Here is a 576,716-nt window from a genome sequence, read left to right as displayed (position 1 = left end):
GGAAATGGGAAAATGTAGCTAGACAGCCCAGCAAACAAGATAGGAAAATTTCAAAGGAGACCTGGAGACAGACCTATAACCCAGATCACCCTAAGTTAATTATCACCTTCAGTTAATTTAGTTAATTGCATTAGATTGTAACGCCAGAGTATCCAGCATGGAAAAACGGAGAAGGAGAAGGAGGGGGAGGAGGGGAAGGGAGTATTTACTCACATTAGGATAAAAACAGCCAGCTCCATCTTTTCAGCATGCACCTTTGATTTCGCTTTTTGGCTGCACCCAAAACTGCATATCTGTGAATAAACAACTGCCTCGGTTACTGCTGAAGTCCTGTGACTGGGGTTTTTATTGTGAGCGTTTCTCACACTCCTATAGGAGAATGATAGGTCCAGCTAGTTAGCCTTCAAAATACAAGACAGAGTCGATTACTCCATAGTCAAAGAAAAAGATGGAAAATATTTGAGCCATGGTTGTTGCAGGAGATAGCCCAGGAGGAACTCTGAGACAGCACTGCTGTGGCTGGCTGTGGCTGGCCAATGCGAGCATCCTGGTTGCCAGGCAACACCTTTTAACACTTAAGTAGCACCTAGAAATGAGCAACCAGAAGGGAAGTAAAGGCAACGTCCTCACCATTGCAATCTAGCAAAGAACTTAATACATATAAGAGGCTAGAAGCAAAGAAGGACGTGTCTTACCTGTTGACCCAGTAAACCTAGATCAATATGGCTGCCAGGCATATTGAACAACACAAGCAAAACTGTATAGCACAGAAGGTGGGGAACTGTTGAGAGTCTGTGTGCATCATCTTCACTAGCAGGAAAAGGAAAACCTTGAGACTGTGAATTCATCCCAAGGCCTGGAAGGGGGAAGGGGAGGAGGTCCACAGTGCCCAAAGGAAAAAACCCTAAAACAACTTTGGTTAACTGCCTGCCTCCTGTCACGTACACATAATGAACAAATAGAGTCTGGAGCAAAGTAAGGATTCAGTCTAACAGACCCTCACACATACATATGTCTGGGTAGTCACTTCTCCCTGGCAGAAACTGGTGCCACCTTTACCCATCAATTAAAATATACCTAAAAAAAAAGTAACTTCTTCACTCACACCCCGCCAACTATATCAGGCCTCAGAACAAAAGACTTTATCTCTTCTCTTGGCTCTTTTCGCCACACAGTGGGAAGGGGGGCCCTGGCCACCTGGCCTCTGACCCCCTGGGTTCTGGCCATCCTGCTTTTGCTACCCTTGCTTTTGCTCTCCCATTAGAACTTAGCACTAATAAACTTTGTGTGCACACTAATAGGCTTGCTAATCTGTAATTCTTTACTGCATCAGTGAGAAGAACCAGCGTTTCTCCAGTAACATGGTGGCAGAGCATCTGCGTGAGGAATGCCTGTTACTGATTGATCATTCAGGGTGGCCTCCCATAGAAAAGATGTTGTATTAGCCCCAGGAAAGTTCAGGTGGGGCTTGTGCCCATTGCCTCTTCCCTGCCTTCCCCGAACACCTTTACTGTAACCCCGAGTTACCCCAGGTAATTCTGATGTCAAAGAACCTAATAAAGATGCTTTGAATATGCCATCACATTTCATCCTTTCAAGCCTCCTGAGAAACACGTATTATTATCTCCATTTAGGGTCTCAGAGAGGTTGAGTTACCTACACAAAGTCCCACAGCTAATAACTGGCAGCACAGAATTTGCACCTACTTCTTTCTGCTGTTGGACCTTGTGATATCAGACCTTCCATTACCCCATCACTCATATGTGCAGTATTGAACTCTGAGTTCAAATGGAGATAGGAGATTATGTGTTGTCCCACTTTTTATTATAGCAAAAGCCTCTTTTAGAAATAATGAGGTTAAACAACTTTATTTAGGTTATCAGATCAAGTCTTGTACAAGCTTTTAAAATCAGTTACTGTCTAGGAACAATTTGATCCCTTGCTCCAAATCTTTAAGTTTTCCTTTAATGAACTCGTGCTGAATCTGCTCATAGAGTGAAACACCTTCCTGCAGTTTGGGCCACATTCTGGGGGACTGTTTTCTGTTTAGCCAAAGTCAGGAAACCGCAGTCCCGCAGTGTGTGAACTAATTCAGTAGCTCTCAGTCCTAAGTGCACATAAAGTCCTTGAGTAACTGTGTAAAGTTACTTATGCCAGGGCATCATCTCACACCAATTGCACCCATTATCATGGAGGTGAGGCCTGGGCATTGACACTTTGATATCATACTTGCCAGCTGCAGCTATAATAGTTTACTATTTCCCAGGTGGAAGAGGCCCAGTGGCTTTCCTATGGCTTTTCCCCACTCTAATAACCATCAGTCTACAAGCTGAGGAAACAAGGTGGGGATTCCATCAGCTGCTGAGTATATATATTCCAAGGATGCATTCTAGAACTTGGAAAATAACCACAAGAGGAGTGGAGGTGGGGCAGGAAAGTTAGAACAGGCAAACAAGGCCTCAGGCTGTGGCCCTCCCCTCTTCTGTCTTGGCTGGAACAGCACGCATGTGACCTTCACTGACCACCTGATTTCCTGCTTCCCCATCCTCAGTTTCCTGTAACTGAGAGGACCAAAAAAGAAAAGGAAAGAAGAAAAGAGAAAAGAAATTGCTCTCTGGAGAGAAGTCCTGGTAAAGGATGAACTGCATTGACAGTCACCTCAGCAGCATCAGAACCCAGAGCCACCCTATCTGCCCTCCCTGCACACCCTGGTAATATTTATAGAAACCTTCCACCCAGACCGCACTGGGGCATCCTGTCCTCCAGGGTCACCTGCTGTCACTTCTCGAGTGTGTACTATTGCTTTAATAAGTTTACTGCGCTTTGCTAAATCTTTCTGTCATGGTGTCAAATTCCTTCTTGTTCTGTGACAAGGACCTGGGTGTGCTGAGGTCTCCCTTGGCCTCCCTGGGTACCACCCAGCATCAGAGGCACCTCCTGGAGCTACTGTGAGGTAGGCCTGAGCTAAAAATCCACTGCTTGCCTGAACTCCACTCTCCGCTGCCCTGACTCAGGGACCACAGCGATGCCTTGAGTGTCCTGTCCTGGGATCAGTGCTAGTACAGAGCCAGTGGGCAGCAGTCCCCACAATGGCTGTTTTCCTTCGATGCACCAGTGGCCAGGTAAGGCACTGTCGGCTAGGGGAGGATGAGCAGTCTAAATTTCCGGTAGTGTGCTGGGGGTTTTCCTCAAGGAGACTCAGCCTCTCCTTCATTCTAGGACTCTGTGTCTGTAAACTGGCTTAAGTCTGGGAATTGATTGAGGGGCCGTGACTCTTTCTTTTTATGATTTAGGTTAGACTTTGGGTCACCTGACCTACAACTTCCCTGCTTATACAGATCAAGTGAGAATTTAGTTGGCTTCCTATCTATTTCACTTCTAGGAACTACATGATAAAATAGTCAAAACCTCAGGCTGCTGTGCATCACGTTAACTGTGCCCACCCTGCCTTTGGTGGTTGAGGGCCACCATCTGGCCTCTGCCAACCCAGGATCCAGGTATTCCCACTGCATGTAGGTTTCCCAGTTCAGTGACCACAGTTCCCACCGTGAGGTCTGGCCTACAGGAAGAGTGATCACAAGGCTCTTTAAGGAAGCTTGGGGTCCCCTCAAAAAGTTATTTCTTATGGTCTTGGTGGACAATATGTCTTCTGGACCCTCTCAGGGTGAATGAGTAGGTCTTAAAAAACAAACCCACTTTAACATTCCAATCTCTCTAAGCCTTTGAGTCCCTTCCCCTACATCAAACCAAGGCAGGTCTGGAATTTTCAATTTTCACACTGTGGACCACTTTTTGGTTCATATTTTAGCCAAACAAACCATTAGAGCCCTTTCTAATTCTGAGTTGTAACATTAATGGCAGAATATCTGCTTAGTGAGCCTATATCAATAAATTGTCTGATCCAACTTTAAGTTCCTTCCACCATTACCCCACATTCTTACTACCCATCTCACTTATGTTCCTGGCTCTATAAAATGGAAAACACAACAGCTCTTTTGAAAGGTTAACACCTTGTACCTTACCTTTAGGGGCCTGCTGGGATTTGGATCTAGTTATAGGTCTATGTGGAGAGCAGGACAGAGCGAAGATGTGCCAGTCCTGTCACTGGAGAGCCATGTTTAGAGCATGCACAGCAGAGCAATAACTCAGAGATGATGCAGCCTCTGGAGCATGAGCAGTACAATGTGGTAGACAACAGGTGCTTACTTGAAGGGTAACACCACCCTCTCAGAGCATGCCCAGTAAAGCAACACGATTGATGTGTGCTTACCAAGGTGGCACAGGACAACATGTGTTGATCAGAGGCTGATGCAACAACTGCATCCTACAAGGGTATGAAAGCCAAGGTCTTGAAACATACAGCTGAAACAACCGAGAGGAGCTGAGACAGCAGAGAGATGCTCCACTGCTCTGATCAACCCTACTCTAGCTGTGTGATGTATCTTGATAGACCACTTGTCTTATCCTCAAAGAGGCACTTGATTACCCTTAGCCCTTTGATTTTCTACATAGATTTTAGAACCCATGTGTTGAAATTCATGTAAATCCCTTTGTGATATTGAAATTACAGTGAATCTGGGTATCAATGTGAAGAGCATTGGAATAAGAGTCCTTAAAATGTTACACATATGTGGAAAGTTCACATAAGGAAATCCACATATATGTCCATATATGTGGAAAACTTGACACTGCCAACCATAAGGAAAAGGACAAACTCGTCGGCAGCCGTCCGTCTCGAGAGACGATGGTGTAGCTTCTTTTTTTTTTTTTTTTTTTTTTTTTTAAGTATATTTTATTGATTATGTTGTTACAGTAGTTCCAATTTTTTCCCCTTTACTCCCCTCCACCCAGTATCTCCCTCCCCCAGCATCCCCCCCCAAGTCCGTACCCATGGTTCGTAAAAAATAACTATCCCTCCCTCTCAGATATTAAGACCCTTTGTAATCTTGTAAAGGACAATGGGCGAAGGTCTCAAGCTCCTCTAGCTGCTTCAAGCTGGACATGGTCGTCGTCCTACCTACCCTTGGGTCCAGAAATCCCTAATAATAGTGGGGTTGTGGAGGGGAGGGTGGCCTTCCCACATGGGGAAGGATTGTGCAGACTCCAGGTCAGTTGGCTGTCTCCGGACAACGGCGTGCTTGGTTTAGCAGGTTGGCATCCTTGTTGTGTTCTGGGGGGAACAGATTTGGCAAAAAGGGTTAAAAAGCATCATTCAATCCATAACTACTAGGTGACAAAAGGCAGGGATTAATTTTTCAATGTTCCACATTAGGAGAAAAAAAAAAAAGGGGGGGGGGCTTCTTTGGAGGAAGGTGTGCTAGGCACATCTCGCCTGTCCAAAACCCTTTTGCCCATTATATTTAGTTTGGGCTGAGGGAAATAGTTTATGTTTCCCCCTTCTCAGACCTCTGGGCCCTTTCTGTCCAAGCCATTAGGATAGAAAAGAGAATTCAGTTTTAAAGTGAAGCCCACAGACCACCCTATTCTTCATCAACCCAGCCATTTAGTTCAGCCAAACCGTTGAGTCTCAGGAGGCAGCGCTGCAGAGAGGATTAAGTGAGCCTTTTGCGTACAGACAATCACTGAGGTAATGCGGTCATAGGCTTATGCCCTTTGAAAACAGAAAACACATGTTAATTTGTGTAACATAGCCAACAAACAAGTCTCTAAATCTGTAAGACTGTCTTATTGGGAAGACATCCAGTTGCAAGGCACTTGACATTCTACTTGCCTGCAACTTGAATCTCTTTGGTGATATCACAGATATGGTTTAATTTTCAAGTGAAACCATTTTTTAAGTGAGAAGAAACTTTTAAGACGGTTAGCTGCCCTACTTTACAGTCTGCCACTGATCATTGTGATTTTCCTTGAATAATGATTTTTCTCCCTAAGATTACTCTCCTTGTCTTTAAAGGGGCTACATTAAGTCCATTTTTAATTTATCCTGTTCGTTTGCATAAACATAACAAGAGCAGCAAATGATCACTTATGATCTTTAGTTCTGTTTTGCTGGAACTTACCCAAGGAACATTTAGGGTGGCCCTCAGTCTGCTCTTCAGGGCACAGAAGCTGGGCCACATACCTGGCATTCATCCTTGCCTGTACACACCTGTCCTTTCCAAGTCTTTCTGGTTTTCCATTGTGCCTTAAGGTCCCTTCTAGCCATCTTTCAGGAAAACAACCTTCATTCTTTCCCTGGAGAGATTGCTGTGGACCACACAACCAACCATGGCAGCAGGCCTTTTATTTCGCGGGCTTTTATTACCTTTGAAAGTCATTCCCAGTCATTCCCATGCCCATTTGCTTGAAATACTTTTTTCCATCCCTTTACTTTCAGTCTGTGTAGATCTTTTGTTCTAAGGTGGGTCTCTTGTAGACAGCATATATGTGGGTCATTCTTTCTAATCCATTCAGCTACCCTATGTCTTTTAATTGGAGCATTTAATGCATTTACATTTAAGGTTATTACCGATAAGTACTTATTCACTGTCATTTTTCCCCTTTGTACTTGTGTTCTTCTCTGTCTCTCTCTGTTTCTTTATCTTCTTAGAGCAGACCCTTTAGCATCTCTTGCATTGCTGGTTTGGTGGAGATGTATTCTTTTAGCCTTCTTTTGTCTTGGAAGCTCCTTATTTCACCCTCCATTTTGAATGAGAGTTTTGCTGGGTATAGTATTCTAGGTTGTAGACCTTTGTTTTTCATTGCTTGGAATATTTTTTGCCATTCCCTTCTGGCTTGTAGTGTTTCTGCTGAGAAATCTGATGATAGCCTTATTGGAGTACCCTTGTATGTTATTAGTTGTTTTTCTCTTGCTGCTTTTAGGATCCTCTCTTTGTCTTTGAATGTTGCCATTTTAATTATGATGTGTCTTGAGGTGGGCCTGTTGGGGTTCATCTTCATTGGGACCCTCTGTGCTTCCTGGACTTGCGTGACTCTTTCTCTCGTCATGTTAGGGAAGTTTTCTGTCATTAGTTTTTCAAAGAGGTTTTCTATCCCTTGCTCTTCTTCTTCTCCTTCTGGAATTCCTATGATACGGATATTATTACGTTTCATGTTGTCCTGCAGCTGTCTTAGAACCTCTTCAGTCTTGTTCAGTCTTTTTTCATTTTGTTGCATTGTCTGGGAGTTTTTGTGTAGGTTGTCCTCCAGCTCGCTGATCCGATCTTCTGCTTCCTCTAGCCTGCTTTTAATTCCTTCTACTGTGTTCTTCAATTCAGAGATCGTATTCTTCATTTCCTCCTGGCTCTTATTGATAGCTTCTATGTCCTTTTTCATGCTCACGTAATTTTCTGTGAGTTCCTTGTAGTTTTTCTGGAGTTCTTTGAAGTTTCCGCTGAGCTCATTCAGCTTCTCCATAATCCATGTTTTGAATTCCATATCTGATAGTTCGCTCCCCTCTATTTCATTTTGCACTCTTTCTGGGGATTCTACCTTTCCTTTTGATGGGAGGTTGTTTCTCTGTCTCCCCATTTTTTTGACTCCTATTGTTTGTTGGTGCTTCCTAGAATGATCTGCACTTCCTGGATCTGCCTCTGGTGGCGTCAGATCATGTACCAGTCTGGCCCTAGGCAGCCTGTTGGAGACTTCCAGGGATCTACTGCTGTTGTCTGTCTTCTTTGATTGTTAATCTGCTCAATCTGTGATTAGCTGTCAGGCTTAAGGACTGTGGGTGTGGCAGCTTAATTCCCGTCGGCAGGGCTTTTGCTTCCCCTCAGGCTGACGCCACTTGGAGGGGAATGGTCTACCCGCAGTACTGGGGATGAGTCAGCACTGGGACCCAGTCGGCTGCTCCTCCAGTTCTTCCCTCAAAGCCACCGTGCCAAACTCTCCCCAAGTGTCTCCAGTCCTCTCTGCCTTCCCTCTGCTTGAGCCCAGGGTAAGTGGTGGCCAAAATATTTTCGTATGTGATCCACTTAAGAGCTCTTTTTCTCCTGCTGTTTCTCTCCGGCTAGCAAGAAACCCTGTGGCTTTTCGCTTTTCACAACTGATACTGTTTTACTTTCCACTCTGTTGCTGTAGCCTGGGAAGCCCAGCTGGGGGTTTAGACCCTGCCCTTCTCAGGGGGAATCCCTGGCTGCTGAGCTGTTTCTCAGTCCCTTCAGCTGCCACCCATGTGAGCCCAGCCAGCCCTTCCGCGTCTCCGCACTCCCTACCGGTCACGTTGTGATGTAGCGGCCTTTTCTGTCTCTCCGTGGTTATAAGGCTTCTTTCCAGCTAGTGTTCGTTGGTTGTTCCAGATGATTTCTCCAAAATTAAGTTGTAAACCCAGACTGGTCCTGGGAGGAGGTTAGTGTAGCTTCCATTTACTCCTCCGCCATCTTGGATCTCCTGGTGTAGCTTCTTAAGAGTCTATCTGCACCGCCGAGAATGGCTGTGCAGTCCGACTCGGGAGTGACACGGTATCTGTCTCCTCCCGTGTTGAATCGACATCTTGCGATGACGCTGGAGTGTCCTCTCCAGCGAAGCTGAAGCTACAGAGCCTGGGCAGGGTGATATGGAGGGTCTGCTGTTGCCCATGCAGCAGACCCCCCCTCTCTTCGCAGCTGAAGGGTCCAAGGGAAAGACGGAGTCAATACAGCTTGGCTTCAGGTGAGCCGCAGGAGTTGCCGGTGTTGACTACAATGTCAAACCGCCTTAGGGACTCCGGCTCCGGATTTTCTGTCGGGGTTTACTCCCTTAGCCTTTCCCCTGAAGAGGTATGCCGCAAGGCAGCGGAGGTTTTTTGGAGTCAGAGTTTTCCTTCTCTGATGTGCCCTGACTGGAAGAAGGACAAACTATGAATGAATGATTTAGGACAATTGGGCAACAGTAATGAGAAAGAATGACATTAGGTCCTCACCTCATGTCATATGCAAAAATTAATTTTACATAGATAAAGACAAACATTAAAACTTTAAAAATGTAATGTTTAAATGTAATTTATGAGAACAGGTTCTTGGCTTAAGTACAGTGAAATATTTGTTAAATATTATTGCAACAATAAAAACTCTAGTGATTCTTATTCTATTTCCAATGTGTGGGTTCTTTCCCCACACCAAGCAACGCTCCCGCAGCAGTTGGCTCTCCTAAATTTCAACTCAATCTGACCTACTTACTGTAAGAACGGAGTCGCTCAGATGACCCTTAAGATGTAGCAAGCTTGAAGGTAGAGGTTTTATTGGGAAAATCAGCAAGCGGGGAGAGAGCCCTGTCATGGGTGGTCAGGACTCTGATCTTCTAGGGGAGAAAGGGGTTGCTTTTATAGAGGGAAGAAAAACAGGGTTTTTGTGAGCTTTGTTGGCCATTTGGCTATCTGGCAGCTGTGGGTGCGAGAGGCTGATCAAAACAGAACATGGTTTAGTTTATTTTCAGCCTGAAACACCCTGTTATCTCCCAGGCAGCTGCAGGTGGGGGATTTTCAGGCTGAAACATCCTGTTATCTTCCAGGCAGCTGCAGGTGGGGGTGGGGGGGATGGGGGGTAGGGGGGGTGGGGGTGGCGCATGGGGTCTGGGGATGTCACTTACCAGGAAACAGCAACAGATCTTGCAAGCACTCAGTCCTGGAGGACTCCCCCACTTGCACTTCAAACGCCAATTAAAAATCCAGGTTGTTACCTGTGCTTCTAACTACAGATTGGAGGTTCCAATGACCCCCTTTGGGGTTCAATTAATTTGCTAGAGCAACTCACAGAACTCAGAGAAACATTTTTCTTATTAGGTTACTAGTTTATTATGAAAGGATATATCTCAGGAACAGCCCAATGGAAAAGTTGCATAGGGCAAGGTGTGGGGAAAAGACAGGGAGCTTCTGTGGAAGCTCTCTGTGTGCCACTCTTCCCAAATCTCCACTTGATCACCAGCTCAAAAGCTGGAACCCCATCCTTTAGGATTTTATGGAGGCTTCATTACCCTAGTATGATTGATTAAGTCATTGGCCACTGGCTATTAAACTCAGTCTCAAGCCCATCTCCTTTTTCCCCTCCACAGAGTTTGGAAGTTGAGGCTTCAAGGTCTTACCCTCTATTCTTAGGATACCTGGGGTCTCTCATTAGCATAACAAAGGCCACCTTTACAACTCTTCACTCTGGAAATTTCAAAAGTTTTAGAAGCTCTGTGCCAGGAACAGGAACTAAAACCAAGTATATATTTCTTAATATAAATCACAATATCACAAGCTCTAATCCAAAAGAAAAAGAATTATTAAGTTGTTATTAAAAGTTACAAGCCTTTGTTCATCAAAATACGCCATGTAGTAAATGAAAATTGTCACAAACTGTGAAAAGCTGTTTATCAACACAATGTAGGCAATGGAAAAAGAATCAATATACAGAATGAATATAAATATGAATTAGTAAAAAAGAAACAACCAACACAATTATTAAAGAGTAAAAATCCTATCGAGTAAATTTGAAGATCTAATTGGCTTTATTGAACAATTCATGAATCAGGCAACATCCCATCTAGTGAGAGAGAGGAGTCCCAAGAAGCTGTACAATGTAGACAATATGGAAGGCTTAATAGGCACGATAAAAAAGTTATTAGCAAAAGAAAGGACTGTTTCAGGCAAAGTTACCTTCTTTTAGGGAAAGGCGAGATTTTTATCAGGCAGATTGCCTCAGAATTTTTTGAGGGCTATAGTGTCCAAACAACAAAATTCCAGATTGCATTGTTGAAGAAGGCTGACACTGCATAGGTCAACTATTATACTAGGTTTGTTGTCATGGGCTTTAGCATGAGTGACTCCATTTTGGGCTAGTGGTTTCCCCTTTAACACAGTTTAGCACGCTTACTGATTCTAGCTCTTTAATGCATTTGTATCCCCTCCTCTCCCCCGATAATTGTCGAATATATTTTTGGCTGTCTGCATCTCTTGGAGTAGTATCCCTGTCTGCATACTTACCTACTGGTATCAACAAGTAGACTTAGATCTGAAATTTAGAAATATAATCTATTATATTTTATTTTCTATCATCATGTACTTTCATGATGTAGGAAAGTGAGGTTGCCAAGGAGAGATACTTGTCATGTCTCTTCAAAGCTGTATATAGAACTGTGAAAAACTGCAAGGTAAGCATGCTGAAGAATCTCCTGCAGAAGTCTGATACAAATGTGCATGTTAATTGTAAATTAACCTCCCTCTTGCAGGGAAGGGGAGACATATCATAGATCACTTTGCTTTTTCTTTAAGGAGCTGATGTTACACTTACACACTCCAACACTCAGAACTCAAACAGCACACGTAATTTTCATTTTGAAATTTTAAAAAATTATAATGTAATAGCATGGCAAAAGGCTGTGTAACAAAATCTTGTATTTTAAGACATTCTTTTATTTCTGTTAAAGCTAAATATACAATTATGTTCCCTAGACAACCAATTTTGCTTATAACTATAATTTAATTTCACGTGAACAAAACACAGACAGTAAAAAGACAATTTTATGAAAATCTAATTACAATAATAAATCAAATACTTAATTTTTAAAAAATATGTTTAATGTAACTTAAGATTACTCTGTGGCTGATTAGAAAGTCATATATTGTATTTCCATTTGTGTAGAGGTTTCTATTAAATATTTAACATACATATTTAAACATTTTTAAAATTTTACATTTGAAGTTAACTTGTATCTATTTACCCCCCTGAATAAGACAAGAACCTCAGCTTGCTCTCATACCTTCTTTGTCCCTCTGTTTTACCATCATCTGGGGTTTTAGTCTCATTGTTAAATGACTCTCACAATATGCTTCAAGAATCATTTTTTACTCAGATTCATTTACTTACTACATTTTTGTAACTCATACTACTTTTACTTTCTTTGTCTTTTAAAATAAACTGCATTCATGACTATTTCCATCAAAGATATTCTTGAAGTTATAATCTATGTATATATGTATTTTCATCTTCCAATTTCTCTGGTCCACTCACGGGTAAGTACTAGATTACAAGGTTATAGAATTCCAAATCCTAAATTGTTTTACTTTAGAAATCTGAGGATATTGCTCCACAGTCTTCTAGGATCCAGTGCTGCTGATTAGAGTCTGAGGCCAGCCTCACCCTCTTTACTCTGCCTGGAGAGTGACATTCTTGGTTATCCAGTACCCATTCCCTCTCCTTTCATTTCCCAACAGAAACCTGGTTTTGTAGCCATATATCTACATCCTGTTCTGCTCCTGAGGAGCAGAGTGGAGAGAAGGAAGAATTCTGCATGTTTGATAACTTCAATGAACCACTCATTCTGCTGTTGAATTTTCTATTATTTGTAGCAAGTAATATGCAGATAATCTTTATTTCCTTCTTATATTCTGTAGTTTTTAGGATTTTCTGTTTCTCCCGAGAGTTCTGAAATTTCATCCAGGATGTATTATGTGTGGTCGCCCCCACCCCACCCCCTGACCCCACACCACTTATTATGCTCAACACCTTATATTCTATTTAATCTGAAGTCCTAGAGCTTTTCAGCTTGAATATGTTTTCTACTATATCTCTATCCATATCTCAATATAATCCATTTGTAATTCTTTCCCCCTCTTCATTTTCTCTGTTTTTTTTTTTTTTTTTTTTCCTTCTGAATCTTTACATTAGATGAATTTTGGATCTCAGGGCACATTACTACATGCCTTCCAAGATTTCTCTCAATTTCTGGTGTTTTGATGTCCTTTTCTAGGTGCTTGCAAATTATTCCTTTGAAAATTATATATGTATTATTGTTATTTTGAGGAATGTTAAGAGCTAAATAGAGGTAATGGTAATCATGTACTTAGTCTGCCATGTTACTTTTATTTCATAAATCTCAGTGCTATGTTGTTTTTTCAGTAATGGTTCATGATTTTTATATTTTTATTTTGTGTTGTTATTTTTATTGTGGTAAAATTAATGTAACATAAAATTTACCATTTTAACCAATTTAAGTGTACAGTTCAGTTGTGTTAACTACATTCCCATTGTGCAACCATCACTATCTATCTCCAGAAATTTTTCATTATTTCAAACTGAAACTCTACCCATTAAACAATAAATCCTCATTTTCCTTTCCTCATAAGCCCCTGGTGACCATTATTCTACTATCTGTGTATAAATCTGACTATTCTAGATACCTCATATAAGTGGAATTATACAATATTTGTCTTTTTGAGTCTGCTTATTTTAGCTAGCATGCCTTCAAGATTCATGTGTATTGTAGCATGTGTCAGAACTTCCTTCTTTATATGGCTGAATAATAACCCATTATATGTATATACCACATTTTGTTTATCCACCCATCCCTTCATTGACACTGGGGTTATTTTTACATTTGAGCTATTGTGAATAATGCCACTATGTACACTGGTGTACAAATACCTGTTTAAGGTCCTGCTTTTCGTTAGGGAATATACCCAGAAGTGGAATTGTTGAATCACACAGTAATTCTGCGTTTAATTGCTTGAGAAACCACCATACTATTTTCCACAGTGTTTGCATCGTTTTACAGCCCCACCAGCAACACTTAGGACTCCAGTGTCTCTGGGTTTTCAACAGCACTTGTTTTCTGTGTGGCATTATTTTGATTCCACAGAAGCCATACTAACAGGTGTGAACGATATCCCTTTGTGATTTTTATTTTTATTGTTAGTTTTTTAAATCCTCACCTGAAGATCTGATTTTTTAAAAATTGATTTTAGAGGGGTGGGGGGAGATTGAGATTGGTTGCTTCCCATACATGATGGGACCTGGATAGAACAGGAAATCTTTTCTTGGTGCATGGGAGGAGGCTCTAGCCAACTGAGCCACCCAGTCAGGGTTCCCACTGAGGCTTTAAAAAATATATTTTTTATTTTCATTTATTTTTTATAAAGATTTTATTTATTTATTTTAAAAGAGAGGGGAAGGGAGGAAGAAAGAGAGGGAGAGAAACATCAATCTGTGGTTGCCTCTCGAGCACCTCCAACTGGGGACCTGGCCCACAACCCAGACAGGTGCCCTGACTGGGAATCGAACTGGTGACCCTTTGGTCCACAGGCCGGTGGTTCCTCAACCCACTGAGCCATACCAACCGGGGCTATTTTTATCTATTTTTAGAGACAGGGAAGGGAGGGAGAAAGAGAGGGAGAGAAACAGGTTAACAAGAGAAACATCAATGAAGGACCTGGTGGACAGCCCAGGCAATTGCTCTGACAGGGAATCGAACCAGCAACCTGGGGTTTGCAGGATGATGCCCAATCCACTGAGCCACACCAGTCAGGGCTTTGGTTGTGCTTTTGATTTGCATTTCCCTAATGGTTAGTAATGTGTGTCTTTTATCAACACAACTCATATGTCCAACTTAATTATTTTTTACTTTGAAATGATCTTGCTGCAACATTGTGATCCCAGATTTCTTTTTATATTTTCCTGGCATATTTAGTTAAATCTCTTTATTTTTTACCTTCAAGTGTCGCTTACTATTAGGTTTGCCTTTGTAAACTGTAATGCTGACTATTTAAAAAACCATTTATTCAACACCATTGCGTTCATGTTATTTGGTATGTGCAGTGCCAGTCATGGGACGCAGTTTGAAGAAGGGGATTGCAGTCGATGTGGGAAGACAAGCTTTGTGATTACAACAAACCATTTAAAAAGAATAAGTATCACGAAAAGGGACATACTGGGTTCATGTTTTTGCTTTTACCTAATGTGAATGTCAGTTAAAAATATATCTCTTATAGGCTACTAGATTTAGACTAAAAATTTTAACACTTATCTTACCAACCAAGAATAAGCATCCGGGAGTGCATAATGTTCCGCATTTTAAAAAACATTATCACTTTTCCCTATTATTATCATTGCCATAATAATTACCAATAAAAAGGGAGCATAACAGGATAAGCGGTTAGAACTGATGCTGAAAGACGCGGGCCAACCTCCGGCTCCTGGAAAGGAGCGTTCTCCAGCCGTATTGCTGTCGGCCCTTCCCGGTTACCGTGGAGGCGCCTGCCACGGCGATGTCTGGGAAATAGAGTTCGAAAGGAGAAGCTCGGCGTTTCCGACCGGGGTCCCAGCAGCGCCCGGGCGCGCAGGCGCGGGTACACTGGCGGCCCAGCGGCGGCGGCGGCGTGCGGTGCTCCTGTGCTGGTTGTTCCGCTCTCCTGCGCGTACCTGTCGCAGCGGGGCCGGGCACAGACTGCCGGTGAGAGAGGGTCTGGGGTGCGCACCTCCTGCGGCGGGGCCATGACAGCGAGTACCCCTCGGGGCGCTCCAGCCGCGGCGGCCTCCGCAGGTGAACGTGGCCCGGGAAGGGGGCGTTGCCCGCAGAAGCCCCCGCGGGGTTGGAAGTCTGGCTGCCACCGCCTGGGCCCGGGGCCCGCCGCCCCGACCGGGCTCCTGGAGGAACGGCCTCAGCGAGGCACAGCAGCGAGCTGCGTCTTGCTTCAGGACTCGTGCACCCTGTGGTGGGCTTCGGCTCGCAGTGTTTGCTGGTGCCCCTGCTCCAGGGCATACGTTTTATTGTAGATTTATCCGCTTTTGCAAAGTTCGCTTGTTTGGCATCCTTTTCCTAGAGTGGTTTAAGGAAACTCTTTTTTTTTTTTTTTTTTGTCGTTGTTTTCTCTTTCAAGTTCATATCTAGCCTTATGAGTCTTGTATTTGGAGGAGTGGGGAAGGGATGGTGGGCAGATAATGGTTCCTTTTACACAAGGAGCTATGATAACTTATTTGCAAAGGAAGCACAGCTTCCAAGAGGAAGAGGACACAGGAGTTTTTGGTTAGCTATGTCTGAAAAGGACGCCAAGCTCTTCAGATGACATTTGAAGAATTATAACTGTCGATGAAAGAAGCCTTCAGAGCCTTCAGAATTTGAGGACAGGCCCGAAAGCAAGAGCTCAGTGAACTGAGAGATGCTCCGAGAATGACAGTCTTACGGCTCTTTGTATGTATTCGGATTCAAAGAAGAAATTTTAAGGGAGGTCACTAGATGAAGGAGGCTGGAGAAAGAAAGCAGGGCAGACCTCAGGTTCTGGGTGAAAAGCAAGATGGGGAGACATGCGCTGCTTCTTGGTGAGTGCAGGCTGTTAAGGTCTGAGGTCGCAGGGAAGAGAGTGTGTGGGCCGCAGGTGGCAACAGGGACTTCCCACTGGGACCCTGTGGTAGTGGGTGTTTTTGAAGGAGCTGGAAGCCAGAGTGATAACATGCCAAGGACAGTTCCAGCTGCAGGAGAACAGTGGGCAGGGCTCGCTTAAGGTGGACATTTTAGAAGAAGCTGTGAGTCTGCAATTGATGATCCACACTGACCCACCCAGTTATGAGTTAATGCACAGAGCATCCTCTGGTTACTTTTGGTCCCAGGGCTCGTCAGGCCTGTGTAGTCCTTTTTTTATTCTCATTATTATAGTTGTTATAGCTGAGAATGCCAAAGTGCAGATGTGTGGAATATTTATGTCATTTTTCATTCATTTTACCCTTTGACCCTGGGGTGACTGCCCTGTACTCTGTTAATGCATTTCAGACGGTTCTGATCCCTTAGTGTGACTCACCTGCATTCACAAGCCACTGGCTGGAAGGTAGAGGCCTGTGACTAGGAGCAGGTGAGTGCCGGCCCCTGTGTGGGGACATGCGTGCAAGGGCCCCTCTCGGTTACCTGGGCGGTGCCGGGCCCCCACTGCAGGGGCTGGCTGAGCAGAGCTGTGGCCCACCTGGCCTGAGGAGGGCAGGGGTGCTGACCTCATGGACAGCCACCAGCGCTTCCCTCTTCCTTTCAGGTGCCTTCTCCGAGAAGGGTAGCGGGGACGGGGAAATGGCCACAGAGTTGCTTCCAGCCCAGGCTCAGGTGAGTGAAGTTTTCTTCCTTGAATTGCCTTCTGGGCTCAGCGGTTCATGAACAAGCTTTACTCATTGTTGAGCTTATCTGTGCTGGCATAGTCGGATCAGAGGGCGTAGGTGAAGGACTCGGGAAGGAAGGTGTTTTCCTCATCTCATTGCCAGGCTCTTTGTCCATTCTGTGCTTTGCAGTTAAGTCCTTGTGCACTAGGAATTGAACGGGCCCCAGGTCCCATCCACTGTCACACTCAGAGCTTTGCGAGGGATCAATGGTATCTGTGCTCTGTGGTGGGTGAAGGCACGGGAGTCAAATGATTCCTTCTTGACTTGGGATTCGCGGAGGAGAGGCAGGCTGTCTGCCTTTTAGTCAATCACAGCAGCAGCTGGTAAGGGTGCAGGCGCTTTCCTAGGCAGATCCGGGAGAGAAACCTCTGAGTCAGCAGGTGAGGTCAGGGACACGCCCCAGTGTTGGGCAGTTTTGGACCGACTCACAGTGCTGGCTGTGGAGGGGCAAAAGGAGAAGAGGGGCAACTCAGGCAGGTTGGGGGAGGTGAGGGAAGCAACTAGTCTGCAGTGACTTCTTCCCATCTTTCATGGCATGTGGGAAATATACTTACAAACATCATCTCTTCCCACCTCAGAAGACTTCTCTACAAAAGTAGAAGAGAAAGAAAGCACTCATTGAGTAAGCATTAAGTGAGAACGGGATGTGCGTCCCAGGCGATCTGATAAAGAGATGGCAAAGGTGGAAAACTCCTCATGTACATAAGTGCATCAGTCAGCCCAGCTTTGCAGTTCGACAAATTAGGCAGGTGACAAGTTAGGTTGGCACGTTCCAAGAGATGGTTGCCAGATCCTTGAGGACCCTTTCCTGAGTTGATGGTAAAGAGAAAGCAAGCTGTGACTTAACACTGACACCCTTGGAAATGTGTCCTAGGGAAATAAGCTTTGCATACTTTTCTGGTGACACACAGGGATGCTCAAGCCAGCATTTGTAGAGTAACTAAAAGTGGAAATAACCTAAATGCCCACCAGTGGACTAGTGACGTGAATGGATTGATCTAGACAGTGAAATGAGAGCAAATAAAATGGAGTCGAATACAGTTATCTGTATAATCTGTTATTTTTGTTTAAATATAGAGCCATATTAGCACAAAAAGGACATACAGGAAGAAGTTAACAAAACTTGTTTCTGGTAGTAGAAAGTTATATTAACATTTTTTTTTCTTTCACCTGTTGACCTTTGCTAAGTTGCTTTTAAAGAAAAAGATTCTTAATAAGAAAAGAAAGGGGCCACTAGTTCTAGAGAGATGAGTGGTCCAGGAAGCTGGGGAGAGGTGGGCAAACACCTCTGGGTGGATGGGAGGGCTACATCCTCAGCCTCCTTACTGGGCTGTTGACAGGTTTGTGCAGACTACTGTCCCGGCCCTCTCCTGACCAAGCCATAGTTGAGGCATGTTCAGAGCCTCCCCTCACCTAGGTCGTAGAGATGGCCCAAGGCGGGGACAGTCCAGCACGCCTGTTCCTCCCTGAGTGCACTGGAGCCTCCTTCTAAAACCTGATGCTGATATCTTATCTGTAACGGAGAGTTTGGTCTCAGTGATTGTCCATTTCCACACCTGAAGTCCTGTGTTTCCATCATTCTGGTTTTGTTTAATGATTTTGCCTGCTTGTCTTGTCTGGCTGCTCTTCAGCTTCCAAAGGCACAGGGCTTCATGCACAGCAGGTACATGATAGATGTGTGCTTAGGAACTGAGGGGGTCAGGAAGGGTTTGGCTTGAAATGCTCAGGACCCTGAGTGGTGACAGGGTTGCTGCTCAGTCATCCCCTTGTGGGGATGGTCCTGGTTGAACAGAAATGGCTTTGCCATTGCAGGAGCTTGTGACATTTGGGGACGTGGCTGTGCTCTTCAGCCAGGACGAGTGGCTGTGCCTGGACCCTGCGCAGAGAACCTTGTACCGGGACGTGATGCTGGAGAACTACCACAGCCTAGTGTCCCTGGGCAAGGCCCTGCCTCATCCTGGTGTTTTTGGGTGAGGCCCCGCCTTGTCCTCGTCTCTGTGGGAGAAGCCCTGCCTCATCCTGGTGTCTCTGGGTGAGGCCCTGCCTTGTGATACACAGTCTGCTGGTGGGGGGACGCACCTCGGTGTTCTCTCCAAGGAGGACGTGAAGGCTTGGCCAGGTTCAGTCCACCACCACGGTTGGCTTTGAGAGTGACAGTTGCTGTTCCCCTCAGCTGCTGCAAAGGTTTCGGCTTGATAGAGCTGGCGATGTTCCTCCTTCCTGTGCTCTTCCTGTCTCATGCCCCCGGCCTCTGTTCCCCTGTGTCTCACAGGAGGTTCCAGCTTAGAGGAGTGCACAGCCAGAGCTCTAACCTTTTTTCTGAGACCACCTCCTGGCCGTCCCCTGGGAACCCAGTTTTAAGCCCCACTCAGAACAAACCTCTCTTTCCTTGGACTGTCCCTTTGGCTCAAGACCCTGGGGCCAGGATGTCTGCTTGTATCTGTGCCGCGGACTCATTCTTTTTCTTGCTCACACACAGGGATTCTATTTTCCAAGCCAAAAGTTATCTTCCAATTACAACAAGGGGAAGACCCCTTGATGTTGGGAAATGGAGTTTCCCATGGTACATATCTAGGTGAGTGACAGTCGCTGGGAAGTGGGCCTGGCTTGTCTAACTGCCAGGATGCTGCTGGTCATCCATGAAGCTGCTCTCAGCTGATCTTGACCAGGGCCGTTGGGGGGTGTCCAGCTAGGAGGGGAATGCTGGGAAGGATGTAGCTTCACAGTCTCGCCTTTTGAATACTTGATGCAGGAGGTTCAGAGGGAGAGGGATTCTCCCAATATGACTGCACTTATTTTTTTTTTTTTTACTATGCCGCTTTTAATTTGAGTGTAGAATATATAGCGCAATATATTGTGTGTGAAGGTATGTAATTCATATCTTCCCCCTTTTTTCCTTGCTTTTACTGGGTTATTTTCTTAAATTATTTTCCTTTTGTGGTTTTCACATACCTTTTAACACTAAATACATCCCTTATTGTTCCATGTTGGGTTTTTGCTCTGACTTTTCTGTTTGCAACTTACTACTCATGATTTAGCTGAAAAGAAAAAGCATATGTCTTTGTATTTATGTACAACATGGTAGAGAGAAAGCAGGGGTAGCAGAATGATAACAGTTATGACTTGTGGGCAGGAGGTTCGCAGATGTCATCATGCCGTTCTCCTAAATCTTTTGTGTGAAAAATTTCAAGTTACATGTTCCAGATCCCAGCTGCCAGCGTATAGCTCTCAATTGCCCAAACTCCTTAGGTTGCTGGGTCATGAGCTCTCACTCTGTTCTACTTTGAATTTTATTTTATTTTCTGCTACCAGAGGATGATTCTCTCCTTTGAATTTTGCTGCTTATCCAGCTTTTATTTATCTTAAAAAATTTTTTTTTTTTTAATTTATTTTTAGAGAGAAGGAAAGGGAGGGAGAAAGAGATGGAGAGAAACATCGATTGGCTGCCTCTTGCACATTCTCTACTGGGGACCTGGCCCTGACTGGGAATCAAACCAGCAACCCTTTGATTCACAGGCTGGCGCTCAGTCCACTGAGCCACACCAGCCAGGGCCAGCATTTATTTCTCTCTGCTGGCAGGAAACAGGTTTTCTGTGTCCACTCAGTTTTGTTTCCTTTCATGAATTCTGTCTCCAAATCTTTCCCTTTGGTTTGACTAGTATATATGTTCTTAAAAAATGTTTTCAGAAAGGTTCACCTGTACTGTTATTTGTGCTTGTCTAAAGTTAGTTCATTTACCTCCTATGGGAATTATGTTTGGATCTAGAATTCTGGCATCAGGTTTTTCCCCTCAGAATTATTCAAACTGTGCTCCACTGTCTTTGGAATCTGAGGTGTTGTTGCTAAAAAATCTGTTAGTATGAATCTGTTTCCTCTATTTCTGATATTGAAAGCCTTTTTGGGGGGGGGTCTTGTCTTCTGTCTGAAATTATAGTATATCCTCTTTATCTTTGAAATTCAGAATTCATTAGGTTAGATCAGGGAGATTGTTTATTTATATTTTTTAATATTGTTGTTTGGCACTCACCGGGCCCTTTGCTTTGAAGAACCAAGACTTTTTCATTTCAGGGATCTTTTTTTTCTACTACATACTTAACATATGCCACATTCCACTAATGATTCAAGGAAGCTGACTGCAAGAACAATGACATAATAAAATAGAAATTCTCTCAGAGCTTTAGAAAATAAATATATCTTTTGAAAGGAACAGAGTGGGTAGCCAGGATGAGTTTCCAGTTTGGCTCTGAGCTTTCTTGTTCTCAAAGAAATCATTAGTACCAAATGGACTCTAATTCTTTAATAAGAATTAAAAAATTATTTTTATTTGTACAAAGTATACATAAAATTGTAAAAAAGAGGAGTTAAAAAAGGAGATTCCCCTGAAATTTTGAAAGGTTCAACCATGATGAACCTTTGCTGATATTTTACCATTAATCCTTTCAGACTGTGTAAGTATTGTTTGAGTGTACTTGTGCATGAGACAGACACACAGAAGGAGAGAAACAGATTGATTATACATATTATTCTCGAGTTTGTTTTCAGTTGGGAATGTCCTTCAATTCAATCATCATGAAATGGAGGCCTACCTCTTTGAAAGCACTCTATTGTATTTTTAAGCCATATTTTAGTGAACACTCTTTTAGAAATTTTAGTTTTTAGTTTTTCCTTGTTGATATTACTTCTATGGCTATAGAATACAAAGGTATGATATAAAGATAAAAAGATAAAAAGTCTAGAGAGTAATTATAGCACAAAGGCATGAGTATTGTGATTAAAAAGGCAAGGAATATGAATTCAAAATTCACATAGGATTTTTGAAAAATTATTCAACCTCACCATAATTACTGAAATTTAAACTAAAACAATGAGATACTAAATAACCAGAAATTAAGAAATACATATCCAGTGTTTTGCTACTGTTCTGAGTGATATGCAATATTTTTAGTGGGATTTTTATAGGTACAGTCTATCTGGCTTTATTAAAATCAGTTCCGGGTTTGGAAATTTATCTTAAGGAAATAATTCTATAATTGTGCAAAACTGCAAAGAAAGTGTAATAGAATGTTTGTTAACATGAGGGATTACTGGGGGAAAAGAAATCCAAATGACTTTCAGAAGGGATTTAATAAATTATGATATGTTCATGCACTGGAATATTACATAGCCATTAAAAGGATGGTGTCATCCTACAATTTATCTACATGGAGAGAAGCCCACAATTTTTTTTTAAGTGAAGAGGGGGAAAGGAGAATCTTTGTTTCAACCTGTTTTTATTTTTTAAGTAAAAGTGTTTTTTTAATATAGAAAAAGTCTGGTGAGCTAAATTTCACATATAATAATGGTTACTTTGCATGATGTGTTTATGGGCAAACTATATTTTCATTTTTATAGTTTTCTTAATTTTTCTTATGATTATATATTTCTTTTCTTGTTAAGGAAATAAAAACTCTTTCATAAATACATTTATTCCCTTTGAATCAATGCTTCCATTTCTTGCACTGTATCCTAAGTGATCAAAAAAGTGGACAAAATTATCCCCAGAAAGTACTCTTCTCTCAGTTTTCCCATATCGTCACATGGCACCAGTCTCCATCGAGCTGTCCAAGCCAGAATCTGGGTGTTATTCTTGCATCCTCTCTCCCACTTATTATGTACACCATTAATAGGTGAAGAAGCCTGTCATCTCTACCTCCAGAACAGCCCAAATGAGCCACCCTCCACTGCCATGCCACTGCATACTGCCGTCTCCTCCATCCAGGAAGGTTTTGGGAGCTTCCTTACTGGCTGCTTCACATCTCCCCTTGTTGCCTTTTCTCTCACCCCTATTGACAGTCCATTTGTCACAACACCATAGTTATCCTTCTTCAACAAAACTGTCATTTTTCTCCTAACCCCCAGTGATCCTTACAAGAAATTCCAAGTGCTTTTCTAGATCTTATGAGACCCCACATGACATGGCCTCTGTGCACCTCTTCACCTTGTAGCACTCTTCCCTTGCTCCCTCTTGCTTAAGCCATATTGGACCTCTTTATGTTCCTCAAACACAAAAAACTTTTTCTGACTGGAGTTATTTTTATACCCCCATTTCTGCGTGGCCAGCTCTCATTAATTAGATCTCATGTTTAATTTTATTTTTAAAATATTGGCTTGTTCACCCTTATACATCACCTTGTTTTTGTTTTTGTACAGTTCTCATCACTTTCTAGTACTTCTTTATTTGTTGAGATTCCAAGGAAATATTTGTTAGTGATCCTTGTATATGTCATTTTTCTTTATTCCTAGTGCAAGAGAGACTTACATGTTCTGTTTGTTTTAGGATGGGAGAGCTTGTTTGAAACCACAATTTCAAAAGACGTATATTGGGAAGTAATGAATAAACTCATAGGTGATGGTACTTTTGACTTCACATTGGAGAAAACCTACATAAGTGAGGACAAGCTGGAGAAGCAGCAGAACAAAAAGAACAAACCTTTCAGGAAAGTTTCAATTACCATCAAAAAAATCTACACAAAGGAGAGGAGCTTTGTAGGTATTGAACTTGAGAAAAATCTTGGTCTAAAATCATCACTTATTAGGAAACCCAAAATTGTTTCCAGAGGAAGGAAACCCCACTCGCAGCAGTATTCAATTCTATTTACACAACTGTGAGTCCATGCAGTGCAAAAATGTTACAAATGTAGCACATGTGGGAAAATCTTCCTCCACAGTTCTTCCCTGAGTAAACATCAGCGAATCGACACTGGGGAGAAGCTCCATAAATGTAAGGAATGTAGGAAAACTTTCAGCCAAAGCTCATCCCTCACTCAGCACCTGAGAGTTCATACTGGAGAAAAGCCCTTATAAGTGTAATGAATGTGGGAGAGCTTTTAGCCAGTGTTCATCTCTTATTCACCATCATAGAATTCATACTGGAGAGAAACCATATGAATGTACTCAGTGTGGGAAAGCCTTTACTTCAACATCACGGCTAAGTAGACACCATAGAATCCATACCAGTGAGAAACCCTTTAATTGTAATGAATGTGGGGAAGTATTCAGTTACCACTTGGCTCTTACTATCCATCAGAGAATTCACACAGGTGAGAAACCTTATTCATGTAAAGAATGTGGGAAAACCTTCAGCCAAAGCTCAGCTCTTACACAACATCAAAGAATTCATACTGGAGAAAAACCCTACAAATGTAGTGAATGTGGAAAAGCTTTCTCCTGGATTTCACAGCTTAATATACACAATAGAATTCATACTGGAGAGAAACCATGTAATTGTAAGGAATGTGGAAAAGCCTTCAGTTCCCAGTTAGCAGTTAATACTCATCGAAAAATTCACACTGGAGAGAAACCGCATAAATGTAATAACTGTGAAAAGACCTTCAACCAAAGCTCAGCTCTAATTCAGCACCAGGAAATTCATACTGGGGAGAAACCATTTAACTGTAAAGTGTGTGGGAAAGCTTTCAGACAGAGTTCATCTCTTATGACATATATGAGAATTCATACAGGAGAAAAGCCTTATAAATGTAAAGAATGTGGAAAAGCTTTTAGAGCTCTTCCCTTACTAATCACCAGAGGACTCATACTGGAGGAAAACTATAAGTAAAATGCACATGGAAAATCTTTAAACTGAAGTTCTTTCCGTACTGAATATCAAAGAATTCATCCTGGGGAGAAAGTGATAAAAAGTACTTAATTATGGGTTAAACTTCAGAATTCAGACCTGATCAGACATCAGAGACTTCATGATGCAGAATAACCTTAGGAATATTAGGAAAGCATCTGAAAAAAATTTTTTTTATGTTCTTAATTTATTACTGACTGAAATAGAGAATTTGTAAAATCAAAGGGTCAATATGTTTTTCCTTTCTGGTAATGGGTGGTAATACAGCCACAAGCTTTCATAAGCATTGCTGGTAAGCATGTTGACATATGTAAAACTGCAGTCATAAAATCTAAATTTCAGAATAATCTGGAAATCTATTTTTTGAAGTTACATTTAAGTATATGCAAGCCAGTTGTACTAAGAGGAATGTTGGAGAAGAAATGTAAGCAGGCGACCTGTAGCTACCTCACTGTCACTAAAATTTGCTTTTTTATTTAAAAACATTCTGTACTTGTTAAAACTTTTGGGTTGTTTCTCCTGTTTTTTAAGCCATCCACTTGAAAAGAAAATTGTGTAGGTGTATAGTCTTGTAAGTTTTCTCTCTCACTAGTTGTTTCAAACTCTAAATCAGATCTGAAGTCACTTTAAGTCACACAGTGCATGGTATTTCACTTGTTTTCTCAAAAAGTGGTTGTCTTTGCCATATTAAGTTGAGAAAGGTTATTCAGACAACTGCTGCTTTCGCAAGTTAATCTACAACTCTTGGCCTGCCAAGGCTGTGCCTGTTTCCTGCGCAGGAACAGTATGGGGCTCGGGGTGTCCTCCCTGGCAGGAAAGTGAGCAAGGCTCCTTCCTCTGCCATCACATGGTGCATGCTCCCTCGCTGCACTCCCCAGGCCACTAGAAAAATCAGGCTCTTAAGTTCCGATGCTTCTTTCTACAAAAAGGTTAGTGCATCCTTCAACAAGTAAGTTAGTCTACTTTAGCATTTCTGAAATGAAAATAATTTGAGCAAGCTAAAAACAGTTATCTCACAAATCAGACTAAAATTGACCTTTACAAAGGTCCATATCATCTAGTTTTGCCTAGTTTATCAGGAGTAGGAAGCACTTAAGGGCTGAAGTACCCATTTTTTTGTTTCTGTGTTTGTGTTTGTTTTTTAAACTCAGGTGCTATTGGGGGTGGAATCTAAGCAAAGCAAAAATTGAATTCATTTTTTGCCTCCAGGGACTATTGAGTCTCACTGTTTTAGACTTGTGAGGAACAAATTTTTCTGGGCCATTACTGCTCCCTCTGCAAGGCCCCCTTCCCTACCAACATTTTTTTAAATTCTCTAATTTCTGGGGAAATTTCTAGGAAAATATAACTTCCCTGCCTTAGTCTTAGGGCTGCAGTAACAAAATACCACAGACTGGGTGGCTTATAAAACACACTTGTTTCTCACTATGGAAGGCTGTGAAGTCCAAGATCAAAGCACCAACATGGTTGTGTTCTGGTGAAGGCTATCTACCAGATCTATAGCCAGTGCCTTGTTTTCTCACGTGATGGAAGGGGTAGGGTGGGGCCTCTTAAAAGGAGATTAGTTGCATTCATGGGGACTCCTCCCTCATAACAATCACCTCCAAAAGTCTCCATTTTCTAATGCCATTGCCTTTGGGGTTAGGATTTCAACATAAATTTTGAGGGAATACAAACTTCTTTTAAAAAAATATTTTTAGACATAGGAGAAAGGGAGAGAAACATCAACGTGTGAGAGAAACAACTGGTTGCCTCATATGCACCCCCAACTAGGGACTGGGCCCGCAACCGAGTCGCGTAGCTTGACCAGGAATTGAACTGGCGACCTTCTGCTTTATGGGACAATGCTCAGTCAAGTGAGTCACACTGGTCAGGGCTGGTGAGACAAACTTAGACCTCATCATTCCTCAAGTATCAATAGTTCCAAAATCAGCGCCAAAAAAATGTGTATGTGTGTGTGTGGAGAAGAGAGAGAATTAGGCCAGTTATTTTTAGGGTGAGGTCTTATTAAACTTGCAATAACAAATAATTTAAGTCTTATGCCAAGGCTTCCAGGGGAGAAAGTATATCAGCACAATGCTTCAAATATAACCTGGTGCCAAAATCAGGGAAGCATAAGAAAGGAAAATTACAGGCCAATATTCACTAACAGAAATGTAAAAATCCCAAATGAAGCTAGCAGACATTGACTGCGCAGTACCTGAACACAGTTTAATACAGCACGATAAATGTAGGTGTTGTTTATAGGAACGCATGGTTTGTTTCACATTTGAAAAGTTAAAGGTGCACCACCTTAACAGGTTAGAGGAGAGAAATCTGTATGCTCTTTAAATGCAGAAAAAGCAACCAGAACTCTCAGCATCCACTCGTGTTAAAACTGTTAGTCAAGCAGTAGTAGGAGGGAACTTCCTTAACCCGGGAAGAGGGTATTTACCAAAACCCTGCTGAAGAGAATGGTAACGTTTTAGTATTCGTGACAGAACAAGTATGAAAAAATGGACTATTCAATAACAGCTCTAAAAAACAAATGGTTTGTTCACATTTTTTTAAAAAAGGATGCCTACTCTCACCAGAAGAACACCCAAAGGCACAACTATGACTTTAGAAGAATGTAAGAAACAATCTTATTACCTCAAGATAGAAAATTGTAACAGAGCCCCTGGGCTGCTCCGATTGAAACAGAACCCACGGGCTCTTTACTCAGGGGCCCGATTGATCGCCGCCAGAATTATAACTCTCAATACCAGAGTTTAGTGAAAAGAAAAAGAATAGTTTATTTAACAGTTATATAGATTTAGTTATTTGCGGATTTCTGCTGTTAGGTCTTATGTTCTTTAAAACACCCATAAACACATATCCTTGCCTCCCCCTCCCAGACCTGGCCAGTCTTAGGAAGGTCAGAAACACCGTTTCCCTACTTCCTAGGCACAGTTCAGCTTTACCAGCAGCTGCCAATCATTCAATCTGATTGGGGAGGTCCTTTCTGTGCTGTGGTGCCCTCCAGCTCTCAATGCAGGACCGCCTGGATTCTCAGCCTCCTTGCAAACTGCCTTCTTCCTGCAAACCGCATGGCAAGAGCCTCTTCTTAAAGCAGCCTGGAGGCCTCCCTTACAGCAGCCTGGAGAGACCCCCTCCACCAAGCCACAAGGAGGGAGCGCGCGAGCTAAAATGTCCGCAGCTGCTTATATATCCCTGACTGCATCCTCTGATGCAGTGGGTGTTGCAAGCAGTTCTGACCATTCACAGAACCCTACGCAGGCTCTGTAGGCTCCTTCCGTACCATCCCACAGTCCAAGACCCCTCCCATCTTCCTGAGCCTTGGAAGTTTCAAAGCAGATCTTTGTGCAACAAAGTTTCCAGCCACTAGCCCCAGACATGCAAGGGCATCCTGAAAACTGCTTCCTTTTCCCTATCTCCCAGCTGCAAACTCTGGGGTTTGTTTTTGGACTCCCCTGTTTCTATAACAAAATGATTTTTTAAATATACAAGTAAGCTATATAAATGTTTTACATGTTTGCTCACATTAAAATAAGAGAACTGCTTATCAAAATATACCAAAAAAGAAGTGAAAAGTTAAGACCCAAAAGAAAAGGATGCCTTTCCACAACATGTCCAACAAATAAATCATCTGAAAAATTTGTACAAATCAGTCAATAAAAAATAAAAAAAAAGCAATCTAGTAGAAAGAAGTGGTCTGAATATATGGCTGCTTATTTCAAAGAAGAAGTGCATATTTCCAAATACAAAAACATGCTTAACTCCACTAGTATTTAAAAATGTAAATTAACACTTACAGGTATGATTTTACAGGTACTTGTTAGAAATAGTAAAAACCGAAACCAAGGAAGCTGAGATGGAAGATTTATTAAGAGGAACCTGCCGGGCTGTCTCAAAGGAGAGAACAGCAGCTGGCGTACAGGCTGACACGGTTTTAAAGGGAGGGATGGAGGATGACTGGAACAGGGTATCGGGGCGCCTAGTGATTGGTTTGGCCTGGGGGTAATGGTGGGAACAATGGGTTGAGTCTGGGGGTAACGGCGCGAACAATGGTGGGAACAACGAGGCACTTGGTGTTCTGTTGGGTATGTTGTTCGGGAGAAGGTACTTGGTGATTTATTGGGCATGTTGCTGGGGAGAAGAATAGAATAAGGGAGTAAAAAATTTTCTACCTCCTACTGGTGCTTTGCAAGATTTGAGGAACTTTTCACTGGACTTCTCAATAGTCATTGTTTGTGGTTTTTACTTCCTGCTAATCAACTTATTGGGTGGGGGTTTTTGAGGCTCTTACTGAACCTAAGAGTACTGATGACTAAAAAATTAGGATCGGTGACAATAGTTTTGGAATGTGCAGAATAACTGGCATTCATGCTCTGCTAGTGGGAGTATAAATTGATTCAGATTACTGACATCTTGTGAGGTCCATGTGCATGTCATAAAACACAAGTTCCACTCCTTTGCATATATGCTAGATAAGTGTTTGCATATGAACAAGAGGCATGTATACAGATATTCTTACCACTGACCATAAGAGCAAATATATGAAAGTAGTCTGAATGTCCATTAATAGGAGAATGGGTATACTTTGGGATATTAACAGTAAAACAGCAATGAAAATGAATGAACCAAAGCTGTGCAAAACATGAATTTTAAAAACACATGAGTTTTAAGAAAGCATAGGAAGCTACATATAGTGTACCATTTTTGCAAAATTAAATTTATACCAAATGATATAGACATGTAAAGATGTGAAAAACAAGTGATCGAATGAGAAAGTTCTAGCTATCATAGTATCTATTTTAGCTAACCTATCTAGTAACAACTCACCTCAAAATTTGGTGGCTTGAAACAATATCTGTTTTGGTCCCATGTTTAGAGCAGTTCCTACTTGGTGTCTCCAATGCATTTGCAGTCAGATGTCAGCTGGGGCTGAGGGCTCGGCTAGGTCTGGTGTCCAAGACCCTGGGCAGTTGATGATGGCTGGCTGAGAGCTCACCTGGGCTCCATGTCTCTTAAGATTTTCACAAAAGTGTGGCTGATAAGTGACCCAGGAGCGAGCATTCTAAGAGACCTATGGACAAGTTGCAAATATTGTAACTCAGCTTTGGAAGTCACACAGCATTCATTCTTTTATTCTATTGGTCAAAAATGCTCCACAGATTTGGCCCAGACTCAAGGGCAGATGATGCAAGGATGTAACTGACCAGCTGGGGGCATGGTTCATTTGGGGACTGTGGGACTAGTTACCACACAAAAACGAGATGTGTGATGGTAGTTACCTCTGCGTGTGAGGCATGGGAATGGCACGGGGAGGAGTACAGTCTTTCTCAGCTTGCTTGATGCCTGAAGGAGAGTCCCAGCCAGAAAGAGGCTGCCCAGGCCAGCCAGAGTGATCAGTGTGAAGGCCAATGTATATAGCAGTAAAACTAAATAGTTTTTTTTTTTTTTTTTTTTTTTTGGCCTAACAACTCTATACTGGATAGTATGAGGAAAAAGAAAACAGATTTTAACGCCTGAGCACCCTGGACTGAACATCACGTTTAAGATAGAATGACCTCAGAGACTGTGCTCAAGGGTCACCCCAAAGTCAGCATTGTCAGGCTATCTATGAATTTCAATATCTCATTAATAAAGCCACTAACACCCCTCTTTTCTGTCTACACCTGCCCTTCCCATTCATCTCCCTAGGCGACCAGAGGAAGGGACTGTTGATTCTTGTCGCAAGTAAGGAATCAGGAAGCTAAAATATGTGTATTGTTAGAGAACTATACAAAGAAGTAACAATCACTAAATTGTCGACCAGTTTTCTTCATCTAATTTCTCATTTTTGAAGAGGCTTGTTCGGAATCTAGGCAAAAGAGGAAGATGTACACCTTCGTACTTCCTTAATAGCCCATTTTCAAAGCAACCTGAAAAGGGAAAATATGCTTTTAACTTTTATTATTAGAATATGGTTGATGTGCCTGATACGTTGTATTTACAGTATTTCAAAGTAATTAAGTTATCTGAAATGTCCATGAATCTTTTCAGGGGGGGTTGGGCTGTTATCTCATTGGTTGTTGCATTAGAAATAGATGTTTTCTCATAAAGAGATCTGTGAAGTGAATGGACTTTTTTTTTCTAGCCTGCCCCTCCATTGGATTTGTCAGATGTTTCCTCATGATTAGGTTTATGCTATGATTTTACTTTTGGTAAGAAACCATTGAATAATATTGTATTTTCAGTTAATTATATTAGCACATTAGGAGGTTGGTGATGTTAACGTGTCCCATTGCTGTTAATTTTTAAAAATTAACAACTAAACTTTTTATTGATTATGTTGTTACAGTACTTCCAATTTTTTTCCCCTTTGCTCCCCTCTGCCCAGTAACCCCCTTCTCTCCAGCAATCCCAACCCTATTAGTTCATGTCCATGGGTCGTGCATATAAGTTCTTTGGCTTCATCCTTTCTTATAATATTCTTAACTCCCCCCTGTCTATTTTGTACCAACCAATTATGCTTCTTAGTTCCTGCACCATTTCCCCATTTCTCCTCCTTCCCCCTCCCAGCTGATAACCCTCCAAATGATCCCCATACCTATGATTCTGTTCCTATTCTGGTTTGCTTAGTTGGGTTTTGTTTTTATTTTTTAGATTCAGTTGTTGATAGTTGTGAGTTTGTTGTCATTTTAGTGTTCATAGTTCTCATCTTCTTTTGCTTAAGTAAGTTCCTTTGACATTTCATATAATAATGGCTTGGTAATGATAAACTCCTTTAGCTTCACCTTGTCTGAAAAGCACTTTATCTTCCCTTCCATTCCAAATGATAGCCTTGCTGGATAGAGTAGTCCTGGTTGCAGGTTGCTTTTCATCACATTAAATACCGCTTGCCAGTCCCTTCCTGCTTGCAAAGTGTTCTCTGAGAAATCAGGTGATAGCCCTATAGGCACCCCCCTGTAGACAACTCTCCACCTCTCTCTTGCTGCCCCCAGGACTCTCTCTTTATCTTTCACCTTTGGCATCTCAATCATGATTCGTCCTGGTGTGGTCTCTTCTGGGTCCAGCTTGCCCGGGACCCTCCATGTTTCCCGGACCTGTATGTCCATCTTCTTTCCAAAATTTGGGAAGTTTTTCTCATGTTTTTCAATTCTTGCTTCCTCATTTTGCACAGGTTGAGTGTTTTTTCTTCTTTATGTTCCAAATAATTGATTTGAACCCCTATTTTCTTCCCTTCACCATTGGTTTTGTGTGGATTTTCCTTCATTTCACTTAGCATAGCCTTCACTTTGTCTCTTATGCGCTTGCCGTACTCAAGCATATCTGTCAAACCTGTGAGCATCTTTATCACCAGTGTTTTGAATTCTGCATCTGTTAGGTTATCTATCTCCTCATCTGTTAGGTTGGCTATCTCCTCATCGCTTATTTCTCCCACTGGAACCTTGATTCATTTCCCCTTTTGGGCCATACTTCTCTGCTTCCTCATTCTGACAGGCTCCTGTGTTTGTTTGCCTCTGCGTCCCAGGTAGAGCTGTCACTCCTGTTACGCTGTAAGGGGCAGAGCCTTAGAGATTCGTCAGTACAGGGCGACCTGTTTCACCACATTGTGGCACTGTATGTGGGGGAGGGATCCGAGAGGCAACAATGCTGCCTGCCCAACACTCGCCGCCCTTCCAGGCACCTCTCCCACCTCCGCATCGGACTGGCACCCCTCTAACTGCTGCCCTGGCCATCATTCCCAGAGTGGATGGGTCTGTGGATGCTCCAGTACCGTGGGGGCCCCTTAAACAAGCGGACTCTGCTGAGACCAGTAGTTTCTGCCTCCACCCCAACCCCCACTGGTCTGCACAGTCAGAAGCAACGAGGCTTGACCTTCCCCGGTGCTGGGACCGTGAGCTGCGAGGTCTGGTGAGGAGCCAGAAAGTCCCTCCCGACTTTCTAAAATGTGTGACTGCATTTTTTCCCAGCCTGCCGCTGCTGCCACCACAACACAGCGTCCTCTCCGCCCCGGCTCTGTCCCTCCTACCCGTCTGGATGAGCATTTCTTCTTTATATCCTTGTTGGCTGGACTTCCATGAAGTCTGATTCTCTGGGACTTCTGGTTGTCTCCACTCTTGAGGTAGTTGCATTCCTTCTTAGTTGTGGAGGGAGACACAGTGTGTCCATCTATGCCTCCATTTGGCCGGAAGTCCTCATTGCTGCTAATTTTACCCTTCCTCTCTTGGTTAATATATATCTGCCTGGTTTTCCACTGTATAGTTACTATTTTCCCCTTTGTAATTGTTAGTATCTTGAGAGGAGATCCTCTGAATGTATGCACATGGTTTTCATAGTGTGTAGAAGGGAATGGTTCCCCCTTCCCTCCTCTGGTTCTTTGGGCTAGTTGAATAATTACGTCGACAAGAGACATATTAACAAGAGAGACTCAAATTCAATTTTATGTGCATTGAACCCCACAAACATGAGAAAACCAGAGACCCTGCATACTTGAGAGATTCAGAGACACAAAGGGAAAGTGAGGTATTTATGGCACTCCAAGCCAAGAATGGTGTTTGGGGGCTTCAGAGAGGGAAAAAAGGTCACTGCAGTAATTAGTAGTTCACTCTGCTATAAATAGGCCAAAAATTGTTATATCTGATCATTTTTATTATAGGCAAGGATTCTAATTTAAATTTTTCTACTTAGTTAAGCAGGGAAGGGCAGATGCTTCTCTTGAGCCCACAAAGTCTCAGTTGCACTTGCTCAGAATAACCCATATACGACGGAGGCACGTCTCAGGGTGATGCATGAATCCCTACATTAGTCTGGAAAGGGTGTAGAGGAGAATTGGCTAGGAGGTCTGGTGTATAGGAATACAGCCATGATGTAGTAGCAGACAGCTTTGTAGGAGGGCTGGTCCACCATAGGAGAGGGCCATGTGGGTGGAGTGAGTGTAGAAGAGAAGAGAAGGAGTAGCCATGAGGAAGGGGCCATGAGCCAGAAGGAGATTCAGCCATGCTGCCTGTAGTGAAGGAGCAGCTATGCAGTCTGTAGTGAAGCTGGTCGGTGGTGAGAAGGAAGAAGCAGCTCTGCAGTTTGTAGTCAGGATCCGGCCATGCGTCCTGGGCTAGTAGGAAAGCAGGCATTCTGCTGCTTTGATTGTGCCTGCTCCAGCTTACTCTGAAGCCACCGAGGATTCTGCCTTGCAGTCCCAGACTCTGTCTGGACCCTTGAAACTCAGGACATAAGAAGAGGACACTCTCTTAGGATTTGTGCCTTTCCTGGACGTCACCATGATCCCTGGGCTGCTCCAATTGAAAACAAACCCACGGGCTCTTTAGATAGGGGCCCGATAGCCCGCCGCCAAAATTATAACTTTCAATACCAGAGTTTAGTGAAAAGAAAAATAATTGTTTATTTAATAGTTATATAGATTTAGATTTGCGAATTCTGCTGTTAAGTCTTATGTTCCTTAAAGCACCCACAAACACATATCCTTGCCTCACCCCCTACCAAACCAGGCTAGTTTTAGAAAAGTTAGAGAAACCATTTCCCTACTTCCCAAACACAGTTCAGCTTTACCAGTAGCTGCCAATCATTCAATCCTGATTGGGGAGACCTCATCTGTGTTATGGGGTCCACCAGCTTTTAATCCAGAACCTCATGGATTCTCAGCCTCCTTGGAAACTGCATAGTTAGTCCTTATTTTTAAATCCCTGACTATGTCCTCTGATGCAGTGGGTGTGGTAACCAGTTCTGACCATTCACAGAACCTCATGCAGGCTCTGTGTGCTTTCTCCATACCATCCCCTGGTCCAAGACCCCTCCCATCTACCTGAGGCTTTGGATGCATTAAAGCCATTTTGCATTAAAAAGACACTAGCCACCAGCCTCAGGCATGTGGAGGCATTCTAAAAGCTGCTTCCTTTTCCCCATTCCCCAGCCACAAACTCTGGGGTTTTTTGGAACACCCCTGTTTCTGTAACACAGAGGCTGATGACATCATACCCCAGATCCTGAAGGAGAGAGCTGACAGATAAGGAATGGGGAACTATTGGGCTTGGTTTTGGCTTATAGTCTTTGGGGAGCAAGGGAAGTTCTGGGTCTAATGGGAGAACAGAACTCTGAGCTGAAGTGCCCCCAGCTTCCCCCATCCCCAGTTGGAATATTGTAAATAAAGACCTGCTTTTCTCAGCACTAATTGTTGGATCATACACCAAGGCACCACATGAACAAGCCCTGCTTTGCTCAGTAATAAGACCACAAAAGACATTCAGGGAAGCAGTGGAGTAGGCATGGCCAATGAAGAAACAAGTTAAATATAAATTCAATTTAAAATAAATATAAATTATACAATGTGAGGTATGGATAAAAGTGACACTCAAACCAGTAAGAAATGAGTAGCAACACAAGAGAATGTGGTAAGCAGGTTAAGAAAACTCAAAAGGGGGACTTCCGGCCAAGATGGAGGCTTAGACGGACGCGCTAGGTCTCCCTCTACAACTAGAGAGGAATACAACTACTTCAAAACAAAGGATAACTAGAAATTCCAGAAAATAAAACTACACGGAAGCCCAACATATGAAGTTATAAACCAGCGGCGCTCTTTGGGCAGGTAGGACGAGAGAAAGGGGGTGGAGCTGTTTGCGGTCGCACCTGGGACAGCGGCGGGGAGAACAACCCCGGCTGCAGTCAAACCCCCGGCAGCTCGCGACCCCAACGCTGGGGAAAGCAGCCACCACATCGCTTTGAACAGTGAGGCCCAGGAGGGCGGGAGGACGGATCCCGGTCTCCTAGCGGAATAACTGTGTGAATCCATCTTGGACCCCCGCCCCCAAAGAAAGCGCCACAGGGCTGCGAAATAGGTCGCGGACAGGCGCCGGTCGCTGGATTGTGACGCGTACACAGGCACTGCCCCCTACAGCCGGCCCAAGAAAACAAAACGCATCTGTCAAAATGAGGCAGACAACTATAGAAATCCCGGTGGCACAGCTCACCAGGCAACAGATGGAGAACCTGACAGATGAACAGATAAGAAACCTGTCAGATGATAAGTTCTGGGCCATTGTTATCAGGTGGCTTACAGAATTCACAAAAGATTTGGAAAAAGATGAGAAAGAAGCGAAAAACACTCATAACGAAAGGAACAAAACCACATACGAGACAGATGGTGAGGAAATAAAATCCAGAGTTCATTTCAACAAACCGGAATATGGAGAAGGAACAAGCAGTCAACCAATGCAGCGAGAGGAAATGGGAAGCAACGATGAGAGGATCAGAAACCTCTGGGACAGCTATAAAAGGCCCAACATAAGAATCATTGGTTTGCCAGAGAGCGAGGAAGATGAACTAGAACTTGAAAAATTGAGTGAAAATATAATAAAGGAGAACTTCCCAGACTTGGGGAAGGAAATAGACTTACAGATCCAGGAAGCACAGAGAGTTCCAAAAAAACTGGACCCAGGGAGAACCACTCCAAGACACATTATAATCAAAATGTCAAAAATTAAAGATAAAGAGAGAATCTTAAAAGCAGCAAGAGAGAAGAAAAGAATTATGTACAAAGGGGTCCCAATTAGACTATCAGCTGACTTCTCAAGGGAGACCCTGCAGGCAAGAAGGGACTGGCAAGAAATATTCAAAGTTAATGAAAATCCAAAACCTACAACCACGAATACTCTATCCAGCGAAATTGTCATTCAGAATAGAAGGACAGAGAAAGTGTTTCCAGGACAAAATAAAACTGAAAGAGTTCATTAGATCCAAACCACTGTTATATGAGATGTTAAAGGGACTGGTTTAGAAAAAGGAGGATCAAGACAATGAAATCTAAAATGAAAACTGCATCACAAGAAACAACAGAAGCTAGGGAATTGAAACAAAGGCAAACTAAACAGGCAACGAGACTGGAAAAAGAACTATAGTTACGGGGAACATATTGGAGGGAGGTCAACAGGGAGGGGGAATGGGGAGAGGGAGGGAGATGATATAGGCATTAAGGATCATGGTAGGAGGGAATGGAATAGACAGAGAGAGGTTGAGAAGAACTGTATGCACAACTAATGGACATGATCTAAAAGGGGGGGACAACTGGAGGGAGGGGGGCCACCGGGTGGAGGGGAGCAGAGGGAAGGGAAATTGGCACAAATGTAATATTATAATCAATAAAACACACATAAAAAAAAAAGAAAATTCAAAAGGGGCTAGAGACACAGATAGAGTTAAGGAATATTTATCACCTGAGAAACAATCAAAGTTAACCCAGAGGGTAAAGGACATAATATTTATAACCTGGGAGAATGTGGTAAGCAGGTTAAGAAAACTTTCAAGAGGGGCTAGAAACACAGATGGTCAGAGTTGAGGAATATTTATCACCTGGGAAATTGTGTCTGAAGACATGAGACTGAAGACATAAACAGTCAGAAATAACCCAGAGTGTGAGGGGCACCCATCATGGAATATTTATCACCTGGGAATTATGCATGGTCAGCGAGTTAAGGAAACTTATTCATGAGCTAATTGCTACCCTTATTGATTTAGTCAATCGCATTAGATTGTAACTCCCGAGTATCCAGTAGGGAAAAACGGAGAGGAAGGGGAGGAGAGGAAAGTGGGGTTTTACTTGCGTTAGAATAATAGCAGCCTGCTTTAAGCCCCGGTGTGCGCCCTTTGTTAGGCTGCACCCGGACTTGCAAATCCGTGAATAAACAACTGTCTCGTTTACTGCTTAAGTCCTGTGTCCCAGTGTTTTATTGTGGGTAATTCTCACAACAACTTAAGGAAATTGATAAAATTCATAATTGAGAGAGAAAATGGAATATGAAAGTATTAAAATTGGATACTAGGGGTCCCGGCCTGTTATTCAAATACTAAAGGGGACAGAAAGTAAAATAAATTTTCATTTGGTTTAATATATAAAGGAAGTTAGAAGATAAGTTAATTCTTAATTTTTTATATTCAGAAAAACAGCATAAAAATATTTTTTAAAAATGTAATATAATTATCACGACTGATTAAAAAGAATATACTTCACAGCTAAAAAACAATATATTCCAAATGTTCTTAACATCATTTTTTCCATGTTTTGAATTTCGAGCTTTTTCAACCACTTGTAACTTAGTTCAAACAGCTGTCTTTTCTCAGAGAGATTACTCCAATCGCCTTCTGACTAGTCTTAGTCCTTCTGCTTCTGCCTGTGACCCTTCAGTTTATTCTCAGCACAGCAGTCAGAGCGACCATTTGAAAACAGAAGTCAGAGCAGGCCTCTCTCACTGTCCAGAGTATTGTTCCCTTCTGTGTAAAATCCAGTGGCAATGACTGATAGGAGCCTGCACATCCTTCTAGTTCGCTTGCCTCTGATCTTTCCTCTCTCCCCACTCACTACCTTAGCAGCAGTATTCGCATGGTTCCTTGAGCAGGCCAGCCAGGCATGCTCCTGGCTCAGGGCATCTGATTTTCAGTCATCCAAAAAACCTCCCCCAGGTATTTAACTTGGCTTACTCCTCATCTTCTGCGGGTCTTTCTTCAAATGCCACCTTCTTATGTTATGGCTACATAGGCAAGATTGAACACTCTGAAGCAGTGTATAAAGTAAGCAAAGGTTTTTAATTGCCGGCCAGTCCAATCAGGCAGACCCTGAGCTGGTCTCTAACACGATCCGACCTACAATGGAGTCTGAACGCTGGGTTATATACTGATGAGGCCCCCTTTGTTTCTTCTTTGGCGGGAAACAGCCTTAGGAAGAGGGGGCTGGGCAGGACTGCAGGAATGTTTTGGCAGTAACAGGAACAGAAATTCACAAGGCTAAAGGTTATCTCTGGCGGCAGCACAGCTCTCCAGCCAGGGACAAATTCTTTGCAAAGCAATTTATCTTCAAAGGGCTAGATATTCTGTAAAGTATAACTTTCACAAATATATAAACAAGACACAAGCAAGCAAATGGAAGGTGATAGAGGCTGGGGTGCTTTTAGCTTGTATAAACAAGACACAAGCAAATAGAGGTTGAGGTGCTTTAACCTTGTATATCACTAATTGCTACATTCCTTTTTCCAAGGCTTTTTAGCAAGTCCTTGCTACTTCTTGGAACAAAGAATATCTGAAGCCCCTACATACTTACATATTTAGCAAACCTCTGCGACCTTTTACAGAGAATATTTGGTGCCCCTACACTTAAGTCAAATGTTTCTTAACCACTTTAGGTAAAACTGCAACAGTCCTCCCCCACTCCTGCCAGTGTTCCTGTTGCCCTTTCTTGTTTTTGTTAGCACCCATCACTGTCCAAACACATACCATTTATTGTTCTTGTTTATTACCTTCTCTGTCCCCCAGGAGAATTTAGGCTTCAAGAAGGCAGAAATTTTGACTGTTTTGTTCACTGGTATAGTTCTAGCATCTAGAAAGAAGTAGCCAAAGCAAAAGTACAGTAGTTAGAGGGTGAGCTTAAGTTAGATAGAAAAACAAGGAGATGAGATTCTAAATGTAGTCCTAATATTTTCTTGAAATTTTGCCTTTGCTTTAGGTTTTACTTTTGTTTCTGTTTTGGAAAGGAGTGGTTTAGTTTGCATTTTAGGTTAATTAGAATTGTTTTGCTAAGGGTCTAGTAAATAGGGTAAGATTTGTGAAATGTAGTCATAAATTATCAACCTAAAGAATGCTAATTACTTACATTTAATTTAGGGGGAAAATGTAATGGCTTCAATACTCAAAAGTATAAATTATGGCAATGTATATTTTGAAGGGAAGAGAATTAAAAGTAGATTGTTCTAATTTCTGGATGATTTTAAAGGGCAGACGAAAAGGGACTAAGAAAGTTGCAGAAGGATTGGGTAGAGGGAAGAAGCAAAAGGACAAGCAAATGAGAACATCTTGTGCTTTCTCTATCCACATTAGTAAGTCAGATTATGCGTATGGTCTTTATGTGTTCAGTCTTCACGTGTATGTTCTTTATGTGATATGTGTTTGTGGTGTGTTTTCTGCCTCTGGATGGCATAATTAGGGTGTAATATTTTATTGGCCTAAAGAAAGTAAACACATAAATTAAATAGGAACATGTGGTCTGGACAAATTATTTGATGTGAAAACCGGTTTTAAGTTTAATTAATGTCTTTTGAAGTTATTGCTATAAAAATATGTTGTTTTACAAAAAGTTTATGTTATACTCTTCTGGTTAAATTTGTTTGACAGCCTTCCCAAAGTTTAAATTCAAGAGACATTTTAAATCAGAAATGACTTTGAGTTATTCTGATGCGCCCCTGGAATACCTCAAGGTTTTGTTCTCCCTCTTTTATAAAAGAGAAGTTTTTGAACTAATTAGGCCTATTTAGTATGCTTAAAGTACATAGGAAGCCTTGTCAAATAAAGAAATACTAAGTATGTTCTGTTTGTATTTTTAAAGTAGATGTTGTAGAGATTATAGGAGTTCTGACATATTTCATTTGTAATTTTAGTTATCTTAAAATGTTGTTGCAGGAAAGCAAATTTATTTGTCTATTGCTTTATACTCAACTATTGTCATCTCTAAAATGTTGTTGTTTTACTCTGATGCATTAGGAAAAATGTGTCTTGCAGTGGGGTTTATGGAGAGGACTCTGACATGTTTTGGATTGTGTATTTCTGAGAATGGATTTTCAGTTCATACCTTTGAACTGAGTGAAGATTCCTGGAGCTCTGTGAAATGACTGGATTTATAGGGATGCTTGCAGATATTCAGGATAAACAAAAATTAATTATGGGACATAATAAACTAAAGACAATTGTGGCTCTTGTAACTTTTTGTTGAAAAATGTTGCAAATTTTAATTATTTGTTTTTCAGACATAAGAAAACTTTGTTTCTTAAAGCAATTTGGTAAAGTATACTTTCTTGAGTAATATTGAGTCATTTACATTTCTCTCCCTACCTGACCCGTCTGGAATTTGGAAGCTCTTAATGAGTATTATTCTTTCAATGGCAATATGTTTGTTTGCATAAATACAATAGAATTATGAATTCTTCATAACGGGATGCATAAAGCCAGTTTCCAATTGTGATTTTATTATCCAAGACTCTGACTGGAATGTTATGCCTGAAGGAGGCATGCCTGGGCTCTGGTTGCCACGAGAAAGCCTAGAGAAACTGAGGTTGACTTTTTTATTTAAGTATATTTTATTGGTTATGTTGTTACAGTTGTTCCAATTTTTATACTTTTGCTCCACACCACCCAGTACCCCTCTTCCCTCCAGCAATCCCACCCCCCTTAGTTCATGTCCATGGGTCGTGCATATAAGTTCTTTGGCTTCACCCTTTCCTATATCATTGTTAACTTCTCCCTGTCTATTTTGTGCCTACCAATTAAGCTTCTTAATCCCTGCACCATTTCCCCATTTCTCCCCCTTCCCCCTTCCAGCTGATAACCTTCCAAATGGTCCCCATACCTGATTCTGTTCCTATTCTGGTTTGCTTGGTTGGATTTTGTTTTTATTTTTAGATTCAGTTGTTGATAGTTGTGAGTTTGTCTTTTTAATGTTCATAGTTTTGATCTTCTTTTTCTTAAGTAAGTCCCTTTAACATTTCATATAATAATGGCTTGATGATTATGAACTCCTCTAGCTTTACCTTGTCTGGGAAGCACTTTATTTGCACTTCTTTTCTAAGTAATAGCTTTGCTGGATAGAGTAGTCTTGGTTGTAGGTCCTTGCTTTTTATCACTTTGAATACTTCTTGTCAGTCCCTTCTTGCCTGCAAAGTTTCTTTTGAGAAATCAGCTGACAGTCTTATAGGCACCCCTTTGTAGGTAACTCTGTTTTTCTCTTGCTGCTTTTAAGATTCTCTCTTTATCTTTAGCCTTTGGCACTTTAATTATGATGTATCTTGGTGTGGTCCTCTTTGGGTCTAGCTTGTTTGGGACTCTTCATTGTTTCCTGGACTTGTATGTCTATTTACTTGGCCAAATTTGGGAAGTTTTTCTTCATTATTTTTTCACATAAGCTTTCAATTTCTTGCTCTTCCTCTTCTTCTTCTTCTGAGATCCCTATGATTCAGATGTTGGCACATTTAAAGTTGTCCCAGTGGTTCCTAAGCCTCTCCTCATTTTTTTTCAATTCTTGTTTCCTCATTCTGTATTGGTTGACTGTTTTTTTTTTTCTTCCTTATACTCCAAATCATTTATTTGAACCCCGGTTTCCTTCTATTCACCATTGGTTTTGTGTGGATTCTCCTTCATTTCACTTAGCATAGCCTTCACTTCTTCCCTTATGCATTTGCTATAGTTAAGCATATCTGTCAAGCCTATGAGCACCTTTATCACCAGTGTTTTTAACTCTACATCTTTTAGGTTGGCTATCTCTTCATCTGTTAGGTTGGCTAACTCCTCGTCACTTAGTTCTCCCTTTGGAACGTTGATTCATTCCCTTTTGGGCCATACTTCTCTGTCTCCTCATCTTGACAGGCTCCTGTGTTTGTTTGCCTCTGTGTCGTTGGTAGAGCTGTCACATCTGTGATGTTGTAAGGGGCGGAGCCTTAGATATTTGTCAGTACAGGGCAACCCATTTCACCAAGTTGTGGTGCTGTCTGGATGACTATTTCTTCTTTGTATCTTTGTTTGTTGGACTTACATGCGGGTCAATTTTCTGGAACTTCTGGTTGTCTCAACTTTTGAGGTTGTGTTTCTTCTTAGTTGTGGAGGGAGATAAACCTTGTCTACCTATGCCTCCATCTTGGCTGGAAGTTCTTAGATTGACTTTTGAAGCCAATAAGGGCACTTGGAGAAAGGATCTGGTACCTTGGTTGGTCACGTGGTTCATGATAGTCTTTCCAAGTAAGGAGTTGTCAGGTCCAAGACCTTCAAATAGCAAGGTGTGGGCTCTGGTCCAGTGGCAAAGAAAAACTGCGGAGCCTTGGGGAGCTTTTGTATACTTTATTGCAGCAGTGTGGCTAGGAGTGCTGGCGGTACACTCTCACGTCTGTTCTACGGTGCCATGGGCTTATATATACTTGTTACACAAAGGTGGCTTCCAGCCCAGAATTATATCAGTCACTGGAAGTAATTACATCAGTGGTTATACTATAGCTGCTGGGTCAGCTACCAGAACTCAGCTGCTGAATCAGCTATCTGGAGGTCACTCTCTGAAAGTTGGCCCAGTTCCATCCTGGACTCTGAAACCTTGGCCCCATACAGCGAGGGCCTTCTCCCTGGCACTCTACCCCTATGTGGCAATGGCTTTCAGACGACGGGACTGCTGGAGACCAGCTCTTTGGGCCTATAACCCACAGCAACAATATAAAGCACAGTATCCTATTACTAATATGCCAGCTAAGATGGCGAGGCTACCTAGGATCCAATGCCAGGTGGTCCCTAAGGATTGCCACTACTTCAGTAAGGAGTCCTCTGTGGAAGCCTGAATACCTTGCACCTCTTTGTCTATTTAGTGGGGGGCATCTTGGATATCATCCTGATGATTAAGGACGTACATACAGCATTCTACATGTAGGAGGGCACAGGTTCCTCCCTGAGCCACTATGAGTACACCTAAAGTCATGTGGTTCTGCAAAACTACTTTCTGCATTTGGGTAGTCTCGTCTGGCATCAAAGCTAAGGCATGACGAGTCTGGTTGAGAGCTTGAGCAACATGGTTAGCTAGTGCCTCAACCTCTAATTCTACCTTAATAGTCCCTCCACTAGGAAGAAAGAGAGCTAATGGATAAAACCAGAAGGGGGCTCGTTTCTCACAGTGCCACCTGTGACAGACAGTATTCCAATTGGAAACAGTTGGGAGCAAGGTAGTCAATACTTTCCTCTGTATATAGGGGCATCCCCAAGTACAGTGTCCCACCCACTGGGCTGGTAAATACAGGCACCTGTGGTGGCCACAGATTCATACATACCCAGCAGGGAAGAGATCAGTGGGTTTGGTTCCTGTATACGGGCGTCTGTCCTACTAAGTATTAGTGGCTGTGTGAATTATGGTGGAATTGCATAGAGCTTTTGATATCCACCCCACATGCCGCTTAGTATTCCCCACAGGTTGCTCTATACAGTGGGGAGCTTGAACACGAAGGTCAATGTACTCAGCCAAAAGTCATCCCTAACCATTGTCAATAGCATAGCCTACCAAAGATCTGGGATTCCCATGGTTCGTTCACAGAAGGGCTTCAACGGCACATCGATGGGTGGTCCAGGCGATTGAAGTACAATTGTCCTCCTGCAGCTGCTGCCACTCTGTCAGGGAGGCGGGAGTGATGTGCCAGGGGAATCCTCCTGTGGCATCCATAGGAAGTTCAGTGCAGACCCAGCAATGGGAGACATTATGCCGGGTGTACAAATGAGCCCAGGAGGTTCTTGAGTTTCCCAGGCTCAACCTGGTCAGAAAGAAAGATATGATTTAGAAACCATGAGGGAGAGATCCCACCCTTCTGGTAAGATGCAGGTAATGCGTTCGTCCTGGGCCAAGACATTGGTAGAGGTTTCTGCCCAGGGCAAGCATACTAGACCTGCAGACCACTACCTTTCACTTCAGGTGGGGTTAACAATCCAAGGGGAAGTAAAGACACTGGCCAAAGAGCTAACTATAATTCCCCTTTCCATACAACCTCTTTGTCCTTAGGTAACGTTACCTGAACAGGTTTGGGCCAAATGCACATCCAAGTGTGCCCTGTAAGTGTTGGGCACATATGACACCCCAAGGTTGGACTATGGCAAGCCAAGTAGGCTGCTCTGTCTCAAGGGACCATGGCCAGGTCCATGTTGTTGAAGCATTCGGGTGCAAGGTCCATGGTGCAGGTAATAGGAGACAAGCTGCTTCCACACGTGGGTGTGTTGTAGGCTCACTCTGCTTCCCACTAATGTGCAAAGGGAATGCTCTTCCCTTTACTACCAATTCCATGAGAGAACAGCATGTTCATCGAGGCTGCTCATTCAGGACTTGAAGGGCTAAAGGCAGCCGATGAGCCCACCCTTGGAGGGAAGGTTCATGCGGTGCTAAAGCTTTCAGCTTCTCCTTCAGTAGGCCATTATACCATTCTATCATACCTGTGGCTTGTGGGCAGTGCAGTACATGTAGAGTCCATCTGATGTCTTCCTGCTCAGCCCATCGCTGGACTGAAGACCCTGTGAAATATGACCTTTGGTCGCTGATAACATTCAAGGGTTGTCCATAATGGGCACATAGATACTCTAGGTCCTTAATCGTACGTTGCTGATCCGCTCGGGTCACCAGAAAAGCAAACAAGAGGCCCATATTAGTATCTATGGCTGTCAGGGCGTATTGATAGCCCTGATCCTTGGGAAGTGGACTGATATACTAGTCTACTTGCCAGTATTGCAGGGGCTGGTCTCCTTGTTTTGCTATACCTTCTTGGTAGAGGAGGCGGCACCGTGATAAGTGCAAATGGGAACACCGTTCACATTCACAGGTAATCGTTACTGCTTCAGCCTCTGTTAATGGCAAGCTATACCTTTGCGCTATTAGCAATAGCATTTTTGGGCCAATGTGTCCACAGTGCTGATGGAGCCATTGGGCTGCTGGTAGAGACTGGAGAATACATACCTTTGCTAGGATGTCAGCCTCATCATTTCCCAGTACTTGTAGGGGACAATGACCTGAGACATGACAAATCATAGTTCCTACCTGAGAACCTTTCCCAGAGGTTCTGCATTTCCCTGCCCTACAGGGGCTGTTGCCCAGTCATCCAGTCTTGCAAAGTGCCACTGTGGGAGCCACAGTGTCAGGCCGCAATATATGGCCCAACTGTCTGTGCACAGTTATGGATCCAGTTTTCCTGGTATGAGTCATCCATACAGCACGGAGCTCAGCCTACTGGCTGCTCTGACTAAGACACATCTCACACCAGATAGTGTCCATATCTGGCTGGAAGGCCACAGCCATCCAGGTAGGGGGATTTCCCCAACTGGAGCCATCCATATACCAAGCATCCTTGGATATTGCACCTTGGCCTTCCCAGTATGAGCTTGGGTCTATGGGGTCTGGAGTGAAAGGCGACCCCTCTGTCTGCTGAAGTTATAGGGCCTAAAAGAGAATGCAATTGTTCAGCAAAAGGACTAGTACAGAGCTCTGAGCACTGCTTGAGGTACACCCTCCACTTAGCTAGGGTGGAGGCTGGCGCCACCCCTGATTTCAGGGTTTTCAACCATGACTTTACCCATCTAGCAATTGGAAGGGTAGTGCATACTATTACATGCTGTTCCCCTGTTGAGGCTTCACAAGCCTGCAGGACAGCATATGAAGCTGCTAGTTGCTTTTCTATGGGTGAATAGCATACCTCAGCTCCTCTCTACAGATGAGACCAAAACTCTAGGGGCAGCCTCCATTTCCCCTGGGCTTGCCACAGGCCCCATCCATATACCTCATTATCATTTGAGACATCCAACTGAAATGGTATAGAGGGATCTATTACTTTTAGATCCTGTGCCTGGGCTACTGCCTACTTGGCCTCTAGAAATGCCCACTCTTAGGCATCTCCCCAATCATAGGCAAAACGCTTCTTCACAAGGGTATACAAAGGACAATACATCTGGGCTAAGTTATTATGAACACTCTCCAGTACCCCAGCAAACCAAGAAAAGTCTGCAATTCCTTTACTATCATAGGACTGGGATAGGCCCAGATCTTGTCAATAACGGCTTCGGGTATCACCTTAGTCTTACCCAACTAAATAACTCCCAAGAATTTGAAGATAAACCAGGGCCTTGGACCTTGTCCTCATTAACTGCCCATCCCCAGGCTTGCAGAGCATGATGCTGGGATTTGGCTGCGTCCTCTAGATCTGAAAGAGAATCAGAGGTTAGCATAATATTATTGATATAATGGGACAGATGGACAGAAGGCTCATGTGTCCAAGTTGCCAAATCCTGTGCCACCAAACCATGACATATGGTGGGACTATGTATGTACCCTTGCGGTAATACTAGGAAAGTCCATTGTCTGCCTTCCCATGTGAAAGAAAACTGTTCTTGACTCTCTGGAGCAATGTCAATGAAGAAGAAGGCATTGGTCAACTTCACAACATAGTGGTACCATCCAAGATGAAGCATCAATGCATCCATGAGTTCCAGTACTGGAGTACTGCTGAATGCATGGGGGGAACTACTTTATTGAGATCCTGATAGTCTACAGTCATTAACCAGGTGCCATTAGGCTTCTTCACCAGCCACACAGGGGAATTATAGGGACTGTGCATGAGTCACACTGTTCCTGCCTTCTCCAACTGGAGAATAGTTTCTCCTATTTCCTGGTGTCCTCCAGGAAGTCGATATTGGTGAACAGTTACTATCCTCCAGGGACTTGGCAGAGCCACTGGTGGGTGATGCAGGTGTCCACGCTGTACCGCCTTCATGACGTGGATGCGCAGATGGAATTCTCCTTGAGTAGTGTGGAGGGTGAAACCTTGCAAAACATCAATACCGAGAATATATTTGGCAATGCCCAAAATGTGGACTTTAAATTGGCGGGGAGGCAGCCACCCAATACCCAGAGTCAGAGTCACATGTAGGATGCGTATAGCTTGCCCTCCGTACCCGTCAATATAGGAGACGGGACCTTCAAAATGAGCAGGGTTGCCATAGACCAAGGAACATTCAGCTCTGGTATCTACTAAAGCTAGTACACATTGTACATTGCAGGGGGACCAGTAAACAGCAGCTCCACGTGTGGCCTCCAGTCCTCCGGGTTCCCCTGGCCCTGGATTCCTTGGCCAGACTGTCAGTTATACAGCATGTCTGAGCCACCAGATGGCTACTTAAGCAGATCCGGCAGATGCAGGTGGGGTTCCTTGCTCTTATTACCTGGTCCCTTCCCAGGCATCTGGGTATACCATTGTTCCGGAGTCAACTCCTGCCACAGTGATAGGAGTATATCATTCGGCTGGTGGTCTATTTTCTCAGGTGGCACTCCTGCAGCAATGAGATCTGCCCACATCTGCAAACGAGATACCGTCATAGGTCCTCCCCCTGTCTTTGGGGGTTTGCAAGTCCGGCCGGTTTATTCTCCTGTGCTGTGCAGATCCCCTCCTCTCGCTTGTGCATCTCAACATCACCTAGCAGTGCAATGGCAGAAATGACATCGTACACTCATTGCCCTACATAGGGTGTAAGGAGGGTGGCTAGTGAAGTGAAAGTAACTTGAGGTACTGTGGTAAGCACCAAGTGCTTCATGTGGGTAGTAAAGACCTCATCATCTGGGGAGCGATACTGGGCAGCAATAGGTCATGTGCTTTATGCCCAACTCCCAGATTACCTGGACCAACTCAGTATATGTAGTCCACTTAGGCAGGGCCACTGAGAGTACAACATTCTTCCAGACCGTCTTAACAATTGCCATTAGCCAGTTAATGATTGGCTCTTCCCGCACTCTGGCTCCCAGTCGGCATGCATTCTGGATGCGCTGTCAGATAGAGGGATATGTTGTAATGGCGCTCAACTGAGTCATCTCAGGTGTTACCTGGAGGTTATCTATGCCATCATCCCACAACCGCAAAGGCAAAGCAGGAATGGATTCTCCCAGTTTCTGATGCATCTGCTTTGCTAACTCTCATAGCTGCTCAGGAATATATGGGAGATGGGTAAACTGCTGTTTTACCTGCGCTGGACTGGCAGTGCCACCTGCCCCAGGACATGGGGGTCTCATGCCCCATCTGCCGCTTAATTACTGGGCAAGCATGCAGTAGGAGCGGGGTACTTGCGTGAGACATTATGGATGTCTGGGTTCTGTCCTCTAGCATCAGCGGATGCTCATTTGTCTCCGGCAGGGCTTCCTCTAGGGCTCGCAGGCAGACGTCCAGGTCCTCCTTGGTCTGTTGCAGCTGCCGCACCTGTGACGGGGCTTCTAGGACCTCCCGCTGCGTTTCCTGCAACATTGCAAGAAACAGCCATGCCACCCGGGAGACTGCTTCCTGCTGGCAGGCAGGAATCTGCTCCTCCAGAGCTTGCAGCGCCTTGGCGATAGCCTCTGGAGTTGAGGAAACCTGCGTCCAATCCTCACGCGGCCCCCAGGCCATGAGAACCTTGGCCACTGGGAACCAAACCACATTTCCGCCATATCTACCAGGGCAGAGAGTCTACTCGCTTTGCTATCCTGCCGACTATGCCAGATGTCGGGTCCGAGACCTCCAAATAGCGAGGTGGGCTCTGGTCCAGTGGCAAAGAAAAACTTCTGCGGAGCCTTGGGGAGCTTTTGCATGCTTTATTCGCATGGCGTGGCCAAGAGTGCTGGCGGTACACTCTCAGGCCTGCTCTACAGTACCATGGGCTTATATACACTAGTTACACAAAGGTGGCTTCCAGCCCAGAGTTACATCAGTCACCGGAAGTCGTTACATCAGTCGTTATACAATGGCTGCTGTGTCGGCAACCAGAACTCAGCTGCTGAATCAGCTATCTGGAGGTCACTCTCTGAAAGTTGGCCCAACTCCATCCTGGACTCTGAAACCTTGGCCCCATACAGTCAGGTCCTTCTCCCTGTGAGAAATGCTCACAATAAAAACCAGGACACAGGACTTAAGCAGTAACTGAGGCAGTTGTTTATTCACAGATCCACAGCTCTGGGCGCAGCCTAAAAGCCAAATCAAGATCCACGCCAAAAGATGGAGCTGCCTGTTTTTATCCCTAACACATCTAAAGGCCCCTCTTTGCCCCCCTCCCCCTTCTTCTCTTTCCCTGTTGGATACTCTGGGGTTACAATCTAACGTGATTATCTAAATTAACTGAAGGTGAAAATTAACTCAGGGTGATCTGGTTATATGTCTGTCTCCAGCTCTCCTTTGAAATTTTCCTAACTTGTTTGCTGGGGCTGTCTGGCTACATTTTCCCATTTTCCCTGAGTTTGGTGAGGACTATCTCTCTCCCTTTTGATCTCAGGATGCCCCTTTTCTGATTTGTAAATATGCTAATACTGTCAACTACATTCTCCCATTTTCCCTGAGTCTGGGGATGACTATCTCTCCCACTTCAGGATTCCCCTTTTGTAAATATGCTAATACTGTTAACTCTGGCTCAGAGACCCTCTAATTACATTTGCCCTTTGTTGCTAATGATTTTCTACTGTTTTGGAAGTCACTATTTCCTTGTTTCTTACATCCTTGACAGAAGTGAAGGTTGCTTTCCTGAAAGATGGCAAGGAGGAACCTTAAGACATGATGGGAACCTCAAGGACTTGAGGAATGTAGGTACTTACTGCAGGCAAAGGCTACTGCAGGCAAAGGCTGCAGCAGGTATGTGTGGACTGACTGAAGCTCAATCTTAAAGGTTCCTTGTGTAAGTTCCAGCAAAGTTTTAAAGAGCCTGTATGATCTACTGCTGTTCCTGTTGTGTTTATGCAAATAATCAGGTCAAACTGAAACTGGACTCAATACAATAAATGATTTGGTCTTAATTTGGCTCTTTGATAAAAATAGGGTGATTTTAGGGGAAAAATTATGTTTCAATAAAATCTATTAAATAGAATTATGGAAAGTAGACTCTAATTCAGTGAACTCTCTATAAAATTTTGTTTCTTAGCTATGAACTCAACTGGATCCTCAATTTCTCCAGTTTTCTTTCACACTAGTGTTTCATTTTTCCTTCATCCTTTGATTTGGAGTTATTGAGAACTGCTGACATAGTATCAACCTTACAGAATTCACCTGAGCACCTGATGATATCACCAGAGACATTTAACCTACAGGTAGAAGATCTATCAGATTGTCACTGCTTAATTTCATCTCAGCAAAAGCCTTGCATTTGGGAGTCTTCTCATCTGACACTCCCTTGCAGACTCAGAAACTGGTTTAAGATTTGCGGTGTGCATTAACCTTTGTGCTCTTTCCATTTTCATAGAATGTGTACTTATTGATAGGGGACTCAAATGTTGTTTGTTGAAACTAAACAAATTTTAGTTTCAGGTAATAGCTAATAAACTTAGTAAGCAATGTACATAAAAAGCCGTGGTTTCAGGAACTGAAGATGTAAGCACTTTGACTCCAGGAGACCATAAGCAGTTCTACCTTTTGTGCCTCAGGAGGCCTGCAGGCAATCAGGATGGTATCTGAGCCATTGGACTCCAGGCCATAGATGAAAGAATGCGCAGCTTTTATCTGATTAACTTTCTTCCTGGATTCCAAACCTTTTACCTACATTTTTCTTCTCCTTATAAAAGGATCAGTTTAAAATGGAATTTAAGACGATCTGTTAGGGCACAAACCCACCATATTTGCAGATCATCAACTACCTGAATAAAGCACCCATAAAGATTCAATCCCTGTCTCTGCTGTTGGGTCTGGTAGGTGTAAGAAACGCTCACAATAAAAACTGGGACACAGGACTTGAGCAGTAAAGTGAGGCGTTTATTCACGAGTCTGCAGAGTTAGGTGCACCCTCAGCCAGGAGAATGTGCGCACAAAGTAGACAAAAAAACCTGGTTTTATAGTAATGCGATTAGCTTCCCCTTTCCTCTCCTTCTTCCCCATTTCCCCATTACTGGTTACTCTGGAGTTACAATCTAACCAATTATCTAAATGCCCCTTTTGTGATTTTTTAAATATGCTAATGCTGTCAACTTCCTTCTCAGAGATCCTCTAATTACATTTGCCCTTGAGACCCTCTAATTACACTTGTCCTTTGTTACTAACGATTTTCTACTGGTTTGGGAGTCACTATTTCCTTTTTTCTTACAATTCCCCCCTGTCTTCTCTTGGGAAATTGACTACTCAAACCATTCTATTTATCCCTTCAAATCTAAGGAGGATTTCTCCACTTTCTTCCTCATAGTTAGGATTCCCTTTGGCCTCTAGGAGGAGGATATTATGAAAAGTTGCTGGCATTTGTTTAGTTAATGTAGTCTTAATTAGTTTCTGAACTAAACCTCTCATGCATGGAATACAGCAGCCTAAAGCTGTGAGGACGCCTGCTACCACTTCGAGGGACATGAGAGCTGATGAGATCATTCCTTCCAGTTTCCAAATCAGTTTTCTAACCATCCTGTTATGGGATTGTCAATACCTGAGTTTTCTGCTAGTTCATTTGCTAAGGTAGTTAGGCCCTGCAGAGCCTTAGTGATAGATTCATTAGGGGCTGTATTATTAGGAATAAAGGTGAACACTGGCCCCTAAGCATTACACATACACCTCCCTTTTCTGCCAACATCATATCCAGTGCCATCCTGTTTTCCCAAGCCACTCGACTGGTGGCTTCTAATTGTTGAGCAATTCCTTCTATAGCATTCCTAGTATAATTGATAAACCTCTGCTGTTTATAATAAATATAATTTATCCAATCAACATTTCTATTAATGGTTGACCAGAAGAGCACTGACTCAAACCTTGCTGCTATCTGATTTCTAGCTTTAAACTCATCTGGAACTCCTCTAGGGACCCCAATGGCATCAATATAGATACGAGGATTGAAGGTCCACCAGGCGCTATTGACCTCTTTTTCCTAGCAGGGGCAGTCTGGACCGGTTTTGGAAATGCTAGGGAAAATGGGATAGCCAATTGAACCAGGGCACAGGTTCCACTCCACCTGTCAGGTAGGATTTTCCAGAGACTCCTCTGCCCACAATACCACCAGACATCTGCTCTGGGGATTCAGAGGGGAATATAGTTGCCTGCCCCACTGTGAAGGTGGCTCGCATTTCTGGTATGAGTGCATGTTAGGAGTTCTCCCACAGGGGTACCCGAATTTGCTTCCCATGTAGAGAGGCAAGAAGAGTAATTCATGGGCCCCACTGAGTATGAAGGGAGGGATTGAGTCCCATTACTCCTTATAGAGGGAAAGAGGAGACAAGCTTCTGCAAGTCTCATTTCCCCATGCATTCTCATCCTGGTAGAGAGCAAGCATACAGGCCATTCCCGAGGGGTCAGAGTCCCAGCCTAGTGGAAATGGTACGACCTGTGCCTAGGGTCTCCCTGTGGTGCAAGCATAACAGTTGCTTTTATTCAGGGATTTAACGGTAAATTTGACACATTCTACCTAAGGATTTGTGTCCCCATACCCAGTCTCTATTTCTAAGGTTTGTCTGAGATCTAATACCTGAAAAACTTTTACCTTGGCTGGATCATTCTGGGGTCTTTTCTGAGGTGTTTCTCAGGTCCGGATAGGGGAAGTTAGATTTTCTAGGGAAGAAGGAGTTGTCACTAAGACCTAGCCACCCTACTGGATCTATGCCACATATATCAGCTCCTAGGCCATAAACTCTAGTTGCCACATGGGGTTCCTGACTTAAGGCCTGTGGCTGGTTAAGTGTTAGAAGAAGAGGGTTGCACTGGAGAGGCTGGCAGTTTGGGGGAGGAGCTCCTTTGCTTAAAGTTATTTAGGCAGGAGCAGTTTTACTTGCTCAGGGGGCATGGCCGTTTGCCCACCGGGTTTTGTTGTCCACCAGATATCTTTCCAGGTAGGACAAGGGCCGTTCCCTAAAAATGTAAGAATTCCATTATTTTCTGGATAGGGACACAGATATTTTTCCTGAGATGACAGCCAGCGTTGATAAGTAAGGTCCCCACAAGACAAAACTTGGCATGCATCAAACTTCAGAGTTTGAGGATTTGTACTTTCAGTTACATTAATAATTAGGGTTATTGGCCTGACCCAGCCCAGAGTGCCCTGGAAGGAGACTATTATCCAACAGAGCATTATAAAGAGCCCAAACCCCCACCTAGGGGACATGACTTTCTCCTGAGAGTTAACTTCAGAGGGTCCCTCCCCTGCTCTGAGGTTACTTCCCACTTAGCCTCTGCCTTTTCTTCTAGGGGTTCCTTTACCATAGTATAATGAGTCCACCCCTTTTTAGCAGTTCTCACAGCAGTCTCGGTGGTCAGGAGCACCTGGAATGGTCCTTCCCATGTGGGCTGATGTTTCTCTTCTCTCCAGGACTTGATCAGGACCTCGTCGCCAGGTTGGAAGCGGTGAACCATGAACTCGAGCGGTGGGATCTGGACAATGAGACCTTTTACTTTGAGAGAGACAAGGGTAGATGAAATAGCCAATATATGTTTCTTTAAGAACTGATCTTTGGTCTCCTTTCCTAGGGAAGGGAGTCCATATAGAAACTCGTAGGGTGATATCCCAATATCCTTCGTAGGAGCTGTCCCAATCCTGAGGAGAGCCAATGGAAAACACTTGGTCCATGGTAACTTGGTCTCCAAGATCAATTTAGTTAGTTGTTTCTTTAGGGTCTGGTTCATGTGTTCTACTCGACCTGAGGAAGGAGGGTGCCAGGGGGTATGATAATTCCATTTGATGTCTAGACAATTCATAATGGCCTTTAACACTCGGGAGGTAACATGACTCCCATTATCTGAGTCAATATTTTTATTTATTTATTTATTTATTTATTTAGGTTTTTCAATTACAGTTGTCCCATTTTTCCCCCATTGCTCTCCCCCACCCAGCCCTCCCCTTCTCCCACAATCATATCCCTCCTCGTTGTCCATGCGCATAAGTCATTTATACACGTTCCTTGACTAAACCCTTCCCTTACTTATCCCCCTTCTCTCCCTCCCCCCTCCCCCCTATTGACTGCTATTCTGCTCTTTGTCCTATTTAGTTTGTTTGTTTGTTTATGTTGTTCTTTAGTTTCCTGTATTAGCTGATATCATATGGTATTTTTCTTTCTTTGCCTGGCTTATTTCACTAAGCATAATTCTCTCTAGTTCCATCCATGTTGTTGCAAATGGCAGAAGTTCCTTCTTTCTTTCTGCTACATAGTATTCCATTGTGTAAATGTACCACAGTTTTTTGATCCACTCATCTACATATGGGCATTTAGGCTGTTTCTAGCACTTAGCTATTGTAAACAGTGCTGCTATGAACATAGGGGTGCATAAGTTCTTTTGAATTAGAGTTTTAGGATTTTTCGGGTATAATCCTAACAGTGGAATCACTGGTTCAAAAGGCAGTTCCATTTTTAGTTTTTTGAGGTAATTCCATACTGTTTTCCATAGTGGCTGCACCAGTCTGCATTCCTACCAACAGTGCAGTAGGGTTCTCATTTCTCCACATCCTTGCCAGCACTTGTTTGTTGATTTGTTGATGATGGCCATTCTGACTGGTATAAAATGGTATCTCATTGTGGTTTTTATTTGCATCTCTCTGATGGCTAATGATCTTGAGCATTTTTTTCATGTGTCTATGGACCTTTTGTATGTCCTCTTCTGAGAAGTGTTTGTTCAGGTCCTTTGCCCATTTTTTAATTGGGTTGTCTGTTTTCTTGATGTTGAGTCATATAAGCTCTTTATATATTTTGGAGATTAGCACCTCATCTGTGATGTCATTGGCAAATATGTTTTCCCATATGGTTGGTTTCCTTTTCATCTTGCTGATGTTTTCTTTTGCTGAGCAGAAACTCTTTAGCTTGGTGTAGTCCCATTTGTTTATTTTTTTCCTTTTTTTTGTCTTGCCTTAGCAGATGTATTCGTGAAGATATTGTTATGTGGGATATATCTGAAATTTTCCTGCCTATGTTTTCCTCTAGGACTTTTATGGTGTCATGGCTTACATTTAACTCTTTGACCCATCTTGAGTTTATTCTCCTGTGTGGTGTAAGTTGGTGGTCTTGTTTCATTTTTCTTTGCAAGTCCCTGTCCAGTTTTCTCAGCACCATTTGTTAAAGAGACTCTTCTCACTCCATTTTATGTTCCTCCCTCCTTTATCAAATATTAGTTGACCATAGAGGCCTGGGTTTATTTCTGGGCTTTCAATTCTGTTCCACTGATCTATATGTCTGTTCTTATGCCAGTACCGGACTGTTTTGATCACAGTGGCTTTGTACTATTGTTTGATGTCTGGTATTGTGATTCCTCCTGCTGTGTTCTTCTGTCTCAAGATTGCTTTGGCTATTCGGGGTCTTTTTTGGTTCCATATGAATTTTTGGAGTATTTGTTCTAGGTCTGTGAAATATGTCATTGGTATTTTAATAGGGATTGCATTGAATCTGTAAATTGCTTTGGGTAGTATGGCCATTTTGATGATGTTGATTCTTCCCATTCAAGAACATGATATTTGCTTCCATTTATTTGTACCTTCCTTAATTTCTTTCTTGAATGTTACATAATTTTCAGAGTACAGGTCTTTTATCTCTTTGGTTAAGTTTACTCCTGGGTACTTTATTTTTCTTGTTGCTATAGTAAATGGTATTTTATTTTTTGTCTCTGTCTCTGCTATTTTATTGTTGGTGTACAGAAATGCCTTGGGTTTCTGTATATTTATTTTGTACCCTGCTATTTTGCCAAATTCACTTATTATATTGAGTAGTCTTTTAGTGAAGTTTATAGGGTTTTCTAGGTATACTATCATGTCATCTGCGTATGATAGTTTTACTTCTTCTTTCCCAATTTGGATGCCTTTTTTTTTTTTTCTTGTCTGATTGCTGTGGCTAGGACTTCCAACACTATGTGGAATAGGAGTGGAGAGAGTGGACAGCCTTGTCTAGTTCCTGATTTCAGAGGGAATGCTTTCAGTTTTTGTCCATTAAGTATGATGTTGGCTTCAGGTTTCTCATATATAGCCTTAATTATGTTAAGGTATGCTCCCTCTATTCCCATTTTACTGAGTGTTTTCATCATAAATGGGTGTTGTACTTTATCAAATGCTTTTTCTGCATTTGTTGATATGATCATGTGGTTTTTGTCTTTCATTTTTTTAAGGTGATGTATTATATTTATTGATTTGTGAATATTAAACCATCCTTGCATCCCTGGGATGAATCCCACTTGATCGTGGTGTATGACCTTTTTGATGTATTGCTGGATCCTGTTTGCCAATATTTTGTTGAGGATTTTAGCATCTATGTTCATCAGTGATATTGGCCTGTAATTTTCTTTCTTTGTTGTGTCTTGACCTTGTTTTGGGATTAGGGTTATACTGGCTTCATAGAAAGAGCTTGGGATTTTTCCCTCTTCTTGGATTTTTTGCAATAGTTTGAGGAGGGTAGGAGTTAGTTCTTCCCTAAATGTTTTGTAAAATTTGCCTGTGAAGTCATCCGGTCCAGGGCTTTTGTGTGCAGGGAGATTTTTGATTACTGTTTCAATTTCCTTCTTTGTTATTGGTCTGTTGAGACTTTCCACTTCTTCTTGATTTAGTTTTGGAAGGTTATATGTTTCTAGAAATTTGTCCATTTCTTCTAGGTTGTAAAATTTCTTGCCATACAGTTGTTTGTAGTAATTTCTTACTCTCGTTTGTATTTCTGTGGTATCAGTCGTGATTTCTCTTCTTTCATTTCTGATTTTGTTTATTTGGGTCTTCTCTCTTTTTTTCTTGATGAGGCTGGCTAGAGGCTTGTCGATTTTGTTTATTTTTTTCGAAGAACCAGCTCCTAGTTTTGTTGATCTTTTGGATTGTTTGTTTAGTCTCTATGTCATTTAATTCTGCTCTGATCTTGATGATTTCCTTCCTTCTACTTTCCCTAGGCTTTGTTTGTTGTTGTGGTCCTAGTTCTTGTAGCTTTAGCATTAGATTTTTTATTAGAGATTCTTCTGTCCTTTTCAGATATGCCTGTATTGCTATGAACTTCCCTCTTAGGACTGCTTTTGCGGTGTCCCATAGGTTTTGGGCTGTTGTGTGTTCATTGTCATTAGTTTCTAGAAATTTCTTGATTTCCTCTTTGATATCATTGTTAACCCATTCATTATTTAATAGCGTGTTATTCATTCTCCATGAGTTTGGGTGTCTTTTTTTCTCTGAGGTTGGTTTTTAGTTTCAAGGCATTGTGGTCTGAAAAGATGCTTTATATGATTTCAACTTTCTTGAATTTGTTGAGGCTTGTTTTGTGTCCTATTATGTGGTCTATCTTTGAAAATGTCCCATGTCCCTTTGAAAAAAATGTATATTTTGCTTCTTTGGGGTGAAAAGTTCTATATATATCAGTTAAGTCCATGTGGTTTAGAGTGTTGTTCAATGCCTGTATATCCTTGGTGTTTCTTTGCTTGGATGATCTGTCTGTTGTTGATAATGGAGTGTTGAAGTCCCCTACTATGAGTGTGTTGTTGTTAATATCCTTCTTGTGGTCTTCTAGTATTTTCTTTATGTATTTGGGTGCTCCTATGTTGGGTGCATATATGTTTATCAGTGTTATATCTTCTTGATGGATTGTTCCTTTAAGTATTATGAAATGTCCTTCTTTGTCTCTTTTTATTGCCCTTGCTTTGAAATCTGTTTTGTCTGATATGAGGACTGCTACCCCAGCTTTTTTTTCAGGTCCATTTGCTTGAAATATTTTTTTATATCCCTTTACTTTCAGTCTATGTAAATCTTTTGCTTTGAGGTGTGTTTCCTGTAGACAGCAAATATGTGGGTCCTGTTTTCTTATCCATTCCATTACCCTATGTCTTTTAATTGGAGCATTTAATCCATTTACATTTAAGGTTATTATTGACATGTATTTATTCATTTCCCTTTGTATCTCTGTTTCTCTCCTCTTTTTTTTCTTAGAACATTCCCTTCAGCATCTCTTGCAATGCTGGTTTGGTGGAGATGTATTCATTTAGTCTTCCTTTGTCTGAGAAACTCCTTATTTCACCTTCCATTTTGAATGAGAGTCTTGCTGGGTAGAGTATTCTTGGTTGTAGGCCTTTGTTTTTCATTGCTTAAAATATTTTTGACCATTCCCTTCCGGCTTGTAGTGTTTCTGTTGAGAAATTGGTTGATAGCCTTATCAGAGCTCCCTTATGTGTTATTTTCTATCTTTCTCTTGCTGCTTTCAGGATTCTCTCTTTGTCTTTGAATGTTGCCATTTTAATTATGATGTGCCTTGGAGTGGGTTTTTTTGGGTTCCTCTTCATTGGAACTCTCTGTGCTTCCTGAACTTGCATAACTTTTTCTCTCATCAGGTTGGAAAAATTTTCTGTCACTATTTCTCCTGTCAGCTTTTCTATTCCTTGTTCCTCTTCTCCCTCTTTAATTCCAATGATTCTGATGTTTTTTCTTATGCTATCCTGTAATTCCCTTTCTTCTTCTTCTTACTTTTTCAATATTTTTTCATTTTGCTGTATGGTCTGGGAATTTTTTTCTACATTATCTTGTAGCTCACTAATCTGATCCTCTGCTTCGCTTAGTCTGCTTTTGAGTGATTCTACTGTGTTTTTCAGTTCAGAGATTGAATTCTTCATTTCTTCCTGGTTCTTATTAATAGTTTCTATGTCTTTTTTTATGCTGGTGTAGTTCTCTGCAAATTCCTTGTAATTTTCTTGGAGCTGTTGGTAACTTCCTTGGAGGTTGTCATAGTTGTTTTTGAGGTTGTCGTGTCTATTTAGCTTCTTCAGCACCATTGTTTTGAATTCTGTGTCTGACATTTGGGCTATGTCTATTCCATCTACCTCTCTTTCTGGGGATTCCTCTTTTCTTTTCACTGAGAGGTTGTTTCTGCATCTTACCATGTTGGATTCTTCTTGTTTGTTTTTGTTTTTTGGATTTGTCTGCTTTGACTTCCCACCTTTGTGGTATGAAATTCTTTATAGGAGATCTGGGGGTTTCAGTGGTGCAGTCTCTTTGATCTCCTGAGCCTGACGTTCTTGGGGTACCCTTTATGTCATTTGTTTATGCTGTCTGGTTATATTTCAGATGCTCTTTGGTAGGATCTTCCTTCTGGCTAGTTGACTGAAAGTCATTCTATCCACTTTGTCTTGAGTTCTTTTGTGGAGATGTCATTTCAGCCTTTGTGTGTCATCTTTTTCTGCATCCACAGCTGGTCTAATGAGGTGGGCCAGAGGTTCCTGTTCCTTGCCGCAGCCGTGTGCGCCCACGGTAGCTGGCATGGCGTGTTCCTTTGGCACCTGTTGGAGCCGGCCGAGGTGCTTTTGCGCGCGCGCCCCTGTGCGCGCAAGGCAGCCCAAGAGCTAGCCTCAGGCCTGCCAAGCTGCGCTCCGGGAGTTGGTCTCTCGCCTCTTAGGGTGGAGCCCCAGACACTTGGGCACAGTGGAAGTGAGCATTTGGCATCTATTGTAGCCGGCCTAGGTGCTTTTGTGCAAGCGCCCGTGTGTGCACAAGGCGGCCTGAGCGCTAGCCTCAGGCCTGCCGAGCTGCATTCTGGGAGTTGGTCTCTCACCTCTTAGGGCGGGGCCCTGGACACTTGTGCACTTGTGCACAGTGGAAGTGAGCATCTGTGAGTCACTTCCGCCTGCTGTTCCCGTGCCGCAGCCCCCCATTGTTCCCGCACCAGCCTGGGTGGACACTAGCAGAGCCTGAGCAAGTAGTCTGCGCTCCAGCCTGGTGCCCACTGGAGCTTGGCCAGCGGTGTTTGTGCACGGTCTTGTGCCTGTGCAGTGGACCCTCCCTGCGCCCATTGGGGCACTGATCTTATGTCCGTTGGGGAGTGTCCAAGGGGCACCTGGACGCACGGCCCCACGCACCTGGGCCAGTAAATGAGGGCACTTCCCTATGCGCGCCCGCAAGACCCAAGGGGAGGGTTGGGGAGTGGGTGAGCGCACTTCTGCGCCCGCGCTCCTCAAGAATGTCCTATCACCCCCAAACTTTCCACCCCTCTCCGCAGTTCACAAGAGAAAAATATAAAGAAAATCACGTTCTCACGTGCACAGCAGTATGCTGTTTCTTGTCTTTCAGCACCAGTGCCACCTGGTCGAGTCCAGTCTCTGCCAGTGGGCAGAGATCCACTTTCCTCCTGACTCCCCTCTGGGAAGCCTGTGGTCGCCAAAAAGCCTTTGTGTCCTTTCAGCCGCAGCTCAGGCAGCCACCCCAGTCAGGAATCCCATTTCGTCCCTTTTTCCTCCGCTATCCTCACTAAACAGGTTGTTCCCAGATGGTTTTTCTCTAATTCAACTCCTGCCAGTGTCCAGCTGCTCACTGAGATGTTCTGTCTGCAATTAGTCCAAACTACAGATGGGTCTCGGGAGCCTGAAAGCGCAGCCTCCCCTTACTCCTCCACCATCTTCCTCCCCCTTGAGTCAATATTTTTAACTAAGCCAAATCTGAGAGTAATTTGTTCAAGGATTATTTTAACCACCTTGCTTGCTGTGGCTAATAGAAGTGGAAAGGCTTCTACCCACCCGGAGAAATGATCTACTATAACTAAGACAAATTTCTGATGACCCACCTTTGGCATTTCAGTAAAATCAACCTGAATGCTCTGGAAGGGCCTGAGTCCTGGTGGCCTTTTCCTAGCCTGCACCTTTTGTACTGCCTGTTTGTTTACCTTCTGACATATGAGGCATCCATAGCAGATCTGCTTAGCTATAGTGTAAATTCCAAATTCCCCATATTGTCTGAGGACTGTCACAGAGGGCCTGAGGTCCCCAATGGCAGCCTTGATGCAGTGTTATCATAATTTCCCTGAAGATCTGTTTACTCAGCATCTCCCTCCCATCTGGGAGTTTCCACTTCCCAGTCACATCTTTTGAGGCTCCTATCTGAGTTAATCTTCTTATTTTCTCTAAGAAAAAGGTAGGAGCTATTGACACAGGGGTGAGGCATGGAACCAGGGGGAGGACTTTACTTTCTCCCTCTAACTTAGCCTGCTTTGCTGCATTATCAGCTAGCATATTTCCTCTAGCTTCATATGATCCCTCAGTCTGATGTCCATTGATTTGGACTATAACAACTTCTGCAGGGAGTAGGAGGCCATCCAGGACTGACTTGACTAGTTTTTCATGTACTAGTTCTTTCCCCCTGCTATTTATTAGTCCTCATTCTAGCCAAATTTTTTCAAAGGTACGGGCTACCCCATAGGCATACTTAGCAACCATATAGATGGTTGCTTCCTGGTCCTTTAGTAATTTCAATGCCTGCCCTAAAGCATAGAGTTCACCTGTATGTGCAGACCAATTATTAAGCAGCCTCCCTCCCTCAGAAAGTGCTTGAGAATCCCCATCAATAATGGCATATCCATTATGCCTTTTTCCATTGATTACTCAGGAAGAGTCATCGATGAAAAGGGACTGTCCACCCTGTAAGGGCTTTTCTCTCAAATCTGGTCTGACCTTATTCTGGTATTCTACGACATCAAGGCAGTTATGCTCTAATACCTCCTGAGTACCCTCTTCTCCTACCCAAAGGAAGCTAACAGGGTTCAAATTTGGGCTTTGAGTGAGAGAGAAATCATCCTTTTCTAGGACGGCCTCATACTTAAGAATCCTGGAGTCAGTTAACCACTGCTCTGCCTTCTGGTTTAGAGTTTCCCTGACTTGAAGAGGGGAGGTTACAGTGAAAGCCCCCCCTCCCAAGGTTAATTTCCTGCTTTCTTTTACTAACAAAGCTGTAGCGGCCACTATCTGGATGCAGTCTGGCCACCCTCGAGAAACTGGATCAAGGAGTTTGGAGAGACAGGCAATAGGTTGTTCCTTTCCAGCCCACTCCTGAGCCAGAACCCCAAGTGCGGTGCCCTTATCCACCGTGACATAGAGGTAGAAAGGTTTCTCTAAGGAAGGAAGGGCTAAATCTGGGGCAGTTACTACAGCTTGTTTTAGCCCATTAACCGTATTTGTCCCCTCAGTCGTCCATGGAAGAGGATCTGGTTCTTGTTCTAACAGTTTTGAATACAATAGTCTGGTTTTCTGAGCATATGACTCTATCCAGAGCCTGCAATACCCTGTTAGCCCTAAAAATTTCCTTAATTCTCGCTTAGTCTGAGGTAGGGGAAGAGTAGTAATAGTGGCTATCCTCTTAGGGCTAATTTTTCTCTTTCCTGCACTTATTAGATGGCCTAAATATTTTACCTCTTGTTATACAAATTGCAGTTTCTCCTTAGACACATGCAATCCCTTCTGTTCAGTGTTTCTAGTCCTTGCTTCCCCTGGATAACTTTCTCAACGGTTGAGACCATGATCCGGGCCATCTGCTTCTGCTTCTCCTGCTCTCTTCTAACATACACTTTCTAAGCTTCCCTGAAGAGTTCCTCTATCATTCTTTCATTCCATCCATCTACCTTCTGTAACTTCTTACTAATATCTGGCCAGCTTTTTGTTACGAAGGTGACCTTTAAGAGTCCCTGCCCTACAGCGTCCTCTGGATCTAGACCAGAATACTTTCTCATCTGGTCCCTGAGCCTCTATAGGAACACAGATGGAGCCTCATTTCTTTCTTGCTGTATCTTGAATGCTTTTGAGACATTCTGTGTTTTAGGGCCAGACCTTTAATTCCCCTGATGATGAGACTCCTAAGGTCTCTCATCTGAGTCCTATCTGCTGGCCTGTAATGATCCCACTCAGGATCTACACTGGGGAACTTCTGTTCAGCTGGGACAACTCGCAGACCAGGAGGGTGTTCTCTTTCCCATATCCTCATAGCAGCCCATCTGATCATTCCCCTCTCTTCTCCACTAAAAAGGATGTCTAAAATAGACATTAATTCTGTCCACGTGTATGTGCAGGGTCCATGGAACTGGTCTAGCTGTTCCGCCAGTCCAAGGGGGTCCTCTATCAAGCACTTCATCTCACACTTGAAATTTCTGACTTCAATGCTTGTTAAAGGAGCATTGACATATCCAATTTGCACTGGACCTACGGGGAACCTCCCTGAAGGGAAACATCGGCTCCTCTGAGGGAATGGGGAAGTTCTTTAGGTCTTGCTTACATTGTTCTAATTCCTTTCTTAATCTAGAATAAGTTCCCACCGGTGCCGTAGGTGTCATTGAGGCGGATACTGGGGGGTTATCTGCTAGATATTCCTGGCCTCTTCTGTCTGTACTGTCTGTCCGCGGTGCCTCTGCCCAGTTGGCCGCCGGCTGGCCAGGGCCATAAGGTGGCAGGAGACAGGAAAGAGGGTCCCAGGCTTTATCTTTTTTTTTTTTCTGTTTACAGGGAAGAGACCTGTAGACCTGCTGGTAGGTTGCAACCAGCAGAAAGCATATTCCTTCTCTTCCTTAGAAGCTGATGCCTGATCACTCACATATAAGACCAGGGCTTGACAAACCCAACAATCATCAGACCCAAATTGGGGCCAGAAGACAGATTTCCCCTTAATGGGTTCCCTTGGCCAAAGGAGACAACAATATTTTACCATTGTCTGTTTTTCCTTAATTTTGGTCTGGGGATCCTGTCCCCAGTGCTCTAACATTCTCCCTAATGGACTGTTGGGTGGAATGTCTATGGGGCCTTCCTTGGCCCCACCCCTTTTAAGTTCCCTAGGCCTAGAATTTCTATTTCCCATCCTCAGCTAATTCCTGTGGCTGAATCCGGTTGTGTTCTCAACCTCCTCTACCAGAGATTTATTGAACACAGACCCCGTGAGCTCAATCCCCCTACCCAGGCCCTGTAAACTCAACCTTCCTTACTGGAAATTTCTTGCATACAGTCCTGTGTGCTCAACCCTCTTACAGAGACTTTGCACACAGCCCGAAACGCTTCGTCCGTCTCCGGCTGTTTCCCTCATGGGAGAACAGAACTGCAGATTGGGACTCCGCACTCCCTTTGTGTCTTGAGACACGTCCCAGCCACACAGAGAATCAGCTTCCCGAGGATGCCCAACCACCAAGGCAGTACTTAAGTCCAATCTTCTTACCTTGGCCCGTGCACGAGGTTGCCTGGTTGCCGCGGTGTTTGCTCTTGTTTCCCCCTGCGTCGATCCACTGCTGTCCCAACAAGAAGTCTCGGGTTGTTTCCAGACACTGTGAAGCGGGTGGGCCCTGGGTCAAGCGGGCCACCCAAAAGCGGGTAGGACGAGTCTCCTCGCCTCAGCTGAGAGCCCCTTCCCGCACACAGGCGGGAGGATCCTGGATGAGTCCCCAAATTGTGAGAAATGCTCACAATAGAAACCAGGACACAGGACTTGAACAGCAAAGCAAGGCGTTTATTCACGAGTCTGCAGAGTTAGGTGCACCCTCAGCCAGGAGAATGTGCGCACAAAGTAGACAAAGAAAACTGGTTTTATAGTAATGCGATTAGCTTCCCCTTTCCTCTCCTTCTTCCCCATTTCTCCATTACTGGTTACTCCGGAGTTACTATCTGACTGATTATCTAAATGCCCCGTTTGTGATTTGTAAATATGCTAATGCTGTCAACTCCCTTCTCAGAGATCCTCTAATTACATTTGCCCTTGAGACCCTCTAATTACATTTGCCCTTAAGACCCTCTAATTACATTTGTCCTTTGTTACTAATGATTTTCTACTGGTTTGGGAGTCACTATTTTCTTGTTTCTTACAGTAGATGACAAGTAACATGAACACTGGCTTTTCTGGTTTCACTATACTTGGTTTCTCTGTCAAATTCTTGGGAATTGTCTTGTTAGATCCTGCAAAAACACCTTTCCCCAGTGGGCAGGAATGCTGGCTGCTGAGAACAACTGCTTAGACTGTTGGGTCTGCACAGAGTTCCTGACCTGGGCCTCTGCAGACCTGCCTTAGTGGATTCACCCTGTGAACCAGATATGCTGGGACTGGCTCCAAGGCTGGAAGACTTCTGACCCCCTCTTCAAAGAGACATGTGAAAAGGTATTTTCCATCATGAGAGCATGCTAACTGCACCAAGCTCACACATGCAGTTTGGGGTGATGTGGGGTGGCTGTCAGCATTATAGATAGTGTTACAGAAACAGGGGAGTCCGAAAATCCCCAGAGTTTGCGGCTGGGGGATGGGGAGAAGGAAGCAGTTTTCAGAATGCCTCCACATGCCTGAGGCTGGTGGCTAGTACCTTTCTTATGCAAAATTGCTTGGATGCTTCCAAGGCCTCAGGTAGATGGGAGGGGTCTTGAACCAGGGGATGGTATGGAAAAAGCAGACAGAGCCTACGTAAGGTTCTGTGAATGGTCAGAACTGTTTGCAACACCCACTGCGTCAGAGGATGCAGTCAGGGATATATAAGCAGCTGCGGACATTTTAGTTCTCTCGCTCTCGTGTGCTCCCTCCAGGTGGCTTGGTGAAGGGGTCTCCAGGCTGCTTTAAGAGGCTCTCGCCATGCGGTTTGGAGGAGAGGAGATCCATGTGATTTGCAGGAAGAAGGCAGTTTACAAGGAGGCTGAGAATCCAGGTGGTTCTGCATTGAGAGCTGGAGGGCACCACAGCACAGAAAGGACCTCCCCAATCAGAATTGAGTGATTGGCAACCGCTGGTAAAGCTGAACTGTGTTTGGAAAGTAGGGAAACAGTGTTTCTGACCTTCCTAAGACTGGCCAGGTCTGGGAGGGGGGAGGCAAGGATATGTGTTATGTGTGTTTTAAAGAACATAAGACCTAACAGCAGAAATCCGCAAATAATCTAAATCTATATAACTTAAATAAACAATTCTTTTTCTTTTCACTAAACTCTGGTATTGAGAGTTTTAATGCTGGCGGCGAGCAATCGGGCCTCTAACTAAAGAGCCCGTGGGTTTGTTTTCAATTGGAGCAGCCCAGGGCTTCTGTAACAATAGAAGTACAACAGCCCGGACCCGTAGGTATTGAACACAGAAATGAGACTGCAAATGAAACTGTAACACATGGGGTGGAAGAACTTTACGGTACTGACTGCTCCAGACTATGGGTGGTGCCTTCCCTCCTCCAGGGTCTCTGGCTTCTGTCTGGCACTTTTGGTCTTGGGCATAGCCTTTACTGTACCTGGGGTACATGGATGCGAAGTGCCAACATCGAGCTCACCATCCTGGTCCCTACCGGAAGAAATAACGTGGAGAATGTGAGGTGGAGGAGCAATGTTGGGGCGGAGTGTGGGGTCAATACATGGCCATTCCTCCCTCCAAGACCAAGGGCCGGTCAGAGCGTCTCTGGCCAGTAGGAATGTGTACTGTTTTGGGAATGGATTGAAACTTTCTCCTTATCTCCTTTTGGGAGAGGCTTCTGGTCCTGCCCGGTTTCGTGACCTTTCCCATCTGCACACACCCACACTGATGGAACATAGCTCCGGGCCACATGGAGGCTTGTGCAACCCGGACCCGTACTGCCTTTGTCTGGGACCCCTTATAACGAGCCTCAGACCGGAGGACGTGCAGCCTCCTCCGCACAGACCCGCTGTGGTCAGTGCGCTTCCCTGTAATGTGAGTAATAAACGGCAGGCCCACATCGGCTAGTCCTCTGGGTGGGTTTTTCGGAATATCATGAACACTTAAGCAGCTCCCCGGTTTGGGTTTGGGGCTCCTGTGCTACACCCTTCCTCGCATGCAGCCCCACTCCCCCAGTGGCCCCCATTCGCACGGCGGGCTCCAGCCGGCAGAGCGAGGTCAGGCCCCGGAAGTAGCCCCGTTGTGGCGCCTTCTGGGGAGCGTAGTCCTGGGCATGACGGGAGCCGTAGTTTTCCTGGGGTCCGTGGGGTTGCTGGACTGCTGCTGCCGATTGGGGGCTTCTGGCGTGGGTGATCCTGGCTGCGGCTCCACTGGGGCTACCTGTTTTGGGCTGCGAAGCCCCACTGCGTCTTCCGGGCTGCAGCGGTGTGGGCGCCCGTCTCCCTGTGAGTGGGGCGTGTTTCAGGGAGAGGGCCGAGCGGGCGCCCCTGGGACACGCTGGGCGCCTGGGGTCAGGAGGCCTGTCCGCGCGCTGAGTGCGCTGCTCTGCGGGCGGGGCGTTTGGGTACCCGGTGGGGCTCTTTTGTGGCTGCTTTTTGTGGGACTTCTAAGTGAAACAAATACAGTAGCTAATGCCTGTGGAGAACTCAGCTTTGCCAGGCACCGTTCAAGCGCCTTAGACCTGAGATTTTCAACCCGTGTGCTGCAAGAGTTTTTAAAACACTCAGCACCTTTCTCCCCTTAGACTGTCAAATTAAAAAATGACAACAGCCAACACAATAGCTGTCCGGTGTGAATGAATCAAAATTATACCTACTTTTTTTGCCAGATCACAAAAAATATATTTTGTATGCGCTGCAAAATTTTAGTAACTAGTTTATTTGTGCTGTGAGATGAAAAAGGTTGAAAATAGCTGCCATAGGTGAATTGACTCATTTCATCCTCCAATTACACTGCCCTCATTTTACAGATAAAGAAACTGAGGCAGAGTGGCCGGGCAATTTACCACATTTAACGGGAGCCTTGGGCTTGGACCAGGGTTCCCTCCCAGCTTCTAATACTTAATCATTCTTGCTTCTTTGTACAGGTCACCAAGTTCCCTAGTTCTCAGTCTCTGACACTTGTAAACGGAGAAGCAATACTTAGTTTAGTTTTTTTGAGGACTAAAAACAATACAGGAGAAGCGCTGAAGGTTCCTGGCATGGAGCAGGTATGCCTATTGTACCTGTGATTACTTGTACAGCATCTGATGAGGTGCATCATTCGAGGTTATGCTCTATATCCAGCCTGTTGAGTTCTCATGCCAAGTGCTATACCCCAAAGCCCCCTGCAAGCTCAGGCAGCCAGTGCGGGCAGCTGGGGCCCAGGTCCTTCTCTGACACTTGTCTGGCTGTTCCAGGCTCCCCCTCACCTTGCTCTTCCAAGCTGGGTTTGGGTATGAGAGGCTGAGGGCTGTTTGGAGATGTGGATGCTGTAAGAGGAGGCACCCGTGGAATCTGTGTTTAGGAGCGTCCACAGAGCAACAATCTGGCATGCATCTCGTGTGAGAGTGAGCGTTTTAACCATGTTCCCTTGGGTGAGGCATGCTAAGGTAGACGCAGAGTGACAGACAGACAGACATGGAAAGTTTGCAGGTTATCTTCTACTCACCACTCTGAGGGAGAACACAGCACTGCAGGCGGGCCACTCAGGGGAAGCCCCTGAGTCAGAGAGGGGGAAATATGGGCAGGGCCTTTATTGTGGTTTCTTCTGGAGGGAAAGTGCTAGGCAGGACACGCAAGCTTAGGACTGGCTAGCGGTGCTTGAAAGGGGCAGCCTGGGAGATTCACGCTCTCTGTAACTGTTAGAGTGCGTAGTTTAAAGCTATTTAAGGACTCCAGATATCTGTGGGCGAGTCACAGTTTGCTAATAGACAGTTGGTGGATGTTAAAGCATCAATTTATAGAAATTAGAAGTATGGTTCATACCTAGAGGCAGAGGAGATTGACAAACTGTCTCAGTGCTTCTTGGCTTGGTACGCTCATCTTTCTCCTTGGTTGACATCATTCATGTGGAGTGCTTTTTTGGGAACTGATGGGCATTATGCTTCGTTGTAACTTGCTCTCTGTAAGCCATTCCTTGACACCATAGTTCCTCATGACACCCTTTCTTTCCCTGTCCAGATCGACCTGACAGCACTCTGCTCTCTGTTGGCAGGAGACTAAGAAGGAAAGAAGGGTCATGGAGTTGCTGCCTGCGCAGACAAAGGTAAGTGAAGGTTGTCTTTTTCCTGAACTGCCTTCCTGTTCAGAGATGGTGAGTATATTTCCATTCTTTGTCTAGGTACTTTTCTTTCCAGCGAGAACTGTGGAGAATCCAGGGCCTTGTAACTTTCCCCAAGTCTCCTTGACTTACCGAGGGGCTGCTGAGAAGTGTACACCCTCTGTCCCAAGGCTATTTTTAACTCACCCACTCATTTCATGACCAAGAACTGAGGCAGCTCTGAACGTACTCTTCTTTCTACTAGAGGTGCTTGGTGAGGGGTACAGCGTTCGGCTGCTGTCTTCACGCAGGGTGTGGTCTCCTTTGGGTAGAGACATGGAAGGGCCAAAGGCTCTCTCAACAAACATTTACTGAGCACTAACTAGGTACAGGGTGCTATATGCAGGGCACTGGGGATACAGAAAGGAAAGATGTCATTTCTGTTTTCAAGGAGTTCACGGTGATGATTTTAGGAAACAATTAAACATCCCAGAACAGGCAGAGACAACATCCTGGAGCAGATCCTGAAGGTCAGGACTGCTTGGTGGGCATCCTGAAGGGCTTCCACTTGGCTTGGGCTTTGAGGATGGCTTTGGGGTAGAGGGGTGGAGAGAGGGCTGCACCTTTCCCAGGGAGCCTCCCTCTTAGGGGTTCCTTGTGCAGCTGTGAGATTAAATGGTCCACACATCCCTCTCTGTAAGCTGACTAATACTTCTGTCTCTTCTCTGATTCCTTGTCCCCGTTAACTTCAAGTTCCCTTCTGGGGCCCCCTTTCTTGCTGTTTCACTTTAAGATCTATTTTCATGACTTTAACTCCTACATTTCTGAAGATCTTGGCCAAATCTCTGTCTTCAGGCCTGAACTTTTCCCTAGAAAGCCTGTCTGTCATTCCCAGACTCTTGGTGAATATTTCTCCTTGCAAGTCCCATCTTCCTGCCAATACCAGCCCCCTTTCCTTCACTGTGCTTTCTGTTCTGCTGAACCCAGAGCCTCTGTGTGTCACCAGCTGCATTTAGCAAAAGTGAACCCTGGAACCTTTTTCATGAGTTCACATCCAAGCTACAGATACGACCTTGGGCAAGTTATTTGATCTCTGTGTGCCTCAGTTTCTCATTTGTAAGTCGGGTTGATAATGTGGATACTTCATTTAATCCTTACAAGAGGACTGTTAATATCTGCATTTTGCAGTTGAGGAAACTGAGACACAGAAGCAAATAATTTGATTAAGTTACACAGCTGGCTTTTGAACCCAGACAGGACAGTTTGTACACTTAACATTATGCTCTGAGAAAGTATACATAAAGTGCTGAGAGCAGTGCATGGTGGTATTAAATCTTAATAAATGCTAGTGTCATTGTTATTAGTACCAACAGCAGTAGCATTATTTATCATATGCCAAATTTGGTATGTCTCTCTTCACTAAGCTAGACTTTACATTGACACTTTTATTAGAAGAAGATGGATGTATTCAGGGAACCAAAATGCAGTGCAAAGCTGTGCTTAGCTTTTACCTGGTGCACCCTCTGCCCAGAGGCAGGGCTTGTCACTTTGAGCTTCCCACATCCCCAAGCTGCAGAGGCTGACTTGATTTTAGCAAGAAAAGCTGCAGAGGACCGTGTTTGCAACTCAGAGCCAGTTTCTGTGATTGCTAATTTAGTATCTAACTCTTGATTTTAAGTCTCTTGGGGACCTGGGGTACCTTATTTAAAACAGTTCAATGGTAATATCCAATCTTCTTTCCTCATCCAGGTTACTGAGAGGCAAATTTCTTTTTGCTGTTAGAAAAATAAAACATCAAATAATCATAATTTTTGGAAAAAGTAGGCTCTTGGCCAATTTTACAAATATTCATTATTCTATTTATTTTCATGTAATACATAATTTATTTTGTGGAAAAAGACACATGGAAGTTGATGTTGATGTTAATTACATCTTTTTTGGCAGTAAACTGGTACTTGTATTTGGTATTGTCACTAAAAAAATTTTTTTTTCTTAAGAACAGTTTTAGATTTAGAGAAAAATTGCTAAGATAAAACCATAGTTACCATATACCCTGCACCCATTTTCCTTTATTATTGCTCTGGCTGGGTGGTTCAGTTGGTCAGAGTGTTGTTTATACACCAAAAGGTTGTGGGTTCAGTTCTCAGTAAGAGCAAATACCTTGGTTGTGGGTTCAATCCCTGATTGGGGTGCAGACAGGAGACAACTGATCAGTGTTTCTCATATTGATATTTTTCTCTCTCCTCATTTTTCTTTTTCTAAAATCAATATACATAACCTTGGGTGAGGATTAAAAAATATCTAAGACTTAAAAAAAAAATTAGTGAATATGCTAAACCTTTGGAACTGGACATAAGGAAATGTCAGTGAAACTTACAGGTAGATCAATGGAAATTGTCCTATCTGAAGAACAGGGATAAAAAAGAACTTCAGTTACAAGTAAAACAATGTTAAAGGTCTAATATACATGTAATTGGAGTTCAAGGAGAGGAGAGAGAAAACAGGGCAAAATATATGGAAAGGAAGTAATGGCCAATATGTTCTCAAACTTGGTAAAAACAAACAAACCCATATTTACAGATTTATGACACTCAAGCAGAAAAAACACAAAGAAAATGACAGCTCAGCAGATTGTGACCAATGCTGTGCAATAGAAATACAACTGAAACATGAATGCAAGTCACATGCATAGTTTAAAGCTTCCTAATAGTCTGCTGAAAAATAAACAGAAGCAGAAAAATGAACTTTTATAGTATATTTTATTTAACCCAGTATATCTAAAATGTTATTTTCAACAGGTAATTAATATAAAATTATTATTGAGATCATGTGTATTTTTTCCTAGTAAATCATCTGGCAAGTATTTTACATATAATTGCACATCAGAATTCAGACTGACCACATTTCAAGTACTCAGACCATTTGTGGCTACTACCTACCATATTGGACTGAACAGTCATAGACAAATCACTGAAAACTCAAGACTGAAAGCAGACAGAGAAAACAAAATCACATTACATACAGAGAGTCTATATTTGAATGTCCATTGGCTCCTCATCAGAAACAACAGTGGCCAGAAAACAATGGCCAAAATTCAAAGGCCAAGGAAAATACTCTTCAAGAATGAAGGTGAAACAAAGACCATTTTCAGATAAAAGGAAATTAAGCCAATTATTTTCAGCTTGCCTATACTACAAGATATGCCAAAGGAAGTTCTTGAAGCTAAAAGGAAACGCCAAATGAGACCTATGATCTTAGGAAGGAAACGAAGAACATTAGAAATGGTGGCTATCTGGATAAATAAAAAATAGTTTTTCCTCTCAGTTTCTTTAAAAGACATGATTTTTTAAAGCAAACACATGGTATTGCATTATGGGGTTTGCCATGTATGGGGCTACAATGCATGAGCAACTGCAACTGTGGATTTAGGTTCATTTATGTCTGGACTGGAAACCGTCTGCTCTGTCTCTGGGCTGCCTGGATGACTCTTTTGACTCCTGGTCAAGGTAAGGTTAGTAACAATACTGTTTCAGATATAAATGCACTGGCCATCCCAAGGGTCTTCTTCACTGATAGCTTGCAGCTGACCTACATGGCTTGACAAGCCTTGCTTGATACACACAGGTCCCCACCGAGAGTTTTTCCTGTGAGTTCTCTCAAACCGTGATTCCTGATATAGACCAAGACACAGCCTAGTCTGCATATTCTGTTAAAGGGCGATGCGCATGGAGTGCCGCTTCCTTCCACGGCTCTCCTGCACGCTCTCCGTCTGGCTGCACTGAGCCCTTGGCCTTCCATGGATGTGCTCAGGGAGCACTGCTGACTACCGGCTGTGGGAAGGTACGACTGGAGCATGGAGGGGGCAGTGACATTCCTATCTAATACTTGCAGAGCTCTTGCATCCTATGTGAAACCACATTTTAGCTCTAAATAGACTATAAAGAGCTAAAAAGTCAATACATAAAATGGAGTCTAAAAATATTCAAAATAAGCACACACACACTTTTTTAAAAATGGAAGGGTACGAAGGAATGAGTGAAAGATTGCTTTTCTGCCCTCTTCACAAATATCAGACTCACTGGGGTGGATGGCTTGATGAATTCTTCATATATTTGTGTCTGCACATATCCATATACAGATAAAGAATTTTTAAACAACAGTAGATTGTTGTGCAGCTTGCTATTTCATATGAATTCAACAATCTGTCAAGGTTAAATTCTGACTTCAGGCATACAAAACTACTTTATTATATTAAATGACTGTATAACATTTAATGGAATAAATGTACTATAATTTGCTTATCTATTCCCTTATTGATGACTGTCTTTAATTTTCACCATTGTCTTTAATTTTTAATCATTTTATTGGTTTCCTATGGCTACTGTAACAAATTAACACAAACTCAGTGGCTTAAAACAACATAAATTGATTGTCTTACAGTTCTGGAGGCCAGAGGTCTGAAATCAGTTTCTCTGGGCTCAGATCAGGCTCTCAGCAGGACTGGTTCTCTCTGGAGGCTCAAGGGCATCTGCTTCCTGGCCTTGTCCCTGCCTTCCCATGGCTGCCTGTGCTGCTTGGCTTGTGGCCCTCAATGTGTCTGCAAATGGCATCATTCCAGTCTCTGCCTCCTCCTCTTCTTACTCTGTCTCTCTTGGGTCCTTTTTACAGGGACTATTGTGATTACATTGGGCCCACCTGGATAATAATTCAGGATAATCTCTGCATCTCAAAATCCTTAATTTGAACTGCTCTACTAAGGCCCTTTGTCATATATGTAACATGCGCAGGTTCATTGCTCAGTCTGTCACAACCCTGAACTTAGAAGTGGTGTTTCAGTGAACATCCTTAAACAAATATCTCTACGTAGTTGTGTGATTATTACTTGTAGTGGAATTCTAGAAGTAGATTTGCAATGTGAAAATGATGTACCTATCATGTTTTGATAGTTTCTCAATGAGATACTCACCAAAACATCTTACTGGTTTCCACTCCCTTCAGCTCTTTCCTCCAAGAGTTGCTACCTGCCCAGCCTCCCTGCTTTCTCACATTTGGGGGTGTAAGCTGGAGTTCTCTTGGAACAACTTACTTTTTCAGTAGTTCCCTCCTGTACCTATAGTGTCTGGTGCAGCCCTTTTTATTTATTTTTTCTTTTTTTCTTTTTGTAGTCAATAGAAACCCATCTGACAACGTAGAGATCTGTTTTCCTGAATTGAGGTCTGGGCTTCCCACTTTCTAACAGTACTTTGGGAAGACTACTTAATCTTTCTGAACTGTTTCTTCACCTGGAAAATGATTTCATAATGGAATCTTTCTCATAGGATTGCTATGAGACTTAGATACTCTATGCAAAGTTCCTATCATAGTCCCTAATATACAAGTGCTTAGTAAATATTAAGTGGCATTCTTTTTATTATGTCTCAGGTTCCTTTGTTTCTCTTCTGCTGATGGCACTTTCCCCAGTTTCCCAGCATCACTCTAAAGATATTCTGATTTTTCTTTAATTTGGAATCAAGTGGAAGGGAGGAAGTCAATATAGTGCTCAGTTACTTTGACAGATCCCTGTGGGCAGGGACTCTACCTTCCCCCACTCGTGCATCTTTGCTCCCACTGGGCACCGAATAAATATTTGTTTGGTAGGTGGTGGGTGACTCCAACAGTAACACACGTAGTTAATTTGAAGACCTTAGAATCCTGAGACATCTTCAGAATTGCTGCACAGCCCTGTGTCACCTTCTTACCGAGTCTTTCGGTGGAGAGGCTGTGTGAGCAGAAATGGCTTTGCCATTGCAGGAGCCTGTGACATTTGGGGATGTGGCCGTGCTCTTCAGCCAGGACGAGTGGCTGTGCCTGGACCCTGCGCAGAGAACCTTGTACCGGGAAGTGATGCTGGAGAACTACCACAGCCTAGTGTCCCTGGGTAAGGCCCTGCCTTGTCCTGGCCTCTGGGGGAGGAGGTTTTCTCAGATGAAGAATCTGCTGGGGGTTACCTTAGGGGTCCCTGACCAGGTTTAGAGTCTTCAGGTTTCCACCTCACTGCGCCTCTGGGAAAGGGGAATCTCAGCTGTGAGAGCATACACTTTTGTTGTGACACTCCTCATGCTATTCTTTTCTCCTCCTGGGGCTTCCATCTACTCCACCTCTCAATCCAGCTTTCCTCCCACTCCATGATAGGTTCTGGAAACATCAGACTCCCATCTTAGAGGCAATGAGGCAGGCCCTGTACTGTCTGTGAGCTGAGACCCACCTTGTGCCCCACCCCTGACAGCCCCAGCCCCCTCAGCAGTGCTGTTCTGCCTGCTCTGCCCCCAGCTTCTGCCTATGAGTGGGGTCTGGGCTTATCCGCCATGCCCTTTGTTCAGACTCTGTCTCCTTCCTCACGAGCAGGGCTTCCATGTTCCAAGCTGGAGGTGATCTGCCTGCTGCAGCAAGGAAAAGATCCTTGCACAGTGCAAAGAGTAATCCCTCAAGACACCCATCCAGGTGAGTGCCTGGGAAGTGGGCACAGGGGTCTTCCTTACATGAGCAAGTTTGGAGGAGGCAGTGCTCTGGGAACTCCTGGAAATGTGAGCCCTGACTGAACTGGTCAGGGCCGTCACCAGGTCCTTGTTTTGACATCTTTCTTCTCATATACTTGCTGCCCCTTTCCCATGTTTGCTTCACTCCTCCCACCTTTGGCCTTTTGCTCTTCATAGTTTTCTTTCCATCAACACTAACACAGGTTCCTATCCAACAGGTTGTAAATACTTTACACCTTCTGCTGCCATCTGAATTTTCAGTTCTTTATCATATCTTCCACTTCTTTCAACAACCACATATTTCCAAGTATCAACGCTCCTCTGTCCCTGGTTTCTTGACATTCCCCTGCTGTGTGTTTGGAGACTGGGCGATCATCTCTCGTTGTTACATTCAGTCAGCTGTCACAAACACAACCACAGCCACTCTTCTAGGCCAGGGTAGGCACACTTTTGCTATAAAGGGCTGGATAGCATGGATTTTGGTTTCGGGGGTCCTGTGGTCTCCAGTGCTGCATTTAACCCTGCCATTGCAGTGTAGCTGCAGCCCGAGGCAGGGGCCCCAGAGACGTGGAGCTTGCCAACTGTTGTTCTAGCTCAGTCTGATCTAGTGGGTCTTTGATATAAAACTGTAGGTTGTTAGAGTTGAAGGATCACTTAAAAGTGATCAAATTTAGATACCTCTTTTTATATCTGAAGAAACAGCATTAGAAATATTTATTTTTTAAAAGGTTTTATTTATTTATTTTTTAGAGAGTTGGAAGGGAGAGAGAGAGAGGGAGAGAAGCATTGATGTGCTCGAGAAACGTTGATTAGTTGCCTCTCACATGCCCCCAACCAGGGACCGAACCCGCAACCCAGGCCTGTGCCCTGACAGGGAATCTGACCGGCGGACTTTCACTTTGCGGGATGGCACCAAACCCACTGAGCCACACTGGTCAGGTCTAGAGATTTTAACATCAATGACAGAGCTAAAAAGCTGGAATGCAGTGACGTAAAACTATGTCACCAGTGTCATTTCTATTTACCACGTGACATAGATTTGCATTATTTTGCTACTGTCTTTGTGGCTGGACCTTAAATCTATGACTTTTACCTTCATTGACATCAGTTTTTGTTTTGTTTTGTTTTTGCTCACTTTCTCTACAGATACTTTTCATCTTTATTAAAATACATTTTTTCTCCCAGTGAAGAGTTAGTAGGTAGTGCAGTATAGCATATAAGATTGTGGTTTTAATTTAGACATTTCTAATTTCAGCTTACCCCATCTATTGCCCACAAGTCTTATGAACAATGGGAACATTACTCTCTCTGTCTGAGCCTTGTTTTTTTTAACCACCTTCCATGCCAACAGCAGAGTGATTTTTTTTTTTTTCTGAAACATAGGTATTAATCCCGGATCTTAAGAGACTTCATTGTTTCCCCATTATCCACGGAGTAAAGTAAAATCCTTAATATGACGTTAAACCTACTTCATAGTCTGTCTCCATGTTTCTTCTTAGTCTCATCGGTGGGCACTTTAACATCAACTCCGTGCTCTGGGTGAACCTGCATGCTCTTTAACATTTGTGGTTTATTCCTTGGGCTTGAAGTACCTCTTTCATCTTGCCCACTGCAATACTACTTAGCCTTCCAGATCCACGTGTCTGCCTAAAAGGCCACCCTTTACGTGGAGGTTTGCTTTATCTTCTCTACTTCCCAATCATCGTTCATTTGCATTGATGTAGCACTTTCTGCATGCCATGAACATACCCATTACAGTATTTATAGTAATAAATTATCATTATTGTATATTTTCCTAAGTGCACACATTGAAAGAATTCAGTGCTTCTAGCAACTAATGCAACGGTTCTCAACCTGTGGGTCGCAACCCCTTTGGGGGTCGAACGACCCTTTCACAGGGTCACCTAAGACCATCGGAAAACACATATATAATTACATATTGTTTTTGTGATTAATCACTATGCTTTAGTTATGGTTGGGGATCACCACAACATGAGGAACTGTATTAAAGGGTCGCAGCATTAGGAAGGTTGAGAACCACTGATTTAATGTATTGCATTTAATTAATATATTTTTTTAATGTAATTGAATTGCCTCCATGATCAGCTCAGTGCTGATGAGGCCCAAAATCCAGTTCTCAGTTGAGCCAGACCCCTGAAGCTGTCCTTCCTCTGATTCAAGATGCCAACTAAAAATGATCCCTTTTTTCTTGCCATTTCCTGCCTCAAAAGCTACAACACCTTCTGATACCTGTACTACTGTTCTCCATTCCAGTTGTTCCAGACCCTGTGTGTGCCCTTACCTTGCTTAGCAACACTTTAAACTCATTCCAACCTGGATTTCTTCTTCAGTCAATAAGTCTTCCCTAAATAGGTTTATTTCCTCAGATCACTTTGGGCCTTCTTTCTGGCTTATAGAATTCTCTTTTTCTGTTGAAATTCATCACATCTTTATTGTCCAGGTGCCTTCATAAACCTATTTTTTAATATAGTTGAAGTTGGTGTCTTCTTTCTGAGCCTCATACCTGCATTACATAGTGAGGTGTCTCACATCATAGAGCAATGAACTATTACTCTTTGGTCATTTGTCTCATATTTTCATTGCTGATTATTCAATATTTTCCAGTAAATAACTTATTGAGTCTCAGGCATCTAGTATAATAGGGGATAATCTCCCTTTAAAATAAAATTTCCAACTTCGCTGCCTATATATTTATTTTTCTTTTACTTCAGACATTTTGATTGTATCCTTGTCCTGTGCACAAGAAGGAATTAACAAAAAATCGTAAGAATGTAGTCATTGTTCTCTTTGAACAAATACTTGAATTATTTTTTTACAAACTGTATGTAAGTTAAGTGATAGAATGTGTAAATAAAATATATTTTGAAGTCTAAGAAAGATATGGTGAATTTAGGCTTAAATAATTAAGTTTCGGTAGAGAATGGGATCAGAATAGTAAGGCAAGTTTATGGGCAGGCAGGGAAAGCCGCATCACGGCAAAGGATAAAAAGAGAGACAGGACCCTGGCTGATCTTTGAAAATCCAGATGGCTGGGTTTCTCAAAGATATCCTTAATGAAGACAAATCTATATTTTTTACAGATGTATGGTCTGTATTTCTTGTTCCTCTTACCATTTAATTTCAATAAATTGGATGGATTTTTGAAACATAAACAATCCAATTATATTTTATTTAAGTTCTGTAGTTTATTTAAGTATACAGTTATCTAATCACAGTCATCTAATTTTAATCTGTTTTCAATTATGGATTGATTAAAGAGAGCCAGGTTTTCCTGCAGAGCTCCTTAGAATCAGCTGAAGCTAAATCTTTTTATGAAGAATCAGATCTGAGCTGGGGGCTTGGGTATTTTTCAGGATATCAGGACATATTGACTTCACATTGCTTGCAGACTTTCGTTCGTGTCAAAAGATTCCTACAAAGAGTTCAACCATCTGGTTGCAGCTTATTAGAATAAATGAATATGTCCATTTATTCTCCTGATCAAATAGAAAGAGGGAAGGATAGAATGAAAAAATTGTTATTTCTCCAATCCAAAGGGACAGATTGTTGCCCATGGCTGATTTACTTCATATTTTCTCTTTTTTATAATTAGCTGAACTTAGATCAGAGATCATCAACACAATCATGCTTCAGGGCCATTGTACGTTTTAAAACCTGAAATTCCTCTTTTAACAGACTGTTTTTCTTTCACAAATTGGTATGAAATCATTCACATACAAAATCACAAAATTTAAGAAAAACATTGCAAATATTTTAAAACTCTTGTGTATAGAGTTTCATTGAAAGCGTGGGGGAAAACGTAATGAAAGCAACATGGGAGTAGAAAGGAGAAAGTAAAGACAAGTTATATGCCTTATGCCTAGCAAACTCCAAATAGGAAGTAAAGATAAACTGAAGTATCCAATGTGAGGTTGTCATTTTCGGTATCCTCATATGTTCTACTTAACAAGTTCTGTATCTATCTTTACTTGTCTCAAGTTCTGATCTCTTCATTGTCAGTGTTTATTTGTCTAGTGTATTCTCCAATACCACTCCTTAACCTATTAATCTGTCTTCCCATTTCATCCTGTTTTTCTCCAGATTCAAGTCCATATTTGAGATCACATGGTATCAAACCTCTTTGATATGTATTATTGCTGATGTGAGTATCCCACCGATGCATGTTACCTCTTCCAGCACAGGAGGTATTAATTCTTCTAATTCATTCCAGATTTCAAGACTTGGCCTGAAATAGAAGCATTGCCTCTCAGACAGGACATTTTTATAAAAGAAACATCTCAGGGAATAATAAAGAAAAAATCCACCAAGTTTGGTCACTGGGGCATCAAATTTGGAGAAGCTTTGGAATTTGAGAGCAGAGCAGAACAAGAACAACAGAAGAAGCCTTTTAAACACATGGTAGCCTCACACAAGAAAACCATCTGTGGTGATAGAAACCATATAAGTCTTGAATTAGAGAAAGGCTTATTTATAAATACAGCTCTTGTTACACAACGAAGTGTTCCTATAGAAATGACATCTAATATATATTATACTTTTGGGAAAGAGTTTAAACAGGATTTTGATCTAGTGAAATGCTCTCAAATTTATTCTGGAGAAAAACCTCATATTTGTAATGCTTGTGGGAAAAGCTTCAGTCAGAGTCTTCATCTTATTGAGCACCATAGAATTCATAGTGGTGAGCAACCCAACAAATGTAATGAGTGTGGGAAAATTTTCAGCCATAGATCATCCCTTCTTGTCCACCAGAGAATTCATACTGGAGAGAAACCTTACAAATGTAATGAATGTGAGAGAGCATTTAGCAGCAGTTCAACTCTTATCAAACACCTGAGAGTGCACACTGGAGAGAAACCCTATCAATGTAAGGAGTGTGGGAAAGCCTTTAGCCAGCGTTCAACCCTCACTATACATCAGAGAATTCATACTGGAGAGAAACTCTATAAATGTGGTGAGTGTGAGAAGGCCTTCAGCTGTAGAGGAAAACTTTATAGACATCAAAGAATCCATACAGGTGAGAAACCCTATAAATGTCATGAATGTGGGAAAGGCTACAGCAAGCTTACTTACCTGGCTAAACATCAGAGGCTTCATAGTGGGGAACAACTGTGTAAATGTTTGGAATGTGGGAGAACTTTCACATGTATCTCAACTCTTGTTGAACATCAGTGGATTCATACTGGACAGAAACCCTATCAGTGTAATGAATGTGGGAAAACCTTCAATCAGTATTCATCCTTTAATGAACATTGTAAAATTCATACTGGGGAGAAACTTTATACATGTGGACAATGTGGGAAAGCCTTTGGGTGCATATCCAACCTTTATAGACATCAGAGAACTCACACTGGAGAGAAACCCTATCGGTGTGGTCAGTGTGGGAAAGCCTTCAGCCAATATTCGATACTAACTGAGCATGAGAGAATTCATACCAGAGAGAAACTCTATAAGTGTGTGGAATGTGGGAAAGCCTATAGCTACAGATCAAACCTTTGTAGACACAAAAAAGTTCATGCTAAAGAAAAACTCTTAAGGGGAAGGAATATGAGATCAGAGATTTCTTAGAGGAGATAAGCCCTGTGAGGTTTAATTTATCTCTCAAATAATTCAAGACTTATCATTAGAAAACAATAAGGACAATAATCAATAAGGCACAGCCTCCTGTTAGAGTCATTTTTACTTCTCCAGGAAAAAATATACCAGTTACTACTAAGTAATGATAAAATTAATCAATGAAAATATGAAGAGCACTGACTTGTCAAATTTTATAAGAAACATTAAACTCTAGGTTTATAAAAACAAGCTTTTAAGTTCACAGAAAAATACCCTCCCCCAAAAAGGAAAATAATGGAATATAAATTGTTTCTTTAGACTTTATTCCTTTTTAAGAGTAAGCTTCAATATGAAATTTCTTTTAAAAACAGTCATTGAGTTATTAATGTGAATAAATGTGTGACCTTATTTTCTAAAATGGCAGGGAGACAGGATGTGTTCTTTATTGTGAAGAAAAAGTAAAGCTAAAAAGGAATTCCTTATATTCAAATTTTCACATGGAAATAATCAAGCTCATTATGAACTGCTTTACCAGCAAGTTTTACACACACACAAACAAAAGGGGGGACTCCAAAACCCCCAGAATTTATTAAAAATTGTGCATTTATTCTTACATGTTTAAACTTAAGACACACTGAAAGTACTCCAGTTGATGCAATCCGCCTATCAGTGCTCAAAATAGTTTTTGAACTCATGGATATTGATGCCTTTCAATGCTTCTGTTATTTTTTTGTACACCTCTTCCGCATTGGCAAAATGTTTCCTTTTGAGGACTTATCTGGGGAAACAAAAAAGTTACTTGGGGTCATATTGGGACAGTGGAGCATGGAGGTCATACTGTTTTTGTTCAAAAACTGCTGAACACTGCACAGTGTGGGCAGGTGCACTTAGAAATCACCCATTATGAAATGGGCAAATGTGTTGCAAGAGTCTTTAAAAAAATTCACTGAAGCTGAATGCAGCCTTTCACAACAATGCCAGCTGGTACACTGATACAGATGGGTTCGTTGAACATTCACCTAGCAGGGGAAGCATGTACTACATGGGGCCTGCCCTCCAGAAGATAATTCTGGTGTTTTTTTTTTTTTTTTTTTTTTTGCCCCCAGAGGGGGGGAGAGAGAGAGAGAGAGAGAGTCCATAAATATCCAGCTATTCAATATGCAAAACAGACATTTATTGAAGAAGATACAAGAAGCATTGTACAAAGGACAATGATGCCTTAGCCCCCTTCAAAGTAGGCACCTTGGGACCTCACACAGTTCTCCCAATCACCATCAGCTTCTCTGTTATATTTTCCTGAATCTCACTGGTGCTCTAAAATCTCTTCCCTTTCAAAGGTGGTTTTAGTTTTGGGAAAAACCAGAAATCGCAGGGTGCCAAATCTGGGCTGTAAGGGGCTGAGCCACCTGGCTGATTTGATGTTTTGCCAAAAATTTCTGCAAGAGACTTGCTGCATGAGCAGATGCATTGTCATGATGAAGCTGCCAATCACCAGCTGCCCACAGCTGCAGCCTTCTGACTTATCCAAGTAGTTTCTGTGGAGGAATGTTCAAGCTTAACACAAAATTTGATGCAGATCTGTTGCTCTGCTTGTTCAGTACACATGCTTACTCAATGGCATCTACTGCGCCCACTGACGAGTGCAGTGAAGTCATCATTGTTCATGCAGGCTCATTCCAGTCCACTCTCCTTGGCTACTAGGTTACATCGATGTTGCACAAATCGTTCTCATTTTAGTAACAATAGCTGGACTTTTTCTGGGCAGACTATACACACACAGAGTTTTGGAATATATAACTTTTCCAAAAGTCTGATGGTTTTAAAAATATTTATTAGAATTTAGTTTTGAAAATTAAAACTTTGCCCAAATGGAGCCTCTTTTCCATTTCCTTTTCTACATTATTTTTAAATTTGATGGGATTCTGTATTACTTTATAGAGTCTTTTACAGTCCTGTAGAAGGTGGAGTGAAGTGGGGAAGGGGCAGAGACCCATTCAAATATTCTCATCAGGTGCAAAGGTTTATATTTGCAGAACCTGTCTCTGCATCTGGTAGCTTACTAGACTGAGGAGAGATTTTAATTTAGTTTATACACTTTCACTTTACTAATGAAAACACTGAGTTATTGGGCAGAGTTGAGACCAATCTAGGTCTTTCATTCTGGTTTTCTGTGGTAATTATAGGTTCATTTCCAACTTTAAGTCCCAAGAATAGTATTTGTTTTGTAAACTGGTCAGGCACAATTGCAATAATTTGATCAGTTTTATTTTTATGTTTGATGTGTTCCCTCTCACTTTAATCTTAATAATTGACTTAAAATCATGTTCATCCTTCTTCTTATGTGTCTTTAATTATACATGCCTTTATAATAATTGTACATAAATCCTCAAACTTAGCTGAGGTCCAGATGGTGAAATTGCTTTTGGGGGTCTCACATACAAGATTATTTTTTGTTTGTTTTTGTTGCACACCTTTCAGAAAATTTTTTTTTTTATCCCCACCTGAGGACATGCACATCAATTTTAGAGAGGGGGTGGGAGGGAGAGAGAGAGGGAAAAGGAGAGGGAGAGAAATATCTGTTGCCTCTTGCACATGCCCTGACTGGGGACTGAACCTGAACCCAGGTATGTGACCTGTCCAGAAATCAAACCCATGACCTTCCGGTTTATGGAACAGTGCTTCAACCGAGCCACACCAGCCAGGGCTTTCACAAATTCTTTTATCTACAGTGATATATGAATATTTTTTCTCTTGACTTAGTTCATTAGAAAGAATGTTTTTATATAAAAGTATAGTTTCAAGGGAAAAGGAAACTTTTTTTTTTTTTAAGACCTCAGTATTTAACATTGTACAGAGTCATTTGTAAGATATTCTAGATAAAAACATTTGGTTACCCAATAATAGTGACGATGCTTAGTACCCAGATTTTGGTTTCTAAATGCTATTCCTACTAAAAGGAACTAGGGCTCCTTGGAGTAATGACTGACTCTGTATTTAGAGTAGGGGAGTATAAGGTGTTATTGGAATAGCTTTTTGTGTAAGAAAAAAAAAAAGGAACACTCAAACTAATGTGATAATGTCAGAAGGACATGGGAGCCAACTTGAACACATATTCCACTGGTCAAATTTAGGACAATTTAAACATAAAAAAGAATAACCCGTGTGATTGGTTATAACATGCTAAGTAAAAATAAGCCTATAAAGAAAAAATAAAGGAAAACTTCATAAACTTATTTGAAGAAATGCTGCCTTTTAAGTGTATGTCAAATGACAGATTTAGAAATAGCCCTGTTAGATAAAAACATACATAGTGTCAAAAGATCACAGATACCAACTGCAAAAGAAAGACACCTTTATAATGGAGAGATCTGGCTGTCAAACTTGTTTCACTGCTGGTGGGACAAACTGCCATTGTGTGACTCCTGGTGCACATGTGACCATCTGTGATGCATTCCTGACAAAAAATGCTTAACAAAAGTAATTTCTTATCTAGATCTATCCTCTTTTTTATGAGAAATACAAGGAATAGAGGAAAAAGTTGAATTATACAGTAACTAGATAGTTCGAGACATTGTGCAAGAACAACTGGTCTGGGCTTCCAAAAAGCCAATGGAATCAAAGAAAAAGTGGACTCTTGTAGATTAAGATGCTGATTCAGAAAAATGAAAGCAACTATAAGGGACAGTTGCGGGGGACATTTGGGGAAATTGAGGATGGAGTGGGGATTAGGTAATGTGGTATGTTCTTTTTAGAAGTGACGATGTTATTGAGGTATATAAGATGATTCTCTTAGGAGACGCATGCAAAAGTTTTCAAGTTTAATAAGTCATGAGATTTGCAGCCTATTTTTATATAAATATGTAAAAAACTAGTCAACTGTTGCTCATTGTGGAAGATATAGATACGTTCATTGGTTATCTTTTAAACTTTTTCAATATATTTAAAATCTGAATAATAGAATATTAAGATAAAATGTGCTCAGATGAAGTGATGAATATGAAGATTCCAGTAAGAATTCTTCCCTATGCTCAGTTTCCTGTCTGAGAGTTTATCCTCTAGGGATGTAATCTTCGAAGTAACTTTTGGTTGGTTCTGGTTCCACCTTGTTTTTTAAAATTTTAATAAAATTATAGTTACTATACAATATTATATGTTTCAGGTGTACAATAGTTATTCAACATCTATATACCCAATGATGTGATCACAATAAGTCTAATAAACCATCTTACAGCATACAAAATTATTACCATATGATTGAGTATATTCTCTATGTTGTACATTACATCCCTGTGACTTACTTATTTTATAACTGGATATTTGTACCTCTTACTCCACTCATTTTAAAGGAATTAAGTACATGTTTCCCATTCTTATTTTGGGTACAAAAATGAACATATTTGTTGTGTTTGAAATTTTCACTAATATTAATTTTATAAATTTTAATATAAAATTTTTGATCAACCCAAATAACAAAAATACTTTGTACATATTTGCATCTAATTTGAAATATACATATTTCCATTAAGTAAAAAGTTTTGGGAACACACCTTTTAAACTTACCACTCCACATAAGGCTGAATTAAGATTTTTATAGTTTCCTAGTAATGTGAAGATTGTGATTTCTCCTCTATGTCCCCCAATATTCAACACTGTATATAATGCATACTTTAATATTTTCAAACTAAACTAAGCATATGTATACCAAATAAGTTTACTGAAACAAACCTTCCCATTTTCTTTGTTGTACCCACTTTGGTAGTTAGTATCTTAACCACATGCATAATCCCTCTATAAACTATTCCAGCACTTGTCCCATATTATTGCATATACCAAGAGTTTACGTGCTAAAATCTTTTAATCACTGTGCTATTAAATGCTTTTAATCTTAAATAGGCCTAAATATAATTCTTGATAAAGAATTCTCTACTATGCATATTTAATCTGCAAGTTCAAATTATGTCTCTATTTCAAGCCTAATAATGTAACTGATGGCTTCCACCTTCTTTGGAGGTGCCAGAAAATTAAAAGGACTTGAAAATATGATTGCTGTTTTCAAGTCAAAACAACTAATGATTTCAAATACTTTACTCTCTTGCCCTAGGAAGAATTATACAAGGTATAAACATAAAGAAAAGGTTCTTTTTAAGCAGTCATCTGAACCTTGACTGCACATTAGAATTACTGGGAGCTTTCAAAATTTTGATGCGCAGGCCAAATTCCAAGCTAATTAAATCACAACCTCTGGGGATGGAACACAGGAAGCAGTATATGTCAAAGCTCCTGAAGTAATTAAAGTACATAATTGAGGAAGAGAACCACTGCTTTAAAAAAGAAATATTTTAGAACATAAATACATATTTATATTCTCCTTTAAAAATGGTGCCATGAAAGGCCATAAACTTATTCCAGCAATGTTAAAAATCTGTTTTCTCAAGGATTTTATAATTACTTCGTGACATACCTTTCCCCCAAATGGTGCTAACTATTGTTAAAGATGGTTGTTGGTACCAGTTTGGGGTGTGGTGAAGAAGGAAACCTTACTCAGTGCAAACAGCTCAACTGTAATACAGCAGGGCTGTGAGAACTGTACGGCTATGAGGCAGCCCTGGGGCCAAGACTCTCCAGCTAGACTGCTCTGCTCCTTGCTGGTCTGCTCTGCTCCACTCCGTGACTGTCTGCTTTGCATTGGCTGGTCTACTGCAGAGAGACATCTGTGGTGTCTCCGTGGTTCAGCTCAGCAATGGAATGTAATTTTAACTCCTTTGTTCACAGAGCCAGAGGGGAGCTGGTTTATATGGACAGAAGTTTGATTGGCCCATTCTTATGCTAATGAGGACTTCAAATCCTTCCATTTTCATTGGCCCAAAGGCACTGTCCTGATTGATAAGAATAGAGCCTCTTTGGCTGGTCAGAGATATGAAGCTCCAACTGGATGGGGAAAGCCTCAGTCTTACTGGTTGAAATAGGACTCCAGGAACTCCTGTATAAGGGCTGCTCAGGTGGCAGGAACTCAGTGCAGGCAGGCAGTTCAGTGCAGGCCTCTCTCTGAAGTGCCATTTATGTGATGGGCCCCTGTATAGAAATGGCTGCTAAGCTCTGTTCCTTTTTAAATTTGAGCCCAGTGAGCCACCAGGAGCCTTCTAAGTAGATGTCTTCTTTCTCAGGGTTCACTCTATGCTGATCACCTACCTTATTAATTCTATTTAGCTGTTAATAGAGGTGAAGTACACATCTTTTAGAGTCACAAAGACTTGCATACAAGTTCTAGCAATACCATTTAATAGTTCTATGATTGTGGGTAAGTAACTTAACCTCCCTGAGCTTCCATTCCCTCAACTGTAAAATGGGAGGAATAAAGTAGAAAATAATGAGTACACAGGAGGTGATGTATAAATGACCGAACTTATCATTATGAAGCTAGACTAGAAGACATGGAGGCCACAATTGTATCTTGTTTAAGATTATATTTGCACAACCCACCACATAGTAGCTACACAATAATTAGTTGTTAAGCTCCATAAGGATTTTTTATCTGTCTCTGTAACCCCAATACCTAGATTCTGATATACAACAAAAGCTTAATAATGTTCTGAACAAATAAAACAAACATTTCAGATAAGAACAAACCCTAAAGCCTTGCTTTGCAGAAGAGCAGTCAGAATAACCAGCATCAGTACCCAATGGTTTCTCAGATTGCATGGCGGGTTCCTGCCATATAAATGTTACAGAAGTGGGGTGTCCAAAAACCCCCAGAGCTTGCAGCTGGGGGATGGGGAGAAGGAAGCAGCTTTCAGGATGCCTTCTCATGCCTGAGGCTAGGGGCTAGTGTCTTTGTCATGCAAATAGTTAATGCATCCAAGGCCTCAGGGAGATGGGAGGGGTCTTCGGCCGGGGGATGGTATGGAAAAAGCACACAGAGCCTGCGTGAGGTTCTGTGAATGGTCAGAACTGGGGACCATGCCGACTGCATCACAGGACTCAGTCAGGGATTTAAAAATAAGCGGCAGACATTTTTAACCAGACTGACCATGCGGTTTTGAGAACGGGACGGACTGACCATGCTGCTTTGAAAAGAAGAGTTCTCCATGCGGATTACAAAGAAGAAAAAACTACATGCAGTTTACAAGGAGGTTGAGAATCCACGAGGTTTTTGGATTAGAAGCTGGCGAGCACCTTAACACAGGCAAGGCCTCCCCAATCACAGTTGAATGATTGGCAGCTACTGGTAAAGCTGAACTGTGTTTAGAAAGTAGGGAAACGGTATCTCTAACTTTTCTAAAACTAGCCTGGTTTTATAGAGGGAGGCAAGGATATGTGTTTGTGGGTGTTTTAAGGAACATAAGACTTAATGACAGAAATCCGCAAATCTAAATCTATATAACTATTAAATAAACAATTATTTTTCTTTTCACTAAACTCTGGTATTGAGAGTTATAATTCTGGTGGCAGTCAATCGGGCCCCTAACAAAACAGCCCATGGGTTCTGTTTCAGTTGGAGTAGCCCAGGGGTTCTGTAATAGAAACAGTTCTACAGCTCCATCAGTGATGCAATTGCTTCCCGAAATACTCAGTGACACAGCCTTTGGTAGAATATCCTTCTGCTGTAGCAAGTGAAAAGCTACATTTGATTTGAGTTGCCTGTGATCAGAAATATCAAAGTGAAGCAAACATTTGAATTCTGTAATGACAGCGAGAATCTGTGATTTGGTCACAGTCAGGCATTTCAGATAGTGCATTGTGAGAGAGCTAAGTCATCCTTACAGGTAAGGAGTGCAGAGATGTCAGTGACCAGAGTATTGAAGATATGCAAGCTTTCCAGTTTTGTTAACTGAAGAACATTAGCCAGGTCTTCACTATAAAAGCAAACATTGAAAACACTTAAACTGTAGCCCTGGCCAGTGTGGTTGGAATGTCATCCGGTAATGTAAAGTTTGCGGGTTCTATTTTCAGTCAGGGTACATACCTAGGCTGTGGATTCGATCCTGGTTTGGGTGTTTAGGATCCCTGGTCTGGGCGCCTATGGGAGGCAACCAATCAATGCTTCTCTCTGCATAGATGTTTCCCTCTCTCTCTCTCTGAAAGCAATGAAAACATGTCTTTGGGTGACAATTAAAAGAAAAAAAGAAAGAAAACACTTAAAATATGAAGACCATTGAGCTGACCAAAGAACAGTAGTCTTGACTCTGAGGGATGCTTGTTCAGTCCCACAGGAGACAGTCGCTTTGCAGGATCCAGGCCCTCCTGCCGAGCGCACCTGTGAGGTCTGGCACTGGGAGGTCAGTGTGCACTGCAGTAGTATCCAGTCAATGAGTGTGTGATAGCAGAAAGCTTTTATGACTGCAGCTTGCAAAATACTGACCACCTAACTTTGGTTTCATTTGGTTGCCTCGGGAAAAGCTTACTGTTTATCAGTCAGCTTGCCTTGCCAAGTCATCACCCCAGGGAATCGATCAGCTCCCTCCTAAAGGCACAGTGTTCCAACAGCTCTTGCAGAGCGCCTTTTATGCCTTCGCTCAGCAGACGTTGACCCTAGTGAGGCGGGAGTGGGAGGGGATTGGCGGGGGTTTGTGGGAGCCTGCCTCCTGGACCACGTGGCAGCCCAATGCCTCCTAGTGAGCTCTGGGTGGGGTGGGGGTGGGATGATGGTCCTGTGAGAGAGGCAGGCCTAGGGGCAAGAAGTGAGCAATGAAACCCCTTGGGGGGAGGGCGGGTTGACCCAGGATGAATCCTGGAGAGGTGAAGTTGACCACTCAGCAGGCACCTTGAACAGTGCAGGTCGGTCCATCGGTGCAGGCAGTGCTCACCAGGGCTGGTTCCACTTTACACACCCTCACAGTGAATTGACACAGGGTGGAGCAAAAGTAGGGTTCCAGTTGTGAGTTCGTGAAACACAGAGTTTATTTTTATATTATTTACTAATTATATTATTTTCCATACAAACAACTGGAAACCTACTTTTGCCCTACTCTGTCATTAAAAACCCTGAAGAGAATGCATGGAGCCATTGTCTGAACACCCTGAAAAGTAATGGTAGTAGGCAGATTTGGGAAGAAAGCTAGAATTTGAAGTAAGACTGATATAGTACTCCCAGACATTCCTGGGCTGAGGGCTGCAGTGGCACGCAGGTAGCAAAGCCTCCAAGAGGAGAGCCCTTCTCTCTGGTTATAGGGACTATGGGCCAAAGGTAGGGAATCCCTACTTCTTTTCTTCTGTCAGTATCTTCCTGCTCCTTGGACCTAGAGGCAGAAATATCCATGAGGTGTGTACCAGAGAGGAGAACCTAAAGCCTTGGATTTTTAACCAGGAGATCAGGAAAAGGAAATGGCTCCAGGGATGTTGGATGTGTCAGGATGGTGACAGAGAAAAGGAAACTCAAGAAAGTAATCTCATAGCTGTGTATGTAATCCTAGACTCATCCCTAATTGGGCCCAGAGTCACAAAATACTAAAAAATGTCCAGGGTATATTGCAGAATTGCACAAAGTAAATGTCAGCAATTCATAAAAGAATAGACAACAGACACTATCCCAAGATAAGACAGATGCTGCAATTATGAAGTAGGTATTACAACACTGTTTCAAAAAGTGTAACCATTCTTGAATGGAAACTTCAAAATTCCCACCAGGAAAATAGATAATGAATAAAAAAGAACCAAATGGACATTTTAGAACTGAAAAATACAATAACAAAATTTACAAAAACATTACTGGCAGAAGTCAGTAGCAGAATAGAGATGATGTATGTTACAGGTTATTTTTGCTTGTTCACCCCAGTGGCAGGTTATTTTTGCTTGCTCACCCCAACAGCCATGTAACCCCCTCTTCACTTGCTTACCCCAGCCGCTATCTTAACCCCCAGAAGCCCAAATGCGCAGAGTGTTTATCAGCTAAAATCTCTCTTAAAAATAATAAAGAAAAAAAAGTGTGTGTGTGCAGTTTTTCCCACCTGTCGCTGTTATCTGGCAGCTGCAGGAGCATGAGTATAATTTTTGCCTTGTAGTTTTTTGCCTTTAAAAACTCTTTAGTTTGTAAGGTGTGGCGGTTCTCCCATCTTCTGTTTTTTGTGTGGGAAAGAACCGTCCCTGGCCAGGTAAATAAATGCTGCAATTTGCTTCTAAATTGCCTCGTTTCCTCTTTGCTCGCGAATGCACCATAACAATGTAGAAAAGAATAAACTCAAAGATGGATTGACGCACATCCAAATTGAACAATAAAGAGAAAAAAGAATGCATGACTATATCAACTGATGCAGAAAAACATTTGAGAAAATTAAGTACTCATCATGATAAAAACTTAGGTAATTAGAAATAAAAGAGAAATTACCCAATAAAGGCATCTACCCAAAGCTCACACCTAACATAACACTTGATGGTGTTAAGTTAAGAAATGAGTCACGACATCTTCTTTGAACACTCCTGTTCAACCTTGTACTGGAAGTTTTTGCTAATGCAATCAGGCAAAAAAAAAAAAAAAAAAGGAAAAGAAAAGGAATAAAAGGCCTTCAGTTTATAAAGGAAGAAATATGGTCTGTATTTAAAGGAGACATGATTGTCCATTTAGAAAATTCCAAGAAATCAGCAAAAAAAAGCTCTTAGACCTAATGACTTTAGTCAGGTCACAAGGTATTAGGTAAGCATGCAAAAAGTTAAACTATATACTAGCAATGAACACTTAGAAAATGAATTTAAACAAGATGCTCCATGTGCAATAACTACAAAAGGAAAAAAAAGAGGAGGCTGACCCCAGATCACCCAAGGGGTGGCGGTTTCTGTCACTTTGTTCTGACATCTGGGGCTGACTGTGTTATAAATTTGTCTCTCAACATTTTTTCCCCTGCTGGGTCTGCTGGGTCTAGATCTGTGAATTTGATTATTACTTAGTGCAACCTCTCTAAGAAGGCTGTGGGGTTCTCCTGTGGTCCCAGGTCAATCATAGCCAGCACATTGTCATTAACTGGCCTTTTCTTTGCTCTCCTTGTGCCCTGCAGAAGACAGCCTAGCATGTGAATTATAATCCCACCTTGGTTCGTCCCACAGGATGGCCTGGGATCTCACAAGATAATTCTGATTCTGGGTGTGTAGCTCATTGACATATTCCCTTCCAAGCTGACAAATCAGATTCCTTTCTGAGGTGGGTAAGCCTTTGTTCATGAAAAGATTTATGTCCTCTCATGTGAAATCAAAGTATCATGACTTTCCTCCATTCATTTATAGATGTATCAGGATCATTGGTGAAACTCCCTACCTTTTCCTTAATGTTAATTAAATCCCCCATGGTGAAGAGGTTCTGTACCCTAGTTAGCCCCCTTGGCCCTGCTGATTCCTGCAGAGGGCAAAGGTGAGGAGGGTCAGCTACCCTGAGGTAGGGGGTACAACACTAGAATAAGGTGGTTCTGGTTCAGGCACCATCACCTGGGTAATTTTTCTTGTCTAGGGGTTTCTGGGGGGCGGCTTCTCCTCCAAAGCGGGGCTGGGTTTTATGATCATGGCCAAGACTGCTCGGTCTAGCTTACAGCCCTTGCACAGCTCCTAGTCATTCCTAAAAACCGTGAAGACCTGTACATTTGGCACCCATGTTCATTTGCCTTGTCAAGGGCAGAATAAGTCTAATTGTAATATAGTATTGTAATTTAAGCTGCCATTCTCAGGCCACACTTCCTGATCATCTAACTTGTATTGGGGCCATGCAGTATTGCAAAAGAAAATTAGTTTCTTTTTCTTCAGAGTTTGAGGATTGAATTTGTTCTAATTCTGGAAGATGCATCCCAGGGTAATGTCTGGTGAAATGGGAGGTGTATTTTCAGTCTGTAAAAAGATAGAGAAGAGTGTAGAAGAAGGCCCTGGGTGTCCCTGGGGCTTCCCCATCCTGTTCCTGCTGAGGATTGGGTGTCCCTGCCTTCCTACCTTCCTGGGCTTTGGGCTTTGTATGAACCAACCGTGCTGTGCAGCCCACCTTGGGCCCTGTCCCTGGCTCAGGAACCAGCACTGTTCTTCCTGGGACACCTGCCTCATTCTGCTGCATCTCCTCTAGGATGCACTCCGATTTTCTTTAGGTGAGCGCCCCACCAGTTATTCTGTCTTTCGCATTGCCGTGCCCCTGTGAGTTTAGGTAGTCTAAATTTGTCTCCCAGCCCACTTTTGTAAGGATGGCACCCTACTGGGCCCTGAAAGTGGCCTAAATAATTTCCAATCCAATATAAACAATCTGTTGAATGTGGGTATGTTTCCCATTCCTCCAAGTCAGATGTTTCCCAGTACTTAGGGCCCTGGGTCACATACAGTTAAAGTGGCTGAACAGGTGAGGTAGCCGTTTTTCTGTCAGAGTGCACGAAGGCAGTGTTCCTCTGTGTCCTAGCCTCTGGAACCCCTCGTGGGGACATTGCCAACATTCTTTGGTTTTCCTGTCTGCCTTCTTGAATTATTGGAGGAACTGCCTAAAAACAGTCAAGTTAAGGATGAGACTTCGTAATAGAGACAAAAAGTAAACCTCTGTCCCTCCAATGCCATAGGCTGTTCCTGGTCTGGACAGCACCTAGAGGTGTACAATAATCTCCATCCCAGTTGGGTGAGTGCCTTATTACCTGCCCCACTATGTGTTCTTCCAAAGTCTGAGGATTGTGCAACTCTCAGACTGTAGGTTTTAATCGCCTATTCATAGGTTCTGACCAATGTTGGTAATACAGTGTTTTAGGAGGCAAGAGAAAGAAGGAATCTGCTTCCTGGGTCCTGGATAGTATGTAACAAATTTAGGCAGTCCCCCAAACTAGCGGTGGTTAGCCGCCCTTCAGGGGCAGCAACAACCCTTCTTACAATCTCTACCTGGGGGATAAAGGTGGGTGTAGATGTAGAGCAAGCCATGTCAGGCAGCGCGTTTAAGGAGGACACGAGCATTTCTACATCATAATACTAGAGGTCCTGGCTGCGAGCAGAATCTAAGGACAGGTGGGACAGCCTCGTGTGCTGATGGTGGGCGGTTGGGGTGGGGGGAGGGGCTGCTCCCGCAGGTCGGTTCCTCTCACCCGCTGTCTAAGGCAGCCTGGAGGACTCCCACCTGTGCGCCCCGGACAGGTCACTTAATTTAGTTGTACCGGAACTGCGGATTTCTCTGAGGTTCCTGAACGACTGAGGACTATAAGCTCAAACCTCCGCAATGATCTCAGCCGCCTGAGGGCACCGAGCGCTCTGCACCAGAGGAGGTGCCTCTGGCCTTCGGAGCCCGCTTCTTTCAGGCTCTCGTTTTCCATCCCTCTCCGGCTCCCAGCTGTGACCCCCAGCCTCGACACTTCCAACTGAAGCCCTGTGCCCAGGCCTCCCTATAGCAAGGGCAAGCAGATGGCACACACAGCTGCTCCCAGCTTGGCCAAGGCGCGCTTGTTCTGGAGACTCAAGTCACAGCACACAAAGGCAGCACCGGTGGGTTCCAAACTTACTTTACCTCGTGTTGTGGAGCAAGTGCGAGAACCGAACGGTTGGAGACAAATAAATTAGAATTTAAAGAGCCTTTATTAGCTGACCAGCGACTGCCCACCCGTCCACAAGCTGGATTTAGGTGAACAACCCCGGCCTTAGGGATTGGGCGGTTTATAAAGCATTTCAGGTGCAGGAACTTGGACAGAAATACAGCTTGTATAGACAAAAATTTTCCACTATTCCCCAGGTCATTGCTCAAAGGAATAGATCACTGCTCAAAGGAATAACAGTTAGGTCAAGTTCCTTGTTCTTCTTGGTTGAAGCATGCAAACGCGGGGGTCCTGAGTCTGGGACCCAAGTTCAGCTGATTACCCTACTGGCTGGACATCTAACAAATACCCTTTAATACCTCGGTTCTTGTCTTGCTTGTAGGAATGAATTCAAACAGGAAACAGTATCTAGCGAGTGAAGCAAGGAAAGTTTACTCTGACAGAAATACACTTGGTTAAATCTGAGCAGGCAGCTCGGTGCATCGGAGTGCTCCGTGGATTTAAAAGGTCGGGGATTTATATTCTTCCCTCTTCCTTAAACATGTCATCTCTGCTCTTTCTATTCTTATCCCCCTGGAGTGTTAGCTGTTTCAAAGCTGTTCTGTAATGTCATCGTGGTTAGTCCTGGGTTGGGGTCCTCGGGAAAATAGTCTGCCTGGCTTAGTTCCTTATCTGTGGTCTCTAGGTGGCTCACCCCGCATTCCCCTTTTCTTTCCTTTCTCTTCACCTTCCCAGTTATGGCCCTTCGTTCAACTAACTGCCTAGTCCAACAGATCTAAATCTAGCAAACATGCAGAATCTCCGTGCTGAATATGACAAAATATTTGTGAATGACATCAAAGAAGACCTAAGTAAATTGAGAAGTATACTATGTTTATGGATTGGAAGGCAATAGATTTAATATGCCAATTCTCATTAATCTACAGATTTAACATAACTCCAATAAAAATTTAAGTAGATTTTTATTTTTTTTGTAGATAGAGACAAGCTGATTCTAAAATGTATATGGTGAGGCAAAGGAAGTAGACAAATAATTTTCAAAAAACAGAGTAAAATTGAAGGACTCAAACTACTCAACTTTAAGTCTTATTTAAAAGCTACAGTTACTAAAGAAACTGATATTGGTGAAGGAATAAACATGTAGATTAATGGAGCAGAAAGAAAGTCCAGAAATAGACCAGTGGTTTTAAAATTATTTCCTGAAACTCTTTGATAGGCTTCTCTCCAAGGGGTGGCACTTAACACCCTGCCATGTGGAATGGACTTGGTGACTCATTTCTAGTGAAGAATAGGGTAGAAGTCATGGTATGTCACTTACAATATTTGGTTATAAAAAGACTGGCCTCTGTATTGGGCATGTGCTCTCTTGGGTCATTTGTTCTTTGGGAAGCCAGTTGCCCTACTGTGAGGGCACTCAGACAATCCACAGAGAATTCCATGAGGTTAGGAAGTGAAGGCCTTATCAAAAAGTTAGTGAAGAATTGGCCTTCTAACAATCAAGTAATTGTGGAAGTGGACACTCCTTCACTTCGAGACCAGTTTGCCTGCAACCTCACTTGAGATACTGAGCCAGAAAAACCACTCCTGTGTTACAAACTCTCAAAAACTGTGTGTTAGTAAATGTTCTTTTGACCTGCTGAGTTTGGGGGTAATTCATTGCACAGCGGTAGATAACTAATGCAGATTTTGGTACTTGTAGGTGGAGTGCTGCCATAATTAAAACCTAAAGTGTGAGAGCGGCTTTGGAACTGGGTAGTGGGAGTTGAACTAAGTGGGTGTGTGCTAATAAAAACCTAGAGTACTTTGAAGAAGTTGTCAATAGAAGCCACATGGTCTTTGTTTTTCCCCCGATCCCTAAAGTAATCCCAACCCCAAAGTTGTCCATTTCTCAGGGCTCCTGGTTCCTTTTATTGGAGAATGTTATTTAGAAGCCAAGACCTGAATACAGAACATAGAATATAGAATAAATTCACACAAATATGACCAACTGATTTTTTACACAGATGCAAAAACAGCTCAATGGAGAAACAATATTCTTTTCAACAAGTGGTTTTGGAATGATTGATCATATGTAAAAAAAAAAAAAACCCTTCAAGTTTACATCTTTTGTAAAAATAAACTAAAAATGCATCAGATCTATATGTAAAACATAAAATTATAAAGCTTTTAGAAGAAAACAGGAGAATGTCTGTAAGTTGGGTTCAGCAAGAGCCATGAAATGGCATCAAAAGCATAATCCATCAAAGAAAAAAGATCAATAAATTAGCTTTCACCAAAAGTAAAATGTTCTTCCTCCTTGAAAGACACTATTAAGAGAATGAAGAGACAAACTATAGCTTGGGAGAAAATATTTTTAAATCATATATCCAACAAAGAACTTGTATCCAGGATTATAAAGAGCACTCAAACTTAATAAGAAAATAACCCAATAATGAAATGGTCAAAGGATTTTCACAGACACCTCACTAAAGAAGATACAGGTAACCCCCATATAACATGGTTGTTAGGTTCCTAACGATTGCCGTGCTATGCGAATCCGTGTTATTTGAAACAAAGAACTAGTACAAAAAGGGGAGTTAGGTTCCAAAAATTTAAAAAACATACTATTATATTTTCATAATTAAGAGAAATATCTTTATTAAAGCAATTTTCATCAAAAGTATTACATATTAATATGAATTAAGTAATGTTTTCTTCATCATCACTACTAAGCTCCATTAAACCAAATGCGTTTTCTTTTTGACAAGATATCCTCATCCTCTGAATTTTCTTTAGCATTATCTTGATTTTTATGCTCTACTTTTTGCAAAAAATCTGTTATTTTAGATTGCTTGCTTGTAGCTGAGCGGTCTTTATAAATTTTTTTATGTGGTGCTAAGTACTTATGAAGTTCTCTCTTGAATTTTGTGCTCCTTTCAATGCAAGGATCTTCATTTAAGAAATATGACTCTTAACTCTTTACCTAAGTCTAGACCTTTCTTTACACTTTTTAGAGTAAACTGTTTAACTTCTTCATTTTCATCAGTGCTATCGTCCCCTAAGTTATCTTGGCACATTCCAGGTGTCATTTCCACTAAAGTTGCTTTATCAGTTTCTTCTTCTACCAGCAATTCTTGGGTATCTTCTATAGTCATATCATCTTAGAGCAAAACCGTGTTATAGAAGTACAGTGTTATACGGGGGGTTTCCCCAATTCTCTAACCATGTTAGAGAGAAACCATGTTGTAGGAGTACCGTGTTTTATGGGGGATACCTATATTCAAATGGAACCTGTCATATGATACTGGTGGAAATGAATAATGTTGTCATTTTGCCAGTTTCTCATAAAGTTAAACATACAATGTGACCCAGCAATCTCATTCCTAGGTATTCAGTCCAAGAAATGAGAACTTATGTTTATACAAAACCTGTACATGAATGTTTATAGAAGTCTTATTTGTAATTACCCTAAACTTGAAACAACCCAAATGTCTTTCATTGGGTGAAGGGATAAACAGACTGTGTACATCCATACAGTAAAGTACTACTCAGCAAAAAAAAAAAAAAAAAAAACACCCAATATGAACTAGCAGAGAGATTAGTTTGCTTCCTCGGTTTGCTTGTGATATTGTTTGCTATAATAGCTTTGTACTGCTCTCTGTTGCTCTCACCTCTTCCCTCAGTTATGTCTTAAACCATAGAAATCACATTTTCCACACCAAAGTTAACAGACATTTTAAAGAGCTTTTTTTTATTAAATATATTTAACAAAGGCCCTTAGTGATGAAGGGGCTGCAATTGAAAATACCCTCTGAAAACCTAGACTGGGTTAAAAGTAGAACTACCTTTAAAAAAAACTTTTTAAAAAGTATATTTTATTGATTATGTTGTTACAGTTGTCTCAATTTCTTTCTCCTTTGCCCCCCACCATGCAATATCCCCCTTCTCTCCAGTAATCCCACCCCCACTTAGTTCATGTCCATGGGTCATGCACATAAGTTCTTTGGCTTTACCTTTTCCTATACTATTCTTAACATCCCTCTGTTTATTTTGAACCTACCAGTTATGCTTCTTAATCCCTGCACCATTTCCCCATTTCTCCCCCTTCCCCCTCCCACCTGATAACCCTCCAAATGGTCCCCATACCTATAATTCTGTTTCTGTTCTGGTTGTTTGCTTAGTTTGTTTTTATTTTTATTTTTTAGATTCAGGTATTTATAGTTGTGTTTGTTGCCATTTTAATGTTCATAGTTTTGATCTTCTTTTTCTTAAATAAGTCCTTTTGACATTTTATATAATAATGGCTTGGTGATGATGAACTCCTTTAGCTTTGCCTTGCCTGGAAGCACTTCATCTGCTCTCCCATTCTAAGTGATAGCTTTGCTGGATAGAGTAGTCTTGGTTGTAGGTCCTTGCTTTTCATCACTTTGAATACTTCTTTCCAGTCCCTTCTTGCCTGCAAAGTTTCTTTTGAGAAATCAGCTGACAGTTTTATAGGCACCCCTTTTTAGGTAACTCTCTTTTTTTTCTCTTGTTGCTTTTAAGATTTTCTCTTTATCTTTCACCTTTGGCATTTTAATTATGATGTGCGTTGGTGTGGTCCTTTTTGGATCTAGTTTGTTAGGGACTCTCTGTGCTTCCTGGACTTGTATGTCTATTTCTTTCACCAAATTAGGGAAGTTTTCCTTCATTATTTTTTCATATAAGTTTTCAATTTTTTGCTCTTCTTCTTCTCATTCTGGCACCACTATCATTCAGATGTTGGCATGTTTAAGGTTGTCCCTGATATTCCTAAGCCACTTCTCATTTTTTCCAATTCTTGTTTCTTCTTTCTGTACAAGTTGACTCTTTATTTGTTCCTTATTTTCCAAATCATTGATTTGAACCCTTGTTTCCTTCCCTTCACCACTGGTTTTGAGTGGATTTTCCTTCATTTCACTTAGCATAGCCTTCATTTCTTCCCTTATGCATTTGTCATACTTAATCTTGTCTGTCAAGTCTGTGAACATCATCATCACCAGTGTTTGAACTCTGCATCTGTTAGGTTGGCTATCTCCTCATTGCTCCGTTCTCCCACTGGAACCTTGGTCTGCTTCCTCCTCTGGGCCATATTTCTTTGTGTTCTCAACTTGACAGGCTCCTGTGTTTGCCTCTGTGTCTTAGGTAGAGCTGTTGCACTTGTTACATTGTAAAGAGCAGAGCCTTAGGTATCCACCAGTGTGGGGTAACCTACTTCACCACATTGTGGCACTGTATGTGAGGGAGGGGTCTGAGAGCACTCACCCCTTTTCTAGGCGCTTCTCCCACTTCCTGTATCTAAATAAGCAGACTCTTCTGAGATATGGGCAGTTTCCTCCACCACCCTAACCTCCACTGGTTTTCATAGTCAGAAGCCATGTGGCTTTATTTCCCCCTGGTGGTTGGAACTGTGAGCAGTGCAATGTGGTCTGGGACTGGATTGTTCTCCAGGTTTCCCTCCTGATTTTATAATGTATGACTGCGCTTTCCACCGGCCAGCCCCAGCCACTGCACCAGTGCACCCCTGCAGCCACCACACTGTGTCCTCTCCACCCCAGTCCGCCCCTCCTACTTCTCTGGATGAGTATTTCTTCTTTATTTTTTTGTTAGACTTCACTTAAGCTTGATTTTCTGGAGCTTCTGGTTGTGTTTTAAAGTTTTGAGGTAGATGCATTTCTTCTTAGTTGTGAAGGGAGATGCAGTGTGTCTGCCTATAGCTCCATCTTGGCCAGAAGTCCATACATTATTTTTCTGATGCAATTGTAAATGGGGTTTACAATTATGATAATTTGTTATTGGTGTATTAAAATGTAACTGATTTCTGAATATTTATTTTGTATCCTCATACTTTACTAAATTTATTTATTAGTTCTAATAGTTTTTGGTGAACTCTTTAGGGTAGTATGTCATCTGCAAATAATATGAGTTTTATTTTTTCCTTTCCAATCTGGATACCTTTTATTTCTTTTTCTTGTCTGAGTGATAGAGCTAGAACTTCTAATACAATGTTGCATAGAAGTGGTGAAAGTGGACATTCTCATTTTGTTCCTGATCCTAAGGAGGGAGCATTTAGTTTTTCACTCTTGAGTGTGTTAGCTGTGGGTTTGTCATATAAGGCCTTTACTATGTTGAGGTATGTTCCCTTTATTCCTATTTTGCTGAGTTTTTAGCATTAATAGATACTGGATGTTGTCAGATGCCTTTTCTGCATTTATGACTATGATCATATGATTTTTATCCTTCATTTCATTTATGTGATGTATCATATAATTGATTTGCAGCTCTTGAACCAACCTTGCATCCCAAGAATAAATCCCACTTGATTATGGTGTATGATTTTTTTAATGTTGCTGAATTTTGTTTGGTAATATTTTGTTGAGAATTTTTGCATCTACTATATTCATCAGCAATATTGGCCTATAATTTTATTTTGGTAGTGTCTTTGCCTGGTTTTGGAATCAGGGTAATACTGGCCTTGTAAAATGAGTTTGGGAGCCTTCCCTCCTCTTGAACTTTTTGGAATAGTTTGAAAAGGATAAGTATTTGTTCTTAGAGTGTTTGGTAAAGTTCATCTGTGAAGCCAACTGGTCCAGGACTTTGGTTTACTGGGCGTTTTTTGATTACAGATTCAGTTTTGTTAGTATTTATTGATCTGTTTAGATTTTCTGTTTTTTCTATACTTAGTCTTGGAATATTTTATATTTCTAGGAATTTTTCCATTTCCTCAAGGTTGTTCAATTTGTTTGCATACAATTGTTTGCAGTATTTTCTTATAATCCTTTGTATTTTTGTGGTATCAGTAGTCACATCTCCACTTTTATTTCTGATTTTACTTATTCGGGTCTTCCCTTTTTTTTTTCTTGTAAAATCTGGTAAAAGGCTTATCAATTTTGTTTATTTTTTTCAAAGCCCCAGCTGTTGCTTTCATTGATTTTTAGTATTGTTTTCAGACTGTATTTTATTTATTTCTTCACTCATCTTTATTATTATCTTTCTACTCACTTTGCTCTTTGTTTGTACTTCTTTTTCTAGTTACTTGAGGTGTAGGGGTAGATTGTTTGACATTTTTCTTGTTTCTTGAGATAGGCTTGTGTTGCTATAAATTTACATCCTTGAACTGCCTTTGCTGTGTCCCATAGATATTGAGTCATTGTGTTTTAATTATCATTTGTCTTAAGGTATTGTTGAATTTCTTTCTCGTTCTCATTGTTAATCCATTAATTATTTACTAGCATGTTATTTATATTCCATGTGTTTGTGTGCTTTTCCATATTTTTCTTGTAGTTAATTTCTGGTTTCTACCATTGGGATCAGGGAAGATGCTTGATATTCTTTCAGTCTTATTAAATTTATTGAAACTTGTTTTATGGCCGAACATGTGGTCCTTTCTGGAAAATGTTCCATGTGCACTTGAAAATAATGTATATTCTACCACTTTTGGGTGAAATATTCTAAAAATATCAATTAAATCCATTTGGTCTAATGTTTCATTCAAGGCTGCTGTTTGCTTGTTGGTTTTCTGTGTGAATATTCTATTTTGGGGGTCAATGATTTGTCAAAGTCCCCTACTATGACCTTGTTACTGCCAATCACTTCCTTTTTGTTCATCAATATTTGCTTTATGTTTAGGTTCTACTTTGTTGGGTGTGTAAATGTTTGAATTGATTTCTTTATTATTATAAATTCTTCCTCCTCCTCCTCCTCCTCCTCCTCTTCCTCCTCCTCTCTCCTTCTTCTTCTTCTTCTTCTTCTTCTTCTTCTTCTTCTTCTTCTTCTTCTTCTTCTTCTCCTCCTCCTTCTCCGTCCCCCTCCTCTTCCTCTTCCTTTTCCCCTTCTCCTTCTCTTCCTCCTCCTTCTCCTACTTCCCTTTAACATTTCTTGTAATACTGGTTTGGTGGTGATGAACTCCTTTAGCTTTTTCTTGTTTGAGAAACTGTTTGTTTCTCCTTCAATTCTAAGTGATAACCTTGCTAACTAGAGTAGTCTTGGTTGTAACTTCTTGCTTTTCATCGCTTTAAATATTTCATGCCAAAATATTCTGATCTACAAAGTTTCTGTTGAGAAATCAACTGGAGGTCTTATGAGAGCACCCTTGTAGGTAACTAACTGCTTTTCTCTTGCTGCTTTTTAGATTATATCTTTGTCTTTAACCTTTGGCATTTTAACTGTGATGTGTCTTGGTGTGGACCTCTTTGGGTTCATTTTGTTTGGAACTTTGCACTTTTTGGGCTTATATGTCTATTTCCTTTGCCAGGTTAGGAAATATTCCAGTCATTATTTCTTAAAATAGGTTTTCAGTCCCTTGCTCTTTCTTCTCCCTTTGATATCCCTATGGTGCAAGTGTTGGTACACTTGATGTTGTGCCAGAGATGCCTTAAACTACCCTCATTTTAAAAAATTCTTTTTTTCCCTTTGCTGTTTCAGTTTGGGTTTTTCCACTACCTTGTCCTTCAGAGTCATGATTTTACTCTCTGCTATATCTAATCTAATCTTGATTCCCTTTAATGTATCCTTTATTTCATTTATTGTATTCCTCACTTCTGACTTGTTCTTTTTTATGTTTTTCTATCTCCATTTTATTGGTTTATATCTCTTTATTAAAGTTCTCACTGAGTTCTTCAACTCTTCTTCTAAGTTCATTGAACATCCCCATAAGCAGTATTTTAATCTCTAATGTAAAATATGTTCTATAAAAATAAAGCTTTAAAAAAATAAGATGTTGGACTTCTGGCCAAGGTGAAGGCATAGGCCGACACACTCTCTCTTCCTCCACAACTAAGAAGGACTACAACTACCACAAAACCAAAAATAACCAGAAGTTCCAGAAAATAAAGCTACATGGAAGTCCAACATATGAAGTCATAAACAAGTGGTGCTCGTCCGGACAGGTATGAAGGGCGAAACTGCGGCTGAAAGATTGAACTGTGCTGGAGGCGGCAGCCGCAGCAACGAGCAATGGGACCCAGTAGTGAGGCCCAGAGGGCGTGGGGACAGAGGAGGAGGCTCCCAGTCTCTCAGTGGAGAGTAACAGCAGGAATCCATCTTGGACCCCTGCCCCCATGCAAAGCGCCACAGTGTGGTGAGAAAGGTCGCCAGGTTGTGACAAGTACATGGGGCTCCGCCCAATATAGCGTAGGAGGTGTGACAATGCCCCGCCAAAGAAGGAAAGATAAACAAAACGGTCAGAATGGCAGAATTAATGATTGAAATACCAATCATGAAGCTAACAAAAAAGCAAATAAAGGACTTGACCGATGAACAAATAGAGAACCTTTCTGCGGCTCAGTTCAGAGCTATAGTCATAAGGCTGTTTACAGACCTAACAGTGGGGCTGAATCAAGACAGGGAAGGAATGAAGGCTAGTTCTGCTGAAATGAACAAAAATACATACAAGACAAGTGGTGAGGAAGGGAAAGCCAGGGATCAAATCAACAAATCGGAACATAGGGAGGGAACAAACAGTCAACCAGTGCAGAAAGAGGAAACAAAAAGTGAGGAATATGAGGAGAGGCTCAGAAACCTCTGGGACAGCTATAAGCGAACGAACATCCAAATTATAGGATTGCCAGAAGGTGAAGAAGAAGAACTAGAAATTGAAAAATTATGTGAAAAAATAATGAAGCAGAACTTTCCTAACTTGGGGAAAGAAATGGACTTATATATAGGTCCAGGAAGCACAGAGAGTTCCAGATAATCTGGATCCAGGGAGAACCACACCAAGACACATAATCAAAATGTGAAAAATTAACGCTAAAAGAGAGAATATTAAAAGCAGCAAGAGAGAAGAGGAGAATTATATACAAAGGGGTCCCAATTAGACTATCAGCTGATTTCTCAAAGGAGACTATAGGCAAGAAGGGACTGGCAATAAATATTCAAAGTAATGAAAGGCAAAAACTTACAACCACAATTACTCTATCCAGGAAAGTTGTCATTCAGAATAGAAAGGCAGAGAAAGTGCTTCCAGGACAAAGTAAAACTGAAGGAGTTCATTAGATCCAAACCACTGTTATAGAAGATGTTAAAGGGACTTGTTTAGAAGAAGGAGGATCAAAACTAAGAACATTAAAATGAAAACTGTATCACAACAACCAACAGCAAAAGCTAGGGAATTGAAACAAAGGCAAATTAAATAGGCAATGAGAGGGGAAAAAGAATTATAGGTATGAGGAACATATTGGGAGGAGGTCAGTTGGAAGGGGGAATGGGGAAAAGCGAGGGAGATGATGCAGGAATTAAGAAGAATAGTAGGAGGGAGTGGAGTAGACAGGAAGATGTTGAGAAGAACTATATGCACAACCAACGGGCATGGACTAAGGGGGGAAGACAACTGGAGGGAGAGGGGGGTCACAGGGTGGAGGGGAGCAGAGGAAAAAGAAATTGGGACAACTGTCACAGCATAATCAATAAAACAAAAATTAAAAAAGGTAAGACGTTGAATTTGAAAGAAAGCCAGTAGAAGAGCAAACTAACTCAAAGCAGGGAAAAGAAAGAAAATAATAACAGATGAAAATTGATAATAGAAATTAGAAAAAGAAGAGAAAAAAATCATTGAAAAAAATGTCAGTTCTTGTAAAAGACTAAATATCTGAAAACATTTAGATGGATTAACCAGGACAAAGAACACATATTGCCAAAATAAGGAGTAAGGAGAGGATGTCACTAGTGATGCTACAGAAATTAAAAAGATTATGAGGGAATACTATAAATAGCTGGATGCCAACAAGTTAGATAACTTAGGTGAAATGGACAAATTACTAGAAAGATACAAACTATCACAACTGATTCAGGAAGAAATAGAAAATCTTAATAGACCTGTAATAAGTAAAAAAAAAAAAAAAGTTAATTCATAATTTACAATCTTGGTGCAAAGAAAAGCCCAGGCTCCACTGGTGAATGCTACAAAACATTTAAAAAAAGAAGTAATATAATCTTTACATGCTTTTCCAGAAAATAGAGTAGGAGGGAACACTTTCTGATTTATTCTATGAGGCCACTGCTCCCTGATCCCAAAGCCAGACAAAGACATGTAAGAAAACTATGGAATACATATACAAACACTCTCAACATATTAGGAAACTAAGTCCAGAGAGGAAGAAATAATTGTACATCATGACCAAGTGGAATGTATCTTAGGAATGCAAGGTTGATTTATCATTTGAAAATCCATTAATGTAATAGGCATTATTAATAGACTAAAGGACAAAAGTCACATGATCATTTCAACAGATACAGAAAAAATATCTGACTAAATCCAATAACTATTCATGATAAAAATCTCTCACTAAACTAGGAATAGAAGGTGCATTCCTCAATCTAAAAAAGGTATTTACAAGAAATTCACAACTAACATTATACTTAATGGTGAAACCTGTATGCTTTTCCATGAGATCAGTCACTTCTATTTAGCATTGTATGGAAGTTTTAGCCAGTCAGTACTGAAAACAAAAGGGGGTCTAGGATGAAAAAGAAGTAAAATGGTCTTTATTCACTGATGGCATGATCCTGTACATACAATATACTAAGGCATCCATACAAAAAAAAAACCCAAAATGCACAACTACTAGAACTAGTAAACATTTAGCAAATTGGAGGACCCCAGGTTAAAATGCATACAAAAATTTTACTTCTATATACTAGCAATGAACAATCTGAAAATGAAATTAATAATCCAATTAAATTTACAATAACAGCAAAAGAATAAAGTGCTTAGAAATAAATTTAACAAAAACATGCAAGACATACATTGGAAACTACACAACATTGCTGAGAGAAATTAAAGCAGATCTAAATAAATGGAGAAAACTTTCATGATCATGACTGAAAGACACAATATTGTCAAGATGTAAATTCTTCCCAAATTGATATATAGATTCTATGCAATCCCACTCAAATTTTAGGAGGCCTTTTTACAGAAATTGATAAGCTGATTAAAAAAACTCTTTAAGTGCAGAGGACCCATAAGTGCCATAATAGTTTTGAAGAAGAACAAAGTTAAAGGACTTACACTTTCTGATTTCAAATTTACAAAAACCTATGGTAATCAAGTGTTCTGTAAATATAGTGCTAGTTTAAGGAAAGTCATATAAATCAATGGAACAGAATTAATGGGAAAACTCCTATATTTGTGATCATTTGACTTTTGACAAACATGCCAAGGAAATTTATAGGGGAAAGATAGTCTTTTCACCAAATGGTGTTTTGTTTTCCACAAATGATGCAACAAGTGACAATTGGACATCTACATGTAAAAAAATGAATTCAGGCCTTATTATCACACCACACACACACAGACACATTCAATCAAAATGGATCATAGAAAAATCTAAGAGCTAAACTAGTAAACTTTTAGGGAAAAAAAGAGAGAAAATCTTCCTGGCCTTTGGCAGGAAAGCATAGTCTTTTCAACAAATGGTGCTGCAACATTTGGATATAATTAGGTAAAAAGATAAAGTTGGATCTATACTTCACATATAAAAATTAACTATACTGAACTGCTGTGAGAAAACTGCCATAAAAAAATAAAAATAAAAATTAACTAAAATACATCATAGACATGTTAAACCTAAGAATATAAAGCTTGTAGAAACAAATAGAAGAAAATCTTTGTGACTTTAGTTTATGCAAAGATTTCTTAGATACAAGAAAATAAAAATTCATAAGAGAACAAATTGATTAATTGAACTTTATTAAAATTAAAAATTATGCTCCTTGGGAGACATTGTTAAGAGAATAAAAAGATAAGCTATGGTAGAAAAATTTGCAAAGCAAATATTTGATAAATTACTTGTATTCACAATACATTAAAAAAATCTCTCAAAATAAAATAAGAAAACAACCCAATGAAAATTTGGCAAAGAGTTGACATATACCTCACCAAAGAAGATAGAAATATGTATGGAAAATAAATATATTAAGATGCTTAACATTATTATTCAGTAAGAAAATGAAAACTATAATGAAATACCACCACACATCTGTTAGATTAGCTAAGATTGAAAAGACTGACTGTATCACGTGTTGGTGACAATGTGGATGAACTGGAAGTCTCATTCGCTGCTGGTGGGAATATGAAATGACATGGGCCCTGGCTGGTGTGGCTCAGTGGATTGAGTGCTGGCCTGCAAACCAAAGGATGGCTGGTTCAATTCCCAGTCAGGGCACATGCCTGGGTTGTGGGCCAAGTCCCCAATTGGGAGCGTGTGAGAGGCAACCACACAATGACGTTTCTCTCCCTCTCTTTCTCCCTCCCTTCCCATCTCTCTAAATATAATAAATATTTTTTTTTAAAAAGAAATGACATAGCAAAACTATTTGACATTTCTTCAAAAAGTTAAACATACACCTACCAATTATGCAGCCATTCTACTCCTAGGTATTTCCTCAAGGCAAACATACACCATACAAAGACCTATACACAAGTGTTCATGAATCGTTTTTGGAAGAGCTAGAATCTGAAAAAAACCCAAATGTCCATCAGCTGGTGAATGGATAAACAAACTGTAGTATATTTATACCACGGAATACTACTCAGTAGTAAAAGGGAGTGTACCATCAGTATATGCAATACCATGTATGAATCTAAACATAATTATGTTGACTAAAGCAGCCAGATGGAGTAGATGCTGTTTAATCCCATTCTTATGAAGCTAGGGAATAAAAAGCAATTTGTAGTAATACAAAAGACATTAGTGGTTGCCTGAAGATAGGAGTGAAGGGGAGGTGGTCCCAAAGGAGTGGGAAGAAACCTCTGGGGTAATGGGGATGCTCACTATCCTCGCTGTGGGGATGGTTTCCATATATACCTCAAAAACATGTCAAATTTTACACCTACATGTGTACAGTTTATTGTGTCAATTATACCTCAAAGCTATTTAAAAAATTGAGTGTGTTTTGTATCTTTGTTTTTAAATATGTATTTAAAAAATTCCTTTATATTTTATTAGTCTACAGTGAAATGAAAATGTTAAGGTGCTATCTTTTAGCATAGATAGTTTGCAAGCACTGTCCTAAGAATTTGCATTATTGGAAAGATGGTCTCTTTAGGAGTCACAATAGATTTTAAAATTAAAAATAGATTTTAAACATAAAACTGCATGCTGAAATTTCTTGAATGATCAGTTAAATAAGGGAAAAGCAATATATAGTTTCAAAACTAAGCAAGGGCTAACATGGAATGGGGAAAATCACCTGATCCAAAAGAAGGCAAGAAAAAAAACACAGACTAGTTAGAACAAACAGCACAGAAGAAGGTAAATATAAGGGCACTGATATCAGTGATGGCAGTAAATATAAAGGACTAACGGCCTAATCAAAATATTAGGAATGTTAGACAATATTAAAATTATGTTTACAAAGTAGAAATAGAACACACAGGATACAGAATATTTGAAAGTTAAAGAATATAATTTAGAGGATCCAGTCAAGATGGCAACATAGGCAGACATGGCTCACCTCTTCGCACCACCACATCAAAATTACAACTAAAATATAGAACAATCATCAGCCAGAACTGTCAGAAATCGAACTGAATGGAAGTCTGACATTTATGGAATTAAAGAAACCACATCAATCAAGACTGGTAAAAGGGACACAGACATGAAATGGGCTGACCCCTCACCAACGTGGTGGATAAAAATTCAGGAGGGATATCTCAGGAGTGAGGAATCCCAGTCCCACACCAGGCCTCCAGACCAGGGTTCCAGTGCCAGGAAGACAAGTCCCCACAACTTCTGGCTGCAAAAACCAGTGGGGATTGAGTCAGTGGAAGAAACTGCTGGAGCCCCAAGCAGTTCCTCTTAAAGAACCCTCACATGGACTCATCTACTCAGACTTATTCTCTCTGAGCTCCAGCACCAGGGTAGCAGCTTGAATGGAACCAGCGGCAAACAGGGAGAAACTGAAGTGTCCAGTATCAAGGTGAGTGGAGGCAACTGCCCCTTTTCTAAACCCTACACACACAGAGCCAGCAAGCTGGTCCATATCTGAGACTCCATCATTCTTTCTAACACTGTTTGACCCCACCTTGGAGGTTTCCAGAGACTCTGCCCCACCCAATTTATGGGCCCACCCAAGCTGTTTTTTCATATGAATGGCTGATCTTGGCTCATGTTTCACAATTTCCTAAATGCTATCAAGCAAGCAACAGTTGGCCTCAGTGAACTCCAGGCCTGGCACTAACAGCAGCCAGCTTAGATTCATGGATTGGCTTTGCCTGGCAATCTTGCAGCCCAGCACAAGTAGCAGCCATCTCAGATTGCTTTATAGCTCAGGCAGGGTGACCCCAGGCAAAACACAGGTGGGACCTGACCTTGGCCTGCACCATCTGGGAAATGCCAGGTCCAATGCACCCAGTGGAGAGCTACAGACCACATCAGAGCACCACCACCCTGCCCCAGCATAGCTGATCCTCCACGGTGGGCAGAGGTTTGTGGTCAGTGGTCACAGCCAGTCCTTGCCACTGACTGGCCTAGCTAAATTTCTCCCTTTGACCTGCCTAGAGAAATCAAAGCTCAACTACAAGAGGAGAGTGTACTCAGCCCCCATGGAGGGCAGACCTCACGTACCCAGCCTTGGTGATAGGGAGGCTATGCCACTGGACCCTACAGGACACCTACTACATTAGGTCACACTACCAAGACATGGAGTCAAAGCAGCTCTACCCAATACACAGAAACAAAAGAAATATGGCCCAAATGAAAGAACGGAAGAGAACCCCAGAAAAAGAGCTAAACAAAATGGAGATAGCCAACCTATCAGGTGCAGAGTTCAAAACAGTGGTGATTAGGATGCTCAGGGAACTGATTGAGTACAGCCACAGAATAAAAAAAGAAGTGAAGGTCATACAAAGTGAAATAAAGACAATTATACAGGGAACCAACAGTGAAGGAAAGAAAGCCAGGATTCAAATAAATGATTTTGAACAAAAGGAAGACATAAACATTCACCCAAACAGGAAGAAGAAACAAGAATTGAAAAACATGTGGAGAGGATTAGGAACCTCTGGGACAACTTTAAACGTACCAACATTCAAATCATAGAGGTACCAGAAGGAGAAGAGGAAGAGAGAAAAAAATGAAAACTTGTTTGAAAGAATAATGAAAGAAAACTTCCCTAATTTGGCTAAGGAAATGGACATACAAGTCCAGGAATCACAGAGTCCTGAACAAGTTGGACCCAAAGAGGACCACACCAAAACACATTGTAATTACTATGCCAAAGGTTAAAGATAAAGAGAGGATCTTAAAAGCAGCAAGAGAAAAGAAGAGAGTTACCTACAAAGGGGTGCCTATGAGACCATCAGCTGATTTCTCAAAAGAAACTTTGCAGGCAAGAAAGGACTGGCAAGAAATATTCAGAGTGATGAAAAGCAAGGACCTACAACCAAGATTACTCTATCCAGCAAAGGTATCATTTAGAATCGAAGGGCAGATGAAGTGCTTCCCAGACAAGGTAAAGCTAAAGGAGTTCATTGTCACCAAAGCCCTTATTACATGAAATGTTAAAGGGACTTATTTAAGAAAAAGATCAAAACTATGAACATTAAAATGACTACAAACACACAACAACCAACAACTGAATCTAGGAAACAAAAACAAAACAAAACAAAAATTAAGCAAACAACCAGAATAAGAACAGAATCATAGGTATGAGGATCATTTGGAGGCTTATCAGCTGGTAGGGGAAGGGGGGTGAAATGGTTCAGGGATCAAGAAGCATAATTGGTAGATACAAAATAGACAAGGGGGTGTTAAGAATAGTATAGGAAAGGGTGAAGTCAAAGAACTTATATTCACAACCAATGAACATGAACTAAGGGAAGTGGGTGCTAAAGAGAAGGGGAGTATTGGGTGGAGAGGAGCAAAGGGAAAAGAAATTGGGACAACTGTAACAGCATAATCAATACAAGATACTTAAAAATGCAAAAAAATAAAAACAATTTATATTGTATAACCACTAACCAAAAGAAAGATGATATTGCTGTACTAATGGGGGAAATGTTTCAAGACAGAAATTATTTCTGGAAATAAAATTGGTCAATTCATAAAGATAAAGGGATAATGTTACCAAGAAACATATAATTAGAAATTTATATGCTCTCATCAATGTGGCCTCAAAATAGTAAAATAGTCTTTTTTTTTTTTTTTAAAGACAGGCAAAGTATAAAACCACAAGGAGAAATTAAAAAATTTCAAAATCAGTGGGAAGCAATAAAACTACTTTCAGCCATATCCATAGAGCAAGAAGACAACAAAATAAAGATATAAAAGATATGAATAATAAGTTAACAAATTTGATATAATGGACACATATAAGATACTATATCCAACAATTGCCAGTTACATATTCTTTTTAAACAATGTGCAACACTTAAAAAATTGACCACATCCTGAACACAGCCAGTTTCAGCAAATTTCAGAGATTTGAAATCTTTCAGAAAATGTTTTCTGACTACAATATTATTTTATTGGAAATCTGTAATGTTCTATCAGTAGAGAACCCCTAATGTTTGGAAATTAAGCAACATGCTTTAAAATAACACTCAGGTCAAAGGAAGTCATAACGAAAGTAAAAAAATACTTGGAATGGGATGATAATAAATGTATGATACATCAAATATTTTAGGGTACAGGTAAAACAGTGCTTAGAGGGAAATTTATAGCCATAAATGCATAGAATTAAAAAGAATGGTTAAAAACCAGTGATCTAAGTGTTCACCTAAAGATACTAGAGGAACGTTAGTTGAACTAAAACACTGGTAATTTCTATGCAGCATAGGACAGTCACACCCTGTCTTGTGTATTTTTATGTGTACTTGAAGTTGACCCATCTTGGGGCAGCCCCCACAGGGAACAATGTGGCAGTCTCACTCTGACAGGTGAGTACTTCCTGGATATTACCTGTCCAGTCTACACCTAGTTATGAATTGGTGTGAAAGCTCATACATAGGAGAGTTGACGGGGTAAGCAAAGACCCGCTAGGACATGCATGGTTTGGAGTGTCATACAAATGTTTGAATGCAACATCATGGGAGTATGGCATATGAGTGATATCACTAGAGTGAAGAAACAACTGTGTGGGGCCATGAGGTACAGGAGGAACTGGCTACAAGGCCTCTAAGAATGGGATTCAGTGTGTTCCCCTGGGCTGCTGCATGTGACCATGATATGGGTGCTCTGTGCCTTCGAGTCAGGGCCTTACATAGCATGCAGAGGAGGGGGTGGTGGCTGGAACCTTGGCAATCACATCATTTGGTTCCTCTCACCATCTGTCCACATCTTCCAAAAGCACAGATAGGGCCTTCCTTACCACACCCTCTGTAACCCAGACCTATTTTACTAAATAGTAAATTTTTTACCAAATGTTTTACTAAATTCATTTTACTCAATGAATAACCTTGGCAGATATTTAGTCTCAGCTGGTTCTGCTTACTCCACTGACCTTCCCGTGTGTGCACTCACACCCTCACACTCTTTCTGTCCCCTATTATGAAGGACTAACCCTACTACAAACATGCAGTCCAAATACATTGCAGTGAACACCAAGACGAGAACTCCTGTGCATTGCACAGCCACCGGAAGCCCCCGTCCAGCCCAGGATGGTTTCTGACCGCTTCCTCCAGCACCAGTACATTCGGTCAGCCTCCTCCTTGGCCAAGCCACAGGAGAAATCTCCTCCTGCACCCTTCAGTCTCCCTTCTCCCCAACACCACCAAGAGGGCCAGAGCACATGGACTTGTCTTTTATAGGTAGGGTTACCAAATTTAGCGAATAAAAATACAGAATCTCAGTTAAATTTGAATTTCAGAGAAACAAAAAACTTTTTAGTATAAAAGTGGAACATACTTATACTAAAAAATCATTTGTTACTTCTTTGAAATTCAACTTTTATGCAACATCTAGTATTGTTCTGGAAGCCCTAACTATAGCAGAGAATGAGGTGTCTTTAGAGTCTTCACCTCCTGTCTAAATGAAAGGTTTCCTTGGGACTGGGCTGAGTCATGTCGCCTGGAGAGCTGACTCCACAGCAGCTGGAGAGGCAGGCCCCTCTGGGTGCTGCTCGCACTTCAAGGGTCCTGGCCCAGTGCCTCCTGCTGCCTCCACCCCCCACCTCTTTGCCTTTTGAGAGCAGCACATCCTTCCACCTGCTCAAGTTCAAGCTGGGAATGGGGGACAAGTGCAGTTGAGGGAAGAAACAAACGCAATCATGATGTGCAAAATCAGAGACATTTTGAGTTTAATAACTTATAAAATCAAGGAACCAAATTTTACCATACAGAAAACATAAGTATGATAAAATGTGATTGGAGTGCAGCATCGCTATGACCCCTGTGGTGGCTGCCTGTCCCCAAGAGTACAACACAGTCATATGTTTCATCTGATAGGCTTGGCTATTGAGCACCACTTATATACTCCAAAGAAAGAAAGAAAAGCAAAAAACCTTAAAATACAAATGAAACGCTTATATGTGAAATTCCATGGGTTTTCCAAACAGAGTATATCAGAGCTAGGTCCCAAAATGCTAGCATGAGTCTCCCGTGAACATAAAGTGACCCTTGGGTCCCTCGGCTGGTTTTTTAGAACCGTGAACAGAGGGTGTCTGAGTTTCCCATGGTGTTGGGAACCTCAGCAGGAACACCTGCTTGACCTTCCCGGGGTGGGGGGGGCAGGAGCCTGAATGGGTAGATGCTGGCTCCGGAAGCTCAGGACTGTCGCTAAGCCTGCTCTCTGATTGTCCCAAGTTCAGTGGAGACAGACATTTTCTCAGAGCTGGGTGAAAACCTCGTTCCTTGGACAGTTCTGAGGACCACCTAGTTCTGTAGAGCTTGGGACACATGGTCCGAGGCACTGAGTCCAGTGTGTGGGGCCACGGCCATGCTGGCCTGCACCTTCCAGAGGCCATCTCTCTCCCTACAGCAAAAGGCAGGTGCCCCAGGCAATGTCCCACTGAGGCGTCTCTCCGAAGACATCCAGCCCTGAGACATGCAGCCCTGCTTTCCCAGTATCTGAGGATGGAGGGTTCCCATGCTGAGGCCCCCAGGCAGGGTTAGTCACCCCAAACTTCCCTACATTCTAGGACAGGCCCGAGCAAGAACTGCCCAGTGCTTCAGGCTGTGAATAGCACCAGCTGCCAGGGATTTATCCGATGAAAGCAGAGGGACCCGTTTCCTGACTGCAGCGACAGGACTGCAAAAATGCTTTAGTCCACATCTTACTGAAGAAGCAGTGATACTACAAGAGATGCTCCAAATGTTTTCTCCATTTTGGTTCTTAGAAGCCAACAAGCTCCTTTAGACACTGGAATGGGTGTGAGCGTGTGTGGGACAGGGTGGCAGAGGGCAGGCTGAGGTGGGCAGGCTGCGTGGGGGATCAGCGAGGCTGGGCATCGTTCAGTTGGATGACTGCGCATCATCCCAGACCTGGTTCTCCCACAACCTGCACCCTTTCTTTGTGCCTCAGACGACACAGACAGACATACCACACACATGCACAGGCCCAGATGGACCGAGCACCTCACAGCTCAGTGCAGAGCAGCTGGCGTGGGGTTATCCTGAGTCTCGGCATTCTTATCCACATATATATTGAGGACTTACACAAGAAAGAGTTCTCTAAGATCTTTGACAGGCAAGCATTAAAAGGCTCTAGAACTTTCATGGATATGAAAAGCCTACGAGTTATGTGTCAAGGTCGGCTAAGGGGCTAATGTGCCCCTCAGGCCTGATAGTTTTTGGAAGTTTAAGCTGCGTGTTAACAGCAACGCAGGGAGAGATAAAAATTAGCCATTGTCCTTCCACCCAGCCCCACCCACTCCCTGCTTATTTCTCTCCCATTCACATCTTGCTTACAGTAAAGCACCATTCTGCCAAAAATAGAAGTTGTTAAAGTTTGGAAAGAGCAAGAGCTACAGCAAACTCTGCCCACCTCCCACCCAATGCTTGCCATCAGAGGACAAGTCTTTGCAGTTCCCTGCTGAAACTTCTAACGGATGGGAATGGGGGCAGGACTCGGGTATTGGGGGGCTCCACAGGGCAAGCCTATCCCCCACAAGCAAGGCTGGTCTTCAGAAGCAAATCCAAGCCCCTAAAACCCCATCTCAGGTCCCTCGGGCATGACCCCTGGGGGAGCACTCCCTCTGGAGGCATCAGGCCATGGACCCCACACTGGGCTTTGCATTACGGCACCTACCTCTCACCCTTACCCTGCACTTGAGGAAGTGGGGAGCCTCTCTGGGCAGCTAGGGCTGGGGCCAGCTGGCTAGAGGGGCAAGCAAGGCCGGGGTTCAGAGGGAGATGTGAGAAGACGCTCCCTGGCTCCTCCCATGAAAACGTGGCCCACTGATTAGATCGGCACTCAAGTCCCCACTATAGGGTTCTCAGTGCCTTCCTGAGAAGAAGTGGGGCTGAGATACGCAAGCACAGCTGGAGAGCACCAAATGGGTCCAAGTGCTTCCCTGAGCCCTTCATCGGTAGCCGGCAGCTCTGGAGCCTAACAGACACCCAGACCTCCTTAAAGTATATCGAACCGACCTTCAGAGACTTAGAAGTTTCACACAAAAATCTAGTGAAAAGCATGCTGTCTGGCAGCAGGCCAGCTGTCCCAGAGGGTCACACTGCACCATCGTCCCTCAGCAGCTCTCAGGCTGGTCTGGTCCCCACGCTGGCCACCACGCTCACCCTCACCACCTGCCTGCCCTGGAACGCCTCAGAGGTCACACCACCATCTCAATGAGCTCATCTCTGTGGCCAGTCAGTTTGTAAACAAGTCACCACTCCTCCTAAGAGTCCCCACGGGGCTTGTGTCCAGCCTGGGGATTGGAAGGAAGCATCACCACAGAGGAAAGGAGGACCCCCAGTTAAGGCTCACAAATCAGTATTTTCTCTCTGTCTGAGGCCATCCTCCCGCCGGCCCGCCCGCCCTCATGGAAGGAGGCTGTGGAGCCCACACTCCTCTCTGCCCCACACCCAACCTCAGCACAGAGCCTGGCCCGCTCTGGGAGGGCTCAGACCCCCGTGGGCACTCCTGTTGCCACATGCTCACAGCCATGTACATAAACATATATATTCTCATGCCATCCTTCCTCGTCCCCTAAAAATTTTTTGGACTCAGGAATTTTGACTTCATCTCCATGACACAGGATTTGCCATCCCATGGAATATCTCTATAAGCAAGAAAAAAATGCTACTGCTGCTGCCTTTCGATTTTATTAGAACTACCCGAGCATCTCTTTCCTCCTCATCTCATCCATGAGCTCTTGGATTCTCTGGTTTCTGGTCCTCTCATATGGGCTCGGCCGTCGAGGGATTAGGTTGGGTGGCTGGACCTCATTGTCCAGGCCACTGATTTTGTAGGGCACATCCACAGCATTGGTTTCTGGGTGGTCCTTAGTGGCATTGGTACTGGAGGCATTGACAGGCACCTTGAGGGGTGCACCCGGCAGAGGCTGCACCTCCATGACCAGGGTAGGGACTGGAAGGGTAGGCGTGAGCTCTTCAATGTCATTTTGCTTCCTGGGTGGTGGCTCTGCCCTGTGGTCCATGCCAGTGAGGTTGTCATGCAGGTTACAGGACTTGCAGCACAGCCTGTTGTAGTCTGGGATGGAGCAATAGCGAGACAGGACTTCCCTCCTACAGAACATTGACTTGTCGCCTTGGCAGCGGCCCTCTGAAAGAGAAAAGTGGGACAAGTAACTGAAGGACAAAATAAGGGAAATGTTGTGCCCCCGCAGGGAGCAGCTTGCTGCAGGAGGCATTGGAAAGAGCCCAGAGACAGCGCAGAGGCAAGCAAGTTCACGCAGGAAGTCTGTGTGGTTTCCTAGTCAGAGGCACACGGGCCCCCTCCCTGGAGTGCAGCGCGTGAACTATGAGCAGGCTCCCTTCTCCCAGCAGCTCCGGAGTCCATGCTTTGCAGTGTCTCTCCACATCTGGGACAGAAAGGAGGCCTGCCTGTTCTTGGGGAATGACTCTGCTCATTTTATAGAATGGGGCTTGGCCAGATCTTTATATGTGGCATCTCTTGTGATCACCCCAATGAAACTGGGTGGTAGAGTTTGACTCTCCAATAATCTGTAATCAGTCACTATAACAAAACCAAATCTCAAGGAACCAATAAAATCCAATAGAGCAAACACCGTACACTCCTTGCCTTTTTTCCCATCTTCACCCAACCTCCCCAATGAGCTTCATTTCTGAAAAGTGCCTAAAGGGAAATGAGAAATCACCCAGACTGTGTGGGCTTTCTTTCACTTGCTTCAACACACCCGAGAACACCTGTCCTGGCCCATTCACCCACGGCCCTGCGCCTTGGGCTCTAGCCATTTCCCAAGCACACTGCTCCCAACTTGATGGCTTCACATGGCGAATCCTTCTGCCCAGCACACCCTCCCTTCTCCTCCCTGCCCAGGACACTGGTTCAGCTTGTGTGGAGACGACTCTCTCCGCGGAGGCCGTGCTGTCTCCTTTCCCCACGGAGCTGCCTTCTCCTGGCCCAGCTGACTCTGCAGCTGTACCAAGTCAACCTGTCCAACTCCTCTTGTTCTCACCCCCCCCCCCCACTCTCTGTGTTTGTCCCAAGTTCCCGTTCCTTTGCTCTTTGCCCCACCACCTCATTCTACACATGACACAAAAATCAGGATGACTTGAAAAAATTCATTCAATGTGAAAGAACGAATCACATCATGGGGTATTTGATCTTATAGATAAATTTGTGATCACTAACCTTAACGGCCCAACTCTGCCTAATGTGTTTCTCTGCTCAGATGGTCTCTGCTTCTGACAGTGAGGACCCCAACCCTCCCCACAGAAACCTCGCCTGCGCCCTCCCTCATCCTGACTGAAAGGGAAGATGAAGGGGAGGAAGGGCAGCAGTGGGATGGGAGCTGCACCTGCAGAGACACTGTCTACATTCACACCTGAAGCTACACTAGCCTGTCTGAACTTCCTGTCCTAACACACAGGCCGGCTCTTCCACTCAGGGCCCATGGCTCTGACATCCACCTGCACAGACACTAAACTGGACACCAACACCAAACTCCCCAAGTCATGGATACAACTTCCTTCTAGACACCTTGTAACCCTAATCGTCCCTGACCTGCCTGAGACACCATATGTCCTGTCCAAGCCCATGGCCTCTGCTGGTACCACCTGTCTCAGAGAATGGCCTTTCAGGTGCACTCCCTACACAGTCGTCTCCAAGGCCACCAGCATTTCCTCCTACACCTTTCCAATATGTATGTCCATGCTCTCTGTCCCACCTCCACGGGTCATGGCTGCATGTGGTAAGACCCTTGTGTCCGCCTGCCTATAGAGTAAGAGAATGGTTTTCAGTGGGAGACGTGACCATGTCACCATCCTGACTGAAGCCCCCGCACTTTATCTTGTTGTTTTGACTGAAGACCTGTCCCCATCACCTCTTCTCCCTGCTCAGGCCTGGGCCTTCCTCTCTGCATGGGGGTCCTCCAGCCACAGCCACAGGCCTTTGCACACATTGAGCTTTCCGCCTTGTAGGTTTGCCTCTCCTCCTCGGGCTCAGCAGAACACCTCTCCCTCAGGCCAGCGGCGCCAGACCCCTCAGGGGTTAGATATCGTGCCAGTGGGGGTCTCTTGGGCGGCTCTCCCCTTCCCAGCACTTCATCGCAGTTGGCAGGTTCGCATTTAACTGTCAGATTAGGTGACTAATGTCTGACTTGTTCATTATTCTGAAAGCTCCAAAGGGCGGAGCCCAGAGTTGTAGTTGAATGTCCCTCTGTCCCCAGGACAAGTAAATGTACAAAGCTAACCATATAAAATGTGAATAACTGAGGAAATCCAAAACAGGAAATGTATGCATTTTACCACAGCAACTTCACAGGCAAGAACACCCGACGCACCTACCCCCAGAGGTGGGAGCAACTTGGGTGGGTTCTGAGCTTCTAAGTGGCCCAAAAAGGGAGGAGGCGTGGCTAGCTTCAGGACCCTCAAGGCAAAGAAATAAGCACAGATTGATTGGCTGTCAGGAAAAGTCTGTTTTCCTAACCTTGGGACTGAGCCACGGGCTTAGGGCATGGAGGGAGAAAGGGAGACAGGTCGGCAAGGGCCGAGGGCGGTTTCTGGAAACTAAACTGGAAGATTCAGAGACGTGGCTTTCAGGGTTTTAAAACCGGTATATGAAATCTTATACGGATACCCAAAATATAAGACACATGAAATCAGAGTAGTCTTGTTTGAAGCTGCCAGGGGAATGGGGAGGGGCTTGGAGCGTCTCCCTGTCCCCGACCACACCCCCTTCCTGGAAGCCACTCCCTTTCTGGTAGACACTGGTGTGGGCTGTGTGAAAACTGGTTGCAGGCCTCAGGGATCCCCAAGGGAGCCTTCATCTTCGGCTGGGGGAGGGCGAGGGGCAGAGGTAGAGGACGAGGATGGAGCCTGGCCTGGCAGCGCTGCTGGGAGTGGGGTCACTCTTGTCACACAGCAACGCCTTCTCCTGCCCCTGAGCCTTTTCCCTCACCCATCACAGGGTCGGAATTAAGCACCTCCCTCACTTGTCTCCCAAGAGGCTGGAACCCTGAGCAGCAGGCAGCACACCAGTCCAGGGCAGGGGGGTTGGCCCAGTCAGTCCCTCCACCTAGTTTTGTAAATAAGGTTTGGCTGGAACAGGCCTGCCACGCAGCTGCCCTCCCACTACAAAAGCAGAGTTGAGTAGTTGGAGGGAGACCACATGGCTCCCAGTGCCTAAAATAGTTACTATCTGTCCCTTTAGAGAAAAAGTTTGCAGACTTCTGGTCAGGTGCTCGGTGGTGTCCCAGGACCTGGCCAGAGCTTGACACAGAAAGCACTCAGCACCTGTGGCTGAGTCACGGGCCCACTGGGACGAGCGGTCCTCTCCTGCCACAGACGGGCTGGTGACAGCTGGGGCCAGGCTTCCCTCTAGGGAGCCTCCCTTCCAACTGGCCAAGATATTAGACTTCTGGGTCTGATTTCCTTTAAACAGTGGGTTACATTGCTTTAAGTTTTTAAATTTAAAATAAGTCAATGAATGAATAAATAATTGAGAAAGCTACTGGCCAAGAGCTTGGCCTAGATAAATTTTAAAATAATCATGATCCACCATTCTTAAAAGGGCATTAATGACTGTGTATTTTTCAGTAGCACCACTGAGCAGAGAGCCCTCATAGATGAAGAAATTATGCCACTGCAGGGTAAGTGACCCTTGACTGGCCCAGGGTTTTGACTAAGATCATCACTCCAGGTTGATGACATCTGATCTGTAGCCACTTCCAGCAGCTGTGACCTGGCAAGAGTGACTGCCTTCCAGTGAACACACCACCGATAGCAAACCCACTTTTCAGAAATGGAAGTCACTGTGTGCTGTTCCTACGATGTTGGCTGTATCTGAATACCAGCCTGTGTTATTATTCGCTGAGTAGTTTCCTCCTTTAATTCCTTTTAACTTAAAATTTGTTTTAGAAGAAAATTTTATACTATTGTTCATGTAAAACTAGTGTGGTAAATAAGGTCAACCTAACCAATATACAGAGAAAAGTTTTACATCTTCTTAAGTAAGTTTGTAAGTCAGTTTTAATTTCTCCAGTTCCAGGGAGGTTCTCCTGGCTGCAAAGGTCTGAACTGGTGAGCAAGGAGCAAGCGTGCGAGAGATGCCAGAACTCGTGCAGGTGAGACTTCAACTGAGGTGGCCAGGAATGACAATGGGACGAGAACAGGCTGCTGTGTGGTGCTCAGCCATGTTTACAAGCAACCTAAATCACCACACACATTTGGGAAAAGGCTGGGATGGAGAAAACATCATGATCTTTTCTTGGTCAAACGTAACACACCATGTCTCCTTTCAAAAGACTGTGTGACAAATTGAAGGGGTGGGAGGTACCCTGTGGCTGGCTGCCCACGCTCTCCATCACAGCGGCTGTCCTTGGGCCCGCAGCACTCTGGGCTGCCTACTGTTCTAGCCAGGCCCGCTGTAGTGGCAGTCTTTCCTGACCTGTCTGGAAAGGAGCCAGAGGGGACACAGTTCTGACAGAAGTTGTCTTGGTCTCCTTGTCTCTCTTGATCTGGAATTCCTACCAAAGACCAGAGCTCTGGGAAGGCTGGACTCAGCCACAACTACTGTGACCCCCACTCTGCCAATAGACACCTGGGGCTTGGCACGGCACCCTGAAGACCACACCCATGAGGCAGGGAGGCCCACTTTATACTTTCTCATGATCTCCCTCCCTGCATGGACCCTTCACAGGACAGGAGGAAGACACCCACCAGAAAAGCACCAGTCAGACCTCAGGCGAGGAGGTCCCTGTCGGACCCTGACCTTCTGCCTGGTCCTTGTTAGCAAGCTGAACGACCATACAGGCCCCAGGAGACGGGCAGGCATGGCTGAGCACAAACACCTGTGAGTGCTGAGGGCCGGGTACCCAGAGCCACCACTACCTCGCTTTTCCCTGATTCAGGCTCTTCGGAGCCACATGGGCACCTCTCCTTTCCTGAACAGAAAGCTGAGGGCTGCCCCAGAAGCCAGGTGGTGCCCTGACAGTGGCTCAGGGCACAGTGACCTGGACCAGCCCTGTCTCAGATACTGACCTCACATTTCCACTCCATGGGCTGATCCCCCCCTTCCTGACGTGAGCACCAATAAAGAGGAGAGAGCACAGACATTCCTGAAGGCACTGCTTGTTTAACTCAAATGATTCAGAATTCAAAGTCATGGTGAGTGTCTCTACAGGGGAGAGGGACCCTAAACATCTCTGTTGGACAGGGGAAAGGGCACAGTGAAGTCACACGAATCGGAAACCAAGGAACTAATGGGACAGAAGGGCACCTGCAGGTCTGTGCCCGCTGGCCATGGAGAGAACAGAAGGAGCCAGCCAGCAGTGTGCCGGACCCAAGCACCCTGTTTCACTGAACTTTTATTGAGTTTATTTGTGGGCTGCATGACAGGAAGTATTTCCAGTGTTAGTAAGAACAAAAGGTCATTTTCACAGTCACTTTGACACACACTCACGTGGTCTCATAAAAATACCAGAAAAGCAACAAGGGAACTGATAGAATACGTCATCAATACATACAAAACACTAATAAAATATCCCTGATAAACCAAAGTGCATATAGACAGAGAGAACAATGCCCAAGAGCAGCCCGCCCCTTTCCCAGGTCGCTTGTGTCACTCACTCGGCCTGGTCCCACGTGCAAGTTAACAGTCGTGAGAGTGAGTCTGTGTTACACACCAAGTATTTACACAACGGTGACCAGTGCCGCAGGGGGCGGGAGGCGGGCAGGGCTGGCGAAGTGCTATGCACAGGCGGACAGCGCGGGGCGTGTGTGGGTATGACAGCGGGAGTGTGACACGGGTCACTGAGGGGCCACGAGTGTTGCCCTCTGGAGTAAGGCAGAGCTGTGGGAGTGCCCGCAAGGGCTCCAGCAACAGTCAGCGTCCACTGGCCTCCTTCCCGCATGGGGCCTGAGGGCACAGCCAAGGGTCCAGGCAGCCAGGCCACCTGCCTGGGAAACCCTGTCCTCAGCCACAGGGGGGTAACTTGGACCACCTCCCCTGCACCTGTACTGCTGGCCTCCCACCTGGCTCATGTTCCTGCTGAAGCTGGAGTTAGCAGCCAATTCTGTTACCTTTCAACTTTAAGGCATTTTCAACATAGTTTTGTCTAAGCAAAAAAGCAATAAAAATTGAGGTAATTCTGTAGTTGTTCACACGGGCAGGTGGCCACATCCACATCAGTCTCACTCTCACTCACCCCTGTGGGCAGTGGCATGTGCACAGGACAGGGAGAGGACACTGGAGCTAATGGACAGAGAATGGGAGAGGCAGTGCATCCCTATGTCCCATTGGAGGGACACGCCCCTGCCTCTTGAGTTTGACCCGAACCTGCCTGAGGAGACAGGGGATGGGGGCAAGGACTGTGTGAGTTGGACACAAAGGCCACAGGAAGCAGCCACAATCACATGAGTCGGGAGGACACAATGAGCACAGGGTCAGGAGCAGGAGCAGCAGCAGCAGCAGCAGCAGCAGCAGCAGCGAGGCAGCAGGAAGCCCCTGATAGACCGCTGGACCCTTTGAGCTGGGCCACCCTCACAGCAGCACAAAACCACAGGCCTCGAGAACCTGGCCTCATGGTGGTGGGTGTGTTTGAAAGGGGGTGGGCAGGCTGCCCCTTGACTTCCGACCTGCAGCTCCAGCTTCGAGGGCTGTGGCCCCGCAAGGCAGTCACCAAGTGGTCACACTCACACCCTGGCCTCTGGCCCCTCCAGCACCATGACAGATCTTTGACCCTTTACCAGCCGTCACCAACCAGATCCCGGCCCCCTGCAAGAGGCCCGCGCCTGGGCCAAGCCTCTGTGAGGCTGGCCCTCCTGGCCAGGCAGCCAGTTGGCTCCAAAGGAGGTGTTCGAGCTAAGAGGCCCAGGAGAAGACAGATTCAACCAGAGCCCTCAGGAAGAGTCAGGGGAGTTTTCCATAGAGAGAGAGAAGGGGAGCCCAGGGCAAGCTCCACAGGGTGCAGGGCATGCACTGGAGGGCAGAGGCAGAGTTATAAATGGGCCGGTTACTTGACGAAGTCTTCTGGACTGGCACGTCAGGGTCCGGGCGGGACAGCCACTGAACCACGTAGCTCTTCTGAGAGGGGTCAGAGATGTCTCCTAGAGGGAAGAGAAAGGGGCTGCAGCTGCTGAGGCACCAGGTCAGGGCCCCTCCCCGCCACCCCCTGCGCCACAGACCATCATGTCCTTGGAAAAGGCAAGATTATCCCTCGTGACAGGTAGGCCCCAGCCTCCTGCCTCTTGCCAGCCCCTGCTTCCTGGGTCTCAGCTATATAGCACGGGGCTCTGCCCGGCCTCCTGATCTGGGCACCACTTTGGTCTGGCTCCAAGGCTGAACAGTGTGTGAACTGCCTGCTGCTGGAACACAGGGACCAAGTGTATCTGGACCTACCACCCCTCCCCACAGCTGGGGCAGGCATACCTGACACCCCTGAGCTCCCTTCTCCATAGACAGAACTTGTACTGGGGTCTACGTCTTGAACTGTTTTGGTGACCAAAAGAGGTTACATGTCTGGCACTTGCCAAGGTGTCTGGGTGTAGCCAGTGTTTTAGTTCTCTGAGCAGAGCACAGACACCTGTCTGGCTGAGCCCCTCTGTGTAGTCACTGTGAGCCTGGTTCCATCTCCCAGACCAACAGCGAGGGTTAGGAAGGCAGGGATGGGCTCCATCCTTCACCAGAGCCTGGCCTGCCTTGGAGAGGAGCAGTTCCTTCCATTCCCCACAAGGGAAAGGGCCCAACTCTGACCTGGGAGGGCTCAGCTTCTACTTCAAGGTCAGGGATGTGAAGTGAGTCTGGGCCACTTGTGGGAAGAGCATTTGCCTGGATGGCTCCCTTTCCCCCGCAGCCCTCTCCTCAGCCCTGGGGTTTGCACACTGGGGCCCAGGGAACAGGGCAGCAGAGGGCTTACGGGGACAGGGGCTGAGCCTGCAAATCCTTGCTGTCTCAGGTCGCTCCTCCTGGCAGATCCCAAAGCTGTCATCCGCTGTGCGGCAAAGCACCGGCCGCTCCTGGGTGCCATTGCCACAGGTTACTGAGCACTGCAGGTGGAGAGTCACCAGTCAGGACCACCTCCCATGCTGAGCTGGGCCTGGAAGAGGCCCTTACGCAGGTGTCCCCACAACACGTGGGAGGCAGTTGAGGGCCAGGGGGAAAGTGTGGACCAGAGGCCTGCTCAGCCTCACTCTAGCCCCAGACGGCTGCTCAGTCTCCTGGGCTCTGAAGAGGCGACATACATGCTCATGCCTCTCAGTAACTACAAGTAAGAGAGAGCGATTATGCAGGACCTGGCATTTCTGAATGCTCTGGCTACAGGAGGCCCAAGACCCAGAAAAACCTGCTGCTCATGGGGGACCCCTGGGAAAGCTCTGAGTCCAGGCTTTGGCAGAAGACAGCCCCTCTCCTACTTCTGACCCTCCCCCCCACACAAGGCTCTACACTACTAGCACTCTCGATGGCCCCTCCAGGCCAGCGCCTCCTGCCTTCTCCTGGGAAGGAGCCAGCCAGCAGCAGTCATGCCCAGACTCCTGGCTCAGCTCAGATTGACCCAGTCCTGACCAAGGATAATTCCCAGACCCTTGCCCTGTGGGTGGGAAATGGCTGATTCAGCCAAAAAGGCCTGTTTGCAGGACTGGCCCTTGAGCAACTCCTGAGAACCAAGTTCATGGACTGTCCCGTCTGGTAAGCGTTCCAGCCAGGTGATGCCAGCAATGTAGCTTCTGTCGATCCCCTGCCTTCCCAGTGGGTCTGGAGCTTCTGTAAGTGCCACCATCACACACAGGTACTGTAGGCCTATGGGACTGTCGCCGATGAAAACCCTGGACATTCGGACTTGGGTGGGTGTCCGGGCTGGCAGTTGTGTGCTGTCATATGTCATTGTTGGGAGAGTGAGGCACATCCCTGGTGAACACATTGGAAGGGGCACCTGCAGACACTCACTGGGCTCCCCCTGGCCTTTCCCATGCCCTTCTCTCCCTCTCTGGTTGCACCCTGAACTCTCCTTGTTGCAACGCACAGCTGCGTGTGCACCACCATCCGGATCCGTGGTCATCGAGGCTGGTCTGGGCTGCGCACTGGGATGAGTGCTCACTCCAGCTGAGCCCTGTCCGCAGAGCTGCCCCTCAGTCCCCCAGACCACTGTCCTTACTCTTCCCAGCCCAAGTCTGAGCCCTCCTTTGTCTCTGTCCCCTCCTGTCAGGTTGGCTGGCCTTCTGGACCACACATTCACCCTCAGCAGCAAACACCTGGGCCTTCTGAGGAACCTGCAGCCCTGGCCGCCCTCAGCCTCCTGGGCTTCCAGGTGCATGGAGGACAAGTGAGCCCTGGCCCTGAGGACACGCACCCACTGGGTTCTGAACAGAGCCCTGACGCATGTCACCACCAGTGCCCTGAGACCCACAGAATGTGTGTGCACCCGGACAGACGCCTCGGGCCCACCCACGCTTGGCTTAGGGGTTGAGAACACGGGGCCGGGGCCGGGGCATGACCTACCTGGGACCACGGCCCCGCCTGCCAGTGCCCAGGACAGAGCTCCCGGTTGCAGGGCCGGCGGCCCTCGGGCCGGGTGCTGCCGCAGTGCTTGGTGTGCACGAAGCGGGTGCGGTTGTTGTGCAGCGGCTGGATGCAGCGAACGGAGCGCACCTGTGTGCCCGTCCGCCCACAGCTCTGGCTGCACGGCTCCCACTCGCCTGCAACCCATCTGCCGGGGCAGAGTGGCACACATCAGTCCCCTGTGGCCTCAGCAGACAGAGAGAAGGCCTCCTGCTCCCCCAGGTATGCCTTCCCTGTTCTCACAGAGGTGTTCCGTAGGCTCGCTGCACCCTGCCCTAGGCCTTACCAATAAGGAACCTGAGACATGTCCACAGCGGCAAGCCCTGTGGGGGCGGCCATGCATAGCCCAGGCCTAAGGGACCCTGTCAGCCTGTCCCTTCTGTAGCTCTGGCTCTGCCCTCTGCCCTCAGTTTCTGCTGACATTGCCAACCCTTCGAGACAGCACCCGTCCCCACATGCTCCACCTAGTATCAGCAATCTTCCTGGCTCAGGGCCCAGACATGCAGCCCTGTCAGACCCTGGGGCTGGGGGTCAGGGAGATAGCTCTGTGTGGGCTGTCTTGGAAACACCTTCCACAGGACTGGAGCCAGTTCTGCACTCCGAGCCTCAGTTTCCCCATCTGAGCAGTACTACTTGGCATCTCTGAGATGCACAGTAGTGTTCCAGCTTTGCAAGTCCGAGCAGGGCTGGGACCTCCTGGACTTGGGGGATGCGGGGCCTAGAGCCGCTTGGGGGCCCAAATTTCTTACATCCCACCACTAGGGCCTCGGGGGGTCTGCCCTCTACTCTCCCTGGTGGGATTCAGAGAGCTGGGCGGCCCCAGGCACTCACATGGGTTGGGAGCATTCCTGTGGGTTGCAAGCCCGGCGGATGGCTTTGGGCTTTGTGAGGGTGTCGCAGAAGCTCCGGTGCACCATCCTGAGGTCCAGCCTCCGGCGGCAGCCATACTTTGTGAACTGGGACCCTGAAGAGGAGAGCTCGAGGGAGCTCAGTGGGGTAGGGTGGCCCCTCCAGGGGCTCAAAGGAGCAATTCATCTGCAGCTTCATCCCCGTTCTTCCCAACTTTCGGAAGGGGTGGGGTGGAGGGTGGGGCAGTGTGCCTGAGCTGGGCCTTGGAGGTGTCTAGCGGGGTGTCCCCTCAGCACCCTAGGCTGGGTGCCAGCCTCCTGGACAGGGGAAGGTTTCGTTCTCCCATCACTTAGCCATTTAATCCTCCTTGAATCAACATGCACTGAGACCCTGGATGACCCAGCAGTTGCCTAAACATGGAAATACATCCCGCAAGTCTGCTCCCATCACAAGTCTGGTGCAGCAGTGCTCCACAGGGGGTGATTTGGCACCCAGGGACATCTGGCAATGTCTGGAACACGCAGTCATCACAACTGGGGGAAGAGGTGCAGTGGGCACCAGCTGGCATTAGCTAGGAGAACTGCTCAGCATCCTATAGTGCCCGCCATAGCAGAGAACAGAGACCAAGGTATCAGCAGTGCTAAGGTCATGAAGTTGCAGCTCAGTGGGCCAGTGGGGCAGCCTGATCTAGTGTGGTCATCTGGAGGCATCATAGGAAGTAGAGGAGGGGGGAGTTTGTTCAATGGGAAGGCAGTGGAGGGACCCTCGGCCGGGGGAACAGCCTGTGCAAAGGCCCTGAGGCAGGAGCATGGCACATCCAGCAGAAGCACTTAAGACCTGAGTGGCTGGGCCTGGTGATCAGTGGGAAAGGACACAAGTTGTCTGGACCTTGGAGGCCGTGAGGAGAATTTGGTTTTAAGAGCAGAGGGAGCTGCTGAAGACTATGACACCAGGGGGCGGTATGGTCTGATCTGCCTGTCTCATAGATGGGGGTGAGTGAACACACAAGGGCCAGGGAGGGAAGGAGCGGGGGCGCCAGGACTGGGAAGATGGGAAGAGCAGGTGAGTCCAAGAGATATGTAACAGTGAGGGGCAACAGGAGGCCACACAGATGAAATCCATGGCACTACGAAGGCTCAACAGGAGGTGGGGGACACCATTACCAGGCAGCAGCCTCCCCTCTGCCAGTGCAGCCCACGTCTTCCCTGCTCTTGCCTCATGGCACCATGGCAGCCTACTCAGCCTCCCTCCCAGCAACCTGCCAGGCCCGCTCCCACTTCCCACACGATGGGGTCCCGCAGTGTCCACCTGTCCCTGAGCCCTGGGCTGCCTTTGCGCCCTGAACGCCTCTTCCTGCTCAATGTCTGCTCCCTTCTAGGCAGGGCTAGGCCCCTGACCCCCAGGTGCTGCCCACTGCCTCAGCCACCCTGGCCCCTGGGGCTAATCTTTTCAGGCCTGGCATGGGCCTCTGGTTGGCAGTCAGCAGGGCACCCCTACCCAGAGAGCCTTCTCATTCAGCCCCTGGCTCCCTGTGGGGCCACCACCCCGGGAAGTCCCCTCACCTCCACCGCAGGGCTTAGAGCACAGGGACCACTTCTTCAGCGCCCACTCGTAGACTGCAGAGTCCTCTTCTAGGACCTGGTTGTCATCCACATTGAGTGAGTCCTCATGGATCATGTACTTGTACGTCAGTGAGATCCGGGTGTCCCCCTCCGGGATTACCTGTGCCCCACACAGTGTGGAGCCATTTTAGAAAGCTCAGCTTGGCAAACTTACAGCCCAGCCTCCTTATTTGCAGTTGTTATGTTCTAGAAAGTCTCTGATACTGAGCTGCTGCTCTCAGGGATCAGAGTTTGGGTCCTGTGGGGCTATGGTCACCACATTTTCATCAGCTGTCAGCAGGAAACCTTATTTTATGCATCTTTGTGTTTAAAGACACCTTACTTCATATATGTTGTTAATTTCCTGCCGTCTGGCCCCAGCTGCCACCCTGGGCCTCAGGCCTGAAGGGATGGGCTGTGCTGCGCTAGCTCCATGGGAAGCCCACGCTCTGCGCCCTTGGCAGCAGCACACAGCACGTCAGCATCATGCCTGGGCCCTTTTAAACCGTGAAACCCCACTAAATCACAAACATGTGAAAAATGTGCACTGAATACACTGTGGAAAGGACACTTGCTTACGGCAGAAGCTGAAACAAGAAGCAGAGTGTCACCTGGATCCACCTCAGCGGGACAAGCATGTCCAGGCGACAGATTTTCCACTGCTCTGCCCTTGTCTGCAAATGACTGTGAGAATCACTTTGAGTATTGATTAGGGGATTACAGATCCATTTCAGCCAGCAGGCGAGTTTCAGAGCACAGACACCGCAGGCCCCAAGGCCCACCTGCACGTGCACTGGCAGGCAGGTCACCAACAGCACCTGGGGGGACAATCCCTGCAGCAAAGCGAGGAAGTGAGTGCCCTGACATGGCATGCTGGGTTGGGTGCCTACACCCCCCAACGGTGGGCTCCTCAGCCTTATCTGTAGTATTCTGATGGATTTTATAGCTAATTATGCAATTAATGCTATGTAATTAAAATTAATTTTATAAAAGTGATTAGAAAATAAAGTTCCCTCTGTACTTCCATAAGCAGGAGCAGCCTGTGGTCTTGGACTCAGGAGCCCTGGGGTCCAGTCCTGCTCAGGGACAAAGTCCAGTGTGACCTGGGTCTGATGGTCTAACGCCCTGAGTCTGTCACTTTCAGGGCGTGGCAGTGTTTGGATTTGATGGCAGACATGAAGGAGCATGATGAAAGAGGGCTGTAAATGTCACTCAGCAGAGAACCAAAACCTTTACAGGGGAGAGTCTGTCTGAGGTCACACTGGGGTGGCGCAGGGCCAGAGCCCCACTGGTAGCCAGATGTCTGTTCCTTACTCTGACACACAGATGGGGATCCCTGGTCCAAAGGACAGGTCACGGGGCCATTGCAAGCATGGCCTGAGGTGTGCAGGGGATCCACCCCTCACCCCATGCCACCTGGCCCTGGGCCTAGGGACTTACGAGCACAGCGATGGAGCCACGGAGGGGGCCCATGGTCTGCAGCGTCTCCCGGCCATCTTCGTCCCGATACTCCCACTCCACGCCCATGGCAATGAATGACTTAGAGTCGGGGTCTATATCATTCTCCTCATTTAAAATGAACTTGCCTGTCTCCAAGTTCTTGATGGCTGAAAATGGCAAGGGAGCCCCTGCCATGATCACCAGGGGGAGACCCAGGAGCACCACAGGGAGGGGATGGGGCACCATGGTTTGGGCAGGTACAGGAGCTGTCCCTCCCACAGTCAGCCCGGCCCTCCCGCCTTTCTGCCCAGCCCAGTGTCCTTTCCCAGCTCTGACCCCACAGGCCCTGGGGGTGCAAGGGCTCTGTTCCTAATCAAGACTGCCTCCCTGCAGTGCTCCTGGGGTGCTCAGCAGGCACTTAGAGCCGCAGCCTGCTCCACCCCCATGCCCTGGAGGCAGGGCATCTGCTGGATGCTAGGGTGCAGGGATGTGGTGGGGGCTTCCTGCCATGGGGTGAGCATATGTCCAGATGAAAAGCAGGGTGTCCCCCCTATCTGTACAGTGGCCCAGCCTGGGGCCCCCTGAATCCCCAAACCCTCTAAGAGGCTTGACCTGACGGGGGATTCCCCAGGCTCCTGGGCACCCTCTGAGAACACCTAGGAGCTGAGAACCCAGCTGGTCAGGAGGCCCGACAGTCCCCACAGTGTGGAAGGAGGCATTGAGGAGCTGCTGGATGGTTTTAGGGAGCCCGCAGACAGGCACAAGAGTGAGGAAATAACTTCCTGCACGAATCTCCTCAAGCTCTGGTAGTCTTTCTTTCTTTTTCTTTTTTCAGTAATCAACTTTTATAAGTGGTACTGGTTTCACATTTTGGGTAGCCATATAAAGTTTCTTCTTATAAAAGGAAAAGGGATGTTTAAAAAAAATGGCCTTTGTTATATGTCAGCAGGGATGCTAGATGGTGAGGTCCTGACCCAGTCTGACCTCCAGTGGACAGGGAAGAAGGTAGGGCCCAAATCGGGGGAAGGGACTTGTCCAGGATCCCCCCAATGGCCCCCTGAGTCACGTTTGGGCCCCCTGACTACCTAGGAGGTAGGGCCCAGATGCCTTTGTGGGGAGAGGGTGGGGATAGGTGGACCCTTGCAAGGGCTCCCAGCAGGGGCTGCCATGTGGGAAGGAACACCAAGATTGTTAGAACACCTGACATTCCAAGAGTGACCAGAAACCTCTACTCCAGATAGAATCTCAGGAATTTAAAATTGCCAGGATTTCTCTGATCCAAATAAGCAGCCTCCCCACTAAGAGGTGAACCCAGAAAAGGTCCATGGCAATGTGGGGCTGAGCAGGGGACAGGGAGGAGCCCCAGTCAGGCCTCTGACCCCCGGGGCTCTACGCATCCCCAGGGGAGCCAGGCTGTGGGTCTGCTGCGTTCCTGGGCTTTGAGACTCACCCAGATGGTGGCTGGCGGTGTCTGCTTCCTGGATGAGTAGGTGTCTGGCTCCTGCCGGGATCTCAAACATCTTCACGTAGCCTTCATGGGGATGAGAGGAGAGGGGTTGCGGGGGTGCAGATAGGGCAAGGAGGGCTTTGCCCTCAAAGGCAGCCCTAGAGGCCCCAGTAGTTCATGGGTCCTGACTGCTCACCCGAGAGGCAGCAGCCTGCCCTTGGCCATGCAGGGAAGCACTGCGGACAGCCAGCTGGGGGGCAGGGGCAAGGGGGCAGAGACCAAGGGGCCCACGGCTGCCCCACAGCCCTGGAGGGCACGGGAGGGGTGCCCTCAGCAGGCCCCTGCCCTCAATTAGATATCTGAGACCCATTCTGTGCACCCATATCCTGGCTTCCTCTGCCCTGATCACTCACCCAAGCCCCACACTCCCTGTCCTCCGTCCAGCCTGGGGCCTGGCTCAAGTTATCCTGACTTAGGTTCTCCCACTTCCTCACCCTCACCCTTACAGTGCCCCTTGCCCCCCCCCCCCCCGCAACCCCCTGCCACCCAGAATAGTCAGGAACCCTGACAGAGCCCCAAGGATAAGTCCAACCCACGTCCACCTACCAGCTGCTGTAGACATTCAGGCCCCCGGACCTGAGGGCTCACTCACCCAGCTTCTTAGGGGAGCGTGTGAACATGCCCTTGACCACTTTGCAGTGGGTGTTGTCGCCTCCACACATGCCGCACTTGTCCTCTTGTTTGCTGGAGCCAATCACCCCGTCACAGCCCACCTTCTGCGGGGGGTGGAGGGGGGTTTGCAGAGTGTACTGAGGTCCCGCCCCACGCAGGCTCTGGCTGACCTGTGCCCCAGGGCACCCCTCGTAGCAGTTCCCAATGCAGGGAAAGGAGGCAGCTTTGAGGCAAGGTGGGCCCCATGTGCCCTCCTGAGGAACAGCCACTTCCCCACATTCATTCCTTCATCTGGACAGTGTGACTTTAGAGGGTTCTGCACATCCTAAGCAGGGTCACGTCCTGAGACTGTCCTGGCTTGGCAAGCTGGCCTCAAAATGGACGAGTCTGTCCCGAGGGCTGTAGGTCAGACCTGGCCTCTGTCCTTGCCCCACACACAGTGCACTGCCCTCCAGGGCTCCCACCCACAGCTTAGGCCTAGATGCCCCAGCTTCACAATGCCCTCAGGAATGCAATGTCCTCTTTAATTGGTCTTCAGTCTTCGGGTGTCTAAACAGGAGGTGACAAGAGTTGGGAGAAACGCTTTTGCCTTCACCCTCTCAACACATACTCTCAGCTCCGCCCACTCAGGCAGCAGAAATGATTCCACACTGAGTGAGGACGTTCCTTTGTCCAGGGTCACCTGGCAGAGGCAGTAAAGAATGCAGGTTCTTTTACTTTCTAATCCCTGGCAGCGCACTGCTCCTGGGACCACAGAAGCTGCATGACAAAGGACGGAGGCCACTTTTGCACCAATACGCACACCCGCAGCTCTCCTCCCTCGGTGGGAAAATGTCCTCCTCTGAGCCAGTTTGTCCCATGCTCGTCCCAGAGCGTGCCGTAGCGCGGCATGCTTCCCTCCTCCCTGGCTGCCAGGGGCTCAGAGCCGCTTCTCAGCTCCTCTGGAGAGACCCTCTTCCTCTCCCTTTGCTCGATTTCTGACCTTTGTCTTACAAGGACCTTTTGGAGCTGTGACTTGGACTGTCTTGCTGTGACTCAGATGTCTTACCATGGCATGCAGCAGGATTCCAGAGAAGCCCACCCAGGACCACCCTGCAGACTCAGACGCGTGCTGGACACCAGCAGGGGCCCACTGGACCCCACTGGCTCATCATTTTGCATCAGGTGGACTTGGGTGAGCTTTTCTTGGAACTCTGGATCTACCTGTCTTAAAGTAAGAGGCTGACTTGACTTAGTTTGAGCTGTTTTTTTTGGAAATCCTTGAGGTGAAGCTAAAGGTTAAGGGTTGAGAGACCCAAGGCTGAAGATAAAGGTTGAGATAACTAAGAATAAAAGAAAAAAACGTGTGGCTGATTTTAAACTTTGGTTTTTCAATTGGAGTTGTCTCCTGAGGGTCTGAACAAAACCTTTTGCTGGATAAATGAGAACCTGAACTCATTTGGCTCCAAAAATAAGGGGCACTTCCTCTCTCCAGCTCAAATCTCAGGTATTCTTAGGCAACACCTCCGCAGAGGTATTAGAGGGCATCCCTCACCACATACGGGAGCCCCATAGGGAATTCCAACTGAATTGTAATTAAATAACTGACTCTTCCGGGGACGTGCACTAAAGGTTGGTTACCTAGTGCTCTGAGTCCTCAGGGCCATGTTCCACAGCCAGGCAGAGAAACCGAGACATGTAAGAAGGCTTGAGAGGACTTGGAAGGTCCTTGGAGCTGCACCCACAAGCAACGCACTTCAACAAACTACACAATATTCCTAGGAATCTGTTCAGACTCTACAGATTTCAAAGTAAAACTAAAATCAAAGTGGGAAATTGTGCCTCCAAGGCCAGTAACTCCCAGACTCCATTCCCCATCCTGCAGATATACAATAAATAGGAAGCCTTTACTTGTGAGTACTTGCAGAAAAGATTTAACTAGAAGTGATATCAACTTAAGATGGTCAAAATGTAGCTCTTCTGAGACCTACATTATTTTTTGCATGCAAAATTAGAAAAAGCCAGCTCTAAACTTAAACTGAATGAATGAGAATCTTATCTTGATTGGAAATTAGAGGCTTTGAGGAGGAGCACAGGTAAACTGCACTCAGAATCAAAAACTAGAAAGGCTGGTCTCAGGCACACCAGAAACAGCGATTGAACGCATTCCTTGGGATAGAGCAGAATTAAGGAATCTACCTAAGAGTTTCCCTGACTCTCACCAGAACTGTGATGGGTTCACAAAGAAATTTAATTTAACAGAACATGTGATCCTGGCCATTCTGACCTATTCCAATTAATAGCTACTGGTTTCTGGGACAAAAAGAACAAACTTACCAAACGGGGTCTACTAGGAAGCTCCCGTAGAGGAGTCTGTACTGTAGAAAGCCAGGCCCCCTTAAAGAGGGTTAGAGAAGACTGAGAAAACATTTAGAAAGAGAACAGAAGCCGAAGCCCGTGCAGGATTGCTCCAACGACCGTGGGAGAGCATTTCCCCTTCTCCTTACTAATAACTTAGGAGCAGTTGAGATTATCATAAAAAAGGAAGCCACCAAGGCCCTTGTAGATACTGTGGCCACTTTATCTGTTCTTAACTCTGCCCAATGAATTGCCTTCTACTTCTGAGTAAAGTTTCTGTGCAAATGGCAGGGATAGCATGTTAACATCTATTTCAAAATCAGAACCTGTCCCCACCCTGGCTGTTGTGGATCAGTGGATTGAGTGCTGGCCTGTGAACCAAAGGGTGCCGGTTCGATTCCTAGTCAGGGCACATGCCTGGGCTGCCAGCTAGGTCCCCAGTTGGGGCATGCAAGAGGCAAGCACACATTGATGTTTCTCTCCTCTCACTCCCTCCCTTCCCCTCTCTCTAAAAATAAATAAATAAAATCTTTAAAAAAATCAGAACCTGTTCCCTTTCAACAAGGGAACGTTATGGGACAATATATATTTTTGCTAATCAAATCTGCCCCAATTCACTTGGTATGACAAATTTTCTTGAAATCAGTGATACCCACATATCTTTTCTCCAGAAGGGGGTGAAATGTATTCAGGACTAAATGGATCCGGTACTGAATTAACTGGGGAAACAATGATTTTTGAGGAACCTCCAAAAAATGAAAGTAATCTTGCCTTGGCCAGAGTGGTTCAGCTGGTTGAAGCACTGACCCATAAACTGACAGGTCAAGAGTTTGATTCCTGGTCAGGGCACCTGCCTAGGTTGTGGGTTCAATCCCCAGTTGGGGCATGTGCAAGCGGCAGCCAATCGACGCTTCTCTCTCACATTGATGTTTCTCTCTCACATCAATGTTTCTCTCCTCTCTCTCTCACTTTCCCTCTAAAATTGATAAGCATGTCCTTGGGTAAGAATAATAAAAAAGAAGAAACTAATCTTGAGGCTGCCTGAATGTTTGTCTTTTCTTCATTACTAACTTCCATGGGATCCTGAGAGACTGTTTGACAGCGACCCTCCTTTACTTCGGGGCAGCTTCCCTCTCCCTGCTAGGCCTTTTAAAGGACCAGGGTATGTCGCTAGCCCAACTACTGATGATCAGAGTGACAGGACGAGTTTTCCACCTGTGGTGACGAAGGTGTTGGGTGTTCCTTGTATGGAGGGGTGAAGAGGGGAGTCCCAGGTAAGGCTGGTTAAGGCTTGAAGGAGCCATATTTGTTGAGGCAGCCCAGAGACTTGTAGGGATGCCCTTAACTCTTGGCTTGTTATGTGACTCTCTCTCTCTAGAAGGGAAACGAGTCCACTGTACCTTGAGAGACTGTTTTGGACTGCACACTTGCCAACTGGGAGAAATTTGACCCTGAGTCCCTCAAGAAAAAGGTTAATCTTCTTTGGCAACACAGACTGGCCCCAGTATAAACTGGGCAATGGAGAGGTTTGGCCAGTTAATGGTACTATTAATTTTAATATTGTCTTGCAGCTGGACCTGTTTTGCCATTTCCAAGGGTAGTGAATGAAGGTTCCACACATCCAAACCTTTATGGCTCTTAGAAATGACCCTAAGCTATGTACTACTTGTAAACTAGATCTCTCTATAACTGCTACAGAGTCTGAAAGAAAAAGTATACCCAGATGGAAAGAAACATTCCAAAAATGGGAATTAATTTGTCAGTCCTTTGTTAACATTTAGGTAGCAACTCAATTCTTCAGGTATTAAAAGCAACTGTCCTTGTTTTACAAATAAAGTCTTTACAGGGCCAGAGGTATGTCTCCAGAAACAATTTAAAGCTCACCAAGTCTTATCTGGGTCATCTTTTAAAATGCAAGTTTCTGGGAGATAATTCTCATTGAAAGAAAGAAAGAAAAAAAAAAAAACACAACACCTTAGCTATTTGAGCAGCTTAATTTAACTAATTTCAGCTCTTAAATATTGCTGGACAAGTCTTAAGTTCATCTACTTCTGGCCTTTTTATTACAGAGAAGCTAGAAAATACATTTGGAGCTGTTAATTAATGTCATACTTTATTAGAAGTATGTCTCTTAAAAGTGTGAGCATGTTTGCCAATAAAGAAGCCTATGTTTCTGGAAGTCATTAAATGTTTTTGCCAATCTAAAGAATGCTAATTGCTTGCATTTTAGCTGTCACTAAAAACTGAGGTTTGTAAGACTTAAGAATTCTGAATTGGAAAGAAAGTGTATGGTTTTCATTATAGAACGTATAAAGTATGGAGATACTTGCTGAAGGAAAAGGAAGTAAGTGAGTTGTTCTAAAGCTGGTTATTTCTGAATAAGAAAAGGTAAACTAAAAGGGACTAGGAAAGTTATAAAAGTTTTGTAAAGAGAAACTTAGAGAGGAAAGTAAATGAATTTAAAGATCAACAGTAATCTAATACAGAATTGGAGTTTGGTTCTTTTCCACTCTGTTAAAAGGGCAAAGATTTTCTTCTTGCTTTCCAGATATAAGGAGACTTATTTTTCCCTTAAAGAAATTTGGTATATTATATATTTTTCTCTCTAGAAATTCTGATACCTCCAGAATTTGTAAACTCTTAATGAATATTATAATTTTCATGGCACTATGTTTGTTTGCATGAATCCAATAGGAATCTGATTTCTTGGATCTCTGGCCAAGATGGAGTCCGTAGACAGACATGCTGAGTCTCCCTCCACAACTAAAAAGGAATACAACTACCTCAAAACTAGAAACTACCAGAAGTTCCAGAAAATCAAACTGCATGTGATGCTGGAAATCAAGGTTCCTATGGTGTTCTATGACCCGAGCTGGAGAGCTGGACTCGCTAGCGCCGACAGTCTTTGACTGATCAGGCCTCAGGGTTTCAAAATATTCTGTGACTTAAAAGAAATCTTGCTGAGTACTCCATCTTCCCTGATCTTGACAAGGAAACCAAACAAAGCCAAGCACAGGTAGCACAGGTAGTGCTTAACCTTGCGTGCTTTCTGTTAATGTTTAAGGAACAGTGTATCTGTTCCCATAGTCTTAAAAGAATAGATGATTGAATTCCTGTTTTTTGTTTTTGATAGGAATCATTCTTTATAGTTTATATATTAACCTCCTTTTGTTGTAATCCCAAGTAAGTAATTGTATATTGTAATCAATATTTGAATGTGCCTGTAAGCTCATTCTTTACCCTCCCTATTGATTTCTATACTTGTAAAACTCAATAAAAGGAGAGGTCTTTGCGCTGCATGCTGCTGACCTGCCAGAACATGTGGCAGCCCTCCAACCGACTCATTCTCTTTGCTGGAATTACTTCTGCGCCCTGGACCACATTTAATACAACATGTGTGGAAGTCCAGCAAACAAAGATATAAAAAATAAATACTCATCCAGACAGGTAGGAGGGGCAGAGCTGGGGTGGAGAGTACGTAGTGTGGTGGCGGCAGCAGCAGCAGCAGCAGTAGGCCAGCAGAAAGTGCAGTCACACATTTTAAAAAGTCAGGAGGGACATCTGGGGAGCGTACCCAGCTCCTCACCGGACCTTGCAGCCCATGGTCCCAGCAACAGTGAAAATCAAGCCTCATTGCTTCTAACTGTGCAGACCAGTGGGGGTTGGGGTGAAGGCAGAAACTGCCAGTCTCTCAGCAGAGTCCGCTTCTTTAAAGGGCCCCACAGTAACATCCGCAGACCCACCCACTCTGGGAACAATGGCCAGGGAAGCAACTAGAAGGGCGCCAGTCTGGTGCAGAAGTAGGAGAGGTGCCTGGAAAAGGGGTGATTGCTCGGCAGGCGGCATTGTTCCCTCTCGGGTCCCTACCCCATGTGCAGCGCCACAACGTGGCGAAACAGGTTGCCCTGTACTGATGAATCCCTAAGGCTCTGCCCCTTACAACGTAACAGGAGTGACAGCTCTACCTGGGACGTGAAGGCAAATAAACACAGGAGCCTGTCAGAATGAGGAGACAGAGAAGTATGGTCCAAAAGGGGGAATAGATCAAGGTTCCAGTGGGAGAACTAAGCAATGAAGAGATAGACAACCTAACAGATGCAGAATTCAAAACACTGGTGATAAAGATGCTCACAGGCTTGACAGATATGCTTGGGTACAACAAACACATAAGAGAAGAAGTGAAGGCTATGCTAAGTGAAACAAAGGAAAATCCACACAAAATCAAAGGTGAAGGGAAGAAAACCAGGGTTCAAATCAAGCATTTGGAACATAAGGAAGAAAACAACAATCAACCAGTTCGGAATGAGGAAGCAAGAATTGAAAAAAAAAAATGAGGAAAACTTCCCAAATTTTGTGAAGGGGATGGACCTACACGTCTGGGAAGCACGGAGTGTCCCAGGCAAGCTGCACCCAGAGGTGACCACACTAGGACACATCATGATTGAGATGCCAAAGGCGAAAGATAAAGACAAAGTCCTGGGGGCAGCAAGAGAGAGGTGGAAAATTGCCTACAGGGGGGTGCCTATAGGACTGTCAGCTGATTTCTCAGAGGACACTTTGCAGGCAGGAAGGGACTGGCAAGCAGTATTCAGTGTGATGAAAGGCAACCTACAACCAGGACTACTCTATCCAGCAAGGCTATCATTTGGAATGGAAGGGAAGATAAAGTGCTTTCTAGACAAGGTAAAGCTACAGGAGTTCATCATCACCAAGCCATTATTATATGAAATGTCAAAGGGACTTAAGAAAAAGAAGATCAAAACTATGAACACTAAAATGACAACAAACTCACAACTATCAACAACTGAGTCTAAAAAATAAAAACAAAATCCAACTAAGCAAACCAGAATAGGAACAGAATCATAGGTATGGGGATCATTGGGAGGGTTATCAGCTGGGAGTGGGGAGGGGGAGAAATGGGGATATTGTGCAGGGATTAAGAAGCATAATTGATTAGTACAAAATAGACAGGGGGAAGTTAAGAATAATATAGGAAAGGGTGAAGCCAACGAACTTATATGCACGACTCATGGACATGAACTCACGGGGGTGGGATTGCTGGAGGGAAGTGGGGTACTGGGCAGAGGGGAGCTAAGGGGATAAAATTGGAACTACTGTAACAACATAATCAATAAAATATACTTTAAAAAATCTGTTCTCTTTATAACAGGACACATAAAACCAGTTTCCAATTGTGGTTTTTATTAATCAAGACTTTGACTGGAATGTCATGTTTGAGAGAGACATGCCTAGACTCTGGATGTCACCAGAAAGCTTTAAGGAACAAAGATTGACTATGAAAGCCAAAAAATTCCCCTTGGAGAAATGGCCTGATACCTTGCTTAATTACATGGTTTATGGCAGTCTTGCTAGGGAAGGAGTGAAGGCTGCTTTCCTGGGAGAAAGCAAAGAAAGAACCTCAAGGTCACTTGGGGGACCTTGAGAGGTTGAGGAGTTTACCCAAACCTACAGGTATTGCAGGCAAAGCCTCATGGTAACTGTGTGGCTTGGCTTCTTCACCCTATAATTAAAGTTCAATCTGAAGAGTCCTTGTGAGATTCCAGCAAAGCAGATTTAAGAAAGCCTATATGATGAATTGCTATTTCTTGTATAATCAGGCCAAATTGAAATGATTTAATGCAGTAAATGGGTTGGCCTTAATTTGGCTCTTTGATAAAAATGAAGGTGATTTTGAGGGGGGAGGTTGTTTTTTTAATAGACTCTATAATATACAGTTGTGGATATTAGACTCTAGTTCAGTTAATTGTCTTTAAAGTTTTATTTTTCACCAATGAACTGAACTGGATCCTGAATTTTTCTAGTTTTCTTAAATATTTGGCTACAACCCTCCAAACAAATGTTTCATTTTTCTCCTGTCCTTTTACTTGGAATTATTGAGAACTAAACTTTTTTCCTTCCATTGAACCATTTCTCATAATTCTTGACATTGCAGCTTTTGACCCAATAATACTGAGATTTGTAACAGTTTGTCTTTGCCAGGTTACAAGCCTACTCGCACTCAGGGATACTGCCCCTTGCTGACTCTGAACACCACTGCAACCTCCTTCCGTGCCCAGGCCTCATCGTCCCTCTGACAGAGAGCAAGGATTTTTTGGCTCTGAAGGAAAGTGTTGCCTTTCTTCCACAGAAAGCAGCTATAGAAGAAATCCAGCTCCCCTATTCCCTTAAAGAATTCACAGCCAATATCATTGATGGGGGGTAGGGGAGATGTGGTAGGCAGTTAGACAGACATGAGCAGAGGAAGGACAATGGGCCAGGTACATAAGGTCACCAGGGCAGAAAGCCCAGGGTACCTACCAACTGGAAAAACAAGGGTAATATTTCCTCCCCTAGCATATCATTGGTCATGTGGTTTAAAGCCTCCAACCTTTCCTACTGTTGGTTGAGCAGTTTAGAACCCCTGACCTCTCCTCCCCTGGCATGCTGCTAGTCATGCAGATTAGACGCCTTAGAGGGGGAGCAAACAAGGGGCTGGAGAAAAGCCCTTAAGCATCAAGCCCCCAGGACAATGATGTTCTGACCCCCATTAAATACATTTAGGCCTCAGTTGTGTTACAGCTTCAGGCCCAGAAAAGGAGCAAAACCAGAGACATGGTGCCGTAGCTAACCCCAGGGCACTGACTAATGACCCCTGCCCTGGAGTTGACCAATTCGTGGAGACCATGGCCCTGAAAGGACATACCTGGAAAGCTGATGAACATTCTCTTGGGATCCTCCCCATGACCTCCAGATAAATATCCTCAAGCTGGAGGACCCAGTGCTGCTTTTCCCCTCCCCCTCCCCAAGCATGTTACCTTTACCCTTCTCTCTCCTAAGCTCCATGGGCCCCTTCACTTGCCTCTTTTACTTGTTTCCCGAGTTCATTTCTTCTACTGCTCACTTCTTCTACCTTGGCAACTTTCTAAATAAACTTTTTCTTATAGTTTGAGTATTGGCTCTGAATTCTTTCCTGGCCAGAACTCACCTACTGGGGTTGCTGAGCCAAGGTCCAGTCTGACCCCAGTGGTCTAACATCTGGTGCTGTTTTCGCTACCACCGATGCTTTGAGGGCAGGAGCTCTTGACTATGAAAGGGCTACAGAACAGTGGTTCATGAGTCAGTTTTGAATGTGTGGCTAGAAGGTAAGAAACTTTGGTTTTATTGATCTATAAGTCTTTGAATAATTTTTGAAAGTGAACAGGGTGAAAAACAATCAATAAAATGAACACGTTCATTTTTATTCTAGTGATCTCTGATGAAAAAAATTAGCAAAAAAAAACAGAGGGAATATGATAAACTGGGGGGAAAACTTGGTCTTTTAAGACATAGAAGTCCGAGCTGAAAGCATTAAACCTACCATTTCCCAGCCACACAGTCTTATAGAAACTGTTGGTTTCCACATGGGCAACATGGAGTCAGAGCAGCCCACCCTGCCCATCAGGAATACTGTCAGGGTGAGGAGAGGTGGCCCTGTAGAGGGTTATGTGCTGCCTGGCTCAGAATATGGCCCTGGGAAAGAATGTAGGTGATGCGAAGAGGGACCATGGAGAGAAGGAGGAGTGGAGAAAATCCCTTTTCAGGCCAGGACAGTGGTGATATTGTGATTTATCATTTATTTCTGGCACAAAGCTCAAATACTAGGAATTTCCTATGCCAAGACTTGCAAATAATCTTTTGTTATGTTAATGAGGTGACTCTTAGCCTCATTAGTCACTTAATGGGGGGTGGGGGCGCTGGAGACTGAATCAATCACCAAGGGCCAATGATTTAATCAGCCATACGGCAAAAATAGGATAAATGGAGCCACTTTAAAATGGAGCCAAAGCTGCCACACCACAGGAACCACCTTGCACATCTCATGTCTCAAACCTCTGGGGTGTTAAAATGGCAGAATAACCTTTGCAGGGGGACTAAGCAGCACTGTGTCCCAAAGACCTGTTTGCAAAGCTAACAAGAAAGCAGATATTAGGACTACTGAACTGATGACTATCGGACTGAAAATTAAAAACATTTAGAATTAGCGTCCCTGTCATGATATTTGCATTAATAGAAATGCCTTCCTCTACTGATGTAATTGTTCCCCTTCCCCTTCCCATATATATCCCTTGCCTTAGCTACCCTGTGATGCTTGTTGCCTTTTATTTTTAGGTGAGCATATCTGGCATCACAAACAGGTTCTAACGTGGCCTCACCCCCATGCTCCACTGGCCCCCTGGGACCCGGCCCCACACCCACAGAGCCTCTGCTGTGCCCGCCGCTTCCATGGACTGCTGTCTCCTTACCGGGAAGCCCTCTCAGGTTCGGACCTCCCTCCTTTTTTGGTTGAGGCCAACTGCCTTTCCCTGAGATGAGAAGGGGTTTTTCCTTCAAGTGGGGTGAGTGCCCAGGTGCTGGCAGGTGGTATCATGCCTCAGGAGCAAAGGGGTGCTGTTTCCTCAAAGGTGGGTACCCCTTTCATTGTGCTACTTTGTTTCCTTTTCTTGTCTCTGTTTGTTACATTTGTCATGAGGAAAGTGTTTCACAAACGGAGAGGAATCCAACCCACTCAGAGACAATGTGATAACCTTTTGCTTAATAACCAAAAGTGTCCAAAAGGCAAAATAACTTCTAAATGAATCCTAAAAGAAACTTGGCCATCTGAATAGATAATTTAGAATTTCTTACTGTTTGTCCTGCATGAAACCTGACAAGACATTTCAAAGAATCTAGTAACTCCATGATCATAAGCTTGGCAAAGTGAGAAGTCAAATAAGATTCTTCAGAAGTCCTCTCAGTAACTTCCAGTCTTCCTGCAGATACCAGAAATGCAAACATGGCCCACAGCTGCCTGAGACTAAACAAAACAAAGGAAAAATAGTGGGAGAAGGAGCTTTTAAAACACAGGAGCTGAACAGCCTCCCTCACCTATGTAGTCTTGCCTCCTTAAAAATTGTTTATCAAGGACAAATACAAATCTTAAAAAGTTTAGACATTTGAATGAACAAACTTAACTTATTCCAGCTGCTATAAATTAATGAGGATTGTTGTACCCGCCTCATGGTTAAGAAATTTTTTAAAAGTAGAATGATCTGATCTCTGGTTGTGTCTGTGTATATATGTGTATGTAGAGGAAATTAATAAAAATTGGTTTATATAAAAAGCTCTGTTTAATTGGCTTAAATAACTTAACCACTTACATAAATTAAAAAATACAACAGAAACTAATACAAAGGTTTTCAGGGTCATGTGATCTGGGAAAACACTTAATATCAAAATTGATTTAAGTTTGTTGGTTTAATTAAAGCAGCAATGTTATTAAAGTTAGCAATATTTAATATAATTTTTGCATTTTATCTGCCTTTACAAAAATGCAAGTTCATGCTATCTCTGTTACAAGGTTTGTCAACAGGAAATCAGCTTGGGATAATAATTAAGTTTGTCTAATGTGTCATAAAATTTTTGAGTAATCTAAATATAATTATAGAAATTTAATAAATTAGATGTAAATGAAACAAAAGGTTTCTTGGTGAAACTTTTAATAATTGTTTTATGTTATATGTACTTAATAAATTTCCCAAAATATTTTGGTAACTTGAAACCTTAGATTTTTACTAAGTTAAATTAAAAGCTGAAAACGGAAGAGGCTGGTCTTCCACCTTTCTCTGCTGTGCCTGACTGCCCCCCTCTTTCCCTGAGACTGGACACTGAACCTTCAATTAAGTTGCTGAGTTCTGACGGAGAGATATTTGAAGCTGATGTTGAAAACTGCCAAACATTGTGACTATCAAGATCATGTTAGGTAATCTAGGGATGGCTGATGATGGTGATGATGACCCAGTTCCTCTGCCAGATGTTAATGTAGCAATATTAGGCAAGGTCACTCAGCCATGCCCCCACCACAAGGCTGACCCACCTCCTCCTTGAAAGGTCGATGAGAACATAGCAAAACGAATAGATCATATCCCTGCATGGTATCCAGAATTCCTGAAAGTTGACCAAATAACACTTTTTGAACTTATTCTGGCTGTAAACTATTTAGACATCGAAGGTTTGCTTGATGTCACAAGCAAGCCTGTTGCCAATATGATCAAGGGGAAAACTCCTGAAGAAATTCGCAAGAACTTCAATATCAAAAATGACTTTACTGAAGCCCTGGCTGGGTGGATTGATTGGTTGGCCCATCATCCTGTACACCAAAAGGTTGCAGGTTTGATCACTGGTCAGGGCATGTTTGGGAGGCAACAGATTGTTGTTTCCTTTCTCTCAAATCAATAAACATATCCTCAGGTGAGGAAAAAAATGACTTTACTGAAGAAGAAGAGGAAGCCCAGGTACATAGAGAACCAAGGGTATGAAGAGACGTGAAATGTGCCCAACACTGTAACACTGTAAGGATTGTTCCAAATACAAGTTGCATTGCTCTGTTTATAACTGTTAATATTAGACAAATAGCAGGCAAATGCAGCAGCAAATCCATTGTATTAGCAGAATATTGTCTTCATTGCATGTGCAGTCTGGATACAGATTCCAAACCTATGGCTGAGTTTCTTCCAATATGATCAAATTTCCTTTCTCTTTGCCCTGAATAACACTGAATTGTGGGTTCTCTATAGCAAGTGGCATTTGGGGCTTTCCCTCTTTTTGTAAAGTGATTTCTGCTCAGTTTATTGTCCCATTAACTTTAGTTTAGTGACCTTTTAAAATATGGCATTGTAAATAAAACAACTTACAAAAGTTTTCTAAAATAGAAAAGATGAAAATGATTGAATATCTAGATCATATCCAAATAAGATAAAATACTAAAACATTAATTGCTAAGTAAATCTAAGTTTACATACTTAGGCTTCTCAGTAGAGAAAAACTAAAGATATTTGGGTTGGTTAGTAAAAATGTTTTATGCTATGTTAAGAAAACATGTTCCTAATAATTATAAAATACATTTGTCAGTGAAAGAACCTACATTTCTAGAGGTTATAAAATGTATTGATAAATTTTCCAATCTACTGAATGCTAATTGCTTACTTTTATTTGTCACTAAAATTAAGGGTTTCTAAGGGTTAAAGATTCTAAATAACATGGAAGAAACTAATATGTTTTTTCTATAAAAAGTGGTATAAACTATGGAGATATATTTTTGTTAAGGTACCTTGGTTGGTTGTGCGGTTCATGGCAATCTTTCCAGGGAAGGAACGAAGGTTGCCTTCCTGAAAGATGACTAGAAGGAACCTTATGGCACAATGGAAAATCTGAAGGACTTGGAAAAGACAGGTGTTTACAGGCAAGGCTGAATGGCAGGTACGTGGCTGAGATTCTGTGCCCTGATGGGCAGACTAAAGGTCACCCTAAAGGGTCCTTGTGTAAGTTCCAGCAAAGCAGACTTAAAGGTCATATGTGATCATTTGCTGCTCTTGTTGTGTTTATGCAAACGAACAGGATAAATTAAAAATGGACCTAATGCAGTCCCTTTAATGACAAGGAGGGTAATCTTAAGGAGAAAAATCACAATTCAAGGAAAATCACAATGCTTAGCGGTAGACTATAAACTAGTGCAGTTAACTGTCTTTAAAGTTTATTTTCATGTTGTTTTCATTTGAAAGTTAAACTAGGTCTGTGACAGCATCAAAGATGCTTAATTTACAGGCAAGAAGAATGTCAAACGCCTTGCAATTGGCAATCTTCCCAATAAGATAGTCTCGCAGATTTAGGGACTGGTTTGTGGGTTATGTTGCATAAATTAACATGTGTGTTCTGTTTTCAAAGGGCATAAGCCTATGATCTCATTACCCGAGTGATCGTCTGTACGTATAGGCCTCACTTAATCCTGTCTGCATCGCTGCCTCCTGAGACTCAACGGTTTGGCTGAACTAAATGGCTGGGTTGGTGAAGTATGGGGTGGTCTGTGGGCTTCACTTTAAAACTAGTTTCTCTTTTCTATCCTAATGGCTTGGACAGAAAGGGCCCAGAGGTCTGAGGAAACCTAAAATATTCCCCTCAGCCCTAACTAAGTATACTGGGCAAAAGGGTTTTGGACAGGTGTGATGTGCCTTGCACACCTTCCTCCAAAGAAACTTTTTTTTCTCCTAATGCGGGACATTTGAAAAATTAATCCCCGCCTTTTGTCATCTAGTGGTTATGGTTTTAATGATACCTTTTAACCCTGTTGCCAAATCTGTTGCTCCCAGAATACAACAAGGATGCCAGCCTGTTAAATCAAGCACACCATTGTCCGGGGACAGCCAGCTGACCTGGAGTCGGCACGATCCCTCCCCATGTGGGAAGGCCACACTCCCCTCCACACCCCAACTCTTATTAGGGATTTCTGGACCCAAGGGTAGGTAGGGCGATGACCATGTCCAGCCTGAAGCAGTTAGAGGAGCACAAAACCTTCGCTGATTGTCCTTTATAAGATTATAAAGTGTCTTAAGTCTGAGCGGGGGTAATTGTTACAGAGCAGCCCCCCCAATAAATAAATGAAAGAAATTAAAAAAAAATTCCAACGTACTGAATGCTAATTGGTTACTTTTAGTTGTCACTAAAATTAAGGGTTTTTAAGAGTTGAAGATTCTGAATAATGTAGGAAGAAATTAATATGTTTTTTCAATAAAAGGTGGTATAAGATATGGAGATATATTTTCATTAAGGAAAATGAAAGTAATTTTGTCCTGGTTATTTCAGACTAGGAAAGAGAAAACTTTAACTCATAATTAGGTTGGCTAAAATTAAAATGTTATTTTAAAGGTTTTAAAAGAATTAACTAAGCTTTAATATCATTGCTATGCTTGTGTAAATCTAAAACTTAATGTTCTCTGCTAAAAGAACAAAATTTTTCCGTACTATTGGTATGTTCTTAGTAAAAAATTACAAAAGGAAACAAAGATTTTATATTGTATTGAGATGATTTCCTGGACTCCGTATCATCAGGCCTTTAATTGCTTAAGTAAATTAAGACTCCTTAATATTAAAAGAGCTAAATTTTGCTTACAACTGTTTAACTTTCTGTATTTGCCTGTGAAGCTTTTGTTACTGTAGTTAAATTAGTAACTTAAGTTACGATTTTATTTGAACAAATGGCTTTAAACTGGCTTTAAAGCTTGTTTGACAAGCTTTCTAAGATCAGATTCTAAATCAAGTCTTACTGACCTAGGAATAATTTTGGGATGTTCTGAAGGGCCCCTGAGTACCTCAGAGATGTGCTTTCTCTCTTTATAAAAGGAGAATATTAATCTAGTTAGGCTTATTTGGTATGCCAAATTACATGGGAAGCACCGTCAAATAGATGATGCTAAACATTTCATTATATTTATGTAGATATGTTATTGGTATAAATGTTATAAAAATTATATAATATTTTTAAAATCTAACATGTCCTGGTCAAGTCATGTCTCTTATCATATCTTTAAACTGTAAATATGCAGGAACTAACCAAAACATAGCCCATAGACACTGAAGAGAAGAAAAAAAAAAGTGGTCTTTCTTTTTTTCTTTTACTTTTTTTTTTTTTTACTGAGGTCATGCCCATTATATGAAAAGCTGAAGAAATTTCATTTCTTTAATGTTTTACATAGTTAAAATAAACTGTGGTAAAACATTTCCCAACAGTGTATGACAGCTCAGTTTAAATGTGGTCTGTTAAAGACACAAACTGCTATATAAGTTACTTTGCCAAAATTAATTTATAAAAGAGCTATGTGTTTTTTGTTTGTTTGTTTATTTCCTAGAACTACTAACAAATAATAAGGATGAAACAAAATGACTCTCTAGAGAACAGGACACATGCTTTCACTGGAAAAAGGTCTGGAGGACAGAGATGCACTTCTGTTGAAGGAAAGGAGAATAAAATGTGTTTTTTGGATAAGAAAAAATAGAAAGACATGGGTATTTTTCCTGGTTAAGGAAGAAAAAGAAAAAAAATGTGTCCTAAAATAAAGCAATTGTTTAAAGGAAAAGGTAGGATGAAAACTGAGAGGTATATGTATGTTGCAGGGGGTTTGTGGAAGGGGGATCTCGAGAAAAGTTTAGACAGTTGATCTAGCTAAGATTAGAATGTGTGACTAAATCAGTTGCGTTCATTACACACACATATGTGAACTCGCCAGATCTTTTAAAAAAAATAATTTGTCTGTTTATTTAGTTATTTATTTATTTTTAGAGAGAGGGAAAAGGAGAAAGAGAGGGAGAGAAACATCACTGTGTGGTTGTCTCTCACTTCCGCCCCCAACTGGGGACCTGATGTGCAACCTAGTTATGTGCCCTGACTGGGAATCAAACCAGCGACACTTGGCTCGCAGGCCAATGCTCAATTCACTGAGCCACAGCAGCCACGGCTGAACTCACCAGATCTTTAAGCGTGGTCATTTTTATGTCCTTTATCATTTGCACACAATTACTATTTTACTCTAATGCTCTGGAAAAAAACATATTCCTACCAATGTGTTTCATCTTCAAACAGATTATAACTTTAAAAACATAACACTAAATTGGGTAAAGATTTATAAAACTCTTAAGGGAAAACTAGATTCCTAAAACTGTTCACAGGAAGATTAAGGTCAGCAAGAACTAATGACATCGGAATGAATGAACTGATAAGGATGATAAAATTTTTTATGACTTTGATATGATATATTAAATTTTTTATCTTTATTTTCCAGTTATAAAAAAATGAAGCGGAGGACATCTGCTGTGGGCAGCTGGCATGAGATTCCAGGCCAGGCCTGTGCAATCTACACCTTCACTTTCTTTTTCCCTTTAGTTCCTTCCTATCTCACAAATAACATGTGACGCCAAGCACTTACCATAACAGTTATTGTTTCCTTTTTCCCCTGAATTTTTCTCTGAAAAGATAACTCAACATTGGGTATTGTCTTTAAACCCACTTCACAGGCCAAACATGCAGTTGGTCACACACACATAGTCAAGAATGTTCAATGCCTGGTGATGTTGCCCCAGGGAAAACTAGATTTGGGAAAACACTTTTTCCTTGGGCAACTATTGCCATAACCACCACAGTAATAAGCAACCAGAAAAATCTTTAAATTCCTTTGCATAAGTAATATTAGAAAACAGAATTTCTTTTGACCATGTCCTAGTTAAGCAAGATGGTTTGCTCTGTTGTTAACAGCTCGTGTTGTACTTGGATAAAACACCTGTGATAAGAGACAAAACTAAACAAAATCTAGGCACAAACCAAATGATTACATACAGTGCCCCTGGACCTCTCATGACTCTAATATCATGATTCTTTAACCTCTTACTACCCTCAGGTGATATCTCCTGGTTCAGATTTAGTCTTTAAATTGGACTCAGATTTTTGTTTGTTATTAGAAAGAGTTTTGCTGTTATTACACTTGGTTTGTTTTGTATAGCTCAGTGCTATAAAGATACCTCTCTGACAATGGTGGCTCAACATTTTGAGATGGCCACTAGGCCCAATGAAACTTCATGAGAAGCCTCCAGAACCTACAGATGGTGTATGCCCTCAGGGAAACCTGGTGGTGAAGCCCTCCTCTGTTCTGGGGCTCTTGAGAAAAACCACTCCTTCTATATGGCATGTGCCATACGGGGAATGAGCCTTCCGGGTGACAAGGGACTTAGTGTGGAGGATCACTCCTTATGATTTCAGGAATTGTAGCCCAAGCCATGAGCCAGGCCCCACCCAACACCCGGGAAGCCTTTAAGTCTCAGCAGAAAACCGAAAGGTTTTACGGCTGACAGGACCGAAGGTCACTCAGAGGGTTCCCATGGGAACTGGGTTTAAAGAATACATATTATACTTTAGAGTTTGCTCTGCTTTTCTTATCTCTTAGTTAACTATAAGCAATCTGTAGCAAAAAATGTATGAAACCTTGCACCTAATGCCAGTGTGGCGTCAAAATGTTTAATAGACCCTCACACAGACTGGTCACTGTGCCCTGTATATTAATACCTATAATCAGTAACTCAACTGTAATCCAAGCACCTGAAAGCTAATTGATAATATATGAATTTTGACCTTGTATCTCCCATGCATACCTTTCTCAATAAAAGGCACGAGGAACAGAGGTCTTGCGCTTTCTCCTGTAGAGGGAATAGCTACCGCCTTTTCCCCCTAGACAAAATACAGTGTCCTGGATGAATTTGTTCCACCGTGGTCCTGAAACCTCTGCTGGCCAGAGGGTTTCCAACTGAGCTGGGGCATTGGAGGCAGCTCAGCCTCAACTGACAATGGCATGATATTCTGAAAATGAGCCTCCTGACCATGGAGGACTTGTGATGCTTTTAATAACTTATCAGACTTCCAGCCATGATGGAGGTGTAGACAGACATGCTGCATCTCCCTCCACAACTAAAAAGGAATACAACTACCTCAGAACTAGAAACAACCAGAAGTTCCAGAAAATCGATGTGCATGGAAGTCCAGCAAACAAAGATATAAAGAAGAAATAACTCATCTAGACAGGTAGGAGGGGCGGAACCCAGGCAGAGAGGACACAGCGTGGTGGTGGCAGCAGTGGCAACAGCAGCAGGCTGGCGGAAAGTCCAGTTACACGTTTTAAAAAGTCAGGAAGGACACGTGGGGGTATTCCCAGCTCCTCACCAGAGCAGCTCACTGTCCCAGCTCTGGGGAAAATCAAGCCTCATTGCTTTTGACTGTGTACACCAGTGGGGGATGACACGGAGGCAGAAACTGCCAGTCTCAGCAGAGTCTGCTTGTTTAAGGGCCCCACAGACCTAGAATGTCTGCAGACACCCCCCACCCCCAAATCTGGGAACGATGGCCAGGGCAGCAGCTAGAGGGGCGCCAGTCCCATACGGAAGTGGGAGAAGTGCCTGGAACAGGGGCGAGTGCTGGGCAAGCAACATTGTTCCTTCTCAGACCCCTCCCCTACACACAGCGCCACAACGTAGTGAAACAGGTCGCCCGTTACTAACGACTCCCTAAGGCTCCGCCCCTTAAACGTAGTAGGAGCGACAGCTCTCCCTGGGACACAGAAGCAAACAAACACAGGAGACTTCCGGCCAAGATGGAGGCCTAGACTGACACGCCCCATCTCCCTCCACAACTAAGAAGGAATACAACTACCACCAAACCAGCAATAACCAGAAGTTCCAGAAAATAAATGGAAGTCCAACGTATGAAGTTATAAAGAAATGGTGCTCGTCCGGACAGGTAGGAGGGGAAAAGCCGGGAAGGAGAGGTCAAGCTGTGCTGTCCGCAGCAGCAGCAGTGACAGCGGCAGGACAGCGGTAAACACAGACACCCGTATTTAAGGGGAGGTGAGAAGCACCTGGGGAGTACCCCCAGCTGCAGACCAGACCTGTCAGCTTGCGATTCCAACGCCAGGAAAGACAGACTCCCATTGCCTTGGACCGTGAGGCCCGGAGGGGGTGGGGACGGAAGAGGAGGCTCCGAGTCTCTCAGCGGAGATTGAATGGCAGGAATTCATCTTGGACCCCCTCCCCCGCAGAAAACGCCCAGTTGTGACAAGGACACAGGGCTCCCCCCCGCCCATAGCATAAGAGGTATGACAGCCCTGCTCAGGAAGCAAAGGTAAACACAAAACACTCAGGATGGCACAGATCATGATAGAGATCCCAGTGACACAGCTGACCAGACAGCAAATTTCTAATCTAATGAAGCAGCAGATAGAAAATCTTTCTGAGGCACAGTTCAGAGCTTTGCTTATAAAAGCGCTTACAGACCTAACAGCAGATCTTAAACAAGACAGGGAAGGAATGAAGGCTAGTCCTGCTGAAATGAACAAAAACACATACGAAACTAGTGGTGAGGGAAAGAAAACCAGGGATCAAATCAACGAATCGGAAACTAGGGAAGAAACAAACAGTCAACAAGTGCAGAAAGAGGAAATGAGAAGTGAGGAAAATGAGGAGAGGCTCAGAAACTTATCGGACAGCTAACAGCGGGCTGACATCCAAATCCCAGGGTTGCCAGAAGGTGAAGAAGAACTAGAAATGGAAAAATTATGTGAAAAAATAATGAAGCAGAACTTCCCTAACTTGGGGAAGGAAATAGACTTACAGGTCCAGGAAGCAGAGAGAGTTCCAAAACAACTGGACCCAGGGAGAACCACACCAAGACACATTATAATCGAAATGTGAAAAATTAACACTAAAGAGAGAATCTTAAAAGCAGCGAGAGAAGATAATTACATACAAAGGAGTCCCAATAAGACTGTCAGCTGATTTCTCAAAGGAGACTCTGCAGGCAAGAAGGGACTGGCAAGAAATATTCAAAGTAATGCAAAGCAAAAACGTACAACCACAAATACTCTATCCAGCAAAGCTGTCATTCAGAATAGAAGGGCAGAGAAAGTGCTTCCAGGACAAAGTAAAACTGAAGGAGTTCATTAGATCCAAACCACTGTTATATGAAATGTTAAAGGGACTTATTTAGGAGAAAGGATCAAAACTATGAACATTAAAAAGAAAGCTGTATCACAACAACCAACAACGGAAGCTAGGGAACCGAAACAAAGGCAAACTAAATAGGCAACAAGAGTGTGAAAAGAATTATAGGCATGGGGAACATTATGTGGGGGTCAGCTGGGAGGTGGAAAGGGAAAAGGGAGGGAGATGATACAGGAATTAGGAAGCATAGTAGGAGGGAGTGGAGTAGATAGGAAGATGTTGAGAGGAACTATATGCACAACCAATGGCCATGGACTAAGGGGGAGCAGACAACTGGAGGGAGGGATGTCACTGGGTGGAGGGAAACAAAGGGAAAAAAATTGGGACAACTGTAATAGCATAATCAATAAAGCATACTTTAAAAATAACTTATCAGTCTGCTTTCTAATAACTGATAAGTGATACCTTCAGAAAGATCTTCATCAAAAAGGAGAAAAATGTAAAAAAAAAAAAAAAATGGAGCTACCTTAAAGTAGAGCCAGAGCTGCCACCCGGCAGAAACTGCCTTGCATGTCTTATGCCTCAAACCTTGGGAAGTTAGAACAGGGCAGAGTAACCTGGGCATGGGGCCTAAGACAACACTGGGCCCCAAAGACCTGTTTGCAAAGGAGATAGTACGACTACTGGACTGATGACTATTGGGCTAGAAACTAAAAACACTGTTTAGAATTAATGTTACTGTGCTGTTATCTGCACCAATCGAAATGGCTACCTTCTGTGGATGTGATCGTTCTTCTTCCCCTCTCACGACACCCCGGCCTCCATCTACTCACTGGGCCTCTGCCTGAGTCAGTGTGTCCCAAAGAGCTACCCCCTGATCTCACATAAATGCTCATTGCCTCTCACTTTGACAGGCCTTTTATGTTTAGGTTAACAACACCTATGTAATGAAACCTCCCTAAAAAAACTCAGAGGGTGAGGTTTGGTGAGTTTCTGGGCTGCTGAACGTGCGGAGATTTGGGGAGAGCAGTGCACCTGGAGATAGCATGGCTGCCCCTTTCCCTTCCCACACCTGGCCTTGTGCATCTCACCCAGCTGCTATTCCTGAGTTACACCTTTTCATAATAAACCCGTGGTCAGCTAAGTAAAGTATTTTCCTGACTTCTGTGAGGCGCTCTAGCAGATGAATCAAACCCAAGGAGGAGGTCATGGGACTAAGACCGAGCCTGTAACTCTGGGCTCTGACACTGTCGTCAGGAAGCTGGTGCCGGAACTGAGCTGGCTTGTGGGGCACAGGCTGGGGTCAGAGAATTGCTTCCTGGTGTGGGGAGCGCCACATGCTGGAACAGGTGCAGGATGTTAGGGGTGCACTTCCCTGGGAGAAGGGTTGCCCCAGCCTGTCATCTGAGGGGTGGCTAACACTCAGGTTTCCTACAGAATAGCCAGGAGTGAAGACTCAGAGCTGCAGAGGGCGGTGGCTGCCCACACAGATGTGCACAGGTGCCAGTGAGGGAAGCAGTCAGGAGGGCCCTGTCCCTGGCTCTGAAGCCTGACTCGACAGGAGCAGCTCAAGGAGACGGACTGCATGCCTTCACTGTGGTCCTTCTCAAGGGCTTACAGCCTGTGTGCAACCAAGGACAGCAACTGGATATTCAACTGGCTGGATGAGGAGAAGGCTACCCAGAAACAGAGAAACCAAGGCAACATGACGTGTTTGAGGACAGCTGCCCTGAATTTTTGTTCTGTGAGCCACAGAAGGTTAACAAAAAGAAAACCAATGAACTAATCTGTCAGACCTTGAGAGGTATTAACATGGTCTGTCACCATTTCTCTTCCATTCTAAGACATGTTTTCTTTCACCTTTTCTTATTGCTGAAATCAGGGTGTGTTTAATAACCTGCCACGTAGAGGAGTGTTTGGCCAGCTCGTGTCAGGTGGTGCAACCTTCCAGTCCCCACTCCTAGCTCGGGAGCATCTATCTGTCCTTGGCGAGCATCTCCAGATGTTCAGGAGATGCTGTTTACTATCCAGCTGTCTGTAAGGGAACTGGGGAAAAATGATACCAAGACTTTACCCAAGCCCCAGGGGCCAGGGAAGCATGGGGTCCTGCTGCTGGCCTGAATCACACGTTAGATTCTGGAGGGGTTGATGGAACAAAGACAGCTCAGGTTGGAAATGGCCATGTGTCCTCAAGTGGCTCTGCATGGCTCTGCATGGCTGCTGTGAGCAGGGGAGCTGACAGCTCAGATCAAAGTGAGAGCCGCTGGGGGTGACGGTGGTGGTGCCATCAAACTGCGAGGGGCACAGCACCAGGAGGTGGGGATTTCCTCCCTTCCCATCTGCTGGGAAACCTTACTCATGAGGTATGAGACTTCAATTGCTCCCTTTTCATTGCAGTTTTTTGGTGACAGAGTCGGTAGCATATTATTATTTTATCAAGATGAAGTCGCGCTGTGAGCCTCATTCAGTTGATTCTCTTTCAGCTCCCCGCAACATGCATTTGTTACAGGTGTGAACATCTTTCGTTCTCCTGAACTGTCTTTTGATGTTGTTTCACTTTGAACCTTCCTGAGTCATTATGTTTTGATATTTTCTGATTGACAGCATCCACTTGGATATTATTTTTTGACCCGGTATTAGATCCTTTTAAAATAAGTTTCACATTCACTGAGGTGGCAGGAATCATATAGTTCATCTTATTTTATCCACATCTTTTGTTTCAACCTTTCCTTTCTGTCTCCTCTTTTTTCTAACTTTTGCAGTATGAGCATGTATAAATGCAAATGTATGTTTGTTCTGATTATGTAAAAACTATCCTGTTGCTATTACAATTCAAAATTACATTAATTCATAGACTAACAACCTCTTCTTCAATCATCAACGCCATGTCGCCATGTCGCCATGTCGGAGTGAAGCTAGCTGCTCCCACTAAGATGGTAAATTAGTACTCTGACTTGTCCGTTATGTTCACAACCATGTTCATAGCTGCCATTTAAAGCTCCTTCTACCAGTAAATGTTTCCCATACTTACTGCCTGATCAGTCATGTTGGTCTTTTTTTTTTTTTTAATTTTCTGTCTATGACGTCCCAGGACTAGCCAGTTTTCAGAGATGGCAAAGGGCTAGTCTGGGAGCACACCTTGCAGATGCAAACTGCCAACTCCCAGCCACCCCTTCCACCTCTCACCTGTCAGAACAATGTGTCTCCTGCCCAACATTGTCTCCAGGCCAGGCAGCAGGCAATAAGACACCCACTGAAGCCAGCTGGAGTTCTTCAAACTCGCCAATCCTAACCGGTTGCCCTGCCCTGCCCTGCCCTGCTTCTCCCACGAGAACCACATGACAGCTCTGTCCTGGGTGTCTCCTGCTCCTTCTGTCTCCCGACCAAACCTGGTGCCTCTCCATGTGGCCTGCAAGGCCTGGCGCTTCCCCAAGTGGCCCTGCAAGGCCTGGCACGTCCCTGTGTGGCCTGCAAGGCCTGGTGTGCCCTTCTTCTGGGAACAGTGAGTAATAAGTTCTTCTCTCAGTGGCACTGGCTCCTCTGGGCCCTTACTGTTGCCTGCATAAATCAAAGCCCCATGGGTATGGAGGAAACACTGCTGTCTTTGTCTCTGAGCATTTGGTTTCACTATTTGAGCAGTCCAGGTGGCCTGGCCTCCCTACAGGCCTCCTGCCACCAACCACTGCCCCTGTGTCCTCAAGGGGCCTGCTTCACCCCAGGCTGTGGTCCTACATGAGCTCGACTCAGCTGCCCTGCACCCCAGCGCCTGGGCTTGCAGCCTCACCCACTTCTCTAGGTGCCTGCGTCCTGCCAGCTTCGCCTGAGACCCTCAGCCTTTATGACCCTGCACTCAGTCCTATCTATACAAACTACCCAGGTGTCCAGTGGAGTAAGCCTGTGTTCACACTACTACTGTGTGCCGAGGCTGCCCCACAGTGGTTTCTAGTGTCAGCCTCAGATTGAAGCCAAAGACATAATAACAGCAGAAAACAGGGCAGGTACTTCTACAAAGAGCCAAACCAAGGAGACCCGTGGTGGCCGCCCTGGTCAAAAGTAAGCTGCCCAGTCCCATCAGAGTACTTTGAAAGGGTCACCGAGGACTGTGTGTTAAAATGACCTGGGGAGCTCGGTGAGTCGCACTTCTGGGCCCAGTTTGAACCTAGGACGGAGAGTCTCTTAGGAGGAGGGGCCCCAAGCTCCCCTTGTTGCTCCAAGGTCCAGTAGGGGCAGAAGCCTCCAGCCAGGGGAGAGCAGGTGAGTGCTGGCTGGGAGTCTGCCTTGCCCCAGGTGTGCCCCTAGCCCTCTGCACACCAAGGCCCCCCTGGGCCGCTGGCTGGTGTCCGCACACTCACCTGGCAGTCCCCTCGCACACAGACACTGAAGGCGTCTTTGTAGGAGCAGCGTGTGCCGTCGTGCACCATGCGCTTCATGGACACAACCTCCCCAGTCTCCTTGGACTTGCAGTGCAGGTGGCACCTCTCCTTGGCTGGAAGGGAAGACGAGGTGTTGGGGAGGAGGGCGGGCTGCCCCCTCACCTTCCTTCCCAAGGCCACTTGAGAGACATTCTCAGGGAGGGATCTTCTTAGGAGTCACCAACCTCCCCAGAGCACCTGCCCTGGGGCAGGAGAGGAAAGGGGCTGGGGGCCTGCAGCCCCCTTCCTGTCTCTGTCTCTGGGCCTCTGACCCTGGGCTGCTGACTTAGGAAGAGCTCTTCTCAGCTGAGCAGCCAGGCCTCAGGCTCCTGTGCCCCAACACCCCGGGAAGGCAAGTAGCTGTTCACCAGCTCTCTACTGGAAGGCCCTCTTCAGTCACCTTCTCTGAAACCTCACGTATGGCTAGATGCCCTGATCCAGTTTTGGGTCTCTGGCACCTTCACTTCTCAGATGTCACTCAACATTGGTTGTTACTTGATGGTTGTCTACCCTGTCTGCCAGGCTGCACCCCTCCCTGAAGGGTGCTCCACTAGTATCACACAGTCAGGATGATGCAGACAGCTGGCCCGTGGGGACAGCGAGGCCCATTCTGGCAGCCAGCCCTGCCCGTGCCAGGAGGGAGCAAAGACTGTATGTTTAAAATTCCATATGGCCAGGGGGACCCAAATGGAATACAAACACTATTATGGCTGAAGCTACCAGACTTTTCAGTTCCTAGGGGCGAGAAATGCCTTTTCATGAGTAAAGCAGTTCGAGGTACGGTTTCTGACGCTGAGTCCTGAGTGAAGGACGAGAAGGCTGGAGGTAGCTGGTTTCCTTGGTGGGGTCCACCCACCTCGTCCCCGCCTCTGTCCCTGTGTGAGCAACAGCACACCCCCAGCCTCCTCCACTGGACCAAGGCAGCAGAGCCCCAGCTGCAGTGCCTCCGCTCTGCCCAGCATCCTCAGCCAGGCCCAGAGCTGTGGCACCTCAGGATGGCAGTGCCCCATTGAGCTCCCAGCCTCACCCTCGGTGGCCCAGCAGCTCTGTGATGGGCTCTGCTGGTGGCCCTGTGGCCGGCAGCCTTGTTCACACAGGCTCAGCAGCACAAGCAAGTTCGAGCTCTAGTCCACCCACCCGACCGCTGGAGCCGCACTCGGCCCTCCCCTGATGCTCACCATCCCGGTGCTCGTGGGGCAGCCAGTGGTGCTGGGTGTTGCCGTGCTCGAAGTACAGGTCCCACTGCCGGCACTGCTCCTCTCGGAAGTCAGCCAGGGTGTTGGGGCAGTCCTGGGAGTTGCAGAGCTGGAAGTCGTAGCCAAGGCCTGAGCAGGTGCGGCCCCCATTGGCAGGGCTGGAGGAGAACGCAGAGGATTTGCAGCTTGGTGCCACCAGGAGGAGGCCAGCCCTCAGGATCTGGGATCTGGGGGATCCCGAGTCTCGGGTGTTGGGCAGCTCTGCTGGCTGAAGGGGCCCAGTCTTGCCCTGACCTGGGCAGACGCCAGCCTCCCAGAGGGCGGGTGTTCCTCCCTTGGGCTCCGTGGTGTCCCCACTACATCGGCCACTGGGCCCCTGCCTGACCCAGTGTGGGAACCCAAAGAGCAGTTCCAAAAGAGCAGAATCCCACCACAAAGGTTCTTCCCGGGTGTGGGCACCCAGCACACACTCCACTCCTGTTTCTGCAACACCCTCCCTTCACTGAAAGCCATGCACAAAACACCAGCCCCACAGGAGAGGCACTGGCTGTGACCCGGCAGGGGCACCTGCTGGAGGTGGGGGTGGGGCAGGCAGGGCCCCACAGAGCCTGAGACCCCAGCTCTGCAAGCAACAGGAAGTGCTGACTGCTGTGCTCACAGGAGGGCAGACAGAGAGAGAGGCTGTGTTCTGCAGGGAGTCAGTCAAAGAAATTTGCAGAAGAACTGAGAGGCCTCGGTGTTCAATGGGAGACTGAAAGAAAGGGCAACTCTGAGCTGACACAGGGTCACTGGTGGGACCACAGAACAATGGCAACGCCAATAAGGGTATTCCCAGGGGACAGAGGTGCCGTCTGGTGCAGGTGTGGGGCGCCCAGGGCAGTGGCACAGCATCTGCGGGGCAAGCGGGAGGCCCTGGCCAGCCAGGCACGAGGCACACTGAAGGGAACCGAAACCCAGGCTAACTCCAAGCAGGGAGTGAGCTGAGAACCTGAGAAGGGAGAGCAGGTGAAGAGCTGCAGGGGGACTGTGGGCAGTGCTGCCAGAACAAGAGTGTACGCAGTGAGGAGCACGGTGGGACCTCGATCCTGCGAGTGGGGTCCAGCTGGGAGCTGCGCAGTGTCTCCACAGGTCCCAGCATCCTCGGAAGGGCTGCAGACTAGCACAGGGAGTATAACTAAAATGTCAGCATTAGGTCCAATAGCTGTCACCAGGACAACCACTGACAGGGGCAGCCGGGGCTGCCCGCATTGCCGACAGAGGTTGTGTGGAGCCTGCAAACTCAGGAAGGCTTGGGCCTGGCCACCGCGGGTCTCCCACGGGTGTGGGTGAGGCCAGCGTCAGCAGACAGTCATCATTCTGTGCAGTCTGATGAAATGCTGGCACTGGGCAGGACCTGGCTGTTCTCTGGAACTGATGGCTTTCATGAACAGATGGGCTCGCAGGCTGTACTGACAGCTTTGCTCCTGTCACCCTGTCACTGCTGCCCTTGTCCCCTGTTGCCACCAAGGAAGGTGGGCAAGCTGGAGGGGTAAAATCCCTACAGTGTGCAGATGAGGAGGGACAGAACATGTACTGGCTCTCCTACTAAGACTGTATGAGCTGCCCAGAGCCACGCCAGGGGTGAATCCGCTGGCACCCAGGAGTCCAGCACTTACATGAGAACTGGGCTCCCTTGGAGGCCAAACTGCTTTCCCAACTGTGCACCCTGGGCCCAAGTTTCTCCATCGGCATGTGAAGGGGCAGCTGAGACTAATCACATTTATGGAGCGCCTGATGTACGCCTGGCACATGGCGCCGGACTGGAACCCCACAGTGCCTACCTAGCACCCTATGGCCGCTGTGGTTCTAACTTCTGGTCTGGTCACAGGCAGGGCACCTGGGACCCCTTCCTGCCTCTGCTCCTGTCGAGAACAATGGCCTGGAGCCCTGGGCAGGAGGTGGTCAGCGCAGGAGGAGAGGGTGCCCTCAGGAGCTGGGGTGGCCAGCCCCTGGCACAGGGGACCCAGAGGTGTGGTCTCCCCCACTGCCGGAGCACAGCCACGGTGGCCTTGACCCCTGTCCCAAAGCTGTTACTGCGGAGCCCCTCTGGCTCTCTGGTGGGCAGCCCAGGGCCTGGCCAGAAGAATGCAGCAGCCCAGATGAGCAGAGTAGGACAGCTGCCGCCAACACAGAGTCTAGCCAGTCTGGATAGCCCCGGAGACCTGTGGGGCTTAATTTGGGGGGGCCACAGACTCCTCTGGGAAGTTGATGTGAAGCTAGCGACCTGCTCCCCCAGAGAAATGCACATGTGCAGATAGTTGCATGCGATGTCTGATGAGGCCAAGGCAGGGCCAGAGCTAAATGATGAGCCCGGACTGGGGCTTAGGACCCCAATCTGAATATCTCAGGGACCAGGTGGGTGGAGCAGGTGAGTGAGGAAGGTTGGGAGGGGGACCACCTGAGTTGCCCACCAGCCTGTATATGAGCCTGGCATTGCTATCCTGCCCAATTTGGGAACTAGAAATCTGCTTTCTTTATGTGCAATTCCATATTTTTAACAATTTCATGTAAATCAAAGTCTTTAAAAGTCTGGACAGGCTTAAGAGAGAAAGGCAAAAGCCACGTGTCTTTCGGCAGCTGAGGGGCTGCGAATGGGCAGAGGACAACCAGTGAGCTGCCATCTGTGGGACGTCTTCCTGCATGCCAGGTCCTTGTCACATTACTGTACATGCACCCGCAATAACTCCGTGGGCAGTCTGCCTGAGGCCCGGTGGCAGGGGGAGCTAAGTGACCTGCCCCAAATCACACAGGGCTGTGGGGGCCAGGCCCCGGGCACCCTGGCTCCACACCCTCCCTCTCCATGGGCACTGCTCTGGGGGACGCCCAGGCCCAGGGGGCAGGCAGGAGGAGTGGCCTGGCATGAATGAGGAAGAGACCATGGGTCTAGGAGGGGGCACAGACCAGGAAGACATTTATAAGGTGGGTTGGGGGGTGGGGATGAAAGGCACTGGGAGGGGCAAGGGAGGACAGCACAGCTGGCTCCAGGCCTAGGAGGTAGGAGGGGAGCATGGTTAGAGACGGGGATATCGTGGGCACAGGGGCAGGCCCCCACGCTGTGTGTCCCCAGGCAGCTGGGTTCAGGGAGTGTTGCTAACCCTGCCCCTTGCCCAGCTGTGAACAGCTGCCCCTCCTCAGGTTCCTGGCATCCTTGGGCCCAGGAGAGCCCTCCTCTGCCTTATCCTTAATTCCTGGTCTCTGTTCCACCTTCTGTCCTTGATGCCCTTGACGGAGAAGGGCAGAATAAGCCAGTGTCAAGAGGGGTGCCCATGGGCGGATGGCCCCAGGCCTGCGGGTCAGGAGACTGGTTTCCTGCTCTTCAGGGCTGGCTCTGTCCCCAGTGGGCTGTGTGATGTCTCAGCTTCCCCCGAGGGAGAGTGAGCTGGGGACAGGGCTGCGACCTTTGTACCTCTCCAGAACTGGATTGCAGCACAGGGGCCTTGCAGGATGTGGAGTGGCCTCAGGGCCCCCAGCTGCCATCCTGGAGAGCTGGGAAACATAGGGTCCAACTTACTGTGGGTTGTCGCACTGTCGGGTCCTGAACTTAACACCTGTGCCACAGGTGCGTGAGCAGGAGCCAAAGGGACTCCAGGAGCCCCAGTTGCCGTCCCGTTTGAGGATGTCAGGCGTCAGCCAGATGCAGTGTCCTTTAAAGCAGTGCTGAAACACAGAAGGTTGTTCCCTTGATCCATGCCCCCTGCCCTTCCTCAACCTGCAGTGCCTGTGGAGACTGCCTGGCCCTGGAGGCACAGGGAGGGGTGGGCCTATGCACCCCTAGAAGCTCCAAACCCTTCAGGAGGCTGAGTGAGGTGCTGGCTTATCCAGCTCTGTGGGCCACTCCCTGGCTTCTCCCCATCCTCGCTGCCTCTTTCAGCCTATTCTGTCCCCAGCAAAGCCATGTCTCCAGGGTGAAGCCACTGGCATGCCCACACAGGGGACACTAGAAAAAAATGCAAGCAACTCCTCAAACCAGGGATTCCAGACACATGTAAGATCTACCCGTTTAAGTAAAAAAGCGAATTTAAAGAAAATTCAGAAACATAGGTCAGGTGGTATGCCGACATAAAAACTCAGGAATACAGGAGGGAGAACACTGGTGAGCAGGGAACACAACTCCATAACTTGAGTCTTATCCCAGTGCCTGCCCACTTCCTCCCCTGGGCAGGAAGCTTACACAATTTAGAGCCCATTTTTAGAAGACTGCAAAATTCAAAATACCAAGTTACGTATAAAATGAAATATTGAATTAGAATAAAAAAACTACATCACAAAATATTAAAAATTAAAAAACTGACCAATACCACAACCAGCCAAAAGCAGAGAAAAATGATTTTTTCCAGTTGACTGACTGACACGCGTTTTCCTGCAGTTCTGATTGCACACTCTTACGTCCAGTCTTCCTGGGACAATGGTTCTGTGGCATTGTTTTCTACAGGGAGAATAGGGAGATGGCTTGACCATTCCTCAGCAAACTTCTTCTGTAACAGCCAGAGAGTGGCTGTTTTAGACTTTGCAGGCTATGTGACCTCTGTGGCCACTGCTCAGCTCTGCCGTGGGAGCATGAAAGTGGTTACAGGCAACAAATACATGAACAGAGATGGCTGTTTCCCACTAAAACTTTGTTTATAAAACAGGCAGCTAGTGGAAATCTCTAGAATGGAGTTGTAAGGAGATTGGTGAACTCTCTTTTCAGTAAAACCACCATTTAACTGGTGAAAATTATACATATATTTTTAAAAAACAACTATTTAAACTTTCTGGAAATTGTCCTAAGGTCAATACAATAAATGGAGAGATATTTATAAGAAAATCTACTAAATCTTGGGGAGAACAATGAAACTCTATCTCTTTCCCCAGTTCAGTGAGATGACGCTTTGCTGCCTGAAGATAGCACTCCCGTTCGCCTCAGCTTCTAGGCTGGGGCTGCACTTGCCCCTTGGAAAAGTCAGGCCTTGGGCAGCTCCTGAACCTCCTGACTCTGGGTTACAGAAAGTCCATTCCAGGTAGGGGTTTGGCTAGGAGAATTGAGGCTCTCCTGCCCACCCAGTCCCCACACTCAGGTTGGAGGTTCTACCCCAGGTCTCGCAGGCCAAGAATATTAGACCCCCATTGCCCCTTCCCTAGCTTGCTTGTAGGGCCATGTTACACGCCTAAAGGGACAAGCCAGAAAGACTAGGGGTTTACTGTCCTATGTAGTGACTGACTTGTAGGTCAGGAGTGTCTGGGAGAAGTGGACCACCCTACTTCTAGCTCAGGTACAGTGGTCCAGTGCTCTTTGGGGTTGGGTGGGGTAGGGTTGAAGCAGAACAGAGAACTCCATTGTTCTCCCTAGGGGAACTGACTTTATTTGGAACAAATCACAAGGAAATTCGTGCCTAAGGGCATTGTCAAAAACAATATAAATCTTAGTAGTGAACAACTAAGAGGAGGCCAGTAGCTCAATGTTACTAGTAGCAACAAATAAAATGGTAAACCAAATAGAACTGTAACGAAAGAACCATGAAAAAGACAGCTAAGAACCCACCTGGGGTCTGAGCAAGCCTCAAGGACTGGCTCTGTGAAGGGTCCAGAGTTTAACTGGATCATACTGTAGACAAGTTATACCCCAGGGCATTATCAAAAACAACACAGCAGTCAGCTAGCAGCCAGTGAAAGTTAACAGTTGGGTGTGATATCAATAAAGACAGAAGAACCAGAAGCTAAATGAAAAGATCAGAGAAGGAGACAGAGAAAGACTGGCTAATCCCATTGTCCTGGAGGTGGGCGGTGGGGTGGTGGGGGAGAGGCTTGTGAGATCAGAATGACTATTCACTGACCCAAGGCTGTGGCCTCTGAGGAGCAATGTCAGTAGCTGCACTCTGCAGAGCTAATGAAGTTTATCGAAATGGTCAAACCAAGTCACTAAACAAATAAACAAGTAAACATCAGCACAAGATCCAGGGGAATCAACATTCAGAACTTCTTCAATGTATTATCTAAAATGTAAAGTTTCAACAAAAATTTCTGAGACATGAAAATAAACAGGAAAGGGTGATCCAGCATAAGAAAATAGGCAGGTGATAGAAAGAACCTTTGAGGAAGTCCAGATGATAAATTTAGCGAAGATTTCAGAACAAAAGGAAGCCATATCTAAAGCACTAAAGGAGAATATAATAACAATGTCTTGCCAAATTGAGAACATCTACAAAAGATAGAAATTATAAAAAGAACTAAATAGAAATTATGGAGTTGAAATGTACAAACACTGAAATGATAAATTCACTAGAGGGCTGAACAGATTTGTGCCGGCAGAATACAGAACCCATGAACTTGACAGAGGTTAACAGAAATTATGCAATCTGGAGAGCAGAGGAAAAAAGATTCAGGAAAAAAAAACAGAGCCTCTGAGAAACACAAGAGACTGTCGTGTCCACAAAGTTGTATATAGTAGAGGCACCAGAAGGAGAGACACAGAGAAAGGAGCAGAAAATATTCAAAGAAATATGGCTGAAACTTCCAAAATTTGATGAAAAACATTAATCTACATAACCAAAAATGTAACAGACTCCAAGTAGAATAAATGCAGAGATCCACACTCAGGCACATCATGGTCAAACTGACGAAAGACAAAGAATAATTATTGAAAGCATCAAGAGAAAAAAGACTCACTGTGTACAAGGAATAACTGCTGGCTTTTAATCAGAAATAATGGAGGTTAGAGGCATTGGTGTTAGCCTGGATTTATATCCAACAAAACCACCTCTCAATAATGAAGGTGAAATAAAACATTTCCACATAAACAAAAATGGAATTCATTGCTAACAGACCTGTCATATCAGAAATAGTAAGGGAAGTTATTGAGGCTGAAAGCAAGTGACATTAGAGAATAATTCAAATCCACATGAAAAAACAAGGTGCTGAAAATAGACAAATTTCTAGAGAAACACAGACTACCAAAATTAACTTAATAAGATATAGAAAATTTGAGTAGCCCTATAATAAGTAGAGATTGAATGAGTTATTTTAAAACTTCCCACAAACAATAGCTCAGGCCCAGATGGCTTCACTAGCAATTTCTACCAAACATTTAAAGAAAATTAATATCCATTTTCTATAAACTCTTCCACAAAACAAAAGATAGAAGAAAAATTCTCAAAACTGATTATATGAGACTAGTATAGCCCTAATATCAAGACCAGACAATGATATCACAAGAAAAAAAACTATAAAGCAATATCTCTTATAAAAAGATATAAAAATCCCCAACAAAATTCTAGCAAACCAAATACAACAGCATATTAAAAGGTTATATAGCATGACCAAGTGGAATTTATTCCATGAATGGTTTAACATCTGAAAATCAATTAATGTAATAAATCACATTAATAAAATAAAGAACAAATTATATATCACCTCAAGACTCAAAAAATCATTTGGAAAATCCAACATTCTCTAACAAAAAAAAAAACCTCCAACAGACTAGGAATGAAAGAGAACTTCCTCAATGTGATAAAGGACATGTATGAAACACCTACAACTGGCATCGTGCTTCATAGTGAAAGAATGAATACTTTTCTCCTGTGATGAGGAACAAGACAAGAATGTTTGCTCACACCACTTCTAGTCAACATTGCACTCTAAGTTCTAGCAAGGACAGAAAAAGAAATAAAAGGCATCCAAACTGGAAAGAAAAAGTAAAACTATCTCTATCTGTAGATCACATGACCTTCTATATGTAAAATTCAAAGGAATCCACTAAAAAACAATGAGAGCTAATAAACAAATTCAATGAGACTGCAGAATACAAGATCAATATACAAAGTTCAATTATATTTCTACAAACTAGTGATGAATAATCTGAAAATAAAGTTAAGGAATCAATTCTATTTATAATAGTATCAAAAAGAAGAAAAAACATAAGAATACATTAAATAATGGAAAGTGAAAACTACAAAAATTGTTGAAAGAAAATAAAGATCTATGTAAATAGAAGGACATCCCATGTTTATGGATCAGATTGCTGATATGGCAATGCTCCCCACATTGATCTATAGATTCAAAGCAATCCTATCAAAATTTGTCCCAGAATTTTACAGAAATTGAGAAACTGCTCCTAAAGTTCATAGAGAAAGTCAAAGGACCAAGAATAGCCAAAACAATCTTGAAGAAGAACAAAGTAGGAGTAATCAAGACAGTGTGGCCCTGGGATGAGGACAGACAAATATATCAGGGGAATAGAATTGAATCTACAAATGAACCATTAGCTATGGTCAACTGACTTTTGACAAGGGTGCCAAGACGATTCAATTTTAAAAGACAAGTCTCTTCAACAAGTGATGCTGAGACAATGGAATACCCTTATGCAAAAGAATGAGGTTGGACCCCTTCCCCACAGTATACACTATAATTAACTGAAAATGGCTCACAGAGCTAAGCATAAGAGCTAAACTCTTAGGGTAAAATATAGCAATACATATTCTTGACCTAATGGCAATGGTTTCATTTTACTTCTCAATTACAGTTGACATTCAGAATTATTTTATATTAGTTTCAGGTGTACAGCACAGTGGTTAGATATTTATATAATTTACAAAGTCATCCCCCCAATAAGTCAGGTGCTCACCTGACACCATACATAGTTATGACAATATTATTGACTATATTCACTCTGCTATAGTTTAAATCCTTGTGACCATTTTGAAACTACTAATTTGTACTTCTTATTTTAAAAATAAATTCTCACCTGAGGATATGTTCATTGATTTTAGAGAGGAAGAGAGAGAGAATCATCAATGTGAGAGAGAAACATCAATTGGTTGCCTCCTGTATGTGTATGGGATCGGACCTGCAACCCAGGCAAGTGCCCTGACTGGGGATCAAACCCACACCTTTTTTGTGTGTGTGTGTGTGTGGGATGGCGCGCCAACCAATTGAGCTACCTGTACTTCTCAATCCCTTCAATCCCTTCACTTTTTCACCAAGTCCCCCAACCCTGGCAACCATCAATTTTTTTCTCCATATGAGTCTGTTTATATTTTGTTTATTTTGTTTAGAGTCCACACATAAATGAAATATATAGTATTTGTCTTTCTCTGACTTATTTCATTTAGCATAATACCCTGAGTTCCATCCATGTTGTCACAAATGTTAAGATCTTATTCTTTTCAATGGCCAACTAATATTCCATTGTACCACCTCTTCTTTTCCAATTGTCTACTGATAGGCACTTAAGTTGCATTTATATCTCAACTATTGTAAATAATGCTGCCATGAACATAGGGGTGCATATATCATTTCAAATTAGTGTTTTGGATTTCTCCAGATAAATACCCAGAAGCCCATGGGATTGCTGGTTCATAAGGTAGTTCTATTTGTAATTTTTAAAGAACCTCCATACTGCTTTCCACAATGGCTGTACCAGTCTGCATTCCCACCAACAGTGCACAAAGGTTCCCCTTTCTTCACATCTACACCAGCACTTGTTGTTTGTAGATTTATTGATGGTAGCCATTTTGGCAGGTGTGAGGTGATATCTCATTGTGGTTTTCATCTGCATTTCTCTGATGATTAGTGACATTAGCATCTTTTTATGTCTATGGGCCATCTGTATGTCCTCACTGGAGAAGTGTCTATTCAGGTCCTCTGCCCATTTTTATTAGGGTTGTTTTCTTGGTGTTGAGTTGTATGAGTTCTTTTAAAATTTGGATATTAACCCCTTATTGAATGTACCATTGGTGAATATTTTTCTCTGTTCAGTATGTTGTCTTTTAGTTTTGGTTTCGTTTTCTGTGCAAAAATGTTTTAGTTTGATGTGGTCCATTTGTTTATTTTTTCTGCTTCCCTTTCCCATGGAGAGAGATCAGAAAATGATATTACTAAGAGCAATCAACAAGGATGCAGTGGCCCTAAATGACACATTAGATGAGATACATTTAATTGATATTTTTAGAGCATTTCCCTTGAAAGCAGCAGAATACATGTTTTTCAAGTGCTCATGGAATATTTTCCAGGGTAGACCACAAACCAGGCCACAAAACAAGTCTCAATGAATTTGAGAAGACTGAAATCATATTAAGCATCTTCTCTGACCCAAATGATATAAAACTAAAAATCATTTACAAGAATAAAAAACTGAAAAACACAGAAACATATGAAGACTAAATAACATGCTGCTAAATGATAAATAGATTAACATTGAGCTCAAGAAAGAAATCAAAAGTTACCTTGAAAAAAATAAAAGGAAAACACAATGACCCAAAATATGTGGGACACAGCAAAAACAGTCCTAAGAGGAAAATTCATAGCAATATTAGCCTACCTCAAGAAACTAGAAAAATCTCAAATAAAAAATTTAACCTTACACCTGAAAGAACAAGAAAAAGAACAATAAGCAAAGTCCAAAGTGAGTAGAAGGAAGAAAATAATAAAGATCAGAGCAGAAATAAATGAGATACAGTCTAAGAAAAATACAAAAGATGAAGAAAACCAAGACCATTTCTTTGAAAATATTAACAAAATTGATAAATCTTTAAACCAGACTGATCAAGAAAAAAGGAGAGGACCCAAATAAATAAAATAAAAAATGAAGTAAATTGCTGTAACAGACTCATAAAGTAAAACAACAGTTTTCTCACAAAAAATAAAAACAAAGAAGTGACAACTGACACCACAGAAATACAGAGAATTACAAGAAAGCCTGACAAACAATTATAGGTCGGAAAATTGGACAATCTGGAAGTAGTGGAAAAATTCCTAAAAACATAAAATCTTCCAAGATTGAATCAAGAAGAAACAGAAAATTTGAACAGACTGGTTACTACCAATGAAACTGATTCAGTAATTAAATCATTCCCAACAAATGAAAGTCCTGGATGGATAGCTTCACATGTAAATTTAAGCAGGTATTCAAAGAAGAACTATCCTCTTAAAGTATTCCAAAAAATTCAAGAGGAGGGATGAATCCTAAGCTCATTTTACAAGGCCAGCATTATCCTGATTCCAAAACCAGACAAAGACATTACAAGAAAAGAAGTTATAGGCAAATATCCCTAATGAGCACAGATGCAAAAATTCTTGAGAAAATTTTAGCAAACCAAAATAAGCAATACATTAAAAAGATCATACACCATGATCAAGTGGGATTTATTCCTGGGATGTAAGATTTATTCAATATCTGCAAACCAATTAATGTGATACACCACATGAACAAAATGAAGGGAAAAAAATCATACGGTCATATTAATAGATACAGAAGAAGCATGTGACAAAATCCAGCACTCATTGATCATAAAAACTTTCAACATAGTGAGAACAGAGGGCTCATACCTCAACATAATAAAAAGGCATATGTGACAAACCCACAACTCACATATTAGAGAAAAGCTAAAAGGATTTTCTTAAAATCAGGAACAAGACAAGGTTGTCCACTTTCACCACTTTTATTTAACATAGTATTGGAAGTGCTAGTCACAAAAATCAGACAAGAAAAAAAATTAAAATCATCCAGATTGGAAATGAAGCCATAAAATTGTCATTATTTGCAGATGACACATTCTATATGAAGAAAACCCCAAAGATTCAACCAAAAAAACTTTGAAACTGATAAATGAGTTCAGTAAAGTAGGGTACAAAACTAATATTCAGAAATTGGTTGAATTTTATATAGCAATAATGAGCTATCAGAAATAGAAATTAAGGAAACAATCCCATATACAATTGCATAAAAAATAAAGTATCTAAGAATAAATTTAACTGAGGATATAGAAGCCCTGTACTCAAAAAATTATGACACTAAAGAAAGAAACTGAAGAAACAAAAAAGGGAAGCAGACTTCTGGCCAAGATGGAGGCATAGACAGACATGCGTCTCCCTCCACAACTAAGAAGGAATACAACTACCTCAAAACTAGAAACAACCAGAAGTTCCAGAAAATCAAAGTGCATGGAAGTCCAGCAAACAAGGATATAAAGAAATACTGATCCAGACAGGTAGGAGGGGTGGAACCCAGGCAGAGAGAACATGGTGTGGTGGTGGCAGCAGTGGCAACAACAGCAGGCCGGCGGAAAGTCCAGTTACACGTTTTAAAAAGTCAGGAAGGACACGTGGGGGTATTCCCAGCTCCTCACCAGAGCAGCTCACTGTCCCAGCTCTGGGGAAAATCAAGCCTCATTGCTTTTGACTGTGTAAACCAGTGGGAGTTGAGATAGAGGCAGAAACTGCTGGTCTCAGCAGAGTCTGCTTGTTTAAGGGCCCCACAGACGTAGAATGTCTGCAGACCCCCCCCCCACTCTGGGAACGATGGCCAGGGCAGCAGCTAGAGGGGCACCAGTCCGGTGCGGAAGTGGGAGAAGTGCCTGGAACAGGGGCGAGTGCTGGGCAAGCAGCATTGTTTCTTCTCAGACCCCTCCCCTGAATACAGCGCCACAACGTGGTGAAACAGGTTGCCTGGTACTGACGAATCCCTAAGGCTCTGCCCCTTACAACGTAGTAGGAGCGACAGCTCTCCCTGGGACACAGAAGCAAACACACACAGGAGACTTCCGGCCAAGATGGAGGCCTAGACTGACACACCCCATCTCCCTCCACAACTAAGAAGGAATACAACTATTGCAAAACCAGCAATAACCAGAAGTTCCAGAAAATAAATGAAAGTCCAACGTATGAAGTTATAAAGAAGTGGTGCTCGTCAGACAGGTAGGAGGGGCAGAGCCGGGAAGGAGACGTTAAGCTGTGCTGTCCGCAGCAGCAGCAGTGATGGTGGCAGGACAGTGGTAAGCACAGACACCCGTATTTAAGGGGAGGTGAGAAGTGCCTGGGGAGCACCCCTGACTGCAGATCAGACCTGTCAGCTTTCAATTCCAAAGCCGGGAAAGGCAGACCCCCATTGCCTTGGACTGTGAGGCCCGGTGGGGGTGGGGACGGAGGAGGAGGCTCCCAGTCTCTCAGCGGAGACTGAATGGCAGGAATTCATCTTGGACCCCCTCCCCCGCAGAAAACGCCCAGTTGTGACAAGGACACAGGACTCCCTCCCACCCCCCATAGCATAAGAGGTGTGACAGCCCTGCCCAGGAAGCAAAGGTAAACACAAAACACTCAGGATGGCACAGATCATGATAGAGATCCCAGTGACACAGCTGACCAGACAGCAAATTTCTAATCTAATGAAGCAGCAGATAGAAAATCTTTCTGAGGCACAGTTCAGAGCTTTGCTTATAAAAGCGCTTACAGACCTAACAGCAGATCTTAAACAAGACAGGGAAGGAATGAAGGCTAGTCCTGCTGAAATGAACAAAAACAGGTACAAAACTAGTGGTGAGGGCAAGAAAACCAGGGATCAAATCAACGAATCGGAAACTAGGGAAGAAACAAACAGTCAACAAGTGCAGAAAGAGGAAATGAGAAGTGAGGAAAATGAGGAGAGGCTCAGAAACTTATCGGACAGCTAATAGCGGGCTGACATCCAAATCCCAGGGTTGCCAGAAGGTGAAGAAGAAGAACTAGAAATGGAAAAATTATGTGAAAAAATAATGAAGCAGAACTTCCCTAATTTGGGGAAGGAAATAGACTTACAGGTCCAGGAAGCAGAGAGAGTTCCAAAACAATTGGACCCAGGGAGAACCACACCAAGACACATTATAATCGAAATGTGAAAAATTAACGCTAAAGAGAGAATCTTAAAAGCAGCGAGAGAAGATAATTACATACAAAGGCGTCCCAATAAGACTGTCAGCTGATTTCTCAAAGGAGAAGGGACTGGCAAGAAATATTCAAAGTAATGCAAAGCAAAAACCTACAATCACGATTACTCTATCCAGTGAAGCTGTCATTCAGAATAGAAGGGCAGAGAAAGTGCTTCCAGGACAAAGTAAAACTGAAGAAGTTCATCAGACCCAAACCACTGTTACATGAGATGTTAAAGGGACTTATTTAGGAGAAAGGATCAAAACTATGAACATGAAAATGAAAGCTGTATCACAACAACCAACAACGGAAGCTAGGGAACTGAAACAAAGGCAAACTAAGTAGGCAACGAGAGTGTGAAAAGAATTACAGGTATGGGGAACATTATGGGGGGTTCAGCGGGGAGGGGGAAGGGGAAAAGGGAGGGAGATGGTGCAGGAATTAGGAAGCATAGTAGGAGGGAATGGAGTAGACAGGAAGATGTTGAGAAGAACTATATGCACAACCAATGGGCATGGACTAAGAGGGGGCGGACAACTGGAGGAAGGGATGTCACTGGGTGGAAGGTAACAAAGGGAAAAGAAATTGGGACAACTGTAACAGCATAATCATAAAGCATATTTAAAAAAAAAACTCTCCATAGGAGTAAACAGAAAAAGAAAAAAAGGGACGCATATACATGTTCATGTATACGAAGAATTAGCACTATTAAAATGTCCATACTACCCCAAAGAATCTATCAAACTCTATCAGGATACCAATGGCATATTTCACAGAACTATAACAAATATTCTAAAATTTTATATGGAATCACAAAAGACCCTGAATAGTCACAGCAATTTTGAGGAAGAACAAAGTTGCAGGAATCATGCTACCTAATATCAAATTAAGGCCCCAATAATCAAAACAGCATGGTACTGGCATGAAAACAGACACGATGATCAAAGAAATAGAATAGAATAGATGGCTCTCTATTCTGTTGACCCATGCCCATATGGTCAATTAATATATAACAAAGGATGCAAAAATACACAATGGGGTAAAGACATTCTGTTCAATAAGCTGTGTTGGGACAATTTGACAGATACAGGCAGAAACAAAACTAGAACATTTTCTTACAAGCATATACAAGAATAAGCTCAAAATTAATTAAAGAGTTACATGTAAGATTCAAAACCATAACACCCCTAGGCAGTAAACTTTCTGGCAATGGCTTCTAGATACAACATCAAAAGCACGAGCAACAAAAGAAAAATGTTGAAACTGGACTTTGTCAAAATGGAAAACTTTTGTGCATCAAATGATACCATCATGAAAGTGAAAAGACAACTCACAGAATGGGAAAAATATTTTCATGCCATATATCAGGTAAGCTTGATAAAGGACCTGTATACTTGTTCTTGTATATAAAGAACTCTTATAAGTCAATAATAAAAAGATAAGTCAATTAAAAAGTAAGAAAAGAATATGAATATACATTTATCCAAAAAAAGAGATATACCAAGTTTCATTAAGTACATGAAAAGATTCTGAACATCATAGGTCACTAGGGAAATGCAAATCAAAAAACCACAAGGAGATAACTGCATATTGGAATGGTTATAATACAAACACAGAGAATAACAAGTTTGGGGAGGATGTAAGTTGGAACCCTTACATATTGCTTGTAGAAATGTAAAACAGTCCATATGCTTTGGGAAATAGTCTGGCAGTTTCTCAAAATGTTAAACAGAGATGGAACGGCAAGATGGTGGCGGAGTAGGAGAGTGTGCCTCGCACTGCCTCCCGAACCAAGCTTAAAATAAAAATAAAAATGGGAACATCCACTTGAAATCAGCAACTGAGGACCACCTGAGGAGGACATACTCAACCAAGGATGGGCGGAAACCACCTCATGACCAGTAGAAAGGGCAGGGACAGGAAAGGAGCCGGCACAGCTTTTACGGTGGCGGCTGCAGGCCGAGGGAGCTTCCGCCAGAGAGGGGTGAAGCCTGGACCACGGACCTGGCTCCCCCGCACAGAGCGCCAGGGCAGGCATCACCCGCCCACGCAGCGTCCAGGGGTGCACGGCCACGGGTTTCCTTTGCCTGCTGGAGAAAGACAGAGCCTTCTGGAGACAAACCCACCTTCTTTTTCTTTCTTCTATGCCAAGGGGCCAAGACACTGGTTTTGTGTTCCCAGCCACTCACCTTTGGCTGAGGGAGAGGAGGGTAGCATGGTTGCAGTTGTGCGTGCGAGCAGAGTCAGGAGTCGGAGGCTTGGGGAAGAGGGTGAGGGGAGCGGCTGCTGGGTTCTTGGTGTGGGGATGTGACACCATACCGCAGCAGCCATTTTTCTTGAGAAAAGCAAGCCCCTCCTGGGGTAAAAACAATGACCCCCCTCTGTGGGAAAACCGTTTGCCCCACCTTCTTCTGTAAGCTTCCTATCCCCATCCTCTGGAACGCTGCGTGCCCCACCCAGAATCTTTCTTACTTTCTCCCAACCTGAATCTTATCTCCTGCCAAGAAGACAGCAGCTAAGGTGGACTCAGAGGTGTTATAGTTGACTTTAGGGTACAGCCATTCCATACTTTCTCGGGAACCAGACTGGCACTTCCCCTCACAGGAGGGCCTAGGAAGTCCGTCAGACCCAAACTCTGGGCATTGGAGGCCCCACCTTCTACTCTGCCAGGGGTTTCTACCTGTCAAATTCAGGGAAATAATGCGGGACTGACTCAGATGTGTGAACACACAAACCATTTTCCCTGAAGTCTCAACTGCACCTCTCACATTAGATCCACGTGTCCCATCCTCCTGATTCCACCAGAAGTCCTCCCAGGAACAGGTCAGTAGCTAGACTAAGACTAACAGCAGGACCACAGGCAGAGGCAGGTGGAGGCGGGACCTGTGATGCTTTCATCCTAAGTTGACCCACCCCTGGGTCTTGTGCTGATAAAAAGCCAGCAGTGCAGAGCAGCTAGGACCACACCAGACAGGAAGGAGAGATCCACAGACTGTGGATCTCTGTAACTTCAAACAGGTTGCCTAGAGCTAGATGGGAAAAGTACCTGACATTGGCTTACACCAGCTGCAGAACACCAGGGCATACCCAGAAGGAGAAGCCACCAGACAAGCATTAAACTTTCCTGAGATGAATTCCACCTTGATCTTTTCCATTATTTGCATTATTTTTTCGTTCTCTTAGCTTTTTAACCTTTTTTTCTTCAATTTTGTTTCTATTTATTCACTGTCATTTTTATTTCATTTCTCATATTTTACTTTTCCCCTTTTTTAAGCCACTTTGCCTTCTTCCTTCTCTTTCTGACTTTCATTTAAAATTTTATTTTTCCCTTTCTTTGCTTTGTTCCTATTCCTTATTCTTATTATTTTTCCTCTGTCCTCTTGAAATCATTTTTCTTTCCTTTAGTCATTTCATATTCTTTTTTCTTTCTTATAATATCTTTATTTTCCTTCCACCTTTATTAATCTTTGCTCATTTGTTGTTGATATTACTGTTTTTGTTAGGGATTATTTTTGCTGGTGTGGGTTTTGTCTTCTGTGTTGTTTTGTTTTGTTCTATCAGCACCTGTACAACAGCATACAAGATGTGGTGGGAATTGAGACTCTCAGTCAGACAGATGGAGGGCAGAATCCACTAATGAATGAGCTAACAACAATCAAAACCCAAATACAGTATTCCTTCACTTATTGTGGGTATTATGTTCTAGACCTCCCTGCGATAGGTGAAAATCCGTGAAGTAGGAACCTTAAACTTATTTTAATATTTATATATATAAATGTTTTATAAACCCTTCCCACACACTTATAAACTGTTCCCAGTCCCTTATTAACCTTTCCCACTTCATTATTAACCTTTTCCACATTTTTAAAACACTACTTATGTTTTTAAACATATTCTGCACTCTTAAACCTACGTAACTTTAACAACATATGTATACAGTGCCCTACAAAATCCCACGATATAGTGGAAAATCCATGATAAATAATTAAATATAATATTTTTTAAAAAACCACGATACAGTGAGTCCGCGATAAGTGAACCGTGATACAGAGAGGGACTACTCTACAGACTTCTGGCCAAGATGGAGATGTAGGCAGACATGCTGCATCGCCCTCCACAACTAAGAAGAAATACAACTACCTGAAAACTAGAAACAACCAGAAGTTCCAGAAAATCACACTGCATGGAAGTCAACAAACGAAGATATAAAGAAGAAATACTCATCCAGACAGGTAGGAGGAGCGAAGCCAGGGTGGAGAGGATGCGGTGTGGTGGTGGTAGCAGTGATGGCAGTGGCAGGCTGACGGAAAGCACAGTTATATACTTTAAAAAGTCAGGAGGGACACCTGGGAAGTGTTCATAGATCCTCATCAGACCTTGCAGCTCGTGGTCCCAGCACCGGGGAAAATCAAGTCTCATTGCTTCTAATTATGCAAACCAGTGGGGGTTGGGGTGGAGGCAGAAACTGCTGGTCTTTCAGCTGAGTCCGCTTGTTTAAAGGGCCCCCACAGTCCTAGAACATCCACAGACCCAACCACTCAGGGAACGATGGCCAGGGCAACAGCTAGAGGGGCGTCAGTCCCATACGGAAGTGGGAGAAGTGGCTGGAAAAGGGGTGAGTGCTGGGCAAGTGGCATTATTCCCTCTCGGACCCCTTCCCCACATACAGCGCTACAACATGGTCAAACAGGTTGCCCTGAACTGACGAATCCCTAAGGCTCCGCCCCTTACAACGTAACAGGAGTGACAGCTCTACCTAAGACGCAGAAGCAAACAAACACAGGAGCCTGTCAAGATGAAAAGACAGAGAAGTATGGTCCAAAAGAGGGAACAGATCAAGGCTCCAGTGGGAGAAGTAAGTGACGAAGAGATAGCCAACCTAATAGACACAGAATTCCAAGCACTGGTGATAAAGATGCTCACAGGCTTGACAGATATGCTTGAATACGGCAAACACATAAGAGAAGAGGTGAAGGCTATGTTAGGTGAAACAAAGGAAAATCCACATGAAACCATTGGTGAAGGGAAGGAAATCAGGGTTCAAATTAATCATAAGGAAGAAAAAAATGGTCAGCCAGTACAGAATGAGGAAACAAGAATTGAAAAAAAAAATGTGGAGAGGCTTGGGAACCTCTGGGACAATTTTAAACGTGCCAACATCCGAATCATGGGGGTGCCAGAAGGAGAACAGGAAGAGCAAGAAAGTGAAAACTTATGTGAAAAAATAATGGAGGAAAACTTCACAAATTTTGTGAAAGAAATAGACATACAAGATCAGGAATCACGGAGAGTCCCTGGTGAGCTGGACCCAGAGGGGACCACACCAAGACACATCATCATTAAAATGCCAAAGGTCAAAGATAAAGAGAGAATCCTAAAAGCAGCAAGAGAGAAGCGAAGAGTTGCCTACAAAGGGATGCCTATGAGACTATCAGCTGATTTCTCAAAAGAAACTTTGCAGGCAAGAAGGGGCCAGTGAGCAGTATTCAATGTGATGAAAAGCAAGGACCTACAAACAAGATTACTCTATCCAGCAAAGCTATCATTTAGAATGGAAGGGCAGATGAAGTGCTTCCAGACAAGGTAAAGCTAAAGGAGTTCATCATCACCAAGCCATTATTATATGAAATGTTAAAGGGACTTACTTAAGAAAAAGAAGATCAAAACTATGAACACTAAAATGACAACAAACTCACAACTATCAACAACTGAATCTAAAAAATAAATAAAAACAAAATCCAACTAAGCAAACCAGAATAGGAACAGAATCATAGGTATGGGGATCATTTGGAGGGTTATCAGCTGGGAGGGGGAAGGGGGAGAAATGGAGAAATGGTGCTGGGATTAAGAAGCATGATCAGTTGGTACAAAATAGACAGGGGGAAGTTAAGGATAATACAGGAAAAGGTGAAGCCAAAAAACTTATATGCATGACCCATGGACAGGAACTAAGGGGAGCGGATTGCTGGAGGGAAGGTGGGTACTGTGTAGAGAGGAGCAAAGGGGAAAAAATATTGGAACTACTGTAACAACATAATGAATAAAATATACTTAAAAAAAAACCCACCCAAATGCAGCAGGAGAGCCCACATAAACTGCATAAAGGGCATTCTTGCAGCATCCAGCTCAGGAGATGGAGGAGAACTGTACCACTGAGTCCCACAGGACACCTAAGACATAAGGCCACCCGTGTAAGCAGGGCATCAAAGCAGATCAATCTAATATGTAGAAAAAAACAAAAAGAGTCAGTTAAAATCAGGAGACAAAGAAACAACTCCCAATCAAAAGAAAAGGGGGAGTCCTCAGAAAGACAGCTAAATGAAATTGAGACAAGCAATTTATCAGACATAAGAGTTCAAAGTAATGGATATAAGGATGCCTAGGGAACTTAGAACTAAAAGGAACTTTATGGGAGCTACAAGGAACTTAGTGGGAACTATGTAAGCATAAAAAAGGACATAGAAACTATGAATAAGAAGCAGGTGGAAATGAAGAATACAATATCCAAAATGAAGAATACACTAGAAGGAATTAAAAGTAGGCCAGATGAAGCAGAGGACCAAATCAGCGAGTTGGAAGACAAAGTAGAAAAGAACACCCAGCCAGAGCAACAAAACAAAAAAAAAAAGACTAAAAAAACAAAACAAAACAAAAAATAAGCATGCTTTAAAGGAGCTTTGGGACAACATAAAACATACCAATATTGGCATCACAGGGATACCAGAACAAGGAGAAAGGGGGAAAGGGATAGAAAGCCTGTTTGAAAAAATAATACAAGAAAACTTCTTTAACCTGGTTAAGAAAAAAGTCATGCAAGTTCAGAAAGCACAGAGTCTGAAGCAAGATGAACCCAAAGAAGACCACACCAAAAACACATCACAATTAAAATGGCAAAATCTAAAGACAAAGAGAGAATCTTAAAGGCACCAAGAGAGAAACAGCTAGTAACATACAAAGGAGCTCCAATTAGTCTATCAACTGATTTTTCAAAGAAACACTACAAACCAGAAGGGACTGGCATGAAATATTCTCAGTAATGAAAAGCATGGACTGGTAACCAAGACTACTCTATCCAGCAAGGCTTTAATTTACAATGGAAAATAAAATAAAGAGCTTCCCAGACCAAAAAAAAAAAGCTAAAAGAGTACATTTCCACCAAACCAGCATGACAAGAGATGCTAAAGGAACTGCTTTAAGAAGAAGAAGAAATAGAGAGAGAGGAACACAGGTACAAAGGGAAAAAATGGCAATGAATGAGGACCTATCAATAATAACCTTAAATGTCAATGGATTAAATGCTCCAATCAAAGACATAGGGTAGCTGAATGGATAAGAAAACATAACCTACATATATGCTGTCTACAAGAGACCCACTCTACCTTAGAAAGATTTATACAGTAGTCCCTATCTATATCGTGATTCACTTATCGTGGCTTCACTGTATTGCGGGATTTTAAAATATATTATATTTAATTATTTATCACAGATTTTTCATTATATCGTGGGATTTTGCAGTATTGTACTGTACAGGCTGAAAGTGAAGGGATGAAAAAAAAGTATTCCATGCAAATGGACATGAAAGAAAAAGTGGAGTAGCAATACTAAAATAAGACAAAATAGACTTCAAAACAAAGACCATAACAAGAGACAAAGAAAGCCACTACATAATACTTAAGGGAGTAGTTCAACAAGAGGATATAATCCTTGTAAACATATATGCATCCAACATAGGAGCACATGAATATATAAAAATAACCTTGGAGGACTTTAAGAAGGAGATTGACAGCAATACGCCACTTCCAAACAAGAAATCAACAAGGATTTTGCAGCATTAAACAACACTCTTCAAATGGACTTAATCGATATTTACAGAACATTTCACCCTAAAGAAGCAAAATACACATTCCTCTCAATGCACATGAATCATTTTCAAAGACAGACCACATGTTGGACACACAACAAGCCTTAAAAATTTCAAGAAAATTGGAATCCTATCAAACATCTTCTTGGATCACAATGGCTTGAAACTAGAAACCAATCTCAAGAAGAAAACTCAAAAACATTCAAATATATGGAGGCTGAATAACAAGTTATTAAATAATGAATGGGTTAACAATGAGATCAGAGAAGAAATCAACAGCATCTGGAAACAAATGAAAATGAACACACAACAACCCAAAAATCTATGGGACATAGTAAAGGCAGTCCTGAGAGGGAAGTTCATAGCAATACAGGCCTACCTAAAGGAAACAGAAAAGATCTGAAATGAACAACCTAACCCTACACCTAAGAGAACTAGGAAAACAACAACAAACAAAACCCAGAGTGAGTAGAAGAAAGGAAATAATCAAGATCAGGTCAGAATTAAATGACATAGAGACTAAAAAAAACAATCCAAAAGATCAATGAATCTAGGAACTGGTTCTTTGAAAAGATAACATTGACAAACCTTTAACCTGACTCATCAAAGTAAAAAAAGAGAGAGAACCCAAATAACTAAAATCAGAAATGGAAGAGTTGAAATAACAACTGACACCAAATAAATACAAAAGATTTTAAGAAAATATTATGAACAACTATATGCCAACAAACTGGATGACCTGACACACAAAAGCCCCGGACCAGGTGGCTTCACAGGTGAATTTTACCAAACATTTAGGGAAGGGCTAACTCCTATCCTTCTCAAACTATTACAAAAAATTCAAGAAGGGGGAAGACTCCCGAACTCTTTTTATGAGGCCAATATTATCCTAATTCCAAACCCAGATAAAGACACAACATAGAAAGAAAATTACAGGCCAATATCTCTGATGAACATAGATACTAAAATCCTCAACAAAATAGTAGCAAACTGGATCCAGCAATACATTAAAATGATCATACATCATGATCAAGAAGGATTCATCCCACAGATGTAAGGATGGTAGAATATTCGCAAATCAATAAACATAATACACCACATAAACAAAATGAAATACAAAAATCACATGATCATATCAATAGATTCAGAAAGAGCATTGATAAACTCCACCCACTTATGATAAAAACTCTCAGCAAAGTGGGAATAGAGGGGCATACCTCGACATAATAAAGGCCACATATGAAAAACCTACTGCCAATATAATACTCAATGGGAAAAAACTAGAAGCATTTCCCTTAAGATCAGGAACAAGACAAAGGTGTTTACTTTCACCACTCTTATTTAACATATTACTGGAAGCCCTAGCCATAGCAATCAGACAAGAGGAAGAAATGAAAGGCATCCAAATTGGAAAGGAGGAAGTAAAACTGTCATTCGCAGATGACATGGTAGTGTACAAAGAAAACCCTACCGGCTCCACCAAAAAAACTACTCAACCTAATAACTGAATTCAACAAAGTAGTGGGATACAAGTCAATATGCAGAAATCAATGGCATTTTTGTACACCAACGATGAACTATCAGAACGAGAAACTAAGAAAAAAAAAATCCCATTTACTATAGCAACAACAACAACAAAAAAATAAAGTACCTGGGAATAAGTTCAACCAAGGAGGTAAAAGACCTGCACTCAGAAAACTACAGAACACTGAAGAAAGAACTTGAGGAAGATAGAAATAAATAGAAGCATATACCGTGTTTATGGATTGGAAGAATTAACATCATGAAAATGTCCATACTACCCATAGCAATCTATCGATTCAATGCAATTCCTATAAAAATACGAAAGGTATATTCCACAGATCTAGAACAAATACTCTAAAAAATTATATGGAACCCTAAAAGACCCTGAATAGCCTCAAGAATCCTAAGAAAAAAAAACAAAGTCAGAAGGATTACAATACCTGATATTAAACTATACTACAAGGCCACTATAATCAAAACAGTCTGGTATTAGGTAAGAACAGACACATAGATCAATGAAACAGAATAGAGAGCCCAGAAGTAAACACATGCTTCTATGGTCAATTAATATTTGACAAAGGGGCGCGAGCATACAATGGATTAAAAATAGTCTCTTCAATAATGGTGTTGGGAGAACTGGACTGGTACATGCAAAAAAATAAAAAATAAAACTAGACCACCAGCTTACATCATACACCAGAATAAACTCAATGGATAAAAGACTTAAATATAAGTGGTGACACCATAAAAATCCTAGTGGAAGACAAAGGCAGTGAAATTTCAGATATCTCAAGTAGCAATATTATTGCCGATATATCTCCTAGGGCAAGGGAAATAAAGCAAAGAATAAACAAAGGGGACTACATAAAATTACAAAGCTTCTGCACAGCTAAAGAAACCATCATCAAAATGAAAAGGGCACTGACTGTACGGGAGAACATATTTCACAATGATATGGGTTTAATCTCCAAAATATATAAAGACCCATAAAACTCAATACCAGGAAGATGAACAATCCAATTAAAAAATAGGCAAATGACCTGAACAGACAATTCTCCAAAGAGGACATACAGAGGGAGGTGGGGACTATTTGAAAGAGGGTGAAGGGATTTGTCAAAGAACATATATGAAAGACCCATGGACATGGACAAGGGGGTGGGGATGGACTATGGAAGTGGGGGTGGGCTGGGCTGAGAGGGGGAAATTGGGACAACTGTAACAGCATAAACAATAAAACATTATAAAAAAAGAAATAGAAAAAAATGTTAAACATAGTTCACATAAGATCCAACAATTCCACTCCTAGGTATATATAACCAAGAAAAATGACACATTCATGCAATAACTGGTACACAAAAGTTCATAGCAACATTTCTCAAAACATCTGAAAAGTAGAAACAACTCAAATTATTCAGCTAATAAGTGGATAAATAAAAACACACTGTATCTAGACAATGGATTATTATTCAACAATAAAAAAGAACGAAGTACTGATACATGTTACAACGTGGATGAACCTTGAAAACATTATGCTAATTGCATTAAGCTAGCACAAAAGGACACATGTATGATTCCATTTATTTAAAATGTCGGACAAGGAGAAACAAGATGGGGGAGGAGTAAGTGGAAGCTACACTAACTTCCTCCCAGAACTAGTCTGGATTTACAACGCAATTTTGGAGAAATCATCTGGAATAACCAACCGAACACCAGCTGGAGAGAAGTCTTATAACCACGGAGAGACAAAAAAGGCCGCTACATCACAACGTGACCGGTAGGGAGTGCGGAGACGCGGAAGGGCTGGCTGGGCTCACACGGGGGGCAGCTGAAGGGACTGAGAAACAGCTCAGCAGCCGGGGGTTCCCCCTGAGAACGGCAGGGTCTAAACCCCCAGCTGGGCTTCCCAGCCTACAGCAACAGAGTGGAAAGTAAAATAGTATCCAGCTGAGAAAAACGAAAAGCCACAGGGTTTCTTGCTAGCCAGAGAGAAACAGCTGGAGAAAAAGAGCTCTTAAGCGGATCACATACAAAAATATTTTGGCCCCCACTTACCCTGGGCTCAAGCGGAGGAAAGGCAGAGAGGACTGGAGATGCTTGGGGAGAGTTTGGGGTGGTGGCTTTGAGGGGAGAGCTGGGGAAGCAGCCGGCTGGGTCCCAGTGCTGACTCATCCCCAGTGCTGCAGGCAGACCATTCCCGGCCAAGTGGCGTCAGCCTGAGGGGAAGCAAAGGCCCTGCCTACAGGAATTAAGCTGCCACACCCACGGTCCTTAAGCCTGACGGCTAATCACAGATTGAATAGATTATCAACTAAAGGAGACAGACAAAGGCAGTAGATCCCTGGAAGTCTCCAACAGGCTGCCTAGACCCAGACTGGTACAGGATCTGACACCACCAGGGGCAGATCCAGGAAGTGCAGATCATTCTAAGAAGCACCAACAAACAATAGGAGTCACAAAAATGGGGAGACAGAGAAACAACCCCCCATCGAAAGGAAAGGCAGAGTCCCCAGAAAGAGTGCTAAATGAAATAGAGGGGAGCAAACTATCAGATATGGAATTGAAAGCATGTATTATGGAGAAGCTCAATGAACTCAGCAGAAACTACAAAGAACTCCAGAAAAACTACAGTGAACTCCAGAAGAACTATAAGGAACTTACTGAGAATTATACCAGCATCAAAAAGGACGTGGAAGCTATCAATAAGAGCCAGGAGGAAATGAAGAATACGATCTCTGAATTGAAGAACACAGTAGAAGGAATTAAAAACAGGCTAGAGGAAGCAGAAAGTCGGATCAGCGAGCTGGAGGACAATGTAGACAAAAACTCACAGACAGTGCAACAAAATGAAAAAAGGCTGAACAAGACTGAAGAGGCTCTAAGACAGCTGCAGGACAACATGAAACGTAATAATATCCGTATCATAGGAATTCCAGAAGGAGAAGAAGAAGAGCAAGGAATAGAAAACCTCTTTGAAAAACTAATGACAGAAAACTTCCCTAACACGAAGAGAGAAAGAATCATGCAAGTCCAGAAAGCACAGAGGGTCCCAATGAAGATGAACCCCAACAGGCCCACTTCAAGACACATCATAATTAAAATGCCAACATTCAAAGACAAAGAGAGAATCCTAAAAGCAGCAAGAGAGAAACAACTAATAACATACAAGGGAGCTCCAATAAGGCTATCATCAGATTTCTCAGCAGAAACATTACAAGCCAGAAGGGAATGGCAAAATATATTCCAAGTAATGAAAGACAAAGGCCTACAACTCTCATTCAAAATGGAAGGTGAAATAAGGAGTTTCCAAGACAAAAGAAGGTTAAAAGAATACATCTCCACCAAACCAGTATTGCAAGAGAAGCTAAAGGGTCTGCTTTAAGAAGATGAAGAAACAGAGAGAGACATAGAGGAACACGAGTACAAAGGGGGAAAATGACAATGAATAAGTACTGAAAGAAAGAAGGAACTTCTACCATTTGCAACAACATGATTGGAACTAGAGAGAATTATGCTTAGCAAAATAAGCCAGGCAACAAAAGAAAATTACCTTATGCTATCACCTGTTACAGGAAACTAATGAACAACACAAACAAATGAGCAAAATTGAACCAGAGGTATGTAAACGAGGAATAAACTAACAGTAACAAAAGGGGAGATGCAGGAGGGAGAGAAGGGGTAAGAAGGGGAAGGATCTAGTCAAAGAACATGTATAAATGATCCATGGACATGGACAGCTGGGTGGGGACTGAATGTGGGAGAAGGGAGGGACAGGGTGCAGAGAAGCAAGAGGGGGAAAAAAGTGAGACAACTGTAATGGAAAAACAAACAAACAGAAAAATTTTTAGTGGGGGGAAAAAATAAAAATATTGTTACGGCTACATAGGCGAGATTGAACACTCTGAAGTGGTGTATAAAGTTAAGCAAAGGATTTTTAATGATGGCCAGGAGTTGGGCAGACCCTGAGCAGGTCTCTAACATGCTCCAACCTACAATGGAGTCTAAACGCTGGGTTTTTATACTGGTGCAGTCTCTTTGTTTCTTCTTTGGCGGGAAACAGCCTTAGGAAGAGGGGGCTGGGCAGGACTGCAGGAATGTCTTGGCAGTAACAGGAACAGAAATTCACAAGGCTAAAGGTTATCTTCGATGGCAGTATAGCTCTTCAGCCAGGGACGAACTCCCTGTGAAGCAATTTATTTTCAAAGGGCTAGACATTCTGCAAAGCACAACCTTCACAAATGTTATAAACCAGACACAAGCAAGCAAATGGGAGGTGATAGAGGCTGAAGTCCTTTTAGCTTGTAAATCACTAATTGCTATAACACTCCTTCTTACATTCCTTTTTCCAAGGCCTTTTAGCAAGTCCTTGCTACTTCTTAGAAAGAACATTTAAAGCCCTTACGTACTTACATATTGAAACTTTTTACAGGGACTATTTGGTGCCCCTGCAATATAAAGAATAGAAATGCAAGCTCAGTGAATATTAGAAGGACAAGGATTTTCCTTCACACTGTATATATTTTCTCCCTATCTGATACCTCCAGAATTTGGCATGCTAAAGAAGTAAGTAATGACCTAAGTTTCTTTGCATAAAACTAATAAGACCAGTTGTTAATAATGATTTTTTGACTAAGACTTTGACTGGAATGTCATGCCTAAAGGAGACATGCTTGGGCTTTGGTTGTTACCAAAAAGCCCTGAGCAGCTGGGACTGACTTTCAAAGGTAATAAAAGTCCACGAAATAAAAGGCCTGGTACCTTGGATGGATGAGCGGTCCATAGCAATCTTTCCAGGGAAGGAACGAAGGTTGTTTTCCTGAAAGATGGCTAGAAGGGACCTTAAGGCACAATGGAAAACCAGGAGGACCTGGAAAAGACAGGTGTTTACAGGCAAGGCTGAATGCCAGGTATGTGGCTCAGCTTCTGTGCCCTGAAGGGCAGACTGAAGGTCACCCTAAATGTTCCTTGTGTAAGTTCCAGCAAAGCAGAACTAAAGATCATAAGTGATCATTTGCTGCTCTTGTTGTGTTTATGCAAATGAACAGGATAAATTAAAAATGAACTTAATGCAGTCCCTTTAATGACAAGGAGGGTAATCTTAGGGAGAAAAATCACGATTCAAGGAAGATCACAATGCCCAGTGGTAGACTATAAAGTAGTGCAGCTAACCGTCTTTAAAGTTTCTTTTCATTTAAAATTTGTTTTCATTTGAAAGTTAAACTACGTCTGTGGCATTATCAAAGATGTTTAATTTACAGGCAAGAAGAATGTCAAGTGCCTTGCAACTGGATGTCTTTCCGATAAGATGGTCCTACAGATCTATAAACTTGTGTGTAGGTTATGTTACATAAATTAACATGTGTTTTCTGTTTTCAAAGGGCATAAGCCTACGATCTCATTACCTGAGTGATTGTCTGTACATATAGGTCTCACTGAATCCTGTCTGCATTGCTGCCTCCTGAGACTCAATGGTTTGGCTGAACTAAGTGGCTGGGTTGGTGAAGGATGGGGTGGTCTGTGGGCTTCACTTTAAAACTGGTTTCTCTTTTCTATCCTAATGGCTTGGACAGAAAGAGCCCAGAGGCCTGAGAGGGGGGAAACCTAAAATATTTCCCTCAGTCCAAACTAAGTATAATGGGCAAAAGGGTTTTGGACAGGTGAGATGTACCTGGCATACCTTCCTCTAAAGAAGCCCTTCTTTTCCCTAATGTGGGACATTGAAAAATTAATACCTGTCTTTTGTCATCTAGTGGTTACGGATTGAATGATGTCCTATAACCCTGTTGCCCCCAGAATACAACAAGGATGCCAGCCTGTTAAACCAAGCATGCCGTTGTCCAGAGACAGCCAACCAACCTGGAGTCTGCACGATCCTTCCCCTTGTGGGAAGGCCACCCTCCCCTCCACACCCCAACTCTTATTAGGGATTTCTTGACCCAAGGATAGGTAGGACGACGACCATGTCCAGCTTGAAGCAACTAGAGGAGCTCGAGACCTTCGTCCATTGTCCTTTATAAGATTGTAAAGGGTCTTAAGTCTGAGAGGGAGGGATTGTTATTTTTTATTGTTAAAATATTTAACTAATTAATTAATTATTTAAAAAAAAGAAGAAGAAGAATATATGAAAGGGTGAGCCATGGGCATGGACTTGGGGAGGGGATTGTTGGGGAAGGGGGGTGCTGGGCGGAGGGGAGCAAAGGGGAAAAAATTGGAACTATTGTAACAGTATAATCAATAAAATATACTTAAAAAAATAAAATAAAATGTCGGACGAGGCAGATCTGAGGAGACTGGAAGGCAGCTTGTGATGGCCTGGGACTGGGGGTTGGGAGGGTGAACTGGAGCGACTGCTTATGGGTACAGGGCTTCTTTGGGAGGTGACAAAAATGTTTTAAAATTTGATGGTTGTAATGGTTATACAAATCTGTGACTATACTGAAAATCATTGAACTGTACACTTTAAATGGGGGAATTTAAATGTGAACCACATCTTAATAAAGCTGTTGGGGGAATAAAAACAGGAGGTGGGTGGGATTGGTCTGTGTGCTGTAGTTTACCAGCCCTTGCTCTAGCATGTTGAGGGATTTCTTTTTTAATCGTTAATTTGGAAAACTTATTGGCGATGTCTTTTGAACATTTAGGATGATCAAATTTGGAAAAACTACTATCCATTTTGCTTACTGATGTGGATTTTAGGCATTCCAAACTTTCTTGGTCAGAGCCTGACTTTAAACATTCTTTGAATTAGCAATACTCAGTAATTGTTGCTGTTGACATTTTTATTGTAGGGCAGTGTTCTGAGCTTTATATTGTCTTTGATGTTGTCAACATTCCAGTCAACTCAGACAGAAGTTTAAGTGCTTTTTCCATGTTCATCAGCTTCACTCCTCTTCAGTAATTGGGTTGTCAGGTGCTCTAGGAGCCTATTACTTCCCTCTGATATTTACCTGCTCTTCCCAATGAATGACTGCTTTTGCTTTGATCTGAAACCTTTTTCTGTTATAATTAAATTTGTTAAATCAGAGTTATTTCTATTGACTTCTTTACTCGTTTTTTACTTTTATTTTCCTTAGCTTTTATCTGAATTTTCTTTAATTCCTAAATTCAAAAATGATACAAGAAGGTACCTTTATACATATATCCAAATCAGAAGTCTAGTTTCTTTTTAATTTTATTGAAGCATTCCAAAACTACTTTCAGAATGTCAGTTAAACTGGTGTATTAAGGCTTCACCAACATTTTGAATACACTTTTTGCATCTCACACGCAAGCAGGTTTCCCTTATTTTTTCTTGAAATGATTAAAGGTTTGACAGCCTTCAGACAAGCACAGCATCTTGTCACACTTAGCTTTTCTAAAGAAATATCCAAGTTGGTTCTGTGTTTCAAGTGTCCCATTACAAAACAAACTCCAAAAGAAAACATAAGCTGTTGCCAATACAGAAGCAGTCACGGCCTCAGGTCTGGTTGAGGAGGCTTTTCTCCATTGACTTCAGGAGAACAGGCTGTACACAGCACCTACTCTCCAATGGGCATGGCTGAGCTGGCACCATGGCCATAGAAATTTTTCTGGACATTGTTCTTATACCTGGACAGATGCAGTACTTTAAAAAAAAATTTTTGTTTATTTATCTCTAGAAAGAGGGGGAGAGAAAGAGAAAGGGAGAGAAATATCGATGTAAAAGAGAAACATCAACTGGGTGCCCCTCGTATACTCCCAGACAGGGACCGAATCTGCAACCCTGACCAGGAATAGAACTGGTGACCTCTCGCTTTGTGGGACAACACCCAACCAAGCTACGCCGGTCAGGGAAGAAACGGTAATTTAACAACACATGAGAAATATTGAGAACAATGTAATAAGCCAATATATACATCCCAAATCCAGTTTCTCTTGGCCAAAGCCACAAGGCACTTATAGCCACTCTCATGCCAGCCAGCACAAAAGTGTATCAGAGGGGAACGCAGAGTGAAAATGGAAGTAATCTTGATTATATTTAACATATCTTACTTTTGTAAAATTTATGAAAACATACAACCAGCATGTGAACACATTGGGGAGCTCCACCCAGGGCCCCAGAAGGGGCCCAGGCAAGTGAGGGGCCCAAAACTTACACATCACAAGCTTTGTGGGAAACCCTGCCCTGGTCCCACAGACCTTCTGTGGGCTCCCCGGCTGCAGAATGCAGACTAGCCCCTGGGCCTGGGGGAAAGGCCCTGCATGGCGCACTGCCCCTCCACCACCATGCCAGGCAATGAGCACACTGCCGTGCCTTTTCTCTCGCCCTTTGTGAGCACCTGTGCAGTGTGGCCACAGGGCAAGCCCCTCCAAGAGCAGCTCTGAGCCAGGCCTGCAGCACTCTGGACAGGGCAGGACACAAAGCAGGTGCAGGAAGCACGTGGTCCAGTCCTGCCCTCTCTCCACCACCACCCAGTCTCCTGGGAGCCATGTCTTTTATTTTCTGGATTCTGATGCTGTGACATCTGGGGCATGGACTCTGCAGGGACTGTCTCTCCCAGGGTTGGCCAGTTCCTAGAGATGGGGAACAGCGAACTGAGAGTGTACCTACCATATACAACCACCTGGGCCAGAGCTGCCACTCCAACCACCTGCCTCAAAGGCTCTCACTCTGGACCACTAACCCTCATTACCATGAGACACATGCCAGAGGACAGGGGCAGCCCCATGCCCAGCGCCACTGAAAGTATTCGCTGAGCCCATCCTAAGCCTGCTTATGCAGCCTCAGCCTGATCTGCTCCTTCTTGTGGAAACCACAGTCCCTGCTTCCTCTGCCTCCTGACCCATGCTGCTGCTTTCGGGTGTGCTCCCTGCTCTCCTGCGGCATGGTAGGGGTGGTCTGAAGACCTGTGAGGAACAAATTCCCTTTTCAGTGGCCATCGTCTCCTGTTGGTTTTACTCTACCTGATGTTCTCTATTAACACATTAATTCTCAACACCACACTTCTCTCATCAGCCAGGCTCCCACCCAGCACAGTGCACCCCGACACGCTCTGCCCGCCGTGCTACTCCCACTTCTCCCCGCACTTGGGTTGCAGCTGGGGTCACTGACTTGGAGCCTCCTGAGCTCCCCGACAGACCACCTCCATCCACGTCCTCACCACCACATCATGTCCATGGCTGACCCCACAGACAGCAGGTGCCATGGAGACAGAGCTGGCCGGATACATAGAATGAATGAACAAGTGAATGAGTAAACGGAGGGATGTATATGGAGCTGAGGGTCATGCAGCTTCCTCAGCCTGATCCACAGGTTCATCACTCACTTCTCTGTCCAAGGTCAACATGTTCATCTCTCCTGTCTCCTCCACACCTGCCCCCCACCAAACTCCCCTCCATAAGAAAGCTGCACACCCACTGGCCCTGGCTCCTGAAAACCTGACCCTCTCAGCCTCATCTCACCAGGGCCTGTGGTGCTGAAGCCACAGTGGTGACCCCAGGCAGACAGAGAGAGCCATGGGACTTCAGGGCCGTCTGCGAACTGCTGCTTCCTTCCCTTCACACCCTCACTGTGTACAGAGAACAGACACAGAGTGTTCCATCTCTTGAAAATAGTGAACACACACTCTGCATATGCACAGGGGTATAATGTGGCAGTGCAGGCTGAGAGGGACAATGTGCTTGGGATGGCCACCTGGGGGGTATGGACAATGAGGATCCCAGACTATAACCACAGCCTGAGGGTGAGGACATCTGCTGAGGAGCTTGAGGGAAGGTGGGGGGCAAAGAGGGGTAGGGAGGGGCAGCTGAGCTCAGCACAGCCTGAGATAATCTGTTATTTTCCAACCTGGTCCCCTCCTTCCTTGCCCCTGTGGCTTTTCTTGCAGAAAAGGGGGTAGTGAGGGGTGACTAACTTCCAAATATAAAATTATTCTACAATAGTAAGCTAGGTATTGATACAGGTGCACACAGGCGCAGGGTTCTGATGGGCCCCCAGGAGGTGCCCCTCCCTCCCTTTGCCCCCGCACCCCCACTACACACACTCGGAATCCTGGTGCAGGTCAGTTTTCAACCTGTGCTCTTGTGAACCATGGCAGGCTGACCTGAGCCCCAGCTCTGCCCATCTCAATCAGCATAACTGTGTTGTTTTTTTAAAAAAATACAAAAATGGCAATTTTATATGCTGGGCTAAATTAACAAAGGGCCCTACCACCAAAAAGAGTGAAGGGCATGGCTGGGTCAGCAGTTTCTGTGAGGAAGGGGCTCTTTGGCCACATCTACCCATCTTCCTCACCAGACCTCTGCACCCCACAGGAGGAGGGGCCCCCAGCTGGGGATGCAGGCATTCTTGGGCCCAAATTCTCCCGGTGGCCAGGCTCCCGTGGAGGAGGCCAGCTGCGCTCCTTAGGAGAGCACGCAGTGCAGGGCCTGCCTCACTCTGCCCACCTCCTCTGTACCCAGTGTGGTCAGGAGGGGTGGCCTGGGGCAGGGAGCCCCACTGAGCCAGTCTCATCCTCCAGCTCAGAGTGCACCCTGCCCCCCCCAACAGTTATGCAAATGAGTCAGGGCCCTGTTCCCCTGTCCAGCTCCTGCAGAGAGAGGGCTACGTGGTTAGTACTGGTATTTACTAGGTACCTGATATTTTACTAGCAAATGTCCCACCTCCAACTTCTAATGGTTCATTAAGTCTGGGGCGCAGCCAAATTACCTGGGCACCTCTTACAAATACCAACTCCCAGGTCTTCAAACATAACATGCTCATGATGGTCACAGCAGCCCAGTCACAAATACCAGAAGGTGGAGACAACCCAGCTGCCACTGACTGGACAAACAGATCAGCACAGTGTGGTGCATCTGGACAGTGGGACTGTTCCTCAACCACAGAAAGGTAGAAAGCACTGACACAGCCCCAGCAGAGGTGACCTGCGAGAGCACGCTGCGGAGTGAGAGAAGCCAGACACAAACGGCCAGCTATCATAGGATCCCCGTTATATGAAATTCCAGAATAGGCAGATCCATAGAGACTGAGAGTATGTTAGTGGTTGCCAGGGGCTGGAGGGAGGAAGGGAATGAAGAGTCTCTGCTTAAGGGGGTCTCCTTTTGGAGCAATGAAAAAGTTCTGGAACTAAACAGTGGTGATGTAACTAAATACCACTGTATTGTACACTTTAAATGGGTTAAATAGTGCATTTTATGTTACTTGGATTTCACCATAATTTTAAAAATAACAAAAGCAATTCCTGATCCTTATTGCAAACCAAAATCTGTAGGGTTGGGATTGGGTCTCCGTGGTCTTAAGAAACTACATCATGGACAAAATAAAATTAAGCAGAATTTAAGACCCACCTGGAGGAACCTCAGGCCCAGCCTATTTGGGGACTTTCCAGGCCTGGGCTGGTGGACTGGGGCTGGAGTTCACACCCCTCCCCCACGGGGCAGGTGCAGGTATGGGAAGCTTCAGTGGGTTGAGCCCTGGGGGGCTGGGACCTAGGCTTAGGCTCATCTGCATAAGCCAGCCCCCTAGCAAGTGATTGGCCAAGAAGGGAGTGTGAGGTTTCATCTGAGCTGAAGAGAATGAGGCCTGGAGTCAGGAGAGAAAGTACTGGGAGGATCTTTCCGCTGATTTGCTGGCGGTGGGAAAAAGGCCTGGGCAGACGGCAGGTGCCGGTGAGCAACTACTGAGCGACTTTGAGGGGCAGGTCTGCCCAAAAGGGGACAAACACAGAGGTCTTGGAGATGGACAGGCTAAACCTGATGCCGGGCCTGGGGACCCAGCAGCCACCAGACCCAATGCTGGCCTCAAGATGAGGTGACTCAGTCACCCACAGTGCGCAGGAGAGACTGAAGACTGTTGGAACCCTGACACTGCTCCTCAGAGGAGGCAGGGTTCCCTTGGCGGGGGCAACTGAAGCACAGTGGAAAGCTCAGAGACATCAGGTTTACTCCCACAGCACAAATACTGTGTGGGAAGCACTGGGACAGAAGGTGGGGAGTCACTCGTTGGTGGGGCATAAGTTATTAGAAAGAAGGAAGGAGAAGGGTCCCCCGCCCTGGGCTCAGAAGGGGTTGTCCGTGGAGATCTGAGTGTGTCTTGAGGCCTGCCCTCTGCTGAGACTCACCTTGCCAGGTGCACACATGGTCCCGTCCAGTGGGGGGCCCTTCTTGGTCTTGCAGAAGTAGGGATTGTCAGGGTGGCTGCACCACAGCTGCTTGCAGGGGTCAAAGGTCCGGAACTGAAAGAGAACACCAGCCGCTGGTCAGGGTGCTTCCCACTGCAAGGACCCTGTTCCCCAGAGTCCTCTTGGACAGCTGTGCAGCCAGGCAGGCGGAGCTGCCTGGGACAGGCCTGTGTAGTCAGTGGGTGCCCTGAGCTTCCTGTGACTCTGAGGCTGTGAGAATCTTGGGTCTACAGCTGCTGATTCACGTCCTTGTGGGCTACTGGGCTTCCTCAGCCCCTGACCCTTGACGGCTGCACTCCCCATGGAGCCCAGACAGACAGCTGGAGCAAGTGTGCCTGGCATGAGGGCTGGGTGGCATCTTTCTGGCTCAGGATCTGTCACTACAGGGCCCTAGGGTACTCCCTGACCCCGTGCTATGACTCTGCCTATTGAATTTCTCCTGAAGCCCTCTCCTCTGCTCCAGCAGGCCCTGCTCTTGTTCCAGCCTTGTCCTCTGTCCTCTGGACCTCACAGGCACCTCTGTGCTGACCTTCCTGCCTCCTCCAGGGCATCCCTGAGGGAATCCACTGAAAGTCAGACCTGGCCAGCCACTCTCCTCTTCAAACTTTTCCAGAGTTCCCCATGGCCCACTACATTTTTTCAGGCCATTGTGCGAGAGGTCAGACAACCTCAGTACACAGACCCACCACCTGCTCGCTGTGTGGCCTCACCTCTCTGGCCCCCAGTTCTTCATCTATAACATGAGAATATGTTGTTGACTTTCTCTGTGCAGGTAGGATGAACACTGAGTCAGACACTAATAGGCACTAACACTCTTGCTGTACTGTCTCACACTGGCGGGCCTCGATCAGCAGGTGCACTCGGTGATGCCGATGCTGATGGGTCTGTCCTGGCGCTCACCCTAGGGAACCACGGTTGCTCCTCTGCATGCAATGTTCCTACACCTCTAGGTCTTTGCACACGTGATTCCTGCCTTCAGGAAGGCCCTGTCCTCCCAGTGAGCCTCAGCCCTCACTTCTTCCTAGGGATGCCCCTGAACCCTGCAGACCACACAGGGCCTCCCGAGGCCCCACAGTCTTTTGTGGATGCCAAGGGCACAGCCCTTGCCAGCTGTGTACCCCCTGCCCGAGACCAAGCCTGGGTGCCCGCCCGGGCACCGGCTCTGACACTCACCGCAGTGCACGTCATGTAGCCCAGGCCGAAGTCGAAGCGGCACTGCTCGTTCATGGAGTAGTGTAGCCCAGGCAGCTGGGGCAGCGCTGGCCAGTCGTGGGAGAAGGGGTCATCCCGCAGGCAGTCATAGGAGCTGTGAGGGGACATGGGGCGCTGCAAGCTGCCTTCAGCCAGACTGGCCATCCAGCCTGTGGGGGGGGGGGGCGGGCTGCGGCCCCTTCTGGAGCTGGCTGGCGGGCCTGTCTGCACACCCCAGGTCTTGGCTGCGCTGCCTCAGTTTCCCTGCTGCATCTCTGTTCCTTAGTGTAAACTACTCAGGATCTGGTTTACCCAGGTCCCAGTGTCCATTAAAGATGCCCCCCCAACGGCGGGACCCCCCCACACTGACCTGCGCTGCTCTCTCCCTCTCCCCTCCCCTGTGCCTCGAACTGGAGGATCCAAGTGTGGGCACTGGGCCCAGGCACACCAAGACATGGCCCTTCCCCAGCACAGCCTCCTTGCTCCAGGCTGTCCTTGGGGCACAGGGTGGTACTCACTGCAAGTAGCGGCTCAGCTCCTGCTGGCTGCAGCGGGACCAGTGGAAGCGGTGGAAGGCTGCTTGCACCAGGGGCGCCATGATGCTGCCGAGCCGGACCTCGTCACCACAGCGGTTGCCTTGCCCATCGTGCTCCATGCCCAGCCTGCATAGGGACCCATGGCGGCCTCACTGGACCCCCCACCTGCTGCACTGGCCTGGCAGCTCCACTCCACCCACCTCCTTCCCAGGCCCTGCCTGGATCTGTGCTGCTCCGGTCTACCCTGCATGTTTCCACAGGCTAGAGTCTTAAAGCCTGGGGCAGCCTGGGGAGACAGCACCCAGCAGCCTGCGCCTCTGCGTCCTGTCCCCAGGCAGGCGCTGTGGCCCAAGAATGCAGTGGAGGCAGGGGCAGTGCAGCCCAGCTCTGCACACATCCCACATGGGCCCAGCAGCCCCATGAGGCTTCCCATCAGCGCCCGTCCAGCCCCGAGACCCAGGTGGTGCTCAGGGCATGCACAGCCCACTTCCGGCTCTCTGCTCTGGGGCCAACCTTCCCGGGAGCCTAAGTTATGCGTCTGTAAAATGGGGTGATCTGCAGGAGGCCCCCCAGCACCCACTGGCCCATTCTTTGATTTGTTCCCTCCACAAGAAGTGGATCTCAGGCCTGCCCTGCGCAGCACTGGGAAGACCAGGTCACATCCTAGTGCTTTTCACGTGGAGTGTGTCCCACTAGGGCTCAGAGAAGTGGGGCCCTTCAATCAACCTTTCCCAGACAATCAGGACAGTGAGGCCGCTTACACATGGCCGGTCTCGTGGGCCACCACAAAGGCTGAGGAGAAGCCGTCCTCGTGGTTCAGGGTGCAGCTGCGGACAGGGTGGCACATCCCAGTGACAGGAGCATAGCCTGGGAGGAGATAAAGGGGGTCTCTAGCTCCCGGTGCCCCCATCATCCCCAGAGCAGAGTCACCTGCCCCAGAGTGTGCAGCTCAGGAGACCCCCAGCCCTGGTAGCAGGTCTCAGTCCTGCCCATCAGCCCCCCCATGCCCAGGTCTCACCTGGCAGGCTTTCTGCCACCTTGGCACCCCCCACACCTGATCCCTTCACGCCACCTCCCACCTCCCCACTTGGCTGTGGGACCTGAAACACCCAGCAGGACCCACTCACACAGGGCGCAGAGGACTGCAGTGGCATCAGGCCTCAGAGTGGCTCCAGGGCACAGCCAGGCGATGACCTGGCCACGCAGAGTGGGCAGGCCAAGGGGACCAAGGGTGCACAGCTGCAGATGGCAGGTCCCATGGAGCCCTTGGCTGCTCAGCCTGTGCTCTGGCAGAGAAGATTCTGAGCCACGTTCCTGCAAAGGGTTCCTTCCTCCAGGGACTGAGGGGCTGTGCTCCCAGAGAGGGAGAGGGGAGTGGCAGGGGTGGTGGCTGCAGGGCACACCCCCTGACATAGACGCACAGTGGCCCTCCGGCCACCCCACGCAGTCAAGCAAGCAGCTCTGAAGGAACCGTTGAACTCCCAGGTAACAGTGAGGTGCAGCTCACTGTGCTAGTTCAGCGTTGCTGGGTGACTGCAGGAGAGGACAACCGGCAGGGATAAAAGGCAGGGCTGGGGACTCAGGAAGGGGAAGCTGTGGCGGGCCTGTGGCAGGAGACTTAGCCCTCCTGGCTTGAGCCTGGTTACTGGGGTTTTTCAGAAAGTTCCGGGAGCCTAGACCAAGCCCGGTGTCAAGGAGGGGAGGGTGGGTGGCCTGATGCCAAGACCCCACCTGAGACAGCAAAACCCGAAAATGGGGCCCACCATTTGGCCCTGGGCAAGATAACGAAGCTGCCTGTGCCAGAGTGGGGCCTCTACAGGGGCACCTGGGGGCCTGAGAGGCGTGCAAGGCGAGGGCCTGGCTCCGAAACCCTGACCTAGCCCCACTGCCTTTAGCCCCATGGGACTGCCCACAACAACTTGCTGAAAGAGAAAGGGTGAAAAGCAGGGAGGAAAGCCTGCTGGCTTTAGACTCGGCTCTGTAAGCACGATGGGCCAACCATAGTCTTTCCCCACTAACAAGCAGGAAATCTCTGTCTTCAAAGATATTTTGCTCTGTGGATTTCGAGATGATGGTTCTTGAATCAGGGTGCTGGAGCAAAACTCAGGGAGCATCCCTGCTCCTTTGTGTGTCCACCTGCATGTGAAGTGCCACCTGAAAGCGCTTCTCGTTCCCACCACTCAGCGTGACGTGGGCCTGTGTGGTCTGAAGATCTGAAAAAGGGTCTCCATCTTTTTCTTTATATCCTTCCCTCTTACTTTATTTTGTTGTCTTCATCTTGTTAGATAAGTATTGTACCTCCTGAATTGTCTGTATCTCCTAACTTTTCTCTCCTATTTTAATTGTTTTAGATGCCCTTGAGTTTGTACTTCAGCTTTTGAATTTTCTGTTTTACCTATCACTTCTTTAATTCCATAAAAAGCCTTTCTTTATTGCTCTCTAATTCTTCTTAGCAACCTGTTCTGTGTTTATGGGTGTATTTCCCCAAACATTCTGGGAATATTACTTTTTAAAAAGTTTTTTTTCCATTTTCTAAATTATCTCTGTTTCCTCTGAAGTTAGTTTTCTGATTTTGTTTTCCAACTTGGTCCTTTTTTATTTATTTTTTATTTTTTTTAATGTCTGTAATCCTTGGCTCTCCTTTCACTTTTTTAAATGAAGAATGAGGTCACTTAATATGAAAGTTTCCTCTCTATGGAACAGGTCTGCCCACATCAGAGCTCTCGCCTGAGCAAGGCTGAAAGAGGGTGCGACTGATCAGCTGGCTACACTGCTGCAGGCCTTGTAGGGGCACAAGCAGCCCCTCAAAATGAAGAGACCAATACCAAACAGAAGCCTTGCTCTGTGCTCAGTGGGACTGGAGTTACATTCTCTGTTCCCACCTGCGTCCCACTGTGTGCCAATCAGTGTGGAAAAGGAAGCCACTCTTGTGCCAGAGATGGTTTATAAACCTAAACTAACCTTAGCCTGCCCAGCATCACACGAGAAGTCTCCCTGGTTATGCAGATATGGACAAGTGGTAGCAGAGGGAGTGCAGCAAGAAGTAGAGCGATGAGGAAAGTGGTGAGAGGAATAGACATACATACGCTTGTGTTTATAAAAAGGATTACTGGAATGATCTATCCAGCCCTGGCTGGGTGGCTCAGATGGTGGGAGTGTCATCCTATAGACCAAAAGTTCGCAGGTTCGATTCCAAGTCAGGGCACATGCCTAGGCTGTGGGTTTGATTCCTGGCTGGGGCACGTTTGGGAAGCAACTGATTGATGTTTCTCTCTCACAGTGATATTTCTCTCTTGCCCCATCTCTCTAAAAGCAATGAAAAAGTGTCTTTGGGTGAGGATGAAAAAATAATTTAAAAAATGATCATTCATAGAGGATGAGGTAGGTGAAATGGGTCCACTCTTTTGAATAATTACTTCTATATAAATTGTTCAAGCTCTTTCTTTTGAAGTACTATTTATGTCCATGAAAATCCACAAGTCATAAGGATACAACTAGAGAATTATCACAAAGTAATCACACTTATGTGAGCACCTCCCTGGTCATGAGATAAAACTGTCCTCACACTGGAGGGATGCGCCCCTCCTCCCCACTCCCCTGCCTTTTGGCACCACAGATCAGCTTGCCTACTGCCAAAGCTGAAGCACACAGACTCCTACATAAGTGTCTTCCGTGTCGGGCTCTCCACTCAACGTTCCATGGGTGAGACTCACGCACAGTGTGGCATGTAGCTATAGCTGTCATTACTGTGTGGCTGCATCTCCATCTACCTGCCTGCTGGTGGATTTGAGTTACTCCACGTTTAAGAGCTATCATGAGGAATACTGCTCTGTGCACTTGCACGGCATCATTTGGTGCACGGTGCCTGCACCTCCCCTGGGTGCCGTCCGGAGCGTCACTGCTGGGTGCGCTGGTGTTCTGCTTTCATCAGTACTGCTCATCCATTTTCCAAAACGGTTGCACAATTTATATTCCTACCCGAGGACTATGAGAACTACATCTCCCATCCTCTCCGAGGTGTGGATTCTTGGCCTTTTTTATTTTAGCCATTCTGTGAGGTGTGTTGTGGATTCTGATGGTAGTTTTGATTGCATTTCCCTAATGTCTACTGAGGTTGAGCATCTCTTCACATGTGTATGGATCATGCATGTTTCATTAAGAGCCTGAGAAAGTCTCCTGCCCATGTTTCCACTGGGTTGTTGATTAGAATTGTTGCTATTGATTTGTCAGAGTTCATATATTTCAGATATAAAATATGTAGTATATGTAGTATGAATATTTTTTCCCCAGTGGATTAATGATGACTTTAATAAACAGAAGTTTCTAATGTTGATGTGGTAATATTTATCTTTTCCATTGTGTTTAGTGCTTTTTATCTCTTTTTAAAGAAATATGCTCTTACTCCAAGTACATGGAGATATTCTAATATTATTTTCTATAACTATTACTATATCACTTTTCATACGTAGACCTAAAATCCACTAAGAGCTAAAACATCCACAAATATGATCTATGCCTATACATCGGGCTTCGTTCTTCCCCCGATTTGGGTTGTCAACTAGCCCAACGCCATTGGTGGAAAGGCCATTGTTCCCATCGCTCCCTCTATTCTGCAGCGCCACCTTCTCAGTCAACCTAAGTCCAACTTGGGACTCTCTTCTGTTCTAATGACACATTTGTCAATCCTTGCATCAACCGTACACCCTTTAACTACTGTATTCTTTAAGTATTGAATACTTTGATCATCCTCTTCAATTGTTCTTGGCTATTCTGGGCCCACTGCATGTATGCATAAACATTAGAATCAACTTGTTAATACCCTCGAGCTATCATGCTTGAGCTGCATTTGCCCCAGAAGACACGGCCTCGCCCCATAGATCAATCTGGGGAAACTGGTCTCCGTGCAATGGTGAGTCTCCCCACCCACAAGCAGGGCATACCCTTCATCGATTTAATGTTATAATTTCTGTTGACACATCTTTCAGTTTTCTGGTCTAGGTCTTGGACATATTTTCTTAGACTCACTCCTAGGTATTTGCTGCTTTTTATTTCATTATAAGTGATACTAATTTTGAAAATTTAATTTGCTTGTTAGAATATAGAAATTCAATTGATTTTTGTATATTAACATGCTATCCAAAATTACTTAATAATTTTAATGATTTATTTTTAGACTCTTTTTTGTACACAGATATATCATCTTCAAGTGAGAGTCTGATTTTTTCCTTTCTGATTCTTGTATTTCTATTTTTTCCTTGTCTTATTTCACGGGCTGGGACCTCCACAGCAAGTCTGAAGAGAAGTGGAGATAGCAGGCACTCTTTTTTTTTTTTAATTTTATTTTTTGTTATTCAATTACAGTTGTCCCATTTTTCCCCCATTGCTCCCCCCTCCCAGCCCATCCCTTCTCCCACAATTATATCCCTCCCCGTTGTCCATGTCCATGAGTCATTCATATATGTTCCTTGACCTGACCCTTCCCTTACTTATCCCCCTTCTCTTCCTCCCCCCTCCCCCCTACTGACTACTATTCTAGTCTTTGCCTATTTAGTTCGTTTGTTTGTGTTGCTCTTTAGTTTCCTGTATTGGGTAATATCATATGGTATTTTGCTTTCTTTGCCTGGCTTATTTCACTAAGCATAATTCTCTCTAATTCCATCCATGCTGTCGCAAATGGAAGGAGTTCTTTCTTTCTTTCTGCTACATTGTATTCCATTGTGTAGATGTACCACAGTTTTTTGATCCACTCATCCACAGACGGGCACCTAGACTGTTTCCAGCACTTAGCTATTGTAAACAGAGCTGCTATGAACATAGGGGTGCATAAGTTCTCTTGAATTAGGGTTTCAGGATTTTTCGGGTATAATCCTAGCAGTGGAATCACTGGTTCAAATGGCAGTTCCATTTTTAGTTTTTTGAGGTAATTCCATACTGTTTTCCATAGTGGCTGCACCAGTCTGCATTCCCACCAACAGTGCAGTAGGGTTCCCGTTTCTCCACATCCTCGCCAGTATTTGTTGTTTGTTGGTTTGTTGATGATGGCCATTCTGACTGGTGTAAAGTGGTATCTCATTGTGGTTTTTATTTGCATCTCTCTGATGGCCAACGATTTTGAGCATTTTTTCATGTGTCTATGGACCTTTTGTATGTCCTCTTCGGAGAAGTGTTTGTTCAGGTCCTTTGCCCATTTTTTAATTGGGTTGTTTGTTTTCTTGATGTTGAGTCGTATAAGCTCTTTATATATTTTGGAGATCAGTCCCCTGTCTGTGATATCATTGGCAAATATGTTTTCCCATATGGTTGGTTTCCTTTTCATCTTGCTGATGTTTTCTTTTGCTGAGCAGAAACTTTTTAGTTTGATGTAGTCCCATTTGTTTATTTTTTCCTTTATTTCTCTGGTCTTTAGGTGATGTATTATATTTATTGATTTGCGAATATTAAACCATCCTTGCATCCCTGGGATGAATCCCACTTGATCATGGTGTATGATCTTTTTGATGTATTGTTGGATCCTGTTTGCCAAAATTTTATTGAGGATTTTAGCATCTATGTTCATCAGTGATATTGGCCTGTAGTTTTCTTTCTTTGCTGTGTCCTGACCTGGTTTTGGGATTAGGGTAATACTGGCTTCATAGAAAGAGTTTGGGATTTTTCCCTCTTCTTGGATTTTCTGGAATAGTTTGAGGAGGGTAGGAGTTAGTTCTTCCCTAAATGTTTTGTAAAATTCACCTGTGAAGCCATTCGGTCCAGGGCTTTTGTGTGCAGGGAGATTTTGGATTACTGTTTCAATTTCCTTCTTTGTTATTGGCCTGTTGAGACTTTCTACTTCTTCTTGATTCAGTTTTGGAAGGTTATATGTTTCTAGAAATTTGTCCATTTCTTCTAGGTTGTAAAATTTCTTGCCATAGAGTTGTTTGTAGTAATTTCTTATAATTGTTTGTATTTCTGAGGTATCAGTCGTGATTTCTCCTCTTTCATTTCTGATTTTGTTTATTTGGGTCTTCTCTCTTTTTTTTTAATGAACCTGGTTAGAGGTTTGTCAATTTTGTTTATTTTTTCAAAGAACGAGCTCCTAGTTTTGTTGATTTTTTGGATTGTTCGTTTCGTTTCTATGTCATTTAATTCTGCTTTGATCTTGATGATTTCCTTTCTTCTTTTTGCCCTAGGCTTTGTTTGTTGTTGCTGTTATAGTTCTTGTAGCTTTATGGTTAGGTTTTTTATTTGAGATTCTTCTAGCCTTTTCAGATATGCCTGTATTGCTATGAACTTCCCTCTTAGGACTGCTTTTGCTGTGTCCCATAGGTTTTGGGCTGTTGTGTGTTCATTGTCATTAGTTTCTAGAAATTTCTTGATTTCCTCTTTGATGTCATTGTTAACCCATTCATTATTTAAGAGCATGTTATTCATTCTCCATGAGTTTGGGTGTCTTTGATTTTTTTCCCTGAGGTTGATTTTTAGTTTCAAGTCATTGTAGTCTGAAAAGATGCTTTATATGATTTCAATTTTCTTGAATTTGTTGAGGCTTGTTTTGTGTCCTTTCATGTGGTCTATCTTTGAAAATGTCCCATGTGCCTTTGAAAAGAATGTATATTTTGCTTCTTTGGGGTGAAAAGTTCTATATATATCAGTTAAGTCCATGTGGTTTAGAGTGTTGTTCAATGCCTGTATATCCTTGTGTTTCTTTGCTTGGATGATCTGTCTATTGTTGATAATGGAGCGTTGAAGTCCCCTACTGTGAGTGTGTTGTTGTTAATATCCTTCTTGTGGTCTTCTAGTATTTTCTTTATGTATTTGGGTGCTCCTATGTTGGGTGCATATATGTTTATCAGTGTTATATCTTCTTGATGAATCATTCCTTTAAGTATTATGAAATGTCCTTCTTTGTCTCTTTTTATTGCCCTTGCTTTGAAATCCGTTTTATCTGATATGAGGACTGCTACCCCAGCTTTTTTTTCAGGTCCATTTGCTTGGAAGATTTTTTTACATCCCTTTACTTTGAGTCTATGTAAATCTTTTGTTTTGAGGTGTGTTTCTTGTAGACAGCAAATATGTGGGTCCTGTTTTCTTATCCATCCCGTTACCCTATGTCTTTTAATGGGAGCATTTAATCCATTTACATTTAATGTTATTATTGACATGTATTTATTCATTTCCCTTTTGTATCTCTGTTCTTCTACTCTTTTTGTTTGTTTGTTTTTTCTCTTCCTTTTTCTTAGAATATTCCCTTTAGCATCTCTTGCAATGCTGGTTTTGTGGAGATGTATTCTTTTAGTCTTCCTTTGTCTGAGAAACTCCTTATTTCACCTTCTATTTTGAATGAGAGCCTTGCTGGGTAGAGTATTCTTGGTTGTAGGCCTTTGTTTTTCATTGCTTGAAATATTTTTGACCATTCCCTTCTGGCTTGTAATGTTTCTGTTGAGAAATCAGTCAATAGCCTTATTGGAGCTCCCTTGTAACTTATTTGCTCTTTTTCTCTTGCTGCTTTTAGGATTCTCTCTTTGTCTTGGAATGTTGGCATTTTAACTATGATGTGCCTTGGAGTGGGTTTTTGGGGGTTCCTCTTGATTGGAACTCTCAGTGCTTCTTGGACTTGCATAGCTTTTTCTCTCATCAGGTTTGGAAAATTTTCTGTCACTATTTCTCCTATCAGATTTTCAATTCCATGCTCCTTTTCTTCCCCCTCTCATATTCCGATGATCCTTAAATTATTTTTTCTAATGCTATCCTGTAATTCCCTTACATCTTGCTCATATTTTTTCAAACTTTTTTCATTTTGCTGTATCATTTGAGAATTATTACCTACATTATCCTCTAACTCACTAATCCGATCCTCTGCTTCATTTAGTCTGCTTTTGACTGATTCTACTGTGTTTCTCAGTTCAGAGATTGCATTCTTCATTTCTTCCTGGTTCTTGTTGATAGTTTCTATGTCTTTTTTTATGCTGGTGTAGTTCTCTGCAAGTTCCCTGTAATTTTCTTGGAGCTGTTGGTAACTTCCTTGGAGGTTGTCATAGTTGTTTTTGAGGTTTTTGAGCATATTGAGCTTCTTCACCACCATAGTTTTGAATTCCATGTCTGACATTTGGGCTATATCTATTCCATCTACCTCTCTTTCTGGGGATTCCTCTTTTCTTTTCATTGAGAGGTTGTTTCTGCGTCTTACCATGTTGGATTCTTCTTGTTTGTTTTTGTTATTTGGATTTGTCTGCTTTGCCTTCCCACCTTTGTAGTATGAGATTTTTTATGGTAGATCTGGGGGTTTCAGTGGTGCAGTCTCTTTGCTCTCCTGAGCCTGATGTTCTTGGGGGACCTTTTATATCGTTTGTTTATGCTGTCTGATTATATTTCAGATTATTTTTTGTTAGGATATTCCTTCTGGCTTGTTGATTGAGAGTCACTCGAGCCACTTTATCTCGAATTCTTTTGTGGAGATGTCAGTTCAGCCTTTTTATGTCGTCTTCTTTTTCTGCGTCCACAGCTGGTCTAATGTGATGGGTCAGAGATTCCTATTCCTTGCAGCAGTGGTGTGCGCGAGGTGGCCGGCAAGGCGCAATGCAAGGCAGCCAAGAGCCCACTTCAGGTCTGCCACACCGCGCTCCAGGAAAGCAGGCCACGCCGCACTTTGGGGAAGCTGGCAAGGTGTTTTTTTGTTTTTTTTTTTCACTCAAGCATCAGTGCGCGCCCAAGGCAGCTGGGGAACTAAGCTCAGGCCTGCCGCACTGCGCTCCCAGAAAGCAGGCCGCGCCAAGCTCCAGGAAAGCCCTCCAGATGTTTTTTTGGCTCAAATACCGGTTTACCGCCCAAGGTGTCTGGGGAACTAAGTTCAGGCCTGCCGCGCCGCGCTCCTAGAAAGCTGGCCACGGCCGCGCTCCGAGGAAGCCGGCCGCGCTGCGCTCCGGGAAAGCCCTTGGCTCGAGTGCAGGTGTGCACCCAAGCGGCTGGGGAGCTAGCCTCAGGCCTGCAGCGCAGTGTTCTGGGCGTTGGTCTTTTGCCTCTTAGGGCAGGGCTGCAGACACTTGTGCTCAGTAGAAGTGAGTGTCTGTGAGTCCTGCTGCCCACCGTTCCCGCACCTCCTGAGCGGGCACGCGCAGAGCCTGGGCAAGTGCTCTGCGCTCCGGATTCCGGCCTGGTACCTCGGCCTAGCGCCCACTGGGCTGGCCAGGGGCGTTTGTGCACAGTCTTCTGCGTGTCCAGTGGGCCCTCCCTGCGCCCGTTGGGTCACTGATTTTATGTCTGTTGGCGTGTGTCCGAGGGGCACCTGGACACACAGCCCTGCGCACCTGGGCCAGTGAATGAGGGCACTTCCCTATGCGCGCCCCCGCGACCCAAGGGGAGGGTTGGGGGGGGGGTGGATGAGCGCACCACTGCGCCTGCGCTCCTCAAGAATGGCCTACCACCTCCAAACTTTCCTCCCCTCTCCACCATCCTCTAGAGAAAAATATAAAGGAGAATTATGTTCTCACTTGCCCGGCAGCACGCTGTCTCCTGTCCTTCAGCGCCAATGCCACTTGGTCGAGTCCCGTCTCTGCCAGCGGGCAGAGATCCGCTCTCCTCCCAACTCTTCTCCTGGGGCAGCCTGTGGTCCCCCAAAATCCTTTGTGTCCTTCCAGCCGCAGCTCCGGCAGCCGCCCCAGTCAGGAATCCTGTTTCATCCCTTTTTTCTCCGCTATCCTCCCTAAACAGGTTGTTCCCAGATGGATTTTCTCTAATCCAGCAGTGCCTTGGCTCGACTCCTGCCAGTGTCCAGCTGCTCACTGAGATGTTCTGTCTGCAGTTAGCCCAAACTACAGATGGGTCTCGGGAGCCTGAAACCTCAGCCTCTCCTCACTCCTCCGCCATCTTCCCTCTCTCCAATAGCAGGCACTCTTGACCAGTTCTCAGTCTAGAAGAAATGCTTTCAACATGTCACCATTATAATTTTGGGGGGGAAATTATCCATTACCACATTAAGAAAGTTCTTCTAGTCCTAATTCAGTAGGACATTTGATTATAAATGGATCTTCATATTTGCTGAATACTTTTTCTGGATCAATTATGATGATCAATTGAGACAAACTTTTCTCTTTTAGAAGAGACTGGGCATGTTCAGGGTGGTATGACCATAGATAATATTTCTCCTTTATTCTGTTAATGTGGTGAATTACAATGATCGGTTTTCAAATGTTAAATAAACCTTGCATTTCTAGAATAAAGTGAAATTTGTTGTGATATAATACTTAAAAAAATATAGCACCAAATTTGATTTGCTAATATTCTGTTTGAAATTTTGTAGCTATATTCATAAGAGAGGTTGGTCTATAATTTTGTTCTTATAATGTCCTTAGATTTCGTTTTCAGTGTTAGCAGGCCTCATAAAATTAGTTGGAAAAATGTTCCTTCTTTTTTGCATTGTGTGAGAGTTTGTACATGATTGGTATGATTCTTCCTTAGAACTTAGGAAGAATTCTTGGCTGAAACCATCAAGTCCAGGAGTTAACTTTGAAGGAAAGCTTTTAATTACAAATTCAATATCTTTAATTGATATGAGACTGTTTAGATTTTCTTGTATTTTTCAGATTTTATGTTTCGTCAAGGAATTTGTACCTTTCTTCTAAATCGACAAAGTTATTGACAGAAAGCTGTTCAAAATACTTTCTTGTTATATTATACTCTTCTTAAAGTAAATTTTGTAATGATGCCCCTTTTATATTTGTGATTTTAGCAGATTTGTATTTTCTTTTCTTTTAAAAATTAGTATTGCTAGGGGCTTTTCCATTTTAGTCCATGTTTTGCAAAGAAGCAAATTTTGGTGTATTTATTTTCTCTACTGCAGTATTGATTTTATTTCAACTCTTACCTTTAAAATTCCTTCCTTCTATTTTTGTGAGTTTAGTTGGATGTTTGTTTTCAAATTTCTTGAGACAGATGTTTCAGTGACTGATTTTTCAGCCTTTTTTTCTAACAAATGCCCTTACAGCTATTAACATCATTCTAATCATTGTATTAACTACATCTACCAGTTTCAACATGTCATATTATCATTATTATTCAGTCTAAAAATATATTCTAATTTCTATCGGTATTTCTTCTTTCAGCCATGAATTATTTATGAGTATAATGTTTAATTTCCAGACATTATATAATTTTTCAAGTTATCTTTCTTTTCTGTGTGATTTTCATCTTTACATTCTGTTGAGACTTCTCTATGGCCTAGCATAGTCTGTTTGGGTCTGTTTTTATGTGGGCTCATAAGATCAGGTATTTTCAAGTTGTTTGGTGTAGTATTCTCTATACATCAATTAGGTGTGCTTGTTTTAATTCAAATCTTCTGTATCTTTACTGGTTTTTTTTTATCTGTTTTTCTTTCCATTAATAAGGAAAATACATTAAAATCTTCTACTATGGTTGCAGACTTGTCAATTTCTTCTTTTAGATCTTTCAGTTTTACATAGTTTGAATTTTTAAGTAAAACCTCTAAAGTTTCAATGGCTAAAATCTTGTTCAAATTTGTTTTTTAAAACTGGGACAGCAAACAGCTTTGAAACCCGGCCTCAGATCCTAGCTGGGGCAGGGTGACCAGCCCTGACTCTATCCCTCTTACCATCACTGATCTTCACGGTTCCCCTGGGGAGTATGGCGAGCTGGGGGAAATGGCAGAGGCCCCGGTGGTATTTGAGGGCCAGGGGTCACTAGCACTGGCCTACGCTCTTAAAAGGTTGAGGCGGCCACAGCCCCCTGCCCTGACACCCTTCCCTGGCCCAGGCCCAAGCCCGGGTTTCTAGGACCCCAACAGGGCCAGTGGCTAGTACCAGCTGCCCACACCCCCCGAACCCTTGTAGGAGCGAGGCTCACCTTGCATGCCTGAAGGCCCGAAGTCCTGCCGTGTGAGGAAGATGGCATGGTCATGGTATTCGTCGTGGTCCGTGTACGGCTTCTGCTGCAGGTAGGCCCAGCGGCAGACATTCTCCAGGCTCTGAGAGGGGTTCCCGATCTCAATAAGGCTCATGGACTGCAAGGGTGGAGAGATGGAAAGGGGGTTAGTGTCTTGTGGGCTAGCTGGGGGCTGAGCAGACAGACCCCATTCACTGGGACTTGGCCCAAGTGGCACAGTGGTCCCTGCTCAGTCCTCTCAGGATTTGCTTTCCACTTGGCTCCATTCTTGGCCCCCTAGTGAGTTTCTCCTCAAAGTCACTGTGCAGTTTTCAGGGCAGACGTGAAAGCCAAGCTCTGAGGTCATCTAAGGCCTCAAGACTCCACTCAGCTCACCCCATTGGCAGGGCTCCCTGCATTTTATCAGACACCTATCCTGCACAGCTCTGGACGGAGGCACATGCCATGTGGCCCTCACCCCGAAGAACTCACGGTCTGGGCAGGGTCCAGGACAGAGGAGAGAGAAGTTCCAGTGTGGCATGCCAGCCCAGGGAAGGGGAGGGATCCCTATATTTTCACTCTGTTTCATGGAAAACAACACAACACAGGCATACACACAGAAAAACCTACAGCAGATACAACAAAGGAGCCCCATAAAAAAACAGGGCACAGAACCAGCCAGTTCCCTCAGGAACCACGGAAGAAGTTGTGCACTGTGAGTGGCGCCACAAGCCTGACAGCCGAGGCCGGCCATGCTCTGCACCACGGTGTTGCCACTGCGGCTACACGGTCACTGCAAAAGGAGGGAACGAGGCTGGGAGAAGTCTAGGGACTGCCCCCAGGTCACAGAGCTGGGAAGCAGAGCTGAGATCTGAACCCAGGAAGCCTGAAACCAAAGTCTATATTCCTTTTCCTGGCCCAAACTGCCTCCCTTCACCGTGGTGCTTCCCGCCACGCTGAGAGTCCTGCTTGCTCTTTTCCTCCTTAAAGGTGCATCTGTCTGTCCAACAGATGCACGCATCCTTGGACTGTGCAGTAGTTGTAGGTGTCCTCGGTGGACTGCGCTGCAGATGCACGCGTCCTTGGTGGACTGTGTAGGCATTCTGCTTCTTTCTCCCACAGACCCATCAAGCACAGCCATACAACTCTCCTCCGGCGGCTGGGTCTGGGGCGCTGTGGGTAAGCCAAGGCTGCTCACAGGAAGGATGAGTCAAGGCCAGGGAGGGACTGGCCATTCTAGGCATCTCGTGTGTTATCCACGTCAGTGACATACAAAGTGGCAGACCAGCTCCCAGGCGTCACTCACAGAACCAGCTGCGTCTGGAAGGTGAGACTGTTATAAAAGGGCAGTGGGTCCTAATGAAGTAGGTCGCAGACCAGAGTGTGAAGTTTGGTGACTAGGACCTGCTGGGCATGGCACAGAGGCAGGGAGCCTGGAGGCAGTGGGAGCAGGAGGGATGTGCGCTTCCCACCCCCTCCATGGAGGGAGGGAGCGTGTGCTGGACCTGACCTGGAAGCCGTGAACAGAGGCGATGCACCAACTCCTGGTCAGGTTCACTCGTCCCCATGAGACCTTCCAGGAGTGTCTACTCTCTGGCATGTGAACCAGCAACATCAAGATGGCGGCTTCTCTGTCACCCAGGCCCCCAGTGACAATTAGACCAGAGTTCTCTGCCAGCTCGCTCTGGACACACAGCGTGAGCAGGAAGTAAACCTTTGTTAAACTGCTAGGTGGAAGAGACTCTCTCTGAAGCACAACCTCGCTGCCACCCCCTGCTCCAGAGGGAAGGGAACCTCACTTGTATCACCCCCAAGCCATACCCCTGCAGGTCAGCCTTGTCCTTGCTTGGGTGGTGGGGAGAGTGGCAGGTGGGGTGGGCAGCCGCCTCCAGTAAATCCTGAGAGGTCAGACCTCAGAAGTAGGGACCAAGTGAAAGAATATCCTTCTAGGAAATGAGCTTTTGGGGGCATGAGAAGAAGCGACTCTTGTGGGGGGACTGAATTTGTTACTAGAGTTTAGGGTCTTGTGGTTGTACCATACTGAGTTTAAGATTGCTAGCCGAAGTCCAAAACAGAGAGGCATCCTGTTAGATTGGACAAGGGTCTCCAGGTCTGGGCGGTTCTAAATGTTATTTCTAAATATTATTCTTGCTAAATGTTAAAATGTAACACAGTATTTTGCAGATACAACTGTAAACAGGATGAGCTTCACAACAACTCAAACCAGAAAGTATAGCCAAGTGCAAAGAAGAAATCAACATGTAATTGACCAGAGTGTGTCTAAGCAATGGCCAAGCCTCCTTTGGGGGAGACAGCTTTGAATGTGAGTTGCATCTCCTTTACCTGCTGCAGTAATAAAACTACCTTGAGACAATCATGTCTTGTTCTTAAATACAGTACCCCAAGCAGCGAACCCCCTGAATTTGGTGGCAATCACAAAGGCTGAAGATGACCTCTCCATCCAGGCTGGCTGCAGATCCCCCCAGGTGCCGCCCTGTCTGCTTCACAGGTCAGTGGGCTCTGCAGCGGCGTATCCTCCAGGGCTGTGTCTCCAGGCCCAGGTCAGATTATTCTGTGCAAAGGCCTCTCCTGCCCTCAGGGTTCCACGTTACACAAACTGGGACTATCTAGTCTGGGACCAGGTCTGGCCTGGCACCGTGATGGTTTAGTACCACCACCAGAGTGGGCCAAGTAGTTGGAGAGGTGGGAGACTGCGAGCCTGGAGCAGCAGTCCCTTCCACCATGGGAGGAGACCCATCAGAGGGAGACGCTGCCACAGAGAAGAGCAGGGCCCCTGGCTGGAAGCAAGTGACTCTGGTGTCCTCACACGAAACCTGGTCCACCCAGGCTGAGACCAGCCCCCCAATAGGTTTGCTTGTTATCTATCAGCACAGAAAAAGCTCTTCCAGAACTTAGTCTCAAAGCCCCAAACGTTCCTTATCTGTGGTTTCTGAGTTAGTTGAAAGCAGCTGAGACAGGTATACCTGGCTCAGGGTGTGCCATGAGATGACAGGCGGCTGAAAATAGGGGCGGCGCCCCCCAACCCCCACTCCACAGGCTCCCACAATCACTGGTGGGGCTCAGGTCCTTGTGGGCTGCGGGACTGAGCCCTCCTTGCTACATGGCATGGGCCTTCCACACACAGCAGCCCTCCTCCCCCAGTGCAAGGGGGGCGGGAATAGAACTGAGTATACATCAGGACAGAGCCTCAGCCTGTTAGCACCTGCACCTGGGTCCTGCCCACACTGTGGGGAGCAACTTGAATACCAGGAGGTGGTCACTGGGGCCCCCTTAGAGGCTACCTGCTGCAGGTATGCATCTCGTGTGTGTGTCAGGAGATTCCTCCTTGTGAAAGTTGGGTTGTGTTACTGTCACTTGTAGCTGAGTCCTGTACTTCCCACAGTTCCTTCTCTGTGGGCACCATGGGGACCCCAGTTAAGGGCACTGCTGGCAGACCAAAGCAGTGGCTGGTCCAGAGGCCATCTGGTATATCGCACACCAGTGGGAGAAGAACTCTGGCCATATGGTTGAGGAGAAATCAAAAGTCCAGTTGGAAAGACATACTTGTGTCAGGGCCAAGGGTGAGGGATGGAGCTGCAGGTGGCAGCCAGGCTGAACCAGGGAGAAGGAGCAGGCTGGGGACACAGAGAGAGGCACTTAGTAGGTGGGGTTTGTGAAAAGTGCTGGAAAGGTGTTGCAAACTCAAAGGCCTACAGGCCCAAGGCAGCAGGTTAGTTGTAAGAAAAGTCTCTGCCAGTTTGGAAGGGGTGAGCAGCAGAGTAATATTTTCCTATTATAATGAAGAAAGTGGGGGCAGTGGGAGCGGAGAGGACTGTGACAAACGAGCCCTTGCAACACTGGGGGCGATAACGCACAGCCCGCCGCTAGCCATGTGAACAGGGCCAGAGCTGCTAGATTGCATTGCTCAGGCCAGCCTCTCATCTGAATTTTAGTGAAAAGCCTGCTCGTAGGAAATGTTGGCTCAAATTCAAGTAAGTTTTGTGCATAAAACAAAACATACCTCCCAGGCCACCAGGCTGAGAGCCCTGATAGGAGGGTCCTCAGGATAGCCCCCCTCACAGCTTCCCAGGTTGGACCCACTCTGGCCGGTGCCTGCTCTCTCCCAGACCGTGGCTCCCCAAGGTCAGCGCTGGTTCCCAGCCCCTCTCACAGACAGCCAAAGTGATCTCACTGCTGCTGCAGGATAACTTATTGAAATATTAATTTGCATTTTGTTCTTGCCTTGCTTTGCTTCACCCGTTTCAAGAAGACAGACTGCTCCTTATGTTCTCCAGCCCCATGGGGTCTGTGTTTTAGGGTCTGGAGCAGAACATTCTGGGACCACATCTTGGCCTGTGAGTCCAAAGAGACTCCCTAAGGGGCTGTATTGGGCATGGGGGCCCTGGGGTGGGGGCAGATCTCAGAAAGGAATGGTCATGCCCCGGGCCCTGGTAGCCTGTTGTCTGGAGGGATGAATGGGGGACATCCCAACAGGTGGTAGAGGAGGAGGAGGTCAGCAGGTGGGCATCCAAGGTGTGGGAGTTACTTCCACTTATTCCTCTGTCCACACCCCACCTTTCTCAAGGTTCTGGCCCAGGTGAGATGGGCACAAGGGAGCCAGGGCCTCGTCCTTGCTGGGTCTGGAGCATTCAGGCAGGTGTGGGGAGCCCGCGGCCACCTGCAACCTGACACTGACTTTGTGCCCCATGACAGGCACAGAGCCCACGAACATTTCAGAAAGAGCCTTCTGGGTCAGAGAGAAGGGAATGGGGTTGGAAGGGGACAGTGGCCACCGAGGTGGATGGGGCCCACCTGGTACAATGTCAGCCAAGTCCAAACCCAGGTGAAGGAGGTAAGGATGGGAGGTGTCAGGGCTGGCGGGTGGGGGAGGAGGAAGTGTCCCGGCAACGGGTCCTATGGGGGGAGGACTGCATGCTCACAGAGTCTTGTGGGGTCTGCAGTGCCAGGGACACTGACATGGGATGGTCTTTTGGGGCCCAGCTGCTTGCTCAGGAACAGCTTGGACATTTGGTTTTGGGGAGCTCTCCCACTTTGCGGGGTGCAGTTTATGTGTGATGAGTCTAGGTACCCTGCCCAGTGCTGCCCAGAGCCAGCCTGGGACCCAAGTTGGGCCAGTGGACAAAACTGGTTGAAGTAGCTTTGCCTTCCCTGGTGGCAGCCCCAAAACAAGCACCTGTGAGCTCCTGCCTTCTGTGCCCCAGGCCCAACCTTTTTGACCCACTTTACCCATTTCCTGAACACGGCCCCGACCCTCCCACATGGACACAACCCCGACCCTCCCACATAGACATCACCCGGACCCTCCCACGTGGACACAGCCCCGATCCTCCCACATGGACACGACCCCGATCCTCCCACATGGACACAGCCTTTGACCCTCCCACATGGACACAACCCCAACTCTCCCACATAGATATCACCCGGACCCTCCCACATGGACACAGCCCCCGACCCTCCTGTGTGGACACTGGCCCAACCCTCCCACATGGACACGGACCCCTATGGTCCCACATGCCTCAAAGGCTCCTCCCAGACTGGTATGTCCAGGTGGGGACAGTGGTGGCTGGGCTGGCCTGGTGCCCAGGGGGGAGGTGTAAGCTATGTGGGTCACCTGGCTCTGGGGGTACCTGCCCGGACCTGACCTCTTGCTACTCTGTTTGTGTCTGTGCAGCCCTCACATGGGCCCCCTCTCCGGCCCCAGCCTTACCATTCCATGCCCTTGCCAGGTAGTAATGAGCATGTGAGCAGTGGCTCTCCTCTGAGCCAGGAGAGGAGACGCATCTATTTCTTCTTCAGAAATGAAAGAGAGAGGCTGAGAAAGCTGCTCGTATTGATCAACAACGATTCTCACACCCTGCTCTCTGTGGAGCCAGTGTTTCTCCTTGCCTGATGGCCGCTGTCTCCCAGCTGCCTGCTGGTCTCTGCATGGGATTGATCCTGTTCCCACCTGTGCAAGCAGGTGGTCGCAGAATCACCCTGGACCCCACAGACCACCAGGCTGCCCCAGAAGGAGCCGAGGCACAGCTGTCCAGAGAAAAACACACTGCGTTGGGCATGTGTGCACCCTGAGCTGGGTGGCAGCTGTGTGGTCCCTGTTCAGGGTCCCTGTGAACTGATCCGCGGGCTCCGAGTTCACATTAACCTTTACTTTGAATCATACAACCATCCTAAGACACGGGTGCTGTCACTGTTCTGTTTTCTGGATGAGGAAACACGTCTCCCACGACTGAAATAATGTTCCCGAAGTCCCACCGCTGTGAAGGGGTGGAGGCGCGCCACTGTCCCCCAGCAGGAGGGACGGGAAAGGCAGGGCAGTGCCGAGGTGGCCCCACGGTGGCGCTGCCGCCCAAGCACGGCGGGGCCAAGGCTGGGCTGGCGTGGACACCTGGCCGGCTGGCCGGCCTGAAGTTCTGGGCCCCGTGGGCACCTGGCCGTGGAGACTTCGAGGTGGAGACAGCCTCAGGGGTCCCACACTGCATTAGTCCATGAAGACTTGCCCCGAACGCTCTGTTGCAGTCGGCGCTCTCTGACATTTCCATTGTTTGCTGTTTAAGGAGCTGAGTTATTTATGCTCTTCCCGCCTCCAATCCAGGAGACTGAGACAAACCTGCAGGCTCACCCGACCGCCAGGCCAGGGACAGCTCTGCCTTCAGGTCGCCAAGTTGTAGGGCCGGCGAGGGGCGGAGCTCCCCCGGGCAGCGTGAGAGCGCTGGGATGGGAGATTTGCTCATCCCTTATCTGCTCCGTGTCCTGAGACAAGCTGCCTCACTGTCCCCACCTCCCCACCCGAGAAACATGTACAACCCCAGTGCAGAGCAGGGGCATAGTGGCTTCCAGCCATAACAGTTACCACCTACGAATGTTCATTGTCCTATCGCTGTCATAACAAGGATGGTAAAGATGGAGATATGACTCCAGCCCTGGGGGGCGGGGGAAGTGCACCCAAAGGGGCTGCCTGTCCCAGGGGATTGGCTTCAGTCTGCCAAAGCCTTTCAACTGCTCTGGGCCCACGTGGTCCTACCTTGAACAACCTCCCAGACAGGCAGGAAACATGGCAGCAAGCACAGCACCCAGGCCTGCAAGAAGGCAGGGCTCCCAGGGTTCAGGGAGCAGAGCACTACACCTCCTCCACCCTGCTGACATCTGGGATCAGTGACTTATCATTGTGGGGACCATCCTGTGCACTGCAGGTGCTGAGCAGCATCCCAGCCTCCACCTATTAGATGGCATTAGCATTCCGCTTGGCAGGTATCTGTGGGGACCACTACCGCTTGAGGGGAGCAAAGGGCAAGGAGCCTGGTGCTCTCCCCACAGCCTGTGCAGCAAGAGTGTCTGGCCCCTTCTCCCCAGAGCAAAAGGGCTGGCTCCTGGGTGACCCTGGCAGGCTGCTGGCCTCGTGGAGCCAGCGTCCTCACTGATGGGTGGGCGTGCTGATGTGCCCGCCCCATAGAGCTGCTGTGAGGGGGCAGTTAGTGAAGTCAGCTCAGGGGTGACAGATGGCGTCTGACCCCACAGGCACTGCAGACATTAACTCACAGCAACGCCCCCCTTCCTGCTGCCATTGCTGGTATCTGCTCACTTTACTGGGGGCACTAAGGTTCAGTGACAGTGAGTTAACCTGCTGCAGGTCCCACAAGGATCAAATGGCCAGAAGTCACACTGTGTCGCCCTGCTAGGGGCAGCGTGGGTGCCCCTGAGGCTGGGGGCCTCCCCACTGCAGCTCCAGCCTCTAAGGAGCTCAGACCTCCCCCTGACAGGTATCTCGGACCCTCAATACAAGTGAGGCCAGAGGGCGAGCTTCTTATTTCTTTGCCTGGACTCCCTATCATTAGGGCATGTTCTAGGAAACTTTCCTCCCAGAGACTGAAGGCCAAGCACAAATTCTCACACGACCTTCCCAGACTCAGCCCAGCTGACTGCCATGGCAGGGTCTTCCCGCCAGGGGCTGGCCACCAGGCCTGGTCCTCATCACGGTGGGGGCTGGGACCCAGATCTGGGGAGACCAGGGGCTATCCCAGGGGTGCTCTGCCACCCCTTCAGTGCCCCTCACACAGGTGGAGAAGCACAGGTCCAGAGCAGGCAGGCGACAGCCCAGGGCTCCCAATAAGAGGACGGTGGCCCTGAGCCCTTGGACACTGTGGTTCCTGGCATGCGGAGCTCCTGTGCCCAGTGCCCTCTCCTCTCATCTTCCACTAACAGACCCCGAGTTTCTCAAGCATTCCTCCTCTGACGCTGAAACAGTCCTCTGAGTGTGCCATACCTTGTCTTGACCTGGTCTTTCATGACAATAAACCAGTTGTTCTTCTGTGATTGTCCCCAAGCCTCTGGTTTCCATGTGCTTTGATTCTCATCATCCTAGGAAATGTTTGGAGTGAGAACAGTTTGGTAGCTTTGGTGACTTCTCAGAAAATCGATTGAAACCAGTTGCTATGCAACACTGGGTGCTGTGGTGTCTGCTACTGCTGACAGCACGCTGTATAAAATAAGATGTTCTCTGTTCTTCTGCCTTTTTTTTTTTTAAGGAAAAACTTGACATAACTCAGAAGCTTCTCATAAGCTGGAAGACAAACAACATGTCTCTCACACAAGTTACCAATTTTAGTCCCACAAAAGCCAGGCGACCTGGGCTGGGGAGCTGGCCTATTTCTGTCATGACTTGGAACAAGTAACGGAATCTGAACACCAGGGCCACTTTCTGCCCCTAGTCTGGGTCTCGGCCCCATGGCCCCCACGTCCCCTTGGACCTCGGGGGGACGCAGTGCAGGCCCCACTCTTCACAGGGCTCTTGGCTGCAGCCATCTGGGTTTCGCCAGGCTTAGACCCTTCCAGAGACGGGGCCTCACTTCTCAACAGAAAACACATGGCTCCTTGCAGAGCAGCCCCTCTGTATTCATCCTCATAGACTGTGCTGACTGTGCCTCTGGCCCCCAAGCCCAGTTGGGCAGTCACCTGCCTGGTGACCCACCCCAGCCAGGGCACCGCCTCCACACTGTTTCATCCATCGTGCTCCCATCTTTCTGAACCTGTCTCTCTGTTGTGACTTCATAGGCATGCGTGCCCCACCCCCGGGGAGCAGGCAGGTCCCAGGCTCAGTCTGGTGGGACCTGGAGCGCTTGGCTGCTCGGGACACACCTCTTCCTGCTCCCCACAATGCACATCCCTTGGAGACCTGGAGACAGGGCTTGGCCTGGGGGCTGTGCGAGTGGGGTCTGTGGCTGGTGGACACAAGCCGTTACTGTCCACGACAATAGGTGTAGAAAGGAGAACCGTTTCGCAATTTGTAAGAGTCACTTTATGTTTATGGAATTTAATAATAAAAAGTGAAGGCCGGTATCTTTGCATATCTTAGTTTTTGCCACTTTTCCCTGTCCTAACAATTCCTTTAGAATGTGTCTGGCAGACATGGCCTGTGATGGACCGCTGACATCGAGGTGTTCCGTGCTGGGCTCTGGACCCTTGGTTCTCACAGCTGCCTCCACGGACTATCAGTTTCCCGTTGTCTGATTGGGTGGGACAACCTATAGTTCCCCCAGTGTTGCTCCTGAGCCCTGCAGCCCACCCTAGAGCCACAGCTGGGTACCCCATGCTGTTCCCGTGGACAATGGCCCAGCAGGTGGAGCCTCCACTTGGCCCTGTCTTGTCCAGACACCGCCTCACTTGACTATCCTGCCTGCACTTCTGCAACCTGTCCTCCTTGAGGAAACTGAGGCTCACAGCCAGGACTCTACTCCCCACCCCACCCCAATCCAGCAACTCTGCAAAGGATAGCAGAGCATCAGTCTGGCCCTGCCACCTTCTGGAATTTCTTGGGACAAGGAGGCCCTGGTGGGGGCCCCTCCAGTGGCTTGATGTGGGCCCTGGGCTTCCAGGCGGGTCAGAAGAAGTAGGGCAGAGAAGGTGTGAGCTTTGCTGCAGGAGACTAGTCAGCCTCACTGGATCCCCAGGGCCAGCACAGGGACCAGCAGCACGCTGTCCCTCCCGGCCAGGCTGAGGAGACTGGGATGACACACAGGTGGCAGTGTCCCACATCCCGGTGTATCTTCTGCTCTGACTCCTCTGAGGCCATCAGTGGAGGCCTGGGCCAGTGGGCAGAGCAGCTTCTGCGAGCAGGAGGCAGAGGGCAGTATATGGGTTCAGCTCTGAGGCACACATCCAGCCCTGTTCTCCCTGCCCATCTTCTGTATCATGGAGTCCCAAACCCCTCCCAGCTGGAAGACCAGGAGGCAAGGGAGGCGTTTGTCCCGTGTCCTCAGTTCTCACGATCCTGGTCCTGGTCTTCCTGAAGCTGTCCCACTGCCCAAGTGCCCTGGGCCGCCTGCCTTGCTGGCTGAGGCTCCAGGCAGCCCCTGGCCTGTGCATGTTGTCCCCATGCTGTCCCTGACGAGAGTAGGCTGCCACTCGATGAATGGCCCCTGCCCACTCCCCATCCTCCCCACTCCCTGACAGTAACCTGTGAGGTAGGTGCCAACATGGCTCTGGGGAAGCAGACCGCTCCCTGTGGAGGACAGGACAGGCTGTGCCCGCCTGGTTGTGGCCTTGAGGGATGTGCCGGCAGAGTGGGGCGACGCAGCCTCACTCCAACCCAGATGTCTCACCCCAGCGCTTCCCAGGCCTGCAGGGGCCGGAGTCCCCAGGCCCGGCCACAGGGCAAGTGAGATGGCACCTGCAGGTCAGAAGAACACAGACCCTCCTCATCTGTCCCCAACCCACTGCAGAGAGGAGGTGCGGAGAGGAAGAGTGAAGCCCCTTCTGTGTCCTCCCTCAAGTCAGCAGCAAAACAGTGGACACGACAGAGCCTCGTGGCAAGCCACAGCGTCAAGTGGGCGCCTTCAGTTGATCAGGACTCTATGAACTCCACCATTTTCAAATGATTTTTTTTTAAATGTAAATTATTTTCATAGATAAAAATGCACTGTTTTTATTATTAAAGGAGCATGCTTATTGTGATAAATTAAGAAAAGTCAACAAAGAAGAGGAAAGTAAAAATCATGGCCTACTGCTTACTGTTTTATTTTGATGTATGCCTTCCAGGCCCTTCTAGAAGTATATGTGTATGCAAAACTGAGATCACACTGTAATTAGCATCCTCTTCTGAAAAGCACAAACAGCTAACTTAGTATATGCTGTAACCTCCACATGCCCGAAGTGGCCCTACTGGCTGCCTAACATTCTCCCACATGGATGCGCTGCTCCCACCCAACGAGACCCTACAATCGTCCGTGCGGAGCGATCCCAGTAGTTACACTTAGAAATGAGGCTGTGACCACTGACCTGGTGCTACAACTTCAACCACAGCTCTGGGACAGTCACATAAATGAAAGCCACCATGAAGGACCCTAAGGGGCAGTGATGACTATTGTCACATTTCCTGCGAGAGACGGGTACACACTCCCCCTCCGCCATAGCGGGAACTGCTTCACTGTACCCAAACAGGCAGTGAGGCCACTTCTCATCCTGCACAGCTGAGGCTTTAACATGCTCAATGCTCTCATTTCTGTGACTAATAGTAAATTTAAACATGTCCCTCTTTTTAGCCGTTTGTGCCTTTTCTTCTGTTACTTGTTTCTTTCCATTGCCAATTCTGTTTCTCCTACAATTTAGAAGAGCCCTTCATACACTAGGATATTTTTGTCACATTGCAAATATGTTTCCTGCTTATGGTTTGTCTTTTAACTGTGTTTTTTGACATCCATTTTATATTTTAAGTATTCAAATATCTATTTCCCCCTTACAATTCCTTCTACTGTATTTATGCTCAAGAAGAGCTTGATGGCCATTACTTTTTTCTTGATTTGTATGATTTAAATAATTGATGCTTTATTAGCCTATATTTATATATTTAATTTACTATATATGAAATTTATATTTATCATATATTTATTTATAACCCTTAACCATACTATTTATATTTATCATATATTCAGTTACTTACATGAGGGGTATTTTGAGGGCTATATATTTCATTCAATTGATTTCTTAATACTTATTCAAATATAGTATAATTTTAAATATTTTTGCTTTACAAGATAATTGAAGGAATCTAGTTTTATTTGATTGGCTTTCAAGCCTTTCTCGGTCATTCTTGACTGTGTCTAAATGAACCATTAGAAGCATTTCATCTAATTTCCAATTATTAATCTGGGAAAAACTTACATCTCTACTCAGTCTTCCGGTAAGGAACAGCGTATGTCTCTTCATTAATGTTTATTTTGTCCCTGTCATTAACAATGTGCCATTGTCTTCCCATTGCATTTGTCTCTGTCTTGTTAGTACGATTCAGGGTATTTTATATTTTGTTATTACGATAGAAAGAACATTCCTTTCCCTATTCTCCCTACTAACAGGGCATTGTGAGTTCACAAAGAAATTACCAATTTTTGTATAATTATCTTTTATTTGGCCATGCTGCTAAGGTCCTTTATTAACTCTAAAAGTTCTACAATGGATTCCTTTGGGTTTTCCAGGCACATAAGTAGGAGCAAACAATTATAATTTTATCTGCTTTTTTCCAACATTGCCTTCAAGTCCTTTGACATTGTCTAGGACAGCAGTTCTCAACCTGTGGGTCGCGACCCCTTTGGGGGTTGAATGATCCTCTCACAGGGGTCGCCTAAGACCATCGGAAAACACATATATAATTATATATTGTTTTTGTGATTAATCACTGTGCTTTAATTATGTTCAATTTGTAACAATGAAAATACATCCTGCATATCAGATATTTACATTACAATTCATAACAGTAGCAAAATTACAGTTATGAAGTAGCAACGAAAATAATTTTATGATTGGGGTCACCACAACATGAGGACCTGTACTGAAGGGTGATGGCATTAGGAAGGTTGAGAACCACTGGTCTAGGACTTTCAGGACCCCAGCCACCAAGTTTCGTGTCTCTTCCTTGGTGCCAGTATAGCTGCAACTGCCCCAAGGGCAGCGCTTCCGTAAGCAGGCTTTGCAGGAGGAAAGGTTTCTGCTGAGAAACAGGTTTGAGAGGCTCTGCATCTGTCTGGTCTTGGTCTCAGAGCTTCCCCAGTACATGTCCAGAGGAAAGCCTGAGAGATTTGCTGTCAGGAATATGTTTCGCTTTGTTTTGCAGGCATTTCTCAGATTTACTTGACCATGGAACCACTCTATTCTGTGTAAATATCAACACGCATCCTAAGAATTAGCTATGCATAACATTTTTAGACACATCTAATTCTTTTTCTGCTTTAAAAAAATTTGGTTTGTCACGTTACTGTCTGTTACTAGTTTTCAGATTTTTAAAAAAACTGAGAGATCCCTTCCTAGCCCCTGTGGCACTGGTCATGCCCCTTGCTCTGCTCCAGCATGCTGGGTCTGGGGGTCCGGCTCTGACCCCTCCACCCCCCACCACTTGGCTCCCTTCCCTATGTCTTCCCCTCCCCCACGGATTCAAAAGTAGCACTGACCCTCCCTCAGCCTCAGACCCTGGTGCCAGCCTCCTCCTGGCTGTCCCACTGGGGTGCACCGGTCACCGCAAACTCGGCCAGTTCCCCGAACCCGAGGCCTTCTTCCCCATGCACCATTTTCTCCCGTGGGCAGCACCGTCCACTCTGCACCCCCAGGCAGGGACGCAGTGCCTCCCACCTTCACCCACTCAGCACCCGCACACTGCTAGTCAGGCCCCTGAAGTTCCATTGTGTCTGCCCTCCCTTCCCCGTCCTGTGCCCACGGTCCCAGCACAGCCCCCAGAGCCTCCTGTCAGCAGCGCCCACCCCTCCTAAGCCACAGCCCCTATCAGGTCTGTACACAGGAGAAATGCAAATCGCAGTGCATATACCTTCACAAACTAGTGATTTTAGTTTATTTCTTTCAGATAAATACTGAGAAGTGGGACTGCCGGCTCATATGGCAGTTCTATTTTTAGTTTTCAGATAAATCTTCATACTATTTTAAATACTGTCTGCACCAATTTTCAGTCCCACCAACACTGCACAAGGGGTTCCTCTTCCCCACATCCTCACCAGATATGCCCCCCGGGTCCCACCCCTGCATCCCTCCAGTCAGACTCAGCTGCTCTCCCACCTGTCCAGCCTCTGGGATTGACACACCCCGGTGCCAGAGCTGACTCTTCCACTACCTTCTGGGGCAGAAAAGACTCCTCCAGTCGCTGCCCTGAGCTCCTCAGGATGGGGTGCCTGTCCCTCCCCGCTGGGGAACCCCTGCACCTCCTGTCCACACCTTGTCCACACCTCTGCTCTAGAGCAGCCCAAGGCCAGGGACATACCTGTGCCCCAACACAGCACATGGCTCACAGGACCCTGTGGAAGAGTATCTGTTAGCTGATGGTGGTCATGAGGAAGGGTGTGATTGGCTGTATGAACAGACTTGCTGAGAGGAAACCTTCCTCAGCCCCTAGCATAAATTCCGCTCATCATGTGGGCGTTTCTCCTTGAAGTCTTGGTGCCTCAGGACTTCCACATCCATCCGCAGAAGGGACACAGGTCTGTACTTTGTCTTGGACACCCCACCTTTGAGTGCAAGAATCATGCTGGCTATAAAAATAAACGGGGCAGATTTCAGAATATATAAACGTGTATCTACACATATTCTGAAACAGTTTACATGGTATTGCATTATCCTTGCTTAACCAGTCCTTGCAAATAACTAAGACTGCACTGGCAAAGAGAGTATCCAACTCTATTTAGAGGGCATTTTAAGATGACTTTGAAAACAGTGAAGAACCTGAGTTCCCTCCGTGGTTAGGGAACTCAATCTGAAGTTTTCTACACTTCTTTAGAGCCCCTTTGAAATGTTCCCACTTCCCCAGGAGAGCCTTGATCTCCCAGTTTCTCCAGGTCCCTGACCCAGGGACCCTTAAGTTCTCACCCAGGTCTGATTCTCTTCTGCAAACGTCAACCTCTGAGCAACAGCCCATGTGCCTCCAATAAGGAAAATGAACTGTGAGGAGAACCTGCTTTGGGCTATACAAGTGACCACAGAGAGGGCCGGAAGCAGCCTAGGTAGCAGGGCTTTGTCCAGCTGAGTGACTGATACCATGAGGGAGATAGTCACAGAACCAAAGCTCTGAAGCACTGATAAGCAATGAACCATGCGCAACTCCTGGATTTTTCCTTTTAATCAGCATGGGGGCAACCTGGGAGAAATACCATCTACCACCTGGTGCCCAGACCATGAGCGGTTCTTTTCCCTCTCTGCCCATGACCCGAAGTTTCCCACTCTTTGTCTCCAGTGGTAGAAAAAAGTGGGCAGGGGCATACAACTGTGCCCAACCCTCATTCGAAAGGCCTGAGAATTCCTCAGGTACAGGGCGTGCTGGTGGAGGGGCCCCAGGCTTGGGAAGAGTGAATAATAGGAGAGGAAAAGGGGACATGTTGATGGCTACTCCACTGGGGACAGGTGAAAATCCCAGAGGACATTCATTCCAAAGCCCATTCACATGCCTGTGAATGGAGGCTGGACTGGGTGGCCGGGCATGAGCCTGATCCAGGCGTCCCTTTCCTGTGTCTGTGTGTTCAGCGCATCACCATGAGCCTGGACAGCTGCCCTGGCTTTCAACCTGTGGGGGAAGGTGCGCACCAGTGAGCGGGAAAAAGGCCCAGGTGGAGCTCTCACCATGCAGCCTGGTGCCAGGATGCTGCCATTCCCGCTCTGCCCATAGAAGCACCTGGTGCTGGTCATAGGATACCATGCTCCCAGGTCTGGCTCCCTCTCTTTGTGCTAGAGTTTTGCCTTTTCCGAGGCTCTCTTCTTGACTGATGCTATGGTTTCTTTCTGTTTTCTAGTTTATTGATTTCTGCCTTTTCTGGACGCTTTCCTTGGTTTTGCTTTCCTAAGCCATGGTTTGCGTTGCGGACCTGTGTTCGTACTTACCGAGTTGCCTGCCAGGTTACCTTGAGATTCTTCTCCTGCTCATCTTGGAAATCACCTGTGAACCTGCCCTCATCTGCAGGGCACTGTTCTCCTTAGTTCTCCAAACACTTAGGACTGCAGCTCTCACCTTCTTCCTAAGAGCTGCTTTTAGTTTACAAAGGAGTTGGACCCTCCATTGATACACCACTCTCCTGCCCCTGGTGTTGGGGCCCTGAGTCAGAGAACAGAGCCTGAATGGTGTGTGCTGCATAAAATTCACCCCAATTTTCTGTAGAATCTAAAGGACTTACCCAGGGTGAGCACAGTGGGTTTAAGATCCCCTTCCTTAGCGTCTCACACACTGGGCCACCAGCCCTGCCCTGACCAACCAGGCCAGGTACCAGCCCCTCCACCCACAGCGTGTGGGGCTCACTCACCTTCCCATGGCTCAGCAGGATTATCCGCACCAGGACCACGTTGATGTGGGCCCCCAAGGACTCGTCGTGATAGATTTCATTGACCTGAAAGACCACCAGGGAGATGTCATCAGCAGGACTCCAGGCCCAAGGACCAACCCCAGCTTTGCCAGTGACAGCATTGTCTGCCCAGCTCCCACACTCCCCCCTCTCCCCACAGTTTGCACCCAGACATCACCTCCACCCGGAATCCAGCCTGTCCCTCCTTCTGTGCCACCTGCCCTGCAGCCACCACCGCTGCGGGATGATGGCCACACCCTCTGGAGCGCCCCTTCTTCCAGCACAGGCATTGTCCACCTATAGCCTGAACCTGGACACTGCCACTCTGTTGGCACCGGCCCCTAAGTGCATGGAGCTTTTCCTTCCAGGGTGACCGGAGGCTGCAAGCTCCAGAGGCATGGACAGGATGGCACTGTCACCAGCAGGAGCCACTCCACAGTCGCCTCTGCTCACCACTGTTTAGGGGGAGGGTCCTGCGTGGATGCAGCAGCAGATCTGATTCAATGTGTTAATGAAGAGCAGGCATCGCTCTGCCACAAAGGTGCTCTCTGTGCTCTGGTTGATACCTGCCACTCCTATCACTGGCTTCCTTTGTATTTTATCACTGGTTTAGTCTCATGTATTTTATTTTCTGCATTTAAGAACATTCTTCTGAGCCGATGCTCATGGGCTTCACCAGGTGTCAAAGGGGTCTGTGGCATAAGAAAGGTGAGGGGACCCCCTCTTCCCACAGCACAGCCATAGTGACCTTGTAGACATGCTGGCCAGGTTACCCCCAGGTTTGGCTGCCAGACCCTTCCTTTCCACTGACCCCACTGCACAGACTCTCAGGATCCTGGCTGGAATGGCCCCTTGTACTGCCTCTGTGCTGGCTGAGCCAACCTCTCCTCTGGCAGCCTGACTGCTGGTCACTTCCTCTCAGGAGGGCCTCCCAGGTCTGATCCACTCCCAGTGAGCACTGGGGTCCATTGCTTCTCCAGGTCTTTGTGGCCCCTGCAACTATGAGCTTCAGCCCCTGTACTTTCCCTGCGCATCCCTAGCAGCACCCAGCCAGTGCTCAGAACTTGGAAAGAATGGACCCACTTAGGCTGTTGCTGAGTAGGCACGTGAGCGGTCTGCACCCCTGGCTTCAGGCACTCTGAGCCGAGGCCGCTGGCGGTGCTCTGGGAGGGCAGAGCCACGCCGCTGTCTCAGGCCGGCTCTGACCCTGCCCCGAACCCCAGCTTGCACAGTCTCGGAGCAACGACAATTGCTACCTATACAGAGTAGAAAGACCCTTCGGGAAATCTGAGAGTTAACAAATCAAATACTGATGGATCAAACACTGTCCTGCCTACAGGAGCAGACATTCTGCTCACCCATGCCTTGCCCCCTCTGTAAGGCTGGCAGTAGCCCCTCCCGCTGAGCTTCCACACACGTAAGAAGAAATGCCAGTGAAAATGATAAGACACTGAATTTGTCACTACCGGTCACTTGTGAGGTCTCAGGGTCAGGATGCACACCCCTAAAACACAGACAATTTTGCCCAGCTTTGACGGTCAAACTAGATATCTTAGTCCACAGCAAGACAATAGTTCTCAGAGCCAGTTTTTCTTAAGAGAGAGGTTTTTTTGTTTGTTTGTTTTCAGAGTAGTTGCTTTATCTATTACTAGCAAAACTGGCCAATTTGGCTCCTGGAGCTTGACTGGAAGTCAGAGCCCACAGCACGGGGGGGTGGGGCAGCTGGGATGGCATAACACCAGCCTTAATATTTGAGGAGATGCTGGCAGGGAGAGCTTGAACTGCTGCCCCGCCTGCTGGCAGGGAAATGGGAGGCTGGTTCCCATTTTGGGGTGCCTTCAGAGAGCAGAAATGGAGGCATGAGAAGTTTCAGCAGCAAGAGGCCTGCAAGGGCGGCCAAGCTTCTAGCTATGTGGGGCATCCAGGGACAGTGAGCAGGATGGCTAGAAGACACAGTCAGGCATCAGATAGCCCGGGGGTGCAGGCCAGCAGGAGGGTTGGCCACAGCAGAGAGAATGAACCCCGAGGGATCCAAACCACAAGTCCGCAGCCTGGAGGGCTGCTGCTCAGAGCAGGCTGGGATAGACACAGGGTGGCCAACTGTGCATGCACCCCTACCCAGAGGGAGGAGGGACAAGTGACAAACTGTATCCCCCAAAGTCCTATGCTGAAACCTTAACCCCCCATGTAATGGTGGGAGGTGATTAGGGTTAGATGAGGCTGTGAGGGCGGGGCTCCCATGATGGGATCAGTGCCCTTACAAGAAGAGACACCAGTGTCTCTCTCTACCATGTGAGAATGTGGCAGGAGGGCGCTGCCTGCAGGCCAGGATAAGAGCCCTCACAAGGGGCCAATTAGCCAGCACAGTGACCTTGGACCTTCAGCCTCCACACTGAGCTGTGATTGTGTGTCATTTAAGCCAGCCAGTCTGTGGAATTTAGTTAAGAGTGGCCAAAGATGACCACGACAAGCACCAAGTCAGGGCTTAATTTCTGACCTGAGTCAGCTCCCTAACAGCTTTTAAATGGAAAAGCCTCAGCCACCTCTCACGGGCCTCTTGTGCTGTGATGAGGGTTATAAAAAGTAAGTAAAGTTGCATTTTCTCCCATGTTTGAGCTTTGGTGTGTACATGTCCATCCCACCACACATGACCACCCAAAACCAAGGCACCCTGGCCTCTCTCTCCCAGCCCTCCTACTGGAGCCAAGAACCACATGGCCCGGTCTGCAGTAGGTGGAGAGCTGTGGGCACCACCGAGTGCCGGGCATGGTGCTACACTTGGGATTCTGCAGCAAACCAGCATGGAGCTGGCCATCTGTCAGGAGGTGGAAAGGGAAACTCGGAAGTAACAAAACCAGCTCCATGGTCACGATGATGCTAATGAGGAAAAGGTGGGGAACTAGAGGGCACATTACTGGGGCATCTGTCCTGCAGGTGAGAGGGCATTTCATCTCCGAGCAGAAAAATGGAAATGAGTGAGCTCAGCAAAGCAGCAATGGTGCTCCTGCCAGAGGGAACAGCACGGACAAGTGTCCTGGGCTCACAAGCAGTGATGGTGTTGCGAGCAGAGTGGCTGGGAGGGGAGAGTTCCAGGAGAGAAAGTAGGAGAAGGCCCCTGAGGCCTGTCAGGAGAGGTTTCCAACTCTGCTCAAGAGCAGTGGATAGTAAGTACCAGGGCCATGGGGGGGACAGTGACACTGCAGTCTGCAACGATGGCTCTGGCTCCTTTACAGACAGGGGTGGAGGTGCCCACTGCAGCAGCTGAGAGGTGGGCATGTGGGGCTCCAGTTTGAAGATGAGAGAAGGGACCGATGTGAGGAGTAACTTGGATTGGAATAGGGGCACCTCCCACACAGCTCTGTGACACCCAGGGTGCCATCAGCCCCATCCCCTGCTGACAAACAGGGGAGTGGGGGAAGGTCCTGGTGTCACCTCTCAGCCGCCTCAGAAAATGAGGAGCTTAGGGCTCCCTGCAAAACCCTGCTGGCACTCAGAAGCCCATGCCACCTGCACCGCTCAGACCTAGTCTGGGGTGGACCTCGAAGATACCTGTCCCCGGTCGGTGCACGTGATCCTTCCGGAAGCCTGCCTTGTTCCCTGGAAGGGATTTGGGGCTCAGTGTTCAGAGCTACCTCATTTTATGCTCTCAACAGCCCTGTGCGGCCACAGGAGGGGTGGTCAGCCCCATGTGAGCGCAGAGTAGCTGAGGCTGGTCCCCTTTCCAGTTCCTGGCCCAGACACACCCTGCCCATCAAGGCCCAGGGTCCTCCTGCTCTCCTGGCCCTGACAGTGGGCCTGAGAGTGGCCACACTCATCTTGGGCAGGGTGTCTTGCATTCTTCTTGGACACTGGGCAGAGCAGGCAATAACCAGAACCCTAGGGACCCCCACCCCGACCCCAACTCAGTGTGAAGCTCCTGGAGGCAGAGGCCTGCATCCTGCTGGGGGTGGGGTGAGGCGCCCAGGCCCAGGGAGGAAGGTTGCTGAGCAAGGGTCCAGGCGGGGCAGGCTTTGCCTTTAGCGTTGCTCATTAATTGCCAGTTCCCATTGGCTGGGCTGAGTGCCCAGACTCTGGCGTTGGACATCAACTGGGCCTTCCTGGCTGCTGAGGAGCCACACAGGGCATGCCTGGAGCTCCCAGCAGAAAGCCAGCAAGGAGGCCAGGTCACCAGTCAGGCTGGCAAGGCTCCTCCAGCCCTGCCACTGTGGCAGACCTGCACTGTGTGCCACTTCCATGGATTTCTGCCGTAGGAAGGCTTTGCCACTCTCCCATGGGGACATGCTCCTCCTGGGAAGGCCAGCTTCCAGCTGGCTGTGCTCTGGCCTCGCTCTGTGATGCTCGCACCTCCCAGCAGCGGCTGGGCTTCCAGTGGCCCCTAGCCTCACATCCCCTCAAGAGCCTTCCCTGTAGCTGCCTGAGGTCAGGGCACAGCTGCCCCCTCCCAGAGGCAGGACCACCATGGGGACCACCAGCCTGGGAAGAGTGTGGTGTGGCAGAGACGCCAACCTGGAAAAGATGTCCCCCTTCGGTGCTGGCTCCCAGGACCCACAGTCTGCTAAGCAGAGGGCCCCTGTGCCCTGGCCTTCCGCTGGCCCGAGGAGTGGCCCTGCCTGCCCCCCCAGGCCACACCAGCTTTCTGAGGACTGCCTTCCTCTCCCCACAGGATGCTGCTCAGCTGTGGACGCCTGAGGCACCCACGCGGGTGTGAGATCCACTGGGAATAATGCGTAAAATCCCCAGTGAAACAGTCACATCTTTAATAGGGACTTGGGTAGGACACTTCTGCTGAGCAGGCAGCCGACAGAGGTGGGAAAATGAGCAGCCAGAGGTGGAACATGGCCCCCAAGATCTCCCTCACGCCTTCCTGCTCCCCATGCCTGGCCTCACCTCCCAGGCAGGCAGGCAGGAGGCAGGGCTCCCAACAGTTCACCCCCCACCCCCTACCACTCTTCGTGACTCAGTCGCCACTTGGAGCAGATCAGACCTCCTCCTTCTGCCTGAAACCCTCAACAGCTCCCCAGAGCTGCTCCTGGGCAGGCCTAGCTGGCTTCTCTGTGATCCAGTTCCACTACTTCCCCCAAGAACCCTTAGTCTCAACAGCTCCACCTTCCCAAAGCCTGGCTGCCGCTCCTGCTGCTTGTGCAAAGGCTCATGCCTGGAAGTCACTCTTCCCTCCTTCAGCCCTTGAATTCTTGAAATATCTGAAGAGCTTTGAAAGAAACAAAGTCCAAGTAATAAATGTATTTCAAAGGAAAGGGGCAGTGACTGCCCTGCTGAACCCCCTACCCCCACCCCAAAGCCCACCCACAGCCACAGGGATAAAGTAAAAACCCTGCTGCTTCTTGTCAAGTTGACCGGAGTTCCTCGAGGTGGGGAGTACATCCCTACCCCAGGCCCTTTGCGCTCACTGTACCCTCTGGCTCTTCTTGCTCTTCCCCCAGCATTATGGCCCCTGCTCAAAGCAGCTAAATCACCCACTGAAGTAGTCACTCCCAGATTTGACAATTACCTCATGCAGGAGGCACCTTCCGTCCCTGCTCACTGCTACATCCCCAGCAGTATCAGTACTTAGTAGGTAGTCAAGAGAGTTTTAAGTAAAGCAATGAGACTGTGGACCAACAGGAAATGGGCAAAATGTGTGACAGCTGTGGGACCAGGAGGCCCTGCAATGACCTGGGCCCCAGGTAAGCGCCCCAGTGCCTCATGCCCACCCTGCCCTCCCCGAGGCCCGGGTGCTGGGCAAGCTGCTCTCCTTGGCTGGGACTGCAGTGGGAGGGGAGTCTGGGACACTGTCCTCGAATCTGGTCTGAGAAATTGATCCGAGAATCTCTAAACTGGGGGGTTGTGGGGTGGGGGTTGTTCTGCATGGAGAGAGGCCAAGGACTCTCTTGCTTCGGAAATATGTTGTAATGCGCCTTTTGCTTATTAAAGGCCGTGGCAAGTTTCTTCTCTGGAACAGGCACTGAGGTGGGGCTGGCTGGCCCTGCACGACATGGTGAATGTTGCCTGTCTCTGGGGAAGAGCTCTCTTCTCCCCTGCGCAGCTGTGAGCTGGGCTCCCTGACCTCAGAGCCCAGGTCCAGCCTGGGGCTCCCCCAGACACAGGGTTTTGGCAAGGCCACAGCCATCCTCCCCTCCCCCACCAGTCTCAGCACCTGTGGGGCATGACCTCTACCCCTGAGATTGGTCTGCCACCTGTACCCAACAGGGCACAGCCATGTCACACAATATGCCACTGAAATGATTTTCATTCCTCCTCTGACTCATATTCTCTGCTGTTCCACCACCATTTCTACCCCAGGAAAGAGAGGGCCACATGCATCGCCAGGACGGGAGCCACGTCACATGGGAAGTCACAGGGACAGGGGAGCAGAAAGTGCCTTGGTTGACTGAGGATGGAAGGGGAGGTGGCTGAGCAGAGCGGGAAGTCAAATCCAGAGTTAGGACCCGCACCCTCGCTGTGGCCCTCCACACTGCTTTAGGGCCAAATAGATCCCGGGGGCCGGGGGCCCTCCTTTGTGTCAGTGCCGGCTCCCTGCTCACGTCATTACCTTTCACCGTCCACACCTGACAGGGAGCATCGTTATACCCGTTCCACCGATGGGGAAACGGAGGCTCAGAAAAATTGAGAGACTTGCTCACATGAGCACGAGCAGGAATTAGGGCAAAGGCTCTGGAAAGCAATTTAGGAATTCTGCTGAAATCACAGCCACCAGCCCCTGGGACTTGGGTTTTCAACCGTCCAGCAACTGTGATGGAGAAGAGCCGTGGGGGTGGGAGAGGCTCCCGGGACTCTGGCTCCAAGGAGAGGTGGAGTCTGTTCCTCCATGGGTGTCTCTGGGACCATAATGACTTTATGGGAATTCACTGATTCACTTGTTTATTCAGAAGATGTTTAATCAATACCTACTGCATGCCAGGCTGTTGGCCAGGTACTGCACACGCACATCAGGAAATGGAGCCCTGGAGCCTCACACTGAATGTGTGGTGCCTTGTGTGAACCCCTAATCCTCCGAGACACGCTGGCAAGGGCCCCCACAGGGGAGCAGGACACCAGGGTTACTGGACTGCACCTTGGCCGGCACTAGGTGCAGGAGGAGTGGCAACCTCACCATGCAGCGACACACTCTCTGTGGTCCCGGCTCAGCTGTCACCTCCTGTGGGACTCTGCAGGGGACCAGCTCTGCCGCTGCCTCCAGCTGTCACTGAGGCGTGCCACTGCCTGGCCCTCCTGGTTCACGGGGACTCCCACACGCACTCTGACAGCCATCAGCTCCCCCAGGGAGGCCAAGCTTCTTGTCAGCTGTAGGAGGCCTCCCCCAGGGGGCAGGGACTTGGGGGAGTGGAGGGAGGGAGGGGCAGAGGTAAGGACAGCATGGTGCACTCCTCAGGACCTTCGAGAGGCAGGTGCCCTGTGGACACGTGCATGGAGAAGCCAGTGGAAAAACCAGGAGTCGCAGAAGCAGGCGGAAAGGAGAGTCGGGGGTAGGCAAATGTCATCAAACACTGCTGGGAGTCAGGGAGGCCAAGGCAAACACACCCCTTAGGGCGGCGAGGGTTCGCTCCTCAGGCTAGAATTGTGGCGACAGGAGCCACCTGGGCTAGGTTCCTGAGGAGGCTCTGCCTTTCCACAGGCACAGGAAGGAGTCCCTCCCTGCAGTCCTGAGTCGAGCCCTCTCTGAGGCTCGGTGACCTTACCCGGGGGCAGGAGCCTCGCAGGACACTGGGCCAAGCGGAGGCCTTCCTGCACAGCGCCGCCCCTGCGCACCCACCCTTCCAGGCCGGAAGCACAGGCATTTTTGATGACAGAAGGCATAAGCCCCAAACTCCCGAAGACAGGTGTTTCCTTTTAAGACTCAAACCAGCCTTAGCGCTCCGCCAAGTCATGTGGCAGCGGCCCCGCCCCCGAGCCGGGCCCAGGACGCCCCGCAGCCGCCCACCGCGCACCGTGCTGCGGCGCACGGGTTCGCACGCTCTGCTCTGCTCCTGCAGCTGCACCGGACGCTTCAGGGTCCTCCCTGCGAAGGGCTCTCTTCCCAGTTACGGGCAGTGCCCGATACCCTTCCGATTAGTCCGCGTGTTAACCGGCGTGCCAGCCCTCGATCTTGCCCTGCTCCCTGACCCTCCCGTTCGCCAAGCCCTCTGAGCGCAGGGACACCACTACTCATCTCTGCACCCAGAGCCCCGAAAGTGGCCGACTCAAGGGGTCCCCAGGGTCCAATGCGCTAACATGTGACCAGGGCTGCCTCACGTCTGTGGGCACCCTCGCTGCGCCCAGTGCTGTGGCAAGAGCCTGTCTGGGGTCTAGCTCGAGCTGGGCTCACACAGCTGCTGCCTCTCAGGACACAGCAGTGCGGGAAACGGCCTCCGTGGTCCTAGGCCAGCAGGAACAGTCCCCGCGGACTGGCGAGCCGGGCCTGCAGCCACACTTTGGTTCACTTGTGCTGTGTGAGGTCTTCATTGCAACTTGCTGACATTAAACAATAATTAGATTTCCTATAAAAGTTGGGCTTCCAGCCTCTCATGGAAAAAAGGAGCTGGTAACATGGGGCCTGCTTACTCCTACAGGACCACAGTGAGTGGGCACAGGCGTGGGTCTCAGTCACTGTAGTCCCCGCCATGTCCTATCACCTGCAACCACCCTGGCCCCTGCCTGGCTCCCACAGCATCTGAGAGCACCCTCTTTTATGAGTGGCATGGCAGCCTCACACACACTGGCCCTGTCAGGCCTATCTCCTGCTGGCGTAAGGGGACAAACATGAGGAGCAGGAGCAGTGCTAAAACACCCTGTTGCGGCCCCTGCTGCCAGTGACCCTGGGGCCTGGGGACCTGGTTGCCACAACAGAGCCTCTGCTCCCTGTCCGCTTCCGCTGTGCGAAGGTCAGGCCCAAACCCAAGTTCATCCCCCTTGTCTGGGAGCTTGGCTTGATTCCCTCCAACTGCAGGGACCAAGGGTTAGTGTCCGGGTTCAGAGATGTTTTTCTCTGTCCCAGGCCCCAGAATCAGAGACATGTGAACAGGACTTGGGGCTGCGCTTCCCTACGTTTGCAGCTGGTTTGGAGCTCCATGGCGAGTTCCCAAGACCCACCCCGCCCCAGTACCCGCAGAAAACATGCCTGTCCTCCCGCCCTACGCTGCCTTTCCACTATCACCACGTGGTCCCAGCATTTGTGGAAGCTGCTGACAAATGGAGCCCACGTGCCTCTGTTGTTTGCAAACCCTGGCAAGACTTCAGGAAGCCCAGGCCAACTTCTGGATTGAATTAGAAAAGAGGAAAATATCTGAGTCCTGGCACAGAGAGAAACCATTCATTCAACAAACACTGTTCAAGAACATACTGTACAGAGGCCTGCTCCACGCTCAGAGGGGTCCCAAGTGTGGCCTTGGTACTGCAAGCTCAGAAGGCCCTTGGGATGCCATGCTGTTCATGGGATGAAGGAGCGGCTCCCTCAGCAGCTGAGGTGCCGTGGGGGCTTGAGGGTTCTTCCAGAACACAAGCAGTTAATATGGCTGGAAGAGGGAGCTCTCCTGCCCAGAAATCTGCTCCTCCTGCTCTGCTGTCTTCAAATGGTCATTAAGATCAGCTCATTCCATTGCTTTGAAAAGAAACCCCACGGGGACCTCACAGGTCCATTGAGCAGGCAAGGCTGGGGGGGCGGGGGGGTTGGGGTCTGAGCAGGGAGAGGGTGGAGCTCAGCTCAGATGCAAGGTCCCTACAAGAGCCTTGCCCAAAGGGGCTGGGAGAGCTGAAGGGGGCCAAGGGAAGCTTGTCTCCTGGGGCCACCTCTTGCCAAGAACTATGACACTCAGTGTTCGGCAAGTTTAAAATTGAGGAAGCCAAGTCAGGACGAGGCAGGAACTTTGCTAGGTGGTAAAAGCCAGGATTAGAGCACAGCTGCTTCTGACTTCAAAGCTGGTCCTCAAGCTATGCCTGCGTTCCAGGCACATGGGCCCCCAAGGGCACCGAGGTAATGGACAGAATCGCCAATCCTGGGGGGCTGAAGCCACAGCTTGAGGTGCCTCTGGGCCAGAGAAGGACATTCTTCAGAGCCTGGTAGCTAGTATTTCTTTAGCACCAGCTAGTGACTGTTTTGAGCTTCGGGTCCCAGCCACTCCACCCCAGCGGCACAGAAGTAGTGAGGAGACGCACTGAAGGAGCGCACGGCTCGGTCCCAATAAAGGCTTATTTTCGAGGACAGGGGGAGGGCTGAACTTGGCTTCTAATCTCCAGTGCATCTTGATGAGTTCATGTGAATTTTTCTTTGACTCAGGGATATGTGCAAGTGTATGTTAATATATCATTGATGATTAAAAATGCTTGCTGTCCAAAGAAGTGGAACTTTGGAGAAGACACCTCACTTCTGTCCCGTGACCTTGGCAGCCTCCGTCAAGCCTCCTGGGAACACAGGGTCCCAGGGGCAAAGGACAATCAGAGGCCACCTTCAGGGTTGGCCTCATCAACCACAATGGCCCACCTTTCCTCTACCAGAAGCAAAACTGACCATAGCTCGTCCCAGCAGTTTGGGGTCTCAGTGGATAGTGAGATCCCCAGGAGCACAGCCAGGCCTCTGGCTTCTCGGGGAGGCGTAGGATTGAAATTAGTGCTTCAGTTCAATGCTACAACTGATCTTGGGCCCAAAGTTTATATTTCTCGAAGTCTCAGTATGAAAAGGTTTTACTTTTAAAAATGCATATGCAAAACTGTTGTTTTAGTCATTGCTCCAGTGTCCCCACACAGCACTTACCCCTGGCTTCCCAAGCACCTGAGCTGGGGAAGAAGGACCACTGCCTGGGCCTGGCTAGGTGACGGGGGAAGCCATGAGCGCAGGGCCGCATCCCAGCACAGCTTCCTGGGAGGCCAGGCACATGCAGCCACACACTGAACTTGCAAACAGAGACAGCTGTGGGTGCTAGCAGAGCAAATCCGAACACATGGGGAGTCCCCGCGCACAGACAGCAGCCAGTGCGCTCAGGAGTGCTGGCTGCATCCCAGCCTGGGAAGACCAGACACTGCAGGAGCTTCCCAGAAGGAAAGGTCAAACAGGACAGCGGGTCCCAGCACACAGGCAGGCCAGGCAGAGGGAACCCCTGGTCCCCAGGGCTGGCCTGGTGGAGCCCGAATAAACCTGCAGAAGGCTGGGAGGAGCAAGGGCAGGAGCAGGAGCAGGAGGCCAACTGTGCAGACCCATGCGGAAGCAGGGAGCCCAAGAGGGGCCCAGCCAGGTGCAGGGCCAGCGGGGAGGAGCCAGCAGGGCTGAGTGGGCCACCCATCAAACAAGTGGTGGGTTTGCTGGTGGCCTTCCCTGGGGTCCCAGCCTCTCTCAACAGGCTAAGGGTGCAGAGGGCAAGGCTAAGGCCCAGAGCCTCGTCCCTGCACACTCTCAGGCACCGCTGTCTTCTTCTGGGCAGAAGCCGAGGTGAGCAGCCTGGAGCTGACTATCTCAACAGGCAGGGATGGGAAAGGGCCTTGGAGACTGGGCACAAGGCCAGTGGGGCAGGGCACAAGGAGGTGGGCGGGGTTGCAAGGTCCTGTGCAGGCTGCTGGTCCTTACCTTGTGGGCAGATGACCTCCTGTGTGCAGAAGGGCCCTGCCCTCAGGGCCTAATGCTCCAAAGTTGCCAGTCTTGCAATTCATTGTTTTACCTTTGAATTTGTGTTAAGTGAGCGGAGTTGGATGGGACAGGGAAGGCTTGGCTCATATGCGGTCCCACCTCCCTAGGACAAGCTCTCGGCCACCTGCTCCCCAGCCTGTGACCACTGCTGACCTCGGACCCTGGCAGGGACCTGGAGGCAGATGCCAAAAGGGTTACGGTGGGTGCATGTGCCACATGGCATCTCAAGCTGGGGCGTGGCTGTGGCCACCCCACCTTGGGAAGGCAGCCCCACACAGGTCTCAGAGGAGGGCAGCCTCTCATGCACCCCCATCCAGGTGCTGAGATGCAAAGACCCTCTGGGCAGGGTGTAGTGCCCATGCTCCTCCAGCGGTGACTGTCAGTGGGCCCAGGCATATGTCAGGTCTCTCTGCTGGCTCTGTCCCCAGGCTCCTTGCTTCTTCCTCCCAACCTTCCCGATTCTGGCTTATGCTTTGCCTGAACTTCTGAGCAGCCTGAGGTGCCTTCTAGGCATGAGCCACAAAATATAAATATGTTTAACTTTGGTGATTCTTCATACAAGTTAAATGCTCTAATATATGCATTTAAACTGGCTTGTATAATATAAAGATAAATGGTAATAAAAATTATCATTAAAATTTATGCTAATAATTTAAAATTTTAATTGTTCTTTACTTACAAACAATAAAAAAAAAAAAACCTTACAATCTTGACAAGTTGAGAGAGAGAAACTGTGGGAGAAAGGAAAGAAATTGCATGTCCTTTTTATGGCACTTTTTTCTGTTCTTTGAATAGGAGAGCCACCTTTCATCTTGGCCCCAGACTTTTGTTCTAGGAGGCATTCTGGGTGTGGGTCTGTCCAGGCTGGCCAGTGTGACAAGAATGGTTAGGTAGTCTGTGAGACAAGAAGTTTCGGGAATGAGGCTGCTGACAACAGGCCCTGGGAGTCACCCCCAGGGCCACCAACTTGAGTGGAGCCACCAGAAGACTAACTCCTCGCAAGTGGTGTGATGTGCCCAAACATGGCACCCAAGGGAAAATGGGAGTGAAAGGTCCCAGGACACAAACACACACACAGAGCGTGAGCCATCAGAAACCAGTCCCAAAGAAGACAAAACAAAAGGCAAATGACAAAGGTGGAAGACTATTTCCCACCCAGACAACAGGCAAAAAGTTAACCTATTTTAATATGAAGTTTCTTCAAAGTAACAAGAAAGAAATTCAAATTCCAGTAAAACAAAGAACATGAATAGGCCAATCATAAAACTATAAGATGATCACTGTTTTACAATATACATATTTTAAATGCAAATTCATTACTATCAAATAAATACAACTTACAACACAAAGTCCATTCTGGCTGTGGTTTCAATGCACCGCAGCTGAGAAGGACTCGGTGCTATGAGCAGGTGGGGCATAAGCACTGGGTCAAAGGAGTGTGAAGAGGCAAAATAACAGAGAACATTCTGGCAATGAAAGCTTTAAAATGCATGTACGGCTGACCAGGGACTGAACTCAGCTTAAGGAAAAAGGAAAAGATAAGTGACAGATTCACTTGTCCGTTGCCCACCACAGTCAGCAGCTGACCTGACCTCCAGTGGGGAAGTAAGAGTGCCCTAAAGCCATGGGCACATGAGAGTGTGCTGTTCTAAAAGGAGGCAGCGGGTGTCATGAGCGCAGAGACACCCACAGACCTGCATGAAGATGTCCTAACTCTCCACTGTAGACAATGTGTTGTCCGTGTTAAATATAGCATATTTAGTTACATAGAGAAGGTTGCTTTTCTAGATTTAAGGAGGTGAAACGAGGAAGGAAAGTGGGCCTGGCGGGAGGTGCAGCACCGTGGGACACCGTCTACCACCCAGGTGAAGTGCTCAGCAAACATTTACAACCCTTCTCAGCTTCGATTAATTCCCATTTTCCTATGAAAAAAGGAAATAAAATGTTCAGCCCATGAATGCAGGAAGGAAGCGGCATGTCTAGCTATTTCCCACTGCCCTTAGGGTCACATCCAATTCCCTGCCCACTTGCCTCCAACTTCCCTGCTTCCTGGGCCCCTGGCTCCCACGTCACCCTTCTGCCCTTCTGCAAACTTGACAGGCTTCTTCTGCCTCTAGCCGGGGCACCTGCCCCTCCACCCCCAACCTTTCCCTCCACGGTTGTCCATTATGATTCAGGTCTCAGCACCAGGGCCACCTCTAGGCACACCTCCCTGCCTCCTCCACAGAGTGGCCCACCATCCCCAGCCCTCTCCCCTCTTCATCGAAGGAGCTATTTTATGTCCTCCATTGCCTTTGTCATTCTCTGAAATGACTCATTGGTTTTTCACTTACGTATTGTCTGCGTCCCCACCAGCGTGCCAGCCTGTAGCCACAGGCACATGTCCTGTCTGGCTCACAGATACAACCCTCACTTGACACGTATCAGCAGGTGCCTGGGCATGTTAGTGAGAACTGGACGGGCTATGCTACAATAACAAGACCCTGCCCCATCTCAGCCATGCAGCACAACAGAGGCCGCTATGCGCTTTGTTGTTACCGTGCATACACCACAGCCTAGCTCGGGTTTGGTGGCCCTGCCCCATTTTGTAGCTGGCCTACTGGGACATGTGCCTACAGGCTCACTGCAGCAAGGAAAGGAAGAGAGGGAGGGGACGTGCGGTTCCTAACACATCACTTCCTAGGACACAGCCCCAAATTAAGTGCAAGGGAGGCGGATGAACCTGAAATGTCTGTGTCGCACCAGACACGTCGCAGCCCCGGCTCTGCTACAGAGAGATGCCGAGGGGAAGAACCACCCTGAGCGACACAAGAATCTAACGTAGCTGAGAGCTGTAGGGTTGAGTCCACCCGGGCCTCTCCTCCTCCTCCCATCCTGCATCCCAGACCCGCACCACAGGGACCTCCACCGGAGCCTCCTACTGCCAGGCCTCTGTGGCCTTCTCAGGGGACAGACTGCGTCCCTCTAGGCTGAACCCAGGGTCTTGGCCACTGGGGGAACATCTGCCCTGGCCTCAGAGCTGACCAAATGCCTCACTTGGAGCGCAGTATGGGCTGGCTGCTGCCACGTGTGCCTTCCATGCTGCTGCTTTGGATCCATCGCTGGGAAGCCCAGTGACCAGCTGTGTGCCCACAGGAGAGGTAGGTGTGCACTGGCCGGGCCCCCCAGGGCCACTCAACTCCAGGCAAGCCAGCGCCATCAGGGCCCAAGGCCCCGCCCCCAGGCTGCCCAGGCTGCTGCCTAGCACCGCGCAGAGGGAGGCACAGTGGGCAACCCTGTTGTGCACAAACCTTCCAGGACTGCGCTGTCCAATATGGCAGCCACTGGCCCCACTGATGATTTCAGTGCAAATGCAAATTAATTACAAATTTTGAATTACCCATTAGGATGACTACTATCCTATAACAAGTGCTGCTGTAAATGTGGAGAACTTGAAACCCTGGGACCCTATTGGTAAAAATGTGAAATGGTGCAGGTGCTGTGAAAAACATTATAGAGGGTCCTCAAAAGATGAAAAATAAAATTAATTTATGATCCAGCAATCCCACTGTTGGGCCAGAGGTGGATTTAGCAGTGGGCGCACTGGGCACGTGTCCTGGGCCCTGACTTCTGAAGGGCCCTGCAAAACCCCAACTTTACTCTTTTTCTAATGACACCAAGTTTGGTTTCATATGTGCAATTTTAATTACACGCAAGTTTACAATCAGCAGTAAAACCTGATAGTATATTCACTTATTTATATTATATTCGCTTATTTTCATTATTTCATTACTACACTGCATACTATACACATACTATGTTGCACAGGCCCCACGCAGCTGCGCTACCACTCATTGGAGCAATAGAATCATATTTGCTACTTTGTACTTACAAAGGTTCTCCTGCGGTGCAGACTTACCATATACACAAAGACGCAGGGATGTAAATTAGTTTGTGGATATGTACTTGTTTCATTTAAGGTTTTAAAAATAGTTTTCTGTGTGTATAAATAAATATTCAGGTACGTTGAAATTATATTAAAATAAAATTAATTCCTATTGTTGAAATTATATTAAGATAAAATTAATTCCTGTTGTTACATCAGCAAGAAAAAAATTTATTTAAATATTTTCACATTTGTAATTTTAATTTCAAGTAAAATCCTATGACTTTTTTGTTTAAATTTCTGATTGTTACTCCTACTATATGTATACTATCATTAATTATATTATACTTTTACATATGTTCAACTATTCAAAATTGTGATTATTATTATGCTATCATTAATTATGCCATACATATATTATATTCAAATTTTATTGGAAATAAAACATTAATAATACATAATATTTTTTATTTATTTTAAAATATGGTTAACATATATTTTTATTTTTCCTGTCTCTTTTTTTTAAGGAGCCCAATATTTTCTTTTGTGCCCAGGGCCTCAACCAACCTTAATCCACCTCTGTGTTGGGCACAGACACAAGAGAACTGAAACAGACAGACATTGTGCACCCAGGTTCACAGCAGCACATCCACAACAGCCAGAAGGAAGCCACCCATGCGGCCGTCGACAGAGGAATTGACACCCATCTTATACAACATTGGAATCTTAGCCTTAAAAGGAAAGAAGTCCTGACACCTGCTACAACACAATGAACCTTGAAGACACTGTGCTCTGTGAAACAAGCCTGTCACCAAAGGATAGATACTGTGTGACTCCACTTATTGGGGGATTCCTAGAGGAGTCAGATTCATCCAGACAGAGAGTAGAGTAGTGGCTCCCGGGATGGGGGTGAGGCGGGGAGGGAAGGGGGAGTTTGTCTTTAATTAGGACAGATTTTCAGTTTTGCAAGATGAAAAGAGCTCTGGAGATAGATGGTGATGATGGTTGCATGATGATATAAATCTACATAATACCACTAAATAGTACACTTACAAACGGTGAAGACTGTAAGTTTTATGTTACTGTATTTACCAGAATTTTTAAAATTTAATTAAAATTAAAATTCTATTGGAAAAAAATAAATGAACAATTCAGTTCTTTTGTCACACCAGCCATATTTCAGGTGCTTAAGGGCCATGTGGCCAGTGGCTGATGAATGGACAAGGCAGAATTAAGAGTATTTCCATTCCAATGAGACAGTGTTGCTCTGGAAGGTCATCCTTTCTCACATATTCATGTTTCCTCTGCCTTCGTCCCCCCAAGACCACCAAAGGGCTCGGTGCACTTTGAGTCAAGCCCAGGATTCTCTCTGAGTATGCACTGGCCTCAATGAGGACATAGGGCCATAGAGGGTATTCACTGTCAAAGTAGCACACGCCCCGAGCCCCTGTGACCACACTGCACTCACACTGTCCCCCTGAGCCCATACTGTCCTGCAGGACCAACTGCTGTGCAGGGATAAGCGGGCACCCAAAGAACACCTGAGGCAGAAAAGAAGACACTGACCAACTACTCCTTAGCTCCTCGGTTTATTGCCTAAAAGTAAGATTTGTTTCAATTTAAGAATTTTTATATTTCTCATGATTTTCAAGAAATGAACCAAACCATCTATTATCCAAAGTTGAGGAACAGTTGGATTGTGAGGGTGCAAATGAATAAACTGTAGTTACCTGGCAAAACCAAGAGAAAGTTCTAGACTTCCTTCTATAGGCTCATGTGGCCGGAGGTGTGTGTGACAGAGGGACCCTCCACACCTGGGACTCTCCACCAGCCTCAGGAAGAATCGCCAGGGCTACGCCCAACTTCAGAGTGTTCCGTGCACTTCTCAAGGCTGATTCTAGTCCTGGCCTGTGGCCCAGCTGGTCGGAACTCCCGCCCCCCATCCCCCACCCCCAACCACCACCAACAGGTTGCCGTTGGACCCCTGGTCAGGGCACTTGTGGGAGGCAATCAATCACATGTAGCTGTTTCTCTCTTTTTTCTTCCCTTTCTAAAATCAGTAAGCATACCCTGGGTGAGGGTTTTTTAAAAAGGGACAATTCTAGATGTGCTGTCGCTGAATTACATATCGTCACCACTGTGGTAACAAAAACACATTTTATTTAGTAACTGAAGTCCCATTCATCTCCATTATCTCATTAATCCTTTCGGCAACCCCTGAGATGGAGACCATCGACCCATTTCAAAGGTGAGGAAACCAAGGCTCCTAAGACTGGGGCGTGGCCCTGCTCTTCTCCAGGTCCCCCAGCTCAGGGTTCACGGACCTCCTGCAGTCCCCAGCATCTCCCAGCATGCGCTTGCTCTCTTCCACAAACCTGCCTCCCCACCAAGTCCTACATACAGGACTCCTGTGCTCCTCCCGCCCACCCCAGTTTTCCCAGCTGGCCCCAAAGCCTGCACTTTGGAGGAGGACGTCCCCGAGGCTCACTGTGGCCCCTCCACAGGCATCAGGCCAAGAGGGGAAGGCTCTCCACGTCCCAGAGGGCAGAGGCGGGACTGCGCCCTCTGCTGGCCAGTCAGGCACAGTCCCGAGGGCGGGCGGGGCCTGGAATGCGGGGGCGGCTCCTTAACCTACCGTTGGGTAGACAAGGGGCACGAGCCTCGTCATGCGCCGAAAGGCACAGGTGTCACCAAACACCCCACTAAATAGCCCAGCTTCACAGGGAGAAATGGGTCTCCTTTCAATCCTCAATTCCTCTGACTACTCCAGGAGAAGCCTGGGTGGGTATCTGTCCCCTCTGGAACACACACCTGCTTCCAACCACTCCTCCTTTTTCCTTTATTGCTTTACGTTTCACTTTTAGGTTATCTTTATGTAAAGTGAGGTTTCCTCTGTAAATAATTTTAAGTTTTAAAAGTCATTTGATTTATAGGAAGATACACAGTCCAGGTACAGTGCAGGTATGGCAAAAATCAAGAACACTGGTACACAAGTAACTGTAATTTGGGGAAAATCGCCTCAGCGTGTAAACTGCCTTGCTAACTCAGAATTACTCCTCGCCCCCATTGACAGATGAGAAAACTGAGGTTCAGAGTAGTATATGAGAAGGTCACCTCCTCTCACCTGGAGACCCAGAGAGCCTCTGCGCAGCCCCATCACTCACCCCTGGACCCCCTAAGAAAGTGCAGAAAGCACAGTGCCCCAGACCACTCATGCCCGCCGCCCGCCGTCGACCCACTTACGATGTTCATGAGTGTCAGCAGGTACTTCTGTACGTGCTCCTTCCCGTGGAACTGGACCACAGAGTCGTCCACACCCAGCAGGACCTCAATGTTGTAGTCATTGTCGGCCACGTGTCTGCGGGCCCTGCGCCTCGAGCTGTTGACCTGATCCTCCAGGACACCCAGAGCATGGCTGAGGCTGTCCAGTTTGCCCCAGGAGGCCCCTGGAAAGACAGAGGACACATTGGGCAGCAGCCTGGCTCCCCAGGGACACCACAGCAGCAGGACAAAATGCCATTCAGATGCCACCTTTCATCTGCCTGGCACCAGCATGGCTGCCACTTTGTTGCCAACTTACAGCAAACGGAGGACATTCTTGTCCCATTTACAAGAGCACAGACTGAGTTTCAGAGAGGGCAACAGTGACACGCCCTATCCGCTGAGGCTGAGCAGTGCACACGCCAACTCCTCAGCACTGCAGCACCGGCGCCTGGCTCCCTGGGACCAGTGGACGGCAGGGAAGCCAGGCTGCCCAGCCAGGAGTGGGTGTGGGCAGAGCCAAATTCTTTCACCTACTCACATGCTCAGCACTAGAGAAGGACTCGTCTCCTGAGTGTGGTTACCCCTGTTATAACCGGAGAAACTGAGCCCAGCACAGGCAGCATGAGACCCACAGCAGCTCCTTGGGCAGACCCCTTCCAGAACTTCCTGCTTCATCCTTCACTGAAGTGCTGGCCCTCATCTCTGGGCCAGGTCTACCCAAGACCACCTGGGGCACCTGTCACCAGGTGAACTGTGGGTGCCCCTGGTCCCAAGCTGAGGAGATGGGTCCCTAACTGAATGGTGCAGGGACCAGGACAAGCCCTTCTCATGACCCTCACAATCTTCCTAGCCAGTCTTCCTGGTCTCACCTCCTGCTCCCAGAAGCATGGCACCTGGCCTGGGGAGGGAGACTAGGGCCTACGGGGCTTCAGCTGAGAGGCCCAAGGGCCTGGCGTTCTACCAGGCCTGGTTCCAGGATGCTGTCTCTGCATCTGCACAGCTGCAGCTGCCATCTCGCTTCCATCCTCCTTTCCTCCTGGGCTGGGATCCCCGCCTGCTTCTCCTTGGCATTCCCAGAGTGTGAGGAGAGGGGGTTTTCAGAGACTCCTGCCCTTGGAGGGACCTTGGATCTCAGGTCATTGTGACACCACCAACCCAGGGGCTGGGTCAGGCTTTGTGGCCCCTGCAGCTGGAGGTGGGGCCAAGAGCCCAGTTCAGCTGTCAGTACCCCTGCAGGCCACTCTCTTAATAGTCTTCCAGAAAAAATCTTCTTTCTTGGCCCCAAAACTCCTTGTCAGCGGCCTCATCCATTCAGGGCTTGGGGCTCCCTGCATGTCCTAGTGCCGCACACGGGGCTTCTCAGAGTAGCAAGGCCACTAGGACAGGCAGACAGCCTGCCCCTGGGCCCTGCTCAACCACTTGACCCCGCGAAGACACCCCCTCACCCAGTGCTGCATTACTATCCCCGTTTTATAGATAGGAGGAATGACGGAACACACGCTGGGGCTGCCGCTCAGCCAGGAGCTCTCTCCTCTACACCTGCTGTCTGTTAGCTTTGAGGCACAGACCTGCAACTGGGCCAAGCAGCAAAAGTGGGATGCTTGCCACTCCCTGGTGCTCTAGAGAAAGTGGGGTTCAGGAGGTACAGAAGCAGAGTGGGGAGCAACACAGAGAAGAGGAGTCAGTAGGCGGGTCAAGGCTGAGCAGCTGCTTGCGCTCCTGTATCTCCTGGGATCCTCGTGTACCCCCAGACCCCCGAACACCAGGTACCTGCACACACACATGCCTACGGCTGGTGTTACACAGGGCAGCTCCCGGGGGCAGGTGCGCAGCGACCCCGTGCAGGGCCAGTGTCCTCTGGGATTCCTGGGGATGACTTAGGGACATCCTTGTTCCTCCCAGGGGACAGGCCAGCTACTGAAATCTGACAGGGGTTTGAGGAATTGCTACTCTATTTTTACACATTTATTTCTTTGTATTTCCAACGAGCAGGGACGGCTGACCTTCAGAACCACCTTGGGAAGCACAAAAATGGTAATTTCCATAAGAGACTCATCCCTGGGGAGGAGGCTGGATGTTATCCTCTGCCCCTGTCCAGCCGGGGGTCACTGACAGTGGTCCCTGGGCAAGACCAGCCCAGATAGGCACCTGTTAGGGCCACACAGTGTTTTAAAAATACCTCACTTGGTCAACAGTATTTCAAAATTGTGAAATTTATCGTTAAACAAAATCTAGAATAGCCAGTTTCTCGAAGGAATTAGGAGACAGGGTCACAGGACAGGGTGGTGTGGAGTAACAGTCACAGCTAGAGATACAACAGACAGGACCACGTCCCCAGGCCAGTTGGCTTGCTGCCCTCCTGGCCCCCAAAGGCATCAGAATGCTCCCACCCTAACTCAGGGAGTCCCATGCAGGTCAGGGACACCTTGTGATATTCCCTGGGGATGGGCAAGGGGGCTGCCATCGGCCCAGCTCTGGCTGGGCCAGACCTTGCAGCTGCTCCTGCCAAGTAAGCAGTTTTTAATTAAATTGTATGTTACAGACCATCAAAACAATATTTTCTAAAGATGCATTAGAAATGCCAATTTCACCTCAATTATAATTGTTTTAATTACTATTTTAGACACGATTATTTTGGGAGTAACTTGAACCTTATGTTATAGAACACCCCAACCCCAGAAGGCTCCACCCCTCTAAGAAGAGGTCAAAGTGCAGATGAGGAAGGAAGACAGGGCCCCTCTAGGCTCCTGGCTGGTGATGGCCTACCCTGCCGCCCAGCCACTGGAAGCCCCAGTGCTGCTCAGGCTGGAGAGGAGCAGCCCCAAGGCAAGTGGGATCTGCTACGCCTGGGGCCAGGCTGACATCCCACTTTGTCAATCTTGGATGTCTCTTCAGTGTCCCTACCCTGGGCTTGTTCCTGAAGCCCAAAATGTGCAGACACCAACCATACTCTGGTTCTAGCAGCCTGTCCCTGCAGCTGAGTCCTGCTGTAGAACTCAGGCTAGGGGGCAGGCTCCTGCCCAGTCCTGGGTGGGCTACCATGGGATTCTGAGACACCAGCTCTGGCCCTTGAGGCTGTCCACCTGTGCTGGGTCACCTACTGGGTCTAAAGGCCTCTGCTCCTCCTGGTCCCTTGGAGTCGGGAGGGCCTCATCCACTCTCCCCACTCCCCTGTAACTCCTGCAGCTCACCCAGCCCGTCACTCCCTCCCCCATTACTGGCCCAGGCCCGATCACGACCCGCTGCCCCTGAGCACAGCCTCCCCCATGGGGAGAAGTCACTGGTTGCCCAGGTGGCTGGTCCACAGTGAATGGGGAAGACTGGACCTGGCAGGACCCTATCTTTCAGTGGGTAACCATAGGGATTAAATTCCAGGCATTCCCTCTTTTGGGGGACCCTTTTGGAAGACAGCTGGGCTCTTTTTGCTTATGTCTCAGGCAAAGGATGACACAGCAGGAAGCTTCCAAGGGCTGTCCCCGGTTTTAGTCTCTAGAAATTGGATAGGGTCCTCAAAAAGCTGATCGACACCGAGGACAGGATGAGGTGAGGAGCAGAGCTGCATCTAGGGGACCCCAAAGCGCTTGCCTCCAGGGAGTGAGCACAATCCCAGTGGACAAGTTCAGCCACAGCCGCTGGAGCACAGGGCAGAATGCGGGCTACTCACTTTTTAAACAGAACAGGTTACAAAAGAACATGAATTAGAAAGTTGCGGTGTTGTCTCAGGAAGATAGAGCTATGGAATCGAATCAAAGTCCAAGCATAGAAGGACCTTCTGAGAATAAAAAAAAAAAAAAGTGGACTGAGCACATGCATCCAGTTTAGCTCCCTCCTAGAAACCCATTACAACTTTAGTAAAGGGATTCTTCTTTTTCTTAATCACGAGCCTACCAGGACAGGAAAAGCAGAAGAGGAAAAATAACAGAACTGTTTGAGGCTAGAAGGCAGGTGCCACGGGGTACTAGACTTCGTGTATCTGAGAAACTTGAACCCCAAGCTGGACATGAGGCTCTTCTGGTCAAAGGCACCCAGTACTTCTGCAGGTGGGAGTGAAAGTCCCTAAGTAGGACTAGTTGATAGCTCACCCTCACCCCAACTGGCTTTGTTCTGGAAGCTCATTCTCTCTCCAAGAGGTGGGAAAAGAGTGTCTGGGCTGCAGGCAGCAGGTGTGGTTGAGAGCACAGGTACAATGTTACAAAGAGGAGGATGGAAAGAATGCAGAGACCCCAGCTGCTTCCACAGTGCCGTTGCCAGTGCTGGTCGTCAGGCCTTTACCCCCAGGAGGAGCCTGAGTGGGGTCTTGTCTAGGGAATGTGATTAACCAAGACTGGAAGGTAGTACATGTCAGTGTCCACGGTTCCCCCCACCTACATGCACTGAGCACCCAGGCACCTCTTCTGCTGCCCAGACTCACACGAGTGGCCCACCAACATCACCCACTCTCAGGCGTGAGCACCAGGCATGGCAGATGGAGAGTGAGATAAAGCAAAACAACAACAACAAAGGAAGATGGAAGAAACAGAGTACACAGAAGGCGGGAAACCTGTCATCGGTAAGCTCTGAGAGACAGAAGGTATTATCCATTAAACAGGAACAGGATGGGGACAATCAAAAGGCTTCTATGAAATTAAAAGAGCTTCAGCAGAAATGATGAACTCAGTGGAAGGATAGGGAAGATAGAGCTGAGAAACCTCCCAGAAAGTAAAACAAAGTCCTGAACAATCAGGTTAAAAAAAAAAAGAAAGTTAGAGGACCAGAGCCGAGGCGTATTACCCATTTAACAGAAGCTGCACAAAGACAGGAAGGAGAAAACAGAGAGGAAGGAAGGAGTGAAATAATTCAGAAAAATTTCCCACAACTGGAAAGTGTTCCCAGACTGAAAGGGCTCAGCCAGTACCCTGCACACTAGATACAAAGACCCACCCCTGGCACATTGTCATGAAGTTTCAGAACACAGAGAAGATCCTGCTGACTCTCAGGGAGAACCAGATGAGGCTAAGGGAGGCTGTTACTGAAGAGGTCACAAAGGACTGGAGTCAGGATGCTTTAGACATTCCCAAGGCAGCGTGAAAAGCAGAAAAACAACAGAGCAAAGCTCTCAAACTCCTGAAGGAAAATTATTTCCCAACTAGGATGCTACCCGCAAAGTCTCAGTCAAATATGAGATGTGGCCAGACATGTAAGTTCTCAGAAGTCTGACATGTCCTGTACACCTTCTGAAGAGCTACTGAAGGATGTGCTCCTTCAAAACAAGAGGCAACCAAGAAAGTAGAAGAATAAAGAGACAGAAAGCAGGAGACCAACACAAGAGTTGAGGGGGGACTCCCTTGGTGAATGGTGGATGGGAACCCAGGATAACAGCCCTGCCCCAGACTGGAGGGCAGTTGAGTCACACTGCAGCAGTGTCACTCCAGAGACAGACTGTCACCATCAAGTCCCTCATTTCCATTGGGCCTCTTCTCAACCTGAGGATAAGCGCCCAGGACAGCCTGAACCAGATTCTCATCTCTCTAAAGTCAGTCATCTGTACTTGGCTTGTTGTGACCACGTGCTGACGAGGGTCTCTCTCCTCGTACTGTGTAGAGGACACATGTCACTCATAGAAGTCCTCAGTTTCCCTGAGAGCTGCAGAGGGGCAGAGGGTGCAGGACCAGGGAGCACAGAGCAGCCCGTGCCCTCTGACTGCCCTTCTGTTGCATGTCCAGCACCTGGTCCACAAGGCAGTCCTGCCAGGTGCCCGAAGGTGGAGAAAGAACCCTGTTCCCCAAGGCTCCCTCATGATCTTGCTCACGGCTTCCCCAGAAGGGGCTCGTCCCCTCCCAGAACAGTGGAAATCAGACCACCACCCCAACACTGTTCCTCCTCCAGCAGCCTCCACCCTCTCCTTGTACTGCTGGTACGCGTTTGCCCTCTGTTTTAATATTAATCTTAATCTCCTTTAATATTAATTTATATGTAAATTTAAAATAGCTGATTAAATAATAAAATAGTATATAAAATTGGTGAATGACAGGTAGCAATTCAAAACCAGGTAACTTGGTAAATAATGGAAGTGGAACAGGTGTGGACATTGGGGTGAGCAGGTCAATTATGTGCAAGAGCATCTGACAGCTCAGCAATTTCACTTTTGGATTGATATCCTAAAGACAAAGGCTGTCCAGTCTCCTCCTGGGACTGCCCTTGCCACATGGGCCACTTCCGCTCCCCTGGACGGGGCTTGCAGATGGGCATGGCTCACACAGGTCCCTAAGGAGCTGCCTGTGGCAGTGTGGCTCGGCAGGCTGAGGGTAGCTGGAGGGAACCTGGGTGTCATCATTGGGGGAGTGGAGAGGCTAAATTCAGTGGGTGCAGGCCACACAGTGCTACAGAGATGTTAGAAGTGCGACATGCACGTGGATGAATGATCTCAGAAACACAGTGCCGAGTGCAAAATATAATAAGCATAATGAGATGTAAAATGCAACACAGTTTATGTCAATGAAAAACACACTCATCCTGGCCAGGTGGCTCAGTTGGTTGGAGGGTCATCCCTGTACCCAAAGGTTGTGGGGTCTATCCCTGGTCAGGGTGCATACGGGGGGCAGCGAATGTTTCTCTCTCTAACCCTTCCTCTCTTTCTAAAATCAATGAACATATCCTCAGGTGAGGATTAAGACACATACAAGGAGCAACACTGGTTTTGCTAAAATATACGCTGACAAATGGCTACCCTTTGATCTTAAAATGGTTGTTTATTGCAAAGAAGAGGAGAGAGAGAGTGGGTGGTGGGGATGAAGTGGCTTCTTCTTTTAATGGTGTGGGCAAACTGCTTAGACGGAGAAGTGAGTGATCTAATCCTGCCTTCCCGCTCTAAGCAAAAACAAATTCTAGCCCTGGCTGGGTGGCTCAGTTGGTTGGAGCAGCCCATACACCAAAAGTTTGCAGGTTCAATCCCCAGTCTGGGCACATACCTGAGTTTGATCCCCCATTGGGGCAAAAGCAGGAGGCAACCAATTAATGTTTCTCTCTCACATTAATGATTTTCTCTCTCCCTCTCCCTCATTCTCTCTCTAAAATAAATAAACATATCCTCAGGTAAGGACTTAAAAAAAGAACAAATTCCAGGTGACCGGGGGCCTGGGATGATGAAACTGAAGTCACAAAGTGGTAGAAGAAAATTCAGCTAAATGCTTTTTTATGATCTTGGGGATGGGCAGGCTTTGGACACCTCCTGCCTCTCCCACCAAGACTCCATGACTGTCCCCTGCCTGTGTGCCATTCTGCAAGTCCCCTGGTCTGCCATCAAGCACATAGATGACAACTCATTGCTCCCCCTCTCCAGTGCTTAGACTCCAAAACTTAGAATCCTACAACTGCCCTGTGCAGAAGGGGAGGGTGAGACTTAGAGAACTAGCCCAAGGCCATAATGTTAGTTAGTGAAGACCCAGGTCAGAGGGCCAGCCCAGCTCCCTTACAGCCTCTGTAGAGCAGCAGACCAGGCCCGAGGAGCCATGGTCCTGGGCAGCAGAGGCCTGGAGGAGTGTGCTGCACCCTCAGCCAGGGGAGGTCACCTGGAGGAAGGTCGCCCCTCCATTTGTCAATGAGCAGGAGACTCTCTCTGTGATGGTAAATTGCCCTAAAGATGATCGTTAAGATAAAATATGTTTATGGGGACGCATAATCAGGACAGGCAGAAGCCCTGTTTGGAGGCAGGCAGGCTATGAGGCTCAGGGAGCAGAAGGCAGACTCAGCCCCACGTGGGGCCATCAGCACAGAGCCCCTTTAGTCAGCATTATTAAAAGAAGCTCATTAGGTTTATTTCATTTAGCCCTTTACAGCTTTATTATCAAATTGGAATTAATTTTTGTAACGCCTGGCAGACAAGGCTAATCCAGTGTGGGTGGAGGTAGAGGAGTTGGGGAGGATATAGGGGCTTGGTGAAGGGGAAGGAAACTGCTTCCAGTGTGTGCCCTCAGTGGGGGACAGGGAACATCCTACCCTAGGGGAGGCGAATGGGGCCCCTTGGAGCTGTGCCCTGTGGTGCCTGCCCATCCCCTGGGTGCTGCTCCTTGACTTCCCTTGGGGAGTGAACTTCTGCCCCACACCCCCACTGAACCCTCCACCCCTGCTCCAGGAGTGCCCCCTGGCCCAGGCAGACCAATGAACCCCAATGCAAGCGTTTGTTGGCATCTCCGGGAAGACACACTCTCTTTTCTCTCTGCTGTGATAGAGATAAGCTGGTAAAATGTGAGCCAGGGCTGCTAGGCACCTCCTCCCCCACCAGAGGCGGAGCTGACCAGTAAAGAGAACATGCAGATGCTGTTGAGCCCTGAGCCCTGCTGTGGCTGAAGCTGACACATCCCCAGACCTCCCAGCTCTTTTGAGAATGCATTTGGATCTGTCCCTTGCCATCACAAGAACCCGATATGAATGCACACACCACGTGCACAGACACACACTCACACACACCGGCCTGTGCCAGACAGACATGTCATTTGCTCAGCGGCCGCTGCCCCAGGCCATAGCACCAGATGGTGCTGCTCTGTTCTGCCCAGTGCTTGCACCTCCTACCTTTGAAGGGACCGCAGTGCAGACGGAGGAGAAAGTCCATTGTGATTCTAGGCATGTGGCTGAGAGAAGGGAGCCAGGCTCTAGCTTGCCCCCTACCCCAGGCACATCCTTGGGAAGTAAAGGGATCTGCCAAATGTCCCTGGGGCCCAGAAGAAGTGTTGAGGCCGCTGAGGTTGGGCCCCACGCAGCAGGGCAGCTGAAGGTCCAAGAGCTCTTGCAGACCCTCCTGGGCTCTGTGTAGCGGGGTTTGGAGCCCACTGTCCATGGAGTGTCCCAACGCCCCGCCCTGCCTTTCCACAGCAGTGAGTGGCCTCGGCTCCTCCCCACCTGTCCACTTGCCCCTCCTGCTGGCTTCTGAAGCCTACCCACCCCTAGGGATGGACAAGAGTCCTTCAGCAACGGGGTTCCTGGGCGCCAGGGCTTGGAGAAGGCAGAGCAGAGTACACAAGGCAGGCAAGCAGCTCACGGAGACCAGACTCAGCCTCCAAGGCACCGAAGTTACTCTGTGGCTGGCCATCAGCAGAGGGCAAGTGTGCTGGCCCCGAGTGACCTCTGCTCCATGTGGCTTTCCCCAGCATGCAGCAGCCAGATGGCTGTGTGCAATGGTGAGACTGGCAGATTGTTTAGTGCAAACGTTTACTGTGAACCTCAGAACAAAACACAGACACCCACCGGTCCCAACAGAAGGTAGGATTCCCCAGGATTTTGTTTTGAAGGTGGGGAAGTGGGCAGCTGGCAAGTGGGTGCTGACTGTCGGCACCACGCGCAGCTTGTAGCAGCACGTCAGGTGGGATCCCCACCACCAGCCTGAACACATGCCAGGTCCTGGGCTTGCACAGCCAGCAGCCCCCAGCTGCAGCTGCCCTGCCCACCCTGAGCCTGGCACTGTGTCCGCTGGGCCCACTCAGGTGCAGGGCCTGCTTCTCTCCCAACCACAGAGTCAGCCCCTCGCCATAAGGATCTCTGAACCTGCCCCATGCCCTCTGCCTTCACCGTAGCTCAAGCCCCACCAGAAACCAGCTCCTCCGAGTCCACGTTCCATGGTGTTTCTCACCAGCTGCCGGCCTCAGTTTCCTCTACTGGCCCTTCACTTTCTCAGAGGTTGAGCACTATGCCATGCCATGTGTGTGAGGGCACTGCAGGATTTGGGTCCTGCGCGTTGGGAGGGCCGTGGGGCCCACACCAGCAGGAGGTGTGGGAGTCTGTGCAGCCTGCGCTAGCCGCCCGCCCCTGGCCAGGCCAGGTGGAGACATGCAGATGCCCATCAGCCTGCCTGTGTCCCACCCCAGCCCAGGGATGGACTGCCCCCTACCCCCTTCCCGACCCCACCCAGAGCCTGGACACAAAGAGGTGCTGCGGCCAGGACACATGGCTTCTCTGGGCTGATGCTGGGACTCAGGGTGACAGGATAGCATGGGCCATACTGTCCCACCATGCCACCTTCCCAGGAGAGAGAATTCTAGACGTTCTCATTAGCAACAAGAGGGGACAGGCACCCCTGGTCGACAATAAAGATAGCCTTCACAACGCAGTGGTGGGGCTTACAGATTTCCCAGGGAACAAAATGGATTCCATCTTATGCGGATGAAGGGACAACCCAGAAGACCATGTTCTGCCCTGGGCCTCCCGACAGCCAGGGGCAGTGAGGTGTCTGCCTCAAGACCCTGGCTGGGGCTGGTGCCCCTGAGCTCCTGTGCCTATAATGAGCGGGGGCCAGTGGCTCTGACGAGGACGGGAAGAGGCAGAGGTTCTGGGACAGTCTGAGGGAGCCCAAGTGGCTCAGCAGCCCCCAGGGCCTTGGGCCTGTGTCACTGGCATCTTGCTATGAACTGAATCTCAGATGCTCCAAAGGGCATGTGTGCTGCACCATAGGAGGGATCCCAAGGGTCCATTTTCAGGGACACTGTGCACCACGGTACCCTGCATAGCTCCAGGGGTAGGGTGCCCTTCACATGGCCTCTGAAGGAAGTGCATGCTCTGGGGGCGCACAGCCACGGGCCCCTCCACCTGCAACCTTGTCATGACCCTGAAGGATGGGACAGGAAGATTCCGAAGGTCCCACGTGGGGCAAACCTGAGGGGCAGAGATCCCTGACAGGACAGATGGCCCACTGCCCACTGCTCCTCATGTCCCTCCCTGTCTAGAGCTGAATCCAGGAGCAGGAGGGACCAGGACTGTCCCTGCCCCCATGCCTGGGGCCAGAAGGGCAGTGGGGTGGCCCTCCCTGGCACTGCAGTGCTTTGATGGACAGTCCGAAGCACCCATGGGACTCTCCCATGCCTCACTGCCTCTGGGTGGTGGTGGACACCTGCAGGGGTGTCCAGCCCAGAGAAGAGCCCCACCTGGGCGTGCTCACCCCTCTCAAGTGTCAGGAATCCAGTGAGTGTCAGGGACACACCCACCCTCCCTTGTCCTTCCTGTCCTTCTCTGTCAGGTGCTGGAGCTTGGTGCTGAGCTCCTTCCTCGGTGCCCCCGCCCAGGGACCCATCCCAAGTGCAGACAGTGGTGGCGAGGGGCACAGTACGAAGAGGCCGTGGCCACCTCATCCGGCCCAGCAGACACTGCTCACCTTCCTGTGCGAGCGCAGCGGTCAGCCCTGGCATTTCCCGCCTTAGAAAGACCGCAGCCTGAGGTCATCAAGGAGGATGTACGGGGACACCCTCCTTTCCAGAGATGCAGAGCTGCCTCTGTGGCCATGGTGTGGACTGGGTTTAATTTGATTAGCCCCATTTTGAGAAGAGAGAAAACAAAAAATTAGAGCAAACGCAGAACTCATGAATTTAATCCCTCCCACGGGCCTTTGCTAACAAGGTGGAGGGGGATGCACACTGCAAGGGTCCCAGGGGGCAGGACAGGCAGCTAGTTGGGCAGAGGCTGTAAGCCTTGCACTGTACTCTCCTTTTAAAGGCCTGGGATCTACTTTGCTGGTGTAGAAGCAGATGCACCCTGGTCAGGGTCTGTGCTCACCAGCCCTGACTATGAGGCTCCTGCCGGCCCTGGAAGTGTGCCAGGGCCACCATCACGGTGAGCCTTGTGGGCTACACAGGGTGCCTGGCCACCGCAGGTCTCTCACAGAGGCACCCCAAGGGCTCCTGGGTCTGCTGCTTCCAGCTCCCGCAGTGCCAAGTGGGTGGGAAGGTCTGCTCGTTGCCCACCTGGCCTACTGGTTGGTCTCACCCCTGAAGCTCACACACACAGTTCCTGAGGCAGAAAGCCCCTCCACCAGGCACTGGACCTGGCTACCCTGGCTGCCTGGTAAGCCTGCTCCTCTTTCAAGGTCCAGTCCAGCCTTCCTCCTATTTGGTTTCTTCCTGACCACCTGCCCCCGCAGGCTCTCCACCAAGTAAAGTTGGTGGCTCTGTCCTGGCCCTCAAAGCTGCGTTTTTATTCATTTATTCACTTGTTCTTTCATTCGTCAAGTTTTCCAGCACCTGCTGTCTGCCAGGCCCCAGGGAGCATGACCTCTGTGACAGCACTCAGCTGTGTCACTGTCATGGACCCACTGATTTGTTTTCACTTGTTCCCTGACACACACACTCACATGTGCATGCACAATCACACGCATGGACATACACATATAAGCACACATGCTTATACACACTTGCAAGACATATGCAAGCACATACACTCACCTGCCTACATGTACGCACATGTGCATACAAATCCACATGTACACACAAGGAATACTTGATTTCACATGCAGGCACACACACATAAAAGTTCATGTGCTTGTGCACCCGCACATGTGTGGGCACACATTCATACATGTGCATGCACAAGCACACACCTGCATGTGCATGCATGAGCATGCATACATGAACAGGCACACAATCCTTGCACATGTTCACCCGCTCACACACATGCTCATACACACATGCATTCTCATTCACCCACCACTTAGTGGTGAATTCATGGAAGACTGAGGCCCCCCTTTGAGCCTCTCCAGGCTCCCAGACACCTGCGTGGGGCGTGGCAAAAATAAATCAATAAACTAGGGCCCCACCCCCCTCTGAGATGCATGGAAAAGACTGTTACTCTTATACTACTTATGAGCAGCTGAGGCTGGGAGGGCAGGGAGAGGCTGAAGGGGTAAGCATCATAGTGAACAGCCTGGGTGTGAGCAGCTGGGCAGCATTGGGAGGAAGGTGCCCATGCTTCCTTCCTGGCTGTAGTTTACAGGGTGGAGGATGGTGCAGCCAAGCCTGGGGGCCCTGATGGTAGGGCCAGGTGGGTGCTGCATGTCCACGCTGGCCTGGCCACTTGGTGGGTGCTGCTGCTGCTAACCTTCCCTTTCCTCCTGGGAGAGCCATTGCCATGGCTCCTAGTACATCCTGGCAAACTGCAGGCGCCACCTGACAATGCCCTGACAGCCCAAGCCACAGGCCATGCATCATGCCAAAGTGACCCTCCCTGGGGTCTCCCTGGTCCTTACAGTCCCCACTGTGCCAGACACACATATTCAGTGCTTGTAGGGCTGGCAGTGGTTAGATTGGGTGTGTTGCACGATAGGGCCCTTTTCTTGTTTAGACCCAGACACACCTTGTTTACTCTTGAACACAAAAAAATGGCCTGTATTTCCTATAAGAAATATACTGGAGAGGCCAAGGCAGGGAACTCGGAGGGTGGAGGTCCATGTATTAGAGCCTTATCTTTGTAAAAAACATCTGAAGTCTAGACTTGCATGTGAAGTCTCTGATTTTAGATATAAAGTAACTTTTAAATGATGTGAGCCCTGTGCTTCCCATTGAAACTAGCCACACCCCAGCCCCTCATGTCAGACTGCCTCGGTGCGAAGCCTGCCAGGGTGAGCTGCCTTGCAGCCTGCAGCCCCACAAGGGCTGGAGCTTTCCTGGCTGCAGCTCAGGCCCACTGTTTACCGTGTCCCTTTCTCCTTGAGGCTGGCTCCTGGGGGGTGGGATCCTGTCCCCCGGTTACGCACCCCACCACACACAGTGTGGCCAGCCTCCTTCACACTCTCAGGGGTCTCTGCTTAGCCCCTCCCCACACTGCCAAGGGCTCAGCCAACATGGCGTGCAGATCCCCAGAGGGTGGATGTCTTCCACAGTAATGCACTGCTTCAAATCAACAAGGCAGAGCTGGGCCATTAGAAAAAAAGTGGGGCAACTGGTATAATGAACGGTTCTCAGAAAAGAAGGATCAAGGAACATTATATCTATGAAAAGATGCTTACTCTCTCCCTTAACAAAAGAAAGGGCTGTATTACATATAAAAGTGGAAATGTGTGGATCGGGGGCACGTGTGGGTAGAAGTATGTCCTGGCATGCTGAGCGGTGGAGCCACAAGCAGGCAAGATGCATATGGCCGAAGGGGAGGGCCACGGCTGGAGCCATCAGAGCCCCTCCGCTGGAAGGAGTCGGGCCTTGCCTGAGCACATGCTGAGGCCCTGGCCAGCAGCCCCAGCTTCCTTAAGGAGGTGGGATGGGGTGGGGGCGGGCACAATGCAGCAAGTGACAAGCACAGAAGGCTAAAGAGAAGTGTCATCACAGTGACATGATGCAGGGAGTGAGGGCTGAGCTGGGCCACCTGCTACCCAGGAAGCCCCTTGCTGCTGGGGGCAACCGGGTGTGGTCGCCTAGAGGGGAGGTCAGTGGGCCATGCTGGGCCTGAGAGTCTTGTGGGGACCCCAGGTCTGAGGTGCTGGGGCACAGAGAGAAGGCTGGGCTGGAGGGTGGTCTGGGGGTCCTGGGTGTGTACAGTCATGGGGTTTGCCTTCCAGGATGTCACTGTAACTGCACACAGTTGGACAGACAGAGCATTGATACCAGCTCCTGCCCATCAGCTAGCCCCAGGCCTCTGCAGACGTGCTGTGGGCCCATCCACCTGCCACAGCCCACGGCTGGCCTGGCTGTGGGTGAGAGCAGTCCCTGCCCCAGGACCCACGGGCTCACAGCACCAAGCACCACACTTAACTGCAGACCTCCCGCAGAAATGTGCTTTCGACTTTGTTAGACAGCACTGTAATAAAGTCTCTTTGGGAGGATTAGCAGCTTAGCAAGAGGAGGTCCCCTGGGCAGGTGGGCAGGTGGGCAGATGGGATGACTAGGAAGATTGACCTGGCCCCCTCTGGGCCAGGAGACATGCAGGGTGCTCACCTGGTCCTGGGCACTCACAGGGCATTAAGCCCAAAATGGCCCACTGTGCGCAGCTGTGACAAGCGTGTGTAGGTCTTGAGGTGGTCACTCACATATGCTCTCCAGGGCCTGCCCCTGCAGAGGCCAGAGGGAGACCGAGCCTCATACGCTGCGACATAACACCGAGCAGGTGTGCACACAGGTGCAGAGCAGGAGTGAGGCTGGAGGGAGAAGGTGGGAGAGCTCTCACCTGGGGTCCTGTCTGTGGAGCCCCCACCGATCGGGACCATGGGCTTGGTGGGCACCTTGGCCCTGCACTGTTTGTGTCTAGTACAAGACTTCCTTTATTTCCACACATTCTTAGAGTGCAGCACGATTCACATACCTGTGTGGCACACCTTCATTTTTTAATACAGTGGGGCTCTCAAAAATGAAGGGCCAGGCTGTGGCTGTGTGCCCTGTGTAGGCATGCACGCATGCATGTGCTCACGCAGAGGCCTCAGCTTTTGCCTGTGGCGGTGCACGGGCTCACCCCTGCCAGTGCAGATCTCACTGCAGGGAGTGTGAGAGCAAAGCGTGATGAGATGAGGAAGGAGGTCCTGGGCGCATCTGAGGAGAGAGCAGCAGGCCAGAGTGCCTGGGCAGGAAACAGCAGGCAGCAAGCCCAGATGGCCAAGGGCTGGGCAGGGTCTCCAGATTGTAGGGACACTATCTCTTTTTGTAAATCCGCACCTGAGGATGTGTTTATTGACTTTTAGAGAGAGAGGAAGGAGGAGAGAGAAACGTTGATCAGTTTCCTCCCATATACATCCTGGCTGAGAATGGAACCCACAACCTCCATATATGCCCTGACCGGAGATCAAACCTGTAACACTTAGGTATATGGGATGACACTCCAACCAACTTAGCTTCCTGGCCAGGGCAGGACACTGTCTCCTAAGCCGAATGCAGTGGGGTCCACTGTGGGGTTCTGAGCAGGGGACAGACGTGATCTTACTGAACACATCAAAGACTCGCCGCCAAGGAACTCATAGTGCTGGATTTCATTGATCCAGAATGCCCAGGATGGGCAAATAGACAGGAAGGAAGCTGGCTGCTGCCTTGGGATTGGGGACGGAGGAACCCGGGTGACACTGAAGGAGCCGGGGGCTTCTGGGCATGATAAGGTGTTCCAAAGTGATCATGCTTGTGGTTGCAGCTCTGAATGTGTTGAAAGCCACTGAATCGTACACTTTCAGTCTCAAGTGTATGGGGTGTGGCTTCAGTCTCAATAAAGCTGTCACTGCTGTCGCACTGAGAACAGACGGGGGTGGGGAGTTACAGGGAGACCCGTGAGGGGCTGCTGCAGTCGCCCAGGCAGAGGAGGCAGCTTGGCCTAATGTGGGACCAGTGGAAATGGGCAGAGTTGCTCAGGTTCTGGGGGATTTTGAAAGTGAAGACAGCAGATTTCCTGACAGACTGCAGGGGGCGTGAGAGGAAGAGAGGAGTCTGTGAGGCACAAGGCCTTGGCTTTGTACCTGGGGGGCGTGAGCCCCGCAACCTGGCTAGACAGCTGTGGTGAAGTTTACTTCCCCAGCAGCATGAAGCCTCTAAAATCCATCTGCAGAAGGCACAGGCGGGGGCATGTGCTCCAGGCACCCTGACCCGCTAGCTGCCTGCCTCTCTGTGACCACACCGGGCTGTTCAGCTCTGCTGATCTATGACGGACTGCTCTTTTATTTTTAACGGTGCCTCGGAGCATAAACTGCTGCACAGTCTGATCCGTCTGGATTTGGGCAGGGATAATTTGGGGAGCCAGTCTGGAAGTTGTTCTATTCATAGGAGAGGTCTTCATAACAGTCTTTTTTACTCTGTCTGGTAAGTCAGCTAGCCTGGGTTCACCTGTTGCTCTCAGCTACCAGCCTCCTGGGAATGGTCACCATCCAAACCTTTACTGTTTTCAAGAACATGCTCAGGCTTCCACTTGTCTACATCCTGATTCACGTAAAGTCAGTCTTTTGGGGAGAGAGCTTCTTTTTCTTTTTTCTTTGTATTTGATAAATGATACCTTTAACTGAAGGTTGTTGGGGAACATATTTCAGTAAAAAAGTCAGAACAACAAAGCATTGCTCACAGGGCCAGATGGGACCAGAGGAGGAGATCAGGAGAGGGAGGCACAGGTGCCGGGGAAACCTCTCTGGAACAGCAGGAACTCACAATGAAGAAGCATACTGTGGCTGGAAGAGTAGGTATCATTCTCTCTCTTTCTTCTTTGACTTATCTGGCATGGAAAGATAAGCCAGGAAGGTCATACCAGAAAGTCCCTGAAACTCGCAAGGCTCCACCTGAAAATGGGAGAGCCAAGTTAAGCATGAGTTTTGCTTCCTGGTCAGAGCAGACAGGTGGTTCTGGAGGCCCTTGAGGGATGGAACTAGATTTCCAGCAGTGGGAGAGTTTCCTAGTTCTTTCTTCTTACGGGTTGCTTCTCTCCTTTCGAAAAACCTCTGAGCCACTGCTCCAGGTCCCAGACAGGGAAGACAGCTTCAGATCTTTGAGGCTTACCCTTCCTAGCATGGAACCCGTTTCCCATAAGCAAGCTGGGGTGAGAGTGCTTGGGATCTAGGATTCTCACCCTTGCCTTAGGGATGGGAGCTGGGTGGAGGGATGAAAGGACCACTGACTTCTCAGCTGCACCCATCAGGAATTTACCCTCTGCCCCCTGGAGCTGAAGGGGATGAGAAATGCTAACTGGGCCCATCCTGGTGAGATCCTGCACTCCTTCATTGGAGAGGGAGTCCCGTCTTCTTGGCCACAGCCACACAAGTGAGGCCTCTGTTTGACCTGATGGGAATTGGGGCAGTGGAGGAAGAAAGCAGGTTATGGTTTAAGTGCCTCAGATTCTTACTGTTTTGACTTAAAAAAAAAAAAAAAAACCCACAAGATTTAGTTTATTTTCTTGAGTAAATGATCCCTCTTCATTGCTGTGTGTCCTTAGGACAATTTCCAGAGGCTTGAATTATTGTTGTTGGTTTTCTTCTCATTTCACCGGTCCTGGCTGCTCTGCTGGAGTACAGGTCTGTGGCATTCCTGTGCCGCCATTCCAGAAGTGAGGCTCTTGAGACAGGCCATTTTATAACTTATCGCAGGGCGACCGCATTGACGAAGGCAGAGGACCCTGTATCTGTCAAGGTCCTTCAAAGTGTAAGTGATGGGGACATAGGTGTAATCAATCCCGAAAGGAGATACATTGGTGCACATGACTGGCAACAGGTGCAGCTGCCCTGGCTCTGCCTCATGGACGCCCCCTCAGATTGGCTCTCTGTACAGACAGCTGACTCAGGAAAGGAGAGTTGCTTTCTCCCAGGGTCCAGATCTCGTGGAGGGCCACTGATCGGTTCCACTGAGGGCACATGTCCCCCCACCCCCCGGTGACCAGGTGTGGGGGACCAGCCTCCCCTGCAGCCAGCTGGGAGCAGGGTAGGTGTGGTTCACATACCCACCAGAGCCACATGGGGTGAGCAGTGTTCTCCCCCCAACAGAAAGAGAAGCGCTGGTTTGAAATTAGCAAATGGCCTCTACTTGCCCCTTTTGAAACGTTCACACAGACAGTCACGCACACAATTTCACATAAATTACTTTTAACATGCTGTAGATCTCTTTAACATACTCAGAACTTAAGAGCAAGCTCCCTGAGAATTGTAATATCTCCTTGAACTGCACTTTTTGTGCAAAAATGAATGCTCACTTCCTGAAACACTGAAATAAATTCACATTGCGCAAGAAAGAGCAAACTTGGGATTGATCCCAAAGTAGACTTTTCCCTGAAAGCAGCGGCTGTTCACTGTAAGGCACAGAATGGCCTTTGACCAGCAGTTTCATGTCATTTTAGACATCAAGTTGATTTTGACTGTTTGATGGCAATGAGGCTGAATACTCTGTCATGGAAGTGCAAAGTAACTACTGATCTCGCCCAGCTTTACTGGGAGAAGGTTCTCATTTGTACAATCTACTGTGGCCTCATTTCCCACAAGCATGAGGTCACCTCTGGCGGGGTGTTCCAGGGGCAGCGCTAGCTGCTGGTCCAGGCTCCCTGAGAAGGCTGCCTGAGACAAGGGCAGCACCCACGCAGTGCTGCAGGATTTCCAGGTGCTTTCACACTGGCTGACACAGAGACTTAACATGGTTGCTAAGCCCACCTGCCGTGGCTTGGCCTCAGCTCTGGGAAGTTCACTCCTCTCTTCCTCTCATACTGCAGTTTCTCCTTGGCAAAAGGCCACCACTGTTCTCCAGCAGCTTCCACAAAAGGGCTTGGGCTAACCTCATCCATGAGCCTGGATCCATCTGTTAGTGAAATCAAGACTCCAGGCCCTGTCCGGACAGCTCAGGTGGTTTGAGTATTGTCCCAATATGCCAAGGTTGTGGGTTTGATCCCAGTCAGGGTACATGCAGCAATCAACTCATGAATGCATCAATAAGTGGAACAACAAATTGATGTCTTTCTCTCTCTCTCGCCCTTCCTCTCTCTCTCTCTAAAAATCAATCAATAAATTAAAAATTAAAATAAAGCCTCAAGCCAAGGCCTCCCATCATTCTCCTGAGAGTTGGAGTCCATCCTCTTTCATCAATGCTGAGACCCTCTCCTGACCTGGGTGGGCCTGGCTTGTCAAGGCTGTCCTCTGGGGGGTTCTTGGAATTCTGCCAGGGGACTCCAACTCTTGGCTCCGTGTCCCTGTCCCGACATGACCACTGGGAGAGGTGAGGCATGGCTCTGAAATTGCGCCCGTTTCTGGTTTCCGTGGCAGGGACTGAGCCCACTTCTGGCCCATCCACACTCCAGCTCAGCAAAACCCACACCCTGACACACACCCTGGAGTTATAGGACAGGGAACTGATGTCTGCAAAACTTCTCACCAATGTGACGAAGGCAACAGGTTTCGAGGTTTCCGACAGGGCTCACAAACGGGTTCTCTCTGATGACCATGGTCATCACCAGTGGCCTCACTCCCCACACAATGTCTTAGCATTGTGCTCTTTGCACACAACCCGCTCTGTTCCCAGCCCCCTTTTGCGAGTTCCCAGTGAACTCACATGCCTTCAGCCTAAGGAGCCCCACACCACTGCCTTCCCACAGGCTCTCACTTGCCATGTCATCACCATTTCTTACTCAGGCTCCATCCCTTAGGTTATCTGTCTGCTCATTGTGATCCGTCTTGCTTTGAGACACTGGCTTGACAATAGAGTCCAGGTCGAATGATGTCCTCTACCTCCTTTTGACCTGGGGCAGGGGGAAGGACTACAGGAAGGTGCTGTCCTCATGGTGGTCTTGCTCGCAGGGTGGGCTCACTGACACTGACCCTTTTAGGCTGCCAGAGCACAGCTGGTCTGTTCACACTCTCCTCTCCAGCCTTCATCTCTCTTTCCACACGCCTCCAGCATTGCCTCCCCACCCTCACACACACCCTCCCCTACAAGTCCGTTTCCAGCAATGCTTCCTCAGGAGGAGTCGCCCCGTCCAATTCCTATCCCCCTGTTCGCCACCTGGTCAGGCTCTGCCCCAGACCCCTGCCTGAGCCGTCTGTCCGCCTCAAGGTCACTGATGACTTCCATGTTGCCAAATCCACTGGCCGGACCTCAGTTCTCCTTGGTAGCATGTGACAGGGCCGGTCCCTTCTATCCTTGGCATGGCCTACAGGACACCTCTCTTTCTTGGGCTCTGACCATCTCACCAGACTTTGCTGGTCCTCCCCACGCCCCAGTGTTAGTGTATCCCAGGGCTCTTCTTGTCTCCCTCAATACCCTCCCTCAGTGATCTCACCCATCTTGTTGTCTTAGTTTCCATCTAAATCCCAATGGCTCCCAGATTTGTATCTCCAGCCCAGACTCATTCTCACTGCCTCCTAGGTCCTGGCTGCCTAAGGGAAAGATCAAGTCAAAGCGACCCACACTGAACTGTAGTCTTCCCAGGCCCCTGCTCCACCCACAGCTCCCCACCTCCAAGAAACAAACAAGCAAACAACAAAACACTCGAGTCCCAGAGTCAAAGGAGGGAATCAACATCCAGAGTTACTATATTGCCTAAAATGTAAAGTTTTTAAAAGCCTAAAGAGAGAAGAAGAAAAGAGGAGGAGGAGGAACTGTAATCCACATACAGGAACAAAAAGCAAGCAACAGAAACTACCTGCGAGGGCACAGAGCACAGGCTTAATGAAGATTTCAAAGCAGCCATTTTACCTATATTCAAAGAACTAAAGGAAACTGTGCTTAAATAAGTAAAAGAGTTATGATGACAACATCTCATCAAATCAAGAATGCCACCCTGGCCAGGTTGCTCAGTTGGTTGGAGCATCATCCCATGCCCCAAAAGGTTGTGGGTTCAGTCCCCGGTTAGGGTGTGTATGGGAGGCAACTGATCAATATATTTCTCTCACATTGTTCTCTCTCTCTTTCCCCCTTTCTCTTTTTCTGAAAAAGCAATAAACATATCTCAGGTGAGGATAAAAAATAAAGACTGTCAATAACGAGAAATTATTTTTTTGAAAATGAATCTATTTGATAGTTAAAAAGAGTCAAATCGGTCTGTTCTAAAAATGTAACTCTACTTCATTTATTGTTTTACAGTTAACATTCAATATTATTTTCTTTCAGGTGTCCAGCATAGTGGTTAGACAATCAAATACTTTACAAAGTGATCTCCCAATATTTCCAGTACCCACCTCTCACCATACACAGTTATTACAATATTATTGGCTATATTCCCTGTGCTGTACTTTAAATCCTTGTGAATACTTAATAAGTACCAATTTATACTTCTCAATCTCTTCACCTTTCCCACTCAGCCCCCAAACTCCATCTTCTCTGGCAGCCTGTTCTCTGTATCTATGAGTCTGTTTCTGTTTTGTTTCTTCATTTATTTTGTCTTTTAGATTCCACATATAAGTGAAATTATATGGTATTTTTCTTCCCCTGTCTGACTTATTTCTCTTAGCATAAAACCCCCTAGGTTCATCCATGCCCTCAGCAAATGGTGAGATTTCATTTTTTATGGCCAAGTAATATTCCATTGTGTAAATGTACCACAGCTTTTTTATCCACTTGTCAATTGATGAGCATTTGGGTTGCTTCTATAACTTGTAATTTGTAAGTAATTGTAACTAATGCTGCAATAAATATAGGGGAACATATATTTTTGAATTGCTTTGATTCGAGAGGATATATCCCAGAAGTGGAAAGGCTAGGTCATCCATGCCCTCAGCAAATGGTGAGATTTCATTTTTTATGGCCAAGTAATATTCCATTGTGTAAATGTACCACAGCTTTTTTATCCACTTGTCAATTGATGAGCATTTGGGTTGCTTCTATAACTTGTAATTTGTAAGTAATTGTAACTAATGCTGCAATAAATATAGGGGAACATATATTTTTGAATTGCTTTGATTCGAGAGGATATATCCCAGAAGTGGAAAGGCTAGGTCATCGGGCAGTTCCATTTTTAAGTTTTTGAGGACCCTCAATATTGTTTTCCACAGTGGCTGCACCAGTCTGCATTTCCACCAACAGTGCATGAGGGTTCCCTTTCCTCCACATCCTTACCAACATTCGTGAGATATAATTTTTTTTTTTAATGATGGACGTTCTGAATTTGAAAATTACCATAACCAAAGGGCACAACAGTAGATTTGAACAGACATCACACGGTGTGATTCAGAGAGGAAAATAATAAAGACAAATAACATTCTAAAAGAAAGAAGAAACATCATTAAAGGCAATATGCATATACAATGAAAGTACCAGAAGAAAACAGAGAGAGAGAAGTGGAAGAAAATAGAAGACATAGTGGTTAAAAATTTCCTAAATTTGTTGAAATATTTTAGTCTATGTTTCTCCAAGAAACCCAACACACTCCAAAATAAATGCAAGGAGATCCACATCCAGAGACATCATAGTAAAAATGTTGAAAGTCACAGAGAGAAATATTTGAAAGCAGCTAGAGCAATGACTTGCTACATAAGAGGAAGCTCTGGTAGGATTAACAGTTGACTTCTCATCAGAAGTAATGGGAGCCATGAAAAGGCATAGTCTGAGTGCTGGAGGAAAAACATCAGGCAATCCAGAATCTTATATCCAGCAAAATTGGAGTTCAAAACTGAAGGGGAACATATGGGCAGTGCCAGATAAACAGAAACTACATTTATTGTAAGCATCTTATAAGATATCTTAAAGGAAGTTCTTTTTTTAAGTGTATTTTATTATGTTGTTACAGTAGCCCCAATTTTTCTCCCTTTGCCCCCCTCTGCTCAGTACCTCCATTTCCTCCAGCAATTCCACCTCTCTTAGTTCAACGTCCATGGGTTGTGCATATAAGTTCTTTGGCTTCGCCCTTTCCTATGTTATTCTTAATTTCCCCCTGTCTATTTTGTACCAACCAATTATGCTTCTTAATCCCTGCACAATTTCCCCATTTATCCCCCTTCTCGCTCCCAGCTGATAACCCTACAAATGATCCCCATACCTAGGATTCTGTTCCTATTCTGGTTTGCTTAGTTGGATTTTGCTTTTTATTTTTTAGAATCAGTTGTTGATAGTTGTGAGTTTGTTGCCATTTTAATGTTCATAGTTTTGATCTTCTTTTCCTTAAGTAAGTCCCTATGACATTTCATATAATAATGGCTTGGTGATTATAAACTCCTTTAGCTTTATTTTGTCTGGAAAGCACTTTATCTGCCCTTCCATTCTAAATGACAGCTTTGCTGGATAGAGTAATCTTGGTTGTAAGTCCTTTCATCACTTTGAATACTTCTTGCCTGTCCCTTCTTGCCTGCAAAGTTTCTTTTGAGAAATCACCTGATAGTCTTATAGGCACCCTTTTGTAGGTAACTCTCTGCTTTTCTCTTGCTGCTTTTAAGATTCTCTCTTTATCTTGAACTTTTCGCATTTCAATGATGATGTGTCTTGGTGTGGTCCTCTTTGGGTCTAGCTTGTTTGGGACTTTCTGTGCTTCCTGGACTTATATGTCTATTTTCTTTGAAGGGTTAACTCCTAAGACTTCTGCCTGAAGGCTTGCAAGGCGAGCCTTCCAACCAAGGTGTCCTGACTCAGCCCAGAGGTCTGCAAGGCAGATCTTGTTTATGGCAGCTGAAATCTTAAGGTCTTGGGTAAACAAAGAAGTCGGAGAGCCATGTCTCCTCTCCCATAGCGATAACGTCTTATGTGAAACATACCCTTTAGATTTATAGCCTTGTTTTGTAGCCATAATAGAAATAACAGATGTGTTTTGCATACTCTCTGTTCTCATAATATCTTAATGTTTGACCTATATACTCTTATGTTTGTTCTTACATCCTTGAGAAAATGTATACTGAGTACATGAAGATCCTTTGATTCTATTATTAATCACTTCATTTACCTAATAAAAGGAGCGGCTTGGCTGCTAGTCTTCGCTGACAGCCTGAGCGAGCTTCAGCCCTCTGTCCGTTGATGGCCACTCCTTCTGCCTGCCGAGATTATCTCTGCGTCTCCATTCACAGAGTTCAGCAACATCCTTCGTCAAATTTGGGGAGTTTTCCTTCATTATTTTCTCATATAAGTTTTCAATTTCTGGCTCTTTCTCTTCTCCTTCTGGCACCCCTATGATTCAGATGTTGGCATGTTTAAAGTTGTCCCAGAGGTTCCTAAGCATCTCCTCATGTTTTTCAATTCTTGTTTCCTCATTTTGTACTGGCTGACTGTTTATTTCTTCCTTATGTTCCAAATGATTGATTTGAACCCCAGTTTCCTTCCCTTCACGACTGGTTTTGTGTGGATTTTCCTTCATTTCATTTAGCATAGCCTTCACTTCTTCCCTTATGCATTTGCCATGCTTAAGCATATTTGTCAAGCCTGTGAGCATATTTATCACCAGTGTTTGGAATTCTGCATCTGTTAGGTTGACTATCTCCTCGTTGCTTAGTTCTCCCACTGGAACCTTGATCCGTTCCCCATATTGGGCCATACTTCTCTGTCTCCTCACCTTGATAGGTTCCTGTGTTTGCTTGTCTCTGTGTCTTAGGTAGAGCTGTCGCTCCTGTTACATTTAAGGGGTGGAGCCTTAGGTATTGATCAGTATAGGGCGACCCATTTCACCACATTGTGGTGCTGTGGAGGCGGGGGGAGGGGTCCAAGAGGGAACAATGCCACCTGCTCAGCACTTGCCCTTTTTCCAGGCACTTCTCCCACTTCGGTATGGGACCAGTGCCTCTCTAGCTGTGCCCTGGCCATTGTTCCCAGAGTGGGTGGGTCTGCAGATGTTCCAGGACCATGGGGGCCCTTTAAACAAGTGGACTCTGCTGAGAGACTGGCAGTTTCTTCCTCCATCTCAACCCCCACTCGTTTTCACAGTCAAAAGCAATGAGGCTTTGTTTTCCCCAGCACTGGGACTGTGAGCTGCATGGTCTGGTCTGGTGCTGGGAGCGCTCCCCAGGTGTCCTGCCCTACTTTTTAAAACGTGTGACTGCGCTTTCCGCCAGCCTGCCACTGCCGCTGCTGCTGCCGCCACCACACTGCATCCTCTCCACCCCTTCTATCTGTCTGTGTGAGTGTTTCTTCTTTATATCTTGTTTGTTGGACTTCCATGCAACTCAGTTTTCTGGAACTTCTGGTTGTCTCTAGTTTTGAAGTAGTTGTATTCCTTCTTACTTATGGAAGGAGACACAGCATGTCTGTCTAGGCCTCCATCTTGGCCAGAAGTTAAAGAAAGTTCTTACAGCTAAAAGCAAGTAACCACGGGTGTTAATTCATATTCACACATAAAAACCAAAAGCGCCAGTAGAGGTAATTATATAATTATATAAGATGGTATAAACACATATTTCTTCTCCTTGTTCCCTTAAATGACTTGAAAAGCAATGTTATAAAATGATTTGTTGGACTGGTTTTATATAAAAATGTAATATATTTGACAATAATAGCACAAAGGTGATGGATGGGAACAAAGCTGTTTTGGAGTAAAGAAATGATACCAGATGGTAACTTGCATACACAGGAACAAAATGAAGAGGAGCAGAAATGCTAAATAAGATGGTTAATATAACAAACTATAAATATAAACTTGTTCTCTTTTACTTTCTCAGCTTTTTCAAGCATATAATTATATAAAGTAATGATTATAACGTGTCGTTGGGTTTGTTAATGTGCATATGTGTGGTAAGCAGAACTGTGGCCCTTGAAAGATGTCTATGTCCTAATTCCCAGAACTATAAATATGTAGGTTATCTGGTAAAGGGCAATTAAAGTTGCTAATCAGATGGCTTTATGATGCCAAAATCACCCTGGACTAGCCAGGTGAGCTTAGTGTATTACGAAGGTCCATCGAGGCAGGATAGAGAGGCAGAATAGAGAGGGCCATGGAAAACTGGTAGCATGATGTTACTGGCTCTGAAGTTGGAAGGAGGGAGCCATGAGCCAAGAAATGAACGTAGCCTCCAGAAGCTAGAAAGAGGAAACAGGCAGCTTCTTGTCTGGAGCCTCTGGGAGGAACAAAGCCCTGCCAATCCTTGCTTTTAGCCCAGTGAGACCCATTTCAAACTTCTTACATCCAGAGCTGTAAAAGAATACAATTGTGTTATTTAAAACACTAAATTTGTGTCATTTTTGCAGCAGCAATAGAAGACTAATGTCAGATGCATAGCAATAATAGCTCAAAGAGGGAAAAGAGAAACAGCTATATAGGAGTAACATTTCTATACCTCTCTGGAATTAATAATTATATAAATCAGAAATTGATTCTGATAAGTTAAAATGTAGCAGAGTTGGGCACTCAAAAATCTGTCCCTCCACAAAAGAACACATTATCTGGTAAAATCTGTCAACATCAATTTTTTTGGAACTTCAGAATTTAAAAAAAAAATTTAACCAAGAAAATGCTTAATGAAGAAAGAAGCTGCTGAATTTCAGTTAAGAGTGCTGTGGAGCTTTTAAAAAGATTTTACTTATTTATTTTTTGAGAGAGGGGAAGGGGGGTAAAAAGAGAGGGAGAGAAACATCGATGTGTGAGAGAAACATAGATGGGCTGCCTCTAGCATGCGCCCTGACTGGAGATGGAACCCACGTGTGCTCTGACCGGGTATCAAACCAGCAACCTTTTTGCTTTGTGGGACAATACCCAGCCAACTGAGACACACTGGTCAGGGCAAGAGTGCTGTGGAATTTTAACTTACCTACTTCCCACCCGCTGTCCCCTAGCTCAGCAGTGGCCATAAAGAAGGTATCTCATATTGCTGGTGCAGAGTTGGCCCCTGTGGGAGCAATATGAACCTTATTTCCAAAGAATTCTGGTTTTGTATTTTGACCTGTCTGGTGGCTCTCTGAAGGATCAGTTCAAGAAGTTGTTTTTGTTTCTCTTGCTTTGGAGCTTCCCTAGGGCTGAATTTACCCAAGAGTGAGTAAGTCGAAGCAGCATGCACACTGGATATCTTCTATCCCTGCTGCTTGGGCTTCATGCCACTTGGGCTTTGTGCCATTTGGGTCCAGTTAGGACCACTTATGGTTTTAGTTCACAGGAAATAAGATACTACAACTTGCTTGTGGGCACTCGTATGTACTAATGACATTATGGGCCCAAGTTTTGTTCATATGTTCCCACTTTGTCTGGTGTCTTTCTCTGGTTATGGCTTTGGGTTTGTACTTTCACTCCCGCAGGGGTTGTTCTGTTTGACTCCTGAAGGGAGCCTACTGGGTCGAATTTTAGCATATTGGTTCATGTATAGCTATGATCCAATGACTAAGAAGGAATTGGTTTGCTACTGTTATACTGCTTGGACTATGCATACTTTATTTTTTTTAGATTTTACTTATTTATTTTCAGAGGGAGGGAAAGGAGGGAGAAAGAGAGGGAGAGAAATATCAATGTGAAAGAGAAACATTGATTGGTTGTCTCTTGTACATGCCCCCACCGGAGACCAAACCCGCAACCCAGGCATATGTCCTGACCAAGAATTGAACTGGCAACCTTTCACTTTGCAGGACAATGACCAACCGAGTCACATCAGTCAGGGAAGCCTATGTATACTTTAGACTATGGGGGGAAATGGCCTCTAAGTGGTTCCCTAAATTGCTATACCATCATACAGTTAGAACTGTTTTGCCAGTGATTAGAGAAACGGGACAAAATCCCTTACATCCTGGCATTTATGTCTTTACACAGTAAGATTTGGCAAAGAAAGGGAACAATCTAATGATGCAGAGAAGGCAATTGGCTTCAAATTCCTCCCTGATAGAACACAGGAAGAAAAAGAAAATGAGAAGATGAGTCTCTTTAATGCCTTGAACCCAGGGGACCCAGGATTAGCAGCAGGAAGATTTCCCTCACCACCACTCCACTGCTAGATACCCCTGAAATAGGGCCTAGAGGAGCAGCAGCCCCACCCCTGTATGAAAATGAAGTGGTATCCCCCTCAAAGACCCAGGAGGGTGCCCAATTTGGCCAGGGAGCATTCCTATCCAAAGTGGAATGATTCCCTTTGAGACAATACCCTATGGGTGGAATAAACCAGGAAGGCCAGCCCGCTGGCTACTATTGGGCCTCTACTCCATGGTCCACTTCAGAGAATTCCAACCCTCATAAAGGGAGGATCCTCAGAAAATGGCACTCACCATGTATGCCACTCACCATCCAAAGTGGGCAGATGAACAAGCTCTCCTTAGCATCCTGCTAATGGTAGATGAAAATTGACTGCTTATAAATGAGGCTAATGAAGAGGCTTGTCACCTCCATCAGAAGAATCCCAGTGGGACCCACAACCCAGCCAGGGTGATTCCCTTGACAGAACTCAACTGGGACCCTAATAGTGGGGACCTAGGATCCCTAGAACATTACAAATGGTACATATTGGAAGAACTTAAAAGAGTGATGCCTGAATATGATACAGGCCATTCAACAAAACCAAATGAAGGCCCTTCTGATTTTTTAGAAATGATTTATCAGGTCATCATAAGTACACTGATGTTGACTCACAGGTACCAGAAAATGTCCAAATGGCAAACATGACTTATTGGGCAAAGTGCCTCAGATATTAGAAAGAAGCTCCAACATTTAGATGGGGCATTGGGAATAAATCCGTCCCAGCTGGTGGACATAGTCTTTAAAGTTTACCATCCCTTGGAATCAAGGAAATTGAAGCAGGCCATTGTTTTCTTAGAAAGTGTGAAAAAAAACAAAAACAAAAACAAAAAACAGAAGGAGAGGTGAGACCTGAAAGGAAAAGGGAAAGACCCACTAGGTGTCAACCAATGAACCTATTGCTAAGAGGAAGGCCAGTTGAAAAAGGACTGCCCAAAAGACACACACACAAAAATAAAAAGTATAGAAACCCTTGCTGAAAAAGGTTAGAAAGGAATGGCAAATCTGGTGACAAATGGAGAGGCCAGGGGCAACCCTAGACATCTCCTCACATATTACTATTTCCCCAAAGGAGCCCTGGGTACAAGTTACAGGGGTGAACAAGCTAATTGACTTCCTTGTAGACACAGACCCCACCTCGCTACCGTCCATCCTCCTCGGTACCGGCAATGGCCTTTGTATCTCCCAATACACTTGTAACTAACTTAACCACAAAAAACTAAAAACCCACCCTCTCCAAAACTCTCCAGAGTCCATACAATTCTGTACAAAAGGCCGAGTTGTTTGCTATTATGCTTTTAACAGATATGTTCTCAGTTTCCCTCAATATTGTTACTGACTCACAGTATGTTGCTCACACTGTACAAGCATTGGAAACTGTTACCATTCCCCAAAGTAATTCTGAACTTAATATACTTTTTCTTTAATTACAATCATTGCTGCGGATTCATCAGTGCCCTATATACATAACTCATATTAGATCCCATACAGGTCTTCCAACACCCCTGGTAAAAGGAAATGAATATATTGATAAATTAATTGGTTCCATTGCCCAAGCCAAGGCTGAACATCCGTTACATCACAACAATGCCAAATCACTCAAAAAACAATACAATCTTACCTGGCGGCAAGCACGGCAAATCATTAAAGATTGCCCCGCCTGTCAAATTGTCAATCAACCTTCGTTACCAATTGGCATCAACCCAAAAGGCTTATTGCCTAATCAAATTTGGCAAATGGATGTGACAATGGTATCCAGCTTTGGAAAACTTAAATATGTTCATCATCCCATTGATACTTGTTCTAAATTTTCATGGGCTACAGCAATGTCTTCTGAACATGCAGGATGTGTTATTACACACCTCTTAGAAGCTTTTGCTGTTTTTAGAAAACCAGAAACTCTTAAGACAGATAATGCTCCAGCTTATCTTTCAAGAAAATGTCAGGAATTCTTTTTTCAACATAATATTAAGCATATTACCGGCATTCCATACAACAGCACTGGACAAACTCTTATTGAGCGCCATAATCAGACATTAAAAGAACTTCTTGAAAAACAAAAAGGGGGATATAGTATGGATTCCCCAAAGAAAAGATTAATGAATGCAGTATTTACTTTAAATTTTTTTACAAATCGGTGATGATTCCCTTGTCCCAGCACAAAGGCATTGGACAATGAAAACTGTTTCACCAATAAATCAGTCTGTTTATTACTATGATGCTTTAACCTCCAATTGGCTCCCAGCAACTGTTATTCATTGGGGTCGAGGCTATGCTTATATTTCCACAGGTTTACAGAATATTTGGATTCCTGATAAATGCATTAAGTTGCATCATGTCATTCCAGAAGAGGAAACGCAAGGACAACGACGAAGAATGGAGAAATCTCCCGGAAAAGATGCAGAAAATGACCCTGAAGAGAAAACGAAAGAGAGTTCGACGGAAGAACTCTGATAACTCTCCAGGAACAGGTTTGCCTAGTTGGAATCAGATCAGAGAATTGACTAATAAAGCAAAACAATTAGTCAGGTCTCAACATCAACCCCTTACATCTAATACTTTGTTTCTTGCCCTTTTAGCAATAATGTTTTCTCAAAGCCCTAGTGTTAATGCTGAAAATCATACTTATTGGGCCTATATTGCTAACCCCCCTTTGATGAGAGGAGTTTCCTGGTGGGACCCTGTTGTTTCTGTTTATACCAATGAAACCAATTGGCTTCCTGGACCTTTTGACATTCGTGGTCCACTTAAACCTTATGAGGAAGGAACAGTAGTTCCATATTATGTTACTGGAGTATCTGGTCCACCCATTTGCTTTGGTTCTGAGCGTCATTGTCTTAATAACAGACCTCAGAATTGGTTAACGATACAAGGGAATACCTCTAGTCTCTATAATCAACAATTAATATTGATGTCTGCAACCACTCCATATGGGTTCTTTCCAAGTCGCTGCAAACAATGTTCACCACAGGATGAGCCAGTCTGTGAGACACCAATGTTTCTCTCAAATACTCACTGGGTCCATTGGACTCGATGTAGGGGAGAACAAGTACGAGTTCTCGTTAATACTCCCTATGGGAGCGTTATTAATTGGAGTCCTTATGACTCCACTCGTATGGCAGACCCTCATCACAGAATACAATGGTTCAGTCAGAGTACATGGAAGACTGGCATTGCTAAAGACACCATCGTTTGGCAAGAAGTTGGGTTTTCACCCCCGTTGCCTTATATAAACGGTTTTTATGCCCAACCTCATATTTGGAAACTAACAGCAGCATTTTCTTTAAACGTTTAGAAAGGACGATTATATCAGGCTAATGGCCTTCATAATCTTACAGTTGTTCGCAATGTTAGCAGAAATCTGCAGGCTTGTGTTAGACTCCCTTATTTTTTACTCCGAGGAAAGATTACTTGGGTTCCTGAGACGGGAGAAATTTCTTGCTTTAATTGCACTTCGCACACTTGTGTTAACCGCTCTATAATTTTGTCTGAAAGTGAAAGCTTATATATCCTAAGATCATGAACAGGAATTTGGATGCCTGTCCTGCTTGATCGTGCCTGGCAAGACAGCCCAGCATCTGGACTTCTGCGCAAAGTGGCCGAACGACTGCTTCGCAGAGGCAAGCGTTTTCTTGGTCTTCTCGTTGCTGTCATCATGGGACTGATTGCTGTAACTGCCACTGCTGCTACGGCCGGACTTGCTCTTCATCACCCTGTGCAGACCGCAAATTTTGTCCAGACCTGGCATCAGAACTCTGAGCAGTTATGGACTGCACAATGTCAAATTGACTCTGAAATGCAATCTGAATTAGCTGATTTAAATCAAGCAGTTGTGTTAGTTGGAGATCAGCTACAAAGTGTTAAACGACAATTGTTATTGAAATGTGACTGGAATCAGTCTACTTACTGTATAACTCCAATTCCCTATAATGAAACTGAATTTCCATGGGAAAAAGTAAGAAAACATTTGCTTAATCATGATAATCTGACTGAGCATATTGTAACCTTACAAACTAAGATACGTACTACCTTTGAAAAACATCTTGAGCAATTGTCTGATAAAGGTATATTTGAAGATATTATGAAGGGGTTAGAAACAATAAATCCTACTCAGTACATCCAGGGATTTATTGGATCTCATGTAGGGACGATCTTTCTTGTTCTTATACTTATTCTTGTATTTGCTATTGTGTTCGTTAGATATAACAAAAAGCAAAAGGCTAAAGCAGCAGCTATTTCTGTAATGCTTAACAAGATGATTTTAAAACAAAAAGGGGGAAATGTTGGTGGAAATCAAGTCTCTGGGTAGGGGCATTTCTTTATGCCCCTCTGACCAGGTGTCCTGTGACTCAGATAAGCAAGCTGGACTTGCTAACGCTGGCAGCTGTAAGCTGTTCTAGGCCACTGAACTATGGTATCCTGAGAATAAAGAGACTTTGCTGAGTACTCCATTACTCCTTTGTCTTACCATCTTGTTTGAAGCTTAGCCTTAAGGACTTATAGTTTTGTTTTGTACTTAAAGTAGTTAATGTTTGAACCCTGGCATCCTGTTTTCTCTTTATGCAATATGGTATGTATCCTGTAATTGCCACCCTCAGATTTCAATAAAAGGACGGTGCTTGCTCTGCTTGGTGCTGACTTGCCTGAGCATGCAGCAGCCCCCCGTTCGTCCACATTCTGCCTGCTGGAATTACCTCAGCACCCTCGGACATCTCACATTTAATATAACATTTGGGGCTTTTCGTGGCTCCATATAATTTTTGGATTATGTGTTCTAGTTCTTTGAAATATGCCTTTGTTAGGAATTGCATTAAATCTATAGATTGCTTTGGGCAGTATGGACATTTTAACAACATAAATTCTTCCTATTTATGAGCATGGTATATACTTTCATTTATTCATATCTTCTATAATTTCTTTCTTCATTTGTCTTATACTTTCTTGAGTACAGGTCTTGTACCTCCTTGGTTAAATTTATTCCTAGGTATTTTATTTTTGATGCAATTGCAAATGAGATTGTTTTATTAGTTTCCTTTTCTGATAGTTAATTATTGGTGCAGAGAAATGAAATGGAGACTTGGCCAGCTGGCTCAGTTGGTTGGAGCATCATCCCATACAACAAAAGGTATGGGTTCGATTACTAGTCAAGGCACATACCTAGGTTTTGGGTTCAATCCCTGGTCAGGGCATGTATGGCATGCAACCTATTGATATTTCTCTTTCACATCGATGTTTCTCTCTTTCTGTCTCTCTGTTTCTCTCTCTTTCTTTTTGTCTGTCTCTCCTTTCCTCTGTCTCTAAAATCAATAAACATATCCTCAGATGAAGATTAAAAAAGCAATTGATTTCTAAATACTTATTTTGTATCCTGCTACTGTAATGAATTTATTCATCAGTTCTAGAAGATTTTCCTGTGGAATCTGGGAAACTCACAAATGTGAAAACTAAAAAACATAGTCTCAAATAACCAACAAGTCTAAGAAGAAATTACAAGAAAAATAAGAAAATTTCTTGAAAGAAATGAAAACTAAAACACAGCATACCCAAAGGTTATGGGATGCAGCAAAAGCAGGGCTCAAAGGAAAACTTATAGCCCTCAACCACTATATTAATAAAGAAGAAAGCTCAAATCAATAACCTAATTTACACCTTTAGGAACTAGAATACTAGAAACAATACCTAATGCTAACAGAAGAAAGCTAATAGTACAGATCTGCTTAGAGAAAAACAAAATAGAGAAAATAAAATAGGGAGAATCAATAAAACCAAATGTTGACACTTTAAAAAGATCAATAAAATTGACAAACATTTAGCTAGACTGACCAAGATAAAAAGAGACAAGTCTCAAATTACTAAAATAAAAAACAAAAGTGAGGATATTAGTACTGAGCTTACAGAAGTAAAAAAAGGACTATAAGAGAATACTATGAGATAGTGACATCAGAGAACTGGCAGAGTGACAGATTCCCTTGGTCTCTCCCCTTGAAGTTCCAACACTTGAACAGGTACAACTCAATAAAAAAGTCCCTGCTCCATGCACAAATATGCCTGAGAGATCCCTGCACTGAAACATCTAAAGGTGGGCAAGTGGAACAAAAGGGGGTGAGACGAAAAGGGAGACAGGTTGATACTAACCAGGGACATAGCTCTGCCGGAAGCTATGTTGGGGCTCTGTCAGAGAGGGCAGGAGGCTGGCTCTGGCTGATAGTCCCTTCAGCTGGGAGGAACAAAGAGACTAAGTGGGCACTCCTGCAGGAGCCATGGCTGAGCTGAGAAACCTGGGCAATAATGCACAACATGGGAGAGCAGCCACCATAGTCAGGTGGTGGGTATTTCAGACAGGAACAAAGCCATGGAGCTTGGCCTACTGTAAGCCTCCCAGAGAACTCCTCCCTTTGCCCTTGGTGTTGGGCTGCAGAGCATACTATCTGCCAGTCCCAGAACTAGCCCTACAGGATCATATTTCTCTCTGAGCACAGGGTGCACCCTGCAACCAGTTCCACAGTCGGAGCATAGAGGGGACCCTACAGAGGACTGAGGTCACCAATACTAGGAGGGTAAACCAACAAACAAGCGGGTGGGTTCCCCTGACGATCCCCACCCTGACTCATTGCAGATACAGTAATGGCAGGGAGACCGTGGGGTGGCACTGGGATTTCACAGATCTAAAAAACTTGTGATCCAGTGCCACCTACAGAAAAATAATAGAAAGACCTCTTTGTTTTAATCTGATACAAAAGTGCCTTTCACACACTGATGCCTAGACAGAGAAGGAATCCATCAAATACTATGAATATCCAAAGCAGCAAGACAGCTCCAAAAGAAAATAAAAAATATCCAGAAAACAAACTTGAAGACCTAAAAATGTGTGACATAAATGACAGAGAATTCAAGATTACAGTTCTGGAAACACTCAACAAGATGTGAGAAAATATAGATAGGCAATTTAGTGATCTTAGGAAAGAACTTACAAACAAAATGAGTACTTCACCGAAGAGGCTGAAACTTAAAACAAAAACACAGAAATTTTTGAGATAAAGAATTCAATAAGAGATCAAGAATGAACTTGTGAGCATAGGAAATAGAGCAAAAAATTAGAAGAAATATCAGTGATATTGAAAATAGAAATCTAGAAATGATGCAGAGGGAAGAAGAAAGAATAGATAATTTTTTAAAAAATGAAATGTCTACAAAAACTATTTGACTCCACCAGAAAGAGCAATATAAGAATAACAGGCACCCCAGAAGTAAAGAGCCTATTCAAACAAACAGTGAATGAGAACTTCCCAGACCTGTGGAAAGAACTAGATCCGCAAATCCAAGAAGCAAGCAGAACACCTAGGTGCCTCAATCCAAAGAAGCCTTCTTCAAGGTACATCGTATTAAACTGTCAAAAATTAATGAAAAAAAAAATTCTCAAGGCAGCCAGGAAAAAAAGAAAGTAAGCTGTAAATGAAAGCCCATTAGGTTATCATCGGACTTTTCTGCAGAAACTCTACAAGCCAGAAAAAGTGGAACCAAATACTCAAACTTCTGAGAGATAAATGACCAGCTAGAAATAACATATGCAGCAGCAAAGTTATCCTTTAATTACATGAAGGAGAAATAAAGATTTCCAGACATACAAAAGCTGAGGAAATTTATCACCAGAAGACCTCCACTGCAGGAGGTTATTCTATGTGAAACAAAAAACAAAAGGTCACAAATCTACAAGACCACCAACAAACTTACAGCATAAACAGGGATAATTTGTGACAAGAAAACATAAAAGGGAATTGAGTATAAGTCTTATTTTGCAAAGGAGGATGGAGATCAGATGCATTCAAAAGAAAAAGGACTACTGTATATATGATACTTTCTTTTCATAAATCTAATGGTAAACACACACACACACACACAACTGAAACTGAGACATATAGTATAAAAAAAAGAGGAAAACAAGGAAAGAAGTATGGAATACCACCAAACAAATATGACAGAAACACAAAGGAAATGAACCAGTGGAGGCACAGAGTTACAAGAACACAAAGAATAAAATGGCTATTGAAATTCTTGAACATCAAGCCATGGCTGGTGTGGCTCAGTGGATTGAGTGCTGACCTGCGAACCAAGGGGTCGCCAGTTTGATTCCCAGTGGGGGCACATGCCTGGGTTGCAGGCCGGGTCCCCAGTGGGGACACGCAGGAGGCAACCACATATTGACGTTTCTCTCCTTCTCTTTCTTCCTCCCTTTCCCTGTCTCTAAATATGGGTAAATAAAATCTTTATTTAAAAAATCCTCAAACTTCTGGCCAAGATGGAGGCATAGACAGACATACTGTGTCGTCCTCCACAACTAAGAAGGAATACAACTACCGCAAAACCAGAAATAACCAGAACTTCCAGCAAATAAATGAAAGTCCAACATATAAAGTTATAAAGAAGTGGTGCTCATCCAGACAAGTAGGAGGGGCGAAGCCAGGGCAGAGAGGTCAAGTTGTGCTGGCGGCGGCAGCGGTGGCGACAGCGGCGGCGATAGCAGCAAGACGGCGGTAAGGACAGACACCCGTATTTAAGGGGAGGAGAGAAGTGCCTGGGGAGCACCCCTGGCTGCAGACCAGACCCATCAGCTTGCGATTCCAACACCAGGGAAGGCAGATCCCCATTACCTTGAACTGTGAGGCACGGAGAAGGTGGGGACGGAGGAGGAGAGTCCCAGTCTCTCAGCGGAGAGAGAACGACAGAAATCCTTCTTGGACCCCCACCCCCACACAAAATGCCAGTGTGGTGAGAAGGGTGACCCGGTAGTGATGAGTGCACAGGGCTCTGCCCCCTATAGCGTAGGAGGTGTGACAGCCCCACCCAGGAAGCAAAGGTAAACACAAAACACTCAGGATGGCACAGATCATGATAGAGATTCCGGTGATGCAGCTGACCAGACAGCAAATATCTAATCTAAAGAAGCAGCAGATAGGAAATCTTTCTGAGGCACGGTTCAGAGCTTTGGTTATAAAAATGCTTACAGGCCTAACAGTAGATCTTAAACAAGATGGGGAAGGAATGGCTAGTCCTGCTGAAGTGAACAAAAACACATACAAAACTAGTGGTGAGGGCAAGAAAACCAGGGATCAAATCAACAAATCGGAACATAGGGAAGGAACAAACAGTCAACCAGTGTAGAAAGAGGAAACAAAAAGTGAGGAAAATGAGAAGAGGCTCCGAAACTTATGGGACAGCTATAAGCAGTATAAGCAGGCCAACATCCAAATCATAGGGTTGCCAGAAGGTGAAGAAGAAAAACTAGAAACTGGAAAATTACGTGAAAAAATAATAAAGCAGAACTTCCCTAACTTGGAGAAGGAAATAGACTTACAAGTCCAGGAAGCACAGAAAGTTCCAAATAAACTGGACCCAGGGAGAACCACACCAAGACATATTATAGCCAAAATGTCAAAAAATTAAGATCCAAGATGGCGGAGGAGTAAGTGGAAGCTACACTAACCTCCTCCCAGGACCAGTCTGTACTTACAACTTAATTGTGGAGAAATCATCTGGAATAACCAACTGAACACTAGCTGGAGAGAAGTCTTATAACCACGGAGAGACAGAAAAGGCCGTTACATCACAATGTGACCGGTAGAGAGTGTGGAGACGCGAAAGGGCTGGCTGGGCTCCCATGGGTGGCAGCTGAAGGGACTGAGAGAGAGCTCAGCAGCCTGGGGTTCCCCCTGAGAAGGGCAGGGTCTAACCCCGCAGCTGGGCTTCCCAGCCTACAGCAACAGAGCAGAAAGTAAAATAGTGTCCAGCTGTGAAAAGAGAAAAACCACAGGGTTTCTTGCTATCCGGAGAGAAACAGCTGGAGAAAAAGAGCTCTTAAGCGGATCACGTACGAAAATATTTTGGCCCCCACTTACCCTGGGCTCAAGGAGAGGGAAGGCAGAGAGGACTAGAGACGCTTGGGGAGAATTTGGTGCAGTGGCTTTGAGGGAAGAACTGGGGGAGCAGCTGACCGGGTCCTAGTGCTGACTCATTCACAGTACTGCAGGCAGACCATTCCCCTCCAAGTGGTGTCAGCTTGAGGGGAAGCAAAAGCCCTGCCTACAGGAATTAAGCTACCACACCGTCGGTCCTTAAGCCTGACGGATAATCACAGATTGAATAGTTTAACAACTAAAAGAGACAGAGAGGGGCAGTAGGTCCCTGGTAGTCTTCAACAGGCTGCCTAAGGCCAGACTAGTACACAATGTGACCCCACCGGGGGCAGATATAGGAAGTGCAGATCAACTTAAGAAGCAAGAACAAACAAGAAGAGTCACAAAAATGGGGAGACAGAGAAACAACCCCCCATTTGAAAGGAAAGGTAGAATCCCCAGAAGGAGCACTAAATGAAATAAAGGGAAGCAAACTATCAGATATGGAATTCAAAACATGGATATAGGAAAAATCAATGAGCTCAGTGAGTTCAAGAAAAACTACAAAAAACTCCAGGGAAACTACATAGAACTTACTGAGAATTACACCAGCATGAAAAAGTACATAGAAGCTATCAATAAGAGCCAGGAGGAAATGAAGAATACAATCTCTGAATTGAAGAACACAGCAGAAGGAATTAAAAGCAGGCTAGAGGAAGCAGAAGATTGGATCAGTGAGCTGGAGGACAACATAGACAAAAACTCCCAGGCAGTGCAACAAAATGAAAAAAGACTGAACAAGAACGAAGAGGTTTTAAGACACCTGCAGGACAATATGAAACGTAATTATATCCATATCACAGGAATTCCTGAAGGAGAAGGAGAGCAGGAGATAGAAAACCTGCTTGAAAAACTAATGACAGAAAACTTCCCTAACATGAAGAAAAAAGAGTCACACAAATACAGGAAGCACAGAGGGTCCCAATGAAGATGAACCTCAACAGGCCCACTTCAAGACACATCATAATTAAAATGGCAACATTCAAAGACAAAGAGAGAATCCTAAAAGTAGCAAGAGAAACAACTAATAACATACAAGGGAGCTCCGATAAGGCTATCATCAGATTTTTCAACAGAAACACTACAAGCTAGAAGGAAATGGCAAAAAATATTCCAAGTCATAAAAAACAAAGGCCTACAACCAAGAATACTCTACCCAGCAAGGCTCTCATTCAAAATGGAAGGTGAAATAAGGCATTTCCAAGACAAAAAAAGGCTAAAAGAATACATCTCCACCACACTAGCATTGCAAGAGATGCTAAAGGTTCTGCTTTAAGAAGATGAAGAAACAGAGAGAGACAGAGAGGAACAAAAATACAAAGTGGGAAAACGACAATGAATAAGTACCTATCGATAATAACCTTAAAGGTTAATGGACTAAATGCACCAATCAAAAGACACAGGGTAGCTGAATGGATTAGAAAGCATGACCCACATATATGCTGTCTACAAGAGACACACCTTAGAAGAAAATATCTACACAGACTGAGAGTGAAGGGATGGAGAAAGGTATTTCAAGCAAATGGACATTAAAAAAAAGCTGGGGTAGCAATACTTATATCAGACAAAACAGATTTCATAGCAAAGGCCATAAAAAGAGACAAAAAAGGACATTTCCTAATACTTAAGGGAAAAATCCATCAAGAAGATATAACCCTGTAAACATATATGCACCCAACTTAGGAGCACCCAAATATGTAAGGAAAATTTTGAAAGACTTTAGGAAAGATATAGACAGCAACACACTCATAGTAGGGGATTTTAACACCCCATTGTCAACAATGGACAGATCTTCGAAGCCAAGAAACACCAAAGATATTGAGGCATTGAACCACACTCTGGATCAAATGAACTTAGTCGATATATATAGCACTTTTCACCCCAAAAAAGGAAAAAATACATTCTTTTTAAGTGCACATGGAACATTTTCAAAGATAGACCACATGGTAGGACACAACATAAGCCTCAACAAATTCAAGAAAATTAAAATTATGTCAAGGATCTTCTCAGATCACAATGGCATAAAATTAGAAATCAACATCAAGGAAAAAACTCAAGAACATTCAAACTCATGGAGAATGAATAACATGCTATTAAATAACGAATGGGTTAACAACAACATCAATGCAGAAATCAAAAAGTTTCTGGAAAAAAAATGATAATGAACACACAACAACCCAAAACCTATGGGTTACAGCAAAAGCAGTCCTGAGAGGAAAGTCCATAGCAATACAGCCCTAACTAAAAAAGATGAAGGATTTCTAATAAAAAATTTAACCCTACAGCTACAAGAATTAGAGGAAGAACAACAAACAAAGCCCAGAGCGAGTAGAAGGAAGGAAATCATCCAGATCAGAGTAGAATTAAATGACATAGAGACTAAACAAACAATTCAAAAGATCAACAAAAGTAGGAGCTGGTTCTTTGAAAAGATAAACAAAATAGACAAGCTTTTAGCCAGATTCATCAAGAAAAAAAGAGAGAGGACCCAAATAAATAAAATCAGAAATGAAAGAGGAGAAATCACAACCGATACCACAAAAATACAAAGGATTGTAAGAAATTATTACGAACAACTGTATGGCAAGAAATTTCACAACCTAAAGGACATGAAAAAATTTCTGGAAATATATAATCTTCCAAAAGTTAATCAAGTAGAAGCAGAAAGCCTGAACAGACCAATAACAACCAGTGAAATTGAAGCAGTAATAAAAAACCTCCCGGCACACAAAAGCCCTGGACTGGATGGCTTCACAGGTGAATTTTACAATACATTTAGGAAAAAACTAACTCCTAGCCTCCTCAGACCACTCCAAAGAATCCAAGAAGAGGGAAGACTCCCAAACTCATTCTATAAAGCCAGTGTTATCTAATTCCAAAAACAGGTCAAGACACAACAAAAAAGAAAACTACTGGCCAATATCGCTGATGAACATAGATGCTAAAATCCTCAACAAAATACTGGCAAACCGGATCCAGCAACACATTAAAAAGATCATACACCACGACCAAGTGGGATTCACCCCAGGGATGCAAGGATGGTTTAATATTCGCAAATCAATAAACATAATACACCACATAAGCAAAATGAAAGACAAAAACCACATGATTATATCAATAGATGCGGAAAAAGCATTTGATAAAGTAAAACACCCATTTATGATGAAAACTCTCAGCATAATGGGAATAGAGGGAGCATACCTCAACATAATAAAGGCCATATATGAGAAACCTGAAGCCAACATCATACTCAATGGGCAAAAACTGATAGCATTCACCCTGAAGTCAGGAACAAGACAAGGATGTCCACTCTCTCCACTCCTATGTAACACAGTCTTGGGAGTTCTAGCCACAACAATATGATATGAAAGAGAAATAAAAGGCATCCAAATTGGAAAAAAGGAATTAAAACTGTTATTATTTGCTGATGACATTATAATGTACATAGAAAACCCTATAAACTCCACAAAAAACTACTTGACCTAATAAGTGAATTTGGTAAAATAGCAGGGTATAAAGTCAATATTCAGAAATTGAAGGCATTTCTGTACACCAACAATAAAATTCCAGAGATAGAAACTAAAAGAAAAATCCCATTTACCATAGTAACAAAAAAAAATAAAGTACCTAGGAATAAACTTAACCAAGGAGGTAAAAGACGTGTACTCAAAAAACTACATAACACTGAAGAAAGAAATTAAGGAAGATACAATTAAATGGAAGTATGTACTATGTTCGTGGATGGGAAGAATCAACATCATTTAAATGTCCATACTACCCAAAGCAATATATAGATTCAATGCAATCCCTATTAAAATACCAATGACATATTTCATGGACGTAGAACAAATACTTCAAAAATTTATATGGAACCAAAAAAGAGCCCGAATAGCCACAGCAATCTTAAGGAAGAAGAACACAGTAGGAAGAATCACAATATGTGATATCAAACTATATTACAAGGCCACGGTACTCAAAACAGCCTGGTACTGGCATAAGAACAGACATATAGATCAATGGAACAGAACAGAAAGCCCATAAATAAACCCAGGTCTATATGGCCAACTAATATTTGACAAAAGGGAAAGGAACATAAAATGGAGTGAGAAGAGCCTCTTCAACAAGTGGTGCTGGGAGAACTGGACAGGAACATGCAAAACAATGAAACTAGACCACCAACTTACACCATACATCAGAATAAACTCAAGATGGATCAAAGACTTAAATGTAAGCCGTGGCACTATAAAAGTCCTAGAGGAAAACATAGGCAGGAAAATTTCAGATATCCCACGTAGCAACATTTTCACTGATATATCTCCTAAGGCAAGGGAAATAAAGGAAAGAACAAACAAATGGGACTAAAACAAACTAAAGAGTTTCTGCTCAGCAAAAGAAAACATCAGCAAGATGAAAAGGGAACCAACTATATGGGAAACTATATTTGCCAATGATACCTCAGACAAGGGATTGATCTCTAAAATATATAAAGAACTTATACTACTCAACACCAAGAAGACAGACAACCCAATTAAAATATGGGCAAAGGACCTGAACAAACATTTTTCTAAAGAGGACATACAGAGGGTACATAGACATATGAAAGAATGCTCGACATCACTAGCCATCAGAGAGATGCAAATAAAAACCACAATGAGATGCCACCTTACACCAGTCAGAATGGCCATCATCAACAAATTAACAAACAACTTGTGCTGGCGAGGATGCGGAGAAGTGGAAACTCTGGTGCACTGCTGGTGAGAATGCAGACTGGAGCGGCCACTACGGAAAACAGTTTGGAATTTCCTCAAAAAACTAAAAATGGAACGGCCTTTTGTACCAGCAATTCAATTGCTAGGATTATATCCGAAAAATCCTGAAACACCAATTCAAAAGAACCTATGCACCCCTATGTTCATAGAAGCACTATTTACAATAGCCAAGTGCTGGAAACAACCTAAGTGCCCATCTGTAGATGAGTGGATCAAAAAACTGCAGTACATTTACACAATGGAGTACTATGTAGCAGAAAGAAAGAAGTAAGTTCTACCATTTGCAACAAAATGGATGGAACTGGAGAATTATGCTTAGCAAAATAAGCCAGGCAACGAAAGAAAAATACCTTATGCTATCACCTATTACAGGAAACTAATGAACAACATAAACAAATGAGAAAAATTGAAACAGATGTATGTAAAAAGGAATAGACTAACAATAACAAGGGGGGCAGGGGGAGGGAGAGAAGGGGGTAAGAAGGGGAAGGGTCTAGTCAAAGAACATGTATAAATGACTCATGGACATGGACAACTGGGTGGGGACTGACTGGGAGAAGGGGTGGGCAGGATGCGGGGAAGCAAGAGGAAAAAAATGTGGGACAACTGTAATGGAAAAACAAAGAAAAAAATTTTAGTGGGGGTAAAAATGAAAATATAAAAAATGGAAATGCAATTTCAGTGAATATTAGTAAGGACAAGAATTTTCCTTCACATTGTACATTTTTCTCCCTATCTGATCCTCCAGAGTTTGGCATTCTGAAGAAGTAAGTAATAACATAAGGTTCTTTGCATAAAACTAGTAAGACCAGTTGTTAATAGAGGTTTTTTTTTTTTTGACTAAGACTTTGACTGGAATGTCATGCCTATAGGAGACATGCTTGGGCTCTGGTTGTTACCAAAAAGCCCTAAGGAACTAGGATTGACTTTCGAAGGTAATAAAAGCCCATAAGATAAAAGACCTAGTAACTTGGTTGGTTACGTGCGGTCCACGGCGATCTTTCCAGGGAAGGAATGAAGGTTGTTTTCCTGAAAGATGGCTAGAAGGGACCTTAAGGCAAAATGAAAACCTGAAGTACTTGGAAAAGACAGGTGTTTACAGGCAAGGCTGAGTGGCAGGTATTTGGCTCAGCTTCTGTTCCCTGAAGGGTAGACTGAAGGTCATTCTAAATGTTCCTTGCATAAGCTTCAGCGAAGCAGAGCTAAAAATCAGAAGTGATCATTTGCTGCTCTTGTTGTTTATGCAAATGAACAGGATAAATTAAAAATGGACTTAATGCAGTCCCTTTAATGACAAGGAGGATATTCTTAAGGAGAAAAATCACAATTCAAGGAAAATCACAATGCTCTGTGGTAGACTATAAAGTAGTGCAGCTAACTGTCTTTAAAGTTTCTTTTCATTTAAAATTTGTTTTCATTTGAAAGTTAAACTATGTTTGTGGTATCATCAAAGATGTTTAATTTACAGGCAAGAAGAATGTCAAATGACTTGCAACTGGATGTGTTTCCAAAAGAGTCTTACAGATTTAGAGACTTATATGTGGATTATGTTATATAAATTAACATGTTTTCTGTTTTCAAAGGGCATAAGCCTATGATCTCATTACCTGAGTGATTGTCTGTACGTACAGGCCTCACTTAATCCTCTCTGCAGCGCTGCCTCCTGAGACTCAATGGTTTGGCTGAACTAAGTGGCTGGGTTGGTGAAGAATGGGGTGGTCTGTGGGCTTCACTTTAAAACTTATTTCTCTTTTCTGTCTTAATGGCTTGGACAAAAAGAGCCCAGAGGTCTGAGAGGGTGGAAACCTAAAATAGTTCCCTCAACCCAAACTAAGTATAATGGGCAAAAGGGCTTTGGACAGGTGAGATGTGCCTGGCAAACCTTCCTCCAAAGAAGCCCTTTTTTTCCCTAATGTGGGACATTGAAAAATTAATACCTGCCTTTTGTCATCTAGTGGTTATGGATTGAATGATGTCTTTTAACCCTGTTACCAAATCTGTTGCCCCCAGAATACAACAAGGATGCCAGCCTGCTAAACCAAGGACGCCATTGTCTGGGGACAGCCAACTGACCTGCAGTCTGCACGATCCTTCCCCATGTGGGAAGGCCACCCCCCCATACACACCCACTCTTATTAGGGATTTCTGGACCAAAGGGTAGGTAGGACGATGATCATGTCCAGCTTGAAGCAGCTAGAGGAGCTCGAGACCTTTATCCATTGTCCTTTATAAGATTATAAAAGGTCTTAAGTCTGAGAGGAAGGGATTGTTATTTTTTATTGTTAAAAATATTAATTATCTAAAGAAAAGAGAATAATATATGAAAGGCTGAAGCCAGAGAACTTGTACGTACGACCCATGGGCATGGACGGGGGCAGAGGTGTGTGGGATTCCTGGGGGAGTGGTGGTGCTGGGCAGAGTGGAGCAAAGGGGAAAAATTGGAACTATTGTAACAACATAATCAATGAAATATACTTTAAAAATGTCAAAAATTAAGAATAAAGAGAGAATCTTAAAAGCAGCAAGGGAGAAGAAGAGAATTACATACAAAGGGATCCCAATAAGACTATCAGCTGATTTCTCAAAAGAAACTCTGCAGGCAAGAAGGGACTGGCAAGAAATATTCAAAGTAAGAAAAAGCAAAAACCTACAACCATAATTACTCTATCCTGTGAAGGTGTCATTCAGAATAGAAGGGCAGAGAAAGTGCTTCCAGGACAAAGTAAAACTGAAGAAGCTCATTAGATCCAAACCACTGATATATGAAATGTTAAAGGGACTTGTTTAGGAGAAAGAGGATCCAAATTATGAACGTTAAAATGAAAACTGTATCGAAATAACCAGCAACAGAAACTAGGAAACTGAAACAAAGGCAAACTAAATAGGCAACAGGAGTGAGAAAAGAATTATAGGTATGGGGAACATTTGGGGGGGAGTTCAGCATGGAGGGGGAAGGGGGGAAAGGAAGGGATATGGTACAGGAATTAAGAAGCATAGTAGGAGGGAGTGGAGTAGACAGGAAGATGTTGAGAAGAACTATATGCACAACCAATGGGCATGGACTAAGGGGGTGGGGATAAGTGGAGGGAGGGATGTCACTGGGTGGAAGGGAACAAAGGGAAGAGAAATTGGGACAACTGTAACAGCAAAATCAATAAAGCATATTACAAAAAAATCCTTACACATCAATAATTACCCTGAATTCACCAATAAAGAGGCACAGAGTAGCAGTTGAGTCAAAACACAAAACCCAATTATATGCTGCCTTCAAGAGACCCATCTAAGCTGCAAAGACAAAGGTAGATTTAAAGTGAAAGGGTAGAAAATGATTCTCCAAGCTAATAACATCCACAGAAAAGCTGGAGTACTGTACTTACATATGACAAAATAGATTTCAAGATAAAAGAGGTAACAAGAAACAAAGATGGATATATATAATAATAAAGGAGCACAACATCAAGAAGACAAAATATATGTCTTCTAAATATATATGCACCCAATCAGGGGGCACTGAAATATATAAAGCAAATACTAACAGAACTAAAGAGAGAAATTGACAGAAACACAATTATAGTTGGGGACCTTAATACTCCATTGACAGCTCTAGACAGATAATCCAAACAGAAAATCAACCACCACCACCCCAAAAAATCAGCCTTAAATGACACATTAGACCAAATGGACATAATTGACATTTACAGAGCCTTTCATCCCAGAACATCGGATTATACATTCTTCTCCAGTGCACATGGAACATTCTCAGGGATAGACCATATGTTGGGTCACAAAACTGACCTCAACAAAGTCAAGAAAATTGAAATCACTTTGCTGATGTTTTCTTCAGCTGAGCAGAAACGTTTTAGTTTGATGTAGTCCCATTTTTTTATTCTTTCATTTCCCTTGCCTTAGGAGATATACCTGTGAAAATATTGCCACGTGGGATATCTGAAATTTTACTGCCCATGTTTTCCTCTAGGACTTTTATGGTGGTGTGGCTTATGTTTAAGTCTTTTATCCATCTTGAGTTTATTCTGGTGTGTGGTGTAAGCTAGAAGTCTAGTTTCATTTTTTTGCATGTCCCTGTCCAATTCGCCCAATGCCATTTGTTGAAGAGGCTATTTTTACTCCATTTTATGCTCCTCACCCTTTGTCAAATACTAACTGACCAGAGACTTGGGTTTATTTCTGGGATCTCTATTCTTTTCCATTGATTTATATGTATGTGCTTATGCCAGTAACAGACTGTTTTGATTACAGTGACCTTGTAAAATAGTTTGATGTCAGGTATTGTGATTCCTCCTACTTTGTTCTTCTTTCAAAGATTGCTGAGGCTATTTGGGGTTGTTTTTGTTCCATATAAATTTTTGAAATATTTTTTCTAGATCTATGAAATACGTCACTGGTATTTTAATAGGAGTTGTATTGAATCTATAAACTGCTTTGGGTAGTATGGACATTTTAATGTTGTTAATTCTTCCCATCCATGAACACAGTATATGCTTTCCTCAAAAAACTAAAACTGGAACTACCTTTTGATCCAGCAATTCCACTGCTAGGATTATACCCAAAGAATCCTGAAACACCAATTCAAAAGAACCTATGCAACCCTATGTTCATAGCAGCACTATTTACAATAGCCAAGTCCTAGAAACAGCCTAAGTGCCAATCAATGGATGAGTGGATCAAAAACTGTGCCAATGAATGGATGAGTGGATCAAAAACTGTGGTATATTTACACAATGGAATACTACATAGCAGAAAGAAAAAAGCAATTCCTATCTTTTGTGACAGCATGGATGGAACTGGAGAGTATTATGCTTAGTAAAATAAGCCAGGTGTGAAAGAAAAATACCATATGATCTCACCTAATACAGGAACCTAATGAACAAAACAAACAAACGAGCAAAATAAAATCAGAGGCATAGAAACAGGGAACAGATTGACAGTGACCAGAGGGGTGGGGGGTGGGGGAGAAGGGGGGAAAGAAGGGGAAGGGTTTAGTCAAGGAACTAGTATGAATGACCTAATGCACATGGACAACAGGGTGGGACTGACTGTGGGAGAGAGGATGGGGTGAGCAGGACTGGGGAGAGCAATGGGGGAAAAATGGAACAACTGTAATAGAACAACAGTTAGGAAAAATAAAAAGAAGATTGAAATCATACTTAGCACATTCTCTGACCACGATGGTTTGAAATTACTTCAAAAAGAAAGTAATCACCCCCCCCAAATATGTGGAGATTAAACATATTACTAAAAAATGACTAGGTCATAGAAGAAATAAAATGTGAGATAAAAAGATATAGGCAGAAAAATTAGAATGACAATACGACATATCAAAACTTCTGGGATGCAGCAAAAGCAGTAATAAGAGGGAGGTTTATATCATTACAGGCCTGTCTCAGGAAACAAGAGAAATCCCAAGTAAGCAATCTAACAGCACATCTTAAATAACTAGAAAAAGGAAAGCAAAACTCATCCATGTCAGCTGAAGAAAAAATAATAAAAATTAGAGAATTGATTAAAACAGAGAACAAGAAAATTACCAAAAAAATATATACATATATATACAACAAAGAGCTAGTTCTTTGAAAAGATTAGTAAAATTGACAAACCCCTGGCTAGAATCACCAAGGAAAAAAGAGAAAAGACTTATATAAACAATATCAGAAATGAAAGAGAAGTTACTACAGACATCACAGAAACACAGAGGATCATACTATAAGCCACAAATTCAATAACCTAGAAGAAATGGATACGTTCCTAGACTAAATTATGAAGAAACGGGAAACTTAAAGAGACCAATAAACAGTGAGGAAATTGAAACCACCATCAAAAACCTCCCGAATAAATGAAAGTGCAGACCAGATGGCTTCACTAATAAATTCTACCAAACATTTAAAGAAGAGTTGATAGCTCTCCTCCTCAAACTCTTCCAAAAAATTAAAGAGGAGGTAATACTTCTTAACATTTTATGAGGCCAACATGACCTTGATACCAAAACATGGCAACACTAGAAAATAAAACTACAGACCAATATCTCTGGTGAATATAAATTCAAAAATACTAATTAGCAAATTGAATATAACAATACATTAAAAAATAATACACCCTGATCAAGTGGAGTTCATTCCAGGGGCACAAGGATGGTTCAACATTTGTAAATCGATCAATATAATACACCACATTAATAAAACAAAAGAAAAAGGTCACATTATTTTATCAATAGATGCAGAAAAAGCATTTGATAAGAAACAGCATCCATTTATGATTAAAACACTCAATAAAATAGGTATAGAAAGAAAGTACCTCAACATAATAAAGGCTAACGTCATCCTCAATGGTGAAAAAAGTGAATGCTTTTCCTCTACAATCAGGAAAAAAACAAGGATGCCCACTCTCACCACTCTTATTCCACATAGTTCTAGATGTCCTAGCCAGAGCAATCAGGCAAGAGTAAGGAATAAAAGGCATCCAAATTGGGAAGGAAGAAGTAAAAGTGTCACGTTGTGCAGATGACATGATTCTGTATACAGAAAACCCTAAAGAGTCCACTAAAAAACTATTAGAAACAATAAACAAATATAGTGAAGTTGCAGGATACAAAATTAATGTACAAAAATCCACTGCTTTCCTATACAATGAAACTTCAAAAAAAGAAACAAAAAAGAAATTCTTTTTGCAATTGCAACCAGGGGAATAAACTTCACAAAGAATGTGAAAGACCTATATACTGAAAACTACGGAGTATTTTTAAAAGAGATTGAAAAAGACACAATGAAATGGAAAGATATTTCGTGTTCACAAATTGGAAGAATCAACATCGTCAGAATGGCCACTTTATCCAAAGCAATATACATATTTAATGCAATCCTCATCAAAATCCCAATGTCATTTTTTAAAGAAATAGAAAAAAAAAATCATCACATTTGTATGGAACCATAAAAGGCCCCAAACAGCCAAAGCAATCCCGAGAAAAAACAAAACTGAAGGTATCACACTACCTGACTTCAAATTATATTACAGAGCTACAATAATCAAAATAGCATGGTATTGTCATATGAATAGACACACAGACCAATGGAACAGAATCGAGAGACCAGAAATAAAACCACAAGCATATGGGCAAATAATTTTTGGCAAAGGAGACAAAAACACATAATGGAGAAAAGAAAGCCTCTTTAATAAATAGTGCTGGGAAAACTGGAAAGCTACATGCAAAAAGTAAAACTAGGTTACAGTTTTTCCCCATATACAAAAATTAATTCAAAATGGACCAAAGACCTAAATATAAGATCTGAAACAATAAATTATATAGAAGAAAACAGGTACTAAACTTAAGGATTTTGGTCATAGAGAACATTTTTATTAATTTGACCTCAAAGGCAAGGGAAGTAAAGGCAAAAATAAATGAATGAAGACTATATCAAACTAAAAAGCTTCTACACAGCAAAAAATCTAACAACAAAAGAAAAAGGCAACCAACTGAATGAGAGATGATATTTGCAAACAACAGCTCTGACATATCTGGTAAGGAGACACACCCAAGATATCTGCACATGTGATCAGAATAGCCATGACTGCAGGGCGGGACCGCCCATAGATTCTTGTGGAAATTCCACATTTGCCATCATTGGTGTGAAGCAGAATGGCCATGTAACACCCATAGGTTCTTGGACACATTCCACACTTGGCATCAGGGGTGCCAAGACATTTATCAAAAGGACCCAGAAAGGTGGAGTACACCACTTTCCAGTTATAACTGAGGCAGTTTCCAGACCACTGCTGAGATGGCTGAGCTCCACACACCAGAGTGCTGCTCCACGCCACACTGACCTCCCTGGACATCAGCCACTGGAGGCTCTGCCCTCCTGGACTGAGGACTTTCGTCTGCACTGCTGCCCACCTGGCTCCAGAGAACCTTCTTTGCAAGATGCTCGCTGACAATTCCCTTGTCCACTGTGCTGTCTCCGACCTACAGACTGAGACTCTGGGAATTGGGTTCGTTATTCCCATTGATTGCTCTGTGTGTGTGTTATAATTCTCTTAAAACTGTTAAAGTGTGAGTAGGACACTAATGCATGCTAATGTTCTACTTTGAGTGAACCTGCTTCAGTAAAAACTGAGTAAATAGCATAGTTCCTGTCTGTGACTTGTCTATTCCTTGGTGCCGGGCTGCTCAGCAGGCAGCTAGCCGAGCAGCTGCCCGGCTGACTGTCACAAACCCACACTCATGACAGAGAGGTGCACATTCAGCTGGCACACATTTTGTTCAGCCTGGCACTTTTTTTCATGCAAAAATTTCTTGAGGAATTATAAATTTCTGACTTCTCTTGAAAACCTGTAATAGCAACAGTTGTCAGAGCTGAGAGGTTTTCTGTTTCATTGATTTCCGGTCTTATTTTGTATTATCTTCTCTCTTCTACGTCCTTTGGGGAATTTTGCTTTTCTCTGTCTTCTTAAACTGGAAATTTATTGCTTTAATATGCAGTCTTCTTTTTTAATATACATTTCCACCCAAGTTTTGATACTTAGTGCTTTTATTATCATTCAGTTTTAAAGCTTTATTTTATTTCTTCTTGTACCCATATCACCCTGCCCAGGCTCTGTAGCTTCAGCTTCACTGGAGAGGACACTCCAGCGTCATCGCAAGATGTCGATTCAACACGGGAGGAGACAGATACCGTGTCACTCCCGAGTCGGACTGCACAGCCATTCTCAGCGGTGCAGATAGACTCTTAAGAAGCTATACCATCGTCTCTCGAGACGGACAGCTGCCGACGACCCATGACTTACTTAGAAGTTTTGTTTTTTTTTAATTTCCAAATAATGGGGACTTTTATTTTGGGTACTATTAATTTCTGACTTGAAGACATGATGGTGCAGAACAGGATTTGTATCATAACTATTCTTTTAAATTTTGAGACTTGCACTAAATGGATAATTTTTTTCATGAGTGTCACATATGTTCCCTGAGAAGAATGAGGTGCCTCTAATTGTCAAACACCAAATTTATCTATGTCCATTAAATCAAGTTCGTTATTTGTGTTATTCTGAACTTCCCTTTCTTGTTGATTTCTTTGCCTACTTTATTCAACACTAATTGAAAACGAATGGCTGAAATCTTCCAAAATGATGATTTGTCACTTTATTTCTAACAAAGTTTACATCCAATACATTGAGGTTGCTATACTGAGTGAATGGAAATTCAGAACTGTTCTGTCCTCTGGGGAAATGACCTGTTCTCATTAGATGATGACCCATCCTTCCTCAACAACGCCTGGCATCCACAGAGTCTGAGATTAACACAGAAACCACGGCTGCCCTTGGCTGCCTGGTCCTTCTCTTCCCATACTTTCCCTTTTAACCTTCTTTTGCCTTTGCACTTCAGTTGTGTATGTGGTGATAGCACATAGCTCGGTTTGGGATTTGGGTTTGGTTAACCTAGTGTAACAACAGCTGTCCACTGGTTAGTTTTTAACCCATTTATATCTATTCTATTGATAAATTTGGACTTGTCTCTCTCATCTTACTCTATTATTTCAATTTTGGTTCTGCTGTTCCTTTTCTAACGTTTCTCATAAACGATGGCACCCCTTTCCTCTAACGTATCTTCTCATGGCTCTGCCAGCTGGCCTGGCTCCGGCCAGTACCCACAGCCACATGCACCCACATGTGCACCCCAACACACATGCCCACACCATTTCCAGGCCTGGACATCAGCACCAGTCAGTCTCTGCAGGGGCTTCTCCTCTCTGGAAATGAGGGTAGGATGGAGGTCTGTGTTATCATTTCTCACATTCCACATGTCTAGTTCAGACCTTCTCCAGAGTTGATCACACCCTGGCCGGCACGCCATCATGGGGGATCGGCAAGTGCCACACATCTGTCAAGAGTGAGCTCATTCAGGAGTGCAGGGGAGGCTACTCCTTCGGTGGAAGAACGTGGTATATTTCGTTCACCACAGTTCCCACTGTGCCCTACTGTATTACACCCCTGTACTTCACAGACGCACATTGCTGCCTTTTTTAAGCAAGTGAGATGGAGTTGCTGGAGAAAGACAGACACCCAACAGTGTTGGCCCCAAGCCCATCTCCACACCCAGTGATGGGAGCAGGTGTGTGAGATGCAACCACACCCTTAACGCAGCCCCCACTCGCCCCTCTCTCTGCCACTGGGCAAGCGCTGTGGACTCGGAGGAGTATGCTTTATTCATGTCATCGGTACCTGGTGCTCTCACACAGAGGATTCCTGGAGTCCTTCTGAGGACTGATCTAGACAGTGCATGCAAGAGGGTCTTCAACTAAATATCTTCTGAAATAGATAAAAACCCCTTCATCCCTGTTTCTGAAGGGGACCTGGAAGCAGTAGAGCAGCGGCCATGGTCAAACACGTCAGAAGCCAGGAGTCAGTCCATGGCCCCTGCCAGGAGTCTGGAGAGTGGTGTGTGGTGCAGGCACAAGGCTCTGGAAGGCCCTGCAGACCACATAGTCAGGGAAGAAGCTCAGAGACCACATAGAGCAGGGTGGAACCAGCATGGATGTGGGAACCACATGGTGAACCATGATCCTGCACACTAGCAGGACAGGTTGTTTTCGAAGACCAGGGGTAAAGCCAGACCCAGAAGACCACAGACTGTGTGAATCTATTTCCGTCAAGTGTCCAGGGCAGGCAGATCCATCAGTGATTGCCAAGCAATGGGGGCATGACTGCTCATGGGGAGGGTGGAGTGTCCCAGAACTAAATGGCACTGCTGGTCACACAGCACTGTGAATACTATTCTAGAACCTAGATTATACATTTTTGAATGGTTAAAATGGTGAATCTTATTTTACATGAAGTATATGTCCAAAAAAAAAAAAAAAAAGGCAGGGGTAGCAACTCAAATGCTTATAGGATCTGGGCAGGGGAGGGGGGCAGTGGGGAGGCAGAAACACGTGATCCAGCTGGGCAGCTGCAAATGAAATCCTGAGAACACTGTCTGAGCCAAGGGTCACACACACTGCCCTCTCACAAGCCTTGTCTGCCTGGCTGTCCTGCATCAACTGTGACAGTGCCCAGAACACAGAGAAATATATTCCTGCTCAAAGAAAGACAGCAGAGCACTACAGTGAGGGGTCCCTGGCTGGGGGTCCATGGAGACGCTGGGACTGGGGAAGGAATGCATGGCACTAGCTAGGGTCCCAAGGGAGAGGCTGAGGGGGTCCTGATTTCTCGCAAAGCTATACATCCTCTTGAACATTAGTCCAGTTTATTCTATTTGCTTTGCAACAGCATCACCTCAGTCTGTGCTTGCAGTGAGGACACCCTGCCCTTGTCCCTGGAGTCCCTGAACAGCCACTCAGGCTTGGGGCCTGGCAGACCAGCTCTGATGAGCTTCCTGGAGCTCACCCCAACCAGGGCAATGCCAGCTGCTCACAGCCCAAGCCTTTCAAGGCTTTAGCAGTGCTTATTGTTTGCCCGCTGTCTGCATCTCCCCCTAGTAGGACTCCCCAGGAACAGAGACCAGACTTTGCATGTTCAACACCCAGCAAAGGCCTTGCAGACACTTGACAGATGGATGGATGTTTGGATGGATGGAAGAAGGTTGGATGGATTAGTTAATGAATGAGTGAATGAATGAACTCTGACACTGGAAAGTGAATCTATACTGTACATGGCAACTGAGCCAGGCAGTAAAGTCAGGGACAAGGGTGGTAGCAGTGGCTTCACTAGACATTGTAGGGGTAGGCCTGGCCAGGCTTGTCTACAGAGTAGCTCTAGAGAGGAGGAGATGAAGATAACAGGCCAGGTTCCTGGTCCAACAGCTGCCTGCAGGGGCCAGCAATGCCAAGGCCAGTCACTAAAGCAGGACGGAAGAAGCCCACCTGTAAGGGAGGGCATTAAAACTTGAATTCAGCTGTTAACACCCACTCTACACCAGGCCTGGAGGTCACTGTCTCCTTGAATTTGGAACATACACTGACAAGGCCATCACCAGTGCTTGAGGATTGGCAGGTCTAGCCCAAGACCACAGTGCCCTGGATACTTCAGAAGGCCTCCAGGAGGATGACAGGGAGTGGATCTGAACTTGGTGAGATGAGCCAGGGCAGGGCCATGGACTGGATTTAGATTAATCTTAATGCCCATCTTCCCTCTGTCCCTCCCCAGTGAGGTCAGACCCTTCCCACCATTCAGCCTTGGGGTTCCCACCTCTTCTGAGAGCCAGTCCATTCAAAGGTGCATCAGCAAGGCCCTGAGGCAAGGCCATCTCCCAAGACTTTGGGATTGGGGCTCATCCCACCTCCTTTCAAGGGGGAGGAGGCAGGAAAGCCACCACGTTCCCAGAACTGGGCCTCAGCTACTGCTGGACCCACATAATACAAATGCTGATTACATAAGAGGCCAGGCTCCATCTCTCCTGTCATCACATCTGTGGGAAGTGTGGCTCTGCAGGAGCAGGTATGGGGCCAGGCCACTGGGGTCAGGGTGCACAGTGCAGCCACGGAATGAGTGGGCACACTCCTTTCCCACCCACCTTGCTGCCAGCCCCACTGAGCCTCTTTGCACAGAGGCGGCCCATCTGGGAACTTGCTCCTCTCCCATCGGCCAATCTGGTGGGAACTGGGGGCAACCTAGACCCTGCAGCTAGGCCTCGGTAAAGTTGCTCACCAGCTTCCCTTCATAGTCCCCTAGCCTTTCCCACAGCTTGGCCTGTGCTCATCACTGGAGTGCTTTCTGAGCACTGTGGCCCTGGGGTCCCTGCAGGAGGTGGCGCAGGTGCCTCTCACTCAGGTGCCAGCTTGTTTGGTCTGTGACCCCTCACTAGGGCCACAGGTTCCCGAAGGGGAAGAGTCCTGGGGACCCAGTGATAAGTACCACAGTGTCAGAGGGTCTATGAGCCGGGGCCACTGCCAAGGCCCAGAGATAGGACTTGTCCAAGGCTTGCCCAGGGCTTTGCCCGGCCTGGAGAAATGCCTCAGCATCCCACAGCTCACTCCAGGAAGATGTACATGTGCCTGGTCTGTACACACATAAGCACATGTACATGCATGTGCATGCATGCATTGTGTGCATGTGTATGTGCATGAGTGTGTAAGAGAAACAGAGAAAAACGGAGACAAAGAGGCTATATGCGTTATTAACTACCCACCGGGGCTCATCTCTGGCCTGGAGTCTCAGTCCAGTGCCAGCCGGGAGCAGCAGGGCCAGAGTGAGTGGGTGGCCAGGTGAGAAATAGCGAGGAGAAGGCCTGTGGGTACCCACCACGAAGAAGCTGAAACCTCCTGCTAAACATTGCTTATAGGCACAGGCCCAGAGCTGCCAGGCTTCCTGATCTTTCTGAGAAGCTGAAAATGGAAATTTTAATGTGAAACCTTGTGACTTTTAATTTAATTTTTTTTTAATTTTTATTTTATTATTTATTTATTTATTTTTAGAGAGAGGGAAAGAAACATCAATGTGTGGTTGGTTGCCTCACGCTTGCCTCCAACTGGGGACCTGGCCCACAACCCAGGCATGTGCCCTCACTGGGAATTGAACCGGCGACCCTTTGGTTCACAGGCTGGCACTCAATCCACTGAGCCACACCATCCAGGGCAAACCTCGTGACTTTTAAGTGTTCACTCACAGAGTTTGAGGATATGGTGCAAGTCAAATAAATCAGGTGAGGTGGTTGTGGGGACATAGCCTGGGAGCCACTGGGTGAGGCCTGGCTTTAGCCTAACACCCTCACTCTTACAAATAGGGAAACTGAGGCCAGAGCAGAGGAAAGCAAACTGGGGTAAGGCAGAGCCTGCGGCCCCACCCCCACACTTTCGTGGGCTGCCACTGTCCTTGGGGAGCACTCACACATCCCAGGCACCAAGAGGGGAGACGTGGGCCCTGGCCCCTGGAGTCCCAATCACCAAGGGCCCAAACTGAGTTTTCTGAAGTAGCCCAGATGGGTCCTTCAGGGCTGGCTTCTTCTCACCATGGGAAGACCCTGTGCCTCTTCCAGGATGAGGTCTCAGGATAAGTCATGCCCCATTTTGTCCTACTGAAGACAAAGGCCAAGAATGTAAGTAACTCCTGGGCATCGCTTAGAACAAGGAGCTCAGTCATCGGACCAGATCCTCCTGCTCCCCATGCTGCAGGGGCCCTGAGGATGGCAAAGCACGCCCGGAAAGCAGAGCCTGGGGCCCGGCCCCCACGCCAGACACAGCAGCCACAGGGCCTGTATCTCTCAGCCCTGCCCGGCCTGGCCAATGGGTGGGGCCGCCCGGTGGGTGGTGGGCCATTTCCAGGGGTTTGGTGGCTGATCCCACTTAAACAACCACCCCACCCAGGTCTGTCTGGAGGCCTGGAAGGAGCCCCCCTGCACTCCTTCCCTCTAATTGTCTGCAGATGGCTTCCCACTGGCTCCCAAGAAAAACACGATGACCGCAGATCTCTCCTCACCAAAACGGAGCTGCCAGAAAGCTCTCTGTGATATTCCCGAAATGAACATAAAAATTTCTCTGAAGTGCGCTTCCACATCCACAGCACTGCCTGGCTGCTCTGTTCCCGGGCCCCCATGGCCTTCTTACCCCCGCTGCCACCAAGGCTCTGCTTGGCCCGTACATGGTTTTTGAAAATTTTGAATTAGCTGCCAACATTGGAAAATGAAGAGGTTTTACATAAAATCACCATTTCTGGCTTCTCTTGAGCCCTTGGCAGCCCTCCTGCCACTGACCCCATATTGGCCTGCAGCCTGCCAATGTTGCCATCAGACACCCTGGAGAAATGTGCCACTCGCTACCTCCACAGATGCCTGACCCCCAGCCTCTGGGCAAGGTCACAGGGACGCAGGCTCCCACCCCATCCAGGGGTCTCTCCTGAGCCTGGCACTAGGCACAGGCACGCACATGCGCACTCCCCTGCCAAGTGCCACCCACAGTTGCAGATCGGGGTCAGGTGGGCAGGATCGAGGAGGCCACCACTGCCCCTCTCCCACCCTGAGCCCCCCTGAAGCTCTTGGATCAAACAGCCTGCACTGAAGGTTGGTGGACTGGCCCGAGCCCCACTCCCCACAGCCCACTGAGGGCTCCAGCCTGTGGTCTTGGGACCTTGGGTGGCCCCTGGTCCTTCACCCCATTGGACATTGCCTGGTCAGAAGGGCTGATGCCCCATTTCTTTGTTCTGCTAATGTGACTCCAACCCCTGCTAAGCCAAATTGGCCCCCAAGCCTGGCTGGCCCAACCCCGCTCATGAAATGTCACAGCACTGAGGACAGGGAGGGTGATGGCAGCTCCAGGGCCAAGCCGAGCCCCTGATGGCGACCAAAGGAAGGCCCCAAGCCCCAGGCAGCATTTCCCTGGACTAAGAATCTGAGTCCAGAAAGATCTGGACAGAAGCCTTAAAAAAGAAGCCTATACATGCAGAGATCTTCCCAGGCAACGACCTCAGGAGAGGAGATAATTCTGGAAAGCACCACCTCACTGGGTGTGCAGGGCTAGTGCCACAGAGGTGGGGGCAGGAGGAGGCTGGCTGGGAGCTGCCATTTTGGCTCCTCTCAGACCCTGGCATGAGCCTGGATGGGGATGTGGTTCTGACCAGTGGGCAGCACCCCCTCTGACCACTGTGGGAATTACCTAACTGGACCCCAGCATCCTTGTTGCTCTATTTATTGGCCCACGTTGCTAATTCAGTCATTGCTTTCTATTCCCACACCCCCTCATCCTGACCCACCACACCCACCACCCACCGCAATCTGCCCCATGGGCCCCTCCTGCCAGACTCCCAAACAGGCCAAGTCTATTCCCCTCAGGGCCCTGCCCCCGTTCCTCCCACCTCCTCCTCTCCTATGAGCTGCAGCCCACACTGCAGACCTCTGTGCTGGTGTCATGGCAGTCTCCACCACTCCTAACCACATGGGCCTTCTGGCCAACCCGTCACCATGAGTTGCACAAGGTGGGGCTCTGCTGGCCTCTGCTGGCCTGGATCCCAGGGTCTCAGAGCTTGGCTCCCTGCCGGGCCCTGTGTGAGCAATCAGTAAACAGCTGGTGAGTGAACTGATAAAACAAGAGCTATGTGAGCAAAGAGTACGGTTTCCACAGGCACTTTATAGTCAAAGACAACACTGGTGCACGGCTGTCAGACTGTCCTGGGAGCAGCCAGGCTGATCGCCCTGGGCCCCTGTGACCGCTGCCCCAGCCCATCTCCCCAGGTCAGCAGCAAAGACCCCCAGGAGCAAGGCCCCAGCAACGTCCCGCCTGCCCAACAAACCAGCTGCAGGAGCTCTTGCAATAATAAAAGTGGTCTTCAGTGGCAAGCCCTCCAACGCCTACCAGGAATGACTTCTTCTCCAGGAAGGAGGTCCATGTGGCCAGGCTTCCTGGGTAAGTGGCATTCATTCTTTCTTTGCATGGATATTTAGTGCTGTCTGTGCCCATACACTGAAGCCGATACTGCAAATTCTGTAGCCAAAGATTTTCTCTGCAGCTAATATGCTGAGTGACCTGAGACACTTCTCAACGCCCTACTGGGCCTCAGTTTCTGCATCTCATAAGCAGCACCTCAACGCTCAGAAGGCCCGTGTGTCCCAGTGACAGCAGCCTCCAGGTGGATCTGAGACTGCCAACCTCTGGGGTGGACAGCAGGCTCTATGCAGGGGTTGCAGAGCCATGTCCTAGCTGGCTCCTTCCTGCCTCCAAAGGGTTGATGGCTTCAGTTGTGGCCTGTCCGTACCTCAGTTTCCTCATCTATAATGTGGGTGCAATGATATCACCAACCACATCCATGGGGTCCCTACAAGGACCCATGTGCGGCGTGCCTGCCATGCTCGGGGGACTGTCCACAGGGGCGCGCACCCCTCCAGCACTGCTCTCTTCCCTGGATGTGCGGCTGCTCAGGCAGCATGCATGGGTGCCGAGGGTCTGCTGCAGGCCGATTAAAGGATGCACAGGGGCAGAGCACCGTCCTGTGCAGGCCTTCAATGAATGTGTGTCGCCGAGCCACCGATGCAGCTCCAGAGGCAGAAGAATCACCCACAGACGAGGCTACAGAAAATCTGACTTCTGTGCAACAAAAATGAATGAAATAGAAAGGAAAGGGGGATGACAGCCTGGGGAAACACTGGCATGAAACATGACAGAAAGTCAATATCTAAAGCAGATAAAGGGCTTATCCTGATATAGGAGATCCCAGAAGATGAACGGGCGAAGGACTTAAATGGGGAGAGAGACATACAAAGTAATTGAATACTGGCAGAGCATTGATTCTCTCCAGCAATCAAAGCAGCACAAATTAAAGCAAAAAACAGCACTGCTTCACTGATGGATCAGCCCAATTAGCAGCCGGAAAACCCCTTGCTGAGGAGGATTTGCAGACTTCAGGAGCTACAGCAGGACACGGTCTGGCTCTGACCAGAGCTGCGAGTGTCCCGCGCTGGGACCCCACAGTTCTTCCATTCTCTCCAGAAGCACTCCCTGGCCACTGCTCAGACACAGGCTCGCAGTGTCCAGGTGGGCTCAGGCCAAGGCCTTCAGAGTCAGCATCAGAAGAACCCGAGGCCACTGCCAGGAAATCCCCAAACCCAAATTCCCAGGGAGGACGCAGCAGAGGCGGGGACATTGCCACAGCCCCAGGCAGCAGCCAGTGGACAGCGCACACACTCATAGGTTTCTGTCTGTCCTTTGCAGGTCCAGGCCCCTCCCCAGAGTGCACACCGCTGGAGGAGGGCCTGGTGCGCCTGCCAGAGACGCACAGACACCCCCATGTCTGTGGACTCCTGGGCTTCACACCAACCCTGGCAGCCCCATCTCACAGAGCAGGGCCTCTGCCTCTCAGGGCGAGAGGAGCAGCCAGTGCCCCTGGGACCTGACCACCTGTGGGGGCGTCCGAGGTCCCTCTGCCCCACACCAAGTGTCTGCAAGCCAGATGGGCTTGCTGTGGGCGGCACAGTCTCTCCTGGGAACCCCGTCCTCCGAGCCAGGGGATGGGCCGAGCTCCAAAGCCAAAAGAAAGACTCTGTTTCTGGCTTCTGCACTTGGCCAGGCTCCCTGGCCTCCACCAGTGTCCCCACCTCAGCCTCTGTCGCAGTCACACACCATCTTCCCTGTCATTCAGGGCTTTCAAAAGCCAGGAGCCAGGAGCCGTCCCTGACCCCTCCCCACACAGCCACGTCCCGGGAGCTCCACCTCCAAACGCATCCAGGACGCATCTACTGGGCAACCATGGTCCTTCCTGGCCTCCCTGCTCCCATCCTGTCCACTGAGAGGCTTCCCGCTACTGGGAGGATAAGATCTTGCCTCTCACGAGGACCCAGCATGTACAGACTCTCCCGTGTGTCTGGCCCAGTGGCTGTCCCCTCTGTCTGGAGCCTACCTCCCAGGGCCAGGCCTTCCCTCCAGCTGGACTCATGCCACCTGTGACCCAGAGCAGCTGTTCCTCCCTCACCTGACCTCTCACCCCGTCCTTTCTCAGGCTTTGCTCTGCTCAGAGATTTACCCGTCTCTGCGGCATCTGCTCAGGTGTCTCCCCCAAAGGCCAGTGAGCTCTGGAAGACTCCATTTGGCTCATTCCCTGTTGTGTCCCCAACCCAGTCCAGCCCAAGGCACAGTGGACACATAGTGAGCACGTGTTCTGTTGATGAAGGACCAAGCGTATGAACTGGAGAAGAACGGCGCGTGCCCTGAGACCACGCCCACTCAGCAGTGCAGGTGTTGTCGTGACCTCCGTGACTGCGGGCAGCACCAGGCCCCTGGCCCCTGCCAGCCCAGATCAGCACCGTCCCTGCCTGTGCAGGCCCAACGCCCAGGCCCCTGCTGTTCTGCAGGCTCTCCCCAAGCCCTGCCTGGGTCCCAAGGACACTGTCGCCCTGCCTGGACGTCCTGTGAAAGGCGGTCCTGCCAGGCTCCACTGCTGTGTTCTTCTATCAACTCCCGGCACAGCCCTGAGGCTTGCCCAGCACTGACCCACAGCCAAGGCCACTGTGGCTCGTCCGGAGCTCTGCAAGAGACACCCTGACTCAAGGATCCAGCCCATGCTCCACCTGTGCGCGCACATGCAAGAGAGGGAGTAGTCAAGGAGAGAAAAACCAAGCCTGGAAGTGGGAAGCACAGCGAGCAGACATCGACATTTCCACCTAACTGTGTGACCTTCTCCCAGCTCAGCGTTCTTTCAGGGCCAAGTGCACAGCGCTGCTTGGTATTACTTTCAAAGAAAAATGGGTCAAGGAAAATTGGAAATTTTCATAGAAAACACTTCAGGCTTGGATCTGGCTGAAGTATTTGCCAACATGCAGAAAATGGAGAGGAAACAAAGCCTTTACCTGGTGCAAACTGGCAGTTTGAGCCTCGGACCTAAATCCAGTTTCTGCTGCTGAAGAAGGGCCTTTTGTCACCTTCAAATGTCTTGTGAGCTGTCTCTGCAGCCCCAGCCCCAAGGCTGGGACCCAGCACCTCACTCCTGCCATCAGGGCCCTCTGGAGGCCTCTGCACAGAGACCGGCTTTGGGGCACCTGTCCCTCTGACCCATCATGTAGACACAGTATGCAGAAAGCCCATGTCTTTTTAACAATTGTCCCCTGGGACACCTGCTGTGTAGATGGGGGTCATGGAGTCCCCATGGATATTCAGGCCCAGCTGACAGGTCAGCTGACACATGTGGAGCATGCCACAGACCTGGAGACAGCACATCTGCTCCAGAGACACCCCAGTCTGCTGTGCTGGGGACCTCCAAAGAGTAGGCTCTTGGAGTCCATGGCCAATGAGACAACCGGGAACGCTGTTCTTGCTGATTAAACCCCAGAAGCACTGAAGCACAGCATGGCTTTGCTCCCAGGCCACGTGTGCACTAAAGACAGGCGTGGCTACCACATGCCAAGAGAAAGCTCTTTGGGGGCATTCACAACACACACCCATGGGAAGGGAAGACAGAGCACGAGTCAACCGTCTGGAAGAGAAGGCTGCGCCAAGTCTGACTTCAGACAACTTCAGGCCTCAGAAAACACGCAGGGCCCCTCCGGATATGAGCCCGCAGCACCACACTGGCACCCCTGACCACCGTCTAGGGGGCTGGCCAGAGCCGGGGAGTGCGGAGGCTCTGCCAAGGGCATGCACCACTCTGCAGCACACCTCCTGATGCTGGCCAGCCATCTCGGCTTTCACAATCAGTGCTTCTGCACGGGATTCCTCTGGTCCCAAGCTGCAGGCAGGGTGGGGTGAGGAGGGGCACTGAGAGGGCCCAGGGAACAGAGCCCCGAGGCGCCTAGGCTTTCACCGCTGCTCAGTGAACTGGCCGCTGCTGGCCAAGCTGAGCAGGGGCGAGAGCCTAGTCACCCCCACACAGGCCAGGCTGGCCCAGAGCTTCAGGGAGAGGCTCAGACATACCTGATTGGAGACACAGGGAGAGAAAGATCTCTGCCCTGAGACACTGGCCAGGCCTGGGGCTCCGGGGCAAAGGCAGCCAGGGGCCTCTCTCTCCCTCCTCCACCCTTAGATGCCAGAGAGGCTGAATCCTAGGACATCCATGAGTTAATCCCCAGACCTGTGTTATCTGACGTAGAAAAAGCAAATTTGCAAATGTGAGGATATTAAGAATGCTGAGGTGGGAAATTATGCTGATTATCCCAGGGGGACAAGTGACAAGAGGGACACAGAGGAGGCCTGGCGGAGGAGGAGAAGCCACTGTGACCATGGCGCAGAGGTCAGCAGATGTGGCCGCGAGCCAGGGGCCCAGCAGCCAGCAGCAGCTGACACAGGTGAGGAAGGTCTTCCCTGAAGCCTACAGAGGAAACCAGTCCTGCCCACATCTTCAGCTGAGCCCCTGAAGAGCCATTCTGGATTTCCAACCTCCAGAACTGTAAAAGAATAAACCCGAGTTGTCTCCAGCCACTAAGTTTATAGCAACTTGTTACAGGGGCCAACAAACTGACACCAACCACTTCATGGCCAAGAGCCCCCAAACTGGCTTCTAGCAAGTTAGAGCCTGCACCCCCCATTCCCACCCCTGCACCCGTACTCTGAACCCCCTGCCTCCAGCTGGCAAGAATGCAGCCTCAGCAGCCCCTTTTTGCTTGCTCGACATGGGGGTTGCAGCCCACTGCCTGCGGGACGCCACCCCTGCTCTGAAACACTCGCGGCGGTAGCCCCAGGGAGCTCCCGGCAGAGGCTCCTGGCCCTGTTCCCCACCGGCAGCTTCGCCCCTCAAAGGCCTGGAAGCCTGCAGCAGGTCAGCAGGGAGGAAGGACTGGGGCCATGGGGTGAAGACTTGGCAGCCTGTCCTCTCTCACAGGCTTTCCTTGGCAGCAGCAGGGAGGAGCGCTCCCAGGGCCACGTGCCCACTCGGCCTGCCAGGGAAGACCTGTGGGGCTTGGCACTGGCTCCCTCCCAGGAGGAGGCAGCTAAGGTCACAGGCCCTGTGCTGTCTGACAGCTCTTCCTCCAGCCGGGGCCCAGTGTAAGGCAGAGAGGGGAAAGGTGGGCCAGGGGCCCAGAGGCTGTTCTAGGGGACTGGAGCCACCCGCCTAGCAGGAGCTCACAGGCTCCTGTGTCCCAGGGCCCAGAAGAGCAGGCCCAGAAGGTACGGAGGAGACTTTGCCTGTGTCTCATAAGCACAGGTGGTCCACAGGAGCCATGTTTTACTCATCCCACGTGGTGCTTCTCAGAACTTTGAAGCAACGTTTGAAAATCAGGAGAGTTCACATAAAACTTCTGATGACTGGATTCTCCTGGCAGTAGGAGGATTGCCACCTCACACTCACATCAGGTCACAACAGGAAGCTGAGGAGGGCTCTCTGCTCTGCCCTGCATCACAGTGAGGCCAGGCAGCAGCATGTGCCACTGCATGCATGCTGCTGGTCTCCTTTCAGCAGAGACAGACTCTCTGTGTCCGCGTCTATATCAGAAGCAGGGACATGAAAGCCAGGCTCAAAGTAGTGTGATTGTTTTTCTTGCCCCTGCTGCTGTCCTCACGGGCATTGCCTTCTGGTCTCTGCAGGCCTTCGAGTTTGCAACCCTTGTCTTGGGATGGCAAGACTTTTTGCAAAGGGCACCGTGTGCCTGAAAGAGACCATATGCCTAGCTTGTGGCCCAGGGATCTGTCCCACCCATGTGGGGACCTTTCCAGAATCCCAAGTGCACACCCCACCCCACCCCAACAGCCAGGTATTTGGCGCCAACAGCAAGGCTGACCTCTGTGTACATGATCTTGATATCACCCTGGCCACAGCATGACCCAGCCTCAGTTCGGTGCAGCCTCTCCAGGCCCCACAGCCTGGATTAGGGTCTGGCAGAGGCAGAAGGTCAAGGGGCCTCCCTGGGCTGTGCCTGAGCACTGTCCCCTGACAAGGAGTGAGAGAGGCCTGAAGCATCACTGATAGAGGTGTACCCTTTTCACCCCCCAAAGATACCAGGTTCTAATTCCTGGGACTTGAGAATGTTACCTTATATGACAAAATAGGACTTCACAAATATAATTAAATTACAGATCTTGAGACAAGGGACGTCACCAGGGATGATCTGGGTTGGCCCCCGTTGCAAGCACATACATCCTGGTAACAGGGAAACTGAGGGACATTGACACACACACACAGAAGAGGAAGTGGCGATGTGACCCAGAGGCAGAGGTCAGAGTGACGTGGCCACAAGCCAAGGGATGCCAGCAGCAACCAGCAGCTGGGAAAGGTGAGGAATAGGTTCCCCACTAGGGCCTCTGGAAGGAGTGTGGCCCGACCAGCACCTGGATTTCAGCCCAGTGATGTTCATCTTGAATGTCTACCCTTTAGAACTGCGAGAGAATAAACTACCATTGTTCGAAGCCGACCAGTTGGTGGCAATATGTGGAAGCAGCCTGGGCCTAGGAGGCGATGCTGTGCCTGGACTATCTGGCGAGCGCTTCTCTTCTTGCATCCACCAGCCATGGCTTTCCCTTAACTGCAACAATGGGGCTGACAAACAGCAGCCATGGCGGGGCTCAGGCAGGAGCCCAGAACTTGAACTGGGGCAAGAATGCATGTGAGTGCAAACACCCCCCACCCCAAGAGATGCTGATGTTACACAGCACCCCCTACCCACAATGTACTGCGTGGGGGCACAGGGCTGGCTCTGGGGGAGACAGACAATGGGACTCATGGTACCTGAGGGAGGCCTCTCCCCAAAAGGCCACCCTAGAGCCCTGGCATTCGAGTTCCACCCTCCTGCCCTGGCCAGGCTCCCAGGCCAGCACAGCTCAGAGAAGCTTCCACCACAGCTGGACGGCCAGTGTGGAGAGAAAAGCCCTTCCCCTTCTCCTCGGCTCCTTGCTTACCCTATACCCTCCTTTAGGACCCAAGAGCGATGCTGGTGACATTCAGCTGCCAAGTACACACCCAACACTGGCCCAAGTCCGTGAAGCGTGTTAAAACCTTCATTTTCCCGTTGTTTCTGTAGGCAATCTGAGATCCTGCAACTACCCTCAGATGAGACTGTTAGGGACAATGACTCTCTGAGGCTTGGAGAGTCCCTGAGATAGCCAGGAAGCAACTGGCTGGCTGCTCAGGAACAACAGGACAATGTGTCCCAGCATCTTGGGGGAGACATGCGGGGGATACATGCCCACTCCAGCCAGACCAGGAGGCCCAAGAGAGGTGCTTCCTCTTCCCCAGAGGAGCCATCACACCTACTGCTCATCAATAAATAGCTGCGGGGGAGGTTCAAATGTGCTCCCAGGAGTTGCTAAGGGGAATAGGGAGGGGGGCAGGAAGCCTCCTGCCAGAGCTACATTGATATGTCAGGGTCCCCTCAGAATTCACCGGGAGAAGGAATCCCCTACGGCACAGGCATACACACAGGTCCCAGGGACATGTCCTCTTGCAGGAAAGCAAATGTAGCCGGCTAAGGACACTGCTTTCCCATTTGCCCCTAACTGTGGGCCCAGTGTTGCCTCGGGCCCTCAGCCCAACCCCAACATAACATGCATCTGGACACCCTCCAGCCGAGGGCTGGGCCTCAGCTCTGGGCCGGGTGGGAACACTCAGGCACTTCAGGGAGAAATGTGCTGTCTGTGGGCCAAGCTGCCCACACAGGGTCAGGCTGACACTGGCAGGGACTTCCAGGGAAAGGGAGCCTACACACCCACAGTCTTGGGCCGAGGTCCAGAGCTCAGCTGGGACAGGCTCCCCTTGCTCCTTTCAGAACAGCTGCAGTCCCTAAACAGTGTGCCTGGACTTCCCCAGCATCTTCTGTTCTAGGCGAATGGTTTCTGGAACTAGTCTGAGTTTGAAATTCCTTTCTTAAGTTCTGAGTTTCAAGCTCTCACCAAATTAAGTCAATAAGGGAACATGGGGAGAGGGGAAGATTTAATAGAAGATGCCCAAAGACCAACAGAAGCACAGCTAATAAAGCCGGGCTGGCCGGGCCACGTGGAGGGCTGTCAAGTTCAAGAAGACAAGCACCTCAAGGAAGGGGGTTGGAAACTCACCCAGAACACTGGCAGCCCCTCACCCAGGTTGAGCCAGACCCCCAGGGACCACCACCAGAGGCCAGCTCAGAAGCCCTAGGCACAAAGCATAAAGTGGAAGGACCTCAGCTCTTTGAGACACAGGCTTTTTTTAGCCCCACAGGACAGATGAGAAGACAAAGGCTGGGGCCCCAACTGGCCCAAGGGCAGCAGCCACCAGGGAGTAAGGTCAGGGCCCTAGAGGTCCCTATCTGAGGCACTTCCTTGCCCATTTGCACTCCCAGCCACACCCTGTGGGTTTACTCTTCATTCCCCACCCCCCACCCCCACCCGCAGAGGAGCCCAAGGGTGGGAAAGAGACAGGAGGGGCTGCGGCTGGGAGAAGCCGGGCAGCTCAGGCTCTGCTGCCCACAGCCCAGGCAGACAGTGATTTATCACAGGGACGAAGGGGCTGCCAGAAGTTTCGATCAGTTGCAGAGTGCTAGGCTTCCTGAAGGAACAATTCCTTTGTAAATGTATGTGACACTGCTCCTTGAAACCAGAACGGCACCCTGCCAGGCTGCACTCAATATACCTGTCAGACTGGGGAGTCAGAGCCCTGTGAACGGACTGGGGCTGCTCGGGGTGAGTGGAGAGTCTGCAGATGACAGCGGGCAGGGGTGCTGGCTCATCAGTACCACTGGGGCTCACTTACACATGCAGATGCGCCCAACCCAAGACCCGGGCCTCTATGCCTGCTGCCACGTGCCATGAGCCGGGGGTCCAGGCCCTGAGGCTGAGGCCTGAGGCCACTGCACAGAGCTGGGTGTAGGCAGGGTGGTCTCATCCAAGCCATGGGCCCTGGGGCCTCTGAGGCCTGCTGGGAACACAGTCAGACCCAGCCTCATGGTCACCTGTGAACTTAGTCCCCAGAGCAAAGGGAAGGTCCAGGCTGGCCAGCAGGCCCAGCGCCGCGGAGGGCTCCGAGAGGCTGAGGCAGGGGCTGTCACCATGCCTGCTCAGCAGCCCCTCCCACACTCCCGGCCCAGAGTGCACTTGGTTCTAAGTTGAAAAAGACTAAACCGTGCAAGTCTGCACAAGTTGTGGAGGCTGCTGGGAACACCTGGGTCTCTATGGTGCATCCCCCTCTCCCCATGGGCTGACGGAGCCCTGGGGACTTTCTCTGCAGGGAGGAGCAGTCACCATGGCAGGGAGAGTAAGTGGCACGTAGGCAGGAAGGGAGGCTGCCTGGAGGCTGCAGACATCTTCAGAGGTCAGACATGGGTTAAGGTTGTAGGCCGAGGGGTGCAGCCTGGTGTGGGCCTCCTTTGCTCCCTGACACTTGGACAGAAGGTGGACCCTCAGGCTGCTTTGACTGTCTGCTACAGGGGCCCTGCACCTGCAGGTCTGTGGCCCACATGTACCCCAGCACCTTCACTGTGCTGTGTGATCAACATGGCAGGGCTCAGCCTCAGCCTGGGACCAGGCCTGCAGAAGGGGTCCTGGGTTCCCAGAGGAGATGTCCAAGGCTTACCACACAGCCTGCCCACTTGAAGCAGCCTTACCTGTATCCAGGGCCTGTGCCCCCACAAGAGAAGGGGGCCTGGGGGTGAATGGCCGGCGATATAACACATGCACACGACCCTGCTCGGCCTCCTTCGCCGCCAGCCCCTTCTCCAGGGGCTCGATGAAGAACTCCTCCTCCTCCATTCGGATCAGGCCAGCCTGCAGGGCAAAGATGAGATGGGTCAGGTTCCCAGACCACAACACAGGGGGGAAGCAGTGAGCAGGGCCCCAGAAGGCAGAATCTCCTGTTTGGCTGAGCTAAGTACTAGAACTGAAAACCTGGGCTGGGAAGGTTACAGGGCGGGGCCTCGGGGGGCCCCATCTTCCCAGTGCCTCCACTTCCAGTCACTGGACTGTCTGGGAAAGGGACTCTGTTAGGTTATTCTCACCCCTATCTTCCACTTCTCCTCATCTGGGTTTGTCAGGGCAAACTGTCAAGAACAGCCTGGAAGAAGGGAAGTACAACTATGGGCCTGTGTGTGGCCCCAGGGGAACACCATGATACACCAAAGGTGGACCAGTGCCACCTCATCCCCAGGAGCCCCAAGTTCAAGACAAACGTCAAAATGTCAGCCAGGGCTCCATCTGTCTGCAGACATGCTCAGTGCACCCCCAACGATATTTTCAAAGTTGTGAACCCAATACTCAAAGTGATCAGATTTCATGTTTCAAAAATGAAATTCCAACTTTCCTTGGGAAATGCAGGCTCCAATGGCAGGGGTCTCTGCATTACCAGGCTGGGGCACCCTGCATGGAGCTCGTGTGGCCCCGCAGCTGGCCACAGTCCCTGCTGCCCCCACTGCATCCACATCAGCCACATCCCAGACTCCACTGCAACCCTACTTCTGCCTCCTGCAAGACCGCCACACTGCTCCCTCCTGGGGCTCTCTTTGTGCCTGGCTCCGCTGGACCCCAGGATGCTCTGCACCCTGGCACCGAGGCTCGCAACCTGCCTACCCTGTCCCTGCTCACACACCTCACACCAGTCTCGGGGACAGCCCCCTCCTTCCTTCACGGGGCTCATGACCGGGCCTCCCTGCCCCTCAGCCTAGGGGGCCCTGCTCCTGCCCCCAACTCTGGCAATCTGGAGAACTCTGGCTCTCCCTTTAATCACTGGTTCAGAAGCCCCAGCCATCATCCCGAGTGGCCTTCCCCTCCCCTTGACCATGCTTGCTCACTGCCCGGCCAGCTCCCACACTTGGATTTTTGGTCCAGTATCCACATACCAGTGGCCTCACCCTGGGGCCCCACTGTGTCAACCTGCAGATACATTTTCTTTAGGTCACACACTTCTGACCCATTCAAGGGTATGTTTTGGTTTCTTAAAAACCACTTTATTGAGGTATTGTTGACATGTAAAAAGCTGTACCTATTTAATGTCTACAAACCCATGAGTTTGGGAATCAGCGTGCACTTGTGAAACCATCACCCCTATCTATCAAAGCCTTAAGTGTGCCCATTACCTCTCCAAGTTTCCTCCCACTCCCTTTATTCCTATCACTTTTTATATCAGAACACAATGTAAGTCAACCCTCGTAGCAGACGTTATGCACTCAATAGTGTTGTTAGTTATGGGCACAGTGCTTTCCAGAACTCAGTTATCCTGTGGGTCCGGAATTCTGTACACTTGGATCATTACATCCCATGTCCCTCCCCAAGCCCTGGCAACCATCATTCTACTCTCTGCTTCTATGAGTTTGACCACTTAGATTCCATATATAAGTGAGGCCATGCAGTATTTGTCTTTCTGTGTCTGACTTATTTCACTTAGCTAACGTCTCCAGTTTCATCCCTGTTTCACAAATGATAGGATCTCCTTCTCTCTAAAGTCTGAATAATATTCCATGGTACATATGTACCATGTTTCTTTATCAGCTAGTTGTCCTTAGATGGACACATAGGCGCTTCCATGTCCTGTAAAAAATGCTACCATGAACATAGGAGTGCAGGTATCTCTTTGATATCTCTTTGATCTCTTTGATTTTCTTTGGACATATACCCAGGAGGATTGCTGGGTCATATGGCAGCTCTAATTTTAATTTCTGAGGAAACTCCACACTATTTTCCATAGTGACTTAACCAATTTACATTTTACCAACAGTGCGCAAGGGTTCCCTTTCCTCCACATCCTCACCCACACTTGCTATCTTTTTGATAACAGCCATTCTAACAGGTGTGTAGTGTTACTTCATTGTGGTTTTGATTTGCATTTCCCTGATGATCTGTGATATTGAGTGTCTTTTCAGGTACTTGGCCATTTGTATGTCTTTGGAAAGAACATCTGTTCAGATCCTTTGCCCTTTTTTTAAATCAGATGATGATTATTATACTTTTGCTATTGAGTTGAATGAGTTCCTTCTATGTCTTGAATATTAACACCTTATCCAATATGTCTTAAAACTATTTCTTCCATTCTATAGGTTGTCTTTTCATTTTATTTCTTTTGCTATGCAGAAACTTTTTAATTTAATATAGTCCCACTTGTTGATTTTTTGCTTTTGTCACTTTTGCTATTGGTTTTATGGTTTCAGGTCTTACATTTAAGTCCCTAATCCATTTCAAGTTAACTTTCATGAGTGGTGTAGGATACGGATTCAATTTCATTCTTCTGCATGTGAATAGCCAGTTTTCCCAACACCAGTTATTAAAGAGCATATCCTTTCCCCATTGAGTGTTCTTGGTTTCTTTTCAAATATACGCTGATCACATATGTGCATGGATTTATTTCTGGACCCTCAATTCTGTTTAATTGGATGTCTGTTTTTCAGTACCATGCTCTTTTGATTACTACAGCTTTGTAATATAATTGAATTTAGAAAGTGTGATGCCTCCAGCTTTGTTCTTTCTCAAAATTGCTTAGGTTATTCAGGGCCTTAAGATTTTAGGATGTTTTTTTAATTGGAATTTGGAAGTTTAATAGGGATTGCATTGAGTCTGTAGAGGGCTTTGGGCAGCACAGGCTTTTGGGCAATGTTAACTTTTCTGTTCCATGAACACAGTATACCTTTCCATTTATTTGCATCTTCTTCTGTCTTTTCATCAATATTTTATAGTGTTTAGTGTATACACCTTTCAATTCCTTGGATAAATTTATTCCTAAATATTTTAGATGCTATTATAAATGAGATATTTTTCTTTATTTCTTTTTTAGGTAGTTTACTGTTAGTGTATAGGAACACAACTGATTTTTGTATGTTGATTTTGTATCTTGAATCTTACTGAATCTCTTGGTTACTTCCAACAATTTTTTTGGTGGAATCTTTTAGAATTTTTATATGCCTGATGACGTCATCAGGAAACAGACAATCTTACTTCTTCCTTTCCGATTCTGACACCTTTTACTTCTTTTTCTTGTCTGATTGTGCCGGCTAGGACTTCTAGTACTATGTTGAATAGGAGTGGTGAAGACAGGCCCACTTGTCTTTTTCCTGATCTTAGGGGGAAAGCTTTCAACATTTCACTATTAAGTACGATGTTATCTGTGGGATTATCATATTTGGCCTTTATTATGGCGAGGCATGTTCTTTCTATATCTAATTTTTTGGAAGGTTATTATCATGAAAGGAGGTTAAATTTTATGAATTGCTTTTCTGCATCTATTGAGATTATCGAGTGATATTTATCTTTCATTGTATTAATGTAGTGTATCACATTTATTAATTTGCATATGTTGACTCATCCTTGTATACTAGAGGCAAATCCCTCTTGATCATGGTCTGTGGTGTATGATCCTTTTAATGTACTGCTGAGTTTGATTTGATAATTTCTGTTGAGAATATTTGCATATGTGTTCATCAATGACATTGGCCTTAGTTTTCACTTCTTGTAGCATCCTTACCTGGCTTCAGTGTCAGAGTAATGCTGGCCTCATAGAATAAGTTTAGAAGGGTTCCCTCCTCTTCAAGTTTCTGGAAGCGTTTGAGAAGGATGGGAGTTAATTCTTCTTTAAATGTTTGGTAAAATTTACTCGTGAAGCCATCTGGGCCTGGGCTTTTCTTTGTTAGGAGACTGATTGCTGATTCAATTCCCTTACTTGTTATTGGTTAATTCAGATTTAGTATTTCTTCAAGATTTAGTCTTGGTAGGTTGTATGATTCTAGGAATTTATCCATTTCTCTAGATTGTCCAATTTGTTAGTGTATAGCTGTTCATAGTAGTCTCTTACGATGTTTTGTATTTCTTTTTTTTTTTTTTTCAGATTTAATGTGTTTTATTGATTAAAATATTACATTTGTGCCAATTTCCCTTCCCTCTGCTCCCCTCCACCCGGTGGCCCCCCTCCCTCCAGTTGTCCCCCCCTTTTAGATTATGTCCATTAGTTGTGCATACAGTTCCTCCCAACCTCTCTCCGTCTATTCCATTCCCTCCTACCATGATCCCCAATTCCTATATCATCTCCCTCCCTCTCCCCACTCCCCCTCCCTGTTGACCTCCCCCCAATATGCTTCCCGTACCCACAGTTCCTTTTCCACTCTCGTTGCCTGTTTAGTTTGCCTTTGTTTCATCTCCCTAGCTTCTGTTTTTTAAACCAGTCCCTTTAACATCTCATATAACAGTGGTTTGGATCTAATGAACTCTTTCAGTTTTATTTTGTCCTGGAAACACTTTCTCTGTCCTTCTATTCTGAATGACAATTTCGCTGGATAGAGTATTCGTGGTTGTAGGTTTTGGATTTTCATTACTTTGAATATTTCTTGCCAGTCCCTTCTTGCCTGTAGGGTCTCCCTTGAGAAGTCAGCTGATAGTCTAATTGGGACCCCTTTGTACATAATTCTTTTCTTCTCTCTTGCTGCTTTTAAGATTCTCTCTTTATCTTTAATTTTTGACATTTTGATTATAATGTGTCTTGGAGTGGTTCTCCCTGGGTCCAGTCTCTTGGGAACTCTCCTTGCTTCCTGGACCTGCAAGTCTATTCCCTTCCCCAAGTCTGGGAAGTTCTCCTTTATTATATTTTCACTCAATTTTTCAAGTTCTAGTTCATCTTCCTCACTCTCTGGCAAACCAATGATTCTTATGTTGGGCCTTTTATAGCTGTCCCAGAGGTTTCTGATCCTCTCATTGTTGCTTCCCATTTCCTCTCGCTGCATTGGTTGACTGCTTGTTCCTTCTCCATATTCTAGTTTGTTGAAATGAACTCTGGATTTTTTTTCCTCACCATCTGTCTCGTATGCGGTTTTGTTCCTTTCGTTATGAATGTTTTTCGCTTCTTTCTTATCTTTTTCCTGCTCTTTTGTGAATTCTGTAAGCCACCTGATAACAATGGCCCAGAACTGAGCCTCTGACAGGTTTCTTATCTGTTCATCTGTCAGGTTCTCTATCTGTTGCCTGGTGAGCTGCCCCACTGGGATTTCTATAGTTGTCTGCCTCATTTTGACAGATGCGTTTTGTTTTCTTGGGCCGGCTGTAGGGTGCAGTGCCTGTGTACGCGTCACAATTCAGCGACCGGCGCCTGTCTGCGACCTATTTCGCAGCCCTGTGGTGCTTTCTTTGGGGGCGGGGGTCCAAGATGGATTCACACAGTTATTCAGCTAGGAGACCGGGATCCTTCCTCCCGCCCCCCTGGGCCTCACTGTTCAAGGCGATGCGGTGGCTGCTCTCCCCAGCGCTGGGGTCGCGCACTGCCAGGGGCCCGACCGCAGCCGGGATTTCTTGCCGCCCCGCCGCGGTCTCAGGTGCGATCGCAAACAGCGCTGCCCTCTTTAACTCTTACCTGCCCAAATGGCACCGCTGGTTTATAACTTCATATGTTGGGCTTCCGTGTAGTTTTATTTTCTGGAATTTCTAGTTATCCTTTGTTTTGAAGTAGTTGTATTCCTCTCTAGTTGTAGAGGGAGACCTAGCGTGTTCATCTAAGCCTCCATCTTGGCCGGAAGTCGATGTTTTGTATTTCTATAACGTCAGTTGTAATTTCTCCTTTTTCATTTATTTATTTATTTTTTTTGAGTCCTCTCTTTTTTCTTGATAAGTCTAGGAAAAGATTTGTTAATTCTATTTATCTTTTAAAAAACTCAGCTCTTAATTTCACTGATCTTTTATTTTTCTGATCTCTATTTCATTTATTTCTGCTCTGATCTGTGCTCTCTCCTTCCATCTTCTAACTTTGGGCATAGTCTAGTCTTCTTTTTCTAGCTCCTTGAGGTGTAAAATTCGATTGTTTATTTGAAATCTCTCTTTTATATTGCAGAATTATTACTATAAACTTTCCTGTTAGAACTGTATTTGCCATATCACATAAATCTTGGTGTACTGTTTTTCAATTTTCATTTAAGATTTTTAAAAATTTCCCTTTTGATGTCTTCTTTGACCCACTGGTTGTTCAGAAGTGTGTTATTTAATTTCCACATATTTTGTGAAATTTTCAGTTTTCCTCCTGCTACTGATTTCTAATTTCATAGCATTGTAATCAGAAAAAATAATTGGCATGATTTTGCTCTCCTACATTTGCTACTACTTGTTTTTTGACTTAGTATATAATCAGTCTTGGAGATTGTTTTATATGCACTTGAGAAGAATGTGCATTCTGCTGCTGTTGGACGGGATGTTCTGTTATGTCTGTTAGGGCAGCTTGGTCTAAAGTACAGTTCAAAGCCAGTGTTTCCTTATTGACTTTCTGTCTGAATGATCTACCTATTGTTGAAAGTGGGGCACTGAAGTCCCCCACTGTTATTATATTTTTATCTATCTCTTCCTTCAGATCTGTTAGCATTTGATTAATATATTTAGGTGCTCTAACGTTGGGTGCATATGTATTTACAATTGTTATATACTCTTGATGAACTGACCACTTTATCATCATATAATGACTTAATTTTGACTGACTTAATTGTGTCTGATATAAGTATAGCTGCCCCTGTTCTCTTTGGTTTCCAGCTGGGTGGAATACCTTTTCCATTCCTTCATTTTGAGTCCACGTGTATCCTTAAAGTTGAAGTGAGCCTCTTATAGGCAGCATAGAACTGGAGCTTATGTTTTTATTCATTCAGTCATCCTATGCCTTTGATTGGAGAATTTAACCTATTTTCAATTAAACTGAATTGGTAAGGACTTACTAATGCCATTGCGCTGTTTTATGACTGTTTTATAGTTCCTGTATTCCTTTCTTCCTCTCTTGTTGTCTTCCTTTGTGAATTGATGACTGTCTATAGTGGCATAATATGATTCCCTTCTTTTTATCTTGTATGTATCTACTATAGGTTTTTGTTTTGTGGTACTCTGAGGCTTACTTGAAACATATATCTTATATATAATAATCTATTTTAATTTGATAACAACTTAACTTTGACCTCATACAAAAACTCTATCCTTTTATTCTCCTCACACATTTTATATTTTTGATGTCTCATCTTTTTACATCATGTACCCATTGACACATTATTGTAGCTACAGCTATTTTTAATACTTTTGTCTTTAACCTGTTACTAGAGTTAAGTGGTTAACACACCACCACATTACAATATTAGAGTATTTTTGCATATTTCATATTTTCATGTAACTGATTAGCATCCTTTTGTTTCAGCTTGAAGAACTATTTCATCAGTTCTTGAAAGGCAGTTCTAATGATGATGTACTCTCAACATTTGTTTGTTTGGGGAAGTCTTTATTTCACCCTCATTTCTGGACAACTTTGCCAAGTGAAGTATTCTTGGTTAGTAGTTTTTTCTTTCCTTTCAGCCCTTAGAATATATCTTTCTACTCTCTCCTTGCCTACAAGGTTTCTGTGGAGAAAAAAAAGATATTCTTAAAAGGTTCCCCTGTATAAGAGAAATATTTTCTTGCTGCTTTTAAAATAATCTCTTTTTAATTTTAGACAGTTTTATTATAATGTGTCTTGGAGAAGATCATTGGATTAATATCTGGGAGTAACCTATTGGCTTCATAAACTTTGACGTTTAATTCTCTCCCTGGATTTGGGAAATCCTCAACCATTGTCTCTTAAAATGCACTCTCTGCCTCTTTCTCTCTCTTTTCTCCTTTTGGGATTCCAAAAATAACTCATAGATTATTTCTCTTTGTGCTGTCTCATAAGCCCCATGGGCTTTCTTCACTCCTTTTCATTCTTTCCTTCTTTTTGTTCCTCTAACTGCATACTTTCAAATAATCTTTCTTTGAGCTCATTAATTCTTCCTTCTGCTTGGTGCAGTTTGCTATTGAAGATCTCTTTTGGAGTCTTCAGTTCAGTCATTATATTCTTCAGCTCTAAGTTTTCTACTTGGTTCTTTGTTGTTTTCTATCTTTGTTGAATTTCTATTTTGTTATTGTATTGTTTTCTTGATTTTGTTAAATTGTAGCTCTCTCTGTATCTTTGGAACAATTATTTTGAATTCTTTATCAAGCAATTCACATATGTCCCTTTCTTTGGAGTTGTTCCTGTAAATTTACTCTGTTGCCTTTGTGGTGTTATATTCCCCTACTTCTTCATGATCATGGTAGCCTTGCATAGGTGTTTGCCCATCTTCAGACTTCAGTAAGGAACACCCTCACCTACAGGGGGAGGCACACTCGTGCATGCTGCGCTGTAGGGGTTCCACAGTGGCTGTAAGCACTCAGCTGCAGGGACCTGTGTGGTGGCAGGGGCTGGTTGCTGATATGAATGAAGTGAGGAGGGATAGAGTCAGCCATAAGAACTGGGGCCACTGGGCACACTAGGAGCCACAGGGGCCTCTGCGATCAGTGTGCACTGCTGTGGCTGCAGTCTCTCGCCACAGGCATGCACAGGGCAGTGGAGGGAGGCTGATGACAGCAGTCAGGCTGGGGCACATGTGCACTATTGGAGAGGCCATCCCTGAGCACACACATGTGGTGGGTTTCAGCCACAGGGGTCTAGGCTGGCATTGTGCCCTCATGCAGTCTCAGAGGCCCAGAGGCGGGGGCAGGGGATGGGGTGAGAAGGACTCAGGCATCTGGTGGCTGTGAATGTGGGAGCCTGAGGGGAGGAAACCTCAGCATTGAAATCTGCAGGCACATAGCAGCTGTGGTGGCCGCTGGTTTCTTTTGCAGTGAAAGCTGCTGGGGTCCTCTGCAGAGCAGGCCACGGGAAACCAGAGTCACACCCTCTGTGTGACTGATGCTGCTGGCCCATGCCCTAGTCCCTTGTTTCCAACCATCTCTATACAGCTCAGCTTTGCATGTTTTGATGGAGTAAAACTGAAGTAGGTCTTCTGTGTGGTGCCTAGGAGTCTGGAGAGCTGTGACTCACTGTGGTCACCCTCTCCTGGCAAGGGCACTCCTGGATGGGAGCTCCCTCTTGGTGCCAAGTGTTGTCAGTCTGGGGCTGGGATGATGCAGGCAAAACGTAGTTGTTCTTCCTTCCCTTTTGTGCGGTTATTCAGGTGTTTTGTTCCACTGTATTGCTGAAGCTTCCTAAGGGACTCTCTCCAGAGCTGTGTTTGTTCATGGGTAGCTGCCTAATCGTTGATCCATGTTGAGGGGTAGGGTCTTCCACTCTGCATACTTAACAACCTCACTAAGGGGCTTCTAAAAACTTGAATTAGTTGCTCTCATTTAAGTATCATGTTATTTTACATAAATGACCAGATTTCCAGATTATCCTGAGGCATCAGAAAAGCTGTGGCCCATTCGACATGCTAGTTCAGCTGGCGGTGGGCAGGTCTCCCCTGACCCTCCAAATGGTATGCAGCCCTGCCGGCACCTTGCCTTTGGCCTGCAGGACTGTGAGAGAACCAGTTTCCCTTGTTTTCTGTATTTGTTACAGGAGCTGCAGGAAAGGAATACAGGGTTTTGGTGGGTGGGGGATGTAGGGGGTGGCCATTCCCTGAGGGATAAGGAGCAAGAGCAGCAGATCCCCAAGGACATAGCTGTGCAGCATCCCGGATTTCTGGGTAAGGGGACCAAGAGGCAGAGGATGGGCAGACACCAGGCTATGGGGGCTAAGGTCACCAGGCTGTGGGAGGAGAGAGGAACCTTGGAGGTTCCTTAACTATGATTCATTCTTGCGTCCCAGGAACCCACCAGGCCTGGAAGTGAACAAATGCTTGTGGAATGACTGAATGAGTGAGTAATCCCAGACCAGTGGGACCTCTGAGGGCGGGACCCCAGGGCCTGGTCAGCCCCTCCCACAGGCTGATGGGTGGGAGTGTTTAAAACAGAGTGACGTCCTCTATGCTGCATGGATGTGGCCATGTGTGGATTTGGAGCAGACTAGTGTCTCAAACTCATCTTATTATGAGCACCCTTCAAGGACATATAGGAATGACCTGAAGGGCAGCAGCAGGCAGGCAATCCCTGAGTCTGGGATTCTGGGTTCCCAGCATTGTTTCTGTGTGGACGGGGTGCCACATCTCCCTGGACCTCCACTACTCACCTGCTAGTGGGTGTTCCTCCCTTGTGCAGTGGCTATAGGGGTGAATGCAGCCTGGACACACTCAGAACCAGGCACACGGGACGCAGTGCTCTGCAACCTAATAACATCATCCTCCTGCTTACTTTCCAAATGACAGAATGGAGGTATAGGGAACCATGAGGTTTAGGCATCAGACCCCAGGCCCCAGGCAGAAGGAGCACTGGCTGAGCAGGCTGCTGGGCCTATCGTGGCAATTAGGGCAGGACACTGGAGCAACTGGCCCAGTGGGGATATCCCCTCTTCTGGAGGGACATTTGTGCCCAGACTGGGAGCCATATACACCCCAGGCCTGGGGGCCCAGGGTCATTCTGGAGGGACCCAGCATGACAATGACCAGGAAGCCGACTTGATGAGCAGTGCTCTCTGGCCTGAGATACCCCAGGAGACAGTTTGTGATCTCCCCACCCATGGGGGGGCCAGCCTCTCCTCCCTGGCCAGTTTCCTGGTGAGGGCTCCTGGGTGACCTAAGGGCACTGATTCTGCTGGATGTTCCCAGGGTCTTTCTATGGAGGGGTCCCCCCAGGTCCCACCTGAAGGGCACTGAGGGCCCTTAGGTAACTGACAATGTGACACCAGTTTACTCGAGTTTCCTCACACACTAGAAACCATACCTGACAGTGCACTCTTGTGGAGATGCTAGATCTCCACGGAGTCCACCCACTGCTCCTGGCACTGTGGGGCGCACACACAACGTCGCATCAATGAACGCAGAGGCACCTGCCCCGAGACAGAGGTGGACCTCACCGAGGCCAGCGCCGACCACTCCACATGTGGTCTCCCTGAAACCAGACTGCTGTCTCAAGGCCAGCCCTGAGACCCCAGGCCCAACAGGGAGCGCCTGAGCCCAGCGGCCAACACTTGCCCCAGTTTCCTCTTCCAGCTTTACAAACATGCAAGAAACCCCTGAAGCTCACTGGTCTAAAGGGACACCAGCGAGAGGGTCTAAACAGCCTGGTGTCCTGTGGAGGGGCTCTGTGACTGTGTGCCCATCCCCACCAGAGGAGAGGCGGGGAATGGGCTGCGTGCTTGACCCTCAGGTGCCACCGTGAGGGCCCAGGACCCAGTGGTGCTCTGGTCTCCAGATCAAACCACCAGTTCTCAGATCTTCATGAAGTATGAGCTGCCTGTCTACCTCTCTTCTTCTGTGCCCTGTCTCTGCTGTTTGGTTGAGGATGAATAGTCACTACAAATGGAAATTAAAAGTTAAAAATTTATTAAGAATCCAAAGGCTTAACAGTCATCCTGTTACTTTGAATTTTAAAGTGTTTAAAATGCTGACACTCTCAGAGTTGGGGTATCCCAGGAAGCAAGTGAGCACCCTGTCTCCACCCACAGGCACCCAGTTGGCTGTGCTCACCGGCTCATGGGCTGTCACCCATGGCAGCTTCCCAGGGCTTGTGACCTGTACCTAGTCTGCCACTCAGCCTTGTCATTTTTGCAACCTCTAGCACAAAGACTATGGGGTGCCTGTCAAGAATAAAAAGAAAACAGGAAGCTGACCCAGAGCAGAAGGATCAGACTTTGGCAGAGGACAAGGCAGTGTGCCTGGGCATCAGCCTCTCCAAACCTGGCCTTGCTCTGAAACTCACCCATGCATCTGCACCAGGAACCCCGCACATGCGGGCCACTGTTAAGATTCCAGTTCCCAGAGCTTTTTCAGCTCCGAGAGAAATGTATCCTTTCATCCTTACATCTCTTCTCCTTCCCCTCCTTCTTTTTTGACAGATCCTGCCTCAGATGTATCTGTACAAATAGCCCAAGAGGACCGCAGCCCCATGCGGACAGCAGCCCAGGGGACATACCTGTCTTTCTGTCCTTGCATCAGCAAACAGGGCCCTCAACTGTGCAGCCTTCATCGGAGCCTGGGCACCTCTGGGAGCCTGAGCTGCAGCCTGGGCTTCGGTTTGAGCCTTGGCCTTAGGCCGACAGAGCCTGAGACCCTTGGCAATGCAGCACAAGCATGTTTCCCACACTTGGGGTGAGTGATGCAGGCAAGTTGACTGAGCTTGCAGCTGCCACCCCTTTGGGATCCTGGGCTTGACCTCCGTGGACTTTATGAGGGCCTGAGAGCCTCAGCACGTGCGCTCATGGCCTTGACGTTGGCCTGCATCTTCTTCAAGCCTTTCTTGTGCTTCTTGGCAAAGTGCATGTTCCTCAGGAACTTCAGGTCCACCCCCTTAAGAGATTTATACCTTTGTGATTGGATTTTCTTGATGCCATTTCTCTGCCATTTTCGGGATTGGTTGTGTGTGGTGTGGTTCTTGGACTTGGCCATGTCTGCACCAAAGCCCATGGCTCCTGAAGTGCTTGGAACCAGAAGAGAAAACCGGCCCTTCTGACTTTTGGAGGTGGACCTGTGAAATTCAGTTGGGCCATAGGACAAAGGGCACCAGGCCTGGTCCAATGATGGTCTAGTGGGCGCACTGCCAAAACCAGGTCTGCCACTTCAGTGCATCTCCCAACAGTCTGGGGAGCCCAGGGCAGCCCTGACCCAGCTGCTGTGGTCACAGGCATGAGAACCAAAGTCTCAGTTCACAGTGGAAGCCATGCTGCACTGACCAGCAGGGCTCCTTTGCATCTCAGCAGCACACGGCAGGCTCTATATGTAGCTCCTTCCACTTTCCCAAAAGAAGCATCGGCCGTGTATGGATGGGAAGCTAGCCACCAGCAGGTGAGAGCAATTTGTAGGCTTAGGAGGCACCTGCCCTCCCCCTTCATTCTGTCTGCTTCTGCTCCACACCTTCCAGAACACTCCCTTCTGTGGAGGCCTGTGTGGCAGAGCAACCTCTCCTGCTGGTGGGTAGGGCTTGTCCTCTCAGGTTCAAGGAGTGGGGCTGTGGCCAGACTGACGGGGCACAGGTAGGGCTGGCCCTGACCGCCACAGAGCCCCCACGTACTCGCGAGGCAGGCCCTGCCCCGACTTGGGCCTGCTTTCAGGCCCTCTGGGTCCTTTGCTCCAGAAAGCCCCCCTTTTGCCCTAAGCTGTCCAGAGTCAGTTTCTGAGGCTTGAAACCATGATGCCCCAACCGACACATGCCCCCCGTGTGGAGCCCCAGCCCGGTGCTAAAGAAAGCTGGCCCCACTCTGATGAGCAGGGTGAAGAGACTCCAGATGGAGAGCCCCAGCTCAGAGCAGGGGCCTGGTGGCAGTGCTGCCCAGGACCAGTCCTGCTTCCTGCGCAGCCCCTGGGCCCTCACCGATTAGGCAGCAGTTAGGCAGGTGACCTGTGAACTAGGCACTGTTGCAGGAACTCAGATCTCTGGGTAGGGGCATGTTCCCATGCTCCTCCGTCCAGGTGTCTGTGGCTCAGGAGATAAGCTGGCCTTGTCTCCGCCTGCAGCTTTAGGCTGTACAGGCCACTGAGTCATGGAATCCTGAGAACAAAGAGGTCTGTTAAGTACTCCATCTGCCTCCTTGTAGATAAAGTCTTTAATTAGAGCCGGCCTTGGGGATTAGTGGGTCTACTTTGTATCCTTGATAGGTGCTATCTAAGCCATAAGTTACTCTAGCTGTATTTTACACGTTAATGATACATTGTAAGAATTCTTTCACTATTGGCTATAGAGCCACCCCATCCTCCCATTCTATTTTTTGTAACTTTTGAAATCCTAATAAAAGGACGGTGGGGTCTCATGCTCTCCGCAGCCTTGCCTGAGCGTGCGGCAGCCCCCCATTCGTCCAAGAATTCTGTCTGCTGGAATTACCTCAGTGTCACTTGATTACATACAACACTACATCTACAAGGCATTAGTTATTCTTTTGTAATTCCAATAGGACCAATGAGAGTGCCAGTAGAAAGAATCCAAACAAACTACAAGCAAGAAACCCACTGCTCCCCTGGACCATCACCTTGACCTGCAAAATAAAGGCCAAGGAGACCTTGGAGCTCCTGCAGTCCACCCTCTGGACCCAGCCCCCTTTGCACATCAGCCTGCAGCCTCTCACCTGCATTCCTAACAGGCCTGGTGGCATCTGAGGGAGCCTGGATCTGAGTCCCCATTGTTAGCTGGGCATGTTACACGGGCCTCGAATATGGTGTAATTCAAACTCCCTTAAAATTTGACACGGCTGAATGCTCCATTCCCAGAGGACTCTAAGACTCAAAGAAGTAAAGCTGATAGCTCAGATTTCCCAGCAGGACAGAAGAGGCTCAGGATCACAGCCCTGCCTAGTCCCCATCACCGTGACCCCAGTCCGCAGGAGATCCAGTGTGGGGGCCACAATCCCCAGTACTTCCTCACTGACGTCATAACTTGGCTTATGCGGTTTTGGTAAGTTTTAGCTGCATACTCCTGTCTGCTAAGACTGCATCTGTATCCTAATCTCTCTGTTATAAAAAAAACACAGAGGTGACCCTGGCCAGGTAGTTCAGTTGGTTAGAGTGTCGTTCCAATACACCAAGGGTTTGGATTCGATCTCTGGTCAGGGAATATGCAAGAATCAACCAATGAAGGCATCAATAAGTTGAACAACAAACTGATGTTTCACTCTCTTTCCATAAATCAATTAAAAATTCCAATAAAAATTTACAGAGATGTTACAGATCTGTGAGCATCAAATTGAGATTCTTTAACTCAATCAGGAAGTTTAAAATTGACTTAAAAAGGAAATTGTTTCCTCACTATGAGAGTCATGCTTTCTTACGGATAATAGCCTTCCTGAGCTCTAATTCGCATGCCATACAACTTATCACTTACAGTTTACAGTTCCCCCATTGCCACGGTCAGCTTCAGAACATCACTGCCTCCAACTGGAATCCATACATGTTAGCAGTCCTTCCACTTCTCCCCCACAGCCCCACACACACACCAGCCCCTGGAAACTCACGCATCTGCTCTCTGTCTCCCTGGGTTTGCTTATTCCGAGCATTTCGTAAAACAGAATCACACAGCATGTGATATTTTATGACTGACTTCATTCACAAGTTAAAATGTGTTCAAGATGCCTGTGTTGTAAAATATGTCAGTACCTAAATTCCTTTTTTACTTTCAAATAATATTTCATCGCATGGCTATACCACATTTTATTAATCTGCTCACTGCTTGATGGACGTTTGGGTTGTTTCTATTTCTTGGTGCTATGGATAATGCTGTTTTGAAAATTCATGAAACTTTTTTTGTGTGGAAATATGTCTTCATTTCTGTTGGATACCTCCCTAGAAGCAGAACTGCTAGGTCACATGGTAACTCCATGGCAGGCTGCTTCCCAGAATGGTGGCACCATCCAGCAGTGGGCGAGGTTCCCATTGCCCCACATGCTCACCACTTGTCATCCTCTGTCTCTCTCTTCTTGCCATCTTCGTGTGTGCACAGTGACACCTGCTGCAGTCTTGTTTAGAATTTCCCTGATGACGAAAGACAGTGAGCAGGTGCTCACTGGCCATTTGCGTCTCTTCTTTGGAAAAATGGCTACTCAGATCCGTTGCTTGTTTTTTAATTGGATTATTTTCATTTTTACTGAGTTATAAGAGTTCTTTATGTATTTTAGATACAAGTCCCTATTAGATATTTGAATTGCAAATATTTTCTCTCATTCTGTAAGTTGTATTTTCACTTCCTTTTTTTTCTTTTTTTTAACTCACCTGAGGACATGCTTAGAGAGGGGAACGGAGGGAGAATGAGAGGGAGAGAAACGTCGATGTAGAGGGAAACACTGATGGATTCCTCTCATATGTGCCCCATCTAGGAACTGAACCTGCAATACAGGCACATGCCCTGACCAGGAATCAAATTGGCAACTTTTGCTTTGCAGGAGAATGCCCAACCCACTGAGCCACACTGGCCAGGGCACGATCCAATGTCTTTAATGTCATGTTTGGTGCCATGTTAATCCACCTTTTATGCCAGCCGTCAGGGAACAAGGGATTGGAATGGGAGCCCAGATTGTACATGACCAGGTGTATGGCCTTAAGTAAGTCAGAGCCCAGGGAGCAGGGCTGCAGAGAAGCATGACACCTGCTATGCTGCCAAAGGGGGTCCTCTTGGCACCCACCTCAACTCAGCTTCATGTCTCTCTCCTTCATGCCTCACCTTCCACTTATGCCGCCCATACCTGATTTCAAATCCAAGTGCCCATGAATGGGGAAATCACAGACCTCTGTGTCCCTTCAGCTGCGATAATTATGATTACAAACCAACTCATTTACCATATATTCTGGAAAGGAAAGCTATGCAATATAAAGGTAATTCATAATTCAACTTTAATAAATTGGGGCAAATATTGTCAGAAAGAATAGAGAAGGAACAAAAGAAGTGGTTTAATTACATTAATTTCTTAATTTTCCATAGAGGGATCAACAGTTATTGATAAGCTGCTAAAGTTGATAGATATAAGTTTAAGAATACTATTTGAAGTTTTAAAAGCCACAACTAGTAAAACTAATTTATATCTTCCAAATAACTGAAGACAGAGGATCATATAACAAATATGGAAAACTAGAAAAACAGCAAAGAAAACAATATAAAAAAAATATGATGACAGAAGTAACAACAAATATACGTTATAACAAAAAACATCAGTGATCAGATTGTTTTAAAAAATCTCTCTGACTTGCAAAAAATGTTAAAATTCACAAATATATGGGAGGCCGGAAGAGTTTTCTAGGCAAGACTTCCCAGTACCTAAGGGACAAACATGGCCATGACGTTAGTGACAGCGGGAGGCAGGCCCAGCTCCAGAAGGATGCCCTGATGTCTGTTGCTGGGCTATCATCAGCAAAGCCTCACTGCTCAAGGCTCAGGGCAGCAACCCCCACACCCACCCCCCATCCTGCACCACCACCACCAACTGCTGCTGTTTCTGCTGAGCGCCCTAGGGCCGGTGGCCTGGACTCTGAGCCTGAGCGTGGTGGTATGAAATGAGGGTGAGGACGGCACGTGTGTGCCGGTATGAAGGTTGTGTGTGCCGGTGTGAAGGTTATGTGCACCAGCGTGCGGCATCGTGCCTAATACACTGGGCCGTTATAGCAGTATCATTCTTTGTAACATGCATCAGAATTGTCTAGAAACATCCATAACAAAGATTAAATAAAGTTAAGGTTTGGGGTGAGTTTTGCTTTTCTGTTTGTGTTTTCTGTATTTTTGCGAAGGGCAATATATCAAAACAGATCATTTGGAGAAAAGGCCAGGGAAGGGTTGGGGGAAGAGAAAGAAAGTTAAGCAAGGAAAATGAAATAAACCAGACACCCACAAGAGTGCCTTAGGGGCTACATAGGTACTGGTCTAACGGTCCCCCCACCAAGTCAGACAGCACCAGGATGGCTATTCCAGGAGCTCCTGTCCAGCCTGAGTCCAGACTATTTCACACTCAGTACCTGGGGAGCCCAGCACTGGGCGGGCCTCTAGGAAATACAGCTAGCCTCCTAGCCTGGCCAGGAGGGAGGGGTCACCAGGTTGGGCCAGACTCCAGGGCTATGATGGGCTGCTCCTCTGTCACAAGGACTGACACTTGGCCTGCCACATGGGCCCGCTGACATTTTGCAGGGCTTGCTCAGCACAAAGACTGCGCTGGGGACTGTCCCCAGTCACAAATTAACATTCACATAAATAACAGGGCATTCTCCACTAAAGAAGAAAAATGACTCTTGTTGCAGGAACATTCGCCAAAATAGCAAAAGATGAAATTTTTCTTTCTGAGCTCCCATCTCTCACAGCTGGGCCCTGGCACATAGTGGCCTTGAGCTTTGAGGTGGAGGGAGCCCAGAGAATTAAGCCACATCCCTCCCTCAAGGCCCTGAGGCAGACCCTCCAATGGGAGGGTGCCTGGCCCAGGGGTAGCCCATCTGCACAGCACACAAACCAGCTGGACCCCAACAGCCCAGCAGCCCTCCGGCCTCCTGGAGGCCTGCACACCTGCCCTCCTCCCTCCTGTGACGTGGCTGAGTCAGCATGCCTGAGCTCCTCCATCAGAGCAGCCCGTCCACTCAGAGCCGGCCCAGTGTGGTCAAGGGCTGGGTGGGGCACTTGCCTGGGAGTGCCGCTGTATGCTCTTTCCATAGACATATGTTATTTGGGGTGCTGAGGACGATTAGGAGGGGGCTAGTACCCCCATAACCACTGTCACTGGTGGCAGGGTCCTTGGGTCAAGGTGCGACCAGCTACCTGCACTGCCAAAGCTCCAGGCCCCTCAGACACCGCTACCTAGCCACCCAGGGCCCCAGGAGGCTCACCCTGGGGAGCAAAGCCCCCATCTCCTGCTGCAAGGCCCACAGGCCTGAGGAACCGCCCCGCATCAGCATTCCCACAACTTGATCCCACCTCAGCTGCTTCAACACTTCAAGAAGAAGGCGCCAGCACACCCACCCATAGGACGCTGGGCCAGTGCCTTCTCCAGGCCTGTCCTTGTCCAGTCTAGTCCTGCCGCCGTAACTAAATGCCACAGACGGGGCTTCAACAACAGACAATTGCTTCCTTACAGCCCTGGAGACTGGAAGTTGGAGATCCAGGTGCCATCAGTGTCCATTCCTCCTCAGCCCTCTCTCCTCGGCATATGGATGGCCTCCTTCTCTGTCCCCACATGGTCACCCCTTTGTGTGTGTCAATGTCTTAATCTCCTCTTAGAAGGATGGCAGTTGCATTGCATGAGGGCCCCAGCCTGAGGGCCCCATTTTAAGTTAACCCCTGGAAAGACCCTATCTCCAAATGCAGTCACATTCTCAGGAGCTGAAGGTCAGGACTTGGGCATATAAATGGAGCAGACAATTGAACCTAGAACAGCTACTGTGCTTCAGTATCACCTGGACTTGGAGTTGGATGCTGGCAGAGTGCCAGATGGTCCCCAGGCTGAGTGACAGAGCTGGGTGGGGCTGCGATTCAGGGCACACCTCTGGACAGCAGGAAGAGGGGTCTCCTTGGGCAGGGTGCCCCCTGAAGCACACCTCAGCAGGCTGGGATTAGGCAGGAGAAAGGTTGTGACTCCTGTGACATTGGAGCATACCAAGGCTAGCATGTGGGGCACCCCATGCTCCTTCCTTCTACAGGGGGCATCCCCACTCGCATGCTGGCAATGAGCGCAAGCCCAGTGAGGAGCAGGCATGCTGCACAGCCAGCCCATGAGGAGCAGGCATGAGGACCTGCCCTCCAACCCAAACCCCGCTCTGGAGCCCATGGGGGCAGCTCCAGGCTGGTGCCATTCCTGGGGACAGACTGACTATAATCCAGAGGTCAGCGAGGGCTCCTGTCAAGGGTCTCTCCGTATGCTTCCAGCACCTCAGAATTTTCTGAGGATGTCAAGGCTGAGCCTCCACAGCTACTGGGAAGCAGGGGCTGCAATGCTACATGGGCAGCACCTCCAAAACAGGTCACCATGCCCTGGCCAGAAGGAAGCCCTGTCTGGGTGCCAGGAGGCCACGTCTGGCTCCCCACCTTGGCCCTTCCTCCAGGCAAGCACGGAAGGTCAGAGGGGAGACACAGGCTCACCCAGGGCCCAGGTGCCTGGCAGGTGGGCAGGGCTGCTACCCAGGGAGCTGAGGGGCAGCTTGACCTGGAACACCCCTGACCCAGGTCCGTTCAGGGTGGGGCAGTGCGAGGACAGTCAAGGCCACCAAAGAAGGAAGATGCCAACCATGTTGACAGCTGCGAGGGAAGATGTGCTGCCCTATGGAGCAGGGCAGGAACAAAACCCCATGGGGGACAGTAGGGGACACCAGGCAGGCTGCTCAGGCACTCCCTGTGCAGCACGGCTCAGGCTTCCTCCCAAGTCTGTTTCCCCGCAAGTACAAGGAAGTATTGGGAGGCTAAGATTTGGGGGAGTGTGTGGGGGGGGGGGGTTCCTTTGAGCCCACATGTGTTGGGTCCAGGTCTGGAAGTTTCCAGGCAAAGGAGCCTGGTTTTCGCCTCCCACAGTGGACCCCACCTCCCCAGGTCCCTGGGCTGCCATCCCTCTCTAGGCATCCCTGGCCTAAGGAGCCCTGCCTTACTTTGGATTTCTTCAAATCTGGCTTCTCTCTTGCTCGGACCTCTGGAGCCCTGTGGTATCCGGGGCAGGCTGACCGCCAACCGTCCTCTGCCCAGCGGGCAGCCACACCACAGCCCAAGGCCCTCTGCTTCCCCAAACAAAAATCAGGCCACACCATCTGACCACAGATCATGTCTGGTTTATTTTGGGAAGAGAGAGCTATAAGGGCCGGATTCCTGGGCCACAGCCAGGCTGCTCACAGGCCTTCAGACACCACCCTGTTGTGTCCTCCCTCATTGTCCAGCGCTGGTCCAGGGTGAGGGGCTGGGCCTCAGAATGAACAACCTTGGATGGTGATTAATTCCAGAGCTGGGATGGCAGCCCCTGTGGCCCCAGGCCCCATATGAGCCGCTGGAGCCTGGACAGGGAGCCGGAGTAGCAAGGCCAGCAAGGACTGAGAGCACAGAATGGACGCGGGCTCCGTGGTTCACCGTGACTGGACACGGCAGGGCATTCTGGGGCACCTGGGAGCCTGCTTCCTGCAGAGGCCACACTGGGAAACAGGGTAGAGTCCTGGGGTGAGGTAGATGTCCAGGACCCTCCACACTCTAGGTCCCCCACAGACACCCAGGGAATGGCAAACCACCCTTGCCTGGAGGCACAACGCCACAGGGCTGGGACTGCGCTCCGGGCCGCCGCTGGGAAAGAGCAGATGCAGCCCAGGGGCCTCAGGCTATTGCTGAGACCAGGCAGCTGCCACACCTCCCACATGAAATGAAGCTGCGCCTGTGGAAGGCGGTAGGGAGATTCCCCAAAAATTACAAATAGAATTCCTATATGACTCAGTGACTCCACTTTGGGGTACAGACCCCCCCAAAGGAATTGAAAGCAGAGTCTTAAAGAGAGATTTGTACACTCATGTTCAGAGCAGCATGATTCACAACAGCTAAAACATGGAAGCAACCCAAGTGTCCATCAGTGACTAAGTGAATGAACAAAATGTAGTCTATCATACAATGGAATATCATTCAGCCTTAAAATAGGAAGAAAATTCTGCAATATGCTACAATATGATGAACCCGAGGACATGATGTTAAGTGAAGCAAGCCAGTCACGAAAGGAGAAGTCTTATCTGATTCCACTTATATGAGGTACCCAGAGGAGTTAGACTCATAAACACAGAAAGGAGAATGGAGGGTCCCAGGGGCTGGGGGAGGGAGAGGGGGCGTTAGTGTTTAAAGGGGGCAGAGAGTCAGTTTTACCAGATGAAAAGAATTCTGGGGATGGATGGTGGAGATCCTTGCACAACAGTGTGAGTGTATTTAAAGCCACCAAACTGTGTACTTAGAATGATTAAGATGGTAAATTTTATGTAAAATGTATTTCCCATATGAAAAAAATTTTTAATTACATTCAAACATGACAAAAAAAAATATAGAGGATCCAACTTGAACATGTGCTCACTTGCCAAATTTGGGATAATTTGAAAAAAATCATAAATAATGATAGTAGTAGATTATAACCCATAGATTAAGTCAACATACAGAATCTACTGGTACAAATACATAATAGAATAATATCGGTGGAGAAGATGGCAGAGAAGTGAGGGGAGGCTGCGCTTACTTGCTCCCAAGACCTGTCTGTAGTTTAGGCTAATTGTGAGCAGAGCATCTCAGTTAACTTCTGGATACTGGCAGGAGTTGAGCCTTGGTGATGCTGGATCAGAGAAGACCGTCTAGGAGCTACCTGTCTGGTGAGGATAGCGGAGGAGAAAGGGACGAGACGAGATTTCTGACTGGCTTGGCTCCCCAAGCTGCAGCCGGCAGTGCACAAAGATTTTTCAGTACCCCAAGGTTTCTCCTGAGAGGAGGCAGATGGAGAGCAAGGCTCTGCCTGCTGACAGAGCCAGGAGTGAGCCAGGAGGCATCTGGCTCTGAGAGGCAAGGAACAGCATACTTTTGTGTATGCGTGTGTTCTTCTTTTTTCTTTCCTCTCTTTTGATTGGTTTTTGAAGACAAGGGTGGAGAGGCTAGAGGCAGGGTGATATTCTTGAGGAACGCAGGCGCAGAAGCTCACTAACTCATTTCCCAACCCTCCCCCGGGTCACATGAGCGCACACATGGAAGTGCCCTAATCCACGCAACTAACCTGCCTGCCAGCGCGCGGAGGTGCCCCCGGCCTACACCAACAGGCACGCAACCAAACCACCGGCTGGCGCACAGAGGCACCCCCGTCCACCAGAATAGGCACTCAACCAGTCCGCCCACTGCTGGCCCCAGACAGTGTGCAGAAGAGCCTTGGACCCACCCACCTCGGTGCACAACCGGTCAACCCACCGCTGCCTGTGCAAGGGACTACACTCGCCCTTGGCTGAGGCCAAAGAAGGGTGAAGTGGACTAGAGGCACTTTGTAAAAAGTTTTGGGTGCTGGCTCTGAAGAAAGAGCTGGGAGAGCAGTGGACTAGATCCCAGTATAGAATCATCCCCAGTGCTACGGGAGGAATCACTTAAGCAGACTACTCCCTTCCAAGTGGCATCAGCTGGAGGGAGCAGCTCAAAAACTGTATATAAGAAGGTCACACAACAAAGGCAGAAAATAAAAGCAGATCAATATAAGAAGGAGAAACAAACAAGACCAGCCACCCAAAATGCAGAGGCACAATAACACCCCACCAAACAGGAACAACACCCCACCAAAAGGAAAGGAGAAATTCCCAGAAGGGGGAGTAAATGAAATAGAGGCAAGCACCTATCAGATATGGAATTCAAAACAATAGTAATGAGGAAGCTCAATGAACTCAACAAACTAAAAGAAAACTACAAAGAACTCCAGGGAAACTAGAAAGAACTCCAGGGAAGCTACAAGGAACTTACTGAGAACCACAGTAGCATAAAAAGGAACACAGAAACTATCAATAAGAACGAGGAAGAAATGAAGAACACAGTAGAATCAATCAAAACCAGGCTAAACGAAGCAGAGGATCAGATCAGTGAGTTAGAGGACAAGGTAGATAAAAATTCCCAGACAATGCAATAAAATGAAAAAAAAAAACTGAAAAAGAATGAAGAGGGTTTACGAGAACTGCAGGACAACATGAAATGAAACATCTGTATCATAGGGATAAAAGAAGGAGAAGAGGAGCATGGGATAAAAAACCTGATTGAAAAAGTATGACAGAAAACTTTCCTAACTTGATGAGAGAAAAAATCATGCAAGTCCAGGAAGCACAGAGGGTCCCAATGAAGATGAACTCAAAAAGGCCCACTCCAAGGTACATCTTAATTAAAATGGCAACATTCAAGACAAAGAGAGAATCCTAAAGGCAACAGGAGAAAAAGAGCAAATAACATACAAGGAAACTCCGATAAGATTATCAACTGATTTCTCAACAGAAACACTAAAACCCAGAAGGGAATGGCAAAAAAATATTTCAAGCAATGAAAATCAAAGGCCTACAACCAAGACTACTCTACCCAGCAAGACTCCCTTTCAAAATGGAAGGTGAAATAAGAAGTTTGCCAGACAAAGGAAGACTAATAGAATACATCTCCACCAAACCAGCATTGCAAGAGATGCTAAAGGGGATGCTGAGGAAAAAGAAGAAAAAGAGAGAGGGAGAGGACACAGGTACAAAGGGAAATGCATAAATATCTGTCAATAATAACCTTAAATATAAGTGGATTAAATGCTCCAATCAAAAGACATTGTGTAGTGGAATGGATACACAGACTGAAAGTGAAGAAATGGAAAAAATTATTCCAAGTAAATGGACTTAAAAAAAAAGCTGGGGTAGCAATACTTATATCAGACAAAACAGATTTCACAACAAAGTCCATAAAAAGAGACAAAGAAGGACATTTCATAATACTTAAGGGAAAAATCCATCAAGAAGATATAACCCTACTTCCAGCCAAGACTGAGGCCTAGACTGACACGCTCCGTCTCCCTCCACAACTAAGAAGGAATACAACTACCGCAAAACCAGAAATAACCAGAAGTTCCAGAAAATAAATGGAAGTCCAACGTATGAAGTTATGAAGAAGTGGTGCTTATCCGGACAGGTAGGAGGGGCGAAGCCGGGGTGGAGAGATCAAGCTGTGCTAACGGAGGCAGCAATGGTGATGGCGGTGGTGATAAGCACAGATACCCGTATTTAAGAGGAGGCGAGAAGGGCCTGGGGACCATACCCGGCTGTAGACCAGACCCGTCAGCTTGCGATTCCAAAGCTGGGGAAGGAAGACCTCCATTGCCTTGGACTGTGAGGCACGGAGGGGGTGGGGATGGAGCAGGAGGCTCCCAGTCTCTCAGAGGAGATTGAACAGCAGGAATCCATCTTGGACTCCCAAACTGCAGAAAACACCACAGTGTGGTGAGAAGGGTCACCCGGTAGTAACGAGTGCACGGGGCTCGGCCCCCGTTAGCATAGGAGGTGTGACAGCCCCGCCCAGGAAGCAAAGGTAAACACAAAACACTCAGGATGGCACAGATCATGATAGAGATCCCGGTGGTGCAGCTGACCAGACAGCAAATATCTAATCAACGAAGCAGCAGATAGAAAATCTTTCTGAGGCACAGTTCAGAGCTCTGGTTATAAGAATGCTTACAGACCTAACAGCGGATCTGAAACAAGATAGGGAAGGAATGAAGGCTAGTCCTGCTGAAATGAATGAAAACACATATGAAACAACTGGTGAGGTAAAGAAAACCAGGGATCAAGTCAACAAATCAGAACATAGGGAAGGAACAAACAGTCAACCAGTGCAGAAAGAGGAAATGAAAAGTGAGGAAAATGAGGAGAGGCTCAGAAACCACTGGGACAGCTATAAGCGAGCCAACATCCAAATTATAGGGTTCCCAGAAGGTGAAGAAGAACTAGAAATTGAAAAACTTTTTGAAAAAATAATGAAGCAGAACTTCCCCAACTTGGGGAAGGAAATAGACTTACAGATCCAGGAAGCACAGAGAATTCCAAATAAACTGGACCCACGGAGAACCACACCAAGACACATTATAATCAAAATGTCAAAAATTAAGGATAAAGAGAGAATCTTAAAAGCAGCAAGAGAGAAGAACAGAATTATGTACAAAGAGGACCCAATTAGACTATCAGCTGACTTCTCAAAGGAGACTGCAGGCAAGAAGGGACTGGCAAATAATGTTCAAAGTAATGAAAATCAAAAACCTACAACCACGATTACTCTATCCAATGAAGCTGTCATTCAGAATAGAAGGTCAGAGAAAGTGCTTCCAGGACAAAGTGAAACTGAAGGAGTTCATCAGATCCAAACCACTGTTATGTGAAATGTTAAAGGGACTTGTTTAGAGAAAGAGGATCAAAACTATGAACATTCAAATGAAAACTGTATCACAACAACCAAAAACAGAAGCTAGGGAATCAAAACAAAGGCCAACTAAGTAGGCAACGAGAGTGGAAAAAGAATTATAGGTATGGGGAACATTATGGGGGGGAGGTCAGCAGGGAGGAGGAAGTGGGGAAAGAGAGGGAGATGGTACAGGAATTAAGCAGAATAGTAGGAGGGAGTGGAGTACATAGAAAGATGTTGAGAACTATATGCACAACCAATGGGCATGGACTAAGGCGAGGGGGACAAGTGGAGGGAGGGATGTCACTGGGTGGAGGGGAACAAAGGGAAAAGAAATTGGGACAACTGTAACAGCATAATCAATAAAGCATATTTAAAAAACAAAAAACAACAACAAAAAAAGAAGATATAACCCCTGAAAACATATATGCACCCAAATATATAATGAAAATATTAGAAGACTACAAGAAGGGTATCAACAGCAACACACTCACAGTAGGGGACTTTTAACACCCATTGTCAACAATAGACAGATTTTCGAAGTAAAGAAACACCAAGGATATTGAGGCATTGAACAACACTCTAGATTAAATGAACTTAGTCGATATATATAGAACTTTTCACCCCAAAGAAGCAAAATATACATTCTTTTCAAGTGTACATGGAACATTTTCAAAGACAGACCACATGGTAGGACACAAAAAAAGCCTCAACAAATTCAAGAAAATTGAAATTATATCAAGAATCTTCTCAGATCACAATGCCTTGAAACTAGAAATCAACCTCAAGGAAAAAACTCAAAGACATTCAAACTCATAAAGAATGAATAACATAATATTAAAAAATGAATGTGTTAATAATGACATCAAGAAAGAATACCAGATGTTTCTGGAAACAACTGATAATGAACACACAACAGCCCAAAACATATGGGACACAGCCAAAGCAGTCCTGAGAGGAAAGTTCATAGCAATACAGGCCTACCTAAAAAGAACAGAAGAATCTCAAGTTAAAAAATTAACCCTACAGCTACAAGAACTAGAAGAACAACAACAACAAACAAAGCCCAGAGCGAGTAGAAGGAAGGTAATCATCAAGATCAGAGTAGAATTAAATGACATAGAGACTAAACAAACAATTCAAAAGATCAACAAAAACTGGCACTGGTTTTTTGAAAAGATAAACAAAATAGACAAGCTTTTAGCCAGGCTCATCAAGAAAAAAAGAGAGAGGACCCAAATAAATAAAATCAGAAATGAAAGAGGAGAAATCACGACTGATACCTCAGAAATACAAACAATTATAAGAAATTACTACAAACAACTCTATGGCAAGAAATTTTACAACCTAGAAGAAATGGACAAATTTCTAGAAACATATAATCTTCCAAAACTGAATCAAGAAGAAGCAGAAGGACTGAACAGACTGGTAACAAAGAGTGAAATTGAAACAGTAATCAAAAAACTCCCGGCACACAAAAGCCCTGAACCGGATGGCTTCACAGGTGAATTTTACAAAACATTTAGGAAAGAACTAACACCTACCCTTCTCAAACTATTCCAAAAACCCAAGAAGAGGGAAGACTCCCAAACACTTTCTATTAAGCCGATATTACCCTAATCCCAAAACCAGGTTAGGACACAACAAAGAAAGAAAACCACAGGCCAATATTGCTCATGAACACAGATGCTAAAATCCTCAACAAAATATTGGCAAACCGGATCCAGCAACACATTAAAAAGATCATACACCACGATCAAGTGGGATTCATCCCAAGGATGCAAGGATGGTTTAATATTTGCAAATCAATGAACATAATACACCATATAAACTGAAAGATAAAAATCACATGATCATATCAATAGATGCTAAAAAGCATTTGATAAAGTACAACGTCCAATTATGATGAAAAACTCGACAAAATAGAAATAGAGGGAGCATACCTCAACATAATAAAGGTCATATATGAGAAGCCTGAAGCCAACATCATACTCAATGGACGAAAACTGAAAGCATTCCCCCTGAGATCAGGAACAGGACAAGAATGTCTTGTCTCTCCACTCTTATTCAACATAGTTTTGGAAGTTCTAGCCACAGCAATCAGACAAGAAAAAGAAATAAAAGGAATCCAAATTGGAAAAGAGGAAGTAAAACTGTCATTATTTGCAAATGATGTGATAATGTACACAGAAAACCCTATAGACTCCACTACTAAACTACTTGACATAAGTGAATTTGGCAAAATAGCAGGGTACAAAGTCAATATTCAGAAATTGAAGGCATTCCTGTACACCAACAATAAAATATCAGAGATAGAAACTAGAAGAAAAATCCCATTTACCATAGCAAGAAGAAAAATAAAGTACCTAGAAATAAACTTAACCAAGGAGAGAAAAGACCTGTACTCAGAAAACTATATAACACTGAAGAAAGAAATTAAGGAAGATACAAATAAATGGAAGCATATACCATGTTCATGGATGGGAAGAATCAACATCATTAAAATATCCATACTACCCAATGCAATTAATAGATTCAACACAATCTCTATTAAAATACCAACGACATATTTCACAGACCTAGAATACTTCAAAAATTTATATGGAACCAAAAAAGACCCTGAATAGCCTCAGTGATCTTGAGACAGAAGAACACAGTAGAAGGAATCACAATACCGGACATCAAATTATACTACAAAGCCACAGTAATCAAAACAGCCTGGTACTGGCATAAGAACAGACATATAGATCAATGGAACAGAATAGAGAGCCCAGAAATAAACCCTGGTCTATATGGTCAACTAATATTCAACAAAAGGGGAAGGAAGATAAATGGAGTGAGAAGAACCTCTTCAACAAATGGTGCTGGGAGAACTGGACAGGGACGTAAAAATAAATGAAACTAGACCACCAACTTACACTACACACCAGAATAAACTCAAGATGGATCAAAGACTAAAATGGAAGCTGTGACACCATAGAAGTACTAGAGGAAGACACAGGCAGGAAAATTTCAGATATCCCATGTAGCAATATTTTCACCGATATACCCCCTAAGGCAAGGGAAACAAAGGAAAAAATAAACAAATGGGACTACATCAAACTAAAGAGTTTCTGCTCAGCAAAAGAAAACATCAGCAAGATGAAAAGGGAACCAACCATATGGGAAAACATATTTGCCAATGATACCTCAGACAAGGGATTGATCTCCAAAACATATAAAGAACTTACATGACTCAACACCAAGAAGACTGACAGCCCAATTAAAACATAGGCAAAAGACCTGAACAAACACTTCTCCAAGGAGGATATACAGAGGGTCCATAGGCATATGAAAGAATGCTTAACATCACTAGCCATCAGAGAAATGCAAAGAAAAACCACAATGAGATATCACTTTACACCAGTCAGAATGGCCATCATCAACAAATCAACAAACAACAAGTGCTGGAGAGGATGTGGAGAAATGGGAACCCTATTGCACTGTTGGTGGGAATGCAGACTGGTACAGCCACTATGGAAAACAGTATGGAATTTCCTCAAAAAACTAAAAATGGAACTTTAAAAATTCCTTTTGAACCAGGAATTACACTGCTAGGATTATACCCGAAGAATCCTAATTCCCATTCAAAAGAACTCATGCACCCCTATGTTCATAGCAACACTATTTACAATAGCCAAGTGCTGGAAACAGCCTAAGTGCCCATCTGTAGATGAGTGGATAAAAAAACTGTGGTACATTTACACAATGGAGTACTATGTAGCAGAAAGAAAGAAGGAACTCCTGCCATTTGCAATAACATGGATGGAACTAGAGAGAATTATGCTTAGAGAAATAATCCAGGCAATGAAAGAAAAATACCATATATCACATCACCGAACACAAGAGACTAATGAACAATGCAGACAAATGAACAAAATTGAACAAGGAACAGAATAATAGTTATCAGGGGGAGGTGGGGAGGAAGGCAAGGGGGGTAAGTAGGGGAAGGGTTTAGTAAAGGCACTAGTATAAATAACCCATGGACATGGACAACGGAGTGGGGATTGACTGTGGGAGAAGGGGTGGGCTGGGTAGGGGGCAAGCAATGGGGGAAAAAGTGAGACAACTGTAATAGAAAAACAATAAAAATAAATTTAAAAAAAGGAAATATAGTCAATAATATTGTAATAACTATGTTGTGCACCTGAAACTAATACAATATTATGTGTCAACTATAATTTAAACAATTAAAAATTAAATAAAAAATTTATTTTAGCAGAAACAATTATATATACCTCGGTAAGTCTTATAGAATTTTTTGTGAATTGTAATTCCTCATTTTATTACCGAAAGTTGCAGAAGGAAGAGTATCTTCCAGTTGGAAAGAACAGACTTGTGTTAAGTTGAGGGAGTTCTTTAATTTTATTGTTACTCACTCCTGGTGTTTGATAATTGAGTTAAAAATAAGTCTGAAAATAGTGGGGGAAAAGGAGAGCATAGTGGCAGGTAATAATTTAAAAGAAGAAGAAATACATGAGTAGAAGCAGCTCTTCCTCACAGTGGATTTCAGTTAATCAGTGTAGAAGAAGTGATGGAGAGAGAAAATTGCCAAGACAAACATTGCAGTGGGATTGTAACAGATGAGGGTCACTATGGAGTATAAAATTGGTGGGCAAACCTATGAGAGGGGAGAATGTTTGCATAACAAAGTGTTTCCCAAGAGACTCAGAGACAGAGAGACAGCAGGTGCAGGGGAGAAGCCCAGCTGATGACAGGAGGCTCACAAAGTGACAAGGGTCATGGCCAAGAGCAAAACAGTCTCACGCCTGGAGCTGCGCAGTGGCCTGTGGGGGGTGCACACCCTTCCGTGACACTCCTGCCCCATGTGCACGGACTCAGCCGGACCCAACAAGCACGAAAGGCCAGGCTACAAAACAGCTGACTGTGCTCTTCAAACGTCTGAACGACAGCCTGAGGGGCCGTCTGGAGCTGCGGGACACAAGGAGGCAGAGCGGCCAAACGCCGCGTGGGGCCTGCCTGGCGTCCGGAATCAGCAGAAACACAAGCACTGGAAAATGGGCAAAATTCAGGTGCAGCCTGGGCTCTCCAGGCGGAACAGGATGCTAGCAGCAGGGGAAGCTGAGGAAGGGCACACAGGAGAGCTCTCTGTTGTTTTTACAACTTTGCTCTAGGTCTAAAGTCATTTTAAGATAAAATGCCTAAAAGTAAAATGACACCCCAGGCTGCTCTCACTGCCCTTGGGCGAGTTCATTGCTCACCCTTCACCAGGCACCTGCTGGGCACATGTTGTCCACCTCCTCCTGGAACACACTGTGTTCCTCTGGGCACCCCCATGTACCGGAGTTCTAGGGCACAGAGGAGCAGGTGCAGAGGCCCTGGTGAGGGACCTAGCCTTGCAAACTCTAGAAACACCAAGAGAAACAGTGTGGCCAAGGCAGGGCGCTGGGGCAGAGGCCATGCCTGACCAGTACCCACATGGGCCTACTGCCTGCCTTTGGGCCCTGTCTAGCCCTCTGCCCTGTATGGCAGCCCTAGACGCCCCAGAGCTCCAAGACTCCTGCCCGTGAGGTGGCCCCAAGGTCCTGGGCAAGCAAGCCACTCCCGCTGGCTGAAAGGGCATTTCCTTCGTGGACATGTGTGGGACTGAGCCATGAGAGGCAGATGACACCTTGGTTTGATGATGATTCTCAAACCAAATGATTCTCATCTGACACAGAATGAGTTCAGGCTTTGGGCTCCGGGCTCTGAGGTCCACGGCCAGCCAGTGTGAGGGGCATGTGTGCCCAGGTATTGGCCCTCATCCATCCCTGCTCCAGCAGATGCGCCACCCTGTCTGCAGCACTGGATGCTGGGCCACAGCAGCAGGGCTGCTCCACCCTGTGTGCCCAGGGTGACAGCCCCACCCATACCCTCGAGGCTCCCAGCCATTGGAGGGTGCCCTTGGCTCCGAGGACTCTTGGAGCTGTTGCTCTGTCCTCTCTTGCCCCTGAGCAATGTGGACACCATGTCCCTCCAGGCTCGCTTGCTGAGGGATGGCACAAGGAAGGCCACTCGTATCACTCTGCCCACAGGTGGCAGCGTGAAGGCGGGGCAAGACCGCATGAGTTCCAGGAGTGCAGTGGAAGGGCTGCATGGTAGCCATGGCTGGAAGGTGTGTGGTTCTTCACTTATACCAAGAGGTTCCAAATGGCCAACTTAGCATGGTCGGAGATGAGCTATGGGTCACATTTTCCTGCACACTGTGGGTCAGATGTGCATGCTCTCTGGCCATCACAACGAGGCATGGTCAATGACCTTAAGGGAGCTGCACTCCCGGCAGGTGGACAAAAACGAGTCCTGAGAGACCCCATAGCCAGCACTGGACACACAGGCTTTGGAAATGCAGAGCAAGAGCTGTACACTGTCTATGTAGCAGGTTCCAGAGACCCAGGTGCTGTCATAACTGCATTGCTAACCATGCCCCCCCCCCAAAAAAAAACTGTGGGGGATAGAAATACAATATTAGCCAGGATCAGCACACTAGGCAATAAAGAACAGAGGAGCCGGACCCTGGACCTGAACAGGAGACAGACCCCTAAGAAGGGTCTTTGCAGGCACTGACACACCAGACGGGGAACACATGGGTCTGCACCTTCCCGTCTGGGTAGCCTATGTCAGGACACCACGTGGGCCAGGGACCTTGCCATGCACTGTTAATCAGACTGCTTGCACAGACAGCCCTGCACACCTGTGGGACAGCCCTGGCTCTGGGAACAGTCTGGGGTTGTCATTAAGGAGCCTGCCTGGGGAAGGGTGGGGGTCAGCCCCCACGGTGGCGCTCTCTTCCTGCAATGCGCTTGTGACCCAGAACCCTAACCCTGGCCCACCAGCATCCCAGGGCTCAGGCCAGCCACCAAGGTGCCCCTTTTCAAGTCTCCACTCCCACTCTCACATAACATTCCTTTAATTAACTTCAGCACAAGTGAGCCCCATGCAGCCCCACACTACCCCACCTCTGTCCCTGTCTTCCCAAGGTTGTCAGGAGCTCCACCTTGGGTCCCCTGGGAGGTCCTTTCTGCAGTCTCAGGGCCTCGCCCTTCCAGGTGAAGGGCCTCTGGCTCCAATGCTGGAATAAGTGCTAACCTGCAGGTTCCCCCCTTGCCTATAGGGGCTGGACATGGCGGTGAGGGGGACAGTCTGGACCTTTGTCCCTCTGCTCTCCCGAAATCAGGGCACGACACTGCTGTGTTGCTTTCTCCCAACAGACCCCCTTCCTCAGAGAGGGCCAATCTTCACCAAGAGGCTGGCAGCACACTGACTCAGCGCCTTCCACCCAGGGCGCCAGAGAGCACGTAATAGGAGCAACACCTGACTGTTCCATCAGGGGCGCAGACCTCTCTTCCCTTACACTGTCAAATAAAATGGACAACAGCCAGAACAACAATAGCTACCTGGGGTGTGCTGCAGAATTTTAGTAATTAGTTGATATGGGCCTAGAAATGAAAGGGCTACAAGTCGTAGGTCTGAGTAAGTCAGAGTAATGAGAGGATTCGCATGTGAGGAGCCTCTTACTCTCAGGTTTGTTTGCAGGTCAGAGTAGACTTGAAGCAAAAACTGACATCTCAATGTGAAGAGTGTTTCCCAGCAACCACAGAGACGCAGGGCCCCGGACTAAGACTTATGTGGAGCGCCACCTCTCCTTTGCTGTGGGCTGAGCACGCCTATGCCCACAGCCCACAGCTGGCGACACAAGGGGCAGCAGTGTCCACGGCCGGGACCCAGGAGCACCCCCAGCCTGACAGGACCCACGCCAGGCGCACTCTGGAATTTGCCTTCCTGGGCAGCCTTTGTTTTCATTTTGTTGTGTGTTCTCTTAGGTGTTAGTGCATCGTGAGCTCTCAGCGCAATGCCTGGGACCTAGTGTCTGATGCCGAAAAAAGATGGTAGCTGCTGCCAGAGCTCACAGCCCAGAAACACAGCATCCAGCCCTCTCCTTAGCAACCCCATCCCCAAACATAAATACGTGAACTCAGTTAGATGCTCCATCCAGATGCTGGGCGCTGTCTCAGCAGGCCCACACCCGTGGCTGAGTGAAGCCTGACCCAGGGGCAGCCGAGCAGCCCCAGAGGGTCTGACCCACCAGGCGTGGCCTCAGCATGGTCTTGGGTGGGCAGCTGGGAACTCAGGAGTGGCGACCCTGAGACCCCATGGCTTCTGAACCACAGGCTCTGGGAAGCAACAGGTTGCCCCAGGCCCTGGCCCCACCCACTCCCCACCAGGGTGCACCCCAGCAGGCCCACAGGGTGGGCTCTGCACAGCACTGCCACTCCAAGGTGGGCTGCCTGCTGGCCAATGGGATGGAGTCAGCTTCTAGGGTCTGCAGATGTCAAAATTGTGCCTGAAAATCCCTCATTTCCCTATCAGGTCACATAAATGTGGGTTTTGTGGACACCCAGTACAATAACTCTCTTCCACACCAAATGTGGAGGCCCATCAAGGTGCTCTGAAGAAGGAAAGAAAAAACATCCAGCGCTGAGACACTCTCTGTTGCCAGTTGCTGTGGCCCCGAGCGAGCGGGGTGGGGGTGGGGGGGAGGCGTTGGGAAGGCTCCTGCTGCAGGGCCCACCGTTCTCTGCTCCATACCCAGGCCCCTAGCACCCTTTTGGACGCTGCTGGTTGAATTGTCACCCTCATGATGTGGCAGCACCCACCCAGCACAAGGCCTGCAAATACAGGAGCTGCATCAATAGGCTTGGGATTGGGAAGGTAAAGACAGAGAATATAGCCTCTGCTTCTCTCCTCTCCAGCGGCACAGATGCTGCTGGCTGCTGTCCAACGCCCTCACCCCTGCGCTGCCCTGCCCCGCCCCGCCCCGAGGCTGATCAGGCTGCCAGCCCGCCCTGGCTCTTAGGGAACTGAGGAGGCGCCAACAGGAAGCTGGTCCTACAGGTCCAGGGGTGGTCCGAGTCCCACCCACCCCCATAGGCTCCTTATCCTGCTCACAACTCAGTAAGACCTGTTCATTCCACTCCCTTCCTCGGAGCACCCAGGTGGGCCCAGGCCCAGCAGGTCCCTGACTGTGGTGACAGTCCAATCTGTGGGATTCAGAACAGACCCTCCACATTCCAGCCTGGTTCTCGCTCTGCAGCCCACCGGGTTAGTCTGATCCCTGCAACCACGCCTCAGGCAAACAAAATCCTGAGCCTGCCTAGAACATTCTGAGCCAGGCACACAAGCCCCTCTCGCTGCTGCTGTGGGCCGTACCGAACAGGAGGAAAGAGTAGCCGTAGGCTGGAGGCTCTGAGAGGAACTGAGGCACAGCCCACTTAGCCTGCCCTGTACACACACCCCAACTCCCTTCCAACTGAAACAAGACTATGGCTCTGCTGGAAGTGAGGGGACATGTGGTCCATGGATCTTAGAAACAGGCTGCCATGAGCGGGGAGGACCCTCCAACCAAGGACACCCCATCCTGGAGGGAACACCACTGGCCCGCAGGCCTGCCGAGACCCCTCCTGCTGTGGACACCGTACCAGGCAGAGAAGGTGGTTAGCCCTGCTCTGCGGAAGCACCGGCTGCTGGGAAGGCCCCCACCAGCCAGTGGGAAAGGAGCCTATGCAGCACACAGACAAGAAAGGCTCAGGCCAGAGTGGGACAGCCAACGGCTGCCCGCGCCATCAGTCTAAGTCCTGCTGAACACAGCTATGAAACAACAGAGCAATCAAAGACATCTTGAAACATAAGCTACATATTAAAAAAAAAAAAAAAAAAAAATATATATATATATATATATATATATATATATATATATATATATATATATATAGTAGTCATACCAAGTGACAAGAAGCCTAAATTCTATCCACAGTAAAGTCTGTTTGGTGTGTACACAACAGGCAGAGACACTCCAGCCCTATGGAACAGATGTGGTCCATGGATGCTGGTAGGTTTCTGGCTGGTTCTCAGAGAAACTTAAGTTTAAGAAGGTTTTGAAATTGAAAGGTAATAGTAAGATAAAAATGCCATGTGTATCTTCTAAGTCACTGCAAAAGAAAAAAAACGTAGAACACAGTCTAGGTAGCAAAAGACAAGAAAAAACCATTTTTAATTACTAGTCACTAATGACTAATTTGCTTAGACCCAAGTGAGGGAAGAGACAGGTGAGGTGGATTAGGGCGCAACCACAGGTGTAAAGTCCTCAGGAGGGGGGTGCAGGAGGGCCGACAGGTCACCCTCTGACAGTGACGGCAGCCCCCAGAGCAGAGAGTTCAGAGGAGGGGACTGTGTGCTCTGAGGGCTACTCTGGAAGGCCCAGCTCCAGGGCCCCACCAAGACCTGCTGTGGACCAGGCCACGCAAAGAGGGCGGAGATCAAGACTGAGGCCAAGCTCCCAAGGGTGCAGCCCTGTGTGGGGAGCACCCTTTACCAAGAGGGTGAAAGCGCTGAGCTTGAAGGCAGAGCTGAGGTCTTGTGTGGTTTCCACTTGGGGGCTGGTGGGAGGAGTCAGGATTTGCATTTTGGAGTTGTTGGCCTGCAGACAGCTGGGTCTGGGCTGAGCAGGGGTATGGAGAGACAAGACCGGATCATAGGGAAAGGCCACCAAGCCATCAAGACCTGGGGGATTGTCATCAAGGCCCCTGACTCCCACCGTGTCCAGGTGAGTAGAAGAGGACTCAGTGGGGAAACAAAGGACATGCAAGTGGAGCAGGGAGCATAGAAGGTCGAAGACATGGGCCAGATGGATGACGACACCCTGATGGCCAGGACAGTTCCAGTGACAAGAGGAGGCAATGAAGAAACCAGAAGACAGAGGCCCTCCTCTCACCCTGGCTCCACCAGTCAGAGCCTGGACCATCTCCAGGCCATGTCCCCAGGACCCCTGGCTCCACAGGGGCTCCAGCATTAGGGGACATCATACCCAACTCTCCTCTCCACCCCCTAACTGATAAAGCTGCTGGTGACATGACCCCCTCACCCCCTTTTCTGCAATCTCAGGGGAGAGAAAACTCAAACCCACATTGCTCCACCACCCGCACCTGCTCGAGAATCTCACTGTGTCCCTTGTCCTTTCCCCAGCTGTATCTTAGCTTCCTCCTCTCTAGGACTTCTTTCTCTTGGCCTTGCAGCATGCCTGGGTCTCCAATTCCAAGCAAGAAGACCCTCCAGTTACCTCCAAACTCTCTGCTCCCCTTCACACCCACCGCTCCCAGCAGACTGGCCTGCCCCAGCCCTCAATCTGCATCTCCTGTCCCTGACACCCAGCACCTGCGGCCCTGGGCCCACCTCCCCTGGGCCACCAGGGACCTTAACACTGTCCTCTTTCAGCTTCTCTCTGACCCAGTCTGGTTTCCATGGCACCCGAGGCTTATACTTCATTGGCTCTGTTGACACAGAACACTCATCCCCTTCCAAAGCACCTCTAACATTTACACAGCCGAGCAAACACCTGGAGACGAAAGCAATTTCAGGAGCTCCTTGAGGCTCAGAACATCCAGGTTACCCTTCGTACTCACAGCTCATCTAGCCTGGAGCAGGCATCCATGCCAAGTAGCTATGGAGACCACGCTTCTCCTTCCTCCTGAGTCTGATGCTATGGCAGATGCCCAAGGGTCTGCAGAACCCGGGGAACCAGCTGAGAGTTGATGGATGCTCAGAAGACACACCTGACAAGAGGGTACAGATAGGCTTTCTGGACTGGCCTAGAACCAGAAGTGCCCTGAGATGTCCGAGCAGGTTGGAGTGAAGGAAGGGGAAGCAGTCCTTGTAGGAAACCACTTCTGGGCTGGTTAGCGGTGGCGGGGTGAAGGAAACCTGGTTTAACCCTGCAGGAGCTGGGGTTTGAAAATGTTTGGGCTAGGAACGAACACCAAAAGCACAGCCTAACACCCAACCTCTCTAAAGCATTTCTTTTTCATATATAGATATATACTTTTTAATATGTTTTATTGATTATGCTGTTACAGTTGTCCCAATTTCTTTTCCCTCTGCTCCTCTCCACCCAGTGATCCTCCTCCCTCCAGTTGTCCCCGCCTCAGTCCATGCCAACTGGTTGTGCATATACTTCTTATCAACCTCTTCCTATATACTCCACTCCCTCCTACTATGCTTCTTAATTTCTGCACCATCTCCTTCGCTTTCCCCCTCCCCCCGCCCCTCTGCTTCCCCCCAATATGTTCCCCATACCTATAATTCTTTTCCCATTCTCGTTGCCTACTTTGTTTGCCTTTGTTTCAATTCCTTAGCTTCTGTTGTTGGTTGTTGTGATACAGTTTTCATTTGAATGTTCATAGTTTTGATCCTCCTTCTCCTAAACAAGTCCCTTTAACATTTCACATAACAGTGGTTTGGATCTGATGAACTCCTTCAGTTTCACTTTGTCCTGGAAGCACTTTCTCTGACCTTCTATTCTGAATGACAGCTTCACTGGATAGAGTAATCGTGGTTGTAGGTTTTTGCTTTTCATTACTTAGAACATTTCTTGCCAGTCCCTTCTTGCCTGCAGTCTCCTTTGAGAAGTCAGCTGTTAGTCTAATTGGGACCCCTTTGTACATAATTCTGTTCTTCTCTCTTGCTGTTTTTAAGATTCTCTCTTTATCCTTAATTTTTGACATTTTGATTATAATGTGTCTTGGTGTGGTTCTCCCTGGGTCCAGTTTATTTGGAATTCTCTGTGCTTCCTGGATCTGTAAGTCTATTTCCTTCCCCAAGTTAGGGAAGTTCTGCTTCATTATTTTTTCAAAAAGTTTTTCAATTTCTAGTTCTTCTTCACCTTCTGGGAACCCTATAATTCGGACGTTGGCCCGCTTATAGCTGTCCCAGTGGTTTCTGAGCCTCTCCTCATTTTCCTCACTTTTCGTTTCCTCTTTCTGCACTGGTTGTCTGTTTGTTCCTTCCCCATGTTCTAATTTGTTGATTTGATCCCTGGTTTCCTTTCCCTCACCACTTGTTTCGTATGTGTTTTCATTCATTTCAGCAGGACTAGCCCTCATTCCTTCCCTGTCTTGTTTCAGATCCGCTGTTAGGTCTGTAAGCATTCTTATAACCAGAGCTCTGAACTGAGCCTCAGAAAGATTATCTATCTGCTGGTCTGATAAATCGTGTATTTGCTGTCTGGTCAGCTGTGTGATTAGGATCTCTATCATGATCCCTGCCATCCTGACAGTTTTTTTTCGTTTTTGTTTTTTTTACCTTTCCTTCTTGGGCGGGGCTGTCACACCTCCTACGCTAACGGGGGCAGAGCCCTGTGCACTTGTCACTGCTGGGCAACCCTTCTCACCACACTGTGGCGCTTTGTGTGGGGGCAGGGGTCCAAGATGAATTCCTGCCATTCACTCTCCGCTGAGAGACCGGGAGCCTCCTCCTCTGCCCCTACGCCCTCTGGGCCTCACAGTCTGTGGCAATGGGGGTGTGCCTTCCCCAGCGTTAGAATCGTGAACTGACGGGTATGGTCTGCAGCTAGGGGTGCTCCCAGGCACTTCTCACCTCTCCTTTAAATACGGGTGCCTGTGCTTACTGCAGTCCCACTGCCTGTCACTGCAGCTGCCGCTGCCAGCACAGCTTGACTTCTCCACCCCAGTTTCGCCCCTCCTACCCATCAGGATGAGCACCACTTGTTTATAACTTCATACGTTGGACTTCCATGTAGCTTTATTTTCTGGAACTTCTGGTTGTTTCTCATTTTGTGGTAGTTGTAATCCTTCTTAGTTGTGGAGGGAGATGAAGCATGTCAGTCTAGGCCTCCATCTCGGCCGAAAGTCTCTAAAGCACTTTAAACATTCCTCTAAATAAGTCTGGAATAAAGAGCACGAATACTTTTTTAAATGACAATGAGAATTCAATGCATCAGGACTTGAGGGTAAGACCAGAGCTGCCACCAGGAATAAATTCAAAGCCTTGCACCCTCTGTAATTACAGAACAGACAAAAATAAATGAAGTGAGCACTAAGGAAGACAGAAGAGAGACCAAATATAAACCTAAAGTAAATCATAAAAATAGCATATGTGATATGATCCGATTTATGAAATAATTCACATATATAAAAAAATGGAAAATGGTCTCCCAGTATCAGAGGTAGCTGATTTGTTTCTGTGGCCACTGTAACTAACTCTGGGTGAAGCAGGGCTCAGCTCCTTCTGGAAGCTTGGGGAGAGCACCTGTTTCCAGCTCCTTCCAGAAACTTGGGGAGCACATGTTTCCAGCTTCTTCTGGAAGCCTGAGGAGAGCATGTGTTTCTGGCTCCTTCCGGAAGCTTGGGGAGAGCACATGCCCTTGCCTCCCCCAGCTGCAGAGAGCTCTGCAGTCCCTCACTCCATCTCCAAAGTCAGCAGTGTTGCGCCTTCCAACCTCTCCCTCTGACCACCTCTTCTGCCTCCCTCAGCCGCATTTTGAGGTGCCTTGTGATTACCCTGGACCTCTGGATAATGCAAGGGGTCTCCGTGTCATAAAAACAGGTCCCCCTCAGGACTTGGACGTAGACTCTTGGGGGCCAGTATCTTGCCTTCCACAGTGGCTGTATCAGGTGATAGACTTCCACGGTTTTCATTTTCTTCCCTCTACTTTTATACAGCATTGGATGTTTTAGTTTATAAAGCATATATTTTATATGCTCAAAAATAATTTTTAATTATGAATACACAGAAAACCAAAAAAACGACAGAAAACAGTAACATCTCTCACAGCCCCATTGGTGCGGTGGCCCCATTTTCCACCAGACTTTTGTCCTCTTCCCCTGACTGTGATGCACAGGACAGGACAGGACTCTCTTCTTCCTGTGTCCCCAGCACTGAGCACAGGCTTTTCAGCATAGCAGGCTTAAACTAATGTTTCTCGAAATTCCTTGGTCTGGGGGAATGACATGCACACTCAAAAATGTTCTTTAAAGCCAAGATCCAAATAAACACCACAATATGACTGTAAGTCCTCACCCATAAAACTTGACTCAGAAAGGGTCTGGGAAAGCTGACCAGCAGACAGATACAGCATGAATGTTTGGGCCCTAGGGAGAAGACAGAGACACTAACAGCCAGCGAGGCCCCGCAAAGCACAAGCCTGAACACGGACCCTCTGGCTGAGACCTCCTGCCTTGGCTAGCACCCACCCACTCACCCTGGCCCAGAAGGACCCGCTGGCCCCACTGCAAGGCCACCCGCTGTGACCTGGGCTGAGGCCCCAGGCAGAGGCCTCAGAGAGCAGTGGGCGCCACTCAGAGACACAGCCTGGCTGCAGTGCCCCGAGCCCCCAGGCAGCTCCACAGGGCCACCACAGCAGCAGCTTCACTCACTCATCCCTCCAGTGCCCCTCAGCTGGACGCCAGGCAGTCCAAACCCCAGAAGGAGGCACTGGGGTTCAGACAGGGAAAGAATATCCTAACACAGAGAGAGAAGAAGGAAAATCTCCCGTTTTCATTTTTTTCCCTTTTCTTTGCTCCATGCCCTCACACTGCAGTCCATGGCAGCTCTCAGACCTCTGCAACTCCCAGAAAGCAGCCTTGCTCTCCGACTGGAAGAGCTGTGGGTCCAGGAAACAGGCGCAAACCTCTGTTGTTTTTTTCTCTCTGCCTCTTGTGCCATAGCAGGAAGTGTGCAACGGAGCAGGGTAAACAGGGCCCCAGCAGACCAGCCCAAGAGCACCAGGGAGACTCAGGGAACCAGGAAGGACCTAGGAGATGGTGGACACAGGGGCAAGCTTGGGAAACTTACATCATACAGTTGTCTGCACTCTCCTGGGTTCTCTGAGAGGTGTGCATGCATGGATCTCACTGTAGACAACACACCACGGGCTTCAGGAATAGAGTTACAAGTGAGACCAATGCCCATGTCCCAGATTGGCCACTGGGCGCACAGGCGGGACTGATCTGGAAAGCCCACAAAGGCTTTGAAATTGCACCTGCCATTGAAACTTCGGTCAGTAGAAGACAGGCTGGATCTTGCAACCTGAACCTGACTGAGGCAATTACTGGATAAAATAAAGGTACTGACTATGTCCACAGGGTTTAAATAAGACCATAGCATTTAAACAAGACCCACAGTCTCACAGCGTGGTATCAAAATGTCCAGGATACAGCTCAGAATTAGCTGGAATGCAGAAAAACCAGAAATCTCAACTCCTGTGGGAAAAGATAACCAGCAAATACCAACACCAAGATGAGACATTTGTTGGAGTTATTTGAAAGGATTTTAAAGCAACTATTATAAAAATGCTTCATAAAAGAAGGGCAAAAACTCTTGCAACTAATGGAAAGATAGTGACAGTAATAAACAACCGAGTAATAAAAACCAAGTGGAAGCTTTAGGACTGAAAAATAAAATAATCAAAACAAAAATCCACTGAACATGCTCAATGGCAGAATGAAGGTAACAGAAGACTGAGTCAATGATTATGAAGACAAAGCTAAAAAAATTGTCCAATTAGAACAGCAGAGAGAGAAAAATATTTTTTATAATTAAAGGGCCTCAGGGACCTGTGGGAAAATACCAAAAGATGTAACGTTGATGTCATCAGTGTTCCAGAAGGAGAGCAAAAAGGGTGCAGCAATAAAAAAACAAAAACAAACAAACAAAAGAAGAAATAATGGCTGAAAACTTTCCAAATTTGATGAAAGATACAAACCTATAAATTCACAGCATAGGAAATCTCAAACAGATTCAATCCAAAAAAATCTCCTGCCACACATGTTATCATCAAAACCATGGAGTTCAAAGGAAGTGGAAAACATTTTTAATATGCTCAAAAAAAAGAACTACCAAGGCAGGATTTTATTTCCAACAGAAATATCCTTCAAGAATTATGGAGAAAGGCCAGCACCATGCTGGCCTCCTTGCATGATCACGTTAAAATGACAACTAAATTTTAGAACCACCACTCTTGACAGCCACCTGAGAACTAGCTTGACAGAAGTCCTACAACTGAGAATATGAAGAAAAAGCTACACCGAAATTGATAAGAGGGGAAGAGATGGGAAATGGGCTGGTCCTATACACATAGTGGTGGTTGAGAATCAGGAAAAATATATCTCAGCTTCAGCTGTTTTCCCTCACAAGCAAGGGATCTCAGCCCCACCCTGGGCTTCTCAACCTGTAGTGCCAGGAAGAGGAGTCCCCAGAACATCTGGCTATGAAAATCAGCGGGGATTTTTGTCCAGGTGAGATAAGAGCTGCAGAAACCCAGGCATCCTCTAAATTCAGTAAAGAATACAAAATGAATATTCAATATCAGTTTCATATTATAAATTAATAATAAACTATCAGAAAGAGAAATTAAGAAAACAATCTCATTTATAATAAAGCAATAATTACCTAGGAATAAGTTTAACCAAGGAAGTAAAAGACCTGTAATTGGAAAACTATAAGAAACTGAAGAAGATACAAACAGAAGAAAATACAAATAAATGGAGGCATATACTGTGCTCATAGATTGGAAGAATTAACATAGTTAAAGTGTTTATACTATCCAATGTAGACTGAAGGGAATTCCTATAAAAATATCAATGCCATTTTTACAGAACTGGAACAAATAATATTCAAATTTATATAAAACCACAAAAGACTCCAAATAGCCACAACAATCTTGAGAAAGAACAAAGTTGGAGGTATTATGCTACCTGATATCAAACTGTACTACAAGGTTATAATAAGCAAAGCAGTATGCTACTGACATAAAAAACAGACACATAGATCAATGATACAGAATACAGAGTCCAGAAATAAACCCACACCTATATGGTCAATTAATATATGACGAAAGGAAGCAAAAATATACAATAGGGTAAAAACAGTCTCTTCAATAAATGGTGTTGGGAAAACTGGGCAGACACACACATACACACAAAAAAATGAAACTAGACCACTTTCTTACACCATTTACTAGAATAAACTCAAAATGGATTAAAGATTTAAATGTAAAACCCAAAACTATAAAACTCCTAGAGGGAAACATAGACAGTAAACTCTCTGATATTGGTCTTAGTAATATTTCTTTTTGGATATGTCTCCTCAGACAAGAGAAACAAAAGAAAAAAATAAACAAATGAAACTACACCAAACTAAAAATTTTTTGCACAGCAAAGGAAACGATCAACAAAACTAAAAGAAAACCTATTGAATGGGTGAATATATTTGCCAATGATAACATCCATAGAGGGGCTAGTATCTAAAATACATAAGGAATTCCCAGAACTTAACACCAAAAAGACAAACAATACAATTTTAAAAATGGGCAAAGGACCTAAACAGACACTTCTCCAAAGCCAGCACACAGATAGTCAATAGACATATGAAAAAGATGCTCAACATCACTAATCATGAGAGAGATGCAAATTAAAACCACAACGAGATATCACCTCACACCTGTCAGAATGGCTACCATCAATAAATCAACAAACAACTTGTGCTGGAGAGGATGCGGAGAAAGGGCAACCCTCGTGCACTGTTGGTGGGAATGCAGACTGTGCAGCCACTGTGGGAAGCAATAAGGGAGGTTTCTCAAAAAATCAAAAATGGATTTGCCTAATGACCCAGTGATTCCACTTCTAAATATTTATCCAAAGATATTCAAAACACTAATTTAAAAGATACATGCCTTCCTATCTTCATTGCAGAATTCTTTATAAGAGCCAAGACATGAAAGCAACCTCAGTGTCTATCAATAGACAACTAAAGAAGTTGTAATACATATATATGATCGAATATTACTTGGCCACAAAAAAGAATAAAATCTTACCATTTGCAACAACATGGATGGACTGCGAGAGTATTATGCTAAGTAAATAAGTCAGTCAGAGAAAGACAAACACCACAGATTTTATTTTTATTTGGACTCTATAAAACAAAATAAATAAACAAACAAAACAAAAACCAACTTATTGACACAGAGAACAAACTGATGATTGCCAGATAGGAAGGGAGTTGGGGAACTGGGTGAAAAGGTGAAGGGATTAAGAAGTACAAATTGGTAGGTACAAAATAGTCATGGGATGTAAAATACAGCATGGGGAATATAGTCAATAGTATTGTAATGACTGGGTATGGTACCAGGTGGGTACTAGACTTATTGGGGATCACTTTGTAAGTGATATAATTGCCTGACCAATATGCTGTACACCTGAAACTAACATAATATGAAATGTCAACTTAACTGAAAAAAATTTAAAAGAATTATAGAGACATAAAGACTTTCTCAGATGAAGAAAAACTAAGAATTTGGTACCAACAGACTTACCCTAACATAGTTGATACTTCCTTTAAAATAGTATAACTTCCTTTAAAGTTCTTTGAACACAAGGGAAATAATATTGGAAAGAAAGTTTGAACTTGAGGAATAACAGAAAAACAACAGAAATAATAACTATCTGGGAAAATATAATAGACTGTTCTCTTCATTAAGAATTATGACATTGTCTAATGTGGTTTCCATGTAAACACAACAATAGAAAGGGGGTACAGGAACCTGGATGATGCTAACCCTTCAGCCTTCAACTTGAAGCTGTAAAAATGCTGATTCTAAGCAGACAGTGAAAAGTTTGATGTGATTATTGTAATCCCTGGAGGAACCACTGACCTATACAAAGAGTGATAGTCAAACACACAGATAAATCAAAATGTTTGGAATACAAGAACAAAATAAACCCAAAGGAAGCAGAAGGAAGAAAATGTTTTCATACTAAGAGTAAAAATCAATGAACCTGAATACAAAAATATAATAGGGAAAATCAATGAAATCAAAAGCTGGTTCTTTATAAAGATCAATAAAGTTGCTAAATCTTTATCAAGGTCGACGTGTTCTTTTAAAAAAGAAACTACCAATTAATAATATTAGAAATTTGTAAAGAATGTCACTAAGGGAATCTGGTCAGGTAGTTCAGTTGGTTGGAGTGTCATTCCAATACGCCAAGGTTGTGGGTTTGATCCCTGGTCATGGGACATACAGGAAGTGACCGATGAATATAAATAAGTGGAACAACAAATCTCTCTTTCTCTCAAATCAATTTTTTTAAAAAAAGAATATCACTAAGGAATTCACAGGCACTAAAAAGATAAGGGAATACTACAAAGAGCTCTATGACCATAAATTCAACTTTGAAGAAATGCATGATTTCCTCAAAACCGCAAAATACCCAAACCCAAGATGAAGGAGAAGGTCTGAGAAGTCCTACAATTCTGAAAGACACTTAATGTCCAGTATAAAAGCTCCCAAAAAAGAATCTCCAGACCCAGATTATTTTACTAGAAAATTCTACCAAATATTTACAGAAGAACTGACACCGATTCTACACAATCTCTTTGAGGAAAGATAAAAGAGGGAACACTTTTCAAACTCATTAGCCTGGCACTACAACTAGACACAGCCCTGGCTGGTTTAGCTCAGTGGATTGAGCGTCGGCCTGCGAGCTAAGTGTCGCTGGTTCGATCTTCCAGTCAGGGTACATCAGAGAAGGAAAACTCTGACTCCAAAAAACCTCCGCTGCCTTGCGGCATACCTCTTCAGGGGAAAGGCTAAGGGAGTAAACCCCGACAGAAAATCCGGAGCCGGAGTCCCTAAGGCGGTTTGATGTTGTAGTCAACACCGGCAACTCCTGCGGCGCACCTGAAGCCAAGCTGTATCGACTCCGTCTTTCCCTTGGACCCTTCAGCTGCGAAGAGAGGGGGGGTCTGCTGCATGGGCAACAGCAGACCCTCCATATTACCCTGCCCAGGCTCTGTAGCTTCAGCGTCATCGCAAGATGTCGATTCAACACGGGAGGAGACAGATACCATGTCACTCCCGAGTCGGACTGCACAGCCATTCTCGGCGGTGCAGATAGACTCTTAAAGAAGCTACACCATCGTCTCTCGAGACGGACGGCTGCCGACGACGACGACGACAACTAGACAAAGATATTTCAAAGGAAAAAACATTATAGATCAATAGAACATTGATACAAAAATCCTCAACAAAATATTGGCGAATTGAATCCAGCAATGCATAAGAAGTATAATACACCAGAAACAAATGGAATTTATCCTGGAATGAAGGCTAGCACAATATTCAAAAGCTGATGTAACCTATCCTATTAATAGACTAGATAGGAAAAAAACATGTTATTTTATCAAATGATGCAGAAAAAAAGCATTCAATAAAATTCAATAGGTATTCAGAAGTAAAAATAAAAGCTATCAGCTAAGTAATATGGAAAGGAACTTTCTTAACCTGATGAAGAGCATCTATCAGAAACCTACAGCTAACATTGCTCTCAACCATGAAAATCAGAGTGTTTGCCTCCCAAGGGTGCATTCTCACTAGTCTACTCTAGACCGTGCAATGAGGCAAGAGGCATGAATGCAAGGTGTACAGGTTTGGCAGAAAGAACCGCACTGTCACCCCTCACAGGCAACATGACTATCTGTGAAAAACATAAACAAAACTTCCTGAAATAATGAATGAGTTTAGTGACGTCATGGGATACAAGGTCAAAACACAGTAAGTCAATCCTATTTCTATATTCTAGTAATATATTCTTAGAAACCAAATAAATAAATAAATAAAAGTAAGCCATTGATAGCAGTTAAGCAAAAGCAAAATACTTAAATATAAGTCTTAAAAACATATGCAGGATTTGTATTCTGAAAACTAAAAAGTTCTGAGAAAAAGACATTTTTAAAGAACCAAATAAATGGAGAGACAGACTGTTCGTGGCTTGAAACACTAAACATAGTCAAGATGTCACTTCTCCATCAACTGAGCCACAGCTTTAAGGAAATCCCAATAAAATATGAGCAGGACTTTTTATAGATATAGACAAGGTGATTCTAAAATCTATATGACAATTTCGAGTAAGAATAATAAAGTGGGGCCACTGCTCTGCTCGATACCAAAGCCCACAGTAATCAGGCTGTGAGCTGCTGGCAAAGGATAAACACAGAGAGCTGTGTGGCTGAGGAGGACGAGGGCTCAGCAGGCAGCAGGTGTGGTCAGGGCCCCAGTTTGCGTCCCCAGAGAACTTCAACATGAGCTTCGGCCTAGAGCACGACTCCAAGGCAGTGCCGTTGACCTAAAGAGGGGTGACCCCAGGAGCTGGTGCTGACTGATTTGGGGCAGGCAGAGAGGCATCTCTGGAATCCCACTACACAGCCTGGCCTTAGGGGCTGTGCCCGGATGGCCAGGGAGCACAGTGGCCCACAAGCAGACACGGGCTGTGAGCTGCGCCAGAGTCCTGGGAGGGCCAGGAGGCTGAAAGCCATCAGCTCACCCAGGCCCTGTGCAGCGGCCTCTGCTTTCTCAGCTGCGGGGTGCTCTGAGCCTCCTCACTCTGGGTTCAGAGAGCTAGCATACTGGCCACCGCTGCACAGCTCCTGGGATACCCTGACCCTCTGCCCCATGAGCAAATGCCTATTCAACTTTCAGGGCCTGGCTCCACTGTCCTCATCTCCTTCTACACACAACCTTGGGCCTCATTGGAAGGCAGGGGGACAGGAGGGGCAGGGAGGGCAGTAATGAGAAAATTCAGTCTGCAAATAACATGCTGGGGGAGGCCTGGGACAGCCAGTCAGTGCCCCCACTGCACACGCACAGGGAAGCCAGACCCACGGGAACCAGCCTGCTACTCCCAATCTCTGGTCACTAAAAATGCCACGTGTTCTGTGCCAGGAATTCTGCTCATGGTATCCAGCCCAAGACACTACCACCACATCAGAGCATTGGAAGACAGGGTCATGGAGCTTTGCTTTAAATGGCAAAAGCAGAAGTGACCCACGTACTCAAACTTAGCAGCCATCAATTGTTCTGTGAGGTGTCCATGGGATATAACTCTGGGCAGGGTGTTATAAAAGGAGCTCAGTCTTGGCACATTGACATGGCTGGGTTTGTAGGGTATATTTTTGAGTGAAAAATGCAAATTATAGGATGGCAATTTATACAATGTGTCTTAAATACTTATGTAAATGTTTCAAAAGAAGAAGAGAAATACACAAGCAATTCTATGTAGTCTCTCACAGTACATTTAGGCACATGTAAACAAATGGATGAGGACCTATGAAGGTACTTTTCCAAAGCTCCCAATCCCTCAGGGAGTAGGGGTGACAAAACCCTGGGCAGGCCAGCCAGGGCCTCTGGCAAATCTGCAGGGCTGCAGGTTTCACAAGAACATAGTCTACTGACTTCAGTGGTTAAAATATAATGAAAGCGGATGCATTCATTGAAATTAGAATTTTTTCAAAAGAGAGGCCCTGCCGTGAAGTCTCCAAGACTGACCAGAGGGCACACTCAGAACTGCAGTCTGCGCCACCTCAGCCCTGGAACCAGGAGGGCTTGGGGCAGGCACCCCATGCCAGTCTACTGGGCACACCAGCTTCAAACACACAGGTGCATACACGCTCACAAGTACACACATAATCACACATATGCACACACACATAGACCCCACTCCCATACATATACTCACATGGGCACATACAAAATACACTGAGAACACTCACATACACAGCACTCAGTCACATCAGCATATACCACAAATTTATAATCACACACACAGAAGCACACACTCCCACTCAGTCACATGGACATATACACTCACACACAGTCACATGGACACACTGCAAATTCATACTCACACTCACTACTTGAACACAGACACACAAGCACAAATTTGCACAGGCTGCTCAAACACAGGCTACACACTCCCCCACACATCACCACGCTCACTCACGCACATGTTCACATGTGCCCAGCACTCACAGCCCCTAGGCCAGAGGCCCTGGAGAGCACCAGTGGAGGCGGGGAGCCAGCCTGGGCCGCAGCCTCACTGGAGGACGAGCCCAGTGCCAGGTCCTGGGCTGGTAGGACAGCCAGGGAAGCCACCTCAGCGGGGACACCAGGAAGGAAGCAAAGCCCTGAGATGGCCCCTGTGCTCCCTGCTGCACCAGTGCAGAGACAGCAGTCTGACTAGGGGGGCAGGAGGCACATTCTTGGGCAAGACCCCTCAGAGGACACACCACTCATCCCAGGAAAAGGCCCAACAGGAGCCAGGGAGACAGGGTCAGCCAGCTGCGGGTGGGGGCTGGGCCAAAGGGGCCACCCTGGGAAGCCAGTCCCATCCCTGTCATGGTCCCAGAAGCTTCAGCCCTGGGTCTGGGCCTCTGGAGGTGAGCCCAGCACCTAACAGGGAGTGAGCACTCACCAGGGTCACCCAGCCTGAGTCCAGTCCAGACTCTGCATACACCGGCTCCCCTCCCCTGGGTCCCTGTGCCTGATGTGCCCTGCCATCCCCCCAGCAGATACTGTAAGGGCCTCGCTGCCTCTGCGGAGTGGTCAGCTGACTCGGGTGGACACCAGTCATCACGAGGGACAGCCCCGTGGCACAGCAGGAGCTCTGCCCACAGGGGTCCAACAGCAAGAACTCCAGGCCTGAGCACCCACCAGTCTGTGGGGCTTCCTGAGCCAGGCTGCCCTACTGCTGACAGAGCCAGGGCAGCCTGAGCCCACATGACCTCCATTCTGTACAGCAGCCCAACAATCTCTGAAATAGGAGTCATGCCTATCACCCATCCACTCTAAGCCCTCCAACGGCTTCCCACCACAGGGCAGCCCAGCCCCTGCCCTCTCCTTCCTACAAAGTCCCTGCCACAGAAACCTACTTCCTGTCCTCAGCACACATCCACTTAGTTCCTGCCCCAGGGCCTTTGCACCTGCTTTACCTCTCCCCTGGAGTCCAGGTCTCAATTAAATGTCTCTTCCTCAGAAGGACCTTGGCTAAGAGTGCCCTCTCATCATGCCCTGCTCTGCCACCCTGCTCCATTTTCTCCATGACAGTCTTTCCCAGTAACCAACCAACTGGTAGGCTCTTTTCTGGGTTACAGCCCACCCTCCAACCAGATCTCAGGACAGTGAAGTTTTCCTGGCTGCATTCACAGCCCCAGACCAGTGACTGCACCTCGCAGATGCTCAATAAAGAAGTAGCTTTGCCTTCAGAACCTGTTTCCCCAACTGCAGGGTGGCGTGGGAATTCCTTCCCAAGGTCACTGTCTCTCATATGGACCAAGTTCACTGCTTCCTGGTGTGAGCAGGACACATACAAGAGGAAGTGTAAAAGATGTGTTTATATTGAGAATTCTGGTTCTCTGATTTCTCTCCAGTTTATAAACCACTCAGACTGCTAGCCTGGAGAGGGGGAGTTTCTGACACAGACTGTCTTAGCAACAGGAGAATCGGAAGAGCTGATGGGAAGTTCCAGGGCCACCTGATGAGTGACTGCAGGGCACAGAGGGGGTAGTGAAAAGGCACAGAACTTGGGGCCCAGGATGGTGCAGCTGAAATGCCAGCTCAGAAAGGAGCTGCATACCCCTGTGGCCTGACAGAGGGTGGGCACCAGGTAGCTGCCACTGCTCCCAGAGCAAGGGTACAGGTGGGCGAGGGGCTGCAGAGACCCTCTGAAACATGATAATCACTCTTGCAGCTCTATGAGATATTTTACCCCATTTTCTTTTCCTAGACAAATACTTTGGGAGGAATTCTTTTTTAAACTGTGCTCATATAATAAATTATCCCCAAATGACATTCATGTACACAGGTAGGGACGGGAGTAATGTCCCAAGTCCTTCCAGAGAAGTGCCTCCTTCTTGGGTGGGTGTCCGGGAGCATACCCAGTGTTCTCTCCAGCCTCTGAAGCAGCCCCAGATCACATGTGTCACCTGCGAGCTGGTCTGAAGTGCAGAATCCAGGGGCACTGCCAACCTGAGAGCAAGAACCTGCATTTTGTGGAAGTTTCCAGGTGATCTGATTGCTCCTCCAAGTCTTGGGTGTAGTTTACTCTGTGTGTGTGTGCGCGCGCGCGTGCATATGAGAGTACCTGAAATCCACTCTCTTGGCCAGTTCCAGGAGCCCAGGGCAGTGTGCCAACCGCAACATAACGTGCACAGTGCAAATCAGCACACCAGGGACAGTCATCCTGTCTGACTGCAACTTCGCACCTCTGACCAGCTCCGACCCCAACCCCTGCCCCTGGCCATCACTGTTCTTTCTACTCTCTGCTTCGATGACTTTGAATTCTTTAGGTTCCGCATATCAGTGAGGTAATGCAGTATTTGTCTTTCTGTGTCTGGCTTCTTTCACTGAGCACAATGTCCTCCAGGTTGATCCTTATTGTCGCAAATGGCAGGTTCTCTTTCTTTTTTAAGAAAATAAGATAATATTCCATTGTGTATACATACCACAAGTCTTTCTCACCCATCCATCCAGGGACAGCATAGCGATCATCTATATAGCAAACCATCATGTTGTATGCCTTAAACATATCGTTTTATTTTTAAAAATAAAAGTTAATTAAAAGGAAGTCTGTGAGGTGCTACTCCGAGCCCTGTGGGACCCCATTGCCCCAGTTGTGTGGCCTGCGTAGCTTCGCTCTCCCCGCCCACCAAGGTCAGGAGGCTGGGAAGTCTTGGGGAGCAGAGATCCCAGTGCCTTGGTTGGCTCCCAGTGGCAGTAAGAGGGCCACCTCACCACACTGCGGCCACAAGGAAAAGTCAGGGAGACCTTGACCAGGCAGCTGCCCAGCCCACTGCACAGCACCCAGGGTGCTACCTCTCACCTGCAGGCTCCGCCTCTAGGTCCTCAGCCCTTCCTACCACCTCAGGGAATGGCCTGTGGGGAAGGTGCATGCATGCCTACGCTCACACACAGGCACATGCTGTCACACATGCACGAACACACACATGTGCACTCTCATACACACTCATGTGCATTGCCACACACTCATGCATGTACACACAGCTTACACACAAATTCACACACATGCTCATGCTCACACACACTGGTGTGCATCCTCACAATTCCATACACCTACATACTCATAAACATACACACACTCTCATACACATTCACACATGCACACACTTATGCATACGCAAGCATACCCTCATGCACTCATATGAGCTCACTGTGCACTTTCACACTCACATACACGGACAGTCACACACTTAGTACATGCACACACTTACACACTACAAATGCATTCTCACACTTGCATGTATCCTCACATCCATTCACATCCACAGACACACCTACACTCGCGCACACGTACACACACACATAATCAGAGGGGGACCAGAGAGGCAGACCGGCCAAATTCAGGGTGTCAGCTCTGGAGAATTCCCAACCACAACCTGATGGGGGCTCCCCACACCTAACACACATGCCGACCCTGTGGCCCACACCCCAAGCCTCCCATTCCTCATCCACTTGGAGGCCTCTGATGAGAAGAAGCCTTGGAACAGGGCCAGAACGGGCACTTGCAGGCTCCCAGCCCCTCCCCGCGCCTCCCCGCACGGGGCCCCTGTCCTTGTCTCACTCTCCTCCTTGCTCTCCCGCTCTTCTGTAGGGCACCTCTCCCAGCCATCTGGGGCTTGGCTGGGCCTCTGCCTCCTGGCTGCCACTTCTCATTTGGAGCGGGTCAGACGCCAGCTCTGAGCTAAGTGAGGGCTGGGAGGGAACAGAAGAGGGGTGCAGGGAGCTGTGCAGGGACAGGGCTCCTCCCCGCCCACATCGTGGCCAGAACAGACGCTGTTTTCCCCTTTCCTTCTGAAGCGAGAGTAATCCATCCATGGCGCTTTGCTCAGAGCCCCTGCCCGCCATGCTGCCGGCTCACCCTTCTGCAGCCCCTGGGCCATGACCCTCCTCTCAGGGGTGTAGACACTGCCATGTCCCACTGGACTATGCTGTGTCACACACAAGGGAAACAAGACCTGCAGAGGCCAATACACTGGCCCATCTGCGGGGACCCTGGCTTTGGGGGGCTATTATTCTCCTCCCGGCCCTCATGGCCTCAGTGCACCAGTGTGTGCTCCCTCCACCCCCATACCAGCAGGCTTTCCACCCCACGAGGAGGGGTCCCCACCTCTCCCTGTGCCAGGGCCAAGAGCCGCAGGGACACAGTGACGCCCCCATCTCTCTCCACCCTGCTCCTCCATCCCTGTCCCCAGGAGCCTAATCACAGTCAGCCATGTCCCTCCACCTGGTCACACAGGCCAGAGCCCAGAGGTCCCCTGGCCTCCTCCTCTCTCCCACCACTGTCCCCAAGCCTCGGCCCTCCACTTCCTGATTTTCTCTCACCACGCCACACCCACCTACCCATCCTCTGCCAGCTTCACATCTCTCTCCCCTGTCCCTCCCACCCCTGACTGAGGCCTTCCCCCTCTAGCACAGCCTGTACCCCAACCCAGGAGCTCCTGCTCAGATATGCACCCCAGGCAGACCAGGGACAAGATGAAATACCCTGCCTCTGGAATGCACTATGTGACAAGGTCACTGTCCAAGGGTCATAGCAAGGTCCTGGAGATAGTCACTTGCACGCTTGTTGGTGAAGTGAGGGTGTCCCCAACGCACACTGGTTTCCCACCATTATTAACCCAGGGAGCCAGAATCCTGGGTCAGAAAATGGGAGTAGGGGCCAGTTGGTGCACATGGGGTGAGAGAAAAGCCAGCTCCAAGACTTGCCTCCCCAGCCCCCTCGTCCCACTTACTAGGCAGGGCCTGAGCCTCCACCCCACACAACTGGCCACAGCCACGTACCCATCAGAGCAGCGCTTGCACTATAAAGGGAAGACCCCAAGCAGCCTGTTACAGAGGAGGGAGAACTGGAATAACCATGACACGTCTTCTCCAGGAGGCAGAGAACACACTGGGGACAGGGAGCTGGCAGGAGCAGCTACAGAGCAGGACTGGGTAGGACATGCATTTGTAACTGGAAAGAGGACCCAGCGCTGAACTGGGGAGCCGAACAAGGGAGCCAACCAACAGATTCAGCAGCTGGGAGGCGGTCAGAGCTCCGGCTCCAGGAGCCTAGGGATGCAGGGAGAAGGCACGAGCAGAAGGTAATGCCACATGGATGAAGCCCAGATGCAGGAAAGAGGAGAGAAGAAACAGATGAAGAAATAAATGGCCAAGAATTTCCCAAATTAGATGAAAGATTTCAACTTAAATGAATTCATAGAGGGCTGATCAAGACTTATTTAAGAAAGAAATCCACTCCTAGACCCATTATCACAAAACCTGAAAACATGAAAGATGAAGAGAAAGTTCTGACAGGTCCCAGAGAGACAGAGAGCAGGTCACTACAAAGAAAGCTCTGAGGGCCACCTAACTCCAGGGTCAGGAAGCCGCAGCAGGCAAGAGACCCGGGAAGTCATATTTGCCAAGAGCTCTCGAAGAAGATATAGCCTGGGAGGAAGAGACTGCCCATTTCCTGAGGCCAGCGTGACAGTAGCTGGCAGCAGAGGACAGCTGAGTCCCCACAGAGGGTAGGCAGTCGCAGAGGCCACACCACAACAGAGGAGACCCAGCGACTCTGCCAGGCTGTACCCTGGGGTGGGGTCTTGAAGGGTGCCCAGCCCATGGCACAGGGGTCTCACGCCACTGCGGGCATGTAAGGCTCCTACCTAAGCCCTTCAGGGGCTCACCACCCCACAGAACGCCCCTCCCTCCCTGTGGCATTTCAGACCCTCCTGATGTGTCTATCCGGGCAGCTGTGTGCTCCTGGCCAATGGCTCAGGCTGTCTCTGTCTTCAGTGTGTCCACACAGCCTGGACAGAGAAAGGACAGAGAAATGTCATGGAATTAAGGAGTGATGACAAAGGAAGGAAAGAGAAAGAAGAAGGGAGGAAGGGGAAGGAAGCTAAAGAGGAAAGACAGAGGAAGAAACCAAGAAAGGAAGGAAAGAAAGACATTTCAGCAAATTCTAGGCCCCACACATTGCGGGAAGGCTGGGACTCAGGCACAGCCCCAGCCCTGTGGCCGCTGGGGCCCCAGACTTAGCCCTCCCACAAAAGGCATGCCTGGGCCCTGGAGCCAGTCCACGCCCGCAGCAGGGCCAGCTGCCCTGGGCCTCCCTGTCCCCCAGCACCTTGGTGACTTTCCTCCTGATGGCTTCCTGGTGATTCTTCATGCACCTGCGCTTGGGCTCTGACAAGAGTTGCCTTCGTTCCTGAAGATGGGCACAGCTGGCAGAGCAGCCGATGTCATACCGCAAGGCCTGCCTGATGAGTGGTGCACTTCAGACCCTAGTTCCTGCCACCAGCACAACAGAGGAGGAACGTGAAGACCCCAGAAGACCATAGCACAGCTTCACAGAGAGGTGGAGAGACAAACAGGTAGGGCCAGGGAGGCGATGGCCCTGGTCAGCAGGAACCTCATACGAGGGCAGAAAGACCCCGGGGATGTTAGGAGCTGAGCATGCACCACTCCCCGCTGTTCTCACACCACCCTGCTGCCACCCACGTGTCCACTGGGAAAATTCCTCCAGCCCAGTTGAGTGACAGGGACTGGATCTCATAGCCCAGCCTGAGCCAAGAGCCCTGCAGCCCTCAAAGACCACTAGACAGGCTGGCTGGGGTCTCACCAGGAGCACTGTTGGCACACGATGCACACAACGCCACACAGGCCCAAGAATTACAGGGAAAGATCAGTCACTTGACTGCATTCGTTACACCAGCATTACGTAAAGATACTCTCAAGAAATTGAAGCAGGACAGCATTGCCAGCTTGATCCGCATGCCATGCCACGCAAACCCCTGGACCACATGTGCTGTGTGTGCAGGGGCAGAAGCAGGGCCCACGGGATGCATGGCCATGTACTCGTCTCTTCTGCATCAACCCGGGCCCTCATCCAACCACATGCCTGTCGCCCCACCTCACTCCTCAGAACGTCTCTGTCCCACCCAGGCCTGCCATGCAGTTAGCCTTTGTCCTCTGCATGGACTTGGAGGTCCCTTCAGACACTCAGTTTGTGGAACACTGGCCTGTGCACCCACAGCAAGGAGAGACCCTGCGGCCTGGAGCAGCGGGGAGGGTACAGTTCAAACTTCCATCTGCACCCACCACAGACCAGCCTCTTCACTGCTCCCACCCACAGGTGACCAATAGCCTCCCAATGCTGAGGTCACTGGTGTGGCCGAACAGACAGCGCAGCATGCAGCAGATATCTGCTGGGGAAACACCACATCAGCACGCGTCTGGGCCCACTGGGTGGTCAGCACCATCAGGGTGCCCTGCCAGGTAAGGAGAGTGGTGCAGCCATGCAGGGTGGAGACGAGGCTCGGCCATGGCGAATGGGGGAGGCAGGTGTGGACTGGGCAGGGGGAAGATTCTAGACTCCCTGGGGGCCTCACCCAAGACTGACACAGAGCTGAGGTGAGAGCCATGGGCAATGGCCAGTCCCACGCCCTGCCCTTAGCAGGACCCCCACCTGCAGGCCCTCCCCAGGTCGGGGCAGGCTGAGCCTGGGACAGATGGCTGCCCACCCTGGCAGGCTGGTCCTTCTGCCCTTCCAGCCCAGCATCCAGCCCAGCACCCAGCCCAACACAAAGATCCTGACGGAGACCTAGGGCCACGATGTTGCCAGCAGAAAGGGCCATTCATCTCAGAGCTTAACTAGCCTCTTCCAATTAGCGAGGAATAAAATGGCAGCATTGACTCTGAAGGGACCGCAGTGTGGGATTATTAATTAAATGCACAGCAGCTGAGCGAGAGCACAGGCAGCCAAACCCTCATTAAATCAGGTGAGAATGAAATGGGAGAAGAGGTCGAGTGGGAGCCAGACAGGAGACGGGAGAGAAGGGGATGGGCAGGTGGGTGAGGCGGGGGTGCAGGAGCAGGTGGGAGGACCAGCGGTCCTGCCGGGGGTGGGGGTGGAGGGGACTCACACCACTGTGCCTGCTCCAGCCGCTTCCAGCCCTTTATCAACAAGGGTGGGAAGTAGGAACGCACCAAACCCCTGCAGGGAGCACTCCGGCAGATGCTGCACCTCCCGCCTGGGAAATTTTGATGGTGAGAGACAAAGGGCACAGGCCAGCAGCTGCTGTTCATTCCCATGTGGCAGAGGACATTCCTGCCCAGAGCCAGGTGGGTCAGCACCAAGACCCCCTTTGGCTCAGGGTGGGACCACTTAGGTTACTCCTTTGGCCCTGAGATGGGGAGGCCTGGCATCTTAGGGGGGAGGCCTGAAAGGCCATCCAGGGAGGTCAGACTCCAACTCAAAGCACCAGGTCACAGACAGAGCCAGCCCCTGGGCAAAACAGCCCTCTTCCCAGGCACTGGAGGAAAGGGGCATGGCTTGCCATGTTGACTTTGCTTTTCCCATGCATATTATTTCTCTTCCGTTTCCTCTCCATAGTGAGGGCTCATGAAAGATGGCAGGTCGTTCCCAGGAGCTAGGCCCTTGACACACACACATGCCATGTTCACCACATGCATGCACCACACACACTTGCACACATGTACGTGTGCAGCCCACATGCATCATGTATCGTGTACCAGTGTGCGTGTACATATGTATCATTGCGTGCATGCACCACACATGCATGCGCCACTCGTTCGTATGCGCTGTGCCCACACATGTGTGCTGTGTGCATTGCTCGTGCACATGCATCGTGTGCACACATTTACTCACATGCATATTATACATATGTGCACACACTATCATGTGCCAGTACACACACACACGTGTGCTTGCCTTTCACACACATCATAAATGCACCTCCTTGCATTCGCATGCATACGCACCCATGAGCTGCTCTTAGCCTTGCTATCTGTTGACTTTCTTTCATGGTTCTCACCACTGTTTGAAATGTTTATTTCTGTCTCCCTCATCCCAACCTACCCACCTAAATCCAATAGAACAGAACCTCCATCCTCGCAGGGCTGACCCTCTTTTCACCAGAAGCCATACACGTTTGTAGACCACACAAAGCAAGTCCACAGGCTGGATTCAGCTGCTGTGAGCCCCTCCTGGGCAGAGCTGTCATCATGCCTGGCTCCCTGACACTTGTGCCTGGCTCTCTGCTGACTGGTGAGGTCCTGTCCAGAGTGCCTCACCTTTGGTCGGCTCTGATCATTTCTGCATGGGCAACAGCAGACCCTCCATATCACCCTGCCCAGGCTCTGTAGCTTCAGCTTCACTGGAGAGGACACCCCAGCGTCATCGCAAGATGTCGATTCAACACGGGAGGAGACAGATACCGTGTCACTCCCGAGTCGGACTGCACAGCCATTCTCGGTGGTGCAGATAGACTCTTAAGAAGCTACACCATCGTCTCTCGAGACGGACGGCTGCCGACGACGACGATCATTTCTGGTCTCTGGCTCCCGAGGTAGGAGGAATGCCCTGCCTGGCCCAGCGGCTCGCTTTTCTGCTTTCAGGCCACTCCTATGGCTTGTCCTGAGGGTTCCCAAGGCAGCCAGTGGTCGGCCAGCTTCCCTCAGATGATGCTCTCCTCCCAGGAGAGCTGCAGAGCATGGTCAGCAACCTCAGGGTCCCTGCCCTGTCCTGTGAGCTGTGGATGGCCACAGAAGGAACTCCCTCCTGCCCCACACCTGCCTCTACAGCCATCCATTTCTTTCTGTCCTGCAGGACAGCGACTGCCTCTCCAGCCACCCAGGGTTCCTAATTCTTGCCCGGCTTCTTCCTCAGGGACCTTGGGCCTGCCTGGTCCAAGGTCCAGGCCTTCTGTGTAGTACAGGCCTGTGTTCCTCAGCAGGCACCCCTTCCCCCAGGCCCCATGGAGGGAAGGGGCACATGACCCCAGCCAACCTGAGCACCGGAGCACAGCTCAGGGACGAGGACTTGCCACAGGCCGGTCCTCAGGTTAAATCCGGGAACTGTCACTTGGAACCATTAGAAAAGAAACGGTTTCCCTGAGGCTGTTAAATTGGGAGAACGTGAGGTGGCAGCTGCCATGTTCTTCCTTGCAGGAAGAGAGTGAGTGAAATCCACTCAGAGGAGAGAAGAGCCAGAGCAAGAGGAAGAAAAAGACTAAAAACTTATTTGGGCTCCTGCACCCAGCCACACCTGAAGCTAGATAGCCCTGAATTTTTTTCTGATTTATTAACCAGTAAATCCTTTCTGGCTTCAGCCAGTTTCATTTTGGTCTCTGACATTTGCAGAATAAAAGTAATTCCTGACTAACAAATATACTCTTTCTCTTATGCATCTTCAACTTTCCCTCCCTCCCTCCCTCCTAGATCCTCATCTTAAGTCTATGAACAAACTCAAGCCTCTGAAAATCCTCTGTGCAGAGAGGCAGAGCTCAAACACACATATACATACAAGCACATATAAACACTACATGCACACGTGTGCACTCAAGTCTCCCAGGAGAAGTCCTCTTTCACTGGCATCTATCTCCCCTGATCCAGGGTCACTGTCATCAGCCCCTCACCTCATCAGCCCCACGCACTCCCACTCCCCAGAACCGGGGAACTGACGGCGGCAAAGCCCCCGTCTGATGCTGGGCCCACACATACTGCCACCCGAGTCTCTCACCCGTTAGCACCAGAGCAGCCCATCAGGCCTCTACTACCATCTCCACTCGTCCCCCATGTTGGGGGGACCAAGGAACACTGTCTCCTTCCTCGGCCTCTCTCTTCCTTTGGTACCTCCCTGCCTCCCTCTCCAGGCAGTGGCACCCCCAGCCCTGGTGCACTGCTGCCTGCTGGGCTGCCCCGAGATCCTGCGCCTTCCCACAGAGCCTGCCTCGGGGCCCTCCCGCAGATGGCCCAGTGGCACTCCTCCCAGCAGCTCCTCCTTCCCAGCGCCTCCCTTCCCACCTCCCACCCACCCAAGTCAGAAGCCCCAGGTGCTCCTCCTTAGTCTGGCCCTTGCTCCAGGGTCCATGGCACTTAATGCCCAGGGACCCTGAGGACGCTCTGCTGCCTCTGGTCCCAGATGTTGGGCAGGACATTAAATGGTCCACAAATAGGCCTGGTCCACAGCAAGCAAAGGCAAGTCCCAGAGGAAGCACAGCAAGGCCCGTCTTCACAGCACACATGCATATGGTTCGCTTCTGCATCTGCCTCGCTGGGTGCACGGGCAGTCTGGGCTTTGGAAAGCCATAACCAAGCACTGTAAAGCAATGTAAACCACCCCAGGGCTGCGGGTACTGGGTGCCCAGGACCTGACAGGACCAGCATGCTGGGGAGAGGACCTGGAGCGATGCCCTGACCTGTTCCTTTCTCGGTTCAGTCCCCTCTGGAAAACTCACAGTGGAGACCCCAGGGGCTCCCAGAAGTGACGCAACATGCTCAAGGTCACAAAAGAGGAGCACAAAGTCCAGTTCTCACTCCACTACCCAGGCCCTGCCCCCTCAAGCGTCCCAGGCTCCTGCAGGCCCCGAAGTGAGCTGCAGTGTCATCTAAGACTCTCCAGAGACTGAGGAGGCCGGGAGCCAGCTCTAGGTGCCTGGGCAAAGCCACTGCCAGCCACAGAGACAGGATAGCCTCTGGCCACCTCTGAAACCCAAGAAGCAGGACAGAAGGCCCTCTGGGGAGCGCACCGGACAAGGACATCAGCAGCAACACAGGCAGCCAGGCCCCGGCCAGATGCAATAATCTAAGTGCAGCTGGACAGGCTGCCGCAGCTGCCCATGGGGGCCTGGAGGGAGCGCCAGGCAAGGCTCAGCTGCTCCCACACAGGCTGGAGCCCAGCCCCAAATGCAGGTGGCCCCAAGGAAGGGCACTGGGCAAGACGTCGCCCTCTCACATGCCCACCTGGGGCAGGAGGGTGGATGCTGCCCCTGGACAGAGATGGGAAGTAAGCAGGACCCAAGTCCCTTGGCCAAGACCACCTGGAGCCAGGACCCCAGCCTCCACAGAGCCAAGGAGCCCTCCCCAGCCCCACAGCTGGCAGGGACTGCAGGAAGTGATCAGCCCATGCCTTCCCCAGGTGAGTGCCAACCTGGCTGGTGGGAGGAAATAGCTGTGTCGGAGGTAAAACCTGTGGTGGCCCCTGCTGGCAGGCCTCTGGCTACATTTCCCTCCAAGTAGCTGTGAAGGGAAATGCCCTGGCAGGAGAGAAGCCAGTGTGGGGAAGGGACCCCCAGCAGTCCAGGAAGGTTGGGGACCCCACCCTCTAGCTGCAGGCCTCCCCAGCTAGGGACACAGCGACGACTGGGAGAGAGAAAGGGAGGGAGAGGGACACCACCCCTCGCAACAGGCAGCAGGCGCGGTGGAGGGCAGAACAGGCCCAGCACCCCTGGACCCCGCGGCCGCCACAGCCACAGCCTTCAGCAGGGTCTCAGGACACCCACGTGAGGGCCCACCACTGCCAGTGGGGAACCCCTCCCCAGAGCGCCCTCAGCCCTGGCTTTTCACCCTCACTGACTGGGAGATCTGGCATTTCCTCCTGAGTGGAGGGAGGTGCCAGTCCAGCTGGCAGGCAGCACCTGTGCCCATGACGGCGGTGGTGGCTGGGATGGGGCTCCTCTCTTGCTTCCATTGGTGCAGGCGAGACCAAGCGGCACTTAGCTCAGTGTGACTCAAATGACAGAGGCTGTGGCGCAGCTGTGAGGCCCTGTTTTTGCCTGCATTAACTGAAAAGCACACGAACAACTGGCACACACATGTTCCTAGTGGCCTTATTTGCAAGAGCCAAAAGGTGGAAACAACCCAGACATCCAACAACTGACAAGTGGATTTTACAAACTGTGGTATATCCATAGCATGGAAGGTTCTTTGTCCATAAAACGTCACGTTCTGGCACACTCTGCAACATAAAGGAACCTCAAAAACATTCCGTGGACTGAAATAAGTCAGATGCAAAAGGGCAACTATTGCATGATTCCATTTATATAAAACAGGCCAATCTGTAGAGACCGGCTGGGCACCCAGTGGAAACCAATGGGTATGGGGTGTCTTTTTGGAGTGATGAACATATTCAAAAACAGAGTCGATGATGGTTGCACAACTCTGTAGATACACTAAAGCCACTGAACTTTACACTTTAAATGAATAAAATATATGATATGTCAACTCTATCTCCATAAAGCTATTACCAAAAAAAGGCACGATGATGATAAAAAATTAAAAACCACATGCACTGCTGTATTATGATTTTTTTCAGTGTTGATAGCATCACTTAAACAGAAAGTATGTCCTTTGCATTTTATATGATGCATTAAAAACATTATTCTGACCAGAGGTCCATGGGCCTCCCCAGACCACAGAGGGCTGTGGAGGAGGCAGCCCAGCAGACAGGCGAGGCCCTGATGGGGAAGGGGGTGGTGGCAGGAGGGCTTCCTAGAAGACAACAGGACAGGGAGGTGGCTGGACACAGGGGGTTGGTTCCCAGCACTTCAGACAAAGGGACATGCTCTGTCTGCACTGCTCACAGCCGTTCCCTCAGCACACCACAGCCTCAGCGGTCTCAGGGCCTGGTGCACTCACACCCCAAGGCCTTGCAGGTTCAAAGGCAGTCAAGATAACCAGTCCCTTCCTTGTCCTGCGACAGAACTGTCCTCACCACAGGCAGAGCTCACCCTGGGCAGGAACGGATGGCCTTCATGGCCTCGTGCCCAGGCCCACAGGAGGGAGGAGCAGGGAGAATCAGGTGGGCAGAAGAAGCGGGAAATGCTGGCTGGATGCTGGTCTCTGGGTCTGAGCTTTACGCAGAGGTTGGAGGAGAGCCCCTTGAAGTGCCTGGAGGGCAGAGCATGCCGGCAGGAGCCAAAGCAACAGGGCAAGGCAGCAGAGAAGGCAAGGAGCCCACTGCTCCCCCAACAACAGCAGCCGGGCTTTCCCCTGGGCCCCTAGACATCACCCTCGGGCTCCCTAAACTTCACGCCACAGACGTCCCCTGGAGCCAGTGGTCATGTGGCCAGGCCAGGCCTATGGAAGCCCTACTTGCCGCCCCAGCCACAGTGGTTCGCTCACAGACCAACACAGGGCCAGCCTGAGCCACTGTGAACCAGCCTTGGGCCTCTCGCTGAAACCCCAGAGAATAGGAAGGTCTTTCTGCTGGGCTGGCAGGTGAACCTGCGGTCAGGCCAGGGGTTGGGAGGCAGAAGTGGAACAGGACAGGAGGCCTGAGCATCCCCATTTGGCCCTGGCCAGTCTGCATTTCCTGTCACTTGCAGTGGCAGGCATCTGGACCTGGGAACAGAAGTCGGAGAGGGACTGGGTGGCAGGCTCCAGCTGGCTGCACAGGTGATGGTGAAAGAACAGCCTCTGGGTTGCACCCTCCAGATTCACAGCAAAGGGAGAAATTAGGGGACAGGCTCCCCCTCCAGAGATGATGAAGGAAGGGCCTTGTGCTTCTCCTTTCCTGGCCAGAAGCCCGGGACAGCTCTCCACCCCAAAGGCTGCTGATGTCCTGCAGAGTCCAGTCACCATGCAGGCATGCACCTCCCCCTGCCCCCCAGCCAGCCTGCAAACAAGGCTCTCTTCTTTCCTTCTAAGCTGCAAATCTTTTCCACATCCTTGCTAACTGTGTGCAGGTAACTGTGTGGAAGAATAAGGTGGAAGAGACAGCGCATGCATGTGTGTGGGTATGCGTGCATGCATGTGTGTTGTGTGCATATGTGCATGCATGTGTACATGCATATGTGCATCCACTCCCAGCCCTGCAAGGAGGCAGGGCCCAAGGAATGCTGCTGTGGCAGGAAAGGATGGAGGACCCTTGGCCGCAGCCCCCATGTCCTGATGGGCTCTCAGTGATGTCAGCAGCTCTTGGCTTCATCCTGTCAACATCTGTTCTCCTTCTTCTGGCCCAGGAATTCCATTTCAGAACAGTCATAGCTTCATCTGGCAACACATCCCAGGCCAGTTATGGGCTACCCAGGGCCTGCCCGCCCCTAAGCCCTGACTGTCCACACCCTCACCCAGCCCCAGCCCAGCTGCAGAGCAATCAACAGTGACTCACAGCTGCACTGCACTTCATCTGCTGCCTCCTGGCAGGGCCAGGAGGGAAATATTGCCCATAATAAGAAGGGCTATTGACTACTAAGTCATGGCCACAGCCTTCATGTCATCCTCATCACAACCCACCTCTTACAGGTGAGATGTAGGAGTCAGCCAAGTCAACATAAGAGAAAGTCTCAGGTAGGGATACAGGGACCATGTAGGAAATGAAAGCTTGGGCAGTAGGCCAGGATGGCCACATGGAGCTGTGGGGGACCTCTGGAATGTCCTGTCCCTGCTCGGGGACAGGCCTCAGAGCTCTCCTGGGTTCTCCAGGGAAGCTGGAAAGATGGGCTTTTGTGAGACATTTGTCAAACACTGGGAGGGCCAAACGAAATTCCTGTGTGGGTGGACGTGGCACTCAGCCCGCCAGCTTGCAGACTCCACCCTGCACAAGGAGCACACAAGTCCAGAAATGATTTCATTGGTAAGGGGCAAGGCAGGGACTCAAACAGGGCTCTAAAGTCTAAATTCATTCAGAGCTTCAGGTGATACTGATAGATCTGCCTGCACTGAACCACATCACTGCTGAGACGCAGGACAGTCTTTGGAAGACCGTCATTTCCTACTTGCCCTGCCGCCAGCCCCGCACATGCCCAGGTGCACTGCTCCCCCAAGACAGGGGACACCTGGTGGGCCACAGGGCTGAGTGAGGCTCCCTGACTGAGTGGGGGCCTGCCAGTCACTGCTATCATCCCCCACAAAACGCCACACATGCCTGCCCTGGGTCAGCTCCAGCCGATGCAACAGAATAGGGAGAAAGAAGCTGCCCCACCATGGACAGGTGACAGGAAGAGAGGATCTTAGGCAGAGACTTGTCCACTTTGGGTCTCCCACTAGTTGCATTCACAGAAGGAGAAGCAGGCCTTGGCTGTCGTCTCCCTGAGGTGACAGTGGGCCAGGTGCTCAGAAGACATGGTGTGGCCCCACACAAACACTGAATTCAACTTAACACTCCCACCAAGGTAGGAAGACACAAAATCAATAAATACTGAAAAAGAATATCATTAGGAATTGCAGAAGACAATTGTATACTCCAGAAATACCCTCCAAAGTCTACAAGAAAGAAAAAATAATAAGGAAGTTCATGAATTGCCTAGATGCAAAATAAATACAGAAACGAGCATATCTGGGAATGCAAACATGGGAAAATCCAAGCGAGAGGTTTGTTCAGAAAAAATTCTGTGACTACCCATGGTCTGCATTCATGCCACGGTGAAAAGCAAAGGTGGATTTGGCTGAGGCGAGAGGAGGAGAAGAGGGGCCTGGGTGGGCTGGGCCTGCCTGGCTAGCAGGGCTGTCTGTGTTTAGCTGCATTTATGCAAATACACATATAATTGGTATCAACATGCTGGTTTTTGGCTGGTTTACTCTTTGGGAATGGAAGACTGTAAACTCTGAGAACATCAGTAATCTGGAACAGGTGGGCTTCAGGTATTCCAAGGAAATGGTCTCCTGCTATATCTAGATTCTCAAATCACCTACCATAAAATATAACAAAAAAGGTCCTAGTCATGACGAAAATAAAATTCTAAAACTCGGAGTAACAAACCTATTGGGACATATTTTAAAAGGTGTAAATCAATATTCTTCCTTCCCTGAGAACACTGAAAAGTGGGAAGCTGTCACCCTGTCAGCAACGGTGGCTGAGGCCTGTCATACCCTGGACACCACTGGGCCAGGGCAGCTGCACCCTGGATGCCACTGGGCTAGGGTAGAGCATCCAAACTAAAAAGCCTCTTATGCTCTGGTTTAAGATTGTAAGAAAACAACTCAAAACCCACTTGAAAAATGAACAAAAATATCCAAAACATTTTTTTAAAAGTCCTGATGTGATACTTATCCTATCAGGCATCAGACATATCTTAAGCAACAAAAATTAAAAAGCCTATTGTTGGTTAAAAAAAAAACACAGGACTTCTGGCCCAGATGGTGGCATAAGTAGACATTCTGGGTCTCCCTCCACAACTAAGAAAGATTACCTCAAAAACTACCTCAAAACTGGAGACAACCAGAAGTTCCAGAAAATCGAGCTGCATGGGAGTCCAATAAACAAAGATATAAAGAAGAAATACTCGTCCAGACAGATAAGAATGGTGGAACCAGAGCAGAAAAGATGCAGTATGGCTGCAGTGGTGGCAGTGTCTGTGGACGGCTGATGGAAAGCATAGTCACACATTTTAAAAAGTAGGGAGGGACACCTGGGGACTGCTCCCAGCACCAGACTAGACTGCACAGCTCATGGCTCCAGCACCAGGGAAATAAAGCCCCATAGCTTCTGACTGTGAAAACCAGTGGGGGTTCGGGCAAAGGAAGAAACTTCCGGTCTCTCAGAAGAGTTCGCTTGTTTAGAGGCCCCCACAGTCCTAGAACATCTGAAGACCCACCCACTCTGGGAACAATGGCCAGGGCAACAGTTAGAGAGGTGCCAGTCCCATACTGGAAGTGGGAAAAGTGCCTGGAAAGGGGGCGAGTGATGAGCAAGTAGCATTGTTCCCTCTCAGACCCCTCCCCCACATACAGCACCACAACGTGGTGAAATGTGTTGCCTGGTACTGATGAATACCTAAGGTTCTGCCCCTTACAACGTAACAGGTGCGACAGCTCTACCTAAGACACAGAGGCAAACACAGGAGCCTGTCAAGTGAAGAGTCAAAGAAGTATGGCCGGAAAGAGGAAACAGATCAAGGTTCCAGTGGGAGAACTAAGCGATGAGGAGATAACTAAGCAATGAGGAGATAGCCTACCTAATAGATGCAGAGTTCAAAACACTGGTGATAAAGATGCTCACAGGCTTGACAGATATGCTTAAGTATGGCAAACACAGAAGGGAAGAAGTGAAGGCTATGCTAAATGAAATGAAGAAAAATCCACACAAAACCAATGGTGAAGGGAAGAAAACCGGAGTTCAAATCAGTGATTTGGAACATAAGGAAGAAAATAAACAGTCAACCAGTACAGAATGAAGAAACAAGAATTGAAAAAAATGAGGAGAGGCTTAGGAACCTCTGGGACAACTTTAAACATGCCAACATCCGAATCATAGGGGTGCCAGAAGGAGAAGAGGAAGAGCAAGAAATTGAAATTTTATGTGAAAAAATAATGAAGGAAATTTCCCAAATTTGGCAAAGGAAATAGACATATAAGTCCAGGAAGCACAGAGAGTTCCAAACAAGCTAGACCCAAAGAGGACCAAACCAAGACAGATCATCATATTAAAATAACAAAGGTTCAATATAAAGAGAGAATCTTAAAAGCAGCAAGAGAAAAGAAGAGAATTACCTAAAAAGAGGTTCCTATAAGACTATCAGCTAATTTCTTAAAAGAAACTTTGCAGGCAAGAAGGGGCTGGCAAGAAGTCTTCAAAGGGGTGAAAAACAAGGACCTACAACCATGATTACTCTATCCAGCAAAGCTATCATTTAGATTGGAGGGCAGATAAAGTCCTTCCCAGACAAGGTAAAGCTAAAAGAAGTTCATCATCACCAAGCCATTATTATATGCAAAGTTAAAGGGATTTATTTAAGAAAAAGAGGATCAAAACTATGACCATTAAAATAACAACAAACTCACAACTATCAGCAACAGAACCTTAAAAATAAAAACAAAAACAAACTAAGCAAACAACCAGAATAGGAACAGAATCATAGGTATGGGGAGCATTTGGAGGATTATCAGTTGGGAGGGGGAAGAGGGAGAAATACAGAAACAGTGCAGGGATTAAGAAGCATGATTGGTTGGTACAAAACAGGCAGGGATGTTAAGTATAGTATAGGAAAGGGTGAAGCCAAAGAACTTACATGTATGACCCATGGAAATGAACCTAAGGGGGTGGGACTGCTGGAGGGAAAGGGGGGGTACTGGGTGGAGGGGAGCAAAGGGTAAAAAATTAGGACAACTTTAACAGCATAATCAATAAAATAGACTTAAAAAAAAATAAAACAGGGAGAGGCCAGAAAGAAACCGAATCACCTCCATGGACTTCACAGATGAGGGCATAACATCCCAAAATTGCAAGAAAAAGGCAAATCGATAAATGAATGGTGCTGACATAACAGGGTGGCAATTTAGAAAAAAATTAAATACTTAACACCAGCACCTTACCTTACCCAGTACAGGAAAGACAGTTCACATGAATTAAAGGAGTTACATATTAAAAAATCAAATCCAAAAAGAAAATCAAAACATATAATGAAGTACTTCTTTGAAAGGCTCATTATTTCCTAGAGCCTAAAGAAACAGAAGAGATCAACTGGAGAGGCCTGGCAGCAAGGTAAACTGCAAAGGGGCACAGAAGATGAATCCAGCCAAGCTTACAAAGGGTTAATGTCTAGGCCTATGGAAGACAGTCAGCTGGGGTAGGGATGAGGGGGCAGCAGCTACCAGTTATCACAGAAACCTGACAGGACTGAGTTTCAGCAGCAATAGGACTGCGCCTTCCCCATGCCATTAATCCAAAGTGACTGCCCAGGACAGAGGACTCCAGGCCAGACCAGCTGCAGTGGCTCCAGCACAGGGAGCCAGGTCCACAGGAACTGGGGGGATCCCTGCAGGGCCCTGAGCCCCAGCGGCCAGTCAGGACAGGACAAGCCCAGGACAGAGCCAGGGCACTGACCATGCCCGGTCCCAGAGTGTCCTCCTAGGCTACCAAAGCCACCTTGCCTGGCTGGCAGCCTCCCTGCCACTGCCCCAGCTCTCCTTCTTGCGCTGCAAGTCCCAAGGGCCCCAGAGATCCAGGTCAGTGCAGCAACGCAGCCTTGATGGCAGGGCAGATGCCTGGCACACCCTTTGGGCCCCCGTGCCCTGCATTCTCCACTCAGCTTTGGACACCCTCTGCCCTCCACTCCATCTGCTCCCAGACACTGAACAGACCCTGCCGCATTCACACCCTGCCCTGTGCCCTTGTGCAGGAGGGCACAGCGCTGCCTGATCCCACCAGCATCCCCAAGAAGAACGCCAGCGAGGTCCTGGGCACCCCACCCTCAAAGATGGTACCCAAAGGCCAGGCTGCCCTATCTGAGGTGTGGCAGGACAGTGGTGCAAGCCTTGGCCTTGTTGACTGGGAAGTGTACCAAGAACTCAGGGGTGTGCATGTGTGTGTGTGTGTGACTGGGAAGTGCACCAAGAACTCAGGGTGTGTGTGTGTGTGTGTGTGTGTGTGTGTGTGTGTGTGTGTGACTGGGAAGTGCACCAAGAACTCAGGGTGTATGTGTGTGTGCTGGGGGGTGTGACGTGTACCCTGAGGACAGCAGAGGGTTCCTGGTGAGCTCCAGCTGTGGCGGGAGAAGCCCAGGCTGTGTGACCTGGGGAAGGTTGCAGCCCCTCTCTCAGCCCAGATTTCCTCCAGTACAGTGGGATGGTGCCACTTGCTTCCAGTGGGGGCCTGTGAGTACCCCAGGAGGTAATCTGTGAATAGGGACCAGCAGGCACAAAAGATGTGGCCAGCAGTGAAGAGTCACTGAAGAGTCCTGGCTGACAAAGAGGGGGTCCCTCACACTGGGGAAAAAAAGAAGAGAGGGGAGGGCAGGGGGAAGGGAAGATGAGGAAGAGGAGGAAGGGCATGGGAGGAAAGGGAAGGGAGGGCTGGGCCAGGGTCCAGCCCTACCCCAGTAACCAGCCCCGCTCAGTGTGACAGCTGTCCCTGGAGCTGCACTGGGGGCTGCTCAGGAAACCCAGGGTCTCCCTTTCTGTGGAGCTGGGCCCAGGCCTGGGACCTCTCCTCACTTCGTGTGTGCTATGTGTGTGGGTCTCAGACCTGTGCACTCAGGAGTGCAGGCTTCTGCTCAGGGCTGGGGAGCCCAGAACAGTGGCTGGGGGCCACACAGGCCTGGGGTCTTTGGAGGGGGGCATCAAGGAGCACCCAAGAGGATGCTGCCCCTGCTCTGACCCCGCCAGACAAGGCCTGCAGAGTCAATGCACCATGCCCACTGAGTTCCGGGCACTGGTTTCGTGAAGAGCCAGCTTCAGGTACCACCATGCCCGGGGGTTGCCCTCCCTCCTCCATGTCTGAATTTCCAGGAGGAATTCAGGGCAGAGAGGATCCGTGGCAGCTCCCTGGACCCAGGCTGCCCGGAGGCCTGGCCATCCCTAGGGCCAGCAACTCATTCCATCCTCATCCTACCATAACATTCTTGTGGATGGGTGGCAGGCCAGCCAGCCTTCTTCTCGCTCAAGGACACCCTGGAGGCAAGCCATGCTGCACCTGGGGAAACTGAAGGTCAGAGGGAGCCAGGCCCTGAACCTGATTTGGTGGGACCTCGTGCCTCGTGACCTTTCTCTAGGTCAAGGGGTGCCCACCTGCTGTGTGTAAGGCTCTCCTAAGCAACTCTTGAAAAACAGACCTCTGGGTCCCACCAGGTCTGAGAAACCAGACTCTCCTGGGGTGGAGCCCCAGCACAGCATTGTTCGAAGCCACAGCAACCCCACGCCTGTCTGCAGGTGGACAGACCAGCCACGGAAGCGTGAGGAAGTAAAGGTAACAGTGGGAAGCAGGGGGCCTGTGTGGGAAGGTTGAGGCCTCCTGAGGGGCCCGTCACTGAAGGACTCAGGAGGAGGACTCAGGAGGTCTGCCCCATGGGAGAGACTCACAGAGAGGAGAGTCTGGCCCATCGAGTGCCAATTCCCTCCCACGTTGGACCCTGTCCCAGGGAAGCCACCACAGAGCTGCTAGGGCAGCCTCCTCCACCTCCCCAAACACAGCTCCCCACCCCCACCAATGCTTCCTGTGAGAGGTTCCACAGCTGTAAACTCGAATCACAAGGGGAGGGCTGGCTTGCAATTGGGGGCCAGCAAGGCAGCAACTGAGGGGCTCCGAGGCCCAGATCAGTGGGAGACACAGCTCCCTGTGAACTGTGAGGCCTTTGGCTTTGGGGGGCAGGGGTAGTGGTGTGGGCTGTTAGACACATTTTATCTAGATTTCACCTCCTTTGCCGATAAACATGAGATCTCAGAGAGCTGGAATTCGGAGGATCTTGCCTTCACACAAAATCCATCTCAGTCCACCAGCAAGCATTACATTAAGCGGAGGACTGCTGGGGCGTTCCCACCAGAGCCAAGCACAGACGCAGACACAGATGCAGGGCCTCTGCTGTTACTTAACATTACTCGGAAGGGTCTAGACGGTGCTGACTAGAAATGAAGCCCCCAAATCAGCATCGTCTCAGACAGTCCAACTGTACATCTGGAAACCCCAAGGGGATCCACAAAGATATATTGGAATTAATGAGTTCAATCAAGCAGCTTGATAAAGATAATTATATAAAAATCAATAGCCTTCCTGTGTACCAGCAATAGATGGAAACGATTCAGTTCACAATGGCAAAAAGAAAAAAAAAATCCTTGAAATGACCCTGATTAAAAACAATGGGTAACCTATATAAAAAATGTATAATACTTCACTAAGCAGCAGCAAAATAGAATTAAATCTATTGAAAAACACCATGATCCTGGCAAATACTGTAAATTATGTCAACCCCTGCTTTAATTGGTTGTAAGTTTAATTTAATGTCAATCAAATCCACAGGGGATCTTTTTAACCTAACAAAACAATTCTAAAACTCAATTGAAAGAATAGACAGATGTGACTAGCCAAGGAAATCTTGCAAAGGAATAACAAAATCTTGCAAAAGGGGCAGTGTTCAGCCAGATGTTTCAAAGGACCTCTGCCCCACAGAAGTGGAATGTGGACTTCATATGTTGCCACATTAATAAAAAAACACAGGTGAAATTATTTCAGCAATATCTTATTCAACCCAATACATCCAAAATATTATTATTTCATCCCATAAGCAACATTTGAAAGTTATCAATAAAAATTTCTCTTTTTGTACTAACTCTTTGACATCCGGTGTGGATTTTACTCTCAGAGCACCTCTCAGTTCAGATCAGCCACGTTCCTGGTACTCAGCAGCTTCACGTGGCTCAAGGTTCCCTCCACAGCAGACAGCACAGCTCTAAGCAGCTAGTACTTCAGCTGTGACAGCATTAAAGTTCTTATGATAAACACAATTTAGTGCAGGTACAAGGACAGACAGACAGAAAAATAAAATGTATCTGTGATATCACTTAACCTGACTGGAGATGAGATGTGGCATAATGCATTTTATATACACACAGCTGACCCTTGTAGAACACGGATTTGAACTATGTGGGTCCACTTACATGTAGGTTTTTTTCAATTGACCCACGCAATTCAATGACCTGCTCAGTTCAATTGACCCACACAGTTCAAGCCTGCATCGTTCAGGGTGAACTGGTGGTAGGGAATTGCGTGTGGAGAGCCGCGGTAAGTCATACACAGATTTTCAACCCTGTAAGCAGTAGGCACCCCAATCCCCACATTGTTCAGAAGTCCACTGTACGTCCCAATCATTCACAGCTCTTGAACCACTTTTTATCACACCTACAGAAGCTCCATCCCCATCAGACTGGCCACTACTGGGCCTTAGACCAACCTTGCGTAGAACAAAAACACACCTCATTGGCCACGTGGTCCCAATCCCTGCTTTCCAAGGAGAAATGCCCCTAAGTGCTCTGTTCCCACAGCGGGCAGGGTTCATCCCTCTGGTGTGCCCAGCTAGCCTCTGCCATGGCCCTGCTTCCCAGCCTGGGAGTGTCACATCCACTCTCTGACAGCCCCAAACTCACTGGTAACATTGTAGTAAAAACAACAACACTGCATGTCCAGGACACTAAGCTGCACACATGTCACATTTATCATCCAAACTCAGGATGGAATCAGTGGGTCTTACCTCAGCCAGCAGCTGGCAGCTGACGCCAGGCATGCCCTCGCTTGGCTGCGCACCTCACACTCCATGCTTCCCTTGAGTTATGTGCAGGGTCGGCACTTCTTGTGTTGAGACCCTTGCCACTCAAATGTCTCTGAAAAGTCACACTGTGGATGGCAATTGTATAGAAGTCCAAGCGACAGCAGCATGTATGGCTCTGTCATCAATGAGCATTGTCCTGGAGGAATGACCGTGACTCCCTACTTCACCAAAGACAGGACACCCAGAAGCGAGTGCAGCCAGTCACAAACTAAGTAAGCAGAACGAGTGAGGTGAGAGAAGCGGACCACTGCTCCCAGCAACCAGACCCTCTTTCTTGGTATGTCCTCTCATTGATGGCACCTTAGATCCAAAGAAACACAGAAATGGCCACCGTTTTCCAAACCCCGGCCTGGGGCTGAGGGCCTGTGATGCACCCACCCCTCCAACACCTGGTGAGGTGGGTGTGAATGGACACCCCTTCACAGTGGGTTCAGTAGGCCCTTGTCCAGGTCACCCACTGCGTGGAGCAGAGCTGATAGTGTGGCATGCCAGCCTCCAGCCCACACCAAGTCCATTGCTCATCACTGGACCGTGTAGGGCCAGGAAGGGCAGCACTGAGCCTGCCTGGCCTCTCAGCTCTGCCTGGGCCTAGAGACCTAGATGTCAGTTTCTTTTGCCTCCGAACAGAAGCGCCCCACTCCACAGGCCCTGGAGTAGACGTGCAGTGTAATTGAAATTCATGGACAAGTCCAAGGAGCTGGCTCCAGGCTTGGTAATAACTTCTCCATATTAATGACAGCACCGCAGATCCCATGGACAGTTGACATTTAATAAGAAGCTACACAGCAAAGCCAGAGGCTCCTACCTGGGCCCTCTCTTTCCAGAGTGCCTGCCGTGGGCTGTCTAAGGCGGTACCAAGATTCAGAGGACTGAGGTCTTCCTTTCTCCTCAGTACCTCCCCTGCACCTCAGTCCCCTCCCTTGCAGGAAAACCTGCCAAGAATGCATACATGCACACACACACACACACACACACACGAGAATGCACATGCTCAAATGCATACACATGCACACACGTTCCACATGCAGGTATGCATGTATATGCAGTTATCAGCACACATTCACCTGCATGCACACATTTTCACACATACTCCCACATATAGATGCACAAACATGCATGCATGTTCACATGCCTGCAGCCTAGGTGCTCTGGTGGCAGCGGTACAGAGCACCCCAGCCCCAGCTACCTGAGCAGGGGAGGGCAGTGGGGATAATAAAGGACTGTCTGCCTGCCCACCATACAGGCCCAGGGTCCCAGCAGAGCCCCCACGCACATACATGGCCCTGTAGCTCTCTGAGAGAAAAGCAGGAGGCCCTGGCCACAGCTCAGGCCATCATCATGCACCAAAGCAGCCGTGATGCTGACTGTCCAAGGAGCTCCAGGCAAATGTCCCACAATGGCTCCTTTGTGGGCACTGGCTGTAGCACTAGTGGTCCTCACAGCAGGCCTGGGTAGGGAATGGGCTAACCCTGGGCATAGGTCTTCACTTGCTAAGGGCTGGGGACACTGGGGTTTGGGCAGCCAAGGCTGACCATGGGGCAGGAGGATTCTGAAACATGCCAATATCTGAATGAGTGGCATCGTTCACTCAGCAATCAGTGCCAGAAACACAGGACCCCACAGCGGCATCAGGCAGAATGCAGCGAGGTGACAGAGGATGGCCCCAGAAGAGCTGTCTACACTGCACCTGGGCTCAGAGACCAGCAACCAGAAATGCTGGCCTTCATGAGGGGTTGAGTGGGACTCCACTGTGCTCCACCTCGGAGGATTCCAAGGGGACAGGCAACCCCGCACAGTGAAAGCCCTGCAGATCCAAGTAATGGGGGCCATCTGGGCTTCCTCACCTATAAAATGGGGACAACTGCAGGGACAGCGCACATGTTGCAAGCAGAGGTAGAAGCTGTGCACAATGACCCCTGACGGCCTCCCTGGAGTGAGAGCAGGGCCTTCCATGGGTCCCCAGGGACCGCCCTCACTGGCAGAGCAGCCTGGAGGTGAGGAGCCAGGGCCTTCCTTCCTGGGTAGGGATGGACATGTGACTCCAGCCATAACCAATCAGCACAGCACATCCTTGGCCCACAGTGACTGTCTATGGAAAGGTTCCATGACCTGCTCCTGTCCAATCAGAGTGAAGCTCAGGACTGTGATCAGGGCCACCGAATACCAGACTGCTTCCAGATGCCACCAGGCTGTCCCTGGGGCATGAGTGGTATGGAGGCAGCCACAGGCATCAACACCCAGAGAACAGTCGCATGAGGAGGAGGAGCTGGCCCAGAGAGGTTCAAGGAATGCCACCCATCCCTTAATTACTCACCCAACCACAGGAGTCCGCAGGTGCCTTTTTTTATTGTGGCAAAATATATATAAAATTTACCATCTTTGTCATTTTCACAATATTGTGCAACCATTACCACCATCCATCTCCAGAACTCTTTTCTTGGAAAGCTAAAACTCTATGCTCAGTAAACACTAATTTCCCACTTCCCAGCCCCCTCACCCACCACTTGGCTGTCTGCCTCTATGATTTTTGACTTCTCTACGTGCTTTCAGATGCCTTATTTGTTGGAGAGATGAGTCAGGGTTTCAGACCGCAAATGCCATTCGGAATGGTAGCCATGAGACAGGAGGGGGCACAGGCTGCAGCTCTGTCACCTGGGCACAACCTCAGACAAGTCAACCTCCATCATGGCAGCCACTAGTCATGCACATCCTTTCCCACAGGGAAGAGCCCCTAGAAGCCCCTTCCCCCCACCAAATCGCCCCCAGGAAGGGGGGGTAGGTGAGGCTAGCTAGGAGGCTGAGGATACCCTGGAAGGGTGCATGGGGTGGTTATGATGAAGTAAGGCTAGATTTGCAGCAAGTTCCTGTTGACTCCAAGAATGAGTGCACCTGTTCAGGACTCCTGGTGGCTATTTGGGCTCAAATTTATAAACAATCTAACAACCACTGCTCTCTAGGCTTCAGTGAAAAGCTGCACTGGGCAGTCTGCCTCCTGCTCTGTGTTTCTGCCAGCAGAGCCCACCCTTATAAAGAAGCTACTACGCTCATAAATCAACCAATGGGTTGAAGGCCTGCCCCAGCCAACCAAAGCTCTGCAGCTATAGTCTCCTTTGCAGCTTTACTGATCAATCAGAGCATCTTCATTCTGACCAATCAGGGCAGTTGCTATTTGAGCCAATCAGAGTTGCTAATTTGGAGTTCCTCATCTACATAGAAAGGAACCAATCAGAGACTGGAGGTGGGTGTTCTTAGATAAGCCAGCTTCACCTCTGCCTCAACAGAGCACACTCAGTTTCTATTAAAGGCTGTGTTTACCTGTGACACCACAGCCACTGCACCTGAGCTGCTTCAGCTGGGTTGCTCCAACTGAACTGTTCCACAGCTGAGTTGTATCACAACTGACGTTTCACAACTGAGCTGTTTCCATCAAATCGGGTCTCCCCCCTAGCCAAATTGGGGACCTTGTAGGCAGTGAACTGGTGACTGGAACCTTCTGTTGACATTTCCCCATAATAGTCCCTGCCTGCAGGGAGCCCTGGCCCATCTAACCATCCTGCTGTCAGCATAGCTCCCAGTAATGCTACCTTGACCTACAGCAGTCCCTTCAGGGGTTCTCAAAGCCTACACTGGTCTTCACACTGAACTTGTTGCCCGCGTGATGTCACCAGATTCAGAAATGCAGCTTCTCTGAAGAAACATTAGAGGGTCAGGCAGCAAGGAACCCACATTCCCACAGAAAGCAGGACCTGGGCTCACTAGGGTCCCCACTTCTCCCTCTGCCAACTGTGTCCCCTCACTTGTGTCTGGTCCCTAAGACACCTGGAGTTGCCTAGGAGGGTCCCAGAAATGTTTGGCTTTAGTCTTCACGTGGACAAACTGAGGTTGGTGGTGGGATTTGCCCAGAGTCACGTGGTAACTTGTCAGAGCTGAGCTCAAGGTCCACCCTTCCCCATACAGGCCTGAGGGTGCTTCCCTCCCTTACTTAGTTTGATTTAAACCAGGAGTTTTGAACTTGAATTTTAGAGACCCCCAAGGGGATGTGGAAGACAGGAAAAACATGCAACACCACATGTGTTCACAAGAGCTTTCCTGTGTGAAAGGAGATAGTTTGGGGCCATTCTTCAAGGGAGCCTGCCCCACTGAGTGTGGACATTCTGGGGTTTGCAGCGAAGCAGACAAAAAGAGACGGGCCAGCCCTGGGCACTGCGGGCACAGAGTCTTAGTGGTGATTCTGACCCCAATCCCTGCACTGGGTTCTGGTTCCCCCTCCCAGGCACTCACATTTCATGGGTCCCTGCTGAGCTTTGCCCAGCTCGACCTGGGTCCTGTGGACTTTGCCAGGTACAAGTCGCCCACGGTACAAGTTACCCAGAAGCAGAGAGTGCAACATGGATGTGAGTGTCTGGTGCAGCTTGCTGCATGAAGTACCATTTAGCTGAAACCTACAGAGTGAGCCAAGTGGAGAGAGCAGTGAGAGACCCTGGTGAGGGTGCAGTTGGTGCACAGGCCCTGAGCTGGGAGTGTCCAGCACTGGAGGAATGAAACTCTCAGTGTGACGGAAGCACAGGCACGAGGGGGACACAGAGACAAATAAGGCTGGAGACTACTGGGCCAGGTCATGGGGGGCCTTGAATGCCAGCTCAGTGGTTTTGGATTTTTTATTTTTTTATTTTTTTTTGCCAGGTTTAAATTTATTTTTTAAGAGTAGCAAGAGCCATGGAAAAGTCTTAAGCAATGGTGTGGTATAATTTAATGTATGGTTTACAAAAATCAGTCTGGCTGCCATGTGGCAAAAGAGTGGCTGAGAAATGACCAGTTAAGAGAAACTGAGGAACACAGGAACCAGAGACAGGGCTTGGGTAAGGCGTGGTGGAGAGCTGGACTGGGATGAAGTCCAAAGATGCCTAGGATTCTGGGATTCCGGTCCCAGTAAAGGCTGAGGTCTGGAGAGAGTGGAGACATCCATGTTCCATTTCAGAAGTATGGGGTCACCAAGGAAGAAGTCCCAGAGGCAGCTGGACAGGCAAGTCTGGAGCTCTGGGCCAGACATGGTGGCCTGGAGTCCAGGTGGAGTATGGCAGCAACCATTTTTCATCTGCCTGGTATACCTGTCCTTCCTCTTGCTTTTATGATGAAACCCCAATCCATCGGAGTTTAGGGATCTGATCCTCACTCTCAAAGCCAAAAGCGGGTAAGAAGTGGGGTTTGGGCCTATACCCTAAGCAGAGCCAATCAGAGCCGTTCCTAGACTCCAGCAGGGACCATCCACAATGGAGAGCTCTCCATTTCTCAGAGATTGCAGAGAGAGCATGTTCTGAAACCATCCCAAAACCCCTGGATCCAGCCATGTCTAAAGCTGGCCCTCCTTAGGACCCCAAGGATAAATGAGCCCATAATATCCCTTGTTGGTTCCATCACTGTAAGCTGGTTTTCTGTCACTTAAGCTGAATGAGTTTTAAACAAGGAGTGTAATACACCATGGAGAAGACCGAGACCACCAAGAGCAAGGACCAAGCAGGTGCCTCTGCTCCTCTGGCCTGAGGAGACCTGATACCTAGAGACCCTGCAAGTTCCTACAGCCCCTCTTTGGTGAGCCTGAGACCCTCTCACTGCTCTCCACACAGTGCCAAGACAGAACAAGAGAAGGAAGACCCTACAAGGAGCAGCTAGCTGCAAGTCCCAGACACCTGGCACCCCCAGCCCCACAGCCTGAGCCTGCTGCACCTACTGGCCCCACTCCAGCACCTGAGCCAGCTGCAGTTTAGAGTGTGGCCTCAAAGGCAGCAGCCTTGTTAGGAAAAATCAAACTTATCTCGGTCCCTTGGGCCAGTGAATGACTTCTCTCTGTAGCCTTTAGTGAACTCTTACTATCCAGCAAGACTAAACAGACAAAGTGCCTGGCCAGGATGGCAGCCCATCAGGGGAGCCCCAGCCCACAGGGCAGCAGCTTCTCTAAATCTTGGCTATACAATGGGGGCTCTGCATACACCCCCTCCTCAGGCTCCAGGATGGAAAAAGGCTTCAGAGACTAGACCCTTCCCACCATGCAACCGCTGGCCCTGCCTGGACAGAGACGCCAGGCTGAAGTGATTGCTGGAGCTGCACTGCATGGGACAGGGGTGGGGCAAGGTGTTTCCAGCCCCACTATCGTCACCCAGCAGTGAGGACTCAGGCTGTCTGCAAAGAGCCCAGAGTAGGTCAGCGGCTTATCAGCAGGCCACTTGGTCCCTAGGCCTGCCCCCAGCTTCCACTCACTCACACTGACAAAGGTCAACACTTCTAGCTCAGGCAGCCTCCAGGAGTCAAAGAGGAAAGGTAGAAATGTTTCAAAGAAATGCATCTCTTCACTTTTATACTTTTTGTTTGCATGCAAAAGAGGCAATAAAATGTAGTGAGCACAGTCTCAGAGTCAGACAGACATGTGTTCCGATGCTGGCTGTGAAGCTTGAAGCAAGCTATCTTGGCTTTGGAGCCTCAGATTATCCATCTGTAGAATGGGGATAATAACAGCCATCAGCCATGGGGTGCTATGAGGGTTAAACAAGGGAATGCAGCCTAAGGTGCTTACAGGGAATGTGGTGCCAAGTGGGGGCACAGGACCTGTCATGCTCTATTATTACTTTTTATGCCAACAGCCTCCTCATTGGGTGTTTGAGGATGATATGAGACCAGCACACCTGTCCTGTGGCCTGAGAAGTACTAGAACAGTGTTCCACAGCAATGTGATGTACAAGAACCCTTTTCTGAGCAGTATCTCCTCAAAATCACAAAAAGGCTAACTTTAACCTTCCCCTGTAAATATTATGAACAACTTGTTGAGTGGCTGTGGAAGAACTGGGGCACCTTCCTTTTCCCAGCCTCTCTGAAAAAAAGGGGATGATGTCTTAGGGAGCATGTCTTCATGTGGCATTTCTTGAGTCACCATCTCTACCTGACTCCAATAGAATTTTCACTTTGGCAGGCCCAGGGTCCCACCCTCATATCATTTGGGGGAGCAGCACCTCTCACACTCTCTATCAATGGAGTACTGCAAACCCTATGTCCTGGTTCACATGGATCATGTGACCTCAGCGTGGCTGGAGTGATATAAGGACTCAGCTGGAATAATCAGGAAAAGATGTCAGCCTGGCACTGCTGAGGCCTCTTGACGCACCACAGAAGGGTTCCACCTGACAACAAAGCCAACAAACACACAGGAAGGTGGATGCAAGAGACAGCAAGTGTCGTCATGGCCTGGCAGGAGCCCCTGGATTGAGCTATGCCCGAAGACTTACTATTATGTGAGCTAATAACTTCCCACTTCTGTTTACACTAATTTGATTGGAGTTTTCTGTCACTTGTAACTGAGAGGATCCTGACCAATACAGTGATGTAAGAATCCCTTCATACCAAATCGATCAGGAGACTGCTGTCCATGGTGAACAAAGCTACTATAGTCTTCCTTTAAAGAAGAGAAAAAAACTCAGGGGGCAGGCAAATGGATGAGCACCTGTATGTCCCAGTTCAGGGCCAGGACAATAGGCCTGAAGTCTTCTGTGGCTCATGGTAGAGGCTGGTCTCACTGAAGTATCGAAACTGAAGTTGTCAGACTGCAGCGGCCTACTGAGCCCTGATCCATAGCTCTACCGCATGGTGTCCAGGAAAGCTAGCTCCACACGTTCTTCAGAGTGGGGATCCACAGTCCCGTCTGTGTGGGAAGCACTGCATTCACAGAGTTCAAGAGGTTTCTTCATTACAGAACTTCTCAGAGAGCCCATGGACCCCTGAAATCTCTCAGGCTGAATGAATGCAAGGCACATTTCCCGCACCTGGCATCCACTGAACCCTGTTTGCTCAGAGCAACTTGAGTTACAAGCCCGCAGAGCTGTTGTGCAGAAATGGGGCCGCAGAGCCCTGCTTCTCAAAGCACAGTCTGAGGCTGGGACCATCAGCACAGAGCTCCTGAGAAGCTAGGAACCTCGGCAACGGGGGACAGAGGTGCCAAATCAGAATCGGCACTTTATGGCAAGATCTCTGGGGATCAGCATCACACCTGCTTGGACATGTTTCACTTCCTGTGAAGGAAGAGCAGGAGCTGCACAGGAAGGGGCTCCATGTGGCATGTTGGTTTGGGGCTGGGGCTGCTGGGAGGATGCTATGCACTTAGCCACGGAAGGCCTACTGAGGGACGTGCACAGGAAGTACATCTCCTGCTAGCACATCACAGTGGTTGTCATCACCAGACTTGGGAGCGCCGTGGAAGAGGGGGCTGGAGAGGACCAGGCCAGACTCCTGCCATCAGGGGCTGGGTCTCAGCTGCCCAGCTGTAAACTGGGCATGAGGACCCCTCTCCTGCAGGGTCAAAGCCCTTATCACATGGGCACTGATACACAGAGGGGCTTTAAGGGTTAAGAAATTGATTGGTACAAAATCAGAACCAATGCAGCCAGCCACAGGAAAGAAAGAGAAGTCACAATGCCACCCCACTGTCTCTAGGACATTCCCACTGACAGCCTTCAAGGCCATCCAGGAAGGCCCTGCCCCTCTTCCAGCTCTACTCTTCTTTCCAGCCTGGCTGGTGTCTGTCCAATACGTCTGACAGCTCCCCGTACCTGTCCTGACCGGCCAAGGCACACCTGGTACCTCTCCCCTCTCCTGGGATTGCCAACCTGCGTTGCTCCCCACTGACATTCTTCAAGTAGCCCCCAGTGGCCGAGTGTGTGAGTCCCGAGGAGGCAGCAGGCCAGCCCCATCTCTGACCAGCACAGTGGACCAACACACTAGAGGTGCTGGTTGAACAAATGAATCACTGAATGAACTGAATGAATGAATGATAGTGACGAAGTCCCCCTGAAACACTCTCCACTGGGCATTAACTAGTACATGGGAGCTGGCCCACCAACAAAAGGCATCCACATATCTCTTCCCAGCCCATACACCCCACCCCAAAGTCCCTAGCACCCATTTCCTATAATTTACCTCCAGAGTAAAGAGACACACCTATGAGGCCAGGGACATCCTCAGAGATCACCGGGCATAGAGGGCTCCTCCACATTAACCAAACTCCCCCAAGGACACTGACAGCTGCTTGCAATATGCCCAGGTTCTAACCAAATCCAGCCAAAGGCAGTGATTTTCTGAAGCAACAAGTGACATTTCCTGTGTCTCCGTAAAAAGAATACCAGGGGTTGCAGGCCTCTGGGGTAATTGCTGGCTCTGCAGCCAGTAGGACAAGCCTGAGGACCTGGGGCTCAGAGGCAGCAGGGCTGTGAGAGTGGCCACTCCCTTGGAGCAGGAGGCTTCTGAGCAGCAATTAGAGCAGAACCCCCAGTGGGCGGCCTGGATGTCTGGCCAGCACAGTCGGCCTGACCACCACACACCCACTCCAAAATAGAACACTGCAGTGGCTCCTGCCCTGTGCCAGGCCCCGGGGCATCCGGACAGAGCACCGCCAATGTCAGCAGCCTCCCTGAGCATCGATCCATCTTCCTCTGAGGCCCTTATGACAAGTCATGCTCCCTCTGGGCCACCCGAAGTAGGCGCACTTCCCAGGGCTCCAGTCACACTGGGTGGGCTAGGCAGTCTCAGGAGGGTCACCCCCTAGCCTCTAGTCTGCCCTTTAGGGACTGCCCTATGGACCCCAGAGCCTGCATTTTCAAATGTTCCCCTTGGCTCAAAATAGAGAGAGAAAGCTGACTATTCAAACAACCAGCTGAAGTTCAGCAGGAAACCACAGCATAAAAATCAGTGGCTCCCGGTCAGCCAGGGGCAGAGGCATAACTGGGCATCTCAGCACCTGCCTGATTCCTGGGCCAGCACTACCCGCACCCACAGAAACCAGGAGACTGACTGCCACCATGCATAACTGCCCTCCCATACACATCACACATACTAAAGTGCACTGGGTAACACACTCAGCTACACACGAATGAGCAAAGCCTACAGATACACACGTGCACAAGACTCAACGGCACATTCGCACGTTGGCACAGATGCACAGACACTCGTTAGTGCACAGCGACATTCCCAACACGTGTGCACACACTCATAGAGGTATACACATATCTGGATGTCAGACCAAGATCTGTGCCAGCAGGCTGAAAGGAGACCCTTGATCAGCGCTTTGGAGACCCTGGGCGTCCTCCGATATAAATCACCCCTCCCGCCAATGAAAATGATTTGCCGTCCAGCCAACCCCTTCAGTCGATGCCCCGTGGCCCTAAGCACAGAAGACACTCAGGGCAGGCCCTGGTCTCCCAGGGGACACCCAGTTAATGGGCTTCCTAAGCCCAGACAAGAGCCATGGACAGAAAAAGAGGGAAAAGCACCCACTCACCAGGCCGTCGCAATTGCTGAGCGCCACGGAGGAGGCTTCAGTCAGGCCGGCCACATTTCCAGTGTAGACGCAAGTCCCAAGCAGGGGCTCCACGCGGGCGGCGCCTGACTCACTCTGCCACTCCACCGTGGCCCCGGGCGCCACGAGGCGGGAGTTGGGCTGCAGCCGCAGGTGCAAGTCTCGGCCGAAGACCGTGACATTGTAGAAGAGGCGGCCTTCAGTGTCCTCTCTGCCACCAGGGAAGCCGGGAGTCTGGATAGGTGCAGCCCTGCGGGCCCGAACCCCGGCCTGGGCAGTCGTCACCGACACCACGTGAGACACCAAGCGGCCCTGGGCGTCAGTGCGCACCGGCACCGCCAGGATGCGCTCCGCTCCGTGCCCCAAGGGCCAGTCTGCAACAGAAAGGGGCATCAGAGCTGCCGAGAACTGGGAGCTCCCAGCCCCTCGCTGAGCCCCATAACCCCTAGCCCCGCCCCCACTGAGAAAGGAGGGGCATTCCTCCAGGCAAACCCCAGAAACTAGCCTGCACTCCCCGGCATTCTGCCAACGGGGAAGAAGAGTTAACACGGCCACCTTTTCTGAGCCCTGCCGCCCCGGGCAGTTCCGCTCTGGGACCCTGTACGCCCAGAGTTTTGCTATTTGCCCCGTTTTCTGCTGAGGCTCTGCGAGCTCCTCACAGTTCCCCAGGGGACGCCGCGTCAGAGGGCCACCCCCACCCCCGTGAACATACCGTCCTTGGCAGGACGTGGGGCCACCAGAAGCCAAGCCCGGTTGCCCCCTACCCGTGCGCCTCTACCCTTCCAGTGGCTCCTGAGGCGCCAAGAACTCGGCTTCCCTGGACACAGGCGGCCTGTCCGCCGTGTCCAGCTCCCGCAGAGCCGGCTGCCGGAGGGGTGGAGCAGGGTCCCTCGGATCTTCGGGGATCCTCTTTGGGGCGCCCAAACCAATCCTCAGGGCCCCAGGCGGCGCGATCGGCGCTCGGCTCCTCCCGAGCATCCCCGGACGCCAGCCCAGGCGTCGCCTGGCCCTGGCTCCCCTGGACCTGCTGGGGCTGGCTCTGCGAGCTTCGCCGTGGGGCTTTCCCGGCCCTCCACCTCCAAGCTCGGCGTCCAGACAGCCGCGAAGGCTGCGGCGTTACCCCTGGCCCGAAACGCCCGGGAGCGCCGTGGGGGCACCCCGGGCGCGACCAACCCGGCCTGAAGTTGGCCAACTTGGCCCGGGGCGGGGCGCTCGGAGTTTGCCCAAGTGCTGCCGGACGCTGCCTGGGGAGGGGGCGGTGAGTCGCGCGGGGCGGGACTGGCCAATGAGGGTCGCGGGGGTAGGGGCGTGCCGCACCTACCTGGGGGGGCGGTGGCTGCGAGCCGGGCGTCCGCGGGCGGCGGCAGCAGCAGAAGCGCCGGCGACAGTAGCAGCAGCGCGAGGCAGAGCAGGCGGAGATGGGCGCCCGCCGGCAGATCCATGGCAGCCGGACCGCAACCCGGGCCCCGTACTCACAGTCGGCGCGAAAGTTCCCCACGCGCCGCCCAGCCCACATCTGGGGGCAGCTGGAGCCGCCTGCAGCTGCTGCACCGCAGGGCGCGGGGCGGAGGAGGCGAGACACGGAGGGGAGGGCGGGGAGCGCGGAGGAGAGGCGGAGAGAGGGAGGGAAGGAGCGAGCGAGGGAGGCGGGCGGGAGGAAGAAGGCTAGAGCGGGGAAGGCGGGGACGGCGGGTGCCTCAGCCTGCGGTGACCCGGCGTTTCTTGGCGCGGCAGCCGCCGCCCCCCTCCATCCCCCACCTCACCTTCTCCGCCCCCCCCACACACACACTCCTTCATAGTCAAGCAGAGACACCCCGAGGCAGCGGCGGAGAAGCGCCTCCGGTCGTTCCTGGGGAGTCCCGCCGCTGGCCACTCTAGGCTTGCCCTGCGCCCTCGTGGCATACAACCTGGGAGGACCGCGTCCGCTGGGTCATCCAGAGCCCTCTTCGGTGCCCTGGGTCCCACCCATTAGTCTTGGGGCGCAAGAGACTGCCTGGCCCTACCTCTGCGCCCTGGGGCAGGACAGGGTTCAGGGAGGGGTGGGGGTGGGGAGGCCTAGGACAGAGACCCCAGGGGCCGGAAGACGCTTTCCTAGGAGGATGCACTCACTGCAGGGGTCACCCCAGAAACCAACTCCTACCCTCCCAGACAGAGGCAAGGCTCCCTCAGCCCCCAACTTCTCTCTGCCTGAAGTCCCCGTCCATCCCTCCACTGCAGCCTGGGAGTCCAGCTTCCCTCATCCAGGCCCGGCCGTCCACCCAAGAGCACAGCGAGGCTGCAGCCCTCCCCTGTCCTGAATCCCACATGGACATGCAGTCTCATGTACTTTGCTCTCCTCCAGGGCTGCCTAAAATAGCCTTTCTGCTTTCTACACATCTATTCCAACTCAGAATCCCAGGCAAGCCTCTCCATCCTGGAGCAGGTTTGCTGTCAAAGCCCATCCCAGCTGGAATACCTGTTCTCTGGCAAGGTCTTGAGCCTGGGTCACTATCCTACTAGGCCTGCTGTCCCCAACACAGTGACCTTTTTACCCAGGTCTGCCTGGGAATCCCATTGCAACATCTCTGCTATGTGATCCCAGACTTTTGCCCCGCTTCCCCAGAGGGTGCCCAGGCCTTTGGGGCTGGCTTTTGTCAGGCAGGGAGGAATGACTCAGGTCCTCCTCGCCAGCCAGGAGAGCTGGGTCTTACAGGGGAACACATGACTTAACCCACTCTAGCTGTGGTTTCATCTCCTTGTTCCCATCATTTTCAGGACCTGGGCTTGAGGGCACTGCACCTTGACAACCATCTTCACCTGCAAGCTTCCCACCATGTCACCCAAGGGTGCTGAGGCAGCATCCAGTCCCTACACATGGTGAACATTTGTTGTGTACATTAAAAGTGGTGAATTTCACATAAGACCTTAGATTTCTGACTACTCTTGAGAAATTGGAACATGTGGCCACACTGGCCCCCATTTCTGCTTATTAACCCTTAAATGAGGCATATGCCCTTCAGCTTGCAGTGGGGCCCCAGCAGGCATCTACTTTTGTGACCTCTGATAACACAGCTGGTTCCAGAGGAAGGTGGATGGTGATCAGTGTATGGGAAGAAAGATGACTCCAGAGATAGGCATCCTGGAGGACTTCCTATAAGAAGTGGCACGGGTTGACTCCTGAAGATTGAGGAAATCAGGCAGCCCAGAGTCGAGTCCAGCAATGTCTTGGAACCCAGGGGATCCTTCTATTCATTCCCCTTGTGACTATCATGCTTTCATTCTCCTCAAAAGATGAAAGACACCCAACTTGCAGCCTCCCAGACTTCACAGGTCATGATCTAGAATCTCACTCACTCCCCTGCCAGGTTTATGGCCTCAGCGCTCTTCCCAGCACCATCATTATTTCTTTACATAGTACTTCATACTATACTGAAGTTCTTAAAGGATACTTTAAATCATCACCATAAATGAAAAGCCAACATCTCTCCATAAGTCAAATGTACCTGCCAAAAATAAAACAAAATTTAAAAATCAAATTCTAGATACTATTCCCTGCCAAAGGCGCTGCAGCTGAAGCTGATGAGCATATGTGTTGGGCAAGTGATGAGACCTTCACTGTGATGCTGTTAGGGGCGGAAGGGAAAGCAAGAAGGAGCGACACTTTGCAAGACGTGGTTTGTTCTGATGGGCCCATGTACTAAATTCTCTACATGCTTTGGAATACCAGTTCTAGGACACTTTTTGGAAGAGGCTTTGTCTCCCTGACACACCTGCATTACCCCCAGCCTTCTGGGGCTCCACCCAGATAGAGACTCCCCCATGAGTGGGAAACAGACCACCAAGCTTGACCAGCCCATCTTTTCGTCCCCACAATGACACCGTGTGAGGCAGAGTGGATGAATCCGGCACACATGCATCAAATCTTACAGTTGTTGGATCCTCACGCAGGGTCCTTATGGGCTTCTCCCAGCTTCGTGTACACCTGTTTGGCTCAGTGGGTTGGATGTCCTTCTGCAAATCAAAAGGTCACCAGTTTGATTTTCAGTCAGGCCACGTACCTGGGTTGCCAGCCAGGTCCCCAGTTGGGGGCGTGTGAGAGGCAACCAATCCGATCAATGTTTCTCTTGCACATTGATGTTTCTCTCCCTCTTTCTCCCTCCCCTCCCATCTCTCTAAAAACGAATATATGAAATCTTTTTTAAAAGAAACAAAGAAGACACCTATTTCTTCATACCTCCATGGCTCAGATCTCTCCTGTTCCTCTTCTAGAAAATGCTGCGCCACCCACTGGTTCTTGCCTCTCCCTCTGGTCCTCTTCTTCCTTCTGCATGTGAAATGTAGGCACAGAAATCCCCAGAAGTTCTTTGCTCATCTACTTATTCATTCTGTAGGAAACAAGGTAATAGTGACTCCCAAACCAGTACAAAATCAGTAATAACAAAGGGCAAATGTAATTAGAGGGTCTCTGAGAGGGGAGTTGACAGCATTGGCATATTCACAAATCACAATCGAGGCATTTAGATAATCGTGTTAGAGTGTAACTCCGGAGTAACCAGTAATGGAGAAACGGGGAAGAAGGAGAGGGGTGAGGGGGAGCTAATTGTGTTAGGGCAAGCAGGCTAATCACATTCAGGGCAGGAAGCTAATCACTTTCAGGGCAATTTCAGGGCGGGGGAGCTTTAGGGTGGCGAAGCTAAGACTATAAAACCAGCCATCTTTGTCTACTTGGCGCGCACATTCTCCTGGCTGAGGGTGCGCCCGGCTCTGCAGACTCGTGAATAAACACCTCGCTTTACTGCTCAAGTCCTGTGTCCCAGTTTTTATTGTGAGCATTTCTCACAATTCTAGACCACAAAGAGAGAGACCAAAGACTACAGGCCAGCTCAGCTCCCACACTTGTTCCATGTATGTCGTGTGTGTCTGCTTTGAGTTGAACTTGAATGTCTTTAGGTCTGGCTCACGCTCTTCTGCTGACACAGTCCCCACCACTCCCTAATGTCCTCTCCTGTCTATTGCTCTGGGTTGTTACCAGGCCGGTCCCTGAAGACATGGAGTTGCAACCCTAATCTAGGGATGGAGACAATTCAGAATGAACTTGGGCCCTCCACCCCCTTAAAAACTTCCCAAGGATGTGAGGTGCAGAAAGAGATGGGAATCTTTCCTGGTCCTCTTGGGTGTCACAAATCACCATGCATGCCTAAGAGCAGGGACATTAAGAAAAACAATGTCTTCCTCCGTGCCCTCCCAGTTCTGGTCGAAAATGGTGCCTTATTCTAAAGGGAGGGGTAGAGATCTGCTCCACCTCTGGCTTCCAGGCCACATGTGCCAGCACAGACTTCATCGGAGCCATTCCTGCCCCTGGTGGCCACACAGAAATCAGTTCTTCTGCCCTTTGAGGTCACACTCTGGCAGGCCCTGCCCTCACTGCAGGCTACAAGCAGACCAACGCAGTGAGGGTTCACTGTGCTCCCTCCAGACAAATAAGCTCTGAACAGCTGGGAGCTGGACCTGGACTCTTCCTGCCCTCTGAGGACCTGGATACAGACCATAAGAAGCTGTAAGGTCTTAATGACCTTGCCAAGGGACCTCTGAAAACAGCAGCTCTGTCCTCCCCCGCTGTTGGCAAACAGCAGGAGCAGCCGCTTCATCAGATGCGCTGACAGTCCTGGCCAGGAGTGGCCTTGGTAAGCAAAATGTCAGGGGAACACTGATCGAACAGAACGTGGCTGCTGGACAGCTTTTGGGGAGTCGTTCTTGCTGTCTCTTGAACATCCCTCCACACACACACACTGCACACTCACACCCTGTTAGGCAGCTGCGTCAGGCAAAACAGGAAAAAAGTGGGCGGTTTCCAGGCAGTGTTTTCATTGCCATGTTTCACACAAAGTTGTCCTACTGCCACAGGAATCAGTTCTGCCTAGAAGTGAAAAAACAAAAGTTTGGAGGCTCGGGGATCCATGCTCAATCAACACTCCCACAGGGAGACACAGGCTGTAGGTTCTACTCAACATAGGTGGTGAGGACCTGGGGAATCCACAATTTGGAGTATGGTGAAGAAGGACTTTATTTGTGCAAAACAGCTCAATTGTCATTCAGCACAGCTGTGAGAACAGCAGGAGGTGAGGCAGTCCCAGGCCAGGCCCTCTGTTACAGAAACAGGGGAGTCCAAAAACAAACCCCAGAGTTTGCAGCTGGGAGATAGGGAAAAGGAAGCAGCTTTCAGGATGCCTTGCATGTCTGGGGCTAGTGGCTGGAAACTTTGTTGCACAAAGATCCGCTTTGAAACTTCCAAGGCCCAGGAAGATGGGAGGGGTCTTGGACTGTGGGATGGTACGGAAGGAGCCTACAGAGCCTGCGTCAGGTTCTGTGAATGGTCAGAACTGGCTGCAACACCCATGGCGTCAGAGGATGCAGTCAGGGATATATAAGCAGCTGCGGACATTTTAGCTCGCGCGCTCCCTCCATGTGGCTTGGTGGAGGGGGTCTCCAGGCTGCTTTAAGAAGAGGCTCTCACCATGCGGTTTGCAGGAAGAAGGCAGTTTACAAGGAGGCTGAGAATCCAGGCGGTCCTGCATTGAGAGCTGGAAGGCACCACAGCACAGAAAGGACCTCCCCAATCAGATTGAGTGATTGGCAGCCGCTGATAAAGCTGAACTGTGCCTAGGAAGTAGGGAAACGGTGTTTCTGACTTTCCTAAGACTGGCCAGGTCTGGGAGGGGGAGGCAGAACTATGTGCAAATAAACAATTCTTTTTCTTTTCACTAAACTCTGGTATTGAGAGTTATAATTCTGGCGGCGGGCAATCGGGCCCCTAACTAAACAGCCCGTGGGTTCTGTTTCAATTGGAGCAGCCCAGGGGTTCTGTTACACCTCTACAGCTCTGGCCTGTTACTGGTCTGCTCTGCCTCCACTCTGCTCAGGTGAGGCATCTTCTGCCCTGGTGAGACATCTTCCGTTTCAGCTCAGCCGAGGAAATGCAGTATTAGGTGCAAAGGGAAAGTGCACTCTCAGAACCAGAGGGACCTGGATTATATGCGAGGTAGGGGACCAAAAACTGCAATTCTCTTCTGGAGGGCAGACCCCGTGTAGTCCAGGCTTCCCCACCAGGCGAGTGTTCTAGGAGCCCATCTGTGTCAGTGTACCAGCTGGCATTGTTGTGAGAGGCTGCATTTAGCTTTGGTGAATTTTTTTTTTAAGACTCCTTCAATGCATTCACCTATTTCATGATGGGTGACTTATGAGTGGACCTGTCCACATCACACTGAGTGTTCAGCAGTTTTTGACCAAAAACAGCATGAGTCCCATGCCTCACCCTCCCTATTCACCCAATCTCATCCTGAGTGACTTCTTGTTTCCATGAGTGAAAAAAGTCCTCATAGGGAAATGTTTCGTTGATGTGGAAGAGGTAAAACAAAAAATGGTAGAAGCACTAAAAGGCATCGAAGTTAACAAGTTTATAAACTGTTTTGAACAGTGGGGGAAAAAAAAGCCTCAATAGGTATATTGCATCAAACAGAGAGTACTTTGAAGGTGACTAAAGTTCAAACATGTAAGAATAAATACACAATTTTTACAAATAAATTTTGTGGGGGTTTTCTGGGGGGAGAGCAGTAGATTGAAGTCCCTGCTCCTGGTCCCTGATTGGTCTGTCCTCATGCAGATAGGGACTCCAAATTTTCCAGGTTTGATTGGTCTAAAAGGTACTGTCCTGATTGGTCAGAATAGAGCCACTCTGGTTGGTCAAACTGTGCAGCTTCAATTGGATGGGGAAAGCTTCAGTCCTATTGGTTGAAATAGGACTCCAGGAACTCCTGTATAAAGGCTGCTCAGAGGGCAGACTTCAGGCTTCTCTCTGAAGGGCAATTGGCGTGAGAGGCTCAACCCTGCCCAGGTCATGGCACCTAAAATATGGGTCTTAAAATGGCCAAAGCTTCTGGCCAGGCCAGGCAGTGGCACTAACCATGGGATCTTAATGCTGAGATGTAATGGGAAGAAACTAGATACAGAGCTGAAAGTCTCTGGCCATCACTGCAGCCACTGGGGACGCCTCAGAGGCCCCATTACCCCTTCTCAGGGAGCCAGAAGGCCTCCCCCTGTGCCAGGCCTCATCACCAGTAGGAGAGTTCCTAGTTCCTTTTTGCTGGCTCCCTCCCATCACCGCGAGGGGGCCCCTCCTCCTGTGCAGAAACACTGAGATCCCACACCTCTGCTCCCTGCAAAACAGTCCCCCTTCTCATCATTCCAGCAAAGGAAGAAGAAGAAAAAAGAGAAACCTGTGTCTTTCATGAAGTGTTTTTAGAGTTTTTGTCCTGTGGTGAAATACATTGCCTCTGTGCCCAGTGGTTTTGCAGGCTTTCTGCAGATCCGGTTCCAGGAAGCCCCTCAAGAGACTTTTTTCTCCATGTGCCTCAGTCTCATCGGACGGATGGGTGCCATCCTGTCCGTGGCTATGTCCCCAGCCCCTCCTTTCCTGGGCAACCTCACCCTTTCCCATGCGTTCAAGAGCCTGCACTTCCATGACCCCAGCCATGTCTATTCCTTCTGTAAATACAGTAATCCCCAGATGTCCCCTGAGGTGTCTCAGAGCCTCAGCTGCCCTGGGCCCAATCTCCAGTACACCCCAGCCCCAGTCCAGCCCTCCTGCGCTCTCACTTGGCTTCTCGTCTCCTTCCAGGGACCTCAGGGTGCCTGGGCCCCTCCCTTCCTTACCCTCATATCAAAGGGGTCACCAGTTTCATTCACTCTCTCATTAGCTCTAGAATCGGCCTCCTTTCCCATGCACTGACCTGCTGACTAGAGTGATGAGGCGTCTCCAGCACCCCCACGTGGTGACTTGCACATGGGGCTCAGCCTGTCCGTGCCACAGGTCCTCATTCATTGGGCAGTTGTCACATGCCTGGCTCCTTTTCCCACCCTGGTCTGGCCAACCTGTGGGCTCTGCCATGTCCTTACCTGCCCTGGCCATGAAACCTGTGGAAAGGAGCAGCTGACTCTCCTGAGGGTCACAGTAAGGTAGGATCCACTGACCTGCTTGCTAGACTATGGCAGCATCCCCCCCAGTAAGCTTTCTATTCTCAATGCCCTCCAGAGCCCAGGACCCCAGTCTTTCATCATGATGAATGAGCCCAGGGCCCTGCCTATGCCTCCAAGCACCTTGGAGCCCTAGGCCAAGGGCTGGGCAGCAACTTCCCAAAGGGACTCTCCTCCGTGGGTCTGTGCTATACTGTCTGTCTTCCCCCTGACCCACTCTGCAGACCCTATGGTGTGGATCCCCTCCTTCAGCACAGGCCAGACCCCTATCCCATGTGGCACCCTGGACAGAACACAGAAGGAAGATCACTGTTGGCCATAATGTTGTCTTCAATTTTTAAGCAAATTGCATGATCAGCCACCCTGTTATCCCTGAGCTCAATGGAAACTCTCAGATCTTTTTTATAGCAACAGAGGAAAGCCTCCCTGAACTCCTGGATGCTGGAAATGGAGATTTTGCATGTGATTGCAGGTCTCACTGGTTTACTTTTACTGGTTCTAATCTGTTAGACAATGAGGTGGACGGCTGAGGGAGAGCGAGGTCACAGGGTGGCCCAGCCCTGGTCTGAGGGACAGATCCTGGTCCCTGAATCTTTCTGTGGCACAGCAGAGACCTGAGGACTGCAGAGCCAGGGTAGCCCTGGGCAAACAGCGATCCTGAGCTCCAGGAGAAGCAGGCGACAGTGACAGCGTGGCTCGAGGTCCATCAGAGGCTCTCTGTCTGCCAGGCCTCCTGACACATGGCAGCAGGGAAATGGACACCTCATCTCATTAGCAACTGGGCCTTGGCCCTGCTGGACCCTGGACTCCACCTTGCTGGACTCTGGACTTCAGCTCACTGGAACCCCAGCCTTGGGTGCACAGGTGCCGTGGGTGTGGCTTGTGGCCCTCTAACGGAGCCCTCCTCCCGGGGCAGGTGGCAGTGTCTGTGCTGCTGCCACCACTGCCATAGGCCAGCCTGGCCTTAGGCAGGAGGCAGAGGGTTTCCTGAGCACATGGCTTCCAGAGGAGGCCAATCCCACCCAGCATGCTGCTGTCCTTTGGGAATAAACACTCCAGCAGCACCGATAAGAAGAGTGGCGTGCTATACAATCTCGCAGTGCAGAACGTGTGCCTGCCCAGCCTCCCCACTGTTGCTCGAGTCCCAGCTATTTTCCGGGTGGTTCCATCCCTCACTGGGCACAACTCAGGAGCCGTCTATAGAAATCTGGCACATGGGAATACAAAGTAAGTATACGTACGCAACGACCAGTGAGAAGTGAGGAAAGGAGGCGGGGGACCAGGACTCAGCAAAAATTAAGATGAAACAAGTATAAACATATCGAAGGCCACCATCCAGAAGTCTGGGAGACAAAATGAATTTGGACTCAATTTCAATTTAAAGTGAGATGTTCATCTGAGAAAATCAACTTCAAGTTGGTTGTGTTTGATTGGCCTGTTCTCCAGTAGTTTTATTTTATTTTATTTAAAGAACAACCCTTAAAATCCTACCATTTTTTAAAAAGAAACTCTGTAGGCACTATCTTGCAAATAATTTTTAGCAGCATAACCCCAGATGCCCCTGTAAGGGGCAGAAAGGCATCAAGACAATGAATCCGCCACACTGTCTCCTCCTCTGTGCAGGCCACCTGCGCTTCCTTCTGACTGGAACCCTGGGTGGCTGCCGGGCCTCCTGGGTCCCCTGTCATGCAGGACCCTCTCCTCGCGGAACCAGGATCTTCCTAGGATGGCACCTGTGACAGGAAGTGGCTGAGCAGACAGACCTTCCAGGGCAGCCAGTCACTACCCCAGGTCACAAGCAGGGGGCTTGCAGGAAGAATCCTGCCCATAGGCCTGCTGAGTTTGGACCACACAGTGATTTTCTTTAATAAACTGAATAATATATATACATATAGACCCTGGCTGAGTAGCTCAGTTGGTTAGAGTGATATGCCAAGGTTGCAGGTCTGATCCCCAATCAGGGCACATACAAGAATCAATCAATGCATCAACAAGTGGAACAAATTGATGTCTCTCCTCTCTCTCTCTCCAACTTCCTCTTATTATAAAAATATGCTTTATTGATTATGCTGTTACAGCTGTCCCAATTTCTTTTCCCTTTGTTCCCCTCCACCCAGTGACCCCCCTCACTCCAGTTGTCCCCCCCCCTTAGTCCATGCCCATTGGTTGTGCATATAGTTCTTCTCAACATCTTCCTGTCTACTCCACTCCCTCCTACTATGCTTCTTAATTCCTGTACCATCTCCTTCCCTCCTCCCTGCTGACCTCCTCCCATAATGTTCCCCATACCTATAATTCTTTTCACACTCTCATTGCCTACTTAGTTTGCCTTTGTTTCGATTCCCTAGCTTCTGTTGTTCGTTGTGGTGATACAGTTTTCATTTTAATGTTCATGGTTTTTATCCTCTTTCTTCTAAACAAGTCCCTTTAACATTTCACATAACAGTGGTTTGGATCTGATGAACTTCTTCAGTTTCACTTTGTCCTGGAAGCACTTTCTCTGCCCTTCTATTCTGAATGACAGCTTTGCTGGATAGAGTAATCATGGTTGTAGGTTTTTGCTTTGCATTACTTTGAATATTTCTTGCCAGTCCCTTCTTGCCTGCAGAGTTTCTTTTGAGAAATCAGCTGACAGTCTTATTGGGACCCCTTTGTATGTAATTCTGTTCTTCTCTCTTGTTGCTTTTAAGATTCTCTCTTTATCCTTAATTTTTGACATTTTGATTATAATGTGTCTTGGTGTGGTTCTCCCTGGGTCCAGTTGTTTTGGAATTCTCTGTGCTTCCTGGAGCTGTAAGTCTATTTCCTTCCCCAAGTTAGGGAAGTTCTGCTTCATTATTTTTTCACAAAGATTTTTAATTTCTAGTTCTTCTTCACCTTCTGGGAACCCTATAATTTGGATGTTGGCTTGTTTATAGCTGTCCCAGTGGTTTCTGAGCCTCTCCTCATTTTACTCACTTTTTGTTTCCTCTTTCTGTACTGGTTGACTGTTTGTTCCTTCCCTGTGTTCTGATTTGTTGATTTGATCACTGGTTTTCTTGCCCTCACCACTAGTTTCATATGTGCTTTTGTTCATTTCAGCAGGACTAGCCTTCGATTCCTTCCCTGTCTTGTTTAACATCTGCTGTTAGGTCTGTAAGTATTTTTATAACCAAAGGTCTGAACTGTGCCTCAGAAAGATTTCCGATCTGCTGCTTCGTTAGATTAGATATTTGCTGTCTGGTCAGCTGCATCACCGGGATCTCTATCATGATCTGTGCCATCCTGAGTGTTTTGTGTTTACCTTTGCTTCCTGGGCGGGGCTGTCACACCTCCTACGCTATAGGGGGCAGAGCCCCGTGCACTCTTCACTACCAGGTGACCCTTCTCACCACACTGTGGCATTTTCTGCAAGGGTGGGGGTCCAAGATGGATTCCTGCTGTTAACTCTTCTCTGAGAGACTGGGACTCTCCTCCTCCGTCCCCACCTTCTCCGTGCCTCACAGTCCAAGGCAATGGAGGTCTTCCTTCCCCAGCTTTGGAATCGCAAGCTGATGGGTCTGGTCTGCCACCAGAGGTGCTCCCCAGGTGCTTCTCACCTCTCCTTAAATACGGGTCTCTGTACATACTGCCATCTTGCCACCATCGGTGCTGCTGCTACTGCCAGCACAGCTTGACCTCTCCGCCCTGGCTTCGCCTCTCCTACCCCTCCAGACTAGCACCACTTGTTTTTAACTTCATACATTGGACTTCCATTTATTTTCTGGAACTTCTGGTTATTTCTGATTTTGCAGTAGTTGTATTCCTTCCTCGTTGTGGAGGGAGATGGAGTGTGTCAGTCTAGGTCTCCATCTTGGCCGGAAGTCTCCTGTGTGTGTTTGCCTCTGTGTCTTCGGTAGAGCTGTCGCTCTTGTTACGTTGTAAGGGGCAGAGCCTTAGGGATTCGTCAGTACAGGGCAACCTGTTTCACCACGTTGTGGCGCTGTATGTGGGGGAGGGATATGAGAAGGACAATGCCGCTTGTCCAGCACTCTCCCCTTTTCCAGGCATTTTTCCCACTTCCGTATGGGACTGGTGCCTCTCTAGCTATTGCCCTGGCTGCCGTTCCAAGAGTGGATGGGTCTGTGGATGTTCTAGGACAAGTGGACTGTGCTGAGAGACTGGCATTTTCTGCCTCCACCCCAATCCCTGCTGGTTTTCACAGTCCAAAGTGATGAGGCTTGATTTTCCCCAGTGCTGGGACCTTGAGTTGTGCGGTCTGGTGAGGAGCTGGGAACGCTCCCCAGGTGTTGCTCCTGACTTTTTAAAGTGTGCAACTCTGCTTTCCACGAGCCTACCACTGCCGCTGCTGCGGCCACCACCACACTGTGTCCTCTCTGCCCTGGCTCCGCCCCTCCTACCTGTCTGGATGAGTATTTCTTCTTCATATCTTTGTTTGTTGGACTTTCATACAATTTGATTTTCTGGAACTTCTGGTTTTTTCTAGTTTTGAGGTAGTTGTATTCCTTCTTAGTTGTGGAGGGAGACTCAGCATGTCTGTCTACGCCTCCAACTTGGCCAGAAGTCCACCTTCCTCTCTTTATCTTTTCCTCTATCTCTAAAATCAGTAAATTAAAAAAAAATCAAAATTAGGAGATTTGGGATTAGAAATCTAGATTTGGAGCTCCTTTAGATAAAATAAAATCCCCCACAACACTCAGTTTTCATCCAGGGTGGCAGCTGGATCAGTGTCCCTGTGAATTCTGCCCCTTCCTCCCTCATATCAGTTAACTTTTGCCTGTGAACCACCCTGAAACCTAGCAGAGTAATTAATACCAGAGCTACCCCACACTCAGCTCTGCAGTTGTGGGCAGCTGGGTCAGCTCTGCTCCACACTGGCTCACATGTCCCCTCCCCCACCCAGAGCAGGAACCGCAGCTCCAGGAGGAAGCATCTCATGGAGGAAGTCGGATGCTCCTAGAAGGTGAATGTGAAAGCACAATGCCTCTGAGACATGGGCTCCAAATAAGCACATTGTCCCTTCCAGCTACCTTTCTTGGACAGGAGAGATGCATGGCCCTGGTGGGGCAGACATGCTCTCCTTTGTGGACAGAGGAGCTGCAGTCACACCATGAAGGATATAAATAGTGTTCCCCCAAAATGCAGGTCACCCAGAACCTCAGAAAGGGATCTTATTTGAAACTGGGGCCTTTGCAAGTGTGATTAGTTAAGATGAGGTCATATGGAAGAGAGCGGCCTCTAAACCAGTGTGATGGTGTCCTTATGAGAAGTGGAGTAGAGACACACAGGGAGAACCACATGAGATGACAGAAACAGAGATTGGAGGGATGTGTCTGCAGGTCAAGAATACCAAGGAGGCCGAGTCTCTCTCAGAGAGGGAACTAATCTTGCCCACACTTGGTTTTGTATTTGTGGCCTCCAAAACCATAAACAATAAGTTTCTGTAGTTTTAAGCCAGTCAAGTTCATGACAATTTGCTGCAGAGGCCCTAGGAAATTATCACAGGATGGGTAAGGAACTGGACACAATGGTACAATCTACCACACACCACCCCTCTTGGACACAGTGATTTATGACTATCCCACTAGCAAATACACTCACCCTGCTCCAGACACCCAATCAGGCATCAAGCTATGAGTCCAAAATCTCATTTTCTACATCAGATCTGGATGCAGCTTCTCTTGCTCCGGAGACCTATGGAACAAAGGAGAAGCTGTCTGCCCCCACCCCATAACCCCATCACCATCATCCCTAACCTGTAGAGCAGGGACAGGGTCACCTAAGAAACACTCCCATTCAAACAGGGGAAAAGGCAGCCCCAGACAGCCACTGGTCCACAGCAGTCCTTAAGTCCCACTGGAGAAACATTGCCAGGAGCTGCCACCTGGGTTGGCAATGCTCTGTGTTGAGGCTCTAGTCCACTTCCAGGAACTGGGTCCTCAGTCCTTCATTGCTGGTGGCTTTTGGCTCTACTCTCTAGGAGACCCTTCCTGCTCCACCATTCTCCTTGGCCAATTTAGACAAGGATGCTGGAGATTATGCCCTTTGTAGCCACTGAAGATTTTCTCAGCCTGCATTCGACCCATAAAGAGTTAGTAGTCCAAAGACTTTTTTCATTTTGAATAGTCTCAGTCTCCTTTAATTAAGATTGTGGGCTTTTGCCAATACAGCTCCCTCAAAAATTGTGGGTTTCTTATGTATTGGATTGTATGTGCCAAAAGCCAAGGCATGTCTTTCTCTGCACTTAATTACAGGTACTGTGGGCAGCTCAGGCCATTGCAGGACCATTGATCTTTCTGGTAACTACTAGGCACTGCTTAATCCTTCCAGAAGCCTTCACAGGGTGTGAGAGCTATGCCTTTGATTTCCATTATGTCCCCAACCTCTATCTTAACAGCCATGCCCTTGATTTGACTTTTCTCCTGGGCCATATCTTAATTTAAGAATCTTTTATTGAATGGAAAAGCTGAGGATTAGAAATAGTTTTATTTTTCAACATGGCAAGCTCCAGATTTGCTTGACTCTCTTCCTTTTCTCTCAATTCTTTCTGATATCTGGCCACATTGCCCCTGAGCTGTCTCCTCTTTATAATTCCACATGACATGCAGGCATCCGGAGCTCCCTCAAGCCTGCAACATTCTACCCAGCCAGCCCAGAAAAAGCAAGTATATCTTCACTGAGTACCTCCTGCTTGTCCTTGTGGAGTGAGAGAATGGAGCAGAGAATGCATAGGGGAGGGTGGGGGGCTGCCATCTCTCCAGTTTCCCTTTGGCTCTGCTTCTCACCTGTAGGATGCAGAATGTTCTTTCCACCCTGGGCTTCATGAGTTATCCCTACCCCATCCTCAAGACAAAGTCCCTAGTTCACTCCTGAGAGTTAAGGTGCATTTTTCCTTCTGTGTTGATATTCTGTGGCTACTGTAACAAACCACCACCAAATGAAGGGCTTATATCAACAGAAACATGTTCTCTCCCAGTTCTGGAGGCCCAAAATCAAGGTGCTGGCAAGACCGTGCTCCCTCTGGAGTCTCCGGGGGAGAATCTGTTTCTCTCCTCTCCGAGCTTCTGGAGGCTGCCAGCATCCCTTGGCTTGTGGTTGCATCACTCCAGTCTCTACCTCCATGGTCTCATCGCCTGCTTCTCGTCTGTGTGTGTTTGTGTCAAATCTCCTTCTGTCTCCCTCTATTAAAAATTTAAGCCTCATCCACATAAACCAGAAAAATTTTCTCATTTCAAACTCTTCCATTTAATTATACCTGCAAAAACCCTTTTGCCAAATAAGGTCAAATTGACATCTTTGTAAACAACCATCCCTGGCAGAGATATGGGAGTTGGCCAAGGCCACACCTAGAACAGGTCAGATGCAAACCGGTAAGATTGGGGTCTTGTCTGCCAAGAGAGAGGGCATCGAGGGAGCAGCAGCAACATAGGCACACGTGAGAGGCGTGACCATGCATGGCATGTCAAGAAATGACTCTGGGTGTCAGTTCTATCACCTCTCCAGGGATCAGGAGGGGCTCTCCAAGGGCACACACAATTCCTTTCTGTTCTCTGAACCCAGGCGCAGCTTCTCCCTAATGAAAATGCCTTCTATCAGTGCAGCTGACCCTGGAAAGGAAAGGCCTGCTTTGATGAAACCAGTCCTTTCAAATGAAACATTTTATCAAAAGGTATAACATGATTCCCCTGAAATTAAACTAAGAAGACAGGCATTCTAAATGACCCAGACACTGGTTTTGAGTTTTTCAATTGTCAGTTAAATTAAAGTTGGGTCATGGAGACTCAGTACTCGGGTTGCCTTTCTGGAAGGAATAGTTCTGATACGCTCCCCACCCCCACTGCAGGCATCGGTCTCCTACAAAGCTCTTGGAGATTGGATACAGTTCTTGCCTGCAGGCCCCTTTCAGCCCTGGGGCTGCAAGTCAGGACACCTGGGGGACCAGAACTGTTCTTTAGATAAGTGGGGTGCTCACTCCATATCAGACCCTGTCCCAGGATGGGGGAGGCCTTGCCCAGGCACATGAAGGCTCAAAGGTTGACAAGAACTGAGGATCAATCATGATTATATGGCAAGTGACAGAAACTGACTTGGGCTAAATTAGGCAAAAAAAGAATTTATTGTTTCATAAAATATAAAAACCCACCTTGGATGTAGAAATGCAATCCCCAGAACCATTTCTTTCCCTCCAACTTTCTTCCTCCTCTTTTTTTAGGTCGCCCCCTTCTCAGACAAGAAGTCTCTTCATGGTGCCGAGGGCTGCTGCAGCTCCAGCTTCACATTCTCACAACCTTAAAGCCTGGGGAACACAGACTGCTGCCCTCAAGAGCTCAGACTGAGTCCTAAGTACCTGATGGGCCCAATTGAGGTTAAATATTCATCCCTGAACCCATCCCATGCTCAAGGTGAAAAAATTCACTGAGGGGTCAGGCCTGGGTGTGTGATCCACCCTTAAAGCCAGAACTGGGTCAGCTTCACCCCAACGACTTGACCCACAGGGGAGGGGTATGAGTGGCCACAAAACAGTAAGTGTCCCGTAAACCACCCTAACAATTCTGACTCGGAGTGTGCCTATTATGTCACAAAAGAAGTTAATTCTTATGACCTAGATTGTCCAGTTTAATGGCTGTATTAATCAGCTGGGCTGCCCGGTGAGGGATGCCAGTGGCAGAGCTGTAAACCTGTGATGCCATTAACAGACAATAGCAACAGAAGCACATCCTCTCCCTCCTCCTCCTCCTCTTCCCCTTCCCCCTCCTCCCCTACCTTCTGCTCCTCCTCCTCTTTCTGTTTCTTCTTCTCCTCCTGCTCCTGCTCCTCCTGTTGTGCCTCCTCCTGCTCCTCCTTCTGTTTCTTCTCCTACTCCTGTTTCCCCTTCTCCCCTTCCTCCCCTTCCTCCTCTTCCTCTTCCTCCATGGCCCAGCTCCATGGGCACGCCCCTTGGAGCCCACCACTCCCTCCCTGGACACAGAGGCCCTTGGCTCATTGGCGGTGTGTTGTTCACTCTTGCCGCAAGCCTGCTACTTGGTGGGGCTTTCTACTTCTGAGCATTTGTTTCACAAGTTTCCTAGCACCTGCTCTGTGCCCCTGGGCTGAGTCCTGGAGCATGGAGACAACAGCAGTTAACACTTGATTATTTCACCAGGGCTGCCATAGCAAAGCACCAGACTAAAGGAGGCAGGGCTTAAACAACAGAAATCTCTTTCCTCTAAGTTCTGGAGGCTAGAAGACCAAGATCCAGGTATGGGCAGGGCTGGTTCCTCCTGAGGCCTCTCCCCTCGGCTTGTCCATGGCCATCTTCTTACTCTGTCCTCACATGGTCTTTATTCTGTGAGTATCTGTGAATCTCTTCTTGCATGGGCAACAGCAGACCCTCCATATCACCCTGCCCAGGCTCTGTAGCTTCAGCTTCACTGGAGAGGACACTCCAGCGTCATCGCAAGATGTCGATTCAACAGGGGAGGAGACAGATACCGTGTCACTCCCGAGTCGGACTGCACAACCATTCTCAGCGGTGCAGATAGACTCTTAAGAAGCTACACCATCGTTTCTCGAGACGGACGGCTGCCGACTGCGACAGGACACCAGGCATGCTGGTTTAGGACCTACCCTAATGACCCCATTTTAACTTCACTATCTCTTCAACGCCCTATCTCCAAATATTCTGAGGTACTGGGGGGTTAGGACTTCAACATGTGAATTCAAGGGGGCAACACAGTTCAGCACATAACACATATTCGCACTTTTTATGTACGAGGTAATGTTTTAAGTCCCTCATCTCTTATCTTATTTAGTGCTGTCAGCAACCCTTTGAGGTGCCCACTTGCAAACACTGAGGCTTGGAGAGGTTAGGACACTTGTCCAAGGCCCCTAGCATTGTGCTCTCAACCTCCCATTGTTGCAGCTATGCTCTGCCTGTGCCTGTTGCCCCGCTAAAAGTGGGGTTCCATGAGGGTAGGAGTGGATTGCTCCCTCTCTGATGCCTGGCACAGAGAAGGTGCTAGGTGAAGGAGTGATGCCCAGAGAGGGGGGCATGTTCTGGATGATGTGGTCCTCGACCTTAAAGAACAACAGCCCCTGAGGCACTTACCTTTCAAAGCCTGGCTGGAAGATGAGCCCCTCACAGCCAGCTCCGCTCCACAGCACCACGCCAGCCCGGACACATGAGGCTGCACAGCCCTTTGGTAAAAATCAATGGCTGGTGAGCAGCTGGGCCCTGCTTCCCAAGGTTCCACTGTATCCCAGCAACAACACGTGCGGGCTCCTGAGAAGATGCTGCTCTCAGACACCAGAGCCAAGCCATTCTGACTCAAGCTAAGAGCCCATCGCCTCCATTCAGGGCTCCTGTGGGCTAACCTCCCGGGATAGAGACCCACTCCCACCCCAAGGGCAAAGCTGAGAAAGACATCCAGGTCACAGACCCCCTCCAGCGGCCCTCCCTTTGGGCAATTAATTCCTAAGATCAAGGCATACTGCAAGGAAACCTGTCTGACATGTGAGCTGCTAAGATTTGACAGGAGTCTGCAAATAGATGCATGAGCAGGAAGTTTTACGGAAATGCAGCTACTTGAATCAGGAGGTATTATTCTCTTGCATGGAGACCAGCTACAGACCTGGATGCTCACCCAGGCCCAGTGGAGACTGCAGACAGGCCCCTGTCTGATTGCAGCTGCTTCGAGGTATCAGCTTGCGTGGTCAGAGACCCAGTTCCAGAGCCAAGTGACCCTGGCCAGCAAAGCCTTTCTTGGGCACTCTGCCAGGTGGGGCTGCCAGTCACTGGCTACTGGGGGAAAAGGTGGGGGACTGGAGCCAGCCCCCAGCTCCTCTAGCCCTTGCTGTCTTGCCCAACCCAAGTCACATATTTTTAATGACCCTGTTTTTCTATTTCTTATTTTGTTGGTTCCACTAGCTAATGCTATTTACCTCTGTACTTTTTAACTTTTTAAAAAATTTTTATTGTTCTTTTCTTGTTTTATCTCAGCCTTTTATCATGGAAGCTGTCAGCTCACTTCATCAGGCTCATTTGTGTTCCTTTTCTTGTATTTACTATTTGTTGTTTGCTCTCCAAGAATCTTTTCAGTTTGTCCTTGTCCACAGGCAGCAGTGTCAATGGAAACAAGCACCCAGGCTGACCAGGACTTCGCTGTGACCACAGGAGCTGCTTACCTGGCCTCTTGGGACCACGTTTGGTCTCTGAGCCTTTATTTTTTCGTATGGAAAAAGGCAACAATCATACCTATGGGAAGATTTGTTCCTGTACAGAGTTATTATGAGAATGACAAGTAACTAATTGGAAGCCCTTGGCCCAGGGCCTGCCCACTCAGGTAGTAACCACTGTCGGTGGAGGTTAATCCGGATACCGGGAGTCTGGGGTTCCTTGGTGTCCTCCACACTTAAGGGATCTGGGAAACTGTGAGGACAGTCCCAGACACAAGCTGAGGAACTTGGACGCAGGCATGGGGGCCAGCGAGGTGCAGTCCTGCCCTGCCCAGCCCACTTTTGCCTTCTGGGAAGCTGCCTGGCTCTGGTTGGGAGGGGCACTGCCAGTCAGATGCACTGCACCCCCTACTGCAGGGCTGGGCATGTGCCCAAGCAGAGGAAGGGGTGCGGATGGTCCTCCAGAAAGACCAACCACACGCACCTGGCAGGTGCCACCCAAAGCTCAGCAGACATGTGGGTGGTGGAGGACTTGTGTCTCACTGTCCTGCATAGGATGGAGCTCCACCCTCACCACCATGCTTGGGCAGTGGCAGTCCCTTGGGTGTGGGGCTGGGGGGTGGGGATTTCTCCGTTAGGCAAGGTTGGCTGGGGCTAGCACAGAGCTCCCAAGCAGGCCCCCTCAGGCTGCAGAGGTCCTTTTAGAATAGGCTCGCTGGAGGATGGAAGAGTCTATGTTCATACTCATCTACTCAGCATGCCCCTTCCTCTCTGAGGATCAACCATGTCCACAAAGGGCCAGGCAGTTTTTTAAACCACTCTGAAAAGCTGTCTGCACGCTCCTATACCAGAGCCTTTGAGATGCCTCCCTCCCATTAACATGAGTGAGGGGCCTTCATCACAGAGCGGGGACCTCCTGAGAGGCAAGTGGGGTGGAAGGGCTCAGCCAGCTGGAGGGGTTTGGACCCAGCCTGGAGGATTGTGTCAGGCATTCAGGAGAGGGATTGAATGTCCTAGATTTGACCACAGTTCTCCATTGTTCCAGGAAAGAACACACTAGACCCCATATGACTATTTAGGAAAAAACTCTCTTCCTCTCAGCAGGCTGGCAGGCAATGGGTGGAGGAGACCAGCAGCAGGACCAGGACACAGGACAGAAGGTGGGCGTAAGATGCCTCCTGATCTGGGACAGAGAACACGCATCGCCTCAAGCACGACAGTGTGACAGGGACCAAGTGGGACATGTGCCCACAGAGCTCAGCATTGAGTCCAGCGGGCAATGAGCAGGAACCCGCTGCACACTCCCAGGTGCCTTCGTGGTCCTCCTGGCTGGCACCTGTAGCACCCATCTGCCTCCATTCCACCCTCTCAGAACCCTGGGGCCCTCCCTTTACTTCCTCGCTGAAACCTGCCCAGTGCCCCCCATGCCCTGCAAGAGAAGGGGCAGCTGCCTTAGCCTGGCCTTTAAGGCCTGCCACCCAGCACAGACCACCCTCCCCAGCTGCCCCACCAAGTCCAGCTCCATGTGTCCTCCTGTTCTTTAAACCTGGAAGCTTCATGTCCTGGTCTATGGACCTTTGTGTCCATGACAGGTGAGTGAGTGTCATGTACCCATCAGGAGATAGCAGGGGCAGTAGAGTGGCAGGATGTTCAGACATGGGTCTGCATCCACGAACGCCTGGTGCAACCTTAGGTAAAGCAGTGACCTACCTGCTGGTGGGAGAGGCAGGTGAGGCAATGCTGTTCAAAACCCCACTCCAGCTGTGTGGGCGGGATTCCCGCTGCGCCCGCTGCCCTTCACACTGCCGGTCACCTTGTCCCATCTACTGTGACCAAGACCAAGCAGAAACAAGACCTAAAGTGGCAAGCACACTGCGTGTCTCTGGTCCCAGGGATTAGCCCAGTGATGGTAGTGGGTCAAATCAGATGCACCCCAGGGTTTCTGGGTTGGAAAATCCCTCTCTCCCATGGGTGCCTCAGGAGCAGAGGAGGTGAAAGAGCAGCTATCTATGTCCATGGTGGAAGCCAAGCAAAGGAAGAATTGACATTTGGAGGCAGCAGAGCTGAGAGCTCTGGAGCCGTTTTCTGTGGCATCATGGAATGGTTGGATCAAGCCTCACTGGAACTGTATTCTCCAGACTTGTCAGTAACATGAGCCAATAAATTCCCTTTAGAGTTTAAGCCAGTGTCAGTGGAATTTTCTGCCACTGAGAATGCAGATTCCTAGTGGGCCTGCAGCCCACCCCTGGGCTTGGGCTTGAAACCCACACTCTCTGCAGGCACACACTCCCTGATTCTTGCCCTGGGGTCATCAGGCAGATGCTTTGCCACCAGCCCCCTGCCATTCTATCTGCTTCCCTGAATGCTCAGGATGGAGGCTGTATCAGAGGCACCTTTGCACACTCAGAACCTTCTTGACATGTGTCCACACACTCTAGTGCTCAAATGCCTAAGCCAAGTTAACTAATGGTCACTCCCACACAGAACTGATATGGAATTCAAAAGTAGGTGAGGTGTCTTCCGGCCAAGATGGAGGCATAGACAGACACACTGCGTCTCCCTCCACAACTAAGAAGAAATACAACTACCTCAAAACTAGAAACAACCAGAAGTTCCAGAAAATAGAGCTGCATGGAAGTCCAACAAACAAATATATAAAGAAGAAATACTCATCCAGACAGGCAGGATGGGAGGAGCCGGGGCAGAGAGGACACGGTGTGGCAGAGGTAGCAGCAGCAGCAGCGTCAGGCCAGCAGAAAGCGCAGTCACATGTTTTAAAAAGTTGGGAGGGACACCTGGGGAGTGCTCCCAGCACCAGACTGGACAGCACAGCTCACAGTTCCAGTGCTGGGGACAATAAAGCCTCATTGCTTCTGACTGTGCAAACCAGTGGGGGTTGGAGCAGAGGAAGAAACTTCCAGTCTCTCAGTAGAGTCTGCTTGCTTAACCCTTTGAGTGCCAACATTGCTGTGAGCAATGCTGACAAATTTTCCCAAAAGTGCCAGCGTTGCTCCCGTGACTCTTTTTTTTATGGCTAGAAATGTAAATAACAATGGAATAATTTGTATTTTATGTTTTGTTCTCTTTTTTTGTATCTCAGGTTATATATTGATATACATTTTTCTCGTGTTGATCCAAATTTCTAATTTTTATGCTTGTTCAAATACTGACATATTAATTCTGTTATCATTTTTACTTATATTTTAAATGGTCCTTTTAATTTCATTTATCTTTGCAATAATTGTCAATGAAAGAAGAACACTACAGTATTGGAAGAAGGTCGTGTTCAATGTATTATCAAGAATGCTGTGAATGCATACATACTTTATAAGGAAAATGTTTTAGGTGGGAACAAGCCAATGTCTTGATTGAACTTCAACACCTCCATAATAGAAGAGCTTGCCAGAGAACGGCGTGAGGTTAGAGACACTGTTAACAAATCCAGCAATGAAGAAAACCCACTGGGTCCCTCTCATGTATAGGGGGTAAAGATGCTTCTAGAAAGGAAGCTAAGATTGTGTAAGGAATGTTTAACACTGGAAAGAAAAACCAGGTAGAGAACAGTATGTGTGAGATGTGACAAAGGGCTGCACCCAACATGCATCAATAGCCACAAATGTTAATATATAAACATTTGCTATTATTGTATTGTTTTTGCATTTCATTTTTGTTTATAAACTGTTTTTCACTGTTGATATCTACTGATATATGTCTCTAGCGTGAATGCCATTTGTGTTCATTTTTCTTGTATGTCATGAAGTTTTCTTTTTTTCAAAAATTTATGCAATATTTGGCATACTTCTTGCTTGTTGTCCATATTGGTATGTGTTTTTTCAAATTATAATCTTAGTTTTTACATTATGCCATATATTATACTTCAAAAGCCATATTGAAGGAAAGAATTTACTTTTTCTAAAATAATTGTTATAATAAGATAATTTTAATGCAATATTTTTTGATAAATTGCAGCAAAGAACACTGCTTACAAAAGAAGAGTGTATTTACTATATGTCATGAAATTTTCAGCAAATTATTATGAATAATAATGTTTTTATAAACAGTTATCATAAACTCTGCTTTTTCCAGCAAAATAGCCTGACATTTATCACACGAATTTTAGCAATTACACAAGGCACTCAAAGGGTTAAAGGGTCCCCATGGTCCTAGAACATCTGCAGACCCACCCACTCTGTGAACATCGGCTAGGTACCAGTCCCATACAAAAGTGGGAGAAGTGCCTGGAAAAGGGGCTAGTGCTGGGCAAGCAGCATTGTTCCCTCTCAGACCCCAACCCACATAAGTACCACAACGTGATAAAATGGATTGCCCTGTACTGACGAATACCTAAGGCCCCACCCCGACAACGTAACAGGTGTGACAGCTCCACCTAAGACACCGAGGCAAAGAAACACAGGAGCTTGTCAAGATGAGGAGACAGAGAGGTATGGTCCAAAAGAGGGAAAAGATCGAGGTTCCAGTGGGAGAACTAAGCAATGAGGAGATAGCCAACCTAACAGACATAGAGTTCAAACCACTGGTGATAAAGATTCTCACAGGCTTGACAGATACCTTAAGTACAGCAAATGCATAAGGGAAGAAGTGAAGGATATTCTAAGTGAAATGAAGGAAAATCCACACAAAACCAATGGTGAAGGGAAGGAAACCAGGGTTAAAATCAATGATTTGGAACATAAGGAAGAAAAAAACAATCAACCAGTACAGAATGAGAAAACGAGAATTGAAAACAGTGAGGAGAGGCTTAGGAGCCTCTGGCAAAACTTTAAGTGTGCCAACAACCAAATCATAGGTGTGCCAGAAGGAGAAGAGGAAGAGTAAGACACTGAAAGCTTATGTGAAAAAATAATGAAGAAAAACTTCCCAAATTTGGCAAAGGAAATAGACATACAAGTCCAGGAAGCACAGAGAGTCCCAAACAAGCTTGACTCAAGGAGGACCACACCAAGATATAGCCTAATTAAAATGCCAAAAGTTCAAGATAAAGAGAGAATCTTAAAAACAGCAACAGAAAAGCAGAGAGTCACCTACAAAGGGGTGCCTATAAGACTATCAGTTGATTTCTCAAAAGAAACTTTGCAGGCAAGAAGGGACTGGCAAGAAGTATTCAACGTGATGAAAAGCAAGGACTCTATCCAGCAAAGCTATCATTTAGAATGAAAGGGCAGATGAAGTGCTTCCCAGAGAAGGTAAAGCTAAAGAAGTTCATTATCACCAAACCATTATTATATGAAATGTCAAAGGGACTTACTTAACAAAAAGAAGATCAAAACTATGAACATTAAAATGACAACAAACTCACAACTATCAACAACTGAATCTAAAAAGTAAAAACAAAACCCAACTGAGCAAACCAGAATAGGAACAGAATTCTAGGTATGAGGATCATTTGGAAGGTTATCAGCTGGGAGGGGGAAGGGGGAGAAATGGGGAAATGGTGCAGGGATTAAGAAGCTTAATTGGTTGGTACAAAGTAGACAGGGGGAAGTTAAGAATAATATAGGAAAGGGTGAATCCAAAGAACTTATATGCATGACCCATGGACATGAACTAAGGGGGGTGGGGTTGCTGGGGAGAAGGGGGGTACTGGGCAGAGGGGAGCAAAGGGAAAAAAATTGGGACTACTTTAACAACATAATTAATAAAATATACTTTAAAAAAGAAAAAAAGAAAGTAGGTGAGTACCCCAAAATTAGTCTGCATGCCAATTCCTGCTGAGCCCCTCGCCAACCAGGAGAATGTAAAGGTGCTGAGAGAGGACTTCAAAGAAGGGAGAGTTGAGGGTACATTTATTGGAAAAGAATAGTTGCCATGTAGTGAATGGGGGGTGCAGTGTGGGGTGCCATTTCCTTCACCTCTAGTCTACTGAAGGCACTTTTGGGGGGACACTAGGAGGCCTTGGACACCAAGGACCAAGGTCCAGTCCATCCCATGGGAGCCAGTGCCAGTTGGAATCATGGTTGTGGAAGCCATTGAGAGGAGGGGCTGCACCAGAAACAGCCCACCTCCCCAAGTGCCTCTGGGCAGTCAAGGATTCAGGATGCTCCTGGGGACCAGATGCACTGAGCCTGACTGACACCCATCCCAAGAGGATGAGGGGCTCATGGGGAGTCTGCATGCAGCGCACCTGCAGAGAACCAAAAGCGAAGGCCACAAGGAGAGCTGCCCCGGAAGAGGGTGTGGCCACCTGCTGACTGGCTGCAGCAGGTCCGACTGCCCACCGCACACAGCCCTTCTAGGAGCAGAGCACTGTCTCTTCCTCAGGCCCCATGGGATGGAGGGACTTTCTACCCCAGGAACCCAAGTCACCAAGGCTGACAAGAGTCCAGCAGGGAAGTTTCCAGAACCATCAACCAGCCTATCTGAGACACACTACTTGACACCACTGTGCATGAGAGTCTCTCCCCACCACACTCTCCCCAGCATGGAGTTTTAGGCCAAGCACTATTAAAAAAAAGAAAAAAATTAACAACTGTGTCAACATCACTGGTTGGTGTTAATTTAATGACTTTTAAAGTGAATCACTTCTCAAGACATTGGTTTACTGCTGTGGTTCCTTTTAAATAAAGTCCTTTTTCACTTGCTTTGGACACCTTGTCCCAAGAATTAGTACCCTCATCTTTAGATTAAGTTTCCCTGTCATCTTTATGGAACCCACTGTCTCCTGTCTATGGCCACTGCTTTCCTTGGTTGTGTCCCTTACCGACCTTTGTCATACCCCTGGGTCAGGGCACACCCTCTCAGACAGAAGGCCTGAATTCCAAACCAGTCAACCTCTTGCCCCATGGCTTTCGATGTGGCCCTCAGAAGAGCTGCTGATGGCTGCAAGAGCCACCTGTGTAAAATGGACCGCACATGGTCCTGACATGTAAAAATTACTTCTCTGCGTTATTTCAACTGCCTCTTAGAATTCTCCTTCTTCCAGAGTTGAGACAGCATGGAACCACTTTTTCATTTTGCTTTTTTAAATTATATTTTAAATCAGGAGGAATTCATCACAATGCGTGGGATATGACTTTTGCCCAGATTAAGACCCAGTTTTCTCAATCTACTTTTATTTGGTGGTTCCTCCACATAGAAAGAAATGACTTGTGAGCTTGGTTAAAACCCCAACCCATATCCAGGCTTCACTTCTTGGTCACTTTGAACTTCGGCTGCAGAGATCTGGGCACAGGCCACACCCCTCTGCTCACAGCTCCGTTAACACAGGTGCACACACTTCCTACTCCCTTTCTCTCCACCTCCCCACTCCCATGGCCTCCTTCTGTGGGTACATTGTCCAACATGCCGACCCAACTTCACACTGGCATGCTTCCCTGTGACGCACGTAGGCTGGGGTGTGTTTGGCTGTCACCTCATACACACAATGTTGGGTTAAGACTTCATTCAGTGCCCACATTCCTCTCTTGACACTGCTTTGAGCTCTGTCTGTGGACCTGCAAGCCCAGCCCATTCAGGGATTCTTCCCACTGCATCACACATGCTGCAGGTTGCAGCTGCCATGCAACCTGTAACATTCCTGTGGCAGTGACTCCAGAGCTGTCCCCAGCATTCTGCGATCAGAACGATGCCTGTTCTGTAGGAAGCAAGCAGGTCCGCTCAGGTGGCCCTGTGAAAGTGCCTCCGGCATTCCCGGGCCAAAGGGCACAAGCACTTCAAGCTGCACAGTTGCCCCAATGACTGTGCTTACCTCACTCCAACCAGCCGAGTCAGGACCAGACATCAGGGTACATGGGAGGCCATGGTCTTGGTCCAGGAGCAGACTGGATCATTGATAGCATGTAATGGAAAGCCTGAAACAGACCCAGTGTACCTGGGGACTTGGTGTACGACACAGGTGGCATCCCACGGAAAGGGGAGCTCTCCTTAATTCTTCTACGTACATTTCACAATGAACTTCTTGATTTCCAACAATTCCCGCTGGAATCTTCGTCTAGATGGAATTTAACGCAGGGGAATCTGGGAGACCCAGGACATGTAGTTTCTCCATTTCATAATGTCTCTTTTTATGTCCTTTACAGGACATAAAAGCAGTGCTACACGTTCTGTGTTAGGCTGACTTCAGCGTGCTGTTTTTCTATTGCAGATAGGGACAGGTATTCAATTTCTTGGTCACTTTTCCTAAGGAATTTGTTCCTATAACACATTTTATAGTATTTTTGAAAGTCAACATTTTCATAATACATTTCCTACATATATGGTTCTTCATTTCATTTTTCAGTAAAGCTAATTTATTTGGTTATCAATGTTTTGTCATTTGATAAGACCAACAAGGAGTCTGGATATTGGCCAGCTGTTTTTGGATTCTTTGACTCGAACCCTCTAAATTCATAGTCCAGGGGTAATTCTGCTGTTGCTTCAATATTGTGAATTTCAGTAGTTTTGTATATATTGATTCTCTTACAAAACCATGTATGAACCAATGAGTCTTCTGTATTTTATGCTCCAAAATTGAGTCAATAAAAAAAGAACTCCATTTTTTAGAAAGGTATTTGAAGGCTTTGCCTTTGATCTGTTTACTGGATTATTATAAAGGACACAACTCAGGAACAGCTGAGCAAACAAGATGTACAAGGCAGGGTGTGGGGAGGGATGCAGAGCTTCTTCTCTGGGTGTTCCCCTCAACCCTCGTCCCCCTGCACTCCCCACCCTCACTTCCACAGAGCTCCAGAACTGACTCTTTAGGTGCCTGTTCCTGATATAGAAGGAGGCTGCTGGTGTCTGCGAGCTGATCAGGGACACAGAAACCTTGCTTCAGCTCCTTGGTGGCTCTTTTCTCTGTTGATTCATTTGAGTTTAATATATGTGTGACATTACCATCAGCATATACTGAGAATGTAATCTTTTTCCTACTGATCCTGACAGGGCTGGTGCCATTTCCATTCCTTAGAAGGTTAGCTGAGACCCCAATATGATGTTCACTGTGGCTGGACAGTGTGGGCCTTACTGCCCAGTGCCGCTCCCAGTGTGAAGAGGTCCACAATGTCTCTACCTAGCATCCTGCTTGCTGCAGGCTATTCAAATTCCAGAGTTATAAAGTTCAGGACACTTCTGTCTATTCCCAGTTTTCTGATAGTTAAAAAAGTCACATGTAAGCATTGCACTGTTTTTCTGAATCTGGTAAGAAAATTAAAATCAGCATTCTTCAAAATACAATTTTTCAAAACCAAGTGTTCAAACTTTTCTCTTGAACACCTAGAAAAATCCAAGGAAAAAATGAAAAAGACACTGTGAAGTGACCACTTAGGTGAGGAGGGCCAGTATGCATCCTGGACTGCAGGCTCATCCCAGCCCCGGGGCGCCCTGGCAGGAGTGCGAGGCCTCTGACCACCAGGCGCTGAACAGAGGCAGCGAGACAGAAGGGCACCTGCCTGCCTGCACAGGGCCCCCGTGCCAGACTGGAGAAGGGCTCTCCCCTGTCATCAGGGGTAGGGTAGGGATTCCATGTGATCCCTTCTCCTGGCCCCGGGGTGCCGCTGGGCCTCTGCCTGCCCTGGTCCCTCCCTGTGTGAGCCCAGCACTGCAGCAGCCATGTGTACCCCTGCAGGGTGGGGAGAGCCAGGTCAGTGCTGAGGACCTGTTTCTCCCCTCCACAGTCCTTGCACTCACCGGGCACCAGACCACTCCATCAAAAGAGAAAAGCTCTTAGAAGAGCATATCCCTAGGCTGGGGGACACTGGCTATCCATGACAGGCAAGACCCCTTGGTCAGGGTGGCTCGGAGCAGCCATCAAGTCTGGACCACAGGGGACACGCTGAGCTCTCTGTCCAGGAATGGACGAGCTGCTGAAACGAGGCCCCTTCACATGGTGCCCATGGCAATAAGATAACCAGTGCCTGTCCCCCCATCCCCCAAAAGCTGGCAATGATCTTTCATGGCTCTAACAAAGACTCTGAGCCAGAATATGCAGAGTATGTATACTGGTGAACCCAAGTGTGGCTTTGTTGGACCACCTCCATGTTTTAAACATCTGGAAATGGATCACCCAGCCAGCCAATGTGCTGTCTAATGGCCACAGACCCCACCACTCCCTTTTGCTCAACATGTGGTCTGATTCATTTGTTACCTAGCCAGCCTCTCTGGCAGTGTGCAAATGCCCCTTGTGCACAGTTTAAAGCTCCTCCTGTCTTCACAGACCAGTGATGGTTGGTCTGATTTTGTGCATGGAGTCTTCTGGGGGATAAGCCACATGGTCTCCATTTAGGATCAAGGATGCTCCTTCTCTTTCAGATCCCCTAGGCGGCACGCAGTGGGAGCTGAACCAGAGGGTGACCCTGTGTGTGGGAAGCGGGGTCCCCCTCCTCGTGGAGTTTTCTTTCCATACTTTGCTACTAAAGAGTCTTCCTGTCAGAGCCTTGGGAAGTGAACAGCTCTCGACAGGGCTCAGACAGCCACAGCAGAACCAGCCCTCGGGGAGCGGACTGGTTTAATTGCCTGCTTGAGGCGTGTGGCTGACCCAGCTCAGCGAATCCCCGGGAGGGAGGTGCGCTGACTCAGATCAAACACCCTCCCAGATTTATTTATGGACAAGACAGATGACAGACACCGGGATGTTTTCTCTCTCTGGATCTCATCTGCTCCCAAGGCCCCAGAATTTCAGGGGAAAGCGTCACCAACTGAAATTGACAATAATGAGTAAGGTTGGATATGTGTGAAAAAGACAACACCATCCACTCAGCACACCTTTCCATTTCTGTAAGACACATGGGGAGAGGTAGAGACTAGGAGGCACAGAAACAGGAAAACAGCAGCATGATATGGAGTTGATGGCAACCGCCTGTCAGGACAAACACAGCTGTCAGTCAGCCCCATCTTGACATGATTTTTGAGAGCAGTGGAGAGATTTGTTTTAAAATGAAATCATCTGACTTTTTCATCTTGGTTCCTTCAAACACAAGCAAACAAGCAGCTCAATATATTAGGGATGTCTACTTACACCAGTCTTTCTACCCTCCACAGATATAATGAGACAAGATACATCAGGCAGATGTTGTCCAGCCCTGAGCAGCAGCCAGATCGGCAGACAGCACAAACACTGACTGAAAAGACAGTGACTGGAGTCCAGGGCTGTGGAAGCACCTGAAACGTGAAGAGATCGGTAGCAGAGGGCAGAAAGCTGTGTGGAGGGGCACTGTGGACTTCTGGCTGGGAGCTGGGTGGCACGGGTAGGTACAGAGGAAGATGGAGAGACCCAGCCGAAGCAGATGTTAAAGGTCACAGCGCTAGGAGTCATTGCAGTTATGGCCCAACCAGAATAAGGAGACCTCACTAAGGCACTCATCCCAGACACAATATAGATCCTACATCTCATGAGTGAAAACCACATCCTAGAAAAGTGGTTCTTAATTGGAAGGGAAGGGTAATTTTGCCCTTCCCCCTTCCCTAAAATTGGCAAAAGTTGACCTTTTTTACTGTAGTGATGGGAAGTACTACTGCCATCTAGTGGCTGGAGACCAGGGATTCTTAAACATCCCCCAGTACACAAATTAGTTCCCCATGACAAAGAAGTTCCAGCCCAAAATGTCAATATGTAGTATCATGGTTGAGGAATCCCTCCCTAGGGTACATGCTACTCTAAGACCCCTGCAGCAACTGGCAACCAGCCTTCCAGGTGGTCCCCAATGATCCTCACCTGTTATTCATACCCTTGTGCAAGCCCAAGGAGAAGCCCAGGTGAAGAGAATAGAGGCCTCTGTCAGAGCCCGGCAATGAGCAGAGGTCTGCCCTCAAGTGTTACCAAAGATCACTGCCCGATGCCACCTTCTAGGCAAAATTCCAGAGGCAAAGGTTTGGTGATAGAGGAAAAGTCTTTATTCAAAAGCTTTACAACTTCAGAATAACAACTTTCCACATGCATTAGTCACTTGGGCCTATGAATTAAGGCTAAACTCTTTAACACCTGAGTTCTCCTATCATTTTCCCCTGTTAGTTTTAATTGTCTTATTTCTATAGGGTTAGTTTAGAAACTAAAATAACATAGATACAAAAGCTACACAATTTTTGAAGAGTGGCAGGCTTCTGCCTCACATCTCATCCCCTCTAAAACACCCAAAGAAGAATAACCCTGCCATCCTCTGCCGGGCCAGCCCAACCCTAGGCTGTGTCCTGAGTTCCTTCCCATACAAAATACAGCCCCTTGGGAAACACAGGCAGCTGCAGCACCATCATCCAGGCATCCTCAAGGAAGGAGAGCCCAGGACCCAGAGAGCCAGCCCTCCTTTTATTTCCACTGGCTCTGGAGGCTTCAGCTTCTCAGCCAATCCTATCCTAGACAGTTTACTGTTACCTTGGAAAATTCCTCCTATGGCCCCTCCTACTTCCCCCCAGTGGTCTGATCAGATCTCTCCGTATTACAAGCACATGAGTGAACTTGAGAGCATATTTTGCAGCTACAGTGGAGCTGAGAGGACTACATACCCAAATGACAGCTTGACCACAACCTCATTAAAGAACCTGAGTCAGATCTGTCAAGCTAAATCACTCCCAGATTCCTGGTCCCCAGAAATGGTCTGATAATAAATTAGTTTATTTTAAAGTGCTAGGTTTTGGAGTACTTTCTTACACAGCAGTAGATAACTGGAACAACCCTACCCTAGCAAAGCCTAAAATCAACCCTTGACAGGATCAAAGGGAACTTCCAGGAAATTAATGGTCTGCCAGAAGTCTTTGGAAGAAAAAAATATAAGTCAGATTCCTTAAAATGTATAATTTACAATATCCAGGACACAGTAAAAAATTACTAGGTATGCAAAGAAGAAAAAAAAAGATTCATAATTAAAAAAAAGAGAAGTAGATAAAAACAGACCCTGAGATGACCCAGGTGTCAGAATCAGCATACAAGGACTTTCAAGGGCTATTAGAAAGAGGTTAAAGAACTTAAAGAAAAAGGTGGTCCTAATGAGTGGACAGAGATGAAATGTCAGCAGAAAAATAAAATTATGAAATAAACAAATGGATTCTATAACAGAAAAGAAAATACCAGTAATCAAAAATGTACTGGATTAGTTTACAAGCAAATTTAAGATAACAAGCAAAAGAGTCAATGACCTAGAGACAGATTTATAACATCTTTTACTCTGAAGAAAAGAAATTTAAAAAATAAGTTTTAAAACATGAACAGAGTGTCAGTGACCTATGGGACAGTATGTAGTCCCATATAAGCCTAATCCAAGTCTTAGAGGGAAGCAAAGAGAAAATGTGAATGGAACAATGTTGAGAAAGAATAATGGTTGAAATTTTCCCAAATGTAGTGAAAAACATCAACTTGCCAATCCAGGAAAATAAATAAATCCCAAGAAGGATAAATACAATGAAAACTACAAAGAAGCACACTGTAATAAAACTGCTGAAAACCAAAGATGAAGAAAAAATTTTAAAGCAACCAGAGAAAAATGACAAGATAAATGCAGGGAAACAGTGACACAAATGGCAGCAGTTTTTTCATTAGAAACAATGGAGACTAGAAGATTATAGAATAACACTGCAAAGAAGATGGAAAAAACTGTAATCTAAAAATTTTATATCCAAAAGAGTTTTCTTATAAATGAGGGTTAGCCCTAGCCAGTGTGGCTCAGTTGGTTGGAGCATCATCCCCAAACAGAAAGGTCACAGGTCAGATTCCTGATCAGGGCACATGCCCAGATTGCAGGTTTGTCCTGGTCAGGGTGCATGAGAGGTAATCAACTGATGTTTCTCTCCCTCTTATCTACTCTGAAAGTAGTGAAAAAATGTCCTCAAGTGAGAATTAAAATAAAAAAGATATCTAAGATTAACAAAAGTTAAAATAATCAGTTGTTGGCAGATCTGCACTATAAGAAAACACTAAAGGGAATAAAGGTAAATGACACCAGATGGAAACAGAGATCTACAGGAGGAAATGGCAAGCATTGAAATGATAAACATGCAAATTTAGAAGACTAGCTATTCCCTCACTTTTCTCCTGGCCGTGGCCCTTAGAATAAACTTAACAAAGGATGTGAAGGACCTCCATACTGAAAACTACAAAGCATTATTTAAAAACATTGAAGGCCCTGGCCTGGTAGCTCATTTGGTTAGAGCATGGTCCTGATATGTTAAGGTTGTGGCTTTGACTTCCAGTCAGGGCACAAAGAATCAACTAATGAATGCATAAGTAAGTGGACCAATAAATTGATGTCTCCCCCCCATCACCGCCACCTTTTCTCTCTAAAATCAATCAATAAATAAAAATTTAAAGGAAATTGAAAAAGACACAAATGGAAAGATATTCCATGTTTATGGATTGGAAGAATCAACATAATTAAAATAACCATATTACTCAAAGCAATATACAGATTTAATGCAATTCCCATCACAATCTCAATGTCATTTTTTAAAAGAAAAGAAAAACAAACCAAAAAAATCATCATATTTGTTTGGAAACACAAAACACCCCAAATAGCCAAAACAATCCTGAGAAAAAAGAAGAAAGTCAAAAGTCTCACACTACCTGATTTCAAATTATTCCACAGAGCTATGATAATCAAAACAGCATGGTATTAGCAGAAAAACAGGCAAACAGACAAACATACCAAGGGAACAGAATTGAGATACTTGAAATAAAACCACTTTTATATGGGCAAATAATTTTTGACAAAGCAGCCAAAAACACACAATGAAGAAAAGAAAGCCTCTTGAATAAATGGTGCTGGAAAATTAGAAAGCCACATGCAAAAGGATGAAACCAGACTACAATTTGTCCCCATGTACAAAAATTAATTCAAAATGGGTTAAAGACCTAAATATAAGATCTGAAATAATAAATTACATAGAAGAAAACATAGGTACTAAACTTATGGACCTTGGTCGTAGAGAATATTTTATGAATTTGACCCCTAAGGCAAGGAAAGTAAAGGCAAAAATAAATTAATGGGACTACATCAAACTAAAAAACTTCTGCACAGCAGAAGAAACCAAATGGGAGATGGTATTTGCAACCAACAGCTACAACAAGGTGTTACTACCCAAAATATATAAAGAATACATACAATTCAACACCAAACAAACAAACAATCCAATTAAAAAATGGACCTGAACAGACACCTCTCCCAAGAAGACATACAAATGACCAACAGATTTATTAAAAGATGTTCAGCTTTACTAGCTATTAGGGAAATGCAAATCAAAACTACAATGAGAAAGTACCTCATACCTGTTAGAAAGACTATTATCAACAAGACAGGTAATAACAAGTAATGGAGAGGTTGCAGAGAAAAGGGAACCCTCATTCACTGCTGGTGGGAATATAGACCAGTACAGCACTATGGAAAATAGTCTGGCAGTATTTCAAAAAATTAAGAATAGGATTACCATATGACCTAGCAATTCTTCTCCTGGGTATCTACCTGAAAAACTTGGGAACATTTATTTGCAAAGATATATGCACCCCTATGTTTATTGCAGTATAATTCACGGTTGCCAAGACATGGAGCCAACCAAAGCGTCCTTTGATAGAGGACTGGATAAAGAAGATGTGGTACATAGATACAATAGAATATTACTCAGCCATAAGAGAAGGTGAAATATTGCCATTTGCAACAACATGAATGGACTTTGAGAATATTGTGGTAACTGAAATGTCAGTCATAAAAAGCTGAGAATCATATTATTTCACTCATACATAGAATATAAAATTGAAACTAATATATACAACAGTATATTGGTTCCCAGAGGGAAGGGGGTGGGGAGTATTAAAAGGAAAAATGGGGCCAAATATATGGTGACAGAAGATGATATGACTTTGGGTGGTAGGAACATATATCATATGTATCATTCAAATGTACACTTGAAACCTATATGGTCCGATTAACCAATGTCACCCCAATACATTTAATAAAAATAAAACAAACAGAAAAATAACAAAGCCAAAAGATAGTTGTTTGAAGATTAATCAATTGTTAAAAAACAAAAAGCAAGACTGATCAAAAAAAGAAAACTAATTACAAAATGTCCAAAATACAAGGGAAGATATCACTACAAATCCTATAGATATTAAAAGAATAAGGAAAAATAATAAACAACTTTAAACTCAACAGCTGAGATGAAATGGACAAATTCCTTGAAACACACAATTTGCCCAAGTGACACAAGAAAAATAAAGAGAAAATGTAAATAGCCCTGATTTTCAGTATCCTATTCCTTCATAACCAATCCCAAAATGTACTAACTTAAAATAACAAAAATAACAATCATTTTGTTGTTTTTATTAATTGGGTCAGAGTTTTTAGCAACCCTAATTCCACCCACTACCTCTTTGTCATATAATGTAAGATTCAAATTTCCTGGGATAAGGATGCCTTTACTGTACTTACCCTGGAAACCACTTTAAAAGTTTTTGTTCAAATAGACATACTGATACAGAGAGATAAGATCAGATCACAAGGAAAGAGAAGAGGGGCTGTAGGAGGAGGCAATGGTAAACAGTCTAGAACAGGATTGGCTGAGAAGCTTAATGCCTGCAGAGCTCAAGAAATTAGGAGCAAGAAGACTGGAAATAAAAGAAGGGCTCTCTGGCTCTCAGAGGGGCACTGGCTGGTTGGCTCTCAGGCCTTCATCCTCAAGGATACCCGGATGATGGTGCTGCAGCTGCCTTCATTTCCGAATGGACAGTGTTTTATATGGGTTGAAACTCTGGGCACAGCCTAGGATCAGGCTGACCTGGCAGACAGTGACAGGTTTATTTTTTGGGTGTTCTAGAGGGAACAGGCTCTGAGACAGAAGCCTGCCACTCTTTCAAAATTATATAGCTTTTGTATCTTATGTTGTTTTAGTTTGTAAACTAACCCTATAGAGATAAGATAATTAAAACTAACAGGGAGAATGATAGGAGACCTCAGATGTTAAGGAGTTTAGCCTTAATTAATAGGCTTAAGTGACTAATGCATGTAGAAAGCTGTTATTCCAAAACTGTGAAGCTTTTGAATAAAAACTCCTTTCCTTTATCAGCAAACTTTTGCCTCTGGTATTCTGCCTAGAGAGTGGCGACGGGCAGCAGGACCCACTTGCTGTTCCGTAATGATATGAGTGGGAAAAAAGAATCCGAACTCTTACCACATACAGAACACAACAAATTTAATGAAATGAATAATAGGTATAAATATAAACTATAAGAAAACATGTAAATGGCCAATAAGAATATGGAAAGATGCTTAACATCATTAGTAATCAGGAAAATGCAAATCAAACCACGAAGATACAATCTCACAGCTACTAAGACGGCCATAAAAGAAAAACAGGAAGTAAGAGAGGAAGGAGGCAGGGAAGCAGAGGAGAGGGAGGAAAAGAAATAGCAAACATTGGGGAGAATGTGGGGACTGAACCCCTGCGTGCTGGCGATGGGAATGTCAGGTGATGCAGCTGCTGTGGAAAATAGCTGGTGGTTCCTCCCTAAGACACAGAGTTGCCATGTGACTCAGCCATACCACTCTTAGGAGGATAGCAAAGAAAATGAAAATGTGTTTCCACAAAAACTTGTACATAAATGTTTATAGCAGTACTATTCATAATAGACAAAAAATGGAAATAACTCACATATCCAGCACCTGCTGCAATGATACATGGCATATCCATAGGATGAACTATTTTTCAAAGGAAAAGAAGTGTTTTTATATGTTGCAACATGGATGAACTTTGAAAACATTATGCTAAATTAAAGAAGTCAGACATAAAAGCTACAAACTGTATGATTCCATGTATATAAACTGTCCAGAATAAGCAAATCCATTTAAAAAGACAGTAGGTCAGTTGTTGTCAAGAGAGGAGCAAAGGGGAAATTGGGACTCACTGCTAATCAGAACAGGGCTTCTCTCTGGGGGTGAGGGAAAGGGTGCAGAATTAAATAGTGGGGGCAGTGGTACAACATAGTGAATATATTAAAAAACACTGACCTATTTACTTTAAAATAATGAGTTTTATGTCACATGAATCATATCTCAATAAAAAATTAAATGGAAAAAATCATGTGCTTGTGATTGTATCAATATTCAGCAGTACCTATCTATGTGAAAAGACACTTTAAAAATGCAATACATAAAATACCATTACCAATTCATGTTTGCAACACATTTTGATGATAAGAAACATAACTTTGAACCTCAGTTAAGTGAAAATATTATTCCTTCCAGAAATGAAATTCAATTTTTCTCATTAGTAGGCCAATATTGCAAAAAAATTACTAATTTTTAATTTTGAATTCTATCAATAAAAAATTGAAACTACAAACTTTAAGGAAAAAAGATTGGTGGAAATCTCCATGACCTTAAGATAAAGATTTCTTAGATAGAGCACAATAAGCTTTAAAGATAAAATTTGTAATTGATTTATAAAAATCAGAAAAATCTTTCAAAAAGAGACCATTAATAAAATAAAAGGGAAGTTGACAGATAAGGAGAAAGTATAAGGTTGATGCAAAAATAATGTCTGATTTTGAGGTTTATTTTAAAAATAAAAAAGCCCATGAGTATGAAAATATTTATTTGTTAACATAACCCCCTTTGCTTTCTAGAACCTCATTCCATCTATCAACTTGCTTATAAATGCCACGCTTGTAAAATTCTTTATGTTTTGAAGCAAAATATGAATCCAACTCATTTTCAACCTCTTCTCTTGACGTCAACCAAAGATCACCAAAATGGTTCTGTAGTCCCCAAAACAAGTGATAATCAGAAGGAGCAAGGTCAGGAGAATATGGAGGATGAAGCAATATTTCCCAACCAAGCTCTTCCAAGAAATTTTTGGTGAGTCAAACTGTGTGAGGACGAGCATTATTGTGATGGAAGATGACACCCTTTCTGTTGACTAAGGAGGGTTGCTTTTGGTTCAAAGCTGCTTTCAAACGATGAAGTTGTTCACAGTAAAGATTAGCAGAAATTGTTTGATTGTTTTCTAATAGTTCGCAACGAACAATTCCTTCCATCCTACCATACACTCAACATGATCTTCTTTGGATGAAGTCCTCCTCTTGGTTGTTGAACTCTTCCTTCTTGACTGATCCACAATCGGCAGCGTGTAATGTTATGGTAAAGGATCCACTTCTCAGCACCTGTAACAAGCCTACCTAAAAATGATGCCTGAAGGTGTCGCAAAAGCAATGATTCACAACAAGCAACACAGTGTTGTAGATTCTCTGGAGGTAGTTCATGTGTGACTGATTTTCCATCTGCTGAAACCTTTCCAGTCCTTTTCAGTTGGCACAGCATGGTTGTATGGGCTATGTTAAATTGTTCTGCAGGTTCCCTAGAGGTAATGGTGGGGTTTTCTGTGACAACAGCTTCCAACGCTTCGGACGACCCTCTTTGGGCTCATTTTTCAAACTGAAATCCCCACTTTGGAAACAGGAAAACTACTTTCCGCAACTTCTTTCAGTCACTGCATCGTCCCCATAAGTGCTCTGGATAGACTTTGCTGCTGTACTTGCATTGGCACCTTTATGAAACTCATAGAGTAAAACATTTCTAATGTGGTCTTTAGATGAAACAAACATGGGTGTGAACATTGTGGATGATTATGAACAATACTTTGATAATCTGAAAAAATAAGGTATAAATTAGTCATAGTGACATCAAAAACTTATGAGGCACTAATTTAATAAATGCTATCTAAAACTTTCTTTTAAAAAAGTCAGATGTTACTTTTACACCAACCTGATATTTGCAGTACACATAATTGATAAAGGTCTTGTATCAGAATACACACAGAACTCTCCTAACTTAATAGCGAGACCAACAACCCAGTTACAAAGGTTGCCAATTTATAGATGGGCGAAAGATCTGAAAGGACATTCCATGAAAGAACATACACAAATTGCCAGTAAGCACGTTAAAAGATTGCTCAATATTCTCATCAATGAAATGAAAATTAAAAGAACAATGAAATATTAGCACACACCCACTAGAATGGCTAAAACTAAAAAAGAACGACAGTTCCAAACATTGGAAGGGAGATAAAGCAATTGGGACTGTTGTGCACTTCTGTTGAGAATGGAAAATGGTACACCCACTTGTGACAGTTTCTCAGGAAACTGAACATACGCCTTCCCCATCCCCTAGCATTCTACCCCCAGGTATTTAACCAAGAATAATGAAAGTGTATGTCTGTAAAAAGACTTGCACCAGAATTTTTATACTAGCTTTATTTATAATAGCCTCAAACTAGAAACACTCCAAATGTCCACCATGAAGCAAGTAGATAATTGTAGTGTATTCACACGACGGAACAGTACTCCAGCCACAGAATGGAATGCATGCTGCTTCACGGGCCCCAGCACACTTCTGAGGGAGAGCAGCAGGCACTGCAGAGCCCCCACGCTCACTGTGGGAAGCTCTAGGACAGCCCCCCCTGCTCTGCGGTGGGGGGGCAAGGCAGGGGGGCCGGGAGGCAGGGCATCTAACTGGACATGCTGGGAAGGGGTGCCGGGAGCTTCCTGGGATGATGGACATGTTCTCTGTCTTGATTGAGGTGGCGATTACATGGGGGTGTAGAGGTGTGTGGGGTGGTGGTGGTGGTGGTGTGTGTGTGTTCGTGCGTGCACATTTGCATTTATATATGTTGTTCAATAAAATACAAATGGGGAGCAACTTGAAGTTTCCCTGAGCAGACAAAATCATTTGAGCCACATAAGTGAAAAATTTAGCTTATTCTGTGAAATAAGCAAAATTTAACTTAACTTGGACCACTTCTTGTAAACTCCTCTGGAAATGATCAACAAAACTTCAGTGGCTCCCTGCCGGCATGAGGGAACCACATTTGACCAGTGCCCTGTGCCTGAGAGAACTAATGCTATAGCCAGTTGTTGAAAAGACCAATGAGCTCCTGCATTTCCACTACGTGAGCTGCTGTTCTGAGCCTCCCTGCGGTGCTGCTCCAGGGCCCCGCCTGCCCGCTGCTCAGACCTCATGTGCACAGAAATGCCTGACCAAGTACTGTTTTACTGGGGGTTCTAGTTTTGCAATAGCTTGGTTTTTGACATATATGCATTTGTCAAACTATACACCTATAATTATACCTAAATACATTTCATTTTTTAAAAATAGCATACAAGCCAAATAAAGCACGTTTGTTAACTGGATGAGATTCATGTGCTACCAGTTTGCAAACTGAGCTAGAGAGTCAAATGGGGTGACGTCCAGCCTGCCCCCACCCTTCTGACTCTATACATTTGGGCCAATATTGCATTATATATTTTTAGGAACAGGCTCATTTTTAAGGTTCTTTATTGGATGCAGAGGAAGGAAGAAAAGAAGGAAGGAAGGGAGGGAGGAAGGAAGGGAGAAAACAGTGTCACAAACTACCATCTGTCCCACTTCTTTATTTGGTCCAAATAAAGACCCTTCTCTGGCCAGCATCATCCCTGGAGGCCAGTGTGACCTGCAGTAGATCAGCGATAATGACCCTTTCACCCAAAGGTGATGCCCTGGACACCTACGCTTGTGAGCCAGACTCAGGAACAAACATATGTGCTGTGTCTCATGCCTCAACAGTGGCAGGGATATGGTCAGTGATAATCGACTACCCCTTCATGCACACACAGACCACACCTGTCTCCCTTGAAGCTGGGTTGGGACTATGTGACTAAATTCCAGCTGATGATACGTGGGCAGGAGAAATGGCCAGCACCTCTGGAGCTGCTCCTAAAACAACAGGATCCTCATGCTTTCCCACATCTCTTTCCCTCCTGGCCACTTTAGAGGCCTGTCACCTAGCAGGCAGAGCCTCGGATGGGAGGTGCCTGGATTCCACAGCCACTGCTTTGGCAAAAGCTACTGAAGAGAATTGCCTGACACACTTCTGGCTTTGTGTGAGCTAAAAATAAATGTTTATCATTTTTAAACTCTGAGAACTGGGAGTTGTTATAGCTGCTTTCAATACTTGCCCTAACTGGTCCCTGGTATAGCATGCTATGCAGACTTCTGGCACATATGAATTTCGGTCACTATGGGAAATGTCAATGAAAAGGGAAAAACATACTGGTTCTTGTTACATATATTTTACTACAATGAAAAAACCAAACAGTGAAAATAAACCCAATTAATGGGCAAAAGACATGAGCAGATATTTTACCTAAGACAGAGATGGACAAATAGCCCATGAAAAAGTGTTCAACACCATCAGCCACTAGGGAAATGCAAATTAAAACCAGAACAAGGCATCACTACACACCTATCAAAACAACTGTAATAAAAAATAGTGATGACACCAGATGCCAGCAAGAATGCCGAGCAATTGGGTGTCTTATACTTTGCTGGGAGGATGTAAAATGGCACAGCCATGCTGCAAAATCGTTTGTTGGTTTCTCATAAAAGTAAGCATGTACTTAGCATGCAACCCTTATCCCAGAGCCATGAAAACTGATGCTTTCACAAAAACCTGTACACGAAATATTCATAGAACCTTTATTTGCAATGGTTGGACAACCTGGTATATTCTTACAATGGAGCAGTGCCCAGCAATGAAAAGGAATGAACTGTTGACACAGCGGGATGGAGCTCATGGAGAGGATGACAAATGATGGATCTGAGACCCATCCAAGAGGACTTTTGGATAGGGCAGTTAAAGAGGCAGGCGTCCAGGAGGACTCTTTGGTCTACCCATACAGCCCCTGTGACAAGGCCAAGGGGAAGAGCCAGCACTCCAAGACTAGTATCTCCTTGCCTGGGTGCCAAGGAGCCCTACGTCTTTTGGACTCCTGCTTCTGTCCCAGTTCTGCGCACGCAGAAGCCCTGCCCGGTGCCTGCTGGCAGTGCTGGTGCAGACCATCAGAGCCCCTGGCAAGCCTCCTCCCAGGGCAAGCCTGCTTGGGGCCACATCTCACAAAGCGTGGGGATGCTGTGGCACTGAGCCTGGGGTGTGGCCCCCATCTGGGCCACAGGGGTGGCTGTGTGGGCCTGGGCCAGGCCTCTAGATGGAACAACTGGTAGATTTGTTTACCTCAGGGAGGGGGAGGAGCAGCCGACAAGAGAGGGGAAGGCAAGTCCAAGTCTGGGATCCATTGAGATGTCAAGTGGGTGAGTCCAAAACTCAAGACAGCGTTGAGGGCCTACAGGTGGTCTCACAGCCACACTGGGCAGCTTTGCCTGGGAATGGGTTAACGTGAGAAGGAAAAAGAGAAGGACTGAGGCTCAGTTCAAAGCTTGTATAAGAGAGGCACACTGTCATGGATGCCGAGAAAAGAAAGGGTGACCAGGAAGAGACACTCTTCAGAGGGCCTGTGCATTGCCAAGTGGGAGCACAGATGTGTCTGTGAGCCACAGGCCTGCCGTCACTCACCACACACTCCCACAGGCAGGTACACACCTTCAGGCTACTGGGTCCATGGACACATGACCCTTCTGTTCCAGGGACCACCAGCACTCGGAAGGTGGCTGCCTGTCTTCCAGAAAGGGCATCCTCTCCCTGCAGTGAGCTTTGGTGAGGGGATCAGATGTTCTGGAGGGCTTGTGTGTCTCTGCTCAAGGGTGACTTTAGGTTGGATCCACAGTGCCCGTGGCCCTTGATTCCACAGTAGTGACCAGTATGACTGCCCCCACCCCCCAGGGGCCCCAGCAGGAGATGAGTCTTATGGTTGAAACATTTCCTGGGAAATTCTAGGCAAGACGCCTTGCCCACCCACTGCAGGGGGTGGGGCAGGGGGTAAGCCAGGGAAGAACACAGAGCCCCAGATGTCCTGCATGGGAAGTATGTTGCTGTGGAAGAAGTTGCAGTGAGGACAGGGGGCTGAGAAGGGCAGGGGGACTCACCCTTGGCCCAGTGGCCCCTGGCTCTCCCATTACTGACTCATTTCCTCCATCAAGCCCACTAGTGATGGGTGTTTGAGAACGAGTTGACATGACCTCATATCCTCCTCTCCAGTCCCAGTTCCACCAGCCAGTCTCCATCTGGGTGCTGGTACCCACTGTCCGTGTCCCCACCCAAGTCCTGCAGCCCCACCTTGTCCTGAGGACCTGGCAGCACCCAGCCTGGCTCGCATCTCACCCACCTCTTTGGCTCTTTCCCAACCAAGAGTTGGGGAGACCCAGGACAGTGCCACCTCCTTTGTGGGAGAATTTTGTCCCAGAAACTCAACATAGACTTAAAAAAGACAAGACCTGATTTGCTAGTCCCATCCCATGAAATGTCTGGGTTTGTGGGCTCAAAAACTAGGCAGCAAGCTCCCCACTGAGAATTTGCAGGCTCCCCTCTTCTACCTCTCCTGAGTGGCTGTCACAGCTCATAAGAACCATCAGGACAGATGTGTCACACACACACACACACACACACACCCCCTCCCCCCCCCTCCCCAATGCACCATCCTCCTCAGCGCAGGAAGTGCTTGGCCTAATGGGTTTTGCTCGGTCATAAATGCACGCACGTATTGTGGATTAAGAGCCAAGAATTAGCATTGATGGTGGGTCCCAGTTTTGAATAAGGCCAGGCAGGTACTTTTCCAGCTGAGCCACAAGCAGTGCCACCTGTGGATGGGGCTGAGCAGGATAGGGCCAAAGAGGACCATACCGCTGGCTTCTGCACAGCAGCATCAATCTGTTCTGCTTCCTCAGCCCCACCTGTTACCCTGCTCCCAGCCCTCCCCGAGTCCCACCCCTCGGGGGGCAGCCAGCACCCTGCCCTTCTCCTGCCAGCCTGCAGGCCAGCACACCTGTCTGCCCCCACTCCCCAGATGGCTTTAAGCCCCATCTGGAAAGCAGGTGAGCGCCTTGTGTGAAGTAGACCAGGAGCTGCAGTCAGGAGTCTGCGTGTGTCTGTCACAGAGCCCACAGTTCCTGCCAGCCTTGATTCATGGGACTTAGAAAGTGAGACATGTTTTCATGCAGTTTTGCCACATTTATTAAAGAGAAATGTGCTTAATTGGCTCAAATCTGCCTTCCCGTCAGCTGGGCAGGGGCTCAGGCTCCACCCATCTGTTCCTCCAAACTGGTCTCAGTCTTCCCTGGGTCCAGGTCGAAACCTCTACGCTGCTCTGACCATTCAAGTAATCACACTGCTCGCTTCCAAGTGACCACTTCCCCGAGAGCACATCTTTCTTGTCTCATTTCAAAGCCCTTCCCCCACCCCGTTGTTTCCAGAATCCTAAGGCTCAGGCAATTAAAATAAAGTATCCTTATAGTCTCTAGATGTTTACTAGACCAGCTGGTCATGAGCTAGGCAGGATCTTCTCTATTACATGAAGGAAAAGAACAAAGAATGAGGAATATGGAAGGCATTCAAATGTCTTAATTAATGCTTCCATCTGTAAAAAAGTTTACCCATCACTCACAGCCGCCCCCAGAGGCCTGTCTTGGGAAGGCCAGTCCCTGGAGCCCCAGCATAGGTGGCAGGGGCAGCTGCCATGCCAGCCCCAGTTGCCAGCAGGAGCCTCTGGTCCTGGGGCAGTCAGCGGGGACCAGCAATGGGTCAGGGTCCTGTGCGGGCTCCAGGGCGTGGGGAGGACAGGGCCAGACAGTGGATGTGGTGAGGGGAGAGGCAGAGCCCACGTTCCAGATGGCTCCTTGGGGGGAAAGTATTGGCTGCCACTCTTGCCACACCAGCAAGACACTGAGCCTGTCTCCAGAAACCTCTCCAGCCCTGGCCTCTTCCTCACCCTCCCTAAGGCCCACTGGGGCTCACTCTCTCAGCCTCTCCTGAAACCCAAGCAGCAGAGAGCCCAAAGGGTAGACATACCTCAGACACTGCCCTTCACCTTGGGGCCAAACACTGGACCTGCAGGCTGGCCCCTGCCACAGAGGTTTGGCAGTGGGGCTGGGTTCCCAGGCAGAGGGGTAGTGTTGGTGGGAGACTGAGCAGGTCGTGGAAACAGGCTAAGCATGGGGCCTCCATCTCCACTCCCTACCTCCTCGCATCATAAGAAGCACAGTCCAGGCCCCCAGCCCTGACTAGCACCAGGCTCTGGGCTAAGCACTCTACCATATTTACCCTCTTTACAGATGACAACATCAAGGCACAGAGAGGAGAGCAGTTGCCTCGACCAGACAGCAGGTGGTAGGGCCAGGATTTGAAGCCTGTCTCCCTGAGGGCAGAGAGCAGCTCTGCATCCTGCACACACCCACACTGCCTCCTCCAGCCAGCACCCATCCTTGGTTCCCAGACTTGGTTCAGGCCCCCTGGCCTTTGCGGCCACCCTGGACCCCTCCCTGTGTTCACCAACCAACTCCTAGCACAGCTCCCCCCTCCCCCATCCAAGAGCAAGCAGCCCCATCTGCAGAAGTGGCCTCACAGCTGGGAGCTCAACACCCAGCACAGCCTGACTCAGAGCACAGGCTCAGAAAATACAGGCTGAACTCAGCTGCCTGAAGGCTGGAAACTATCTTAAATTAAAAGACAATAAACTACTCTTTTCAAAACCAGGAAATGAGAGAGAAGAAAGCAGAATGGACATGTGTAGCCTTGGGCTTCCAGCATGCCCAATTTAGTGGTTCTAGAAGTTTCTTCCTATAAGACATCTTGGTCTAACTTTGGACAAGTTCCTCTGAAATGGGTTAAGCTAGTCCCCTGCCTGTAAGGGTCTTATGTCTCAAACCTTTGAAAGAAAGCATCAAAGATATTAGACCCTTGGGGATTGACTCCCTCAATGGCCAGATTTCTGGGATACTGAATACCCAAGCTTCAATTTGATTCAACAAACTTGTTGAGTTTCCACAAGAAGAATTCAACAGTGCCCTCACCCTGGAAGAAGCCAGGGGAGAGGAGATCACAAAGTCAAACCATGGCAGTGAGCTGTGGTCAACACTTGGCCAGCAGCCGATGGGACCAGTGGGGAGGATGAGGGAAGGCGTTCAACTTGATCTTGAAGAAGCTCAACAAGGTAGGATATTCCACATAGAGGTCAGAGCATGAGCAAGAGCCAAGTGACATGGAACTACTGGCATGTGGAGACCACAGAGAAGAAGTGAGCATGTCTGGGAGCTGGAACAAAGGTCAGGGGAGGCAGAGGAGGGGCTGGAGTGAGGCCATGAATGGCCACCTCTCTCCAGTGAGCAAGGCCGTCTCGAGTCCTTCCAGCAGCACTGGGTCCTTGGCTCTGCTGTGGCAGGTCCCATACCACAATGCCTTCATGCCTCCCTGTCTGCTTTTATTAGCTCTTCCTCTTCTATTCTCTCTTAGATATCAGACTAACACTTTTTGCTCTTTGCTGCAAGTATTAATGTACTTATTCATTGAATCATTTAATCCACGGATATTTACAGATGAACTGGTACATGCAAGATCCCAGAGAAAACACAGATGACTCAAGGGACCCCGTTGGACCCCTCAATCCAACACTAAGGACTGGTGGGGCCAGGGGGCCAGGTATTCAAAGCCAAGCCATTCGTGGAAGAACTGGGGGCAGGGAAAGATTGTCCCGGCAGACAAACCATTACATAACTTGCACACATACACACAAACACACGCATACACTGCTGGGACCCTGAGAAACCACATGTGCAAACTTACTGGAAGCACATTTCCTTCAAAGCTGCCCAGTCCACCCCACTTCCTCTCCTGGCCTTGCCAAGCTGCAGTGACCATGCATGGCTCCAGATGTTGCAGCTCCCCACCCCACCTCTTCCTTCACTTGCTCCATCTGAGTGGACCCTGTGTCTTACCAGGAGCCTGACCACTCCAAACAGGCCCTTAGCAGAGGTCCAAGGAGTCCCAGCAGGCTGAGGCAGGCTCAGAGGTGTGCTGTGGTCCCTTACAGAGAGTCCCTGGGCTCCAGCCAGCCAGGCCTGTGGATGTCCCCTTCCTGTTGTCCCCCAAAACTCCTGAGCCCTGCTACATCTGAGGCTGGGCACTGTCTGCTTTCTCCAGGGGATCAGGACCTATAAGGTGGCACCAGGATCAAGTGGGAGGCCAGATGCTCGTTGCTGCCTTGAAAGCCCCAGAGCTGGACCCAGCAGGGGAGAGCTCAGGCCCCACGTCCTGCCCGACACCGGGAGGGGCACTTGGCCTGGCATCGCTCTGCACAGTATGGATGGGACCGGGCCCATCCTCTGCCTCTCTCCTGGGTTGAGGTACTGCCTTCTGCTCGGCGTCCGGGACCGAGAGGGAAAGGGGAACAGAGCAGCTCGAGGTAGGGATCCAGGTCAGGGTGACACTAGAGGCCGGCATTCTCTGTGGGTGGCCCAGTGGGGAGGTGGAGACCACAGCCAGCCCCAGCTGGAGCTTCAGGATCAGAGAGCCAAACCCAGACCAGGGCCTGTCCAGGGTCCTGCCTCTGAGGTCCCCTTGGGGGTCAGGGCCAGCTGCTGAGGACAGGACAGCACCATACCTCCTGGCAGCCCAAGCGAGTCAGAGTCTCTGGGGCCCGCTCAGCTACCCCAGGCCAGGAGAGGTCTGGCCCAGTCCAGCAAGGAGCAAAGCCAATTCTATCCTAATGGAGAAAAACAACCCGCTAAGGAACAGGCACCCCATCAGGTCAGCAGTTCGGTCCTGTCCATCAGGTTGGCTGGCTCCCAGCAAGGCAAGGCTCGAGCCCTGCAAGCTCTGTCACAGCTCCATGGCCACTCCTGGGAGTCCAGCAGCCTAGCAGCCTTGCTGCAGGCCCTCACTGAAGCCTGGAATGGACCAGCCCTCAGCAAGAGTCCAGAAGGAGCCCCACACCTGGTCACCTGCCACCCCTTGGCTTCGGGGCTCTTCCCAGGTGATTGCCTCTCTGAGCCTCAGCTCCATTCTCTATAAAACAGGGACATTAATGCATGGGCTAGGGTGGGTCCCAAATGTGGTGGCACAAATGGAAGCACCCAGGAGGTGTCATTCCACTTGCTGGTATTGTCAGAAGCCATGGCAACTCCCAAAGCTATTGACTGACATAGCTCTGCGGCCTTGACCCACCTCTGACCTTGAACCCAAGGACATCCAAAGGTGGCGGGGGGGACTGGGGGGACTGGTCTCTGGGAAAACAGGCAGGTCAGGACCAAAACAAGGGAGGCATCCTCAGCTCCAGGAAGCAGTCATACAATGAGGCCACCTCCTAGACACTGAGCCCTGGTCCTCCCAGCACAATATATAGTCCTGAAACCCAAGTGTGCCATCAGCACTGTGCTGGGGCCCGCTACTCATTCACAGAGTTGGGTGGGATTAAATAACCCAAGTGGGGAGAAGAGTAGTGCACACAGGATGAAGGGCACCAGCCACTGAATGCTATGACCCATGGGGGCTCCAAACAGAGAGGCCCGCAGTACCTGCTACCACCAGCCTGCATCCACACAGCTTTGGTGACCCCTGCACCTGCCCAGCCTGACCAGCCACGGCTCCCCCCACGCCACCTCCTACGTGCGTGCACGTGAGTGTGCACACATTCACACACACACAGACACGTGACTCCAGCCCTTCGCCTTCTCCTGGACTCCAATGTCAAGCCTGCCACCTAGCTCGTCCGATGCTCTCCCTTCCCTTATCATCACTGACCACGGACTTGCCTCGCGAGTCCTTCCTCCCCACATGGTTTCCCTCCGAGCAGTGACAGGCGTGAGAGCTACAGCTTCTCGCCTGCATGTGGGCATCGAGCTCAGATTCCTCAATCCCTGGCCTTCACCCCGGCCAGCAGCTCACACCTTTTTGGACTTTGCCCTGAGAAACAGGGCCGGTGTCTGGCGTGGGCACCAGCATGCTGGGCCAGCAGGAGGATGCGCTGCAGGGCTTTCAGGTGAGTGCCGCTCTGGAAGCCGCAGAGGGAGGGTGGGTGGTGTGTGGCCTGGCCTCAGGCACTGCTGCTCTCCCGGGGTACAGAGTTAGGTCAGCACTTTAATTCCATGGGGGGCTCTGCACTCTGGGTATTCTTAGCAGCCCTTGCAGCACAGTTTCAAAAGACAAATCCAGATAAATAAAGGGGTCTATCCCACTCCCACCCAGCCCCAGTGCTTCTGTTCTGGGGACCCAAAGGAAGTGGTGTGGGGAGGCCTCCATGGCTGGGGCGAGCAGAGCAGAGCCTGCCTGGGTCTGTGTGCTTGGCTGTGATCAGGGAAGGAGGTCACAGTCTGCTCCCTCCAGCATGTTCCAGGGCCATTCTTCAAGAAATGAGGGGCCCCATTGTCTGCCATGATGCTTGTCCCCTGGGGGCCTGTGAAAGGATGAAGAGGACATGGATTGTGGAGAAAGTGGGTGCACTGTGGTCCTGCATGGCCCCCACACCCCTCCTCTCCAGGGCTCTCCCATCCCAGGGCCTCCAGGGCCCCACAGATGCCTCCCTGCACACCTCCCAACAATCACTGAACCAGAACCCAACCATGGGCAGAGAAGAGGTCACTTCTGAGCTGGTGTAGGGGACACACCCAGACCAGGCCCCACCTACCCACCCCCCATGGGATAAACCACTCCTGAGCTCAGCCTGGGAGACACAGAGGTAGAAATTTCACAGTTGAGCCGAGTGAAGTGAGAGAAATGGGTCAGGTGAGACAGTTGGGTCAGGTGAGAAAGCTGGATCAGGTAAGGCAGCTGGGTGAAGTGTGACAGCTGTGTGAAGTGAGATAGCTGGGTGAGGCGAGACAGCTGGGTGAGGCGAGATAGCTGCGTGAGGTGAGACAGCTGGGTGAGGTGTGACAGCTGGGTCAGGTGAGACAGCTGGGTGAGGTGTGACAGCTGGGTCAGGTGAGACAGCTGGGTCAGGTGTGACAGCTGGGTCAGGTGAGACAGCTGGGTGAGGTGTGACAGCTGGGTCAGGTGAGACAGCTGGGTCAGGTGTGACAGCTGGGTTAGGTGAGACAGCTGGGTGAGGTGTGACAGCGAGGTGAGGTGAGACAGCTGGGTCAGGTGTGACAGCTGGGTCAGGTGAGACAGCTGGGTCAGGTGAGACAGCTGGGTGAGGTGTGACAGCTGGGTGAGGCGAGACAGCTGGGTCAGGTGAGACAGCTGGGTGAGGCGAGACAGCTGGGTCAGGTGAGACAGCTGGGTCAGGTGTGACAGCTGGGTCAGGTGAGACAGCTGGGTGAGGTGAGGCAGCTGGGTCAGGTGAGACAGCTGGATGAGGTGTGACAGCTGGGTCAGGTGAGACAGCTGGGTCAGGTGAGACAGCTGGATGAGGTGTGACAGCTGGGTCAGGTGAGACAGCTGGGTCAGGTGTGACAGGTGAGAGAGAGAAGACAGGAGAAGAGGGAGCAGAAAGAAGAGCACAGGCAAAAATCAGGAAGTGAGAGTGAGTGAGGAGGACACTCAGAGGTGAGAAGCGAATCTGAGATTGTGGAGGACACCACAGGGTAGGTATAGGTAGGTCACTGCGAGTGGCCAGACACGGTGCCCCTCTCATGCCCACAGCATGGAGACACCTTGAGAACCAGGCAGAGGTATTTGGCTCCCACCTCTCAGACAATGAGGCAGCTTGGTGCTGGGCAGGTTGCGCTTCAGGAAAACTGGCCCAACAGTGTACCCTTATGTTGGAAGGGTCTCTCCTAGTCCTCCCACCAACCCATGAGGATGGCACACTGTTATCCCAGTCTACAGATGAGGAGACTGAGGCATGGAGACCAAGCACATTGCCCAGAGCCCCGTGATAACCGAGTGATGAGCCAGGACTCACCAGCTGCCCCATGCCCCCTGAACTGCAGCCTAAGCTGAGACCATGGGGAGAGTGGGCCAAGGAGGAGAGGGGCCCCTGCATGAAGGGCTGGATGGTTATTCCTAACAACCCCAAACAAGAAACAATCAGGGATACAGAGGGCAAGGAGACTGGGGATGGAAGGGGACTCCAGGACCCCACAGTGACCACTGTGGTCTTACCATGAAGGGGACTCAGTGGCAGAAGCCACCTGAGAAGCTGTCTCAGAACAAGTCCCAGCTCCTCCTGCAGGCTGATGCAACTGGATGTGACCGGCCTGAGCTGCCAGGGCCCTTGTGCTGTGTTCCTGATGAGTTCTGGTCACAGCTTTGTTCCCATCTCGAACTGGACACCACAGGTGCACCTGCAGGTGCCACAGCTGCACCTCCTCCTGAAAGGGGCTGGAAAATGCCAGAAAAGCAGCTGGGAGTTGAGAGAACCAGGACCTCAAGAGAGAGAAGAGGGAAGATGAAGCTGATTCCTACCCGGAGATCTTGTCACGTGTTCAGAGGAGTGTGCCACTCCGACATGTAAAGCCCTCCATGAAAATGCACATTAAACCCGCAAAGAAGCTTCACCTCACTCCTGGTAAACTGGCTGGAATTTGAAAGTCTGATCACACTTCACACGGTGAGGATGCGGAGCAGTGGAAACTCTCACACATTGCTCATGGCATGAGCACTCTGGGAAACCCTGTGGCGTTTGTGATGTGACATACACTTATGCTGTGAGACAACCATTCTACTCTTAGGTAGTTCCTAAGAGAAATGAAAACCTGTCCACAAAAAAGACTTGCAAAGCTTATTTGATGCACCTTTATTCATAATAGCCCCAAATGTTCACAGGAGGATAATGCTGGTTTATTCATAAAATGAAGCACTATGCAGCAATTTAGAAAAGCTATTGATAAACATTTAAAAATGAATAAATTTTAAAAGCATTTTAGTGAGTGAAGGAAACCAGACACACAGAGAACTGAATCCCAGAGCAGGCAAACCAGTCTATGGAAACAGAGCAGATCGGCAGTGCCCAGGGGTGGGGAGCAGTGATGCCCTGAAAGGCGCAGGGAACTTTGGAAATGATGGAAGCTCTATATCTTGAACAGGGTGGTGGTCACAAGACTATAGACATCTGTCAAATTCATCAGCCTGGACACTTACAACTGGTACATTTTATTATCTATAACTTACACCTCAACTAAAATGATACTTTAGAAAAGTCAACCATGGCTTCCCATGAGACACAAAATCTCAACTCTGCTGGGACCCTGGATTGGCCACCAACTACTAAGCCCCCTCCTGCTTGTTCACCATACTATTCTTCCCTGATGCACCCCCCTATCCCCAGCCAGAAGGTGCTTCTCAGAGCTTCAAGGCCTTTCTTCTTATCTCACTCTTCCCATTGTGCCGCCCTAGGTGGTGATCCCTCCCCGAGGACAGGGCAGGCCACTCTAGTCCCCATAGAGTCTCTCAGACAGTCACACTGTCTGTGTCCTCTTGGAAGATCAGCTCTAGGAGGCAGGGAACCACGTTCACTCTGCGGGTGGCCCTATCCCAGGCTCCCACTGAGGAGTGTCTGTGGAAGAAGGAAGGAAGTTAATAAGGGCTGGAAGGAAGCAGTGGTGTCCTGGCTGTTGTGACCAGAGCAGAGACTGAGTGGGAAGTGGCTTTGTGAGGTGCTGCAGAAGGCAGCCCAGGTCACACCATCCAGGTGAACAGGGATTTTGTCTGCAAAGACTTTTCCGGGGTAAGGTAGGGTGCTGGTAGAAGGCAGGTGCACCACCACCCTGGGTGGAGTGGCACTGTGGAGAAATGGCTCCTGCTTCTCGTTCTGCACACCTGAGTCACATGACCACCAGGCTGTGAATCTGAGGGCAGAACACTGGCTACCCTCAGCTTCACCCCAGGGTCTCTGTCCTTCTGCATTGCTGTCGGCTTCAGGTAGGACATGACTCAGTTTCAACAATGTATGGGGTTGAAGGGCATCTTTCCCAGGAAGCAGCTGGGCACTGGCCATCGGAGAGAACACTCTGGGGGGAGACAGTGGCCTAGGCTGAGTCTCAGCCCCGCACTTCACTCCCACTGCCAGTGGCTCACAGTGGCTTCAGAGCTGATGGGGCCAAGTGACATGTGACAGATGCATCAGTTTGATCCATATCAATGAAGCCATGGTTACTAACTGGATCACCTCAGAACAAGAAATGCAGACCTCAGTAACATGAAGCAAAAGCTTCAACAGACACATTTGGGAACATGGGTGGCACACAGGATGGGGATTACCTCATGGAGTGACAAGACAGGACCCTGGCTTCAGCTGCGGAGTACCTGCCTTGGACTGTGGATGCAGCCTGCGTCTCTGAGCAAAATTCCTCATGGAAGGCAGATATGGTGGAACTGCGACAGCCCCTGGCCTGTCATTTTAGTCACCACCTGACTTCTCTAAGCCTCACTCCAACTGAGGTGCCCACTCCAGCCACCCGCCAGCCCCGGCACTGACCCTACTGGCCCCATTATGGGGGCAGTAGGGTCAATGACACTGAGCAGAGGCAAGCACCAGAGAAGAACCCAGAACTTCTGACTCTGCTGCCCGAGCCCTGACCTGGGGAAAGGGCTGGAGGCCCAGAAATCTAGCCAGTGGTCACTTCAAGCCTCACCGGAAGCCACATCTGCTCTATTCTCAGCACTCCAAGGCTGACTGAGGTGCACGGGTATGGCTGCTTCCCCAGCAGATACTCTACCCTTCCTAATGGGACCTACATTTCCCAGCTTCCAGCAGGGCCCTTACTGGTCCTGGCCTGCCAGGGCATCTCAGCCCCCTGACCCAGGGATTGGTCCCAGGGCAGTTGCACGACCCAAGTCAGGCCAATGAGACAGCATGAGCTGTTTGCTGGGGATGTCCCAGGAAAAAATGCTTTCCCTGTCTACAGGAGCTTCTAGAGTGAGGGGTGGGGGGTTCTCTCTAAATGAGAAAGAGCCAGACCCTCACTGTTGCTGGGAGCCAAGAGGAGAGCCAACCTGCAGATGGTGCCAGCACTCTGGGAGGGGAACAACAGAGGGGCTTCAAGGCCTCATATCACTGAGTGCTTGATCAAGACTCTCCTGCACCCATACCGCCCCTACAGATTCTCAATATATCAACCAATCAATTCTCTTCAAGTGCAGCTGGATTTGGGGGCTCAAAACAACATTTCATTCCCTAATTTCTCCCGGTTTCTTTCCTCCAGTCCACTCTGGATGGTTTTGCTTTCAGTCTCCACATGCTGACAACGTGGTTACCATAGTTCCACCTTTATCTTCCCAGACGAGAGAGAGAGAGAGAGAGAGAGAGAGAGAGAGAGAGAGAAAGCACCTCAGCTGGGTGGGTGGGCTTACGATGAACCAACAGCTATGACCAGATCTGGTCTCACACCGCAGCTTTGGGGGTGCGGTGTCACCCTACTGAGGCCACATACTCTGAGAGTGAGGGTGGGGGAGGCAGGTTTCCAAAGCATCTGAGCACTGTCCCCAGGAAAAGAACAGCAGAGTATAGAGAGCAGTCATAGACACCTGTAGCTCTCAGGGGCCCTCGGCAGCCCTCATGCCCAGATCTGCCAGGCCCGCCTCAGAGCCTCTCAAGGGGGTTTCAGGATAAGCTTCTGGACCTCACGGGCTGCTCTGCTCAGGAGCGGAGCCACCTGCCAGGTGAGGGTTAATCAGCCTGGCTGCCACCGAGACGCGTGCCCAGCCCCAGACTCTGGATGAAGATAGAAATGGCATTTAGGACTTCTAACCATCGTTTCTGGGAAGGATTTCAGGTACTCACAAGGATACCCGTGTAGAACAAGATTGCATACATTAAATGACAGAGACAAAATAAAAAGAAAACAGGGTTGGGAACATAACCCAGAGCAAGGGAGGGGCTAACCCACACACACAGGCCAGAAGGAGCTCTGCTGGGGGCCCACCCCAGAAGTCTCATCAGGACCACCACATATGGACAAAGCAGCTGCTCACAGTGGCAGCCAGTGGGGAGAATCCAGGACAGGATCACTTTTTACAGGGAGTTTATAGTAGAACTATGTGGTGGGTAGTCCTGTAGACTGCCAGAACGAGCAGCACGTCGCTAAGGTAACAGATAACATCAGGCCGTTATCATACTCTAGACACACATTAGCCTCTTTCCTGGGGGTCCCACGTTTGCCTTTGGGTGCTTTTCTGGGTAGTCGGCAGAGCATGAGGCTACAGAGAGTTAAACATTCCCAGAGAGTTCAGCAGAGTCCAGTATTTCCCAGGCACCTCCACTGCTGGAGCCAGGCTGCATGTCTAAGTGAGTTCCCTACAAGTTCCCTGCTTGCTGAGCAGGTGGGCACCCATGTGGTCCCTGGTTTCCAGCAGCTCAAGGAAAAACAAACATGTCTGCTGGAAGTTGGGGATTGGTCACAGTAGAAGGCACACACCATTACCCAGGAAACATGCCAGGATATGTATCCCAGGGGCAAGGACAATGGGGGTGGGATTGATAGGTCTTTTTCCCAGGCTGTGGTCTTGGAAGCCAGGTGGCAGGTGAGAGGTGGAGACAGGATTGGTTCTAACCTCTCTGCTGCCCACACCTGGACAGAGAGGGGCCTCAACAGTGCCACACCCTAGCCAGCCGCCCCTGCTTATGCCCACGCCCTAAGAATGGCACCCTGCCCTCTGGGGAGCCGTCTGGTGACCATGTCCTGGAGGCCACTCCTGCTGGGTGGAGGGGAGCACCAGCTGACCCCTCAGGGTGGCCTTGGACCCAGCAAGTCCCAACCACTTCTGCTTTGGACTCTAACTCTTCACTTCCTCGTCCCATCAGTCCTAAAACACTGACAAGGCACCTACTGTGTGTAGTTATTTCAGCCTTTCAGGAGGTGCCACAGAACCAAGGCGCTGCCCAAATCTGTGACTCAAGTCTCAGAAGGGTCCCTGAGGAACAAGGGTAGTAGCCTGTGCAGGTGCAGCCTGATGACTCTAGAGGCCAGAGGCACAGGACATCGTGGACTGAGAGGTGAAGACCCGTTGGAGCCCAGACACAGCTGGGGTCTGCAGTAGAAGATGGGAAGGAGGGGGGAGCCACGCCCAGTTGGGCCTCAGTGCACAGTGACTTCCTGGGTTTGCCAGCTCAGGCCCTGGGCGGTCCCGCTGCAGGGGAGCAGCCCTGACTTCATCCACCTGTCACTCTGCCTGTTGATTACAAAACCAATGGACTCTCAATACAGAAAACTATAACTTTAAAAAGGCAAAAAAAAAAAATGTGAAAATTAGCCATAATTCCACTGTTTATTGTGGTTAGGGCTGCTCTCATTCTGGTATACAACCTTCTCGTCTATTTTGATTAATACATATACATTTTGGAAAATTCTGCATGGCAAACAACTATGGCCAAATTTAAAAAGACAAGCCAGGGAAAATATTTGCAACTCAAATCACCAACAAAAAGATAATTTCCTCAGACACAGAAAGATCCTAGAAATTGTGAGGATGGAGGTAGAATGAAAGTTTATGAGAGTAATTAATGTATAATTGGTGGTGGAATAAATGAAATTTAATAGTTCCGTACTCTTTGTGTCACCTGGGAAGAAAATGAGGGTATTGATTAACCACAGACTTTGATCATTAAGGACATGTAGTGATTTTAAGGGTGGCCACTAAGAGAATAGGATTATCACAGAATTCAGGAGAATGGCTACCCATGCAGAGTTGGGAGGGCAAGACTGGAGTGGGCGCACAACAGTGAGAGTGGTGGGTCCTGGTCTGTTTTATTATTACTAATTATTATTATTATTTTAATCCTCACCCAAAGATATGTTCATTGATTTTAAAGAGAAGAAGGGGCAGAGGAGAGAGAGAGAGAGAAATATCAAGGTGAGAGAGGAACATCGATCAGTTGCCTCCCGTACACGCCCCAACTGGGGATTGAACCCACAACATTTTGGTGTACGAGATGACACTCCAATCAACTGACCCACCCAGCTAGGGTGGTACTAATCTGTTTTAATTCCTGATCTGCTTGTTCACTATCTGAGAGTTTAACTCATAATTATCCATTTTACTGTACAAATGTTTTATGAACTTCTTGGTATATTGCTATACTTCATAATTTTAAAAAAGAATATGAAAAGATGCTCAACCCAATCATAATAAGTGGGAAAAAATTAACTATTTTTTAAAGATTGAAAAGTCTGAGGGTTTCCTGTGTTGTGAAGGGGTTGGAGAAATGAGTTGGTGGCTATAAGTTGGTGCATCCTCTGTGGAGGATACTTTGATGATTTCAATCCCAATTTCCAGGATACAAAACTTTGTCCATTCTTAGGAGCTCATCCTACTGATATCATCATGCATGTGCAAATTTATTGTGCAAATTTATTATTTCAATAGCAAAATATGGGAAACAACTGAAACACCCATCGCTAAAGAAATGATAGTGTTTCCATAGAGTGGAATGTTACACAGCTATAAAAAGCACACTCTCCATGCACTGGGATACAATTGCCCTCAAGTCACATCTTGCAGTGAAGAGCACTCTGCACAGCAGCAGGTACCATGTGCTACCAGTTCTGTGAAAGCTGCTCGGAGATATTACATACATGAAATTCTCTGAGTGTTCATCAAATTTCTAAAACAAAAACATGCCTGGAAGGCTACATAAGAAACTGATCATCCTGGCTGGTTCTCAGGGGTTGTAAGACATGATTAGAAATAATATTTTTCATTCTACACCCTTTTGGGCTTCTTGAACTTTAAAACAAAAATAAGTCATCAAAAATATAAGCAAAAATGATGGTGGGGTTTGGAAATAGATGAACTTTGCCTGAGCCTAGCCACCCTTCTGCCCACAGGGTTTTCCAGGAAGATGTAGAAAGGGGAGCGAATGGTGGCAGATGGCAAATCGAAGCCCCTTTTATTATTAGCTGTGTGTGAGCCTGGGTTCCCTGGCAGGGTGCTGGTGGGGCTAGGTGGGCTGTCAAGGAGGCAGGCCCTGCTCAGTGGGCCTCTGTGGGTTCCTGAGAGAAAGGAGGGAAGAAGGCTTACCCCAGATGTGGGGGAGGAGGTTCCTTGCCCAGGGACAGACCCGCTCAGTGTCTGCAAGTGAGAAAGGCACACCACACACACAACTCACGTTTCTTTCTGCAAAACTTGCCTTATTCTGTTCATGCTGTTTTTTGGTTTTTTTTTTTAAGAAATAGGATTTTATTTTTAAAAATCAAGAAATCATTTTTCACTCTTTCTAACGTTAGTTTTTGATGATAAACTGAGCGTGAGTTAATTGATTACTACAGTAGTCCCTCACTATATCGCGGTTCACTTGTCGCAACCTCACTGTATCGCGGGATTTTTTTTTTATAGCCAGCTTTTCCCACTTAACAGCTTATCAGGAACATTTTCTCAAGTCAATCACTGCTCTTTTACTGCAAGATTTTTAATGACTAACATTTATTCAACTGATTCATCACTAAACATTGAGATTGTTTTCGGCCAACTGTGCTTTGACAAGCATCAGTACAGCTAAATTTTGGTGCCCAACCTTAGTTCTATCCTTAAGAAAATATCCTGAAAGTAGCCCTTTAGGTTAAGGCATCTTGTCAACTCTGAGGAAGAAAATACCTGCCGAAAAGGGCTGCTGGTAGCTAATTGGGCTCATAACAAACAAACAAACAAATGAAAAACAGAACCCATCTGTCTTTGCTAAAAAGGCCCTCTCATACAAGCCTGCTTTTAGTCACCATCTGCATGCCTGTAACCCTCACCCCCTACCCCTGTTATGTTTGCCTTACCTCTCAGGCCCAAGGCTAAGCCACTGTCCCCACCAAGGAACCCCCAACCAACAACATTGAGTGGGCATCTACTACCCAGTTAAGGCTCATGGGCCAATTCTGGCTCATCCCTGCCTGAAAGCCCCTTAGAGGTTATGTGTAATGGGTACTTCCCTTTCCCATCAGCCCGGTGCTCTGATCATCTGACCTGGGGCGCAGGCTTGTACCCTTGCTGCTGTCAGCTCTTGCAGGGAAACCGAGCCTCTGAGATAGAGTGGCATCTTGCCCAGGGCTGTAAGAGAAGGCAGAACTCCCAGCCAAGCGTATTCACATCAAGAAGCTGAGACTGGTGGGGAGGAGGTGAGGCCCCTGGAGGTGACAGGAGAGGAAGAAGTGGACAGTCATGTTGGGGCCTTAAGACTGGATCCCAGCATTGTTTGAGCTCACTCAGTAACTGTCCGGCACTGTCACTGTAAGCAGAATGGGAACATGATCCCTGGGGAGGAGGCATGGAGGGTGGAGGGGCTTCTGTGGGTCCTCTCAGTCGTGCCCCCCCCCACCTCTGGGAAAGTGATGCTCTGGAGTGCCCACCCTGCTGGCCTCCGAGCTCCAAGCCCAGCCCAGCCTCTCTCAACACTCCTGGTGTTACCCAGAAGGTGGCTGCACAGTTGGGAGTCTTTGGCTCCCAGCACTGGAGGAGACAACAGATTTTTCTCCCAGATGAGGACACAATCCATCCTCCATGGCTTTCTGGGGACCGGCACAGCACAAGCACAGGGAAGCCTTGCTGGGCCACTTCAGTTGTCTACAGGGCTCACTCCATGCCTGCTCTTCCTTAAACTCTTCAGAGACTAAGAGAGCAGCATTTCAATGTCAAGAAACATTATACCTCTCTATCAACTGTAGCTATCCTGATTTCTGGGCTTTAATTTCTTAATTTAGGCAAAAGTAAGCTCCTCCCACATGCCAGGCACTCTATGTCCAGTTCACCCACCCCAAATCTGTCTGCCCACCTGGGGCCATGGTTGTGCTATACACTGAGGGGATCCCCAAGCACCCAACCCAGATGATCTTCCAGAGAATGTAACACAGACTCTGAGACCTGAAGGGCAACCTCTGCAAGGATAGGCTGGGTGCTGGTGGGGTAAACTGAGGTCAGTCCACAAGCTACAAATGGCCAAGGATGCCAAGTTATGGAGTTTACTTTTCATTGATTTCATTCTGAGAGCCACCGTGAGGCCTTGAGCTGCTATCAGGGAAATAATACCAACAGATTTGCATTCTAGAGAGCTTGTTGGCAGCCTCGGACAGCACACCAGAAAGGCCCTAGCAAGACAGTGCATTATTACAATTCAGGAAGGAGGAGGATGTGGCCTGTTGGGGGAACGTGCTATGTAAATAAAGGGAATTGAGAGGACTGAGCACAGAGCAAGCAGCAGACAGGAGGGCACCAGGGTGTTGGCAGTGGGAGATGAGGGCCACAGAGAAGCAGTTGGTGGGGTTTGGCCATACCGTGTGGGAGGAAAGGCAGTGGGTTCAGTCAGGGCACATTGAGTTTTAGGTGCACATGGAATGTGATGATGTCCAATAGGCAAGATGGGTGGGTTAATTTAAGCAGAGACTACATCTCAGGCCTGCTGGGTGCCTGTGTTAGTGTATACCTGAAGGAAGGAAGCAAAGGGAATCAGACATTATCAAGCATAATCAACTAGGGAGCATGAGCCTGCTTGCTTTGCCAGGAAGTTAAGGCTTCACACACTCCCCAGGGAACCACCAGTTTGTTCCCTGCAGATCACTGGGGTAGCAGACAGAGCAATACAGGGGCAGGTGAGCGCATGCACAGTAGGAGCCAAGATGGCAACCACAGAGGCCTGTCAGTGTAGCCTGGGAAAAGTATTGGATTGGATAAGAGACACAACCCTGGAAGACCTAGGAAATAGATTGGTTAGGGGGTGGACCCATCAGAATCCACGAAATCTTAGGAAGTTGATTGGTTATTTTGAAAAAGCACCTAGTTCTTCCCAAGCCTGAGCTTATATACACATTCTCTCTCCTCTCAACCTTGCGGCCCTAGCAGCTGTGTATCCAGTAGCCACCTGGACCCCAATCAGCAGCACAGCAACAATTGCAGCTGGGAACAGTGCCAGACCACCTGGACAGGGACTGAGACTGCCAATGCTGGGCCAATGGCACAGAGTCTTTGGACACTGGCCTTTTTTTGGCCTTGATGAAGACAAGGCTGGACTTTTTCCACAGTGAGTCGGGGGGGGGGGGGGATGAAAATGGGATACCAGGAACCAGGGGCAGCCTTCTGTTTCCACCCTGATGGCTCTTGCCACTAAACATCATTCCCCCATGTGTGAGCCTCCTGAAATGCTTTTCTCAGGACTCTGTGAAAGAACACGATTTCCACTGGCAGCACCTGCACCTAGCTACCCCCTGGGCTATGACGTGGGCCTGTTCCTGGGAAGCCCCTGCAGCCAAGAAGACAGACATCTGTCTCATAGTCATGTGGATAAAGGGCAGTAACCTCTAAGAGAAGGATTCTCAGGCAGAAGCCTTCCAGAGGAGGAGAAGAGAGATGAGGCCCTGGGAACCAAGCAGTGGCCTGTGGGGGAGGGTGCCAGGGGCAAGCGCAGCATCCAGAGGGCCAGGTGAGCAAGGACAGGCACCAGAAGAGCCAGCTTACATCTCACACCATGAGTACGGGTGTCCAAAAACATGATTTTCTTCCTTCTTATCCAATTCTAAACACACGTAGCTGAAAAGTCGTGTGAACTTGCCAGCTACAGGCACCTTCTGCGATTGCATGCTCACCTCTTGGAGGAGGAAAGGAAGAAAGCCCAGGGAAATGAGGAAAATGGAACTTCTGTGCTTTTTAACCTGCAGTTTGCAAATGCAAGTCTTACAATACTTGAGACACTGAAAAGAAGCAATGTGAGGAAATCACCCTATCAGAAATGAAACCTTCTGAAGGGACCAAAATTCTGCCACCCTGAAGCTGCTTTCTGGGATATTGATTTTAATCTGTTAACTAGAAAACAAAAGATTCAGAAAGAATCTTTGACCCTCCCCACTTTCCTGCCCAAGAATTTCAGACAGAGAAACCTGCCTCAGGAAGGAGACCTTAGGATGCTGCCTCAGCCTAATGTGAACTAAGTATCATAGCACAAGAGGGCTTCAGGCAGTTGCCTGTTGGCTACGTACCCCCTGTGTCCCGCTGCTTCTGAGTCACCTAGCAAGGACTTTCCTGCCTTGTGTGTCCTGCTCTTCCTCAACTACCGATAAATCCCCCACTCTCACCTCTGAAATCAAAGATCTTGTCCTCCCCAGCTTTCCTCCTTTGTCCAAAATTGTCTTTTATACCCAACATTGCCTCACTATCTTTGGAATTTTCATGAATTTATCACGTCTACATGAATTCCCCATGTGGACGTATTGAACTTTGATTTTCTCCTGTTAATTTATCTGTTAACTTGGTTATTAGCCCAACCAGAAGAACTTAGAAGGTGGAAAAAAAGTCAAATTAGTGCAGTGTGACCTTGTAGATACAATTGCAACTGACTGAGAGAGCAGATACACACCCAGACACCAGGGTTGGTCAGTGTCTCATTGAGACTTCCAGCCAAGATGGCGTTGTAGACAGACACACTGCATCTCCCTCCACAACTAAGAAGGAATACAACTACCTCAAAACTAGAAACAACCAGAAGTTCCAGAAAATCAAACAGCATGGAAGTCCAGCAAACAAAGATATGAAGAAGAAATACTCATCCAGACAGACAGGAGTGGTGGAGCCGGGGCGGAGAGGATGCCGTGTGGTAGCGGCGGCAGCAGCAGGCCAGCAGAAAATGCAGTCACACATATTAAAAAGTCAGGAGGGACACCTGGAGAGTGTTCCCAGCTCCTCCCTGGACCTTGCAGCTCACGGTCCCAGCATTGGGGAAAATCAAGCCTCATTGCTTCTGACTGTGCAGACCAGGGGGTGTTGAGGCAGAGGTAGAAACTGCAGGTCTTTCAGCAGAGTCCGCTTGTCTAAATGGCCCATATGGTCCTAGAACGTCCGTGGACCCACCCACTCTGGGAGCGATGGCCAGGGCGGCAGCTGGAGGGACACCAGTCTGGTGTGGAGGTGAGAGAGGTGCCTGGAAGGGGGCGAGTGCTGGGCAGGAGACATTGTTCCCTCTCGGACCCCTCCCCCACATACAGCGCCACAACGTGGTGAAACAGGTCGCCCACTATTGACGAATCCTTAAGGCTCCACCCCTTACAACATAACAGGAGCGACAGCTCTACCTGGGACGTGGAGACAAACAAACACAGGAGACTGTCAGAATGAGGAAACAGAGAAGTACAGCCCAAAAGGGGGAACGGATCAAGGTTCCAGTGGGAGAACTAAGTGACGAGGAGTTAGACAACCTAACAGACGCAGAATTCAAAACACTGGTGATAAAGATGCTAACAGGTTTGACAGATATGCTTAAGTACGGCAAACATATAAGAAGTGAAGGCTATGCTAAGTGAAATGAAGGAAAATCCACACAAAACCAATGGTGAAGGGAAGGAAACTGGGGTTCAAATCAATGATTTGGAACATAAGGAAAAAAAAAATAACAGTCAACCAGTGCAGAATGAGGAAGCAAGGATTGAAAAAAATGAGGTAAACTTCCCAAATTTTGTGAAGGAGATTGACATACAGGTCCGGGAAGCACGGAGGGTACTGGGCGAGCTGGACCCAGAGGGGACCACACCAGGATGCATTATGATTGAGATGCTAAAGATGAAAGATAAAGACAGAGTCCTGGGGGAAGTAAGAGAGAGGTGGAGAATTGCCTACAGGAAGGTGCCTATAGGACTATCAGCTGATTTCTCAGAGGACACTTTGCAGACAAGAAGGGACTGGCAATAAGTATTCAATGTGATGAAAGGCAACCTGCAACCAGGATTACTCTATCTAGCAAGGATATCATTTGGAATGGAAAGGCAGATAAAGTGCTTCCCAGACAAGGTAAAGCTAAAGAGTTCATCATCACCAAACCATTATTATATGAAATGTCAAAGGGACATATTTAAGAAAAAGAAGATCAAAACTATGAACACTAAAATGACAACAAACTCACAACTATCAACAAATGAATCTTAAAAATAAAAACAAAATCCAACTACGTAAACCAGAATAGGAACAGAATCATAGTATGGGGATCATCTGGAGGGTTATCATCTGGGAGGAGGGAGGGGGAGAAATGGTGAAATGGTGCAGGGATTAAGAAGCATAATTGGTTGGTACAAAATAGACAGAGGGAAGTTAAGAATAATATAGAAAAGAGTGAAGCCAAAAAACTTATATGCATGACCCATGGACATAAACTGAGGGAAGGAGGGTACTGGGCAGAGGGGAGCAAAGGGGGGAAAATTGGAACTACTGTAACAACAAAATCAATAAAATGTACTTTTTAAAAAGTGTCTCATTTATGAAAGAGGAACGAACTCTTTAATAAATGTTGTAGGGAGAAATTGGCAGCCATCTGAGAAAAGATCAGGTTAGCTCCACCTCTCACACCATACATTAGTATAATATCTGAATAGCTCAAGAATTTAAATGTATACATGAAACCATAGATGTATGGGAAGAAACAAGTTTTACAAGCTGGAATCGTAGTTTTCTGTACTATGACTCAAAATTTAACAAAATAAAAACTTTTGCAGAACAAAAACCATTGAGAAGCAAAGTCAAGAGAGCAACCGGGAAAAAATATTGGCAACTCAGATCATGGTCAGAGGGCTAACGTCCCTAATATATAAGGAGCTCCTGGAACTAATAAGAAAAAATTATGAGAGACACAGACAGTGAAATATGATACAAAAGGCCTTCAGACATGTGTGAAGATGCCCAACTCACTCAGCACAAGAGAAATGCACATTAGCTTTGCCGAGACTGCTCACTGTCAGCTTGGCAGAAACGCAAACCTGACAGCACCGTCTGTTAGTGAAACTAGGTGGAAGAAGGTGCTGCCCTGTGAGACCAATTCCACAATGACTACCAAAACAGCCAATGGCTTTACCCTTTGACCTAGCGATTTCACTTCTGGAAATCTAACTTTTAGCTATGCCTCCATGTAATAGAGCAATAGATTAGAAATCTAAGTAAAGCCACTTGTTTAAGAAAATAAAAACAAAAACAAAAATGTGTATCACACAATGACACTGGCAGGCCCTATGAACACCTGGAGAGCTTCCCACACACCTGCCCAGATTACAGTCCACCCTGCAGCATGCTCAGACCCCTGAAGACAGTCTTGCCCTGGAACTTCAGCTCTGGTTCAGCTGTCAGGGAGGGGCGGGAGGAGGGAGAGGCAGGCCACTTCTTCATCCTGAACGGTCACCTAAGGCCAGCCACACCCTCGCCCAAAGTCATGGCCCTGCCAGGCAGCCCTGCTGTTTAATCTCTCCCCTCTCCCAGTGCCCCTCAGGCCTCAGGCCTCCTCCCCACACCTCTGTATAGAATCCCTTTAGAAAATGCTCTTCAAATTGCCCAACTGGAGTGAGCCCTCTGCTTCCTGCCAGGCCCTGATGGAGGCAGCAGCTGTTTGTGAAAAGGACAAGGACACACGCTGGAAGGACATAGTCGTCAGCTGTCAGGTGAGGTTGCAGGAGGGAGATGGAAGTCTGTGGCAGCACCTGCCTGCGAGAGCCCACAGAACGATGACACGGTGGGTGTGGGTTAGGGGAGGCAGTGGATGGGCCCGGGCAAAGAAGGACTTTCCCTCTCCCTACCCTTTCATTTTCAAGCCCAGCAACCCTGCCCAGCTCTGCTGGAGGTGACTCTGGCCTGCCTGCCATGGGCACCTGGGCACACCCATGCTGCCGCTCTCCAACAGCAGCCCATGCGCTGAGGGGTTGGGGGAGCCAGGCAGCTCACAAGGGATGAGAGAGACTTCCACTTGCATGTCTGCCAACAGGAGCCAGCAGGGAAAAACAAGGAGGGGGCCCAACTTGCACTCCTGGCATTAAACATCCCACAAACCCTCATTCACTGCATCTCCTCAGAGTAATTAGCTTTGAGGGGAAAATCACTTCCGGTCCCTGAGTCTCTCTGGGGACCCTTGTAATGGGGTGCAGAGCACAGGTCTCCTGATAATAGGGGCACACCCTCACAATCCTGCCTTCAGGCAGGAAGGGGACAGGGAAAATCAGAAAGTACATCATTTAAGGCACATTGCAGAACGAAGGGAGATTAACAGCCCGTCCCTTCCAGAAGGGAGGAACTACAGAAGCTGCAAACTGTGTTCTTGACTGTGAGAATGTGCAGCACGCACCAGCACAGTGACTTGTGACCTCGCCAGCGAGGAAGCTCATATGGCGCCTGCCTGCGTGAGCTGCAGGGGCGGATACCCAACTCAGATGCCCATGTGTCCCTGAGGATGCCTGCTCTGACTAAAGATGGAAGCCAAAAGATAAGGAGCTGACAAAAATGGTGAACACTGAGACTTCCAGCCAAGATGGAGGCTTAAACTGACACGCTCTGTCTCTCTCCACAACTAAGAAGGACTACAGCTACCCCAAAACCAGAAATAACCAGAAGTTCCCGAAAATAAAACTACATGGAAGCCCAACGTGTGAAGTTATAAAGAAGCGGTGCTCATCCGGATGGGTAGGAGGGGCGAAACAGCAGCACTGGGGATAGGGGATAGCGGCGGGACTGCGAGAAATGCCAGGGGAGCAGTCCCAGCTGCAGTCAACACCCGTCAGCTCGCCATTCTAACAGTGGAGAAGGCAGCCCCCCAGTGCCTCAGACTGTGAGGCCCAGAGGGAGTGGGGACAGAGGAAGAGGATCCCAGTCTCTCAGCAGAGAGTCACGGCAGGAATTCATCTTGGACCCCCGCCCCCACACAAAGCGCCACAGTGTGGCGAAAAAGGTCACCGGGTTGTGACGAGTGCTCAGGGCGCTGCATCTGATAGCACAGGAAGTGTGACAGCCCCACCCAAGAAGGAAAGGTAAAAAAAAATGGTCAGAATGACAAGATTAATGATTGAAATACCTATCATGCAGCTAACGAAAAACAAATAAAGGAATTAACTGATGAACAAATAGAAAACTTTTCTGAGGCTCAGTTCAGAGCTATAGTCATAAGGCAGCTTACAGAATTAACAAAAGATATTGAAAAAGATGGGGAAGGAATGAAGGCTAGTCCTGCTGAAATGAACAAAAACGCATACAAGACAAGTGGTGAGGAAGGGAAAGCCAGGGATCAAATCAACAAATCGGAACATAGGGAGGGAACAAACAGTCAACCAGTGCAGAAAGAGGAAACAAAAAGTGAGGAATATGAGGAGAGGCTCAGAAACCTCTGGGACAGCTATAAGAGAATGAACATCAAAATTATAGGGTTGGCAGAAGGTGAAGAAGAAGAACTAGAAACTGAAAAATTATGTGAAAAAATAATGAAACACAACTTCCCTAACTTGGGGAAGGAAATAGACTTACAGGTCCAGGAAGCACAGAGAGTTTCAGAAAAACTTGACCCAGGGAGAACCACACCAAGACACATTATAATCAAAATGTCAAAAATTAAAGATAATGAGAGAATCTTAAAAACAGCAAGAGAGAAGAAAAGAATTATGTACAAAGAGGCCCCAATTAGACATTAGCTGATTTCTCAAAGGAGACTCTGCAAGCAAGAAGGGACTGGCAAGAAATATTCAAAGTAATGAAAAGCAAAAACCTACAACCACAATTACTCTATCCAGTGAAGCTGTCATTCAGAATAGAAGGCCAGAGAAAGCACTTCCAGAACAAAGTAAAACTGAAGAGTTCATCAGATCCAAACCACTGTTATATGAGATGTTAAAGGGACTTGTTTAGAAGAAGGAGGATCAAAACTATGAACATTAAAATGAAAACTGTATCACAACAACCAACAACAGAAGCTAGGGAATCTAAACAAAGGCAAACTAAGTAGACAATGAGAGTGGAAAAAGAATTATAGGTATGGGGAACATATTGGGGGGAGGTCAGCGGAGAGGGGGGAGGGAGATGGTACAGGAATTAAGAAGCATAGTAGGAGGGAATGGAGTAGAAAGGAAGAGGTTGAGAAGAACTATATGCACAACCAATGGACATGGACTAAGGGGGGGGGCAACTGGAGAGAGGGGGATCACTGGGTGGAGGGGAGCAGAGGGAAAAGAAATTGGGACAACTGTAACAGCATAATCAATAAAACATAGTTTTTAAAAATGGTGAGCCGAATGTTAGGTCACCCAGGAAGTTCTGAGCCAAGCTTTTAAAATTAGGGTGAGCTGAATAACAGGGGTCTGCCATGAGGTCTGTCTGCCTGGAGGACTGGAAGTCTGTCTGAAGAAGATGGTGACAGAGCTGCAGAGCTGTAGGGACCTGCCTGGCCAAGCACTCAGGCAATGGAGAGATGCTTGGAGCTGAACTGTGGCGGCGAATGCTGAGCTGCAGACGTCTGCATTTCTGAGGGATGGTTCTTTGAGTGGCATATTCTGAAACTGGTCTGGTTTGCAGAGGGAGGCAGGGCTATTTGTTTTTGAGTGTTATTAAAGGGAGTGGGACTTAATGGCAGAAATCTGCCATTATTCTGAAGCTGTATACCTTTAAATAAACAACCCCTTTCTTTTTTCACCAGACTCTTGTCTTGGGAGTCATGCTTCTTGGCAGCAGGCAATCAAACCCCACAGCTGCTCCAGAACACCATTGGCTGGTTCTGTGACACCCTGAAAGGGGAGAAGCTTCAGAAACTTCTGAGCCCCCAGTGGAGGTTTCTCCAGGACTCCTCACAGGCATCCATTTCCTGACCACTCCTCCTCCTCCCCCTCCCCCTCTCCCCAATACTGGCCCCTCCCTGGGGCGGTGGCTTCTGAGCATCCTGCCTTTATCTCAGGGGACCCTGGTCTAGTCACTGTGAACCTGGGGACTAAGCTGGCCTCCAAGGCCACCTCTCTGCTTTCCCAAGGTGTGACAATGGACAGGGTGCCCGTCTCCCTGATTTTGGGGTCTCATCTGTATGGCAGAAGGCATTCTAGCCCCCACATCCGAGGGCTACAGTGGAGGGACTTAGTAGATACTGCAGACAGGCCTTTGAACACACAATAGGTGTCATTATGGAGAGCGTGTGAGGGGAGCAGCCATGGAAGGAGAGGGGCAGCCTGAGCAGGACAGACTGCCCTCGTGAAGCACTCACCCCATTGCCAGCCTTCCCTGCCCCTCCCAAGACCTGCTGAGAGGCTAGCTGGGTTCCCTTAACTCCAGGCCTGGGCTGGGCCCTTCCAGCCTTTTGCTTCTTGGTGTGCGTCATCATCTCTTGGTCAGTCTTTCCATCCCCATTGCACTGATGGCAAGCAGAGGCTCAGAGAGCCTGGGCCTGATCCCTGGCTGCAGCAGGCAATCTGCACATAGCCTCAGACCCTGCCTGTCCTTGCCACCAGCCCACCAGGACCCTGCCACTTACAGCTGACTGGATGAGCCACACCTCTGAGCAGCTTCGGGTAGCCTGGCTCCCAGCTGCGCTGTTGTTGCCCCTTTCACCACCCTGAGGGGCAGCCGCTCTGGCTTCCAGCCTTGTCTCTGATGTAGGGAGGCTCCCCCAAGCAGCAAAGTCCAGGGGCTATGGGGCCACTGGCCAGTACCCTGGCCCACACCCCTCCAGGACAGCCACCTGAGCAGATGGGCATGTGCCCCTTCCGGCTGGTGTGGGGAGAGAAGGCAGCCAGGCAGGACTGGGCCAAAACTTGTGCTCAGACTAGTGAGGGGAGGGGACACTTGTCCAGTGTCTCAGACAAAAGAGTCATGGATTGGGTCCCAGGAGGCCACGGGACTGGGGGGTGGGGCCATCGGGGCTGGAAGGTGCCCTGGTGGCTCTCATCAGAGCAGGTCCCAGCTAGTAACCAGATCCAGGTACTGTCAAGCAAGCTGGGCACAGGGCAAACTGCCAGGCTGTCAGGACACAAGAGACTGAGGTGGCGGCTGCTTGTGTGGATTGAGCCCGAGGAACAAGGTGGGGCTGCTGCTGTTTAAGATGCCCAGGATGCTGGCGGGCACCAAGACAGATGGCGCTTGGCCTCCCCCAGGGCTGGCGGAAGCCTCCTGCCCAGGCTGTCTGGGGCCCAGGGCCTGGGGACAGCAGGGCACCTGGAGAGGGAATGGGCACAGAGTGCCTACACATTCACACTGAGGACAGGCTGACAGCAGAGCAGCGCAGCTGCCTGAGGCTGTGGCTTCCACCTGCCCAGCAGCACAGGGCTGGAGAGGGGCACATGTAGCTACCAAAGAGAAAGGACTTCTTCCCCACTTGTCCTCTGGGCCTTCTGGCCTCATGAGAGGCGAATTCATGTGTCCATGTTTTCACTGGATTCCAATTTTGGTGACTGGCAAGGGATCCAGAATTGTTTCCACTTTCTTTGTGTGAGTTGCTGACAGTAATCTAAGTCCCCATTAAAGTGAGCATGGCACGGGTGGTACAGCACCTGCCTTGTCACTGGCATCTGCCCACACCAGCTATCCACACTAGGAGCACCTCCCAGCACCCTGTCTACACTGGGAGCACCGCCCAGCACCTGGTCCACACTGGGAGCACCGTCCAGCACTTTGTCCACATTGGGAGCACCTTATCCACACTGGGAATGTTACAGAATGGGGGTGTCCAAAAACCCCCAGAACGTGCAGCTGGGGGATGGGGAAAAGGAAGCAGCTTTTAGGATGCCTTTGCATGCCTGGGGCTAGTGGCTGGTAACTTTGTTGCACAAGTGGCTTTGATGCTTCCAGGGCCCAGGAAGATGGGAGGGATCTTGGACCATGGGATGGTATTGAAAGAGCTTACAGAGCCTGTGTAAGGTTCTGTGAATGGTCAGAACTGGTTACCACACCCACTGCGTCAGAGGATGCAGTTGGGGATTTAAAAAGCAGCTGCGGACATTTTAGTGAGGCTCTCCATGCTGCTTTAAGAAGGACTCTCTCTCCGTGCTGCTTTGGAGAAGGGAGTTCTCCATGCGGATTAGAGAAGCTAGGTTCTCCATGAGAATTAGAGGAGCTGAGTTCTCCATGCGGCTTGGTGAAGAGGTTCTCCATGCTGTTTTGAGAGGGAAACACTATGCAGCTTTGAGAAGGCAGTTTACAAGGAGGCTGAGAATCTACGCGGTTCTGCATTGAAAGCTGGTGGGCACCACAACACAGAAAGACCTCCCCAATCAGAATTGAATGATTGGCAGCTACCGGTAAAACTGAACTGTCTAGGAAGCAGGGAAATGGTATCTCTAACTTTTCTAAACCTAGTCTCGTTTGGTAGGGGGAGGCAGAACTATGTATTTGTGGGTGTTTTAAAGAACATAAGATTTAATGGCAGAAATCTGCAAATAATCTAAATCTATATAACTATTAAATAAACAATTCTTTTCACTAAACTCTGGTATTGAGAGTTATAATTCTGGCGGCGGGCAATCGGGCCCCTAACTAAACAGCCTGTGGGTTCTGTTTCAAATCGGAGCAGCCCAGGGGTTCTGTTACAGGAATACTGCCCAGCAGCACCTGGTCCACACTGGGAGCACCACTCAGCACTTGGTCTACACTAGGAGCACCTCCCAACACTTGGTCCACACTGGGAGCACCACCCACAAGCCCAGTCACTTCCCTCTGGCTGGCAGGTAGGTGTGTGGACACAGCTCCCTGAACTGTCTGCTCTAATGCTCACCTTCAGAGTGATTTCAGTAAGTACTTGCTATGCACACCTACAAGCTGGCATCATGTATAAATGTAAAAGAAGACTGGGGCTTGAGAAAGTCCCTTTGAAGCCCCCATGCACAGCTCAGTTGCTCCTTGTACCACAGGGGCCCTTGCCATGTTGGCAGGCTGCTGTGACATTTTGGCCACTCTCTCTGGGCTGGAACCCAAACATGAACTTGAGATGTGTACCAACTTTGCTGCGTGGGAACCCAGCAGCCCCAAGTCAGATGGGCAGGCTGGCAGCTGGGAGATAGGCCTGCCAAGAGCAGGGTGGGGGGATCGGACAGAAGGCAAGGGAGCAGACTGGGAGGGGCGAGGAGGCTGCCAGAAGCCAGACGAGCAGTTCCTGGGCCAACGGGGCTGCCATGGCCGTGAGCAGCACAGCAGCATGGGAGCTCCATGCCCAATGGGTGGGCAGACCTCCTGCTTCTGTCCCTCGGACCCAACTCCCCACTTCAGGAAGCACTGGAAGGTGCCTGGTCCCCCAGAGCATGTGGACCCCACAGACAGCAGTGACAACTCTGTTCCTCTGGCCATGGCTGTGGGGCATGCCCCAAACTCAGTCCAGGATGCAAACATGGCCAGGCTGCACTGTGCTACTGCTGGCTGCTTCTGAGTGGAAAGGGACAGGTCACAGTCTGCCTAGTTATTTAATGTTCTCCAACCATGTGAAACACTCCAGAAAAAGCCATCAGCCCCCAAAACAGCTCTGGCAAGCATCACCTCTGGTTAGCACCATGTGGGCATGCTGCGGGTCGGGGCATGTGTCTGGACATTTGTCTAAATGTTTACACACCACACAGAGAACACTGCAGCCGAGACCCATGTGCATGATTCACACACTGAAACAACCACCTTGTCAGCAGCTGTGGCATGCTCTTGGGACTGAGTGGGAGCCCTATGCACACAGAGAGCAGGGGGTGGGGGTGCCGCTTCAACTGCCGTGAACCGGCCCCCTGCAGAGGTGCACAGACCAGGGCTCCACCAGCAGAAGTGCATCTCCTCCCAGGGCTGGAGGCTGGAGGTCTGGGAGCAAGGTGTGGCAGGGCTGCTTTCCCCAAGGCACCTTTCCTGGGCTTGCAGATGGCTACCTTCTCCCTGTGTCCTCACATGGTCATCCCTTGTGTGTGTCTGTGTCCTCATCTCCCCTTGTAATAAGGACACTAATGATACTGGATTAGGACCCACTCACATGACCTCATTTTAATTTAATACCATCCCACTCAGAAGCACTGGGGTTAAAATGTCAACATATGAATTTAGGGAGACCCAGTCCCGCTAGAACAGGCTGTGCTCACCTGTGCCCAGCATTAATTCAAAATTGATTGGGCTATGAGTACTAGGAACTGAAAACACACAAGATAGCCATATGGGTCTCTCTCTCATTAGAGCCCAGGGTGGTGGGGGGCAAGCTGGGGATCTGAGCAGCTCTGCTTTTTGAAGTCCCAAGACCTGCCAATGGCTCCCTCACAGCTGGCCTCCAGTCACTAGGTCTCCTGATGGATGTGGCAGTTCCAGCCATCACAGCTGCATTCCCAGCATTGGGAAGTTGGAAAGGACAAAGAAGAAGGGGCAAAGGGCACCTCCACCTTAGATGTTGCTGCTTGAACCTTGCCACATGGCAACCCCCAGTTTCCAAGGAGACTGAATCTGGGAGGCCCTGTGCCCAGCTAAAAATGTGGGGTCTGGTCACTACTGAACAAAGGGCACAGGTAATGGGGGCGTGTTTCTGCCTCCATCTCACACCCTTGCCAGCGATTATTACTTTATCAGAAAATGGTATCTCACTGTTGTTTTAATTTGCATTTTTAATAACTAGTACAGTTGGCCATCATTTCATTTTTATTGTCTATTTATAGTTTCCTATCTTAGAATTTGTTGAATATTCTGTTTTTGGAATTTCCTTTTTATAATCGATTTGTAGCATTAACCTTTAGTCATTTTTTAATGTTCCACATATTTTCTCCTTGTCTGTCATGTTTCTCATTTGTTTGTGACATCTTTCTCATAAAGATTTTCAGTTTTCTCTTATAAACTGTATCAGTCTTTTCTTTGGTTTCTATTGTATATTCTTAATTTAATTTATGTGTTCTTCAAAGCATTGTGTGCTCCAAGGTTATAACAGTATTCTCCCATATTTCCTTAATAGTCTAATTCTCTTATTTATGTTTCAGTCTTTGACTGATCTGAAATTTATTATTTGAAATCCATGAAGTAGGGATCTAACTTTTTTATTCTCCTGAGAATGGCTCACTTCTCTTGCCTGTTTGCCTCGAGCTCTGTCCCGGCCCCTCCCTGGCTTGGCCTTACCCCATGGGAGCTGACCCTTGGCTGCATGCCCCTGTGCAACCCTGTCACCTGGCTTCCAGCTGGGCTCAGGTCACAGAAGGCACAGGAAGGGGACTGAAAGGCAGGAGGAAAGGACAGCCCTGCCACTCTGCCCAGGTGATTTTTCCAGGAAGAACTGCAGCTACACCTGGGGAGCTGCGGTACTCCTAGCCTCTGCCAGCTGACCCCAGCACACTTTGTCCCGCGGCCTAGACCAGGCCTGCTGCCCGCTTGGCCCTGCTGGCTTCTCTGCTCTCCTATCACCTGCATGACCAGTTTCCCACATTCAATTCCTTCTATTTTCAGCACTCTCTTCCTTTCCTAAGAGTGCCCTCTCTGACTGACACAAAGAGCTATTGGACTCCATCCTATTCATTAAAAAAGAAAAGAAAAATCACTCTCCCCCTGATTGGAGATGCCACCTCGATCCTGCACTAAATCCCTGCAAGCGCACACTCACACTGGCCTCTCCTGCAGCCACATGGCTGTTGCGTTTCCTGCGCCAGGGCCACACTACACGTTCCAGACACCCCACCCTTGTAGAGACATCCAGCACAATCCCGCTGCTCCTCGCTTTCTGAAACACTCCAATCCTTTTGCCCATGTTGTCTCCCATGTGAATTTTGGGATCAGTTTGAAAAGTTGCATGGGAAATCCTCCTTCCTGAGATTCTGATTGAGATTATTTTTGAACTTACATTAATTGAGGAGGACAAAGTCTTCAGGATATTGGATATTTCCACCATTGAACATGATATTTCTCACCATTGACTGAGATTGTCTGTTATGCTCTACAATAAGATGTCATCATTTCCAACATATGAAACCTTCCCTTTCTTGTGAGAGGCAATCTTGGGTATCTCCTAGATTCTCTGGCTCTTGTCATTGGCCTCTTGTTTCTATTACACTTTTAAGTAGTTATTGTTGGCTGCAGTTTGGAGTGCTGTTGGCTTTTATATTAATCTTTTATTTTGCCATCTTGCCAGTGTCTCTACTTAACTCTAGTTATTTGACAGATGATCGAATCTCTTAGATTTCCTAGGTAGAAGGTCATAGCTATCTACAAATAATAACAGTTTTTTCCTTCCTTTGCAATTTTAGTTTTATTGCCAATCCTCTAGGGGTTTTTTTGTTTGTTTGTTAGTTTTTTTAGTACAAACAGTGACAGAGAACTCAAACTTATCTCAATCCTGACTTTTAATTGGAATCCACTTAATATTTTACCATTAAATGTGATATTTGCTTTAGATTTCTGTAAGACATCCTTTATTAAGTTAAGGAAGGTTTGTTTGTTTTGTTTTGTTTGTTGTTTGTGTGTGTGTGTGTGTGTGTTTATTCCTAAGAGTCTAGTTTGTCTACCTGTAATGTCAGGTATGTAATTTGCACCGAGGAAAAGAGATTAACTGGACCAAAAACTTAAAGATGTGTTTGAATGTATCAGAAAGCTAACAAGACCATGGAGAACTCCTGTGCCAGCATGCGAGGCGCCAGGGGCCCAGGCCATAACCCGGGTCTTAGGACCACATGTCGGCGAGAACTCTAAGGCAGCTCTGAGTCCCCTGCACCCTTCTCCAGCTCAGCCAATCAAACATGCATGGAGATGCTTCTGTGAAAAGACTTTGCAAATGTAATTAAGATCCCAAATCAACTGACCTCAAAAGAGAGTGATTATCTTTGGTGACCTGATCAGGTAAGCCCTTAAGTAACATGCTTTCTTCCTGGCAGAGACTCGGTGTGTGAGACAGAATCAACAGGAGCGAGGCTCTCCGCTGTGAGTTTGGAATATGGAGGGGCCACAGGGCAAGAAACTCAGGCAGCCTTTGGGGCTGACGGGGGGCTGCTGGCTGACAGCCCATGTCAAACAGAGACCTCAGTCTTACAAATGTAAGAATGAATGCTGCCAATAACCTGGACAAGCCTGAGAGCTGACTGAACCCCGGGAAGATGCAGCTGGAGATCTGCAAGGAGAGCCCCGCCCCGTGACACAGACTTCTGACCTATGCACCTGTGGACAGGTGAGCGGGGAGCGGGGAGCGGGGGTCATAATCCCGAGGGCCTGAGTGACTCCAGCAGGCTCACAGGTACAAGGGTGGGGCATCAAGCAGGGCCTGATGTGGGAAAATGGGAATACATACATTGAAATAGTGCAGGGATCAAAGAGAAAATTCACAGTGTAAGTTAGAAAATATGTTCAGTTTGGCCCCGGCTGCACAGCTCAGTTGATTAGAATATGGTCCCCATACACCAAAGGGGAGGGTTCACCCCCAGTCAGGGCACATACAAGGAGCAACCAAGGACTGTACCAATAAGTGGAAGAACAAATTGATGTTTTTCTATATATATAATCAATAAATTAAAAAAAAATATGTTGAACTTAGTGATAATGAAAATAGCATACATCAAAATTTGAGATTGTAGCTGGGGCTCTGTTTACTGGGAAACGTAGTTTTAAACGCAAGTGTTAGAAAAGATAAAGCTGAAAAAAAACAGCTTAATAAACAGAAAATAATGATAAAACTGTAAGCGTAAGTTAAGTAACTTTTAAGGCATCCAGTTAAGAGTATCAGCTAAGCCAAAAATTGGTTCTTGGAATAGGAAAATAAAGTTAATAAACTTTGCAGAGCTTGAAGAAAAATAATGAAGAAGGTGTAAGGCAATGAAGTCAGAAATGGAAATGTAAGTAGCACCGCAGATATGACAGACATTGAAAAGATATAAGGACAAAAAGGCAAGCATGGCTCTATCATGTGACACAACCATTCCATGGCTAGGGGCCTACCCTCCAAAACACCTGCACCCCACACCTGTGCACAGCTGTGGATAGCCCCATGTTCAAGCAGCCAGGAAGGGGAGACAAGTCTACCAGCTGGCGAGTGGGCCGGCAGCACGTGGGCGGCCCATTCGGGCAACAGGCTCCTCCTCAGCTGCCACAGGCTGCATCAGGGGGAGCCTTGAGGGCAGCATGCTCAGTGGAGGCAGCCAGACACAAGAGGCCACGTACTGCCATGGCTCTATTGATATGACATGTCCAGAACAGGCACATCTACAGGGACTGAAAGTACAATGGTGGTCACCGGGGTCTAGAGGGGTAAACAGAGAGTGACTGCTAATGGGGACAGAGACTCAGGGGACAGAGAACACATTCTGGAATCAGTGGTGGTGGATGCACAACATTGTGAAGACACTAATAACTGCTGAACTGTGTGCTTTAAAATAGTGATTTTATGTTATATGAATTTTGCCTCACAAAAAAAAAAATTCTACACACACACAAAAAAAGAGGCTATTACACACAAGTTTATGCTGATGGATTTGGGGGCCACGAGCAGCCCTTGGTACCTCCCTTCACTCACTTCATTCTGCCACCTCTCTGATTGTGTGATGTAGGACAGGGCTTGAGTTCTCGGCATGTCAACTCATCAGCTGGCCCAGACTCACTGAGAATCTGCTGGATTGACAGACTCCCAGGGCAGAGCATCTGCTTGGCTACATATAGATCAAGTGTGGCCAAGGTGACAGGACCATGTGGCATAAACTTAGCTGTTATAGCCCATCCTTGGGAGGGGTAGGGAGAAGTTCTCAGTTGAAGGGGACAGGACAAATGTCCTCCCAAAGTGGCCAAGCCCTCCAGTTTGTCTTGTCCTTCTCAGAGTGTGGAGACCTGAACTCTGGCTAACTGAGCTCTCAGTGGAATGCACAGGGGAGAATCATCCCCTTCACTGTCCAGGCACTCTGCCTCTTATAATGTGACCTTGTCACACTCTTGGTTCACTCTGAGTATGATCACGTAGCTGTTTTTATTGCCACTGTAATAAATTACCACAAATTCAGTGGCTTAAAACAAGATAAAGTTATCCCTTACAGTTATAGAAATCATTCTCCCTGGGCTGATGATGTCAAGGTGCTAGTAGACTGGTTCCTCCTGCTGGAGGCTCTGGGGAAGACTGTGCTTCCTCATGGGATACAGCATTTAGTGACCTGCCTTGGCTTCCTCCATCCTCAAAGCACCTTACCCTCACAGCATTCCCTCCTCAGGCCTCATCCCCTCCCCCACCTCACACCAGGGTCTGACTCCCATCAGACTGGCCCCCCGGTGGCTGCTCTGGCATCTCCTCAACACGGCCCACCCTTCACACAGGACAGTGCTGTGCCCATCCCTGTCTTCTGTAGCCCTCACCAGCAGCCAGAACCACCTGCACAGGCCACCCATCCCTTTGACAGCCAGCCCTAGGAGTCGCCCTGGGTGGAGAGGGAAGAAAGGGCACCATGGAGCACTGGTCACACCAATAAGGAGATGCCACCAGGGTCCTCAGACTGTTTCCCTGGGACTCCTGAAATGAGGAACATGCCCCCACTCACTATCTCCAGTGTCCAGGCACCCACAGCACCCTTCCCTTAGGGCCTCTGGGCTCTGGGTGACCCCAAACCTTCTGGACTCCACACCAGACCCTAGCCCAGCCCACCCAGTCCCAGGCCCAAATAGGCAGTCAGAACATTTGGGGAGTTCATAGGACCAGAAGTCTCAATGACCTGATGACATGGTGAACTTCACTTAGCTCTACACAGGCAGAGGGTGACCTCGGCAGCTGCTCCTGTGGGTATAGGCAGAGGGGACTTGTTGGAGAATCTCAATGTGGCCGTGAGAGACCAGTGTCCCTTAAGCAGGCCTTTCTGTCAACAAGCCCAGAGACAGGTGTGGAAGTGGAAGACAACGTGCCAGGCCCTGCCCGGCCAGTACTTGCCACCAGACACCTGCCAGAGTACAGGTCAGAGCCAGACATGCTGTGGCATTGCCTGTGGGAGAACACATCCAGTGAGTGACCCCCACAACTCCCAGGGTCCCCCATCTCTGAATGGGCTCTATTCTGTCTGTCTGTCCACCCTGGGATCCCATATGCCCAATTCATGTATAGTTTCCCAGTACCCATCATGTGGTAAATAATCAATAATGCTTGTAGAGAAGGGAGGGAGGGAAGAGAGCAAGGAAGGGTGGGCGGGGATGGAACCGTGTAGCCCAGCCTTCTGCGATTCTAGGTGGAAACACTAAAATCATCTCTCCCTCCTAGCCCCACCTCCAAGTAAACACCACAAGAGTAGATTTTGACATCTGACACACCACAGTTCTGACTGCATTGCTGTGTGACTCTGGGAGAGTCCCTCACCCTCTCTGTGCTTCAGTTGCCCCTCTGTAAAACAGGGATAGACAGATGGCAAGGAGGCTGCAACACAGCGAGGGAAGGTTGGGGGAGCACCGAGTGCCAGGCAGGGCTCCCAGGTCCTGAGTGGTTAGAGAGGGTTTGCTTTAAAGCAGAGGCAGCTCCAGAACCATGGAAGTGTCCTGGGCCGCATGACTCACCCCGGTGCTCTCTGTGGTTCTGCGTTATTTAATTGACTCCCGAGGAAATCAGGGAAGAGGCATTTATAATTCAAAGCAAGGGATAAAGTGAAATCTAATCAGCCCTGTCGGCTTCCACTCTGTGAGGAGAGCTTGCTGGGAGCCTGAAACGAGAATCCAGGCCCAAGAGTTGCACCCAGAAATTTCAGAGCCAGCTCTGCTCTGAAGTCCCAAATCATGGCTGCCACCGCCCAGCCTCTCCCATTGGTCCTCATGTCCTTCAGAGGACAGCTTGGTGGCTGAGGCTGCGCTTAAGCACTCTTTAGCCATGTGACTCCAGAAGGTGACCAGCCAGGCCAGGCCTCAATTTCCTTGTCCATAAAATGGGAGTAGAAATGCCGTCCACCCCATGAAGCTGTTCGGTGTGTTCAGTGAGATGGCATCCAGGCGGTGTTTGGCACCAGCCCGAGGACGGGCAGGGAATCAGCATCACCCTGTCCTTTACAAAAACACTTGCCTTTCTTGTCAGTTCTGCATTCCACATTGTATTGAATGAAATGTGTTTACATATGTATTCATTCAATGATGGCAGAACTGCATCTTTCTCATAAATGAACTCCACATTCACTAAAAGGTCAAGAGAATGGAGTTTTTCCATAACTGTCTGCACAGTTGCATGGGCTTTGAAATGGTAAGTGACAGAGGCCAAGTACTGCACACGCACACATCATGAATGCAGACCAGGGCTGACCTCATCAAAGCCAGGTCATGGGTGAACCAGTGTAAGGGGCTGGTGGTTCCCCTCTGCTCAGGCAGCATCTCCAGCCCCCTGCAGATCCCTGAGGGCAGGAGTCTCAGGAACAGCCAGCTGTCTGTACTGCTCCAACCACCCAGGACGGCCCCACCAGACCTGCAGCAGCCTATCTGCTGAGCTGTCACTATGGGCCAGGCATGATAGCCATAGCTGTGTGTGGAGCCCAAAGTACATGGCTGTTCCACAGCCTCCCAGCTCCCACTGAGTGCACTGTGACTCCTCCAGGCATGGCAGGTGCTGGAGCTGTGGCCCAGGCTCCATGCTCACAGCCCCCAGGAGGGACCACCCAGCACTTCTGCCAGGCTCTGGACCACAGCCCTGTCTGCAGCCAGGTCAGACCCCAGAGATGAGCCTGAGGAAGGACTGCTCAGGTCACCTGCCTGGTCCCTGGCCCAACCAAGTGCCTCCTACAAGTGACTCTGCCTCCCTTGGCCTCTGTGTTGTCAGCTGTGAAAATAAGGATGGTGACACCACCCGGGGCTCATGTCTAGTAACTGCTCTCAGCTGACTCACGTCCCGACTCCAAAGTTGAAGCCCTGACCCTGTGGCTACAGGATGTGACTATATTTGGAGACAGGGCCTTGAAGGAGGTCATTAAAGTAAAAAGAGGTCCTGTGGGCTGTCACCCTGTCTGACTGGTTTGCTCACATGAGGAGAAAGGTGGGACAGGAACATGTGCACGACAGACCCGTGAGGACACAGGAGAAGGCGGCCATCCACAAGCTAAAGAGAGGGACCTCGGGAGGCAGCCATCCACCCATGCCATGACCTTGGACTTCCAGCCTCCAAACCAGTGAGAAAACCAACTTTCGCTGCTTGCACCCATCCCAAACAGGTTTAAGGGCACGGGCACTCCTCCCGGAGCCATGTCTGCCATAGCTGCTTCTTGGGCCCCAGGTGGGCAGACACAGCATGTGGGCCCAGCTCTCACAGCACTTAGCCTAGGAGTGTCTGCTACCTCCCAACCAGGCCTTGAGGAAGGCTGTGAGTAAAATGTGCCTGGGCCTCTGAGGCTGGTAACAGGCATGTGTTACCCTGGCACTGCCTATGGTCAGTGTTGGGCAGCAATGGGGCTGCCTGGCATTTTAGGTTTTCCTGATTCTTTCGAGATGTGGGAGACCCTGGGAGGTGGTAAGGCTTCCAGATAATCCAACTCAGAGCCAAGATGCACGAGATGCTGTTGGAAGCTGGCTGTAGGGCAAGAAAAAGCCCTCCAACACCCTCTACAGCCTGGGAACCAAGCAGAGCTGGGAGAAGAGGAAAGGCTGGGAGCCTTCTGCAGAGAAGGCATGAAGGTTGGAACGGGCAGGCTGACATGAAACCCACTTGGCCAGATGTAGGCTCACATCTCAGTCCTGGGCCCAGCTGGGACGCCCACAGGGGCAAGGCAGACCAGCAGGGAGGGAGGCAGGTGGGCCTGGGACTATGGAAGTGAGAGTACTGGGCTTCCAGTGGGTAGCTGCCCCCGCCCTCACCCACCACCCCACCATCCATAAACCAGTGGAAGTCAGCCTGGGTTGGTGTCTTCAGGGACTCCAAGCAGCCAGCCTTTGATGAGAAGTTAGTGATTTGTCACTGTGACCGAGGTCCAAGAAACAGTTCTCACCAGCTCTGGCACACGCACGGCTGCTACGCTGCCACCTTCCCTGGCCCCAGGCCAGGCAGTCACAAGGCTCAGGTCAGTCCCCTCTCCTTGAGCTGCGAGCTGGCTCCCAAGCCTCCTCTTGCAGGCACCTTGCCCTTCTCTGCTCCCTGATGCACCTGCCAAGGGTTCAGCTTAGCAAAGGGCAGCCATTCTTTCTGACACTTTCCGAGAAGTGGATGCTTTGATGCTGGAATTCAGAATCAATCTTTTCTGCAATCTGGGAAGAGGCACCTGTCACCAAAGTGAGGCCTCTGCTTCCAGGCCCCTGCACACATTGAACCTGTGCTCACAGATCCCCGGTGTCTGGGGCAGGCTGTCCATGAGGACAGGAAATGCCAAACCCGGCCACTGCCGGCGATACAGACAGGGACCTGCAGATGGAGACATGGGCCATTCCCTCGATCCCTCAGGGCTGGGCACAGAGAAGGGAGAAGCAGAGAGCAGTTAAGGGGAATGAAGACCAACAGTCTGCCCAGAGGCTATGCTGGCAAACAGGGAGTGGGGCAAGAGAGTGAGGAAAAGGGGGGGTGTGTGCTTGGCATTTACTGGTACCCAGTGGACAGCTGTGGGCTGTTGCCAATGAGGCTACCCCAGGGGGTGCAGCCCAGGGAGATATCTTTTCTGGGGCCTCTGTCTATGTGACTATTTGTGTCACTCAAAGTCAGCATGTCAGCACCATTCTGGCAGCCCAACCTCATATAATCCCACTGAAGGAAGACACGGCGGCCAGTAGGAGCCCTCTGCTTGCCGGGCCACCTTCCCAGACCCAGGGCCCAGCCACAGGGCTTGCGGGAAGTGCCCAATGACCTGAGTCCTGGGGCTCCCCGAGGCATGTGGTCAACTCCACACACTGGACCCAGGGCCAGACAGTGTCCCATGGAGACACAATGCCCAGGGTCCACTGAAGTCCCATGCAGGCTTGGAGGGCCCCTAGCCATCCTGACTACAGAGACCACAGATTTGGGACCAGGCATCCTAAAAACCCCCCTTCCAGGGCATAACCCAGTACAGGGGACAGGGGAAGGCTGGCCTCCGATGGAAGGGGAATTGGAGCCAGGACTAGCCACTCAGGACAAGCCTGCCAGGAACATCCCCTCTACTCATCTCAGACACCGGCCCTTATGAGCGTAAAGCCGCGCAGGCCTAGGCCGCTCCAGCTGCCCACAGCCGGGCCCCTCCAGGTGAGCACAGGGCCAGGCCCCCTTTGCCAGTCCATGGGCCCCTGCAGACACCTTCTCCCTGACACTGCCCAGAAACCAGCAGACTTTCTCTGAACCTGAAGACCAGACAGCCTTCATCTCTCAGTGTCAATAAACACTGCATCTCCAGGGCAGTGACTTGTACTCCAGGGCCCGTGGGAGTGAGCTGCAGCCTAGAGCCGAAGCCAGCACAGCCACCTATTGTCTGTCCCTGCCAGCCAGGCCGTGTCACTGCAGAGATGAGTGGCTGGGGGGCCCGAAAGTACCCCAACCCTTGATGACAGGAGGAGCCAGCCATGGCTTTTCTGCAGCTGCCTGAGGTGGCCCAGAATGAGGTAGAGAGCTAGGCCTTGGGGTGTGACCTAGGTAGGGAGGTGACAGCTGGTGCAAACCCCCCCCCCCCCAGCATACAGCATGAGTTATGCCCACTCGTTAGCATCTGGGAGGAGGCAGGGAGTGCTGGAGACCATGGAGATTCAAGGGTGGATCCAAGGGCAGATCACAAATGGTGGCTCTGCAGGCAGAAACCTGCCCGTGTCTACCTGTGGGGGACCAGAGAGTGAACATGTGCTGTCTTCTCACAGCTTCCCTTCCTTTGGGATGGCTTCTCAACTATTGCATGGAAATTCTGCTCAGGTCTTTGAGTTTGGAGTTACTGAACCCATCTCCTTAGCCATCTCAAGTTTGACCCATATGTGTACCCCACTCCCTCACATTTGACACTGCCCTTCCTGTGAGTGGCAGGGGTCCAAGTTCGGTGACCTTTGGGCACTCCCAGCCTATGTGGGAGGCAGAGACATGTTTGCCTCATGATGTGTTGCCTCTGGTGTTGGGGTATCTCTGGGCCTGTTGGCAGGGGACAGGGAGTCATGGGGCCTTCCTCCCTCACTGAGATGCAGCTCATTCCAAAGTATCCACAGTCAAGACTTGTTGTGGAGTGAAGATTCACTGTCCATTGTCAGGTCTCTATGATAAGGTAATACTGCTCGTAGTCAAGTGACCTTGACATTTTTTCCTGGTGAGCTGACACCACGTTGCTCCTTTGGCTAAAGGAGTTGACATACCTCCCCCTACTATGTTAGGCTAGCTACAGTGACTTCCTTCACTAAACTGCCACTGAAGGGGGCCAGGGCACAGCCAGTTCCTCCAGCCCTGGATTTCTAATGACCCCACCACCTTTGTCTCAGCATGACCTCTACCAGACTCGGCTCTTCTCAGGGGCTAATATCCAAATATATGCTGGATGGATAACTGGGTGCATGGATGAATGGAATAATTGATGAATGGATGGAAGTGTGGGTGGTTTGATGGAGATCTGGATGATTGATATAAATGGATGGGTGGGTGGATGGAAGAAAAGGAAGGAAGGAAGGAAGGAAGGAAGGAAGGAAGGAAGGAAGGAAGGAAGGAAGGAAGGAAGGAAGGAAGGAAAGAAGAAAGAATGGAAGGTTGGATAAATGGATGGAGAATTGGATAATTGAGATAAATAGATGGATGGATGGATGGAAGGATGGATGGATAAACAAATGGATGTTCTCAGAAGAAAGTAAACCTCTCTAAGTTAGGTCTGTGCATATCACTTCCTTGTTTTCCCTCACAACACAGGCTTTACAGCGTATTCTACAGCCTGCTGGACTCTGCTCAGGCAGCACTCACAGGTTGCTGCCCTCAGACCCCACGTACACCTGCAACCTTCACAGGAAAATCTGGTGAAAGCAGTGGAGTGATTTAATGGCCATCCCCAGGAATGTTACACTCAGACTATTTTCTAAAAGCTGCTGTAAGATAGTTATACCATTTAAAATACACTTTGAACATGTAACTGATTTAAAATATGTGCATTTGCTTCACCTTTGAGCGATACTAAAGACACTTAAACAGGAGATAAATAGTTGTATTTTCTATTTAGTATGAGCTGGACTCCCTTGGCTCCTGAGCTAAATAGACAGGAACATTATTTTAAGAGAGAAATTTTCATAAACATTTCTACCCATTTCCCCCCCAAAAGAAAAAGTCCTCTTTTCTCTAACCAACCAGTTAAACTCACACAGCACAAAGGTTGTCAGGGTCTCATTAGCAATGCAGAAATAGTGGACTCTTAGAACAAATCCAACCCCAGGAGAGCGCTTGGGGACACATCCATCAACACCCTGACCTTACTCTTGAGACAGGGGAGGCCAGGGAAGGGGAGCAGCAGCCAGTCCCCAAGGGCTCTGGTGGCAGACATAGTGAGCCCAGTCCCCAGTGCTGACCTGGAGTCTTCCACTTAGTCAGTAGGCCTTTCTAGTGTGTGCTGAGGGACAGCCTGCCCTGTGCCTTATTCTTGGGCCTCCTTCTAGCTGTGTCCCTCTTCATGGGATGAGGGGTACAGGGTCAAGGGGAGGTGCCCACCCAGAGCCCTCTAGACCAGGCTCTCCCCCAGACTCTGAGGATCTGCCCGGACAGCCCAACCTCAATAGTAGGACCTGGTGCAGGCCTCTCACATGGATCCATCCTAGAGGGTGAATCACAAGACCAACAGGCCTGAGGTCAACCAAAAAACCTCTGTTTTCAGAGGTGGCTGGAGCCAGGTGGGAAGAGCCAGGCGACACAAGCTGCAGGTGCCTCCTCCTCTACCTTCCAGCACTGAACCAGGAGGCCAAGAATCCCAGATGTGCATCTGGCTTTCCAAGACATTTTAAAGATACATTTTTCAAGGCTGCAGCCACGAAATATTTTACTTATTACTTTGTTAGCTTGATTTATAACTGTTAAATATTGAGAGCAATAGTTCTCAAAATTTTGGTCTCAAGACCCCTTTACACTCTTAAAAATTACTGAGAACCCTAAAGAGTTTTTGTTTGTGTGAGTTATGTTCATCAATGTTTAGCATTGTTAAACTTTTAAACACAAGTGTTTTAAAAATACTTATTCATTAATTCATTTTTAAAATAATAATAAGCCCATTGCATGCTTATATAAATAGCACATGTTTTTATAAAAACTAACTATACTTTCCAAGACAAACTTAAAAATATTGTGGTGCAGACATGCCATTGTTTGACAGTTTTGCAAATCTCTTAATTCCTGGATTAACAGCAGACAGCTAGGCTCCCATCTCTGTTCTTTTGTTCAGTCTATTGTGACGTGTCATTTGGTTGAAGCATATGAAGAAACTCTGACTTCGCAGAGATGCATTTAAGAAAGCGAGGAGTATTTTCATAGCTCTTTCAAATAATTATGGATATTCTCATTTGATATGACACCAGAACTCCAAGTAGCGGTTTCCAGGGCTACTTGGAGTAGACGCGTTGCCAGGACACAAATTCAAGGAGATGCTTGTTCTCAGGGGTGTGCTATGCTAATAATTTCCTGTGCTACTGTTTCGTGGATACTGGAAAAAGACATAAAACTCCTGTGTCAAAGACTAAGACCTTAATTAGTTATAGCATGCTTCCCCAGCAAGCAATGTGACCACCAGCCTGTTTGCCTTGCCTTGTATGGCCTCCCAAGTCCTGCAGAGATGACGCCAAGGGGCCCCCATGGATGCTGCACTCACCGCAGGTTTGTTGTGGCTGCAGGGCCAGACTTTGGGGACCCAGCTTTTCCATTGCACAGTGAGAAAACCTGCCTTTGTCCCAGAGGAAGCCAGTGCCTCATCCCTCAAGGCCACTAACTAAGAACAAGTTTGAGAAAGAGCTTGGATATAGTGTCAGAGTCTTACGCTCTTGGCTACCCAACAAGACTGCTGGCCTGGGAGAGAGCCACGCAAAGCACTATCCTTCCTGACAGAAATGTGGCACATGGCCACAGACTAATTCACTGAGTCATGAAGATCTTCCAAATGTTGACACGTTTCTTTAAACAATTTCAAAAAATCATATTCATTAATATCAGAAGTCTTTTAAGCATTGAGAAGCTACTAAACTCACAGTGGTGTGTACATGTTCTCCAGGATTCTAATTTTTAATGGAGAGTTTAAATTTTTATCATTGGCCACAAATACTCTCAGTTGTTTAAAATGTCTTCCAAACTCCCTAGTCTGAGTAACAGAGTTTTAGTCCATCTTTCGAGCCCAGGGCTACACAAACACACCCTTACCGATCTCCCCTCACTTCAGGATTTCTTGCCATACCTTATAAGAGTACATTTCTGCCTCAGTGCCTTTGCACATGACATTCCCTCTGTCTGGACTGATCTTTGCCCACACTGCTTCCTCCCCTGCTGCACTCAGGTATCTACTGTAAGGAGCACTCTCTCAGAGAGCCCTTCTCTGACTACCTGGCTTCCAGAAACTGCCCCTCACACTCACCATGTGCCTTTACCCTCCTTTATTTTCTCCTTTGCATGTATATCATTTCTTGAAATTATATGATTTACCCTCCTGCTTACTTATCATCTGTTCTTCCCCCACTAGCATCACCCCTAGAAGGTGGCCCCAGGCAGGAGGCCATCCAGCACCGAGGACAGCTCCTAGGCCCACCTGCCACAGGGCACCAGGCTCATGGAGACACACATGACACACATTGTTTCAACTTTTAAGACACTTGCAATTCACTTCAAAAATGCAAAAGAGCCAAATGACAATGAACTTTGTAACTCTACAAGAGATAGATGCAGAGAGAGAGAAATTAGTGGAACAGTGAATTAATCAGAAACTCAAGTACCCATCAACAAAGATGATTAAGGAAATTGTAGAATATAATGGAATACTATAGGAAGAGAAGGAGAGAGAGAGAAATATTCTCAATAACATGGATGAACCTCATTATTGTGAGTGAAACAAGCTGAACACAGAAGGGGAAATTCTGAAGGAGTCCATTCACAGAAAGGACGAGCACAGGCAGATGCTGTTATGACAAAAAGCACAGCAGTGGCTACCACAGGGATGGAGGCATGCAAGAGTAGCAAGGGGCACGAGGGGCATGAGATGGGATTTTGTTTCAATCAGATATGGTAAGATGACAGACACAGAGACAATTGCCTTTGAAAGAAAAGTTTACTGTCCTGGCTGGGTAGTCAGTTGGTTAGAGTGTCGTCCCAACACACCAAGGTATATAAGGATCAACCAATGAATGCAACAATAAGTGGAACAATAAAATTGACGTGTGTGTCTCTCTCTCTCAAAATGAATAAAAAATTAAAAGAAGGAAGAAAAGTTTACTAGTTACAATTCCCGAGGTAAGGGGGCCCAGGGCGCCCAGGGCCTCACGGGGAGGCACCAGCATCAGTGGGGAGGCAGAGGGAGCTGAGAGAGAGACGGCAGGGCCAGAGCCTGCCTTGTGGTTTCTGAGGGAGGAAACGAGAGGCAAGGAGGCCCATCTGGGACGTGATAACTGGACACATTTTGGCAGGCCCTGGACTGCAGCAGTGCTCTCCTGTTGTCTGGTGCCTGGTCTAGGGTGCTTGGGCCGGTGTGTGTGTGGGGGGGGTGTCAGCCTGGTGTGAGAGCCATATCCAGGAGGCCATGGGGGGCGGGGGGGGGGGGAGCGCAGCTACAAACTGGTTCGTTTGCATGTAAAAAGCTCACCTACAGGTTGGTTGTGCTCTGTCTCTGGAAATTAGCTACCCCTGGTACAGGGAGTCTCTCTCTCTCCCCAGATAGCAAAGTATCAGAAGAGGTCAAAGCACCAAAAAATACAGAAAATAAAAAATTGTGACTCATACAGGGTCCTGCTGATAACTTCCCTACAGATGTGTGAAGACTCCCTGTGAAGATTTGCTTAATATCAGCATACTTCATGAACTTGGTTACATTGTATCTTGACGTTTAAAAAGCACATAGAACTCCATTGGAAGAGAAGAAACACAAAGGCAAAGTCCCTCCCTAGCTCTCAGCAGCCCCCACTCCAGCATCAGAATCTTCCTCCTTCTGCCCAGACCTCAGTCCCAGGGAGCCCAGCTCCATTCCAGCCCCTCTTGGCCTCAGGGCAGCTTGGCACCTTCATGCCCCCTGCAGGGCCTCCCCAGCAGCCAGCTGAAAACTTAACAGAGCTTCTCTTTGACCCTAGATTCTCCTGAACCTTCCTGAAGCAAATAAAAAGGAGGAACAAGGCGCTCCAGCACACCAGCTTTCCCTTCACCCTCCCAGGACCCCTGCGGGCTCTATCACTCCTTCCTGGAACCTGCTGGCTGAGCAGTGTGGGCTTTTATCCTGCTGAGTGAGACTGGGGGTGCTCCTCAGCAGGCACTGTTCTTGGGCAGTGAGAGGGCAGGGGTGGGCCAAGGTGGCTGCCTGGGGCAGGGGCAGGTGGCGTGGCCCTCAGTACATGGACAGGGAGGCCTGGGGGGCACTGCCCTGATGCTGGACTGGCAGGACTCAGGTAAGACGCAGGTGCTGTCGCTTCCCCTGCTAGCAGCCAGTAGTCAGAGGGGAGGGCCTGTGTCTGCAGACCCCCATGCCCACTGGCTCCACTCCAAGTACAGCACAGAGCCTGCTGGCACAGAGGGGTGGACAGGAGCCTGTTTCAGTGTGCGGGGGTTCGTATGGGGGTTATCAGATGACAACTGAGAGATCAGGTCAGGTTTTCTGGTCTGTCACCACTGACATAGCCCAACTAAGCACAGCCCAGGGCAGAGACTCCATAAGATACCTTCCATGACACCATATGACAAGATTTGAGTCTTTCAAGCCTGGGACTAACTCAACCACATGGCCACGGAGCTGCTGTTGTTGGCTTGATTTCACAGTATTACTATGAACTGCCTTCTTCAGTGGTGGCCACTCCCTGGCGCGGCCAAGGACAGTACGGGACGGGGAGGGCCGACCCAGATGGCCCCCACAAATGGGTGGCAGACGACAGGCCAGAAGCCCAGGAGCTGGCCCTGGCCCTCGGCGAGGTGCTCTGGTTCAGGGCTCCACTGGGCCTTCCAAGCCATGAAAGAACACAGCCTGCCAGGCCCTCCACCGAGAGGAGACTGCGCCACCAGATGGGCCTGCTCATTAGGATGGGAGCATGGTATTTTTTATGCAAATGAGGGTAAATAAATCCATCTGAAAACTATGAACAACAAACATGACTGAGAGTGCAGACCCATAGGGTGCAGGCAGACAGGAGAGGTAGAGAAGGAGAGGAGCTGGGGAGAGCCCAGCACAGTCCAGTTTGCCATCCTGACTGAACAAGAGGGAACTGAGGCCACTGGAGCCACATCCAAAGCCAAACACAAGGGCACCAGGAGCTGGACAAACATGAGGTCAGGTCCACAACTGTCAGGCCCAGCTCCAGCAGCTCCAGCAAACCCAGCAGAGAGCTGGGCACTGGTTAGACACAACTGCGGCTGAGAAGCCAAGGAAAGAACCACCAGGGCCAAGTCTGTGTGATCAAGCCACGGGAGGCTGGGCCATCCAGACATCCTGGACGTGGCTCATGCCCCAGGGAAGGAGGTTCTGCTTCAGACCCACCCCATCTGGCAATCAGTCCATCTAGAGGTGTCTCAGGCTCTCCTCAGCCCTCGTATCCGAGCCCTGCCAGCCCTGCTCCTGGCTGTCCTCACACCCACCTCAGCTTCATTGCTGCCACTGCCTCCCAGCCCCAGGTGGTGGGTGGGTGCCAGGGTATGGTCCACACCCCACCTAGCTCTGCCCTGAATTCACCTTCTCTACCAGGCCTAACCTGACTGGCCTTTTTTATTACCCAAACCTGCCTCCTCACCCCCTTGCCTTTCTTTGCCCTTCTGGAGCGTGGGTCATATTCTAGCCCCTGAGATGACTCACTCAGTGATCACGGTTAGCATTTATGAACAGCCTCCCCCACTGAAATGTGAGCTCATGAGGGCAGGGTCACTGCCATATCCTGACTGCCCTTGTCCCTTGCCAGTGCTCAGCACACATTATTTGAATGGCTAGGCATGAAATGCCCATGACAATCCCATTTTGAACACCAGGAGAACACAGCACGGGGTCTAACTTCCTAAGTTGACTAGAGATAGAGATTAAAAGGGTGGGTATTTTCAAAGGATCTTTTAGTTGAAGGTGGCAACCTTAAGATGACTTAACTGAAGAGGTCTTTATTGGCTCATATAACAAAAAGCTAAGACTAACTTGTTGCGGGCATGGCTAAGTCCACGTGAGCAAATGCTGCCCTCATGACTTGCTCTCATTATTGCTACCTGGGCCTCAGATAGGCTGTTCTTAATTGTGACCCCAACAATTACAGGCCAGCTCCTTCTCCACTCTTTAAAAAGAGTTCCAAAACAAACAAGCACAACAGAAACAGTGTAATAGACACAGAGAACATTTTGATGGTTGTCAAATGGGAGGGGGTTGGGCAGGGTGAAAACGGTGCAGGGATTAAGAAGTACAGATTAGCAATTACAAAAGAGTCACAGGGATAGGAAGTGCAGCACAGAAAACACAGTCACTAAAGTTGTAACAACCATAGACGGTGCCAGGTGGAGACTATATCAGGGCCTCACATCGTTAGTTATAGAACTCTCTGACCACTATGCTTCACACCTGAAACTAATATAATATTGGATGTCAATGGTAATGGAAAAATAAAAATAAAGATTTTCAAAATTAGCTTGCCTGGGCCTGGCTTACATCAGATGCAAACACCACTCTGCCCCACAACCATCGCTGTTGCTAGGGGATGGAACACAGTAACCGGCCAGGCCTGGGCACTGCGGTTGGGCTGACCTGCACACCTGGCGGCTCAGCAGCAAGGTCCATCAGCAGTCCAGGGGTGGTGGGTGACAGGCATGCATGAGCAGCTGTCCACTGGCTGCCAGCCAGGGTCCCAACCCTGGCACAGACGGACCTCCCCCAGAACCCCTAGCCTTCCTCCCACCATCGCAGGCTCTGTTTGGTGAGATGCAGTGTGAGGAGGTCAGCATGGCAAACCCCCCAGCTAAGGTTGGCCTCCAGTGTGACACAGCTTCCTCCACATTCTCCAGACCCCACCTCCACCAGCCCCACACCACAGACCATCATGTCAGGACCAAGCACGCACACCACTGCCATTATCACTATATAATATTGTTCTAGAACTGCAAGACCCTACAACTAGACATAAGAATAAAATATCAAGCTTATATATCCAAAAACAGTTGGCCATAGTATTGTTATTTCTAGATGACACAATTACAAATGTGGAAAGCTTAAGAGAACTGACTGAAAGGCACTGAAAATAATAATTCAGTGAGTTATAACATTTATATTCAATTTGTTTACAGGAAATAGAAAAAATACCAGCTAGATTATGTAACAAAAGTAACCATTTCAGTCACAAAAGAAAAATAATTAACCAGGAATAAACTCTATGAAAAAATGTATTAGATGACATTTAAAAGATTTGAACAACTTACAGCCAAGATGGAGGCCTAGACAGGCATGCTGTGTCTCTCTCCACAACTAAGAAGGAATACAACTACCTCAAAACTAGAGACAACCATAAGTTCCAGAAAATCACACTGCATGGAAGTCCAGCAAACAAAGATATAAAGAAGAAATACTCATCCAGACAGGTAGGAGGGGCAGAGCCGGGGTGGAAAGGACATGGTGTGGTGGCAGCAACAGCAGTGGCAGCAGTGGCGGCGGCAGCAGCAGTGACAACAGCAGCAGGCTGGCAGAAAGCACAGTCAAACATTTTCAAAAATTGAGAGGGACACCTGGGAAGCACTCCTAGCCCAAGAACAGACTGCACAGCTCATGGTCCCAGCACCAGGGACAATAAAGCCTTATTGCTTCTGACTGTGCAAACCAGTGGGGGTTGGAGCAGAGGAAGAAACTGCCAGTCTCTCAGCAGAGTCTGCTTGTCCTAGAACATCTGCAGACCCACCCACTCTGGGAATAACAACCAGGACAACAGCTGGAGAGGTGCCAGACCCATATGGAAGTGGGAGAAGTGCCTGGAAATGGGGCGAGTTTTGAGCAAGCAGCATTGTTCCCTTTCAGACTCCTCCCCCACATACAGTGCCACAACGTGGTGTAATGGGTCGCCCAAACTGACGAATATCTAAGGCTCCACCCCTTGCAATGTAACAGGTGCAACCACTCTACCTAAGACACAGAGGCAAACAAACACAGGAGCCTGTCAGAATGAGGAGACAGAGAAGTATGGCCCAAAAGACGGAATGGATCAAGGTTCCAGTGGGAGAACTAAGTGATGAGGAGACTGCCAACCTAACGGACAAGGAGACAGCCAACCTAATAGATGTGGAGTTCAAAACACTGGTGATAAAGATGCTCACAGGCTTGACAGATATGCTTGAGTACAGCAAATGCATAAGGAAAGATGTGAAGACTATGCTAAATGAAACGAAGAAAAATCCACACAAAACCAATGGTGAAGGGAAGGAAACCAGGGTTCAAATCAATGATTTGGAACATACGGAATAAATAATCAACCAGTACAGAATGAAGAAACAAGAGGAGAGGCTTAGAAACCTCTGTTAAAACTTTATACATGACAACACCCAAGTCATAGGGGTGCCAAAAGAAGAAGAGGAAGAGCAAGAAATTGAAAACTTATGTGAAAAATAATGAAGGAAAACTTCCCAAATTTGGCAAAGGAATAGACATACAAGTCCAGGAATCACTGAGAGTCCCAAACAAGCTAGACCCAAAGAGGACCACACCAAGACACATCATCATTAAAATGCCAAAAGTTCAAGATAAAGAGAGAATCTTAAAAGCAGCAAGAGAAAAGCAGAGAGTTGCCTACAAAGGGATGCCTGTAAGACTATCAGCTGATTTCTCAAAAGAAACTTTGAAGGCTAGAAGGGACTGGCAAGAAATATTCAATGTGATGAAAAGCCAGGACCTACAACCAAGACTACAGTACTCTATCCAGCAAAGCTATCATTTAGAATGGAAGGGCAGATAAAATGCTTCCCAGACAAGGTAAAGCTAAAGAAGTTCATCATCACCAAGCCGTTATTATATGAAGTGTTAAAAGGATTTATTTAAGAAAAAGGTCAACACTATGAACATTAAAATGACAACAAACTCACAACTACCAACAACTGAATCTAAAAAATAAAAACAAAAACAAACTAAGCAAACAACCAGAACAGGAACAGAATCATAGATGTGGGGATCATTTGGAGGATTATCAGCTGGGAAGAGGAAAGGAGAGAACTGGTGAAATGGTGAAGGGACTAAGAAGCATAATTGGTTGGTACAAAATAGACAGTGGGAAGTTATGAATAATATAGGAAAGGGTGAAGCCAAAGAACTTATATGCATGACCCACGAATGTGAACTAAGAGGGGGGGGTGGTATTTCTGGAGGGAGGGGGGATACTGGGAAGAAGGGAGCAAAGGGAAAATAAATTGGGATGTCGTCGGCAGCCGTCCGTCTCGAGAGACGATGGTGTAGCTTCTTAAGAGTCCATCTGCACCGCCGAGAATGGCTGTGCAGTCCGACTCGGGAGTGACATGGTATCTGTCTCCTCCCGTGCGATGACGCTGAAGCTACAGAGCCTGGGCAGGGTAATATGGAAGGTCTGCTGTTGCCCATGCAGCAGACCCCCCCTCTCTTCGCAGCTGAAGGGTCCAAGGGAAAGACGGAGTCGATACAGCTTGGGTTCAGGTGCGCCGCAGGAGTTGCCGGTGTTGACTACAACATCAAACCGCCTTAGGGACTCCGGCTCCGGATTTTCTGTCGGGGTTTACTCCCTTAGCCTTTCCCCTGAAGAGGTATGCCGCAAGGCAGCGGAGGTTTTTTGGAGTCAGAGTTTTCCTTCTCCCGAAATTGGGATGACTATAACAACATAAACAATAAAATATACTTTAAAAAAAGACTTGAACAAATAGACATAGCTTATTCTTAAATACAATATGGTACAAATTTTAAAGATGTTCTACAGGGTTTCATAGTGTTCCCCCAGAATCCATGCTGTTTCTGAAACCTCAAAATGTGACTTGATTTAGAAATAGGTTCATTGCAAAGGTAATAAGTGAAGATGAGGTCCTACTGGAATAGGTATGCCCTTAATCTAAAATGGCTGAAGTTCTCATAAGAATCAGGTGAGACACAGAGAGACACAGGGAGAGGCACCATGCTTATGGAGGCAGAGACTGGAGTGATGTGTCCGCCAGTCAGAAACATCCAAGATTCCCAGCAACACCAGCAGCTAAGAGGGGAAAGACATGGAGCAGGTCCCCCGAAGCCTTCAGAGAGAGCATGGCCTGCCAACATCATGACCTTCAACTACAGCCTCAGAACTGTTGTTCTAAGCACATAGTTTGTGTTCGTTTGTTATTGCGATCTTAGGAATTAATACAAATGTCAATTCTCTTCTATATTAGCTTTAAGCTTAATACAATCCGAATCAAAATCCTAATAGGATTTGAGATTTTGTTTCGGTTGACTTTTTCTTTTCTTTCTTTTTTTTTTTTTTTTTTTGGAGGGAAGGAGTAGGATAATATTTTCTTCTATTTTTTTCTCCTCATTATTTTTGGAAGGGGAAGATATTTAAAAGTTTGTTCATCACAATAAAAATAATGTCACACCCAGGGACCTGGCAAGAAGTCACAGCAGGGCCAGCACCATCTCCCAGATGTGATGAACTATATGCGACGTGGCTGCCAGAGCAAGGGGCCAGGGCCATTGTGAGGTTCAGAAACAGTCTGAGAGTTCAGTGCATAATAGAGGAGAACCCTCGGACCAGTGAGCAAACATAAATCACTCAATAAAAGGAACTGGGACAACCGGCAAACTGGTTAACAGTAACAAAAATTAATGCAGGCCACAGCTGTACTCCTTTCACTAAAATCACACCCTGCTGGACCAAATCCTTCAAGCCCAATGATTCAGAGATATCCAATTCAAGATGGTAGGCCATGTTTATATTATAGCCCCTAATTCCAAAATAGCTAAGAACAACAGGAGAAAGCAGCATTTTCACCTGAAATGACCCCCAGCAGTATGAGGGGGAGGGGGAATGCTGCTCTTAGAGGACCACATACGTACTTTGGAAAACAGTAAATGAGATCCAACTAACAAGAGAAACCAAAGGGAAAGTTTCATGTTGGGACGAGTGTGTATTTTTCCCACTGAATGTCTTGGTGCTTTTGCAAGGGGATCCTCAACACTCAGACTTCCCTGAAGCTGGGACATGTGCCCCCACAGTTACACTTGGAAGGATTCTCAAGATGAAACCCAACATTCTAATAAGGAAAAATATTACTGTTCAGGTAAAATGTTCTATTCATCTTATAAACTGTCTCCCATGTGCAGTCTTTAGAAAACTGATGCAAACTCAGAAATTTCTGAAATCTAAAGGCTTTAGTTTGAAAAAACCAATGTCTATGACTCCCCGGCAGGACCCTGGAAACCAGCGTGAAGCTCCCTGATATGCTCTTCTGCCATGCCCAGCACATGTGCCATGCCCAGCACCACATGCCACCTTTCTTCACAGCTCTGTCCAAAAGAGGGAACGCAACAACCAGAACGCAGCCCCTGTACAGACACCCCAGCAAACAGGGACATGAAGGACCCTGGATTCTGGCAATGCCGAAGTTTCCTTCTCCTTATCAGATCCTACACAAATATCTTCCAGACAGTTCTTAGGCTTTTTGCAAGCATCCACCAAAGATCTTCCACCAGGGCTGCTTCTGCCACAGAGGACTCACCGAGCCCTGTGGGTATTCTGGAGCCCAGCATGTCCTTGGACCCTGTTCCAGAAGGTGTGATGGATTTTAGCTTCTCACTTCCTTGTCCCCTCTCAGGCAGCCTGCAGGAACAGAACAGCCCGTCGCAGCACAGAACACACTGGCCTTTGCTGCACAGTTGGAGACATGCTGTGCCTGTTCTTGAGAAATAAGAGACAACGTGCAAGCCAGGCCCCATGTCCCAAGTCTCCGCAGAGTCTGGAAGTCACCCTAGTGAGCTAAGGAATGTAATCTGCACCAAACAGATCCACATGCATCTGGACCCCTTGCTATCACATTTAAAGCAACATTAAAGTTTCACATCATACCCACTAGCAAAGAATAGGAAAGCTCCATGACAGTGCCAGATGCCTGGAGAACACAGTACAATCCACAGCCCACTCACAGATCTGGGGGCATGGTCCTGCCTCAGGAGACTGGGAACCAGTAAGTTCCCCAGCTTCCCTCGGCTCCTCAAGTCGTCTCTGTCACCTGCAACTGGAGTCCTGACTAAAGTGAGGACTGCACACAGAGATGCTTAATCTATGCAAAATTAGAGACAACCTCAGCTTATTCCATAAGATTTATTCAAATGGCAGGCAGCACACGGATGCAACAGGATGGGACGTGGCCTTGAAACAATGCAGACTTAGGAGCAAATGCATCAAACCATCATGTTGTGCATCTAGAACTAGTGCAATGATATGTACCAGTTATATGTTAATAAAAAAATTCCAAAACCTTTTAATCATCAGAAAAACACATATAAGAATATAAAAACAGATCTAAGACAAAACGTGCCTGTCACACAAGCTAGTACATGTGTTAACATACAGTCAAAAATGTTTCAGAGGCCACACCCAGGTACAGGACGTATAACTAAAACAGGGGAACTCAAAAAGATGAAACATAAAATTATGAACAACTTATATGGGGGAAATGCAGCAAAAAGAACACACAGAGGGTTGGATTCAGGGTAAAAACATTAATTAATATGAAGAATGACCCTTTGTTGTAGTCAAAGTTGCAATCCTCAGCATAAATATTGAGCTCTATATAACAAATAACATCAAATCTTATAATGCAAAAATTGCAGGAAATATAAAGAATAATAGACACATTGACGTTAAATCTTAGGATTACATCCCTTTTTCACAACAATGGAAAAATAAATAAAATAAGGCTAAATAACAAATATATATAAAAACCTAAGCAAATAGTCCCTTTTGTGTATCTTCCCACTAAAAAGAAAAAAGGCCTCCTCAAGATTTACACATACACAAAGTAACAATATGAAAAAACACAGGTGACAGCCAGAACTCAGAATGAGACCCGTCTTGTTCTTCCAGACATGTAAGAAGTGGCCACATGTGTGGGCAGGAATGGGACTTCTGGCTGTCTTCCTTCAGCCCTCACTTGGGCCTGGCCCAGTACTAAATGATCTCCCTATGCTATCACATTTAATATTCACTGTGGCTCTCCGCCCATGTTTTGCAAATGAGGGCACTGAGGCATGGACAAGTTCAGTGGCCTGACCATGCCCCAGCCACAGTTATCAGAGGAAAAGCCTTCTCTGAAGGGGTGGGGACCCCTTGGAGGCAGTGCATTTGTTGTTTTGTTTTCCAATGCCATTTTGAGTTTTTCCATGGTCTTTTCCAAGTGAAATACAATCAATGAGAAATCTGTCAAAGGATTAGCACCTCACTTGTCCCATAGGAAACCTTCCCTATTCCTCCTGCCACCCTTGAGCTTGCCACCACGTCCCCTGTCCTGTCCAAGGCAGTGCCCCTGCCCATGGCTGTGGAGGGAGTCGTCCTCATCTCTGCATCCCCAGCACCAGGCATGAGACCTGGCCATGGTGGACACTTAAGCCATACTGGATAGTTCACCAGTTAGATGATCAGCACCAGCACAGGTGGGGGTCAAAGGCCACTCTCATTAAAATATCTCCCTTCTGCCTCAGGGTCCCCCAGGGGTCTCTCTGTGGCCCTTCTCCCCACCAGCTAATATGGATCAGGTCTTCTGCATGGCTATCAATCCCATCCCTCTTTCCCATTCATGCCCAGCACCCACTGCCCCATGCAGCTGTGGCTTTGGCCACACACCACTGGCCTTCCGCCTGCCACCCTTCTATTCATGTTTTCACTGGCTCCCGTGGCCTTCGGAGATAACCCAGACAGCATGGCCTGTGTGCTGCAGTCCTCATTCACTGCACACACAATCTGCTGCCACATTGCAACCAAGTTCCAGTTCCCAACACACCCCTGCTGTTCCCTGTCTGGCTCACCCTTCCTGCTGCCAAGAAATTCTTTGTTTTTAACAACAGCTTTATTGAGATATAATTTGCATGCCATAAAAGTCACCCTTTTCAGGTGTACAAGTCAAGGCTTTTTAGTATATCCGCAGAATTGTGCAACCCTCAACACAATCAATTTCAGAACATTTGGATTAATCTCCCCCTAAAAAAAACCTACACCGTTAGCTTTCACCCCTATTTTCTCATCTCTGCCCTAGGCAACCAGTGTGTACTTTCTGTGGCCATAAACCAGCTTCTCATGGAAATTCATAACAATGGCATCATTTAGCTGGTCTTTCTGACTGACTCTTCCACTTGGCAGATCTCAAGGTTTATCCATGCTGTGCTGTGTTTCAGCACTTTACTTCTTTTTGCTGACAGACATACAAGGTCTGCTGGACAGCATCCAGCCATGGAATATGAAGGACAGAGACATTTATTAAAGAAGATACAAGAAGCATTGTACATAGGACAATGACCGCTCAGTCCCCTTCAAAGTAGGCACCTTGGGACCTCACACAGCTTTCCCAATTGCAATCAGCTGCCCCACTATAGTTTTCTGAATCTCATCAGCAGTATGAAATCTCTTCCCTTTCAAAGGTGATTTTAGTCACAGGGCACCAAATCTGGGCTGTAGTGGGACCGAGTCACCTGGGTGATTTGATGTTTCACTACGAAACTCTGGGACTTCCAGCCAAGATGGAGGCCTAGACAGACACGCTGCATCTCCCTCCACAACTAAGAAGAAATACATCTACCTCAAAACTAGAGATAACCAGAAGTTCCAGAAAATCAAACTGCATGGAAGTCCAGCAAACAAAGATATAAAGAAGAAATACTCATCCAGACAGGTAGGAGGGGCAGAGCCAGGGCGGAGAGGATGCGGTGTGGGTGCAGCAGCAGTGGCAGCAGCAGTTACAGGCCAGCAGAAAGCACAGTTACACATTTTAAAAAGTTGGGAGGGACACCTGGAGAGCGTTCCCAGCTCCTCACCAGCTCACAGTCCCAGCACTGGGGAAAATCAAGCCTCATTGCTTCTGACTGTGCAAACCAGATGGGGTTGGGTTGGAGGAAGAAACTGCAGGTCTTTCAGCAGAGTCCACTTGTTTAAGGGCCCCCATGATCCTAGAACGTCTGCAGACCCATCCACTCTGGGAGCAATGGCCAGGGCAATAGCTAGAGAGGCACCAGTCCCATACGAAAGTGGGAGAAGTGGCTGGAAAAGGAGTGAGTGTTAGGCAGGCTGCATTGTTCCCTCGGACCCCTCCCCCACATACAGCGTCACAACATGTTAAAACAGGTCGCCCTGTACTGACGAATCCCTAAGGCTCTGTCACTTAAACGTAACAGGAGCGACAATTCTACCTGGGATGCAGAGGCAAACAAACACAGGAGCCTGTCAGAATGAGGAGAAAGAGAAGTATGACCCAAAAGGGGGAACGGATCAAGGTTCCAGTGGGAGAACTAAGTGACGAGGAGATAGCCAACCTATCAGATGAGGAGGTAGACAACCTAATAGATGCAGAATTCAAAACACTGGTGATAAAGATGCTCACAGGCTTGACAGATATGCTTGAGTATGGCAGACGCATAAGGCAAAAAGTGAAGGCTATGCTAAGCAAAACGAAGGAAAATCTACACAAAACCAATGGTGAAGGGAAGGAAACCGGGGTTCAAATCAATGATTTGGAACATAAGGGGAAAAAAAAAAAAAAAAAAAAAAAAACAGTCAACCAGTGCAGAATGAGGAAGCAAGAATTGAAAAAAATGAGGTAAACTTCCCAAATTTTGTGAAGGAGATGGACATACAGGTCCAGAAAGCATGGAGGGTCCTGGGGAGCCTGGACCCAGAGGGGACCACACCAGGACGCATCATGATTGAGATGCCAAAGGTGAAAGATAAAGACAGAGTCCTGGGAGCAGTAAGAGAGAGGTGGAGAGTAGCCTACAGGGGATGCCTATAGGACTATCAGCTGATTTCTCAGAGGACACTTTGCAGGCAGGAAGGGACTGGCAAGCAGTATTCAATGTGATGAAGGGCAACCTACAACCAAGATTACTCTATCCAGCAAGGCTATCATTTGGAATGGAAGGACAGATAAAGTGCTTCCCAGACAAGGTGAAGCTAAAGGAGTTCATCATCACCAAGCCATTATTATATGAAATGTCAAAGGGACTTACTTAAGGAAAAAAAGATCAAAACTGTGAACACTAAAATGACAACAAATTTACAACTATCAACAACTGAATCTAAAAAATAAAAACAAAATCAACTAAGCAAACCAGAATAGGAACAGAATCATAGTATGAGGGTCATTTGGAGGGTTATCAGCTGGGAGTGGGGAGGGGGAGAAATGGGGAAATGGTGCAGGGATTGAGAAGCATAATCGATTGGTACAAAATAGACAGGGGGAAGTTAAGAATAATAAAGAAAAGGGTGAAGCCAAAGAACTTATATGCATGACCCATGGACATGAACTAAGTGGGATGGAATTGCTGGAGGGAAGGGGGGTACAGGGCAGAGGGAAGCAAAGGGGAAAAATTGCAACTACTGTAACAACATAACCAATAAAATATACTGAAAAGAAAGAAAGAAAGAAAGAAAGAAAGAAAGAAAGAAAGGAAGGAAGGAAGGAAGGAAGGAAGGAAGGAAGAAAGAAAGAAAGAAAGAAAGAAAGAAAGAAAGAAAGAAAGAAAGAAAGAAAGAAAGAAAGAAAGAAAGAAAGAAAGAAAGAAAGGAAGGAAGGAAGGAAGAAAGGAAGAAAGAATGAAAGGAAAACTGCATGACACATGATGCATGAGCAGACACATTGTCGTGATGAAGCTGCCAATCACCAGTTGCCCATAGCTGCGGCCTTCTGAATCATCCAAATAGTTTCCAGGGAGGAATGTTCAAGCTTAATGCAAAATCTGATGCAGATTTGTTGCTCCATTCGCTCAGTCATTTTGAATGCGATGGTCACACAGTACACATGTTCTCTCAATAACATTTACCGCCCCCACTGCCTAGTACAGTGAAATTGTCATTGTTCTTGCATGTGTGTTCCAGTCCACTCTCCTTGGCTCTCAGAGTACATCGATTTCACTCAAACCATTCTCATTATGTTAACAATGACTGGACTTTTTTCCGGACAGACAGTGTATTCTAGTGTATGAGTCCAAATTTTTGTGTGAACATGTGTTTTCATTTTTGTTGGGTACATTGCTATGAGTGGAAAGCTGGGCCATATGGTGACTCCATGTTTCATTCTTTTAGGAAGAGCCAGACTGTTCCTAAAAGTCTGCACCGCTTTGCATTCACATCAGACATGTCAGAGGGCTCCAGTCTCTCTACCTTCTCACCAGCACTTGTTATTTGACTTTTTTGATTCTCGTCTTTCTACTGAGTATGAAGTGGTGTTCCTTGTGGTTGTAATTTACATTTCCATGATAGCCAATTATGTTGAGCATCTTTTTATGTGCTTAACAGTCATTTGTATACTTTCTTTGAAAGAATGTATTCCAATCATTTGCCCCCTTTTCTTAGCTATTTTTTTCTTAATGAATTGTACGAGTTATTTAAATAGTCTAGATTCAAGTTCCTTATCAGATATGTAAATTTTTTATTTATTAGATGCTGTCCTTCACAACATAAAATTCTTAATTTTGACAAAAATCTAATTTATGTATATTTCCCTTTGTTCCTATGCTTTTAGTGTCAATCTGTATGCTCTAGGTATATTCAGATTTTCTATTTCTTCTTGATCTGTTACAGCAGTTCATCTCCTAGGAATTCATTCATTTCATTTAAATTATCTAATTTTTTTTCTTTCATTTTGAATATTCTTTTATTATTATTATTATTTTTTTTTGGATTTTCAAGTACAGTTGTCCCATTTTTCCCTCATTTCTCCCCCCCAGCCAGCCCGCCCCTTCTCTCACATTCATATCCCTCCCCGTTGTCCATATCCATGAGTCATTTACACACATTCTTTGATTAAACCCTTCCCTTATTTATCCCCCTTCTCTCCCTCCCTCCTCCCCCCTATTGACTGCTATTCTGCTCTTTATCCTATTTAGTTCATTTGTTTGTGCTGTTCTTTAGTTTCCTGTATTAGGTGATATCATACGGTATTTTTTTTTTCTTTGCCTGGCTTATTTCACTAAGCATAATTCTCTCTAATTCCATCCATGTTGTCACAAATGGCAGGAGTTCCTTCTTTCTTTCTGCTACATAGTATTCCATTGTGTAAATGTACCACAGTTTTTTTATCCACTCATCTACAGATGGGCACTTAGGTTGTTTCCAGCACTTAGCTATTTTAAACAGTGCTGCTAAGAACATAGGGGCCCATAAGTTCTTTTGAATTAGTGTTTTAGAATTTTTCGGGTATAATCTTAGCAGTGGAATCGCTGGTTCAAAAGGCAGTTCCATTTTTAGTTTTTTGAGGAAATTCCATACTGTTTTCCATAGTGGCTGCACCAGTCTGCATTCCCACCAGCAGTGCAGTAGGGTTCCCGTTTCTCCACATCCTTGCCAGCACTTGTTGTTTGTTGATTTGTTGATGATGGTCATTCTTACTGGTGTAAAATGGTATCTCATTGTGGTTTTTATTTGCATCTCTCTGATGGCCAATGATGTTGAGCATTTTTTCATGTGTCTATGGACTTTCTGTATGTCCTCATCAGAGAAGTGTTTGTTCAGGTCCTTTGCCCATTTTTTAATTGGGTTGTTTGTTTTCTTGATGTTGAGTCGTATAAGCTCTTTATATATTTTGGAGACCAGTCCCCTGTCTGTGATGTCATTGGCAAATATATTTTCCCATATGGTTGGTTCCCTTTTCATCTTGCTGATGTTTTCTTTTGCTGAGCAGAAACTCTTTAGTTTGATGTAGTCTCATTTGTTTATTTTTTCCTTTATTTCTCTTGCCTTAGGACATGTATCTGTGAAGATATTGTTACGTGATATATCTGAAATTTTCCTGCCTATGTTTTCCTCTAGGACTTTTATGGTGTCATGGCTTACATTTAAGTCTTTGATCCATCTTGAGTTTATTCTCATGTGTGGTGTAAGTTTGTGGTCTAGTTTCATTTTTTTGCAAGTCCCTGTCCAGTTCTCCCAGCACCATTTGTTGAAGAGGCTCTTCTCACTCCATTTTATGTTCCTTCCTCCTTTATCAAATATTAGTTGACCATAGAGGCCTGGGTTTATTTCTGGACTCTATTCTGTTCCACTGATCTATATGTCTGTTCTTTATTTTTTTTAATGTATTTTATTGATTATATTGTTACAATAGTTCCAATTTTCTCCCCTTCACTCCCCTCCACCCAGCACCCCCCTCTCCCAGCAATCCCCCCCAAGTCCATACCCATGGTTTGTACATACAAGCTCTCCTGCTTCACCCTTGCATATATTCTTCTTGTTCTTCTCTCTTTTTTTTTTAGTAAATATGTGATTAATTAATTATTTTAACAATAAAAAATAACTATCCCTCCCTCTCAGATATTAAGATCCTTTGTAATATTATAAAGGACAATGGGAAAAGGTCTCAAGCTCCTCTAGCTGCTTCAAGCTGGACATAGTCATCATCCTACCTACCCTTGGGTCCAGAAATCCCTAATAAGAGTGGGGGGTTATATGTCTGTTCTTATGCCAGTACCAGACTGTTTTGATCACAGTGGCTTTGTAGTATTGTTTGATATCTGGTGTTGTGATTCCTCCTGCTGTGTTCTTCTGTCTCAAGATTGCTTTTGCTATTCGGGGTCTTTTTTGGTTCCATATGAATTTTTGGAGTATTTGTTCTAGGTCTGTGAAATATGTCATTGGTATTTTAATAGGGATTGCATTGAATCTGTAAATTGCTTTGGGTAGTATGGCCATTTTGATGATGTTGATTTTTCCCATCCAAGAACATGGTATTTGCTTCCATTTATTTGTATCTTCCTCAATTTCTTTCTTCAATGTTACATAATTTTCAGTGTACAGGTCTTTTATCTCTTTGGTTAAGTTTGCTCCTAGGTACTTTATTTTTCTTGTTGCTGTAGTAAATGGTATTTTCTTTTTTGTCTCTGTCTCTGATATTTTATTGTTGGTGTAGAGAAATGCCTTAGATTTCTGTATATTTATTTTGTACCCTGCTATTTTGCCAAATTCACTTATTATATCGAGTAGTCTTTTAGTGGAGTTTATAGGGTTTTCTAGGTATGCTATCATGTTATCTGCATATAATGATAGTTTTACTTCTTCCTTCCCAATTTGGATGCCTTTTATTTCTTTTTCTTATCTGATTGCTGTGGCTAGGACTTCCATCACTATGTTGAATAGGAGTGGGGAGAGTGGACAGCCTTGTCTAGTTCCTGAGTTCAGGGGGAATGCTTTCAGTTTTTGTCCATTGAGTATGATGTTGGCTTCAGGCTTCCCATATATAGCCTTAATCATGTTAAGGTATGCTCCCTCTATTCCCATTTTGCTGAGTGTTTTCATCATAAATGGGTGTTGTACTTTATCAAATGCTTTTTCTGCATCTATTGATATGATCATGTGGTTTTTGTCTTTCATTTTGTTTAGGTGATGTATTATATTTATTGATTTGCAAATATTAAACCATCCTTGCATCCCTGGGATGAATCCCACTTGATCGTGGTGTATGATTTTGTTGATGTATTGCTGGATCCTGTTTGCCAATATTTTATTGAGGATTTTAGCATCTATGTTCATCAGTGATATTGGCCTGTAATTTTCTTTCTTTGTTCTGTCTTGACCTGGTTTTGGGATTAGGGTTATACTGGCTTCATAGAAAGAGTTTGGGATTTTTCCCTCTTCTTGAATTTTTTGGAATAGTTTGAGGAGGGTAGGAGTTAGTTCTTCCCTAAATGTTTTGTAAAATTCACCTATGAAACCATCCGGTCCAGGGCTTTTGTGTGCAGGGAGATTTTTGATTACTATTTCAATTTCCTTCTTTGTTATTGGTCTGTTAAGACTTTCTACTTTTTCTTGATTCAGTTTTGGAAGGTTATATGTTTCTAGAAATTTGTCATTTCTTCTAGGTTGTCATTTCTTGCCGTACAGTTGTTTGTAGTAATTTCTTACAATCCTTTGTATTTCTCAGGTATCAGTCGTGATTTCTCCTCTTTCATTTCTGATTTTGTTTATTCGGGTCTTCTCTCTTTTTTTCTTGATGAGCCTAGCTAGACGCTTGTCGATTTTGTTTATTTTTTCAAAGAACCAGCTCCTAGTTTTGTTGATTTTTTGGATTGTTTGTTTAGTCTTTATGTCATTTAATTCTGTTCGATCTTGATGATTTTCTTTCTTCTTCTTGACCTAGGCTTTGTTTGTTGTTGTTGTTCTAGTTCTTGTAGCTTTAGGGTTAGATTTTTTATTGGAGATTCTTCTATCCTTTTCAGATATGCCTGTATTGCTATGAACTTCCCTTTTAGGACTCCTTTTTCTCTGTTCCATAGGTTTTAGGCTGTTGTGTGTTCATTATCATTAGTTTCTAGAAATTTCTTGATTTCGTCTTTGATGTCATTGTTAACCCATTCATTATTTAAGAGCGTGTTATTCATTCTCCATGAGTTTGGGTGTCTCTAATTTTTTTCTCTGAGGTCGATTTTTAGTTTCAAGGCATTGTAGTCTGAAAAGATGCTTGATATGATTTCAATTTTCTTGAATTTGTTGAGGTTTGTTTTGTGTCCTATCATGTGGTCTCTCTTTGAAAATGTCTCATTTGCATTTGAAAAGAATGTATATTTTGCTTCTTTGGGGTGAAAAGCTCTCTATATATCAGTTAAGTCCATGTGGTTTAGTGTGTTGTTCAATGCCTGTATATCCTTGGTGTTTCTTTGCTTCGATGATCTGTCTATTGTTGATAATGGAGTGTTCAAGTCCCCTACTATGAGTGTGTTGTTGTTGATATCCTTCGTGTGGTCTTCTAGTATTTGCTTTATGTATTTGGGTGCTCCTATGTTGGGTGCATATATGTTTATCAGTGTTATATCTTCTTGATGGATTGTTCCTTTAAATATTATGAAATCTCCTTCTTTCTCTCTTTTTATTGCCCTTGCTTTGAAATCCATTTTTTCTGATATAAGGACTGCTATCCCGGCTTTTTTTTCAAGTCCATTTTCTTGGAATACTTTTTTATATCCCTTTACTTTCAGTCTATGTAAATCTTTTGTTTTGAGGTGTGTTTCTTGTAGACAGCAAATATGTGGGTCCTGTTTTCTTATCCATTCTGTTACCCTATGTCTTTTAATTAGAGCATTTAATGCATTTACATTTAAGGTTATTATTGACATGTATTTATTCATTTCCTTTTGTACCTCTGTTCCTCTCCTCTTTCTTTCTTCTTTTTCTTAAAACATTCCCTTTAGCATCTCTTGCAATGCTGGTTTGGTGGAGATGTATTCTTTTAGTCTTCCTTAGTCTGAGAAACTTTTTATTTCACCTTCCATTTTGAATGAGAGTCTTTCTGGGTAGAGTATTCTTGGTTGTAGGCCTTTGTTTTTCATTGCCTGAAATATTTTTGACCATTCCCTTCTGGCTTGTAGTGTTTCTGTTGAGAAATTGGTCGATAGCCTTATCGGAGCTCCCTTGTATGTTATTTGCTGTTTTTCTTTTGCTGCTTTTAGGATTCTCTCTTTGTCTTTCAGTGTTGCCATTTTAATTATGATGTGCCTTGGAGTGGGTTTTTGGGGGTTCCTCTTCATAGGAACTCTCTATGCTTCCTGAACTTGTATAACCTTTTCACTCATCAGGTTGGGAAAATTTTCTGTCACTATTTCTCCTATCAGTTTTTTTATTCCTTGTTCTTTTGACCCCTCTTTAATTCCAATGATTCTGATGTTGTTTTTTCTTATGGTAGCCTGTAATTCCCTTACTTCTTCTTTATACTTTTTCAATCTTTTTTCATTTTGCTGTATTGTCTGGGAATTTTTCTCTACATTATCTTCTAACTCACTAATCCGATCCTCTGCTTTGTTTAGTCTGCTTTTGACTGATTCTACTGTTTTTCAGTTCAGAGATTGAATTCTTTGTTTCTTCCTGGTTCTTATTAACAGTTTCTATGTCCTTTTTTATGCTGGTATAGTTCTCTGCAAGTTCCCTGTAATTTTTTTGGAGCTGTTGGTAACTTCCTTGGAGGTTGTCATAGTTGTTTTTAAGGTTGTCGAGTATATTGAGCTTCTTCACCACCATTGTTTTGAATTCCATGTCTGACATTTGGGCTATGTCTATTCCATCTACCTCTCTTTCTGGGGATTCCTCTTTTCTTTTTATTGAGAGGTTATTTCTGCATCTTACCATGTTGGATTCTTCTTGTTTCTTTTTATTTTTTGGGTTTGTCTGCTTTGACTTCCCACCTTTGTGGTATGAGATTCTTTATGGGAGACCTGGGGGTTTCAGCGGTGCAGTCTCTTTGATTTCCTGGGCCTGACATTCTTGGGTTACCCTTTATGTCATTTGTTTATGCTGTCTGGTTATATTTCAGATGCTCTTTGGTAGGATCTTCCTTCTGGCTAGTTGATTGAGAGTCACTCTATCCACTTTGTCTTGAGTTCTTTTGTGGATATTCTGTTAAAAACATAAACACAGAGCCCCTGCAGGAGACCCACACCCTCAAAAATATCCCCCACCCTCTATCCCGCTATCGTCAGCCAACGAGCCAGTATTAATATAAATGTAGAGAGATTAGAGCTTTTATACTATAGGAATAATAGATAAGAGTTGTTTTTAGGTAGGAAAAATATGATTTTTCAGAGAGGGGATGATAGATTAATAATAGTTGAGAGTATGTAAGACAGTAGGTAATATTTACATTGTGTGTTAATAACAATAGAAGAAAAGGAGGGAAGAATGCAGAATATAGTAAGAAAGTGGGACTGTATAGTATTGGATTTATATAGTAGCTATATTTTATTTATTTAGAGTGAAAGGGAGGCTAAACTAGACACACAAACAAATAAACAACAATTAAAGAGAAAGGATGAGAATGAGAGATTGTATAAAACAGATTAGAGATATAGTTTTTGTTTTTAGTTGTTTTTTGCTTGTTTGTTTTGTTTTGTTTTGTTTTCTTCTTTCTCCTTCCCTCCCTTTAAGGAAGAAGAAAAAGAAATGTTTTTACCTAGTTCAGCCTTTGTGTGTCGTTTTCTTTTTCTGCATCCACAGCTGGTCAATGAAGCAGGTCAGAGGTTTCTGTTCTTTGCAGCAGCAGTGTGCGCCCGCGGTGGCTGGCAAAGCGCATTCCTTTGGCGCCTGTTGGAGCTAGACAAGATGCCTTTGTGTGCGTGCCCTGCGTGCGCAAGGTGGCCAGAGAGCCTGCCTCGGGCCTGCCAAGCCGCATTCCAGGAGTTGGTCTCTCACATCTTAGGGCGGGGCCGCAGGCACTTGGGCACAGTGGAAGTGAGAGATTTGCACCTATTGAAGCCAGCTGAGGTGCTCCTGTGCTCGCATGCCCGTGCACACACAAGGCGGCCCAAGAGCTAGCCTCAGTCCTGCCAAGCTGTTCTCCCGGTGTTGGTCTCTCCCCTCTTAGGGTGGGGTCCTAGACACTTGTGCTCAGTGAAAGTGTCTGTGAGTCACTGCCACCCACTATTCCCGTGCCGCAGCCAGGGCGGGTACAAGCAGAGCCTGAGCAAGTGGTCTGTGCTCCAGCCTGGCACCCACTGGAGCTGGCCAGGGGTGTCTGTGCACAGTCTTCTGTGTGTCCAGTGGGCCCTCCCTGCGCCCATTGGGGCGCTGATCCCACGTCTGTTTGGGCGTGTCTGAGGGGCACCCAGACCCGTGGCCCCATGCACCTGGGCCAGTGAATAAGGGCACTTCCCTATGCGCACCCTAGCGACCCAAGGGGAGGGTGGGGGAGTGGACAAGCATGCCTCTGCACCTGCACTCCTCAAGAATGTCCTACCACCCCCAAACTTTCCACCCCTCTCCGCAGTCCACAAGACAAAAATATAAAGGAAAATTATGTTCTCACTTGCTCAGCAGCACGCTGTCTCCTGTCCTTCAGCGCCAATGCCACCTGGTCGAGTCCTGTCTCTGCCAGCGGCCAGAGATCTGCTCTCCTCCCGACTCCTCTCTGGGGCAGCCTGTGGTTGCCAAAAAGCCTTTGTGTACTTCCAGCTGCAGTTCGGGCAGCCACCCCAGTCAGGAATCCCATCTCATCCTTTTTTTCCTCTGCTATCCTCACTAAACAGGTTGTTCCCAGATGGATTTTCTCTAATCCATCAGTGCCAAGGCTTTACTCCTTCCAGTGTCCAGCTGCTCACTGAGATGTTCTGTCTGCAATTAGTCCAAACTACAGACAGGTCTCGGGAACCTGTAAGTTCAGCCTCCCCTCACTCCTCCGTCATCTTCTGAGGCCATTTTTTAAAGTCATTTATCTAATTTCTTGGCATACAATTGTTCATAGTATTTGTTTATAATTTTTTATGTCTATAATGTTGATAGTAATATCCTCTTTTGCCTAGTAAAATCTTTTTATTTTATTTTTTAATTCAATTTAATGGGGTGACATTGGTTAATAAAATTATATGTTTCAGGTGTACAATTCTATAATACATCATCTGTACACTGTATTGTGTGTTCACCACCCCAAGTCAAGTCCCTGTCCATTACCTTTATCCCCTCTTTACCCCTTAGCCCCCTTTCCCTCTGGCAATCACCATACTGTTGTCTATGTCCATGAGTTTTTCTTTTTTATCTTTACTTAATGTCTTCACTTTTCTCAACTAACTCCCACTCTCATTCCCCTGACAGCTGTCAGTCTGTTCTCTGTATCCATGAGTTTGTCTTCACTTTGTTAGTTTATTTTGTTCATTAGATTCCATATACAAATGAAATCATATGGTACTTATTTTTCTCTGACTGGATTTTTTCACTTAGCATAATAACCTCCAGTTCCACCCATGCTGTCACAAAAAGTAACATTTCCTCCTCTTTACTGCTGAGTAGTATTTCATTGTGTAAATGTACCACAGCTTTTTTATCCACTCATCTACTGATGGGCACTTGGGATGCTTCCATACCTTGGTGATTGTAAATAATGCTGCAATGAACATAGAGGTGCATATATTCTTTCAGACTGGTGTTTTTAGATTCTTAGGATGAATTTCCAGAAGTGAGATCACTGGGTCACAGGCAGACCCATTTTTATTTTTTTCAGGTAACTCCATATTGTTTTCCTTAGTGGCTGCACCAATCTGCATTCCTACCAACAATGCAAAAGAGTTCCCTTTTCTCCACATCCTTCCCAGCACCTCTTGTTTGTTGACTTATGGATGATGATAGCTATTCCGACAGGTATGAGGTGATATCTCACTGTGGTTTTAATTTGCATTTCTCTGATGATTAGTGATGTTGACATCTTCATATGTTTATCGGTCATCTGTATGTCCTCTTTGGAGAAATGTCTATTCAAGTCCTTTGCCCATTTCTTAACTGGATTGTTTGTTTTTTAATGTTGTTGTATGAATTCTTTATAAATTTTGGATATTAAGTCCTTATCAGATTTTTTGGTGAATATGTTCTTCCAGTCAGTGGGTTGTCTTTTCATTTTGTTGATGGTTCCCTTTCCTATGTAAAAGCTTTTCAGTTTGATGTAGTCCCATTTGTTTACTTTTTTTCTTTTGTTTCCCTTCTCCAAGGAGCTTGATCAGAAAACAATATTGTTATGAGAAATGTCTGAGATTTTACTGCCTATGTTTTTTTCTAATGTTTTCATGGTTTTGAGTTTAACATTTAAGCTTTTATTCCTTTTTGAGCTTATTCCTGTGTATGGCATAAGAAAGTTGTCTATTTTCATTTTTTGCATGTATCTGTTCAATTTTCCCATCATTTACTGACTAGACTATCTCTAGTCCATTGTAGGTTTTTGCCTCCTTTATCAAATATTAATTGACTAAAAAGCCATGGGTTTCTTTCTGGGTTCTCTATTTTGTTCCATTGATCTGTGTTTGTTTTTATTCCAGTACCAGGCTGTTTTGATTACTATGACCTTGTAGTATAGTTTGATATCAGGTATTGTAATACCTCCAACTTTGTTCTTCTTCCTCAAGATTGCTGTGGCTTTTTGGGGTCTTCTGTCATTCCATATAACTTTTTGGAATATTTTTTCTAGTTCTGTGAAATACACCATTGATATTTTGATAAGATATGTGTTGAATCTAGATATTGCTTTGGGTAGTATGGACATTTTAATGATGTTAATTCCTCCTATCCAAGAACACAGTATACAGAGGGGGACCCCCAAAAACCCAGAATTTATTTATTAAAAAGTGTGTATTTACTCTTACATATTTAAACTTTCAGTTATCTTCAAAGTACTCTCCATTTGATGTAATACACTTATCGAGACATTTTTTCCATTGCTCAAAGCAGTTTTTGAACTCGTCAAGTTAGTGCTTCTGCCAAATTTTTTTTTCACCTTTTCCACATCAGTGAAACGTTTCCTTTTGAGGACTTTTTTCACCCAGGGAAACAAAATAAAAACTCACTTGAGGCAAGATCAGGTGAATGGGGAGGGTGGAGCATGGGGGTCATTCTGATTTTGGTAAAAATAACTGCTGAATACTCTACACTGTATAGGCAGGTGCACTTGTAAAACACCCATCATGAAATGGGAAAATGCACTTGTAAAACACCCATCATGAAATGGGAAAATGCATTGAAAGAGTCTTCAAAAAATTTACTAAAGCTGAACGCAGCCTCTCACAACAATGCCAGCTAGCACACTGATATAGATGGATTCCTAGAACACTTACCTAGTGGGGGAAGCCTGGTACTACAAGGGACCCACCCTACTGAAGATAATTCTGTTCTTTTGCAGGGTCCCCCTCTCATATGCTTCCACTTATTTGTATCTTCTTCAATTTCTTTCTTCAGTGAATCATAATTTTCTGAGTAAAGGCCTTTTACATCCTTGGTTAAATTTATTTCCATGTATTTTTTTTAAGCATTGGAAATTAGGTTGTTTTCTTAGCTTCCCTTTCTGATAATTCATTATTGGTGTGTAAAAATTCAGTGAATTTCTGGATATTTTGTATCCTGCTCCTTAATTTATTTATTAGTACTGGTAGTTTTTGGTGGGATCTTTAGGATTATCTATATATAGTATCATGTCATATACAGTATCATGTCATCTGCAAATAATGAGAGTTTTACTTCTTCCTTTCTAATTTTAATGTCTTTTATATCTTATTCTTGTCTGACTACTGTGGTTGGGACTTCCATTTCTATGTTGAATAAGAGTAGTGAAAACAGACATCCCTGTCTTGTTCCTGATCTTAAATGAAACCCTTTTAGTTTTTGCCAGTTGAGTATGATGCTGGCAGTGGGTTTGTCATATATGGCCTTTATTATATTGAGTTATGTTTTCTCTATTCCCACTTTGCTGAGAGTTTTTATCATAAGTCGGTGCTGGATTTTATCAAATACTTTTTCTGCATTTATTAATATGATCATGTGGGTTTTATCCTTCATTTTGTTTATGTGATGAATCACACTCATGGTTTGCAAATATTGTACCAATCCTGTGTCTTCTGAACAAATCCCACTTGATCATGGCATATAATATTTTTAATGTATTGCTAGATCCAGTTTGCCAATATTTTGTTCAGTATTTTAGCATTTATGTTTGTCAGATATTGGCCTATAATTTTCTTTCTTTGTAGTGTCTTTATCTTGTTTTAGAATTATAATAGGATAATGCTGACTTCATAAATTGCCTAATAAAGTCTTATTTATCTTCTGAAATTCAGGTATAACTAAATGAGTTCACCACCTTCTCAACACACACACACACACACCTTCCTCCAGTGTTCTTCTGTGTTTACTGCCTACCTCAGTCATGCTGTGACTGGGGCACATTGTCACTCTGTGTCACTGTCTGCTTGTTCACATTTCAAGAGGCTCTGGGCTCTTCAAAGATCAAGACCTTCCCATTCATTTCTGCATGCTCAGCCCCCAGGGCAAGACTGACTGGACTGTCACTGAGCTGAATAAGTCTGCTGGCACCAACGAAGGTGGTCCTAGTTTTCTCTGGCAGAGTGTAGGTGGCAGAGAATGGGACTAGAGAAGGCAGAAATGAGAGAAAGTGAGGCAAGAACTGATAAGGGCGCCCCTTTCTGAATGTGAGTGGCCCCTGAACTTTCCTATAGGGTAATGGATTCTTTCTAGACAGTGTGAATTAACTGCTAAGGAAACACAGTGCATGGAAGGCTCTGGGGGCAACACTACACTATTAACTTCAAATAATGTGCCTTTATGTGGCCTTCTTTATTTCTCCAGAGGTAGTTGGCACTGGGGACTTAACAGATATGGTTTGAAAGTTAAAACCACTTAGCACTAACACAGCCATGAGAGCTTCTGGACGCTATCACCAGCCATCTGAGTCTGTAATAAACAGCAGGGCTGAACAAAGGGCTGAGGAGATTTTATGGGATCTTTTTGCTAATTAAAATTCACTAGCCAGACAGCCGTGATCTTTGGTGTCTGAAAAAATATATCTTGACATTTAAGCCACACTGACTGGGATGGAGCCAGCAGCAGTAATAAGACACAAATTCCAGTCAGAATGAAAATGCTAAACTCTATGTTGGGGCTTGATTTGAAGAGCAAGGTTACCCAAACTCCTCAGATTTGTCATTAATCCATCAACACCCAGAGGAACCACCTCTCTCCCTGGTCTTGGGATGACAGGGCCATCCATCCAAGGTCATGGCCCACTTCCAAACTTGAAAGCTGTGATAACAATAAACTACCTTTCTGCTCTGGACCATTTGGAGAGCTGTTGGGGGCCAGTTGGCATCTACACAGCATGCAGCCCAGAAAGGCTCTGCGTAACACTCAGTCAAGAGAGCTCCTAAATCTACTCCAGGCTCAGCCCCAAGCCCACCATGGCAACCAGCTTCCACTTCTGCCCTGGGTCGCAGGGTCCCTGAACAGGATCCAAGAGCCTGAAGTAGTAGGGGAGGTTCTTGGCTTGCTGCCAGATCTCTGTTCCCAGACATCCTTCTCCTGGGATTCTGGCCTTTCAGCAACCCACACAACAGGAACTTCCCCAGGCCCCTCCCCATTCCCTTCCCAGACTACAGGAGTGAGTACCGGTGGTCCTGGAATGCTCTGTAAGTGTTCTGAGTGATGCTACTGTCTGGGAAGGCCCAGGCCCAGCACTCGGTCAAGGTGGCTATGAGGGTGTCTGCCGTGGCCTGTCCTGCCCTGAGGATGAGGGAGAACCACCACTGGCCTCTCGGTTGTATTGGGTCCAGAGGACATGAGGCACTGAGGTGGTATTCCCAGCGGAGAGACTGTTCAAGGAAACTCTCTCTTTGTTCTTCTTCATTTCTCTGTGAGATCACTAATGAACATGGAGTCAGGGCAGGCCCAGGAACAGGGCAGGAGTTGACAGCAAAGGAGAGGGAGGGTGGAACAGGGAACACAGACACAGGTAATTCTGGTCCAATGATGCTGCTTCCTACTCCGTGCAGTCCTTTGTCATCCACCAACAAGGGTTTTCATTTTGTTTTGTTAATAATATACATTTAGGGGAGAGACCCAAGATGGTGGAGAAGTAAGTGGAAACTACACTAAGCCGCTCCCAGGACCAATCTGAAATTACAACTAAATTGTCAAGAAATCATCTGGGATAACCAACTGAATACTAGTTGGAGAGAAGCCTTATAACCACAGAGAGACAAAAGAAATTGCTTCATCACAATGTGACTGGTATGTAGTGCAGAGGAGATGGGAGAGGGATGGCTAGGCTTCCATGGGTGGAAGCTGAGGTTTAGGAAATTTCCCTGAGAAGTGTGGAGTCTAAACCCCAAGCTGGGTTCCCCAGCCTATAGCACCAGAGCCAGAAAGGAACCTGGGGTTTCTGTCTGCCAGGGAGAGATGACCAGAATCACAGAGAGCCTTTTAGAGGGCCAACACAAAAAAAATTTTTTTGCAGACACTTATCCATGGCTCCAGCAAAGGAGTAGAGTGGACTAGACACTTGAGGAGAGTCTTGGGTTGGTGGCTTCAGGGCGAGAACTGAGGAAACAGCTGCCAGGATCCCAGAGGTGAATCATTCCCCATACTGCAGGAGCTGTCTCACTCAGGCAGAGCACTCCCCTCCAAGTGGCATCAGCCTGAGGGAAGCAGTAGCCCACCCACAGAAACTACTATGCCCCACCCTGTGGTTCTTAAGCCTGACTGCTGATTATGGATTGACTAGATTAACAACTGAAGGAGACAGCCACAGACTGTAAATTGCTGGTTGTCTCAAACAGGCTGCCTAGGGCCAGACTGGGACACCATCTGATATCCCCAGGTGCATATCCAGAATGATAAAACATCAGTAAACACTAGATTCTACTGAGACAAATTCTACCATGGTCTTCTTCATGATTTGCATTATTTTCTCTCCTGCATAGCATTTTAGCATCCATTTCTTCAAGTTTATGCCTATTAAGTCACTGATTTTTATATTACAGTTTATTTCAAATCTCATATCTTGCTCCTCTTTTCTCTTACTCAATTTTACCTTCTTATTTCCTCTTCTAATTTTTGTTTCAAATTTTCTCTCTTGCTACTTGTTTCCATTCCACACTCTCACTATTTCTCCCTCCTCCAGTCTCTCAAAACCATTTTTCTTGTCATTAGTCATCTCAAGATTCTTTTTCCCATTTTTAAAATACCCTTATTCTCTCTCCACCTTTATCAATCTTTGCTCGTTGATTGTGGATATGATGGTTGTTGTTGCATTTCTTCAATTTTATTTATAGATCTTCACTATTGTTGTATTTCAAATCTCAGATTTTACTATTCCCCTCTCTTACTCCATTTTGCCTTCCTCCTACTCTTTCTTTTCTTTGATTTAAATTTTAATTTTTCCCTGTCTTAGCCTGGTTTTCATTCCTCACTCCTAGTATTCCTTCTCTCTCTATTCTCTCAAAAATCACTTCTCTTTCCTCTAGACATCTCTTAAGCTTTTCTTTCTTTCTTTTTTTCCTTTTATTCCCATCCCAGCTATATTCATCTTTGCTTACTTGTTCTTGATAGTGCAGTGGTGGATCTTTTTCTCAAATTTGGTCCCTTTTTTCTCTCTCTCACTATATATTTTTAAATTTCTGTTTAAAACCTAATACTATACTTCCCTTCTCTCACTCAATTTCAGCCTCTCTTTTTTTTAGGATGTAAATTTTACTTTCCTTCTCTTTTCACCTTGTCTCTATTCCCTGTTCTTATTATTGTTCCTCCCTCTACCCCCTCAAAATCATTTTTCTTACAGTTAGTCATCTCATATTCATTTTTTCTTTATTATAATAGTCTTAATCTCTTAACAACTTTATTAATATTTGTTCATTTGCTCTTGATAGTGTGATTATGGGTGAATATTACTTTTGCAGGTGTGGGCTTCTTTCCTGGGCTGTTTGGTTTTGTTCTGGAAGCACCTGTACAAGAGCATACAAGACATGGTGGACAGAGTGATGCTCATTCAGTCAGCCAGCTGGAGGGAAGGATCCCAAGTAAAAAGTGACCCAAAACAACCAGAATCCAACCACAACCAGAGAGCCCGCATAAACAGCATAAAGGGCATCCAAATATCATCAAGTTCGGAAGATCAGGAAGACTGCACCACTGAGCCCCACAGGTCTCCTACTGCAGAAGCTTGCACTGCAAAGACAGGTGTCAAAGAAGATCAACCAAAGAAGCAGAAACAAACAAGAAGAGTCGTCTAAAATGGGGAGATAAAGAAACAACTCCAAATCAAAAAGAAAAGGAGGAATCCCCAGAAAGAGTGCTAAATGAAATAGAAACAAGCAAATTATCAGACAATAAATTCAAAATAACCTTTATAAGGATGCTCAATGAGCTCAATTAGAACTACAAAGAACTCCAGGGAAGCTACAAGGAACTTACTGAGAATTACACCGGCCTGAAAAAGGACATAGAAACTATCAATAAGATCCAGGAGGAAATTAAGAATGGAATATCTGAATTTAAGAACACAGCAGAAGGAATTAAAAGCAGGCTAGATGAAGCAGAGGATCAGATCAGTGAGCTGGAGGACAAGGTAGAAAAAAATTCCCAAATAGGGAAAAAGAAAGAAAGAAAAAGACTCAAAAACAAAGAGAGTTTAAGGGAACTGCAGAACAACATAAAATATAATATCTGTGTCATAGGGATACCAGAAAGAGAAGAAGAGCAAGAAATAGAAAACCTGTTTCAAAAAAATAATGACAGAAAATTTCTTGAACTAGATGAGAGAAAAAGTCACACAAATCCAGGAAGTACAGAGGCTCACTCCAGGAAACATCATAATAAAAATGGCAAAATATAAAGACAAAGAGAGAATCTTGGAAGCAGCAGGGGAGACACAGCTAGTAACACAAGGGAGCTCCGATAAGACTATCAGCTGATTACTCAACAGAAACACTATGAATCAGAAGGGACTTGCAAGAAATATTCCAAGTAATGAGAAGCAAAGACCTGCAGCCAAGACTGTTCTACCCAGCAAGGCTCTCATTTAAAATGGAAGGTGAAATAAGGAGTATCCCAGATGAAAGAAGGCTAAAAGAACATGTCTCCACAAAACCAGCATTACAAGAGATGCTAAAGGGACTGATTTAAGAAGATGAAGAAAAATAGAGAGAGAGGGAGAGAGAGAGAGACAGAGAAACACAGGTACAAAGAGGAAAAAATGGCAATGAATACTTATCAATAATAACCTTAAATGTAAATGGATTAAATGCTCTAATCAAAGAACATAGGATAGCTGAATGGATAAAAAAACATGTACCACATATGTGCTGTCTATAAGAGACTCACCTCAGAACAAAAGATCTGTACAGACTAAAAGTGAATGGATAGAAAAAATAGTCCAAGTAAACAGATATGAAAAAAAAAAAAAAGCTGGGGTAGCAATACTTACATCAGACAAAATATACTTCAAAACAAAGGCCATAAAAAGAGATAGAAAAGGACATTTCATAATACTTAGGGGAACAATCCATCAAGAAGATATCACTCTTTTAAACATACAAGCATGCAACATAGGAACACCCAAATATATAAGAAAAATCTTGGAGGACTTCAAGAAAGACAGAGACAGCAACACACTCATATTAAAGAATTTTAACCTCCCACTGTCAACAATGGATAGATCATCCAAGCAACGAATCAACAAGGATATTGTGGCACTGAACAATACTCTAGATCAAATAGCCTTAATTGATGTATACAGACCTTTTACCCCAAAGAAGCAAAATATACATTCTTTTCAATCCACTGAGCCAAACCAGCCAGGGACAAGCTCTACCTAATACACAGACACAAACACAGGGAGGCTATCAAATTCAAGAGACAAAGAAATATGGCCCAGATGGAAGGACAGAACAAACCCAGAAAAATAACTAAACAAAATGAAGATAGCCAACCTATCGAATTCAGAGTTCAAAACAGTGGTGATAAGGATGCTCAGAGAACTCATCAAGTACAGCAAATGCATAAGGGAAGAAATGAAGGCTACACTAAGTGAAATAAAGAAAAACTGACAGGGAACCAACAGTGAAGGGAAGGAAGCTGGAGTTCAAATCAATTATTTGGAATGTAAAGAAGAAATAGACATTCAACCAGAACAGAATGAAGAAACAAGGTTTCAAAAAAGTGAGGAGAAAATAAGATTCTGGGACATCTCCAAAAGTGTCAACACCCAAATCATAGGGATGTCAGAAGAAAAGGAAGATCAAGAAATTGAAAACTTGTTTGTAAAACTAATGAAAGAAAACTTCCCTAATTTGGCAAAAGAAATGGACATACAAGTCCAAGAAGCACAGAGTCCCAGAAATATTGGATCCAAAGAGGACCATTCCAAAATACATCATATTTGAATTCCAAAGTTAAAAATAAAGAGAGAATTTTAAATGCAGCAAAGGAAAAGTAGAGAGTTACCTACAAAGGAGTTCCCATAAGACAATCAGCTGATTTCTCAAAAGAAGCTGTACAGGCAAGAAGTGACTGGAAAGAAGTATTCAAAGTGATGAGAAGCAAGGACCTACAACCAAGATTACTCTATCCAGCAAATATGTCATTTAGAATGGAAGTATAGATAAAGTGCTTCCCAGACAAGGTAAAGCTAAAGGAATTTATCCTTACCAAGCCCTTATTATATAAAATGTTAAAGGGACTTATTTAAGAAGAAGAAGATCAAAACTATGAACATTAAAATGGCAACAAACACAACTATCAACAACTGAATCTAAAAAACAAAAACAAAATGAGAAAATAACTAGAACAGGAACAGAACCATAGATATGGATATCATATGTATAGGAAACCAGGGTGCTTGGTAGTGGCAAATGTAGCTCAGCCCCAGAGTGGAAAACCACTGGGAGCGTGGTGGCACACAGGACCCACTCCACACACTGGTTTTCCCATGGGGGACGAGGCCTGCGTTTATACAATAGTAAAAAGCTTGCTTTTTGCTAAGGGACTCCCTCATCCCAGGCTGAGAACAACAGATGTTCAGTGTGTAACCTTGAACCACTCTCTTAGAGACTATTCTGGACCAATTTCTAAGAACAGGATATGACTAGATGAGTTATCCTTATCATCCATGCATGTGTAACATTCTTTTCTCTAATATGTAAAAGTAATAATCATATAAGGCTATGATTGGCACTATGATTCACAATTTTCTTGGATGTAATTCACCTAAGAAATCAATAAAAGCCTGTTAAAGCAGGGACAAACTGCGATTTCTCCTCTAGAAAGCGGCCAGTTCTGTCCCCTCTTCTCCACAGGATTCTTGTAGTCGCTGTGCATTTTTTCCCTTATCCACAACGCTGTGGACTCTGCTGGTCAGAGGTCCGTGACACATATGAAGGGTTATCAGCTGGGAGGCGGAAGGGGAAGAATGGGAGCAAAGATACAGAGCTTAAGGAGCATAATTGGTAGGAACAAAATAGACAGGGGGGTGTTAAGAAAAGTTAAGGAGGACTCCCGGTCAAGATGAAGGTGTAGTAAACATGCTGCACATCCCCATCACAACTAAGAAGGAATTTACAACCACTTCAACACTAAACACAAACAAACAAAAAAAAAAAAAACAGAAAATTAAAACTACAGGGAAGCTCAGCAAAGAAATAAAGAAGAAATATTCAGTCAGAAAGGTAGGAAGGGCAGAGCTGGGCCAGAGAGAATGAGATGCAGAGCAGCAGCTGCAGGAGTGGTGCTTGGCGGCAGCAGCAGGGAGCACATCTCAAGCCACAGCTGGGGACACAGTTAGCACAGCTAGCAGCATGGCTAACAGCACAGGAACTGAAACTGTGATGAAAAACACAATCGTACATTTTAAACCAGGGAAGCTATCCTAGTCCTAGATCAGACTGCGCAGCACACTGTTCTAGCACTGGGGAAAATAGAGCCACATTGCTTCTGACTGTGAAAACCAGTGGGCATTGTGGTGGAGGAAGAAACTGCAGGTCCCTCAACAGAGGCAGCTTGTTTAATACAGGAAGGGGAAGAAGTGCCTGGAAAATAACAAGTGCTGAGCAGGTGACATTGTTCCTTCTCAGACCTTCCTCACATACAATGCCACAGCATGGTGAAACAGGTCACCAGCACTGACGAATACCTAGAGCTTCGCCCTTTTACAAAGTAGCAGGTGTGACAGCTCTACTTACAACACTTAAGCAAACACAGAAAGCTGTCAAGATGAGGAGACACAGAAGTACAGCCCCAAAGCAGGGCAGATCAATGTTCCACTGACAGAACTAAGTGGTGAAGAAATGGTGAACCTAACAGATGAAGAGATAGCCAACCCACCTGACACAGAGTTCAAAGTTCTGGTGACAAAGATGCTCACAGACTTGACAAAAAATTAAACATGATAGGGAAGAAATTAAGATTATACTAAGTAAAATGAAGGAAAATCTTCATGAAACTAAGGTGAAGGAAAGGAAACGAGGGTTCAAATCAATGAATTGGAACATAAGGAAGAAATAAACAATCAACAAGTACAGAAGGAGGAAACAAGAATTCTTTTAAATGAGGAGATTAGAAACCTCTGTGACAGCTTTAAACGTGCCAACATCAGAATCACAGGGGTGCAAGAAAGAGAAGAGAAAGAACAAGAAATTGAAAAATTATGTAAAAAAATAACGAAGGATAACTTCCCTAATTTAGAGAAGGAAATGGACATACGGTTCCGGGGAGCACAGAGAATTCCAAACAAACTAGATTCAGGGAGGACCACACCAAGACATATTATAGGCAAAATGCCAAAGGTTAAGGATAAAGAGAGAATTTTAAAAGCAGCAAAAGAGAAGAGGAGAATTACTTACAAAGGGGCACCTATAAAACTGTCAGCTGATTTCCCAAAAGAGACTTTGCAGGCAAGAAGGGACTGGAAGAAAACATTCAAAGTGATGAAAGACAAGGACCTACGACCAAGATTACTCTATCCAGCAAAGCTATCATTTAGAATGGAAGGACAGATAAAGTTCTTCCCAGACCAGGTAAAGCTGAAGTAGTTCATCATCACCAAGCCATTATTATATAAAATGTTAAAGGAAGTTATTTAAGAAAAATAAGATCAAAACTATGGACATTAAAACGACAACAAAATCACAGCTATCAACAACAGAAGCTAAAAAATAAAAACAAACTAAGCAGACAACCAGAGTGTGTACAGAATTATAGGTAGGAGGAGCATGTGGAGGGGTGTCAGCTGGGAGGGGTAAGGGGGAAGAAGAAGGGAAATGGTGCAGGAATTAAGATGCATAGTAGGATGCAGAATAGACAGGGGATGTAGCGAAGAACTTATACATACGAAGCACAGACATGCAAAAGAGGGGGCAGAGACTGCTGGAGGGCTGCTGTGTGGAAGGGAGCAAAGGGAAGAGAAATCGGGACAACTGTAACAGCATAATCAACAAAACATACAAAAAAAGAATAGTTAAGGAAATGGAGTAGTCAAAGAACTTATATGGACATAAACTGAGCGGGGAATTGTTGGAGGAAAGTAGGGTACCTGAAAAAAGGGTGGAAAGTGGGAAAATTGGGACAACTGTAATAGCATAAGCAATACAATATACTTGAAAAGAAATTATGATGAACAACTATATGCCAAGAAATTTGACAACCTCAGCAAAATGAACACATTTCTAGAAATATATAATCTTCCAAAACTGAATCGAGAAGAAACATAAAGCCTGCATAGACCAATAAAAACCAATGAAATTGAAACAGTAATAAAAAAAAAACTCCTTGCACACAAACGCCCTGGACTGGACGGCTTAACAGGCAAATTTTACCAAACATTTAGGGAAGACCTAACTCCTATCTTTCTCAAACTATTCCAGAAAACCTTAAGAAGAGGGAAGACACCCAAACTCTTTTATGAGGCCAGTATTATCCTAATTCCAAAATCAGGTCAAGACACAACAAAGAAGGAAAACTAAAGAAAACTACAGGCCAATATCACTGGTGAACATAGACTCTAAAATCCTCAACAAAATATTGGCAAACTGGATCTAGCAATACATTAAAATAATCATACACAATGATCACGTGGGACTCATCCCAGGGATGCAAGGACGGTATAATATGCACAAATCAATAAAATGTAACACACCATATAAACAAAATGAAAGACAACAATTACATGATCATATCAATAGATACTGAAAAGGCATTTGATAAAAGTACAGCACCCATTTATAATAAAAATGCTCAGGAAAGTGGAAGTAGAGGGAGCAAAGTGCAATATAATAAAGGCCGTTTTTGAGAAACCTATAGCCAACATCAAACTCAACTGACAAAAACTAAAAGCTTTTTTCCTAAGATCAAAAACAAGAGAAGGTGTCTGCTTTCACCACTTTTATTCAATGTATTGGAAGTTCTAGCCACAGTGATGAAACAAGAAAAAGAAATAAAAGCCATTTAAATTGCAAAGGAGGATGTAAAACTGTTATTATTTGCAGATGGCATGATAGTAAGCTCCATCAAAAAACTCCATCAAAAAACTCCATCAAAAAACTATAAGCTCCATCAAAAAGCTACTCGACCTAATAAGTGAATTTGGCGAAATAGCGGGATACAAAGTCAATATTCAGTAACCAAAGGTATTTCTGTATGCCAACAATGAAATATCAGAAACAGAAACTAGAAAAAAATATCCATTTACTATAGCAACAAGAAAAATAAGGTACATAGGAATAAACTTAATAAAGGAAGTAAAAGACCTGTAATCAGAAAACTACAGAACACTGAGGGAAGAAATTAAGAAAGATACAAATAAATGGAAGCACATACCGTGTTCATAGATTGGAAGAATGAACATCATTAGAATGTCCATACTATCCAAAGAAATTTTTAGATTCAATGCAATTTTTATTAAAATACCAATGATATATTTCACAATATTTCACAATATTTCAAAAATTTATATTGAACAAACAGTGACCCCAAATAGCCTCAACAATTTTGAGAAAGAAGAACAAAGTAGAAGGGATCAAAACACCTGATATCAAACTGTATTACAAGGCCACTATAAGCAAAACAATCTGGTTCTGTCACAAGAACAGACACATAGATCAATGGAACAAATAGGGAGCCCAGAAATAAACCATGTCTCTATGTTCAGTTAATATTTGACAAAGGGAGAAGGAACATAAAATGGAACAAAAATAGCATCTTCAACAAATGGTGTTGGAGAACTGGACAGGGACATACAAAAAAATTAAACTAGACCACCAACTTACATCATACACTAGAATAAACTCAAAATGGATAAAAGACTTAAATGTAAGCCATGACACCATAGAAGTCCTAGGAAAAAACATAGGCAGTAAAATTTCAGATATCCCATGTAACAATATTTTTGCTGATATATCCTCTAGAGCAAGGGAAATAAAGAAAAAAACAAAAACAAATGAGACTACAGCAAATTAAAAAGCTTCTGCACTGACTTCCGGCCAAGAGGGAGGCATAGACAGACTAGCTGCGTCTCCCTCCGCAACTAATAAGAAATACTACTACCTCTAAACTAGAAACAACCAGAAGTTCTAGAAAATCAAACTGCATGGAAGTCCAACAAACAAAGATATAAAGAAGAAATACTCATCCAGACAGGTAGGGGGGTGAAGCCAGGGCAGAGAGGACATGGTGTGGTGGCAGCAGTGGCGGCAGCAGCAGCAGACTGGCAGAAAGTGCAGATACATGTTTTAAAGTTAGGAGGGACAGCTGGGGAGCATTCCCAGCTCCTCACCAGACCACGCAGCTCACTGTCCCAGCACCAGGGAAAATCAAACCTCATTGCTTCTGACTGTGCAAACCAGTGAGGGTTGGGATGGAGGCAGAAACTGCCAGTCTCTCAGCAAAGTCTGCTAGTCTAAAGGGCCCCCATGGACCTAGAACATCCGCAGACCCACCCACTCTGGGAACGACAGCAGGGCAGCAACTAGAGGGGAGCCAGTCTGGTGCAGAAGGGGGAGAAGTGCCTGGAAAAGGGGCGAGTGCTGGGCAAGCGTCATTGTTCCTTCTCAGACCCCTCCCCCACATACAGCACCACAACATGGTGAAATAGGTTGCCCATTACTGACAATCCCTAAGGCTCCGCCCCTTACAACATAGTAGGAGCGACAGCTCTCCCTGGGACACGGAAGCAAATAAACATGAGAGACTTCTGGCCAAGATGGTGGCCTAGACTGACACGCTCCATCTCCTTCCACAACTAAGAGGGAATACACCTACCGCAAAACCAGCAATAACCAGAAGTTCCAGAAAATAAATGGAAGTCCAACATATGAAGTTATAAAGAAGTGGTGCTCATCTGGACAGGTAGGAGGGGCAAAGCCTGGAAGGAGAGCTCAAGCTGTGCTGTCTGCAGCAGCAGCAATGGAGGCAGAGCAGTGGTAAGCACAGACACCCATATTTAGGGAGAGGTGAGTAGCGCCTGGGGAACACCTTTGGCTGCAGACCAAACCATCAGCTTGCGATTCCAAAGCTGGGGAAGGCAGACCTCCATTGCCTTGGACTGTGAGGCCCAGAGGGAGTGAGGACGGAAGAGGAGGCTCCCGGTCTCTCAGCAGAGAGTGAATGGCAGGAAACCATCTTGAACCCCCACCCCCACAGAAAATACCACAGCGTGGTGAGATGGGATGCCTGGTTATGATAAGTGCATGGGGCTCTGCCCCCTATAGCATAGGAGGTGTGACAGCCCTGCCCAGGAAGCAAAGGTAAACACAAAACGGTCAGGATGGCACAGATCATGAAAAAGATCCCGGTGACGCAGCTGACCAGACAGCAAGTATCTAATCTAATGAAGCAGCAGATAGGAAATCTTTCTGATGCTCTGTTCAGAGCTTTGGTCATAAAAATGCTTACAGACCTAACAGCAGATCTTAAACAAGACAGGGAAGAAAATGAAAGCTAGTCCTGCTGAAATGAACAAAAACACTTACGAAACTAGTGATGAGTTCAAGAAAACCAGGGATCAAATCAACAAATTGGAACATAGGGAAGGAACAAACAGTCAACCAGTGCAGAAAGAGGAAATGAGAAGTGAGGAAAATGAGGAGAGGCTCAGAAACTTATCGAACAGCTATAAGCAGGCCAACATCCAAATCATAGGGTTGCCAGAAGATAAAGAAGAACAACTAGAAATTGAAAAATTATGTCAAAAAATAATGAAGCAGAACTTCCCAAACTTGGGGAAGGAAATAGACTTACAAGTCCAGGAAGCAGAGAGAGTTCCAAATTAACTGAATGCAGGGAGAACCACACCAAGACACATTATATTCAAAATGTCAAAAATTAAGGATAAAGAGAGAATCTTAAAAGCAGCAAGAGAGAAGAACAGAATTACATACAAATGGGTCCCAATAAGACTGTTAACTGATTTCTCAAAAGAAACTCTGCAGGCAAGAAGGGACTGGCAAGAAATATTCAAAGTAATGAAAATCAAAAACCTACAACCACTATTACTCTATCCAGCGAAGCTGTCATTCAGAATAGAAGGGCAGAGAAAGTGCTTCCAGGACAAAGTAAAACTGAAGGAGATCATCAGATCCAAACCACTGTTATGTGAAATGTTAAAGGGACTTGTTTAGGAGAAGGAGGATCAAAACCATGAACATTAAAATGAAAACTATATCACAACAACCAACAACAGAAGCTAGGGAATTGAAACAAAGGCAAACTAAGTAGGCAACGGGAGTGGAAAAAGAATTATAGGTATGGGGAACATTTTGAGGGGAGGTCAGTGGGGAGGGGGGAGAGGAGAAAGGGAGAGAGATGGTATAGGAATTAAGAAGCATAGTATAAGGGAGTGGAGTAGATAGAAAGATGTTGAGAAAAACTGTATGCACAACCAATGGGTATGGACTAAGGGGGGTTACAATTGGAGGGAAGGGGGTCACTGGGTGGAGGGAAACGAAAAAGAAATTGGGACAACTGTAATATCATAAACAATAAAGCATATTTAAAAAACTAAATAAATAAAAAGCTTCTGCACTGCTAAAGAAAAAAAAATCATCAATATGAAAAGAGAACCAACCATATGAGAAAACATATTTGCCAATGATACCTCGGACAAGGGTTTGATCTCCAAAATACGTAAAGAACTCATGCAACTCCACACCAGGAAGACAAACAAACCAATTAAAAAATGGGCAAGGGACCTGAACAGACACTTCTCCAAGGAGGACATACAAAGGGCCCATAGGCATATGAAAAGATTCTCAATATCACTAGCCATCAGAGACAAAAAATAAAACTACAATGAGATACCACCTCACATCAGACAGAATGGCCATCGATAACAAATCAACAAACAACCAAGTGCGAAGATGTGGAGTAAAGAGAACCCTAGTGTACTGTTGGTGGGAATGCAGACTGGTGCAGCCACTGTGGAAAACCGTATGGAATTTCCTCAAAAAACTGAAAATGAAACTGTCTTTTAATCCAGTGATTCCGCTGCTGGGATTATACCCTAAGAATTCTGAAACACCAATTCAAAAGAACCTATGCACCCCGATGTCCATAGCAGTGCTATTCACAATAGTCAAGTGCTGGAAGCAGCCTCAGTGCCCATCAGTGGATGAGTGGATAAAAAAACTGATACATTTACACAATGGAATACTATGCAACAGAAAGAAAGAAGGAACTCCTATCTTTCACAGCAGCATGGATGGAACTAGAGTATCATGCTTAGGGGAATAAACCAGGCAGAGAAAAACAAATACCATATGATCTCACCTTTAAGAGAAATCTAATGAGCAAAATAAACTAATGAGCAAAGTAGAATCAGAGGCATGGAAATAAGGAGCAAATTGATAATGACTAGAAGGGAGGGGGGAGGGAGATAAGGAGGAAAGAAAGGGAAGAGTCTAGTCAAGGAACATGTATGAATGACCCATGGACATGGACAACAGTTGGGAATTGACTATGGGAGTTGAGGGTGGTGGGGCAGGGAACAGCAACAGGGGGGAATTGGAACAACTGTAATAGAACAACAATAAAAATAATAATATAAATTTATTGCCTGTTCACAAAATAAATTTATCTTTTAAAATATGTGCAGAAGCATGTGGTAGAAACATCTCAGCTGACTAGCCAGGCCAGCATAGCCCTGGGCTCCAGGCGGTGTGTTCCAAGAGACTATGCAGGCCAGGCAGGTGTGGTCACAGACACTCTAGCTGGGTGAAGGCCACTGCTTTTACTTGGTGAAGGCAGGATGAGGTGGCCGGCTTTTAGGACGGTCACTGCTGGGGAGCTTTCTACACCCTGTATTTAATTATCTCTTTAATTCAAGACCTCCTGGCCTTCCCGGAGGCTGAGTTAGGGAAACTTCACAGCAGAAGGCTGTGCAGTATATTGAAGTGCCAGCCCCATGTGTCATCTTTTCTCTCCTCCATTGTCCTCTTTGATTGGACCTAAGACTCTTGGAAATGTGAAGTTGATAAGTCCCTGGCAAAACATTTTCTGGCTTCATTTTTAGGTACCCTTTTTTTTTATTTCTTTGATAAACTGAGTTTTTCCATTGCTCTTTGGAGCAGAGAAAGATAACTGATTTTTATTGATTATATATCCAACAAGTTGCTAAACTACATTATTAATTCCAGTCATCCATCTGTAAATTTGGGAGTGGTGTTCTATTTATATAATTGTATCGTCAGACAATGATTACTAATTGGTTCCCTTTTTCTATCCCTGATATAGAATTTCCTTTCTTTTCTGTCTGGGCTGTGTGAGACTCCAGGACAACACTGTGGAGGCAGTCTGATCTTGTCTCTGACTGGCTTGGCCACCTCTACCATTCCACCATCTATGGGGTGCTTGCTGTGGATTGTTAGCATATACCCTTCTCCTAATTTGCAAAGAGTTTTCTTCCTCTTTAGTTCATGAGTGACTTCTGAATTTTATCTGATTATTTTTTCTGCCTCTTTTGGCAGTATCATCTGCTAGTCTCTCCTTCTGCCTATTAATATGTTGAATTCACTCATAGACTTTCTAATATTAGATCAATACCAACTTTCTGGAACATAACAACTTTGACACAAACTTTGTATTTTTATATACAATATATTGTTTGTATTCACCCCTGGCTGGTTTGGCTCAGTGGGTTGAGCGTCGGCCTGCGAGCTAAGTGTCGCTGGTTCGATCTTCCAGTCAGGGCACATCAGAGAAGGAAAACTCTGACTCCAAAAAACCTCCGCTGCCTTGCGGCATACCTCTTCAGGGGAAAGGCTAAGGGAGTAAACCCCGACAGAAAATCCGGAGCCGGAGTCCCTAAGGCGGTTTGACGTTGTAGTCAACACTGGCAACTCCTGTGGCGCACCTGAAGCCAAGCTGTATTGACTCCGTCTTTCCCTTGGACCCTTCAGCTGTGAAGAGAGTGGGGGTCTGATGCATGGTCAACAGCAGACCCTCCATATCACCCTGCCCAGGCTCTGTAGCTTCAGCTTCACTGGAGAGGACACTCCAGTGTCATCGCAAGATGTCGATTCAACACGGGAGGAGACAGATACCGTGTCACTCCTGAGTCGGACTGCACAGCCATTCTCGGCGGTGCAGATAGACTCTTAAGAAGCTACACCATCGTCTCTCGAGATGGATGGCTGCCGACGACGACGACGATTGTTTGTATTCAGATAATTGGTAGTTTACTTAGGAGGTTTTTCACCCATGTTCAGGTATAGAAGGGCCTATAATTAACTTTTCTAATTTTCTTGTCTAGTCTTAGTATTTAGGTTATTGTAGTATTATAAAATAAGTTGGAAAGTATTTCCTCTTTCTTCACAGAAGACTTTATATAAGACTGAAATGAGACTTCCGGCCAAGATGGAGGCTTAGACGGACACGCTAGGTCTCCCTCTACAACTAGAGAGGAATACAACTACTTCAAAACAAAGGATAACTAGAAATTCCAGAAAATAAAACTACACGGAAGCCCAACATATGAAGTTATAAACCAGCGGTGCCATTTGGGCAGGTAAGAGTTAAAGAGGGCAGCGCTGTTTGCGGTCGCACCTGGAGCGGCGGGCGGCGAAAAATCCTGGCGGCAGTCAAGCCCCTGGCAGTGCGTGACCCCAGCACAGGGGAAAGCAGCCACCGCATCGCCTTGAACAGTGAGGTCCAGGGGGGCGGGAGGACGGATCCCGGTCTCCTAGCTGAATAACTGTGTGAATCCATCTTGGACCCCCGCCCCCAAAGAAAGCACCACAGGGCTGCGAAATAGGTCGCAGACAGGCGCCGGTCACTGATTTGTGACGCGTACGCAGGCACTGCCCCCTGCCCCCTATAGCCAGCCCAAGAAAACAAAACACATCTGTCAAAATGAGGCAGACAACTATAGAAATCCCGGTGACACAACTCACCAGGCAACAGATAGAGAACCTGACAGATGAACAGATAAGAAACCTGTCAGAGGCTCAGTTTTGGGCCATTGTTATCAGGTAGCTTACAGAATTCACAAAAGAGCAGGAAAAAGATAAGAAAGAAGCGAAAAACCTTCATAACGAAAGGAACAAAACCGCATACGAGACAGATGGTGAGGAAAAAAAATCCAGAGTTCATTTCAACAAACTGGAATATGGAGAAGGAACAAGCAGTCAACCAATGCAGAGAGAGGAAATGGGAAGCAACAATGAGAGGATCAGAAACCTCTGGGACAGCTATAAAAGGCCCAACATAAGAATCATTGGTTTGCCAGAGAGTGAGGAAGATGAACTAGAACTTGAAAAATTGAGTGAAAATATAATAAAGGAGAACTTCCCAGACTTGGGGAAGGGAATAGACTTGCAGGTCCAGGAAGCAAGGAGAGTTCCCAAGAGACTGGACCCAGGGAGAACCACTCCAAGACACATTATAATCAAAATGTTAAAAATTAAAGATAAAGAGAGAATCTTAAAAGCAGCAAGAGAGAAGAAAAGAATTATGTACAAAGGGGTCCCAATTAGACTATCAGCTGACTTCTCAAGGGAGACCCTACAAGCAAGAAGGGACTGGCAAGAAATATTCAAAGTAATGAAAATCCAAAACCTACAACCACGAATACTCTATCCAGCGAAATTGTCATTCAGAATAGAAGGACAGAGAAAGTGTTTCCAGGACAAAATAAAACTGAAAGAGTTCATTAGATCCAAACCACTGTTATATGAGATGTTAAAGGGACTGGTTTAAAAAACAGAAGCTAGGAAGATGAAACAAAGGCAAACTAAACAGGCAACGAGAGTGGAAAAGGAACTGTGGGTACGGGAAGCATATTGGGGGGAGGTCAACAGGGAGGGGGAGTGGGGAGAGGGAGGGAGATGATATAGGAATTGGGGATCATGGTAGGACGGAATGGAATAGACGGAGAGAGGTTGGGAGGAACTGTATGCACAACTAATGGACATAATCTAAAAGGGGGGGACAACTGGAGGGAGGGGGGCCACCGGGTGGAGGGGAGCAGAGGGAAGGGAAATTGGCACAAATGTAATATTTTAATCAATAAAACACATTAAAAAAAAAAAAGACTGAAATGATTATCGGATCCAGCAACACATTAGAAAGATAATACACCATGAGCAAGTGGGATTCATCCCAGGGATGGAAGGATGGTTTAATATTCACAAATCAATAAACATAATGCACTACATAAACAAAATGAAAGACAAAAACCAAATGATTATAAATAGATGCAGAAAAAACATTTGATAAAGTAAAACACCCATTTATGATGAAAACTCTCAGCAAAATGGGAATAGAGGGAGCATACCTCAACATAATAAAGGCCATATATGAGAATCCTAAAGCCAACATCATACTCAATGGGAAAAAACTGAGAGCATTCCCCCTGAAATCAGGAACAAGACAAGAATGTCCACTCTCCTCACTCCTATTCAACATAGTGTTGGAAGTTCTAGCCACAGCAATCAGACAAAAAAAGAAATAAAAGGCATCCAAATTGGAAAAGAAGAAGTAAAACTATCATTATTTGCAGACAACATGATAGTGTACGTAGAAAACCCTATAGACTCCATAAAAAAAAACTCCTCAATCTAATAAGTGAATTTGGCAAAATATCAGGGTACAAAGTCAATATTCAGAAATCAAAGGCATTTCTGTACACCAACAATAAAATATCAGAGATAGAAACTAGAAGAAAAATCCCATTTACTATAGCAACAAGAAAAATAAAGTACCTAGGAATAAACTTAACCAAGGAGGTAAAAGACCTGTACTCAGAAACCTACATAACACTGAAGAAAGAAATTAAGGAAGATACAAAGAAATGGAAGCATATACCATGCTCATGGATGGGAAGAATCAACATCATTAAAATGTCAATACAACCCAAAATAATTTTTTAATGTTTTTTATTGATTATATTGTTACAACAATTCCAATTTTCACCCCTTGTTCCCCTCCCCCCAGCACCCCCCTCCCCCAGCAACCCCCCCCAAGTCCATACCCCTGGTTCATAAAAATTAACTATCCCCCCCCTCTCAAATATTAGGACCCTTTGTAATCTTGTAAAGGACAATGGGCGAAGGTCTCAAGCTCCTCTAGCTGCTTCAAGCTGGACATGGTCATCGTCCTACCTACCCTTGGGTCCAGAAAACCCTAATAAGAGTGGGGGTGTGGAAGGGAGGGTGGCCTTCCCACATGGGGAAGGATCGTGCAGACTCCAGGTCAGTTGGCTGCCTCCGGTCAACAGCATGCTTGGTTTAACAGGCTGGTGTCCTTGTTGTGTTCTGAGGGCAACAGATTTGGCGAAAAGGGTTAAAAGACATCATTCAATCCATAACTACTAGATGACAAAAGGCAGGGATTAATTTTTCAATGTTCCATATTAGGGAAAAAAAAAAAAAAAGGCTTCTTTGTAAGGTGTGCTAGGCACATCTCGCCTGTCCAAAACCCTTTTGCCCATTATACTTAGTTTGGGCTGAGGTAAATAGTTTAGGTTTTTCCCCCTCTCAGACCTCTGGGCCTTTTCTGTCCAAGCCATTAGGATAGAAAAGAGAAACCCATTTTAAAGTGAAGCCCACAGACCACCCCATTCTTCCCCAACCCAGCCATTTAGTTCAGCCAAACCGTTGAGTCTCAGGAGGCAGCGCTGCAGAGAGGATTAAGTGAGGCTTATGCATACAGATAATCACTCAGGTAATGCGATCATAGGCTTATGTCCTTTGAAAACAAAAAACACGTGTTAATTTATGTAACATAACCCGCAAACAAGTCTCTAAATCTGGAGAAGAAACTTTTAAGACGGTTAGTTGTCCTGTTTTATACTCTACTACTGATCATTGTGATTTTCCTTGAATAATAATTTTTCTCCCTAAGGTTACCCTCCTTGTCTTTAAAGGGACTACATTAAGTCCATTTTTAATTTATCCTGTTCGTTTGCATAAACATAACAAGAGCAGCAAATGATCACTTATGATCTTTAGTTCTGCTTTGCTGGAACTTACCCAAGGAATATTTGGGGTGACCTTCAGTCTGTTCTTCAGGGCACAGAAGCTGTGCCACATATCTGGCATTCATCCTTGCCTGTACACACCTGTTTTTTCCAAGTCTTTCTGGTCTTTCCTTGTGCCTTAAGGTCCCTTCTAGCCATCTTTCAGGAAAACAACCTTCGTTCCTTCCCTGGAAAGATTGCTGTGGACGCACAACCAACCATGGTACCAGGCCTTTTATCTCACGGACTTTTATTACCTTTGAAAGTCATTCCCAGTTCCTCAGGGCTTTCTGGTAACAATCTGAGCCCAAGTATGTTTCCTTTAGGCTTGACATTCCAGTCAAAGACTTGGTCAAAAAAAAAGAACCTCTGTTGACAACTGGTCTTATTAGTTCTATGCAAAGGAACTTATGTCATTACTTACTTGTTTAGAATGCCAAACTCTGAAGGGATCAAATAGGGAGAAAAATATACAACGTGAAGGAAAATCTTTGTCCTCACTGAACTGGCATTTCCATTCTTAATATTTTCATTTTTCCCCCACTAAAAAATTTTGGTTTGTTTTTCCATTACAGTTGTCTCACTTTTTTAGCCCTCTTGTTTCCCTGCACCCTGTCCCTCTCCTCCGCCACATTTAGTCGCCACTCAGTTGCACCTGTCTGTGGGTCATTCATATATATATATATTTTTTAACTTGACCCATCCCCTTACACCTTTCTTTTCCTCCCCCCCGCCCCCCTTGTTACTGTTAGTCTACTTCTTGTTTACATACCTCTGGTTCAATTTTGCTCATTTGTTTGTGTTGTTCATTAGTTTCCTGTAATAGGTGACAGCATAAGGTATTTTTCTTTTGTTGCCTGGCTTATTTCACTAAGCATAATTTTCTCTAGTTCCATCCATGTTGTTGCAAATGGTAGAGGTTCCTTCTTTCTTTCAGCTACATAGAATTCCATTGTGTAAATGTACCACAGTTTTTTGATCCACTCATCTACAGATGGGCACTTAGGTTGTTTCCAGCACTTGGCTATTGTAAATAGTGCTGCTATGAACATTGGAGTGCATAGGTTCTTTTGAATTGGTGTTTCGGGATTTTTTGGATATAATCCTAGCAATGGAATTGCTGGTTCAAAAGGCAGTTCCATTTTTAGTTTCTTAAGGAAATTACAAACTGTTTTCCACAGTGGCTGCACCAATCTGCATTCCCACCAGCAATGCACCAGGGTTCCCGTTTCTCCGCATCCTCTCCAGCACAAGTTGTTTGTTGATTTGTTGATGATTGCCATTTTGACTGGTGTGAGGTGGTATCTCATTGTGGTTTTAATTTGCATCTCTCTGATGGCTAGTGATGTTGAGCATACTTTCATATGTCTATGGGCCCTCTGTATGTCTTCTTTGGAGAAGTGTTTGTTCAGGTCCTTGGCCCATTTTTTAATTGGGTTGTCTGTCTTCTTGGTGTTGAGTCGTATGAGTTCTTTATATATTTTGGAGATCAATCCCTTGTCTGAGATGTCATTGGCGAATATATTTTCCCATATGGTTGGTTTCCTTTGCATCTTGCTGATGTTTTCTTTAGCTGAGCAGAAACTTTTTAGTTTGATGTAGTCCCATTTGTTTATTCTTTCCTTTATTTCCCTTGCCTTAGGAGATATATCAGTGAAAATGTTGCTACGTGGGATATCTGAAATTTTCCTGCCTATTTTTTCCTCTAGGACTTTTATGGTGTCACGGCTTACATTTAGGTCTTTGATCCATTTTGAGTTTATTCTGGTGTATGGTGTGAGCTGGTGGTCTAGTTTCATTTTTTTGCATGTCCCTGTCCAGTTCTCCCAACACCATTTGTTGAAGAGGCTCTTTTCACTCCATTTGATGTTCTTTCCCCCTTTGTCAAATATTAGTTGACCATATGAACCTGGGCTTATTTCTGGGCTCTCTATTCTGTTCCATTGATCTATATGTCTGTTTTTATGCCAGTACCAGACTGTTTTGATTACCGTGGCCTTGTAGTATAGTTTGATATCAGGTATTGTGATTCCTCCTACTGTGTTCTGCCTCAAAATTGCTGTGGCTATTCGGGCTCTTTTTGGTTCCATATAAATTTTTGAAGTATTTGTTCTAGGTCTGTGAAATATGTTGCTGGTATTTTAATAGGGATTGCATTGAATCTATAAATTGCTTTGGGTAGTATGGACATTTTAATGATGTTGATTCTTCCCATCCATGAGCATGGTATACGCTTCCATTTATTTGTATCTTCTTTAATTTCTTTCTTCAGTGTTATGTAGTTTTCTGAGTACAGGTCTTTCACCTCCTTGGTTAAGTTTATTCCTAGGTATTTTATTTTTCTTGTTGCTATGGTAAATGGGATTTTTCTTTCAGTTTCTATCTCTGAGTTTTTATTGTTGGTGTATAAAAATGCCTTCGATTTCTTAATATTGACTTTGTATCCTGCTATTTTGCCGAATTCACTTATTAGATTGAGTAGTTTTTTTGTGGAGTCTAAAGGATTTTCTATGTACACTATCATGTCATCTGCAAATAATGACAGTTTTACTTCCTCTTTTCCAATTTGGATGCCTTTTATTTCTCTTTCTTGTCTGATTGCTGTGGCTAGAACTTCCAAGACTATGTTGAATAGGAGTGGAGAGAGCGGACATCCTTGTCTTGTTCCTGATCTCAGGGGGAATGCTCTCAGTTTTTGCCCATTGAGTATGATGTTGGCTTCAGGTTTCTCATATATGGCCTTTATTATGTTGAGGTATGCTCCCTCTATTCCCATTTTGCTGAGAGTTTTCATCATAAATGGGTGTTGTACTTTATCAAATGCTTTTTCCGCATCTATTGATATGATCATGTGGTTTTTGTCTTTCATTTTGTTTATGTGGTGTATCACGTTTATTGATTTGCGAATATTAAACCATCCTTGCATCCCTGAGATGAATCCTACTTGATCGTGGTGTATGATCTTTCTAATGTGTTGCTGGATCCGGTTTGCCAATATTTTGTTGAGGATTTTAGCATCTATGTTCATCAGCGATATTGGCCTGTAGTTTTCTTTCTTTGTTGTGTCTTGACCTGGTTTTGGAATTAGGGTTATACTGGCTTCATAGAACAAGTTTGGGAGTCTTCCCTCTTCTTGTATCTTTTGGAATAGTCTGAGGAGGATAGGAGTTAGTTCTTTCCTAAATGTTTTGTAGAATTCACTTGTGAAGCCATCTGGTCCTGGGCTTTTGTGTGCTGGGAGTTTTTTCATTACTGCTTCAATTTCGCTAGCTGTTATTGGTCTATTCAGACTTTCTGCTTCTTCTTGATTCAGTTTGGGCAGACTATAGTTTTCCAGGAATCTGTCCATTTCCTCTAGGTTGTCAAATTTCTTGCCATACAGTTGTTCGTAATAATTTCTTATAATTCTTTGTATTTCTGTGGTATCAGTTGTGATTTCTCCTCTTTCATTTCTGATTTTATTTATTTGGGTGCTCTCTCTTTTTTTCTTGATGAGCCTGGCTAAAGGCTTGTCAATTTTGTTTATCTTTTCAAAGAACCAGCTCCTACTCTTGTTGATCTTTTGAATTGTTACTTTAGACTCTATGTCATTTAATTCTGCTCTGATCTTGATGATTTCCTTCCTTCTACTTGATCTGGGTTTTGCTTGTTGTTCTTCCTCTAGTTCTTGTAGCTGTAGGGTTAAATTTTTTATTAGAGATTCTTCTAGCTTTTTTAGGTAGGCTTGTATTGCTATGAACTTTCCTCTTAAGACTGCTTTCGCTATATCCCATAGGTTTTGGGTTGTTGTGTGTTCATTATCATTGGTTTCCAGGAACTTTTTGATTTCTTCCTTGATGTCATTGTTAACCCATTCATTATTTAATAGCATGTTATTCATTCTCCATGAGTTTGAATGTTTTTGAGTTTTTTCCTTGAGGTTGATTTCCAATTTTAAGGCATTGTGATCTGAGAAGATGCTTGATATAATTTCAATTTTCTTGAATTTATTGAGGCTTGTTTTGTGTCCTACCATGTGGTCTATCTTTGAAAATGTTCCATGTGCACTTGAGAAATATGTATATTTTGCTTCTTTGGGGTGTAAACTTCTATATATATCGACTAAGTCCATTTGATCTAAAGTGTTGTTCAATGCCTCAATATCTTTGGTGTTTCTTTGCTTTGAAGATCTGTCCATTGTTGATAATGGGGTGTTAAAGTCCCCTACGATGAGTGTGTTGCTGCCTATATCTTTCTTGGAGTCTTTCAAAATTTTCCTTACATATTTGGGTGCTCCTAAGTTGGGTGCATATATATTTATAAGGGTTATATCTTCTTGATGGATTTTTCCCTTAAGTATTATGAAATGCCCTTCTTTGTCTCTTTTTATGGACTTTGCTGTGAAATCTGTTTTGTCTGATATAAGTATTGCTACCCCGGCTTTTTTTCATGTCCATTTGCTTGGAATACATTTTTCTATCCCTTTACTTTCAGTCTGTGTAGATCTTTTGTTCTAAGGTGGGTCTCTTGTAGACAGCATATATGTGGGTAATTCTTTCTAATCCATTCAGCTACCCTATGTCTTTTAATTGGAGCGTTTAATCCATTTACGTTTAAGGTTATTACTGATAAGTACTTATTCATTGTCATTTTCCCCCTTTGTACTTATGTTCTTCTCTGTTTCTCTCTGTTTCTTTATCTTCTTAGAGCAGACCCTTTAGCATCTCTTGCATTGCTGGTTTGGTGGAGATGTATTCTTTTAGTCTTCCTTTGTCTGAGAAACTCCTTATTTCGCCTTCCATTTTGAATGAGAGCCTTGCTGGGTAGAGTATTCTTGGTTGTAGGACTTTGTTTTTCATTGCTTGGAATATTTTTTGCCATTCCCTTCTGGCTTGTAGTGTTTCTGCTGAGAAATCTGAGGATAGCCTTATTGGAGCTCCCTTGTATGTTATTAGTTGTTTCCCTCTTGCTGCTTTTAGGATTCTCTCTTTGTCTTTGGATGTTGCCATTTTAATTATGATGTGTCTTGAGGTGGGCCTGTTGGGGTTCATCTTCATTGGGACCCTCTGTGCCTCCTGGATTTGCGTGACTCTTTCTCTCCTCAGGTGAGGGAAGTTTTCTGTCATTAGTTTTTCAAAGAGGTTTTCTATCCCTTGCTCTTCTTCTTCTCCTTCTGGAATTCCAATGATACGGATATTGTTATGTTTCATGTTGTCCTGCAGCTGTCTTAGAATCTCTTCAGTCTTGTTCAGTCTTTTTTCATTTTTTTGCATTGTCTGGGAGTTTTTGTGTACGTTATCCTCCAGCTCGCTGATCCGATCTTCTGCTTCCTCTAGCCTGCTTTTAATTCCTTCTACTGTGTTCTTCAATTCAGAGATTGTATTCTTCATTTCCTCCTGGCTCTTATTGATAGCTTCCATGTCCTTTTTGATGCTGGTATAATTCTCAGTAAGTTCCTTATAGTTCTTCTGGAGTTCACTGTAGTTTTTCTGGAGTTCTTTGTAGTTTCCGCTGAGTTCATTGAGCTTCTCCATAATACATGCTTTCAATTCCATATCTGATAGTTTGCTCCCCTCTATTTCATTTAGCACTCTTTCTGGGGATTCTGCCTTTCCTTTCGATGGGGGATTGTTTCTCTGTCTTCCCATTTTTGTGATTCCTTTGTTTGTTGGTGCTTCTTAGAATGATCAGTTCTTCCTGGATCTGCCTCTGGTACTGTCAGATCATGTACCAGACTGGCCCTAGGCAGCCTGTTGGAGACTTCCAGGGATCTACTGCCTTTGTCTCTCTTCTTTAGTTGTTACTATACTCAATCTGTGATCAGCCGTCAGGCTTAAGGACCGTGAGTGTGGCAACTTAATTCCTGTAGGCAGGGCTTTTATTTCCCCTTAGTATGACACCACTTGGAGGGGGATGGTCTGTCTGCTGTACTGGGGCTGAGTCAGCACTGGCTGGTCCTGGGAGGGGGTTAGTGTAGCTTCCACTTACTCCTCCGCCCTCCTGGATCTCCATCTGTGTTGTCCTTGATGATATTTCTTTAATCTGTCTGGTTGTATTTCAGCTATTTTTGGTGGATCTTTTTCTCTGGTTAGTTGATTGAGAGTCACTCTGCCCACCTTGTCTTGAGATCTTTTGTGAAGGTGCTGCTAAAACATAATTACACAACCCAGGCAAGAAACCCACACCCTCCAATGTCTCCCCCAAATACAATCCCACTATAGGCTGCAAATGAGCCCGTGTTAATATACTTGTGGAGATACTGGGACTCTGATTTCGTAGGAGAAACAGAAAGGAGTTGTTTTAAATGAAGGAAGGGTAATTTTTGAGCTGGAAGTTGATAGAGTATTAATATTAGCAATTGGGATCAAGGTTATGTAAGAGAGCAATTAACACTTACACTGTCTGTTTGAAAAGGAGGGGAGGGTTACAGTGTGGAGTGTGAAAGTGGAAGTGTATAGTATTAGGATTATATAATTTGTATATATTATATGATTAACGTGGGAGGTAGGGTAGACACAACAGACATCCAGGTAGACAGACAGCCAGAAATTGAAAGAGAGGGCTGAGGAGATTAGAAGGTAGGAAATAGATTGAGAGAGAATTTTTTAAGAATAAAAATACAGAGTAGAAAATAGCAAGACAGGAAGGGAGAGAGGAAAGAGAGAGAGAAAGTAGAGAAGAGAAGGGTAGGAGAGAGAACGAAAGAAGAAGGGGAGGTAGAAGAGAGGGGACTGGATTAAAATTCTTTTTTAAATTATATATTATAAAAATGATTAGGAGATTAAAACATGATATAAAGTTGCAAGATAGAGAGAAAAGGTGAATATAGAGAGAGAGGAATAGGAGATAGGAAAGCAAGAGGATTTGGGAGGAAAAGAGCTCAGAGGAGGGAAGGAAATCAGGAGGAAGAGGAGATATTAGGGAGGGGAGGATTGAAATTGAAGAGTTGGCAAAAGATAGGATGAAGGAGAGAAATACAAGAGGTAGGGAAAGAAGTGGGGGGGTGGGGTAGAAAAAGAGAAGGGGTAAGAATGGGAGAGTAAAGGGAGAGGGGGATAGATTAGAATTATAATTTGAATATTAAGAGATTAGAATATAAAGTGTAATAGGGAGAGAGAGAGATTATGTATAGGGAGAGAAGGAAAATAAGGACAAGAGATGAAAGAAAAATGAATGTAGACTGAAGGGGGACAAAATAAAGAAAGAAATTTAATAAAGTTGAAGGTGCGTAGCGCAGAGAAAGGAGAGGGTGAGAAAGGGAGAGAACTTAAAATTATAAAATTAACTGAGAATAGGATGGAGGGGAGAATGCTAAGGGGAGAGAAGGGAGGGAAGGGGAGGGGAGAAAAGGAGTGAGAATAAGAAGGGACTGATGGTAGGGGTAGTTAGAGAGAGAGTGAGAGATAAAAGAATGAGGATTTTAACTCAATTCAACTTTTATGCACAGTCTCTAGGTATTTTTGGTTTGTTTGTTTTTTAGTTTTTCCTTGCTTCCTTCCTGAGTCTGCTCCTATTCAAAATTCCATGAGTTTCAAATCTTTTCTGGTTGTTTGGCTGACTGTGGGAGGGTCCTGCTTGATTCTGGGATTGCTAGTCTCTTCTTTGTGGGCCTACCACCGCTCTGCTGTGAGATGCCTTTAGTTGTTCCCTCCTGAGGCAGCCTCAGCCCTCCTCAGGCTTGTCCAGCTACTCCTTCCCTCTGTTGGTCCAGCCTGTGCCTGCCAGCAATCCCCGCCCTGCCTCCAGTCCTGTCTCTATTCCCAGGCTACAGCTCCTGCTCTCTTCCCTGTCTATATGCCTGCGCACCCTATCTCTCTCCCTGTCTCAAGATCGTCCTTTTGTTCTGCAGGACTCTGGCACAGTCGGTCAAAGTGCCGGGCCCAGTGGCCCTTTCTTGCCCAGGGCCTCTCCCCTAGTCTGGAGCTTTGCAGTGGCTTTCCTGCCTGTGCTCTTCTCCTTGCCCCAAAACTTTCTCTATTCCGAGCTACCGCTTCCGCTGGCTTCCCTGTCTATCGGCCTGCGCACTCTATCTTTCTTCCCGCCACAGCACCATCCCTTTGTTCTGTGGGACTCTAGTGTGGTCGGTCAGCGCAGCACTCTCCTTCCCCGGAGCTCTCTGCCGGTCTGGAGCTCCGCAGCAGCCCTTCCCTGCGGGCCCTTCTCCTTGCCCTAAAACCGTCTCCCCTCCAGAACCTCCGCCTCCGCTCTCTTCCCTACTTACACACCCTGCACGTCCTATTTCTCTCTTAGCCCCAAACCCGCCTTTTGTTCTGTGGGATTCTAGCGCGACTAAAGAGCAAACACTGATTTCAAGAACACAGTTCTTCCCCGGTCCGGAGTTCCGCAGCAGCTTTTCTGTGCGGCCGTCTCCTTGCCCCAAAACTGCTCCTTTGTTCTGTAGGGCCCTAGCGCAACTGCTGGGCGCGCCAGGGATGCCGAGCTTTCCGTCGGAGGTTGCAGCTGAGGATGTTTCTCTCTAGATTCAGATCACACAGTTTCTCCCAGTCCTGATTGTTCACTGTTCTCTCCCTCCTCTGGCTTTTTTGGCCAAATCCTCTCCCTAACTCCCTACAAGAATTCACTCCCGGCTAGTGAGCTCTCCGGCTTGATACTGCAAACGCACGGAGTCTCAGAATGACTCAGCCTGCAGTTTGTGGTAAACCCCTCCACCCCCCTCCACGCTGCTCCCACGATCTCCTCCCCATTCACGTTATCAGATATTCCCACTCACTCAGTCATTCCTCCCCGAGTTTGTTCCTCCTGGATTGTCTCCTTAACAGGAGCGAGCTGAGAACACTGTTCCTACTCCACGACCATCTTGGTCCCCTAATTTTTTATTTTTTCAATTACATTTTACATTCATTATTATTTTGTATTAGTTTCAGATGTCCAGCATAGTGGTTAGACAATCATATACTCTACAAATTTTCCCCAGTATTTCCAGTATTCATCTGATACTATGGTTCTCACCAGTGTGTCTCAGTTGGTTGGGTATCATCCCTCAAAATGATAGGTCGCAGATTTGATTCCTGGTCAGGGCACATGCCTGAGTTACAAGTTGGGTTCCCAGTTGGGGTGCATATGAGAGGTAACCTGTTGATGTTTCCTTCTCACATAGATGTTTCTCTCCCTCTCTTCTGCTCTCTCTAAAAAAGTAAATAAAATCTTTAAAAATATATATTATTGATTGTATTTCGTATTGCTGTACTTTACATCCCCGTGGCTATTGTGTAACTATTAACCTGTACTTCATCCTTTACTTTTTCACCCAATCTCCCAACTGCACTCCTCTCTGACAACTACCAGTCAATTGCTTTTATCTCTGATTCTGTTTCTCTTTTGTTTGTTTGCTTATATTGTTCTTTAGATTTCACATGTAAGTGAAATCATATCATATTTGACTCTCTCCGACTGACTTATTGAATTTAACATAATAATCTCTAGGTCCATCTGTGCTGTCACAAATAGTGAGATTCATTCCTTTTAATGGCTGGTAATATTCCATTGTGTATATGCACCACAGCTTTTTTATCTGCTCACCTATTGATGGACAATTCAGTTACTTCCATATCTTTAAAAGAAAGATTTTACTGTCTATGTTTTCTTCTAGGATTTTTATGTTTATGGGTCTTAAATGTAATACTTTAATCCATTTTGATTTTATTCTTACATATGGTATATATAATAAGGCAGTCTACTTGTTTTTTGGTTTTGGGGTTTTTTTGCATGTATCTGTCCAATTTTCCCAACATTTATTTGAATAGACTATCTTTACCCCATTGTATGTTCAGTCCTCCTTGGTCAAATATTAACTGACCAAGTAGGTGTGGGTTTATTTCCAGGCTCTCCATTTTGTTCCATTGACCTATGTGTCTGTTTTTATGCCAGTACCATGCTGCTTTGATTACAGTGGCCTTGTAGTATATTTTGTTATCAGGTAGCTTGATACCTCCAAAAATGTCCTCTTTCTCAATATTACCTTGAATACTGTGGATCTTTTTTGGTTCTATATAAATTTTAGAATTATTTGTTCTAGCTTTATGAAAAATGTCATTGGTATTTTAATAAGAAATGCATTAAAACTATAGGTTCCTTTGCAAAGTATGGGCATTTTAATGATGTTATTTCTTCCTACCCATGAATATGGTATATGCTTCCATTTATTTGTATCCTCTTCAATTTCTTTCTTCACTGTATTACAATTTTCCAAGTACAGGTCTTTTACCTCCATGGTTACATTTATTCCTAGGTATTTTTTTCTTTGCAATTGGAAATGGGATTGTTTTCTTAGCTTCCTTTCCTGAGAGTTTATTATTGGTGTATTAAAATGCGACTGATTTCTGGATATTTATTTTGTATACTGCTCTTTATTTAATTCATTGATCAGTTCTATTTGGGTGAATCTTTAGGGCTCTCTATATACAGTATCATGTCATCTGCAAATAATAACAGTTTTACTTCTTTCTTTCTAATTTGCATGCTTTTTATTTCTTCTTCTTGACTGATTGCTATGCTAGGACTTCCAGTGCTATGTTGAACAAAAGTGATGAAAGCAGACATCCCTGTCTTGTTTCTTATCTTAAGTTTTCATTTTTACCCACTGAGCATGATGCTAGCTCTGGGTTTGTCAAATATGGCCTTTCCTATGTTGAGCTAGGTTCCCTCTAATGCCACTTTATGGAGGAGTTTTATCCTAAATGGGTGCTGGATTTTATCTAATGCTTTTTCTGCTCTATTGATGTGATCATATGATTTTTAACCTTCATTTTGTTTATATGGTGTATCATGTTTATAGATTTCTGAATATTGTAACAAACTTGCATCCCCAGAATAAATCTCACCTGACAATGGTGTATGATCTTTTTAATGTATTACTGGATTCAGTTTGCTAATATTTTAGCATCTATGTTAATCAGAGATATTGGCTTATAATTTTCTTTCTTTGTAGTACCTTTCTTTATTTGGTTTCAGAATTAAGAGAATGCTGGCCTCATAAAGTAAGATTGGGAGTTTCTCACCTCTTGGATTTTTGGAATAGTTTCAAAAGGACAGGTGTTAGTTTTTCTTTGAATGTTTTGAAAAATTCACCTGTGGAGCCACCCAGTTCAGGAATCATTTGTTGAAATGTTTTAGTACTGCTTGGATTTCATTACTTGTAATTAGTCTGTTCAGATTTAATGATTCTTCCTAATTCAGTTTTGGAAGATTGTATGTTTCTAAGAATTTATCTATCTTTTCCAGATTGTCAAATTTGTTGACATATAGTAATTAAGCATTTTCTTATAATCCTTTATATTTGTGGTGTCAGTTGTCACTTCTCTTCTTTACTTTTTTATTTTATTTATTTGGGTCTTCTCTCTTTTTTTCTTGGTGAGATTGGTTAAAGGTTTATCAATTTTGTTTTTCTTTTGAAAGAACCAGCTGTTTGTTTCATTGATATTTCATACTGTTTTTTAGACTCTATTTCATTTATTTCTTCTCTGACCTTTATTGTTTATTTTCTTCTGCTCACTTTGGGCTGTTTGTTGTTATTTTTCTAATTCCTTTAGGTGTAAGATTAGAATGTTTATTTTAGATTTTTATTGTTTCTTGAGGTAAGGCCTGTAATGACTTTTCCTCTTAGGACTGCTTTTGCTGTGTCTCATAGATTTTTGGATTGTTGTGTTCTCATTTTCTTTTGTTTCAAGGTAACTTTTGATTTCTTCCTTAATCTCATTGTTAACCCATTCATTGTTTAGTGACATTTTATTTAACCTCTATGTGTTTGTGTGTATTTAAGTTTTTTTAATTGAACTGATCCCTTCCTCCTACTCCTCCTATACTCGGACAACCTGCCTGTCCTAGGTTCTCTAGATTCTGCACCCATCCTTCTACTTCCTGTCCCTAATAGCTATCTCACTAGACTCTCTGTCCCTGTGATAGCCTCATCCTCCCATTCTACACCCATGTGTGAAAGGCCTCACTGTGTGTGGCATGGAGTTCACCCACTAAGTTGGAGGCCCTGCCTGTTCCTCTCCACACTTTGTACTATAGCTGCTGCCCCTCAGCTCTGTGCCTGGAATGGGCCTCCCTCTCTCCCCTCTGTACTATTTTCTTCAACTGTTCCTCATCCTACCTCTTCACCTGTTCAAACCAAAATCATCAGGCTGGCCACTTGCTTCCCTGACCCCCCAGCAAACTCAGCCCCTGGGTGCAAGGGCTGGGTCTGTCTTCACTCCATTCCTATTTTAGAGCTGAAAATAGTAAGTGCTTAAAGAGTGTTTGCCCAAGAAGTCATCAAATGAACTGATTTACTCTCTCTTCCCTTCTCTCATTCTCCTTTTACTGGTCATAATACAGAACCAAAGAAATGTGTCTAATTAGCTTATGGGGGAGTCGCCATAGGGAATGCCACTATCTCTGTTAACAACTTGATGGCAGATGATTAGGAAAAAAAAATACTTGTCCCTTAAGAAAATGAAATAAATCTGCTTTGACTCATATAAGGGTTTAAATTGAATTTTATTTTTCATGTCCCAGTGGCACTTGATACTATAATAGTTCCACTCTGTCAGGTGACCTGCAGTATGTCCAAGGACAGGTGGCTCAGGGCCACTTCCTCAGGGTGTTAAGTAGTTGAGAAGATCTCATTCTGCCCCATGTCCTGGAGCCTGTGTCCTTCGTGCCTTCATAGCTGGATTAGATGGAATCCACTCAGAACACCTTCATTCCCCAGACAGAGTTCTTGTCCCCAACTGTCATGGAGCTCTTCTGAGCATTAACTCCTCAGATAAAGTGTCGGGTTCAGATAGTGTCGGGTTCACCAGAATCTCCCTGATGGCAGAGTCTAAAGAGTCCCACACCTATGAGGCTGGCTAGTCTGATGCTCCAGGGGCTGGAAACACAGCAGCCATAGCCTGCTGACCTGGAAACTGGAAACACATGCTGAATAAAACAAAGCTGACCTTGGGCATGACTTTGACATCCTTCTCCATTTCAGGTCCTTCATTTTCCTCCCACGACTCTGAACTCCTAGTCATCCAGTGGTGACGCATCCTCACCAAAACACAATGGATGATGATTACACTGCCACAGCAAGAGACTACAACACAAACACTTTTCTGGAGTTAATTAAATAAAGACCAGATGAAACAAAGTTGGCCAGACCATGAATTCTAACGGCCATGTGCCAACGACATCTGAGACAGGAATCTTTCAGCCATTTCAGCAGGCAAGCCACCCTTTCTTCCCTGGAAAGCGGCCTCCTACCACCCTTGCAGGAAGTCCAGCTGTGGGAATGGGCCTCGTTCCAAGTTCCAGTCTGGCCCCAGAGAGACCTGCTATTTCTGGGGGCTTTCCCATCCTTGCATTCTGCATTCCTGACACTCAATCACTTGGAGATAAGTCTGCATTTTTTCTTAAGCACAGAACTGTATGGCTCCTGCCCTGGAACCTCCTGCACCTCGGGTGGCGGGCAGGCAAGAGTGCTGGCAAGGCTGTAGGGGAGCAGGAAACAGGTAAGCAAAATCTTGGGAAGCTGGTCTAAGGTCTTGGGTCTGCCACCCACTCTTTATGGCATCCAGGACAAGGGATTGCCCTACAATGACTGCCTCATCCTGGAAGGTGAGAAATGATATGGAAGGATTAGAGGCTAAGAAACCTTGGTCAAAAGAACCAGCCAGTTGATGAGCTTGAAGTGACTCAGAGTCTCTGTTACTGTGTATTGAATGACAATGCTTAGGACAGTTCTTGAGCAGACAAATGGAAAACTGTCCCCTCACCCCATCTAGTCTAAGAGCAGAACAGAGCATTTACCCCTCCTGGCAGTGAATTCTCCGCCTGCCCTCCTCCATGCAATGCAACAGACAGTTGCTTAATAGCAATCTTACACTTCTTATCACCTAGCAAACACAGCAGGTACATGTAATAATTAAAAGCCACTGCAGTTCGATTCTGCCTTGATGTGGACCTATCCATCTCCCTCCACTGTGAAACCTTCAGTGGTTACTTATTGCCTGCAAGAAAAATCCAAAGCCAGTGGTGGTTGGCAGCCCAAATTCTCCACAATCTGTCCTTGACCTTCCCTCCCACTGCTCAGCAGCCTGAGCCTGGACCCCAGCCACCCTGTGCTCTACATTGTCCCTTAAACATTTGGGGTTTCCTCAATGATCCCTCACCTGGCCCACCCCAAAGCTGCACTTATGCTAATAACCGATGACAAACACGACACTGCAAGAAAAAATGTAGGTCAAATTTGGTACAAGAAAACAAAGAATGGTTAGAAATATTCTCCCCAAGGAGAGAGAGCTCTTCAGGCATTGCTGGGAGAGGGCAAGATGGTTCAACACTGGAAAGAAGAGCTGACAAACATGCCATAAGTACAGACGCACATGCCCTTTCTTGCTGCCATCTGCTACTGGAATCAGCTCTGCACACACCTCCGCATGCACGCACTTGGCCCATTCACAAGAGCAGTCATCGAGGCGTCCCTGTAAGTGACTGCAACCATCCCAAGTGGCCCTCAAATATACCCACCCCCCACCAGGGACTGCTAAGACTGTGGATGGCAATAAGAGAATCTCTATGAATGGCATGAGATCTCCAGGATGTATTGGTAAGTATACAGCATGCCACCCTTTTTGGGAAGGAAAAATTAAAATACATATTCATGTATAATTGCATAGGGAAGCACTAGATGTAGAGACAAGAATCTAATGGAAATGGTTACCTGAGGGTGAGGGTGAGGAGTGAAAGAAGGAGAGAATGTATCTTCCACTTGAAAAATAAACATCATTTTTAAAAGGATTCTATCTACACAACCATAAAATATTTTTAAATTCAATAACCACAAGAACATGGAAAGTTGGGCTCCACTTTGAGCCATGGAATCTCTGCAGTTGCCTTTTTTCCCCCTTGGGAAGCTTCCCCATGAGAAAGCATCTCTTCCTATTGATCTTTATGTCTCTAGGACCAAGCACATAGTGGACATTCAACAAATATTTATTGATTAGGTTGCTGTTGTTTTGTGGAAACTGACAGCCACTGATAAAATGCCAACTAAGACACCAGGGTCTACAATTGGGACTGTTCACTTTATTTACCGAGCATCACCATAGTGATGGAAGGCGAGGGAGAGAAACAATCTGTGGTTACCAACAGCAGCAGCCCAGGCGCCAGCCCTCTAAGGCTAAGCCTGGACCATGTATAAACAAGGGGCTCCTGGCTGGCTTGAACTTTAGGCTTTGGGGGATTTTGCTATAGAGTTTTATTCATTTTAACAGCAAATGATGAAAATGTTTAAATGTGCATTATCCTTTAGAATGCGCAGCTACAATATAAGAGATGTGGTTTTCCTGACATTTTTTTCTTTGCTGATTAAAAAAGAAAATGAAATCTGGTTTATATATAACTTGTCACACATGTAATACATCCAACTTTGTAAGCACTCCAAGTCTTCATTAACTCTGCTAAAATATATTTACATTAAGCAATCTTTCAACTCTAATGTCATTTGTTCTCAATTTCCAAACTTGGCTGCTTTACTAAAAATGCAGATCAGAGCCAGATGGAGGACCAAGCACCCCCATTTGACCTCCTTCCTAATGAAAACCCCAGGAATGACACACACAAAAAAGTGTTCTTTAATTAGAAGCAGCAAAAATGGGAAAGAAAGGGGAAAAGAAATCTTTAATGGTGTGGTGAAATCAGAACGATCACTGTCAATGGACCACAGGTTCATCCCTGGCTAAGTCTGAGCACGTGGATACCTGGTCCCCAGTGTCCTAGGAAAGGCAGGGGACTTCTCTGTCTCTCAAGGATAGAGCTCACCCCACCCCGAGAGTTATCAGGGGGAGGTAGGATACATCAAATAAGAGAGTAAATAGAAACTCTTAGACATAAAGATGGATCTCTAAACAGCTGAGAAAAACCAACATCACGAACAAAAGACATCAAACACAGGAGAACTACAACAAAAGGAAACCAAAAGAAAATACAAAGAAGTCATTATAAAAACTATAATTTCCATCTTCTGAGAAGATAGAGGATAATTCATCTATAAAAAAAGTGATTGCAGCTTACTTCCAGCCAAGATGGAGGCATAGACAGACACGCTGAGTCTCCCTCCACAACTAAGAAGGAATACAACTACCGCAAAACTAGAGGCAAACAGTAGTTCCAGAAAACCGAGCTGCCTGGAAGTCCAGCAAACAAAAATTTAAAGAAGAAATACTCATCCAGACAGAAATCATTCTAAAATTAAGCACGATTGACTTCCAGCCAAGATGGAGACCTAGACTGACATGCACCATCTCCCTCCACAACTAAGAAGGGATACAACTACCGCGAAACCAGAAATAACCAGAAGTTCCAGAAAAATAAAGCTACATGGAAGTCCAATGTATGAAGTTATAAAGCAGTAGTGCTTGTCTGGATGCATAGGAGGGGTGAAGCCGGGGGAGAGAATTCAAGCTGTGCTGGTGGTGGCAGCTGCATCAATGGCAGTGGGATGGCAGTAAGCACAGACATCTGTGTTTAAGGGGAGGCTATAAGCACCTGGGGTGCACCCCCAGCTGCAGACCAAACCCATAAGCTCGCGATTCCAGTGCTGGGGAAGGCAGACCTCCATTGTCTTGGACTGTGAGGGTTGGAGGGCATGAGGATGGAGGAGGAGGCTCCTGGTCTCTCAGCAGAAAGCGAATGGCAGGAATCCATCTTGGACCCCTTCCCCAACACAAAATGCCACAGCATGGTGGGAAGGGTTGCCTGGTAGTGATGAGTGCACGGGGCTCCACCTCTATAACGTAGGAGGTGTGACAGCCCTGCCCAGGAAGCAAAGGTAAACACAAAACTGTCAGGATGGCACAGATCATGATAGAGATCCTGGTAACACAGCTGACCAGACAGCAAGTATCTAATCTAACGGCTCAGCAGATAGGAAATCTTTCTGAGGCACAGTTCAGATCTTTGGTTATATGAATGCTTACAGACCTAACAGCAGATCTTAAATAAGACAGTGAAAGAATGAAGGCTAGTCCTGCTGAAATGAATGAAAATGCATACAAAACTAGCGGTGCGGGAAATAAAACCAGGGATCAAATCAACAAATCAGAACATAGGGAAGGAACAGTCAACCAGTGCAGAAAGAGGAAATGAGAAGTGAGGAAAATGAGGAGAGGCTCAGAAACTTATCAGACAGCTATAAGCGGGCCAACATTAGAAACATAGGGTTGCCAGAAGGTAAAGAAGAAGAACTAGAAATTGAAAAATTATGTGAAAAAATAATGAAGCAGAACTTCCCTAACTTGGGGGAGGAAATAGACCTACAGGTCCAGGAAGCACAGAGAGTTTAAAAAAAAAAAAAAAAAACTGGACCCAGGGAGAACCACACCAAGACACATTATAATCAAAATGTCAAAAATTAAGGATACAGAGAAAAACTTAAAATCAAGAGAGAAGAAGAGAATTAAGTACAAAGGGGTCCCAATAAGACTATCAGCTGATTTCTCAAAAGAAACTCTGCAGGCAAGAAGGGACTGGCAAGAAATTTTCAAAGTAATGAAAAACAAAAACAAGTTGCCATTCAGAATAGAAGGGCAGAGAAAGTGTTTCCAGGACAAAGTAAACCTGAAGAAGTTCATCAGAACCAAATCACTGTTACATGAGATGTTAAAAGGACTTGTTTAGGAGAAAGAGGATCAAAACTATGAATGTTAAAATGAAAACTGTATCACAACAGCCACAACAGAAGCTAGGGAATATAAACAATGGCAAACTAAGTAGGCAACGAGAGTGGGAAAAGAATTATAGGTATGGGGAACATTTTGAGGGGAGGTCAGTGGGGAGGGAGGAGAGGAGAAAGGGAGAGAGATGGTATAGAAATTAAGAAGCATAGTAGGAGGGAGTGGAGTAGATAGGAAGATGTTGAGAAAAACTATATGCATGACCAATGGGCATGGACTAAACAGGGGGACAACTGGAAGGAGGGGGTCACTGGGTGGTTGGGAACAAAGGGAAAAGAAATTGAGATAACTGTAACAGCATAATCAATAAAGCATATTTTTAAAAAGTAATTGGAAATAGTAAACTACGAAGATTAACTTCAAAATCGCAGTAGATGGGCATATACCAAAACAGTCACAGCTAGAGGGAAATCAGTGGCATAGAAGATTAAACAAAGAATTCTCCTAATGTTCAGTGTGAAAAGACAAAATAATTTAAAATGTGGATTAAAGGTCATGAGATGTGGAGGATAGATCCAGAAATTCAACAGCTGACTAACAGGGGTCCCCAAAACAATGAATAGATAAAATGGAAGTGAAGCACTCAAAGAGCCCTGACCAGTATGGCTTAGGAGTGTTCCTGTAAACCAAAAGTTTGCAGGTTTGATTCTTCGTCAGGGCACACGCCTAGATTATGGGTTTAGTGCCAGGTCAGGGCATGTGCAAGAGGCAGCCAACCGATATTCATTTCCTTCTCTCTCTCCATCCCTTCTGACCTCTCTAAAATCGAGGAGCATGTCCTCTGGTGAGAATTAAATAAGTAAGTAAATAAATAAACACTCAAAGAAATCATGAGATGGTGGATGGGAATTCCAGACCTAAAGAAAAGCATCAGCCTTCAGACTGCTAGAGCTCACTGAATATTAAGTAGCACGAATAAAAAGTAAAATAGAATTTAAAAATCTAGACACATTGTGGTACAATCTTGAAAGGAAAAGCCTACTAACTTCCAAAGAGAGAAATTAGGTTATCCCAAAAAAATGAAAATCAGTGTGACAACAGACATCTCCATCACCAATCATGAATACTAAAAGATATTGCAGCAATTTCTCTAGTGTTCTGAAGGAAAACAAATCATTTTAAACCTAGAATCCAATACTTTGCCAAACTAGCATTCAAGTGGGGATGCAGAATCAAGACATTTTCAAGCATGCCTTCTATTAAACTTCCCCAAAGTATCCAGGAAAGCATAAGATACAAAATACAATAAATAATGGAGAGGGAAATGGAATAAAAACATAGAATTAATGCATTAGTGTTTCAGAAGAAAGGGAAATTTCAACCTGGAATTAAAATGGGAGGTGGGAGCTGTGTGCAGGACCCCTGGCGCAACAGGAGGCTGCGGTGCATGATGCTCCACACGTGATCCATGTGTGCCCCAAGTGTGCTCCATGTTCACGTGCTCCACACGTGCTCCACGTGTGCTCCACATGCACACGCTGCCGGCTGCACAGGGCTACCATGCTCTGGAAACAACCTACTTTGTGGTTTTTAATAAACTATACTGATTTACCAAATAACTGTACTTGTAAACCAGTTTTGCTTCTTTTTTTGTATATTTTATTGATTATGTTGTTACAGTAGTCCCAATTTTATCCCCTTTGCTCCTCTCTGTCCAGTACCCCCCTTCCTTACAGCAATCCCACCCCCCTTAGGGTCGTGCATGTAAGTTCTTTGGCTTCACCCTTTCCTATATTATTCTTAACTTCCCCCTGTCTGTATTGGACCAACCAATTATGCTTCTTAATCCCTTCACCATTTCCTCATTTCTCCCTGTTCCCCCTCCCAGCTGATAACCCTTCAAAAGATCGCCATACCTAGGATTCTGTTCTTATTCTGGTTTGCTTAGTTGGATTCTGTTTTTATTTTTTAGATTCAGTTACTGATAGTTGTGAGTTTGTTGTCATGTTAATGTTCATAGTGTTGAACTTTTTTTCCTAAGTAAGTTCCTTTGACATTTCATATAATAATGTCTTGGTGATGATGAACTCATTAGCTTTATCTTGTATTGGAAGCACTTTATCTGTCCTCCCATTTTAAATTATAGCTTTGCTGGATAAAGTAATCTTGGTTGTAGGTCCTTTCTTTTCATCACTTTGAATACTTCTTGCCAGTCCCTTCTTGCCTGCAAAGTTTCTTCTGAGAAATCAGCTGATAGTCTTACAGGAACCCCTTTGTAGGTAACTCTCTGCTTTTCCCTTCCTGCTTTTAAAATTCTCTCTTTATCTTGAACCTTTGGCATTTTAATGATGATGTGTCTTGGTATGGTCCTCTTTGGGTTTAGCTTGTTTGGGACTCTCTGTGTTTCCTGGACTTGTATGTTTATTTCCTTTGTCAAACTTGGGAGGATTTTCTTCATTATTTTTTCACATAAGCTTTCAATTTCTTGCTCTTCCTCTTCTCCTCTGGCACCCCTATGATTTGGATGTTGGCATGGTTAAAGTTGTCCCCGAGGTTCCTATGCCTCTCCTTACGTTTTTCAATTCTTGTTTCCTCATTCCGTACTGGTTGACTTTTTTTCTTCCTTATGTTCCAAATTATTGACTTGAACCCCAGTCTTCTTCCCTTCACCATTGGTTTTGTGTGGATTTTCCTTCGTTTCATTTAGCATAGTCTTCACTTCTTCCATTATGCGTTGGCAGACTTAAGCATATCTGTTAAGTCTGTGAGCCTCTTTTCACCACTGTTTTGAACTCTACATCTATTAGATGGGCTATCTCCTTGTCTGTTATGTTGGCTATCTCCTCATCACTTACTTCTCCTGCTGGAACCTTGATTCATTCTCTCTTTTGGGTCATACCTCTCTGTCTCCTCATCTTGACAGGCTTCCATGCATGTTTGCCTCTGTGTCTTAGGTAGAGCTGTTGCACCTGCTATGTTGTAAGGGGCAAAGCCTTAGGTATTTCTCAGTGTGGATCGACCCGTTTCACCACGTTGTGGCGCTGTATGTAGGGGAGGGGTCTGAGAGGGAACAATGCTGCTTGCTCAGCACTCATGCCTTTTCCAGGCACTTCTCCCACTTACTGTGGGAGACTTATGCCCCTCTAGCTGTTGCTCTGGTCATCGTTCCCATAGTGGGTGTGTTTGTAGATATTCTAGGACCTTGGGGGCCTTTTTAAAAAGAGGACTCTACTGAAAGACCTGCAGTTTCTTCCCTCTCCCCAACCCCCACTAGTTTGCCCAGTCAGAAACAATAAGGCTTTGTTTTCTCTGGCGCTGGAATCGTGAGCTATGCGGTCTGGTCTGGTGCTAGGAGCACTCCCCTGGTGTCCCTCCCTACTTTTAAAAATGTTACTGCGCTTTCCACCAGCCTGCCACTGCCACCACTGCTGCCACAAGCACACGGCATCCTCTCCACTCCAGCTCCACCCCTCCTACCTGTCTGGATGAGTATTTCTTCTTTATATCTTTTTTTTGTTGGACTTCCTTGCAGCTTGACTTTCTGGAACTTCTGATTGTCTCTAGTTTTGAGGTAGTTCCAGTTTTGTTTCTTAATGTTAGTACGTGTTGATAATTCAAAAGCAGCAGAGTATCCATTCTTGTGAAGTGCTCATGGAACCTGTAGTATTTACAGTAGCCAAGACAGAGAAGCAGCCAAAGCGCCCAATGATTCATCAGTGTATAAAGAAGACGTGGGTGTCCTGGAAGTTGAGGTGGCAATACTGCAGCCTCAGTATGGGATGGCGGGCTCTCCTCCAAGACCACAGCGAGCCTAAGCATGGTGGTGATGCACACACGAAATGGTACAAATGAGCTATTATAGCATTGGCCTAGCAATGAACACAGGACTGCCTCTGTACTCAGAAGCCCCATAACGTGGTGTATGTGCTGAGCCCTCTTCCTGATATTCTTGGATGGCAGTGTGTGGTCTGAGGCCCTGAGATGACTCCTTATGATGATGGCTATTACCACTGAAAACTAGTTTTTCCCAGAGAATTTTCTATTTTTTGAATTTTGTTTTTATTGTTTTTCTATTACAATTGTTCCACATTTTCCCCCATTGCTCACCCCCCCAAGCCCATCCCTTCTCCCACAGTCAATCCCCACCGCGTTGTCCATGTCCATGGGTTATTTATACTAGTTCCTTTACTAAACCCTTCCCCTATTTTTCCCCCTACCCCGATAACTGTTACTCTTTCCTTGTTCAGTTTTGTTAATTTGTTTGTGTTGTTCATTAGTCTTCTGTATCAGGTGATATCATATGGTATTTTTCTTTCTTTGCCTGGCTTATTTCACTAAGCATAATTCTCTCTAGTTCCATCCATGTTGTTGCAAATGGCAGGAGTTCCTTCTTTCTTTCTGCTGCATAGTATTCCATTGTGTCAATGTACCACAGTTTTTTAATCCACTCATCTACAGAGGGGAACTTAGGCTGTTTCCAGCACTTGTCTATTGTAAATAGCACTGTTATGAACATAGGGGTGCCTAGGTTCTTCTGAATTGGTGTTTCGGAATTCTTCGGGTATAATCCTAGTAGTGGAATTGCTGGTTCAAAAGGAAGTTTCATTTTTAGTTTTTTGAGGAAATTCCAAACTGTTTTCCATAGTGGCTGTACCAGTCTGCATTCCCACCAACAGTGCAATAGGTTTCCAGTTTCTCCACATCCTCGCCAGCACTTGTTGTTTATTGATTTGTTAATGGTGGCCATTCTGACTGGTATAAAGTGGTATCTCATTGTGGTTTTTATTTACATCTCTGATGGCTAGTGATGTTGCGCATTCTTTCATATGCTTATGGACCCTCTGTATATCCTCCTTTGAGAAGTGTTTGTTCGGGTCCTTTGCCCATTTTTTAGTTGGGCTGTCTGTCTTCTTGGTGTTGAGACATGTAAGTTCTTTATATATTTTGGAGGTCAATTCCTTGTCTGAGGTATCATTGGAAAATATGTTTTCCCATATGGTTGGTTCCCTTTTCATCTTGCTGATGTTTTCTTTAGCTGAGCAGAAACTCTAGTTTGATGTTGCATTTGTTTATTCTTTCCTTTATTTCCCTTGCCATAGGAGAGGTATCAGTGAAAATATTGTTACATGGGATATCTGAAATTTTCCTGCCTATGTTTTTCTCTAGGACTTCTATGGTGTCATGTCTTACATTTAAGTCTTTGATCCATCTTGAGTTTATTCTGGTGTGTGGTTTAAGTTGATGGTCTAGTTTCCTTTATTTGCATGTCCCTGTCCAGTTCTCCCAGCACCATTTGTTGATGAGGCTCTTCTCACTCCATTTTATGTTCCTTCTCCCTTTTTCAAATATTAGTTGGCCATATAGACCTGGGTTTATTTCTGGGTTCTCTATTCTGTTCCATTTCATCTATATGTCTGTTCTTATGGCAGTACCAGGCTTTTTTGATCACAGTGGCTTTGTAGTATAGTTTGAGATCAGATATTGTGATTCCTCCTACTGAATTCTTCTGTCTCAAGATTGCTGTGGCTATTCGGGGTCGTTTTTGGTTCCATATAAGTTTTTGAAGTATTTGTTCTGGGACTGTGAAATATGTCCCTGGTATTTTAATAGGGATTGCATTGAATCTATAAATTGTTTTTGGGTAGTATGGACATTTTAATGATGTTGATTCTTCCCATCCATGAACATGGTGTATGCTTCCATTTCTTTGTATCTTCCTTAATTTCTTTCTTCTGTGTAATGTACTTTTCCAAGTACAGGTCTCTTATCTCTTTGATTAAGTTTATTCCTAGGTACTTTATTCTTCTTGTTGCTATAGTAAATGGGATTTTTCTTCTAGTTTTTATCTCTGATATTTTATTGTTGGCGTACAGAAATGCCTTTGATTTCAAAATATTGACTTTGTACCCTGAATTTTGCCAAATTCACTTATTATGTTGAGTAGAGTTTTCATGGAGTCGATAGAGTTTTCAATGTACACTATTAAGTCATCTGCAAATAATAACAGTTTTACTTACTCTTTTCCACTTCGGATGACTTTTTTTTTCTTGTCTGATTGTTATGGCTAGAACTTCCTACACTATGTTGAATAGGAGTGGAGAGAGTGGGCATCCTTGTCCTATTCCTGATCTCAATGGGAATGCTTTCAGTTTTTGTCCATTGAGTATGATGTTGGCTTCAGGTTTCTCGTATATAGCCTTCATCATGTTGGGGTATGCTCCCTCTATTCCCATTTTGCTGAGTGTATTCATCATAACTGGGTGTTGTACTTTATCAAATGCTTTTTCAGCATCTGTTGATATGATTATGTGACTATTGTCTTTCATTTTCTTTATGTGGTTTATTATGTTTATTGATTTTTGAATATTAAACCATCCTTGCATCCCTGGGATGAATCCCACTTGACTGTGATGTACAGTATTCCCTCACTTATCGCGAGTATTGTGTTCTAGACCCACCCGCGATAGGTGAAAATCCATGAAATAAGAACCTTACATTTATTTTAGTATTTATATATTTTTAAGGCTTTGTAAACACTTCCCACACACTTATAAGCCATTCCCAGTCCCTTATTAACCTTTTCCACACTTTTATAAACACTAATTATGTTCTTAAACATATTCTACACTCTTAAACCTACACAACTTTAACAATATACATATACAGTACTGCAAAATTCCATGACATAGAAAAAAACCCGTGATAAATAATTAAATATATTTTTTAAAAGCCTACGATACAGTGAGGCCATGACAAGTGAACAGCGATATAGAGGGAGACTACTGTGTGATCTTTTTAATGTATTGTGAGATCAGGTTTGCCAATAATTTGTTGAGAATTATAGCATCTGTGTTCATCAGTGATATCGGCCTGTAGTTTTCTTTCTTTGTTGTGTCTTGATCTGGTTTTGGAATTAGGGTAATACTGGCTTCATAGAAAGAGTTTGGGAGTCTTCCCTCTTCTTGGATTTTTTGGAATAGTTTGAGAAGGGTAGGCGTTAATTCTACCTTCAATGTTTTGTGAAATTCGCCTGTGAAGCCATCCGGTCCAGGGCTTTTGTGTGCCAGGAGTTTTTTGATTACTGTTTCAATTTCACTCTTTGTTATCAGTCTGTTCAGGCTTTTTGCTACTTCTTGATTCAGCTTTGGAAGATTATATGTTTCTAGAAATTTTTCCATTTCACCTAGGTTGTCAAGTTTCTTGCCACACAGTTGTTTGTAGTAATTTCTTACAATCCTTTGTATTTCTGTGGTATCAGTCATGAGTTTTTCTTTTTCATTTCTGACTTTGTTTATTTGGGTCCTCTCTCTTTTTTTCTTGATGCCTGGCTAAAGGCTTGTCAATTTTGTTGATCTTTTGAATTGTTTGTTTAGTTTCTCTGTCATTTAATTCTGCTCTGATCTTGATGATTTCCTTCCTTCTACTCACTCTGGGCTTTGTTTGTTGTTGTTCTTCTAGTTTTTGTATCTATGAGGTTAGATTTTTCATTTGAGATTCTTCTATTCTTTTTAGGTAAGCCTCTATTGCTATGAACTTTTCTCTCAAGACTGCTTTTGCTGTGTCCCATAGGTTTTGGGCTGTAGTGTTCTTATTATCATTTGTTTCCAGAAACTTCTTGATTTCCTCCTTTATGTCATTGTTAACCCATTCATTATTTAATATTATGTTATTCATTCTCCATGAGTTTGAATATCTTTGAGTTTTTTCCTTGAGGCTGATTTCTAGTTTCAAGGCATTGCGATCTGAGAAGATGCTTGATATAATTTCAATTTTCTTGAGTTTGTTGAGGCTTGTTTTGTGTCCTATCATGTGGTCTATCTTTGAAAATGTTCCATGTGCATTTGAAAAGAACATATATTTTGCTTCTTTGGGGTGAAAAGTTCTATATATATCAACTAAGTGCATTTGATCTAGAGTGTTGTTCAATGCCTCAATATCCCTGGTATGTTTTTGCTTCAAAGATCTGTCCATTGTTGACAATGGGTTGTTGAAGTCCCCTACTATGAGTGTGTTGCTGTTGATATCTTTCTTGTAGTCTTCCAAGATTTTTCTTATATATTTTGGTGCTCCTATGTTAACCAGAATTATATCTTCTTGATGTTCCCCTGTAAAATCTGTTTTGTCTGATATAACTATTGCTACCCCAGCTTTTTTTTTATTCATGTCCATTTGCTTAAAATACGTTTTTTCCCTCCCTTCACTTTCGGTCTGTAAATATCTTGTTTTGAGGTGTGTCTCTTGTAGACAGCATATATGTGGGTCATGTTTTTGTATCCATTCTGCAACCCTATGTCTTTTGATTGGAGCATTTAATCCATTTACATTTAAGGTTATTATTGACAGGTATTTATTCATTTCCCTCGGTACCTGTGTTCCTCTCCCTCTCTCTCTTTCTTCTTTTTCTTAAAGCATTCCCTTTCACATCTCTTGCAATGCTGGTTTGGTTGAAATGTATTCTTTTAGTCTTCCTCTTTCTGGGATACTCCTTATTTCACCTTTCATTTTGAAAGAGAACCTTGCTAGGTAGAGTAGTCTTGGTTGTATGCCTTTGTTTTTCATTGCTTAAGATATTTTTTTGCCATTACCTTCTGGTTTGTAGTGTTTCTGTTGAGAAACCAGTTGATAGTCTTATCGGTGTTCCCTTGTATGTTATTTACTGTTTTTCTCTTGCAGCCTTTAAGATTCTCTCTTTGTCTTTGAATGTTGCCATTTTAATTATGACGTGCCTTGAAGTGGGCCTTTTGGGGTTCATCTTCATTGAGACTCTCCTGGATTTATATGACTTTTTCTCTCATCAAGTTAGGAAAGTTTTCTGTCATTAATTTTTCAATCAGGTTTTCTATTCCAGGCTCCTCTTCTTCTCCTTCTTTTATCCTTATGATACGGATATTTTTTCATTAACTGTTGTCCTGCAGTTCTCTTAAACCCTCTTCATTCTTTTTAACTGTTTTTTCATTCTGTTGCATTGTCTGGGAATTTTTTCAATGTTGTCCTCTAACTCACTGATCTCATCCTCTGCTTCATTTAACCTGCTTTTGATTGATTCTACTGTGTTCCTCAGTTCAGAAATTGTATTCTTTATTTCTTCCTGGTTCTTATTGATAGTTCCTATGTCCTTTTTTATGCTGGTGTAGTTCTCAGTAAGTTCCTTGTAGCTTCCCTGGAGTTCTTTGTAGTTTTCTTTGAGTTTGTTGAGTTCATTGAGCTTCCTCATTACTATTGTTTTGAATTCCATGTCTGGTAGTTTCCTTCCCTCTATTTCATCTATCCCTCCTTCCTGGAATTCATCCTTTCCTTTTGGTGGGGTGTTATTCCTGTTTGGTGGGGTGTTATTCCACCTCCCCATTTTCAGTAGCTGGTCTCGTTTGTTTCTGCTTCTTAGATTGATCTGCTTTTATTTTCTGCCTCTGTGGTGTGACCTTCTGTGGTAGGAATCTGTGTGATTCAGTGGTGCAGAGTCATCGACCTCCTTAACTTGATGATCTTGGAATGCCCTTTATGCCTTTTTTTTTTTGGACTCTAGTAGTATTTTGGTTTGGGTTGTTGTGTTGCTCTTTGGTGGGTCCTTCCCTTAAGTTAACTGACTGAGAGTCTCTGCCCACTTCTGACAGCTGTTAAGCTGCCTCTGGCTGATGCCTCTTGGAGGGGAGTAGTCTGCTTATGAGATTCCTCCCATAGTCTGAGGCTGAGTCTGCCCTGGGATCTGGTCTGCTGCTCCTCCAGCTTTTCCTCCAAAACCAGCATCCAAAGTTTTCTGAAACTCCTCTAGTTCATTTCACCTTCTTTCAGCTGCAGCCCAGGTTGTGCATGGGAAGAATGGTTTTTCTGCCTGCCAGCAGGCGGGCAACAACAACAGGCAAACACTACAGGGTGTGCCGGGACCGTTTTCCCATGGTGGTGGGTGGGGGTGTTTCCTCACTCTGGCTGGCCTGTGCCCCAGCCAGTAGCTATTCCCCATTCCAGTGGGTGGGTGGACCAGGGGTGTTGTGTCACAATGACTGTAGTGCTCGTGGGCCGGCAGCAGTGCCCCACTCCAGCATGTGGGCAAGCCGGGAACACTCAGCCGCACTGGCTGGCCGTGGGAGTGGGGGCCAAGCGCATTCCTGCAAGTGGGCCCCTGTGTGCACATTCCTCAAGTATCTCTGTCCGCCCTCAGCCTTCCCTTCCCCTTCCAAAAAAAAAAAAAATCAATAAATTTTTTAAAATTTAAGAAAAGAAGGGGGGGGATACAGAAAAGAAAAAAAAAAAAAAACACTTCTCCCAGCCTCCCAGAGCCAGACATCACCCAGCCAACTTCTGGCTCTACCAGCGGGCCCAGCTTGGATCTTCACCTCCAACTTCTCTCACGGGAGACCCAAGGGCATTGAGAAAACTTTGTGCTCCTCCGGCCGCTGCCTGGGGAGCCAAGCCAACCAGAACTTGCACCTCTCCTGTGTCTCCTCCATGCACCTCACCAGACAGGTTGCTCAGAAGTGGCCTCCTCTGCTGCCAGTAGTGCCAAGGTTCAACTCCCACCAGTATCCAGATGTTAACAGATGCTCTGTCCACATTCAGCTGAAACTATAAACCAGTCTCAGGAGCAAGCAAGGGCAGCTTCTCACTCATCCGCCATCTTATTTATTGAGAATTTTCATTTAAACCTCTTGATGTTTATAGGGTAACCCTAAATAAAAGATCAAAGGGCAATAGGAGGCTGTGTCTTTATTTCCATCAAGGGTTTCCACTCATGCACATGAAACCCGGCCTGGTCCTTCTCCATGACCATCCTGACTGGGCTCCTGAGCTTCACCTTGAAGAAGGGCCCCACCCTGGCCAGCGTAGTCTTTGAACATCAAGAAAACACACTGGCTACACAAAGTTTAGCATTTAATTTAAAAGACAAAGTAGTAAAGGAAATTAAACAGAAACAGAAAGGACAAGGAGAGCTCAGCAGCAGACTCCAGATGCTCCCCCAACCAGATGTGGTTCCAGACGGGACACACTCCACGGCCACAGCGAGACGGCTTCAGGGATTTGAGGGCCATGTGCCAGAGCTGGGTCACACATCATGGGGCTCCAGCAGACCAATCAGCACCACAGACTCCTGAGGGGGCACCCTGGCAAATTTGTTTGTGTGGTTGGATTTGCAGCCCTCGCACATACAGTTAAGTGCATGCCGAGGAACATAGCGCAGGAATGAGCCACATGGGCAAAGGTGGCTGAAGTCGAGGGACACTGGACCCAAGCTTGATGCTGGCTAGCTTGATGTGCCTGCTGCAGAGCACAGGAATACCCACCTGACTGCTGGGGTTGTTTTTTTAATAACCTTTAAGAGGAGAACAAAAACCAAAGTGTGTGGTTTGGATGTGGGGCGGAGGCCAGTTTCCGGCCCCCTGTGCTTGCCCTGGTCTTATTGGGGGGTGGAGCTTGGATGCCTAGAAGGAGGGGCCTCGCTCTTTGGCTTTATAGCTTAATCCCTTATTGTCTTTTGGACCCACTTAGTAAACCTGTTTTTGTTTTTGTTTTTATTAGATTTAGTCAGTTAAAAATATAAAACTCAATGCCTATCAAAAATAAAAAGCCATGGTACATATATACAATGAAATACTAGTAGGCCATAAAAAGAATGAAATCTTCCCATTTGTGACAACATGGATGGACCTAGAAGGTATTAGGCTAAGTGAAATAAGTGAGACAAAAAAAGACAAATACCATATAATTTCACTTATATGTGGAATCTAAAGAATGAAGTAAATGTACAAACAAAATAGAAACAGACTCATAGATACAGAGAACAGACTGATGATTGCCAGAGGGGATGGGGAATGAGAGGCTGAGTGAAAAGGGTGAAGGGATTGAGAAGCACAGATTGGCAGTTACCAAATAATCACAGGGATGTGAAGAACAGCACAGGAAATACAGTCAATAATACTGTAATAGTTACGTGTGATGTCAGATGGGTACTAGACTTATCAGGGGAATCACTTTGTAAGTTATAGAAATGTTTAACCACTATTTTGTACACCTGTAACTAATATAATATTAAGTATGAACTATAATTGAAAAAAGGTGTTTATATATTTTGAGTCTTTGGACTCACTCAAGGGCAGGGGTAAGGTGGGGAGCACATGGAAGAGTCATTCAAATGATCATGTATCGTTTTTAGTAGATCAGATCGTGCAGGTGGAGAGCTGCCCAGAATGAGGCTGTGTATGACCGGGAACTAAACAGAAAAGGGAGTGTCCTGACAGGTTCTCTTAAGGAGGGTGCTGAGTTGCTGAACTATGAAATACAAAAATTACTAGTATGTGTATATACTATAGTGTTCTATTATGTATATTATTTGTAGCTCCTTTATCCCTCAAATAAAATAAAGAAACTTGCTTAAACTTGTGATGACAGGAAGCAGGGTGGTAGCTGAGACACTGGCCCAGTTCTTCACCATCCTGCACCAGCACCCAGCCACGGCCTCATGTGGCTGACACACACTTTCCCGCCCCTGGCTCAATCTCAGCCAATGGGCTGTTAGCAGACAGGACATAGCAAACACTTGTAATATGTTCATGTGTCAGGTGTGCCCTCTCTCAGGCCTCTGCCATCACCCAGAGATGAGCGTGTCCCTGCTCAGCCCAGGATGGGGACAAAAGTTCCAGGACGTGTGCAGTGAAGCCACATCTGCCAACCTGCAAGGAAAATAAATGCTTATTACTATATGTCATTAATATCTAGGGACAGTTTGTTATGCAGCATAATGGTGGCAATAGATAACTAACACTGGGAGGTGGCAGGTGTCGCTGTGCCAGGTGTGAGGAGGAATTCCTGAGTCAGCAACTGGAACATGGCTTCTCTCACTGTAGAGGGACATCCACTCTGGTAAAATGTCACTGCTTTTCAGGAAAAGTGTGGGCACCTAGGCACTCTCAGATGCCACCAGCGCGGGGTAAGGGGGGTTAATGGGTGATTTTTACAGAGCAGTTTGGAGGTAGCTTTCAAGAATCTGAAAAATGCTTGCATCTACTGACCCAGTCATATCACTTCTGAATAGTGACACTAAAGGTGATCCTGAGCAGGCAGAAGCTCTAGGCACCATGGCCGTGTAGGTCATTATAGAAAGAAGCATCTACTACCACTTACTACTCCTGGGTTCCCACGTGCATCTCTGACTCAATGCTCACAACACTTGTGAGATACTGCAGAGGCCCAGAGAGACTGCATCACCTTCTCTATATACCAGACCTCTGGCTCCAGGGCCCCTGGTCTAACCTCCAGGCTATCCATCCTGAAAGAGCCCAAAGAAGGAATGCAATCAGTCAAGTCCTGGAGTGTTATATGGCCATTTTAAAATTAAAGTACACACTCATTTATAAGTACTTCACAAGTAGATTATGATATAAGGTTATATAGAAAAAATCAAATACATATAAACCACCTAAAATCCTCCTTAGAATAAGGCAGTGTTTAAGTGCACTAGTAAATAAAAATGAAGTGAATAAGTACAAAAATGAAGACATACACATTAAAATGGCCAGGCATGAGCGCAACCTCACTCAATAAGATGTTCACATTAGAATACTGACAAGACCACGTGTTTGCTAGCATGTGGGGCAAGTGGAACTCTCATACATTTTTGGTGAGAGTGTAAATTGATACAAGCATTGTGGACAATTGTTTGGCAGTTTCTTATAATGTTCAATGTTCTCCTAACTTATGAGCAACTCCACCCTAGGTATTGACTCAAGAGAAATGAAAATGTGTTCGCACAAGTCCTCGTATAAGAATATTCAGTTGATGACAACTTTATTTGTAACAGAAAAATTGGAAACAACTCCAATGCTCATCACCAAGAAAGTGGATAAGCAAACCATGGTATACACTGTATATAGACTGCAGAATGCTACTCAACAGTTAGAAAAAGGAATGGTTTACTGATGTGTGTGAAAACAAGGAAGACCCTAAAAAACTGTCTTGAGCTCAAGGAGCCAGATTCAGAAGATTACATACTTAATGAGACTCCAATACAAACAGTTCAAAATGAGGAAGGAAAAAAACCCTAATATTTTGAAACTGAAATCAGAATGGTGGCTGCTTGGGGAGTGGGGATCATGGTGGGGAGGTAGACAGACTGCAACAGGACAGGGAGAAATTTCCTAGGGTGATGACAATGTCCTATATTTTGAATGGTGTGTTGGTTACACAGATATATAAATATTTGTCAAAAATTATTGACCTATACACTTAAGATCTGTGCATCTGACTGAACTGTACCTCAGTTTCACACTGTGTTCATGTGGCATCAATTAGGGATATGGACAAAACTGGGGGCAGAGAGGACTGTGGGGTGGGGAGATGGGGAATGGGACAGTTTTCAAGACCCAGCAGATGCCGGGCAGATGGAGCTCAAGCCCTCACAGAGGGTGTGGAGTGCTCTGCACATGGCTTTGGAGCTGGTCACATCTGCAGAATTTCTCAGGGCCAGGCCACGCCATGTGCTGGAATGCCAGCTGGGCTTACAGTCCTACTGAAACCTGTTTGATGGAGGGCAAGAAAGGAGGCCAAGGAAGGCAGGTGAGCAAGGAAGAATAAGGCATGTGCTGGGGCGCTGAGCTTCAGGCAATGGCCCTGAGCCCGCCTGGGCAACCCTGCTTGGAGCCATGCTGAAGCACTCCCCTGTCCCACTGTGGTTTGCTGAGGGTCTTCTGGAACTCCACAGTCCCCAGATCCAGCTCCTCTAAGAGGTGGGTGTGGACCAGACAGGACTTTCTCAGCTCTCTCATAGGACAAGAGATGCTCAGGATCCTGGGTTACAGACACAGAGCTGCTCCAGCACACAGGATAAGGACATGGACACTGTGGGGGCCCACCCAGAGCCTGAAAATGGTGCCCGTGGGCTGGCAGGCCCCTGATCAAGGCGAGCAGGGCAAGCAGAGGCCAGTCAGGGTGCTGCAGCAGGGAACCTCAAGGACAGGGCCACCTCACAGGGGCAGGAGGGACAAAGGCAGGAGGACTGAGGGCTGCAGGGTGGAAGGAAAAGGCACCTGGGGATGCACCTTAACCAGGCCCCACAAGGTGGTAACCTAGAAGCAAGGGATTCTCATCGAAAGCTGCCTGAAGGCCCTGGAAGTATTGAGGGGGAAGGCCGCCCAGGAGCCTGGGCTGCAGCATGAGCAGGTGAAGGAGCCAAGCTCCAGAGCCACCAAGTTCACATGTCCAGAGCAAGGGCACTCGGACTTCTGGCTGGCTAGCACAACCCAGGGCTCTGAACTTCTCTTCAGAGTGCACTGACTGTGGAGAATAATGTGCAGAAGCAGGACAGGGAGACAAGATGGCAATAGGCTATAGGTGGTGTTCCCCTTGTCCATACATGTTAGTTCTTTACAAAGTCATAATACAAGGAAAATTTTGGCCCGTGCCTGTGGGCACATGGTTACCTACAGAATAGTGACTGTCATATAACTGTGCCTCTGGACATCTTTATACTCTTAAAAAATTACCACAGTCCCTAAAACACTTTTATCTATGTGAGTTCCATTTATCAATTTTAAATATATTAGTTAGAGATTAATACTGAGTGAATTTCAAAGTATTTATTGATTTAAAATAGAAAAATAAACCCATTCCATATTAACACAAATAGCATTTTAGTGAAAAATAACGATACCTTTGAAAAGCTCAGAGAGAAGGGTGGTACTGTTGTACATTTGCAAATCTCTTTAACATCTGGCTTAGTAGAAGACAGCTGGATTGTCAGACCTGTGTCAGTCTCTGGAAAATTTCACCGTATAATAATGGCAGAAAGGGTGAAAAGAGGCAAATGACATCTTAGTATTATGAAATAGTCTTGACTACACTCTGAGAAATACTGATACAGAGTATAATTACAACTCTATAAAAAGTAAAATTTCTCAATAAACGTGTCATGATGCCACTTAGTGGTGTCTCTAATTATTGCAATTCCTGGTCACCAAACTCTTGTGTGTTGTGTTTGGTGTGTGTGTGAACACGGGGGAGGATTTCAAGCTCATCTTGTGTGTGATATTTTGTGTTGTGTATACATGTGACACATGTGTTTGTATTCATGAGGTGTGTGTGTGCATGTGTTACAAGTGTGATTGCATGCTTGCAGTGTACATCGCTACAGTGCACATGGTATGAGTATGCATGTTTGTGCTCACATGGGCCACATGTGTGATGTGGTGTGTTGTATGTACATGTGGTATTTGTGTGTGTGTTCATGAGGGTCTGTGGGGTGCATATGTGTGTTATAGATGTGACATGCATGCGTGTGTGTAGACTGCTGCAGTGCAGGTACTGTGAGTATGCATGTGTTTGTGCTCATGTGGGTCGTGCGTGATGTGGTATATTGTGTGTACATGTGGTGCATGTGTCTGTGGTTGGTGGGGAGTGTGTGCATGTCTTGCATGTGTATAGTATTGTTTACACATGGTTGTGTGATGCATGTGTGTGCATGAGTTTATCTGTATGCGATATGTGCATATTTGTATGTCTGGGAGTGTGTGCAAGTAGGGGGGATGTGCTGTGTCTGGTTGTGCATGCATGTGTTTGTGTGTGGTGTGTTTAGGACTTACATTTGCCTTCTGCATACCTGCCTGGCCCTGTGCAAGGTCTTTTCTGTTAAGAAAACATCTCTTAAATTGTCCAGCAGAGAAGCAGGCAGGTGCAAGTCCTCTAGAGACTCATCTTCCACACCAGCTTCATGAATCAGGCATTTCCCCCCAACAAGAAGGCCTCTGGGTGGAACCCTGCTCACAGGTCTGTGGCTAGTCAGTGGCGAGACCTGGGTCTTCTGATCAATGAGAAATTTAACATCTGGTACTAATGATTACCTCTAAGTTATAAAAAAAGAAAATCATCTAGATGGTATGATCAAAATCATGTGAAAAGGCAAACAAATTTCTGAGTAAAAATAGCATGACAACATCGCTTGGTCACTCTCTCTGCTCCATTACCCTCTCCACTGGTGAGTGTGCACACATTTAGGCCACGTGCATAATTGGAAAGATGTAAGCTGGTGCCTACTGGGCATCAACTGTATGCTGGTCCTGTGCAAGGCATTTTCAAGTTCAAGTATAAACATAACAAGTACAAATTGTAGTTTCAAAAGTTGCAGGACAGTGAGCCCCATCAATGGTCATGCGGACACTTCAGGTGGATTTATCCCACCCTGTCAACCCCTTTCCTCTGCTGGAGCCCAGCCTCAGGGGAACTGATGCCCAGTGCCCATGTTGCCCACCCTCCCACATAGTGGTGGGTGTCTGTGTCCACCAGCACCCACTGATGCTGCCTGCTGAAAGAGGAAGCCACCTGAATGCTTAGTCACCACTGTGGGCACCCTGGGGTTCCCCCAGCCTGCCTCAGGAGATTCAGGCCAAGCAGATGCTCCCCCACCCCCACCCATGAGGTGCTGGGACCCTGCGGCCCCACACAGTGCAGCTGGGGGACTCATTCTCCAGCTCCACGTCAGTCTGCATTCTCCCCACTCAGTTCTTCACACAGAAAAATGTTTCCAGAGTTCTTCAGGGTTTGTCTCTTGAAAGCCAAAGCAAATCTAAATATCTTGATTCTCAAACTAGAATTCTCTCCACTGTGAGTTCTTAAAATTGATTTAGGTTTGTGACTTGCTCTTGTGTTCTCTCTGGGTCTGAAATCACCAGGCCCAGCAGAGCCTGAGAAAGCCCACAGGGACCACCGCGAAGGTAGAAATAGTCATTAATATGCATGAGGATGGCTGGGCACTAGTTCAACCCCAAGAGTACACATACATGAACCCAAGAATCAGGAGCCAGATCCTCATTGGCCAGCTGGCCAGCCACTGTCTTCCCCAAACCCACGGAAAAGGAGGAATTTGTTTGTGCCCTCTGCCAGCACCCACTGCAGCCAGCTTGAGTCTGTAAGGCCAGTGTCCCTGACATGAGTGAGAAAGCAAAGGCCACAGGTGATACAAGCAATGGTCCTTACAGGTCTCCAGGGAGCTGGTGAAGCTGCACTTTCCTGGGACCCACCCCAGGGATCTGATGCAGGAGTCCTGGGCAGAGCCTGAGAATCTGCATTCCCAAGGAGCTCGCAGGTGACGCCAATACCTTCAGTCCAGGAGCACACTGAGTAGCACCACTGTGAGGACCCAGTGGCTGAAGGGAAGGGATGGTGGCTGCAAATCAGGTGGCTCCTGAAGAGGCAAACTTCAGAGAGGAAGCAAAGGTAATACTGAGGAAAACAAGCATGATGAGAACCCTGAAGGAGACAGATATACTGATAAAAATATTACAGATCAAAATTATATATATGAATATCGGGTGCAGATACAGATACATACAGACACATATATATTAGGTAGACATAGAGATTACATAGAGAGTAGATACAGATACTGACACAGATTTGTAATTAAAAAATCTTCATTTTTACTTGTTGTTTCTTTGTAATATCTTCTTGGCTCTCAATAATTGTCACTATAGTTGTTTTTTCTAATTTTTACTATAATTTTAACTAATTTTTACTTATTTATACACTTTATACATTTGTCTAATTTATATTATATTACATTTTATTTATTTTATTAGTTATTTATTCTATACACCTACATTATAGACATAAACACATATTCAGACTATAAAATTCAGTAGAAGGAGTCAAAGACAAAGTGGATGCTGCTGACAACATATTTCATGATCCAACAGGTCAAAAAGAACAACTGGCGTTGTCATAATTACATCACCCTGTTGCACACACCCGACTGCTGCCCCCTCACTCCCTTGAACTCTCGGGAGGAAAACTCAGCCAGGTGAAACCCAGCTCCCAGCAGAAGGTGCTGGGGACTCATGGGCCTCATGGACATGCTGGGTCCTACTTCCATTCCTGCCCATTCACCCTGAGGCAATGCGTCCTGCCTGGTCAGTCCATCCATCCACACCCCACAAGAAGGCAGTTTCACACTTTCTCCTCCCCCTTCCACCAGGGTCCCCCACCCTCTGTGCCTCTCACCCTCTCACTGAGATGGCCGCCCAGACTGCCATCCATGGTCCGTCCCTCCTCCCCTAGTCCAAGGCACCATGCCAACACTCTGCTCTCTCCTATACCACTTTCACCTCACTAGATCTTGTTCAACAGCACAAAAAAATCTCTTCCTTCTCCCAGCTGAAAAGAACAAACAAAACACCCTTGTCTTGAACCTACTTCTGCTCACATTGCCCCAGGTCTTGTCCCCACTTGTCTCTAATGCCTCCCTACCCACCCTCTCTCTTGAACTCACTTCAGCTCACTCAGGAGGTTGCTCTCCCAAGACATCAATAATTTCCACCCAGACCACGGGGCCAGTCCTCAGTCACCATCTTGCCACCCGTCTAAGTCACTCCCTCTTCTCTGCAACATTTTCCTCCCTGGGTTCCCAGACACCATCTCCTGGTCTTCCTGTCACCTGGACACTCCTCTGTCTCCTTCACTGACTCCTCATTTTCTCCATGACCTGTTCTCCTCTACCCACCCTGGCTTCCTAGCCAACTTTGCTCGTCCTCATTCACTCCCATCCCTCCCTAGCAGCTGGAAGACCACACCTGACTGGCTCTGGCCAAGGGGCTTGAGCAAAAGAGGCAGGTTGCTTCCCAGCAAAGCCTGGTACATGGCTCTCCAGCTGTCCTTTCTCCAGCCGCAGCTCTTAGAAGAAATCCTCAAGCTGACATACAGGACCAAAAACCAAAGCAGCTTGGTCACTGAGTCACTCTGTGGAAGACAGATGTCCTGGAAATGAGCCCAGACTCACATCAGACTTGATATGACTGAGCAATGAACTTCTGTGTGTCCAGTGCCTGGGGTCTGGGGGCTGCTCATCACCAAGGCAGACACCTAGCTTATCCTGACCAATACGATTAGTTATCCAGGCTCACAGCTTATAACACTATCTACTCCAATAACTCCCCAATTCATAGTGCCAGTCAAACATGTCTCCCGGACTCCAGACTCAAACATCCAACTGCTCACTCAACGTTTCTACTCAGATATTAGACATCTCAAACTTAACAAGTCCAAAACTGAATTCCTGATCTTACCACCATACCATATCTCACTTCAGCTGGTGGCAACTCCACTGACCCTCTGCTACCACCCTGACTCTGCCACCCACCCCCATCCCCACCTGTTGCTAAAGCAGCAGCTCCAGTGAGCTCTCCTGCTTCTGCCTGACAATCTGTTCCTAACAGGTTTGCCAGAGCAACCTTGTATAACCTCAGCCAGATTGATTCATTCTTCCTTCTCAAAACCCTACACTAGATTCCCATGTCAGGCAGAGTAAACCCCAAGTATTTACTGTGGCCTAGAAAACCCTGTAGGTTGGAAAGCTGTTACCCATCAGAACCCCCTAACCATGCTGCACCTGTCACCCCTGTTTCCTCGTTCTTCATCCAGCACACCAGCACCTCCCTGCCCAGAATTTGCATGGCTGCTTCCCAGAATGTTCTTCCTACAGGTCCTTCAAGACTTACTCTCCTACCCAGGCATATAGCCTGACTGGGAATTGAACTGGCAATCCGATGGTTCTCAGGCTGGTGCTCAATTCACTGAATCACACCAGCCAAGGCGAGAGTCACTTTATTTATTACATCTCCTCCCACTAAAATGTAAGTTTCATCAGGGCAGCGTTCTTTGTTATTTCCAACACCTAAATCTGAGCACAGAGGAAGTACTCAAAAATATCTGTTTGATAAATAACTCCTCAAACACAATAAAAGATTTAAAAATTATTTATGAAACTAAAAATAACATGGATAACAAGGAATGAAAATAGCTCCAAAAAAATTTAAAAATTGTAGAAAAAATAATACTGTAAGATACAATAAATGCAAACTTCCCTTATCTGAAAAATAAAACTTCAATTTTCCGTTTGAAAATGACAAGCTACTTCTGGTCAGGAAGGCAGCGTAGGCAGACATGGATTGACTCCTTGCACAACACGTCAAAATTACAGCTAAAATATAGAACAACCATCACCCAGAACCGTCAGAAGTCGAGTTGAATGGAAGTCTGACAACTATGGAATTAAAGAAACCACATCCATTCAGACTAGTAGGAGGGGTGCAGACACGGAACAGGTTGATCTCTCACCCACATGTGGTGGATAAAAATTCTGGAGGGACATCTTGGGAGTGAGGAGCCCCAGCTCCACACCAGCACCCCCAGCCAGGGTTCCAGTGCCAGGAAGATAAGTACCCACAACTTCTGGCTGCAAAAACCAGTGGGGATTGAGTCAGTGGAAGAAACTGCTGGAGCCCCAAACAGTTCTTCTTCTTAAAGAACCCACACACAGACTCACCTACTCAGAATCACTCCCTCTGAGCTCCAGCAGTGGGGTAGCAGCTTGAAAGGCACCTGTGGCATACTGGGAGAAACTGGGGTATCTGGCATCAAGACAAACAGAGGCCATTGCCCCTTTTCTAAACCTTCCTCCCACAGAGCCAGCAAGCTGGTGCCATATCTGAGACTCCATCAACCTGGCTAACAGTGTTTGACCCACCTTGGAGATCCCCAGAGACTCTACCCCATCCAGCTTTGTGGCCCACCTAAGCTGCTTTTCCATATGAATGGTTGGTCTTTTCTCACGCTTCACAACTTCCTAAATCCTATCAAATAAGCAACAGCTGACCTCAGTGAGCTCTAGGCCTGGCACTAGCAGCAGCCAGCCTAGACTCACAGTTTGGCTTTGCCTGGGACTCTTCAAGCCCAGCACAAGTGGCAGCCATCTCAGATTGTTTTATAGCTCAGGCAGGGTGACCCCAGGCAAAATATAGGTGTGGGCTGATCTTGGCCTGCACCACCTGAGAAATCTCAAAGTTAGCTAACCCAGTGGACAGCTACAGGCCATGTTGGAGAACCACCACCCTGCCCCTGCACAGCTGATCCTCCACAGATGGCAGAGGTTGGTGGTCAGTGATCACAGTAAGTCCTTGCAGCTGGCTGGCCTGGTAAATCCCTCCCATTGATCTTCTGTTGGCCCACATGAAGGGTGCACCTCAAGTACCCAGCTTGGGTGATAGGGAAGGCTGTGCCACTGGACTGTACAGGACACCTACTACATTAGGCCACACTGTTACAAAAACAGGGGAGTCCAAAAACAAACCCCAGAGTCTGCGGCTGGGAGATAGGGAAAAGGAAGCAGCTTTCAGAATGCCTCCACACACCTGAGGCTGGTGGCTGGTGTCTTTCATTATGCAAAATTGCTTGGATGCTTCCAAGGCCTCCGGTGGATGGGAGGAGTTTTGAACCAGGGGACGGTATGGAAAGCGCACAGAGTCTACGTGGCGTTCTGTGAATGGTCAGAACTGTTGGCAACACCCACTGCATCAGAGGATATATAGGCAGCTGTGAACACTTGAGGGGGGCGCGCTCTGGGACTGTCTCCCTCGCTGGTGGGTGTTCACAGGGGTGCTCTGGAGAAGGAGAGGAGATCCACGCGGTTTACAGAAAGAAGACAGTTTGCAAGGAGGCTAAGAATCCCGGCGGTTTTGTATTGAGAGCTGAAGGGCACCACAGCACAGAAAGGACCTCCCCAATCAGAATTGAATGATTGGCAGCCGCTGGTAAAGCTGAACTGTGTTTGGGAAGTAGGGAAACGGTGTTTCTGACCTTCCTAAAACTGGCTAGGTTTGGTAGGGGGGGAGGCAAGGATATGTGTAACTGTTAAATAAACAATTTTCTTTTCACTCAGCTGAAGTATTAAGAGTTGTAATTCTGGCGGTGGGCAATCGGACCCCTAACTAAAGAGCCTGTGGGTTTATTCTTAATTGGAGAAGCCCAGGGGTTCTGTAACAACACTACCAAGACACTGAGTCAAAGCAGCTCTACCTAATACATAGAAACAAACACAGGGAGGCTGCCAAAGTGAGAAGACAAAGAAACATGGCCCAAATGAAAGAACAGATCAAAACTCCAGAAAAAAAACTAAGCGACATGGAGACAAACAATCTATCAGATGCAGAGTTCAAAACACTAGTTATTAGGATGCTCAAGGAACTTAGTGAGGGCCTCAATAGCATAAAAAAGATCCAGTAAGAAATTAAGAATACACTAATGAAATAAGGAACAACTTACAGGGAAAGAATAGTAGAGTGGATGAAGCTGATAATCAAATTGATAATATGGAACATAAGGAAGCAAAAAACAACTAATCAGAATAAGAAGAAAAAAAGAATCCAAAAATGTGAGGACAATATAAGCAGCCTCTGGGACAACTTCAAGAGGTCCAACATTAACATCATAGGAATGCCAGAAGGAGAAGAGAAAGAGCAATACACTGAAAATCTATTTGAAAAAATAATGAAAGAAAACTTTCCTAATTTTGGTGAAAGAAATAAATATGCAAGTCCAGGAAGCACAAGAGTCCCAAACAAGATGGATCCAAAGAGGCCCACTCCAAGACACATCATAATTAAAATGCCAAAGGTTAAAGATAAAGAGAGAATCTTAAAAGCAGCAAGAGAAAAGAAGTTAGTTACCTACAGGGAGTTCCCATAAGACTTCCAGCTGATTTCTTAAAACAAACTTTGCATGCTAGAAAGAATTGGCAAGAAGTATTATTCAAAGTCATTAAAAGCAGGGACCTACAGCTAAGATTGCTTTACCCAACAAAGCTATCATTTAGAATTTAAGGACAGATAAACAGTTTCCCAGACTGAAAAAAACTAAAGGGGTTTATCATCACAAAATCATTATTATATGAAATGTTAAAAGGGACTTATTTAAGAAAAAATAATCAAAACTATGAACAATAAAACAGCAAAATAATACAAATCTATCAATAATTGAATCTAAAAGCAAACTAAGCAAACAAGAAGAACAGACAGAATCATGGATACAGAGAATGGCTTTTTGTTTTGTTTGTTTGTTTGTTTTTTTCATTTTCTTAAAGTATATTTGATAGACCATGTGGTTACAGTAGTCCCACTTTTTTTCTCTTTGCTTGTCTCTTCCCAGTACCTCTCTTCCCTCCAGCAATCCCACCCCCCGCTTAGTTCATATCTATGAGTCATACTTGTCTTATTGTCCCCTGTCAATTATTTTACCTACCAATTATGCCTCTTAATCCCTGGACCTTTTCCCCATTTCTCCCCTTCCCCCCTCCATAACCCTCCAAATAATCCCCATACCTATGAGTCTATTCCTATTCTGGTTTGCTTAGTTGGATTTGTTTTTATTTTTAGATTCAGTTGTTGATAGTTGTGAGTCTGTTGTCATTTTAATGTTCATAGTTTTACTTCTTTTGTTTTTGAAATAAGTCCCTTTAACATTTTATATAATAATGGCTTGATGATGATGAACTCCTTTAGCTTTACCTTGTCTGGGAAGCACTTTATCTGTTCTTCCATTCTAAATGATAGCTTTGCTGGATAGACTAATCTTAATTATAGGTCCTTGCTTTTTATCACATTGAATACTTCTTGCCAGTCCTTCTTGCCTGCAAAGTTTCTTTTGAGAAATCAGCTGGTAGTCTTATAGGAACCCCTTTGTAGGTAACTCTCTGCTTTTCTCTTGCTGCTTTTAAGATTCTCTCTTTATCTTGAACTTTTGGCATTTTAATTAGGCTGTGTCTTGGTGTGGTCCTCCTTGGGTCTAGCTTGTTTGGGACTCTCTATGATTCCTGGATTTGTATGTCTATTTCCTTTGCCAAATCTGGGAAGTTTTCCTTCATTGTTTTTTCACATAAGCTTTCAATTTCTTGCTCTTCCTCTTCTTCTTCTGGTACACCTATGATTTGGATGTTGGCACATTTAAAGTTTTCCCAGAGGTTCCTAAGCCTCTCCTCACTTTTTTCAACTCTTGTTCTGTACTGGTTGACTGTTTTTTTCTTCCTTATGTTCCAAATCATTGATTTGAACCCTGGTTTCCTTCCCTTCAACATTGGTTTTGTGTGGATTTTCCTTCATTCTTTCATTTAGCATAGCCTTCACTTCTTCCATTATGAGTTTGCCAGACTTAAGCATACCTGTCAAGCCTGTGAATATCTTTATCACCAGTGTTTTGAATTCTGCATCTGTTAGGTTGGCTATCTCCTTGTCGCTTAGTTCTCCCACTGGAACCTTGATCCATTCCCTCTTTTGGGCCATACTTCTCTGTCTCCTCATCTTGACAGGCTCCTGTGTTTGTTTGCCTCTGTGTCTTAGGTAGAGCGGTTCCACCAATTATATTGTAAGGAGTGTAGCCTTAGGTATTCGCCAGTAAGGGTGACCCATTTCACACGTTGTGGTGCTATATGTGGGGGAGGGATCTGAGGGAGAACAATGCCACTTGCTCAACAGTTGCCCCTTTTCCAGGCACTTCTCCCACTTTCCATATGGGACTGGTGCCCCTCTAGCTGTTGCCCTGGCCATTGTTCCCAGAAGGGTTGGGTCTGCGGACATTCTAGGACCATGGGGCCCTTTAAGCAAACACTACCGAGAGACCGGCAGTTTCTTCCTCTGCCCCAAACTCATTGGTTTGTACGGTCAAAAGCAATGAGGCTTTATTTTCCCCAGCACTGGAACCATGAGCAGTGTGTTCTGGTCTGGTGCTGGGAGGGCTCCCCAAGTGTCCCTCCCTACTTTTTAAAACGTGTGACTGCACTTTCCACTAGCCTACCGCTGTTGCTGCCAGCACACCATGTCCTCTTTACCCCACCTCTGCCCCTCCTACCTGTCTGGATGAGTAGTTCTTCTTTATATCTTTGTTTGTTGGATTCCATGCAGCTCAATTTTCTGGAACTTCTGGTTGTCTCTAGTTTTGAGGTAGTTGTTTTCCTTCTTAGTTGTGGAGGGAGATGCACCGTGTCTGTCTAGCCCTCCGTGCCTCCATCTTTGCCGGAAGTTCCTGGAGAGTGTTTTGATGTTTCCCAGATGGGATAGGGTGTGGGGGAATGAGTGAGGAGGTGAGGGTATTAAGAAGTACAAATAGGTAGTTACAGAATAGCCACAGGGATGTAAAGTACAGTATAGGAAGTGGAGTAGCCAAAGAACTTACACACATGACCCATGGACATGAGCAATGGTGGGAAGATTGCCTGAGAGAGTAGGGGTGCTGGGTGGAGGGCGACAAAGAGGGGAAAATCAGGACAACTGTAATAGCATAATCCATAAAATATAATGTATAAAGAAAACAACAAGCTGTGGAACAGGCAGAGTTAGCTTTTAAAGTAATAAATATAAACATTTTCTGTGAAATTTTGAACTACAGTGACCAAAAGGAATTCTTACAGGCTTCCAGAAAGAAAGAACAGGATATTCACTAAAGAAAATTATACTACCAACTTATTTCTCAGAAAGTCCACCATAAATATGCCCTTTCTGGGGACGTTATTCAAGGGCTTTCTCATCAGCAGAAATATTAAATAAGAATAATGACCTCAAGATAAGAGAAAGCAAAGTACAAGAAGATCACAGATCTAATAAAAAGGATAACCTGCTTTATTATATCTTTAAATTTTACTTTTATTATTTAATTTATTGATTGATTTTAGAGAGAGAGAAACGGGGAAGGGAGAGAGAGAGGGAGAGAAATCTTGATTTGTTGTTCCACTCGTTCATGCATTCATTTTTGATTCTTGTATGTGCCCTGACTGGGGATTGAACCCACAATCTTGGTGTATCAGTATGACGCTCTAACCAACTGAACCACCCCACCAGGGCCAACATAACCTGCTTTATGAAATAATTATCCCACATTGCTCAGTAGGACCTGGGTGCTATCTGATCCACCAAATCACAGATGAGGTGTGCCCAGAAGCCTTTGGTTATACCACAGAAACAGCATGCACGAGAGGGGCCTGAGTGAGTCCACTGGACCCACATAAACCACCTGTGGATCCGATCCAAAAGGCTCTGCCCCCACTCCTTTGCTGCACTCCTGCTCCTGCTCCCCTAGCCCCATGGGGATCCCCTATGACATGAAATGAGGAGGAGGGCAGCACAATGTGCCATCTCTGGTCTGACGTGGCCAGCTTCGGGGAAGGCCCTGAAAGAGCGCAGGGAGGGGGACCTTTCCAAAGGTAGAACTTCGGGCAGTGTGTCTGGTGGTCCACACTCGTGGCAGGAAGGATGGCCGGTGATAGGGGCTGTCGGTAGGTCATGGGCAGTGGCTAACAGACTGGCCAGTTGGTCAGGGCCTTGAGAAGGAGCAGGATACCCAGCAGACAGCTCAGCAGCCCTTCCTGCAGAAAGTGGGCTAGCAGCCTTGTGTGCGCATCAGCCTCTTCACCAGCTGCCCAGCACCTGCTCATGGAACCAAGGCGGGCGCCCTCCTGTGGCCTTTCATTTTGACGGTTGCCAGATGGGAGGGGGTTGGGGGCGGTGATGGAAAAAGTGAGGGGATTAAGAAGTACAATTGGCAGTTACAGAATAGCCACAAGAATGTCAAGTACCTCTTGGGAATGTAGTCATCAATATTCTAAAATCTATGTATGGTGTCAATGGGAACTAGACTTATCAGGATGATCACTTAGTAAGTTATATAAATGTCTAATCACTGGGTTGCACACCTGAAACTAATATAATATTGTATGTTAACTATAACTGAAAAATTATATTAAAAAGAATTAGGAGACAATATCTCAGCTGTGGAGGTCCCCCTGTGGAGGGAGGGTCCCAGCCCCATGCTGGGCTCCCCAGGTAGGAGATCCAGGGATCAAACCCACAACCTAGGTATGTGCCCTGACCAGGAATTGAAGCCACAGCCTTTTGGTGCGTGAGACGACATTGCAACCACCTGAGCAACCCGGCCAGAGCGGTATCAGTGCTTTTAATTTTAGTCATTCTAGAAGGGTGTGCCGTAGTAGTTCATTGTGGTATTAACTTGCATTTCATAAACAATATAACAACACTGGTTTTCCTTTTAATTTCTTCATTAAGACTTTTAAAACTTCTTGTTTTGAAACAGTTTTAGACTTACAGAAGAGTTGCAAAGATAATATAGAGTTTTTGTATATGCTTCTCAATTTTCTTTACTGTTACACTACATAACCTTGGTCCAATACTATGAACTAAACCACAGACTATTCACTTTCCAGAGGTTGTCCACTAATGTCCCTTTTCTGTTTCAGCATCCAACCTGGAATACCTCATGATGTTTAGTCATTATGTGTCTTCAGTCTCTTCTAATCTGTAGTGATTTCTCAGTCCTTCTATGTTTTGCTGACATTTTTGAAGAGGAATGACCAGGTATACTTGTAGAGGGTCCATCAGTCTGGGGCCATGGGATGCTTTCTCCATATCAGGGTGGGTATATGGATTATTGGAAGAATGCTGCAGAATTGTTAAGTGTTGTAAAGTGCCCTTCTCTTCCCAAGATATCACGCTATGGCAACATGACTTATTAATAGTGATAGTCACATTTCCTCACTGTAAAGTTACTTAGTCTTTGTCCTTTTCCTACTGTTAAATAGGGGTAAGACTTCCGGCCAAGATGGAGGCTTAGACGGATATGCTCGGCCTCCCTCTACAACTAGAGAGGAATACAACTACTTCAAAACAAAAGATAACTAGAAGTTCCAGAAAATAAAACTACATGGAAGCCCAACGTATGAAGTTATAAACCAGCGGCACTCTTTGGGCAGGTAAGAGTGAAAGTGGGCGGTGCTGTTTGCGGTCGCACCAGGGAGAGCGGCAGGGAGAACAATCCCAGTGGCAGGGAGGACAGTCCCGGCTGCAGTCAAACCCCGGGGGCTCGCGACCCCAACGCTGGGAGAAACAGCCACCACATCGCCTCGAACAGTGAGGCCCAAGGGGCGGGAGGACAGATCCCGGTCTCCTAGCGGAATAACTGTGTGAATCCATCTTGGACCCCTGCCCCCACACAAACTGCCACAGGGCTGCGAAATAGGTTGCGGATCACCACTGGTCACTGGGCAGTGACGACAAAGCTCCGGCGAGAAAGGTTGCGGATCGGCGCCGGTCACTGGGTTGTGACGACAAAGGGCCACAGAGCAGCGAAAAAGGTAGCGAATTGCCGCCGGTCGCTGGGCTGTGACGAGTACACAGGCACTGCCCCCTATAGCCGGCCCAAGAAAGCAAAACGCATCTGTCAAAATGAGGCAGACAACTATAGAAATCCCGGTGGCACAGCTCACCAGGCAACAGATGAAGAACCTGACAGATGAACAAATAAGAAACCTGTCAGAGGCTCAGTTCAGGGCCATTGTTATCAGGTGGCTTACAGAATTAACAAAAGATCTGGAAAAAGAGGAGAAAGAATTGAAAAACACTCATACTGAAAGGAACAAAACCACATACGAGACAGATGGTGAGGAAATAAAATCCAGAGTTCAAATCAACAAACCAGAACACAGAGAAGGAACAAACAGTCAACCAGTGCAGAGAGAGGAAACGGGAAGCAAGGATGAGAGGATCAGAAACCTCTGGGACACCTATAAAAGGCCCAGCATAAGAATCATTGGGGTTTGCCAGAGGGCGAAGAAGATGAACTAGAAATTGAAAAATTAAGTGAAAATATAATAAAGCAGAACTTCCCAAACTTGGGGAAGGAAATAGACTTACAGGTCCAGGAAGCACAGAGAATTCCAAAAAAACTGGACCCAGGGAGAACCAC

The 576,716-nt window shown here is 46.3% G+C and overlaps 3 protein-coding genes and 1 pseudogene across 3 annotated transcripts; 3 read left to right on the top strand and 1 right to left on the bottom strand.

The window, feature by feature from the left end:
- The first annotated feature begins 15,044 nt into the window (after positions 1 to 15,044).
- On the top strand, positions 15,045 to 24,495 carry ZNF879 (zinc finger protein 879). Its single transcript, XM_090290347.1, is given in 7 exon segments — positions 15,045 to 15,123; positions 16,691 to 16,767; positions 18,627 to 18,750; positions 19,291 to 19,386; positions 23,128 to 23,644; positions 23,646 to 24,349; positions 24,352 to 24,495. Coding segments are annotated over 6 exon segments (1,536 nt in total). The 5' UTR covers positions 15,045 to 15,123; positions 16,691 to 16,725; the 3' UTR covers positions 24,405 to 24,495.
- A 49,548-nt stretch (positions 24,496 to 74,043) lies between these two features.
- ZNF354C (zinc finger protein 354C) lies at positions 74,044 to 80,628 on the top strand. Its single transcript, XM_090290349.1, is given in 4 exon segments — positions 74,044 to 74,368; positions 74,836 to 74,931; positions 79,198 to 80,514; positions 80,517 to 80,628. Coding segments are annotated over 4 exon segments (1,635 nt in total). The 5' UTR covers positions 74,044 to 74,223; the 3' UTR covers positions 80,594 to 80,628.
- A 35,542-nt stretch (positions 80,629 to 116,170) lies between these two features.
- Positions 116,171 to 396,827, bottom strand: ADAMTS2 (ADAM metallopeptidase with thrombospondin type 1 motif 2). Its single transcript, XM_090290344.1, has 22 exons — positions 396,577 to 396,827; positions 395,238 to 395,629; positions 311,845 to 312,004; positions 243,194 to 243,396; positions 224,436 to 224,519; positions 208,123 to 208,279; positions 196,053 to 196,158; positions 195,274 to 195,417; positions 194,738 to 194,870; positions 193,505 to 193,618; positions 161,901 to 162,046; positions 158,333 to 158,508; positions 157,095 to 157,228; positions 132,062 to 132,185; positions 131,413 to 131,493; positions 129,963 to 130,129; positions 128,484 to 128,643; positions 126,904 to 127,036; positions 126,013 to 126,220; positions 124,433 to 124,562; positions 123,534 to 123,623; positions 116,171 to 116,655 (listed from the first exon to the last, which is right to left on the bottom strand). The coding sequence occupies exons 1-22, from the start codon at positions 396,695 to 396,697 to the stop codon at positions 116,204 to 116,206; spliced, it is 3,615 nt and encodes a 1,204-aa protein (XP_090146470.1). The 5' UTR covers positions 396,698 to 396,827; the 3' UTR covers positions 116,171 to 116,203.
- Positions 396,828 to 551,090: 154,263 nt separating this feature from the next.
- LOC150000305 (ubiquitin-conjugating enzyme E2 J2-like) lies at positions 551,091 to 558,342 on the top strand (annotated as a pseudogene).
- Positions 558,343 to 576,716: the final 18,374 nt, after the last annotated feature.

Source organism: Furipterus horrens, unplaced genomic scaffold, assembly GCF_987537825.1.
Source record: "Furipterus horrens unplaced genomic scaffold, mFurHor1.1.pri manual_scaffold_10, whole genome shotgun sequence".
Taxonomy (NCBI): domain Eukaryota; kingdom Metazoa; phylum Chordata; class Mammalia; order Chiroptera; family Furipteridae; genus Furipterus; species Furipterus horrens.
Note: the sequence above shows the minus strand (reverse complement) of the source record. Positions and strands in the feature narration are given on the sequence as shown.

Bases quoted from the DNA above. Each gene is read 5' to 3' on its own strand.
- ADAMTS2 (XM_090290344.1), bottom strand. From the start codon at position 396,697: ATGGATCTGCCGGCGGGCGCCCATCTCCGCCTGCTCTGCCTCGCGCTG. The intron at 395,630-396,576 runs GTAGGTGCGGCA...TTTCTGTTGCAG, and splicing joins CGCAGCCACCGCCCCCCCAG to ACTGGCCCTTGGGGCACGGA. The intron at 124,563-126,012 runs GTAGGTCATGCC...CTCCACCTGCAG, and splicing joins AGGCGGGGCCGTGGTCCCAG to TGCTCAGTAACCTGTGGCAA.